This window comes from Cupressus sempervirens, chromosome 10 (assembly GCF_028749045.1).
Source record: "Cupressus sempervirens isolate cs-2001-9-10 chromosome 10, ASM2874904v1, whole genome shotgun sequence".
Classification (NCBI taxonomy): domain Eukaryota; kingdom Viridiplantae; phylum Streptophyta; class Pinopsida; order Cupressales; family Cupressaceae; genus Cupressus; species Cupressus sempervirens.
Window position 1 is genome coordinate 19,554,415 of NC_143127.1, and position 576,716 is coordinate 20,131,130.

A 576,716-nucleotide genomic window follows, 5' to 3' on the forward strand; every position below is an offset into this window, starting at 1 on the left:
TGGTTTTATGGTGGATGTCCCTCTCTTTTTTAAATTCCAATTTTATTCATCTACATGAGTAAGGGAGATCAATTCCATTTCTTTTAATTGTATTTAAAGGTCATTAAAGTTTTTCTAAACAATGTGATTAAATAAATATTATTCAGCATTTACCTCTATCATCAAGGTTGATTCATTCCTCCTCTTATTTTACCAAATAATTTGGATGAATCACCCATGGCTCCTTACATTTCTTGAAGAAAATTTTCAAAGACTTTGCAACATGTCTTCTCTTCTTCCATATAGTTCATGTTCATTGAAGACATTTGGTCAAACAATATATATGCTTTGTATATTCTCACAACACCAATAGTCATGGTACAATGCTTACAAGATCCATAGTTGAAGAGAAGCTATGTGAAGCTTCTAGAACCATGGAACTATACTTAATTTAGTATTATTGCATCCATGTTACTTATGAAAGTGGAACTTTCACATAGATAAGTAGGGAAACCAAAATTGAAAGCCAAACTTAACATAGAAAAGTAAAGCAAGCCTCAACTATATTCTCATTAAACACTGTGAATTCAAATATCTTTGGCAGAGCATATCTCTAAGCTCGTACAAGATATGGATGAGGTTCCAATTCTTATAGGACCGTGTTGCAGAGATCTACAATAACCTCTCTCACTTTTTGGAGATCGCATTCCGTTTTCATTCTACAACGCCATCTCGGGTGATGTTGAAACTTGCAGTGTTGGTGAGTACAAAGTTGCCAATTGCCAAATCTCTCTCATCTTTCATCATGGGATTTAATTGTCTGCTCCATTAGCTCAGAGTGGCCGGGTAAACCCTATCCCCAATCTCATCTTGTCCCCTTCAGTGCTCGAACGTTCTCAGGCACACTGAACCAGAATGTCCCTAAGGGTCACTAAGGGTCACTAAATTCCATAGGGCTGCAATCTTTGACGGGGCATATCTCGGAGCTTGTGTGAGATATGGATGAGATTCTAGTTCCTACAGGACTGTGTTATAGAGAACTACAATAACCTCTCTCACTTTTTGGAGATCACATTCTGTTTTCATTCTACAATGCCATCTCAGGTGATGCTGAAACTTGTAGTGTTGGCCAGTACAAAGTTGCCAACTGCCAAATCTCTCTCATCTTTTGTCGTGGGATCAAACTATCTACTCCATTAGCTCTGAGTGGCCGAGTAAACCCTATCCCCAACCTCATCTTGTCCCCTTCAGTGCTCGAACGTTCTCAGGCAAGCTGAACCGGAATGTCCCTAAGGGTCACTAAATGCCACAGGGCTGTAATCTTTGACGGGGCATATCTCAGAGCTCGTGTGAGATATGAATGAGATTCTAGTTCTTACAAGATTTTGTTATAGAGATTTACAATAACCTCTCTCACTTTTTGGAGATCGCATTCCATTTTCATTCTACAATGCCATCTCGGGTGATGCTGAAACTTGCAGTGTTGGCCAGTACAAAGTTGCCAACTGCCAAATCTCTCTCATCTTTTGTCATGGGATCAAATTGTCTAATCCATTAGCTTTGAGTGGCCAGGTAAACCCTATCCCCAACCTCATCTTGTCCCCTTCAGTGCTCGAACGTTCTCAGGCACACTGAACCGAAATGTCCCAAAGGGTCACTAAATCCCACAGGGCTGCAATCTTTGACGGGGCATATCTCAGAGATCGTGCAAGATATGGATGAGATTCCAATTCCTATACGACCATGTTGTAGAGACCTACAATAACCTCTCTCACTTTTTGGAGATCACATTCCATTTTCATTCTACAATGCCATCTCGGGTGATGTTGAAACATGCAGTGTTGGCCAGTACAAAGTTGCCAACTGCCAAATCTCTCTCATCTTTCATCGTGGGATCAAACTGTCTGCTCCATTAGCTTCGAGTGGCCGAGTAAACCCTATCCCCAACCTCATCTTTTCCCCTTTAGTGCTCAAACGTTCTCAGGCATGCTGAACCAGAATGTCCCTAAGGGTCACTAAATCCCACAGGGCTGCAATCTTTGACGGGGCATATCTTAGAGCTCGTGTGAGATATGGATGAGATTCTAGTTCCTATAGGATCGTGTTGCAGAGACCTACAATAACCTCTCTCACTTTTTGGAGATCGCATTCCATTTTCATTCTACAACGCCATCTCGGGTGATGTTGAAACTTGCAGTGTTGGCCAGTACAAAGTTGCCAACTGCCAAATCTCTCTCATCTTTCATCGTGGGATCAAACTGTCTGCTCCATTAGCTCTGAGTGGCCGGGTAAACCCTATCCCCAACCTCATCTTGTCCCCTTCAGTGCTCAAACATTCTCAGGCACACTAAATTGGAATGTCCCTAAGGGTCACTAAATGCCACAGGGCTGCAATCTTTGACGGGGCATATCTCAGAGCTCATGCAAGATATGGATGAGATTCCAATTCTTACAAGACCGTGTTGCAGAGACATACAATAACCTCTCTCACTTTTTGGAGATCGCATTCCGTTTTCATTCTACAATGCCATCTTAGGTGATGTTGAAACTTGCAGTGTTGGCCAGTACAAAGTTGCCAACTGCCAAATCTCTCTCATCTTTCATCGTGGGATCAAACTGTCTGCTCCATTAGCTCTGGGTGGCCAGGTAAACTCTATCCCCAACCTTGACTTGTCCCCTTCAGTGCTCGAACGTTATCAGGCACGCTGGACCGAAATGTCCCTAAGGGTCACTAAATCACACAGGGCTTCAATCTTTGATGGGGCATATCTCAGAGCTCGTACGAGATATGGATGAGATTCTAGTTCCTACAGGACCTCGTTGCAGAGACCTACAATAACCTCTCTTGTTTTTTGGAGATCACATTTCATTTTCATTCTACAACGCCATCTCGGGTGATGTTGAAACTTGCAGTGTTGGCCAGTACAATGTTGCCAACTGCCAAATCTCTCTCATCTTTCGTCGTAGGATCAAACTGTCTGCTCCATTAGCCTCAGGTGGCCGGGTAAACCCTATCCCCAACCTCATCTTTTCCCCTTTAGTGCTCGAATGTTCTCAAGCACGCTCAAGCGAAATGTCCCTAAGGGTCACTAAATGCCACAGGGTTGCAATCTTTGACGGGGCATATCTCGGAGCTCGTGCGAGATATGGATGAGATTCCAATTCCTACAGGACCGTGTTGCAGAGACCAGAGATCAACCAAGGATAAGGATAACATAGTAAGAAAAGGATTATTTATCTGGTGGATATAAGTTTTTTATATAACAAACCATTTATATGCATAGTAAAAGAACTGAATATAGATTTGAGACATATTGATCACCTGCAGTCTGATCATCTTCACAAGTATGCAACTTTTGTTTCACTATTTCATGCGGGTTTATTGAACTTTCTTTATGAGGTCATTTACAAATGGGATGTTCAAAGGTTGAGTTCCTATGGGCTATCAATACTTTGACTATACTTTAAGTCAACGATTATCAATATGGGAAAAAATGGAACTCGTTGTATTTTGAAGTACTAAGAAGATGGCCTTGCCCTTCCCCAGGAGTTTCAAAAATGGGAGACATTAGGTAAGAGAGTGAAAATGTTACTATCGCTTCAACGCACATGACACAATTGGAAATGCAAATTTTGATGGTAATCATTTTATGATAAGGGAGAGACTAAGGATGATCGTTGTTACTATCTCTTTAGTAGTGGATTTTTGTTTTCTCTTGAATTTGGTGGTGGGGGATCAGTGGTAATTCTCCTTGGATATTCCTTCTTATGTTGTTAGTGACAAGTGTTGCTCTTTGAAAACACTTGTACAATCTTTTTTAAATTATTAGATAAAAACAAAGAATTGTAAGTATTAAACATGATTAGCCTTTAGTTCCTAGAAGATCTTTATTTCCCCATCAATGCATTTAAAAAGTTAAGTTTTAAGAAGATCATAAATAGAAAAAATTAGAGAAGCGATTTAAACATTTATATTGATTGGAAACATGTGAGTCTTGAGTTTCCTCTGCCTTTTAAAGAACATTCCTTAGCTAGCATACCTAATTCCACATTCCATAAGAGTGTCATTGCGCTAAAGATTTAGGAAACCAACTGCTCTAAGATAAAGCTTCCCGGTCAATAATAATCTAGCCTATTGAGGTACATAATGTTAGGATAAACCACGGACAGAAATAAAAACTACATGCAAATATAACCAATAACAAAAAAATAATAGAACACACAGAAATGAACACAAGGCACCAAGATTTAACGTGGTTCACCCAATCCCTGGGCTACGTCCACCAAACAGCAAGTCCGATCTTATTACAATCCAGTGATTACAACCTGATTACAATCTGTAATCCCTTACAACTCAATACCGCCGCAAGAACCAATTTCGTATCACCACATATCAAAAATACCCAACCCTAAGCCCTTTTTATACAAGTATTAAACCGCTTTAGGGTTATAACATGTCGGCCATATGTCGGCCATAATATGTCGGCTACCATGTCGATGTCGGCTACTTCCAAATTTTTTTTTTTCGGGGCGATGCCCCAAACCCCACTATTTATGAAGTATGTACAGTACTTTCCTGATCAGTCACCACAATCTAACACATAATACTTCTCAATTAAACTCGTGTTAATTCAGTATTAATTTTGTAATTAACTACAATTTCAGTATCTGTTTATAGGGGGTGACTGAGAAAACTATTTGAGGACCAATTTGAAAATATATTTGTAAGGATCTCGACCAAGGTTCACAACTTCGATGATTAATACATTCATTTAGGCTAGAACCTCATTACAAAAAAATAATATATAAAAAAGGTAGTGAATAACGTCATGTCTAGACCCAAATCAACCAATGAAAGTCAAATCAGCATAATGTGGAACAAAAATATATGCATTGAGTGGGTTGTCATAGAAAAGCTTCAGAATAAAATTCATGTCTAGAATTAAAAGACCTTAAAGAAAATTTATGCTTGTAACACAAATGGCCATTCAAAATTGAATATGATTACAATATGTGAAATAGAATTACGAGAACTTGTAATGCTCTTGTGAACATCGTGTTAATTCTTGTAAGAATCCCTAAGAAGCTTGTTATACTCAAAATTTTGTTGAAATTGAATTAATTTTTATCCTGTCGGTTAATTGTCTTAGGGTGATATATGCTTCTTGGATGGAATAATGAGTTCATGATTAACTTTGTATTAAGATTCATAGCATCTTCTAGTTATTTGCAAAGGAAATTTATAAATTAAGCTAATGTCATATGGCTTGCTTGAGAAAGATGTCCGTGTTCTTATTGATGGGTACTAATGACTGTCCACATTTAGTTCTTCAATATCCTATTTGACAAGATTTCCATAGACATTTCTTTGCCATACTAAGTATTTTTGAAAACATATTTGAGTAGAAGCACTATAGTAGATACTACATGATGTTTTAACAAATAAAGTAATGGGTTAAAGACTATTATTTCCAAGGTATTATGTCATAGTATTTTAATTGTAATGATCTTAGACTAATGATATTCTTGAAGGTAACTTTGACATGCAGCAAGAAAGACAACCTACAGCCAAGGCTATATTGTGCCTACAACCAAAGCCATAAATGCTCACAGCCAAAGCCACTAGTGCACATAGCCAAAGCCATGGATGCTTATAGCCAAAGTTACAAGTGTTCGCAGCCAAAGCCATGAGTACATGAAGTCGATGATCACAATTGTTTACAACTATTCACCAGAAACAACTTCTTTGCAATTTTTGAGAAATACTAATAAAGCAAAAAATAACATCTACTAGTTGGTAGACATAATGACAACTCTCTAGCAATTGAATTTAATTTCATACATGCACATATCTAATTTAATGTCATACACGAACATATCTAATTTAACATCATACATGAACAAACATATAATATAAAATGATAACCAATAATGCAATATACATTAACAAACACATAATATATTATGATAACCAATAATGTCGTCTATGAACAAACATATCATATATTAACCAATAATGTCATACATCAAATATAGAATGTCATATGTACATCAAATGTATGTCAAATATGTCTCTTTGATGCCTATATATATACATGGGGAAGGAAACAAGTCTCTCTCTCTCTCTCTCTCTCTCTCTCTCTCTCTCTCTCTCTCTCTCTCTATATATATATATATATATATATATATATATATATATATATATATATATATATATATATATATATATATATATATATATATATATATATATATATATATGTATATGTATGTATCGAATATCTCAACTACATCTTTTCCTTCCCACGAGGGGAAGGAAACAAGTCTCTCGACGTCCTCTGCCGTCGTGTGGAGGGAGACAATGGAGCTGACGGGGCCCTCCTGACACGCTCACTTGACCTCTTGTTGAGGCTCTTCTCCAGGTCCTGTAGAACAAGAATTAGTATGCAAAGAACATTTACAAATAAAGTAAACATTCACAAACCAAAAACTAAATTCACATATATGCTTAGACAAAGAAAGAGAACAAGAAGTGCAAACCTCACAAGAGAAAACACTCCATGCTTTCTTGATTCTGTAGATGTGTCCTTTTGCTGTGGATGTATGCTCAAGATGCTCAAAAGTTGCTTCAATGGAGATGGGTAATGGAAAATTGGTAGCTTTGTGAGCTCTCAATTTGGCATTATAAGGGTAATATTGATGGCTTTGGTTCTCAAAATAGCATGGTAACTTTAGCTCAAAGATTGTTGATGAAATGGCTTGGGATGGGATTCAATTTATAGGCTAAGGGGTAGAGGGATGGAGGGCTTAGATGCAAGGATGGATGAAGGCTTAAGGAGGGCTAGGATGCACACAAAGGAGAGCACATGGATTGTGCTTGTTTAGCACTAATGGGAAGGTGACACTTGTCACAAGGAGGATGAGTGTGAGAGGGTAGGGTAAAGGGTTGGTTAAAGTCATGATGAGTGGGGTTGAGTATGTAAGAGGGATGTAAGAGGAATGAGTGTGGAAGAGGGAAGAGTGTGGAAGATGGGTGTAAGAGTCATGAGTGGGCTTGTAAGAGTCTTTTATGTTTTGTAAGAGCACTCATGACTTAGTGGTTGGGTTTTTTTGAGGGGAGACTTTGGTTTGGATTAGGAAAGTCTTAAACTTGTTTAAGGAATGTGACAACATTAGGGGGTGGATTAGGCTTGGGTTTAGGATTAGATTAGGGATGTTAGAGATGTGCAAGTGGATGGCATTAATGAGGGTGGGTGAGTTAGTGGCTAAGCTTGGTTAGTATGGGTGGATGGGGTGGATTAGGTTAAATGGAGGATTAGAGATAGATTAGGGGTTTTTGAATTTGAGAATTTCATTTATCAAATAGATTTATTTAATAAATGGGGATTTTTGGAATTAGATAGGAGAAAAGGATTTAATTGATAAATAATAGATTATTTGATTTATCAATTAGGACTATAGATGATTAATTAAATTAATCAACTAGGGGATGACAAAGGATTAATTAAATAGAAATTTAATTAATAATGCCTTTTTAGATAACTAAATAGGATTACTAAAATAGTGTAATCAAATTTAGGTGTCTACATTTTGCCCCTCTTTGACATAGTGTTGAGACAACACTATTTCAAAGAAGTTCGAATGAAGACGACATGAAGAAGATGTTTTAGCAACAAGGTTGCCCCAGTCTCAGATAAGAAGAGGAGAGCCTAGACTTAGATGATGCCCCCTCAAGAAGGCGGTGGGGAGAGAAATGAGGCTCGACGACTTCTTGAAAAGTACAAGAAATTGAGCGAGCTGAGATGCAGGTTGGCGAAGAGAAGGGGCTGAATTAGCTCAAACTCTCACTACGGGAGAATGATAAAGGGAAATTAGAGGCACAACAGTAAAGCAAGCTTAAGACTTTCCAGGATTGGGGGGGGGAGATGGAGGAGCGGAGCGCTATAAAAGGAATCCATGGTAGGGAGATGGATGATAGAATGATAAAGCTGATGCAACATGATTTCAAAGAGTCAGACTGGCGAAAGATGGGTTTCGGAGATCCCTAGGACTAGGATTGTGGATCTCGAAGGATGAGGCTTGGTGGATCCCTAAGACTAGGATTGTGGATCCCTAAAGCTAAGCGTGAGGAGTGATTCAAAGAGATACTGATGCATAAGCTGGGGTAGGAGTGACAGATGTAGGATATGGATGGGGGATAATGGAGATGAAGGGAATCCATTGAAGCTTTTTGAGCGGGGGGATACTTCAAAGAGAAGTACCACCATGTAGTTGAGCACTAGATTTGCTATAGGACTGTTGGTTAATTGCCAGGGTTACCAAGAACATCAAGGCCTTTTTACCAACCGTCCAGAGGACTGACAAACTGACTCGAAACAAACACGCAAGGATTGCCCCAGTATCACACATGAATCCCAGAGGAAGCAGCATGGAAATGACACTAGGTAACCCACAAGCAGAAAAAGAAAACAAGCAAAAGACCTAATCAAGACCTTACGCTCTAATTGCCCCATTCGCAGCATACCATGATATGGAAGATCATAGCAACCTTGAGGAGGGAACAAGGAGATTGCTTGGAAAAGATATTTCAAGACCCAAAAGGGAAGATCCCAAATCCAAAGAAAGTGAAAATCCAAAAGAGAACTATTTGCCAACGAGATGGGTAGGACGAGGTACTAATGGACCAAGATCAGACATGAGGAAAGCTATATCCTGCAAGGATCTATCAGAGAGCACCTAAGCTGATGGATCTGGATGAGTGATGCGTCTGGCAAGCTGAACTAAGAAGGATAACACTTTGGTGACAAGAGATCTAGCTAAAGGATGCATTGGAATATCTAACCAAGGTGTGAGATGTGTGCAAGATGTTGACCAAGGATGAACTAACACGAAAGCCGGATAGATACAATGATACTAAGCTAAAGAGGATGTACAAGCTGACAGACCAAGATATGTTACAAATGTACAAGTTTGTTCATGTTTTTTTTTTTTTGTGAGATGGAAATGTTTGTGAAGGATGGGATGTCTATAATAGTTGATAGGTGGATAGGTAGACGGTTTGTGAAAAGCTTTAAGGAAAATGGGATTCTGTGTGTGCATGTGATAGGATACAGGCTAAGATACAAGATTATTTACAAGCTAGAATATGGTACAAGCTTTGGACAAGATTCGAATATATACAAGGTATGGTACAAGATTTACAAGGTATAATACAAGCTTTGGTACAAGATTTACAAGCTGCACAGGAGGTATTGACAAGCTCCATCAGATTTTGGATATTTGATTGGAACACCAAGGGAACAAGTAGGTGTTTTATGGGATGGTGGGTGGATGGATGAGGGATAGGATAGTGATAGATAATGGATTAGTCTTTAGCACACAAGGCACCTGAATTACCAGGTTTTTACCAAGGTACCTATCCAAGGCGCTTGAATTGCCAAGTTTTCACCATTGGACACTTATTTCTCTTTACTGTTTTTTTTTTGTATTTTTCAAAAGCTGGGTATACCAAGGATCTTCAAGCATAGAACTTCTTGAGATGAATGATGTTAGTGGGATCATTCAAGAGTTCTCCTTCTGGTGTAGATAATTGATAGGCTCTGGAGCCAAAGGAGGCAGTAACCACATAGGGACTAAGCCATGTAGGTTCAAACTTGCCTTTCTTTTCTCGATCTGCTTGGACTTTCATATTTTCTTTGAGGACCATGTCACCTGGCTGAAAGTGTCGTGGGAGCACCTTCTTGTTGAAATTCCTTTTGAGACGAGTTTGATAGACTGTGAGATGGTCATAGGCTTGTTGTCTCTTCTCATCTAAGAGATCTAGCTAGGTGAGTCGAGCTACTCTGTATTCTTCATCTGAGATTTGCCCTCGCAAAGATATGCGTAGTGAGGGAAGTTCAACTTCTATAGGTAATACCGCTTCGGCACCATAGACTAGGGAGTATGGAGTTGTGCCTGTGGATGTACGGAAGGAAGTTCGATAGGCCCATAGAGCCGGATTTATTTGAAGGTGCCAATCACGGCCGGAATCATTGACAACTTTCTTTAGGATTTTGAGGAGGGTTTTATTAGTTGCCTCTGCCTGGCCATTACCTTGTGGGAAATATGGGCTAGAAAAGCGGTGATGGATGCAGAGGGAAGTGCATAATTCTTCCATGTTGAGATTTTCAAAGTTACCTTCGTGGTTAGTGAAGATGGTGGATGGGATGCCGAAGCGGCAAACAATGTGGTACAAGATGAACTTGGAGACTTGAACTCCTGTAGCTGAGACTAGGGGGATTGCTTCCACCCACTTAGTGAAATAGTCTGTAGCTGTTATTATCCATTTATGTCCATCAGATGAGAGAGGTGTGATAGTTCCAACTAGATCAAGGCCCCAACAAGCAAAAGGCCAAGGTGGTGCAATAGGCTGTAGATCCTGTGCTGGAGCGTGCACAAGATTTGCATGCTGCTGACATGGGAGACACTTTCTGACAAAGTCACAAGAGTCTTCTTCAATGGTAGGCCAATAGTAGCCTGCTCTAAGGATTTGTCGTGCTAGGACAATACCACTCGTATGGGCACCACAAAGTCCAGAATGTACTTCTTTTAATGCCATCACGGCCTCATTTTCATCTAAACATCGAGAGAGAGTATCGTGATAACCCCGACGATATAGGGTATTGGCTATGATAACATAGCGGGATGATTTTTGGATGAGGTTCTGGCGTTGGGTACGTGTGAGGTGAGGGGATATGATACCATCATTAAGGTAAGCGTGAATTTCATGGTACCAAGGGGATTGGGGACCAACCAAGATACAAACACGGTTTGAATCCTCATTCGCATAGGCAGGTGTGAGGAGCTGCTCAACTAAAAACTCATACTACGTAGCTTCTTGGGGAATTTCCAAGAGCGAGCCGATAGTGGCCATGGCATCTGCTGCCTTGTTCTGCATTCGAGGCACTTGTGTAAACTGATGCTTTGTAAAATGCTGGGTCAGCTGATCAACTAGCTCTTTGTAGGGTAATAGCTTTTCATCTTTGGTTTGATATTCATTTAAGACTTGTTTGATGATGAGCTAGGAATCACCAAAGACTTGTAACTCAGTGATATTCCATTCTGCAGCTATCTTTAATCCTGCTACAAGAGCTTCATATTCTGCTATATTGTTGGTGCTAGGGAATTGTAGCTTGAAGGCTTTTGGAATGTAATCTCCTTGAGGTGTAACTAATAATATTCCTGCCCCTGATCCATGAGAGGTGTATGAGCCATCAAAATAAAGCTTCCATGGGGGCTGTTCTTCAATTAGGCAGATACGCTCGTCTGGGAATTCTGTGAGCAAAGGATATGCATCTACTAGAGGTGCATCAGCTAGGTGATCTGCTATAGCTTGCCCTTTGATTGCCTTTCTGTCCACATACTGGATGTCAAACTCACTTAGTAGCATAACCCATTTCGCTAGCCGGCCTGTGAGTGCTATTCTAGAGAGCATATACTTGAGAGGATCAATCTTAGAGACTAGTTGGATGGTATGACTTAGCATGTAGTGGCGAAGCTTTTGAGTTGAGAAAACAACTGCCAAACAAGCTTTTTCCATAGGAGTGTAATTGAGTTCATAACCAACTAGGGTTCTACTAATATAGTAGATGGCTCTCTCTCTGCTATAATCATCATGTTGTGCTAGAAGTGCCCCTAGAGTAGTAGGTGTTGCTGATATATACAAGATCAAGGGACAACCAGGAACTGGTGGAACCAAGATAGGGGGATTGGTGAGATACTGCTTGAGCTGATCGAAGCTACGCTGACATAAAAGATCCCACTTGAAGTTCTCATTCTTCTTTAGCAAGTGTGAAAATGGTGTACACTTATCTGCAAGTTGGGAGATGAAGCGCCAGACAGATTGAAGTTTTCCCTGAAGAGAACGAAGCTGTCGCAGTGTCTGGGGAGGAGGTATGTCTAAGATAGCCTTGACCTTTTTGGGGTCAATCTCTATACCTCGTTTAGAAATTATGAAGCCTAGAAGCTTGCCAGATGTGACCCCAAAGAAACACTTCTTGGGATTTAGCATGAGATGATATTGGGCCAACCTATCAAAGACTTTCTCCAGGTCAGCAAGATGATCCATGAAGGTGTGAGATTTGACTAGGATATCGTCCACATAATCCTCCAAAATGCTATGGATAAGATCATGGAAAATGGTTGTCATAGCTCTTTGATAGGTAGCCCCAGCATTCTTTAGGCCAAAAGGCATCATGGTGTAGCAAAAGGTTCCCCAAGGGGTAGTGAATGTTGTCTTATGCTGGTCCTCTTCTGCAATCTTGATCTGATTATACCCAGAAAATCCATCCATAAGGGACAGAATTTCATGTCCATCTGTAAGATCTACAATCATATCTATGTTGGGCAAGGGAAAATCATCCTTTGGACAAGCTTTGTTAAGATCTCTAAAATCAGTGCAGATTCTGATGTCACCGGAAGGTTTAGTGACAGGGACCATGTTGGAGATCCATTCTGAGTAGTCGATAGGTTGGATAACCTTAGCAGCTAACATTCTCTCTAGTTCAGCTTTGACTAGTAATGCCACCTTGGGGTGCATTTTTCTAAGCTTTTGTCTGACGGGCTTGATCTTTGGATCGACTGCAAGATGATGAACTGCAAGCTTTGGATCAAGTCCTGGCATGTCCTGATATGACCATGCAAATCGGCCAATGTTCTCTCGTAAAACCTCAAAGAGGAGGTCAGCTTGGTCTTGTGATAGGGATGCAGCAATGTGAACAATTCTAGGGATCTTTGAAGAACCAATGTTGACTTCTCTAGTATCCTCTATTAGAATAGAAGACACCTCTGGTCGATTATCTTGAGGAGGCAATACTAAATCCTCATGTTCTGCTTGTGGCTCTGGATTTTCTTGCTAAGGGGTTCTCTTCGCTGCCTTAGCTAGTCCCAGATTTACCTTAGTTCCAGTTTTGGGTGTATCGAAACTAGGTTGGGGATTTTCTCCAAAATACCCCTTGGGATCTAGCTTGTAGATGTAGGCAAAATCTGGCTTTGTCTTCTTATGAGGAGTTTCAGCTCCCATGAATCTTAGAAGCGCTTCCTCTGATGCGAACTCATCAATATGTATGACACTTGGTTGGTCCCAATCTATGAGTTGTGGATGAGCAAGTGGTAGGTCAATGAGATGGATGGATAGTTCTCGGAGAACAGAGTCTCCTAGGAAGATTTGGTCTGGGATATCGTCGTAGGCTCTCTTTTCAACTTCCTCAGGAATGTCTTTGATTTTGACAAGGTCGCGATGGATGTTCGAAAAAGCGTGACCGTTCTCGTTGGTGCCCCCAGTTGTGGGTATGCCAAAGCCAAGACCTGACTTTATTTCCCAATTATGTGCTTCGATGGGACATTGCATGCCCCTTTCTTCTGGTCCTAGTCCACCTCCTTGATAGTTCCATTTTTTAGTGATGAGCTTATGTTGTTGGGGATACTTCTGGCTGAAGTGATCATGGCGTGCTTGATTTCTTGGAGGTGCATCCTTATGTAGCCAATTGTTGATATCTGGAGTGAGCTCCTCATGAAGAGGGCTTTTTGAGGACACAAAGGTGGTTGGGCCAAACTGTTTGTATCGAGGAGGTGGAATCTCCTTAGCTTTGTGATATGTTGGACGCCCATGGGTATGTGGATCAAGTGGGATTGCTCCGACAACAAATGCATCTGATAGACTATATTCTCCACAACCTTTGTTGTTGATCTTTACAGTAGATAGGGTGGAGGCAAGGATGGTTTCTGCGTCATTACAAGTGTGGGATGAGCTGGCGATGGCTGTGCCGATGTCTATTCCAGGGCAATGGTTTGTATATGAAGCTTTAACCGCATTGCAGTAAGCAAAGGGTTCTGGATCGACATGGATGGTTACCTCAGTGCCCTGATGCAGAAATTTGATGCACTAATGGTAGGTGGATGGAACGACCTTCATAGCATGAATCCATGGGGGATCGAGGAGGATGTTAAATGGTAGGTTTAGATCAAAAACATGGCAAACTGTCTCTTGAATGACTGGCCCAACCTTGATTGGTAGCAAAATAGTCCCTTCTGTGGTCCTTTCCAAGTTTTCATAAGCTTTGATGGTGATAACCTCACTGATCATATCTACCTCAGTATACCCAGCTTGTTTTATGAATTTTAGGGTGCAAATGTTCAAGGCTGATCCATTATCTATCATTACTCTTTTCACGGCAAAATTGGATACCATGATGGCTATGCGAAGCGGAAGGGTGTGATCTGGCTCAACCGCGGGTATGTCGGTGGGTTTGAAAGATAGGGCACATGAGGATGAAAGGTGTCCAACAAGATTACGAAAATCAGTAGCATTGATATCAGAAGGGACACGGGAGTCTATGAGAGCACTGTCAAGGATTTCTTTGTACATAGGACTAGTGTGAAGAAGGTCTAAAATGGATATTTGGGCTGGCATGTTCCCAAGGTGTTCCAAGATATTGTACCGGCTTTTTGATGGAGCTGATGGTGTTGATGAAATTGGTGGGCCTACGATGTTAAATCGCTCTCTTCGAGTGGTGACTGCACACTCATTGTCTGGTCCTCAGATATTGATAACATTGACAGAAGGCTCTTTCTCAGATATACAACCTATAAGGCTACCATAGTCTATATAGGATGAAGTGTGGTCATTGTTCTTCCCATGCTGTTGGTTTGGCTGGCGGTTGTTGGTGTTGTTTTGGATAGGTGCTTTTCCAGGATTTTGGTTGTTGTGTGGAGGAAAAGCATTTTGATAAATTTGTAAGCCTGCATTGGGAGAGGTTTGGGCACCAACAGTGATTTCCTTCCGATCAATGAGGTCCTGCACATAGTCTTTCAGTTTCATGCATCTGAGGGTGGTGTGACCGTTTACCCTATGGAACTTGCAATACTCATTGTCCTTGTACCATGCAGCTTTGGATTGGCTTGGATCAATTTGCTGGGTAGGAGGAAATTTGATGAGGTTTTCCTTAGCCAATTTCTCAAAAATAACATCCAATGGCTCACCAAGGGGTGTATAGTTTCTAGGTACAGGTTGGAATCTGGGCTTTTGCCCTGCAGCTACATTGATGGCATTAGCTTGATTGTTAGACCCTTGAAAGTTGGGTCTTGTATTGTGGTTTTGATAGCTTTGGTTATTTCGTTGTTGGTAATTGATAGCTTGTTGGTTGTTTGTTTGATATGGTGGGTTAGACTGGTTTTGAGAAGGACCAACGATATTCACATGTCTGGTGTCAGTAACCCCATCTGTTGCAACATGTTTGTTTTTGTTCCAATACCTAGACTTGTCATTGGAATGTGATTGATTTTGGTTGGCCTCTTTGTAAATCTTTACCACACCATCTTTGATGAGTCCTTGCTCAAGGATCATTCCTTTCTCTTTGATATCCTTATAGGTCTGCAAACAGTTCATGGTCATGTGGTGAGCTAAGCTAGGATGTGCATTATCAATAAACATTTTCACCACATGGCATTCTGGCAAGGTGCAGGATATGTGGGTGGTAAGGGTTTGCCATCTTTGTAGGTATTCGGCAAGGCTTTCTCCACCTTTTTGTTTGGTGTGGACAAGATCAACTATTGATAGCTCTGTTTCAACAAGATGGGCATATTGGGCTACAAATGCCTCAGATAATTCAGCAAAGTTTTTAATTGTGCCATAGGGGATTCTATAAAACCATTCAAGAGCTGGTCCAGCCAAGCTTTTGGGAAAAAGGCGCAAGAGGAAGACATCATTGTATGCCACGTCTTGGCAATGCATGTAAAATTCTTTGATATGTGTGACAGGGTCTCCTTTTCCTCTGAATTTGTCAAATTTAGGTACCTCAAAGTGTTTGGGAAATGGTGTCGTGGTAATGGCTCTGTCAAATGGGTAAGGACACACATTCTCAAACTTGAATGTCTTTGGATCATTCCCTTCTTGGATGGCTTTCAGAGCTATCTTCATTTGCTCCCACTCTGAATTGATAGGTGATGTTTGGGGTGCCCCCAATGTAGGAGTGCCTTGAGGTAGGTATGTGCTGGATGGGGCCACTGAATATGGATGGCTGTGAGGGATTTTCTAATAGGGATTGTACATTGTTTGGGCAGCTGCATGGTGGATGATGGATTGTTGAGGGGGAGGTGGCGCATATTGCTGCATGTGCTGCGAGGCTTGCTGTTGATATGGGATTTGAGGTTGGGATTGAGGAACATAAGCTGGCTATGGGATAAATGGATTGCTTTGTGGAGGTAAGGTATAAGATGGTTGTGAGGCTTGGGGAAAGGATCGAAGGGCTTGTGGGGTTTGACCAATATATGTGGGTTGTGCCCCCATTTGGGATGGTATCTGCAAATAATTGGTGGTTGGCTGGGGCGGTGGATTACCTCCTAGAAGTGGCATTGAAAAGTAGTTGGTAATTGGAGGTAATGGATTAGTTGGTGGTCGAGGTGGTGGGAATTGAAAGCTTGGGAATGGAACTGATGGGGTTTGATAGCTTTGTGGCTGGATTTGGAAGCTTGGTAGAGTGGTGGCGGGAGCTGGGGTCACTTGGGAGCTTGGTAGAAGATTGGTAGTAGCTTGTGGGATTTAATAGCTTTGTGGGGTGAAGGTAGTAGCTTGTGGATTTGTGGCTGGTGGTATTGAGCTCCCAAGACCTAATGGAAATGATGAGATTGTGTTCTGGGCTGCAGTGAACAAGCTGGGGGTGATGAAAGGTTGATTACTTGGCCCCATGGGTGACATCCCTGTTGTATATTGTTGAGGTTGGCCAAAGATGCTAGCACTGATTTGGGAGATGGGTGGATTTGGAAGGCTGGGTTGGGGAGTAGTAGCAACAATAGTGTTGGGGGTGAATGGTGAGGTGTTTTGAGTAAAGGGGGTTTGGAGCGGAGAGGTATGAACCAAGGATGGAGTGGTGGTGGCTGGGTTGGCTTGCGGTATGGAGATTTCAACTTGGGTGGATGATGGTATGTTTGGGTCTGTTGGGTCATATGGATTGCCTGGAGGCTCTTCTTTTGGAATATATTGAGGATAATTTGGATCATAAGAGCCTATGGGTGGTGGCAGCTACCCAAACAATGGGTGAGATGGATCTGATAATGGAGGGGGTCTTCCAAAGTCAAAGGTTCCTACATTGTCCCTTCGAAAATTAGCCATGATTGTCTCTTTGTTTTTGTCTATAATGGCGTTTACCAATACTGCATTTCCTGGTTGGTTCATGAAAGCTTCAATGTCAGTAGGTGATGGCATAGCTTGCTCTGGGCTGAAGGATGGCTGATTGCTCAAGGGGGGTGAGGCTGTTCGATCCAAATGATAGGGCTCCATTGTTTCTTTCTTCTTGGCTAAGCGAGTGACGGGTGGCATGAAAAATGCTCCTAGGGATGAGATGCAATAATGCTGATGGATGCAAAAGGGGGAAGGCTTTTCTATGCAAATGATTTCCTAGGTTGAGGCAAAGCTATATGACAAAACCTAAGGAGGATTGGGTTGGGGATTCTAACTTCAAAGATATGTTGTCAAAGCACAAAAGGTCTGCTTTCCTATGTGCAAGCTTGGTGGTGATTGTGTCAACTTAAGGATAGATTGATGATCCTTTAGGAAGAACACGAGATTGACCACTTGTGGATCCCAACCTTTAGCTCAAAGTGATGAGGGATAACAAGTGACAAAGCTAGATTACCCTAGACAAAGCTCTGTCAAAGGGATAACCTTGGTGAGATTGGTGGATTTGGAAGATTTTAGGAATGGCAAACTTTTAGCAAGGTGACAACAATTTTGAAAGCTTAGATGTGCAGATTTTCGATTGCTGGCTAGATGGTTTGATTCTAAATGAGATGGATGAGCTAATAATGCTTAAGGGGATAACCTAAGATGGCTGGCTTTTCTACAAAGATGACTCTAAAGTGAAGCTTATCCAAGAAGATGTGGAGAAACAAGGGTGTCTAATCATAGAAATCATGCCTAGTTGGTAAGGCATAAGCAGGATTAACTCCTGGATGTTGGCTAAATTTGATGGTGCACTCTAACCAGGCCTCTTGAAGTGCTTCGTCGGTAGCTTTGTCCTCTGCTTTGTGGAGTTTGGCAATTCGTGGGCTTGGTGTTATTTCTTTTCTCTTGGCTGAAAGTTCTTGGTATGCTAGAGATGGCTTGAGTTTGACCTTGTGAAACTTCTGTTTGGGTTTGGGTTGTTCTGACATAAATTCCTGAATTTGCTTGGCTTTGGGAAAAATTTCAGTTGTTTTTCTTCAACTTGTTCAACTTCCAAAATAGGCAGTGACTACGCTAAGTGTGCCCTAAGCTAGGATTGACCAAGTTTGGCAAACATTCATTCAACAAGTAAAATAAAAACAAGCAATAGATAGGAACACCCAGATAGAAGTTTGTGGTTCTCAGAATGTGATACTTGCACCAAGGAGTGTGTATGTTCTACAAATGTTTTGATCAGTCACTCCAAACACATTAACATCCTAGATGGTTTTTTGCAAGGCAGACAATTGGTTTAGCTAGGGAGTCCTCGATATATGCAAGGTACGTGAGGCCCAAATCCGTAGATGAGACCAAAAGGATGTCACACAGCTGAGAGGAGCGGTAACCCACTTCTCCTCTTTCACTTCTCAAGGGTATAAAGTTCCTTGAGGCTTAGCCCGAATGACAAAATCTCGATCCCAAGAGAGGTGTCTTTCGATTCACCTCCCGATTCTTATACTCCGCCGGAATGCTGGAGTTGAGGTCGTCCAAGGGGTGATGAAATCCCCAAGCAGGCCTCCTAAAAAGAAACAAGGTTTTGGATCATAATCTTATGCACCCAAGATGGCCTCGAAAGACGACAAGGGGAGAGAAGACTCGGATGACCTTGGGCTAAAAAACACGCTTGTTCTTTTACCAACTGACTCTTATGTGTGCTAATCTAGACTTTGCAAGCACTCATGTTTAAGAGACAATGTTCAATTCCAACTTGAAGCGCCAACAAAAGTAAATCGATCGAAGAATGCAAACAATAAGAAGAGTTAGGGTCAACAAAAGCAAACTCGCGCGCCCGGAGGCCCTCCACATCAAGTATCGATTAATTTTCTTTAAGGCATTCAAGATTGAGTGTGAGTTTGTTTTAAGCCCAAAACAAAAGTGTGTGAGATTCGATTTCAAGCGCGCACCCGAAGGCTCTCCACGTCAGTTGTTGTTCAATTTTAGTGCCCAAACTTAAAGTGTGATCGATTTAATCTAGAGTTTTGGCCATTTAAGAATTTTGATAAAGTTAGAAAAAATGTTCAAAGACCAAGTGAGTGAGTTAGATTGTGGAACATTTAACACCTTTTTCAAGTAGACCCATCCCCATAAATGGCGCTGAGATTGCAACCAATGGTTAATATTTGATGGGTGATTAGAAAAGAGGTGAGTCCAAGGAACTCCTCAAATTGATTTTTGTAAATTTGTATTTTAACTTAACAAAGTTTCTTAAATGTCCAAAAATCAAACTTTACCTAGATTGCATGTGGAAAAGAGATTTGTTTTGTTCAATTTTAGAAGCTCCAAATGAAGTGTTTGATATTGCAATGGTTAATTGATCCTTGGCATTCAAGATTGGATTTGTTGTTTTAAGCATGCATTCCAAGGAAAGTTGATTTTAATCCATGACATTCAAGAGTGTGTTTTGAGCAACATTCATTCAATGAAAAATGTGTTTAACCATTCAAGTTCATTTTTTTAGCAACATGCATTCAAAGACAAATGGTTAAATATTCAAGTTCATTTTTTAGCAACATGAAAACGTGCAAGAAACATGGTTAGTGGTTCCATATGTGCTCCAACCTGCAATGAGACAAAAAAAAGCAATTTAGTTAGTTAGCCAAAATCTTCAAAAAATGAGAGCTTAACTATGGGAAAATTTTTTTAAACTTTTTTTGCTGTTTTTTCTACGCGTAAAAATGCTTAAAATGGTCTAAATCCTACGGAACCACTATTTGATTTATACTCTTTTTAAAAAAAAAAAAATTTTTTTTTTAGCTACAAAGTGCAGAAATAATAAAGCAGATATGCAACATAAGCAAGCAGAGAAGACAGTCTGTCAAAATACGAAGACGCTGAAATACCAAGACGCTAGTATTCGAAGAGGACGAAACAGATTTGCAGCACAGAACACAGGTGACAAGCAGAGACGCCGATTTGCGCAGATGTGGATTTTCGCAGACGACGATTTTCGCAGACGCGAATTTTCGCAGATGTCGATTTTCGCAGACGCGGATTTTCGCAGATGTCAATTTTTGCAGACGCAAATTTTCGTAGACGTCGATTTGCGCAGATGTCGATTTTTGCAAACACGGATTTTCGCAGACAGAACAGGTTGCAGACGCCAAAACTGCGCCAAAAAAGTTGAAAAATGCGAATTTTTTTAGATGGTATTTCTTCTTCCTAAGTGCGTTCTTTAACCTGCAAAAACAAGCAAAACACTCTCACAACACACTCAAACAACAACAAACATTAGATGGTTAGAAAAATGACATATAGATGAAAATAGATGATTAAATGACCCATAGTGGGGTCCCACCGGGCGTGCCACAATGTAGAACAAGAATTAGTATGCAAAGAACATTTACAAATAAAGTAAACATTCACAAACCAAAAACTAAATTCACATATATGCTTAGACAAAGAAAGAGAACAAGAAGTGCAAACCTCACAAGAGAAAACACTCCATGCTTTCTTGATTCTGTAGATGTGTCCTTTTGCTGTGGATGTATGCTCAAGATGCTCAAAAGCTGCTTCAATGGAGATGGGTAATGGCAAATTGGTAGCTTTGTGAGCTCTCAATTTGGCATTATAAGGGTAATATTGATGGCTTTGGTTCTCAAAATAGCATGGTAACTTTAGCTCAAAGATTGTTGATGAAATGGCTTGGGATGGGATTCAATTTATAGGCTAAGGGGTAGAGGGATGGAGGGCTTAGATGCAAGGATGGATGAAGGCTTAAGGAGGGCTAGGATGCACTCAAAGGAGAGCACATGGATTGTGCTTGTTTAGCACTAATGGGAAGGTGACACTTGTCACAAGGAGGATGAGTGTGAGAGGGTAGGGTAAAGGGTTGGTTAAAGTCATGATGAGTGGGGTTGAGTATGTAAGAGGGATGTAAGAGGAATGAGTGTGGAAGAGGGAAGAGTGTGGAAGATGGGTGTAAGAGTCATGAGTGGGCTTGTAAGAGTCTTTTATGTTTTGTAAGAGCACTCATGACTTAGTGGTTGGGTTTTTTTGAGGGGAGACTTTGGTTTGGATTAGGAAAGTCTTAAACTTGTTTAAGGAATGTGACAACATTAGGGGGTGGATTAGGCTTGGGTTTAGGATTAGATTAGAGATGTTAGAGATGTGCAAGTGGATGGCATTAATGAGGGTGGGTGAGTTAGTGGCTAAGTTTGGTTAGTATGGGTGGATGGGGTGGATTAGGCTAAATGGAGGATTAGAGATAGATTAGGGGTTTTTGAATTTGAGAATTTCATTTATCAAATAGATTTATTTAATAAATGGGGATTTTTGGAATTAGATAGGAGAAAAGGATTTAATTGATAAATAATAGATTATTTGATTTATCAATTAGGACTATAGATGATTAATTAAATTAATCAACTAGGGGATGACAAAGGATTAATTAAATAGAAATTTAATTAATAATGCCTTTTTAGATAACTAAATAGGATTACTAAAATAGTGTAATCAAATCTAGGTGTCTACAGGTCCAACTGATACAAAAAAAGTAGATATGAATCAATATTTATTATACGTTGAAATTAAATATATGTACACATAAAATCAATTATTTTCTTACCGCCAAAAAAAGTCACTCTGTAAGTCCACCTCAAATGCTCGTGGACGATCAGGCATGCCAAGACCCTACAACAATTCAATAAATATAATCATTTATAAATAACATTAGAAATTTTGAGATTAACTATTATAAACAACAACTAAAATGAAGAAAATTCTTTCATACCTCCATCAGTGGCTATGAGCTAGCCACAGCTGCGGCCACTCTACTATCAATAGACTATCACAGATGAGGAGGTGTGTTCGACATCATGAGCTGCATGTCATACAATACACGTTATATCTAACATGAAACATGGAATAAATATAATCAAATGAATTAAATTAACATGAAACAACTGTACCTGTGTGAAGCTCGTATGATGTCTCTGCTCTGTGTCTGTGGTAAAGGTTGACGGTCCTGTGGAGAACTGATGCACATGCATAATTTTTTTTGTCAATCCTTAATATGATTACGTAATAAATATATGTATTAATTAAAATGATTAAATTGATACATACCTCAGGACTCGTCGAAGGGACAAAAAATGGGCCTGGAGGATCGCTGCTAGGCCCAGCAACACTTTGACCCTAAATTTTGAACAATGTCAATAAATGCTAATTAATTAATCATTCACTATACATATGAAATGTGATCAAATTAGTAATTTACTTGTGTGTCAATGTCAAATGTCTCATTCATGAACTCATCGGTGACAAGCCCATCATCTGCAACATCTCCGGCATGAGTGCCAAATGTGCATAGGGATCCGCATGAAGTGCACATGTGACCACGACACATAGAAGGCTCCCCCTCAACTAATGGGCTCGTGGAATGGATGAGGGTTTGCGTCAAAGTATTAATGGTTCCTAGAGTGCTGGCCTCTACATGTTCCTTCACAACTGAAGGAATAATCACATGCTCGTGCTGTGGATGGACCACAGGTGCCCTAACTACATTAGGGTCATGACGTGCTCCTGGCCTCTCAAATGATGACCCCCCACCTCTACCCTGGGAGTCTAACATATCAAAATAATTGGGGATCTCCCCAAGGACAAACTCACAATATAATTTCTTCAAAAAATACATGGGGACCTTGTGATTGTTGCAAGGAGGGGCATCAAAAACCATCCACCATCTATCCCAAAAATTATTTCTAATAGCATCGTGTATACACCAATGGATGGGGAATCATTTAGTACCCTCTCTAATAGTATTTGGCTCACCAGGTTTTCTAAATAATGCACATATACTACTTTTTGATATTTCTTTTTTTTTAACATCTTCATATGACAATTTATTTGCATAAAATCTTTTTTGTTCATCCCTCTTAGCCTGCCAAATATCTAACTGACCACTAACTGAGGCTATTTGAGTGTTAATGGATTTGAGGGATGATGCCAATTGAGCCCTCATTGGATTGGTTTGTCCAGATTCTTTCAACCGAGCAATGAGTCTTTATAATTCAGTTTTGCCTCTCTGTATTTCATTTCTTATATTTTCTTGTGTGCCTGGCAGAGGTCTTACAATTGGTTCGGGTTGTGGAATTTGTTGTTCTTCTTGAGGAGGGTTTTGATTTTGAGGTTCTTGAGGATTTTGTGGATTTTCTGGTTGATTATGGACATTTCCTGATAAAAAATCAATTGAAATCCAACTAAATAAACAAATCTAAATGAAATTTGTAAAAACCCTACAAAAGAATATAAAAAACCAATAAAACAATATGGAAAACATATTAAACAATGCAAAGTTAAGTTTATATCACTTACCTCATCGTCGCCGGTGTGCTCGTTGTCTTGGATTTCGTCGGTGAGGAGGCATTTTGGCAAATGGTGGTGAATTTTTGCTATCAAACTCGCGTATGCGCTGTTAGAGAGCCAAAAAGCAAAATGAAAATGATGGGCCGCGGGTCTGCAGCCCATCATATAACTTACGCGCTATAGCGCGTATGCGCTATTGAAAATTAGAAAAAAAAAAAAACTTTGTCATCTTTTTGGCACCACAACTCGGTGCATATGCCCTATATAAAAAATGGGAAAAAGATGGATGCACTTCTAAAAAAGAAACTTTAAACTATGCTAAGAAAGATGATAAAATGAACATGAACTAGGATAATGACTCATGATTGAATAGAACACAAACTAAGATATATGAAGGTGATATTTATGATGATGGTACATAATTAAAATGAACACAAAAAATGGGATAACTGAACTCAAAGTTATGATGAGAACATATGATAAGTGAACTAAAGATTATGATGATGAAACATGAGAAACATTTTAACATGTGATGAATGAATTGGATCTATGATAGGGGAATATGATAAGATAAATTCGAATTATGATAAGGGTAAATGAACACAATCTATGATAATACAACATGGTAAATTCTAGGATGTTGGGAGACAAAAAATGGACATAATCAATGATGGTAACAATAAGATATGGGAAAATTTATGATGGTAGGATAAGATAAACAAAACTTAAACTAGGAGAATGATCTATGATAAAAAAGAATGTAAAACATAAGAGATACTGATGCTTAAGAGGATGATGTTGGAAAATGATTGACCAACAAACTCTTAGTCAGGATGATAGGAAAGAGGATAGGTGAACTTAGGGCTAAGATAGTGACCTATGATAAAGAGCATAACATGATGATGGTGAAACCTTAGCCTAGGGGTTTATAATTTGTGAAAGTAGGATAATGAAGATAGCTCAATGTTTAATGATAAGGAAATTGAATCAAAAGATTCCGATGATGGAAGGATCCAAAGGGTGAGAAGGATAGGTGATGTAAAGGAAAAGGGGAGCGTAGGCAAGGGAAAAATTAGGAGAAGGGTTTTCAAAGGGGATGTAGGGATGAACTTTGGTTATGATAGGAAAGGGAAGTAGAGTGAAAGGGAAACAAATGTGGGGTGTAGGAGAATGGTACAACATATCATTGATTGATCATGACCTTGGTTAGGGGGTAGGAATAGTATGCACAACTTTAAACAAGACATGTAGAGGTTTAAAATAAGAGATTATAATGACGGGGAAAGGTGAGGGCATGGGGGGTAAAAGTTGTAAGGGAGCAGGGGTAGAGAGGATAGGAGGCTAAGAGAATGTGTAGGAGGGGGTGAGTATAAATGTGCATGGGGTGTGATATGTAATTCTTTGTATGGGAGAAAATGGTGAGAATGAGGGGATATACTAGAAGCTTGAGAGTGGGGTACTTCATAAAGAAGTACCACCATGTAGTGTGAGCACTTTATTTGATATAGGAATATTAGGGATCTACCAAGGTTACTAAGAACATTAGGCTTTTCCCCAATATTTCATAGGATTGACTCAAACAAGCACACAAGGATTGCCCTAGCATCACACATGAGTCCCAAAGAAATCAACGTGGAAATGATGCTGGGTGATCCACAAGCAAACAATATTTTTCAATTGTATCATGTGATCACAAATGAACATGTTTGGAATATGCAAGGGTGATATCCAACTGACTAATAAGCAGAAAAAGATTGTGGTCAAAACCATGCATTCAAGTTGCACAGTCAAAGCACATCATGATATGAAAGACCATGGTAACTATGAGTAGGGAACAACTAAATCACTTGGAAATGACCTACAAAAACATATAAGAAAAAAACCAAAGATCAAAAGAAAGAACAAATATATGATAAAGTAACCTTTTGCCAAAGAGATCGGGATAACTAGATATTGACAGGCCAATTATAGGTACAAGGAAGAAAGCATCTGGTAAGGATTTACTGACAATGCATTTAGGATAGTGACAAAATGGACAATGATACTTTCCTATAGATGACTTGCTAGTGACATAGGGTTTTGTGATAAGACTCAAAAATGTACAAGCATGACTATACAATGGGTGGGTGACTCAGGAACATATGATAGAATACAATAGTGGGTATGTGTATGAAGGGGGAAAGCTCAGGATGAGGAGATATCATTATTGTAATAGAGTTATTGGTACATGAGTATGATACATAAAGTACAAAGGATATTGTTGTCATTACAAGGATATGATACAAAGGATACTGCTATTGTTACAAGGATATGATACATAGTATATTGTTGTTGTTACAAGGATATGATACATAGGATTGATACAAAGGATAAGCTACACCTAATAGGATATATGTGGTAGAGTACAATGATAAAATACACCTAATATGATACATGTGGTAGAGTACAAGGATAGGATAGATATATGAACTACAGATATAATATAGGATCTAGGTGGGGTGTTTGAAGTGATGGATACTGAAAGGAAATTCCATGAGTCAGTTTGGGATTGTGAAGGTGGAACTATGGGGAACACCTTGGAAAATGGGAAGGTGGGTGATGAAGTGCAAAGGGGTAACGGGGAGATGTATGTCATTGATAGATAATAAAAAGGCTAAGTATACTTGGCACCTAATTGCTAGGTTTTCACCAAGGTACCTATCCAAGGTACTTGAATTGCCAAGTTTTCACCATTGGATGCTTATTTTTCTCTACCAAGATACACTGAGAATTTTTTAGGCATAGAATTTCTTGAGCTGAATGATGTTGGTGGGATCATTCAGGACTTCACCTTCAAGCGTGGATAGTTGATAGGCCCCTAAGCCAAAAGATGCTGTGAGCACGTAAGGACTAAGCCACGTGGGCTTGAACTTGCCTTTTTTTTCTTAGTTAGCTTGGACCTTCTTGTTTTCCTTGAGGACCATCTCTCCTTCTTGAAATTAGCACAGATGGACCTTCCTATTGAAGTTGCACTTTAGGTGATTTTGGTAGACTAGGAGGTGGTCATAGGCCTGTTGCCTTTTTCATCAAGTAAGTCAAGTTGAGTAAGTCTAGCCACTCTATAATTTTCATTTGATATCTAGCCCCATAAAGAAATGTGAAGGGATGAGATTTCAACCTCAATAGATAATACTACTTCAGTGCCTTAAACTAGGGAGTATGGGGTTATGCTTGTGGATGTATAAAACGAGGTGTAGTAGGCCCATAGGGTAGGGTTGATCTATAAATGCCAATCATGGCTGAAATCATTGACAACTTTCTTTAGGATTGTGAGTAGGGTTTTATTAGTTGCCTGCACCTGACCGTTACCTTGTGGGAAGTATGGGCTAGAAAAATGGTGATGCATATGTAGGGAAGTGTACAATTCCTCCATATTGAGATTTTCAAAATTACCTCCATGGTCAGTAAAAATAGTAGCTGGGATGTTGAAGTGACATATGATATGATATAGGATAAATTTGGACACCTAAATCCTTGTGGTAGTGACAAGGGGGATTGCTTCCACCCACTTAGTGAAATAATCGGTGGTAGTGATTATCCACTTATGTCCTTCTAAAGAGAGAGGTGTGATAACACCAATAAGGTCAAACCCCCAATAAGAAAAAGGCCATGGTGGCACAATAGGTTGTAGATCTTGAGCTAGGGCTTAGATTAGATTAGCATGTTGTTGACAAGGTCGACACTATTTTACAAAGTTGCATGCATCATGCTCTAGAGTAAGCCAATAATACCCAGCCTAAAGGATTTTCTTTGCTAGAACTATTCCACTCATGTGAGCACGATAAAGTCTAGTGTGTACCTCCTTGAGAGCCATCATAGCCTCATTTTGGTCTAAAAATCAAGAGAGAGTATCATGATAACCATGATGATATAGGGTTTGAGTGATGATAGTATAATAGGAAGCCTTGTGAATAAGGTTCTAGTGTTGGGTTCATGTGAGGTGGGGAGATATGATACCATTTTGTAGGTAAGCATGAATTTCATGGTACCATGGGGATTGAGGACCAACCAAGATGTATACCCATGTTGATTCATCATTCTTGTACATAGGCTCATGTAACTACTCAACTAAGAATTCATATCATGTGGCCTCTTGTGGTATTTCCAAAAGTGAACCAATAGTGGCCATGGCATCTGCTGCCTTGTTTTGAAATCTAGGTATCTGTATGAATTGAATTTGAGTAAAATATTCCTTCAATTTTTTGATCAACTCTTTGTAAGGTAGCAACTTATCATCCTTAGTTTGATATTCATCCAGAGTCTTCTTGATAATAAGTTGTGAATCTTCGTTAACCTGGAGCTCTCTGATATTCCATTCAACTGCTATTTTGAGCCTTGCAATAAGGGCCTCATACTCCAAGGTGTTGTTGGTATAGTGGAACTATAGTTCAAAGAATTTAGGAATGTAATCTCCTTGAGGTGTGACCAAGAGTATGCTGATGCTTGAGCCATGGGATGTGTAGGATCCATCAAAGTACAATTTCTAGGAGGGTTGTTCATCTATTAAGCAGAGGTGCTCATCTGGAAATTCCATAATAAGGAGGTGATCTGCTATAGCCTATCCTTTAAGAGCCTTCTAGTCAATATATTAGATATCAAATTTGCTAAGAAGCATAACCCATTTAGCCAGACACCCTATAAGCACCATAAGCGACAACATATATTTTAAAGGATCAATTTTGGATATGAGTTGCATAGTGTGGCTTAACATGTAATGACACAACTTTTGAGTGGCAAATACCATAGCTAAGCAAGCCTTTTCTATTGGTGTATAATTGAGCTCATATCCCACGAGAGTATGACTACTGTTGTAAATAGTCATTTCCTTGCCAACATCATCAAGTTGTGCTAGAAGAGAACCTAATGCTATTGGGGTAGCTATGATGTAAAGTATGAGCGGATGAATTGAAATTAGAGGAACCAATATAGGTGGATTAGCCAAGTATTGCTTGATTAGTACAAATTTGCATTGGCAAATTGGGTCCCACCTAAAATTCTAATCTTTTTTGAGTAAATGTGTAAATGGTTGGCACTTGTTGGCGAGCTGTGAGATGAATTGTCTGATTGATTGTAGCTTCCCTTGAAGAGAGAAACACTGTTTGAGTGTCTTAGGATGATCCATATCCATGATGGCCTTGACTTTTTTAGGATTAATCTCAATACCATCCTATGATACAATGAATCCCAGGAGTTTTCCCAATGTAACACTGAAGACACATTTCTTAGGATTGAGCATGAGACAATATTTAGCCAATCGATCAAACACTTCCTCGAGATGAGATAAGTGATCAAGGACATTAAGAGATTTGACTAAATGTCATTCACATAATCCTATAGAGTTTTATGGATAAGGTCATGGAAGATGACCATTATGGCATGCTAATATGTTGCCCTGAAATTCTTTAACCCAAATGACATCATGTTATGACAGAATGTCCCCCAAGGAGTGGTAGATGATTTCTTATGCTAGTCTTCCTCTGCTATCTAAATTTGATTGTATCCGAAGAAACCATCCATGAGTGATAAGAGCTCATGGCCTGTGGTGAGATCAACAATCATGTCTATGTTCAACGAATGGAAATCATCTTTTGGGCAGGCCTTGTTGAGGTCCCTTAAATCTGTGCAAATCCTAATATCACCAAAAGGTTTGGTGACCGGGACCATGTTGGAGATCCATTCTAAATAGTTAATTAGGTGAATGATCTTTGCATCAAGAAACTTTTCTAACTCCACTTTAACCAATAAGGAAACTTTGGGGTACATCTTACAGAGCTTTTGCTTGACAGGTTTGGCCTTTGGATCCATGGCCAAATGGTCTACTACCAACTTGGGGTCCAACCCCGACATGTCCTAATAGGACCATGCAAAGCAAACAACATTTTCCTAGATGAATTTTATGAGAAGGTCTATTTGTTTAGGTGGTAGAGATGCCATGATATATGTGATCTATAGTATCTTGGTCAAACTGATATTGACTGGTCTAGTTTCCTTTGTCAAGATTGATGATATGGCATGCCTATGATCCCATGGGGGAAGGATCAAATATCAATCTTTGGGTACCTCTAAGAGGTTTTCACCATTGGATATGTCCTTTATTTTTATTTTATTTGTTGAATCATCCAATGGTGCTCGAGACGAGTTTTCACTAGAGGAATTTTTTTTTTTTTGTTTCATTTTTCAACTCAATTTTGTGACTAGAGATTTCCTCCTCCCCAAAGTAACCTATTGGATCTAGTTTGTAGACATATGCTAATGGTGGTGGTGGTCATTTATGTAGTATTTTTGCCCCCATAAATTGAAAGAGTGCATGCTCTGTAGAGAATTCATTAACATGGACAACACTTGGTTGGTCCCAATCAATGAGTTCAGGGTGAGCGAGTGGTAGGTCTATGAGATTTAGGGATAATTGGTAGAGCATAGAAGCTCCTAGGATAATTTCATCAAGGAAAATATTATCGTAGGATTTCTTTTCTACTTCCTTAGGAATGTCTTCAACTTTAATGAGAATGTTTTGGATGTTTGTGAAGGCATGGCCTTCTTTCGTAGTGCCCCTAGTTACAAGGAGTCTGTAGCCTAAGCCTTTCTTTTTCTTTTCTTGGTATGCTTCTATAGGCTACCTAATGCCTAATTCTAGGCACCCTAGACCACCTCCTTGGTAATCCCATTGTTTAGTGGCAAGGCAATGTGACCATGGGTATTTTTGTTTAAGGTGATCAAGAAGTTCTTTACTCTTTGGAGGTGGCTCTTTGTATATCCATGTGCCAATGTTTGGAGTAGTTTCCTCTCCATTGAGGATACCTTTGGTAATAAATGTGGTTGGACCCATCTATCTGAGTTAAGAGGTGGTATCTAGCCTTGGCCCTTGATGTGTTGGGTGCCCTTGAGTATGTAGATCAAGTGGTAGAGCACCAAGAACAAAAGCGTCTGTGAGACTGTATTCGCTGCAACCTTGGTAGTTGATCTTAACCATGGAAAGAGTAGAGGCTAAAATGGTATCAGATAATGATAGGTACTAGATGAATTGGCTGTGGTGTGGCCAATTCCAATTCCAGGACAATGGTTGGTGTATGAAGCTTCAACCACATTGCAATAAGAAAAGGGTTCAGGATCTGTATGAATGGTTATCTCAGTGCCATTATGCATAAGTTTGATGCACTTATGGTATGTGGATGGAACAACCTTCATGGCATGAATCTAGGGTCAGCCAAGGAGGATGTTGTATGGAAGGTTAAGATCAACTACATAACAAACTATTTCTTGAGTGGCTGGGCTAACTTTAAGAGGGAGCAAGATGGTTCCTTCAGTAGTGCACTCCAAATTGTCATATGCTTTAATGGTAATTACCTCATTAATGATATCTACCTCAGTGTATCTTGCCTATTTGATGAATTGTAAAGTACATAGATTTAAAGCCGATCCATTATCTGTCATGACCTGTTTGACTACAAAGTCAGAAACCATGATGGCTTTGCGAAGTGGAAGTATATGATCAGGTTCAACTATTGGGAAGTCAAAGGTTTTGAATAATAGTGCACATGATGCAAAAAAGTGGCTGACCAATTTGTGGAACTTGGTGGCATTTATGTCAGTGGGGACATGTGACTCATGGAGAGTACTATCAAGGACCTCTTGATAAAATGGGCTTGTTTGTAAGAGATCTAGAATGGAAATCTAAGCTGACGTGTTTCCAAGGTGTTCCAAGATGTTATATTGTGGTCCTAATGGGGGTGATCCTAATGAAGGTACTCTTGATGGATGTGGCCTTGATGGTGTAGATACAGATGGGCTAGCTATATTAAGGAGAGCTCATTGAGTAGTAATTGCACATTCAGTATATGGGCCTTTGATGTTTATGACATTGAAAGATGGCTCAACTTGTGATATGTAGCTGATAAGGTTTCCATAGTCCAAGTATGTCGAGGTATAGTTTTAAGACTGATCTTGGTTATCACCTTATTTGTTTTGAGCAGTCTTGGGTTTGTTGGTAGGAGTGTTTGTAGGTTCTTTTATTGGGTTTGTGGTATGAGGAGGAAAAGCATTTTGATATATCGTTAAACTTGCATTGGGTGAGGCTTGTGCCCCAACTATGATCTCTTTCTGGTTAATAAGGCCTTGGATGTAGTCTTTGAGTTGCATACACTTAAGGGTGGTATATCCTTTAAGACAATGGAATTTACATAACTCATTATCCTTATACTAGGATGCTCTAAAATAATTAGGTTCCAAGGGTTGTGTTTGTGGATGTCTAATAAGATTATCCTTGGCTAGTTTATCAAAGATTGCATCAAGAGGTTCCCCCAATGGGGTTTATGTACTTGGTTGTCTCTGTACATGTGGTGTAAGTCTAGCCAAAAGTGTGATAACATTAGTTTGATTTTGATGGTTGGGTACTTGGAACTTGTGTGGGTTGTTTTGCATAAGAGGTTGTTGATAGATTGGCAGTTATTGCTAGTAAGGTTGTTGTTGACAAAATGTGGTAGGTATGTTGGCTGCTTTCCCAATGATATGAACATGTCTAGTGTCAGTGATGCCATTTGTCACTATGTTCTTATTCTTATTCCAATATTGTGGTTTGTCATTGCTAGGACTTCGGTCATGGGTGTTTTCCTTGTAAATTTTGATGACACCATCCTTGATGAGCTCCTGCTCAAGTCCCATCCCCTTTTCCTTAATGTCTTTGTATGTTTGTAAATAGTTCATAACCATGTGATGGGAAAGACTAGGATGTGCATTGTTAATGAATATTTTGACAAGGTAACATTCTAGAATGATACATGAGATCCTAGTTGTGAGGGTTTGCCAATGTTCTAGGTATTTTGCAAGGCTTTCTCCTCCTTTTTGCTTGGTTTGAACTAGGTCTATGAGAGATAAGTTAGTCTAACCAAGATGAGCATATTGAGCCACAAAGGCTTTAGAAAGATCAACAAAGGTTTTAATTGTACCTTGGGGTATATGATAGAACTATTCAAGGGTTGGTCTTGCTAAGCTTTTTGGAAAAAGTCGCATGAGGAATACATAATTATAGGCCACTTCTTGGAAATGCATATAGAATTCTTTGACATGTGTGATTGGATCACTTTTCCCTCTAAATTTATCAAACTAGGGGATCTAAAAGTGCTTAGGAAAGGGTGTCATTGTGATGGTTTTTTCAAATAGATATGGACAATCATTTTTGAATTGAAAAGTTTTGGAGTGTATCCCATCTTTGAGGGCTTTGAGGGCATTTTTCATCTCTTCCCATTCAGAGTTTATAGGTGGGGTAATGAGTGCCCCCATTATGGGATATGTAGTAGATGTTGAAGGTTGATATGGGAAACCTTGACTGTCATATGGTGGTTGTGGAAAAATAGGTTTTACAACTGGTGGGATAGATGCTATGGGTTGTTGGAATGTAGTTTGTGCATACTGCTGCATCTATTGGGTAGACTGTGGAGGGCAAGTATTTGGTTGTTGCCCTACTAGATAATTCTACATGGATACCTGGGCATACTACTGGCATGATGATTGCAGTTGGAAAGATGGTAATGTTGGCAATACTTGAGCCATGCTTTGGGAATGCATACTTTGCTCAATATAATACTTTGCTCAATATAGGTTGGTTATGCCCTTGCTTGAGAGAATAAGTGAGTATTAGCAGGTGCAAGGTAATTAATGTGGGAAAGAGTGTCCATAGCAAGATATTGTGATGGAGGGGTGATTTGGCTATTGCCTAAGGGTGACATAGAAAAATAGTTGGTCATGGGTGGTAGCGAATAGACTTGAGGAGTGAAGGATGAAAGTGACTGAGGTATGGATGCAACACTAAAGGGGAGGCTAGTGGTAGGCCCTTGTGTTGAACCAACACTCCAAGGCCCTAAAGGGAATGAGGCCAAAGTACTTTGGCTAGTAACAAATGGATTGATAGTGATGTTGGGTGGGATGGAAGATGAGTATTTGACCCTAGTGGAGGCATTCCAATAGTGAATGGATTGGATGTGTTTTGAGAGGGAAGGGAAAATGCAGTGTTGCTGGGTGTGAAAGGGGGATTTTGTGAAGTAGAGAGATGGCTAGTGGAAGTAGATGCATATGATACACTTGGGGTTGGTTGAGATGTGGTATGTACTAAGGTTTGAGTGAGGATGGGATGGGTATTTTGTGGAATGGGATCAGTCACCTGGGTTGAGGGTATATTCAGGTTTGCTGGTCCTATCTGTGGTGGTTGGTACCCATTGTTGGGCGAAGAGAAAGTATCATGAGGGATAGATGACTTTGTGGATGGTGGTTACCACCCAAATAGAGGATAGGTAGGATCTGTAACATTGGTAGGTGGTGAGCATCCAAACTCAAAGGCATCAACATTCTCCCTTAAGAAATTTTCCATGATGGTTTGTTTATTTCAGTCTATGATGGCATTAACGATGGTTGCATGGCTAGGTTGGTTTATGAAAACATCAATATCTATGGAAGAACTTGTGTCTTTAGGGGTTTGTGGTGGTGGATATCTTGGTGTCATGGAAACTATGGGGTACGACTGAGCTTGAGTTGTGCTACTACTATGACTAGGATCCATATCCTTCTTTTTTTGTGTGTTTTTCCTGAACTGTGTGGTGGGTGGCATGAAAGGATAAATTATCTAAGGATGAAATGTGAAAAGGATGATGAAAAATGTATGTGAAAAGGTGATTTTCCTTAGTATGACTAGGGTGGATTGATTTCATAAAAATATAAAGAGGAGTGGGTGCAAGTGTGTTTAATGATACCTTAGGGACCTAAATGATATGGTACTAAGTGAAGGAGAGTATGTTTCCCTTAAGTGTGATCTTGAAAATGTGATGGTGATACCAAACTCTAAGATAGCATTATGTCTATTTTTGGTAGACAAAGAAGGATCAAGTGTGTAGCCTAACCTTTTGCTCAAGGTAATGTGGGACACAAGTGACAACCTATCCTAGACAATGCTTAGTTTCAAGGATAACTATGATGAAGAGATGGATGGAAATTTTCTTTAGGGAAAAAAATCCTAATGAAGTGATGCTAAAATGTTTCTAAGTGGATAAATAGTGAGGATTTCTGAAAACCTAAGGTTGATGTCAAAATGGGAGGAGATGATTCTATTTTAAATATTTGAATGGGATAGTGGTTTCATGTGAAGGACTAAACCTATGAGGAGATTAGTGCATAAGTGTATGTGGAAAAAGAAGGACCTAATTAGAGTGCGTAACACTAGAGTTGTTGATAAGGCTATGGTTGACACCTCGTTGGAGAGTTAGGTTCTGAATTTAGTAATCCCACTTAGTTTGAATGCAATTTTTGCACCATCTTTCTCAATTTGGTTGAGTTTGGTGATCCTTGGGTTGGGGGTATATTTCTTGTGTTCTATTTCTATTTCCTTATAAACTAGTATTTGTGGAAGTTTAGCTTTTTTGAACTTGGTTTTGGTTTGGCCTAACATGAGATAACTCTAAGAGATTTGATTACAACTATAGGGTTTTAAAGGTAGTAACTACTCTAAGTATAACTTTCAACCTTGGGTTGGAAACATAAATCTGTTGAGTAATGGCTAAGTTTCCAGAAATGGTAAAGTAGTGAAGTGGGGTAAACAAAGCTTTAGGATTTGTTGCAAATGAACTTGCTAACAATCCTTTTGAACCAAGGTAGGGAGGAAATATTTTTTGAAGACAAATGTATTATTTTTGGTCAAGTAGGATGGGTAATCAAGGATAATTTGAAAGAGACAAATTTGGACCAAGTAAAAAAAAGGTTTGTAACTAGATTTTCCTATTAGTTGGTTTTGAGATAACAAGTATAATTTTGGAAAAGGTAAAGTTGAATCAATGAGACAAAAGTTGCTGCGAATGGACTTGGTAACAACTATTTTTTTGAAACAACAAGGAGAGAATCTTTTGAAGAAAAATGTGTTATTTTTGGTCAAATAGGATAGGTAACAAGGATAGTTTTGAAAAAGGTAAAGCTTTGAACCAATGAGGAAATTTTTTTTGTGAATGGACTTGCTAACAACTATTTTTGAAACAACACGGAGGGAATCTTTTGAAGACAAAATGTGTTATTTTCGATCAAGTAGGATAGGTAACAAGGATAGTTTTGAAAAAGGTAAAGCTTTGAACCAATGAGGCAAAAGTTGTTGCGAATGGACTTGCTAACAATTATTTTTGAAACAACAAGGAGGGAAATTTTGAAGACAAAATGTGTTATTTTTGATCAAGTAGGATAGGTAACAAGGATAGTTTTGAAAAAGGTAAAGCTTTGAACCAACAAGGAAAAAGTTGTTGCAAATGGACTTGCTAACAACTATTTTTGAAACAACAAGGAGGGAATCTTTTTGTCATGATGGATTATGAACAAATAGCTTCTCAAAAGACAAAGTAACTTTGAGAAAGACAAACAAGTAATCTCTTTAGCAAAAGGATTTGATAGTAACCATAGAATTGTGTATATTTTTACAAATGTTTTTCACGGGTCTTGAGCAAAAATAAGACACTTCAAACACAGTCTTTATCCTTAAGGTCAATTTTTTTGGTTGCAATATGCTATTCAATGGTCCACAACTTGGTGTCTACTAATTCTAGTGCAATATGTCTCTCTAATTGAAGAGGTGAGTCAATACAAGAGTCGATCAACAAAGGATACACATCGAAGAATCTTCAAGGCATGGAAAATAGAAGTTCCCCTTCTGTGGGAACAACGACCCTTGGAGATGAAACCCAAGTGACCTTATGCCTCTACCAAGGGAGAAAAATGGTGAGTAATCTTGAGGAATGCTATTTCCCTTGCACTATGAATGAACATACCATGGATAAAATCAAAAATTTTTGACTAAAAGAGGGTTTTAAATGGGTTTTTGGAGTCTCGATAAATAATTGTTATGTATGTGATCCACTTAAGAATCTATTTTAGACATGCAGAAATCATGGGAAAGTTTTCCCACCTTAGGCTACCCCCAGAAACACACCACCCCAACTTGGGTGATAAAGCAAGAAAGTTTACCTTTCCCCTCATTTATATACTAGCCAAACTTTTTACTAGTTTGAGCTTCTCACCAAAGGAGATGCGCTTCCCAGAGGTGAATGAACTCACTAGAAGCACTCCTAGTTGTTGCGAATGATCTTGCTAACAAATTTCGGTACATGTGTCATGTACTTTTAAGGTCTTAAGATGTAAAAAAGAGAGAAGACATGCAAGGCACTTGATTCATTTCTATTTTGATGCTTAAGTGTATCCTAACAAGCTAGTTTTTGAAGACACACATGAGCTTAGCATTCAATTGTTCATTCCAACTTTACAGTGATGGTCAAAAAAGGAAAATCGAGTCAAAAAAGATAAATTGCATGTGAAAGCTTTGAAAAGGAGGGAATAAGAATGAGTTTACTTTAGAGCATTCAAGATTTGATAGATTTATTTTAAGCCCCAAAATGGAAGTGTTTGCACATTATGTTCGTTTGCATCTTAAATAAAGTGTTCATCACATTTGGTTTGGTTTTAATACTTGGCATTCAAGAGTGGATTTTCTTAATTAGATTTATCCAAACATTCTAATGAGAAACATTCTAAGATTAAACATTCATTCCATGAAAAAGTGAGAATTTGTTCATTTTTAAGCAACTAAAAACACAATTTTTCTTACAATTAATCTGAGAAACCTACAAAAAACTAGTTAGCATTTCACTCCAAAAAGTACCTAAAATAAAGAAGTGTTAAAATTTGCAGCTAGTTGGTCAAAGCTGCAAACTCGTGAGTTTAGGCTGTGATCCTGTAGCACGAGAATTCAACTAAGGGTCACAAGATTGAGGTACAGGAACTAGTGAAAAGTGCAAAAAAGTGGCCACAGGATAAAAAGTGACAGAGAAATCTCACAAAACAACAATCCTATAATTTTTTTTGGGGAGCATTCCTATGGAAGATGGGTTGGTGGGTTTGATTGGAAAGAAAAAAAGTGGGTTTCAAGGGTTGACTAACTGGGTTAAGCATTCCTGTAGGTCTTTTTCAATGATCTTGCTAGGAAAAAATGACATTCCTGTGGGAATATGGTTAGCAAGGATGCAGGGATTGTGTTTATGACACATGGTGATGGTGGCTTGAGGCAAACAATAATCCTGCATGCACAGGTTTGTATTCTCACTTTTTATGGATGCGATCACATGGTTGTGGGTTCATGATTCTGTGGTGGTAGGATCGCAAACAAAGTGCATAGGAAAGTGGTTGAAAGAAAAAATTGATTTTATGGCTAGGAGTGCATTTTTTGAAAAGAAATCTATGTGCCTACAAAAAATATTAGAAAACCACCTGCATACACATATTAGCACAAAATGTTAGTTTGGTTAGTCTAACATATAACAAACAAAAATGTGATTATAGTGACCCAAATGTGAGGTCCCACCAGGCATGCCAAAATGTATCACCTAATCTAGTAGTGCCATATTGAATACTAATTAATAAATAGAAGCATTCACACAACTAAATAGTTAACACTTATGATAGGACCAGAGTTATCACCAAGAAGGAAAGCAAACCAAGAATGGTAGGCTCCTTATGGTATGTCCCTAATGGATTGGGATGTATGCTCACATTGTGCTCAAGCTTTCAATAGGTGGGGGTTTTTACCAAGGGTATAGATGGGTGAAGGTTTCAACAATGGAAGTGTGGATGTATTTCAACATGGAGATGGTGCAAAATGGCTATGATGGAGTAGTTAGTGGAGCATTATAAGGTTGCATAAAAATGGATGATGAATTGTGAGAGGGAAGGGCTTTATTTATAGGCCAAGGGGTAGTGAAATGGAGGGTTAGGATGCAAAGGTGGAAGAATGGCGAGGGAGGGCTAAGATGCTTTCAAAGGGAAGCACATGGATTGTGCTTGTTTGGAGCAAATAGGAGAGTGACCCTTTTCATAAGGAGGATGAGTGTGAGGGGATGAGATAAGGGTTGGTCAAAGGGAGTAATAAGGGAGGTCGAGTATGTAAGAGGGATGTAAGAGTAATAAAGAGGGATGTAAGAGGCATTAATGGCATGTAAGAGCCATTAATGCTCTTGGATAGGGATGGAAGAGGATAAGGAAGATCTTTTGACTTTGGTTTGGGTTAGCAAGTCTTAACCCTTGCTTAAAGTTGTGCACATGTTTAGGAGGGGGATTAGGATTAGCTTAGAAAGGGGGTTAGGGGGAAAGTGGTTTAGCTTTGATGGGATGGGTTAGTTAGGAGGCTAAGTGAGGTTAGTATGGGTGAATGGGTCGGATTAGAGATAAAGGTAGCTCTTAGGAATGTTTTAGGGGTTTGGATATTTTATTAAATTATTTATTTAATAAAATGGGGATATGGGATTGAATTAAATGGATTTGAGAATTCATTTAATTTAATAGAGGAATAGGGATTTAATTGATAATTTGATTTTGAGTTATCATTTGATTTTATCAATTGGACTATAGCTAATTAAATTAATTAATTAACTAGGGGTTGATGATTAATTAATTAAATAATAAATATTTAATCAATAATATCCTAGGAGATGACTAAATAAGATTACCTAGTGATATAATCAGTTTTAGGTGTCTACATGGTTAAATTTAGGGTTTTAATGGTCAAGGTTGGGAAATTCCTATAGTTTTATGTCATGATTGAGGTTAGAGTTGTAAATTTAGAGTTTGAGATATGATTTTGTTTAGAATTAGGATGATGGTTTACAATAATGGTTATGGTTCTAGGTTTAAGATTTATATCATGATAATTATAGTTATGGTTAGGGTTTTATTAGGATTCCTAATAAGAACCAAGGATAGGATAAGATTTTAGGTTTACACATTGTTTATTGTTAGAATTAGGTTTTTGGTTTTATGATATTATTTAGAATTATTGTTTAATGTTTGAGTTAGGATTAGTGTTACCATTAGGTTGAGGTTACAATTGTATATAGAGGTACAATTATAATTAGGATAAGGCCTTACATCATGGCCATTAGGGTTAGGATTTTTTCATGGGTTCTAGGGTTAATGTTAGGATTGAGGTTAGGTTGAGGAATATGATTACTTTTATAATATTGAGGTTGGGGCTATATTTGCAATTTGGGTCATGATTTTGTTTAGGATTGGGATTATGTTTAGGATTTTGACTTAATGTTCGTGATAAGATTTAGGTTTAATATTTATAGTAATGGAGTATGATTATCCTCCTTTTGAGAGGAATTATAACAAATAATAGACCAAAATGTTTCTTTGTTTCACCTTTAATATCTCTTCAATGTACCTATTGCACCCTAAGGTGTGATTTCTAGTTAGTACTTGTTGTAAGCAATACATTCACTAAAATCATAATTAGTTATTAACAATTCGGTTGTCACAACTATTTTAAATTAAAATATGGCTAATAATTGATTTAAAAGTTATTTTATTGTGAAAAATGAGTAAAAGTGTGAGAGACTCTTACATTTTGAAAGGCATGAAATCTTCATGAGTTGACAACACCACTAGATGTGAAATCTTCATTGGGGAAGGTGAAATAATGAAATTATTAAATTGAAGTTATTGTATAGTTTGATAACGCCACAAATAAAGACTTTTTTGTTCTATTTAGAATGGAAAAGTTAGAAATGGCAAAGTCCATTTTGCTCACTCTTTTTTAATTTAATTTTCAAAGATCTGAAATCTACATTGGGAAATATGAAATGGTAAAATTATTAAATTGAAGTTATAGTGGTAATTTGATAGCACTGCAAATAAAGGCTTTTTTGTTCTATTTAGTTTGAAAATTTTACAAACATCTAAACTTGATTTAATTTTAAAATTTGTATTATAGACACAAGCATTAGCATTAGCATTGGGGAAGGTGAAAAGTTGAAATTATTAAAATGTGGCCTATAATTGGTTTAAAAGTTACTATTTTATGAAAAAATTAAAAAAATAAAGATGTGGGAGATCCTTATATTTTGGAATCTTCATCCATTAATTGCACCACAAATTTAGACTATGGCCATTCTTCATTGTTTATTTTTGGAAGATGTGAAATCTTCATTCAAGAGGGTGACACATGAAATTGTTAAATTGGAGGTATAATGGTAGTTTGATAACACCATAAACAATAAATAAATTTATTATAAAATAACAAGGAGATATTAGTTATTCTAAAACATACCAAATGGTTATGAAAATAAAAAAATTCGTATTTGTTAAAAATACTTTTTAGGAAATTGTAAAGAAATATTAGTGTTCCTAAAGTACAAGGAATGTTAAGAAATACTAGCATAGAAAATATAGAAAATTATTAACAATTATTATTTTTTAAATATAAGAAATATTAAGATAAAGATTTATTATTATTCCCAAAACATAAAGTATTAAATTTTCTAATTTAAATAATTATTAGAAACATTCAATATATAAAAATTGATCTTATTAAAAAAATATAGTTTTTTAAATTATCTATAAAAAAATTATGAAAAAAGGATCACACCAAACCAAATCAACCAATCATAATTGAGATAGATAATTTATGAAATGTATTGAATAAATAAGTAAATATATAAATTTTAGAAATGTTTCATTAATAAGTAATAGTTACTTATGATTGGTACAAAACTAATTGATTAATTGTGCACTCAGAGTTAATGGAAAAGTTTATATTGGAGACACCCATATAATTTTTATTTATTTTTTACAATGCTTGAGGCTATTTTAATTTAATTAATTAATTAATTGAGAAATTTGTACATTTTCCTTTGTTCAAAATGGACACTCGTAAGAAAAAATAGAGTCAAGAAAACCTCCAGTCTTGCCTAGGGACCTTGTCCACTCATAATATTCTAAAATTGTATAGAGGGGAGTTCCCCTAATTGCATAAATTCTTGCTTTGAGGTTATTCCTCATATTCGTATGATGGTTGTATGAAAACTTCCAAATCTTCATTCCTCATCTTCTTTACACAGGCTTATCATATATGTACCTGCATATGTTACTACCTCAATGAATATAAAAAAATGAGAATTTATGGATGGATGGATTAAGAAACCTTGTTAGAAATTAAGTATGGTACTAGACTTAAATCCAAAATTGTTTTCAGTACATTAATGATAAGTTTACCATATGCTTATGAAAGGTTATAACACACTTTGTTCTAGAATGACATTGCCTTCAATAAAAATGTATGATGTAGATTAGGGGACATTTCAAATGTTTTAATGACATTACCTTTGTTAATTACCATTATAATGAGGTCTGATTTGGTGTAGAATTAATGGTATTTTTCTTATACAGGATATCTTAGTAACATTTAAGCTAAGTTTCATTTAGCAACTGTGCTCTAATTGAACCTAGAATTGCTTAGATTACCATTAATTAATTAATTTTCATTTAAAATTCAAGTTCCAAGTTGAGTTAAGCCTTATCTAATACACAAAAAATGGATGGTTTAGTCATAAGATAAAATAATTTTCTTATTAATTTGCTAGAGGAGACCTTTTTAACATTATTTCCTACTATAAACTTTGGAATTATTTGGGTTTACCTATGTATTACAATGTGAGTATACTCTATTCTCCATCATTCCAAGATCTATACTGCAAAGGTTATTTTTATTATATTTCTTATTGAGAAATCATTTTGAGAGACTCAATTGAGTGCATAATCATTAATGAGAACTAATGTCTGAATAAACCTTCATCAGTCACTCATTATAAGAATTTTATCTTTGGGGCCTTCACGAATTATTGAGCGTTGGGCTAAAAATTGACTAGTGAGTATACACCTTGATTGAGCATCATCTCAAAATATGTTTAAATTTTTGTGAAATGGAACCTAATCATATTCACACTTTATTCAGCATGGTATTTCCTCAGATTTTACTTTGAGGTCAAGGGGTGGTGCCCCTTGCGAGGTCATGCACTTCGTATTAAAGTGTACAGGGTGGGGTCAAGGGGCAACACCACTGCAAAGGGTTTTTGGGGCAACACACCTGAAAGCTCAACCAACACTATTATTGTAGAAGGCATCAACTACTATTTTTATTTTGGATGATTTATTCTAGCCTTAATTTTGTAAGCGACAAAAATATTGTATAAAATTGATTAGGATTAGGGATTTCATAATGAATGATGAGATTGGAGCTTCTTGCAACAATATTGAGTTGTAAGGGATTGTAGATTATAATCAGGTTGCAATCATTGGATAATAAGAATATTGGATGTGTTGTTTGTTGGATGTAGCCCAAGGATTGGGTGAACCACGTTGAATATTTGTGTCTTATGTTCTCTTCTGTGTGATTTATTATTTTTTGATACTGGTTATATGCATGTAATTATTATTTCTATCTCATTAATCCTAACATAAACTATGTAATTCAAGGAAGCCAGAGGGATTTAATGCAAAAAAATCTTAGAGATGTGTTAATAACTAACTTAATTTTAGTTTAGCCTTATTACCAAGGAATGCAATCCAATTTATATAAGAAATGTGATTCAATTTAATATCACATAGTTATTTAAATTTGCTCCATTATCAAATACTTTTCCAAAAGAGCAATCTAATTTAAAACCAGATTAGGATTAATATTAGGCATTATGCCAAATTCTCTTTATATGGTTTGAGACCAACCCAAATTAATTTTTTTAGAGAAAGGTAGTAGCAACAGACACAATTTAGCATATTTTCAAATTTTGTTGTCTTTGTATTGTTTATGTTAACTTTGTACATATTTGAGCTTAGCTAAATCATTAAAAAAAGAATATGAATATTATAGACAACTATGTAGAAGTGAGTCATAAACTACTACTAGTAGATATGTACATAGCCAAAATATATAAGATATTAGCCCAGAAACAAGTATCTCTACTAAAAACTAAACACCTTAGAAATTTAGGCTTAATATTGACCAGATTAACCATACTTAAGCCAATAAAAAAAAAAAAAAAAACCTAAATTATTATCCAAAAAGTTATAAGCCAGGGTCATGGGTGTTTTATGATAATATGTTCATCATCAGAGTCATTTCCTAGGTGTGGGTCTCCTTCAACACCCACAACCACTACATTTCTATCTTTCCTGATTCTAGTTGATTTGTAGAAAAAATTGAAGGGTCTCTAATTGATCAGACTGGATATTTGAGAACTTTGGTGTGTTTCAAAATTCCAATTGGCCATGCCATATAATATTCAGGGTAAGGGATTTCCATTTAGTTGTTAATACTATACAAAATATTATGAAAAGCTTTCAACTAGGTTTGGTCAAATAGCTTCAACAAGTCGAATAATATCCTAGATCTTACTCTTAACATGAAAAAGAGATGCTATAAAGCAACCAATCACTTTGTTATTTGATCTATAGGAATATCTATAGTCAAAGTGTTTATCACTTATTGCCTTTTCACTATTATCCATGTGATATCATCCACATTTCTCAGGATTATTGTCATAACTCACTTTTCAACATATTTTTTATTAGGACATGTTATGAGTTTGAATCTTAGACTATTTTTGACTATGTATGACTTGAATTGAGCCGAATGCCATTATATTTTGTTTAGACTTTATTAGTCAATGATATTAGATAGATAAATTTAAACTTGCTAGTTGTTATCATGATATTGTTTTATGTTCAACTTTATGGGATTAGAGACATGATGGATATTATATGGTTATATTTACAAGTTGCTATATTTTGATTAGATTATGTAAAATGGTTGATTTAAAATCATGTTTCGAATTCATGTGTATATGGTAGTTGAATGCTTAAAATTCATATTATATAAATGACGAGGAAATCATGAATTACAATATGAGATGTTTTGTTTATCTTATTCTATGATGTATCTTATTAATATGGTTGACAATATTGATGCATTGGCATGTTTGAGGTTGTAAGTGTGCAAGTACTAAAGGTGGAAGGGTCACTGAGGTAGAGGAGTTTAGCTCCTCGATAGGGTTGGTTCATATGGTATGGTGTATGCACACACACACACATAGTTATTTTGTTTGTATTAAATCTATTATCTTTTGATTACAAAGTTAGTTCAATTTAGAAATAAAATGATGAATAAAAGTGTAAATTTGTTTATTTTCTAATCTAGTCAAAACATTAATATATAGTTCTGAAGTAAAGATACTCTTTCATTTATTATTAGTAATTAATATTTTTCAAAATTTAAAAGAAAAAGATTGAAGTGGTCTTGAATTAGTTAAAGATGTATTGAATAGAACTATACATATTAAAATTTGTTAAGCCAAGAGGCATTTTTCATTTATGATTATCACAATTAGTTGCAAGAAATCTGGGGGAGGAAAGTGACGTGTAGAGGAGAGTAGGAGCGATTTAAGATAGGAGGGAATTTAGTGGTAGGAGAGAGAGATGGAGCTTATTTTTGTTGTTCTACACTAACCTATTGACTTTTTTTGTTAAGATTGAGGACTGTGCTTCTTGGTGGAGGCAGACGCCAAATTTCTTCATATGCCTACTGGTTATAAGTGATTGGAATGAGAGTAGTACCAAGTAGCAAAAAAAGGAAAATGAATCAGTTCGGAGATACTATTATTTGGAGAGAGAGAGCTCAAGGGCTTTTAAAGCCATGCAAACATTAGAGGTGCAGATGCAAGGTGATTTGGATGAATAAAATATACCGGTTGAGGATGGTTTCCATGCCATAAAGCAGGGATTTCAAGGTCGAAAGAGAAGATTTTCGCTTGAAGTAACTTGGTGTCCTCATTGTAGGGCTGGTTTAGATGTGTGGAGTCATGCCCAAGTCTTGGCGAAGTAGTTGCCCACTCTATCATCATTGTTATGTACCCAATAGTTTTTGACCATTGATTTACAGAATGAGGCCTATGTCTGATTACACCCAATTTAAGCAATAAAATTTTTTTTTTTTAAGAAATATATCTTTTCAATTGTCTTACGATTGGTTTTTTGTGGAATAGTAATTAATTTCGGTTAACTGATCAATGTTCAATAGTAAATTTTTTTTCTTGAGGTATATGAAATATGTATTTGTATTTCCTTAAAATCATTGTTCATATCTTTTAGATAAATCAATCTTATCTTTTAAAGTTTACTTTAGTGATTGCATACAATTTTGAAAGATGTGAATATGAGTTTAAAGAGGAGGGTAATAAATGGAAATTATCCCTTAGAAATTACCTACCAGTCTTTTACAATATTGTTGCTTCATAAAGCTTTGTCAAACTCAGTAAAATAATTATGCATATGTTAGAAATGCAAGGTTAAATATTTGTTTTTCCTTCTTCCATATCCTTCTAAATGTATCTACCAGACATACATGTAAGTAGATTAGATCACTTGGGCTGCACCAGATCCTTTCGATCCAATTGTGCCGAGTTGCTAGCCTTCTCATGCCAAGATTAGGTACTTCAAATTTAATTTAATTACATTAGTATAAAACTAATTAGAAGTTAAAGACTTAAAAAGTGTTATTATTGACAAATAATAATAAACTTGTTATTTATTAAATAATTACAAGTTAAATTAAAAACTTATTAATAATCATTATTATAAACTCATTAATAAATATAGTTAAAATACAATATCAACAAATTATAAAACATTAACATTAACATATATTAAATAACATAAAATATATTAATATTGATAACCATATATAATTAATTAAAAAACCTATTATTAAAACTTAATAGTATTAAAACTTTACAATATATTAAAAGAAAGGGCATTAAAGTCTTAAACCATATTAATTGTTGGAGCTTATTAACAGCCACAAATAGCCACAAGCTCATCCCAAGAATTGGTAGAAATTATCCTTAATGTTCTTCCAACCAAAAGCTTAATCAGACAGTGATGTGACACAGAATTAGGTGTATCTTTTAAACCTCAACAGTGCTATGGAGAAGTAAATTCTAAAAGACATTCGGAGCAATCTTTTTTTTTTTTCTGATTGTGGTGTCAAGCATGGGCAGAGTGCAAATATGATAGCCAGCCCTCGCAAGTGAGGTATCTCATCACACATTAGACTAATGAAATGTATTCTGCTGGTAGTGATAGCCTCTTTGTGCTATGTTAATCTGTTGCAAGGGAAGGAAACAATGCAGTACAAGTACCAAACTATTGACATGGTTGCTGTGTCGATATATATATATATATATATATATGTCAAAAGAGAAGGTGTGGTAAGATATATTTTGAAACTTGTGAATGGTTGTATATGGATCAATTAATTAATATTGTCATTTCTGAGAATATATCCAAGAGGAATCTGTTCCTATTGTGGCACTCTTAATATTGGTGACTGTTTGAATATTCAGATGGCTCTTTCGAGATAGTAAGATTCTAACTGCAGTTGCTTTCATTATAAAAGCCCAAAATTGATCTATGTATAATACACAACATACATTTAATTCAAAAGTTTGAAATATCTCCGTGTATCATATATTTAAAATATAACTCTTGGATATACTGCATAATAGATAGATACAGATTACTACCGAAAATATTCATTTAATCCTATTTAGGACTGAAACAATGATGGGTCGAGATTGAAGCTTGGGATGGCTCTGGTCTGTAATGTATACGAAGGCAGGATGATTGTAATAAAGATGATACTCTAAAATGTTGAGTGGCAGGTTTCACATGCTCATCATGTCGTTGATACAAACTTTTGAGAAGCAATAGCAAAGAGATTTAGAGAAAACAAGTCAAATCAATAAATCATATTTCCATTTGACACTATACCTGAAAAAAGCTCCATGTCACCAAGAATTATATATCCAATGTTGAGAACAAAGATTATTTGAGTTTCTGAATGTTGCTCTTCCAAAATATGATGATACTAGTCAAATAGTCCTCTAAAAATGACTGCCATACTTAATCTCGCCCCACTGGAATTGAATCTACTAAGGATCATGTATTCAATATAAAGAAGTCTTGCTTCTCATCTCTTAACCTATTAAAGATGACTACCACTACCATTTACTTAGTGCTGTATCTTAGTTGGAAGGGCTCTTTCCCTACCGTTGTGGATCAGATTTCAATTTTTAGAGAACTGAAAGGCTTCTCTCTCGAAAGGATAGGTTTATAATAAACCAAGGCACTCGGATAAAGATTATCTCACGTTTTATATCCAAAGTATGGACAGTAATTTTGAAGGCAATTTCTTAAGCATTGGAATTGATTTAATCAAGACTCGTTCAAGCCCAAGATTTAGTCAATTTTGAAGGGCGGAGTCTATCAGTTATGATTCTTGAGTTAACACTCATCAACCTACACAACATTCATTGCCAACCAAATGCGTCTCTATAAAAATGATTAGCACAACCAATAAATGTCTCCTTATGACAAAGATCTTTTACTTGGAGTTAGAATCATAAGAACTATTAAATAAATACTATTCAATATAACTTCCCACCTACAATTATACCATCGTTGATGAATTTGATGTGCCCTCTATTAATGGGCTACTTTAGGGATCAGATTTATATGTCGAATTGTACTGGGACCAGTTTATGTTTTAGATCCTTGTGCCGGTTTATGTGCGTGGTTTTGGATTGCATTTCTACAATTGGATGGCAGAATTTTTGGTATGGTCCCTGAAGCTTATCATAGTCTAAGAATAACCTTAAGAGAACTGTTATACCATGTAATAATAGTATAATTATTCTTAGCTAAGAAAGAATCTCTGTTTGTAATTGGACTACTGAGAGTGGTTTTAGGCCAAATTTAAATCATGTTCGATTGGTCATAAGATTAAAATGAAATCCATCCTTTTTACGTCTGTAGTCTTGAAGCTAGAAATAAGGATTACATTTGGCTCACAATGAGGATGTCTACTTGAGGGGCATTAACAAGAAATGTGACAGATGCAATGAAGGAATCTCATGTTTATGACCTACTTTCATCGACGAGTTCTCTACAATCTAGGAAAATGGATTCTAAAGAATTCTGTGCTGCTGCTATAAGTGTTCATTAGCTTGAAGGACTAGATCGATGGGAACAGCATGCTCATTGTGTATATGAATTGTTAAAGCTTGCTCAGTTGCAGAGGTTGCCATGATTGCTATCAACAATTCACTCACAAACTATACTATCGTCTGACCCGTGCCATTATATCTACAATCTATGCTTTCTCACTTTCTAAATTTTATGGATTCACCGCTGGGTTCTGATTAAGTGAGGAGGCATCATTGACAAGAAGGCGGCATGCTTAGAATACTTGACTAAGGCCGAGAGAGAGAAACATGTTTCATAGAGAAGAGATATGGCTTGGTGTAAGATAAATGAATTTTGCTGTCTTAAAATAGGTTGTTCTATTTATAATAGAAGTGCTATACTGATGATCTTTGCTATGATTCAGATTAGGTATAACATTAAATTATATTTCTTTAAACTCTTCTCCATTTGTGGAGAAATTTTTTTGAAGAGCACTGATTATACACTAGACGTTCATCTACAAGTATATAATAGAATAACAGTTGGAAGTATTCAAATTCCATTTGCCAATTTCTAATGTTATGACCATTAACCAGATCCCTTGGAGTTGAAGATAAAATTTCACAACATAAAACATTCATCACCTGAATTACCCAAATAGTCATCTAGTAGACACGATGAAGACAGGAAGATAGAGAGCATAGAATAAATGAAATAATTTTGAGAGCCTACCAGGATTCTGATGCTAATTCACTACTCCTCAGAATCTGTAGAACAAAGTTCCCTTCCTCCTCCAACATACATTGTTCCTCCAAGAATCGAACCTCTAAGTGGCTAGGAGTGCTTGTAGAAGCATATGATGATGACTATACACACTAGGAGAGCCTCTATATAAAGGCCTCTAAGATGCATCTAGAATGTGTTTAGAAAGAACTAGGAGATGAGCATGACAACCAAGCACAAAACTTCCACGATAAGAAGATAAAAATGATGAGGTGTCTAGAATGTTGTAGACACCATGTGCTCAATAATACGCTAACTCCTAAGTGTAGATAACACATGCATAATTAGAGTGCAAACTCTTGTGTTTTCAACATGACAACTCCCGAGAGTTAGCATACTCCTATGTGAATAAATATTAAAAATAATGCACCTTAATTTATTTAATATTTGCTTTTTAAATTTTTTTTTTAAAATTAATTTTAAATCTCATGCACTCCTCATGTGGTCATGAAATTTTAATAAATTAATTTCTTTTCCACTTTTAAATTTATTTTCAAAACTTAATTAATAATAATATTATTTATCATTTATTTAAAAATGAACTCTAAATATATTATTATTAAAGTAAATAAACATTGTCACATTCTAAATATAAAGTTATAACTTTCATCTCCAAATTTAATTCTTTTATTTAATTAATTTCTCAATTAATAAAATAAAATAAAATATTAAAATATCATATTAATTTTTTATTAAATTAAATCATTAATTCAATCTTTTAATTAGGCTTAATTAATAGAAAATTCACCAAGAAAGAGTTCGACAAAAATGCGACCTAGGAGCAGGCACTACATACCTAGTGAGAGGTCCCAAACGAAAAACTTCTCTAATCTCTTCTGGGCTGATGGTGACTAGAATTTCACCATCTGTTCTCTTTACTACTCTAGTGGTTTGATCATAGCTTTTTGCCATGGCCTCAAGGAGATCACAATCCATAAAAACATTGGGGACCACTAGCTTTCCTAGATCAAAATTCCATATATTGGCATGTGGGGCAAACAATTTCCTTTCTGCAAACCATTTCTTGAACAAACTTAAACCAGTTTGCGAGGTATGAACATCCCTAACCTAGTTTCCTTTATCAAACAATCCATCTACTATCCTCAACCTAGGGTTTAATGAGGTCAATTTCTTAACCTGTGTTGTCTCAATAGTAGACTTAGGAAGCAACTCAAGAAAATCATCATGTACATTTCTATCCAAATAATTTTCTTGACCTAAAAATTCCTTCTTTGGAGGCATCTTCACTTATGCTTTGCAGAACTAAAACAGTTACATAGATTACAATGTAATTACTTACTTGAACTCTGTTCTCGTTCCTCTCTGTTCTTCTACAATTTCTCTGCAAACAAGTTGCTTCACAATCTCACCAAATTTAGCACAATCTTCTCAGTAATTGCTTCTACATAGAAAAGGCTCAAAATCTTTGTTCACGTAGGGCGAAACTGAGGAAATCTTCTGTGTTATACTCTATTTTTCTCGCACATGAAGCTTTCATGTCTAATTAATACACAAAGTGGCACCACCTTCCTCATTTAAATCTACGCTGTTGATCTTTTAAAAATCCTACAATTAAGGGATGTAGAAAAAGGTGACTGGTGTTCCACTTGACAAGTTGGCTAGTCAATCCAATGAGAACTAATCACATATACAACACCCTCCCTAATGGCATCTTTTGTGGACCCACTGGCAATTGAGGACACATGTTGACATGTCGCTACCTCACTATACATAAAGGAGGAGCACCTTGCCGTAGTGAAGTAGCGACAACTGTTGATTCAATCTTGATCTTGTGGATCACACACTACTGCATTGCTTAGAAGAATAGTGGTGGGCCCCATATTCACTATCTCGTTATACATATCCTTCGAGCAACTCTTCATAGTGAGATAGCGACAACTATTGATCTGAGATCAATCCAAGGGTAGAGAAACTGCACGAACTTCTTAAGATGAGGTGGGTCCCATATTCGCTATCTCGCATGGAGTAAACCATGCACATATTTTTTATGGCGAGATAGTGAGAATTGTTGATCTTAGCTTGACCTGACGATCATAATCCCTCCTACATTTTATGAATGGGGCATGGGCCTAGAAGACTAATGACGTGATAAATCTTGCACAGATGGAAAAAATAAAAACCATACTCTAATCCCAATCATCTTTCCATGTTACTTGGGTCCCACCGTATGCTCATTTCATAGTAACTCACTATATCGCTAACAACAAGATGCCTAGATTTTTTGATTAGCGAAGTAGCGAGTGCTAGTGACTTAACAAAACTTGGCACTGGAAAGTACAAGCATGCCACACCACAATTACCCACTTCGTGGTCCTAACACAACAATGATATCATCATTTATTATGCCACTTGGAAATCTTAATGACCATCAGGAAGTTTGATGACCGCCATGTAATACATTCTTCAACCACTCGCTATATTGCTAAGGATGAGATGATTAGTTTTTCTGATTAACAGAGTGGCAAATCATCCGAAAAATCAATATTCTGGTGATATCATGTGCCTGCCTTTTATTGGGTTTCTTTTCCTACTTTGACAGTTCTGACAAAACATATGTGACTAAAATTTTAGTTGCAGCATATTTTCTAATTATCGCCTTTCTATTTTACAGCACCGTCCTTTAGTTTCGTGGTGTTCACTACTTTGCTATACATAAAAAAAATACACAACTCACCATAGCAAAGTAGTGATAGCCGTAGATTTTTTCATAATCAGATGGTGAGAGACATAAGAGAACAAGATTGCTTGGGGGTGCGAAAAACTTAAAAAGAAAATAGAATATTCGCCAAAGTTTAAAAAGATTTCGCACCCAAGACCTTTAAAAGAAACGAGAAAAAGGGTTTAATGGGAAAATTCAAAGGCAAACAAAATCTAGATGACTAAACAAGAAACCCTATTTACCAATGATGGACTCAACCTAATTTTTTATACCTACGTTTGGGAAATTTCATTGTGCAAAAAATTAGGCCAATAGAAGAATCAAAATCCTAAATTTTAGTGGGATTTAATCCATTAGATGATGATGACATCAACCACAAATTGAAATAACCTTGATGTTATCTTGCACTAATTCACAGTTCATTCTATAAAGAGGAAAAATTACCCATAAAACATGTAAAACTGATAGAGGAGAATGAAACAATAAAGAAGATGTACAAGTATACCTTTTAGATGAAGTCTTGATATGGAAGAAAATATAACCTGAAGCATGTAATCACTACAAGCTCAAACTTCTGCAAAAGAAAACATACGATTCCTTCATTGTGAGAGCTTAGCAATTGGAAGATGTGGCACATGCAAAAATATATTAGAGATCTCAACACACTTGCAACCAAGTAACAATAGATTTTTTTTTAAAAAGGTGGAAATTTTTTGAAATGATTTTCCATAAATGTAACAAGATATGAGAATAATTCCCATGTCATTTGGAGGTGGGAGTAAAAAAGAATGGTGTTATGAAAAATCACCATATTGGCAAGTATGTGCAACAAAAAATAAGGAAATGGATAAATCTGGAAAGACATGGTGCAATATAAGAAGGGTTAATCTAGATAGGAGTCAATTTTACATTGTTTTAAACATATGTCCTAAGTGTGGACATATGATAGTGAAAACTAGCTCCAAACCCAACAAAAAATCACTCATCAATAATATATGAATTAAGGTTTTTTGGTTCTTAGAATTGTGGAAAAATTCAAGAAAGCCAAAAATCTATTATAATCCCCAATAAATTCTAAATATTTACCTCCACATCCTATATTGGAAAGATAATCATCTAGTCGGTACCCCTTTTAGTATGTGCGAGAGATGATTAGGGATCAGAAAGTGTTCATAATCACCTAGGCATCCTCCAAAACATAATGAATCTTCCAACTATTACACCTTCAATACTTTGAAGCCTCAATTATGAGTAGGGAGTCACCCTCAATTTGGATATGAGATATTCCCATTGTTTGTGCTAATAATAAGCCCTTCAACAATGTAAGAGATTTGGCTTGATTATTAGTACCTGTGTTAAGAGGCATTTCTTTTGTTGATACTAAATTACCACTAACATCTCTAAGGGAAAAAAAATATTCTCAAAACTCTAGTATTTCCTCTAAATGCACCATCAAAGTTTAATTTTACATTGGCATGCATGCCCACAAAATCATACATTGTCTTCTATGGTGGGAAGATGCCAGATGATAGCATTGAAATCTTCAACCAAACATTTACTTATCACAAGCAATACCCTTTATAGTATCAAATACAATTTCCCATAGAAGTGCTTTATCTATTGCCAAGGAAGCATAAATGTTGAAGATCATAAAGTTGAGGTCAACGTTTTGAACCTTTAGTTGTTGCCAGTTGTTTTCAGACTCAATCACCTCTAAATTAACTTACCTAGGTTCCCAAAGTGTAGTTTATCCACCTAAAGCTCCTTGAGTAGGAAGATTTATGGAATTATATTAATTCATCTTAAAAAATTGAAGCATTGTAAGCTTGTTGGGACAATTTTGGATTCTTGGATAAGAAAACTATTTGTGCTAGTTATGTGATGAGAGCTCTCTTGTCAAAGGCATTAGTGCCTCTAACATTCCTAGGATATCACCTTCATTACATCTACAGAGTGTAGAATACACTTTGTGTTCTCTTTCTTATTGATAGATTAGAATTTAGAGTAGATCAGACTATTACTTCAATTTCATTTCTAGTCTTACTTAACTTGGTCTTTCTCTCTCTCTTTTTTGGAGCAATATAGATCTCTACCTTCACCAATGGCATTTGACGAAGAAAAAATATTTGTGAGTAATCAAATATAACTTTCACTTGATTTCCCAATAGTTTAACTTGATATGAGTGTGAAAGATGTAAATCCTCTACCCCTGTTTAACCATACACATTTTACAAATCTAAGTACATTTGGAACCCATTTCAAACTCACCGCCTCTTAAATCAAATAGAGTTAAAAAATATTACTATATAATTTCATTAAGATATTGATATTAATATTTATAACCAATTATTAGTTATGTAATTATATTATTATATCTTAATATATTATTGGTATTATATTTGTATATTTCTATTATGATATTATATCATTATATATTTAAATAATATAGTTAATTTAACAAATATCATATTTTAATATTAGGAACACATTTTCTTCTTTAGAGAGGGATTGTCCTACTTCAACAAAGGGTTCAGGGGCTATTGATCAAGCTATGAAAAAAATGTAAGGCATTTATAGTTATGGAACATCACCCTTCCAAATGAAGAATAAATGAGCAAAACCCTAATTGCCTCCAAAATTCTTCTCTAAGAGATGCCCTTCCTCAAAATTAGAGGATAGCTAGATATAATAATTTGCGGGTGGAATCAACTCACATTCCATTAGTTTCTACCAAAGCCAATTTAGTTCTTCTAAGGCATGGAGTGGCAGGGAAGAATGAATGTTAAAATGGATCATTGACATAGGGTTTATGAAAACCTAGATTCATCATCTAGAAAGCAGTCACATAGAGAAATCAAGCAACTACCCCCTCCAATAACAAATGCTCCCTTAAATAGGCAAGATGAAATTCAAACCTTAATCCTCAACAATGAAAATATGAGAATTTATGGGAACAATGTTATACCCTAGGCCTTTTTGCCAAATGGAGTGGGTTGGGTCTACTTCCAACAAAGTGTTTTGTCTGGATGATATCGGTGTTGGGCGAACATGTAAGTATCTCTAACCTATACATTTTTTTATTAACTATAAATCTAAGGAACTTAGAGATAAATTGATTTATGATGTCCCATTTTTTCTATAAGGACAACATGTAAAATTCATTGAATGGTTGCCTAAATTTAATGTTCAAAATTTCAATAATAAAAGAATAATGAAATGGGTTATTTTCAAAAGTTTTCCTATAGAACTCCTCCAAATTGGTAATTCTCTAGGGGGTTTAGAGGGGTAGAAGAAAATTTCTTAAATTTTGTAGATGTCAAAACTCTAGTTGAACTTAATATTGTTGAATCTTCTCTAAAACACCTTAGAATTATTACTAAGCAATCTATATATTATCTCCACTTGGATATTTTCACGAGCACCTATGAGGGTCATCTATTGTGGTTATCAAGTAGTTCTAACAATTATTTCACTAAAGGTGTTTTCCATAAAATCAATCTCTATGGTGATTGTTGGAAAAAAATTAGTAGATCCTCCCTTAGGGCTAGCTCTCTAGCTACTCCTATCCTCAATAATAAGGATAATTCAAGGGATGATCAAAATTGGATCCTTCCATCTTCCTCCCATCCTCCCTCACATGAGGGCAATAGTGTGGAATTTTATGTTACTCTCAACCCTTCGAGTGGAGTATTTTCTATTGTTAGAGGGTATAATATTTATAAAGAAGAAGGATATAATCCATTAGCTATGGCTGATGGAAAATATAAGAAGGATCTTAATATTAATAAGAACCATGTACCTTCTCCAAGACAAGCTCTAAATACTCATACTACCATGGATAATTTTGGGTAGAATCCTCCTCAACCATTCTCAATAAGGAATCAAAATCAAAATACTCAACTAGAAGGATCTCCCAGACTCTCATCCAAAAAAAGAACTTCCAATTCTAATAGTAAATGCTCCTCTTGTGAAAGGTTGATTAGTATAGAGAAAGAAGCCCTATGTGATAAATTGACAAAGGATCTTACTAACACCTTTACAAAGGATGAAATCAAAGATGATTTGGATCATCACAAGCATATGCTCATTGATCAACTACTGGCCCTGGGTGGGGAAGGCTATACTATGGATAAACTTCATGCATATCTTATAGAATTAGAGGAATTAGAAAAATTAAGAGGCATCAAACAATAAGATGTTCCTCCCTCCTCTCCCAGCTTGGATAGAGTAACTAAAAAAAGGCGAAGGAAATTCCTGAACAAACTAAGATCTCAAGCTATAGAAGCTAAAGGACAAAAAAAAGTAATTGATCTCTTTGAAGCAAGGAAGGGGAAGAGCCTTCCCAAGGGAAAATGTTATTCTTAACTTGGAATTTTGGTGCCTCGATATCCCTAACAAACAACACCTTCTAAAGTGTTGTCTTAATAAATATAAACTTGATGTAGCTATTATTCAATAAACTAAAATGAGTATAGAAGAAGAATTGCCTATTTCAAAAAGAAATTGGGTTTAGAAGTATTTGGGGGAGCTCAATAGAAGGGGCTTCAAGTGGTATGACCTTCATTTGGAACCCCCATAATATTAGCATCTCCATTATTATGCAAAACAAATTCTAGATAATTGCTCAAGTTAAGGATCTTAATAAGAATCCAACTTTTTCATTGATCAATGTATATGGCCTTACTTCTACCTCATAAGAGGAAGTTATGGCTAGAGTTAGGGACACATTAATAGGCTCTCAATTGATTTTGCATTATAGGAGGATATTTCAATGCTATAATCTTGTCTTCAGAAAAAAGAGAAGGATCAAAAAAACTTCCTGAAACCTCCATAGATTCAATCATCATATAAGTACTGATGCCCTAGTGGAAGTTACCTCATTAGACAACTCTCTTACTTGGAATAATGAAAGGCAAGGCTTTAGTCAAATAGAAGAAAAATTGGACAGGTTTTTTACTTTTGAAAATTTTCCAGATCAAATCTCCTATCTTATATAAGAGACGTTACCATTTTTAGAATTTGATCATTTTCCAGTTCTCCTTAAGATGAATATAGGAGAAGCCCTAGTTAGAAACCTATTCAAATTTAATAAATGTGTTTTCTAGATTCCTCTCTTTTACCCCTATTGAAATATTTGTGGAAGGAAGTGTAAGTCTCAAGGTCTAAAATGTATAAGGTGGTGCAAAAATTAAAAATCATCAATAGTTATCTCATACAGTTGAATAAAACCAAGTTCAGAACATCTTTGATAAAAAAGGGAAGTGGAGGCAGAACTAGAGAAGGTAAACCTAAAATTCATGGCAATAGGTATGGGGGAAGAACTTTATATCCATTAAAAAAACCTAAAACTAAATCTAGAAGAAATTCTAGCTAAAGAAGAAGTCTACTGAAGGAAGAAATCAAAAGAGATTTGGCTTAAAGAAGGGATAAGAACACAATTTTTTTTTCATAACAACATGAAGCTACAAAGGGCTTAGAACAAGGTATCTAGGATCCAAACTAAGGAGGGAACTCATTTGGAATATCCCTTAGAGGTAGTAGAGGAGGCTTCTTCGTTCTTTAGTAATACTCTCAATGAAAACTCCTCAAAATTGAATCAACAAGACTTTCTAAAAAACATTCCAAATATCATTTCCCCAAATCAACACAAATCCCTCATGGCAAGATTACTAAATTCGATGAACCCAAATAATTCCCCTAGCCCAAATGGCTTCTTGGCCAAATCTTCCAAAAATGTTAGCATTGACCAGGAGAAGAAATTGCATAGGCCCGAAAAGGAGTCTGTAATTCAAGAGAGCTTATTGAGGAGGTAAATCATACCTTCCTATCTTTAGTCCCTAAGAAAGAATCTCCTAAGATATTTAAGGATTATAGACCTATAGCTCTTTGTAATACTTTGTATAAATTAGTAACAAAATCCATAGCCAACATGCTTCAAAAGCTATTACCATCTCTCATCAGTGAAGAAAAAATTGATTTTGGCCCTAGCATATCAATATATGATGGGATTGTTAATGCTCAAGAAATTAAGCACTCCCTACAACCCAAAAAAAAACCCAACATTTTCATGCAACTAGACATAAGAAAAGCTTATGATAGAGTAAACTAGTACTTCCTATGCAAATGTCTCCAAGCATTTGGCTTTGCTAAAACATGGATTAACTTAATCTTTGAATCTATCTCAACACCTAGATTTTTAGTGCTAATTAATGGATCCCTTGTAGGATTTTTTTCTCCCTCTAGGGGGCTAAGGAAAGGAGACATTTTATCTCCCTTCCTATTTATCCTTATGCCAGAAGCCCTAGGCATATCATTACAAGTTAACTGCTCAAATATATTTCTTAAAGGAATTCAACCAACTAGGATGATGAACCTACAATTGACTAGCAATTTGTGAATGAAACAAATCTATATGGGGAAGTCATCATTTTAGAAGCCAAAACATCAAAATAATTCTAAATAATTATGTGGAGGTATCAAATCAAAAGATCAGTTTGGCCAAGTCAGAAGCCTTCTTTTTGAACCCCAAACCCTCGTAAAAAATATGTATTGGGAAGGCCCTATGATGTAAATAAAATCAATGGAGTAAACCAAATGTTGGGATACATGCTTATTCCTTCAATATCCATGAAATAAATTCCATTTTTAAAGACATCTCATGAGGCAAAACAAAACTCTCACCAACACTGGTTTATAATACTTTACCATTCACATTGTCTGACTGCTATACCCGAATACATTAACCATAAATTTCAATCCTGACATTTTATTTCAAAACCATTTGTAGAATTTATTCCAAATTAGGAATATTAAAACATATCCAAAGCTAAGACAAAAATAATCCATCCATTACAAGGTATATTCTTTGCATGTAGACCCATTTTCTTTGTCATAAATCAAAAGTAAAACTAGTAACCCTTCCTTGGGAATCTAATAAATTTCTCAAAATGATTCCAAATGAACATTTTTTTTTAAATCAACCCTATATGAGTTTTATTTCTGAATATATAAGCCATTAATTTTTCCAATTCATAAATCATTCTACAAACACCAATCATTGCTTGCAACTTCAAAAAAGATCCTTAAAAACTAGTCTTCATTAAAATGAACATAACTAACACATATCTTAAAATGAAAATGACTCAAACTAATTGGAAATAAAATATGGTTCACATATCTTTCCAATGAATATCACTAGAATTTTTTTTCCATCCAAATATGTCTATACCAAACATTTAAATCTGACTGTAGCTGGGCATCCTCAAATTTGAAAATAACCACTTTTAGAAAAACTAGCATAACTTCTTCAAAACTTAACAAAATTGTTCCAAACCAAAAAGAGAAAGAATATTATTCATCTTACTCTTCAAATGTACAAAACATACAAGGGTTCTAGGTTATACATAGCCGTACAAGACTTGGAACCAACACTAAAATAATTAAAACCAATCAAAATGACAAGTTCTTGAGAAACCAATTGTTTCAAAATGATCTATTCTTCTTCTCATTCATCCCTCTCTCTATTTGGAAAGACCAATACAATGATTTTAAAGTGGTTTTGGTGGTTTAAAACTTCCCAACCACCTTTTAAGCCAACCCAATACATTCTTTTAATCTTTGTACATTTTCAATGCTTTTTGAAGCAATCCCATTACAATGCAAATGTATTTTTTTCTAGTTTTTAATAAATCACAATGAAAAGTTAAGCATTTTAACCATTTCTTCAACATGGTTATAGGAAAATCTAAATGACTTAAATATTACAATATTATGAAATTCATCATAATGTATGCAGGGTCAAGATGCTCCTACATCATACTCCCAAGCTTAAAAGATTTCCATGTCCCATGGAAATGTGTAGTGGAGAGTTCTGCAAAGCAATCTTTCACTTCTTTGTCTTTATCACTGGGTCCATGCTTCTACTATGTACTCTATCCTTTTCAAATAACTCCCATCAATGGAGTAAAGAATGGCTACTAGCCATCACGCTTCATGTTGCTTCTTCATACCACCTTATTGTCATCTTACCCAACAGTAGACTTGATCCGGTGATGCACTTACCACTCTTGCTTAGTGGTTTCTCTCAACATCCTACTCTATATGTATCTCTTATGGAGAGAATACCAAAATCCCAACTTGAGATCTTCACATACACAATTGCAACTGTGTCCTTGCAGCTATGATGGATCCACATACCACCAGTTATATCTCTACCCAAAAAAGCATCAATGGAGTAAACCAAATGTTTGGATACATTCTTATTCCTTCATATATATGAAATAAATTCCATTTTAAAGACATCTCATGAGGCAAAATAAAACTCTTTCCAACATTGGTTTACAATACTTTACCATTCACATGGTCTGACTGCTATACCTGAGTACATTAGTCATAAATTTCTATCCTGATATTTTATTTCAAAAATATTTGGAGGATTTATTTAAAATTAGGAATGCTAAAAAATATCCAAATCTAAGAAAAAAATAATCAATCTATTACATGTTATAGTCTTTTCATGTAGACCCATTTTCTCTGTCATAAATCAGAAGTAAAACCAGTAACCCTTCCTTGGGTGTCTAATAACTTTCTCAAACTGAATCCAAATGAAACCAAACCAATTTTAAATAAACCATATATGAGTTTAGTTTTTGAATATTTAATCCATTAAATTTTCCAATTCATAAATCATTCTATAAGCACAAACTATTTCCTACAACTTCAAAAATGATCCTTAAAAACCAGTCTTCATTAAAATGAACACAACTAACACCTTTCTAAATGAAAATGACTCAAACAAATTAAAAATAAAAGCTGGTTCATATATATTTACAATGAATACAACTAGACTTTTTGTTTCATCCAAATATGTTTGTACAAAACATTTAAATCTGACTATAGCTGGGCATCCTCAAATATGCAAATAACCACTTTTACCAAAACTAGCATAACTTCTTCAAAACTTAATAAAATTGTTCCAAACCAAAAAGAGAAAGAATATTATTCATCTTAATATTCAAATTTATAGAAAATAAAAGGGTTCCAAGCTATACATGGGCCTTACAAGACCTAGAACCAACACTAAAATAGTTAAAATCAATCAAAATGGCAAGTTCTTGAGAAACCAATTGTTTCAAAATGATCTATTCTTCTTCTCATTCATCCCTTTCTATTTGGAATGACTAATAAAATGATTTTAAAGTGGTTTTTGTGGTTTACAACTTCTCAGCCACCTTTTAAACCAACCCAATACATTCTTTTAACCCTTGTACATTTTCAATGCCTCTTTAAGCACTCCCATTACAATGCAAATGTATTTTTTCTAGTTTTTAATACATCACAATACAAAGTTAAGAATTTTAACCATTTCTTCAACATGGTTATAGGAAAATATAAATGAATTAAATATTACAATATTATGAAATTCATCATAATGTTTGAAGGGTCAAGATGCTCCTGCATCATACTCCCAGGCTTAAAAGATTTCCATGTCCCATGGAAATGTGTAGTGAAGAGTTCTGCAAACAAATCTTTCACTTCTTTGTCTTTATCACTGGGTCCATGCTTCTACTATTTACTCTATCCTTTTCAAATAACTCCCATTAATGGAGTAAAGATTGGTTGCTAGCCATCATGCTTCATGCTGCTTCTTCATACCACCTTATTGTCATCTTACCCAATAGTAGACTTGGTTTGGTGATGCACTTCCCACTCTTGCTTAGTGGTTGCTCTCAAAATATTACTCTAGATGTATTTCTGATGGAGACAATACCAAGACCTCTACTCATGAGATCTTCACATATGCAATTGAAAATGCATCCTTAAAAACTAGTCTTCATTAAAATGAACACAACTAACACATATCTGAATGAAAACGACTCAAACAAATTATAAATAAAAGCTGGTTCATATATCTTTCCAATGAATACAACTAGAATTTCTATTTCATCCAAATATGTCTGTACAAAACATTTAAATCTGACTGTAGTTGGGCATCCTCAAATCTACAAATAACAACTTTTACCAAAACTAGCATAACTTCTTCAAAACTTAATAAAATTGTTCCAAACCAAAAAGAGAAAGAATATTATTCATCTTACTCTTCAAATGTATAAAAAATACAAGGGTTCCAGGCTATACATGGCCGTACAAGACCTAGAACCAACACTAAAATAGTTAAAACCATTCAAAATGGCAAGTTCTTGAGAAACCAATTGTTTCAAAATGATCTATTCTTCTTCTCATTCATCCCTCTCTCTTTGGAATGACCAATACAATTATTTTAAAGTGGTTTTGGTGGTTTACAACTTCTCAACCACCTTTTAAACCAACCCAATACATTCTTTTAACCCTTGTACATTTTCAATGCCTCTTTAAGCACTCCCATTACAATGCAAATGTATTTTTTCTAGTTTTTAATACATCACAATGCAAAGTTAAGAATTTTAACCATTTATTCAACATGGTTATAGGAAAATATAAATGACTTAAATATTACAATATTATTAAATTCATCATAATTTTTGAAGGGTCAAGATGCTCCCGCATCATATTGTCGTAATGGGTCATCTATTAAGTTATTATTTTTTTAACAATGTTTTCATGTCACTTCTAAGAAGATTGAATTGGTTAAATTGTATGAAAATGAATCCAAAATTAAAAGGATTCTTATACTTTTTGTAGCCAAATGAAAATGGGAATGTAACCAATCCGAAGATAGTTGTAAAATAGTTTGCAAACCATTAAGATAGTCTTTAAAAGACATCTCATAATGTAATGGAGGGGACAGAGAAGAGAATCAATAAGGGCAAAAAGATAATATTTTGATAGAGACTGATGAATAGAAGGAAATGTAAGTATCCATTTTGTGATCTGCAGATAGTTATATGTAGTGAAAATATGTGTTGTTTTTAATGGTGATTAAGTCTTCTTATCAATTCTTGTTAGGTTCCCTATGATTTTGGTTCGATACTTTGTGTTCTATAATCAAGTATGTGATTGCTCCACATCAGATTGGTATCAGAGCTTAGAAGATTCTAAGCATGTAGATGGATAGAATCTACACCAGGTAGTGTTGGGTTGTTTTGGATTCTTGTTTTGAGGTTTGTAGTTGCAGAATGGTGCCGGTTTGCAATGGCTGGACAGGAGAGGTCTACCAAAGGATCATAGGAGATGATTCAGGACTAGAGAGGATGGTCCTTTGTGTGTCACCAATAGACTGGGGAGAGAGGCATGATGGACTCCCAGGTGAGGCATAGGAGGTTGTGATGTGGTATGGAGGAGTGGACTGAGGAATGGGAAGCACCATGGAGGCAACCAACATAACTCCATTGATAAGAGTCAGTTAAAAGAGATAAAGAAAGCAGAGGAGGCATTGAATCAATGATGGTGAAGAGGCACAAATTCTCATCAATGCATTTCCATGAGGTCATGGAAAACTTTGATGTTTGGGAGTATGGTGCAGGGGCACCTCCCTCTATTAATTTTATATTGTTTAAATTCATCTCCGAAATGATTTATTTATTAAGTCATTGGAACCATAATGTGAAATGGTTTATTTATTATGTTATTGTAATTGAGATCATATGAAATTTGTAATGAAAATCTGAATATGGATAGGAAGGGACACGAGAAGGTAAACAGGAAGGTAAACGGTTGTAACTGTTTCCAGTTGTCTTTAAAAGAAAGACATTATTGTAATAGCAGGGAGAGATCAATAGAGTGGTTAGAGGAATAAGGAATAGGTTGTGAGAGGAAATTCGGCTCTCTAGTTTAAACCAAAGAGCCATTGATGTTTTATTGACTTTGACATTAAATGAAATGTATTTTTATTAAGTCTTTATGTTTCCTTCTGTTGGCTTTTGATCTCTGTTAGGAAGGTTATAACAGTGAACATGAATCGGTTTCTCTCTATTGTTATTTGCAAGAAATGTAAATGATTTGTTTTATGTCATGACAGTTTGAAAGAAAGGTAATGGAAATGGTTTTATATAAAAAGATAATGAAATGAACAGATTTGAAGATTACTCGATGCCCTCTCCTCATCACCCTAAATATCAAAAAAGGAACTTTTCCTTGCAAACACCTCGGTATCCATATAGAGACAAGGAGGAAATACTCAATCAACTACAATGATTTTATAGGAAAGATAAAAGAAAGAATCCAATCACGGAAAGGAAAAAGGAAAACTTTGGTAGATAGATAAACCTTGCTAAAATCAACTCTTACTAGTATCCCTATCTACCATCTCTCAATCTCTAGCCTGCCAGCTCAAAAAAGAGATGCTTTGAACAAAATATTTACGGACTTCATATGAAAGGATCAAATAATAAAAATACTATTTCACTAATGGATTGGAAAAAGGTCTATTGGCCTATAGAAATTGGAGGTTTATTTATAAGAAACCTTGAAGATCATGTCATAATCCTTGGGGAAAAACTTGTTTGGAGAATGTTCAAGAACCCACACTTGAAATGGGAAAGAATACTATACAAAAAATACCTTGATCCAAATGACCCCCTTAGTCTCCTAAGGACCAAATCTCCCCTAGCAAGATCTGACATATGGAATTTCATGATTAGTTATAGATTCATCATCTCAGACAAAGTTACTTGGAAAAAAGGGAAGGGAGATAAGGTGAGATTTTGGATAGAATCTTGGGAAGGACATTCAATTATTAATAAGATAGGTAACTTTCATATGTTAGGAGAAGCCTTAGAGGAATATTGGGGTCCTTTCCTTTGTAACTATGTGGTTATTGACAAATCATCTCCTGAAGACTGACAATGTAAATCCTTCCATAACTTCAATGTTCCCCACTTAGAAAAGGACTTTCTTTTGCAAAAATTTTAATACCAAAAGCTTCTGAACTGGCTGAATAACTTTTTTTAGTTATTCTATATATACTTCTTCTTCCAACATTCCATTAAAAAATGCAGACTTAACATCCATTTGAGATACCTTGAAATTATTATAATTTGCATCATTGTTTATGACTAATCAACTTGAGTGTTGGTAGATATTTTAGACAGTAAAGTCCACCAAGATAATTGAGAGGGGGGCAAGGGAGAGGTGAATCAGTTATCTAATTAAATCAACTTTTATCAACCTTATTAAATCTAAAACATGTAATCAACAAGTGCAAAAACCATAAGAAGATCATCATAGACAATAACACCAAATTTGTCCACTGCAATCTCATTCTCAAAGTATATTCTCTCTATCAACTTGTCGTGTTTTATCCACACTACAACACTTCTTTGATCTTAATATATTCACTATCAAGTTCACTGGATCTCACATCCAAGTTCGCTCACTTATATTATACATATTTCATTTACAATCATAATTGCTCACGCAACCACTATCACACTTAACCACAAGGAAAACAACTTTCCTTTATACCAAGTCCTTAAACTAATTATTGAGTTGGTCTTAAGGCTTTCTCAATTTATAAATAATATAAGACCATGTTACGATAATACAATACACTTTACATTACATCTTTTCATAATTACATAACACTCTCAACTCATAGTCTTCACACATGCAACATAAGGCTTAGCACAATTAACCATACCATAATTGTTATGTCTTCTACCTCTTTACATTTGCACTTAACTAGATTATGTGTTTGTTATAAGATATAATCCAATCACCAAAAATCACTTCTCATGAACTCTGCCCGAACACTTTCTTCAATAAATATTGAATAAATGTCAATTGTCTTCATACTATCTCATGTGCTCTTTGCCACATTATCATGAAACTCTATAGAATATGTCCTCAATTGCACTTATCCTCATCTTCAATCATCGAACCTCTTGATCTTAGTCTATGTCTACTATTTTGTCAATCTTTATAGAATCATTAGCATGTTGACATCAATGAAAAACACAATCATGGATGCAACACACAATCATGCTGACAATATCTCCATTGCTCCACCAATGCTACGATACTACCCCATAGGAATATCACTAGAATTCATGCTAAAAATATCCCCCTTTTGACATTGATGACAACATAGATGAAAAACACCTAAGTTCCACAAATACCAAATATATATCTCTATTGCAACTGCTCAACTATACTCTTTCTTTTTAGATCCTCATTATCAATAAAATCTAAATATCAAGAATGACTCCCCATCAATGTGCTACTCACCCAATGATATAATTCCTAATTCCTATTGGAATGTTCAAAATGGGAAGAGTAATTCTATGAGTGGCGGAGAGGGGAGGGGGGGGGGGGGAGTGGGCACGGGGGGGTGTATTAGAAGTACCACACTTTTAACCTTTTTCAACAATTTAAATTACATAACTGAAAAGAAAACTACATGCATGTAAACATATAAGAAAACATGAAATGAAAGCATGCATCAACACATAACACAAAATAATTGGTGACCCAAAAAGCCTCCAAGAATAAGAAGGTAAAATTGGGGTGGGGATGATACCCACAAAAATTGCTACAGCAATAATGTTCAACCACTTCTGATGGTCTACCCTGTTAAAGGCTTTACACTATGTCAATAGTGACCTGGTTAGAGGATTTACAAACACTTTACATGAAGTTTCACCCTATTAAAGAATTTACAATAGGTTGTTAAACCTACCTAATATATAGGATTTTTAATCACCTTCTCCAAAGGTTCTCCTATCTAGCTATTAAGCTAACCTATCAATATAGGATTTCAACATCTAATACAATGGTAAGAAAGTATTAGAATATTTGACCTGATGATATGCAATCTCTAATTTCTAGATTCAGGCACTTGATCTACTCTCTTTGATCTTGATCCTTTGAGATTTGATGTTTGATTATTTTCCTTGTTCCTTATGCTGTTCTGATCAACTGGATATGAAATTGTTGCTCTGTTCCTCTAAGTCTTTTCTTCTTTACATTGAAATTTACTATAATCTCCTCATACACTATTCTCATCCAAATATGCAAATGGGGTTTTTGACCTCCTTTTAAAGCTTGTGAAGACTTAGGGTTAGGTATGGATCTACGATCCACATTGAATCTCAAATTCTCGCTCATACCTTGCATTTTTCTCATTGGTTGCATGCCTTCTCCATTTTTCTGATTGGCTGCATGTAGATCACATAAGGAATGTAAATGATTCATCCTTATCCTTTTTCCTTTTCTAAATCTCTCTACATCGGCTCCAAAAGCAGTTTACATTTGAGTTTGTGAGGATACAAACTCATATGTTGATTCTGTGTTACTCGACACATACTAGAATGCTAGTGCTTGACACATACTATCCTGGATTTCTCGACACCTGTTACACTCTATCTCGCTCAACACATACATGATTCTGGCTCACTCAGCATATATTGCATTTTGACTTGCTTGGCATTAACTTTGACTTGACACCTTTATGTTACTCGACACTTATATACTACTCAAGACCTGCTGAAATGCTAACTCGACACATATTGTGGCTCGACATACATAGTGTACTTGACTTCAATACAAAAAAGTGCTTAGGTGTGTTGACACTCAAATGTCAAAACTATCTATGACCAACAATCTCCCCCTTTGACATGAGTGTCAAAAACACTTAACTAGACATTACTAATCTATCCTTATGAGTACCTTATCTACAAACTTTTCAAAATTGTTCAAAATTATATCAAAGTACCTTAACTCCCCCTGAGCTGATTTGTGCCTTGTCATTTTTGCAATCAAAATTCTATGTTGAATGTGCTTGATGCTCTTTGTCTTCTGTCCTTTACCTATATTATATACCTATGTCTCTATATCTATTTTATTAGAGCTTATGAAATTTCTACATTTGCATCAGAGCAATTTTCCATATGATTACCAAAATTTCAAAATTGCATCTCCTCCTCTTGATTATCAAAATTTATAGGTATCCTCCCCCTATCTTATATCTTCATCAAAATTCTATATCTTCCTTAAACATATATCTCCCTCTTTTTGGCACTTATGTCAAAGGGCTCTAAGGAGTAATACCATACTTAGCCAAAAAAGTACTATTTACCTCCATTATTGTTTTTAGAGCTGCATCCCAATTTTCCAAAGCTATGTCAAGTGATTTGTGCTGGATGGCAGTCTCTGCAGCAAGGTGTACAAAGTCCATCAAGGGTAGAAAGATTTGGATCTTTCTTTAATACTATCTCAACATAAACTTGTTCCTTGTGGAGGACTTCTAAATGAGGGGTTATGGAGGACTGGATCTAAATTAATTTTACCTTAATATTTTCTTCCTCTACTATTTGTACAACTAATTCCCTTTGTGTGTGAAGTGATTGTGCAAAATGCTTCTCACTCTGATCTAGATCTCTAGTAATTGCATGCTAGAGATTTTCAAGTTCCTTTCCAAGCTCATTATTCTTTGATTAGTTTCTTGTGTGAAATTGAAAAAATCACACAACTTCCTATAAAATGAAAAAATGTTTTCAAGAACAATTTTGGCTTTATCTATTGTCTTGGCCAACCCTACCTATTCAAGTGCAATGCCACTTGATATCTTTTCATTAACCTTTCCTTGAAAATTTCTTTCTGACCATTCCATGAGTTTAACATTAGTGTCCTGGTCTTCATTTGTCACCTGGTCAACTATGTCTGATAGTTGCTCAATTATTGGCTTTCCTTCATCTGGTGACTGCAAGCTGAAGGCATCCATGAAGATGTCTTGATGTCATGAAGGGCTTGCTTATGTTTAAATTCTTTCCTCAATATTTCCTGCCTCATCCTTCTATCCAATGCATTTTGCATTTTAGTTATTTGTGCCATTGTGATAGTTTTGGAATCATAGGAGGGTATCACAATCTCTTCATCTTGTTTAGGGTCTCCATAATGAAGTACCCTGGCCACTCTTGTTGAACTCAAGCCTGGTGTTGAAAATTGCAAGGGAATAGCACTAGTGCTTGGCTTTTGAATGGTCTTAGTAGGACTGATAGTCTTTGGTAGCTCTACCAATGTTTGAATTGTGGCCTGCTCCTTTTCTTTTGCTGCATCTTCCTTTTCATCTGATTTCCTCTCCTCTGCACTCAACATCTAATCATTATCACTTGTTGCACTTGGTGGAGGTGGTGGTGGCAGCATCAAAACTTTAGTTCTAGTAGCAGTGTATGTGAAAGGTTGTTCCTTTGGATTCACCTTTTCTCTTTGTGGTGCTGCTACTGCTCTTTGTAGTTCATCTACACCCACCAATACAAGGCTTGTGCATAATTGTGCCTATAAAGTAGATTGGTGAAGGATCTTTGAGAGATCCTCTATAGTAAGTGGATTGATGTTCTGATCTATCTTGTCAATAACATCCTTTATGATTACTATCTCTACAGGTGTAGTGGTTGTGTGAGGAGGGTTGGGAGGTGGCAATTGTGTATCTTGCACACTCTATTCTTCTTATTACTATTGGTTAGTTGTTGCCATAGTTTCTTCTCCCTTAGTTGATTCCTCTTCTTTCTCCTTATTCTCTTCCTCACTTTTCTTTTCCTCCTCTTTCTTTTCTTCTACCTTCTTCTCTATTTCCTTTGCTTCTTCTTCTCCTTTCTGCTCTTCTACCTTATTTTTTGCACTAGGTTCTACCTTATTGGTTTCCTCCACCTTATCATCAGTAATCTTGTATATTGTTTTCCATATCTATGTGGATTTAATTACAACATCTTCAACCTTGTTTTGAAGAATGCAAAAGGCTCTGTATTTGGGTGAAAATTTCCCACTATGTTTCTTATTTGCCTTAGTTATTTGAGCCTTTTTCATATTAGGCCTCATTTGAGCAAGGGTAGATTCTCTGATCTCCCTTTCCATCTTCAAACAATAATGCCACTTATTCTCCACTATCTCATATAGTTCCTTTGGCATAGTGTTATCAAGCTCTAGAGGTGTGTTCTTAAATTCTGTCATCATGGCATACACAGATTCCTCTATTTTATTCTACTCTTCCCTACTAAGCTTATTAAAATTGAGAGACTTTAAATCATTTAAATTTTCATTTTAAATCTTATTACAAAGCTTATCAATTGTAGATTTTGGAGGATGGCTTACCACTTTAAATTGGCTTATGTCCTTAGATTATGTTCTTTCATCATCTATATCTGGTTGAGCCACATATCTTCTTTTCTTGGGCTCTTTAGTTGGTTGTGTAGTAGCTTTCTTCTTTTTCTTTACAACCTCTTTGGCCTTTTGAGTCGATGCTCTTGTTGTGGCCCTTGTTGTTGCTGGCTTAACTAGAGTTGGCTTGGTTTGAGCTTGTTTGGTGACCTTTTTGGGCTTTGGCTGAGCTATAGGCTATGTTTTTTCCTTTCTCTTCCTTTGCTCGGTAGGTGTAGGTGTTTCCTTGGCTTCTTCTCCCTCGACACCTTCCTCTTTATCTTCTCCTTGGCTTTGTGTTAGCTCTACTAACTCTTTCCCTTTCTCATCTTCTTCTTCACTATCACCTTCTACTTCTTCTACTTCTTCTTCTCCTATTTTGCCTTCGATGCTGGCTCCAAATGTCCTCTTTATTTTCCTTACCATTTTGTCTTTCTTCTTGATAACTAAAGCAGTTTTCAATTTAGTCTCTACTTTGGACTTGACAACATCGTATGTCCCAAAGTGAGGAGCCTTCTTATCAATTTCTTCTGCTAGTAATGCTGTGATTGCTATTGAGGCTTCACCAATATCTAGTTCTTATCCTAATGGCCTTATCCATCTTACCCTTGGTATTGCTTCTTGAATGTAGGTAAAATCAATATCAACCAAGAAACATATATCATTGGCATATTTCTCAACTAATGAGACTGGTATCCTCATCCTTTGCTTCATAGACTTCTTAAAGTCTTCAAAATAGCTAGTCATTTGTGCCTCAAAATTATCTCCCATTTGATCAATGAACTCATTGATTTGGGTGACTACAGATTTATTAGAATTTCAGTTCACCTTCCCAATTGAAGGAAATTCTTCCATCACATAAAAGAATATGCACATGAGAACTGAGCCAAATTTACATTGAGCACCTTTTGATCTTCTTATAGCTCCTAAGTTCTCATTGATTTATTGCAACATGAGTTTAGCCAGATCATAGGCATGATCTTTCTTCACCAACTTATAAGCCACATCAATAGCTATATAGGATACGTTGTTTAGTTTGCTAGATTGATAGAGTTTATGTGAAATTATCCTCAAAGAAAAGTCAAGTAGGGGTTCAGTCATAGTGTCAATGGTCATTCTCCTATTGTTCCATTTTGCACCAATATTCTTTTCAATTACTTCTTTACTATCACTTCTTAAAGTCTTTGGATCTAGGGTTGGAAGACTAGTAACCCTATGCACAATCCTCTTTGTAATCTTGATAGGTCCTATCTCTAGCCAAAGATATCCATCATGAATTTAGCTCAGAACAATGCGAATCCATTATATTTTGAACACTGTAGGGAAAACTAGGGTTTTGGTCAGACCCTTCTTCTCAACAATTTGAAATTCATCCTTAAATATTCTGTTGTCACACAGCTTATCATAGGCATTGAAGATTTCTAAATCACCTATGGCACCAATTTTGCAATTGTAGCACTTTCTTACATCTTGGACCATGACAACTTTGGGTGGAATGACAGATAATGCACCAGCTGGGTCATTTTCATAGGAAACCTCGAGTATTGGTATGAATTTGAGCTATTTGACTTCATTACTAACAAGTTGAATCTCATGATCTTCCTTTGCCTTAGGGTTTCTAGAGTTAGAGGCCATTTTACCAAACTAGGGCTTTAAAATGTATTAAAAACTGCAACTCTATGTAGCTCGACACTTGATAAATACCTTTGAATTGATGAGTTTGTGTTGAATCTTTGTTGTAATCAATGCAAATGACTGTAAGGTAGTTGCTTGATCACTTCTTTGCTCTTCTCATCTTTGCTCTATGTTTGAATGATGTGACAATGAACAAAATTTGACCTTATACCTGTCAAAGACCTAGCATTAAATGCTTCATGCTTACAGCTGTAAAAATCAACACTTGAAGGTTTTAGTATAACTTGGCTTCCATTGTAGTTCATTTACTTGGCTTCCACTAGACTTCTACTTCACTCGGGTTCAACGATCAGCTTGATAGCTATTGGAAACTTGGCATCCATTGGATGTTCACTTGACATCTAGGAGTAGCTCGGTAGCTTCTTTAAAAATTTTCTTGGCATATTTTCTTATGCTGATTTCTTCCTTGCAGTACTTCTTTGTTCTTTGGAATTGATGTTTGATATAGCTTTGTATATTAGTCCCATACATCCTTTTTTCTTAGTTAGATGAAGTGTGATCACTTGACCTCTTGGGTGAAGTGATCCCTCCATTGGATGTACTTGATCCATCTCTTCTTTGCCATGTCTTTTTCATTTTTGCCCTGATGTGTTCCACATCAACTTTTTCTTTACCCTTGTTGGCTTTTGACTTGGGTGCCTTGGCCTTTGTTGGGCAATTCCTGTTGACATGTCCAGTCTTCAAGTAACTAAAACATGTGGTTTGGCTCAACTATTTGGTGTATCTTCCTCTAAAATGTGTCCTTATGCAATTTTTAGGAATGTGTCCATACTCCTGACAATAGTAACAACTTTGCCTAGTATTGTAGTGATGTGCATGATTAGTTCCTCTTGCAGGTTGATTAGGTGTCCACATAGGATTTAATTTGCATTCAAAAGCTCTATGTCCATATTTTTGGTAGTTGTAGCAGTGATCTTCAAATCTTGGTGTCCTCATAATCTTTGTTCTAAATTCATGTGCTTGATGTCCCTGCTTTTTGTACTTATGACAAAAGCTTGCATTGGTGGGCTTATTATGCTAATGATTGTTCTTGCTCCTACACACATTAGAGGTATGTCCCTTTTTACCACAGAAATGAAAAGTTGATTTAGTGTTCTTACCTTTTTTATTCCTTTCTTTTGTAGTCTTGGATGATTCTACTTGTTCAATGTTAGTGTAGCCAAGTCTTGAAGTGTCATTACTAGCCCTTGGTGATTTCAATAATTGTTCAAAGTACTTGATAGCCTCATTAGGTTTGTTGTAGCTTTCTGCTATGTCCTTTTCTCTTCAATTCATTCTGCAATTGTTCATTCTACAACTTTAGAGTGGAAATCTAAATGTCCTTCATGTTTAGCTCATGATGCGCATTCATCATCTGGCTTAAGATGTCTAGCTGCATGTTTGAAATTTTCTCAAACTCAATTGTCTTCTCTTCCAATCTATTGGTGAGATTTATTTTGTCATCTTCTATCATGGCCTTATCTTCAATAGCTCTTTTCTTTTGTTCAGTTACTTCATAAAAAATTATGGCTTGTGATTCTTGTTCCAGTTTAAGAGATCTTATCTCTTCTGCTTGAGCTCTATTTTTTTCATCAATTCTGCTATTGCTGCAACAAATTCCTTTGAATCTCAATTTGAGAACACTTGTGTAGTATCAATCTCCTTGTAGTGTATGTAATTTTCAGCTATGGCCATCTCCTTTCTTCTTTTCAAGGATTTTCTTAGTTCCTCTTTGGTTTCTTCCACTTTATGTAGAGCTAGTTGCACATCAATCACCTGATTTTCAATAATCTTCCCAAGTTTAAAGACTTCCATCTTCAGACCTTTTCTCTAAGCTATTAGGCTCTTCCTCATGAGAATTAGGCTCTGATACCAATTGTTGGAATGTTCAAAATGGGAAGAGTACTTTTGAGAAGGGGAGGGGTGTGAATTAGAAGTACCACACTTTTAACCTTTTTCAACAATTTAAATTATATAATTGAAAAGTAAACTACATGCATGTAAACATACAAGAAAACATGAAATGAAAGCATGCATCAACACATAACACAAGAGAATTGGTGACCCAGAAACCCTCCAAGAATAAGAAGGTAAAACTGGGGCGGGGATGATACCCACAAAAATTACTGCAGCAATAATGTTTAACCACTTATGATGGTCTACCATGTGAAAGGCTTTACACTGTGTCAATAGTGGCCTGGTTAGAGGATTTACAAACACTTTACATGAAGTGTCACCATGTTAAAGGATTTACAATAGGCTATTAAACCCACCTAATATAAAGGATTTTCAATCACCTTCTCCAAAGGTTCTCCTACCTAGCTGTTAAGCTAACCTATCAATATAGGATTTTAGCATCTAATACAATGGTAAGAAAGTATTAGAACATTTGACCTAATGATATGCAATCTCTAATTTTTGGATTCAGGCACTTGATCTACTCTCTCTAATCTTGATCCTCTAAGATCTAATGTATGATCATGTTCCTTTTTCCTCATGCTATTCTAATCAATTGGATATGAAATTATTGCTATGTTCCTCTAAGTCTTTTATTCTTTACACTAAAATTTTGCTATAATCTCCTCATACATTGTTCTCATCCACATATGAAAATGGGGTTTTTGAACTCCTTTTAAAGCTTGTGAAGACTTAGGGTTAGGTATGGATCTACAATCCACATTGAATCTCAAATTCTCGCTCATACCTTGCATTTTTCTCATTGGTTGCATGCCTTCTCCATTTTTCTGATTAGCTTCATGTAGATCGCATAGGGAATGTAAATGATTTGTCCTTATCCTTTTTCCTTTTCAAAATATCTCTATGTTGGCTCCAAAAATGGTTTAAATTTGAGTTTTTAAGGGCAAAAACTCATATGTTGATTCTATGTTACTTGACAGATACTGGACTACGAGTGCTCGACACATACTATCGTAGATTGCTCAGCACCTATTACACTCTGTCTCGCTTGACACATGGATGATTCAAGCTCACTCGGTATATATTTTATTCTAACTTTCTCAGCATCAATTGTGAATTTTCACCTATATGTTACTCAACATTTATATACTGCTTGACACATAGTCATTGGACACCAGTTGAAATGCTAACTCGTCACACATTGTGGCTCAGCATACATAGTGTACTTGACTTCAATACAAAAAATTACTTAACTGTGTTGACACTCAAATGTCAAAACTATTTAAGACCAACAATTTCATGTACCATGAGATTTTTTTCATGTACATCTTCTCTCCTATTGACATCAATGAAAAATGCATCATTATGTAAATTTTGTTGCATAAGATCTTCAACAATCTCAAGTGTCCAAAGATACTATTAAATAGTAGTTACTAAGAGTCCTCCATGACTCATCTCAGTAAAAAATACTCCCCCATAGAGGAAGCATCAAGCATCCAGTCCATATAAGTAATAGTGCTCTATACCATTGGACTGATGTAATCTCTGCATCAACTACTTAGAAGTAGGCAACGACATAATCCCAAGATACCTCTCAAGTACTCAAATATATCCTTCAGAAAAGGCTTTGAAAATATCTCTACTATGTGCTCCTTTCTACTAATATAATCTAGTGTGATCTCTTTCTCTCTAACTTTCTCTCTCAAAACATGATACTTGATAGATATGTGCTTTATCTTTGAATGTAACACATGATTCTTATACATATACAATTTACTTGTGTTATCACAATGTATGATAAGAGGTTCTATAATCCCAACTCCAATGTCTTTCAACATTTTCTTCATCCATATGATCTGATTATAATTATTTTTTGTTGCTACACACTCTGCTTCTGTTGTGCTCTATGAAATACAATCTTGTTTCTTGCTTAGCCAAGAAACCAATCTTCCTCTTAAGAGAAATGCTCCACCAACTTTTCTGTCATTAATACTGCCTACCCAATCTACATCAGTATAAGCACATAGGGTAAAGTCATTTGATATGTCGTACCATAACCCAAAATCAAGCATACCTTGCAAATATATGAAAAATCATTTTTACTACTACATAATGTGATTCTTTAGGATCGGCTTGAAATCTCACAACAATACCAACTGCATTAACCATATCTGGTCTTGTATGAGTCAAATATTGAAAACCTATAACCATTGATTTGTACTTCTTCTTCTCAACAGTAGGTGCCTTATCTTTGCTAGATAATTTATGAACAATTACCATAGGTGTATCAATTGTTGAGATAATGTGTGTTGCACACATTTCATGTAACAGAGAGAGAATCTCATGGGATATAGTTGATGAGTTGTATTGTAACATTGTGATGATATTTGATGTAATTATTTAATATTGGGAAAAATAGTTAGATGTCTAATATTAAATGTGGGGTCAATGGGTTAGGTAGTACATGGTTTATGTAATACTACTTGGTGGTTTTTTAGGACTTGCTACTATATAGGAAACCACGAGAGTAGTTATTGTATGACAAGAAAAAAGGCAAAAAAGAAAGTCGAGCAAGATAAGGCGTAACAAGTTAGCCAAGGGAGCATTTGTGAATCTTGGAAGCATGACATGGGATATTTGGATTCATTCTTGTTTACATTGATTACATGGTTGTGTCTATGGCTCTGAAGGCTTCTATAATTGTATTTAAATGGATTTTGATAAATAATACATGGCGATGGATGCTTTTGGAGGATAGGTTTTTCCCTCAATGAGGGTTTCCCAAGGTATATCTTTTGTTACATTTTATGGGCATGTTGTTTATTCTCTTGCATGTGGATTTGAATTACATAATCATTTAATATCTATTGGTCTGTATTTTCACCAGTGTTAAATCCTAAGAACCTATTATGAAAATCTAGTTTTAAATTGTATAATTAGGGTTTTCATTTTTCATGTTGAAGAGATTTTCCTATAAAAACCCTAGTTTCATATTCATATGCATATTTTCATATTTTAACCCTTCTTATTTTAAATGAGTTTTCTAAAAGTTTTTCACTTTAAAAGGAAATTAAATTTTTTGTTGGAATTACAATAGGAAAGGAAAACTTCTAGTGTGGGGGGTGGGGGGGGGAGTTAAATCCGTAGCTTAAACTAGGACCCATAAAAACTTTCACCACACATCCATCTCATACATTCAATGAATAAATTGAAATAACATGTAAAGCATATACATCTAAATCATGTAAACACATAAGCAATCATATACACATGACACCAAATATGATTACCCAGAAACCCTACAATGAGAAGGTAAAACTGGGGTGGGGATGACACCCACAAATCTTCACTACTACAGTAATAAAGTGTATCCAATGAAGGTTACAATGTTTTGACTCTGAAATATGATCTACCCTGTGAAAGGTTTGCCTTGTTAAAGGGTTACAAAGACTATTAGGTCTCACCTTGTTAGAGGATTTCACCACCTTGTTAGAAGTGTGCCTTGCTAAAGGACATTAACTCACATTTAAGTAAGCACCCTATTAAAGGATTTCATACAACCTATTAGGACTACTCTATTAAGAGATTTTGACTGAAATTACCTATTAGAATATCTTGGCTTAGATCCTATAGTTAGTACTTGATTGCTTGATGATAGATCACCTCTAAATAATGTCTTCTTGATTTTTCTTGATCAGATGTCTCTCTGTTGTATCTTTTTCTCTATCCTCTATTTTGTCTTAACTAATTCTGCAATGTAGTTTCTCTTTATAACTTCTAAGCCACCATGAATGCTTTGTTTGCACATGCAAACTTCTCTCTTCACTCCTTCAACTCCTTACACACTCACTTACAAAGAGTTTAAGGTTTTTTTCCTCCATAAGAAGACTTAGTGACTTAGGGCTAGGTATGAATCTACAGCTGAGATTCATCCATTTTTCCACTTAATCCTTACCATTTTCTAATTGGTTGCATGTAATTGCATAGGGAATCCAACTTGAGATTCATCCTTATCTCCAAAATATTGAAATTCAATCTTAAGTCAGCTCAAAAATGGTTTACATAGTTGTTTTTGCCTTTACAAACAAATATGTCAAAACTATCTTACTTAACATTTGAAGTCTCTGATGCTCAACATACACTAATCTTTCTGCTATGATTTGACACTTTTATTGCTTGACATCCACTGTTTACTTGGCTCCTATGTCACTTGGCATATACCATTTTCTCGACACTTGAGTGACTCGACATATGAGTGGCTCGACACTCATAATGATTTGACATGGTTTATATACATACATGTTGTGCATAGACTACTAGTTCGGCATGAATTAAGTAAATAACTTAAGTGTGTCAACACTCACTTGTCAAAACAATCTAAGATCAACAATCTCCCCCTTTTACATGAGTGTCAAAAATACTTAAGTATACATTATCATCCTTGATCTCATGAGCATAACATAGCTTAACTCGACTTGTGTACAAAGCTTCAAAATTTGAAAGTTTTGTAATCACTTAGATACCTCAAAATTTGATAACTCCCCTTGAATTGATATGTCTATTATGTATCCAAAATTTTGTGCTCCTATTGAGTAAATGTGCGACTATTGATACACTTTGACTTCATGCATTGTTTTGCTAATACTCTTTCATTTGATACTTTCTTGCTCTTTCTTACTCTCATTGTATCTCCCCAAAATTCTTATTCTTTATTACTCCTAAAATTAATATCTCCCTCTTTATCTTATTTTCCCCCTGTTTCTTATTCTCCCCCTTTTTCTTATTCTCCCTTTTTTTACACTTATGTCAAATGGGATATACACTTATTGTATGTTTGTCCAAAAAAGATTTGTGGACTCCAATATCATCTTAACAGATGCATCCTAGTTCTCACATGCTACATCCAATGACTTGATTTGAATTTCTAGCTCAACAATAAGATGAAATAGACCATCTAAGGTAGAAAGAGTTGGGTATTTCTTCATTAGGGTTTTGGCATAGCCTAGCTCCTTGTGCAAAATTTCCATATGGGGGGTGAGGGTTGTTTGGATGCTAGTTAGTTTGGCCCTTATGTTGGCCTCATCTGCCATCAATATAGTTAACTAACTCTATGTTTGGAGCAATGTCCTAAAATGCTTCTCACTCTGAGCTAGATTTATTGGTAGTTTTGCACCTAATGTATAAATTAGGCTCTCTAGACTCAGAATGTGACTTTTGGTCTCTTGGGTGAAGAGTGATGGATTGCATAATTTAGTGTATAATGAGAATATGTTCTCAAGTACCTTCTTCACATCCTCAACCTTAGTTGCAAATGCAACTTGTGTTAGTGCTATATCATGTAATATTTTATCATTAACATTTTTTTGGAACTTCTCTTCTAACCATTCAATTAATTTGGCATTTATATCCAACTCTTCATTACTGACCTTTTTTGCTATATTTGTTAGTTGTTTCATTAGTGACTTTGTCTCATTTGGAGTTGGCAAACTGAATGCATCTAAGAAGATGTCTTTAATATCTTGTCAGGCTTTCTTTTTCCTGTGCTCCCTTCTAAGCATTTCTTGATACTTTTTCCTTGCTAGGGTTTGCTACAATATGCCCATTTATTATATAGTCATGGTGTCATAATCATACTTAGGAAAAATGATCTCTTCATTAAGGCTCATGTCTCCATATTGAATTACTTCTTTTGCCTTTAATGTACTTAGGCTTGGTACTGAGATCTACAATGGAGTAGCATCTATGCTTGGCTTCTGAAGAGTATGACTTGATGGAGTGCTAGATACTGGTAAGGTTACTAGGGCTTGGGTGTTAGTTTGCTCCTTTAGCTGTGGTGTCATCTCATTCTCTTCAGACTTACCCTATTTTGCCACATTGACTAGACTTGCACCTTGTCCTTGTGTTGTAGGTGCAAATAAGTCTATCTGACCTATTTCTATAGTAGCAACTTGTGCTTCCACTGTGCTCTTCTCCATTGAATCAATCTTGGCAATTGTATCAACCTTGTTAGATGTATCCTCTGGCATTTGTACCAAAGGTTATACATTAGTGACTGAAGGGATGATAGAAGATGGTTCTTGTGGATTCACATTTTTCATTGGAACATTAGTCATTGACTTTTGTAACTCATCCACATTGACCAAAATAGGATTATTACAAAGTTTGACCTGCAATGTAGACTAATCTAAGATCTTCATCATATCATCTTCAATAATCGGATTGATGCTGTGAGCTGATAGATCAGAAACATCATTGGTAGTTATTGTCTTAGTAGTCTCATTTGTGACAAGTGAAGGATTGACACTCAACAATTATGTGTCTTGCACACTCTATTCTTCTTGCTACTCTTCCTCAACTATTGTTTTGTCATCTTCTTGATTTTTTGTTGCTCCTCCAAAAGTGTCAGCTTTGCATAAGTAAGTTTCCACATCTGAGAGGTCTTCTTGACAACATCTTCAATATTATTTTGCAAAATACTAAAGGCTCTATATTTAGGTATGAACCTAATTGCATATTTCTTCACAACTTTAGCAATTTGTGCCATAGTCAATTTAGGCATCACTTGGGCTAGAGATGTTTCTCTAATTTGTTTCTCCAAGTCTAGACAATAGTGCTATTTCTGCCCAACTCTATCATATAGACTCTTTGGCATTGAGTTGGCAATCTCTAGTGGGGTTGTCTTAAATTTTTCCATAATGGCATATATGGTCTCCTCCACTTTATTTTTCTCTACTTTACCCAAATTATCAAAATCAACATGACCAAATCCTAATAGGTTTGCACAATTTCTAACATTTTCACATAAATTGTAAAGACCTAAAAGAGGATTGTGACTCACCACCTTAAATTAGCTATTGTCATCTGACTCTATTTTCTCTTCATCATAATTTTCTTGTGCCACATACTTCCTTCTTGGTCTCTTCTACTCTTGATCTCCTTGTTTTTCTTGTTTTGTCTTTTCCTTGGCCTTTTGGGTTGTTGCATGTGTACTAGCTCTTGTGGTAGGTGTAGTAGGCTTGGGATGACTCAGCTTAGCTATCTTCTTAGGTTTAGTCATTGGTTGAGTCTTAGCCTTCCTCTTCTTCAACTCAGTAGGAGTAGGTGCTTCTTCAACTTCTTCTCCCTTGACACCTTCAATCTCCTCCTCTTCTTGGTCTTCTCCCATACCCTGAGTTAATGCAAAAGGTGCTTGTGCTTGTGTTTCTTCATGGTAGAGGCATTCTTCAATTCCATGGTAATTTTGGACTTTACCAACTCATAGTTTCCAAATACCTATGTAGTTTTATCTACCTCTTCTACCAATAATGTTTTTATAGATGCAAAGGCTTCATGCACATTTATTTCATAACCTAAGGGTCTCAACCATTTCACCCTTGGTGTAGTAGCTTGTATAAAAGTATAATCACCATCCACAAGAAAACATACATCATCATAGTGTTTCTCAACTAAGGATGCTAGTATTCTCAATATTTCCTTCATTTATTTCTTAAAGTATTCAAAATAACTTGTCATCAAGTATTCAAAATTCTCTCCTAATTGCTCAATGTACTCACTAATATGTACTGCTATTGATCTATTGATTTTCCATCCCATAGTACCAAATGAGGGAAATGTGTTTTGCACATAAAAGAATATACAAATCAATATGGAACCAAATTTTCAATGTGTACTTTTTTTCATTTTGATTGCTCCAAGGTTCTCCATCAATTTTTGTAATTGTAGCTCTGCTTGATCATATGTGTGATCTTTCTTTACAATTTTGTATCCTACATCCATAGCTATATAGGGCACACTATTCAATCTACTAGATTGGTAAAACTTGTGTGAAATCACCCTTATAATAAAATTTATTAGAGCATTAGTAATCTTATCAATTGTCATGCCTCTCTTGTTCCAAATAGCTCCTTTATTCTTCTCAATTACTTCCTTGGAATCACTTCTCAGTATCTTAGGCTGATCTAGGGTTGGGTAACTAGTAACCCTATGGATTATTCTCTTAGTAATTTTGATAGTTCCAGTGTCCAACCATAATGAATCATCATGAATTTAGCTAAGCACTATCCTTATCCACTCTATCCCAAATACATTTGGAAAATTTAGGGCTTGTGTTAATCCCTTTCTCTCTACAATTTTGAACTCTTCCTTCAAAACACCATTATCACAAAGTTTGTTGTATGATTCGCTAACCTCCATATTACCAATGCTTCCTATCTTATAGTTATATCATTTTCTTACATCTTGTACCATTATCACATTCAGTGGAATCATTAACAATGCACCAGAAGGGTCTTGCTTATATGCAATATTAGGAATAGCTTTGAAAATGGGTTGCTTGACCTCATTATTCACTAACTAAACATTCAAGACTTCCTTCCCTTCTACATTCTTTGAACTAGATGCCATAATGTAAAACTAGGGTTTATGAAATTTGAATTGTATAACTTGACTCTTGATAAAGACCTTATGTGATTTGATGAAATGGTGAAGAATCTCTACTCAAATCTTCTACAATTGCTTGGAATGGATTTCTAGATCACCTTTTTATCTGCTCGCTCTTTCTTCAAATTTGAAATGATGAAAACTGGCTAAAATTAGTCAAATACCCTTGGAAAACCTTGTAATAAATGTTGAGTGCTTACACATTTGTAAGCTCGACATCAACTAACTTCAAGCTCACTTAGCATCCATTGGCATTTCAATCACTCGGCAACCACCATGAACTCAACATCAACTAGCCAATTTGTAAGCTCAGTATCTTCTAGCATTTCACTCAGCACACATAGGAAATATTTCATGCTTAGAAACAACATGAAAAACATAAATATTTATCTTGAATTAATAACATCTTTCATCTTTATTCATGCTAGTGTAATCTTTTCAGTGCTAAGTCATTTTGAAGCTGATGTATGATATAACCTTTAAGTATCAGTCCAACATACCTCTTAATTGCCTAGTTTGATGAGGTGTGATCACCTGAACCATTGGGTGAAGTGGTCCCTTCTCCATTTGATATGCTACAATCATCCTTTCTCTTCCATGTATTATTCATCTCATCTTTGATGTGTTCAACATCTGCCTTGCCTTTGCCTTTATCTAATTTACAACTTGGTGCCTTAGACCTAGTTAGACAACACCTACTAATGTGACCAGTCTTCAAACAAATTAAACATGTGATTTGACTTAACCACCTTTGGTAGTTCCCTTTGAAGTGTTCCCTAATACATTTTTCAAGAACATGTCCATATTCTAGACAATAATGACAACCATATCTTGTATTATAATCCCAGTTGTAAGAGTTGCCATTGTTCCTTACCTTTGCTTGCCTGTTTGATGACCACATGGGTTTGGATCTGCATTCATAATCTCTATGTCCATACTTCTGATAGTTGTAGCAATAAACTTCAAATATTTTGTGTATGCATGGTCCTACTTCTACATTCATGTGCCTGATGACCTTGCTTGTTGCACTTATGGTAGTGAACCATGTTCTTAAGCTTGACATTCTGATTTACGGTCTTGCTCCTAGACACATTAGTAGTATGTCCTTTCTTATCACAATTATGAGAAGTAGGTTTGGAGTTCTTACCTTTGTTGTTCTTTTCTTTTGCAATTTTGGATGATTTTCCTACTTCAGTGCTTGTGTATCCCAGTCTATATTTATCATTGTTGGATCTAGGGAATGTCAATAGTTGATTAAAGTATTTGATGGCTTCATTTGTCTTGTTGAAACTTTTGGAAAATTTCTTTTATCTCTTTAGGTCACTCTACAATTTATCATTCTGCAACTTCAATGTAGTTATCTCATGTCCTTGACATTAAATTCATAGTTGGCATTCATCATTTGACTTAGAGTATCCAATTGCATGTTGGAAATCTTGGTTAGTTCTAATGATTTCTCTTCTAGCCTGTTAGCCAAAATTCTTTTGTCTTCTTCAATCATGGCTTTGTCTTCTATGGCTTTCTTCTTCTATTCAGTCACCTCATATAGTAGTATAGCTTGTGATTCTTGCTCTAACTTGAGATTTATGATTTCCTCAGCTTAGACTCTATTATTTTCCATTAGATCTGCAACTACTACATCAAATTCATTTGAGTCTCCATCTACAAATAGCTTAGTAGTGTCTATATTTTTGTATTGTATTTCATTCTTTGCAATAGAAATTTCCTTCCTTCTCTTCAAGGATTTCTTTAGTTCTTCTCTTGCTTCATTCAGTTGATGTAGAAGGAGTTGTCTTTTAATTCCCTAATTCTCAATAGTCTTTCCCAACTTGTAGACTTCCATATCAAGATATTTCCTCAAAGTTGCAAATCTTCTCTTTCAAAGAAAAAAGCTCTAATACCAATTGTTGGAATCAAAATAGGAAAGGTAAACCTCTAAGAGCCAAGGGGGGAGGGGGGTTGAATCAATAGTTTAAACTTTGACCCATAAAAAAATTTCACCACACATCCATCTCATACATTCAATGAATAAACTAAAATAACATGTAAATTATATACATCTAAATCATGTAAACACATAAGCAATCATACACACATGACACCAGATATGATTACCCAAAAACCCTCCAGTGAGAAGGTTAAACTGGGGTGGGATGACACCCACAAATCTCCACTACTACAGTAATAAAGTGTATCCAATGAAGGTTACAATGTTTTGACTATGAAACATGATCTACCCTGTGAAAGATTTTCCCTGTTAAAGTCTTACAAAGACTATTAGGTCTCACCTTGTTAGAGGATTTCAACACCTTGTTAGAAGTGTGCCTTGCTAAAGGACATTAACTCACAATTAAGTAAGAACCCTATTAAAGGATTTCATACAACCTATTAGGACTACTTTGTTAAGAGATTTTGACTGAAATCACTTGTTAGAATGTCTCACCTTTGATCCTATGATTAGCACTTGATTGCTTGATAACATATCACCTCTAAACAATTCTTCTTTATCCTTCTCAATTAGATGTCTCTCTATTGTATCCTTTTCTCTATCCTCTATTCTATTATAACTGATTCCACAATGTAGTTTCTCTTCATAACTTCTAAACCACCATGAATGCTCTATTTGCACATGCATACTTCTCTCTTCACTCCTTCAACTCCTTACACACTTTCTCATAGAGAGTTTAGGGTTTTTTTCCTCCTTAAGATGACTTAGTGATTTAGGGTTAGGTATGAATATGTGGCTAAGATTCATCCATTTTTTCGCTTAATCCATCCCATTTTTTGATTGATTTCATGTAATTGCATAGGGAATCTAACTTGAGATTCATCCTTATCTCCAAAATATCAAAATTCAATCTTAACTTGGCTCAAAAATGGTTTACATAGTTGTTTGTGCTTTTACAAAATTTTTTGTCAAAATTGTCTTACTCGGCACCTGAAGTCTCTAATGCCCTGCATACACTAATTTTTCTACTATGAGTCGGCACCTATATTACTTGGCATCCACTATTTACTCGATTCCTATGTCACTCAACATATACCATCTACTCGACACTTGAGTGACTTGGCATACGAGTGGCTTGAAACCCATTATGACTTAGCATGGTCTATATACATACATGTTGTACTCAACATTTACTACTAGTTCGGCATGAACTAAGTAAATAACTTAAGTGTTTTGACACTTGTCAAAACCATTCTAAGATCAACAATTTTAAGCAGTGATGGCACAACCAAGTTTAATCTCTATATCATTGCCTTGTCAATTTTTAAAATTTTCTAAGGTCTAATGATGTGACTCAGTCAGTTGCTAAGTGTTCACCAGGTCTTCATGGTCTATTGGAAATGGTTGGTTCAAGCAGCGAAGGTGTGACACGGCTAAGTGAAAAAAAATTCGCAGCTTCACCATGCTTAAAAGTGAGGGCATAGTTTAACTGGCGATGATGCAAAAAGGGGATTCATCCTAGATCTCTAGCCTCATAAGAACATGAGAATATGACATGTGGAGGCATTTGGAGACAACATGTTATGATGTAATAAGAATAATTAAGCAAAAAAGTAAAGATTGATGTTAGAGAAACTATTTGCAGCTTTGCAATTTAAAAAGTTAAGAGTTAGTACTGCAGAGTAATCTGGAAACCAACTTTGATCATCGGTCCACGTGACTAAAGAATGTAGTTTGATAGATAGCCACTAATTGGTGAAATAGTTAAAATCTTATAAGGGTTTGGTTATCACTTTGTCTTGCACTTAAAGTTGTAAAGTAAAATAGAAGCTACAAATGAGAGACTATGAAAATTTTGGCTTTGTTCATTGTTTCATTGGCTATTTTGAAATCCTTGGAGATTAAGAAGCAAAGCAAAAAACACTCAAGATTAAGGTATAATGCATGATCATGGGTCAAAAGTACCACTGCTATTGTTAGTTGGAGATGAGGAGATCAAAGTGTTCATGGCTTCACAACCTAATGAATGTAGTTAATAGAAACAGGCGAGACCCTATGATGTGATTAAGAGGTGAATAAGATATGTTAATGCCCGATCGTGTAGTTAAGAATACAAAGAAAAAAGGAAGCCATAAAATAATGACAAGGTGATGTTAGAAGTTTCACTATGTCACACAACTTAAAGATCAATTGTGAAGACTGACCATGAACCAAAGATTAAGGGTTTTGTGTGGTCACATGCAAGACATATGGGTTAGATAGTAAACATCATGATGCCCTAAATAACTCAAAATGCTAAGTATTCACATGGTTGTTGTAGAAAAAAAAGAGAGGTAAAGTGACCGTTATTATTTCATAATTGCTAAAATATGAAGTACTATTTGAAAAGGGTAAAAAGGATTTAAACACTGGTAGTATGGGCATCATAAAGCTTGAATATGACAGTTTTCCAAATTTTCAAAAAAAATCATGCATGATGCCTTAAAAATTCCATTAATGCAATTCCCATGCTCAAGCACTATTAAAGGGGTGATGTAACATAATTTCATTCACAACATTCACAAAGTTTGGAGCCAAGAAGAGATTTGTGCACAAAATTGTTAAGAGAGTATGCAAAGAAGTGTTTGAAGATTTTAAATTCAGAAAACATGGCACAAGAACAAGGAAAATTGATCGTTCAAGTAAACATTGAAAAAGCTTCTATGATCATTGAGTAAGAAAAAATGGAGATAGCTAATTTATATGCTAATGAATGGGTATATTTTCTACCATGGTCAAGAAATGTTCAATCAATTAATTCACACATCTTCAGAGATCCATATAGTTTCTATAGAGATGCTAAAGTGCTAGAAATGAATGGTAATGAATTGTTTTGGTACTTCTATAACAAGTTTTCTAAGCCGCTCATTTCAAATCCTTGGAACAAAAATTTGGCAAAATTAATTATACCAAAAGTCATTATTGATATTGATTTGGTAAAATCCTTGATAAAGGCCTATAATTTTGTAACCCATGGGTTTCATAGAAAGGATAGGAGTGTCCTGTGCACATTGAATAGGGAGACATTCATAAAAGTCTTCGACCTTGGAGGAGCTATGACTAAGGTCATTTATCAAGAAAAACTTGATGAGACCTTCAAGAATCAGAAGAGCTACTTCACCAGCCAAGTTATGAGGAGGCACATTCAAATGTCCATAAAAGAAAAGGGTGACATACCTAAAAAGGTAGGAGACTTCATGCCCTTGGAATTTTTTAGTATATATATGTAGTATACCATATTTAGAGTGGAGAAGGTGATAGGGGTAGATGGAACTATGAATGCTCCTGGTGACATATATATCATGGCCTTAGATATATAGGATTTGCACCATAATGTGAGGTACAATTTTGTTACCCATTTAATAAATATTATGCACAATGAGATCATAGTTGCACAAAAGGGAGAAATGGGAAATTTCAAATTCTACCATTATTTAATGTTAATGCATATCATCCAATACATTAATATAGGGCACATCAATCCTAATTTTATTTGAGGAATGAAGGAGATGGGAGAAATGTCTCCAATACAACATTAGACTAGGGTATGGAAAAGATTATATCCCTATACAATTCTGCAATGATTTTGTTCATCCATTTTAAAAAATGTTAGTTGATATAACTAAGAGGGTCCCTAGGGGTGTTAGATTATTAATTAAACCCCCTAGATGTTATGATGATAGGAAGTTGGAACATGATTGGGGAAGTGTTTTTCTTTTTGAAAATTATTCCATCATAAGAGTTTATGGATGCCTCCAGCCTCCTCATCTTTTACCAAAATAAATTCTAGAGAGAATGAGAACCATTGAATTCTTTTGGCAACTGATTATGATGAATCAAGAGTACTCGAGACCTAAAAATAGAAGAAGATATTTTCTATGTAGAAATTTCAGATTTGGGGATTTTATCATAGGCAAGGATGTAATAGAATAATTGGATGAATTTATGAGAGAACTTCTACTGTCTTCATCTCTTTCTAGGGCCTATGAACCTAATAATCATGTTAGGCATGCCCTAAAACAAGTGAGAGAATAAAATTTTCCTAGTAGCAAGCCTTGTTGGGAAGAATATGTGATCACAATTTTTTTGGAGATAGAGGAATTCAGAGACAAAACTCTGAAGTGGAAGTTAATAATGAAAATTAAGGAGGAAGTGAAAAGAACAGATCCTTCTTTGAAAGGCTTCTATCATGAAGAGATATATTTGGAAAGATTCAAAAAAATGCATCCAAAATTATGAAAGCATAATGTCTTAGGTGCCTCCTAAAGTTAGAAACATAATAGAGCCTAAATCTCCCAAATAGGACATTATGATTGAAATTGATGAAGAAGAGGAGAAACCAAAAAGTTTTGCTTGGGCTCAAGGTGGTAGAAAAAGGAAGAAGTTGATTGAAATACTAGAAAAAGAATGGGAGAAGGCCCTACAAATTATGTCAAGGGGGAGTAATTATTTTGATGATATTAGGCACAATTATTTGATAAAGTAGGCCAATAAGAATGAAAGAATCCCTAATAATCTCAAGCTTGAGGCCATAATGATAGATGAAAAATTTATACAAGCTCAAGAGTTTATGAAGGATGATGAAATAATTAATTCTAAGGAGTTCAAATCTTTCCTATTCAATATTTAGAAAAATGATTTGTCTCTGCAATTGCAACTAGGAGACTTAAAAAAGAAGGTTGCAGAGCTGGTACAAAAATTACAAGAATATGATCCAAACAATGAAACCCTCATTGTAGATGAAGTTAGAGAGTTGGTAAAGAGAAATGGAATGTTGCTCTTCCTTGGATGGGAGATAAGTTCATCTTTTATGCTAGACCAGATCAAAAAACAAAGTCAATCTATCTCATTTGAGGAGACCAATATTACTAGAGAATCACAAGTGATTGGTTTCAATATTGATACTGAGACAATGGCAATTTTGAGTATGGCCCCTAAGTCTAATAAGCCAACATTTATGTAGGTCAGGGACTCCCCCAAAGGAAATTTGATATTATAAAATGTCACTACCACATGAAGTGACCATATACACAACATGATGAACACAATTTCACTCATGGGGAAGAGCAAGATGGACATACTGGAAGATCAACTATTTAAAACTTATAGCATATACATTGAAACAAGAAAGAAATATGAAGAATAAATTAAGAAAATGTATGTGCTTGAATAGAAGATGGTTAGTCTAGAGAATGAGGTTAAAGTCTTGAAGAATGTAACAAGGCCAATTAATGAGGTAAAAGATGTAGAGACCCAAACATACATTGATACATCAAATGTGGGTATGGACCAGTAAATGGAAGTGGAAGAATTAGAAGTAGGAAAAGTGATAGAAGTAAGGACAATGGAAAGTATGTTGTCACATAAAATAAATGTCCTAAAACAAGCTTCAAAAAATCTCCACATAAATTACATTGCTTTACAAGGAGCAAAGTATCAATGCTCAGAAGCATTATCTTTACTTTCTCCATTATTTACCAAGTGGGGCCCATACATTTCATTTTTTGATAGTCTTGTCCTAATTTTGACATAGAAAAAGCAATTACCTAAGGAGGTTATCATTTTCACAAGGAAGATGATAAATAGAGTCAAAGATTTAAATGATTTCTTTTTGGGGAAATTGCAATTGATAAATAATAGAATGAAGACCATTGCTAATGGGACACCTGACTTCATTCATAAAATTATTGATGATCATAATAACTTAAGGGAGTGGTAGGAATGGTCTAATTCCTTTCATAATATCTTAATTCATGAAAGATTCATTGCATATAGCAATGATGAAATTGATATTTTTATAGTTTTTGATATTATTGACATTTTATACAAAATAGAAGCAGATATCAAGAAGATAGTTGCAGAGGATTGAGTTGTAAAAAATGCCAAATGGAATAAGTGCTTCAATGAGTTGAGTACTATTTGAGAAGCCATCTGGCCAGATGAAGAGTCTAATATTACCATTTGGGAAGTGGTAGTAGATATCAAAGCAATACCATCTAGAGATAGTGACTGAATGAGCTAGAAGAAGTCAAAGTAACATGATGAGGAAGGATAAATATCTCAATGAGATACCTTACCTTTGTGGTTCACCTATTGTTGGTATTCTCTTGTTTCAAACAATAAAGTTGAATTTAAACATCATGAATGATAGTTGTTCAAATTTTGGCCATCTCCATCATTTTCTTATGTAACTATCTTGTCTTATGTGGAAGAATATTGTTACATCTAGTTTTTGAACATGTTTCCTCCCATCTGAAGCTTGTTGTAATCCTTATTCTATAAAAGGATTTCCAATATGTGGAGTGAGGGTCCAAGAACCATTTTGTTGAACAAAGTCCTATTCATTTTTGGTCAGTCCATATTTGCTGTATATTTTTTTCCCAAAAGATAGAATAAACAAATAAGAGTTACATTTGCTGATCTAATTGAGTTTTCTCTGATAGGAGTTAACATTGAATTGTATATTTTAAAAGAAAGCAACACAAATATGTAGAAAGTTGGCTATACATTTTAGATCTTGTCTATTCTTTTATTACCAATTAATTCTCTAAGATTTAATATCAAAGTTTACTAAGTCTCAGTTGTAATTCATTTTGAATTATATTTCAGTTCACATTCTTCTTATATGGGTTATGTAAATGCTTGATATGAATTGGAAGAATTCCCTAGTTTGGAAAGAAGATTTTGATAAGAATGAGATCTAGAACTAAATATTGATATTCTTCTCACAAAGTGTTAAGATAGATCTAATAAGTAAATGTCAAATTCCTATGAGATAATAACCCAATAGATAAGGCACTAGTCATCATTAAAATTGATCTAGTTTGGAATATCTATATGCTATAAACTTTTTTTTTTGATGAATGTAAATTTTTCATTAATTATAATTTAAAGACACATATTCATGAAAAAAGGGGCCGAGGGATACAAGATCGCCCTATGAGTTCAAATAGCACAAGGTCAGATTAACAATTATTCATCAAAAAAAATTGTTTAACGAAAATAATAAAGCCTCAGGTAGCAAGAGTAGTGAGAGCCGAAGGAGGGTCTTTATCATTAGAAACCCATAAATCCTTGGCGTTAGTGATTGGCTCAGGGGGAGCCCAACTATCAATAGCAATAGCAACAACAACATCTTGATATCCCTTAGGCCTAAACAAGGAGATAGCTAAGTCTAGCCTAGGGAAAGTCCACTTGGGATCACATTGCATAGATAACCAACCCACAACCGAGGCAACATGGAGACCATCTTGAGCCCAACCTCCATAGAGGTGTGGCCAAGCAATAATGATCATCAAACCACCATTGGGAGAGTGGCAATGTGGCTATGATCAAGGAGTGTGTGAGTAGCATGCAGATCTACTTCAACCTCTCTAGCAACCATGAGGAGGAGTGCGGTCACCAAAAATTACATCTAGAGGCACACGAGAAACCATACATAGCACATTTCCCTAATGAACAAGCAGCTCCTGTAGGTGTGCCATCTTCAACATGACTTTTTTAGTCTGTACTTGAATATGCATCATGATATTATTAAAAATACATGCTTTATAGTACATAATAATATGAATATCAAGAAATTTGTGAGAGAATAAAACAAAATTTTGGTTCTTCCAAATAGTAAACAAAAATTTCATTTTGAAAGCATGCAAAATATGGGCATAACTAAAAGGAAGTTTGGGAAGATCTCTTAGCACCACCATATGTGAGGTGAACTCCTCTAGATGGAAATGCTTGAAAAATTCATGAATCTAGAGCCAATATCATTGGGCTCACCTGTAGAACCAAAAGATGCATAAGAAGTTTTCGGGCTGACCACAAAAGGGGCATCTAGGATCTAGAACTCCCAAATGCCAGAGCTAAGGGCCCAAAGAAAAGCCCTCGAAGAGAAGACACTAGGAAAAGTGAGAAATCTTTGGATTTGTAATGGAATTCTAGATAGTACTAAATCTAAGACTCCAAGTCTTATGAGAAGAACACAAATGCCAACACTGATTGAGGGTATTGCCCATTAGAAGATGGGGCACCAACCATTGATATCCCATCTTCGGCTTGTAGTTATCCATAGGAATGGTAGGATACCATTTCCAACCCTTCCACCAAGGGTGAGATGAGTAGATACCAAGCTTGTGAAATAGATTGGGAGGCACCATAGAAACTAGAAGATCAACTAGACCTGTCTATCTAAATGGATGAGCTTGAACAAAACCTGCAGATCCTCCCAAGAGTGAAGGCTCATAGTAACTTTGGAAAATAATTCCTTGGGAGTTTTAATACCCCTAAAAAATAAATGTAGAGCGCTAACTCCCTAAATCTTAGATAAAGGAACACCTTGAGTGGAAAACAAAGGAGACCACCAAAGGTTTTGTTGGTTCATTAAGAACCCATCTCTGAACCCATTACTAGCTCAATGAAGCCATGGTTTGAGGGCTTCCCAAGATTTCCAAATGTTCTTCACAAAAAAAGTGCCCTAAATTTGAATAGGTTTAGGAGTTATAAGAAGGGCCTAAAAACTAATCCCCTTCCAGATAGACTAGTTAACTAGGAAGCCTGATGAAATGCAGTGTCTTAATAAAATTTTCCAGGCCTCATCTCTAGTGAGAGCCTAAATGAACCACTTGGAACAAAGGGAAATCCCTTATTTTTGAGTGAAGAGAAACCTAAGCCCTCCTGAGGCTTTGGGAAAACATCAATAATCCTAGGCAACTCTATGAAAGCCATGCTACATAGCATCAAAGGCCTAGAGGAAGTCCCAAAGGAGATGCTCTAGCTTGAGATAAAAATCTTTGGAAGGATCCCAATAGGAAGAATAGTAAACATGGGTGGAAAAAATCACTACAGAAAAAATTTGAAACTTTCTTGCAAGGGAAAATGGTTTAGTGATCCAATATTCTAGCTTCTTCTCAACCCTAGTAAGAACAACATTCCACAACTCCATAAGGGAGGCTTGAAAAGAGAAAGGAATGCCCAAGAATTTAAAGATTTCCCCTTGTTGGATCCATTTCCACCCATATTGCTGAAGCCATTGAGGGCCTTGCAAGAAGGACTACTGGTAGCAAAGGGTTTTGTGCCATTGAATAGCAAACCCAGAAGCAAGGCAAAAAGTATTGAGGCATTGCAAGACATTGGCTATATTGTCTTCCTCTTCAATCAAAATAATGAAGAAGTCATAAAAAAAATGACCATTCACAAGTTGTGTAGAAGAATCTAGAAGATAAATACCACAAACCACACCCCAAGAAATGGTGTTGGAAAGAAGATAGCAAAAGCCTTTAGCCACCAACACATAGAGTGAAGGCACAAGAGGGAAACCTTGACAGATAGATCTGTAAAGCCCAAAAACTTTAGATTTCCTCTCATTTGTTGGATCCTAATTTAATAGAATTTGAACAACCAAGTATGCAAGGCAAGAATGTGTCTATGGGCAACTATCTCCAATAATGGACACAATTTACCAAGAACTTGGGCCAAATATAAGGTTACACTGCTTCTTCACTTTAGGCTCTATAAAACCTAGGTAGGTAAACCTCTTAAGATCTAATTATGTGACCAGTGTAATGAGCATACTCAAGATCTAGAATAATAGATGAAACCCATAAATCTTCTATACTTAATCGAGAAATCACAAGCATGGAATAACTAATAACATGACTCATGAAATTGGTAAGCTAAGTGTGGGTTAAACTTTGAATAACTTTCAACATAAAAGGGGAAAATGATTTAATATGTTGATATCAGTAAGACCCAAGTATGAGCAAAAAAACTTAATGATCCTATCTCTAATTAGTGCCTTATCTATTGGGCAATTACATGAATTATAACCATACATCTTCTAGAAATACTTGACATAATTCCTACATCAACACCCCTAATCTATCTTTCACCTTGTGAATAGACATCTGCATCAATATAAATCTCATACTTAGGCAATCCCATCATGAAGTCTGCAAACCCTATGATAAACATCAAGCAATTACATGGTTCTTTGTTCCACAAGCAAGACATTTCAATCACATACATCCTTAAATAGAATGCAACCTAATTCATGCTCTTTGTTCACAAACTAGAAAAGATTACAAATCCATGACCAGGAGACAAGATTCAGACTAAATTAAAAACCCTTTGTTGTGTTTTATTCATTCTCCTTGAAAATGAATACATGAAAGATGTACAAAAAATAACCCACAAATCACCTAACAAATCCCAACTATTTGTAGAAAGCATAAATTTCTGCTCAAAACCAAAGAAAATGTTGGGTTTCTGGCTTTTACAGACTGAGTAGAGCTCCTAAAACTAAAAATTGAAAACCAACCAACAACCTTTTTCAGAGGAAAAGAAAGAATATATATGAAGAGGGAAATTCCTAGATTGAATTTACAATTGACATGTGTCCCTTCAGAATTCTCCCTCAAGAAGCTGAAAAGAATCTCTCTACCTTCTCTCCTCAACTACTAATCATATCCCACTTTGTTTTGCCATTCCAACAGCAAAAACCTCAACAAAAGACAAAATTTTCATAACTGATTCTGGATATGTCAATTTTGATCAAATTGAAGCCAAAACATCATAGAATCGAAACATACTACATATAAGACCTTTTGAACATGTTTTAAATGTTTTGCCACTGAATTTTGCAACCGGATAATCAAAACACCCCTCAAAACACACAAATCACTCCTAAAGACAAAACCCCTTCTAGTATGTACCAGGTAACACCTGTACAAAAATTGACCTCAGATTCAAAAAGTTCATCTCTTCCCAGTTCTGATGGTATATTGGAGTGCCTATTTTGAGCAAAAATCTCCCCTATTATGCCCTTCTGAAGTTTGGACTCCCATTCATGGCTTTGCATTTAAAAGATTAATTTGAAAATTTTAAAGAATCCTATAGTCAAAACTATAGAAAAATATAATTTTAAATCAAAATTTCAAATTTGATTTTGGAGGTTTGCATGGGAAAAACATAAAATATTAATTTTATAATTTTTTGACATTTCCTCCACCTTTTCACCTAGGTCAAACTTGGTTTGACCACCTCGTGACATGTGTCAACATGTGATTGGCTCTTTTCCTACATAGCTATTGAATCTCTCCAACTAGATGCCATGTGTCAGCATCTAATTCATCCTTACATTCTACCATGTCATCATGTCACCTCATCACGGTCACTATGTTGCTATCCAAGTTAGCATTTGCCATGTCATTAGTCACATAGCGAGATTGTGACATGTGTCACCTTCTACCATGTCAGCACCTTGGGAAGCATGCCATGTGTCATCATATCATTGGATCACTTCCTACATAGTAGGTGCCACATCATCATCACCTCTGCACCCACTTATCTCCACATCATCACTACCTGGTTCCACCTAAACATTCACTATGTTGCTATACTTATCACATGAGCAATTTGCTAAGTGACATAGCGACAGTCGCGAGATTCTCCACGTGGCACCACCTCGTTATCCAAATTCCATGTCATCGTGACAGCATACATGTTTAAAATTTGTGTTTGACAATTCCAACTGGATGACAAGCCCAGGCATGAGCAACTTTACCTTCAACAAAAATTGGTTATCTTAAAGACAACTAACACATAAAGTACTTTTTCATTTAAGGAGAACAAAAACTCCCTCTATCCCCAATGTGGGATAAAATGTTTTAACCTTTTTCCCCTATGCTCTGCACTCTATTTCATGGCATGATCTTTTGCTCATGTGGCTTCACATATGCCACTTTCCTCTTACCACAAAGTCTTTGCATTAATGAAACCACTAGTTCAAGCTTTAGCAAGTTTGTATGCCTGTGAACCTGGCCTTCAGTTGCTGAAAATGTTCAATCTTCCATGGATACTTTTCATCTATTCTAGATTTGTGTCCAAGTTTGCCTCCCAAGCCACAGTCCATAGAGTATACTGACATGCCATTGAGATGGCAGGTGAGAGCTAACAAATAACAATAGCCTATTGCAATTTGTACCATAGGAACATTCTCTAGATCACCTTTTAACAAATGTGGTCTTTGATCTTGTGGCTTAGTTTGGTGAGAAAGTGTTGCATCAGCACCCCAAGAGAATGTATATACTCTACCCTCTCTTGAAAGAATAATAGTGAAAAAATTACCAATGGCTACTTGGACTACGAAAATTTCATCTAGTGATTCCACTAGTCATGGAGTAGTGGCAGACTGGGAACCTTCAATCCCATAATCTGTGTCACCAAAAGAATCTTTACCAAATGCATAGACTTTTCCCACGTCATTGATGAGCATTGTGTTTTGTTTTAAACTGAGGTCCCCTTTACATGCTACACCAAACAACTCCCTGCCATTGTCTTCATGCGTGGATCTTCTTTTTAAAAGTTGACTCCCCTATTTGCTTAACGTGGGCTCTGCCCTTGTGGCAACTCCTTTTTAATAAAATTTTGAAACTTGCATGTGGCTTTGTGGTCGCCTTCCTTGCTTGGCATGTGAATTTTCACTTTTTCTGAGCTGTGCTTTGTCTTGTTTTCACAATGACTTCTTCCACTTGCGCATGGTTATGTTGTTTAGACTGGCAATTTTTCTTTTCCCTCTTTTATTTATTTTGCATTTGAAGTTTCTAAGATTCCTTTTAATGCTCCCCTATAGTCATTGAGCTTCTCAGTGTGGACTACATAGAATTTGTAATGCAATTGAGGTGGGCGTTGATTAATTCTTCAACATATGAGGTGGGTGTTGAGTAATATGAGCTCCTTAATTGCGTTGCTGTTATCATGATAAATGCCCAACAGAACATATCCACAGTACAATGCTTTCTAGCTGACAATCAAAAAATACAATTGAAATCTCTATATAGATCATAGATTTCACACTAGTTTCCTTTTTTAAGAGTGTGGTCTTCCCCATTTAGCCCTTTTTTTGAATTGTTCCCACAAATTACTCGAGCTAGAGTTTTTTGGTATATACAATTCATTAATGCCAAATTGCCATGTGTTATCTCTTGGTCTTTTATTTGATTTTTAGTGGCCACCTTGACCCATATAAACTTCACTCTCAACATTATCAACATCATCTTCATATTGCCCTGAGAGTACCATCACAACAATAAGTGGAAATCTATAATCTTTGCACTCTTCCATTCTTTCAAAGTTTTTTCTCATATAATCTATCCCATTTAGCCAATGACTGTGAAAGCCAATAGTAATCATCTCACAACGTTAAAAAAAATGATCTCCAACATTGACACTAGGGATATGACCTGGTAGCTTTTTCAAGAAAATAAATCCTTTTGTCATAAGAATCTTACTAATAGCCTTCAAATCGGGTCGTCTTGCAGAGTTTTTTTCCCTCTTTCATTCCATTTGATCCCTTCCCTACCTTTCTATTCAGTTAGATGTAATTAGTTGGGCCCCCAAAAGTGGGTCCGACTAAAAAATATTTCATTTTCAAAAAGCTGAAATGAAAAACTTACTTATGCACCCTCTGGAAATGATTGGAATCAAATTCAACCAATGGATCAACATTTGAAACTTATTTTATCATTGATCTGCAACTTGTAATTTTTTTCTAACAGAGCTTGTCAGCTGGCTTTAAAAATTGATCCAAACAGATAACTGGGCGGGTAGATGGACACTTGGGAGGATGAAAATTGGGATGTTGGTTCACTGTCATGAGGAGAGTATGAATCTGTGATTTGGAGTCACGATGAATAACTGGGCATAAATGGTGAGCGGTCAAAGTGGGTTACTCAAATTTGATGGCTGGAAATAATGTTAGAAAAAAAATAATTTGTAAATGGAATGGGCTTGGGAAAGTGTGCAAACGGATTCATCAAAACTTGCAAACTGGCACACTCGAAGTATTTTCATAGTACAAAATAGTAGTACAATCCATTTGATCTCACCTATCATGGATTTGGAATTATGACATCACGAATAGGGGTACTGATCAATTTGCTCCTTTTGACACTAATAAAAAGTTAGAAATTGCATTTGGAATCGCTTTTGAAAACTGATCAAAAAAATTCAACAAGAGCTCAAAAATGAAACATAGCAATTCTTTGACCTCTAAAATGTAATGCAAAAGGAAATTCAGCATTTCGGTCAACTAGTCAGAAGTTATAACTCGTCAAACAGGGCCTTCAAGAATTATGTGCAATGTGCATCAGCATGAAAACAGTAAACTACCAACTTTGAGAGATTCAAAACCTAGTCAAACAAACTCAAAACAACTCAAAATCTGAAACATAAGTTCTTGGGTATAGACACTAAACACTTCCAAAGTGGTGAATCATGAAACATTTTTGGGTGCAGGACATTCAATTGTAAACACGGGTTCCTATCGCTGTTTGACATAGGTGAAAATGCAGATTCGACAATTACTCAAAATGAGACTTCACGAAATAGCTCAGAATAGCAATTTATCTTCATGGGACACATAGATGCATTGAATGAAAGGTGCTAGAAACATTAAACACCTTATGAGGCTCAAAGGTACAGTCGGGTACACACGCATATAAAAGCGTTTAAGGATGATTTTTTCAAAGGTGCTCAAAATCGGGGCTACAATTTTGAGCGCCAACAGTGGCTCTGTTTGGGGATGCATGTCCCTTGTGGGCATGGAAAGGATTCAAATCTCTAGAAGAAGTAGACCACACACCTAACAGAAAAAAACTTCCCTCTTGAATAGATTTATTGAAAGCAAGAAACAATTACCTCTACTATATACAAGTGATGACCCCAGGCCACCGAACTTCAACAAGACCTCTTACCTCTATCAAAAATTTGATTCTCATCTAAACTTGTTGAAGGTAAACTAGAAATACCATTCATATCATTTTTTCCAATCAAATCAACATCTTGAAACACACCACATAGCAAAATTGAATCCACACCTTGACTCTCATAATGCATATAAAAACTAGCTTCACTCTCAATCACTTGCTCATTATGAATGTACTGATCAGCATGCTCAAAAATATTAGAATAAAACTGAAAATTCTCTTTATCAAATGAATCATGCATACTATCAATCTCGAATATGAAAGCTTCATATTCAACATGGGGAAAAGGATGACACATACCTTCAAATTATATATCCTTATGCATAGTTGGGTTGTACTCAAATGAACACTTTGATTTTTACTCACACATATCATCAATGTCATAATCTAAGAATAATCTGGGGTCCTTCAATGATTCTTCATGATTAGCAAATGAATCAATCATATTAAAACATTCATCATAAAAATCCTTGCAAGGTGCAGGCAAATTTTCAATAACCATCTCATTAAACACCTTGTCCTCATAATCACAATTAAAATGCTGATTAATATATTCACTATTACATTCAAAGAAGAATAAATTGATTTCTCACAACAATTGATAATTCATCATCATTTATACCTAGCTTAACTAAATATAAAAGCTCGAAGTTCTCCTCAAATAGTGGATTGATAACTCCATGCAATGGCCCTCTTTGGACATTATGACAAAAAAGGGGCTGACCCTCATTAAGATTGTCATCATATAAAATGTTATTAAACACCTTGAAGCCATTACCCAATGTATTATCACAAAAACTTGTAGCATATGGCAAAAAATTAGAATCATATGAAGACTTGCTTTCTTCTTCATCTACCACACATATAGTATCAATGCCTACATCACCTTCATTACCATTTTTAGGATGACTTCTACAGATAGAACATGACTCATCACTAAAACCATTACCATATGCTGCAACCTCATTGTCTAACATAAAACTTTTTAATAATCTTTCACTCAAAACTCCATGTTCAAACCCATTAGCACCAAATTGATTAACCATTTCTTTATCTTCAAACTTCGAGGACACATCCCTCTCAAGCTCTTCATATCCAAACTGATTTGTATAACATAAAAACTGAGATACATTATCATTTTCAGACTTAGAACAAGAAATCATACCATTACTTGCATAAGAGCAGTCACTTTTGTCATTTCTGTCTTCTTCCCAATCAACATCAGACTTGTATGAAGATGAACATGTAATAGCATTGTCCTCTTCTTGACTCAAGCAACTCCTCTCATCATTGTCTCCACATGATGCTTCTTCATAATGCACTAGATCAGCAACTTCACCATTGTCACTTGACACATTAGTTCTAGCCTCTTCATCCTCATATTGAGATGAACACCTTTCTTCTTAATGATTCGTTATGTTTTCAACATAAAGAAAATCATCAATATAAGAGTGAATAACTGGACTTAAATCCTGCATGTATGATTCATCAAGTGAACTAACTCTATCTTCAGCTGATGTAATACTAGAAACATGTGTGTTCAATTCAGCAAAAATAGAATCATCTTTTCTTTGCAACAAAGAAACCTCATCAACACATGTTTTTAATTCTAAAGATTCAATAAGATTTTTTACAACAGTGGGGGTATTTATTTGCTGATCTGAATTTGAACATTCTACATAACATTGATTTCTTCTTTGAACCTCATCTTGCCAGCAAACATTTTGAGAGAAGTGACTCTTAGTTAAACCATATTATTTATTGTTTTCAATCTCCATTGCCATCATGAATGCCTAATGCAAAGTCTTAGGTTCTTTATCTCTCAATAGATAGCTCATCTTCTTATCAAATGCACCAAGATAAACCACTAAACACACTTGATCATCCAGCTTATAACTTTCAGGAATTTCATTTAAAACCTTTGCAAATCTAATATTAAATTCAAGAACTAACTAACTATTCCCAACTCAGATATTCAAAAACTTATCAAAATAATTAGAGATGCTTACTCTTTCCTCAAACTACATCATGAAAGCTGAAAATAATTCATCCCAGGATGAAATTGAACATGCTGGTAAAAAGGAAAACCAATTCCTTGCATCATCTTCTAAAGTCTGAACAAATAACTTCATAAGAATGTCTTCATGAGAAATTTCAAAGTCACCAACCAAGTCACTAAACATTTGAACATGATGACTAGCTGAATTTTCATGGTTTCCACAGAACTTAGGCAAATACTTTCTGAGGTTATAAGGCACAGAATTTGGAAAACCATGAATGCCATCAAAAACTAATAGCATATATCTCTTGGTAGAAACAGATCTATAACTCTCACTAACAGACTGCATACTAGATGAAAGGAAACTTGACATTCTTCAAAGATTTGAAACTCATTCATCCATAATAAGCCTCTGATTTGCAACCTACAACAAATCTACATAGCTCTCTACCAAATGAACATTTCAAATACACTTCACAACTTTATACAACAAGCTAAAACTTAATCTAATGAAGTGTATGAACTTATCAAACTATTCTCCTCCTCTTAGTGCTAAAACTTACTTGATGGAGAATACACTTTTTACAATCAATTTTCATGAAAAGAAATACATGAAAATGAGAATACCTCAAGATCAAAATGGCTGAAAGTTCTCTACCTACCATTTACAAAAAAAGACCCAAAATCTTATCAAATCCTTATTGAACCTTTTGAATCAACACACCACAAATCTTGCAACCATTTAAATGCTTCAACCTCTTTAGATCTATTCTTCTTTTGTAGCAACTAATCACAATTCATGTATAATACTACACTGGTAGAGAGATCAACATCGAGTTGCCACTCACATTAAGTGAGACATGAATTGAATTAGATTTGAACAAAACTACAAACTGATTTGAAACAACAACAGATAGAAGAAACCCTCTTCAGGTTTATCTTCAATTTGAAACCTCTATACAAAGCTCAAACATAACTCTTCAACACCATTAGATCCAAACTACACTTCTCTTTTCAAAAAAAATTTTTAACAACAAATTTAGATTTTCCCAACAATGTGTTGAAAACCCTCAAGAAAATACACATACAATTAAATGCCACTGGTTGCAGAGATAGAGTCGCCACTCACAATTTTGAGAAAAGATTTTGAAACACAAACTATTACTGATCTAATTTTGAACTAGACTTTCAACATGAAATAAACTTGCAAATCCCCAAACATTTTGAAAAGAGAACAAGATACTAATCAATCCTTTGACTCTGAAACTTTATAACAACACTTGTAAAGACTGAACTGATTGAATATAGACTTATAGTATTCATCAAACACAATTTAAATCCAAGTCTCACAACATACTACTGTAAAGGGATAAAAATTTATTGGGGTGAATGAAATTCAGCAAGGATATGGAAAACACCTCACAACCCCATTGTTGTAGCAAAATTTTTCTGATGTATTGAATCTTCTTTAAATTCTCAAGGTTTATCCATCACATAGATTCAATAAACTCCCCAGTGGAGTCACCATTTTGTTGGCTCTTGATTTAACATAATTTGAACAACCAAGTATGCAAGACAAGAATGCATTTATGGGTAGCTATCTCCAATAATGGACACAATTTACCAAGAACCTGGGCCAACTATAAGGCTACACTCCTTCTTCACTTCAGGCTCTATAAAACTTAGGTGGGTAAACCTCTTAAGATCTAATTAAGTGACTAGTGCAATGAGCATAATCAGGATCTAGAATAACAAATGAAACCCATAAATCTTCTATACTTAATCGAGAAATCAAAAGCATGGAATAGCTAATAGCATGACTTATGAAATTGGTAGCTAAGTGCGGGTTAAACTTTGAATAACTTTCAACATAAAAGGGAAAAATGATTTAATATGTTGATATTAGCAAGACCTAGATATGAGCAACAAAACTTAATGATCCTATCTTTGATTAGTGCCTTATCTATTGGGAAATTACATGAATTATAACCATACATATTCTGGAAATCCTTGACATAATTCCTACATCAAGACCTCTAATCTATCTTTCACCTTGTGAATAGACATTTGCATCAATATAAATCTCATACTTAGGAAATCCCATCATGAAGTCTGCAAACCCTATGATAAAGATCAAGCAATTACATGGTTCTTTGTTCCACAAGCAAGACATTTCAATCACATACATCCTTAAATAGAATGCAACCTAATTCATGCTCTTTGTTCACAAACTAGAAAAGATTACAAATCCATGACCAGGAGACAAGATTCAGATTGAATTAAAAACCCTTTGCTATGTTTTATTCATTCTCCTTGAAAATGAATACATGAAAGATGTACATAAAACAACTCACAAATCACCTAACAAATCCAAAGTATCTGCAGAAAACATAAATTGCTGCTCAATACAAGAGAAAATTTTGGGTGTCTGACTTTCATAGACTGAGTAGAGCTCCTAAAACTGAAAATTGAAAACCAACCAACAACCTTTTTCAAAGAAAAATAAAGAATATATATGAAGAGGGAAATTCTTGGATTGAATTTGCAATTGACATTTGTCCCTTCAGAATTCTCCCTCAAGAAGCTAAAAAGAATCTCTCTACCTTCTCTCCTCAACTGCTAATCATATGCCACTTTGTTTTGCCTTTCTAGGACCAAAAACCTCAACAAAAGACAAAATTTTCATAACTAATTCTAGATATGTCAATTTGATCAAATTGAAGCCAAAACATCACAAAATTGAAACATATTGCATATGAGACCTTCTGAACATGTTTTAAATGTTTTGCCACTAAATTCTACAACTAGATAATCAAAACACCCCTCAGAACACACAAATCACTCCTAGAGACAAAACCCCTTATAACATTTACCAAGGAACACTTGTGCAAAAATTGACCTTAGATTCAAAAATTTCATCTCTTACCGATTCTGATGGTATATTGGAGCACCTATTTTGAGCAAAAAGCACCCTATTATGCCCTTCTAAAGTTTGGACTCTCATTCATGGCTTTGCATTTAAAAGATTAATTTGAAAAATTTAAAGAATCCTATATTCAAAACTATAGAAAAATATAATTTTAAATCAAATTTTCAAATTTGATTTTGGAGGTCTGCACAGTAAAAACATAAAATATTAATTTTATAATTTTTAGACTTTTCCTCCACCTTTTCACCCAGGTCAAACTTGATTTGACCATCTCATGACATGAGTCAACATGTGATTGGCTCTTTCCTACACAACTATCAAACCTCTCCAATTAGGTGCCACATGTTAGCATCTGATTCATCCTTATGTTCTACCACATCATCACACCACCTCATCATGGTCATTATGTTGCTATCAGAGTTATCATTTTCCACATCATCAATGACATAGCAACACATGTTGCCTTTATCCACATTAGCACCTCGAGAAGTGTGCCACATCAGGAACCTCTGCCACATTAGCACCACATGTCATCATCTGATTGGATCACTTTTTGCACAACTGGTGCCACATCATCATCACCTCTGCACCTGCTTATCTCCACGTCATTGCCACCTGGTTCCACCTGGACATTCGCTATGTCGCTATACTTATCGCGTGAGCAACTTCGCTAAGTGACATAGCGACAACCATGAGATTCCCCACGTGGCATCATCTCATCGTCTGAATTCCATGTCATCTCGATAGCATACTTGTTTAAAATTTTCATTTGACAACCTCCAACTAGATGACCATGAGCCCACACATGAGGAACTTTACCTTGAACAAAAATTGATTGTCTTAAAGAGAACTAACACATAAAGTGCTTTTTCAATTAAGGAGAACAAAAACTCCCTATATCCCCAATGTGGGATAAAATATTTTAACCTTTTTCCCCACTGCTCTGCGCTCTATTTCATGATGTGATCTTTTGCTCATGCAACTTCACATATGTCACTTTTCTCTTACCATAGAATCTCTACCCTCTCTTGAAAGAATAACAGTGAAAAATTTACCAATGGCTGCTTGAACTGCAGAAATTCCATCTAGTAATTCCACCAGTCATGGAGTAGTGGTAGACTAAGAACCTTCAATCCCATACTCTGTGTCACCAAAAGAATCGTTACCAAATGTGTAGACTTTTCTCGCATCATTGATGAGCATTCTGATTTGTTTTAAACTAAGGTCCCCTTTACATGTTGCACCAAATGACTCCCTGCCATTTTCTTCATGCATTGATCTTCTTTTTAAAAGTTGACTCCCCTATTTGCTTAACATGGGCTTTGCCCCTGTGGCAACTCCTTTTTAATAAAATTTTGAAACCTACATGTGGCTTTGTGGTCACCTTCCCTACTTGGCATGGGAATCTGCCCTTTTTCTGAGCTGTTCCTTGTCTTGTTTTCACAACTACTTCTTCCACTTGTGCATGGTTATGTTTTTTAGACTGATGGTTTTTCTTTTCTCTCTTTTATTTTTTTGGCATTTGAAGTGTGGGTTTCTAAGATTCCTTTTAATGCTCCCCTATAGTCATTGAGCCTTCTCAGTGTGGACTACGTAGAATTTGTAATGCAAATAAGGTGGGTGTTGAGTAATATGAGCTCCTCAATCGCCCTATTGTTATCATGATAAATGCCAAGCAGAACATTTCCACAGTACAATGCTTTCTAGCCAGCAATCAAAAAACACAATTGAAATCTCTGTATAGACTGTAGATTTCACACTAGTTTCCTTTTTTAAGAGTGTGATCTTCCCCGTATAGCCCTTTTTTTGAATCATGCCCACAAATTACTCGAACTAGAGTTTTTTGGTATATATAATTCTTTAATGCCAAATTGTCACATGTTATCTCTTGGTCTTTTATTTGATTTTTAGTGGCCACCTTGACCCATATAAACCACACTCTCAACATTATCAACATCATCTTCATATTGCCCTAAGAGTACCATCACAACAACAAGTGGAAATCTATAACCTTTGTACTCTTCCATTCTTTCAAAGCTTTTTCTCATATAATCTATCCCATTTAGCCAACGACTGTGAAAGCCAATACTAATCATCTCACAACGTTAAACAAAATGATCTCAAACATTGACACCAGGGATATGACCTGGTAGCTTTGTCAAGAAAAGAAATTCATTTGTCATAAGCATCTTACTAATAGCCTCCAAATCAATCCATCTTGCAGAGTTCTTTTCCTCTTTCATTCCATTTGATCCATTCCCTACCTTTCTATTCAATCAGACGTAATTAGTTGGGCCCCCAAAAGTGGGTCCGACTAAAAAAAAATTCATTTTCAAAAAATTAAAATGCAAAACTAACTTAGGCACCCTCTAGAACTTATTGAAATCAAATTCAACCAATGGATCAACATTTGAAACTTATTTTATCATTGATCTGCAACTTGTAATTTTTTGCTAATAAGGCCTGCCGGTTGACTTTAAAAATTGAATCGAACAAATAAATCGGCTTTGAAATCAATAAAACTTAATCTCTATCCCACAAACTTTTACCCCATCAAATCTCATCTCATGAAAAATTATCATTCAAAAAATATTGTCTATCAAAGTTGACCTCTTAGTATCACTTGCAAGAAAACAAGTCAGAAAACCATAAAATGCTTTCGGATTCGGCTTTGAAAACTAGGTAGACAAACACTTGGGAGGATGAAAACTAATACATTGGTTCATGTCATGATGAGAGTGTGAATCTATGATTTGGGCTCACAAAAAATAACTAGGCGCAAATGGCGAGCGATAAAAGTGGGTTACTAAAATTTGCTAACTCAAAACAATGTCAGAAAAACAAATTTTGCAAATGGAATGGACCTAGGAAAGTGTGCAGACAAATTTGTGAAAACTTGCAAAATGGCACACTCAAAGTATTTTCATAGTACAACATAGTGGTATAATCCATTTGATCTCACCTATCATGGATTTGGAATTATGATATCACAAACAGGGGTATTGATCAATTTGCTCCTTTTGACAACAGTAAAAAGTTAGAAATTGCATTTGGAACCGCATTTGAAAATTGATCAAATGGATTCATCATGAGCCCAAAAATGAAACATAGCAAGTCTCTGACCTCTAAAATGAAATGCAAAAGGAAATTTATCATTTTGGTCAACTGATCAAAAGTTATAACTTGTCAAACATAGCCTTCCAAAATTATGTGCAATGTGCATTAGCATGAAAACAATAAACTACCAACTTTGAGGGATTCAAAACCTAGTCAAACGGACTCAAAATCTAAAACATAGGTTCTTCAGTATGGACACTAAACACTCCCAAAGTAGAGAAACATGAAACATTTCTAGGTGTGAGATATTCAATTGCAAACATGGGTTCCTATTGCTATTTGACACTTAGGTGAAAAGTTAGATTCGACAATTACTCAAAACGAGACTTCATGAAATAGCTCAGAGTATCAATTTATCTTCATGGGATGCTTAGATGCACTGAATGAAAGGTACTAGAAACATTAAACACTTCATGGGGCTCAAAGGTATAGTCGGGTACACACACATTTAAAAGCATTTAATGACTTGATTTTTTCAAAGGTGCTCAAGATCGGGGCTACAATTTTGAGCGCCAACACCATTAATGGTGATGCAAGTAGAGGCATCCCCAAAAATTATCTACATAGACTAAAGAAAAACTAACCCAAACCCTAGAGCTTGCAACATAGCTAGAATAAAAGGCCACTCAATCTTGTCATAGGCTTTGGCAAAGTCAATTTTGAGAAATAAGGCCTATTTCTTAGATTGCCTAGCCCATTCCATCCCTTCCCAAACATCAATGATGTTATCCAAAAAATATCAAGATTTGATGAAACTAGTTTGTTCAGGCCAAACAATCTGAGGAAGTAAATGCCAAATTTTGAGAGATAGGCCTTTGGCAATGATCTTGTAGGAGACATTCAACAAGGTGATGGGTCTCCAATTGAAAATTTCCTCAAGATCACCCGCTTTAGGTATGAAATTAATATTGCCCTTATTGAAATCCTACCTAGGGAATTAGAATTATAAGCTTCACAATAAACCTGTAGCAAATCAAGACCAATATCATCCCATAGGATTTTATAGAATTTATAAGGAAAGCCATCACAACCAGGGGCCTTATCAGTAACCATGTAAATGATAGCTTCCTTCAAGTTTGCAAGAATTATTTATTTTCTCACAAAATGCATATTTCTTAGGAGCAAACCAATTGGGAGTAATTGCAAAGCATTCTTCAAGAGCTTGGTGATGCACAGTAGAAGGCCCTTGAGCTACGAAAACTTGCACATATTGGCACACAAAAGCCTAAAGAATTTTTGGTAGATCAGTAAAGACCTAATGGTCTTTGTGGATGCATTTGATGCCAACTATAGAATGGTGAGCCTGCACAACATTAAAAATTTCTTTCGAAGCCTGAGCGCCAACCTCCAACCAATTAAGACAGGCCTTGATCTAAGCTCCTCTTGCAACATAGCTATCTGCAACTTGCTTTTGGTGTTGAAGATTCACAAGCCTAATCTAGAGATCTCTATCAAATGGATTTATGGAAAGAGCTTCTGAAGCTATACACAAATCTTTGGTAGTGGCTTCATAAGATCTTCTATAGTACTTGGCCAAATATCTACCATAAATGCAAAGAAACCTTGCAGTATAGAGAATGGAATCATGCCACCATTGAATACACCCAACATGGGTGTGGGGTTGAGGCTCAAGATTCCACACTCAAAGAATGTAGGAAATAGTGTGAGAATGGGACAATAATGAGGTACAAGGAGGAAGTTGAGCTATTTTCCAAGTGATAGAAAAAATAATGGGGGAGTGATCTAACAATGTCACATCTGGCAAAGGGGTGACAGGTAGGGCATACTTGTGGGAAAAATAAAAAAAGGACTATGCAAAAATCATTGCCCTATCAAGTCTCTTTAACACTCTATTAGACCCAACTCAAAAATTGGACCATGTATGCCAAACCCCATCGAGGCGGCAACAACTAGTAGCGGGATAAAAAAAGATGTAGCCTATTTTTCATGTAAAACTAGGCCTCACATTCACCAACAGCTCATCTAAAAGGCAGAAGTCCCTCCTTGTCTATGGCCAGCTCTACCATGTTGAAATCACCACAAAAGACCCAAGTTGTAGGTGGGAAATTATTTTCCAACTAGTGCCATAGGTGTGATCGCTCCATAGCATCATTAGGATTATAAAAATTAACAATACCAAAAGAATGATTCTGAAAAGACAACAAAATCCAAACCACCCTATGCAAAGGGTAAGAATCGTGCAAAATAACAAAAGAAATTAAATAAGGAGAGAGAAGAGTAACAACTCCACCTTGGTCAGCCTCATGCTAGAAAGAAAATATGATGCTATCCAGCCATATAAAATTGCAAGCTGAGGTGAGAAGAAACCCAATGACTTTAACTTCTTGAAGAGAAAGAACATCAATATTGCCTATGCTTGGTGTCACGAATGGAATATTTTCTAGGGAGTTTTGTTAGCCCTCACACATTTTATGAGAGATGATTCATTGTAAACCAACTTTCATATCATCCTTATCTCCAAGAGAGGAGAAGTTGTTATGCAAATATGTGGGATCATTGAATGAAGAGTCATTAATAGAAATGACTCTTTGAAGCTTCTCCCTATTATCAAAATACTCATTACGATCATCTGGGCTATGAGACTTACAAAGAGTATGCTATGAGATCATTAACACTTCTTGCGATGCTCAAATCCATGAGGATCAAGGTTCAGGAGTGCAAACTCCCACTATCCCCTACACACCAATGTTTGAAACAAGATGTGAAGGAAGAAGAGGAACTTAAGGCTCTAGCTAAAATAGGCTTGAGCTAGGTCAACCAGTATCCACAAGAAAATGGCTCACCTTAGCTACAGTCAAACCCTTTCCTTTTTTCACCACTATTGTCCATTCATTTTTTTTTGGAAAATATAGCTAGCTTGGCTTCCGATATGGGTGGGCAGTTGCGGTCCAAGAAAGGGCAATCCCTAATCTTGTGATCAGTAGATTGGCACTGATAACAAGTATTCAAGAGGTTAAGGTAAAGCACTTTCTAAGCGAAGGTGGTACCACCAATCTAGATATCCACAAAATCCTTGAGGTCTCAAGAGAGGTCAACCTCAACACAAACCTTACATTGGGGCCAAGCATTAAAAAAAATCTCAGGTTCAAGGCATACAACATTATCGACGGTTTGCACAATGGTTGATAAAAAGGACCAGCATGGTATAGGAAAGCTAGGGAACTCTGCCCAAACATGAACCTTAAGCTTGGTATCATTAGAAACTACAAAATCACGTGACCAATGTTGAAAAACCAAGAGGGAGGACCTAATGGTCTAGGAACCAAACACATGTTCAACTTGGCTTAAAGTGCCAAAGAGAAAAAGGAAAAAGCCTTTGGTAAGGCCTTAAATTCCTTCAATGTGGACACCCTGGGGTGTCCAAACCTTGGAAACCCAATCCTAGAACATGCTTTTAGAAGGAGTGTGGTCCACAAAATACCCAATAAGGGTTAGTTGCTCTATTCAGTTGCATGCACTATCAAAATTCTTGACATTGAAAACAATATTAGGAGAGGAATTACCTCATGGAACACCTTGGGAATGAACTTGCACAGAAATTTTTTGGTGGCACCATTCTCACCCACAATAGTAACTCCAGCTCTAGCATCAATTGTTGAGCTAGAGAAGCCCGAGGCCATTATAAATGAAAACTTATTCTTGCAGTAAATGTGACATATCAGGTGACAAACTAACAAGGGCTCAAATGAAAGTTGTATAAACCTTTTATAAATCAACCTTTTATGTTTTATTGTTGAAGATGTGAAAAATGAGCATGTACTTGATTCATGGAGTTCTAGGGTTTGATGGATTAGTTATTTATCATCTCTCTTACAATCTTAGAATTAGAAGAATTAAGGCCAAATTTATCTATTATTTTGGAATTTTTAGTAAGTTTTGAAAATTGGATATAGAAGATGAATTACTAGGTTAAATCGCCTGAATTTCACAGAGTTCAAAGTGGAGAAGATAATTACAGAGTCTTGCCAGTTGGTCCTTTTAATTTATTTCTCAGAATGCCCATTATGGTTTTTAGTTAACTCCTAGGTATTTGTTGCTTTTAAAAGGCTGTTTAAATTCTTTCAAATCAAAAGCCAACAAAATCTATTATGTGTTATGTGGAAACAATTATATTTTAGATTTTAAGATTCCTTACAAGTTGTATCACAGCTATGGTTCTGTTGTTGTAACCCTATATTGAGTCCATGGGAATGCATGAAAGAATGAAATAAAGGGAAAAATATATGGATTTTGTAGGTTGTTAATTGTAGATATGAGGGTTTTAGGTTTGGTGTTATAATGAGATGTTGGCTGATTTTGGGCATGTGAAATTGTTGGTCAAAAGGGTATTTTGGATGTGTCATTTAAATGAGATTTTTTGGGGGGGGGGGGGGGGGGGGTGGCACTTTATAAATGACCTCCTAGAAAAAACATACCTCACCATTGGATGTGGGTTGGCCTTTCCATAAATTTTGATAGATAATATGCTGTAGTTTTGCCACATTGAGAGAAAAATACAAAGGTTTTTTGTTTCAGCCCATGATGACGTTCAAATTTAATCTTGTCACAAAAAAATTTCCCAATGAAAATGGTAAAGTGACTATCTTGGTAAAATGACCATAACTTTCACTCAAGGTTTTTGATTTTGGACTTCTTCCAATCATTGAAATGCTAATTTCAAGCACTACAACTTGATGTAGGTTTGATTCTATGATTGTGACGTTTTTTTATGTGTTAAGAGCCCAAAATTTAGATGTTATTTATTTTGAGTAAAGATTTGGGCATAACTTGGGCATACAAAGTTAGATTTTGGACTTCGAGTAGTCAACCAAAAGCTCTTGGAGAGATCTACACATTGGTTCATATTTGGTGCAGGTTTGATATGGCTTATTTATTAAATTTTTTTATGTAAATGGTTTATGATGTATATTGACTATGGTAACAATGTGAGTTTATGACATTGTATATTTTGGAGATTTTAGATTTGATCTAATTGTGTACTCAGTTTATGTTTTAGATTGGTCTAATGATGATATTGTTAGAAATGTTTAGAATAACTGAAAGGGGGCAGGCTGTTGAATCAATTACTCAAGGTCCATAAGTATCATTTAAACATTTAACATATAACACTCATTGTTCTACTTATCCTGATGTTGCTTGGTCTCTACTGTACTGATAAACAAAATTATTGTCTCAAACATAACATACTTTGTTGAATATAAACTTTATCAAATGTAAAATATATAAAGCATTCAACACAAGTTTTACACTAGGATTTTACATGGAAACCCAATTTGGGAAAAACCACCAACAACATGTCACCACTTTTTCACTCTTTGAAAGTGAGCTATGTTAGGAGCCAACCCTATTAAAGGTTTACAATACAAACTATTAAATGTGACCTAGTTAGAGGATTTAATTACCCTATTAAGAGTGGACTTGTCAGAGGACTTTGATCATTCCATTTAGAATGTCACCTTGTTAAAGGATTTACATAGATTTTTAAGTCCTTCAATGACTATTAGGTCAACCTTTGTTAAAAGGATTTAAGTACAAACTATTTACAGTGATTAGAAAGAAAACAATAGGGTTTTGATTTGTATGATTACAACTCACTTTGTAAGTTTAGATCACTATTCATCTCATGTTTTGTTGTACTGATATGCTCTCCATTTTCATCTCTATTCTTGATTCACTTGGCAATCCTTCAAGTAATCAATCTTCTCCTTTCAACAAAACTTAAGACACCTTCTTAGATTCACTTATCAATATCAGTAGCATATTATCATTCACTCTCACACACTTGTGTGTCTCTAATCCACCTTTCTCTATACGCATATCTCTCTCACTAATTTCATTCTTGGCTCTATACCTCTTTAAATAGGTAATTCTTACTTTGTCATTTTTCATGATGACCATAGATCTTAGGGTTTACAATCAGGTTCAATATGATTCATTGTATTTGTCCAGCTTCTTGATCATCCTCTAGAAACTTCTCTAGAATCCATCTATTATGTCTTTACCTAATCCTCATCTTGAATTTAATGATCCAACTCATCAATCTTAGCTTCAACACTATTTATGTCTCCTAAGAAATCAACTGAGTCGGTTAGAATTCACAATTTCCTCATATTCATTCTCAACACTATTACTCAACAATCACTAAGTTCTGACACTCAATCATCACTTAATCACATTGAGTCATTGTAAAACTTCTGGCTCAACATCGACTATCTTGATCGATTGATATTAATGCTCAGCCAACACTAGATTTTTTTAGCACTTACTATGGCTCGGTTGGCACTAGCATCACTCGATATTCCTTAACCTTTTACTCTATTTCTTGAATTAGCTTAACTTTCATGATATAAATAATCACTTTGTCTTATCAAAGTCTAACTAATCAAATGTCCATTGTAGCTTCCTTTTCATAACTCAACCTTTCCTCTAGAGGCTATTGTTATGAATAATTTCTCAAATCCTCTTCATCAATCAAATAGATATGACATTTAGATTAGGTAGCAATATGTCGTATTAATAAATTTGACATCAATGAAAAAACAACAATTTTCCCAATTGTAATTTTCTAACAATCTCCATCTTTGGCATTCATGGCAACATCTCAATATTGGTAACAACTCAATGTATCTAACTTTGTTACCATACAATCCAAAAGATTTCATCATCATGAGTGATCAATATTATTAGTTTTATTCTAATTGTCTTTACCAATTTTATTTCTCTAAAGTAATATCTCTCTTTCCTATACATCTCTCCCCTACTTATATTCTCCCTCTTTGACAACAATTCCAAAGAAACTTAGCTTGCTTGGCTTCAATCTCTTCATACATCTAAATTATATAGATTTTGCATATCTGGTTGATTTATGTCATCTATTTATGACTGATCTATTATTAGAATTCTTTTAGAATAATTGAGAGGGGGGGTGAAACAGTTATCCAAGGTCCAATGATGTCCAATACAACTTTTTTTTCTAATCCTTAATGGCACATAACTGAAATTATCATGCATGCAATTGAACATTAAACAATCATGAAAAGTAAACATGCATCACACCATAACACTAAGGATTTTGATGACCCAAAAACCCTCCAAGAATAAGAAGGTAAAACTGGGGTGGGGATGATGCCCACTGAATAATTGCACAATTTATTTCAACCACTTCTGATGGTCTGCCCTATTAAAGGCTACAACACATTGTTAAATGTGACATTGTTAAAGGATTTAAGAACATTCAACTTGGAATGTCGCCCTGTTAAAGGATTTACATAGAGCTGTTAGGCTCACCCAAGTCCATGTGATTTATAGTCACCTTCTCAAAAGAATCTTTCATCCCTCTCTAAGGATCTCCTATCCTCCTCCTAAGGATCTCTTATCCTTCTCCTAAGGATCTCTTTATCCTTCTCCTAAGGATCTCTTTGTCCTTATCCTAGGGATCTCTTTATCCTTTTCCTGAGGCTTATCCACCTAGCTGTTAAGCTAACTTAGCAATGTAGGATTTCAATATCTAATACAATGGTAAGAAATTATTAGAAGGGTTTTGACCTGATATAGATTGCAATCCTAACTATGCAGATTTTAGATCACTCTTCAGTTCTCTTCTTTGCTTGGATTTCCTCCCTTGCAGTGCTGATAGCTTGTTCACCCTTCAAGATCTATCTCCTTGAGTCCTTTCACTCATTATGCCAATGCATTATATGGTCACTTGATCAACTCAGAGTCTTGATACTCTATTCTTACTCCTCTTGGCTTCTTCGCATGATCACACTTATGACCAACTCCCTCTCATGCATGCGCATTTGATCTCTAACTTGTAACTCCTTATAAAAAAGTTTTGTTCTTGATTTCCCACTCAAATATTTTGAGAAAATGGCACTGTTTTCCCTCCAATTTTCTTCTTCTAGAAACGTCATGATAAATCTATTAGCATTTGCCTTGAATTGGTTTGCATGGTTTACATAAAATTCTATGACATCTACTCATCATCCTTATCATCCAACTAATTCACAAAATTTGATGTAATAAACTTATCGCTGCTGATCTAGCAAATCTTTGACTTTAACAAATAATGCAACAACTCGACATCATTGATTTACTGATGCTTGGCTCCTTTTGTGTTACTTGACTTCTATTGTTATTTTACTAGTGCTCGGCACCTATAGTATTTCTACTTTCCTCGGCAGTTGAATATTACTCGGCACTTACATATCACTTAGCTCCTGTATCTTGCTCGGCACTTGAGGTCACTCAGCACTTGATCTTCACTCGGCATCGTAAGGCTACTCGGCACTTGAAGATCACTCAACACACACTAAAATTGAACTTGCTTAGCTTCAACTAAGAATTTGCTCAGCTCTAACTAGCTTGCTTAGCTCTCTCCAATGAACTTAGTTAATCCTTACATCTTTGATGTGTCTCATTGTGTCCATCCTCTGTATCTTAGAGTATGTCATCAATACACTATTTCATCAAAGGATTAGTTGATCCTTATACTTCATTAAAACATCATAACTTCAACCTTTCTCTAGGTACTCTCATTACATCTTATTGATTGCCACCTCCTTGTCAATCAACCAATTGATATTATTTATTTTACTTAAGCAATTGTCATTCCTGCAAGTAGCAAGTTTGACATCAATGAAAAAACAATGATTGAAACATTCTTTACTAGTTCCATTTCTCTTCATTCATGATCTTTTCAATCATTTCCAACATCTATTATGTTGTACTTGACTATCTACCTCAAGCATTTCCCAAAGTAGATCTATTTTGCATCAATATGTAAGATATTCTGATTAGCATATTTGATGCAATGCACCTTTTCCTTAAGTTGCTTTGTTTAGGAGAATCACCCCTAATTTATCTCTAAGATATTCATGAACATCTTTAGGTAAATCTTTAGTAAATATGTCAGGAATTTTTTCTTTGGTGTGCACATATTCTAACTTCACTTCCTTGTGTTGAACTAGTTTCATCAAGTAGTGATACTTGATAGTAATGTGCTTTTTCTTTGTGTGCATTACTGGATTCTTTTGTTGCTCGAATTTTCATTCTCTAAATTATTAGAAAAAGTGAATACTTATGTTTAAATGAGAGGAACAAATTCTTGGTTTTTTTTGAGTCTAGGTCTAAGCCCTCTTAGGTTGGATGAGTCTTCATTGGATTTTCCCTTTTCTCCCTCTACTCATTTCTAGCCAAGTGGTTTTTAATTTTTTCAAGTGATCTTATGGGTAGGTTAGTGTTTAGTCTACTAGAGATTCATGTTACTTATTCAATGATCAACTACAAGTTTTACCCATTTATGGCTTGTCACTATTTGAAAAACTGACATTGCAAAAATTTGGAAATCATCTTCTCGTGAGCGAGTTTTCTACCCATGAGGATGATTTCCCATGAAAGGCACTAAATGATGCACACAGATCAAAAACATGAAAATAACAAGGCTTCTTATGGTGAATCAATATTTCATTTGTGATTATAACTTTAGAAAATATTTCAAATTCATTGTGGCTATCATGATCATCCGCAACAGAAAACTCAAAACTGACTTCTCCTTGGCAGGTTTTCAACCCATGTAGTTGGTTTTCGAAAAGGCAATTTAAATTGAAAATGAATGATAAGAAATCTTTGACAAGGTCTTCACACCTCATTTAGATGTTTTTGATTCTAGGAGGGGTGATTGTCTAAAGTTCAACTAAGAAATGAAATGTTGGTGGAGAAACAAAAATTGTCTTCTCCTTGGTGGGTTTTCAACCCATGAAGGCAGTTTCTCGAAAACCAAAGAAAACCAAGCTAATGATCAGGTTAGACTCATAATTTGTCCATAGAATATCCTAGAATGATCATAAAGAGAACCTAACCATTATGGAAAAAAGATAATAATCAGGATCTAACTTAGTGGATATTCTCCCATGGAGTACTCTAATGGTAATTTCACAAAACTTAAGGGAAAATGGGAAATTAAGTTATAGAGATATATAAAGTTACTGTTGAGCCCAAAAAAATAGTGAAAAGACCCCTAGATGCCCATTAAACCCTCAAATTTTCTATTTCAATGGGTATCTTCTTCAATTAATTCATGTAGCATGAATTCTAAAGACCAACAGATGAATCAAGGCTCCCATATATACGAAAACATAAATAGGTAAATAAACTACCGCTCTTGCTTTGAAATTATGTAATGTTAATGTGCATAACTTTTCAAAAGGCTAGTAATTGTTGCATTCGCCATCACTTTCACTTTCTCAATTCAAATCTCACTCTCAAAGTCATGGCAACCAAGTTTGCAAGTTTTGATAAGTTGACTAGAATCAAATCCTGATTTCCAAATTTCATAGACATCTCTCTTTATTTCTATGACATGGAGGATTTTTAAAAGAGAGTGAAGTTTGAGAAAATTCACCCCATCAGTGAGAAACTCTAAGGATATGGGTTGGTCGAGAAAACTAGTTTTCTGGTTCCAATTTAAGCCCTAGAGTTAATCTACAAATGTATACATCATTACAAATTAGAGACAAGGAAGATTGTGCTACCTGATGGCATAGTGTTGATTTCAATTAATAGGCAAACTATCATGAATTATCTTCAAGTACCAGAAAGGGAAGAATTCTCAGACTTAACCTTTAGAGGGGTCATTTTTGAGTTCTCTATAGAGAAGATGATCTGGAGGAAAGAAATCATGCAGACATGGTTCAAGAAACCATGGAGTGCTAAGAGTAAGGTTCTTAAGACCTTGTTTGGGACCAACCTCAAACTAGAGATTATTGATATTCTGGTCCTCCTACATAGGTTGAAAGGTGAGGTAGAAGCTTTGAATTTCATTGAGCAATATTTCTTTTTAGTACAAGTCATTTTCTCTGACACCCAATAGATTGATTGGGCCCATGAAGAATCTATTCTCTTTAGCCATAAAAAAATTGACCCCAATCAAGAGAAGGATGTTTAGTATAGACACACTTCAGACTACATCCAAGGTTATTGACACAGAGTCATAGATGGAGGACACCTTAGATAGAAAAAGGAAGAGGAAAGAGGAAGGAGTTCCTAGTAAAGAGACTTTATCTCTAGCTATCCACACTAGATCAACACTGAGTAAAGTCAAGAAGTAGAAGACCTTGTCAATTCTTGGACAAGATCTTGATACAGGACATCTGATGATGGAAATTTCCAAACCCAACAAAGAGGGAAGAATCAAAAATATGTCTGCAGATGATTTTTCCCTACATTTTGTGGATCTTGAGGAAGTTAGACATGACACTAAGGTTGGCCTATGAAAGTCAACACATGATGTGATAGAGGGACAACCTGAAAGCCTTAATTTATCAAAAGTTAGAATAAAGACGAAGATTCATGAACTCAATGGCTTTATCAAATAGTTATTCACCCTATTAGCAAGCATCTCTAGAATGCCAATCACTAGTGATCCTACTGCTGCTGATGTTCAAGCACTCATCTCCTAGCTATAAGAAGATAAGTATTTTGGGTAGATTGGTAGAGAGTGGAGTGGGAAACTCAAATCAGAAGGACTTGCAATTATAGAACATATCGACAATGTAATACTAAGGTTCAAAATAGAAAAGGACAATATTTTAGCCAATCAAGCCACCTTGGTAGTAGAGAAAGTTAAGAGAAGGTTGTATTTCTTTACTAAAGATAATTATCCATATGAAGGATAAGGAAGTTGTGGAAGTAAAGATACTACTTAGGGGAGATGAGCCTCTATTTGAGTGGCTCTAGAGCACGCAATTGAAGTTTGAAATGATCCTGGTAGCAGAGGAAGGACTTAAGAAATATAAGCTAGAGTGAAAAAGAATCAAGACAAAGACTATGAGCTCTTAAAAGGTCTATATACAAATTCCTAGACTAGCGAACAAGGAAAGGGGATCATCAGAGTGACTGTTACGCAAAAGAACTTCTCCAGTTATATAGATGGCTTGACAGAGATATCTTCCAATCACTAGAATAGAGTGTCTAAGCTCCAAAAACTTGGTAGGTGTGTACACATGGCTATGGAGGAGATACAAGAGCAGTTGAATGCCATCAAAGATTTATCTAGAAATCATTCCAAGTGGCTCTTGAGATAATATTCATGTTCATAGACATGAGGAATTGATTCCAATCATTGTCACTATCAAGGCCTATAAGGCAAAGTCAAAAAAAGGAAAGAAGGTGAAGTGATTCATATCTCACCCTTTCATATATTGATGTAATGACTGTAATGGACAAATTGGCTCCTAGCCATTTCTCAATTTTGAGGAGATGAACCAATTTAAGTCCCATTTTGTAATGGTCATCTCAGAATCCTATATGTACTAAATTGAAATATTAATAAAAGGTCAACTAATTTTTGGTGTGAAATACCTGATGTTGTAGAGACAATTGAATGGTATTTTGTGTCAATTATTTTATGTTCCATTCTTTCTATGTTAGTTTTATGTTTTCTCTTTCCTCTGAATTTAATCAAGAAATGAATAGATTTTTATTCCCCTTTTTCAAAATAGTAAACTGAACATAATAGTATTATTATCATAAGTTCAAGAGAAATTCCTTTCCATGTTTTCTTTCAAGTCAGTCTTTTCTATCTCTGGAGTTAGTTTCTTGCTAATACCAGTTTAGTTTTAGATAGCATACATTGCTAAGTCATTAAGCTTTGGGGGTTCATAAGATGTGTGAATCCATAGATTAAGAACACACCCCATTTTAGAATTATAAGCAAACATAATTCATTGCAAATCAAAAATACAACAGGGAGCTATACCTATGAATTCAGAGGGAAGTTAGACATTTAATAACAACTTTCCAACTCCTGTAATCAGATGTTGTTCACAAATTTGGGCATTTAAGAGTTAAATCAAAAGAACAATCTATTTACCAACAAAGTTTTGGTGACTCTACTAGGGATATGAATAGTTGCTAGACGAATAAACCTATGACATGAAGAAAAATTGTGTTACCTCATGAGAACATAGTCCCAGTACTCCAACATAACCTTGGATTCCAAGATGACTAGGAAGATATAATCTCATCCCTTAACACATTTTTTTGGAGGAACTAGAGGAATTTAGAGCACTACAAAAAAGCTAGCCAGGTATTAGAAGAAGAAGAAGTTAGGGATAAAGCATTAGAAAGAGCTCTTTAGAGGAGAGAACTCTGAATAGTAGAAAGACAAGGAGAATGTGAAGCCCAGAGGAAAAATTAATCCAACATCCTAGACCAAGTAAGGTTTCTCAGGAGGACTAAAGATCAAGGTGGGCAAGACTGTATTTTCGAAAAGCTTACAAAACTTGGTTTCCCCATCCTAGAAGTACCTCGATGAAAGGGTGATAAGAAAAGTTAGAGTAGACCACCTTTTCCCCCTAGAAGTCAAAACTCTTCATATACCACTTGCCAGGTATTGGCCTCACACAGAGTAGCTGCTCCTCCAGTTGTTATTTTCTACCATACCTTGCTAGAACAATCATGGCTACTCCCTAGGCCACACAAAAAGTAAATTAGCACTTACAACTTATCACCCACTCCCATCTAGCTCGAGGAAGAATTTCCCTAAGTTTTCAAGTGATGGAAAAGTTACTATTGATGAATATATGAGGGCTTTTTTCACAGCTACTCATATCTTAGGGGTAGCTCATGAAGATGTAGCGATAGGGATATTTGTAGAAACTCTAACAAAGAATGCAGTGGATTGGTTTTATCATTTGGGCGATGAATCAATCACAAGTTGAGACATGATGAGGATGATTTTTGAGACAAGATTCAAAATAGTGGAAGATGAGCATGTCCTATTGACACAATTGGCATCTATTAGAAAACAACTTGTTGTAAGTATGAGAGATTTTGTTGCAACTATCAATAAGATCACTAGTAGAATTCCTATTGTTGACAGACCCCCTGCTAGAAATTTGAAAACATTCTTCATAAATTCTGATGCCATCGGATATCAACTATGATCTAAGGAGATCTCACCCCATGGATTTGGCAGACACACAAAGGAAAGCCGTTGAGTTTGAAGATGACTTAATCTCTACAGGAAAATGGAAATGAGAACTTCAATCCAAAGGAAATTCTAGCAATACCACCTCATCTGATGAAATGATTCAAAAGTTATCAAATTAGTTAGTTCTTGTAAAGAGGTGATTTCTTGGATTTAATCAGTCGCACCAATGGAGTTATTCGAATCCACTAGGAAGGAATACTAATTATAAATTTGCATAGTTGCAGGTCCACAACAAACGTTGGCATTTGAAGAGGCACCTAAGAAAGGGAATATGTGTATTTTTCATTTGATAATAGATCATGATAGTCAAAGTTATCTTGAAATGGCTTGTCTGATGTAGTTGTTATCCACTAGAGTTGAATACTACAAATCCTTGCTTTGAGTCAGATTTGTACTCAAATGGTGACTCTGGAAATTTATTTTTAGAGTATGATTCAGATTCTGAGCAACAAGGTGAATGCTATGCAACTATTGATGGAACTTCGTATACAATGTTAATTAAGAGATAAAAAAACAATAACTAGTCTTCTAGTCATATTCTAGGAAGTGAGAATGTCTCTTCCTCAGGTACTATTCACCTTGATCAAGGAACCACCATATCTCAACCAGGTAAGGACAAGAACCCTTTTGATTTCATCCAATTTTGTGAAGATTCTAGAACCCAAATCCCTCCTATAGATTATCTAAAATCCCATCCCTTTTAGTTAGAAAGATTAGTGGATCACTGTAAAGGAGATGAACTAGATTTGAATCATAAGGTTACCATCAAAGAAGAAGGTGAACCTCGAACATCTAACCTTTTTGATCAAGATGAACCCACAGTCTTAGTGACCTTCCCTAGACAAAAAAATTGACCTATTCTACATATCACTATACATAAATGGGTGCAAAATAAGTAATTTTATAATCAATTCAGGTGCATCAGATAATGTGATGCCTTATCCTATAGCTAAAGCTCTAGTCCTCACTCTCACCAAAGTTCATGGTAGATGTTATTCTATGGATGCAAGAAGTCCTATTACTTAGACAAATTAAAGATGCTCAGGTAGCACTGGTGTCTCATCTAGAGAAGAAACTATTGTTGACAATCCTAGTTGTAGATATCCCTCCAAGCTATGGCTTTCTCTTAAGAAGGAGTTTTTGTAGAGATTTTGGAGGAGAAATAAAACTATATTGGTCTCAAGCAGTCATACCCATAGGAAGCAAGAAGATTGAGTTGGAACCTGAAGAGAAAGTTAAATTTACAGTTTTAAAGTCAGAAAATCCCAAAGCCTGGATTCTCTATCAAGAATTAAAATTTGGCAACTAAATGTTTAATAAAGATGTTCTAAATGAGCAGGAAATCAAAGACCTAGGAAAGAAAATCCTTAGTGAAGAGGAAGAATTATCATCTATATGGACATTAGATTTTGATGGAAGTTTTTTCTCATCAAAGTCCAGTGCAGATGTAGTGTTGATACCTCCTCAAAGAGAACCTAAACCCATGGCTTTTAAATTGGAATTTGTAAATACAAAAAACATGACAGAATATGAAGCTTTGTCACTTGAGATAATATGATGTAGGAGCATCGAGAGCTATAAGGGCAATCCTGTGTCACCAAAAAAAAAAACCTAGACATAGTTTCTATGTCATGTGTTTTCATTTTAGGATACCCATTTGGGTCAAATAAAGGTTCCAACTCTCACAGTTCCACTATTAGTGTTCTGGGTTAGAGTTTTTAAGAACCTTGAGATACGTATAAATGCCAAAAAATAGGAATATGTAATTGAGACATAGTTATGGTGAGTTAGAAGGTGTAATTTGAAAGGATTATTGTAATTGTAATTTAGAACATTCTAGAAAAAAAATCAGGTCAAAAGGCCCCACAGTTAGAAAGTTATTACAGTTTTTCAGTTTCTCGAGACCTCCTAAGAATGCTTCAAAGTTAGGTCTAAGGAATTAAATAACCTCGTACAGGTCCAAAAAATGGAGGATGAGTAAGGATTTTCCATAGAGTTTTAGAGCACTTCAAGAGCTTTCTGAAAATGTAAACGGTTTGTCAATCAAAGTTACGGTTCAAAAGTTATGCCTCCCGAAAGTTCGGCTACCATTTATGGATTCTTCTAATTTTGCGCTAACTTCTAATGTGACTTCTGGAGCCGTCTATTTTGGCAGTGGATGCCAACTAGCACTTTCTAGAATTTATTCTTGATCCTTAACCCTTTGGGGTCTATTTAAGAACATTTTTGACATTGTAAAAGGCAGTTCAGAGTGAGGTTTGAGAGAAGGTACTCGAAGAAGAAATTATCTCCAGATTTATACTATTGTAAGCCAATAGGGCATGTTTTGGAGTCTATTCTCTTCACACTAAGTGTATTAGCATATTCTCAAAGTTAAAAAAGTTTTTCCTTTCCTATTGTGTCCATTTTACTCTTGGGCTTGACTCCATCAGGTGGTATCAGAGTAGGTTTTCTTGAGTGTGTAGACAGAGCGCTGACTGTGAGGCAGTTTGCACTAGGAGTGTGTGGTTGTGGGTTTGAGTTAAGAATTGCCTCCACAAAGAGAGTGAGGTGGAAGGGCTGAAGCTATTAATCCTAAGGAGGTTAGAGCCCTCCAAAAGTAGGTTCAAGCATTGTAGGAGGAGCTCCGAAGAGGAACAAATGTTACCGCACGTGACAAAAGTGAGGAGGACAATGAAGAAGAAGACATTGGATCAGAAGGGGAAGTTGAAGGGGAAGTTCTAAATTAGGCAGAGGAGAGGCTTTTGAGGGCCATTACTAAGTTTGGAAAAAGACCTACAATTGATGTGGGTGTATTTTCAAGAAATCTAGAACCAGATGAGTTGATTGACTGGATCAATGAATCAAAGGAGTACTTTGAGTATGAAGATATCAGGGATCCAGATAGGGTTAAGTTTGCAAAGGCAAAACTAAAAGGCCATGCCAAAATTTGGTGGCAAGAGGTTCAATTGGAAAGAAATAGAAGAGGAAAGGAGAAGATCACAAGGTGGGATCGCATGGTGGACAAACTAAAGAAGCAGTTCATTCCTATTGACTATGAGCTTGATTTGTTTAAGAAGATGCATGGGTTAAAGCAAGTAGGAAAATCAGTCTAGAAATATATAGAGGATTTTTACTGACTTTTGATTAGAGTAGGGCATGCAGAAGCAAATAAAGAGAAGGTTGCTTATTATATCAGTGGGTTGCGACCTAGCACCCAGGAGGAATTAAGTCTGGTAAGAATGACTAGCGTTGAAGAGGCATACCAGTTTACCCTGTGAGTTGAAGAGAAGTGAAATAAAAGGTTTGAAGTGAGACAAAGAGGGCATGATCAAGGAGGAAGGGGTAGTGGTAGGTCATCTAGAGGCCAAAATGAGACCTAAAAGAAAAATGAAGATGTGGGTACTAGCAGGAACCAGAGGAATAAGGATTTCAATCACTCACGTGATCAAAACTTTATAGATCAAAGAGGAAGAGGTAGAGGAAGTGGAAAAGGTTTAGGAAGAGGAGGCTTCCGTGGTACCTATTTTGATTGCAATGAATAAGGTCATTGTGCCTTTGAATTCCCTCAATGATAAGGAAGGATAGATAGGAGAGCTGAGGGCCAAGCTAGGGTTGCTCATGTGGATGAGGATGCACAGTCATCACATTTAGAGGATGCAAAAAGAGGAGAAACTTTAGTAAATCAAAGGGTGCTACTAAGTGGTGAGATTGAACCGGGACAAAGGAGGAGTCTATTTCATACCAGGTGCAAGTGTGAGGATAAATGTTTAGATGTGATCATTGATGGTGGTAGCACTGAAAACTTGGTATCAGAAGAGATGGTCTCTAAGCTGAAACTCAAGAGGGAGAAACACCCCCAGACCTATCGGATTGCTTCGGTGAAGGATGATCATAAGGTCTTGGTAAGTGAACAATGTCTAGTAAAGTTCAAAATTGGGAGTTACCATGATGAATTTCTCTGTGATATTATTCCAATGGATGTCTGCCATCTATTGTTGGGAAGACCATGGCAATTTGACAGGTATGTAGTACATGATGGTCATGCAAACACATACTCTTTGACAAAGGATGGAGTTCACCACAAATTGAAGCCCATGATAAAGGAAGGTGAAAAGGTATGCAATAGTGCTAGGATCTATCTTGTTGATGGAAGAAAGTTTTAAGATGGCATGAAACATCAACGTATGTGTTATGTTTTGATTCCTAGAAAAGATAAGGAAGGTAGTAGTGAAATACCACTTGAAGTTTTAGATTTATTAAGTGATTTTGGAGTTATCATCTTTGATAATGTTCTAGAAGGATTGCCACTAGTAAGGCAAATTAGTCATCAGATAGATTTAATCCCTGGAGCTAGTTTTCCTAACAAGGCTGCTCATTAGATGACTCCTACTGAAACTGAGGAGCTAAATAGATAGGTTTAGGAGCTAGTGAGGAAGGGTTTGATTTGAGAGAGCCTGATTCCATGTGTAGTACCTATAGTACTGGCACCAAAGAAGGATGGAGAGTGGGGAATATGTATAGACTCATGAGCTATAAACAAGATAACCATCAAGTATCAATTTCCTTTGCCAAGTATGGATGATCTTATGGACTGCTTGAGTGGAGCTCAGTACTTCACAAAGATAGATCTCAAGAATGGCTATCACTAGATACGGATACAAGAAGGAGATGAGTGGAAAACTACCATCAAGACCAAGGAAGGTCTTTATGAGTGGCTAGTCATGCCCTTTGGATTGACGAACACCCCAAGTACCTTCATGCGACTTATGAATGAGGTACTTAAGAAGTTCTTGGGAAAATTTGTTATTGTCTATTTGGATGATATTTTAATTTTCAACAAGACTTTGAAAGAACATTTATTACATATTCGTAGTTTTCTTGAAAGGTTGAGGGAAGAGAAACTATTAATTAATCTAAAGAAGTGTAGCTTTGCTAAAAAAGAGTTAGTCTACTTGGGGTTTGTTGTATCACCTGAAGGTCTCAAAATGGATCCAGAGAAGGTAAAAGCCATCTTGGAATGGCCTACTCCAAGGTCTGCTACTAAGGTGAGATCATTTCATGGTCTGGTTAGTTTTTATAGGAATTTCATTAAGGCTTTTAGTGGCATATGTGCACCCCTAACTGACACAATAAGAAGGGACAAAAAAGAGTTCAAATGGACTACAACAGCTATGAGAAGTTTTGAATTATTGAAGAAGAAGGTGACAGAACAACCTGTGTTGGCACTTCCTAATTTTAGTAAGGTGTTCCAAGTGGGTTGTGATGCTAGTGGTAGTGCTATTAGGGTTGTATTGAGCCAAGAAGGTAAGCCTATTGCATATTTTAGTGAAAAATCAAATTATGCTAAGAAGAAGTATTATGTTTATGATCAAGAGTTATATGCAATAGTTCAGGCCTTAAAGAAATGGAGGCATTATTTATTGCCAAAGGAATTTGTTTTATATACTGATCACTAGGCATTACAATACCTAAATAGCCAAGGTAAATTGAACCAGAGGCATATGAAGTGGGTAGAGTTCTTGTAGAGCTACACATTTGTGTTGAAGCATAGAAGTGGAAAGTCTAATAGGGTTGCAGATGCATTGAGTAGGAGGTAATTATTGCTTATAGTAATGCAAGTTGAAGTAGTTGGGTATGATGAACACAAGAATCTGTACCCTGAGGATCTTGATTATTGAAGCATGGAAAGCTTGTAAAGAACCTATTACTATAGATAAAACTAAGTGGCTAGACTATTTGATTCAATTTGGTATGTTGTTCAAGGGCAGTCAATTGTGCATTCCAAGGAGTTCCATGAGGAAAAATCTAATCAAGGAGAAACACAGTGGAGGGATGGCAGGACATTTTTATCGAGATAAGACCATTTCCATTCTTAGAGAACATTATTTTTGGCCTCAAATGTCACAAGATGTCAAGAAGTTTGTACAAAGTTGTCAGGTTTGTCAAGCGACCAAGGGATTTAGTCGCAATACTGGACTATATCAGTCATTACCTCTTCCATCAAATCCATGGGAGGACATAATTATGGATTTTGTTCTTGGATTGTTGAGGACATAAAGGGGTAATGACTCAGTATTTGTGGTGGTTGATAGGTTCTCCAAAATGGCACATTTCATTCCATGCCATAAAACTCATGACGCTGTTCATATTGCAGACTTGTTTTTTAGAGAGGTGGTGAGACTACATGGCCTCCCAAGGAGTATAGTTTCTAATAGAGTTACTAAATTTGTGGGGTATTTGTGGAGAACATTGTGGAATAAGTTGAGAACAGACTTGAAGTTCAGTTCTACACATCACCCATAGACTAACAGACAGACAAAAGTGGTAAATAGAAGTTTGGGCAATTTGCTGAGATGTTTAATTGGGGATAAGCCCAAGGGATGGGATTTGATTCTATCACAAGCAGAATTTTCTTACAATAACTCTATAAATAGGAGTACTGGTAGATCACCATTCCAAATTGTATATGGAAGTAGCCCAAGGGCTGCACCAAAATTGAGGAATATGGAACAATGGGAGAGGACAAGTGCTGAAGCAGAAGAATTTGCTGAACATATCAAGTGTCTACATGAGGAGGTCCAGGCACACATTACCAAGATGAATCAACAGTATAAAGCTAGGGCTGATCAAAGGACAAGACAAAAGGAGTTCCAAGTAGGGGATCTAGTCATGGTACACTTAAGAAAGGAAAGGTTTCCAGTAGGTACTTACAACAAGCTGAAAATGAAGAAATTTGGCCCCAGCAAAATTTTGAAGAAACATGACCTAGGAAATGCATATGAGATGGAGTTGCTAGATGGAATTCACATTTCTCCAATCTTCAAAATTGCAGACTTAACAGAGTATCATGATGATGGTGCAGATGATGAGTTGATGTTGGAGCCATGTCCAATTCCTACTTCTAAGAAGGAGGAGATAGAAGATATTTTGGACAGTCGTGTGGGCAGGAGTACCAAAAATAGGAAGTATGAATAGTACCTGGTTTAGTGGAAAGGACGGCCGATAGAGGACTCAACTTAGATATCAGCAGTTGAGGTTTCCCATTTTGAATTTCCTCTACCATCCATAAAGTGATAGGGTGTCATGAGCCCAAATTTAAGGATATATGAATATTTGAATAACATATAACTTAAATAATAAATAACTATTATATATTAATATTAATATTAAATTAATAATATTTTACAAGTAATATTATATTGTAATCATATCATATTATAATGGTAATATGAAAATACATATTAAATAATAATCTAATACCAAAAAAATATAATAATGATATTATCATTAAGATATATTTTAATATAGTAATACTATTTTAATAAAATATAATAATAATTCATATATTAAAGAAATAATATAGATATACTATATGAATAAATATTAATTATTTATATTATTCACAATAATAATAAATATAAATATTATTTAATTATGCAATATATGCCTAGTCAATCAACATTCTGGCCATACTCCACTCACTAATAAAACATCAGTCAATATCGAAAGAATGTTAGAACATTTGAATACCAAAGAATTATAATATTGTTTGAATATGGTATAAGAGAAAACACATACTCATCAGAGAAAATATGGCAAAAGGATACAAATCAAAGGAAAAAATCAAAATAAACAATGACCCCCAAAAAGGGTTCATTACAAATGGTATTAGAGCATCGATCTTGCCATCTTGTGAAGAATATATCCGCATAGAAGAAATTGTGGTGCAGAGGTAATACCTGCCAAGCAATTTGTGTTGAGGAGGCATGGAACATTTGAATTATATATTTGTACCGGCATAGAATTGATTCTAAAGATCAAAGGAAACAATTGATTCTAAAGATCAACGAAAACAAGAGAGGATATAAGCCATTAAATGAATAAAATTATTCCTGTACAAAAGAACATAGTCTTGGTATGAATCGAGCATACTTTTCTGTTAAAATATAGTTTTTCATGCTGAACATACTTGTTCTTAAACCACCTAGGTGAAAGGATATTAAGTTAGATTCCTTGCCAACCGAGTGAACCATAGATGAGTTTGATAATTACAAGCACGAGATTCCATCATTACCATTGCGCAGTGACATCGTGGATGAATAAAGAACAAAATACAGAATGAATATCTCAAACCCTAATTAATGAGTGTTTTTTTTGAAGAGTATCATTAAAAGTTGGACAAAGCCTAACATGCATCAAACAAAGTTAGTTGATAGAAAGTTTGAAGGAGATTTTGATCAGTAATAAGGAGAATATTGTGTTGATACTGGAAAGCTTCTGTCACCAATCACAGAAGATGACTAAAGTCACACATTAGAGATAGGAATTGGCATAATGTTCTCATAGGCTGGCATGGAGCCACATGAAAGATAAGTTCAAGTTCAGCCCCATATCTTGCAAAACATTGAAGAACATCCTCATATTTTGCAGGATAAAAAGAAAATTCAAAGTTTCCTTGGTTGACTGAATTATGTTTCTTCATTCTATAAACGTCTTGCTAAAGATAAGAAATCAATCCTGAAAGACCTCAAGGTAAGCAAAGATGGATGGTCATTCAATGCCACAAAGGCAGTTGACAGAATCAATTCAAAATGCCAAAATTTTCCCTCTCTTCAAATACTAGTAATTTGGATTTTTCTTGTGTGGATCAAACTACTTTACATATTTTCCTATTTATTTGTGAAAGCACACTTTACACCACCCTCAGTATGTGGCATGCACATGAAGACTGGGATACTCTTTAAAGCTGCCATGGCTACTCCATATCCATGTGTCCACCCTCCATAACACCAAATCTCATCTCATATGAGTAGCATAAATTAGAAGCAACAGAAAAATTAGAGATGTGTATTAAAGATAATATATATATGCAATTTAATAAAAATGCATGTGGAGAATTTTAAAAAAATATACATCAAAGAGAGTATATCATAAAGACTACATCAGAGGTGTTTTTAGAACTAAGATTAGATTATAGGGAAGTGAATGCATTTCTTATGACATATTTGTGAACAAATTTATATCAGATTTATTTCAAATCAATGGAAGAAGTTATGACAGATTTATAGTCATTCCATAAGATCTATTTGAGAAAAAGACTCGTAATTAATTTGAAGGAAGGAGAAATATGGATAGAATTAAAGATATCCATCATCATTTGAATAAGCGACATTAACAAGGTGAAAAAATTCACTAAAGACTCTTAGGGGAGAATCATTGTAGATTTAGCAAGCTTGCAAAACTCCTATCCCTAAGGGTTGGGGGAAGGTGATATAGACTCAAAGGATAAATTTGAAGAGGGTACCACATATTGAATATTTCAATCAACATAAGCTCATCTTAGTCTATTTTGAATTATGAATTTTAAGATGAAATTACTGACATTCTCTTATTTTGGGATTCTCATCTGAGAATCAAATTATTTTCAGGATTAAACTAGAGGAAGACCTTAAGTGGATATAAAGATTACTTCATACTCCTAAATCACCACTTCAACACATAAAGGTAATGAGGAAAGGTATATATTTTGTTCATATATTGTTATGAAATAATTGATAGTATCTTCCTTATTACTGACATATTTGTTATTGTGAAGAATATTGAATAATCTATCAATGATTCTAGTTACAAAATAAAAAGAATATATGAAAATGAAATATAAATGGAAAATATATAGATATGAAAAAGGAAAAAAATGAAATATAAATAAATGTTGATTTAAGGAAAACATAGTAATTAGAATGCATTTCAATTATAGTATAGAGAGTCTATCTCTCATCCAAATTACATAATCTTAGATAGGGAGTTGGTGGGGGGAAAGGCGGAGTAATTTTGAGCACTTGTCGGATACGCTTGGAGCTTGTTTCACGCACCCTCTGCACCGTCATTCTACCATCAAGATGATTGTAACAAGAAGAGAGAAATTTTTTTGTGTACTATAAGAAGAAATCTTTCAAATAAACTAAGTAAATTAAATTTAATACTCATCTTCTCATCCACATTATGATATCCTAAGGTGGGGAGTTGGTGGGAGGAAAGGCAGAGTAATTTTGAGCACTTGTCGGATACGCTTGGAGCTTGTTTCACGTGCTCTCTACACCGTAACTCTACCATCTTATGATGATCATAATAAGAAGAGAGAGACAGATTCCTTCCAAAAGATTATGTAAATAAGAAAAAGGAACCCTACCACTTTCCTATGGAGTCTGCAATCGGGAGAGAACACCCTATTGTAGTGCTAGTTAAGGGAAAGATAGTAATGGCTCCTTTTCACAAAAACCTTTCTAACCAAACAAGAAATCCACTAAGTAGACCACCTTGTGTGGATGCCTAACTCCTACCACCGGGGCCAAGGGGGCCAAAGTTCTGCTCTTGGGCTTAGTATGGAACTAGCTTGGATTAACTTATTATCATTCAAATTTCTTTGAAGTTTATATATATTTGTATGCATGTACTGATGCTTATTTTGTGGTTGCAGGGTTCATAAGCCTAATGAAGAAATATAATCATTGTGCATTGTTAATTTTAGGATCTAATCAAGGTTATTTATGATGTGTCTACATCGTGTTTGCTTCGTGTCTTCATCTGTCTGCATCGTGTCTACTCTGTGTTTTCATTCATTAAAGATGTATGTTTTATAAAACCTTCTAGGTCTTTGTATGAAAATATGTTTTTTGTCTATGTAAGAGATGGTGTATGAATAATTTTGCCTAAGGACAAGCAAATTTGAGAGGGGCGGACTTGTCATGAGCCCAAATCTTGTCATGAGCCCAAATTTAAGGATATATGAATATTTGAATAACATATAACTTAAATAATAAATAACTATTATATATTAATATTAATATTAAATTAATAATATTTTACAAGTAATATTATATTGTAATCATATCATATTATAATGGTAATATGAAAATACATATTAAATAATAATCTAATACCAAAAAAATATAATAATGATATTATCATTAAGATATATTTTAATATAGTAATACTATATTAATAGAATATAATAATAATCCATATATTAAAGAAATAATATAGATATACTATATGAATAAATATTATTTATTTATATTATTTATTTATATTATTCACAATAATAATAAATATAAACATTATTTAATTATGCAATATATGCCTAGCCAATAGAATTTGTATTACATATATTTTAATTATAAATGAATATTATAATAATAAAAGATTATAATATATTTAATTTATGAATTGATTAATAAATTAATCGATATAATATTAAGATACAAGAATTCATATAAATACAATATGATATTATATTTTAATATGTTGTAATACCAAATAATATTGTATAACATATTTAATACTTATGATAATATCTTATAAGCAATCTATATTTTATATACGATTCTATTATCTACCAACTAACTCAAAATAAGAAGAGATTGATAATAACTAGTTGAGTTCACTGCATAAGTACCGATCACTAAGTAATTGGCTATATGTAACATTGACAAACCAAATAATGATTATCATTTACAAAGGATGCAGTTAATGATGTGCAATTATTGAAGGAGTGTATTAAGTCCTAAATGGATGCACCTCATTCCCATCGCATGACTCTTTATAGAGGTATAAGATTTTATACAGATTGTCTTCTCAAGGGAGGGGAAAAAGAAAAAAACATACATCACAGTGGAAAGAGGAAAGAAATGCGAAGGAGATCATCACCGTAAGAAGGTACCAAATTTGTGAATAAAATAAGAAGCATGAAATCAAACAATGAAAAGAATAACCAGGTCTGAGTCATGACAGAGAGAATATGATGCATTCAGTATTGATAGTAGTATCATAGCAATATAATTGAAATACCCAGTCACCATTAGGACTTAACCTAATACAATCAATGAGAATTACCATCCATGCAATTGACCTAATGATCTGGTCAATACCATAACATAGTAGCTATAAGTAAAGTATCTAATCCCTTGTAGTGTTGAAGACTAAGAACTGCTAGCACATTACATTAAAGATTGAGCATTTGAAATGCAAAGTAACCACAGATAGAGATGGAAACCACCAATGAAGGGAAAATATTTTTGTGTGCATCCCTCCATAAATTTAGTTACTTATCATTCAAAGAAAACGAATTGAATGAGTGAATTAGTATGGAATCAATTTCCACTAGTCAATCAACATTTTGGCCATACTCCAATCAGTAATAAAACATCAGTCAATATAGAAAGAATGTTAGAACATTCGAATACCAAAAGAATTATAATATTGTTTGAATATGCTATAAGAGAAAACACATACTCATCGGAGAAAATATGGCAAAAGGATACAAATCAAAGGAAAAAATCAAAATAAATAATGACCTCCAAAAAGGGTTCATTACACAGGGTCACTTTTCAATCTACCATAGGTGTCTGATGCAGGAGCATCCAGAGGTATAAGGGCAATCCTGTGTCACCAAAAAAAAAAACCTAGACATAGTTTCTATTTCATGCGTTTTCATTTTAGAATACCCATTTGGGTCAAATAAAGGTTCCAACTCTCATAGTTCCACTATTAGTGTTTTGGGTTAGAGTTTTTAGGCACCTTGGGATACATGTAAATGTCGAAAAAATAGGACTATGTAATTGAGCCATAATTATGGTGAGTTAGAGTGTGTAATTTGGAGGGATGATTGTAATCATAATTTAGAACATTTCAAAAAAAGAATCAGATCAAAAGGCCCCACGATTAGAAAGTTATTGCAGTTTTTCAGTTTTTGGAGACCTCCTAAGAATGCTTCAAAGTCAAGTTTTAGGCATTAAATGATCTTGTATGGGTCCAAAAAATTGGGGACAAGTGAAGCTGGTCCATAGGGCTATAGAGCATTTTGAGAGCTTTCTAAAAATGTAAACAATTCATCAATCAGAGCTATGGCTCAAAAGTTATGCCTCTTGAAAGTTTGGCTACCGTTTCTGGATTCTTCTAATTTTGCGCCGACTTCTAATGTGACTTCTGGAGCCTTCTATTTTGGCGGTGGATGCCAACTAGCACTTTCTAGAATGTATTCCTGATCCTTAACTCTTTGGGGTCTATTTAAGAACATTTTTGGCATTGTAAAAGGCAGTTCAGAGTGGAGTTTAAGAGAAGGTACTGGAAGAAGAAATTATCTCTAGATTTATACTATTGTAAACCCATAGGGCATGTTTTGGAGTCTATTCTCTCTGCACTGAGTGTATTAGCATATTCTCATAGTTAATAAAGTTTTCTCTTTCCTGTTGTGTCCATTCTGCTCTTGGACTTGACTCCATCATAATAGCTACAAAGGAAAAGGGGATAAAGATCTTGAAAGCTTGGGGTGATACAAAGCTACTTGTGTAACAAATCAAGGGACAAGACTCTATGGAGAACCATTAGTTACAAAATTATTGAAATAGGGCCTGGGATGAAATAGAGGGGCTTGATGCATTCACAATTGAATCAGGGTCGAGGGAGATGAATGCTAAAGTAGATTCTCTAGTTGTTTCTACCTCCTTGTTGCTCCCTTCTTGGAATTCAAAGACAAGAAGTATCAGGTGGAAATTGTGTATCGAGCCTCTATTCCTAATAATATAGAATTCTAGCAAGTGTTCAAAGATGACAAGAGTCTATAGCTATTTTAAGAGAATGAAAAAGCTACTTGCAAGGACCAACCCAGTGAAGGCAATCAAGAAGACACTAACCAAAAGAAAAAAGAAGATCAAACTGATGAAGTCCAATTGTGAGGTAATTCCATTCCCCCATACTTTTTATCATTTGAAAAATTTAATAGGCATCATACATACATAAAGAATAAGATGATAGAATAGAGGCCTACTATGGGTTAATAGGAAGGGGTGAATAAAAATAATTAAATAATGCATTAACCTAAGTAAACTTAAGTAAGTGTAATAAGTAAATACTTATTTATAGCAAGACCCCCCCTTAAGTGCAACTTAGGGGAATGCCCTTAAGCTTACAAAATAGGATGAATATGCATAATGGGTCCTGACTACAAGGCCATTTTAGGTACCCATGTACATAATAAAGATGCAAATCTCTCATAAAGTGGGGAAAGAGGGAAAACCTCATGGGAAAAACCCTCCCCCCAAAAGAGAGATAAATAAGTATGCATCGATGGATGGATTAATCAAGACCCCTTCATTACGACATACATCCAGTATATACATAAGAGAATAAGAGAAGGAAGAGAGACAAAATAGGCCCCCCCCCCAAAAGAAGAATGCCAACAAGTGAAAGCTACTCTGATGAAGAAGCTGGTCCAAGAATGTAGAATGGTGTTCCTCCCCTTAGGAAGAAACAATGCCAAAGGTACACTCTTGAAGATGTATGCTAGTCCTGAAACTTGCTCAAGTATCCATGTTCTGATGTTGATGTTCACCCCTTCCAACTATGCTAAAAAGAATGAATGCAAATCTATCAAAGATGTTTGTTGAACCTATTCCATTGAACCACCTCTCTCCTCTACTGACAAAGAGACCTCCACTAATTTTTGTTCATAAGGATCCATAATCATGCCAACCTGTGAAGATTGATCATGTAGAGAATGGACATGAGGGTCAGAGTGAGCCCTCACAACAACTGTAGAAAAATCACCTTCATCAATGAGAAGATGTAAGTCCTCAAGTTTGTCTCCCAAGTCAACTGAAGCTAAAGATGGAAGATGAGATGTACCATGATGTGTTGGACCTTTCACTATGGAAATGTAAGCATGTGGACTAGACTGATGTGACCTCTTAATGCAATTGTCAATAGAACCCAATGTGTCTGAACCTGTTGAAGCACTATCGTTGGTGTCACTATCAGTTTCTACTATGTATGATATGTGGAGAGGAGTAGAGGACAAGCTAGGAGGACTTTCCTCAAAGTGAACATCCTTCTCCATAAAAATCTCATGCGTCTCTGGATTCATCAGTTTGTAAGCCTTCACATTGTCTTCATAACCAATAAAGGTACAAGGCCTAGGTGCTAGTTCCTTGCAACCCCTGGAAGAAAGGTTTACCCATGCTAGACAACAAAAGAATCTAAGGTGACTCACAACTAGTTTTCTACCACACCATGCCTCAAAAGGAGTCTTGCCATCTAAGGCTGGATGAGGAGACCTATTAAGTATGTGAGTAGCACTGCTAATGACTTCAACTTCAAGTGTAGGATCAAGAGACTTGGCCTTAATCATGCAACTTGCCATGGTCTTGAGAGTACTAATCCTCATAGCTACAACATCTGTCTTGTGCGAACTGAATGCTGGTGAGTTTTGAAGATCAATCCCCTCAGTTTTGCAAAAGTTCTTAAGTCTTCTATCAACATATCTATTCTCATTGTCCACCCTTAATACTTTGATGGCTTTCCTTGACTTGTGTTCAACATGAGTCTTGAAGTGTTGAAGCTTATGAACCAATTCATTCTTGTGATGAAGAAATAAGACCCAAGTGAATCTCAAAAAGTCATCAACAAATGTGAGTTTGTAGCGACCTTGGCTAACTAAAGTCATGACAAAGGGTCCTACTAATACCATGTGAACTAGCTGAAGAAAAACTAGAGCTCGAGAAGACTTCCCTTTATCATACTTCTCCTTGAGATTCATATTCACTAAACAAGATGAACATTCTCCCTTAGAAAAGTTGATATTAGGTAGACCTTTGACCATATGTATTGAGAAAAGTTGCTGAAGAGAGCGGAACTCAAGGTGACCAAATCGATCATGCCATAAGTTGATTTGTGAATGTGAGTGAGTTAACAAGGCTTGGGAAGGACTCTTAGGCACAAAGTGGGAAAAGGAGTAAAGCCTCTTGTCAGCATTGACTTTCCCCACTGCTACCAATGAATCATCTTTGAGACTTCACACCATCACTAAATCTAGAAGGAACTCAACCTTATGACCATCTCCAAGGTGAGTGATTTGGTAAACTAATAGGATATTGGAGCTTAGATTGGGAATTAGGAGAACATCTTTGAATTCCCCATTTTCCATTTCTACATGTCCTTTCCCTTAAACTTCCATCTTAGCATCATCTCCCACGAAGATGTGTGGTACCTTTGACTGCTTCAATGAAGAAAAGTCTTCCTTTGAAGAACCCATATGGTAAGAGGCACCTAAGTCAAGTATCCATTCTGAAGAACTTGTGTTTGCCATAAGTGCTTGACCTTTGCCTTTTGATGAGGTTGGAGTTGAATCCTTGGAAGTACCTGGTACTTGAATCTTTTTCTTCTTGAGTAGATTTTCTAACTCATCGATTCTTTTTGTCTTGCAATGATGCTCATTATGATTTGGCTTTTTGCATATGCACAAAAGAGTTTTTCCTTCTTTTCATTACTTCCCTTCTTGTTTGGAGAAGAATCACCTTGTGGAGAGGAGGATTGTTGTGTCTCAGATTGTGTTTTCTACTTCCGCTGCTTCTTCTTGTTGTTGCTTTCCCCCCCTTCACTAGATTTCTGATCATCACTAGCCACCAAGGCTTTCGTCTTTGATGACTTGAGAAGTCCAAAATCTACCAAGTTAGATTGTTCAACAATCAACATGTCTGCAAATGCATCAAAGGAAGGCTTCTAGTAAGAAGATCCCATGGTCAACCTATGAGTATTAAAACTTGAAACAAAGTTGGCATACTCAGAAGGTAGCCTCTTCAGGATATGATGAATCAACTTGTCATCCTTCATGAGATTTCCACAATCTTTAAGAAGTGCCCTATATTCATTGACTTTAATGATGTAATCTTGAATTGTGTCATAATTCTCAGGATCCAAGAGAAGTAGATTATCCTCAATCTGAAATCCCTTTTCTTCATCCACTTTACGATACAACTGTTCAAGTCTATCCCAAGCTTCTTTAGATTCTGAACAATTTTTAAGGTGAAAGAGAAGATCCCCATGTACACAACTTTGGATAACTCCTAAAGCCTGTTGGTCTTGTTTTTGCCAATCAATGAGTTCTTTAGCATCAGTAGGTTTAGTAATTGTACCATCAACATATAGACTATATCCTTTTTCCATTAATCTACTCCATGCAATATCTTTCCATGTAGAATAGTTGCATGAATTTAGAGGAGGACATTTAAAACCCATGATGCAAAAATGAAAAGAGCACAAGATAGAGACACAAGAACACAGTACACCCCCCCCCCCCCCCCCCCCTTTTCACTCAATCAAAAGACCCCCCCAAAAAAGATGTTGTGGGCACTTTATAAGTAGTGCATTTACAATGGGCCACTTGTCAAATGAACAAAGTGGACTTTCTAATTTTTCTTTTACAACTACCTTGTGAGGCTTAAATATGTCACTTAAGCACTGTAGCTTAGATTTACAACAATTCTAAAAAAGAATCAAAGCTTTACAATGTTAAAAAAGGCCTAATTTTGAAAGTGAGAAATTGGTCCACACAACCTTAGAATCTAATTTGAGATCTAGAAAGTAGACAAAAAAATATGCACTTTCAAAAAAATAGAACCTAAAAAAGTGAACAGATGTGCTCGTATGGAGCTTCTGAAGTTGCAAAACATAGGATTATGTAGGTACAGTCACCAAAAAATGCAATTTTTGCAAAATATATGCACTAAAAGTAGAAAAAAACACCACCACAAGAAAATTCAAAAAATTCTACCCAATTTAAAAAAAAATTGCACTTGAATCGGAGTTAGGATGTCCGAGATATGGGCTCGCAAAGTCAGGCTGCCAAACTAAAAAGCAATCAAGAAAGGGGTCTGAAAGAGAAACTGCGGTGCTAAATTTGACATTAACATGGCTGTCATAGTAGTTGAAAAATGCCTGAGTGTGATGGTCAAATGGCCTTCAATTTTTACCCAGCAAATTGATGATGTCAACAAAAAAGATAGTTTGCCTGGTGATGTGTCAGTTGACTTGATTGACTGTACTGTACAAAAATAGCACATGTCGTGGCCATACGATGATGTGGCACTCCTGCGTGTCTGTTGTAAGCTATCATGATGTGGCACTATTTAAACAGCTACGTGGAGGAAGGGTGTCGTGTGTCACCAAACTGAGGCAGAAACCTATCACTGGAGTCTAAAGCGATGCTAAAAATGGTTTTGCGAAAGCTGGAAGATTTTGGAGCATATACCGTTGCTAGAGTATTCACCACGACTGCCACAGGATTTCACAAAAAATAGGTGCCAAAAATAAACTTGACGGGCGAGAATTGAAATCTTGCATTGCCAAAGTTTAATAGAGGCCGCATAACTTGAAGCTGGTGCCGAAAAATCTGTATGTGAAGCCAAAAAAGTCCAAAGCCAACGTAAAAAAAATTCACTGCACAGGCTACTGGGAAACAATATCGCTGAGTGTCGAGAAAGCTAACCTGTGAACTGTGCCAAAATTTCTAAAGATACCGTTGGGAACTTTGATTCGCGCTGGAGGTCTATGTGTTTAATCCCACATGCAATGTGGGTGCACTTTAAGCACTATTGAAAATAAACACTACGATGGATACAATGTAAAAGAAGCAGCTGGATGTTCGGTTGGGCTTTGGCCAGAGGGCGAGTTTGGTTGTCGTAAATGCAGTGATGAAAACCATCGGGTTATGCAGTATGACCACTACATAAAAAATAAAATTTTCCTTGCACCAAATAAAAAAACCTCCAAAAATGGCAGATTTGGGGTGTCATTGCCCGGGTCTGCTAAAATTTTTTCTTTGCCAGGAAATAAATTCCAAAAATTTGCACAGAAATATGATAGAAAAAATAATTCCAAAAATTAACAAAGAAATGTAGATCCGAAAATCAAACAATCAGATCTACAAAAGACCATACCTGTACTACAAATCGGGGCCTTCGAGTTTTGATTTGCAAATTTTTTTTGCCTCACGATCAACTTTGGGCCAAGGTAGCCAAGTTTATAGTTGATTTTCATCGATTCAGCATTTTGGACGTAATGGTGAGGTCAGATCTGGCTCTAGATGCTCCCAATTTTTGCAGTACTCTAGATTCAGGCTGAGGTGATGAAGCAAGCATGGTCTTAAAATGACTATGTGATGAGAAAATCTCCAAGTTGCTCTGATACCATGTAAGAATTTTCCTAAGGGAAAAATTCACCTAGGAACTAAGAACTCAAACACAAGCACACAATAGACCAAAGAGAGAGAGAGAGAGTATGATTAGAATGACAATGTATTCAATATGCCATGCTTCATGCAATGTAAAAGTACACTAGGAGTGCCTGTATATAAAGGCCTCTGAGATACATCTAGAATGCCTCGTAATCAACACCATGATGTCATACAACCAATCACATGTCCACCAGCTATGTGTTATCCTCCATTAAGCACGAAAGTATGTGCGATGATGTGAGGATAAGCCTATAAGGGTGTGACATGCAAAATAGTGTTGTAGACACCATGTGCTTAAATAGAGTTGCATACTCCTGTGTTGTCTACATGACAACTCAAAAGGTGTGCAAAATCCTAAGTGTCTCACAAATAAAAATAATTAAACAATGCATTAACCTAAGTAAACTTAAGTAAGTGTAATAAGTAAATACTTATTTACACTAACAATCACTCTACTTGGGTAGAAAATATAGTATCAATTAGGAAGAAGAATGAAGAAATAAAGATCTGTGTAGATTTCAAAAATTTGAACTAGGCATCTTTGAAGGATAATTTTTCTCTCCCTAACATGGATTACCAACTAAAAATAGTGACTAGAGCTGAAATGATGTCCATGCTCGATGGATTCTTAGGATACAACAAAGTAGGAGTAGAAGAGAAAAATCAACACAAGATGGCTTTCACCACCCTTTGGGGTACGTTTGTATATTGTAGAGTGCCTTTCAAACTCATCAATGTTGGCACCAAATTTCAAAGGTGTATGAGTAAATCTTTTTCTAACTTAAGAGATCAGATTATTTTTATATACCTAGATGACCTCACTGTGTTCTCAAAGAAGAGAAAAACCAACATAGAGGATTTGAAGAAGGTGTTAAAAAGGTGCCAGGAACATGGAATATCACTAAATCCAAAGAAATATATGTTCTGCATAATAGAGGGAAAGCTACTCGGTCATATATTATCTCAAGAATGTATTAGAATTGATCCTAAATGAATCAAATCCATTCGAAGGTTAAGCCTACCAATAAGAAAAATAGGAGTTAAGTCATTCTTCAAACAAGTGAACTTCCTTACAAAGTTCATACCTAACTTTGCAGAAACCTCTAAGTGTATTGTAGATATGATGAAGGGAAATTTAGGCTTTAAATGGAATGAAACAAGAAAATAAGCCTTCTAGAATATAAAGATTGTAGGACTATAAGTTGGACTTCATGATCTACTACCATGTCTCTAAACACACCTTATCAGTTATCCTTATGCAGGATAATAAAGAAGGAATAAAAGCCCCTATTTCCTTCATGAGTATACCTCTAAAACATCATGAGTTGAAATACTCTCAAATCAAGAAGGGTTCCTTTGCGGTGGTATAAGCACTAAATTTTTTTAGGTTTTATATCTTGCATTCTCATTTTGTAGTTCATGTACTTGATGCAACAGTGAAGAGTGTGTTGAATCAACAAGATGTAGGGTGCAATACCAAAGGAACATGGGTAGCAAACACACAAGAGTATGAGATTGAAATCAAGCCTACTAAGCTAATAATAGGTAATGCCCTATGCAAAGTGATTGTGGAAAATAAAGAGCCATAAGAGCTAGAGGAGAAACAGTTAGTCTTGGCAGTGGGCCTGCAAGACCCTTGGTTCAAGAATATCACTTATCTACTGACATATGGAGAATGTCCCAAAGGGATGACAACAAAACCAAGAAGAGATCTCAAGCTAAAAGTTGCCAAATATGTGATTTGGGACAATACATTATTTGAGAGAACAATAGATAGTACTTTTCTCAGGTGCATAGACAAGCAACAATAGGAAAGATTATTGAAAATATTTCATGATGAAGCATGTGGCAGACATTTCTCATCCTTAGTCATGACTTTCAAAATACTGCGACAGTGTTACTATTGGCCTGACATGTTTAAAGATGCCTACTCCTAGGTTTCAAAATACAAAAAATGTAAAATGTTCATGGATAGACCCCAGTTAGCTGATCTACCTTTAAAACTTGTCATTATTGAAGGTTCTTTCCAGCAATGCGGTCTCAATTTCATCGGCCCTATCAATCCAACAACTAGTGCTAGTTTCACATATGTTATATCTATGACTGACTACTTCACCAAATGGGTGGAGGAAAAGGCAACCAAGAAAAGTACTTCCAACGTAGTTGTAGACACCTAAAATTATCCAAATTGCATGTCTTGACGAATTAAATAAATATTTATTATTTATTTAATTCCCTTACCTTTAATTAAATAAATTTTACATTTATTTAATTATGTTCACCTTTCCTTGATTTAAATAAACTAAGGTTTATTTAAATCCTAACCCATTCACTTTAATTAAGTACTTCATTTACTTAATTAATCCCTTTCCTAATCCCACTTGGAATTAAATATTAAATTTAATCCTATTTGAGCACATGGCTCCTAACTTTAACCCTCACCTAACTTCACTTCCCTAACCTAACCCATCCTTCTAACCTAGGTCAAACCACTTATCCACTAATTAATTTTAGTTTCTCATCTAATCACATCCTTAATCATTTGCACAATCCTAATCAAAGGATTAGTAAACCCTAGTCACATGTGACATGTGACTCTTACACACTTACAACTTTGTCCCCCTTCACATGTGAACCAAAGGTGTCTCACATGTGTGAGAAACCTTGAGCCTCCAACCCTCTTACACATGTCATAGACATGTCACATCAAAGGTTTCTCACACATGTGTGAGCATATTGCCCACTTTGAATGGTCAAAACCCTAATCCACATGGAGTCTACTTGGCCTCCACCTCATGAACACCTCATCAATCCTGAGAGATCCTAGCCCTTCATCTTGCATTCAATCTTAGCCATCCGTTGCATCCATTTTCTTATAAAAGGAGAGCCCTCTCCTCATTTCCAAGAAGCACCATCTACCTCATTGTTATGCTGCAAGAATTGTGAGCAACCACATCCCATGAACAAGGAAATCATCTACACTTGATGGTTTCATGAGGTTTGCATTGGTGTTATTTTCAATAGTTTAATGCTCTTTTTATTTCATGTTATCTTTGTTTATATGTTATCTTGCATATTTTGAGGTTTGCATAGTCATGTAGGAAGCTTATTACATTTTTATGCAATACATTTTGGCATGCCCGGTGGGACCTACTTCACGGGTTCAAACTAACCATCTAATGTGTTTTTGAGTATTTTGTGAGCTTGTAGGTTGAAGAGGCACTTGGAGATCAAGTTTCATGAGGAGCCTCTAATCGAGCCAAGGAGCCCATCATCGCATTTGGAGGACATAAGGGAAGTCTTTTGACATATAACACTCTATATTTCATTTTCTATTGCTCTATTTTCAAGTTTTAGAAGTGTATATACGTTGAAAATATCCTCTTCATTATTATAAAATTTTTTTAAAAAAAGTTTTAAAAAACTCCCTTTTTGTTAATATATAAATTGTTTGAAAAAAAAAAGTGGGAGTCATTTTATTTTATTGTATTTGGGCGTTTTTGTTTTTCAAAAATCATTTAAAATCGTTTGTGTTTATTAAATAAAAAAAGAAAAAAGAAAAAAAGGGGGGTGCTTTTTTGTTAACATTTTTATATATATTTAAAAATTCAAAAAAAAAATTCAAAAACAAAACTTCAAAAATCAAAATATTTAAAAAAATGAAAACAAAAAAAAACATATAAACAAAAATAAAAAATTAATAAAAATCATTTTTTGTTGCAGGTTAGCGCCGCCCCCGCGGTCGCTCCCTAACAACTCCCCCTTCTCCCCTGCCCTCTGTAATTCCTCTACCTCAACCCACACACAGTATCCTCAACCCTGCAGCTCCCTGCATTGTCATCGTTCCCATTCAAACCCCCTTCACTCGCCTTACCCTTCCATTGCGAGCTTCCCCTGCGGCACCTGCCGAAAGCTACCAACCGTGATCACAGAATAGACTGCCACCTCCCTCTCCAATAAAAAAACTCTGCTTCCATCGTCGTGGCCACATCTCCCCCTGCGGTGCCACCACTGCAAGTCTGCCTCCTTCGACCGCCTCCGCCGTGGCCTACAATCGCTCTGCCTATGGTCACAACCCTGCTTGGCCCTCTGAAAATGCAGCTCCACCCTACCGCAACCACCTCTGGGCTTCTCATCCACCACCGACCCCGTAACCCCTTGTAGTCGCTCTACTGCACCACCAACCTCGCGGTCGCCACCTTTGCCACCGTTGTTGACAACCACCTGTCGCGACCACTTGTAATCACCACCGCCTTTGTTACCCTGCGGCTCACAAAACCCTATGTCCACCTCCCATGGTCGTGCCGCTGCCTCGTCACCCTCCACCATCCGTAGCTCAAAACCCCATGCCGCTACCTCGTCGCCCTCCACTGTTCATGGCTCAAAACCTTGCACCGTGGCCTCCACTTGTCACCCACCGCTTGCAAGTGCCGTGACCTCACGTGCTCCTCGCTCTGCCTGCGACATCAAAACCCTTCCTCTCCACCACCTATGACGTCTTGCGTGCCTCCCCATTTATCTACCCTACTCAAAACTGCCGCCCCTTCCCTTTTGTTTGAAAAAAATAAATTTTAATATTATTTTTTTTATGTTTAAAAACTCAAAAATAACAAAAAACAAAAAAAACATTTTGATATTTCATTTTTAAAAAAAATAAGATAAATTTTTTTACCTTTTTATTTTATTTTGTCTCTTTAGAAAACAAACTTTATCTTCTTACTAACCATGATCGATTTTTTTTTCTTTTAATGCAAAAACATTCAAAAACAAAAAAAAATTGCTTGACATGCACCTAACTGTCAAATGTAATCTCGCAAGTTGCTAATGTCAGCACTGCATCAGCAGTCCACATGCCTTTTTAGACCATAAGGAGCAACTTTTGGTTTTTTGCTCATAATTTGAGCATACGGGCTCCGTTTTTTAAAAATAAAATATCGTTGAAAAGTTGTTTCTGAGCCCGTCGTCATGGTGACTAGTTTTGGGAGATTTTGATGCTATTTATATCTCTATTTTTCCTATCAAAGCTAAAACTTTGTGCTAACCTTTTCATTGCAGGGTTGTTTCATGTTTGTCCTACATTTTCACTGCCCTAACTTGTGTTTTTGTAGGGATATCTTCTCACTAACCATCTTGCTTGCAATTTTTGCTTCACATTTTGTTTTGGGACTGAACTTGTATGCGTAAACACTTGTCTTTGAATGCATGGTTAAATACTAAAACAATCAAATTCAATCTTGAATGCCTTAAGGGAATTGACATGCATGTTTAGGCTAGCAAACATTTGGAATTGGTACTTAAAATGAACTCACACAATCTTGAATGCCTTAAGAGAAATTGATTTCATTTTCAACAATCTTTCTTATGCACATGTTTGATTTACTTTCTTGTTGACGAATCCACGCTTTTCATTTATGTTGATGACGATTTCAAGTTGGAAAGAACATTGTATGCTTTAAATACATGTGTCTTCAAAGTAGATTACAAAACCTAAAGTTTCATTGGTAGCAAACAAGTGTCTTTTGAACCCCAAGGCCACTTATGTATTCTCTCCCCTTGCGCCTTCGGGTGATCTTGGGTGCACAAGAGATAAGTGGTCTTGTTTTTCTTTTTTAGGAGGCCTACTTGGGGATTTCATCACCCCTTGGGACAACCTCAACTCCCGTGTTCTGGTAAAGTATAAAAATTGAGAGGTGAATCGAAAGACACCTCTCTTGGAAGCATAATATTGTCACTCTTGGCTAAGCCCCAAAGAACTTTATACCTTTGGGAAGTGAAGGAGGAGATTTGGGTTACCGTCTCCCCCTGACTGTGTGACAATATTTTCTTTCATCTACAGATTTGGGCCTCACGTACTTTGCGTATATCGAGGACACCCTCTAGTTGATCCTTGTACAACCTAGTTACAACCTTATAGGTTTGTTGTGTGTTTGATGTTCTTGAGTGTTTGAAACACACTTGCCTTGTACATATTTCATTGTATATATTTTGCATCTTAAACCTAAAAACCCAAAAACATCATAAAAGTTCAAAAATCCAAAAAAATAAAAAAAAATTCAAAAACAACAAAACAAATCTTGGTTTAGGCCCCCTTAGTCAAGTTGTCCACATCAATTCCACATCACTTCTTCTTTCCATCCAAGTCATCACCCTCATACAACTCTTGTCTTCATCATTCAAATCATTACTTGATGCCTTCATCATCTCTATTCATCCAAATCATTTCCTTGTCTTCCTAATCATTCAATCTAATTCCTAATCATGGTTCATAATCCAAATCAAGATCCAATTTCCTCATCCAATGATTCATCCTCATGATTCGTAATCCAATTCCTTGTCAAATTCATTCTTTTCTAATAAAGTCTTAATTCAATCCATTTACCTCTTCATCCATAATCAATCTTCCTAATTTCATTCACGTCTTCTTCTAATTCAACTTTGCATCACATCTTCTACATTGGACATAGGAGCATAGTCATACACATTGGACTTTCATTCACATCTCGCACTCACTTGTTTGCAATATCATAGGTTTTTTTATCAAATCAAATCAAACCCTTATCCAAATCACAAAAAATCAAATCAAATCAAATCAATATCAAGTCAAATCCAATTTGAATCAAGTCAAATTCTAAAGCTCCTAGTCCTAAGTTCATATCCCATCCATCATCCATCTTTCATCACTCTTTGTCTAACATCTATGGATTTGAATTTTCTTAACCAAATGGTTGACAATCTTCAAAGACAATATGAAGTTCTACCTCCTATTCAACCTGCATATCAAATTCATCCTCAACACTTCATATCCAACTCTAATCCATCTCATATTCATTATTCTTCTACCTTTGACAAGGGAAATCCACCTCATTATCCTTCACCTACATACGATTCCATTCATAGCCTACACAATTCCTTAAACACAAATGACCTTGCCATGGAAATGGAGCAATTAAAGAATTATCTCTAGGCAAGCCAACAGAAAGAGGCCACCTTCCATGCCATGTGTCCTCTTCCCCCATGTTTTGAGGACCATAGTCCTCATGTCCCATCCAACCCCAACCCTCCATGAAATTACCTTCACAATCCTAATCCTCCAAAAACATCATCCCCACCTTGTAAGGGGTTTTTCACATCACTCTTGGCTAAGTGTAAAGAACAAGATAAAGAAATCCAATCACCCAAAGTGATACCCCAAGTTGCATCTCATGACCTTCCTCCAAAGCATGACATTATAGATTCCTCTTCTCCTCTAGATCCGAGCATTTCTCCATCCCATCATTCCCTTATCCCTAAAGATCCATTTATCCCTCCTAGTCCATCTCATGATCCCCTTCCTAATCAAGATCAAGGCATTCCATGTACCACCATTTCCACTCCATCTCAAGAGTTTGCATCTGTAGATCCTCCACTTCATACTGAAGTTTCTTCCACTCCATCCACTAATATTCTTCCATGTCAAGATCAAATCACTCCATCTCCTAATCCTATTCCATCTCATGATCCACTCATTCTGCTACATAATCCTCTTTTAAGTCAAGATTAAAGCTCCCCTTCATTTTCCTTTCATGATCCCACTCCATCTCATGATCCTATTATCCCTCGTAATACCCCTCACTATCCTAATCCTCCACATCATCCTATCACACCTATCCAATCCACTCATGTATCCCATCTACCTGAACTCGCATCTTGTGCTAAAACTAATAAGTATCCCATTAAAGAAATAATGCCTCAAGATGTTGGTATACCTTCCACTTCTTCCAACTCCAAAATTTCTCCATTCAAACCTACACATTCCCATAATCCATATTCCAAGTCCATTTTGGGACCTTATATCCATATTCCCATTCCTTCCTCACTTCCATCCATTCTAGGTCCCTATGTTCCACATCCAAACCCTTCATCCCTTCCATCCATTTTAGGTCCTTACATACATTCATCCACCATATCCATGTTTCCTACTTCATCCTCTCATGCTCCTAGTCAAGATCAACAAAGGCACACATCCTTGAATTCCTTACCATGTTCACCATCCATATGCTCTCCATCCCATTTATCTTCATGCACCCATACCATGGCCAATGGAAACAAATTGGATGCTATAGAAAAAGTGAATCAAGCTAAAAATCCACAAAAGCCCAAGGATCAACATGTCCATTCTAAATGACATGTTCAAGAAAAGAAAAATCTGATCCAAAATAAAATCAAAAGGCCACAAAGGCTGAAAATAAAAAATGCAAAAACTTTGTGGATACCAAAGCTACTTAATGTAGCAATGAATCTCAAAGAAAGATTCAAAATGACATCCAATTTGGCTAATCCAAAGGCTTCCACATCCATTTTGGGTCCTTATATACCCTATATACCCAAATCCACCATTCCAAATCCATCATCTCCTTCATCTATTTTGGGTCCCTATATCCCAAAATCCACACTTTCCCCTGCATATCCTCCACAATTTCCTCCTTTCCATCACCCTTCAAGGTGTGTGCCAATGATGATCTTTCCACCTCCTTCATCCACTCACTCACAAGTCTTCCAAACTAGCATCCACCAACCATGTCTTCCTCCCTCCCACTCCACCCCCTTAATCCAACCTTTTTCATAAGCCATTTTTCTTTGTTCACTACCCTATCAACATCTAGGAGAAAATAGTAAAAATTCCTTGAAAATAACAAAAAAAGAAAAGAATAAAAATCAAGGGATACCATCCATGAAAATAGATGCTTGAGTCCTCCCTTCATTCATCTATCATGTATCCATTGCCTTCCATGTCCACTTATCTATCCATGCACTTTTCCTCTTCCACTTGCACTCTACACTGGGGGCAAGCTCCCTCCCTACCACTCTTCAATACATCTCTTCCATCCTTCCATCTACCATTCATCATCCTCTTCCATCTTTGATCTTGACTTTTGTTTTCCTTTCATCCATCCACATGCTCACTTTCCATATCCCTTGCGCATTATCCATACATTATCCTACATACATCCATAATTTTTCCATATATTTGATGTTGACATGTTATCCATATCTTGCATTCCATAGTCCTTCTATGTTCATCCATTTTCTGTCCATACTCCTACATACTTCCATCCCCCTTTTATATGTCCTTAGTCTTGGTTACCCCTTCCATTTCCTCTACTTCATATCCTACATTGCATACATACCCTTCATATCATTATCCCTTTTTTTATACCCTTCCTCCCATATCCCATATTCATTCCACTTTCATTCCCATGCTCGTGATCACTATTAGAGGCACAATAACAAAATGTTCGTAAATGCTTTGGAAGTGCACATGCCTCTCTTCCTCCACATGCTAGCCTTCATACCACCTTTCCATTTTCATTCCTCCTTTCCCACCATTTTTCCATCCATTTGCATATCCTTGGTATGGGGCATATGGATTCCTTTGAAACATGGTCCTTGACTCCACATTTTTTGCTACCATATCATTTGGCCCCTCATATCCTTTCACTATTCCTTTCATCCACCTACTCACATTGCTTTTCCTCCATTTACCATGCCTTATATCTCCCTCATCATTGGTCCTAATTCATTTTATCTCACATTCGTTCAATCAATTCATTTCTATCCATTCTATACATTCGTTCATATCACCTTCAATCTAATTCTTCCAACTCACTTGAATCAAATTCATTCATCTTCTAATTCCATCAATTTTCAATTCTTCTAATTCTTTCACATCAATTTCTATTCTACTTTTTTCATTCTTCATCCTATCAATATCTATTCTTCCAATCTCATCTAGATTCCTCCTTCTCTCCACCATAAAATCAAAAAATCAAAAAAATCTCAATCACTTGTGCAATCAATACTAATCCAATCAATCTAATCTTGCAATCCGGTGCATCAATCATTAATCAATTCATCAATTTGACCCAATCAGCTGAAAATCCATTAACCATATTCGAACATTATCATGGGATGAATCCTTCCCAATCCTTGGATGTGCATTACGCTTAGCATTAGCTTTGCCATCCTTAATCAATCATCATCAATCAATCCATTCATGGGTTTTCAGCTTGACTAGGGGCAAAATGTTGGTTTTCTTTTGGTTTATTGTGCATGATTGCTTGTTACTTGTCTACATTAGTATTTTCTATATTTATCATGGTCTTTGCATCCTATTGTCCCCAGGAATCATGGTCTTCCATATCATGGTTTCATAAGGCATATGGTTGTATTAGACCCCTGTTTTCATGTACTTGAAACATTGTTATCTTGGTTCCTCATACCTTGGTGCATAGTGTTAAATACAATATCAAACTTAGGTTGTTCACACCATTACAACATAAATTTCACAATCTTATCATTTTTCCTCCCTTCCATTTCGAGAGAACATCTGTGTTCTTCTAACTTGCATGTCCTCTCGAGGGGGCATACCCTTCCATCCTCATCATCCTTCCTCATGCTTCCATGATTGGGGCATCATGCGACTAGTCTTATCCTTCCAGCCACTATATTTTATTCTTCTTTGATATAACATTACTGATGCTATATCAAAGAGGGGAAAAATGAAGACACCTAAAATTGTCCAAATCACGTTTCTTGACCAATTAAATAAATATTTATTATTTATTTAATTCCCTTACCTTTAATTAAATAAATTTTATATTTATTTAATTATGTTCACCTTTCCTTGATTTAAATAAACTAAGGTTTATTTAAATCCTAACCCATTCACTTTAATTAAGTACTTCATTTACTTAATTAATCCCTTTCCTAATCCCACTTGGAATTAAATATTAAATTTAATCCTATTTGAGCACATGGCTCCTAACTTTAACCCTCACCTAACTTCACTTCCCTAACCTAACCCATCCTTCTAACCTAGGTCAAACCACTTATCCACGAATTAATCCTAGTTTCTCATCTAATCACATCCTTAATCATTTGCACAATCCTAATCAAAGGATTAGTAAACCCTAGTCACATGTGACATGTGACTCTTACACACTTAAAACTTTGTCCCCCTTCACATGTGAACCAAAGGTGTCTCACACATGTGAGAAACCCTGAGCCTCCAACCCTCTTACACATGTCATAGACATGTCACATCAAAGGTTTCTCACACATGTGTGAGCATATTGCCCACTTTGAATGGTAAAAACCCTAATCCACATGGAGTTTACTTGGCCTCCACCTCATGAACACCTCATCAATCCTAAGAGATCCTAGCCCTTCATCTTGCATTCAATCTTAGCCATGTGTTGCATCCATTTTCCTATAAAAGGAGAGCCCTCTCCTCGTTTCCAAGAAGCACCATCTACCTCATTGTTATGTTGCAAGAATTGTGAGCAACCACATCCCATGAACAAGGAAATCATCTACGCTTGATGGTTTCATGAGGTTTGCATTGGTGTTATTTTCAATAGTTTAATGCACTTTTTATTTCATGTTATCTTTGTTTATATGTTATCTTGCATATTTTGAGGTTTGCATAACCATGTAGGAAGATGCATTAGTTGCTTAGTGTTATTCTACTTATTACATTTTTATGCAATACAGTAGTTTGTGAATTCATTAAGGAGAACATACTAGTTAGATTTGGTGTACCCATTAAACTAGTAATGGATAATGAAGTGTACTTCTCTTCAATCGAAATTATTGAGTTTTGTTTCAATTATGGCATAACAGTCGGTCACTCATCTGACTATTTTTAGTAAGGGAATGGTCAAGCTGAATCTAGTAATAAGAATTTGATGAATATTGTTAAGAAATCAGTGTCAGACAATCAAAAAACTTGGCATGAGAAGATTCATGAGGCACTTTGGGCAGATAGAGTGACCCCAAAGAGGGTAATTGAGATCTCTCCTTTTGAATTGGTCTATGGAATAGAAGCCAATCTCCCTTTACCCCTAGAATTGGCTACAAATAGATTAAGGCTAGTAACAAAGATGACATCTATAAAGATGGACTAGAAAAGAGAATCATGTACTTGAGCAAACTTGAAGAAGAAAGAAAAGAAATTGTAGATCACATTACACAACATTAGATGTGGGTGATGAACTTGTTCGATAAAAAATTAAGGCCATGGAAGTTCATGGTAGGAGATAGTTTACTATTGTGGGATAAGTGAAGAGCACCAAGGGGCATGCACAAGAAATTTGATTCTCTATGGAAAGGCTCATTCAGTATTCATCATACCTTCAAAAATAACTCATTTAAATTGTCATATACAAATGGTGAAGTACTACCCCTGACATACAATGGTTAGGATTTGAAACTCTATTAGATTTCAAATTAAAAATAATAAACCCCTATATTGTACTATAGTTATGTTTAGTTCTTATTTTTTTTTCCATAGTTAGGTTTCCATCATTCTTCTTGCTTTATTTTTTTGTGTAGCCACCTTTTTTATTTTGCAAAACTAGAGATTTTGGATTCCTTGCTTGGACATAGATTGCCCAAGTCCCTAGACAAAGCTATTTGTTGCTCCATTTTTCATTCTCAAATCAATTAGAAAAAGTGAATATTTTTGTTTTGATGAGAGGAATGAATTATTGGTTATGTTTGAGTCTAGGTCTAAGCCCTCTTAGGTTGGATGAGTCTCCATCAAGTTTTCCCTTTTCTCCCTCTCCTCATTTCTAGCTGAGTGGTTTTTCATTTTGTCAAGTGATCTTAAAGGTAGGTTAGTGCTTAGTCTAATGGAGATTTATGTTACTCATTCAATGATCAACTATAAGTTACACCCATTTATGGCCTTTCACTATTTGAAAATTTAATGTTGTAGAAATTTGGATATCGTCTTCTCCTTAGTGAGTTTTCTACCCATGAGGACGATTTCTTGTGAAAGGCACTAAATGATGCACACCAATCAAAGACATGAAAATGGAAAGGCTTCCTATTGTGAATCAATGTTTATTTTTTATTATAACTTCAAAAAATGTTTGAAATTCATCGTGACTCTCATAATCATCCCTAGTGGGAAACTTAGAATTGACTTCTCCTTGGTGGTTTTCTGAAAAGGCAATTTAAAATGAAAAGGAATGATAAGCGGTCTTCAACAAGGTCTTCACACCTCATTTAGACATTTCTTATTCCAAGAGGGGAGATTGTCTAAAGTTCAACTAAGAAAGGAAACATTGGCGGAGCAACAAAAACTATCTTCTCCTCAGCAGGTTTTCAACCCATGAAGATAGTTTCCCAAATACCAAAGAAAACCAAGCTAATGATTAGGTTAGATTCATAATTTGTGCATAGAATATCTCAGAATGATCATAAAGAGAACCTAACCATTATGGAAAAGAGATAATCATCATGATCTAACTTAGTAGATATTCTCCAATGGAGTAATCTAATGGTAACTTCCCAAAACTTAAAGGAAAATAGGAAAGTAAGTTATAGAGATATAGAAATTACAATTGAGCCCAATGGAATAGTGAAAAGACCTCTAGATGCCCATTAAACCCTCACATTTACTAGTTTAATGGGTATCTCCTTCAATTCATTCATGTGGCATGAATTTTAAAGATCAATGGATGAATCAAGGCTCCCATATATATGAAAACATAAACAACTAAACAAACTACCACTCTTTCTTTGAACTACTATTCTATTAATGTACATAACTTTTGAAAAGGCTAGTAATTGTTGCATTAGCCATCCCTTTCACTTTCTCAATTCAAATCTCACTCTCAAAGTCATGGCAACCAAGTTTACAGGTTTTGACAGGTTGACTAGAATCAAATCCCAACTACAAAATTTCACAGACACCTCTCTTTGTTTCTATGAATTGGATGATTTTGAAAAGAGAGTGAAGTCTAAGCAGATTCACCCCATCATTGAGAAACTTTGAGGATGTAGGTTGGTCAAGGTAGCTAGTTTTCTGGTTGTAGTTTAGGCCCTAGAGTTAATCTATGAATGCATAAATCATTACAACCCGGAGATAAGGAAGATTGTGCTACCTGATGACATACTCTCAATTTCAATTGATAGGAAAAATGTGATGAACTACCTTCAAGTACCAAAATGGGAAGAAATATTAGACTTGATCTTTGGAGGATTTGTTTCTGAGTTCTCCACAAAGAAGATGATCTAGAGGAAAGAAATCATGTAGACATGGTTCTAGATACCATAGAGTGCTAAGAGTAAAGTTCCTAAGACCTTGTTTGGGACCAATCTCAAACCAGAGATTATTGATATTCTGGTCCTCCTACATTGGTTGACAGGTGAAGTAGAAGCTTTGGATTTTGTTGAAAAATATTTCTTTTTAGTACAATTCATTTACTCTGACATCTAATATATTGATTGGGCCCATGAGGTAAGAAATGTTCTATCCAATGCTCTCCATGTTACAAAATTTTACAATACATTCTATATGTCCTCTTTCCTCATCTATATGTTGGCCTCATTACAACTATGGCTAGGCCTCCCAAGATTGGAGAATTTTCCTAATGATGTGAAATCTTATGAGTTCTATCCATGCTTACAGTTGGAGAATAGCTATGCAAAGTATGTGAAAGTTAATGATGCATTTAGTATAAGGATTTGCAAGGAATTACAAGGATGTCCAAAAAGGAGATTCAGTCCTAAAGCCGTGGTAGCCATTAACTAGTTTGGGAGTTATTTCATCCAATTCTCATCCTTTTCTTATTTACATCTTGAAACTTTTGATGGTTTCTGCTTGAAGCTACCCAGATATCCTAGGGAAATGCTCATGATGATCAAGACTATACAACAAGCCATACAAGTGAATGTGTTGAGTGGGGGTTTGAAGAAGAAAGGGTATGAATTACCTATGAAGGTGGGGGCTTTCAACTGTGACACTTATTCTAATGCTAAGAACATATTGAAGGTGTTTGAAATGAAGTATAAGTTGGAAATGTACGAAGTCCTAAGACCCATGTTTGATATGAATGGGTATGCAAGGGATGTTTTATAAATTGGGAGTGTAATTAAGCATATTTCCACCATTGAGGATTATTGGGCTGATTGCAAGGATGATTTTGAGAGCTGAGATTGAGCCTTTGCTAGATTAATAGTAGATCAAGTGAAAATGTACAAAGTCAACATTGATATAGAAGGAGAAGAGGATGATGGCCAAAACATGTATAGCAACACTTACCTGACCAAGCTTAGAAAATTATGAAGAAACTGAGGAAGAGCTAGATATAATGATGGCTTGAATCTATAAGAGGACTGGAAAATGGGTCAAATGGACCATAGCTCAAAGGAGTTGAAGCAAAGACACATCTGCTAAAGCTTCCTTGAAAGTTGTAGCAGTTCTCTCTTCTCAAGATGGTACCTCAAGTACAACCTTATCTATTACACAAGGGCCAATACACACTAGTAAATTTAGCCCTAAATTTCAATGAGAAAAGGTCAAAATTGTGACAAGAGTTGGTTGAATAGATGACTAATTCTATCATCAATCTTTTTTAGTCAGTTTTTAATCATAGTAATTATGCGTCAAAATTTTGACTTCAAAAAGGTCAACCTACCGAAGAAAGTTTTGTACATTTCCTTAGTCCAACCTAAACTCTTATTTCCTCACTTACGTCCATCACTAGTTGAAATTTTGACAATAAAGCCAAACGTTTGATGGCAAAAAAGACCAACCGTCGTCAAAACTGCTACCAAGATCCCTTTCAACCATCATCAAAATTGCAACCAAGACCCCTTAATTTTCTATGGTAGTACCATAAATTTGATGGCAAAGGGAAGAAATGTTGGTCAAAATTGAGACCAACACTTGGTAGAAATTTAGATGGGCTGTGCCAATTATTGCAAAAGCTTTGCTCTCATAGGAGCCTTCTAAACTACACAAAACTTGATTCTAAAGCATAATTGCTTGGTGCATGAGACTTAGGGTATTATGCACATTTATACCTCCACACCATTTTTTTGTTCATATCACATGATTTATTTCATACAAAACAATGGGAAGGAGGAAGAAATTTGGATGATATCTTGAGTCTCCACCAAGTAATTACACTTTAGAATCAAATTTTGTGCAATTTAAAAGGCTCCAATGAGAGCAAAGCCTTTGTAATAATTGGTACAACCCACCTAAATTTTGATTATTGAGACATGATTGCTTGTGAAGACTATAGGGAAAAATAAAATTAGGAAATAATTATTTATCAAGAATGAAAGCCAATAACACTAACTAATCTCTATTTTTCAAATAGATAAATGTGACAAAAAAACTTACAATCCCAATCACATCATTATAAGAGCACATATATAATTTTAACCCCTTATTTGGCTGCTTGTTGATCAATTCCTTGGCAAGAGCATCTAGGACTATTAAAATGCAATCAATCACTAAGCCTATTTCTAGCAATTGAATTGTACTATAGAAACAAAAATTACCTTAAAATTGACACCTCACCAGTTGTAGCTCATTTGCATCCATAATGGCTTCACAAAAGTTGAAAGCTTACTGTTTTTCAAGAACAAAAAAGGCACTTGTAGTTCATTTGCATCAATAAAAGTAAAGTTATTTGAATGTTCAAAAAATGTGAAACTTCCACTTAATAGCTAGAAAAGCCATATCCTCAGTATACATCATCTTTGATGGAATGTTCATAAGTGAATCATTTTCTCTAAAAGCTCAAACTTATGCATAAAGAAGCACCATGCTCTTGAAGATATATATAGGTTACAAGAATAGTATATCAAAAGGAGCATGGTGAGGGCAAGATACTGTCATCAATATCAATTGTGAAGTTGTAGATAGGTAAGTGATAAACCTAAAAAGGTAGTACAAGGCACCATTTTCCATGTTGTAATATGATGAACTACCTTGGAGCTGGTTCTAAACCTTGATTTCTTAATGATGGATTTGATCCAATGGTGCCATTATATGGAGGAGGTCCCACACCCCAATATCCTACTGATTCTAAAGGCTCAATGACATAAACTCCTTCGTTAATCATTCCAAAAGAAAACTGATTTGAGTTAGATGGATGTGATGCAATTACTAGAGGATAGACACTACATGAATAATCAAAGGATACATTTTGAGTTAAATCATAAAATACTTGGGGATCCATTTATCTATACATAACACTGCTTTTGCCTTCCTGGGCCAACTTACCTATTTATGCCTGAAGCTAAATATGCAGAAGGTGCAATACAACAGTGTGGCCTCAAGCTCTCTACATCAAATACTCCAATGACACCATCATAGTAGCTTGCAACTACGAGAAGGCTGTCACATGAATATACTTCAATCAAAATGGGAATAGATAGAGAATCATGTGGTGTCCACTATAGTACAAAAAAAATTGATATCAATTTACACTCATATAGAGAAGGTAGCTTATATCATTATCACTTACTAAATTTGAATTCTAAAATTCTGACAAAGACTTACATAATGCAAATGGTCAAACTTAGAAGCATCATAAATAGCAAGATGGCTCTCATGAACAACCAACAAGTGAACTTGGTCATTATGGAATGGTACTCTTGTATCCCTAACTGGTGGTGATGATCTTCTTACCTGCACTTGTAAAAATTTTGAGTTTCACTTCTCCCATCTATCAATGCTCTAGAAATAGAGCTACCAGAACATTGGCCAAACATTTAGTAATTTGAATCTATAAACATGTGAATGTACAAAATGAGATGGCAATGGATATACAAAATGAAGAAAAACCTAGGCATTGGCCCCATAAGATATCAATATATTCAAAGTGTGTGAAAATGCCAAGCCTGTAATTTTCTTTTGGTGGCCTTTAAGCTTCATTTTTACTTGGTTTGTTTAAACATGTTTTGAAAAGACACAAGTTAGAATGTCATCATATTGAATGGACCCAGATACTCTTCCTATAAAATAAACACCACAAAAAAATGAATAGAATGAGGATAGTTCACTTTGACTGTGTATAACATTTTTGCATCGACTTTGCAATTCATATTTTAGAATTTATAATCTAGATAGTGAATTAGTGAAAAAGAGAACTACCATGATGTATCATTTAGTATAGTGAGCTTGAAAAGAAACAAAAAGTCATGCTAGATCATAAATATAATTTCGGAGATACTTGCAATCAAGTCTACAAGCTTTCCAATTTAAGATACAAATTAAGACTTTTTCATATGAATGTGGTCAGGTTTATAATGGATCAAACAAGATAATGAGCTAGAAAAGAGAAAAGTTGTGATGATAGATAAAGCTATGATTTCTAATTCTAAGTTTAAAAAAATACACAATCAACTCAAAAAAATGAAAATTCAGAGCGAATAAAGATTTTTTTTATTAGTTTACATAGTGTACACTATTTTTCTCAAAATTTAATGAATTTCAAAGATTTTGACATGACTTCATAAATCTCTTTTGCATCAATATTTATGAGTTATTAATAAGACATTATGAAAATGGAACATACTCCATTATCTATCATGATCAAGATAGGAAGTTAGAGAACATGAAAGTTGTGATGGTAGATCATAGAACATGATCTAAAATATTAATAGGAAAAAATGATAAAAATAACTGAATCTGAAAACAAATTAGGTAGTCTTACTTTCTTGGTCTATAATAAATATTTTCAAAGAGTTCAAACACCCACCAATATAATTAATTAAAAAATAATAATAATCCTAAAGATGGATTGTAAGAACATGGATCATTCTCTATAATGCATTATTGAAACAATGATCTAGAAAAGACAAGGTGATAATGGATCATAGAAAATGTTGAAATAGATCAAATATATGTAAACAATTTAAAGAGCATTAAAATTCAAAATAAATTCAGCAGTCATACTCTATAGATCTACATTAAAGACCTTAAATATTTGAATTATTATATATATTGAAGATACTGAGCTAGATAAGAAAAGTTTGATACATAGATCACAAAATTTTGACAACATAATATGTGACACATCCAAATAATAAATCACAAAGGAAGAAATCTATACTGATAGATTGCAAGAACAAAATCTAGAAACCTTCAAAAAAGAAATCAAAACACATCTAACATTTCTCCATTCAAGCACTCTTACATTCTTGGTGTACAATAAAGGTAAAAATGAAGCTTAAAGGCCACCAAAAGAAAATTACACCTTGAATGTCATCATATTGAACAAGGAAACCTTTCCACCAGAGCCATACATTACATAGGAATCATTCTTAGACAAAGCTATGCAAGCATCAACTTCTTCTAGATTTGTAGCACCGATATCCTTAGTCATCACAATCCCACTAGTTAGCTGCCACATTTGTGGTTGAAGATTGGTAGTAGACTATAGAGAAGATCACTATCTTAGTCACTTAAAAGACAATTTTCTAAGCAGCACACATAAATTCTTTCCAAATTAAGAGCATCACCTTTCCAGATGGATTCTACTCATTCCATGGCCATTTCCATAGTTTATGCAGTGCATTTGATGCCAATGCTAAAAGAGCAACATCAGAATTAGTATATATTAGTCTTTAACTGATACAAAACAATAGGCGCTAATGTAAATATTGAAGTCATGAATTGCAAAGAAGGATATGTGGGTCTAGTTATAGATATGACTTTTCATATTACAGGGTAATGTATGGTAACACAAAGTCCATACAGTGTTTTAGAGGACACTCTTTGTCCTTGATGTTAGAGTATGGAGATAAGTCCTCAAGAAATGTGGAAACAATGCATATAAGATTGATCTTCCATCAGACATAGGCCTTTCTCCAAATTTTAACATTTCTAATCTTTATGAATATAAGCCACCTACTGATGTTTGTGATGCAAGAATAGGTCATAAGGATAGTGTTGATGTTTCTTAGTTACCTAAGGTCACTAAACCTCAAATTGAATGCATTTTGGACAATAAGGTTACAAAACAAACCAAGAGAGGCACCTATTAGTGCTACCTAGTCAAATGGAAGGACACACCCAATGAGATGACTTAAATAGAGATTAAAAAAGTAGGGTATCAATTGGACACAATACCAACACAAGGGACTTGAGTTCTTTTTAGGATGTTAGGAATAAGTTCATGTTGTTATAAGCCTGTTTGTAAAGGTTCAAGGTTCATTTGGTTTTTCTATAAACCATGAATCCTTAGAGACCTATAAGGGCTAAATAGGCTTAGAATAAGAAATATAGTCCAAAATGGTTGAAAAGACCTTAGAATAAGTTTATATAGGTCTTAGGAAGGTTTGAGAGTCTTAGGACTTCATTATGTTCAAAATTGCAAAATGAAACAAAAAGTTGCTAAGCAATTTTTGCTTAAAAGTTGGTAATTACAAATAAAGGAGTTTGAACTAATTATAACTGTTCCCAAGGCAATTGATCAGTCAAACATGCTTATAAATGTATGATGAAAAAAGATGAATGATGAAATTTGATTCAAAACATTAAAAACAATAAAATGATAAGATTTGTTTCACTCACCCCAAGCACAATAGTGACAACCCCACTCCATTCCGAAGACCATGATGATTTATCAACACCCTTGTCCAAAAACACTATCAAAGTAGCAATTTCAATGGATCCTAAAAGTGTTGTGAGTGCTGATAGGGATAATGGGGTTGGAAAGCTTTTCATTGTTTCTACTTGCATTGCATGCTCTCAATTTTTAATCACAAGTCAAGAATACAACTACTATATAAGCGAAGAGCTTCATGAATGAGACAATTGTTTCTATTATAGTAAGAAAAGACTAAAAACTAGGAAAAGAGGATGACAAAATCAAATAGAACCAAGTCAAGAGTCTACAACATATATGTGAATTGTGAGCCTCTCAACTCAATTAATCATGAAACATAATAATAATTGATCTTAGCTTCCATCTGTACAATCATGGAAGATGACATGATTGTCATAGCTGTGTAAGAGGTAAACGAATCCAGTGATAGTTTTGTCTAGATTCCCCTCATGTAGAAAGTTATGGAATTGATGTTTTCTGAGGGAGGGTCTAATGAAGGCCAGAGCTAGCTTATAGTAGGACCACACAGGAAGCTCATGGCCATGGCTCCAAACATACATGACACTGTGCTCACAATCTTGATCTGGCTACTTGCAAACTTAATGTCTTCTTTCTCCATCCTAAAAACACAAAAAAGTACCAATTAGACCATAAGAGTATAAAAACCCAATCTTTGAAGAAGTAGAAAACATGTGATTAGACAGTACTATTCACCCAAAATACTCACTTTCTCACCATCTTTCTCATCACCATGTTTATGAATACTTATCTCCATACTTAGCATTATTTTGTGTCTAGAGTGTCATCAATGTTTTTAAATGTAGAATGAAATGGTTGTAAGTATGCATTTCTACCACATGAAAATGATTTTGAGATATAGATCTATGCAATCCAATCTTCCAAGGAATAGACAACACCACTTATTGCCATCTTTACCAAAATAGGATTTGTCATAAAGCGATGTTAGAATAGTTACTAAAAAGGTCATAAATTATGTTCTTATAGTAAAAGAATACTTTGACTTAAGAAAAAAATATACAATATTAAAACATGACATTGTGCTTTAAAAACTAAAAAGGTACATGTAACGAAGAACTTCATTTGGACTTGCTAATTGGTTGTCACTATTAACTATTAGCTTATCTTTAAAATTTGAGCTTCACTTGGTTTTGAGAATAGTTTAATATTCTCTACTAAACAAGGAAAACCATGTGAAGATGGAAGCTCATTTGGCCCCTCCCCCCCTGCCCAACATCACTCTAAATTCTCCATTAACATTTAATAACATTCATTCATTCATTCATTCATCCATTTTTGAAATATAACATTCAATCATTATAATCACATGATAACGTTCATTAACACATAAAATTTATTAACACCAAATCATTAACACACAACATTCATGAATAATTCATTAACATGCAACATTCATGAATAAGTCATTAACACATAAAATTCATTAACACACAACAATCATTTCTTTTTGGATTTCTTGCTATTGTTTTTTTCATGAAATTTCTAAGAGGAATATCAATGTCCTTGGCATCCCCCTCCTCTACTGGTTCTAATTGCAATGCATGTCTCCACCTCATCTCTTGAGGAACATGAGGCCATTGCACCAAAGGGGGGTCCACTGAAATAACAAGTACTTCATGAGTTAAATTCACACCATTTTATATTAGTGAATTGTGAGTTTTTATTTAAGTAAAAGAACTATAAATAAAAAAAATAATTTAAAAGAACAAAACATAGATTTTCTTCACCTGAATGTGTGACATGAGCTACCTGTTGCTCAGTCTGAACATCCTCCGGCACTCATTCAGCACAACATGATTCTATATCCTCTAAAATATACATAAAAAGGTTACACCAAGTTCGATTAAAGATTTTAAATTGTATTAATAATTACATAATTAGTTTTAAATAGAAAATGAGCACCTCCATGGATAGTACAATGCAGATCAGGGGCTTCATGATGTAGTGTATGATCTGTATCATGATTAATAGGATGCATTGCAATGTCATGCACATTATTATCAAATAGATTGTTGCTCAAGTATTCAATTTATAATATATTTTTTAGCATATTTACCTATGCACATGATGCAGGAGACTATTCAGTTGGGGTAATGGAAGCTTGTCGTAGGCATTTAGCCACGAATGCATAGCCTTGCTTGAAGGAAATTCTTTTGTGTTCTTCTGTGGCCTCTAGATTAAAATCAGTGCCCTGCATTTTTTTTATTAATTAACAAAATTATTTACATTTTATAAATAATTTTTCTCTGCAATTCATTTACAACTACTTACAACTCGTGCTTTGATTTTAGAATATCTCCCAGAGCCAAGTTTGTGCTGCCCAACCTTTTCTAGCGTAGCCTTTGTTGCCTTTGATGTGTCCTGCAACCTATGAAAAGTTTGAAATATGTTAGATGATATAGATATAAAGATCAGTACTAATTAGTACATTATTACATTAATGTACTAATAGTTAATACTATTGCATACCTTCTCGGACTTGTTGATGTAATTTGTCTTTGACCGTCCTCTTTCTCCTTTGCATCCAAAATGAAATCATTCCATTCCCTCACTATAATAAAGGAAGGACGCTTATACTTCGAGTTTAGGATGAGACTCTTTCTATATGAGTCCCTCGCAACCTTAAGATGTTTGCAAGCTTTTTGTAACATTTTCTTATGATCAAAAATATTAATACCAAACTCATGCTTTAAATCTTTGATGAGCTGATCTTTTAATTTTTTATCTTGAAAGTTCTACCTTTTAAGAAAAAATACAAAATTGTTAGATATAGCTAGTAAAAGAAAAGACTCGAATGAAAGGAAAAATGTTGAACCAATTAATGATATGAAATAAAAATAGTGGGATAAAATTAGTTCACTTATGATGTTCCACCTTGTACGTATGGTGGGCCTAAATATTTGCAGTGTGATGTCGTAAAGCTCCTTATAAAATGTATAGTTTCCTACAAAAAATTTAATGGGATAATCAATCCAAAGCTTCTTATGAATAGTTAAATGCATATTACAATATAAAAAATAATTATTTAAAGTACCTAGAATCTTAGGACATTTTAAAGGCATCAATTCATCATTGTCAATCAACAATGATGTTTGCATAGCTCTCGTGCTAGAAACATAGGTAGCTCCAAAAAATGATGGTGAATTATCACCAATACATGCACTATGATATGTATCTGGCATAGAAAATGGTGCATCTCCTACCACAAAAAAAATAATCCACTATGTGATGCACTCAAGATAAAAGTACAAATTATCAACTCATAATTAACACAAAACCAAATATAGCAAAACAAGGATTTACTAGCTGGATGTACCCTTGTTGCCGACATTGCAGTCGACAATCTCCTATGGACTTCTATCAAACTCCTAAGAGTCTCCTACTCTTGATGAGTTGAACAATACATTGTTAGCAAAGACATTCTGAAATAATAAAAGTAAGAGTTGACTTAAAAAGTTTTTGAATGTTCAAAATAAAAAAATCCTTGTAACTTGTCAACTAAAAGATTATTTTACCAGTGGCAGTCGGAGCTCTACTACTATCGGCCTCACTGCGTTGTCCTTGACTAGGTTCTGGATCAGTTGCCAAAAAATCCTATAACAAGAACACATATTACATATTTTACTTCACAACATAAAAGATTAAAAAATATAAATCTTTATTGAACTTTTGTTATAACTAAAGATTCATTACTGCTTACTTCATAATGATGAGCTTGCGCTCTCAAATCAAAGAGCCTCTTCTCATCTCCTCGGATAGAATATTTGCTTCATCCAAAATTCTCATTATTTCTAAATTAATTTTTTAAATTATTTTCTTCAAAATTATTGTTACATTGGGAGTTTATGTAATATCATCATCAGAAGGGGTAGCTAGTGGCTTTGTATTTACTGTTGGTGCTTTTCCCTTATCCTGAACATCAACTTATGAGAGGAATATTAGTAAAACTATCATAAACACTCAAAAATCTTAAATAAAATAATTTAATATAATATAACATTTTTCAACTATCTAATTTGTACAATTTCAATAACGTTTACCCTTGCTGAAGAATAGGTGGGAGTAGCATCCTCGTGGCCTCTATTATCTATCAGATCCATATTGTCCTGTCACAAAGATTAAACATAAAAAGTTTAGCTAATTGAAAGAAATAGACAACAAAAAAAACTTATTAACAAAATTTTATATAGTACTTACAACCCTCATGATAGTAACTTTGTTTGTATCTATGTGATTTAAATGGTAATCTATTAGTAGTTCTTCCCTTGCACTTATTGATTTTATTGCACAAACGAAAACTTCATTCCCCTCACGTGCCTCAAATATGCTATTGGGTTGCCTACTAGTTGAGCAAGGTCACGTACTATTTATAAAACTTGCAATATTACCTATTGCTTTTGGTCTCCCATCAATGTACATAGAAAATCTTTTACTTTGATCATTTTCTTTCCATTGTATATAATTAGCTGATAGTGCATACTTACGCATACTTTTTTTGTATCGAACAATCCGCATCTAATCATTGCAATTGTAACATGGACCGACATACTTGAACAATTTGAAAGATTTTTTGTAACATACCTTTATCCCATCCATGGAAAATAGGCCCAAACCATGTAATGAGGATGGAGCAATGTGATATATCCTCTCATTAACACAAAAATCTATGTTAATTGGAGGTAGCTCATTGGGTACTCATTCTTTCTCAATGTGTGTGTACCGAAAGGGCACCTTGATGTTTCATTTGGTCTCATCATCATAAGATCATGACCCCCTGTTAGCAAGGAAAAATTTTATGCATTTATTAAAAAAAATTATAATCTTTTGACCTCTAGTTGATCTCCCTATTTTAGTCATACTACATGTAGAGCTTTCATCTACCATTTCCTCATTCCCCTCATTCGATGTAGATAGATCTGACAAGTACCTATTTGGTGGGTCCTATAATCCATCAAATGGAAATTTGATAATATTTAAATAATATTTATAGAATAATCAAGTCATGACTCATATGTGCAGTTCTTCCTTGTCTATACATGAGAGATATAAAATGTAGTAAGTTGAAAGTGATTATACGATTATATTTCTATACGGACCTTCTTTGTTTATATATACATTATATGATTATATAATATGTCTATTTATAACATACATGGTCAATGATAAACAAGAAGAATATTAAAAAATTATGTCTATTTATTGACTTATACCTGATGATCCATGTCACTATGCATGATCCATGCCAAAGGGATCAAATTTCAAGCGTATGTTAATCATTTATCTTAAGTTAGCTAAAAATAACATGATATGCGTATGCTACAAATAACTTAGAAGGCAACATGAACAATATGCAACATCGTAAACATGAACAAATTTACCTTATATATGGAATGCAAGATTGTCAACAGAAGGGGTAACGATGTCTGTAGTCAATTGATTGTTTACAAAAAGGGTGAAAATTAGACACAATATAAACAATGGTAATTATAAATAGCATATGTTGTAATCATTAGAATTGAACACAATAAATATGTAATCAAATTTCCAACATATGTTAATCATTTATCTTAAGTTAGCTAAAAATTACATGATATTCATATGCTACAAATAACTTAGAAGACAACATGAACAATATGCAACATCGTAAACATGAACAAATTTACCATATATATGGAATGCAAGATCATCAATAGAAGGGGTGATGATGTCTGTAGTCAATTGACTGTTTGCAAAAAGGGTGAAAATCAGACACAATATAAACAATGGTAATTATAAATAACATATGTTGTAATCATTAGAATTGAACACAATAAATATGTAATCAAATTTCCAGCATATGTTAATCATTTATCTTAAGTTAGCTAAAAATTACATTATACGCATATGCTACAAATAACTTAGAAGACAACATGAACAATATGCAACATCGTAAATATGAAAAAATTTACCTTATATATGGAATGCAAGATTGTCAATAGAAGGGGTGATGATGTTTGTCGTCAATTGACTATTTGCAAAAAGGGTGATAATCAGACACAATATAAAAAATGGTAATTATAAATAACATATGTTGCAATCATTAGAATTGAACACAATAAATATGTAATCATATTTCCTGCATATGTTAATCATTTATCTTAAGTTAGCTAAAAATTACATGATATGCGTATGCTACAAATAACTTAGAAGACAACATGAACAATATGCAACATTGTAAATATGAACAAATTTACCTTATATATGGAATGCAAGATTGTCAACAGAAGAGGTGACGATGTCTGTAGTTAATTGACTATTTGCAAAAAGGGTGATAATCAGACACAATATAAATAATGGTAATTATAAAAAAAAAATGTTGTAATCATTAGAATTGAACATAATAAATATGTAATCATATTTCCAACATATGTTAATCATTTATCTTAAGTTAGCTAAAAATTACATGATACATGTATGCTACAAATAACTTAGAAGACAACATGAACAATATGCAACATCGTAAACATGAACAAATTTACCTTATATATGGAATGCAAGATCATCAACAGAAGGGGTGACAATGCTTGTAGTCATCGGTTATCTTCTTCTTCTTCTTCTTCTTTACCATCATCATCATCATCATCATCATCATCATCGCCATCATCACCATCACCATCATCATCATCATCATCACCATCATCGTCATCACCATCATCTTGATCTTCATCATCTGCTTCTTCATCATCTTTAATATCTTGTTCTTCCATAACATTATACTTTATCGGCCTTCCTCTTGGATCATGTCTAACAACAAATGACCAACCTTGTTTATGTGGAACCTCTGAGTAAAACACTTTCTCACATTGGCTTGGAAGAACATAGGGCTCATCTCCAATTGGCTCAAAAAACCTTGTATTAATAATTGTAAATCAATTATCATGTTGAATAACCGTTCTATCTGGATCATTTTGATTTAGTCATTACCTATACCATTTGATGATGAATAGAACTACTTTGAAGGAGTTAAAGTTGCACTCAATTATATCATCCAAGATGCCATAGTATTTATTTTGAGATTGTTGAGGATGTATGTCATTTTTAGATGATATATTGTTGACCTTGAAAACTGTAGTTATCCTAGAATCACAATTTTTTTTTGTGTCATTCAAATTTTTTATGCAAAATTTGTGGCCATGATAGTACATAGCTTTGTGGTGCTTGAATTATAATTTTTGAAGCATGTTTAAATTATTTGCATCGTGAGTTGATATGAAACATACGTTGAGTTATGATCATTAATAATTTTTTACATACCTCTCCACCTCTTAAACCCTTTACTAGATCGACTACCATCAGCGTAACATTGGAATCTCCATTATGATGAGCTTCTGTAACCAATGAAGCAACACCTTCCCATGTTAATGAGCAACCATTTTGTTGACATCGTTTAATCCATACCATCATCCAATCAAGATTGTTCACAATATACAAATGTATTGCATCCCACTCTCGACCACCTGTATCAAAAAAATACACCAATTATAAATAACTTATATTGAGGATTTATAAGAATTAATTAACTATAATAACATCTTAGATTTACCTCTCACTTTCCTTGATCTACCTTTGCCCATCAAGTACTCCCCTTTGAATTTGTTATTTGAGTTGGGATCCCAAATGCGATCAACATGGATCTTTGCTGCAAACTTAAGGAAGATATTCACTAATGTACACCATGGTCTAGTATACCATATATCCCTCCACCATAGAACTCTAAAAATGTGCTCTCTGTCGAACCAAGCCTTTCAAAAATTTCAAGTGCCTCTCAACCATCCACATTGACCTGGTTGGTATAGGTCCACACAATTTAATCTCCTCAACTTGATGTATGAGGTAATATTCTTGTGCATTGAAAAAACTTGGAGGTAGACACTTTTGCATTTCACACATAAGAAGAGAAATTTTTCTCTTCCAATATTTTATATCTTCTTTATTGATTTCTTTAGATGACAACCACCTCATGTATTTTCCAAGATCATATATAACCTGTTTGACATTGTTGGTGAAGTGGTGTGGGAGAGATAGAGGTAGAATGGACTGCAACATTTGTAAAATGATCTTGTCAATATTTTATAAAAGAATACAATTAAAACTACATGTAGTATACAAATATATAGTGAATACAAAATAACATGAATTACCTTAATAAATGTATGTCAATCGTGTGTTTTCAACCCTGGCCCAAATTCACTTTTCTTTGATATGAGATTGTTTATGTTTGTAGCAAATCCTATGGGAAATCATAGTTTTTTATGACTTCTTTTGTAGCATTGCTCTACTACTCTAACAATAACCAACTAAGGGCACTTGTATCAATCTAGTCTCTATTTTTATTTGATCAAATGCCATTTTTCATTGCATGGTTGGATTCTTCAATGTCTCTACAAGTTTTGAGAATTTGGTCTTTGTCATGCCTTCCATCCAAGATTTTCTATAATGCCTCTATTACATTCTTTCCAATATGCATAGGATCAAACAAATGCACAATTGGGAGTTTCTTGTAGTATTACAACCTAGTAAATTATGTAGGATAAATTTTTAGTCCTTTTGGAAGTTGGTCATTGATACCTTGACAACCTTCACAAGCATCAATTATATCATCAGTAAACAAAACACAATATCCAAATACAAATTTGAAACAAAAACCATCAAATGGAATGACATTACCTCGATGATTTACTTTATTGTATGCCAACTTCCATAGGTGAGGTGTCATTCTCTGTGGCTTTAACATAGTCTCTTCTTTCCCATTGAAAAGATGTTTTTCAGTAATTTGGTACTTATAAAAATTCTATGCAGAAAGTGTCTATTCTCATTGAACACCTACTTTCTTAAACTTTTTGAATGATGAGATTTCATCTTTGGACCATAAACTAGACATGCAAATTTTCTCTTTGTTTGAAGACCTACAAGATTGTATATAATTGGATTAGATGTGTTAACTTTATGTTGTCACTATAACATACCAAAAAAGAGGTGTTAAGAAGAGAACATACCACAAAAATGTGTTAGCCCAGGGGCATCATGTATTGTCCATACAAGCATTGCATGAAATTAAAATTTTCTTTGTCCTATTAGCCTATAGATGTCATACATAGTAACCCCATTCCATAACACCATCAACTCATCAATAAGGGGTTCAATATATACATTGATATCTTTAACTTGGTACTTACCTAGTTGAATGAACAAAAACATTGCATAATTATTATGACCATTTTGATGGATTAGTAATAATAAATTAATTTAGATGATCATTAAATCAAAAAATACATAGAAAAATCAATGTCAACATTATGTGCTCTCTCTTTATGGACAACCAAGGAGGTATGTTATTTTTGATAACAAAAATAGGCCACACTAAGTAAGTAGATCTCATCTCTCCAAAAGGACTGACACTATCTGCTACCAATGAAAGCTTGAGATTACGAGGTTCTTCTTTAAAGTGTGACCATTTTTCCTCTATTTCTTTAAATTCCAAACCATCTATAGGCATTCACATAATGTCATCTTGACTTCTGTTGCATGCATGGTAATCCATAAATTGTGCCAAGCTATTGCACCTGAATAATCGTTGTAGACATGTAATAATGGGAATATGTTGAAGAACCTTGCTAGGCATCTTTTTTGTTAATCGATCTAATTGATATCTACTAGTATGACAAATAGGGCATCGTGTTTAAAATTCATGTTGTTTATGATATATAATATGATCATTCAAATATGCATGTATTGTTTGATACTCCATTCCAATATCTTTCATGATGGCAGATAATTCTCGGTACGAGTGAGGTAGAATGTTTGATGGTGCTAAAAAACTCTCACCTATCAACCTACGAACAAAAATATAATTTGTTCATTTCAAGAATATTAATTGCTACATGAACCCAATGTTAATTGTAAGGGAACTATGAGTAAAATAATGAAAGAAGATGACATACCTTAACATACATGTCATTGATATGTTAGATAAACCATTCATAACCCTCAAGTTTAGCAACAACAATACAACAACAAGAAGAGTTGTTTCAGAGCCTTCATATAGGGACTTGTGTGCCTTCTCAAGTATAGGTACATCAAGCTCTACGTCAACATCATCATCATCATCATCATCATCTTGATCATCATGATCTTCATCATCGTGGTCTTCTTCCATGGTATCATTACCTTCTACTTCAATATTCACACCTCCATGTTCCCTCATTTGGAAATTCGCATTCTCCAAATTGTCATGGTCCATAACATGAAACTCAGGGACATTGACCTATATGGAAATGATGACCTTATATTAGCCATGACCATGATGTCATAATCAAATCATGTCTTATGTAATTCATAAATTACTAAAATACATACCAATGGATGATATTCATTTCCCTCTTCAATGTGACCATGTTGCCTACAATGTTCCTCAGCTATTTTGATTAGATATTTGAGTCTTTAAGCCCTTACAATTTTTGCAAGGGCAATAAAATTTTCCATCACCTTTTCTTTTTAAGTTAGACCACAATCTAGAAATTGTCTCCCTAGTTTTTTGTTTGTTGATATCGTCAGACATGGTCTTTCTTGAATGGAATGCCTCATTGGTGGAAGAAGGATGATTTGTTTGCAACCTAAAGATGGAGTAGTAAGAGGAAGACACATATAGAAATGAATACTAAAGCAAGACAAATAGAAAGAGGTATAGATAGAGAGATAGATTGATAAAGAGATAAAGAAATATAAAAAATGAAAAGAAACAAATACTTAGTTGACCTTCTATAACTCTACCTCTAAATATTGCACTTGCTACATACAAGCACCTATCCAATCACCTAAAACCAAATGGAGTCAGAGGATCAAAATCATGTTTGAATGTTAATTGGGAAATATTGAAGCCAATAATGGCAATTTGTAATAATCAATTTGATTTCAAAGTTAAATATCCTAGAAGTCCTGGTAAGGACTTAGGACCAACATATTGTATGGGTGGCCAATAGTGCCAAATGGATCTAGATTGATTTTATGGGTCAATTAGAAACTAGGAACAAATTATAATAAATATTGATAAGTTAGAATGAGAAAAAAAAAACAATAGTTAGAAATTCAAAAAAATTGAATACTAATGGTCAATTAGAAACTAGGAACAAATTATAATAAATATTGATAAGTTAGAATGAGAAAGAAAAAAAAAAAATAATAGTTAGAAATTCAAAAAAATTGAATATTAACGGTTATATGCAAATTGGAGGGAAAATGAGTTTTAAGGCATAAAACAAATTGTAAACACTTATAACCACTTGGGGTCAGTTATGGAATTTGGGAACAATATTATAAAAAACCTTTAATGCCTAGAAAATGGGGATGGTATGGACTGGTGAAGTATTTTGTATGGACTGTGAGGAAGAAGGCAATAAATTTTTTTAAAGGTTTTCTTGCATCCTTGGTATCCATTTGATGTGTTGTTGATTTTGAATCATTTCTATGGCTCAATAATATTGAATTTGATCATTTTGAATCACATTCATCTTCCTTATATCAATTTTTGGCAAATTATATTGACTGGTCTGTTACAGGTGTTGGGGTTTGCATCGATTTGGAAACATGAATTAAGGATTCATCCCTAAAATGTGATTATTGTGACTTGGGATGAATCCATGACTTGTATTATGATAAAATAACATTATAAATGCAATAATGAAGGAAATATTGTAGGTGATCACCTTGAGAAGTTGATTTGTATGTTGAAGGATTGAATTTGTGGAAGGATTCCTTAAGGAAATGCTTGGTTGGGAGCAGCAGCCATTAATATACCTGAAAGAGATATAGTTTTAATGAATTTTATAGTCTTGCATTGTCCTATGTATGGTGAATCAATCATTGGTTAAGCCTAGAAGTGCTTGGAGAGGGTACATTGAGGAGGCCCTAGCCTTAAGGGCTTGTTGAAGACCAAATTGGGGCTTTGATAGTTGCAAAGACCTTAGGGTCATTTTGAGTTGATTTTTATTTTTTTGGAGTCATATTAAAAGACTACTAAAAGTTTCATAGCCAGGGGATAAATATAAGTTATAGTTACTTTGTTAAATGACCATTTTTTTGAATTATTGTCACCTATTCACCACCTCTGTTGTCCTCTCTCTCTGCATCATGTAACTTCAGCAGGAGTTTGTGGCATCACTCTCTCCATAGACAAATATGAGTTAGATACAAGAATAGTGGCTAGTTAGGAAATAAAATTGGGGTTCTTGATATGAGATATGCCCTCTAAATGAATTTCTTAAATAACTATTGACATTGAGGGTATGATAAAATCAAACTCATTTATTTCCTCATTATGTCTAGGTGGAAGGGTTTCCAGTTGAGTATCTAGCAAGATACCTTTTGGGTTTTTTATCTTCTCCTATATCTTCTTCTTTGCCTCTTTAGAGCTCCTTTCTCTTTCATGCAAAACCAAGGATTTTTCTCTCCTACTACTAGGTTCTCCTTGTGCCAATTCTGCCTCTTTTGATTCATCTGTAGTCCTTAATATTGGACATTGATGGAGGAGCCAAGAAACATGTTTTGATTGTAAAAAAAAATAGAGTTACTATTATTTCCTGTTTATCCTTTGACACCACTTCTTGTTTCTTCTAAATTGTTGATGACTCTTGAACTCTTTTAACTTTGAACTACTTTTGAAACTATCACTGTTCTCATGGAAAAGAGGTAGGCACAATTCCTATGTAACTAAGGTGATAATTAGTATGAAATTTAATGGTTGAGTGGAAATAGAAGATATAAATTCAAAGCCATGTAGCATATTCAACAATATCCTATTGCAAAGAAAATATGTATCAAGATTAACATCAACACTAGAATATAAATTCACATCTTTTCTGAATCTGAAAAATATAATTCTCAGTATACCATTATCAAGCATAAGATCACCTTGAATAACATCATCTACTCAAAAATAGAGAAAAAACAAAAGGCAACCATAATATTTACTCATAATTTGAAAAACAAGATCACAAGTGCATATCTATTAATGAAACTCCCAAATAAGATATAATTTGCTAAAAGCATAAAGTTAGCAAAAAAATTTCACCTATTTTTCAACTCTTTATCAAATCTTCAAACAAGGGTTTAAATTTTGCTTAAACAAAGGTAATTTTGTTTTTTTCAACTCCAAATTTCATTTATACGTTAGCAAGTATCAAATTAGGGCTTCCCCAATGATTGAATACCTTTAATAGTGCTGAAGTGTTGCAATGTATGCTCAAAATTCTACAATGTATGCTGGAAATGCTACAATGTATGCTCAAAATACTCCCAGTAGTTTGAGTTTAGGGCTGCACTAGAAATCTGAAATGCTCCAAAATGCTGCACTAGAAATTTGAAATGCAACTTATCAGTGTAATTAATAATGTCTTCATAACAACATGTGGGTTAAAATGGAAATACAAATCTGCACTTTTAATTCAATTTAATTATTTTCAAAATTCTCAATATTTTCTCAAGAATTTGTCGACTTCTCTCCAATATTCGTCAAGAATTTTATTTTTTGCCTCATTGATAAGTGGCAAAGAACTAGAATTTGTACTATGGTTCAAACAATCAAGTATAAGGGTATAGATGCTTACAATTCCACCTGTCACCACAAACTCACCTATTTGTACAACCACTCTTTAAGGTGCAGGTCTGAGTGCCTCCAAACATATATTACTCTTTCTAATGTTGATCATCAGCCTTTAATATACTCACCATCATAGATAGCTTCAGATTGCAAGGAACATATCAATCCATAGATTTTCATTCATACCCATCACTAAGAGTTAGGTCCTCTAAACAACCTTAAACACAATCTAAAGCAACAAATGTTGTTAAGGTATAATAAAAATCTTTTTTGAGAAAAAATCATTCTGTAAAGGGTCTGATAATCACTAATGTTATGTTGTTATGTCCCTCTAAACAACTTTAATCACATTCCAAAACAAAACATTTTGTTAAGGTATAATAATAATCTGTTGTGAGGAAAAATTATTCATTAAAGGGCCTGAAAATCACTAATTTGCAATTGATATATTCTAATAGCCACCAAGGAAAGCTTATAAGATAGCATCACCCTATCTTTGATCCATGAAGAGTCTCAAGAGTGTCAAAGAATGTCATGGGCTCACCATGTAATTTTAAAAAAACCTCCAAATTGTAGCTTATCACTCTTTAATTTTCACACTCAGCAATTAGGGGTATGGCCAACCAGGGCAATGTTACAACTTAGTCAGAACAATTCCTTTGCTATATGTTTTGTAGAGTCTGCAACCTGGTCACAACAACATTTCCAAAAAACTTCAAACAAAAGACAAAATTAATTTGGTTGCTTCCCAAAAAGATGATATGGCCTACAAATAGAGATCATAGTAAAATTTTGAAAATGATCAAACAAAAGACAAAATCAACTTAGTAGATTCACCCCCCAAGGATGCTCAAAAAGATATCTTGGCCTATAAATAGAGATGTATGGCCTAGAATCAAAATATCTTCAATTTCTCACAAAATCTTAAATTACTAGAGAATGTAGCTACTAAGTAGTCATAGAAAGTTACCATTTCCAAGTGTGAGTGTAGCGATCTTACGCCCCTACAAGTGATAATCAATTGGATATCCTTCTTTAAAAATTGCAAGTAATATGCATCAACGATCTTCAACATGAAACTCCAAAATCTAGAAACTTGAATCTCAAAGGTGATTCCTAAATGAAATCATATGTAATGCCCCGCCAAGGGATCCAAAAGAATTAACTTAAAGTTTCACTAAGTTTGCTAAACATTTTTTTTTTTTAAAGTAAGAATGTATAACATACACATCAAACACATAGTAGCGGAAGCAATAACATGTAATCATCGACAAACATACATTTGCAAGTTACATTTCTTAAGGATCCAAAGACGTTGAGTCACGTTTAAATTTAATTAATTCTAAGTCTAACAACTATCACATACATATGAAAGAATAAACAGAAAGTCCCATGTCCATAATATACATTTGATCCGAATGCTCCTTGGCAAATTAATTCAGAATGCTCAATCATCCACTGTACATGTCACAGGGTATGAAAGGCTTAAAAGAATATACATATGTAAAGATAAAGATACAACATCCTCAAATCCATGATACAAAGTACAGTAAAAATATATGAAACTATTCACCATACCTGATACATCCATAATGATAAAACATCTATCACAAAATCTAACCATCCATCATAATAATCCAAGAACATAGTGAAGGTAAATGCACACCAAGAAAACTCCAGCCACGGTGACCACGGAACAAATCTCAATGGTAAGAGTAAAAAGCACTACCACCTGACCGCGTGGAACCTAAATGGTCCACTCCCACCGCGCTAAGGAGATAGTCTCAAGTCCCAAATAAGATAACGAAACCTATAATCATGTATACTCTCTAAGTCCAAGAAATCCTATAAGTATGCTAACTCAAGGGTTCCTAAAAAGATCGACATCTAAACCCAGAGGTACCACAAGACACGTAGGAAACCTAATATGCAAGCAGGAAAGTGTCATCGCAAAAGTCACGTAGAAGTTACCCAAGCAATCCCTTAGGAATCCTGGGTCCCTACTGATCCCTGCGGCCATTAGTATCCTCTCGTACTAACGAGGCATACTATGGAATGCAAGGTCGTAACCAAGCGTTCTCTCTACCCCATCCTAGTCTGTACTAGCACTCAAGGCATGGGAGAGAACATACAATTATCTTGTTAGGTTCATTTTCTCTCATTTAGTGTAAATGTTTTCACTTATTAAAACAACTTACAATGGGTTACTCCAAGCAGCCTCTTAGGGCCTCGATCCCCATTGCAAGCCACTTCCCGACACTACACATAGATAACCTACCCTAGGCTCATGAAATCACGAATCAAAGAATCATAATAAAATCACCTTAGTCCTATACAAGCAACTGAAAAACATCATAAAAGATAAGCCACAAAATTACATTAGTTCTTCATGAGCAATAGATAAGCATCAAATAAATATCATATGATCATGACAGTTCTCTATCAGCAACTGAAGGCATCAATGATAAATCACAAAATCCAATGGTCCTCCAATGAGCAACCAGAAAGTATCCCAATAGTAAATTATAATACTGATCAAAGACTCCAAAATGGTCAAGTCAAAACATGATATCATCAAGAACATAACAAACACTTCAATCCTCTCAAGCGACCGAAAAGCAATCCAAGTATAACTGATCGAGACTCAAAAATGGTTATCAAATATAACTGATCGAGACTCGAACATGGTTAAGTCAGGTATCTCAAATACATACATCTCAACTTCACACAAGGAAACTGGAAAGCAATAAAAAATAGTAAATACATCCATCATAGAGCATACAATCACATTACCTTGGTTGGTTTGAAAAGATCAAGAACAAATCATCATAACATCACATTCACAATCCCGAGCCTCTGGTAACAACCTAAACTGGTCAATACTAGAACAACCCCAAAACACAGAGAACACATAGAAAACATCAAAGTCTCAGAGATTGGATTTGAAAGTCTATTATTGAGTTAAGGTAAGGTTTATGTTTCAGTTTAACGTCGAATTCGAGTAACTAGGTTTTCACAACTACCCCTTACGATTAACCCATTTCTATAATAACTTTCATTAAATCAATAATTCAAATCTATAATTTAATCAAATAATATTCATTATTAATTAACTTTAATTAAACTAATTTTAATTAAATTAATCAATAATTGCTTGTTCTACTTACTATTTTAATCTATTTATTAATTGTTAATTTATTAATATTTAACCAAAATTATTAATAAATTTAATATTTACAAACTATGTTAAATGTATTATTATTTAATTATTAAATATCAATAAAGATTAAAACTATTATTAATTAAAATATATTACAATGTTATTAATTAAAAATTTTAAATAATAATAAAATTGTTTTTTGTAAATAATAGAATTTTAATAAGCGAATTAAAAATATTTATACAAAAAAAATGCAAAGTATAAACCGTCGGCTAATCCAAGCCGACGGCCTACCGCAGTCCTGCGGATGCAGGGCCTGTGGCAGGAGGTACACTATACCTGCTGTCGCAGTACCTGCAACGCAGGTACTGTCGGCTATGCCGACAGTGGGGGTGGGCACGGGGTAAATCCCTCCCCCCACTAAAATTACATTATTATATATTTTTATTTAAAGAGTACGAATTTGTGTTTTATCAATTTTTTTTTTAAATTTAAATTTGTTTGGATATAAATATATATATAAATTTATAAATATGCTAAATGAATTCCTCTTTAATATATATATATATATATATATATATATATATATATATATATATATATATATATATATATATATATATATATATATATATATATATATATATATATATATATATATATATATATATATATATATATATATATATATAAGAAATTGCCTCTCCTTTTTTTTTTTATTGGTATAGAAATATAGTCAATCCGAACTTCTAATTTACAATTTCGGTATTAGATTCAACCCTTTTCCATTTAAATCTCATAAATATAGAAGTTTATTGACAAGCATCTGATAAATTCCAATATTGTAATGTTTAAACATTCATCACAGAGAATTCAGATTTACAAACCCCAGACATGAAGAAGATAGGAAAGGATAATTTCGTATTTAATCGATAATGAAAAACACAAGACCCTACCTGATCCTGATGCTATTATGCAATCTCTAGGAACTGTAAGAGAATTCGCTTCTCTCAATAACCTTCCTCTAGAAAAATTTCTTGGTATCAGCCTTCTGAAATTCGCTTCCAAAAGTTGTCTCCCAAAAATTCCCGTCCAAAATTCGTGTGTCCCAAGAATGAACCCCCAAAGTTGTGATAAGCAATTTTCTCCTCAAATCGGGGCACTAATTGTGCGTTCACCCGAGAAGACTCTTTGCACAACTGAGTTAACTCCAAATTAACCTTTCTTATCTTTTCTTTTAATTTGCATTCATCTTTTATGCATATTAAGTTGATTTATTAAATAACTTTATTTAATATTCTACTTGACTTCTATTTTAAATTAATTCATTACTTTAATCTCATGTGCACTTCATGAAATTAAAATAACATTATTAATTTCTATTATTTAATATTTTAATTTATTTCTCATATTTAAACTCATGCTTAGATCATGCGATCTAGAATTCTTAATAATTTTATATCTTTCAACTTTTAATTTATTTTAGAACTTAATTGATAACATATTTAATTAATTTAAATAACAATAATATTTAGCATTTATTTAAAAATGAACTCCAAATATATTATTATTAAATTAAATAAATATTATCCTGTTCTAAATTTATCTTTGAACATTAATTTCCAAATTTAATTATTTTATTTAATTAATTTCTCAATTAATTAAATATTAAAGATATCATATTAATTCTCTATTAAATTAAATCATTAATTAATCTTTTTAATTAGACTTAATTAATAGAAAAATACATCAAGGACTCATATAACAACATACAAAAACCCATCATAGAAAAATACATACTAAATCAAACAAAAAGGGTTATAATCACGAAATTACATCCTTTGATGTATTCGAAGGGTACTTAACTCAGATACTTGCCCTAATTATCAATTAGGACAATTGGCTAAAGGGTTTAGGAATTGGACTTAAGAGTTTATCTCCTCTCTCTTACCATTGAGACAATGCGATAGGGTACGCTCATCCTGGCAATTCAGGGAAGTCGATACTCGGTACCTGCAACCTGCATAAAATCCACGCATGTACAAATACAATATTCTAAGCTAAATAGACAATGGCAGGAAGTGGTACATCGTGTAGATCCCGACTAGCAGGTGACTACGACTCCCTTCCTTAACCACATCAGAAACACCATACATAAATAAAACAAACACGCACACCATACACATGCAGTATGGGGTAAGTATCCATAAGAAAGCACATGTGATAATAAACCATCTAACTAATCATCATCGATAACTGAAAACATTGAATAATCATCATACATGCATGAAATATAGAGTACCAAGTAATCTCATCATATAATAAACTGAGTGTAAAACAACATCTGATAATCTCTAAAATAATAATACTAATCATCAAACATAAATTGGCCTAAAAGAGTTTGGCAATGATATTAGGAATGCGACTTAGGGGCAGGCACTACATCATAATACCTTCATCAAGCTTAATTCAATACATAATCAGTCTGAAGCTTTGATACAATACCGATTAAAAGTAAACTTTATCACTGTTCAAGTCAAAATCTTATCATTTTAAATATGTCATTGTTATATGATTTATGATCTTCTTGTTCATGTTTAAAGTCTTCTTTCTCTATTATGCATCTAAACATTTATCATATATTATTACACAATTCAAACTAGACTAGTCATGACCGTAAAACACACACAAACTAGATTTGTTGAAAATATACAAACACAAAGACACATGTATCGACACTTGTACATGCATGTATGCATGTGTATATTTTTTCCACCCAAGCCATAAAAAGTTCCTGTGAATAAAAGTATCATCTACTATGCAAATTTTTGAAATGTCCATAGAACATTGGAAGAATTTCTTAAAGGTGGAGAATTCTTGCACAACAAATACTCATAGCATAGGCAGGATTTTCATTTTAAAAAGGTCTTTGCCAAACTAATAACATGTTTAATGAATTATGGGTGTTTGCAGATATTTTAAGAGGTGTTGTAAGCATTATGAAGATTAATTCAACTTTGATTGCCCATCTACAGGTATTTATTAAACCCTTGTAATTTTAGTTTTAATCATCATCTCTCTAGCTTATGAATATGTAAAGCCTTCACATCACCATCAGTCTCCTTGCCTCTGACGATCAAGATAAATCTTTTAAAGAGGTTAAGTGGAGTTCAGCTTTGAGCTCAAGTGATCTCAATAGTGTGGGTCAGTATTTGAGTTGATGTCCTACTAGATGAAAGACCATTGGGTAAAACTATAAAAGAAAAGGAGGGTCTTGTAGGTTAGGGTTTTGCAAGCTCCCACAATCCTTAGTAATTGTAATTCATTTTAGATAAAGTGGAAATGTCAAAATTTTAAAACTATGGCTGGTGAAAATTATATTAATGTCATAAAAGTTCTCATAAAGGTCTGGTCAAAATTTCTACTCTACCTAATGTATGGAATTCAGTAACTCCATATCAATATAATGGATCTGTAGATTTTTCAGGCTTGCATTGCCACTATCAAATCTAGTTACAATAATATTTCATGACAAAAAGAAAAATATCAGTAATTAAATAAAATGTAGTGGTGCCAACTGTAACCTTGCTATAAATTCTATAAGCCCTATATTTGGATTCTTGCATCTTAGAACTCCGAATTTGAATTCAAATTATGTTCACTAAACTAAGTTTCGGTTTATACAAAGACTGGAAAAATAAAATGTGGATGAAAATTCTAATTGTTTAAGACTGAATATAGGAACAACTTTAGTATCAATAAATTTTCAATTTGGGTGGCAAATATAAGAGAAGGAAACTTCATTGAGAAGTTATGGGGGCCAAGGCAAGTCAAAATGCATTCAAGAGAAGTATGCTTGCTTAGCTTCATCAAGTACTAGTCTCCATTAAATATTTTACAAAATCCCTTCCACCAAGAAGTACATTCTTGTTGCATTACCTAATTAATGGATAATGTTTTCCATGTGCTAGATCTTTTATCTTTTTGTATGTAACATAACAGGGCTTCACGTAAAACTTCATTAATGAACAAAGAATATCACTATCCAAACATATTACACCATTGGCAATAAATTGATCCCTATAATAGAAGGACTAGGTTGATTGTCAAGAGACAAAAGCCAATTAAATCACTAGTTAAAGCTACCATGTTGAAAATATATAACACTCTTAAGTCTCATGCACCATGACTCGAATACAAAACTAAAAATTTAAGAGATTGTGGTTCCCTGCAAATAGAACTATTTTACATAAAAATTGGGAATCAAATAAACTCCTTATTCCTATGAAATTTTGATTGTGAACCGAAATGTTAACTAATAAAGTAATTATTGATGTTGTTGAAACTATGTCTAAAGCATCAAAAGTCAACTCTTCATGCTTAAATTTGACCAATTTTCCTAACCCTTATTTTAGGTATAGTGGAGTTGTCTTGACATGTGTAGAAGCATGGAAAGTACAGTTAAAAACATGATTGTAGATGTGTCAACTATTTTTGAGAGGGTTGAAGACCCCTATTCTAATATGTCTTTTTCTCTTGTACATTTTGAGAGACCCATTCTTGGAGCATCGACCTATTTCTATTCAAAGTACTAGTATTTATGGCTATAAATGGTTTCACGATATTGGATTCCATAATTCAAATTATGCTTTTTTTATTGATACTTTGAGGATGTAATTATAGATCCAAAACCACTTAGTAACATATTTTGAATCCTTTGGTTCTCCTTGCAAGGAAACTACTTTTGCTCTGATCTTATACTTATTTTGTATTTCCTTCTTTCATTATAGACTTTAGGGTTTTGCATTTTAGGTTAATGGAACCTGACTTGATCCTGATGAGTTCCCCACTTGTGCTTTGAATATTTTGATCCATGAAATTTATTAATCTCAATGTACCACATAAAATGGGTGTTGTTTGTATATAAAATTATCATTGTTGTTTATAGAATTATTGCTGACAATGTAATATAGTATTACTACCCCTTAACATTGCTTGCTATCAATCATTGTTTTATTGTACATATTACTTATCAACATCATTCACTCAAATGAAAATGACCCTTGTAGGGTAGATTTATTTCATGGTAGTTGACCAATCTCCTAGATGACTCTTCACCTTCCAAGCAATTCACACAAGCCCTCCCTAGGACCTATCAACTCCAACTTTACAAAGGCATTCCATAAGCATGACTCAATCAACTCAATCAAGTTAGAAAAACTATCAATTAACTCAATCAACTTAGAAAAACTATCTCTGAGGTTACAAGCTTCATTACCAATACCCACATAGAGAAATTGCAAGATAGGCCTAAAACAAACCTAAAATAGTTAGGCTTCCTTATTGAATTTTTTGACCTTAATTCAAAATTCTTCCAAAATACTTCCAAACCAAAATGGACTTTCAGACTCCCATTTCAAAGTACTTCAAGATTACAAAGGTTAGGTTTTCAATTCTTTTCTAAGTTGATAACCTGCAAAATCCTAAGTTTAAGGGTTTTAGTCCTACTAATTAGGGCATATGATAGTTCAAGGTTCTAGGGCATGCCCAATGTCAAATCTCCATTCCCATAGAACATTTCATATGCATCCTAATGTTCATCTTCACTAAATCAATTCCCTTTCTCCTTCCAAAAAAATTCACTAGTAACGTTATCTAGGTTACTCACATCAAAATGCCTAATCACAACAAATTGAATTGGACTTGGAGATGGTGAGTTGCATAATTGTTGAGTGTAGAATCCTATAATACATTGGGCTTCCTCACTCTCTGGACAAGACATCCATTTCTCTATGGTTCAAAGGTGAGATAGCCATTTTTTTTTAAAACCCTAGGTGCGGTCTTTACTAATAACAAAGAGCAATAAGTTTATGTAAAAGCTCTTAAAAACAACAACTATTAATAATTGTTCTCAATCCATGCAAAATGCAATAAAAAACTTCTACAATTCCCATTAAAAATCAAGCAAATATGACCAATGTCCAAAGCAAACAATGACTCATAGGTTGCAATAGAGAGAGAGAGAGAGAGAGAGAGAGAGAGAGAGAGAGAGAGAGAGAGAGAGAGAGAGAGAGAGAGAGAGAGAAATCCTCATGCACTTATCTCCCTGGACATGCAGAGTGGCTCATTCCCTGCTAACCCCACCCCCAATTCAAGTAGTAGGGCATATTCACTTCTCTCCTTGGCCAATTAGTGGATATATATCTCCAACCCTAATGACCCTTTACTCTATAGGCATATGTGGGAAGAAACTCAGCAGGAAAAGATTGGATGTCTATACCCAGTAAGCGAGAGGATGTAAATGCTCAACTGGTCCGCATTTTCCAAAATGCAACTCGAAAGTGAAATGAAAATTATGTTTGGCACTTTTTTTTATATCTTTATGTTGACATGTTGGTCGCAATTCAGACCAACACAAAATAGAAAGCATTGGTCACAATTGCAACCAACACAGGCATGCTATAAAAAAAAAAAGAGTTTCCTTTATAATGGGACCAACCATTAAGTAATTTATATTTTGGTCAAAATTTAGGGTTAAATGTACTAGTTTCAACCATTAGGTAGAGGTGATCAACCTCCTAACAAGAGCATTCCCCTTGCTAGTACTTGTTACGATAGTTCTCTACCTATAATCAAAACTCTAACAAAAGTCAAGAAAAAGAAGGCAGAGGAATTAAAAGATGATGTAGTCACACTTTCTCTCTCACCCTATAGCAGTTTGATCTCATCTATGAGTTATGCATTACTACTTCCATGTAGTCCCCAAGTGCAAGTAGTGGATCTTGGAGATGGAGGAAGCAGTGAGATTGAGTCTACTAAGTCTGATGAAGCAACAATGAAGACTACAAAAGTAGAGAAAGGCCTTGAATCTTCAAAGCTCATCTCACAAGCCCTAAAGAATCCTTTCTCTTCAACCACAAAAATTACTGACCCTAGTCAAGAGAAATATGTTTAGTATAGATTCACATGGGACTACATCCAAGGTGATTTGCAAAAAGTCATGGCTGGAGGACACCTTGGACAGAAAAAGGAAGAGGAAAGAGGAAGGATTTCCTAATAAAGAGACTTTATCTCTAGCTATCCACTCCAGATCAGCATTGAGTAAATTCAAGATACAAAATACCTTGTTGAGTCTTGGACAAGATCCTAACATAGGACATCTGAAAATGGAAATCATGAAACCCACCAAAGAGGGAAGAATCAAAGATATGTTTGTGGATGATTTTGCCCTGCATTTTGTGGATCTCAAGGAAGTTAGACATGACACCAAGGTTGGCATATGGAAGTCAAAAAATTATGTGATAGAGGGACAAATTGAAAGCCTTAAGTTATCAAAATTTAGAATGAAGGCAAAGATTCATGAACTCAATGGCTTTATTAGGAAGTTAGTCACCCCATTGGCAAGTATCTCTAGAATGTCAAAGACTAGTGGTCCTACTACTATTGATGTTCAAGCACTCATCTCCCAGATACAAGAAGACAAGTATTATAGGTAGATTGGTAGAGAGTGGAGTGGGAAACTCAGGTCAAAAGGACTTGCAATTAAAGAGCAGATCAAAAATGCAATACTGAGGCTCGAAATAGAAAAGGACAATATTTCAGCCAATCAAGCAACCCTGGCAGTAGAGAAAGTTAAAAGTTTTCAAGATTCTATTTCTTTACTAAATATGATTATCCATATGAAGGCTAAGGAAGCTATGGAAGTAAATATTCTACCTAGGGGACATGAGCCTCTATTTGAATAGCTCTAGAGCATGCAATTCAAGTCTGAAATGATCCTAACAATAAAGGAAGGACTTAAAGAAATAGAAGCCAAAGTGAAAAAGGATCAAGATAGAGACTATGAACTCTTAAAAGGTCTACGTACTAATTCCTAGACTAGTGGACAAGAAAATGGGATCATCGAAGTGACCATCATGCAAAATAACTTCTCTCGTTATATAGATGGCTTGACAAAGATATCTTTTGATCACCAAAATAGAGTGTCTAAGCTCCTAAAACTTGGTGGGTGTATACACATGGCTATGGAGGAGATACAAGAGTAGTTGAATGCCATCAAAGATTTAGCTAAAGATAATTCCAAGTGGCTCTTAAGATACACTAATGTCCATGTTCATAGACATGAGGAATTGATTCCAATCATTGTCACCACCAAGGCCTATAAGGAAAAGTCAAAAAAAGGAAATAAGGTAAAGTGATTCATATCCCACTCTTTCGTATTTTGATGTAATGATTGTAATAGACAAATTGGCTCCTAACCATTTGTCAATTTTGAGGAGATGAACCGATTTGAGTCCCATTTTGTAACGGTCATCTCAAAATCCTATCTGTACTTAATCAAAAGATTAAGAAAAGGTCAGCTAATTTTTGGTGTGAAATACTTGATGTTGCATCAATTATTTTATGTTCCATTATTTCTATGTTATTTTTATGTTTTCTCTTTCATCTAAATTGAATCAAGGAATGAACAGAGCTTTATTCCCCTATTTCAAAATAGTAAACTAAATATAATAGTATTGTTATCATAAGTTCAAGAGAAATCCTTTCCATGTTTTCTTTCAAGTCAGTCTTTTCCACCTCTGGAGTTAGTTTTTGGTTGATATCCATTTAGTTTTAGATAGCATATATTGTTGAGTCACTAAACTTTGTAGGTTTCTAAGATGTGTGAATCCATAGACTTAACTAATCTTAAAATTCAAACTCTTGCCTAAGTTAGCTCCTATTTAGGCCTAGCTTGGTTCACCATTCCTATTCACGGGTAAAGAACACACCCCATTTTAGAATTAGAAGCAAACATAATTCATTAAAAATCACAAATACAATAGGGAGTTGTACCTAAGAATTCAGAGGGAAGTTAGTCATTCAATAACAACTTTCCAACTTTTTTAATCAGATGTTGTTCACAAATTTAGGCATTTATAACTCAAAAGATCAATATCTTTACCAACATATTTGAAGATTAACAACAATTTTATTATCACAATGGATAACTACTAGATCTATAATTTCTTCTTTTATACCTTTCAATAATTGTTTTATCCACATAATATTTGAACAGTTCACTGCAGTTGCCACATACTCGACTTCAGTTGTTGATTGGGAAATACAATTATGTTTCTTGCTTGTCCCTAACACCAATCTCTTTCCTAGAAAGAATTCACCTCCACTTGTTTTTTTTCTATCATCAATGTTTCTTACCTAATCAAAGTCAATGAATACCTTTAGTTCAAGTCTATCACTTCTCTTGTAATACAATCTATAGTCTTAAGTACCTTTCAGATGTCTCATTATCCTTTTCACTATCATCATAATATCCTTAGGATTTTATGAAAATATAGAACCTATCCTAACAACTATTTAATATCAGGTCTACTATGAACAACATATTGCAATTTTCCAATCATGGATCTATATAACTTCTGGCTTACATCAGTAGTTTCATCATCCTTAGATAGCTTATGTCTTGTAGACATAGGTGTACTCATTGGTATTGAATATTCCATACCCAAAGTTTTTAATATCTCCTTGATGTATTTGGATTGACTAATGAAAATACCAAACTTCATTTGACATACTTGTAATCCAGTAAAGAATATGATTTCACCAAACATAGACATTTCAAATTCCTTCTTTATTTCATTAGCAAATGATTTTCATAATGCTCCTCTTCCTCCAAATATAATGTCATCAACAAATATTGTAGATAGTAGTACTTGGTTGTTCTTATCATTTTTCAAATATAGATTATTATTATCATTTGTCCTTTCAAATTTGATCTTCTTCAAATAATTATCTAGTCTTTCATACCACACTCTTGGGGCTTGTTTCAATCCATAAAGATATTTGTTTCATTTACATACCATGCTCTTCTTGTATGAGTCTACAAAGCCTTCAAGTTTATCATCATATACTTCTTCCTCGAGTATACCATTCAAAAATCTAGATTTGGCATCCACTTGATATACCTTGAAATTATTGTGGGTTGAATATGCAAGCAAAGTTCTAACTCCTTCAAGTCATTCCATAAGAGCAAAAGTTTCTCCATAATCAACTCCTTCTTCTTGAGAATATCCTTTGCATGCCAGTCTTGCTTTGTTTATTACTTCACCATTTTCATTGAGTTTTTTTCTTAAAACCCACTTTGTTCCAATAACATTTTTGTCTTTAGATCTTGACACTAGAGTCCAAGTATTGTTCTTCTCAATTTGTTTAATTTCCTTGTTCATTTCCTGAATCCAATCTTCATTGTCTAAATCATCTTTTACTGATTTGGGCTCAAAATCACAAAGTAAGCATGCATCATCTTTGAGTCTTTTCCTTTTCATAATACTTAATTCAACATCACCAATGATTTATTCAGGTTTGTGATGCCTTCTTACAAAATTTTCTAGCACAAGTGGTTTCCTTCTTTGTTCTTCTACAAGTTCATCTTGGAAAATAATCTCAAGCTTATATCCTCTTTCTTGTTCAGGTTTGGTTCATTTTTTGCATGCTCAACATTCTTTATCTGGTAGTTGGCATTGCCTGTCTATGACTCAACATCTTCAGTTTGTTCCTCGGAACCCACTATGTTTTTCTTGACAATTTGTTGTACTATATCATTTCCTATCTGTTGGGAAATTAGAACTTGATTTTCTTGTTCATTTGTAGTGCTAGGATCACCATCATCCATATAGATGAATGTATTATAAACTTTAGGTTCTTTTTTGCATGCAATACCACTTATTTCTGCAAACTCATCAATTTTCACATTTGTACTTTTCACAAATTTGTTAATGTTAGAGTTGAAACACTTGTAAGCTTTACTCTTGGTGTAATATCTTAGGAATATACCTTCATCACTCTTTGCATCAAGTTTTCTATTCCTATTATCTTTAAGTATATAGCATCTACTTCCAAATATTTTGAAATATTTGACATTAGGAGCATCCCCATACCATAGTTCAAAAGGTGTAGCATTTGTACCTTTCTTGACTTGTACTCTATTTAGGGTATAGATAGTAGTGCTAACCACTTCTCTCCAATTCACATTTGATATATTACTATCCATCATCAATGTTCTTGTACAATCCATTATTGACCTATTTCTCCTTTCAGTTATCCCATTCTGAGGAGGGGTCCTTGGTGCTAGCATCTATCTTTTAATTCCATTGTCATTGAAGAATGTATTGAACTCATTTGAAATGAATTTAGAACCTATGTTAGATCTCAAGCACTTCATATTCTCCCCTGTTTCTTTTTAACCTCTGGCTAAATACCACTTGAATAATTGAAAAGCATCAGATTTAGCTTTAAGGAACATCACAATCACCATCCTAGATTAATCATCAACAAATAAAATGAAATACTTATCTCCACAATAGTTTTCAACATCAATAGGTCCACATAGGTCAGTATGAGCCTATTCCAAAATTTCATTAGAAGTATATGTTTTTATCTTAAAACTAGACTTGGTCATTTTTCCCAATTAACATTGTTTACACATAGCATTGGCAAGCTTCTTTAGTTTAGGAAAGCCTCTTACTTTCTTCATTTTACTAATATTCACCAAATTGTCAAATTTTGCATGACATAACCTCTTGTGCCATAACTAAACATCTTCTCATTGTGCAAACAAACATGTCTCATTAGATAAATCTAGATAGAACAAGTTACCTCTTGTCTAATCAACACTTCCAATTAGCTTACCATCACCATCACGTATCTTGGCCTTCCTATTATGGAATTCAACTCTTTAACCTAATTTTAGCTATGAAACATTCAACATATTATATTTAAATCCTTCAACCCAGTAAATATTGTCACATTTTATCTTGTCAAACAGTTGTATAGTACCTTTACCTTTTACAACACATGTGATATAATTACCAAATTTAACACATCCACCTTTTCATGGATCAATATCCTCAAATTTATCTTTATCACTAGTCATATGATTTGAAAATCCACTATCAATTATCTATCTGTCACTTTTGTTTACATATGAGATTAATGCAGTTTTCTCATCTTCATCAAAATATTCTTTCATAGCAACATAAACAATGCCATCATCATTACTTTCAAATTCATTATTGGTTTCTTCTTTAACAATATAAAAATATTTTATACCTTTTTCATCTTTGTTTCTCTTGTACTCATTGTCATCTCTTCTTCCTTTGTACTTGTTGTCCTTTCTTTCATCCTTATCTTCTCTGTCAAGACACCTAGCAACAATATGACCAAATTGATAACATGAGAAAATAATAATAGGTAGTTTACCTTTATATTTACCTTTTCCTCTTCCAAATCATTTTGCAATAAGGGTTTCAAGTTCATCAATCTCATCATCTAAACTATCACTATCACTCTTCACATGCTTTTCATTCCTTTTGCTAAGAACCACTTGTGACTTAAAGGCAGATTCAATAGTACCAAGTGTGTAGTTATCAAATTTAGACATCTCAAAAGTAGTTAGTCTACCAATTGCACCTTCCAAGGTCAAACTTTTACCTGGTGTGCATCTCCATTCTTGAATTGCAGACACTTTGATGACATACATAGGAAGTAGAGTCCTCAATACCTTACTTATTACTATTTCATCTTTCATTTTTCCATTTTTACCATGAATAGCATTGATAACTTCTTCGACTCTTATGTAGTATTGCAGTATATTGTCACCTTCCATCATTCTCATGTCATCAAATTTAACTCATAGGCTCTCTAATTTGGCTCTCAAGATATTGTAATCACATCCATATATAGTTTTCAATTTATCCCATGTCTTCTTTTTACTATCGCAGTCTTTTAAGTCATCAAAATCAACATAGCTTAGGCCTGAGGCAATCTCCAACATTACATGATTGTGTTCTTGCTTTTGCTTCAGTTGTTCAATTGTCAAAGTAGTAGTGATTACCTTCCCATACTCATTGTGCACAAAGTTGATAGCAACATCATTGATATTGGATATATGTAACCTCATCAAGGTTTTTCATGTAGAAAAATTTTCTTTGTTCAACTTTGGTACATCTCTTTTGTGAGTCAAGATCTTTGGCTTTAACTACCTTCAAAATTTTCTCTGTAAGCACTAAGTTCTGATAACAATTGTTAATTTTTTTTAGCATAGCTATTAGTGGGGGGGCTGAATTAGTTACTCAAGGTCCATAAGTACCATTTAAACAATTAAACATATAACACTCACTATTATGCTTATCTTATTGTTGCTCGGTCTTGACTATATTGACAAACAAAATTATTGTCCCAAACATACTTTGTTGAATATAAACTTTATTAAGTTTAAAACATATAAAGCATTCAACACAAGTTTTACACTATGACTTTATGTGGAAACCCAATTTGGGAAAAATCACTAGCAATATCTCATCACTTTTTCATTCTTTTAAAGTGAGCTATGTTAGGAGCCAACCCTATTAAAGGCTTAAAATACACACTGCTAAATGTGACCTAGTTAGAGGATTTAATCACCTATTAGGCATAGCCTTATTAGAGGACTTTTATTATTCCATTTAGAATTTCATCTTGTTAAAGGATTCACATAGTCTATTATGTCCTTCAAATGACTGTAAGGTCAACCTTTGTTAAAAGGATTTCAATACAAAATGTTTACAATCATTAGAAATAAAATAGTAAGCTTTGTATTATTACAACTCACCTTGAAAGTTCTAATCACTATTCAAATCATGTGTTGTTTTACTAATAAGCTCTCCATTGTCATCTATGTTCTTGATTTTCTTGGCAATCCTTCAAGCAATCAATCTTCTCCTTTCAACAAAACTTAAGACATCTTCGTAGATTCACTTATCAATATCAACAACATATGCACAAGAAATATCCTTTAGCTTTACATTCACTCTCATACACTTGTGTTCACCCTTTTGTATCTTTGATCCACCTTTCTTTGTATGTGCCTCTCTCTCACTCACTTCAAGTTCGGCTCTATACCTCTTTAAATAGGCAATTCTTGCTTTGTCATTTTCCATGATCACCATAGGTCTTAGGGTTTGCAATTAGGTTCAACATGATTTATTTTATATGTTCACCTTCTTGATCATCCTTTAGAAACTTCTTTGGAATCCATCTATTAGGTCTATACCTAATCCTCGCCTTGAATTTAATGATCCAACTCATCAATCTTATCTTTTCCATGATTTACATCTCCCAAGAAATTAATTGGGTTGGCTAGAATTCACGTTTTCTTGAAATTCATTCTCAACACTATTACTTGGAAATCACTAAGTTCTAACACTCAGTCATCACTTAATGAAACTTAGTTTCTGTAAAACTACTGGCTAGACATCGACTATCTTGCTCAGTCGACACTGATGTTCAATCAAAATTAGATCTTCTCGACACTTACTATGGCTCAGTTGACACTAGCATCACTCAACATTCCTTAACCTTCTACTCTATTGCTTGACTTAGCTTAACTTTTTTTATATAAAAAATCAATTTGTCTTATCAAAGTCTAACTAATCAAATGTCCATTGTAGCTTCCTTTTCATAACTCAACCTTTCCTCTAGGTGCTATTGTTATGAAAAAAATTTAAAATCTTCTTCATCAATCAAATAGATATGACATTTATATTAGGTAGAAATATGTCTTATCAATATATTTTACATCAATGACAAAACTACAATTGTCCCTATTGTGAGTTTCCAATGGATATGGTTATCAATGTTTGACTTGGATATGTATGAAGACTTGTTAAGTCTACAAGTTGTGTATGGTTGTAAGTGATCTATACTTATAGTTTACATTTATGACTTGGATATGGGTTGTCTTTTCTCATTGAACTTTCATTATTAATACATATTCATATTGGTGGCTTGGATTCAGGTTACATATTCCCTTAGTCACTTGATTTTTTGATATGTCTTCATATAGAAGAGATGAGATGTTGTTACTAGGTACAATCATGGAGGAGGATTTTGGTTGACTATTTTATGCTAACAAGTTGGATACTTTGAGAGTTAGATTCTTGGTTCATGGATGTGATCATGGTGCCATAGATTTTGGCATGATATTATTGGATATACAAGTACTTCATTGGTGCTCATTGGTTTGGATTCCTGATTTGGTTATGGTGGTATATATTCTTGGTTGAGGATAATGACTATTTAGTTTCTTTTAAGGAGATAATGATGTTTCACTTTGAGTTCTTTGATGGTGTAAGGCCCTAGGTTGATTCTCATGGTTAGAGGATGGTTTTTCATCATGATGTGATAGATAACTTGGATACAAAGTTTAGTGGGAACTTGTGACAATGATGAGGTGGTAGTACAACATTAGTTCCTAGTTTGGTTTGTATCTTCTTGGGTTGGAGATCTTGGTTTCACTTGATAGTGACACATTGGTCATGTGTGTGTAGACCTGGAGGATCTTCATGTAGGAGATGAATGTTATGATACCATGGGTGACTTGGTACCACAATTGAGTGGGAGCTATTGGTATTGATATATTTACTAAGTGTTTGTAGATGTTGGAGGAGGTCATAGATCCTATTGTTGTAGAATAATCTTCGACATTTTCATGATGCACTTGTTCTTCATGGTGTATGGAGATGGTTCTTCATGGTGTGTGGAGATAGTTACATCTTGAGGGCTCATATGGATCTTGGTAAAGGTATGGTTTATGCTTTTATTTGACATGTTATCTTTGGTGTTAGGATGGTTTTATGTATGTCATGGTATAATCTTGATATGTGTTTAGAAACTTGACATGTTATGGTGAGTTCATATGGAGCATGTTGTCTCTTTGGTTGAGATGGTTAGATCATGTTGTCATGTTTATGTTCTTGAGGCCATGGTTAGAACTTTGAAATTGATCTTGGTTTAGTTTCTTTGTATTGAGTATATTAATCTTTTGTTGGATACTTCATTACAATTTTATGTTTCATTTGGAGTTGGCATAGATTGATTGGTTCTAGGAGCTCATGGATGCTTAAAGACAATGGTGATGTTGATTTTTGTTGGATTAGAGAAGTATTTTTTAGGACGGTTGTTAATTTCAGTAGGAAGTCCAAGGGGAATTCACCTAATATTACTTGAGAGGAGATTTTTCTTAGTCTGAGACTTGGATATCTTGATGAGAATTCTCATTCCCCACTCTTGGTCTACTCAGTAGATTACTAATTAAGAGGTATAGCTCATTGTTTCTCTCATGTGCTTTATGTTTATGCTTATCTTTCATGGATATGGATCTTGAGCTATGGTACATGAGTTAGTTATGGAGGGTTCATTTGAGAAATAGTTTAGCATCGATTATCTCCATGTGCATATAATGTTGTTATGTTGGTTGAGTTTGGGAGATGGTTTTATAATAGGCATATTCATTGGTTTATTAATGGTTTATAAATTTGATCTTCTCATGAAAGGATTACATCCATGATTAGATATATGGTATGGTTTGGGTTTTATTATGGATTATTGGTTGGGGTTTTGTGGAGGAGATTTTACTTGGCACAATTTACATCTAGAGGTGTGTATAGAAGGACATGATACATGTTATCATTTGCATGGTTTCTCTTTGGTCTTGGTTATCTTCCTAGATGTTTAGTTTCACTTACATTGGATTTGAGATCTTGGTTAGATCTTGTGATCATTGGTTTGTATTCATGTATGTCATGTGAGAGATGAGATGATTATTCATTTGTATCTTTCCTTTGTTGGTTGTGGATAACTTGGGAGAGCATTGGAGACTTGTTATAAGAGTTGTTCTTGCATTTTATTAGGTTTACATGTTGTGGATGTCCTTGATACTACATGGATTCACTTCTTTGAGATGTTGTAAGTGGATCGATTGGTTATAGATTTGACATTATATTTTGCAATGGGAGCTTCTTGGTGTATATGTAGGAGGTATTTCTCTTGAGGCTTGTGATTGCAGGTTTCAGATTGGATACATTGATGATGTGAGATTCATTTTGTATACCTTTCGAGGTATGGATAGTTGGATGGGTTTGGCACTTGTTGTAGGTGCTATTTTAGCTATGGATTTTGACAACTATAGATACATGTGATTACCTTTGGATTAGATGTTTTTGTTTGGCATTTAAGTTGGTACATGATTATATGATTCTTTTGTGACAGGTTGGGTGTCTTTCTCTTTGGATGGCTTCTATGTATGTTTGGTGGCAATGGCATAATATTATTTGGCATCATTCATATTTGAGATGTTGGGTAATTTGATTTTTTTGTGGGTACTAGGATGAAGCACATGGTGTACTTTGATCCATGATGGTGGATGTGCTAGGAGAGATTTTTTTCTTGACCATTTACGTGGCTATAAATTAACCCTATGCAATGTATACAACAAGTGAGAGATTGTTTAGATAATGTGTGTTGCACATATTGCATAATATTGTTTATATTTTATTATGTAATGTTGCACCTAGGAGCACCTAGATAGATGGGCAACATGGAGAGATTCCCATGGGATATAGTTCATGAGTTGTATTTTAACATTGTGATAATTTTTTATTTTATTATTTAATATTGGGGACAATAGTTAAATGTCCAATATTAAATGTGGGGTCAATGGGTTAGGTAGTACATGGTTTTAGCAAATGGTTTATGTAATACCACTTGGTGGTTTTGTGGTACTTTCTACTATGTAAGAAACTATAAGGGTAGTTGTTGTTTCACAAGAAAAAATGAAAAAAGGAAAGTTGAGCAAGACAAGGCTTGATAGGTTAGTCAAGGGAGCATTTGTGAAGGTTGGAAGTAGGATATGTGGTCTATGTATTCATGCTTTCTCACATGGATTGCTTGTTTGTGGCTATGGATTTGAAGGCTTCCATGATTGTATTGTAAAGACTTTTTGCTGAATAATACATGATGATGAATACTTTTGGAGGCTAGTTTTTTCCTTAATGAGGATTCCCTAGGGTATATCAAGTCACATTTTGTGGGTATGCTTTTTATTCTCTTGCATGTAGATTTAAGTTATATATTTATTTCAAATCTATTATGAGTTATGTGGAAATAATTATATTTTATATTGCAAGTTTCCTTACACCAACATTTTTACAACTTTCCAAACCAAATATTTTCATTAAATCTTTCAGTACTTAGTTTGTGTTAAGAAAATATCATCACTATACTACACAATCTACAATCCCAAGAAATACTTCATCTCACCAATCATGCTCATCTCAAATTCCTTCTCCATTTCACCAAAAAATTCCTCACTTGCTTCATCATCTCCTCCATAGATTATATCATGCACAAACACTTCAAAAATTAGTAAACCATTCTCAATTTCTTTCAATATAGATTTCTATCTGTAGTACCTTTAGCAAATCCTAACTTTGCCAAATATCTACCCAACCTCACATACCTAGCTCTAGGTTCTTGTTTCAATCCATAGAAATATTTCTTCAACTTTTTCATAACACATTCCTTGCATATCATATTATTAGGCTTCACATTTTTAGGCAAATATCTAGCAACAAGTTTAGTACTCGCTTTCACAATGTTATCAAAATTTATGTGACAAAACCTATTGTGCCATAACCAACTATTATCAACTTTAGTAACTAAGCATTTCATCTTAGTTGAATTCAACTAAAAAAATTAGCTCTTTATCTTTTACTAGTACCAATCAACTTACCATCTTTATCCTTCTTAATGCATATCTTTTCTATGAACTGCAACTGATATCCCTAGTCAACTAATTGTTTAACACTCAGAAGATTATGTTTCATACTATCAATAAAATAAACATCATCAATGTTATTTTTTTTCATCAAGAGTGATAGATCCTATTTCTTTTATGTGATAGGTTGCATTGTTTCCAACTCAAAAAATTCCTCTATTGCAACTCTTGAACTCAACAAATTTCTTCATATCATCAGTCATATGATGTGAACAACCATTGTCTATGATCTAATTAGATTTCTTCTTTTTAACTTGTGAAACTAATGGCTTTTCTTCTCTAATTTCTTATTTTTTAGGAATTTCCTCTTTAATTGCAACAAATCCTATTTCATCACTTTCATTATCACTTTCTTTCAAGAATCTTTCCAACTAGCTTCCAAATCTTCAACATTTGTATAAAGACATTCTCTAGACTTCCAAAGCTTGAAATTCATCTTATACATCTTTACACTCTTAGGGAACTTAGACACATAATGACCACATCCATTACAAGTCCAACATTTAAAGATTTTCTTTCCTCTCTTCTTATAAGTAGGTCAATTTCTTCTTTAATCTTTTTGTCTTGTTTTGATCTTCCTCTACTACTTCTAGCATGATCTCCTCTAGTACTCTCACTTCTAATTAATGTAGGTTAAACACTCAATGCACTAAAAGAATTCTCAACTCTAGGTATATCTCCACTTTGTCTCAAACTTATCTTGTTGACCCTAAAGTCAATTGTCTATTAGTGAAAAATATTTAGTCATTTACTAGACAATGTTGGTCGTATTAAACTCAGATTGGTTTTGACAAGTGAGTGTCAACACACTTAAGCTATTTACTTAGTTTATGCCAAACTAGTAATACATGTTGAGCACAACATATAAATATTAGACCATCTCAATCTATAGTGAGTTCTGAGCAACTCATGTGCCGACTCACTCAAGTGCCAAGCAAATAGACCATGCTGAGTGATTCAGGAGCCAAGTTAATAGTGGATGTCGAGCAATGTAGGTGTTGAGTCACAGCAGAGAGATTAGTACACATCAAGCATCAGAGACTTCAGATGCCAAGTAAAATAGTTTTTATATATTTGTTTGTAATGGCACAAACACCTATGTAAACCATTTTTGAGCTAACTTATTTAAAGGTAAATTATGATATTTTGAAGATAAGAATGAATCTCTATTTGGATTCCCTATGTAATTACATGCAGCCAATCAGAAAAAGGGAAAGATTAAGTGGTAAAATAGATGAATCTTAGTTGTAGATTCATACCTAACCCTAAGCCACCAAATTATTCTTAAGGAGGATGGAAACCCTAAACTATATATTGAGTGTATAAGGAATTGAAGGTGCAAAAAGGATAGTTTGCATGTGTAGATAGAGAATTCAAGGTAACTTAGAAGTTGTGAAGAAAGAGTGATTTGCAGAATCAATTAGAGCAAAATAGAGGATAGAGAAAAGGATATAAAATTAGGACATCTAATCAATAAGGATCAAGAAGACATTGTATAGAGGTGATCTGTTATTAGGCAAGCAAGTGTCAAAACAGAATCTATGCTAAGACATTTTAATAGGTGATTTTAGTCAAATCTCTTAACAATGTAGTCATAATAGGCTGTATGAAATCTTTTAACAGAATGCTTACTTAGTTGTCAGTTAAAGTCCTCTAATAAGGCACACTTCTAATAGGATGTTGAAATTCTCTAAAAAAGTGAGACCTAACAATCTTTCTAAGCCTTTAATAGGGTAGACCTTTCACAAGGTAGATCATGTTTCATGGTCAAAACATTGTAACCTTCACTAGATACACTTTATTGTTTTAGTAGTGAAGATTTGTGGGTGTCATCCCCACCCCATTTTTACTTGCTCACTTGGAGGGTTTATGGGTGATCATATCTAGTGTTATGTGTGTGAATGCTTACATGTTTATATGATTTAGATGTATATGCTTTATATGTTATTTTAGTTTACTCATTGAATGCATGAGATGGATATGTGGTCAATGTTTTACAGGTCCAAGTTTAAACTACTGATTTACCCCCCACCTTAGAATTTTACCTTTCCTATTGTAATTCCAACAATTGGTATCAAAGCCTAGTTCTCTAAAAGAGAAGCTTTATAGCTTTGAGGAAAGATCTTAAAATAGAAGTCTATAAGTTGGAAAGAACATTGAGAACTAGGAAATTGAAATAGATCTCATACTACATCAACTGAACGGAGCAAAGAAATCCTTGAAGAGAAGGAAAGAAATTTATATTGTGGAGAATGACACACAATACAAAGAGATAGACACTACTAAGCTATTTTCAAATGGAGACTCCAATGAATTTGATGTAGTAGTTGCAAATCTAATGAAAAATAATAGAGTCCAAGCTGAGCAAATTAGAAATCTCAAATTAGAGCAAGAATCACAAGTCATACTGCTATGTGAAGGGGTTGAATAAAAGAAGAAATCCATGGAATAAAAAGCCATGATTGAAGAAGACAAAAGAATTCTGGCCAAAAAACTAGAAGAAAAGTCAACAGAGCTAACCAAGATTTCCAACATATAATTGGACACTCTACGTCAAATGATGAATGCCAATTATGAACTAAATGTCAACGACATTGAGATAACCATATTGAAGTTGCAGAATGAACAATTGAAGAGTGACCTAAAGAGAGAAAAGAAATTTGCTAAAAGTTTCAACAAGCCAAATGAAGCCATCAAACACTATGAGAAATTATTGAGATCTCCTAAATCCAAGAATGATACATCAAGACTAGGATATACAAGTACTAAAGAAGGAGAGTCATCCAAAAGTGCAGAAGAAAGGAACACCCAAGGTAAGAACTCCAAACCTACTTTCCATAATTGTGGTAAGAAATTACATACTACTAATATGTGTAGGAGCACAATTATAAATCAAAATGTCAAGCAAAAAAACATGGTTCATTGTCATAAGTGCAACAAACAAGGTCATCAAGCACATGAATGCAAAACCAGGACCATGCACACGCAAAGATTTGAAGGATATTGCTACAACTATCAAAAGTTTGGACATAGAACTTTTGAATGAAGATCCAAACCCATGTGGTCACCAGAAAAGAAAAGAAAGGTAAGGAACAATGGTAACTCTTACAACTAGGATTATAATACAAGATATAGTTGTCATTATTGTCAAGAATATAGACATATTCTTGAGAATTGTATTAAGACACACTTCAGTGACCATTAAAAAAGGTGGTTAAGTCAAACCATATGTTCAAACTATTTGAAGACTAGTTACATTAGTAGGTATTGTCCAACTAGGTCAAAGGCACCAAGTTGTGAATTTGATAAAGGCAAAGGCAAGGTAGATGTTGAACACATCAAAGATGAGATGAATAGAACATGGAAGAAAAAGGATGTTTGTAGCACATCAAATGGAGAAGGGATCACTTCACCCAATGGGTTAGGTGATCACACCTCATCAAACTAAACAATCAACAAGTATGTGGGACTGATACTTAAAGGTTATATTATACATTACTTCCAAAAGAAGTTAATATTGAAAAGGTTACATTCGCATGAATAAAGATGCAAGATATTGTTAGAAATTCAAGATAAATCTTTAAGCTTTTCATGTTATATCCATGCATGAAAAATTTCCTATATATGTTGAGTGGAATGCTAGAAGATGTCGAGCTAGCAATCTAGCTAGTCGATACCAAACTTGTAGTGGTCACTAAGTGATGAAAATATTAATGGATGCTGACTGAGCCTAAAATTGATTAATATTGAGCTTACAGTTGTGTAAGCACTTAGCATTAAATACAAGGGTTTTAAAGGGTATTTGATTGATTTTAGCTCATTCTTCATCATTTCAAATTTGAGAAAGAGTGGAGGAGAGTAGAAGGCGATTTGGAAATTCATCCAAGCATTTGCAAAATATTTTAGCAGTGATCTCACACCAATTCATCAGATTTCCTAAGGTATTTATCAAGAGCTGAGCTATGTAGTTTTAATTTTTGAAAACCCTAATTTCACACAATGACATCGAGTTCAAAAAATGTTGAAGGGAAGGAAGTTTTGAATGTTCAATTAGTGAGTAATGAAGTTAAACAACCCATATTTAAAGCAATCCCTAACATCACATATAAAAAAGACCCTTCTGGCACATTGTCAATGATCCTGCCAAATGTAATAATGGTCCAAGATGTGAGAAAATGTTATAACTACAAGATAGGAAGCATTGGTGACATGGAAATCAAAGGTGCATACAATAGATTATGTGAAAACAATGTTTTGAAAGAAGAGTACAAAATTGTTGATAAAATGAGTTTAACATGAGCCCTAGATTTTCCAAATGTATTTAAGACAAAGTGGATGCGAATGGTGTTGAGCTGACTGTAAAAGTCTTTGGAAACTATGAGATGGTAAAATCCAAAATTGCCATGGAATTAAAGATTACCTCTACAATCAAGAAGAAGGACAAGCTGGTAAAGAAGTTGAAAGCAAAATTTGGAGAGGATGTTGAGGAGGAAGAAGAAGAAGAGGAGGATCAAGGGGAAGAAGGAACTCAAGCACAAGAACCTCTAGCATTGACATAGGGCATGGGAGAAGACAAAGAAGAGGAGGAAACTGAAGGTGCTAAGGGAGAAGAAGCCAAGGAAGCAGCCACTACTACCAAGCAAAAGAAAAGGAAGTCCAAGGCACATCCATTGGAAAGGACCAAAAAACTTGTCAAACCAAGTCAACAAAAACCCATTGCACCTACAACAAGAGCCAACACACGTGCTACAACACAAAAGGCCAAAGAAAAGATAAAGAAAATAGAACAAGGAGGTCAAGAGAAAAAGAGACCTAGAAGAAAATATGTGGCACAACTAAATTCTAAAGAAGAGAAGATAGAGTTAAATGACAGTAACCAATTTAAGGTGGTGAGTCACGATCCTCTCTCAGATCTTGAGAATTTATGCAAAAATGTTGAGAACAATGTAGACGTAACACCCCACCAAGGGATCCAAAAAAATTAACCTAAAGTTTTACAAAGTTTGCCAAACATTTTTTTTAAAACAAGAAAGAATAACATACACATCAAACATAAAGTAGCAGAAGCAATAACATACAATCATCTATAAGCATACATAACAAGTTACATTCCTTAAGAATCACACAATATTGAATTACGTTTAAATTTAATTAATACTAACTCGAAAAAATACCACATCCATATGAAAGAATAATTAAAATTCCAATGTCCATTAAAATAATATACATTTGTTCTGAATGCCACTTAGCAATAAAATTCAGAATGCTCAATCATCCATTGTACATTTCACAGGGTATGAAAGGCTAAAAGAATATAAATTTATAAAAATAGAATTACATTATCATTCTCAAATCTATAATAAAAAGTACAATACAATAAAAGAAACCATCCATCATAAAAGATATAAACATCCATCATAAAAGATAACCATCTATCATAATGATACAAAGATAGAATGAAAGGAAATGCAGATAAGGAAACTCCAACCACGGTATCAATAGACGGATCTCAATGGTAAGAGTAAAAAGCACAACCACCCGACTGTGTGGTAACCCAAAAAGGCCCACTCCCACCGTGCTAAGGAGATAGTCTCAAGTCCCAAACAGGATATCAATCCAAATATCAAAATACTCTCTAAATCCAGGAAACCCTAAAAGTAATCTAACTCAAAGGTTCCAAGATAAATCAACATCTAGAGCTAGAGGCACAGAAAGACACGTAGGAAACTTACTATGTAAGCAAGTAAGTGTCATCGCATGAAACATGCTAGAGTTACCCTAGCAATCTCTCAGGACCCTAGCCTCTAGTAATCCCTATGTGGCCACTAGTATCCTCTCGTACTGACAAGGCATACTACGGATGCAAGGTTGCAACCAAGCATTCTCTCTACTCTAGTCCTAGTCTGTACTAGCACTTGAGGCATAGGCAAGAACATACAAAGAATCTTTTTAGGTTCATTTTACTCTCATTTAGTGTAGTGTTTTCATTTATTAAACAACTTACAATGGGTTACCTTGGTAGCCACTTAGGGCCCCAGCCTCCATTGCAAGCCACTTCCTGACATTACATATAGATAACCTACCCTAAGCTCATCAAAGAACAAATCAAATAATCATATAAAATCACCCTACTCCTATACAAGTGACTAGAAAGCATTAAAAGATAATTCACAATAACACATCAGTTCTCTACAAGCAAATGGAAAGCATCTCAAAATACTGATCGAAGACTCAAAATGGTTAAGTCAAATATGTCATAACATAACATCACAAAGAATGAATCATACCAAACACCTCAATCCTATAAAAGTGATTGGAAAGCAATCCAAATATAACTGATCGAGGACTTCAAAAAGGTTAAGTCAAGTAGGTCATACATTCACCTCAGCGTCACGCAAGAACACTAGAAACAATAACAATCAATAGATCAACACACATCATAGAGCAGATGAAACACATTACCATGGTTGGGTTTAAAAGATCAAAATAAATTTATCATAACATCACAAACACGGAACTCCCAAGCCTTTGATAACATCCTAAGACTGGTCAACACTCTAGTCAACCCAAACCCAACACATAGAAAATAGAGTGTAAGTTTCATAGTTTGGTTTGATTTGAAAACACATTGTTGAGTTAATACTAAGGTTTTAGTTTTCATTTTCTCAAAGTATTATAATTACTAAGATTTTCAAATAATAAAATTTCCCTAGTATTACAAACCATTTTCATATATCTGAACCATATAAACACATCCAAGTTTATAAAAGAAAACATTAATTCTCCCAATTAATTTCTTTGATTTTTAATTTACTTTAGAATTATATTTAAATAATAAAGTAATAAATCAAATTTTCAAATAATTAAATTTCAAATTTTAACAATACTTATTAAAATTATTAATAATAATAATTATCAATTATTACCATAACAATTTTAATTTAACTAAACTTGGGAAAAAACTTTCCCAAAAAGGAAACCCGCTAAGAATATAAACTTTCCAAAATGGAAACCTACTAAAAACATAAACTTTCCAAAAATAGAAACTTTTTAAAAATAGAAACTTTCTTGAAATAGAAAACTATTAAAAAATAGAAACTTTCTAAAAATAGAAACTTGCTAAAAATAGAAGTTTTCTAAAAATAGAAACTTGCTAAAAATGGAGACTTTCTAAAAATAGAAACCTGCTAAAAATAGAGACTTTCTAAAAATTGAAATCTACTAAAAACATAAACTCTCCAAAATGGCCCTGATATAGAAATCCGAACCAACCAGTCAAATTCTATAAAACGAAATTTGTTTTCTTTTCAAAACCCAAAACCTAATTTAACAATCCCATATACAAAACCTCAATTTAACAAAAAGGGTTTCAATTTAACTCTTTTACAGATGTATTCAAGATCAAAGAACAATAAATCTTAACACAAGGGTTTTCTAGTTTCCTATTTGTACACAAATGTTTCCTGAGAATGATGAACAACTAAATCCAACACAAGCTTTTCAATCATTAAATTGTTTACAGAAGTTCCCAAAAATGAAGAACAATAAATATGCAAAACAAAGATCTCAACACAGAAGAATTCTGAAAACAAAAACACAGCAGACATAAAGAAGACAAGAATTCAAAGAATGGAAAACCACTGTACAAATAAACCAGGAGATCTACCTGGATCTTATGCTAAAACAATAATCACATGAAGCGCACAAAACAATCCCCTTTCTCTAAAAACTTCTCTCTTCAAAATTGCTCCTCAAAACTTATGTAGTTGCATAATGAGTTATAGATCTCTAATAAAGAGTTCTCTCTTAATTTGGGGTTCTGATTGTGCAATCACGCAATCTTTGATAAAGAGTTCTCCCTTAATTTGGGGCTCTAATTGTGCAATCATGCGAGGGTTGCAATCATGGGAGGGTACTTGCTGATCAATTACTGTTTATTACTTGTTATCTTATACCTTTTCATGCACACACTTTTTAGATATTTAATTAAAAAATCTTTATTAAATTAATTAGCTTTCTCTTTTTAATTTAGTTTATTATATTTTAATTTCATGCATACACCTTATGCAATTTAATTAAAATAAACTTTATTAAATAATTGCTTACTCTCTCTTTAATTAATTTATTATATTTTAATTTCATTCATAGACTTTATGCAATTAAATTAAAATAAACTTTATTAAATTATGTTTTCTCTCTCTTATTAAATCATGAGATGCTTTAATAATATATTTATTAATTCAACTAACAATATTATTTAGAGTTTATTAATTAAAATAAAACTCCTAAATAACTTATTATTAAATTAAATAAATATAAAACACCAAAATTAAAACTATAACTTTATCTTTTTCATGCATCTTTATTGAATCATAAAATAACTTTATTTAATTTCACTTAACTTCACTTTTTTATTAATTTATTAAATTTTAATCTCATGCACACTTTATGCAATCTTTAAAATTTTAATAAATTAATATCTTTTCAATGTTTTAATTTATTTTTGAAACGTTAATTGATAAAACATTTATTAACTTAAATAATAATAATATTTAGCATTTATTTAAAAATAAACTCTAAATATATTATTATTAAATTAAATAAGTATTATCACGTTTTAAAATTAAACTTATAACTTTTATCTTTACATTTAGTTCTTTTTATTTAATTAATTAAATATAATTAAATATTAAAAATACCATAATAATTTTCATTAAATTTAGTCATTAATTTAATCATTTAATTTGACTTAATTAATAGAAAAATCATCAAAGACTTATAAAACAAAATATGTAAACTCATCATAGAAAAACATATACAAGATCAAATTAAAGGGTTATAATCACGAATTAACGTTATATGACGCATTCGGAAGGTAATCAACTCAGATACTTGTCCTAATTTTTTTAGGACAAATGGCTTAAAGATTTAGCATTTGGACTCAAAAATTTATTTTTCCTCTCTTACCATTGAGATAATGCGATAGGGTACGCTCATACTGACGATTTAGGGAAATCAATACCCAGTACCTGTAATCTGTATAAAATATGTGCATGTACAAAATTTTGACTAACAGGTGACTACAACTCCCTTCCTTAAACATATCAAAAATGCCATACATAAAAAAAGCATACATGCACACCATACACATGCAGTATGGGGTAAGTATCCATAAGAAAACACATATGATAATCCATCTAACTAATCAATAACTGAAAATATTGTAATAATTAGTATGCATACATGAAGTATAGAGTACCAAGTAATCTCATCATATATCAACTGAATCTGAAACAATATCTGATAATCTCAAAACAATGCTACTAATCATTAAGCATAAAACTGGCCTAAAAGAGTTCGACAATAATAGTAAAAATGTAAACTAGGGGTAGGCACTACATCTACCCCTCCTAGTCTTAGGCTTGCTCTAGGAAGCCTACAAGAAAGGTAACACTAAAGAACTCACTGTGTGGATCCCATTGGACCCTTTCCCCTTGGTAAGAGGATCTGACTCGTAGAATACTCCAACAATAATGTCCAAGATAACAAGATGCTTTAATAACCATAAGCATACCACTATAAAGCATATATAAAAGACACATGTTTTGAAAATAGTGTAAGTTTAATTTGCAGTTTTGCCTATTTTTAGGTTTACGTAATAATTCAATTTTGAAGTTTAAGTGTTCAAGTTTGAAAATACACAACTAAAACTTTAAGTTTTGTTTTAGTGCAACTAGTTCAAGTTTCAATTTGTAATAGATATACATAACAATTTAAAGTTTTATTTTTATTCAACTAGTTAACAACTAGTGGTGTTCCAATATACCCAGAACTCCCAATGTAGAACTTGGGCTCTAATACCAGATGTAATGCCTGCCAAGGAATCCAAAAGAATTAACCTAAAGTTTTACTAAGTTTTCCAAACTTTTTTTTTTAAACAAGAAAGAATAACATTCACATCAAACATAAAGTAGCAAAACCAATAACATACAATCATCTATATGCGCACATAACAAGTTACATTCCTTAAGGATCCCATGACGTTGAATCACATTTAAATTTAATTAATACTAAGTCTAACAAATATCAAATCCATATAAAAAATAATTAAAAGTCCAATGTCCATTTAAATAATATACATTTGTTTCGAATGCCACTTGGCAATAAAATTCAATCATCCACTGTACATGTCATAGGGTATTAAAGGCTAAAAGAATATAAATTTATAAAAATCGAATTGCATTATCCTTCTCGGATCTATGATAAAAAGTACAATACAATAAAAGAAACCATCAATCATAAAAGATATAAACATCCATCATAAGATATAACCATCCATCATAATGATACAAGGATAGAATGAAAAGAAATGCAGACAAGGAATCTCCAGCCACGGTATCAATGGAAGCACAACCACCCAATCACGTGGTAACCCAAAAAGGCACACTCCCACTGGGCTAACAAGATAGTCTCAAATTCCAAACAAGATATCAATCCAAATATCAAAGTACTCTCTAAGTCCAAGAAACCCTAAAAGTAATCTAACTCAAAGGTTCCAAGATAAATTGACATCGAGACCCAAAGGCACACAAAGACACATAGAAAACCTACTATATAAGCAAGCAAGTGTCATCACATTAATCATGCTAGAGTTACCCTGGAAATCTCTCAGGACCTCAACCCCCTAGTGATCCCTATGCGGCCACTAATATCCTCTCAGACTGACAAGGCATACTATGGATGCAAGGTCACAACCAAGCATTCTCTCTACTCACATCCTAGTCTGTATTAGCACTCGAGGCATGGACGAGAACATACAAAGACTCTTTTTAGGTTCATTTTACTCTCATTTAGTGTAGTGTTTTTACTTATTAAACAACTTACAATGGGTTACCCTAGCAGCCACTTAGGGCCCCAACCTCCATTACAAGCCACTTCTCAATATTGCACATAGATAACCTACCCTAGGCTCATAAAAGCACAAATCAAATAATCATATAAAATCACCTCAGTCCTACACAAATGACTAGAAACCATCAAAAGATAATTCACAGTAGCACATCAGTTCTCTACAAGCAATTGGAAAGTATCCCAAAAATATTGACTGAAGACTCAAAATGGTTAGGTCAAATATGTCATAAGATGACATCACCAAGAACAAATCATACCAAACACCTCAATCCTATAAAAGTGACTAGAAAGCAATCCAAATATAACTGATTGAGGACTCCAAAAAGGTTAAGTCAAGTAGGTCATACATTCATCTTAGTGTCACACAAGAATGCTAGAAAGCAATAACAATCAATAGATTAACACACATCATAGAGCATACGAGACACATTACCATGGATGGGTTTAAAAGATTGGAATCAATTCATCATAACATCATAAACGTAGAACTCCCAAGCCTCTAGTAACATCCTAAGACTAGTCAACACTCTAATCAACCCAAACCCAACACATCGAAAATAGAGTGTAGGTTTCATAGTTTGGTTTGATTTGAAAACACATTGTTGAGTTAATACTAAGGTTTTAGTTTTCATTTTCTCGAAGTATTATAATTACTAAGGTTTTCAAATAATAAAATTTCTCTAGTATTACAAACCATTTTCATATATCTGAACCATATAAACACATCCAAGTTTATAAAAGAAAACATTAATTCTCCCAATTAATTTCTTTGATTTTTAATTTACTTTAGAATTATATTTAAATAATAAAGTAATAAATCAAATTTTCAAATAATTAAATTTCAAATTTTAACAATACTTATTAAAAATATTAATAATAATAATTATCAATTATTACCATAATAATTTTAATTTAATTAAACTTAGGAGAAAAACTTTCCCAAAAAGGAAACCTGCTAAAAATAGAAATTTCCAAAAATAGAAACCCGCTAAGAATATAAACTTTCCAAAATGGAAACCTATTAAAAACATAAAATTTTCAAAAATGGAAACTTTTTTGAAATAGAAACTTGCTAAAAATAGAGACTTTCTAAAAATAGCAACTTGCTAAAAATAGAAGCTTTCTAAAAATAAAAACTTGCTAAAAATAGAGACTTTCTAAAAATAGAAACCTACTAAAAATAGAGATTTTCTAAAAATTGAAACCTACTAAAAACATAAACTATCCAAAATAGCCGTGATATAAAAATCTGAACCAACCAATCAAATTCTATAAAACAAAATTTGTTTTCTTTTCAGAACCTAAAACCCATTTTAAAATCCCATATACAAAACCTCAATTTAACAAAAAGGGTTTCAATTTAACTCTTTCATAGATGTATTCAAGATCAGAGAACAATAAATCTTAACACGAGGGTTTTCTAGTTTCCTATTTGTACATAAATGTTTCCTGAGAGCGATGAACAACCAAATCCAACACAAGGTTTTCAATAATTAAATTGTTTACAGAAGTTCTCGAAAATGAAAAACAATAAATATGCAAAACAAGGGTCTCAACACAAAAGAATTCTGAAAACAAAAACACAACAGACATGGAGAAGACAAGAATTCAAAGGATGAAAAACCAGTATACAAATAAACCATAAGATCCTACCTGGATCTAATGCTACAACAACAATCACATGAAGCACACAAAACAATCCCCTTTCTCTAAAAACTTCCCTCTTCAAAATTGCTCCTCGAAAACCTATGTAATTGCATAATGAGCTCTAGATCTTTGATAAAGAGTTCTCCCTTAATTTGGGGCTCTAATTGTGCAATCATGCAAAAGAACTCGCTGATCAATTACTGTTTATTTCTTGTTATATGATACCTTTTCATGCACAAACTTTTAGATATTTAATTAAAATATCTTTATTAAATTAATTAGCTTTCTTTCTTTAATTTAGTTTATTATATTTTAATTTCATGCATACACCTTATGCAATTTAATTAAAATAAACTTTATTAAATAAGTGCTTACTCTCTTTTTAATTAATTTATTATATTTTAATTTAATGCATAAGCTTTATGTAATTAAATTAAATTAAACTTTATTAAATTATGTTTTCTCTCTCTTATTAAATCATGAGACACTTGAATAATATATTTATTAATTCAACTAACAATATTATTTAGAGTTTATTAGTTAAATTAAAACTTCTAAATAAATTATGATTAAATTAAATAAATATAAAATACCAAAATCAGAACTATAACTTTATCTTTTTCATGAACCTTTATTGAATTATAAAATAACTTTATTTAATTTCACTTGACTTCTCTTTTTAATTAATTTATTAAATTTTAATCTTATGCACACTTTATGCAATCTTTAAGCTTTTAATAAATTAATATCTTTTCCATGTTTTAATTTATTTTTGAAACGTTAATTGATAAACTATTTATTAACTTAAATAATAATAATATTTAGCACTTTTTTAAAAATGAACTCTAAATATATTATTATTAAATTAAATAAATATTATCACGTTTTAAAATTAAACTTATAACTTTTATCTTTACACTTAATTCTTTTTATTTAATTAATTTTTCAATTAATTAAATATAATTAAATATTTAAAATACCATAATAATTTTCTATTAAATTAAATCATTTAATATGACTTAATTAATAGAAAAATCACTAAAGACTTATAAAACAAAATATGAAAATCCATCATAGAAAAACACATACAAGACCAAACTAAAGGGTTATATAATCATGAATTAACATCATCGAACGCATTCGAAAGGTAATCAACTTAGATACTTGTACTAATTTTTTCAAGGACAAATGGCTTAAAGGTTGAGGATTTGGACTCAAGAATTTATCTCCCCTCCCTTATCATTGAGATAATGCAATAGGGTACACTCATCCTGGCAATTCAGGGAAGTCAATACCCAGTACCTACAATCTACATAAAATCCACGCATGTACGAACACAATATTCTAAGCTAAATAGACAATGGCAGGAAGTGGTGCATCATATAGATCCCAACTAGCAGGTGACTACAACTCCCTTCCTTAACCATATCAGAAACATCATACATAAAGAAAACATACACGCACACCATACACATGTAGTATGGGGTAAGTATCCATAAGAAAACACATATGATAATCCATCTAACTAATCAATAAGTGAAAATATTGTAACAATCATCATGCATACATGTAGTATAGAGTACCAAGTAATCTCATCATATATCAACTAAATCTAAAATAATATCTGATAATCTCAAAACAATGCTACTAATCATCAAGCATAAAACTAGCCTAAAGGGTTCGACAATAATTACAAAAATGTAAACTAGGGGTAGGTGCTACAATAGATCTTTCAGGTTTTGATCATGTTGATTTTGATAAATTAGGTAAAGAAGAGAAAAATCAAGTTGAAGAGGCTATTAGAAATTCTTTAGAATAATTGAGGGAGCCGGGGGTGAATCAATTATTCAAGGTCCAATGTCCTAATAAAAAAATTTCATCAGGTAAAGTGAGCCCATTGAACTACTCATGCATCCAAGCTTAAACTTTCCTACTTTAGCAAATTACTATAAAATCAACATGCAAGAATAAGACATGAAAGATCAACACATAACACAGTGATTTACATGGAAACCCAATTTGGAAAAACCACCAGTAACATGCTACTCAATTCTTACTCTTCTGAAGTGATGCCCTATGAATGGCTTGCACTGTTAAAGGCTACAACACACGATTAAATGTGACTCGGTTAAAGGATTTAACCACCCTATTAGTATTGGGTCTAGTTAGAGGACTTTAGAACATTCACTTGGAATACCATCTTGTTAAAGGATTTACAAATGGTTGTTAAACCAACTTAAGTCCATAAGATTTTACCCTAGCTGACACAATTGTTAGAGAGTAATAACAAGGGCTTTTGACTTGATATAACTCACAACTTAACTTGTAGATTTCATATCTCTGTTTAGCTCTTAACAATTTTCTTGGCTTTCAATCTCTGCAGCTCTGACAGCTTGTTCTCTTTTCAAGATTCATCCCCATGTTTGATATACTAGTGCAATGTCCTATATGGCCACTTATTGAAGCAAAGTCTCTGTGCTCTATTGTTTCTTCTCAACAACTTCGCAATTTGGCACCCCATCAACTCTAAACTTCTTCGCCCATGACTCCTTAAATAGAAGTCTAGAATTCTTTTCCCTCTTGAATCTTCCCGCTCTTGATTTTAATTCAAATGGATTAGGTAAGATTCAATGAATCTACCCTATATCTTATTTCTTCTAGAAATATTATGAAAAATTCTCTTGAATTTGCCCAAAAATGGTTTACCCAAAATTCTGTGCCACCAGCTCATCATCCTTATCCTCCATCTGGTTCACAAGATTCAAGGTAACAAACTTGTTAGCTTAGATCTGGCGAATCTAACTTTTCACATAATGCAGTAGCTCGGCACTATTAAAATTTTGGTGCTCAGCATATATTGTGTTACTCAGCACCAACTATGTTTTACTGATGCTCGGAACCTACTATGGATCCACTTGACATTCACCAAGTTTTCTAATGCTTGACACTTGAACTTTGCTTGGCTCCTTCTATATCACTCAGCACACACTAGATTTTGCATTTGCTCAGCACTAACTGAAAATCTGCTCGGCATGAACTAGCTTGCTTGGCACTCACTAAAGAACTTAGTCAAGCTTTGCAGACAGCTTTGTTACAACTTGTTCTTCTACAGTTTCTAAATGTAGCTAACCTCTATATCTTCAAGTATATTATCAATACATCATTTTACCATTATCTTAACTAATCCTTGTACTTTATTACAAAACCATAACTCAACCTTTCCCTTAGGTACTTTTGTTACATCTTGTTGATTAAATCCTCTTCATCAATCAACTAAGTGATAGTACTTGGATCTTATAAGAAATTTTCATTCCAGCAAATAGTAGGTTTGACATTAGTGACTAAATAATGATTGAAAACATTCTTTACCAAGAATCTCCCTTTTTGTAAACAATATGATCTTTTCAATTAGATTTCCAACAATCTCCCTCTTTGGCATTGATGGAAAACTAAACTGATTGACCAAGTTATCAAAATGCTAACTAGGTTAAAATAGTAAATCAAAATAAATTGTGTTACCATCAGTTTTTACATCTCCCTTTCTGATTTGCTATCCTAATTTCTTTGCTTCTACTTCTCACTCTTAGCTATTGTTTACTTTCTCTTTCCTTTCTACAAACAGTCTTTTGCATGTCTATTCCTATATGACTCCCTCTTTTCTGTAGCTTGCTACTTTGATCGGTTATGCTCTTCTTAACTACTATCTCTCCCTCTTACATTTTGTTCCTTTAAATGTGTCATGCCATCCTCCCTCTGCATAGTATTTCTTCCTTTATATGAATTGATCAGTTTATGTTATTCTAGTGTCCGCTAAGTCTCCCTTTGTCCATTTGATTTTGTAGATTTGATCAATTTCTACTATTTTTCAGTCTATTTGATTCTATAGATTTGATCAATTTTTTTCTATTTCTCCCTCTTTGACAACAATGCCAAAGATACATCATCTTAACATGGAAGTGTAGCATTTCCAAGTACTCCACTGTGTAGCATTTGTCGATACTCCAATTTCTCCCTCTGTCACCTTGCTTGTGATTGATTTGAAACTTCAACACCTTAATTACTTCAGAAAAAATCCTAAAGTAATTATTATTTGCATCAATTTGTAAATTTTCATCACTCAACTTATTTGATGCAGGGAAATCTTGTTGGTACTCAAATAGCCTTGGATAGGGGTATCACCCCTAACTTACCTCTAAGATATTTAAATGCATCTTTAGGTAATGCTTTTGTAAAGATGTCAGCAATTTTTTTCTTTAAGGTGACACATTCCATCCTTACTTGCTTGTCTTCCACCAATTCTCTTATCTAGTGATAATTGCAATATGCTTTATTTTGGCATGCATCATAGGATTCTTTGCTATGTTGATGACACTTGTGTTATCACAATAGAGTATCATAGGTTCAGTTACCTCTTCCTTCATACCTTGCAATATATGTTTGATCCATACAGTATTGGTGTAGTTGATAGCATTAGCAACATATTCAACTTCTATTGTGGACTGTAAGGTACAACTTTGCTTTTTGCTGGTCCAAGTAATCAATCTTTTACCTAAGAAAAGTGCTTGTCCACTGGTGCTCTTTCTATCATCAATATTACCTCCCTTTTCTCCATCAGTGTAGGCTTTCAACTCAAACTTTTCACTCTTCTTGTAGTATAATCCAAAGTCATCAGCTCCTTTTAGGTACCTCAATATTCTTTTTACTGCCATCAGATGATTTTCTCTTAGGTTAGCAAAAAAAATCATTCCGCTATTCCAACAGCTAATCCAATGTCTAGTCTACTATGCACAACATACTACAACTTTCTAATCATTGAGCTATACATGGTCTGATTTACTTCAACTGACTCATCATTCTTAGATAACTTATGTCATGTTACCATTAGTGTACTGACTAGTTTTGAATCTTCTAATCCAAAAGTCTTGAGTATCTCCTTGATATATTTTGATTGGGTCACAAATATGCCATGCTAGTTGATGTACTTTCAATCCAAAAAATAATTTGATTTCTCCAAACATTGACATCTCAAACTCATGTTTCATTTGATCAAGAAAATCTTTGCAAAGGGCATCTTTTCCTCCAAATATTATGTCATCAACAAAGATTTCAGATATCAAAATGTCTTTACCTTTTTCTTCTTTGATATACAGGTTGTTGTTGTCATATATTCTCTCAAATCCTATCTTCACAAGATATTTGTGCAGTCTCTCATACCATACTCTAGGTGTTTGCTTCAAACCATAGAGTGCTTTATGCAATTTCCAAACCATATCCTTGTTGTTGTCATCAACAAATCCCTCTAGTTGTTCTATGTAGACTTCCTCTTCCAGTATACCATTTAGAAAAGCACATGTTACATCCATTTGATAGAATTTGAAACCTTTATAAGTAGCATATGCAAGTAGTCTTCTCACTCCTTCCATTCTTGCAACAGGGGCAAATGTTTCTCCATAGTCTAGTCCTTCTTCTTGTGCATAGCCTTTGCAGACTAGCCTAGCCTTATTTCTTGTGATCTCACCATTCTCATCAAGCTTGTTCCTAAATACCCATTTGGTACCAATCACATTTTTATTAGCTGGTCTAGGAACTAGAGTCTAAGTTTTATTAAACTCTATCTAATCTATCTCTTCTTCCATAGCTTTATGCCAATTATCATCTTGCAATGCATCTTTCACTGTTTTGAGCTCAATCTTGCTCAGCAAACATGATTCATTCCTTAATCTATTCCTTGTCATTGGTTTTACTTCCTTATCACCAATGATTTGTTCTACAAGGTGATGTCTCTTCACATACTTGGATAGTCTTGGTTCTTTCCTTCTTTCCATGTTTGATCCTTCAGCTTCAAAGTCACTATGCACATTTTTGTCTGGTATTTCATCATCTCTTTCATGTGTGTTGATTTCAAAATAAAAATGTGCATTTTCTTCATTCTACAACTCTGCTTCTAAATGCAGTTCGACATTCACTGGCTATGACTTGATTGATACTGAAACTTGTTGCTAATTCCCAACATGATTGACAGCTTCATCTTTGTTAAGAACATGTGTCTCAACTTTACAACCCTCTTTTGGAAAATCCTAGAATTTGTTTATGGAATTTTTCCACTTATTTATACATTAGAAATTGGTTAATGAGTTGTCAAAAATGAGTCTTGTCCATAGTAGAATATAGGTAGGTCATTTTTAGAGCCTTGATGACTCATTTTGTGACTTTTTTGGAGGTTTAGACTAAGAGACAAAATTGTGGACGGGATTACTATTTTAACGTAGTTGTTTTTCCATATTGGAAATGTAAATGTCAAAAATGGGTAACGTGTGGCATGGTAGTTTTACCCATGGTTTTGTAAAATCACAAGTGGTTTCCAAATTGTAAACTCACTATAAAATGAGGGCTTTGGGAGATGTTTGTGTAATTCAGTTCAGTTTGCAAGACTAGTGCTAGAAGGAGTCTCTCCGAGTTGGAGTTGTGGTGATGCGCTCCTATAAGAACTTGCATTGAAAGTGTATTGTAATCATATTGGTTTGATAATACATTGTGCAAGTTTTTGAGGGTGGGGTTTTTCTCCCAAAAGGGTTTCCCCATGGTAATCATTGTGTTATGTGTTCATTGTTATTTTGATTATGTTACTATGCATTTCTTGAGATCTTTGCAATAGTTAGTTGAATTTGCATAATCTTCCTCTCAAAAGATTAGCGTAGGAAGAAATTCCTTGCACATTTGTTTCCTCACAAGTGGTATTAGAGCCTAGCCAGTTTTGGTTCTATTTGTTGGATACAGGATTTTTTGAGCTAATCAAGGTTTGAGTGGGAGCTTGTGCAGAATATTTCATTTCTATATTGTAGGATTGAAAATATGGCAAGCATGTCAGGGAGAATTGATGTTGAAAAGTTTTCTACCACAAACTTTGAGATGTGGAAGTCAAAGATGGAAGATCTATTGACTGATCTAGATCTATGGGATGTGATTGATGAGAAAAATTCAAGGCCCACAGATCCAACTTCAGCTACACAATATGATGTGACAGATAGAAAAGCTAAAGGTCTCATTAGATTGTTTCTTGCAAACTTGATTTTGATTAATGTCCATGAAGAACCTATAGCAAAGAAGCTTTAGAAAAAGATAAGTAAGATCTATCAAGAAAAATCACTTGTGAACAAGATTTTCTTGAGGAAGAAATTGTATTCCTTGAGAATGGAACAAGGTGGACAAATTTTTGAGCATCTAGAAAGGTTTAATATGTTGGTGACTCAGTTGACCTCAGTAGAGGTGCCAATGGATGAAAAAGAAAGGTGTCAAATCTTGCTATGTTTGTTGCCAGACTCATGGGGTAGTCTTATGATGGCTATAGGGAGAACTTCAGTTGTCTTGAAGATGGAGGATGTTTTTGGTTCTCTACTTTCTAAGGAGATGAGAAGGAAGGTCTCTCTGAATGCCAAAGAGGCTTTGAGTGTTTGAGGAAGACCAAAAGAAAGAGGCAACAACGAAAAGTAGCATGGCCATTCTATGTCCAAAAATAAGGGGAGATAAAAATCTCCTAGTAAGTCCAAGGCAATCTGCTGGAATTGTGGCAAACCTAGACACTTCTAAAGACTGCAAAGAGGAGAAGAAAAAGAAGAAGAAGAAGAAGCAAGATTCAAATTCTAAGTTTGAGAAGGAAGATGAAGATGCTTTCATCGCAGCCTTGGCTACTCATGAAAGTGAAAATGCATGGTTAATAGACTCAGGTGCATCTTTCCACATGACTCCTAATAGAAACTAGTTTAGTAAATATGAAAAATTTTGATACTGGTAAGGTGTATTTGGGTGATAATTCAGTACTTGATGGAAGTATTAGTGTGAAATTTTTTGATGGTAGAATTAGAAGATTTGATACTTGCAAGGAATTTTTTATCTGTTAGTAAGCTAATAGATGTAGGTGTGCATGTATAGTTTTCTGAAGTAGGTGTAAAAATGGTGAGAGGTGTTATGGTTATAGCAAGAGGAAGTAGATTGGGTACATTATACTGTAGACACCTAAAAAACCTTTAGAAAATAAAGTATTTTTATTTTCTGAAAAAGTCCTAATGAGATCATCATTTATTAATTAATTAATTATTTATTTAATTAATTAATTTTTATGCCATTAAATCCCTTTATCTTAATTAAAAATATTTAATTAAGGAATCCCTCCCAAAAATCTTTAAATCTTATTTAAACATTATTTCCTTATTTATTAATTATTTAATTAATAAATTGACCAAAAATCCCAAAATAAATAAATTTTTTTTTTTCCAAAAGTTGGCCAATTTCCTTAAGACCAATAACCTCTTCCAAAATCTTCTAATCCTTCTTTAATTTTGATTAAAGGCTAATCTCATCATTTCCTACCCCTAATCCCAACTCAAAATATTTAATCAAGATTAAATATTAATCCTCATGTTTATTAAAAATATTTTAATAAATATCTCCTCAACCCAAACCCTTGAAATAAATAAAACTTTATTTATTTCATAAAATCTTATCCTAGGAAGTTCTAGACTCTTCTAGAAAGTCTTCATCCTCATCCAAAGCCTAGACTCTTCTAGAAGATGTCTTTAACCCTAATCCTAATCCCCTCCTAACCTTGTCACATTGCCTAAAAATAGGTTAAGACTTGCTAACTCAAGCCAAAGTTAACAAATATCTCCTCCTTCACCCACCCTCATTAATTGCAATCCACTTGCCATCCACTTGCCTAGTCCTAAGCCATCTCTAACCCTTCCTCTAATCATTTTTACAACCCTAAGCAAGCTTAAAACCTCCCTAAACCCTCAAATTCGAATTTCATGGTATCTCTCACAAATATCTTCAACCACAAAATTTTATAAAGCCCACAAAGTCATAAATGTTCTTACAAAGCACTTATGAAGGGTCTTTATGAAGATTTTATCCCTTGAGCCTCCTTTGTTGACTCATCCTTCCCCTTTCCTCCATCCTCTCACCATGTGACATGTGTCACTGTTTGATTGGTTGTAAGGAAGCACAATCCATGTGCTCTCCTCTCATGCAATCTAAGCCCTCCATGAGCTTTTTCCCATCCTTGCATCTTAGCCCTCAATCCCTCAAGCCTCTTGCCTATAAATTGGATCCTTCCCCTTTGCAAAATAACACAATCCATGAAGTAAAGTCATAATGCCATTTTGAGAAGCCATTTTACATCAAAACCATATACTCACACCCAAATTCCAACTCCATTTGAAGCCATTTTTGAAGCATAAGCTTGAGCATACATCCTATCTATTTAGACAAAGCTACACAACAAGAGAGCTTCTCATTGAAAGAGCCCATTAATGGCTCATATTCTTAATTGAGAGCTCATCTTAGTCTATCTTGAAGTTTATGAATTTTGTTTAGTTTGTAGAAGCTTTATTTAAATTTGATTTCTATTAGCATATTAACATTGCTCATATACATTTTGGCACGCCCGGTGGGACTCCGCATGGGTCATCTTCATTAGCTTTTTTAGTCAAGTTTTGTATGTCATTTGCTGATTTTGGCTAATTTTGCTTGTTTTTGTGATTGGTAGAATTGTATAAATTGGTTTTTTAGGTCCACATGAGCATGAAGAAGACAAAGGAACTCATAGTCTATCTCATAGTATTTGCAAATTTTTCAAGCTTATAGGTGGACAAAGCACTTGGAATTCTTCTTCCTCTTCTTGTCTATATTCTTCTTATTCCATCTACTTCTTCTTCTTCTTCTTGTGGGAGATCTTGGCCATTTTTTTTTTTTAAGGAAGCAAAATCATACACACTTCTTTTTAGTGCTTAAAATGAACCCCCAAATCTTACTTAAATCCATTAAAAAATTAAAAATTTTCAAAAAAGAAAAAATCTTTTAACAAGTGAAACTAAACCAATCTAATCATTTGCATCCTTGCAACATCAAGGTTTTAGATGCATTCATGAAAAGTTAGGAACACTTCATTTTTGGGAATTTAAAAAGAACTTCAAGTTTCCATTTCAAAAGGTTCAAAATCAACACTAAGTGCACACTAAAATCTAAATCAAACTCAAAGCATCAATCAAGGATAAAATGAACCTCATTTGAAAATATTTTAAAGTTCTTTTAAAAATCTCATGAAAACTAAGAGTCCTAAAACTTTTGTTATTTGTTCCAAACAAATGTCTTGTTGCAAATTCTTGAATGTTTCTTAGGTTTTTCATGCATCAAAACAATCTAGGAATATCATTTTTGGGCTTAAAACATGCAAACTAGAACACAAAATCTTGAATAAAAACCAAAGTCCAAAGAGTCATTTTCACTTTTGAGTCCAAAAACAATCTTGAATGATCTAAGGTTAAAACAAAGCACTTCAAAGTTCTTAAAACAACACACAAAATCTCAATCTTGAATGCTCAAAGGAAAAAACTTGAATGTTTAATCACTTGTCTTTGAATGCATGTTGCTAAAATCACTCTTGAGTGCCATGGATTAAAATCAAAGTTTGTTTTTTTTATGAATGCATGATTAAAACAACAAATCCAATCTTGAATGCCATAGATCAAATAATCATCTTTTGGAGCATAAAAAGAATCTACATTTTTGTAATCTTTTAAGTTATAAAAATAAATAAAAATGCTTTGAGTGAGTTTGTCGTTGGACTCACCCTCTTTAATCACCCATCAATTTAACCATTGGTTGCAATCTCAATGCCATCTATGGGGATGGGTCCACCTAAGAGGGTGTTAAGTTCTCCACGCAAATCAAACTCCACTCACTTGGGTTTTTAGTGGTTTTTCTAAGTTAGAAAATTTCTTGAATGCGCATTAATCTCGCTCACACTTCATTTGGGCATAAAAATTGGACAAATCTTGACGTGGAGTGCCTTCGAGCGCGTGCTTGAAATCGAATCTCACACACCTTTTTTTTGGGCTTAAAATAAACTCACACTCAATCTTGAATGCCTTAAAGAAAAATCAATTTATACTTGACGTGGAGGGCCTCCGAGCGCACAGGTTTACCTTCTTGTTGACCCTAACTCTTCTTCTTGTTCGCATTCTTCGATCAATTTTATTTTTGTCGACGCTTCAAAGTTGGAATAAACATTGTATCTTAAACATGAGTGCTTGCAAAGTCTAGATCAGAAAACTTAAGCGTCAGTTGGTAAAAGAACAAGCGTGTTTTTTAGCCCAAGATCATCCAAGTCTTCTCTCCCCTTGTCGTCTTTCGAGGCCATCTTGGGTGCATAAGATTAGGATCCAAAATCTTGTCTTAGCTTTTTAGGAGGCCTGCTTGGGGATTTCATCACCCCTTGGGACGACCTCAACTCCAGCATTTCGGCAGAGTATAAAGATCGGGAGGTGAATCCAAAGACACCTCTCTTGGGATCAAAATTTTGTCACTCGGGCTAAGCCTCAAGGAACTTTATACCCTTGAGAAGTGAAAGAGGAGAAGTGGGTTACCGCTCCTCTCGACTATGTGACATCTTTTTGGTTTCATCTACAGATTTGGGCCTCACGTACCTTGTGTATATCGAGGACTCCCTAGCTAAACACAATTTCATCCTTGTAGAAAGCTTCCTAAGATGTTGGTGTGTTTGACGTGCTTGCTCAAAACTTTTGTCTCCTTGTTTGTTCATAGCTTTTGAATGAATGTTTGCCAATTTTGGTCGAAATCCCAGAAAAGCAGAAATCTCCCAACTCAAGGCATACTTAGCGTAGTCACTGCCTTATCAGAAAATCATCCAAGCTCCCCCGCTGCAACCAAATCTATCTAGTTCCTTGCTTTAGAACAATCCCAAATCCAAAGTCTCTCCAAATCATCCCCCCTAGCCAGCTAGAAACCCAATCCAAAATCACACCCAAGCCTTAGGGAGTTGTTGCCATTCTGCTAGAATTTGTTATCCAATCAATCCGACCAATCCACCAACCTCACCACAGTTATCCTTTTGACAGAGCTTTGTCTAGGGTAATCTAGCTTTGTCACCTGTTATCCCTCATCACCTTGAGCTAAAGGTTGGGATCCACAAGTGATCAATCTCTCTTCATGCCCATAGGATCATTAGTCTATTCTTAGGTTGACACAATCTCCACCAATCCAGTGCATAGGAAAGCAAAACTCTCACTTTTTGATAGCATGCCCTTGAAGTCTTCCATCCACAGGAAAGCCAAAAATCTCTAGCCAATCCTCCTTAGGTCTGTCATGCAACTTTGACTCTCCCTAGGAAATCTTTCATCAGCCAATCCAAAATCTGTGCTTAACCCAAATCCAACCATGAGCTTTCGTGTTCATCCATACGCAAGAAACCCATCCCCATCAAAATCATCATCAAAGCATGAAGTACCAATCCTATCATGATGTGTTTGGTCGTATTTTCCTTGCTCCCTCCACCTCCTATTCCAATGATGATGAAAATCTTGTTGACTATGACGGGTATATTGAAAGCCTTAGAAACATTCCCCCAAGCATCCCCCAAAATCCAAGAGTTATTCCAAACTATCTAGTCATGCCATCTGATATTCCAGCTTCCCCTCCATCACCCCATCAACCAAGCTTCCAATCTTCCACCCCCATCACACTAGCTATTCCTGTCAATCCACCTCCACCTTCGACACACAAGTCTCCAAGGAATCTCCTAGAGGAAATACAAGAAAAGTTACTTCCAACAGTCGATAAGCCATGTCATCTAATCCAACCATGTGAAGTAGTCAGTGATGAAGCTTCCCCATCTATAATATCACCTCCATCTCCCATAGCTATCATCCCCATACCATCCATCAAATTGCTTAAAATCCTTCCACTTTCCACAAGCATCAAAATCCGTCCACCTGTCAAATCCCTCCAAATCCTATCCACATCGCCTCCAAGCATTTCCCAAATCTCTCGTAATGACCCTTATGCATCCATCTTCTACTCACCCATATCCACTACTGAATCTTCCATCTATCCATCCACTGCCTTTGAAGAATCCATCCCTTCACCTCCTATCGTACCATCCACTCCAAACCAATCCTATCAAGATCCTGCCCAAAAGCATGTTGACATCCCCTAAAGCATAAATGAAGATATCATCGTACCATGTCTTCCATCCATAGTGCAGTCACCATCTCCTCCATTTCCAAAACCTCGAGCCATATCTCCTCCACTACAAGATATCTTGTCATCCCACCAGCTACATCAAGATCCTATCCTTCCATCTCCTCCGCTCCATGCTTCCATCTTACCACCTATCCAAGCTATTCCACCATCTATAATCTACCCTCTTGGTTCACTTACATTCATCTACGGTGGCCCTCTCTCAGCAAAAGAATTAAGAACAGTATCTCCCCATTGCAATACACCTAATAAATCACTTCTACCATTTTCTACAAGCAAAAATTTTCCTCAGCTTGTTCAAATGCTCAATCGATGGCATTATCAAGGTCAAGGTTTAGGACCACAAGAGCAAGGAATCAGAGAGCCTATTATTGCACAAAAAAATCTAGGATTTCATGGTCTTGGATATGTATCCAAAGGCTCACCATCTAAAGGTGTTGGTACACCACACCCCCAAACCAAGCCTATCTCCAAGCCCACCATGCCAGCCTCCCATCACTCCTTCAAGAAATCTTATTTTATCCCCCCTCCACCATCTTTGCAACCCAAAAAAACCTACCATATCCCCCCTTCATCCGCTAAATCCATTTTGGGTCCCTATGTCCCAAAATCTACCATCCTCCATCCTCCTATCAGCCATCATAAAAATCCTATTCCATCCATTTCTATGCAAGATCAACAAAGGCACATATCAGGGCACATCTTCCATCATCATCCCCCTACATGCTCTTTCATATCCTCTCTATCTCAAAAAGCTTCTCCTAACCATCTTCCCAAAGCTTACCACAGCAATGTGAATGCCAACTTCAAAATGCATAAAGCTAAAAATCCACATCCTAGGCAATCATATGTCTATTCTAAAAGACATACTCCAAAAAGGCAAAATCCAATCAAAGAATGCAAAACAATGCAAAAGCCTATGAAAAGAAAATCCAAAACCATGTGGATCCCCAAGAAAAAAGTTGAAACCCAATGCATAATGGCATCCACCGTTGCTAATCCCCCATCTAGTGACTCATGTCCCCCATCTCCTAACTCCATCTTGGGTGCCTATATCCCCAAGCACGCTTCCACAAATCCTCCATCACGCCCGCATCTACCATCTATCCCCCATATGCTCTTTTCACACTTGTTCCAACATGTGCCAATGTTGCTCTTGCAAGCATCCCCATCTCATGCTCCTTTCCAGCATTTTCATCCCTCCATCTCCTACCATCAATCCCATCTAATCCGATCTATTGCATAAATCACACATCCGGTGTACCAACAGCTAGCAACAAAATTGAACATTCCAATAGCCAGTGAAAAATCCCAAAAAAGCCAAAATAGCTGAAGAAAGCCAAAATCATTCCAGCTAAGTCCAAAGTCAAAAAGTCAAAAAAGAAAAGAAAAATAAAGTGTCCACTAGTGAAAAATTGGCAATTCAAGAGCCTTGGACAAGTACCATGATGAAAACTTGGCAAACAAGCGTCATGCGTAATCCCGCCATCCCCAGCTTAGCTTATCACCCTCATGCTTTTGGTCATCTCTTGACATCCAACTCCATCTTCCAATCTATCCACCTATCCTCCATCCTCCAGCTTCCATCTCACACCATCCACTAATCTTATGCAGCTTCAGCCAATCATCTCAGCTATCATCCATCTCCTTAGCCCCTTCAGCCTTTTCCATCCTAGCTTCAATCCTATCACATCCATCATAAGACCTCCTTCCACATGTTATCTTCTGATTGGGGGCACTATATTCCTTGGAGATCTTGTCTTGTCCATCCTCCCTTGTCATTTGTATCTAGCTCTAGGCTATCCTCATGCAAACCCAATGTCATCTCTTTATATCCATCATAATCCTAGCTATCTACCATCCTATCTAGCCATCTCATCCTGCTCCTCTAGCTATCCTTGGTCACAAAATCTCTCATCATCATTGGATGCATCCTGCCAAATCCATATCTTTCGCTATCACCCCACCCTTAGCTTTCGCATCTTGCACAACATCGAACCATCCCGCTATCCTATCATCCTGAGCTTTTGCCTGCTTGTAACTATCTTGGTCCATTAGCTTGTACCATATCTTGATTAGCTCACTTGTAAATATCTTGGTCTGTCAGCTTGTACATCCTCTTTAGCTTAGTACCATTGCATCTATCCAGCGTTCATGTCAGTTCATCCTTGATCAGCATCTTGTACCCATCGCACATCTTGGTTAGCTATTCCAATGCATCCTTTAGCTAGATTTCCTATCACCAAAGTGTTATCTTTCTTATTTTAGCTTGCCAGACACATCACTCATCCAAATCTAGCAGCTTAGGTGCTCTCTGATAGGTCCTTGCAAGATATAGCTTTCCTCATGTCTGATCTTGGTTCGTTAGTACCTCATCCTACCCATCTCGTTGGCAAACGGTTCTCTTTTGGATTTTTGCTTTCTTTTGATTTGGACTCTTCCCTGTTGGGTCTTGAAATATCTTTTCCAAGCAATCTCATTGTTCCCTCCTCAAGGTTGCCACGATCTTCCATATCATGGTATACTGCGAATGGGGCAATTAGAGCATAAGGTCTTGATCATGTCTTTTGCTTGTTTTCTTTTCTGCTTGTGGGTTACCCAGTGTCGTTTCCACACTGCTTCCTCTAGGATTCATGTGTGATACTGGGGCAATCCTTGCGTGTTTGTTTTGAGTCAGTTCATCAGTCCTCTGGACAGTTGGTGAAAAGGCCTTGATGTTCTTGGTAACCTTGGCAATTAACCAACAGTCCTATAGAAAATCTAGTGCTCAACTACATGGTGGTACTTCTCTGTGAAGTATCCCCCCCACTCAAAAAGTTTCAATGGTTTTCCTTCATCTCCATTATCCCCCATCCATATCCAGCATCCGTCTCTCCTACCCCAGCTTATGCATCAGTATCTCTTCGAATCACTCCTCACCTTTAGCTTTAGGGATTCACAATCCTAGTCTTAGGGATCCACCAATCCAAATCAATCCACCAAGCCTCATCTTTTGAGATCCACAATCCTAGTCCTAGGGATCTCTGAAACCCATCTTCCGCCAATTTGACTCTTTGAAATCCTGTTGCATCAGCTTTTTTAATCCCCTCATCCATCTCCCCATCCTGGATTCCTTTTATAGCACTCTTCTCCTTCATCCTCTGCAATCCCTGAGATCTTAAGCTTGCTTCCTCTTGTGCCTCTGATTCTCCCTTTATCATTCTCCCGTAGTGAGAGTTTGAGCTAACCAAACCTCTTCTCTTAAGAAAATCTGAGTCTTCTTGCTCATCTTGGATTCTTGTACTTTTCAAGAAGTCGTTGAGCCTTGCTTTCTCTCCCTGCTGCCTTCTTGAGGGGGCATCTCACAGTCCATTCTCTCCTCTTCTGCTCTAGCCTTGGGCATCTTATTTTCTTATCTTTGATGTCATGCCACTTGCGGCATCACATCAAAGAGGAGAAAAATGTAGACACCTAAAAAACCTTTAGAAAATAAAGTATTTTTATTTTCTGAAAAAGTCCTGATGACATCATCATTTATTAATTAATTATTTATTTGATTAATTAATTAATTTTTATGCCATTAAATCCCTTTATCTTAATTAAAAATATTTAATTAAGGAATCCCTCCCAAAAATCTTTAAATCTTATTTAAACATTATTTCCTTATTTATTAATTATTTAATTAATAAATTGACCAAAAATTCCAAAATAAATAATTTATTTATTTTTTTCCCAAAAGTTGGCCAATTTCCTTAAGACCAATAACCTCTTCCAAAATCTTCTAATCCTTCTTTAATTTCGATTAAAGGCTAATCTCATCATTTCCTACCCCTAATCCTAACTCAAAATATTTAATCAAGATTAAATATTAATCCTCATGTTTATTAAAAATATTTTAATAAATATCTCCTCAACCCAAACCCTTGAAATAAATAAAACTTTATTTATTTCATAAAATCTTATCCTAGGAAGTTCTAGACTCTTCTAGAAAGTCTTCATCCTCATCCAAAGCCTAGACTCTTCTAGAAGATGTCTTTAACCCTAATCCTAATCCCCTCCTAACCTTGTCACATTCCCTAAACATGGGTTAAGACTGCTAACTCAAGCCAAAGTTAACAAATATCTCCTCCTTCACCCACCCTCATTAATTGCAATCCACCTGCCATCCACTTGCCTAGTCCTAAGCCATCTCTAACCCTTCCTCTAATCATTTTTACAACCCTAAGCAAGCTTAAAACCTCCCTAAACCCTCAAATTCGAATTTTATGGTATCTCTCACAAATATCTTCAACCACAAAACTTTATAAAGCCCAAAAAGTCATAAATGTTCTTACAAAGCACTTATGAAGGGTCTTTATGAAGATTTTATCCCTTGAGCCTCCTTTGTTGACTCATCCTTCCCCTTTCCTCCATCCTCTCACCATGTGACATGTGTCACTCCTTGATTGGTTGTAAGGAAGCACAATCCATGTGCTCTACTCTCATGCAATCTAAGCCCTCCATGAGCTTTTTCCCATCCTTGCATCTTAGCCCTCAATCCCTCAAGCCTCTTGCCTATAAATTGGATCTTTCCCCTTTGCAAAATAACACAATCCATGAAGTAAAGTCATAATGCCATTTTGAGAAGCCATTTTACATCAAAACCATATACTCACACCCAAATTCCAACTCCATTTGAAGCCATTTTTGAAGCATAAGCTTGAGCATACATCCTATCTATTTAGACAAAGCTACTCAACAAGAGAGCTTCTCATTGAAAGAGCCCATTAATGGCTCATATTCTTAATTGAGAGCTCATCTTAGTCTATCTTGAAGTTTATGAATTTTGTTTAGTTTGTAGAAGCTTTATTTAAATTTGGTTTCTATTAGCATACTAACATTTCTCATATACATATACCAGCTTGATGCATGCACAATTGAGTGCAATAGTACTTCTGATAAGATTGTGGAAAAGACTACTCAATTGGAGAAGGAGAAGATTTCTCTTTCAATAGATGGTTGTGGTTTTTGGGTACCCAAGGGTGCTCTATCTACTGAATCAAAGTTCCCTATAGAGAAGACCATGTTATGGCACTAGAGACTCGGCCACATAGGTGAGAAGGGTCTATGGACCTTGAAAAATAAGAACCTTGTTGATGGGTTAAATGACTACAATCTTGAATTTGATTTTTGTGAGCATTATATCTATGGTAAAAGAAACCACATTCAATTTTACTCGAGTTCTCATAAGTCTTCATGTATTTTGGATCTAATCCATTCAGATGTATTTGTTCCAATTGATGTTCCTTCTATTGGTAGATCAATTTATTATGTTTCTTTCATTGATGATTTTAGTAGAAGAACATGGGTTTATTTCCTTATGAGTAAAGCTAAAGTTTTAAGTCATTTCAAAGAATTTAAAGCAATGGTTGAATTGTAGACTAGAAAGAAAATAAAATGTTTGAGAACTGATAATGGTGGTGAATTTTGCTCCAATGATTTTGACACATTTTGTAAAGATTTTGGTATTAAAAGAGAGAAGACAACTCCATATTCTCCACAGTAGAATGGAGTTGCAGATAGAATGAACATGACCCTAATGGAGAAGGCTAGGAGTATGTTGAGTAGTACTAGACTAGAACAAAAGTTTTGGGCTAAAGTTATAGCCACCACCCACTACTTGATAAATAGGTCTCCTACATCAGCTCTTGTTGATAAGACACCAATGGAAGCATGGTCAGGCCACAAGCCTTCACTTAGACATCTAAGAGTGTTTGGTTGTGAGGCATATGCTCATGTGCCAAAGGAGAAGCAGACAAAATTGGACAAAAAAGTTGTCAAATGTATCTTCATTGGATATAGTTATGGTGTGAAAGGATACAATCTTTGGGATCATGTTGCAAAAAAGATATTTTATTTCAAAAGTGTTATTTTTAGAGAAACTAAGCCTTCTTCTATTATAGTGCAGCCAAAACAGATTGAAGAAAATAAAGATGTGATTCAACTTCTTGTTACACCTGAGAAAGTTGAATCAAGGCCCTTAGAAAGATGAGATTTTGAATAGAGCTCTACGAGTTATGAATCATTAGAGGAAGAGGGAGAACCTAATCATGAACCTAAACCTCTTGAACTTAAACCAGATCTTGTTCGAAGATCTACTAGACAAAGGAAACCACCTGAAAAGTATGGGTATTCTTCTGATGATTGGAGGTGCATATTTGCATTGAATACTAATATTGATGAACCGAGATCTGTACAAGAGGCTCTTGGTATGAATAATTTCGAGTCCTAAAAAATAGCCATGGATGGAGAAATGGCAGCACTTAAGAGGAATCAAACATGGGACGTTGTACCATTGCCTGAAGGATGAAAACTTGGTGGTTGTAAATAGGTGTTCAAAAGGAAGATGGGTTTAGATGGAAGCATTGAGAAGTATAAAGCACGTTTGGTTGCAAAAGGTTACTCTCAAGTTGAGGGAGTGGATTATGGTGAGATTTTTTCTCCAATAGAAAAAATGACATCCATTAGATTTTTTCTTTCTATTGTAGCAACTTATGATCTAGAGATCGAGCAAATGGATGTGAAAACTGCTTTTCTTCATGGAGATTTGGAGGAAGAAATTTACATGTTACAACCAGAGCACTATGTGGTGCAAGGTAAAAGTCATTTGGTCTATAAATTGAAGAAATCCTTGTATGGTTTAAAACAGAGTCCTAGGATGTGGTACCAGAAGTTTGATATATATGTTGAGTTTTGGATTTGTGCGATCTAAATCTGATCACTGTATATATTTCAAATTTGATGGTGATGGTTTCTTGGTTATTACCTTGTATGTCGATGACATGTTGTTTATTGGCAAAGGAAAAGGTTTGATTGTAGAGTTAAAATCTCAACTCTCGATAAAGTTTGAAATGAAAGATCTTGGTGTAGATAGGCACATTTTGGGAATGGAGATTATAAGAGATAGATAGAATAGAAAGCTTTGGCTAGGCTAGAGTAAGTATGTTGGTACTATTTTGAAAAGGTTTAATATAAAGGATTTAAGACCATTGAGTGTTCCTATTACTATGGGAACAAAGCTTTCTAGCTTACAGTGTCTTGCATTCCCATTGGAGATGGAAGAGATGAGCCGAGTACCATATTAGAGTGTTGTTGGAAGTTTGATGTATGCTATGGTTTGTACAAGACCAAACATTGGCTAAGTAGTGGGAGTACTTTCCTGTTATATGTCTAATCCAGGAAGAGCACATTGGGATGCAGTAAAAAGAGTTTTTAGATACTTGTGGAGTACCTCAAAGTACTCAATATGTTTTCATGGAACAAGAAACAAGCATTCCTTTGATATTTGAGGCTATGTGGATTCAAACTTGGTTGGTGATGTTGATAGAAGAAGATCCACCAGTGTATATGTGTTTATGTTATTTGGTGGTGCAATTAGTTAGATGAGTAAGTGACAGGCTATGGTCACTTTGTCCACTACTGAGGTAGAGTATATGGTTGCTACTCATGCCTACAAAGAAGCCATCCAGCTGAAGAGATTGTGTTTAGCTATAGAATTCAAATAGGGTATAGTGACAATTTATACTGATAGCCAAAGTGCAATCTGCCTAGTGAAGAACCCAACTTTTCATGTAAGGACCAAGCACATTGATGTACAATATCATTTTGTGAGAGATATGGTCGAGGATAGCAAGGTGAACCTAGAAAAGGTAGAGACTTTGGTGAATGTTGTTAATGCATTAACTAAGCCCATGAGCACAAAGAAATTTAGATGGTGTTCAAAGTCTATGGGCCTCACGACCCCTAGCAATTAAGTCCATAATATTTTTGGATCCCTTGACTCTTGCAAGGTGTTTGACAAGTGGGAGAATGTTAAGAACATGTGTCTCAACCTTGCAATCCTCTTTTGAAAAATCCCAAAAAAAAAATTGTGGAAGTTTTCCACTTGTTTATACATTGGAAATTGGTTAATGAGTTGTCAAAAATGAGTCTTGTCCATAGTAGAATATAGGTAGGTCATTTTTAGAGCCTTGATGACTCATTTTGTGACTTTTTTGGGGGTCTAGACTAAGAGACAAAATTGTGGACGGGATTACTATTTTAACCTATTTGTTTTTTCATATTGGAAATGTAAATGTCAAAAATGGGTAACATGTGGCATGGCAGTTTTGCCCATGATTTTGTAAAACCACAAGTGGTTTCTAGGTTGTAAAATCACTATAAAAGGAGGGCTTGGGGAGGTGTTTGTTTAATTGAGTTCAGTTTGTAAGACTGATTTACCTTTTTTGATTTGAACCCTATTCAAGGTGTAGACGGTTGTATTTATAGCTTCTCTCCAATACTTCAAAACAATATTTTTCTCCATCATCAATGTTCTAGCACAATCTATTATTGATCTATTCCTTCTTTCTACAATGCCATTCTATGGGGGAGTTCTTGGTGTTGATGTTTGTCTTTTAATTCCTTTATCATTGCAAAATGTCTCAAATTATTTTGATGTAAACTCTCCTCCTCTATCTGATCTTAAGCACTTTAGACTATTTCATATTTCTTTCTCAACCCTGGCCAAATACCACTTAAACATTTGAAATGCATCATATTTTTTCTTTAAGAACATGGCAGTCATCATTCTAGAGTAATCATCCACAAACAACATTATGTTTTTGTCTCCTTGGTAGCTTTGTACTTCTATTGGACCACATAAGTTTGTATGGACTAGTTCTAATACTTATTTGGAAGTGTAGACTTTTCTTTTGAAACTTGACTTGGTCATCTTTCCTAGTTGACATTATTTGCACATGGTATTTTCAGACTTTTTTAGCTTAGGCAAACCTCTAACTTTCTTCTTTTTGCTGATGCTAATCAGATTATCAAAGTTGACATGACATAGCCTCTTATACCATAGCCACACATCATCAAGTTTTACAATAAGACAGGTTACATCTTCTATATCTAGGTAAAATAAATTACTCCTATTTTGTTCTCCTTTTCCTATCAGATTTCCATCAGTGTCATAGATTTTGGCAGTTTTGTTTCCAAATTCTACTTTGCAACCTACATTGCCTAATTGTGACACACTCAGCAGATAGTAGTTCAATCCTTCAACATATTATGCATTATCACATGAAATTTTCTCTATAAGTTTAATAGAACCTTTTCCTTTGATTTGACATGGAGCATCATTTCCAAATCTAACACTATTTCCATCTGGGTAAAGGTAATAAACATACTTTTGTCTCCTATTATGTGATGTGAGCATCCACTATCTATGATCCATTTGTCATTCTTGTTCACACAGGTTACTAGTGTTGTTGCCTCATCTTCATCTGATTCATCCTTCATGGCTACATAAACTACCTCATCATCATTTTCATCAAAATCCTCTTCTTCAAAAATGTAGCACTTTTTGCCTTTATCTTTGTAATCTCTGTCATCATCTTCTCTTATGTTCTTGTTCTTGTTGCCTTCTCTATAATTCTTCTTTTCTGTGCATCTTGCAACAATATGTCCTACTTTATTGCAATTAAAAAAAAAGATAGGAAGATTACCTTTGAATTTACCTTGGCCTCTATGAAATCCTCTAGCCAGTAGTGCTTCCAATTGTTCCACATCTTCTTCGTTTGTGTTGTTGTCACTAGATGCATATTTTACTTTTTTCTTCTTCTTCTTTGGTTTCACCTCCTCAATGTCTTTCAATGATAGCTTGGCCTTGAAAGCAGATTCAAGATTCTTAGTTCTATAGTTATCACAATTGGACAACTTAAATGCAGTGAGTCTTCCCACTATTCCTTCAAAAGTTAGCCAGTTTTCTAATAGACACCTTAACTCTTGAATGGTTGAAACTCTAATAGCATAGATAGGGAGCAAAGTTTTTAAGTATTTGATATTAACAATGTGATCTTCTAAATGACCACCCAAACTTCTTATTGCACTTACTTCTTTCATTCTAGAGGCATATTGAGCAACATTCTCACCTTCCTCCATTTTCATGTCATCAAACTTTCCTCTAAGGATTTCTCTTTTTTCTCTTTGAACATTCTGATCTCCTCCATAGATATTAGTGAAGGCTTTCCACATCTTGAATGTAGAATCACATCCTTTGATGTCATCAAATTCAACATAGTTGAGGGTAGAGGCAATCTCTAGCATTGCCTGATTGTGCTCTTTTTTCTTCATATCTTTTGTAGTGGGTACAGCTGGATCAACATGTTCTAATTTAATTGAGATTTGTGCATGGTAACTTATTGATCCAAGATGCAGCTTCATCAACTTCTTCCATGTAGTGAAGTTATCTCTGTTGACCTTAGGAACTTCTCTCTTGGACATCTTGATCTTTCTGCTTTTAGTACCTTCAAACTAAAGCAGCAAATGACTCTAATAAGAATTGTTAGAAATGCTCTAGAATAACTGGGGAGGTGAATCAGTTATTCAAGGTCCAAATGTCCTAATAAAACTTATTCATCAAGTAAAGTGAGCCCATTGAACTACTCATGCACCCAAGCTTAAACTTTCCTACTTTAGCAAGTTACAGTAAAATCAACATGCATGAATAAGACATGAAAGATCAACACATAACATAGTGATTTACATGGCAACGCAATTTGAAAAAAATCACCAATAACATGCTACTCAATTCTCACTCTTTTGAAGTGATTCCCTATGAAAGGCTTTCCTTGTTAAAGGCTACAACACATTGTTAAATGTGACCTGGTTAAAGGATTTTATCACCCTGTTAGAAGTGGGCCTACTTAAAGGACTTTAGAACATTCACTTGGAATTCTATTAGTCTCAGAATGGTTTTGACATTTGAGTGCCAACACACTTAACCACTCTCTACATTGGAGCTAAGCACACTACATATGCCGAGCCACAACATGAACCGAGTCAGAAAATCCAACAAGTGCCGAGTGATCTTCAAGTGCCGAGCAGTCTTTAGGTGCCGAGTGAAGATCAAGTGCCGAGTGACGTTAGGTGTTGAACAATATACAAGAGCTGAGTAATATTTAAGTGTTGAGTCATAGACGATGCCGAGAAAAACATAAATGTAATAGGAGCCGAGTAAGCCAGATTGTTATATGTGTCGAGCATCAAGAATCAATAAGTCTCGAGTAACACAGAATGCACATATGAGTTTGTAACTTCACTAATTTAGATGTAAACCATATTCATGGTTGACATATGATGAATCTCAAAGGACCAGACAGATAAGATCAAATCTTTTATATTTCCTATGCAATCTACATGCAGCCAATAAGAAAAATGGAGAAGGAATGCAACCAATAATAAAAGTGCAAGGAATGAGCAGGAAATAGAGATTCAATATGGAACGTAGATCCATATCTAACCCTAAGTCTTTGAATTTCTTTATAAGGCAGATGAAATCTCATTGAATCAAGGTGATGGATGAAGGAGTGTATGGGGAAATTATACTGGAGTTCAGAGTAAAGAGTATAAAGACTTAGAGGAAGAGAGCAGCAGTTAAATATTCAGTTGATCAAAACAAAGCAAGGGATACAAATAAGTATCAGATCTCAGAGAATCAAGATCAGAGTAAGCAGATCAAGTGCCTATATTCAGCAATCAAAGGATTGTAAGCTATTAGGTTTATTATGTCTAATACTCTCTAGCCATTGTATTAGAAAGGAAATCCTATGGTGATAGGTTAGCTTAACAGCTATTTTGTAGATCCTTTAATAGGTGATTAAATCCTTTAACAGGGTAACACTTCATGTAAAGTGTTTATAAATCCTCTAACCAAGTCACTATTGACATAGTATAAAGCCTTTAACAGGGCAGACCATTAGAAGTGGTCAAAAATTATTGCTGCAGTGATTTTGTGGGTATCACCCCCACCCCAATTTTACCTTCTTATTCCTGGAGGGTTTCTGGGTTACCAAAATCTCAAGTGTTATGTGGTGATGCATATTTATTTTTCATGGTTGTTTGATATGTTTATATGCATGCAATCTAATTTCAGTTAAAAGTTTTAATGGTTAAAGTCAAATACTTCTAATTCACCCCCCCTCTCAAAAGCATTCTTCCTATTTGAATATTCCAACAATTGGTATTAGAGCCAAGTTCTCTCAAAAAGAAGCCTAATAGCTTTGAGGAAAAGATCTAAAGATGGAAGTTTTCAAGCTTGGAAAGATCATTGAGAACCAGCTGATAGATGTGCTTCTCACTTTACACAAAGTAGAAGAAGCTAGAGTGGAATTAAGAAAATCCTTGAAAAGAAGGAAAGAGATAGCCATAGTTGAAAATGATATAAACTACAGGGAGATTGATACCACACAAGTGTTTGCCAATGGAGACACTAAACAGTTTGATGCAGGAATAGTAGAACTAATAGAGAAAAACAAAGTTCAAGCAGAAGAGATAAGATCTCTCAAGATGGAACATGAATCACAAGCCATAATGTTATGTGAAATCACTGAACAAAAGAAAAGTGTAGTTGAGGATAGATTCATGATGGAAGATGACAAAAAGAATCTTACAAACAGACTGGAAGAAAAATGTATTGAATTAACAAGGATCTCAAACATGCAGATGGATACACTTGCCCAAATGATGAACCTTCATCATGAAATCAATATGAAAGATATTGAGATCTCTACTTTGAAGATGAAAAATGAACAACTGCAGAATGAATTGAACAGAGAAAAAGAGATAGCAGAGAATCTCAACAAGTCAAGTGAAGTCATCAAGTGATTTGAACAGTTGATGAAATTCCCAAGATCTACCCATGATACATCAAGACTTGGATACAACAGCATTGGAGTTGGAGAATCATCAAAGAGTGGTGAGCAAAGAAGTGACAAAGGTAAGGATTCTAAACCCACTTTTCATTACTGTAATAAAAAGGGGCATACTACTAATGTTTGCACGAGTAGAAGAATCAATCAGCTAAACACACCCAAAAGCAAGAGTTGTTGTCACAAGTGCAACATGCAAGGACATATGACATAAGATTGCAGATCCAAATTCATAAGGACACAAAGATTTGATGGACATTGTCATACTTGTAAGAAGTATGGACATAGAGCATTTGAATGTAGATCAAAGCCCATGTGGACATCAAATCAACCAGCAAAAACAAAAGGGAATGAAAGTCACTGCCATTGGGATTATAACACCAAGTATAGCTGTCATTATTGTCAGGAATATGGACATATACCCCAGAACTACATAAGAACACATTTCAAGGGGAACTATAAAAGATGGTTGAATCAAACCACATGTTTCAGTTGCTTGAAAAATGGTCATATCAGCAGAAACTATCTTACAAGATCCAAAGCACCAAAAATTGAATCCAACAAAGGAAAAGAAAAGATTGATGTGGAACACATCAGAACAGACATGAAGAAGACATGGCAGAAAAAGAATGAATCAAGTACATCCAATGGAAGGGTCACTTCACCCACAAGGTCAAGTGATCATTTCTCATCCAATTAATCACAAGATGAGCCTACGGGGTTGATACATATAAGGAAGTATCATACATCAGCCCTAAACCATGAAGAAGCAATTCAAAGTATAAATTTGCATGAGACAAGATGCCAAGACAAAATGATGATGCTGAGCTGTCTTTGGATGCCGAGTAAAATTCTAGTGGATGTCGAGTTCCTAACAACAACTGAGTTGATAACTGATGCCGAGTTAAATAACTCCAATGGAAGCCGAGTGAAGTGGAAATGTAGTGCAAGCCAAGTAATGTTAAAAATCCTTCAGAAGCTGAGTAGGTAGTTGAGCATTTAATGCGATGGAAGTAGGGTATATTATCATGATTTTAATCATTCTTCTTCATCGCAATCAAGAAGCAAAGAAGAGAAAGAGAGTGGAGTGACTTCATAGCAGAGAATCCAGTATTCCAAGTAGATTCCAACCTCTAACAACACATTTTCATCGATCTTGAGGTATTTTCATTTGTGCCGAGCTACGCAATTTCATATTTCTGTGTAAAGGAAACCCTAGTTTGCACAAATGGCTCAAAGTTCTAAGAAAACCCATGACAAAGAGTCGTTTGAAGTCCAACTAGTATCTAATGAGGTTAAGTAGCTTGATTTTCATCCCATCCCTAAAGTTGCATACAAGAACAATCCCGTCGGAGCCCTTTCTCACATACCCCCGAAAGTTGTAATGGTTTAGGATGTGAGAAGATGCTATAATTGTAAGATAGGAGCCATAGGAGATATGGAAATAAGGGAAGCCTATGAGAATTTGTGTGTAGATGGAGTTTTGAAAGATAAATACAAAATTGCTGAAAGGAAGGGTTTAACACGAGTTTTGAGTCTTCCCACTATATTTAAGATAGAATGGATCAGACTTGTGTTAAGCAGAATTCATGATGGTAGTCTATGGCTAGAAGATGTTCCCATCAAGATCACAAAAAGAATCATTCATAGGGTAACTAGATATCCTACCCTAGATCAGTAAAAGACCTTGAGAAGTGAATCCAAGGAGGTTATTGAGAAATGCATAGGTGCCCAATGGAATAAAAGAGGAATGACAATTCACACCATTTAAGATCTTCTCGTTGAATTTGTTATTAGAGTTATTGCTCATAAATTCTATCAATCCAGTAGACTCAACAGTGTGCCATGTATTGCAGTAGATGTAGGCTACAAATTGGTGAAAAAAGATCATACTTATGATCTTGCAGAATTGCAACTACAACAGATTAATGAAAACCTAGCAGCTATAAGAAGAACAAAGGGTACCTGATGTAACACCCCAACCTTGCTTCCAAACCCCAAGATCTCTAAGGGCTACCTTAGGTCATTCACTAGACCCAATAGGGCTTCTTAACACCCTATTCTTACTAGGATCTTGCTCAAGAGATCCTAATCCTTCAGTTGGGGGCACACCAACAAAGTAACATCAAATTTCTTACTAGCCGGCTCCAGTCCGCTACTAACTCTCAAGTCCATCTATAGCTCCAAGGGTACTAGTTCTTCATCCAGGGTTTTTTTAGACTCCTAACATTCATGACCCTAAACAATGCAGATTTCATAGGTGCATTCAATCTACTAAGGAAAATACACCAAATTGCTCCAAAAAGGCTACTAGGAATTAGCCCTCCTAAATAGCCGACAACAAGATTTCTTGGAAAAATTCTTAACAACCCTGAAAAAAAATTATATTTATGGATACCCTTTTCGGAGTACCTCAAGATTCTATAATTTTCCAACCCTCAAACTGTTTGTACAACCAAAGTACAAAAAATGGCTAAAATGAGGGTTTCAAAGGCTTTATTGTTGTTGTGATAGAAAACCACCTTAGACACCTTTCCAAGACCTCTCCTTTGGATTGGAGCAAGGTTAGACCTTCTCCTTAATTGTTGTGTGGCCAGATTGAGGCATTTGAACTCTCAATCCCCTCCATAGCTTGTTTTTCCGACTGTGATCCCTAGCCAAGTTGCATTTGGCTTGCCTAGGGCATCACTTTAAAAATGCTTTCTGATGATTCCAAGGGCCCTCCTTCCTGGTACATAATATACATGGACCTTATTTCCAAATCCCAAAATACCAGAGGTTTCCAATGGTGGGAAGAGGCCCTAAGATCCCATTTTCTAAGTGCAACCTTGTTCAAATCAGCAACCTGGCAAGAACAAAAAGATTTTCTAAACTAATAAAAAACGAATTGAAATGATCAAACCAACACTAAAAAAAGATGAAAAAAAATATTTCAGAACTTTTCCAACACAAAAATCAGGCCATTCAATCCTCCTCTATGAAAAATGCCTTCAAATGCATAAAACTGGCAACAAAACACTTGCACAATTCATAGAAAATACAAAACCAACTTGTCCAACCCATGAAAATGGTTGTCCTCACCTTTTTAAAGGCTCCTCCATCAGTTCCATAACTTTTCTAAACAGTTAGGACGTTGCAAACTCAAAAAATGCAAAAAGTTGCTTTTTGCAAGAAAATGTTGTCATGACAACATGACAACATTTTAGTAACTTTTGTTCTACATGGAGTTAGACCTCCAAATTTGGAAGAAAGACCAAGTAGACATATAATATGAATAAAATGACTTCAAATAAAATATTCAAAGCCATTGGAATCTTTCTAGACCATTTTAACCTTTACTGGACCTAAGTCACCTAGTTGACACTAGTCGGCAACTTCTAGCAACTTGGTCACTTTGGGTCTTGCCAAGTCTCCTAAACACACCTAAGGACCACATAGGACCTATTATTAGACTAGTGATGTGGCTAGAATCACTACAAGAAAAAAATAAGGAAATACCTAGGTTTCACACTTAGCCTACCTAGGTGCTCCTGCACCAGTGCCCAATGCAAATTTGGTGCAATTTTGGTTTGTATATTCTTTTATGTTCAGAATGAATTTCCCTCTTTAGGAAAAGTTACATGGAGAAATGATAGAACTATCATATCCCAAATTAACGAATATATAGAACAAATGGGAGACAATTTTGACACACTGATCACAAGCTATTTTGAGGATTTCAAGAAATCCATGAAGCAAAGGGTAAGAATACCAGTTTCCTTAGTGGAAAGACATACTAATGATATATGCTTCTTAGTTGATATTGATTTCACCTATATCCAAGCAGCAGTCCCAAGGGTGAGATGGCTAAGGCCATTTGGTTATGAGATCAACATAGATGAAGCATCTACAACAATAACTGCATTATTGGCAGAAGAGACAAACAAGAGTGCCCCACATTTTGGCACTTATGATGTGGTAAGGTCAAAGGTGAATATGGAGTTAAAGACTGCCTCCATAATGAAGAAGAAAGATAAATTGGTGCAAAAAATAAAGAAGAAATTTGGTGAAGGAATTGAGACTGAAGTAGAAGAAGAAGATGATGATGAAAATGATGATGATGAGGATGAACAAGAGCAAGGCCAAATGGAATTGACTCAAGGCCTAGGTGAAGACAAGGAGGAAGGTGCTGAGGAAGAAGAAGCCAAGGAAGCACCAACCCAAGCAGATCCAAAGAAAAGAAAGGCAACAGTACAGCCTCCAGCCCAGCCCAAAACAAAGAAGGGTGCTAAGCCAACTAAAGCCAAGCCACAAATACCAGTCACAAGGGCTACCACAAGGGCATCTTCACAAAAGGCCAAGGATCAAATCAAAGAGAAGAAGAAGGCAATTGAACAAACTAGCGAAGCACCAAGAAAAAGAAGAAAATATGTAACACAACTAGATTCTGATGAGGAGGAAAGAACAGAGTTAGAAGATATCAACCAATTCAAAGTGGTAAGTCATCCTCTAAAATCAGCCTTAGATAAAATTTGTGAAAATATTAAGAATGCATACTTTAGTGATTTGAAAAGAATTGACTTCAACAAGCTCAGTAAAGAAGAGTTACAAAACAAAATAGAGGAATCAGTATATGCCATGATGGCTGAATTCAAAACTACACCTCTAGAGCTAGACAATACCATGCCTAGAGAATGATATGAGATAATTGAAAACAAATGGCATCATTGTCTGAAAATTGAAAAGGAGATAAGAGAATCTACCTTAGCACAGGTGATGCCTGACCTAACAAGAAGTCAAATAACAAAGGCTAATAAGAAATATAGTGGCAATTTCACACCAAAGCATAGAGCCTTTGATATTTTACAAAACAAGATTGAAAATGTTGTCAATAAGTCAACAAAAATATGGAAGTTGATATATGGCTTGACTACTATCAAAGAAGGAGAAGAAGATCCCCTTGAGGGACAAAACACAGAACATGAAGAGCCTAGTGAGAAGGAGGAGGAAGAAGTAAAGAATATAGAGAAAGGAGAAGAAGAAAAGAAAGAAGAAAAGAAGAAGGGAGAAGAAAAGAAAGATAGAGAGGAGAAAGAAACAAAGGAGGAGGAGACACAAAAACAAGATGAAATGGCAATAGCTGAGCAGGAGCAGCAACAAGACCAGAGTGTGCAAGACACACAATTGCCACCTTCTAGCCCTCCTCATGTACTCATCACACCTGCAAACACTATAATTGTACAAGATGTTCTTGACACTTCTACTCAGAACATCAATCCTTTAACTGTAGAGGATCTCAAAAGAATCCTTGACCAATCCACACAACAAGAAAAATTATGTACAGATCTAGTATTGGTTAGTGTGGATGAACTACAAAAGTTAGTAGAAGACATAGTTAGAGATAAGGTGAATCAACAAGAAACACTTTCCATCATCTCTACACCTACTGATGGTCAACTTCAAATGCAAATAGTTGTTTCACCAGGAATAGTTGACAGTGTAGCAGAAGACAAAGAAGTAGAACAGACAGGACAAACTATTACATCTGATCCTACAGTACAAACACAAGGTGCACTTCCTAAAATTACTATAATTGATCAAGGTAGTAGACAACAGGAGGAGAAAGCAAAGGAAACCCCTAAAGAGTAGAAGGCAATACAAACATTGATAAATTTGCCTACCTCGGCAACTCCTTCAAAATAGCCAAGTAATGATGCAATGCCACTGCAAATATCAGCACCAGGATCAAGTACCACAAAAGTTGCAAGGGTACTTCACTATCAAGACCCTAAATTAGATGAGGAGCTAGTCATACCAAGTTATGACTTAAAAACAATAAGCATTGATCAAATCAATGAGCTGCAGGAAGCATTGAATAGAAGAAAGAGGCAGGAGATACTCAGGAAGGAGTATAAACAAAAGCAAACATTACATGAGATTAAGGACATCTTTATGGATGCCTTCAGTTTGCAATCACTACATGATTCAAAGCATTTAATGGAGCAATTATCAGATATTGTTGACCAGGTGACAAATGAAGACCAAGAAACAAATGTAAAACTTATGGAATGGTCTGAAAGGAAATTCCAAGGGAAAGTAAATGAGAAAATATCTAGTGAAATTGCACTTTCCCAGGTTGAACTAGCAAAAATGCTTGACAAAGTGAAAAAGGTACTTGAGAATATATTCTCATTGTACACAAAGTTGTGTAACTTTTCATACTTCACACACGAGACAAGCCAAATAATAATGAGCCTAAAGAGGAATCTGAAGATTTCAAGCATGCAATTACCCAAAGATCTAGCTCACAATGAGAAGTATTTTAATCAAACACTTCACACCCAAAAAGAAGTAGCTGTGTTAACAGTAGAAGAGGCCACCATCAAGGCAAAACTGATATAGCTACAATCCTCCATTACCCCACATTTGGAAGCACTCCATAAAGAACAGGTCTATGTTGAAACTGTTCTCATTAAAGATACTAATCTTTCTAATTTAAATGGACTTTTTCACCTTGCTGTAGAGATTGCCATCTAGCACAAGTCATTGGAAATTGCTTTGCATAATTGGGATGCAGCTCTCAGGATGATTATGGAGGTAAATAGCACATTTTTGGTGAAATATGGTCTTAACCCTTAGCACTCTTTGATATAAGTGTCAAAAAGGAGGAGATATTATAAGATGACTGGGGGAGACAAGATAAAAGAGGAGCATGGAGACAAGATAAAAAGGGGGAGATAAGATAATACAACACAAAATTTTGGTTACCAAGACAGCATAGATAATGGCACAATCTACTCAGAGGGAGTTACAATATAAAAGGGGAGCATGGAGACAAGATAAAAAGGGGAGATAAGATAATACAACACAAAATTTTGGTTACCAAGATAGCACAGATAATGGCACAATCTACTTAGAGGGAGTTACAATAATTTTGAGGTATATATTGTAAGTTACCAAATTTTGATCAATTTTTTAAAACCTCTGTATATACCGAGCAGATTAGTGAATGTACTCATAAGGTCAGATAAATAATGCTTAGTTAAGAGTTTTTGTCACTCGTGTCAAAGGGGGAGATTGTTAGTCTCAGAATGGGTTTCACATTTGAGTGCCAACACACTTAACCACTCTCTACATTGGAGCTAAGCACACTACGTATGCCGAGCCACAACATGATCCGAGTCAAAAAATTCAATAGGTATCGAGTGATCTTCAAGTGCCAAGCATTCTTCAGGTGCCGAGTGAAGATCAAGTGCCGAGTGACTTCAGGTGTTGAGCATGATACAAGAGCCGAGTAATATTTAAGTGCCAAGTCACAAACGATGCCAAGAAAAATAGAAATGCAATAGGAGCCGAGTAAGTCAATTTTTTATATGTGTCAAGCATTAGGAATCAGTAAGTGTCAAGTAACATAGAATGCACATATGAGCTTGTAACTTCACTAATTTAGAAGTAAACCATTTTCATGGCCGACATATGACGAATCTCAAAGGATCAGACAAATAAGATCAAATTTTTTATATTTCCTATGCAATCTACATGCAACCAATAAGAAAAATGGAGAAGGCATGCAACCAATAATAAAAGTGCAAGGAATGAGTGGGAAATAGAGATTTAATTTGGATCGTAGATCCATATCTAACCCTAAGTCTTCAAATGTCTTTATAAGGAAGATGAAATCTCATTGAATCAAGGTGATGGATGAAGGAGTGTATGGGGAAATTATACTGGAGTTCAGAGTAAAGAGTATAAAGACTTAGAGGAAGAGAAAAACAGTTAAATATTTAGTTGATCAGAACAAAGCAAGGGATACAAACGAGTATCATACATCAGAGGATCAAGATCAGAGTAAGCAGATCAAGTGCTTATATTCAGCAATGAAAGGATTGTAAGCTATCAGGTTTATCATGTCTAATACTCTCTAGCCATTATATTAGAAAGGAAATCCTATGGTGATAGGTTAGCTTAACAGCTATTTTGTAGATCCTTTAAATAGGTGATTAAATCCTTTGATAGGGTAACACTTCATGTAAAGTATTTATAAATCCTCTAACCAGGTCACTATTGACATAGTTTAAGGCCTTTAATAGGGCAGAACATCAGAAGTGGTCAAACATTATTTCTACAGTGATTTTGTGGGTATCATCCCCACCCCAATTTTACCTTCTTATTCCTAGAGGGTTTCTGGGTTACCAAAATCTCAAGTTTTATGTGGTGATGCATATTTGTTTTTCATGGTTGTTTGATATGTTTATATGCATGCAATCTACTTTCAGTTAAAATTTTTAATGGTTAAAGTCCAATACTTCTAATTCACCCCCCCTCTAAAAAGCATTCTTCCTATTTGAATATTCCAACAATGCCACCCTATTAAAGGATTTACAAATGATTGTTAAACCAACCTAAATCCATAGGATTTTACCCTAGCTGACACAATTGTTAGAGAGTAACAACAAGGGCTTTTGATCTAATACAACTCACAACTTAACTTGTAGATTTTTTATCTTTATTCAACTCTTAAGAATTTTACTGGCTTTCAGTCTCTGTAGCTCTGATAGCTTGTTCTCCTTTCAAGCTTTGTCTCCTTGAGTCTCCATGCTTGCTATACCAGTGCAATCTCCTATATGGCCACTTATTGAAGCAGAGTCTTTGTGCTCTATTCTTTCCTCTCAACAACTTCACAATTTGGCACCCCAACAACTCTAACTTCTTGGCTTGTGACTCGTTAAATAGAAGTTTGGAATTTTTTTCCCTCTTGAATCTTCCTACTCTCGATTTTAGTTTGAATAGATTAGGTAGGATTCAATGAATCTACTCCATATCTTGTTTCTTCTAGAAGAATCATTAAAAATCCCCTTGAATTCACCCAAAAATGGTTTATCTAAAATTTTGTGCCACTAGCTCATCATCCTTATCCTCCATCTGGTTCACAAAATTCAAGGTAACAAACTTGTTCGCTCAGATCTAGTGAATCTTTGACTTTTCACATAATGCAGCAGCTCGGAACTATTGAAATTTTTGTGCTCGACACATACTGTATTTGTTAGAGTAAGTTATTTATTACTCTAGGTGCTTTAACTCTCTTAGGTGCATATAATTAATATTTTATATTAATTATAATGTGCAACCCTAGCTTTTTTAGACTTTAGGTTATGCTTTTTGGGTTTCGATCTCCTTTATAAGGATTGATCTCTTTATAAATTCAATTGAATCCATTGAATAATATTTTTCTTCTTCATCTAAGTTTTTCAAATCAAACCCTTGCCTCTTCTTGTCTTTTTCTTCTCCGTGACAAGTTTTTTACATGTAGGTTTTCTTGGGCTTCATGGATTTGTTATGTGCTTTTTCTCAAATCCTACATGGTATCAGAGCTAGGTCTGCTATAGCTTATTTGATGTTTCAAGAAAAAGGGATAACAAGGGTTCGAAAGATTAGATCTGGTATTTTTTCAAGTTTTTTTGAGAAAATAGGGAGGTTACTAATTTTTGGATCAGTTTGAGGCCAAACAGACATCACGGATGGAATCAGAAGGTGTCAAAACCCCTATTTTGATATAAAATTTGTCCAATTTGGACAACGTTGATCATGGAGGCAAAAAAAATTTGCCTGACAGGCCATACAGCCCCTGGCACGTAGATCAAGGCAAAAAATTGTCAAAAAATATAAAAACAATTAAAATTTTGCATTTACCACAGTGGTCACCGCTAACGACTCTACCAACGGCTCCGTCGCGATTACTGCAGCGGTCACCGCTAGCGACTCTACCAACGGCTCTGCCTGTAGTTCTGCAATGGCACCATGGTGGCTCCACCACAATAATTGGCTCTGCACTGCCCGGCTACCGCTTAGCCGGTGGCAGTGTTTTTTATAGATTTTTTTTAAATTTTTTTATATTAAAAAATATAATTTTTCATGCATTCTGGAAGCCCTGAAGATTTTTTCTCCGTAACTCAAGCATACGAACGTATTTTTTCAATCTAAAAAATGCATCGGAAAGCTAATTCTGAGATGAAGATATTTGTGTAGGATTTTTTGAGTTTTGATGTAGTTTGGTTGCCTATTTTAGCAGTCAAAGCTAGATGTTCTATTTTCCACTCTAGGAGGTGTATCTTGGGCATCCGATCTCCATTTTTAGACTTCTTTATATCACTAGAAAGCTCTTTCTATGCTCTTTTTAGTGATGCTAGTTGTTGTTCCAGATTCTGCTCTAGGCACGTTTTATTCAGCCTTCTACATTTTTTGCATGTTGGTGGATATCTTGGTTGTTTCAGGTTTGGGGATCAATTTTGTTGCTTCAGATACTTCATTTTGGCTTGTACTTTCTGTTGTACCAACCTTATGCTTTTTCTGATCATTGTTCATATTCATTGTAAGCATCTTTATGCAAACATACTAAGATAAAGTGCTACTCTTGCATTTCAGGATCCTTTTCATCATTGTGATTTGTTGTACTCGCACTATTTTATAAAGTGCCATGGGGGGGATAGTTGATTGCCATTTAGGCCCTTTTTCTTTGTCAAGTGAGTGTCCCTTCCATGACATTAGCCCCATGATGTGTCGATGACACGTGCCTTTATAGGTGTTTGTACCTCACTCTTGATGTGTTTAGTTCCTATGTTGTAGGAGATTTTTGGCCCATCTTTTCAGTTGCCTGTCTCCTCACCCCATCTGCATTAAGGGGGGGTTATATTGTTAGTTCTAATGCTTCCTTGGTTTGATTGTTCACTAGTGTGAGCTATATATTTAGTACCTGATCCTACATAATAGGTGATTGCAGTGGCTGGCTACCTATGCATTTCGGTGAGATGGATCATCTACCATATAGACACACTTGGTTTGTGCCTTCTATTTCCATGGAGGTTCTACAGATCAGCACCTTTTGACAGAGTTTTGTAGCTTTTCAGGCTTCAGTGGTTCTCTTCATGATCTCTCTTTGTTCCTATCTTCTGGAACATTCCTTGCTATCTCTTTTTGGAGTAGGGTTTTTCTCATGTGGTTTTCTCTATTTCTCCGATTTACAAAGATTTTTTTGTATTGGGTACACGATCAAGCCTTGTTGTTGGGACCCACTTTTCTGCTTTCATAGCTATGCTAGGTTAGCTTACCTCTTGAGCTTTGCTTAAGGGGGGGTGTTAGAGAAATTAGTTATTTTCACTTATTAATTAAATCACTTTGATTTAATTAATTAAGTTTCCTATTACTCTAGTTTGCTTAAGCTATCTTGTAGGTACATATAATTAATATTTTATTAATTATAATGTGCAACCCTAGCTTTTTTAGACTTTAGGTTACCCTTTTCAGGATTTGATCTCCTTTATAAGGATTGATCTCTTTGTAAATTCAATTGAATCTGTTGAATAATATTTTTCTTCTTTGTCTAAGTTTTTTAGATTAGACCCTTGCCTCTTCTTGTCTTTTTCTTCTCCGTGACAGGTTTTCTGCATGTAGATTTTCTTCTGCTTCGTGGACTTGTTATGTGCTTTTGCTCAAATCTTATAGTGTTACTTGGAACCAACTACATTTTACTAATGCTCGGCACCTATTGTGGATCCACTCAGCATCCACTAAGTTTTTTGATGCTTGGCACCTAAACTTTGCTTGGCCCCTTCTATATCACTCGGCACACTAGATTTTGCATTTGCTCGGCACTAACTGAAAATTTGCTCAGCATGAACCAGCTTGCTCGGTACTCATAATGAACTTAGTCAAGCTTTGTAGACAACCTTGTTACACCTTGTTCTTCTATAGTTTCTAAGTGTAGCCAACCCTCTGTATCTTCAAGTATATTATCAATACATCATTTTACCATTGTCTTAACTGATCCTTGTACTTTATTACAAAACCATAATTCAACCTTTCCCTGAGCTTGTTGATTAAATCCTCTTCATCAGTCAACTAAGTGATAGTACTTGGATCTTATAAGCAATTTCCATTCTAACAAATAGCAGGTTTGACATCAGTGACAAAACAATGATTGAAAACATTATTTATCAAGAATCTCACTTTTTACAAACAATATGATATTTTCAAACATATTTCCAATAGAGGCCCTATATGCCATGATGTCAAAATTTAATACAACACCTTTAGAATTTGCCAACTTAGTAGCTAAGAGTCTATATGATGTAGTTGAGCAAAAATGGGATTATTGTCTAAATTTGGAAAGATAAATCAAGGAGACCACACTAGCCCAACTAATGTCTGAGTTGACTAAGGGACAAATTGCAAAGGCTATAAAGAAATATACAATTAGGTTCACACCTAAATATAGAGCCTTTAGCATTCTAGAAAATAATATTGAGGATGTTGTAAATAAATCAACTCAAATATGGAAACTCATCTATGGGTTAACCACAGTTAAGAAAGGAGAAGCTGAACCTTCAGAGGTTAAAGATGATGACAAAGAAGATGATGATAAAAAAGATGATGACAAAGATAACATAGTTGGAGGAGAGACAAAAATTAAAGAAGATGACAAGGCAACAACTGAGCTTGAGTAGGAAGAAGAATAGAGTGTGCATGACACATAATTATCGAGTGTTAGTCCTCCACATGACACAACCAAGACAACTGAAACTATAAATGTCAAGGATGTCTCTGAATTATTAGTTCAAAACATCAATCCTCTTACTGCAAAAGACTTGAAGAAGATATTAGATCAATCTACATTGCAAGCCAAACTTTCTGGCAATCTTGTTTTGGTTAGTGTATAAGAACTACAAAAGTTTGTAACTGAGTTACAAGAGAAAAGGTGAACACATAAGAACCACCTTCCTTCATCCCTTTAGATACTAATGTACAACCTTTGGTCCAAATCCCTGAATTTATATCTACCAAGGTTGATACAATTGTCAAATTTGATACTATTGAGAAGAAATTAGAAGAGAAAGATATCATTGTAGGACAGAAAGAAATAGGTTAGATAGACTCATCTTCACCTAAAACACAAGGACAAGGTACTAGTCAAGTCATAGTGGTAGACTAGGGCAAGCCTAAAGAGAGTGAGCTAACACCTAAGGTGAAGGAACAAGTTTCCATCCAAGAACTAGTAGCTTTAGCAGCATTTGGCAATTATTCTACAGAAACTCTTCAGAAGCCAAGCATAGAAGCTATTCCATTGTAGATCTTAGTGCCAAGCCCAAGCTCATCAAAGGTTGAAAAGGTAATTCATTATGGATACATAAGCCTTGATGAATAAATTGTTATTCCACAATATGATTATGATACTATGACACTAGAACAAATAGGCATATTATAGTAGGCCTTAGAAAGCAAAAAAGCATCAAGAATTGCTTAGGAGAGAACACAGGAAGAAGCAAGCACTTCAAGTCATTAAGGACATCTTTCTAGAGGCATTTAGTCTGCCAACTCCTAAAGAGACCAAGCCACTAATAGAACAATTGATAGCTATAGTGGAAAAGGTTAGTAACGAAGATCTTGATACAAATTCCAAACTATTAGAATGGTCAAAAAAGAAGTTAAAAAATAAAGTGAATGAGAAAATATCTGGTGAGATAGCACTGCAACAAGTTGCATTGGAAACTAAGGTTGAGGATGTAAACAAGGTACTTGAGAACATACTCTCATTGTACACAAAACTATGAAATCCGACACTCTTCACTCAAGAGACCAGAAGTCACACTGAGCTTGGAGAGCCAAATTTCTACATCATGTGCAAGATTACCAACAAATCTAGCTTAGAGTGAGAAGAATTTTAGGACATCACTTGAAACACTGAGTCAATTAGCTATATTGACAATGAATGAGGCTAACATAAGAGCCAAACTAACAAGCATTCAAGCAACCCTCAACCAACATATGGAAATATTGCACAAGGAGTTAGGCTATGTTGAAACTCTATTAAAGAAAGACCCCAATCTTTTTACTTTAGATGGTCTAGTCCACCTTGCTACTGAGCTTGCAATCCAACTCAAATCATTGGATATTTCATGTGATAACTAAGATATAGCTCTCAAGATCATATTGGATGTCCATAAATCCTTTCTGGACAAACACACATTATGTGTATAGCCCATTTGACATAAGTGTCAAAAGGGGGAGAAATAGAAAGGGGGAGCATAGTAGTAGGGGTAGAAATATTTTTTAAGAGAATAAGAACAAAGGGGGAGATATAGATTTTTGGGGGAGAAACAAAGCAGAGAAAGAGCGAAATGGTGAGATATTAGCTAAGGGAGAGACTATTAGATGAAAGAGTATCCATAAAATAGGGCATTGAAGTCAAAGTGTATTAGCAAAGACCTATTTACTCAAAAGGACCATATAATTTTGGTTATAGAATAGACATATCAACTCAGGGGGAGTTATCAAATTTTGAGGTATACAAGTTATTCCACAATTTTGGAATTTTGAAGTTTTTTATATAATCCAAGTCATGGATATGTTATGCTTGAGAGATCAAGGATGATAATGTATATTAAAGTGTCTTTGACACTCATTTTAAAGGGAGAGATTGTTGATCTTAGATTGGTTTTGACAAGTGAGTGTCAACACACTCAAGCAATTTACTTAGTTCATGCCAAACTAGTAATACATGTCATGCACAACATGTAAATATTAGACAATGCCGAGCTATAATGAGTGTCAAGCCACTCATGTGCCAAGTCACTCAAGTGCCAAGAAAATAAACCATGCTAATTGATTCAAGAGTTGAGTAAATAGTGGATGTTGAGCAATGCAGATGGCGAGTTACAGTAGAGAGATCAGTACATGTTGAGTATCAGAGACTTCAGATGTCAAGTAACACAGTTTTGACATATTTGTTTCTAATGGCACAAACACACATGTAAACCACTTTTTAGCCAACTTAAAGGTAAATTATGATATTTTGGAGATAAGAATGAATATCTATATGGATTCCCTATGCAATAACATGCAGCCAATCAGAAAAAGGGAAGGATTAAGTAAAAAAATGGATGAATCTTAGTTGTAGATTCATACCTAACCCTAAGCCACCAAATTTTTCTTAAGGAGGACAAAAACCTTAAACTATCTATTGAGTGTATAAGGAATTGAAGGTGTGAAGAGGATAGTTTGCATATGCAGACAAAACATTCAAGGTGACTTAGAAGTTGTGAAGAAATAGTGATTTGCATAATCAGTTAGAGTAGAATAGAGGATAGGGAAAAGGATAAAACATTGATGTTGGCATTATGATTATTTTTGTCATTAGTTACAAAACTTACTCAATTCTAAATGCTTACCAAGAATCCAGTGGTTACCTTGTAAGCTTAGCAGTTATGCAGTTTACACCAAGCATTTTTGAAACTATCGAGTAAATACAGGCAATGTGAAGAATAGCAATGTCTATCAAGTTTCTCAGTGTCTAACATGCTTCACAATGTCTACCAAGTAGTAAGTTTGTGTCATGGAGATTCAGTGTAAACCAAATGTTGGAAGAAGTAGTGTTTACCGAGTGAAGCAAGGTAAACATAGTGTGTAGTATCTACTAAGTGACACTACATCTACTGAGTCAACAGTGGTTACCAAGTTTAGAATTGCATCGAGTAATTAGTATGGATTGAGCCTTCACTTCTACTAAGTACATGACAATGCTAAGTAATGCAGTGGACACCATGTATCAAAAGGTCATCGAGTCAGTTTAGTGAACCCGAGTTATTTACTATTGGGCTGACTTTGTAGTGTATTTGTTCACTTGTATTTTGGCTAACCTTGCAATTTTGTAAATTTGAAAGGTATATATGTTAGATGTATTGTAAGATATCGAATATATGAAGGAATAGCAAAGTAATGTGAAGTAATTTTGAAAACTATCTGTGAAGGATTTTCAACAGCAGTTCAAGGAATACATCAAGGTCAATACAGAAGAAAAAAAGTTATATTCATCACATAAGGTGATCAATACATAAAGGATCTTATTAGCAATCAGTTGTAAGTAGATCCACTACTTCATCTTAATAGGTGAATCAGTTTTCTAAATCCTCTAACAAGGTAGACTTAACAATCTTTGTATAAATCTCCTAACCGAGTACATACTTCATTGTATGTTTGAAAATCCTCTAACAAGGTGGACCTAGTAGTCCTTTGTGCTCCTAATAGGGTAGATCACCAAAAGTGGTCAATGTAAGCCTTAACAAGCCAACTTTATACTACAGTATTGAAGTTTTGTGGGTATCATCCCCACCCCAATTTTACTTTCTATTTGGAACATTTTTGGGTCACCAAAATATTGTGTTCTTTTGTGTAATGAGTGTTTTATGTTTCAGAACTAATGTATGCAGTAGCATAGATGGATGTGTGGTAAATTTAAAAAAAAGTTTTAAGGTTACTGATTCACCCCTCCCCTCTCAATAACCTGTCATATCTTGAATATTTCCAACAATTGGTATTAGAGCTTTGTGGTTCTTAGGATAAAAGTTTGGCAGCTTGAACAAAGATCTAAAAGACAAATGGAGATATTCAGACTTGACAAAGCAATTGAAAGTGAAAAGCTAGATCTAGAGATGGCCATAGCTCAACTCAAAGAAGCAAAGGAGCATCTTTCCCAATCCCTGAAAATAAGGAAGGAACTTGCAAGACAAATGGATGACCATCAGTATGTTGAAGAAAAGATTGAAGATCTTTTACCATCAAGCAGCTCAAATGAAGCTAATGAGGCAATCAAGGAACTCCTAGCAAAGAATGGTTCTCTGCAGGAAGAAGTAAGAAAACTCAAAAGAGAACAAGAAATCCAATCAATCAAGCTATGTGAAATTTTAGAACAAAGGAATAAGGCAAATGAAGACTTTGAGGCAAAAAACAATGAAAGACAGAATCAATCCAATTAGCATGAAGACCTCATTGATCAAATGACTAGAGAAAATGAAGATATCAAGATTCTCAAAGCATAGAATGAAAGAATAAGAAGTGATCTAAATTATGAAAGGGAAATTAATGAAAGACTATTGAGAGAACTGAGATGTGAAAATAAAATTGTTGAAAAATTAAAGAATGACCTAAATACTAAAAAACAAATCAATGAAAGAATGTTGAAATCACAAGAAGACATGAATCAACTGATTCAGCAAAATGAGCAGAATCTTCATAAGAAAAAAGGTAAAGCGAGACTTGGATACAATGAAGAACAAGGTGAATCTTCCAAGCAAGGTGCAAAAAGAATCTAAAACCCTCATGCAATCATTGTGGAAAAATTGGTCATACATCAAACAAATGTTGGAGCAATGGAAAAGGAAAATTCAATGGAAAATGTTATAACTATAATCAGCATGGTCACAAAGCCAATGAATGCAAGGAGAAACCAAAATTTGAAGGTAATTGTCACAAATGCAAAAAGCATGGTCACAAGGCATCTCAATAAAGATCCAAATCATTCAATCCAGCTAAAGAACTTGTAAAGGGAATATTTGGATGGGACTACAATACTTGGTGCAGATGTCATTATTGTGGAGAATATGGACACACTGGTATAAATTGTGCAAGACATAACCTAAGGAAGAAGGACACTACTATAAGGTGTTACACATGCACTAAACTTGGTCATATAGCTAAAAACTGCATGAATATAGGAAAAATTGAAGATGAAAAGAAAGCAACGACTAACAAGGTAAGGAAACAAATGAAGCAGCAATGGATTCCTAAATCCACTGAAGATACAAGCTCAAATCATGGAAGTGAAGTCACTTAAGAAGTGGGTGACTCCATCCCCTCAAACTAAATTCCTAAGAATGCATTGGAGCTATACTTAGCAAGAAAATCATAAGCAGTTCCAAGAAATATGAGGAATGCAAATTTGACCGATTGCATTAGAATCCATCGAGGAAAGTGGTTAAAGATCTTACCGAGCAAGGTCATGAGTAAAAGGAATTTGGTTTGTCTATCAAGTTGATACTCTTGTTGAGTTAGGTTAGTGGATGATAGTCTATCATGCACTATGATAGTATGGTACCTAGCATTAATGGCAAAATTTTCATCAAAATGGGAAAAATTTAGCTTCATTTTTCATCGTATCCTCAGAGCAAAGAGATCTCTAGGTAAACTCAAGCAATTTCAAGCTATTTTGAGTGAATTTGTAGTTAGGAAATTTTTTTGAAGATTTCCATCACTTATCGAGCAGCAATGGCATCCGGAAGCACCAGTAGCAACAAGGTGAAAACAGGATCAGAGATGTTGGTCAAGGGTGTAGAATGGAAAGCACCAAATTTCAAGTTAGTTCCTACAGTGGTAGAGGCACTTGACCCTAATGGTGCACAATCAAAAATTCCACCAAAGATAAAATGGATTAGGTATATTCTTAGCCATGTTCACAATGGTCAGTTATGGTTGGAGCGGCCTGTATTGATCACCAAATAGATGATTCACAAGATTATTGGCCTTCCCATTTTGAGAAAAGCTAAATCCACCAAAACCCTAGGTCAGGATGAACTCCAAAAGAAAACCCTAAATGAGTGGGATGGTAGAGGCTTGAAAATTAGCACCATTACTGATGTAGAGCTGAGGTTCAAAATTCATGTAATTGCTCACAAGATTTATAGTTCCAGTCATTTGAACAGTGTTCCATGTGAGGTAGTAGACTTAGCATTCAAAGTTGTGAAGAAAAACATGGAATATGACCTGTCAAATCTACTACTAAGGCAACTAAACAAGAATATAGATAGCATCAGGTCATCAAAGAATGATCCCTACAAATTCGGTTCTTTGTTAACATGTCTCTTCTTTTATGTACAAAAATTCTTTCCATCCAAAAGTTCTATCGTATGGAGAAAGGATGTTCCCATTTTGTATCAGATAAATGAGTTTATAGTAGAAATGGGTGTGAACTTTGATAGTATAATGGATAATTATTTTGAAGACTTCAAAGAAAGAATGAACAATAGGTTCAGGATTCCTCCTAAACTTGTTGAGGACTATAAAGATGATGTATGTTTCATGGTAGACTGTGACAAAGTATACATTTAGGTAGTAGGGCCTCAAGTTGAATGGGTGAAACCTCTCCCTTATGAGGTCAATATTGATGAAACCAGGGACATCATTGAAGCACTAGTAAATGAGCCTATAGATCCCAAGCAACCAGTCTTTGGTACTTATGATGAGGCAAAAGCCAGGATTGAATTAGAAATTAAGCTACCTCAAGCAATCAACAAAGGTAAGAGAAAGGTTGCTAAGATGAAAATTGTCACTGGTCCCTTAATGTTTACCGAGGGAAAAGGAGAGGACAAAGAAGAGGATCAAGAACAAGAAAATGAAGAGGAAGAATCAAAAAAAGAGGCAGAGCCAGCAAAGAAGAAAGGGAGGGTTATCATTACTAAACCTCCAAAGGCCTCCACAGTTATTTTCACCAGGAGAGGCAAAGGCAAAAATAAAGGTGAAGTGGCATTCAACAAGCCCCAACTTACCTTCCAAGAAAGGTTGAAACAAATGGAAGGAGTTGGCATCACAAACTTCAAAGCTCTAAAGTTTGAAACTAGAACTGATGTAGAAAAGATGTAGATTGAGGAGCTGGTACTCACCAAAATGGAAAAGTAGAAGTATTCCCCAGACTAGATTGCTCCTCGGATCTCAAAAGAATTATTAGTAAGATTGCAACTGAGGTGAGAATTAGCCACATAAATAGCAAAAGACATCTATGAACAATATTTGAAGAATATATTACCAAATCTCATTGAGGTAGAAGTAAAGGTAGCCATGAAGAATAATGAAGGTAAAATGATGATTATATTACATACATGTTTGATTCTAATTAAGGACATTGAGCATGTTCTAAGAGATTCAACAAGCATGTGAAAGAATATCTATCATCTACATAAGCTTAGTGATAATCCAGTTGTGATCAAGGATGATGATGGTGATACTGATGATGAAGAAGATGACAGCACTCCATGTGCTATTGTTGATATTGGATATTATCAAGCACTAAGGGATGATGATGAAGAGAAAGGGGAAGAAGCTGAAGAGGAAGACAAGGAGGAAGGGGATGAAGAAGATGACCCAATGAAGATTACAATAGAAGTCATTGTTTCCCTTCCTCACTCTCCACCTAAGCCAGCAATATCATCAGGGTTGGAGACAACTTCAGCAAAATTGATTACATCTACATCAAAAATATCATTTGCTCCTGCCACCCCACAGCTCCAAGCATCTTCTATGGAAGTATCAGTTACTTCATCTACCAAGTTGCAACCCTTTTCATCAACACCCGAGCAATCAATCACAGCATCATCAACTGTGCCAACTTCTTCTGCTCCATGTATAGTAAGTTCAACAACCCATTCTACAATTTTGTCTACCACAGCTCTGACTTCACAAATCTCTATTAGTACTTCAATTATAAATATTCTAGCTTGTACATTACCTATTGGTACATCATTTTTGGGAAGCACATCAACTTTGGATACAATTGGTACTTCTCTTAGTTTTCCTCTAGTTGGACCAATTCAAGTTTTTTCTGCTAGTCCATCTATATCAACTATTGTTTCTATTTCTAAATCCAAGGAAGTAAGCACTGCAATAAAACCTAAGACTCCTCTAAAACTTTTTCTTACTGGTAAGGAAATTGATGAAGATTTAGACTTGGATAAAGAAATTATTATTCCCAAGATAGATTTAGACACTACCTCAGCCAACAAAATGAGAATGGTCAGTCAGCTTTTAGAGCTAAAGGAAAGGCAGAAGCAGCTAAGAGAAGAGAGGGACAGAGAATACACAATAATCGAGAATGCCAAAAATATAATTACTGAAGCTATTGGTGTTGATGTTGATACATCTCAACACATCTTTTTACAATTAGAAGAGGCTATAAATAAGTTCAACGAGGACACCTCTGGGCAAGAGAAGCTCATTGAAAAGGCAGAGAAGAAATTTAATGATAAGGTGCTTGAGCACATTGCTCAGCACATTGCAATAAAGCAAGTAGAATTATCCACAATTTTGAGCAACCTTGAGCAATCTTTTACAAATGTAACATTACTTTTTGGAAAGCTCTGTGATGTTACCGAGTACACCAAGGATGTTAAAGAAAAATTAAATAAGATAGATGTGGAAATGAAGGCTAGTGCTTAAAAGTTACAACTTGACCATAGTTCAAGCTCTTCACATCACATGAAGGTGCATTTTTTGTCAAAAATGTAGGCAGAGTTACTTAGAGAAGAATCCAGGATCAAATCTACACTGATTAACATCTAGAATATGATCCTTCCAGTCATGGACCAAATGCAAAAACATATTGCCTATTCAAAAACATCGATTCAAGACAATAATTTTTCTATAGAAGATCATATGATTGAACTTTCTGTAGAAGTTCAAGTGGCTCTCTCCACCTGCAAAACTTTGCAAGATAATTGGGATAAGACATTGTCTCTTATTCTCAAGGTACACCCTGAATTTCTCTCACATTTTAGTATTTCTATTTGAATTTATTGTATATATTCTTTGGCATTATTATCAAAAAGGGGGAGTATGAGATGAACAAGAGAAGAGAGCAAGGGGAGTAAAAGAGACTTGTGAAGAAATAAAAATATATTGACATATGTATAGATAAAAGCTATGTATTCCATATGTATGGGGACATATGTAAGATATGTATATATAGCAGATTTACAAAGATCAATTTTGGTAAATCAAAATCAGAATGTCAATTAACATAAGTTTTGGTTCATAAGTGTTTTTGTCACTAATGCCAATGGAGGAGATTGTTGGAATTATGATTATTTTTGTCATTAGTGACAACACTTATTCAATTTTGAATGCTTACTGAGCATCCAGTGGTTACCTTGTAAGCTTAACAGTTATGCAGTTTACATCGAGAATTCCTAAAGCTACCCAGTAAATATAGGCAATGTGAAGACCAACAATGTCTACAGAGTTTCTCAGTGTCTACCATGCTTCACAGTGTCTATCAAGAAAAAAGTTTGTGTCATGGAGATTCAGTGTAAACCAAGCATTGGAAGAAGTAGTGTTTACCGAGTGAAGCAAGGTAAACTCAATGTGTAGTATCTACCGAGTGACACTACATCTACCAAGTCACCAGTGGTTACCAAGTTCAAAACTATATCAAGTGATTAGTATGGACCGAGCCTTCACTTCTACCGAGTGCATGATGATGCTAAGTAATGCAGTGGACTCGTGTATTAGAAGGTCACTGAGTCAGTTCAGTGAACCTAAGTTATTTACTATTGGGTTGACTTTGTAATGTATTTGTTCACTTGTATTTTGGCTGACCTTGCAATTTTGTAAATTTGAAAGGTATATATGTAAGATGTATTGTAAGATATCAAATATATCAAGGAATAGTGAAGTAATGTGAAGTAATTTTGAAAAGTATATGTGAAGGATTTTCAACAACAGTTCAAGGAATATAGCAAGGTCAATACAGAGGCAAAAAAGTTATATTCATCACATAAGGTGATCAATACATAAAGGATGTTATCAGCAATCAGTTGTAAGTAGATCCACTACTTCATCTTAATGGTTGAATCAATTTTCTAAATCCTCTAACAAGGTAGACTTAACAGTCTTTGTATAAATCTCCTAACCAAGTACATACTTCATTGTATGTTTGTAAATCCTCTAACAAGGTGGACCTAGTAGTCCTTTGTGCTCCTAACAAAGCAGATCACTAGAAGTGGTCAATGTAAGCCTTAACAGGCCAACTTTATGTTGCAATATTGAAGTTTTGTGGGTATCATCCACACCCCAGTTTTACTTTCTATTTGGAAGGTTTCTGGGTCACCAAAATATTGTGTTATTTTGTGTAATCAATATTTTATGTTTCAGAACTAATGTATGCCATAGCATAGATGGATGTGTGGTAAATTTAAAGAAAATATTTAAGGTTACTGATTCACCCCTCCCCTCTTCGTAACCTGTCATATCTTGAATATTTCCAACAATTGAGACATCTGATCAATAAGGATCAAGAAGACATTGTATAGAGGTGATTTTTTATTAGGAAAGCAAGTGCCAACCACAAGATCTATGCTAAGACATTTTAACAGGTGATTTTAGTCAAATCTCTTAATAGAGTAGTCTTAATAGATTGTATGAAATCCTTTAATAGGGTGCTTACTTAGTTGTAAGTTGAAGTTCTCTAACAAGGCACACTTCTAATAGGGTGATGAAATCCTTTAACAAGGTGAGACCTAACAATCTTTGTAAGCTTTTAACATGGAAAACCTTTCACATGGTAAATCATGTTTCATGGTCAAAATATTGTAGCATTCATTGGATATACTTTATTGATATAATAGTGATCATTTGTGGGTTTCATCCCCACCCCAGTTTTACTTTCTCACTTTGAGTTTTTCTAGGTAATCATATATGGTGTTATGTGTGTGAATGCTTACATGTTTATATGATTTAGATATATATGCTTTATATGTTATTTGAGTTTACTCATTTAATGCATGAGATGGATATGTGGTGAAATTTTTATGGTTCCAAGTTTAAACTACTGATTCACCCCCCCCCCCCCCCCCCCCCCCCCCTTAGAAGTTTACATTTCCTATTGTAATTCCAACAGGTTGGTCATCACTGCGATCGAGCCACCATATGGGTGGAGCTATAAAGTAAAGAAATGAATAAGTTCAGTATGTATTGAGGCCATTTTATTTGTCGAGTGCACATAAATGTTACTAAGTATTCTATAGTTGCCAAGAATTTTAGTAGTTGACAAGTGATTCAAGAGGCAACATGCACCTTAGAATTTAGAGGGTAAACTGGGTTTTGGCCGAGTCAAGTTCATGTGGAGGGACAATATGAAAGAGCAAGAAAAGACAAGTGTCAGGAACTATATATGTTAAGTAACACTATTTTTGTATTTGAGTTTAGAATAACATAAATTCATATGTCAACCATTTTTTTGAGATGGAAACATCTTTCTAGGTTTGAGGTGTGAATCATGGGGGTAATTATGCCTATAATTGTGGATCATTTTGTTAGAGTAAAGCATTAATTTAATTTAATTTATTAAAGTCACTTTATTCTCTTCTTAAGATTTCACATTATACACCTTTTGCATTCTCATTTAATAATTAATTAGTAACTATTAAATAACATTTACCTTTTAGGTTACCCTTTTCGCATTTTGATCTCCTTCTATAAGGATAAATCGTTTGTAATTATCTTGCATCTTTTCCATTTCTAAGAATACAATTTGCATATTTTTAGAGAAAAACCCTTACCTCCTCTCATCTTTTTCTTTTGTGATAGGTTTTTTACATGTAAGTGTTCTTTGGGCTTTGTGGTTTTGTATTGATTAAATCCTTCATGGTATCAGAGTTAGATCTATTGTAGCTTGTTTGGTATTTGGAGAAAAAGGAGAATGAGGGTTTGATAGAATAGATCTAGAGTTTTTCAGGCATTTTTTATGAAAATAGGGGGGTCTCTAAAATTTGGAGCACTTTGAGGCCAAGAAAATTTTTTTAATTAAAAATTTATAAAAACACCATTTTTTGGCCGATGCAGTTTCAAAATTCCACTAGCAGTTGCGGTAATCACCGATGGTCCCACAGACCACTACGACTTTGAAGAATGCATGCCACCTCTGATAGTGGAGTAACCACTAGTCACCACCTCCGCTCTGCTCAACCGGTTGGTCCCCACCTCAACTCAACTTCGGCGGAGATTTTTTATTTTTTTTTAAAATTTTTTTTTTTTCAAGCTTTCGGAGGTGCCTATCTTCTTTTTGCAATATCTTGAGCATACATGGGTATTTTTTTTCAATACAAAAGAAGCATCAAAAAGTTGGTTCCAAGACAAAGATGATGGATCAGGTATTTTTGAGATTTTATTCTAGTTTGGTACCTTTTTTGATGCTTGAAGTCTATTGATGATTTTTATCTTTTGGGAGGCATAACTTCTTTGTTATAGCTCTATTTTTTGTTCTAAAAAAAGCATTGGAAAGCTCTTCTTGAGCACTTTCTTGATTCTCTTCCATTTCACCCATATTTTATACTAGATATTTTTTATTCATTTCTGAAGCTTTTTTTCTCTTGACTCATTTACACATTCTTTCTATAAGTTGGGGTTCAATTATTTGCATTGTGGGGGGTGTTTTTATATTACATTTTGTTATTATACCAACATATCAAAAAATATCAATAACCCCTTCTAAAAAATGATTGTGACCTCTTCTTGTTTAGAACTTCTGACTGCTCACAACTACCACACTTGGAAGACCTTGATGCCTCAACTTTTTTGGTCAAAAGGGTTGTGGTCATGTTTAGATGTTGTGCAACATTTTTTTAGAGGCCTTATGAGATCATGTAGCACCAAAACAAGGTGGATGAGGTAATCAGATTGATTGTATTACAAGTATCAAATAGTCTACAGTTTCATTTGGATGAGTGCAGTACTCCTCTAGCTATGTGGACCAAGATTCATGGCTTGTTTGGTACTATGAAAGAGTTCAGGGCACTTCATATAGAGGTAGAGCTTACCTCTCTCAAAACAAATTTCTTTTCGACTACTGATATCTTCTTGATGAAGTTTAATCAACAAAGATCTATGTTGTAGGGTTATGGAAAGACAAAGACTTATGCTAAGGGCATCTATCTAATTCTCTCTAATATTTGAGGAAATTTTTAGATTTTTGAGTCCACCTTCTATTCCATAAAAGATTCTTTGGCAAATAGATTTTCTATGCCTACTTTTGAGGTCTTTTTTATTGCTTGACTAGAGAGCAGTCGAAGCTTACACAATTGGATACTATGATTGGTTCTAAGACAAAGACATTGGTAGCTCAGACATCTATAGAAAATCAAAAGAAAAAACTGAAGCATAAGTTAGATTCAGCAGGTAATGAGAGTTTCTCCAAGCCTACTCCCAAATCAAATGCTCAGAAGCCCTCTTAGAAGGATAATTCTTCTAAGTCTATTGAGTCTTCCTCCAAGACTAAGAAGCACATAGGTAAACCTTGTAGTTTTTGTGGTAAGGAAGGACATCCAGTTTCTAGGTGTTGGAAACATCTTGAGGTATTAGAGGAGGCCATGCATCATTCCATTATTGCTTCTCTGAAGCCTCCACCACCTCCTACAGGGAAAGGAAATGCTCTTTTTGTATGAGCATTATCTACAACAGCTTCTTAGATTCTTGATTTTGGAGCTTCCCATCATATGACATACACACTTGATTTGGTTACCTCACTTGCTTAGAGTGTTACTACATAGATTGCAGTTGGTGATTCTTCTTAGCTTTTAGTCACAGGTTCAAGAACTATCTCTTTAGAAGGATCCTCATTGCAGAATGTTCTCTTGGTTCCAACCATTTCTATGAACCTAATATTTTTCTTTTATATTTTTCATTTAAGCTTTGGAAAGATAGTTGAGTTCTCACCACATGATATGGTTATTCGAGACCTCCATGATCTTTATTTGGTTATTACTGTAGGGAGTGTTGATCTTCAATCTCACTTATATCAGTTCAATGGATTTGAGAACTCTAATTCTATAGGTGTTTCCCTCATTGCACATGTAGACACAGTGAGGAAGCTTTGGCATGAGCATTTTGGCCACATGAACTACAGATATCTACTATAACGCCTTGCCAAGGGATCCAAAAGAATTAACCTAAAGTTTTACTAAGTTTTCCAAACATTTTTTTATAAACAAGAAGAATAACATACACATAATGCATGAAGTAATGGAAGAAATAACATACAATCATCTATAAGCATGCATAATAGGTTACATTCCTTATGGATCCCAAGACGTTGAGTCACATTTAAATTTAACTAATACTAACTCTAACAACTACCACATCCATATGAAAGAATAATTAAAAATTCCAATGTCCATTTAAATAATATACATTTGTTTTGAATGCCTCTTGGCAAATAAAATTCAGAATGCTCAATCATCCACTATACATGTCACAGGGTATAAAAGGTTAAAAGAATGTACATATGTATAACTAGAAATACATCATCATCCTTGGATCCATGATACAAGCACAATAAAATAAATCAAACCATCCACCATACATGACATATCCAACCATCATAAACTATAACCATCCATCATAATGTTACATAGATAGAATGAAAGGAAATGCATACAAGGAATGCTCTAGCCATGGTGACTACGGACAGATCTCAATGATAAGAGTAAAAAGAACTACCACCCAATCGTGTGGAACCTAAATGGCCCACTCCCACCGCACTGAGGAGATAGTCTCAAGTCCCAAACATGATATCAAACCAAATATCAAAAGTACTCTCTAAGTCTAGGAAATCCTAAAAGCAATCTAACTCAAAGGTTCCAAGATAAGTAGACATCTAATTCCCAGAGGCACACCAAGACATGTAGGAAACCTGCTATGTAAGTAGGCAAGTGTCATCGCACGAATCATGCTAGAGTTACCCTAGCAGTCTCTCAGGACCCTAGCCCCCTAGTGATCTCTATCCGGCCACTAGTATCCCCTCATACTAACAAGGTATACTATGGATGCAAGGTCACAACCAAGTGTTCTCTCTACTCCCATCCTAGTATGTACTAGCACTTGAGGTATGGGCAAGAAGATACAAAGACTTTTATTAGGCTCAGTTTATTCCCATTTAGTGTAATGTTTTCACTTATTAAACAACTTACAATGGATTACCCCGGCAGCCACTTAGGGCCCCGACCCCCATTGCAAGCCACTTCCTGACATTACATATAGATAACCTACCCTAGGCTCATAAAATTACAAATCAAAGAATCATATAAAATCACCTCAGTCCTATACAAGTGACTGGAAAGCATCAAAAGATAAATCATAATGACACATCAGTTCTCTACAAACAAATGGAAAGCATCCCAAAAATGTTGATCAAAGACTCATAATGGTTAAGTCAAACACGTCACAACATAACATCACCAAGATCAAAGCAAACAAACACCTCAGTCCTATCAAAGCGACTGAAAAGCAATTCAAATATAACTGATCGAGGACTCAAAAATGGTTAGGTCAAGTAGGTCATACATTCACGTCAATGTCACACAAGAACACTAGAAAGCAATAACAATCAATAGATCAACACACATCATAGAGCATACCAGACACATTACCATGGTTGGGTTTGAAGAATTGAGATCAGAACATCAACATGACATCACAAGCACGTAACCCTCGAGCCTCTAGTAACATCCTAAGACTAGTCAAAGCTAGGTCAACCCATCACCCAACAGTAAAATCACACGTCATAAAAAGAGTGCATACAAAAGTTACTTTCACAAAATATATTAGGTTTGAAAACACACCAGTTCCATTTCACTTATAGGTTTCTTTTCAAGTTTTTAGTTTCGTTGTCAAGTATATCAGTTCATAATTTTTATCTTTATTTTAATCTCAATCTGGGTTTTCAATTTTCCTTTTCCCCAATATTATTGGTTATAAAATTTTCAATTCCTCAAATGATAAAATTTCCCTAAACATAGAAAAAGTATTCCATTTCAAAATGACCTGCCAAATAAAACCCAATTTACTAAATTCAACCATTTCCAAATTACAAATTACAATCTTTAATCTTACTTTCCAAATTAAATTTAATAAATAAAACTTTAATTTAAATATTATTTTTTAAAAAAAAAAATCCATAAGATAACAATTATTTATTTATTAATAAATTACCTTATATTAATTATTAATAAAATATTTATTAATCTTTTAATAAAATAATTATTATTATTAATATACATAATACTTAATATTAATAAACATACTTACTAACATTAACTTTTGATAAATATGAAATATCATATATTTAAAACTATTATAAATTTAATTATTTTTAAAAACATAAACAAAACTTTACAAAAGAAAAACAACAACTACCACTTACCTTTATATGGGCTCCTACTAGCAGCCCGCGGGTTGCTAAAGGTAGCCATGGACTACTTACACAACCGCAGTCTGCCATTGGCAGTCCCGCAGTCTGCTTTAGCAACCGCAGCCGCATAGGAAGAAAAGGGAAGTGGTGGTGTGGTGACCCCACCCCCATATAAATTTAATTAATTTTTAAAATTTATTTATTTTTAATTAATATAAATATATATTTATAAAATTTAATACAATCAAATCCCCCCCCCTTTCACTAAAAATATTTAAATACTTTTTATTATTATAAGCAATTGTCATTTAACCTGATAGGGGAAATATAGACAACCATTCAAATTTTCAATCTAGAATTTTCATTTTCAAATTCAAACCCTTCCCAAATTAAATTCTAATTTCTTTCATCTACGAAACAAGGGTTTCTAATTGATTTTTTCCTTGATCTCTTCGCACACAAAAAGAATCAACATGCATACCAAAATATTACAATATAAAACATTCATCACAAGAATTATCCAAACAGCCATTTAACAGACACAGTGAAGATAGGAAGAAAACAACATATTTAAAATATGCGAAAATCACAAGCATCTACCTGGGCACTGATGCTAATCATTATGCCCAATAAAATTGTAGAGAAATTCCTCCTCTCAAAACCTTCTCCTTTTCGAAAATTCCTTCCTTCTCCAAAATTCGCAGTCCTTCGGAAATGAACCCCCAAGTTGTGATATGGAGTTCTCTCCTAAAATCGGGGCACTAATTGTGCACTCACCCAAGAGACATCCTTGCTCACCAAACTTCAACTCTGAATTAACTTTTCTTTATCTTTCTTTTATCTTTTCCATGCACGTTTATTAAATTATTAAATTACTTTATTTAATTTTCACTTGACTTCTTTATAATTAATTTATTAAATTTAATCTTATGCACGCACTTTATGCAATTAAAATATCTTTATTAAATTCACTTGTTTTATCTTTTTAATTAATTTCTTATATTTTAATCTCATGCATACATCATACAATCTAAAACTTTTAATAAATTAATATCTTTTCACTTTTTTAATTTATTTTTGAAACTTTGATAAAATATTTATTAACTTAAATAATAATATTATTTAACATTTATTTAAAAATGAACTCTAAATATATTATTATTAAACTAAATTAATATTATCACGTTCTAAATTTATTCTTATAACTTTTATCTTCAAATTTAATTCTTTTTATTTAATTATTTACCCAATTAATTAAATATTAAAATATCATAATAATCTTCTATTAAATTAAATGATTAATTTAATCTTTTAATTAGACTTAATTAATAGAAAATTCACCAAAGACTCATAAAAATAAAACACGAAAACCCATCATACCAAAACACATACAAAATCAAACTAAAGGGTTATAATCATGAATTAACGTCATTCAATGCATTCAGAAAGTAGACAACTTAGATACTTGTCCTAATTTTCTAGGAAAAATGGCTTAAAAGGTTTAGGATTTGGACTTAAGAATTTATCTCCCCTCTCTTACCATTGAGATAATGTGATAGGGTACGCTCATCCTGGCAATTCAAGGAAGTTGATACTCGATACCTAAAAACTGCATAAAATCCACGCATGTACAAACACAATATTCTAAGCTAAACAGGCAATGGTAGGAAGTGGCACATCGTGTAGATCTCAACTAGCAGGTGACTACGACTCCCTTCCTTAACCACATCAGAAATGCCATACATAAAGAAAACATACACGCACACCATACACATGTAGTATGGAATAAGTATCCATAAGAAAACACATAATAATCCATCTAACTAATCATCATCAATAACTAAAAATACTGTAATAATCATCATGCATACATGAAGTATAAAGTACGAAGTAATCTCATCATAAATCAACTAAGTCTGAAACAATATTTGATAAATTGAAAGTAATGCTACTAAACATGAAGCATAAAACTGACCTAAAAGAGTTTGGCAATGATTACATAAATGTGAACTAGGGTCAAGCACTACATCAACAATAGATGAGTACATAGGAGCTAGTGATTGGGTTTCCTTAGATCTCTTGTACTGATGATGTGTCAAGGTTGTGCACTTGGAAAAGATCACAGAGATCCTTTTCTAGCATGTAGATCCACATGTGCTAAGGGACTATTGGAGTTGAGACATAGTGATCTTATGTCATTTTCCACTCCATCTTTTTTAGGTGCTCAATATGTGCTCACCTTCATAGATGACTTCTCTAAATGCATATGGTTTTACTTTTTGAAGTACAAGTCTGATGCCTTTGATTCATTTCAAAACTTTTAAGATATTTGTGGAGAAGCATTCTGGTCTTTATGTCAGGCATATATGCACTAACGATGGGGGAGAACATGTGAATTAGTATTTTAGAGATTTTTGCACTAAGCATGGTTTACAATATCAATTCTTTGTTCCCTATACACCTCAGCAAAATGGGGTTGCAGAGAGAAAGAAAAGGATAGTATAGGAGATGACCAGTTGTATGTTTTTGTCTAGATCTATGAGTTCTTCATTTTGGGGAAAAGCTGTCAATTGTGCCAACTATATTTAGATTTGGATGCCTCACAAGGTATTGTGACACATTACTCCTAAGGAGGCTTAGACTCATGTCAAGCCTGATGTTTTTACTTTTCACATTTTTAAATTTTTTGTAGTGAGGCTTGGACATTTATTTCAGATGCTTAGTGGAAAGCCATAGAGAAGAAGAGTTTACCACTCATTTTTGTTGGCTACTGCGAGGATGTAAAGGCATACAGGTTATTTGATCCTAATTCTAGAGATGTCTTGTTTCGGTGAGATGTTCAATTTGATGAGTGTTATCCTCTGATGGATCCTCCATCTCTAGCTTCTTCCTCACTACCCAATACTTCAACTACTGCTCTATATGATTACGCATCACCACCTCCACTAGATGTTCTATGAGTGCCCAAGTGGGTTCATGATACTATTGATGCGGCTAGATCTTTGGTAGGTGATCCTATAGATGCTCACCACACTCATGCTTAGACTGTAGGTAGTGGATTTTTGAGTCATGCCATTCAGATGATCCTCAAAGTTTTTCATAGGTGACAAGACACTCAAAGTGGGATAGGGCTATGGATGAGGAGTACTCTTCTTTGATGAAGAACTACACGTGGGATCTTTTTCCTCTTTTGAAAGGAAGAAAATTGGTTCAATGTCGGTGGGTGTACCATACCAAGTATGTTGCAAATGGTTCTATTGATAAATATAAGGCATGTCTTATTGCAAAGGGTTTTTCATAGGTTGAGGCTATTGATTATGTTGGTTTGGTTTTCACTTAAAATTTATCCTAATGCATCTCTAAGTGAATGTTCCAAGTTCCCTTTATGAAAATTAGGGTTTTGTGTTTTTAATTTTGATAACCCTATAATAACACTAATTTTTGCTTCACTAAGTATTGCCCTAGAAAGCCTTTGGATTATGTTTACGTAGCATGCCCTTTTAAAAAAGGATACACGGGAAAAATCTTTTAAATGCCCTTTTTATTTCTTCTCGGGTACCTTTTAAAAAATGTTTACATAGTCTAATTTTTCCCTAAGTTCCCGTGAAAGGTCTAAGCTTTCATTTTAATATTCTGTGGGTTTATGTTTTTATTTAAAAAATTGATTGAATAACAATAATCCTTAACCTTCCTTAAGATCAAGGGTTGTCGCTTTGTTGTGAAAAGAAATTACAAGGTATTTGCTCCTGATCACATAGTGACAAGGAAATACTTATCCACAAGACCCAGTCAGAAGAAGTAAAGTTTCAAGCATAAAGTTTTCACCATCAGATCTTCTCACAATCGGTGGTGGTCACTTTGTTGCCAAAGGAAGGCAAAAGGTTTTAATCCTTAGCGACATAGTGACAGCCTACCACATCAATATGTGGTAGGACCAACCCTTGTGGAAAGTACATAGCTTTCCATGTCATCAATAGGTTATCAGGTTGTCAGCATGTCAAATTGTCAAATTCCACAAGGGATTCTCTTTGAAGGAAATGGGAGGTTGGTCCACACTGTCAGATCTCGTCATCATTGATAGTGGTCTATGTTGCCAATGGAAGTTGCAAGAGCTTTATCCTTGGTGACATAGCAACCTAAAGGAAGTGTCATGGGCTCACATTGTGTATAAAGAACACATTTATAATACTTGTATCAATATGTTTTCAACAATCTCCCTCTTTTGCATTGATGGAAAACCAAACTGATCAACCAAACTGACTAGGTTTAAACAATAAGACCAAAAAAATACCAAAAAGAAAATAATTCCTTGTATTGAAATCTTCTCCCTCTATCAGCAAATTTCATCTTCTAAATAGGTTACAAATTATGTTCTATTCTGATCAATAAAAAATCAACTCATCCTTGTGACTCCCTCTGAATTACTTCTTATATCTCCCTCTACATTATCTCTCAGGTTTCTATTCAGTTTCCCTATATATCTTGCTCTTTTTGTATGTCTCCCTCTTTGAAAACAATGTCAAAGACTTGTCATCTTTAACATGTAGATATGAACATCTTCAGTTTCTCCCTCTATCACTATGCTTGTGACTGATTTGTAATTCCAACTTTTTGATTACTTTAGGTAGCTCCTAAAGTAAGATCCACTACATCAATGTGTAACATATGTCAATCAACTTATTTGATGAAGGGCACTCCTCTTGTTTCTTAGATAGCTATTGATAGGGGTATCACCCCTAGTTTACCTCTTAGATACTCATGAGCATCCTTGGGTAATGCTTTTGTGAAGATATCAACAATTTTCTCTTATGTGTTAGCATATTCCATCTACACCTCTTTATCTTGAACTAATTCTCTTAAGTAATGATACTTGATTGTAATGTGCTTATTCTTTGTATGGATCACATGATCCTTCAATATATTTATAGCACTTGTATTATCACAATAAAGTATCATCAGTTCAGTGATCTCTTCCTTCATACCTTTGAGTAGTTGTTTGATCCATACAATGTTTGTACAATTTACTAAAACAACAACATATTCAGCTTCAACAGTAGATTGAGAAGTGTAGCTCTATTTCTTTCTATTCCATGTAACTAGCCTCTTGCCTAAGAAAAATGCTCCTCCACTGGTGCTCTTTTTGTCATCAATATTTTCAGCCCAATCAGCATCAGTATAAGCTCTTAATTCAAATTTCTCATTTTTATTTTAGTATAGACCATATTCCACTGTTCCTCTTAGATATCCCATTATTCTCTTTGTAGCCATCAAATGATTCTCCATGGGATTAGCAAAGAATCTTGCAACTATCCCTACTAATAATAAAATACCAAATCTATTGTGTACTACTATTGTAATTTCCCAATCATAGACCTATATAATGTTTGATTCACCTTAGCTGAATCATCATTCTTTGACAATTTATGTCCTGTCACCATAGGTGTACTTACTAGCTTGGAATCCTCCAATCCAAAACATTTTAGTATCTCCTTGACATACTTTGATTGAGTGATGTATATACCATATTTCATCTAGTGTACTTGCAAACCCACAAAGAACTTGATCTCTCCAAACATAGACATCTCAAATTCTTGCTTCATATCATTTGCAAAAGCCTTACATAAAGTATCTTGACCTCCAAATATGATATCATCAACAAAAAATTTAGATAACAAAATATCTTTGCCTTTTTCTATCTTTAAGTATAGATTGTTGTTATCATCAGTCCTTTCAAATATAATCTTCACAAGATAACTATGAAGTCTCTCATACCATGCTCTTGTTGCTTGCTTCAGACTATATAAAGCTTTGTGTAATCTACATACCATGTTTTTATTGTTAACACCAAAAAATCCTTTTGGCTATTCTATATAGACTTCTTCCTCTAATATACCATTCTAAAATGCAGATTTAACATCCATTTGATAAACTTTGAAACATTTGTATGCAGAGTAAGCAAGCAGAGTTCTTACTCCTTCCAATCTAGCAACAGGGGCAAATGTTTCTCCATATTCAATTCCTTCTTCTTGTATATATCCTTTATAGATTAATCTTGCCTTGTTCCTTCTGACTTCACCATTTTCATCTAACTTGTTTCTATAAACCCACTTGGTACCAATCACATTCTTGTCTTCTGGTCTAGGAACTAGAGTCCATGTTTTGTTTTTCTCAATTTGTTCAATCTCTTCTTCCATGGTTTTACTCCAATCCACATCTTCTAAGACATCTTTCACTATTTTGGTCTCTTTCATGCTTAGAAAACATGTATCATTTCTCAACTTGTTCCTTTTCATTGGTCTACCATCTTTATCTCCAATGATTTATGCAGTAGGATGATGTCTCTTGACATATTTAGAAAATCTTGGTTTAGCTATGTTTTCTTCATTTGGTCTTTCAACTTTTGAATCACTATTTACATCTCTCTTAGGTATCTAAGCATCTCTTTCCTGTACACTAATCTTACAATTAGAATGTGCCTCAACTTCATTTTGTAACTTGGCACCTAAATGTAGCTTAGTTCCTGAATACAACTCGGCATTCATAGTATGTGACTTGGCAATAACTGAAACTTGCTATTGGTTTGTAACTTGATTTGTAACATCTTTTTTAGTAGGAATACCTTCATAAAAGTATACAAATGATTTATATTCTTCTAGTTCCTTCATAGGTTCAGCCTCATATACTTGTGTATATTCATTAAATTTCATATTTGCACTTTCCACAATTTTGTTAGTGTTAGTATTTAAACACTTATAAGCTTTACTTCTTGTTGAATAACCTATGAATATACCTTCTTTACTTTTTGCATCTAGTTTACCATTCCTAGAATCTTTGAGAATATAGCATTTGCTTTTGAATACCTTAAAATATTTTACATTGGGTAAGTATCAATACCATAGTTCAAAAGGTGTTGAATGGGTACCTTTCTTGACTTGTACATAGTTCAAGGTATAGAACACTGTACTTATAGCTTCTCTCCAGTATTTTAAAGCAACATTTTTCTCCATCATGAGTGTCCTAGCACAATCCATTACAGACCTATTTCTTCTTTTAACAATTCCATTTTGTGGAGTTCTAGGAGCATATATATGTCTTTTGATTCCTTTGTCATTAAAAAATATCTCAAACTCTTTTGATGTAAATTCTCCTCCTCTGTCAAATCTCAAAAAATTAAGACTTTTACCTGAATCCTTCTCAAATCTTGCTAAGTACCACTTAAACATTTGGAAAACATCATATTTCTATTTCAAAAACATAATTGTCATCATTCTAGAATAATCATCAAGTAGCATAATGTACTTATCTCCTTTGTAGATTTGTACTTCAATTGGTCCATACAAGTTAGTGTGAACAATCTCTAGTATTCCTTTAGAGGTATGAGTTTTACTCTTAAAACTTGACTTTGTCATTTTTCCTAACTGACATTGTTTGCACATTATATTGTCAGGCTTCTTCAACTTAGGCAAACCTCTAACTTTTCTCATGTTATTTTAATATTAACCAAGTTATCAAAATTAACATGACATAACATCTTGTGCCATAGCCACACATCATCAAATTCTACAACTAAACAAGTAGCATCATTTATATCAAGGTAGAATAGATTACTCCTACTTTGATCACCCTTTCCAATCATATTTCCATTAGTATCATATATCTTAGCAATCTTGTTTTCCAACTCAACCTTACATCCTGAATTATTTAGTTGTGACACACTCAATAGATTATAGTTAAGTCCTTCTAAATAGTAAGCATTGTCACATAAAATCTTTTATGTGAGTTTGATAGAACCTTTTCCTTTTATCAAACATGGTGCATCATTACCAAATCTTACACTATTTCCATCATAACAATTCAAGGTAATTGTTAGTGAACAAATTTGTCCTTTAGATAGAAACATAAACAATGACTCAACATGCCCAATTAGGAAGAACAAAATGCACTAACAGTTGGATTAGTTATCATTGATTGATAACTATCCTCTGAATTAAGAGGTACAACTCCGTCATTTATAGATTTCCAAAGAATTTAAATGATAGGATGTACCTTTAACCTAAAGGAACTTAAGGTTTTCTAACATTCATTCATAGACATGAAATAAATGTGATTTTTGGATTAAAAATTGAATAGAAAGAGAAAGACAAATAAGTAGCCACAAGACTACCTGACCAATCTTTTGTATTACAGAAGGGAAAGAGAAGTTACAAATGTTCTTATGCAAAAATATGAGTACATGACCATAAGATTACATACACCACATTTTATGTAGTAATAAAGACTATATCTGAAACAAGAAATAAAAGAACACAAAATTCTTCAAAACTAGAAATATAAATGTACATATCATAGGATTGAGCACACGTATATTCCACTTCATTTTAGAGACATGAAAAAACAACAATAGTATTGTCCCATCCCTCTATTACAATCAATATGCATAGAACAAAGCTACTTCCCTTGTTACAAAATATAACTATCTTCTCCTTGTAGTAGCTATAGAACTTGCAGACCGGAAAGAAGAACCCCTTTTCCAATTCATTGTGCCTTCTTATTACTTGACTATTCTCATAAAATTTAAGTTATGCTTGTAACCGATTCTTTGCAATATCATGATTTGCATCCTTTAATCTTTCATTTCTTTTCAACAATTATATCTGAGGGGTTTCCTTACTTTTCCAATTCACAAATTAAAACCATTAATGATGATGCTCTATTGGATGTTAAAGCCACATGTCACTTGGAGATTTCAATTTGTAAAGACATGAATCATTGTCACCCTTGGTTGTATCGACCATATGTATAGTTGGATTTTTGGATACCTACAACAAACTACCATACATATATCTTGTTCAATCTTAAAATCTCTATGTTTGTGCTCTTTTGTCAGATGTTACATTCGCCTCAACACACATCCAAACATATGCTATTAAAAACTTGAGTTTGAGGAACTCAAAACCTGTTCACATAAAGTTTATGTGAATTTGGTATCCTGTCAAACATTCGGTTCAGATTTTATCAAATGGTTGGCATGTGGTGTGATGCTTTCACATTGGGGAGATGTAGCCTATTGGGAAGACTATCCACATGTGATTTTTTCTCTCACCTGCAATCTGGTTGTGAGGCCCTCATACCCATTTACTGGTTGGGGAAACATTTTACTCCCCAACGCAAATTAATGGCAATTGAAGCCACTAAAATTGCAATCCCTTCAAAATAGAGATGTGATTTCAACTATTGCTGAATTATGTCTCCAAGCCCATATTCGTTAAAAGATTTCTCTTGCTTCTAGTGATCATCAACTCAACTTTTGTCATTGGGTCTTACATATTTGGATGGTGAATTAAACACTTGGCTCTATAATTGATTAATCTATCCTCGAGTTCTTTGTTAGAATCTCCAATTTATTTCATGTTGTAGAATAATATAGGAAGTAATGAACCCAAAATTATACTCTTCCACATGTGGATGTTGTATGATGGCACCTATTTAAATTCTTGGGTATTCTTGATCAGGTGATATGGTTGTACTTTGTATGGATGCAAAGTAGATATGTTCTTAATGATCTATTCCACAAACCACAAAATAGAAACCCCCATCCAATGCTCTTGGTTAGTTTCAAACCCTATCCTTTCCATTTTCCTTTTGAAAGGTTTCTATCACTATCCATGCACATAGATTTTAAATTGTGTTTTGTCCCTTGTCTATATACCATTGGCATATTTAGATGGCTTACTTACATAGTCATCAAGAGTATGTTGTAGGGAAAAGTTATGAGTCCCACTTTTCATAACAATATGTGTTTGGTCCCTCTAAATAGGACATTGGTGAATTTGTATTTGGACTTTCAATTGATAATTTTGAGAAACTAGATCTGAGCATAGTTTTGAGATTTGAGTCACCAATCCTCTATGTTAGTGGACTAGTTTATTCTTTTATATGGGGCAGTGTAGACTAGGTTCCAATATATGATCTTTCTCATGGACGGCATCGATTATCTAAGATATATTTGGAGCCACAATTACCAATAATGATGATGCCTTTACCATTAATTTCTTTCATTATGGACATCTCCACTGATTCATTCATGACCATCTATGAAGATGATATCAATCCTTGTATACTTCCTAAGGATAAGGATGATGATGTATCTTTAGATATGCAGATTTTGTCCTAGTTAGTTGCCCTCCTTCATCGGTTGTCGCAATATCATGACTTATTGAATTCCACTAAATCTTAGTCATAGACATGTCTTTTGGAACTAGAAATTGGAATTTTTGAATAAGTGAATTGTTAAACCTTTAATGGTGTTCCCCTGATGAATCTAGATTATGAATCTGAGCTTCCAAATCTTAAACTTCAATTTTGAAACTAGGACTTGAAGTTGAACTTGAACTTGAAGTTCTGAACTTGATGGTTCAAGTTCAACATACTCCCACAACACTATCTTCTTCACAAGTCATAGCTTATAAACCATCATCAGCAATTCAAACCAACCAAAATTTCCTCTGCGAATCTGACTTGGAAGTTTGGAATGTGGGTGCTAATAGCATGGTTACAATAATGAACTTACTTTTATCTCTAGTCATATAATGTGAACACCCACTATTAATGATCCATCTATCATTCTTGTTCACACAAGACACAAGTGTAGTTGCTTCATCTTCATTAGATTTATCCTTCATTGCAACATACACCACTTCATCATCATGTTCATCATATTCATCTCTTGTTTCCACTTCAGCAATGTAGCAAGACTTCTTGCCTTTGTCTTTGTAATATTTGTTGCCTTCATATCTTCTACTTGTGTACTTGTCACCACCTCTGTAGTTCTTCTTCTCTGGACATCTAGCAGCAATATGACCAACCTCATTGCAATTAAAACAAATGATAGTAGTTTACCTTTAAACTTTCCTTTACCTCCATGAAATCTCCTTACTAGTAGTGCTTCAAGTTGATCTACATCTTCCTCATCTATATCACTATCACTGGACAAATATTTTATCTTTTTCTTCTTCTTTTCATTAGGTTCTTTCAATGATAGCTTAGCTTTGAAAGTAGATTATGTTGGAAATATGGCCAATCAATCAAATTAGGTGAGATATGTGGTTGTCATGTATGGCAACATATGTTTTGCAGTTTAATTGTGAAGGAAAATTGTCTAAGTATTGGACAATGTTACAATAGCATGATGAGATTCATTGATAACAAAATATTCCCTTGGAATATTCTCCTGCATAGTTAACCATAGATGCATGATGTCATTCTAATGATGCATACCAATTTTCATGTCCATACGAGCAACCAAGTTCAAGTTATGAGGGAAATACCTATGCAATTACTTCACAGTGTAGACTAGAGCATGTCAACAAATTGACTTGTATGACTTACAGAATTGTTTTGATTACTAAATCTTGCTGAACCAACTCTAAGGATGATATGTAAGCCGACTAAGGAAGAATTTATTAATATGATTGATATAAGTAAAGAACTTCAATTGCAAAGTTAGCATGTGACATGATGTGATATGATGTTATGATATGCGATGTGAAGAAATGTTATGATAATGCGAGATATGATGCAAATTGATATATGTTCAGTCACTCTTTATATGAAGAACTAACAGTTAGAAGAATTGCAAAGTACAGTAAGTGATCCAGTATTGTATGTATATCTATTCTCTTGAAGAACTTATTGTATAATTGCATGTTAGGGTAGTAGGCTCTTCTTGCACACATTTGTATGTATTCCACCAACTTCTAATAGGGTTGAATCTAACAAGGCCTAGTCTCCTAACAGGGACTCTAGACACTATACATTCTTCATAGACTCCTAACAGGGTCAATATCCTTAACCGAATTCTTATATATAGTGAATCATCTTGTGAGTTTCATCCCCACCGGGGTTTTCCCTTGGCCAAGGTTTCCCTAGTTCACAAAATATGGTGTTAGGAGCTCTCTTTGTGCATGGTTGTTTATACTATTCAAAAATTATTGGTTTACTTCCTTATGCATGTATTAATGTGGTTGATAATATGCAGTTGTGGGTAAAAAGATTGAAAATACTTATTCACTCCCCCCCCCCCCCCCTCTCAGTATTATCTATTTCTAACAATTGGTATCAGAGCTTAGTTATTCAGAAGAGGATATGGAACAGTTGAAGAAGAATCTTGAAGAAGCTCTTGAACAAATTAATCTCCTTATTGATGAAAGAGATGGCCTAAAAGATAGATATAAAGATGCAAAAGCTTACATTGATGAACTAAAGGACAAGATAGATGACCTGAAGCAAAAAGGACCTAGTGAGAAAACTAGTAATGATGATATTGAAGATCTAAAGAAAGAAAATGAGATCTTAAAACATGAGTTAAAAATAGTTGAACTCAAGCTAAGTCTTAAGAAAAATGGAGGAAAGAATGACTCTAAAATAAAAGTTTAAAATGCAGATCTAAGATCCTAGTTAAGCAAAGTAACATCTGAATTGGAATCTATCAAGTTGGAGCATGCAGAATTAGAGAAATACAACACTATTGTGAAAGGTGAATTGGTGCAAACCAAACAGCAACTTGAGAAATTATATACTAGTTGTGAAAAGATTGAAGAACAAATATCTATATAGAGACCTAGTTATGACAAGACTAGACTTTGGATTCTTCCTTGGACAATCCACCAAGAAATCTATTGAGAGAAAATAACCTAATACTCCTAAAGTAAAAAAAGGATCTAAACATAAGCAAAATAGATGATACATCTAAAGACAAGGAGAATGTTACTCACTCTGAGAAATCTAAAGAATCTAATCAAGATGAGGATAATAGAAGAAAGGAATCTTATGCTAGGTATAATGAACTTGAACATATTAGAGATGATTGCAAAGGTAAGTTTTTCAAACCTATTTCAAATTTTGATTGCCATAATTGTCATGGATATGGACATCATGCAGTAGATTGTAAGAAACCTAAATTTGATAATGATAATGCAAATAGTAGAATTTTTAGGAACACTAACCATGCAAGCAACTAAAGAAGATCTCACAACAATGAAAGTGGAGAAAGAAGAAAAATTGTTTGTTACAGATGCAACAATATTTGACACATAGCAAGGAATTGCAAAGCACCTGACAACCAGAATAATGACCAAAGAAGAAATGTACATGTATGTCAATTATGTAATAACTTTGGACACACAACAAAGTTTTGCAGAATGGATAGAAGAAACCTTAATAGGAATTAGAACTACAGAAGGAACAATAGAAGAAATGATGGCGGTCTAAAGGAAGAAATGAAGGATTTGATAGATGAATTTAAGGAAATATTTGTAAAGGCAAAAAAATTGGAAGTTCTCATATAGTTTAGGAAGAAGCACATCCTAATGTACCTAATAAGATAGTAAAGTCACTTATTGTCTATGACATAGCCTACCTACATTAAGCAATCTCAATAAAATAGCACGTTAGTGAAAAATAATTGATGTTAGAAAGAATATCACAAGTTGTGCAGTTAACAATATATACTAGACATTGAGGGGAGTCTATAGTGAAGTGTGCATTGCTTAATATGACTAGTAAAAGGTGATGTAAGAAAAAATAACCTCTTTGTTATACAAAGATATTACTTTAAAGTGGTGGCAAATATGCATTTAATTCAAGGTACATATTGCAAAAGATTTAAAGGACACAAATTGATTTACAAACATCATTTACTTGTGCGAAATCTTAAGTGCAAGACTAAAGAGAGATTTGAAGTCTCAAATAAGTTTATAGATACATGTAATCGCTGAAAACCAAACACAAAATTAAGGTATTTTTCAAATTTTTTGAGCATATCTTTAGTGATGGCAACACAAGGAGTGTTTAATATCAATGATAGATCTAGATATCACTTCAAGAAACACCCATTTGTTTCCTTACTTGATGACCCCATTAGAGCACTTTCGCAAGTACTAGAAAATGTTCTTCATGTCAAAGACATAAGAAGTTACATTCATTGTAAAATAGAAATCTTAAGAGAAACTGAGAGTCATAAAAAATTGGAAAGAATGTGCAACAATTATTTGTCATTAAAACTAGAATATGCATACCTAGAACAACTTAACCTAATTAAGCATATGTTCTATATGGGCTTTGATAACCATGAATGGACAAGAATCATTATAAGCAAAGTTCATGATGACCTTCTATTGTTGGTAGATCCAATCATATGCATTAATAATGAACTAATTCACAAGGTCATAGGTTTGAGAAATGAAGGATGAAATCCTGTGAACATAAAGAATGTGCGCAGATTAGTTGAAACAAATCTTAACTCAAGTTTTGATGGCAGAAACATGAAGATCAACACCATTCAAGATGATGGAGTGAGACTTATCAATAAAATCCTAGTATATAAGTTCAACCATGGATCTAGGATAGATTCAGTCCTTGCCAGATTTCTTCATGTCGCTTATGTGATGGCAGTAAAGGGTGAAAAGGTTAATCTATGTGATATTATCTGAACTTAGTTGTTTGATAACATATCAAAAATCAAGAAGTCTAGGAGTGTAGTCTTTAGGTTTGAATCCCTACTGCCTCATATATTCTTCTACATAGCAAAGGAGTTTCTTGGTATTTCAAATTTGGATGGAAGCGAGTGCGCAATGCAAATTATCACTCATGGTTATAGATCTAAATAAAAAATAGTCAAGGATAATGATATTGACAGAATGATGAAATCATTCCAAATTAAAATGAAGCAAAGGTATAGGATACCTCCTACGCTAATAGAAAAATACAAGGATGAACTATGTTTCATGGTAGAAATAGACTTCACATTCATGGAGGTAGTAGTTCCTTGAGTGAAGTGCATTGAACCTATGGGTTATGAAATGAGTGTTGAACTAATTGAAGGCTATGTGCAAATAATTATACACTTTGAAGTTGATTCTGGATGCCCTAGATGGGGTACATATGCTAAAAAGATGAAAGAAGTCAAAAAAAAAAATCCAATGTACAAGGATATCAAGAAGAAAGCAGACAAAGTGATTGATTCCATCTTAAAAGATATAGGAATGTCTAGAAAGGAATTTGAAGAGGTAAAAGGGATAGCCTTAGAAATAAGAGCTAGTGGTCAGACTGAACTATTGACCCCTATACCTATTGCAATGGTCGAACCTACTAAAGAGGTCACAGTTGCACAAACAAGTATGAAAGCACCTATAGTGCCATATGCGGAAGTTGCGCAGCAACAACCCTTGAGGAAACCAAAGAAAATAGAGGAAGCATCAGTACTATTAAAGTCTACACATTTTGAGAAAACTAAACCCCCTCCTAAGAAGAGAGTCAACCAAACAACAAGTGGACGAAGTAAGAGGAGAAGAACCTTGCTAATCAGTTCCTCAAAATCTGAAGAAGAAACTAGTGACAGACCAATAGAGCTAGTAGATCAGGAAGCAAAGACTTTAGTAGGAAGAAAAGCATGGAAGCCAAAGGTAGAAAATCTAAATATGTAAATTATTAATGACAACAACTTTGTGTAATTAAATAAGTATTATGATTTGTACAATAATATGGATAGGAGACAGCTAGAAAATGTTGTAGTTAGAAATATGATTCTAAAAGAGAAAAAATTTGATAGCATAAAAGGTCAAATACCTAAAGATTTGTACAATAGACTCAGAAATAGAAAAAGTAGAGTACTTGAGGAGGAAAAAAAAATAGGATAAATATGGTGAAAAAGCTACGTATAGTAAATAATGAGGAAGAGATAAAGGAAATTCTAAAAGGAATAGCACCATTATTGAGAAATAAGAAGAGATCTATTCTTCTTATCGGAGGAAATTATGAAGAAGTGAATGTGGAAACTCAAAAGGCAATAGTCACATACATGTCTACTATGCCTAAGGAGTCTAAGGAGAGTGTGCAGTCAGAGAAGACAAGCCCTGCTATGGCAATAATTAATCCACCTCAAAATTCTAAGCAACTAGCTGACACTTCAATTCCAAATGATTCATCACACATTACCATTGAAAATGAATCTATGTAAGTAGATAACACCAATGTAATAGTGGATAGAACTGAAGATCCATTCAAAGATTTTGGCTTTGTCATTGTTGGCAACATTGTTGATTACAATAGCTCTTCTGATGAAGAAGAATAGGAGCAAAAGAAAGAAGATGTATCTTCTGAAAAGAAATTTGAAATTGTCACTAAGGTAGCTACTACAAGTGTGCCCTTAGCAATAGCTACAGTGAAACCCTCTATACCACCTACACAAGTAGCAGTGCTCACCTCAGTAGTACAGTTAGATGATGAAGATGAAGCACAAAATCTTATATCTTCTTTAAGTAAATTCCTTGAAAAGAAGAAATTAGTTAAGTCAATTAAGAATAATTTAACTTTAGTTTTGGATAGATTGGAGAAGACAATAAGCTATGTTGATACATCTGTAGACATTTAGCAGAGAGCAACAAGTGTGTGCAAAACCTTTGATAATGAGTTTACAACGCTTACCAATGTTGCTACAATTCAAGTACAGAATGAGCATGGTGGTAAACTTCTTAATGCTACGTGTACAAATATAAGAAATGATATAGAAACATTAAATGTATGCATTAAGGCATTGAGGCAAAGTATGCAAGAAGGGAAACAAATATATACTAAGCGCAACCTGGCATACCTTCACTTTCATAGTTTTGATGGGCAAATCAAAGATAAGGTAACTGAGCTTCAGACACTCATTGATAACTTTCTGAAACAAAATCAAAAATTAGAAACCTTTGAGCATACAATGCAAGCACTTCATAATAGCATTCAAGATATACAAGAAAAAAAGGAGAAATCTCTAAAGAGATTTAATCTTTTGAGGGACCATTTATCCCCATAGATTACATTGTTACAAAATTAGTTGGAGGAATGGTTGACAACTAAGACCTCATATGACAAGTTTGTGGCTACATACTTGAATACAGTAGAGTTAGCTAGATATGCTTTATGTGTGCTAATAAGTGTGTCAGATGCACTAAAAGAAAGTTAGAAGAAACATCTTGCATAGTTGAAGACTAACTTTAGTGATTTTTTTTCTAGATTTTGATGCAGCTTTCAGATTTTGACAGGTTTTTCTTTTTGTTGACACCTTTGTTATTGATGTCAAAGGGGGAGAAATAAGGAAAATTGTAATTGTAAGTTATATAGTTGTACTTTGACATATAGTAGTAAGCTTTTCCTTAAACAAGCCTTGTAATCAGAGTTATAAAGGATGTAATCTTTTCAAAACATGAATATAATGTTTTTTACTATGTTATATATGGTTATTTACTTTGATTAGTATGATAGCATTTTTGGGACTTAGCCAATTTTCCCAAAATGTTGCCATTAATGCCAAAGGGGGAGATTGTTGGCAATATGGCCAATCAGTCAAATTAGGTGAGATATGTGGTTTTCATTAATGGCAACATATGTTTTGTAGTTTAATTGTGAAGGAAAATTGTTTAAGTATTGGACAATGTTATAGCAACATGATGAGATTTATTGATAGAAAAATATTCCCTTGGAATATTCTCTTGTGCAGTTAACTATAGATGCATGATATCATCCTAATGATGCATACTAGTGTGCATGTACGTATGAGTAACCAAGTTCAAGTTATGAAGGAAATACATATTCAGTTACTGCATAGTGTAGAACAAAGCATGTCAGCAAATTGACTTGTACGACTTACATAATTGTTTTGATTACTAAATCTTGATGAGCTGACTCTAAGGATGATATGTGAGTAGACTAAGGAAGAATTTATTAATATGATTGATATAAGTAAAGAACTTCAATTGCGCAGTTAGCATGTGATATGATGCTATGATATGTGATGTGAAGTAATGTTATGATAATGTGAGATATGATGCAATATGATATATGTGTAGTCACTCTTTGTATGAAGAACTGACAATTAGAGGAATTACAAAGTACATCAAGTGATCTAGTATTGTATGTATATCTATTCTCTTGAAGAACTTATTGTATAGTTGCATGTTAGGGAAATGGCCTCTTCTTGCCACACATTTGTATGTAATCCACCAACTCATAATAGGGTTGAAGCATCTCCTAACAGGGTTGAGGTTTGTACACTAAAAAGAGTGCACTTCCCTAAACCCTTCTATCCAAGGTTTTCCATGGATTGGAAAGCTTGAATGCCAGCTTAGGGCTCCCTAGTCACGAAGTGAAAAAGCATACAAATAAGCATAAAATGGCTCTCAGCTAAGCCTTAGAAATGTAGCGCTCGCTAGTAAACCATGAAATGGGAGATTCTTTGAGCAAGAGCAAGAATGCTAGTGTCAAAGAACTCTTGATGAATGTAATGCAAGAATGCAACTAAGCTACACAAAATGAAAGTATTACAGCCATCCTAATTAGACTATGTGATCTAAGCTACTTGCAAAAGAACTACGCTATGTGAAAACTAAGCTAGGATGCCATGTAGACAAAATTCCATGAATGCAAAGAATGAAGACAAGAAGATCATGCTCTCCACAAAAACCTCTCAAGCACTCTAATGAAAATCCTGCAATATAACAATACTCAAGAGTATGGATCCTTTGAGGGGAGAAACCATCTTCCTTTTAAAGTCGTACGAATGGTAGATATCAAGATTGAGAGGGTGAATGATCAACAATTGAAATCAAAAAGGGGATGGATCCGTGTGCACACACAAGTCAGCCAATAGAAAATGAGTTGACTTATCATATAAGACAAAAGTCTCATAAGCTTTTCTTCTAATTTCAAAAATAAAAAAGAACTTTATGTGTGCACTTTAAGTAGGTTAGGAGAATGGGGTATTTTTATTTAATTAAAAGGGGACATGTTCTTTTATTCAAATAATGAACTTAGGATAGCATAGTCAAACTATAGGTTATAATCAAATTAATTGATTATTAGCTATTTGGTCTAGGTAAATGATAAATTAAATTAACAAAAATGTTGAGAAGGGGGCTAATAATTTAGATTACCATTTTTAGGTGATTACATTTGCCCCTCTTTGACTAAGTTGTGATCGATCTGAGAACACATTATGTCAGTAGGCAGCAATAGACATAGATATCTGATTCCAAACAACGAGATGTAGAGAGAGATAGCAAATCCTAAATGTACAGCCTAATAGTGGTAGTATTGAACATTAGGAAAAGAAAGATGATGTCAAAATACAATAAGAATTCTAACACCTAACAAAGTAGATAGATCATGAGCAAGTGAAAAGATCAATCATAGGCTCCTAAGAAATAGATAGTTGTAGCAAGCGGTGATAAAGTATGTATGACCCCTTAGGATCAAAATTGAAATGAGGTAAGGGAAATGCAAAAATGAGCTAGAAATGAATAAATCAAGTTATAGCAATGTCCAAGATAACAGATGAATGATTAGAACCAAAGAATGACTAGTACGAAGTGATAGAATGCCCTAGTTTGACCAGAGTTGACCATGAACAATAAAGCATAAAAACTAGGTCAAATCGAGTAGAAAAGTGATTGTAAGCATGAATAGAAGGAGCTATAGAGAATAGAAAAGGTGAAGAAATGAAGAAATGAAGATGATCCAATGATGATTCAGAGATTAGACCTCAGAAGGTCAGCTAACTGCACAGAAGAAGGTAAAATTTTAAAATGCAATTTTGACCATCAAGATGAACTCAAATTTCAAATTTAATCCCAAAAATGGATCCAGGACGTCAAAATTAGCCAGGAGTGCAATTTTTGCGTAATTTTGAGAGTTTGAAAATGAGGTCAAAATGGGGTCAGAAGCTATAAAAGGGGCCCAAGTGTCATTTTCAAATTTATTTTGTCTTTTGTGATTTGTTGAGAGCTTGTGAGTGGTTGAGAGGCTACAATGATTTTAGTGAACATTTTGCTTCATCGACACCATTTTGAGCATAGCCAATTGCACAACCGGCCAAAGCAGTACGAGGCACCAGTAAGTAACAACTTTTTGTCACTTTGCAAGCTTTTTGTGGTGTTTTTTCGTACGATTTTAGGTTTTTTTGCAAAATATTGAGTGATACTTAAAAAGTATCACACAGGTACTTTGATAAATATTGTACAATAGATTTTTATGCAAAATTTATCACGCGCATGCTATGTATTCTATCATATGGGACATACCCATATGTCGCATGAATCGGTGTGAAATGTCACATAATAGAATTGTGTCACACAGCTTTAGAAGAAGTATCACATGATACTTTGTCAAAAAATTATGTTGCCTACAGTATGAAAAAGTATCACACAACATGTTTTTGTGGATTTTTTTAATGTGATGATCACATTTTTGATGCATTATTGACATGTACATGTTGTGTGTTGATAGGAGGTATTCTCAATGCTACTAATTAAAGCCCCCAAAGTGGTGGGGTCACATGTAGTGCAATATCTAAGTGATGATGAGCATGCAGACATATCTATGATGGGTTATACGGATGCCCCATATATGGGCAAACCATGGATTTCTCATGGTGTTGGCTAAGCGGTGGCATAGCGAGCATAACACCTTTCATCTGTTGACTGGTGAGGTATCTATTACATTGGAGGACATTTATTGCATCCTTCGAGTGCCATGCCATGACAAGTCAGCAAGTGGTTTGATTGATTATTGTTATCATGTTTTGCAAGTGTTAATGCGAGAGAGACTGATGTTAACCTTGGTGATGTCATAGGTGTACTATGATCAGACCCCGACAGAGGGGCGAGCCGTGATGCAGCATTTGTTTCATGATGTCACTATCTTAGATCAACATCTAGGTTGGAAGAGGTTGATTGTAGAGTATGGAGCAGATTTTCCACTTCCCAGCTTGCTATGTTCATTGGTGGCTTAGGCTTTAGTGACAAGCAAGGGCTAGAATGGCTTCTCACTAGGATGGGGTCAACTGGTATTCAATTTGATTACACGGCCACACAAGATGGCATGGGACCAGACAATACTGGTAGAGATGTATCATGAGTTACATGAGATAGTGTATCACGAGGGCCACTCATGGGCATATGGTGTAGTAGTGGCGCAAATCTAGGCTTGAGAGCACATTGCGGTGATCTGACCATAAGAGTGAAGCTAGCCATACATTTTTTGTTATAGAGGATTTATCCCTCAGACACATAGTCGAGATGTGACCTATTATCGGTAGATTTTGATGAGCTGACAGATTTTACATGGCATCTATACTAAGAGAGTCATAGATGGTTTAATGCATGGGAGTTGGACTATATGAGATATAGTAGGCCACTGGTGGGGAGAATGACAGATGTGGTGGAGCGATTCATGATCAGCCGGGTATGGTGGCAATTTGCAAAGTGGTAGGTGATATTGTTAGAGACTACCACCTATGCTTGGATGTGGTCAGATGAGGCATGGGGATGGTTGTCAATGTTGGATTACCACAAAGCAGTACGAGATACAACGGCTCTAGTGTCGACTCATTGGGATTATCACCCAGATGTGGCTGATGCAAGGATAGATCCTACATACTTATATGAGAGGCAGAGATACCCATTTCCATTATTCACAAAGCCTGGTGCGCTACCCATAGGAGGGGACATGGAGGTGGTGGAGGTGAAGGTGGAGGTAGAGGCAGAGGCAAGGGTGTGAGGCAGATGGAGGTTAGAGAGGGATCCCAATCAGGGAGGAGGAGGATGTAGGCACTGTATATGAGCAATGTTAGTATGCTAATAGAAACCAAATTTAAATAAAGCTTCTACAAACTAAACAAAATTCATAAACTTCAAGATAGACTAAGATGAGCTCTTAATTGAGAATATGAGCCATTAATGGACTCTCTCAATAAGAAGCTCTCTTGTTGATTAGCTTTATCTAAATGGATAGGATGTATGCTCAATATGCTTCCAAAGGCTTCAATGGATGATTGTGGATTTTTGGTGTGGATAGATGGCTTTAGTATGGATTTGGCTCTCAAAATAGCATTATAACTTTACTTCATGTATTGTGTTATTTTGCAAAAGGGAAGGATTCAATTTATAGGCAAGAAGCTTGAGGGATTGAGGGCTAAGATGCAAGGATGGGAAAAAGCTCATGGAGAGGAGAGCACATGGATTGTGCTTCCTTACAACCAATCAAGGAGTGACACATGTCACATGGTGAGAGGATGGAGGAAAGGGGAAGGATGAGTCAACAAAGAAGGCTCAAGGGATAAAATCTTCATAAAGACCCTTCATAAGTGCTTTGTAAGAACATTTATGACTTTGTGGGCTTTATAAAGTTTTGTGGTTGAAGATATTTGTGAGAGATACCATGAAATTTGAATTTGAGGGTTTAGGGGGGTTTTAAGCTTGCTTAGGGTTGTGCAAATGATTAGAGGATGGTTTAGGATTAGCTTAGGGATAGGCAAGTGGATGGCATTTAATGAGGGTGGGTGAAGGAGGAGATATTTGTTAACTTTGGCTTGGGTTAGTAAGTCTTAACCCATGTTTAGGGAATGTGACAAGTTTAGGAGGGGATTAGGATTAGGTTTAAAGACATCTTCTAGAAGAGTCTAGACTTTGGATGAGGATAAAGACTTTCTAGAATAGTCTAGAATTTCCTAGGATGAGGATAAATTAGATTTTTAGGAAATAAATAAAGTTTTATTTATTTCAAGGGTTTGGGTTGAGGAGATATTTATTAAAACTTTTTTAATAAACATGAGGATTAATATTTAATCTTAATTAAATATTTTGAGTTGGGATTAGGGATAGGAAATGATGGGATTAGCCTTTAATCAAAATTAAAGAAGGATTAGAAGATTTTGGAAGAGGTTATTGGTCTTAAGAAAATTGGCCAACTTTTGGGAAAAAAATAAATTAATTATTTATTTTGGGATTTTTGGTCAATTTATTAATTAAATAATTAATAAATAAGGAAATAATGTTTAAATAAGATTTAATCATTTTTGGGAGGGATTCCTTAATTAAATATTTTTAATTAAGATAAAGGGATTTAATGGCATAAAAATAAATTAATTAATTAATAAATAATGATGTCATCAGGACTTTTTCAGAAAATAAAAATACTTTATTTTCTAAAGGATTTTTAGGTGTCTACAGGCACAGGCCACAAGGGATATGGAGGAAGAGGAGGAGGAGGAGGTGCCATTGAGGCGGTGAATGAGGAGAGCAAAGGTAGAGCCAAAGCAGGTAGTTGGGGGGCTGATGATGAGCGGGATGCTAGGATTCGCACATTGGAGGCAAAGCTACAAGAAACTCAAGTTACCATTGTAGTGCAAGATCAGCAGCTCATGGATGAGTGAGCATGAGATGAGCTCCGTAGGGAGAGGGATGTTACATGGTGAGAGGCATCTCATCATGGTGCTTGTGCTACATACTACTATGCCGCTTATAGGGGTGTGGTGCCACCAAGGCAAGGACTTCCTGATCAATCAGAGTAGGTAGGTAGATCAGAGGGTGCAATACAGCCACTAGATAGGAGATAGGATCCACCACTAGGGCCACCACCGCCACCTACTGTAGAGGGTGGGAGTCAGTCATAGGCTGATACCGATATTTTGAGTGTACATCATGTATTTTTGAGATGGATATTCAAATTTTGGATCTCAATTTTTTGTATATGTACTGTGACATATTAATATATATATATATATATATATATATATATATATATATATATATATATATATATATATATATATATATATATATATATATATATATATATATATATATATATATATATATATATATATATATATATATGAGATACTACATTCAATTGACAATCTTATGTACTTATCTCAAATGGATGTTTCAACATTTAGTTTCCATGTGATATTTTAGTTTTAGTTTCTTGCTCATGTATGCATTTGGTTGGATACTTATGATCATGTGTCTCTCTTATGTATGATGTTTTTAGCTCTCATGTGTATGATATAGACTTTTATGTTTCTAAAAATATGTAACACTTGGATAGATTGAATTGGATGTTTAGATTAACCCCTTGTGATGATAGTATAGCAAGATAGATATGAAATGAAAGATCAAGAAGGTGAAAGACATGATAAATAAAGAAAAGAAGAGCACAGAAGCAGTTAGCTAACAAGTTTGCAAAAAGGATAAAGAGAGAGTTCTCCCTATATGCAGGAATGCAAGACTAGACTAGAAAAATGAACCTAAAATGCAAGCTAATATGCAAAGTGGTTTATCGGCAAGGGACACATAAGATTTAGACTCTTATTTCATCATTGAGCATTTATTAGGGACATCATGAGATCATATAACCATCACTAGTATAACTATGAGTATATGAATATGATCGATATTAGAAAGGTATGTGGGAATCAAATCTAAGCATCAAAGACATAGATGTCAAGATGACTACATGATCAGATTCCCTAAGTTTGATATAGCAAGATTACACTTGTATCAAGGCATAAGTACCAAGATAACCCCCGAGTGTGGTCTTGCAAAAACTAGTCAAGGATAATACATTTATAAGTCCAAGTGTCAAAATAGTGTTAAAACACTATAGACAAATAATGTATACCCACAAGCAGAAATCAAGAAAATGTGCCCCATGCCCCCAGTCTTCTAGTTAATAATATCCTCAAGAGACTATGAGGGAGGGAACACATAGTAAAGAAATCATCATAAATAGCACACAAAGTAAATAAAAATCAGCATAGCTCAATCATTTAAATGTTTAAGTGTGTGTGTGTGTGTAATTCACTTCGCTATTTCTTCAAGACTTGATCCTGATAGTGAGAAATATCGTGACATTGAAGACTGTAGGTAAACTATCTGAAAGTGTTGGGAAATACTTGATGTCCAATTGCGGGGTAGTGTTGAAAAACACTATTTTGTGAGTTGCCAAAGAAACCCTAGTGCACAAGGAGACCTCAAGTAGGCTAATAATAGTGCCCCTGAGATGAGGAAATGAAACAATCACAAGCTAGGAAATGTGTAGCAAGATGGGTGATTGAGACTGATAGACATAGGTGCAAGGGTCTCAAGTAGCACCCATTTCCAAGTTTTCACCACTTGGAATTTTTTTTTCCAGGACTTTTTAATAGTTTTTTTGTATTTTTGAATTTTTTTGATTGTTTTGGTGATACATCAAAGTGCCTATTGCTAGGTTTTTACTAAGATCGTCATTTTTTGAGGACATTTTTTGATTTTTAGGACTTTTTTTAGGATCATAAATATGTACAAGATAGTTGAGTAGTAGGCCTTAAAGCATAGAACTTCTTTAAGTGTAGGACATTGATAGGCTCTGCAAGCTCTTCTCCTTCAGGAGTAGACAACTCATAAGCACCAAACCCAAATGTTGTTGTGATAATATACGGGCCTAACCAATTAGGTTCAAACTTTCCCTTCTGCTCTCTATGTTGTTGATTCTTTGGATTTTCTCTAAGCACAAGGTCACCAACTTGAAACTCACATGGATGAACCTTTTTATTATACTGAGTAGACATGCATTTTTGATAAGCCCTCATGTGATCAAAAGCTACTTTATGGTGGTCATCAAGTGTCTATAATTCCTATATTCGCATAGCTCTATGGTCTTCATTAGTTATCAACCCATGCAAAGAGACTCGCAAGGAAGGAATCTCTACTTCTAGTGGGAGAATAGCCTCAGAACCATGGACTAAACATAAGGGTGTGGCCCCTGTAGGAGTATGAATAGTAGTTCTATAGGCCCAAAGTGCTAGATTTATCTCTAGGTACCAATCTCTCCCAGACTTATCAACTGTGGGTTGTAGGATTTTCATAAATGTTTTGTTGGAGGCCTCTGCTTGACCATTCCCTTAAGGGTAATAAATAGAAGACCAGTGTTGTTTGATCTTAAACTTCTTCCATAGCTATCTTAGGTCCTTATTTTTGAACTGTCCTCCATTATCAGTGACGATAGAGGAAGGAATACCACAACGACAAATGATGTGATTTGGTATGAATAGGGAAACATGTTTTCCTATAGCAGTAAATAATGGCACAGCTTTGACCCATTTAGTGAAATATTCAATTGTTGTAACGATGAACTTGTGGCCACTAGAGGAACTTGGGTGATTTTTTTGACAAATTCAAAGGCCCATTGTTGAAATGGCCAATATGCCATAGAAGGGATCAACTCATGTCTAGGAGCATGAATTAAGTTACCATGGAGTTGACATTTTTGACAAGACTTGGCATAATGAACAGCATCAACTTGCATAGTTGGCCAATAATAACCTACTCTAAGAAGCTTTTGAGAAAGTGCAAGGCCATTAAAATGTGCCCCACAAATGTCGTCATGGACTTCAGCAAGTGCCTTTTCGGGCTCTTCTAGCTCTAAACACCTAAGAAAATTTTTGTCTACACCCCTTCTATACAAGTCACCAGAGACCAAAATGTAATGTGAGACATTACGAAGGAATTGTCATTTTTGGTTGTGCGTGAGGTTCTCAGGAACAATTTGATCACACAGGTAAGAGAAGATGTCAGCATAATGAGAAGAATCATGACCTACAATAGTGCAGATCACTTGGTTATCAGGGGAATCATATGCAGGATGATGTAGTTCTTCCACCAAGAACTCAAATTGAGATTCATGTTCTTGTAGTTGGAGAATAGATGCTAGAGTAGCCATAGCATCAACAGCTTTGTTTTTTGCCCTAGGAATTTGCTGAAATGTCACAAAAGTGAAGTAGTTCCTTAGAGAATCTATCAACCTTTTATAAGGTATCAACTTGTCATCCTTTGTTTGATAGTCATTATTCACCTAGTTAATAACAAGTTGGGAATCCCTGTAGATATGTAATTTAGTTATTCTCCATTCAAGAGCCATCTTGATCCCATTTATTAAAGCCTCATATTCTGCCATGTTGTTTGTACAAGGGAACAAGAGTTTGTAAGATTTGGGAATCATATACCCATGAGGAGAAACAAACAATATACCAGCTCCAGCTCCATTTTGTGTGTGAGAACCATCAAAGAACATTTTCCAAGTTCATTTAGTGATGTACATTATTGAGGCATCTAGAAATTTAGCTTGTATGGGTGTTATATCCTGTAAAGGAATATTAGCTAGTTGATCAACTATAGCTTTTCCTTTGATGACTTTACGTTCGACATACTGAATGTCATATTCTAAAAGAATCATCATTTAGCTAGACGAATAGTAAGTGTAGCTTTGCTCAACAGGTATTTCAAAGGATCAATTTTAGCAACAGGTGGATTGTATGTACCAACATGTAATTTCAAAGCTTTTTAGAAGCAAATACCATTGCACAACAAGCTTTCTCAATGCTGGTATAATTCATCTCATAGGAAACCAAAGTTTGACTAATATAATATATGGCCCATTCTTTACCAGTCTCATCACTTTAGGGTTATAGTGCTCCTAAAGAAAAAGTTATAGCTAAGATATACAAGATCAAAGGTTTTCTTGGAATAGGTGGCATCAAAACTGGAGGTTTTTCCAAGTACCCTTTAATTTGATCAAGACTTTGTTGACATACATAATTCCAGATATGAGTAGAACCTTTGTGCAAATTCTTATTAAAAGGTTGAGCTTTATCAGCCAATTGAGAAATAAACCTTCTTATGGATTGTAGAGGTCCTTGTAGACTTCTAAGTTGACTAATATTTTTTGGAGGAGGCATATCCATGATAGCCTAGAATTTTTTAGGATCAACCTCAATACCTTTTGCTGAGATAATGTAGCCTAGCAACTTTCCCAAAGTGACACCAAAGGCACACATTTTTGGATTTAGGCTAAGTTGAAATTGTTCCATATGGTCCTGTATCAAACTAAGGTCTTGAAGGTGTGTATCTCTTGTTCTAGATTTTTCCAATGTGTCATCAACATAGTCTTCCATGTTTTTATGCATCATATCATGGAAGATGGTGGTCATTGCTCTTTGGTAGGTAGCACCAACATTCTTGAGCCCAAAAGGAATGACATTCCAACAGAAAGTACCCCATGCACATGTGAAGGTTGTCTTCTCTTGATCAGCTAGAGCTATCTTAATTTGATTATACCCAGAAAACCCATCCATAAGGGAGTACATTTCATATCCCACAGACATGTCTATGATCATATCAATATTTGGTAGTGGGAAATCATCCTTGGGGCATGCGTTGTTAAGATCTTTAAAGTTAGTAAAAACTTGGATGGTGTTATCATGCTTGGATATAGGTATAATGTTAGAGATCCATTCCGCATAGTCAATTGCTCTAATAAAGTTTGCACTCAAAAATTTCTCCAACTCTGCTTTTACCAACAAAGCTACATGTGGATGCATCTTCCTCAATTTTTGTTGAACAGGCTTGATATCAAGAGAAATAGATAAATGATGCATGATAAGATCTGTGTCAAGCCTAGGCATGTCTAAGTATGTCCATGCAAAATTGATCTTTTTATCCTGGAAAAATTGGGTAAATTGCTTCTTTTCTTCAACTGACAATGATTGAGCTAAATGAATAATTTTAGGAGATTCCTTTATCCCCAAGTTGATTGGCTGCATAGGCTCAATAAGAACTGATGATCTGTCTTGAAAATAGCTTGGCAAACTACCAAGTACCTCATCTGTAGGTACCTCAAAGAGGTTTTCACCATTAGATACATCTTTATTTTTACTATTTTTAGGTTCAGATACTGCCACAACATGGTTTTCTCCATCTGACCATTTGTTTTTTCTTTTGATTTTATGACTAATGTACTTGATATCTGATTCTGTCCTATGAATCATAGGTTTACTGGTGGAAAAAGTGACAGGTTTAATGGCATTTAGGTAATAGGTGATCTCATAGTCATTGTAGAAAGACAATATTTCTAGTGTTTGATATTGAATGGACCAATCTATGAGATCAGGATGGATCAATGAGAGTGAGGTAGAAGCTTCAAGGTGATTAAAGTGAAAGGAGTCATCTCTAGTGACATGCAAAGGTGAGCCTATATTGAATGTTGCAAAGGTAACTAGATCAGGAATAGTCCTAAAGGAACTAGTGTGATCCACTAAAGCATATTGTGAGCCAAACTCATCTAACCCTACACTAGAATCATCGACTACATTTGGTTGAGTTACATAAGCATGAATAACATCCACTCCTAGTTCACAGGAGGCATCTGATAAACTTTCCCATTCATACTCTTGAGAGTCTATACTCTAATCTCTAGCAATTAGATGAGAAATATTTTGTCTAATCCAGCCCCTATTCATGTCCTCATGGTCATATTCATCTTGTTCTAGTTGTTGAGAAGTGGAAGCTTTAGCATCATTAGTGGTATTTGGACTATCCTCCCCCACCAAAGAAGAGAAGTTGTAGGCACAAAGTCTTCATCTTACAAAGCAGTAGCAACAAAGGGAGGATCATCATCTTCTGATTCACTAGATATGGGCACATTTTGAGTAGACATTGGCATGTTATCCTCTAGCCCAATCCAAAGCTAGCAGTGTCTCGAGCATCACAACCTTGGGTATGACTTAAAGGTTTAGCTAGAGCTTTTTTGGTTACCAGTTAAAGACCCATGACCTTGATAGCCCATATTTGCAAGCATCTTATATCCTTTTCCATATCATGTGGGAGAAATGGGAGTGGTGACTATAATATTCTCTTCATCATCCTCTCCCCTATATATCCAGTCTTTAATAGCTTGTTCTTCTTTTTCCACTTTCAGAGGAACTAAGGACTAGAGAAAAGTGCCAAAAAGAGTCATGATAGATGTAGAAGGTTTCTTTTTGGTGGACACTTTCCCATAAGACTAAGGGGAAATTGATAGAGCAGAAATAGAGTCTAAAGTGTATTCTCCCATACCAAGACTTATCATTTTCATTTTCCATTCACACTCTATAAGAGATGGTGTTGTCTCATGAGAAGAGCGATTATTGGGAACTAGTATTTCAGCAATAGATAGTGTGTTGATGGACATTGAGTTTTCACTAAGGACAACTACTTCAATGCCATTGAAAGGGAACTTGATGCACTGATGATACATAGAAGGCACTGCTTGCATGTCATGAATCCATGGTCATCCCAACAGTAGATTATATGCAAGGGGTATATCTAGGACTTGGAAAACAACATCCTTTTCCACTGGACCAACTCTAATTGGTAGCACAATTAGACCCTTGGAAGGTCTTTCAACTTCATCATAATATTTTATAGTGATCTTGCGTTTAGGATCAATAACAATTTCTAACATGCCCAATTGTTGGATGACATTAAAGGAGATAATGTTTAACCCTACATCATTGTCTATCAAGACTCAGCGAATATGAGTACGAAAGATTTGGACTTTGACATGGAGAGAAAGGTTGTGGGGATGACTAGGAGCTCAGTCATCTTCTTTAGAAAAGGTGAGGTGATAAGGTGAGGAAATATGATTCACCATAGCTTGGAATCGTCTCTCTTCAATATATGTGGGAACATTGGCAGAGCGTAAATCTTTTTCAAAGATATCCTTGTGCAAAGGAGATAACTCCAACAACTCAAAAATGGAAATTTGAGCCGGAGTACATTGTAACTGACTGACAATGTCATAGTTTGAGATCCTGGAAGTGGTCGATTGTTTAGAAGAAGAAGCATTCTTGGAATCTTGGGCAAATTTTAGGACAATCTTAGATTGCCCCCTAGTAACAGCATTAAGTGGTTCACTTTGTGATGAAAAAATTCGGTCACCCAAAGCACCACCTTAGGTCAAGATTCATTATGGTTTTGAGGAACATCACACATTTTTAAGATAACTTTAGGTCGTTCTTCTACACATCAGTTGTCATTATTCATAAATACTCAACAGGCTCAAGCATACCTATGACATTGTCTATGTCAACATAAGCATAGCTGATCTTGGCATCATGATTATTTTTAGTAGCTTTAGAGGTTTCACCCTTCTCATATTCTAGTAAGGGTTGCTTAAAAGCTTTGTGATTAACATTTTTGGCAAGACCATTTGTGACTACTTTGCCTTCCTCAATAAGATCTTCAATCACGTCTTTGAGCTTGAAACAATTCTTAGTGTTGTGACCCTTGCTTCTAATGATAACTACAAACATGATCTTCTCTCCACCACAGGGGTTTGATGGGTGGGTCATAGGGTCAAGAATTATCTGGAAAAGTAATCAAGTTTTTTGTAATTAAACTTTTCAAGACCATTTCATAGGGCTCAACCATTAGTGTGTAAACATGTCATTTCTTGGTACACTTAGAGCTTTTGTCATATGTTTGTGGTTTTGCATTTTCTTGTTGCTTTGTGGCATAGATGGTAGTGGAAATATTACATGCAGGTTCCTTGGTCTTAGGAATATCCACCACTCCATCATTGACAATATACTTTTTTTTATTCCAAGGTTTACCTTTGTCTTTACCATTTCCATTGTTGTTCTTGTATTTGTTAATGATAGTATCACCCTTTTTGATAGCAACATCTTCAATACGATATACACTCTCAACCATGGCATTAAAAGATGTGAATAGTTATTTCCTAAGATCAAAGTATAATTTTGGTATGAGAGTATTGACAAAGATATCAGTTTTTTCAGCCTCAGGAACTTGCCAGGGGTATCAAGAGTATAATGGCAGCCATAGTTGAAGATATGTTGCGAAAGGCTCTCCCAATTTTTGTTTGATGTTGCATAAGTCCAGCATAGTTATGGGATGTTGAATATTATAGGAGTATTGCTGGATAAAATATTATGCAAGCTTATAAAATATCTTAATGGGAGGTCTCAATTTGGTGAACCATTCCATAGCTTGCCCTCTTAGAATCCTAAGAAATAACCTCATAAGAAAGGTGTCTTCATGCATAAACTCCATGTTAAGAGCATAAAAATGCCTCACATGATCATGAGGATCACCATTTCCATCATATTTTTCATACTTAGGAACCTCTATATCCTTAGGAAATGGTAGCATGTAAAGACTCCTATCAAATGGAAGGGCACATATCGATTCAACAAATGAGGTTTTAGGTGGTTCTTTTGAAACTTGTAGATATGTAATTTGTTTCCTCAGCTCTTGTATTTCTTCCTTAATATCTCAACTTCAGTGAGTTCTTGTTTTGGAATGATGCACTCTATATCAAAATCTTGGGGAAGTTTCCATCCTCTTGCTGCCATGTATCAAAAGTATTGGTCTCTATTTTCCTCTAAAGCTCTAAGCATCAATTTTTGAGCGAAACTATCTTGTTGGAACTTTATGACATCTTTGCTAGTTACTTATTCATCACTGTCATGATGAGAAGGGCATGTGCCCGTGGTGACTCTAGGAGTTCTTGGCAGTGTGTTGTTGCCATCATTACCATTAAGAGCATTTCGAGAGCAAGTCCCCTTGTTCCCTTCATGACAAGTATGCTTATTGTTTTTAGCTTATTGATGCCCTTTCTCCCTAGCATACATGGCTTCAAAGATCCTTTGGTTTTCATGTGCTTCTTCCTCTAAACAATGTTGTACCTCATCAGGGCATACCATGATGACCAAACCATTTTCACCCTTAGGTGTCTTACAAGATGTGCCAAATGAATTTTCAAAATTGTAGAGCAGATTATGCCTAACGTTAGATGTTTGTGTTTCAATTGGCTTAGGGTCTTCCACACAAGGTTGTCTACAAGGACGTCTAGGTGGGTTTCTAATTGTCTGAAAACAAAAGGAGTATGACTACCACTCTCAATTTGAAATCTAGTTGTAACTAACGTGTAAAGACTCATCCTTGTTTAATAGAACGAGAAAAGTGAGTTAGAGTTGAAGCTTTCACAATTAAGATTAGTCACTTGTCAAAGTATGATAGATGGCTTGTCAAGCAATGCTCAAGAATTTATAGCATTAGTGACTCGAGTCAAGCAAATGAGCAAGAAGCTCAATAACAAGTAGCTAAAAGCAATAGTAATAAAATTTTGACAAGTGATTTATTAGTGACATTTCAAGACTTACATCTGACGCACTAGACCCATCTTTTCAACCTTGGACAGTTTCCTAACATACATATATATAACTAGAATCTTGAGAATAAGAATGACACACCCTAAACCAGAAAGACCAGAATGTAGATATTGTTTTGGCAAGAAATAACCCCAGGCAATGTTTTCTCAGTTACCAAGTGATAGTAGGACAACATAAAATGTTGTATGATACCCTTCTGAATAGGAGGGCAATACTTTTTTGGCAAGCGATAGTTCTCACAAAGTGATGCAATAGAACTCAGTACCTAGGGCAATATAACTCACAACAAGTAGGCGATACAATTTTGGGAAATTTTAGTCATACAATATTTCTTTAAAGACAAGGTGATAAACTGTCAGTTTGTGTACAAAAAACTAGTTTTGACTCCAAAATTTTGTGTTTCAGTTTTGACAATCAGGTGATTTTTCTAATCAAATAGTGTATGTTTCCAGTTTGTGTTAGTTATCAACAAGGTTTGCAAATAGTAAGTATTTTAACATGTCTTCAAACAGTAGAACAAGGGTAAAAACAACCTTGCTAACATGCACTTGTGATATGATAACAACATTTGTACTAATATTACTATGATTGTTTGATGTGCAAGAATGTTAACACTGGTCAACGCATTTGAAAATAGTAGCCAAGCAATCTACCTTAAGGTCACGGTTCATTACTCAACAACTTGGTCCACATTTGATGCTCCTTTGCCTCACACCAAGTGGTTACCCACAAGAGATATTGGTTTTGTCATAGAAGTGCCATAAGCAGAACTAAGGGAACACATATAGTGAGTGTAACTCTTGGGGTGATCTAGGTAGTCCACTAGGATTGATCCTTGCACCAAGAAGTTGAGTGGCAAAATAGGGTGGATACTAACCTAGGGTGTCTAGATAGGGCTTTCGTTCATAGTGTTCCTCTTGCTCCCAATTACGGGACACCCCACCTTGCAGTGAGTAATAGAACCTATGGCCACAAGAGCACCTTAAGCATTCTTGCCTAGTGATCTCCCTATGGTCAAAATCTCATAAGCGATCACACTAAGTGAAGACAAACACTACGTCTACCAAGCTTTTGTGTCCTTGATAGACTTGATTTTATAGTGGGTTGGAAGAGACGGGTAATTTTCTTGTCCCCACTTGGGTCGTTCCTCTCAGGTTGTTCGAGAGCAGGCCCGCTAAAGGATCCTAACTAAAAATTGAGCAGATCAACTTTTGGAGGTCAAAATTTTTGATTCACCTCAAGGATGAAGAGTGCACTCTTCTATTCCAATCATGTCACCCAACACACCAAGAAGAGTAAATTACCCATTTGCTTTCAAAATCCAAAGGTGGGTCAAGATTTATGATTCACCTCAAGCATGAAGAGTATACTCTCCTATCACCAAGGAATCCCAATTACAAGTTTTAATATTCCTACAAAAATGAACAACTAGTATATGTTGCACATGAAATAAAAAAAACAAGAAATTTTTTGGTTTTTATGCATCGGGCAGCCCTGCAAACAATCTTTAGTAGCCCTTTTGCATTTGGAGCTTTAGCATGCGTTCTTTTAAGCAACGTTTCAAATTTTCAAAAATGGCAACCTGCACCCACAACCGTTAGTGTCAAGGGTTAGCTTCCAAAAACAAAGATAAATATTTCAATGGACTTCTATAAAATCATTTAGAAACTTGTAAAAACTAGCAACTAGCCAACAACAATCAAAAACTAACCAAGACACCTCAAATAGCAAGAAAATCTCTGTCAGGCGCTATTTTTTACTAGAAGACTATCATACGATACTTCATAGTATATCTATGCGACAGAGCTTCTCTATGCGGTATATTTCCTTAAGCCAAGCGACAAAAGTTTGCATACAGAGGTGATACAATTCAGTGTAGTCATGCGACACTATTTCCAAAAAAGTATCGCACAATAGTAGAAGGGATTGTCATATGAAACTGGTAAAATATCGCCAAAAATTGCAACTATTAAAAAAAAGAAAATGAAGAACATAAAATGAAAATGGTGACAAAAATAGCAAAACTAAGAAAAAAACTACTATTCTGCCCTACGGTGGGAGCCAAAAATGTACACTAAAAAAAGTGCTCTTCCCTAAACCCTTCTATCCAAGGTTTTCCATGGATTGGAAAGCTTGAATGTTGGCTTAGGGCTCCCTAGTCATGGAGTACAAAAGCATAAAAATAAGCATAAAATGGCTCTCAGCTAAGCCTTAGAAATGCAACCCTTGCTAGTAAACCATGAAATGGGAGATCCTTTGAGCAAGAGCAAGCATGCTAGTGTCAAAGAACTCTTGATGCATGCAATGCAAGAATGAAACTATGTTAAAAATGGATGCACAATGCAACTAAGCTACACAAATGAAAGTATTATAGCCATCCTAATTAGACTATGTGATCTAAGCTACTTGCTAAAGAACTACACTATGTGCAAACTAAGCTAGGATGCCATGTAGACAAAATGCCATGAATGCAAAGAATGAAGACAAGAAGATCATGCTCTCCACAAAAAGTTCTCAAGCACTCCAATGAAAATCTTGTAGCATAACAATACTCAAGAGTGTGGATCATTTGAGGGGAGAAACCCTCTTCCTTTTAAAGTCATACTGATGGTAGAGATCAAGATTGAGAGGGTGAATGATCAATGGTTGAAATCAAAAAGGGGATGAATTCATGTGCACACACAAGTCAACCAATAGAAAATGAGATGACTTATCATATAAGACAAAAGTCTCATAAGCTTTTCTTTTAATTTCAAAAATAGAAAAGAACTTTAAGTGTGCACGTTAAGTGGGTTAGGAGAATGGGGTATTTTTATTTAATTAAAAGGGGACATGTTCTTTTATTCAAACAATGAACTTAGGATAGCATAGTCAAACTATAGGTTATAATCAAATTAATTGATTATTAGCTATTTGGTCTAGGTAAATGATAAATTAAATTAGCCAAAATGTTGAGAAGGGGGCTAATAATTTAGATGACCATTTTTAGTTGATTACAAGGCTTCTAACAAGGCCTAGTCTCCTAATAGGGACTCAAGACACTATATATTCTGCATAGACTCCTAACAGGGTCAATATCCTTAACTGGATTCTTATATATAGTGAATCATCTTGTGGGTTTCATCACCATAGGTTTTTTCCCTTGGCCATGGTTTCTCTAGTTAACAAAATATGGTGTTATGAGCTCTCTTTGTGCATGGTTGTTTATACTACTTAGCATTATTGGTGGACACATCTTAGTTATTGTATTACAAAAAATCTAATAGCATATATAGGTAGCAGTGTTCTCAAAACTTTTCATAGTATTGTATCATCATCTATTGTACTAGTAGCTCCTCTTATTGCATTAATAATATATTTTATCCTTGAGCAATATTTTCACCTTCTTGTATTCTCATATCATTGAACTTACCTCTAAGACTTTTAGCTTTGGCTCTTAGAACATTCATGTCTCCTCCATAGATGGTGCATAAAGCATCCCACATTTTCTTTGCACTGTCAAGACTTTTAATATCATCAAACTCAGCATAGCTTAGGGCAGAGGCAATCTCCAACATTGCCTAGTTGTGTTATTTTCTTTTTTAAATTTTTAGCAGTTAAGGCTCTAGTAGGATTAGCATGCTCAATAGTAATGGTAGATTGTGCATGATCTCCAAGTCCTCCAAGGTGTAGCTTCATCAGAATTTTTCATGTAAGAAAGTTATCTCTATTAATCTTGGGTACTTCTCTTTTTGACATCTTGATCTTTGTCCTTCTAGTACCTTCAAACTAGTCATCTTAAGAAGATGGCTCTGATACCAATTGTTGGAATTCTTTAGAATAACTAAGAGGGGGGGTGAATCAGTTATCCAAGGTCTAGATGTACTATTTAAACTTTTCACAGCTTAGTGAACCCATAAAACATTTATCGTCATGCATGCATCCATAAGATTATGCAATCACTTAAAATTTGTAGGTTACTGTCAAATCAATTTGCAAAAATGTAAACATGAAACATAAAAAATTCAATAACATACTTGACACAATGATTTATGTGGAAACCCAATTTGGGAAAAAACCACTAGTAACATGCTACTCTTTTTACTCTTGTGAATTGATGCCCTGCAAAAGGCCAACTTTGTTAAAGGTTACAATACACACTATTAAATGTGACCCTGTCAAAAGATTTCAATCACCCTGTAAGGAGTGAGCCTTGCTAGAGGAGTTTAGACCATTCACTTGGAATGCCACCTGATTAAAGGATTTACAAATAACTGTTAGGTCAACCTTAATCAAAGGATTTACCTTAGACTGATATAATTATTAGAGAGTAATAGTAAGGCTTGATCTGATAACAACTTACAACTCCATGTGTAGATTATAGATCTTTGTTTCAGTCCTCCATTTTACTTAGCTTTCACACACTTTAGCTATGATAGCTTGTTCACCCTTCAAGCATCCATATCCTTAAGCATTCTTTCTTAACTTTCCAATACAAACTTTTCACTTAGGTCACTGAATGAAGCAATACCCTAAATTTATTGTCTTCCTTAGGTTCTCGCACATGATAACCTTTGCTTCTAACCAACCATCCCTATAAATAGATAATTAAGATTTTTTTTCATTCATTCTCCATTGTCCAATTTAGGGTTAGGACAACATAGGTAGGATTCAATGAATCTACCTCTTATTTCATTTCATTCCCTTTCAAAAAATTCTCCTTCAATCCTCTTTGAATTTGCCTCAAAATAGTTTACCATGACTTTTACACCACTAGCTCATGAATCTTATCTTTCACATGGTTCAACAATCCAAGAAAATATACTTGTCGACTCGAATCCACTAAATTCACAATCTTTCTAATAATGTTGAAAATTGACATTAACTGGCTTCTAATGCTTGTCACACTGCGTTGCCCGACATCCATTGTAAAATTACTTGGTACGAACTAAAGTTTAGTAGTGCTTGAGATCAACTAAACTTTACTCGGCATCAATTATTTTACTCAGCTTACACTAGAATAGACTTTTACTCGGCTCCAACTGATTTTTTGCTCAACTTGCACTAACTTTTCTTGGCACCTACTATCCACTCGATCAAGCTTGGTAAACAAACTTTGTTTAACTTGTTCTTCTGAAATTTCTTAATGTAACAAACCTTTGAAACCTTAAGTAGATTATAAATGCACTATGATATCATTGTCTTAGCTAATTCTTATACTCCTTTTCATATCATAAATCAACCTTTCCTCTAGGTGATATTGTTACATCTTTTTTATCAAATCCTCTTCATCAATAAAATAAGTGATAGTAATTAAATCATATAAGCAGTTGTCTTACCAACAAATAGTAGGTTTGACATCAATGACAAAATAATGATTGAAACACATTTATCATACTTGTATCAATCTGTTTTCAACATTTTTAGCTTATGGAATTACAGTCATAATATTTTGATTGTATTTTGGTTTTTGGTTGATGTGGTGAGCCTCATTTAAGGGTAAATTATACATGTGTGTGTGTGTGTGTGTGTGTGAGAGAGAGAGAGAGAGAGATAGGTACATTCTTTTTTTGAAGCAACACACACACACACACATCTAATCCGATACATTCTTTGTTTGAAGCAACATTGTTGGCATTTTTGTATTGAACGGACCACTGTAACATGTGTCACAACTTGTCGGTGAGATAGGCAAGTGTGTGTGTGTGTGTGTGTGTGTGTGTGTGTGTGTGTGTGTGTGTGTGTGTGTGTGTGTGTGTGTGTGTGTGTGTTTGATTGGGTACATTCTTTGTTTGAAGGAACATTGTTGGCATTTTGTATTGAATGGACCACTGTAACATGTGTCACAATTTGTCAGTGAGATGGACAAGTTGATTATCTAAGAAGAAAGGAACTTAATATTTAATTTCATGCATATATTAAAAAAAGTATTGCTCTCATTAGCTAGTGCATATTATTCGATATTACTAAATGAATTTTTTTTGTTTTACTTTTTGAAATAGTCTCTAATATGTATTAGGTCTAGGTGGTCAAATGTGGGCCCCCTATAGGTCCACTAACAACACACTTATTAGACCCTACACACATATCAACTCATCTCTTCTACAAGAACATGGAGTTTGGCTCTATGCTTACCAATCACATTATCATGAAAATTTCTAAAAAAAATTGAACGAATCATTTTGAGCATGTCTAGAAAACATTTTATCATATGAGATCACATCTCTTAGAGATATTACACAAGAGTGAAGCTTAGGTTTCTAGGTAGCATGTTAGTAGGGAGTAGGTGTAGGTTACATGGGGAATTAAATGGAGTGTTAATTTAGGAAAGAAAACACAACCGTATACTCCACATTATCACTTATTTTGAGAACCCACGTCACTTCATTTCATATTTCTCTTCATTTCTACATTGTCCTCCTATTATATGCATGTGTCATATTATTTTATTTTATTTTCTTTAAGATTTTTTGAAAATAATGAATTCATTAGATGTGTGAATGTTGTTACTTTTTGGTTTTTTGATGTTTGATTCAAATTAACTAGCACAAATGCACCAGTAGGAGGTGCAAGGGATGCATCGATAGGTATTTAATTTAAAAACATAACAAAGATTTCAAATAGAGAAAGATAGGGTAAAAAATCTAGATAGGAACACATCGTAATGAAGACAAACCGTTGTTTATCAATCAAGATAGTAGATGGTAAATGGTGTTTTGAATTTTCATTAAACCGAGAGGCTTTCTACAGTGGCAAAAACCTTCAATGTAAACATTTTCCATTTTTATAAATTAAAAAAAAAATTGACGTTCATTTATATGTCAAAAAAACAAAATAGAAATATGCATTTTTTTATTGTAATATGATTTTTTTAAAAATTGTACATGGTGAAATAAATCATTGTCTAAATTTGATTTGCTGAAATTTTCCAGACATAGTATATATAAAAACAAATACAATAGTTTATTCATAGAACTTTTGTGCTCATTTGAATACAATATTTACTAAATTTATATTAATTCTTTTGAAATTAGATACCTCTCGGCTTATTTTACAAAAATAATTGAATTAAATTTTTACGTATGCTAGTTTTACATGCATAATGTATGTAGGAAGCATTATATGCAACAAAACTAAGTGTACCAAATGTGATTGTACAATATTGTCATACAATATAACTTGCATGATTTCACAATAATTTTAAGTAGTACAATTGTTTGAACTACTTAAGTAAATGTTGTATATGTGGGAATCAAAATTACTTCCTCTTGCTATTGCAATTTGTCAACTCATAGAAAAGAGGAAGATAAAATTGTAAAGAAACAAATGGTAATCTTAAGTGTGGGGATGGAAAAAGGAAAAACTATTATGCCATATGATCCCTAAACGTAGTGAAATGAAAGTTTTTTCTAACTTTCTCAATCCCCCTAGGTGCATTGAAATATTTGAAAAAAATGTAAATATAATAAATTAGATATTATATAAACTTACATTTATGTAAACTTAAATTATATTTAAAAATAATATAATGTGAATTTTGGGCATAATATTCAAGGTTAGAGAAAATTGCTACAAAATCAAAAATATTACAATTTATTATAGATTTTGGTGGGATATGTTAGAAATCATTCTTTAGGTTTATTTTAATGAATTGTAAGGTTTTTTTCTCTTACCAATGTCTTCCAAAATATATTGATAAAAACTTTATATTTTGGTTTGTTGAATCAATCCCATGCATGAGTTTTGTTATTTTGTATATACCACTCATACACTAGAATCATAATTAGGTAAGATGAGATTCATCTACCAAAACATAGTGAATCAATCATAGGTCATCCAATTATAGCTTTTCCTTCAGCCTCCTGAACTCAAATGACTCTTCTACAAACATACCAATGTGCATAAAAGCTTAGTTGTATCTGAGATGGGAAGACTATAAAAAGTCATTAAAATACATAAAAGCTAGCATTAGCTGAAAGCGAGTTGTGCGATTGGAAGTTGGGAATACCAGAGGCTATGAAAACACGAGCATAGAGAGCATTAAAATACCCAAATATTTATATGCCAAAACCATTTCCTATGTATAAATATAGTGGCATGTAATCTTTTACTAGAAAAAAGATAAGTAGGGGGACAAAATTATTTCTTATATACATTGATTCTACAGAATAAAATCAATACAACTATTAAATCCAAGCATGGCCCTAAGAAAAGCTTATATAGGCCAAAGTATTTTTGGAAATATTTTTTTACTCAGGTATTTTATATTGTATAAGACAAATTATTCAATGCCATGGGATTTCAAATAAAGGAGGGGTGAAAAATTATTCAAGCTGAAAGAGAAACAAGTACAAACAGAGAAAGGGCATCAAAAAGCCCTATAAAGATCAACCAAGTGATCAAGTTGATGGGACAAGCCCAGCAGAAGTTGAGTCTTATCAACAATGTTCCAATTACACATATGGTCAGAAGCCCACTTCGCCAAACAATCAGCAACACTATTTCATTCCCTGGGATTTATTTTATGATTTCTTATTTGATTATTTTGGGTGGATTCAAATTTATAACATGACATCAAACTTTAAAATAAGAGTAGGGGAGAGGAGCCAGTACTTGAACACCCTAACTTCGCGCTTATCAAAACCCTATGTAAAAATTTCAAATCACTCCTAGTTTTTTATAGCAGCTTGTTTGGCGAGTCACTTACTTATAACTAAGGTTTCAAGTCCACATCACCCGTTATGATGCCACATCAGCATGCTTTTTGCCAAGTTGTCCAAAACAACCTAAAAAATAAGTGAGACCAATGGTCGTGCATAAAGGGTACCCATTGTTGAATAGCTGATGTGGCATCACATCATTGGTTAATTTTTATAACTAAGGGTACATTTTATTCAATTTTGGGTAGATAGCATTGTACTAACAACTTTAAAGTCACCAGTATTGGTACAATGTTGTCAACAAATTTGGACATTAAGTCAATAAGTGTAGGTATCAAGTGAACAACTCCATTCACAACTATTGGAACGTGTTCAAGTACTGGGTCCTTTCCTCTAGTTGTATGATTTTTTTTATTTTTTTTTTGTATGGTTAAGAAGTCATGGATGTTGTCAAAAGATTGTGGAAATGGTTTTACAACAATGGGGTTGTATCTCTTGGAGGTTTTTAAAATGCTTTTAGTGAGACATATCTTTAGTCATTTGTAGAACTATACACATGCTTCATCTATGTCTCTACACTTTACATCCATCATAACATGTTGGGAGACCATATTGTTGCAAGTTATTTTTATGATGTTTTTACTCTTCAAATTTAACTCTATTTGTCCTTTCAATTTCATTCAGAAGTTAAAATTTTGAAAATAAGGCTAAATTAGTCATTTGTAGGAACACCAAGACGAGTTGCATGACCTATGTTAATAACAAACCCTATAATATTGTGAGGCTTCTAGTCATATATGTGAAATGTGAGGTTCCACTTTGCTTTCAACAATGCACATTACCTAACATCTTTATGACCTAATGATCATTAAAAAAAAAAATTATATCAATCATTCACATATATTAAAGTGCAAGTGCAAAAAATAATTTGATAGTGATGTTCTACCAATTAACTTCACTACCCAATCCCAAACAAAAATCTACAACTTAGCAACTCTTGTTCCATGCCTAAAAGTGTGCAATTGCTAGTTCTTACACCCTATACCCCTCAGCCTGGAATTTGACCGTCACATGTGCATTTTTTATGATGGTTCAAGGTCATGATAGTACCTTTCATTTTAAGGTTTATATTAAATATTGATTGTCATTTTTGTTTACAAAAATCTTCTACAAATTTTCATTCCATCATATACGCCTCAAAAGTGGGAAAATGACCAATACTACCATCAAATTCCAAGCCTCCTACCATTTATTTCTATTATTCTTGTGGACTTCAAATAGACATCTTATACTCATATCTTTTAACATTTTTTATATAAATATTCGTATATTAATTAATTAACAAACTAAAAAGCCATCAAATTTTTTTATATTTTTAATCATTAATATTAACTATTATTTATCATAAAGAAAATAATATATGTAACTCTTTAAAAAAAAACAAAATAATATTCAAATAACTAAAATAACCCTAAATTGATACCTTAACCTATTTTCAAATATTGATACCTTAAACACTTATTCATGCTTAAACCTCAACTCCCATGACTCAGATCACTGAACAATTGAATCAGTTTGCTTTTCAAAGATATGTCTTAATGCTAATATAGTATCAGATAGTCATATGATTTGCTGGAAGGAAGAAAGAAAGAAAGAAAGGGCATCTTTTTAAAAGCGAGGTGAAGAGAAATTTCTAGAAACAGTGGATCTCTGCTGGCAAGCATTGGGAGAATGTGTACCATATCTCATCTTACCTTTTTATCTCTTTCCTCTGATTCTTCCCGTGGTCGGTCATTCCACAGGCCAGACTTGCCTTTTTTTCCTTTTGCCTTTACCAACCCTCAAAGCAAAGCAAAGCAAATTAAATTATTGAAAACAAAAACCCCACCTTTTGCACGCAAAGAATCTTCACTCACTCTATATATCTACCTTGGCCCTTCTCAAGCATATTCAGGATAGAACAAAATATATATAGAAGCATCTCCTACAGCTTTAAAGCCTTCATTCCTGTCAAGGCAGAATATTGAAGCTACAATGCCGGTATTTTCTTCTTCTTCTCCCTTCAATATGTGTTGTTCAAGTGATGTTCCTGATCATATTATAGAAAAATCTAAGTGGGTTTCAATAATAGATATTCATGTTGATTGATTCATCAGTGTTTATTTAACCGTATAAGATCATCTTCTGTAACTCATCATCTGAAAACTTAAATAGCTAACTTTCAGGTTGGATATTATAGAAGCTTTAAAGCCATATTCTGAAACTCAGCATCTCAAAACTTGAATAGTTATGCTGCGATTCGTCTGAAAACTGAAGTGGGTATTCAGTAGTGGGTTTAAAAACAGCTTTCAAATTATATTTTGTAATTTATAATGGAAAAGCTTAAGTGGGTATTTAGAAATAAGTGTCTAGATTCCTGTTAGGATATGCACAACAATTCTTGTGTATAAGACTCTGTGATTCATCATCAAGTAGGTATTCAATAATGAATGTCTAGCTTTCTGTTTAGATATTTATAACAATTCTAGGTTCACATTCTATAATTTGTCAAATGTTCAACAACTAATACTTAGCTTTCGTCTAATCACATATCTGAACATATTCGGTAATAAGTGAATAACTTTCATTAAGATATATAGACAAGATACAGCCTTCTTCATCCCTGAAAAAGGATAAAAAACTCACCCATAGTCTTGTGTAAACATAACAATGATCCAAATATTAGATGAAAATCTGTTATGCTTAACTAGTTATGCTGAATTGTTTCCCTTTGGATATGTATCAAATTTTGATGTGTAGTTGCTCTTTCAATAACTTTGGTTATGCAGACTATTGCGCTGAGAGTGGGCATGCACTGCGACAAGTGCATTAAGGAAATCAAAAGAGCAATCCGCAGATTGGAAGGTAAACCACAAGTTCATATGATTACTATCATTCTTGAATAATTTCCACAATCAGTATCATTTTTTCTTTCTTTAGTTCTTTTACTCTGATGATTATGGAATATACACTGTGATCTGAAGATTTCATGATACATAAGAACATAATCAATCTCAGAAAACACAATATATAATTTTTCATATGAATTTTACAAGTTCAGTATTTTTCTTGAGCCAAAAGGATTTAGGACCAAATCCTCGTCTTTGAAAGTATTGAGTTGTGGGTGTTGTGTAAAGTTTATATAATTATTTTTCATATGGATTTTACAAGTTTTGGTGTTTTGTAAGCCAAAAGAATTTAGGGCTAAATCCTCATCTTTGGGAGTATTGATTTGTGGGTGTTGTGTTAATGGCAGGGATAGAGACTTACAAGATGGATACATCCCAACAAAAGATGACTGTAACAGGGGAGGTTACAGCTAAGCAGGTCATTAAAACACTTGTTAAATCAGGAAAGCCTGCGTGCAATTGGGATGCTTAACCAGCTCACTAAGCATGGATTGCTGTAATGAGTGTATATTTGTATCATGAGGGAATGGTGGGATTGATTTATTCTTTTTCCTTGTGAAATCAAGCGGATGTACAAGAGTTTCCTTTGGGAGTGTAATGCAATGTAATCAATCTTCTATCATCCATGAGGAAATGAAGCAAATGAAGCTGTTTTTTGAGCTTTATCCCTTCAATGAAAATAAAAGATTTCACTGCAAACAATTGAAAGTTGTGGTTGCAATCAATAAATAATTGAATGGAGTTGTTAAATGCAATATTTTAGTTTTGGTTGGAGATATCGAACTATAAAGGTGTTGGATTTTTAGTGTTTATCTAATAATTGCTTTAGAATAATTAAATTAATCGTATTTTATTCTCTCTCACATATATGCATGTAGACATGTTTTCAAGATTGTGGAAGTGAAATAGCCCATATATCTATGCACATTATTGCTAAATGAATTGGTTGGATTTTGGTGGTTTGAATATGCTAATTTTAATTTTTTAATCTTTGAAGTCTGTAAAGTTTGACAATGTTTAAAAATACTTTTAGATAATTAGTGAATTACTATTAGATTCTAGTTGAACTAAGCAACTCTAAAAAATGACCAAAGATAACATACAAGCATACATGGATGTGTGTTGATATATGTTATGATAAAAAAAATTGATTGGTATTGAGAATATTTTATTTTATTAAATTTAAAGTTTACAATAAACATTTCAATATGAAAGTCACAATCTAAGCTACATAGTTTCACCTTTACAAACTATTTGAAAGTACCATGCTTCCACCTACCTACATATTGACTCTACACCTAAGATATGCTTGATGATCCCTAAATTTCAAGATTGGGCACTAAATCCAACTAATTATCATCTATTTGATTTAATTTTGCACACAGTAGCCGTAGAAGTGTATTGTGCATACTCACTATCTATAACAGAGTCAAAAGCTGACACAATTTGATCCTAATCTAGATTTTCTACACCTTCATCATGGAGTCTTTGGATTCAACTAGGATGACAATGTTTCCTCTTGTATCTAGTGGGGCCCTCTTTGTCTTCTTGATCTTCTTTTCCTTTGGAGGCTTCACCTCTCCAACCTGACTCTTTTCTACTTCAAACTCTCAAAGTAGCTCCTTCACCATCTCTCATCTCCCCTTGCCAAGTCCTCTATTCACTTATCTTTTTGTGTGGTTGTATTCCACACCAAGGATAATTTATTACTTCAATTAGTGTCTTCCACCACCCTCTATAACCCATCTTCTATTTACAGACCAACTCCTAACTCAACTATCCAAATAATTGGGACTGCCCCATCTAACCATTGGGGGAGAAAACACTATCACATCACCCAAAAAGCTTCCTCCCTCAAACATAGTTATCATACCCATGCCGAGAATGTTGATAATACATCTCTATTGATCCTAAATTTGTAGTTTGTTTTCAAAAAACTCCTTTCCAAATATAATGTTCACACATTGCTACATATGAGGATCATCAATCTCAAAATTTTCTCTTAGCTACTTAACACTTACATCCCCTTTAAAAGACTATGATTGATTGAGTGTATGCATAGTGAAAATTGCCTCCATTCTGCTCTTTTGGCTCTTCCTTGCTACCAAACCAAACTTTTACTTGCTTGGCTTTCAAATATTAAGTAATTACTAATTGTCCTACCTTTAATTCAATACAAATATTCTCCTTTCTTTCTAGAGACTTCATACTCCTTCCTTAAGACATTGGTTTTTTTTTCGCCTTTTCCAAATCATTCAATGATGGAGTCGATATGTTACTTCGTTGATCACGCGGGCTTTGTCATTTGAGTTATTTTGATATCTTTCTTCTACATCATTGCTAGATGTGATCCTAAACATATTTTGGTGGAGGAAAACCAAACATTTGAATTCGGATTGAAATTATCTATATTTGTCATAATTACTTTCTTTTTACTTTTTGGCATCTAAAGCCAACCCCAGTACCAACCCATGAATTTGAATTTTTTCCCTACTTAGCTCCATGAGTCAAATGTTTCTCCATCAAGCTCTTTGAAGTCCTCCACATGTTCCTATTTCTCCCAATACTTCAATAATAGATCAACCTTTCACATAGTATCAATAACCTCATTGAGTTCCCACCTTACACGAGTAACTTTAAAACCTCAAACAAATCCAGTAGATAATTTATTGTACAAATGTATCTACTTAGATACCATACTCTAGATTTTAATATTATTATGTCATTGGCTATAATCTATAGATCCCCTTCCAAGTTCAAAGCTTTGTCATTTATAATTATATGGTCATCTTAATAGCTAAGAGGGTTTCCTGCACTTCAACCTCATTATATTTTCCTTCCAATAGAATTTTAGCCCCTAACATTTGTATGTTTCTATATAGCAAGGAAATGAATTCACTACCCTATGCAAAGATGAAGGGTGAAAACCAAGATTCACCTCTTAAAGTAGGCCTGATTAACATAAGATAAAGTGTCCATTTGTAATCTATGCAATAGGGTGAATTGCTTGGAATTACTTCTCCCTTACCTAAACAACACCTATTTGCAAGAATGGATCAAAATGGGCTTCTTATTATCTCCGAAAGTATGGAATTGAACATTTTAGAAATATAATATGTGAAGCCACATGAGCATTGTGCTTACAATATTTTGTATGAAAGAGCCACAAACAACCCCCCAGACTTCCCTAGACAACCCTACGAATCTTCCATATATATGCAATTTTCCACCACTTGGGAAGGTTCTAGACATTAAGCCCCAACCCTAGAAGTTTAGAAGGCTCTAGTCTATGCTTAACATCAGTGTCAATCATCAATTGCATCCCCAGGATTCATTCTTTACAACTAAGCATTGAATGCTACAATCTTATTTCTAATTGCAATCTATCACTTTTTCTACATAGCTCATGCTACAACATTGCACTTCTAGCACTACTAAACTATAACCCCTATCATACTTATAGACAATATTGACAACTACAAGAACTTATCTTATCTAATTAGCATCCAAGACAAAGGAGACATATTACAAACATGTAGACCATGATCCAAATCATAAGAATAATGCCAAATGAATACATTGTACCTTGAAAACATCCAAGAGGGTTGAAAAATTGTGTTACAACATATAATAATGTGCCAAGGTGCATCGTAATTCATAAATTTCTATTGCAAGTCAAATCTCACCAACCTGGCTATTAGAACAAGAAAGCCAAAAAAGGAACAGACCAATCTTAAGATATCTTCATCTAGAAACATCATATCATGATGTGAATAAAGACACAGGAAGTCCATAATGCCTAGATCACACCATAAGGATCTCATAAGGAAATAACCGAACTAGATCAATCACAAGCTAAAACAATAGGAAACTGTCCTAGTGAATAGTGAAATCGATAAGTAAAAAGGAAATATTTTTGGGTGATACAAGATTGCCAACAACCCAAGGATGCTCTTACATCATTGACAAAATTTGAAGACATTATTTCAAATAATGTACCTGATGTCCTATTAGAAATATCAATCATTGAATGAATATAGTTCTAGGAGTAATTCTACCAAACAAAGAACCACGTTGGATAACACCTACATAGAATGAAGAATTGAATAGGCAAGTAAAAGAGTTATTGAGGAAAGGTCTGGTTGGAGAAAATTTGAGTCCTCGTGTAGTACCTATAGTACTAGAACCTAAGAAGAATGGAGAATGTATATTGATTCCAGAGCTATCAACAAGAGCACAATAAGGTATATATTTCCTTTGCCTAGAAAGAATGATGCAAGGGATTGTTTGAGTGGAGAAAGGTACTTTACTAAGATTGATTTGAAGAGTTTCTATTATCATATCATAATTAGAAATTCCATCAAGACTAATGAAGGATTGTATGAATGGTTTGTTATTTCTGTAAGAATTTGCCTAAGGGAAAACTTCACCCAGGAACTAAGAACTCAAACACAAGCACACAGTAGACCAAAAAGAGAGAGAGTATGATCAGAATAACAATGTATTCAATAACTGGTTCATCAGAGTACACTAGGAGTGCTTGTATATAAAGGCCTCTGAGATACATCTAGAATGTCTCGTAATCAGCACCATGATGTGTCATACAACCAAGCACATGTCCACCAAATATGTGTTATCCTCCATTAAGCACAGAAGTAAGTGCAGTGATGAGAGAATAAGCCTACAAGGGTGTGACACGCAAAATAGTGTTGTAGACACCATGTGCTACAATAGAGTTGCATACTCCTGTGTTGTCTACATGACAACTCAAAAGGTGTGCAAACTCCTAAGTGTCTCACAAATAAAAATAATTAAATAATGCATAAACCTAAGTAAAATTAAGTGTAAATAGTAAAGTACATATTTACACCAACACCCCCCCTTAAGTGCAACTTAGGGGAATGCCCTTAAGCTTACGAACTAGGATGAAGATGCATAATGGGTCCCGGCTACTAGGCCATGTTAGGTACCCATTGTACATAAAGAAAATGAAAATCTCCCATAAAGTGGGGAAAGAGGGAAAACTTCATGGGAAAAACCCTCCCCCAAAAAGAGAGATAAGTAAGGATGCATTGATGGATAGAGTAATCAGGACCCACCCATTACGACATACATCCAATATATACATAAGAGAATGAGAGAAGGAAAAGAGAAAGAATAGGCTCCCCCCCCAAAAGAAGAATGCCAACAAGTGAAAGCTACTCCAATGAAGAAGCTAGTCCATGAATGCAGAAAGTTGTTCCTCCCCTTAGGAAGAAACAAAGCCAAAGGTATAGTTCTAAAGATGTGTGCTAGCCCTAAAACCTGCTCAAGTATCCTTGTACTGATGTTGAAGTTCACCCCTTCCAACTATGTTGAAAAGAATGAATGCAGATCTGTCAAGGATGCCTGTTGAACCTATTCTACTAAACCATTTGTCCCCTCTACTGACAAAGAGACCTCTACTAATTATTTTTCATAAGGATCCACAATCATGCCAACTTGAGTAGATTCATCATGTAGAGAATGGACATGAGGGTCAGAGTGAGCCCTCGTAACAACTATAGAAGAATCATCATCAATGAGAAGATGTACGTCCTCAAGTCTATCTCCCAATTCAATTGAAGCTCAAGCTGGAAGACGAGATGTACCATGATGAGATGGACCTTTCACTGTGGCAATATAAACACGTGGATTGGACTGATGTGACCTCTCATTGCAACTGTCGACAGAACCCCACATGTCTGAGCCTATTGAAGCACTATCGCTGGTGTCACTATCAGTTTCCACTGTGTATGAAGTGTGGAGAGGATTAGAGGACAAGATGGGAGAACTTTCGTCAAAGTGAACATCCTTCTCCACAAAAATCTTGTGTGTCTCAAGATCCATCGGTTTGTAAGCCTTCACATTGTCTGCATAACTGATGAAGGTACAAGGCCTCAGTGCCAGTGCCTTGCAGCTCTTGGAAGATAGGTTAGCACATGTTGGACAATTGAAGACTCTAAGGTGAATCAGAACCAATTTTCTACCTCACCATGCCTCAAAAGGAGTCTTTCCATCTAAGGCTATATGAGGAGATCTGTTAAGTATGTGAGTAGCACTGCTAATGGCTTCAACTTCAAGTGTAGGATCAAGAGACTTGGCTTTAATCATGCAACTTGCCATGGTCTTGAGAGTCCTAATCCTCATAGCTACAACATCTGTCTTGTGCCAACTAAATGTTGGTGAGTTTTGAGGATCAATCCCCTCAATTTTGCAAAAGTTCTTGAGTCTTCTGTCTACATATCTGTTCTCATTGTCCACCCTTAATACTTTAATGGCTTTCCTTGACTTGTGTTAAACATGAGTCTTGAAGGCTTGAATTTTATGAACTACTTCATTCTTATGATGAAGGAAGAAGACCTAAGTGAATCTCGAAAAGTCATCAACAAATATGAGTATGTAGCAGCCTTGGCTGATTGAAGTCATGGCAAAGGGACCTACTAATACCATGTGAACTAGATGAAGAACAAATAGAGCTCGAGAAGACATCCCTTTATCATACTTCTCCTTGAGATTCATATCCACTAAACAAGATGAACATTCTCCCTTAGAAAAGCTGATATTAGGTAGACCTTTGACCATATGTTTAGAGCAAAGTTGTTGAAGAGAGCGGAAGTCAAGGTGACCAAACTGCTCATGCCATAAGTTGATTTGTGAATGTGAGTGAGTGAACAAGGCTTGGGAAGGAATCTTAGGCAAAAATTCGGAAAAGGAATAAAGCCTCTTGTCATCATTGACTTTCCCCACTGCTACCAATGAATCATCTTTGAGACTGCGCACCATCACTAAATCTGGAAGGAACTCAACCTTATGACCATTTCCAAGGTGAGTGATTTGATAAACTGATAGGAGATTAGAGCTTAGATTTGGAACATAGAGAACATCTTTGAATTCCCCATTTTCCATTTCAACATGTCCTTTTCCTTCAACTTCCATCTTAGTATCATCTCCCATGAAGATGTGTGGCACCTTTGACTGCTTCAATGAAGAAATGTTTTCCCTTGAATAACCCATGTGGTAAGAGGCACCTGAGTCAAGTATCCATTTCGAAGAAGAACTTGAGTTTTCCATAAGTGCTTGACCTTTACCTTTTGAAGAGGTAGGAGTAGAATCCCTGGAAGTACCTAGCACTTGAATCTTGTTCTTCTTGAGTAGATTTTCTAACTCATTGATTTTTTTTGTCTTGCAATGATGCTCGTCATGATTTGGCTTTTTGCAATATGCACAAAAGAGTTTGTCCTTCTTTTCATTACTTCCCTTCTTGTTTGAAGAAGAACCACCTTGTTGAGAGGAGTTGTGTTATGTCTCAAATTGTGTTTTCTGCTTCCACTGCTTCTTCTTCTTGTTATTTTTTCCCCCTTGACTTGATTTAGAATCATCACTAGCCACTAAGACTTTAGTCTTAGATGACTTGAGAAGTCCAAAATCCACCAAATGAGATTGTTAAAAAATCAACATGTCTACAAATCCATCAAAGGAAGGCTTCTGGTAAGTAGATCCCATGGTCAACTTGTGAGTATTAAAACTTGAAACAAAGTTGGCATACTCAAAAGGTAGCCTCTTAAGGATGTGATGAATCACCCTATCATCCTTCATGGGATTTCCACAATCTTTAAGAAGTTCCCTATACTCATTGACTTTGATGATGTAATCCTAAATTGTGTCATAATTCTTAGGATCCAAGAGAAGTAGATCATCTTCAATCTGAAATCCCTTTTCTTTATCCACTTTACCATACAACTGTTCAAGTTTATCCCAAGCTTCCTTAGATTATGAACAATTTTTAATGTGAAAGAGAAGATCCCCATGTACACAACTCTTGATAGCACCTAAAGCCTGTTGGTCTTTTCTTTTCCATTCAATGAGTTCTTTAACATTAGTAGGTTTGGTAATTGTACCATCAACATATAAACTATATCCTTTTTCTATTAATCTACTCCATGCAATATCTTTCCATGTAGAATAGTTGTGTGAAGTTAGAGGAGGACATTTAAAACCCATGATGCAGAAAATGAAAAGAGCACAATAGAGAGACACAAAAAACACAGTACACACCCCCCCTTTTCACTCAATCAAAAGACCCCCCCAAAAAAAATGCTTTGGCACTTTATAAGTAGTGCATTTACAATGGGCCACTTGTGAAAATGAACAAAGTGGACTTTTTTATTTTTCTTTTACAACTACCTTATGAGGCTGAAATCTGTCACTTAAGCACTATAGCTTAGTTTTACAACAATTTTGAAAAAGAACCAAAGCTTTACAATGCCAAAGAAGGCCTAATTCTGAAAGTGAGAAATTGGTCCACACAACCCTAGAATCTGACTTCAGATCTAGAAATTAGACAAAAAAATACACACTTTCAAAAAAAATAGAACCTGAAAAGGTGACCAGATGTGCCTGTACGGAGCTTCTGAAGTTGCAAAATGTAGGATTATGTAGGTACAGTCGCCAAAAAATGCAAATTCTACAAAATTCATGCACTGAAACCAGAAAACAACACCACCACTAGAAGATTCAAGAAATTCTACTTGATGTCAAAAAAATTGCACCTGAATCAGAGTCTGGATGTCCAAGATATGGGCTTGCAAAGTCAGGCTGTCAAACTGAAAAGCAATCTGAAGAGGGGTCTGAAGGAGAAACTGCAAGTCTAAATTTTATGGTCAAATGGTCGTCGATGCAATTATAAATTTCTTGGAAATGACGTCTAGACAGATGTCAAATTTAACCAAGTAAAATGATGACATCAGCAAAAAAGAGTCTACCCAATGATGTGTCAGATGGCTAGATTTTCGTACTATATGCATGTTGTGACATGTCAAAAAGTCCAGATTTGTGGTAGTTCTAGTCAGCTGATGTGGTCTTGCGTGTCAAAGACACATGGCAAGCAATAAGGCATTTTGTCTTGAATGTGATGATCCACGTGGCGAATTCTTTACAGTTCGCATGGAGGGGTTTCAATGACTCCGCATGTGCGGTGCTTAAAACTTTGCGTGGGTGGAAAAAAATAGACCTGCCAAAATTACTTGCCGTCACTGGAGGTCTTTAGATGCTATCTGGAGGAGTACAGACTGCAATCGCCGAAAAATGGAGTCGCGCTCAAATTTTTAACCGCCGCTGGAAAGTCGTGGGCGAGAGTTAACAGAGGAAGCTGGAAACCTTAAGAAAATGCCATCAATGGAAGCCGCCAGAGGGAGATAACAGGATGCTAGAGTTTTATGGCATTAGTCCCACATTGACCCTGCGGGGTGTGTGGGCACTGTTTAAAACAAACTACCGCGAATCCTATAACAAAGAGATGCCGACAGGAGGGGCTCGGTCGTTAGAGGGATGCAAGATGTTTTTCTCACCGGTATGCACAGTATACCGCCTTAATATGCAATAATAATATGGAGGAATTTAGCATGTACAGGCCATGGATAAATTAAAACCCTTGCAAATAATAACAAATAATCCAAGTTGGCGAATCTGGGGTGTCACTGCCCGGGTCTGCTTAAAAAAATTCTTTGAATTTTTGCTAATATTCAGACGGAAAATAAAAATGCAGAGAAAAATAAAAAATGCAGATCTGAATAATCAATTGAATCTGCTAAAAAAGACCATACCCATTCTGCAAATCGGGGCCTCCGAGTTTCTATTTGCAAAAAAAAATTTGCCTCATGGTCAACTTTAAGCCAATGCAGCTGAGTTTATAGTCGATTTTCACCGGTTTAGCGTTTCGAATGTAATGGCAAGGTCAGATCTAGTGCTAGATGCTCCCAATTTCTGCAGCACTTCGAATTCAAGCTGAAGTGACGAAGTAAGCAAGAGGTCTCGAACGGCTTGTCATGAGAAAATCTCCAAGTTGCTCTGATACCATGTAAGAATTTACCTAAGGGAAAAATTCACCCAGGAACTAAAAAATCAAACACAAGCACATAGTAGACCAAAAAGAGAGAGAGTATGATCAGAATAACAATGTATTCAATAACTGGTTCATCAGAGTACACTAGGAGTGCCTGTATATAAAGTCCTCTGAGATGCATCTAGAATGTCTCATAATCAGTACCATGATGTGCCATACAACCAAGCACATGTCCACCAAATATGGTTTATCCTCCATTAAGCACAGAAGTAAGTGCAGTGATGAGAGGATAAGCCTACAAGGGTGTGACACGCAAAATAGTGTTGTAGACACCATGTGCTAAAATAGAGTTGCATACTCCTGTGTTGTCTACATGACAACTCAAAAGGTGTGCAAACTCCTAAGTGTCTTACAAATAAAAATAATTAAATAATGCATAAACTTAAGTAAGTGTAGATAGTAAAGTACATATTTACACCAACAATTTCTTTTGGTTCAACTAATGGATCTAGTACATTCATGAGGCTAATGAATTAAGTAGTGAAGAAATTATTGGGTAAATTTGTGATTGTGTACTTGGATGATATCTTGATTTTTAGTAAGAGTAAGGAAGAACTTTTTTTTCATCTAAGGAAATCATTGTAGAGATTTAAAGTAGAAAAGTGGTTTGATCAAAATCAAGAAGTGTTATTTCACGGAGGAAGAGATAGTATATCTTGGATTTGTGATTTCAAATGAAGTTTTAAAGATGGATCTTGGAAAGATTAAAGAGATTTTAGAATATGCTAGATGAGAGAGTGTTGGGGAAGATAGATCATTTCATGGATAATTAGCTAGGTTTTACTTGAAGTTTATCAGGAATTTCAGTTTCATTTATAACCCCATGTTAAAGACTATGAGACATGATCAAAAAGATTTCATATGGACACATGGATAATATAAGAGTTCCTTTAAGACTTTTTAGAAATAAATTCAAAGTAGATATAGAATTTCAAGAAAAATAGACAAGAAATATGCAGACATTATTTATTTTATAGTTCCTTTTTTGTGTTGAGGTTGTTTAACTAAGGACTTATTGGATCCTACCTCTTGGTTAAAAAGTAGATCCTTTTCTAAATGAGGAACATGTCAAGGATATGTTGAAGAAATCAATTGATCTTAATGAATACATTTTCAACACCTATGAGTTGAAATACTTTCAATTACATTTAGAACATAACAAAGCTACATTGAAGAGGAAAGCTAGAAAGGAAGTTGAGGTTATGGGGAGCAAATGGGTTTCATAAAAGAGTAGATGGTTGAGGCTAGAAAGAAGGAGGAAGAAGAGAATAAGTGAGTTAAAATAAATAAACCTATGCATATAGATGGTGATGGTTCACCTCCTTCTTGTATACCATTCAATAGAACTACTCAAAGTTCAATGAGATATTCACCCAATCATCTAGAAAAGAAGACTGCAATCAAATTAGAGGAAAGTACACCTACACCAAAGGCTACTAAGAAAAATCTTACTCAAATTGAAGGCAATTTTAGATTCATCAAGTAAGAGAGTTAAGTCAAAGTGTAAGGGACCTAAGAAAATATCTAAAGACAATTCAAGAAATAAAGTTATTACTGAAGGAATCAAAGAAGTTGAAGTTGTGATAGGTAAAGTACTTGAAGAAGTTGTAACTGATAAACTCCAATTTATTGTTGATGGTGTATTGAATAAATTGGTTGTTCATGGGATGTTAATTCAATTGCAAATATAGTATCATAGATATGATGAAGAAGAAAAAGGGATACTATAGGAATAAATGATAGACTATTTGAATAAGCTTAATCGAGCACTTGTTGAGATCAAAGGGAAAATCCCTGATGAACTATGTGCTAGGATTGAGGAGAGAAGATCAACAAAATTAGAATAGGACAAGAAAATTAAAGGATTCATAAGAATATCATGTCCAATTGTCTCAAAGAATGATTTAAAAGTACTCCTTGATGAAACAAAGAGACAATAGTTGACAAAATAAGGATGAATAGGATTATGAGTGGAAATATTGAGGATATTATTAGAGAATTGGTGTGGAGAATGTATGCTGAAGGAGTGGAAGAAAACAACAGATGAATATGCCATGCCTACAAGATTTGATTCAATAAATGTTGAACTAGATTTATTTTTTCTAGTGTTCCTATTACACTTTCTAATGATGGAGATGAAATGGAAGATGTACCTATTGTAATGATTTATAGGGAAGTCATGATAGATGAACAATATAAATAGGAAACAAATGAAAAAGATACTATAGATGTCAAGCACATTGAGTTGGAAAAAGAACAAGTTCAGGATGAGATATGATTCTTACTGATGGTCATAGGGAAGATGAGAATAGAATTAAACCCTGGTGAGACAAGTATTTTCCCATGTTTATAGTAGTATTTGTTGTGTCTATTCTAGTTCTTGATATGTTCCATTACCTTGTTTATTGTTCCTTGTTTTATGTTTTAAAGACTTTTCCTAGTACCTAGTTGATTAGTGACATGCAAGCACATGAGCTTTAGTTTAATAGTCTTAAAGTTTTATGAGATTAGATTTTCATGATTAGAAACTTATCATTGGAAAAGTAACATATTTTCATCAAAGTAAGCAATACACTTATGCCTAATAATCTATAGTTATGTTTTAATGGATAGTTAATCATTTGGTTAATAAATGTGTGTTTCATATCATGTTACATATATTGTCCTTGTTTTATGTTCAATATTGACGATGCAAGCCAGTTCATTAAGATGAGTGAGTATGTAGATTATTCAAGCAATTATAAAGACTCAATCCTGCAACTAAATGAATGACCTTAAAACTAGTGAGAGAGAAAATGTTGGTAATAACAAGGTTGAGGCCAATTCAAGGAGAGTGTCCTTGATGCCAAGAAAATCTAGGAAGTACTGGAAACTATATTTATTCTCCATGTTCATCGAATTAGTTCTTGATTCCTTACTTTAAGGATGTTTTACTCCTACTTCTTAGTATGCAATAGTGGTACCAATCTGTTCTTTTGATGTGATTAATTAGTAGTTAGTTTCCTTTATAAATAAGATTTATTCTCCTACATGAGAGAGAGTAAGAATATGGAAATAGAGAAGAAGTGAATCATGTAATCAATGCACTTATTTTAGCTAATTTTATCAATGTAAGATATTTTATTTTCAAATGAATGCAATAATTAAAATTTGAAGATTTATCATGTGTAATTGAGTTCTGGATTCTCATTCAAGGGGGCCCACTTGGTGAGTAATCCTTAGTAACATTAGTTTCATTTCTCACATATCATAATTTTAGCTTTTCTAGTTTGTCTATTCATGTAGCCAAAGCAAGCATAGTAGCTCCTATTTGATTTGAAAAATCTTGAAATTCAGTATTAGCATTTCCTTCATTAGTTGTACTTCAATTAAGTTATGTTCCAAGTATTCATTTACTAAAGCCATAGAATAAGTTTCTTTCAAGCAATTATTTTCTATTGAGCTTAGAAGATAGTATAGCTCTAGCTAGAAGTTAGTGCACATATCGTGCACTCTCATTTCAAGTATACATCCCTAGGTTTGATGATTAAATGATCCTTCATGATGCAAAACATAGATACTTAGATAGGATATCCAATCCCTGAGTTATGTTACAAGCCTAGTTATTTAGTCCCCTTGTGAGGTCAAACAAACCCTCCTAATGTGCAGATAGATGAGAAAGAGAAAGTTGAGCAAGTTGAGGTTGAAAGAGATATTGCAAAGACAAAACTTGAAAATGAAATTATATATATATATAAAGGGCCAATTGAATTGGATACTCTTAGGGAAGATTAGTTAATGAGACTTTCTACAATTTCCCATGCTAAGGAAAGGAAGCATATCTTGAAATCCATGAGAAGGGAAGCAAACTTTTGACTAGAGCAATAAATGATTTATGCAAGACTTTTCCAATTCACCAATTTGAGCATGATGAACCTACATCTAGCTAGTTAGAAGGAATTCTGGATGAATTTTATACTCATTTTAAAGTTTAGAGAGATATACCATAGCTAAAGTGTAGAATGATACATTTCTAATCATTTTGGCCAATTATGTACTTTTATTTCTAAGGACAAGAAATCTTTGGGTGTTTCTATTTTGCAACTAAAGGATGTAATTTCTAATGGAAGTAAACTATATCATTTTTTTGTTAACTATTACATACATTCTAAAGGAAAACGAAGAAATTTTATTTTAGATGTGTAAGAGATTTGATACCATGAATGAGATTGCATTAATTCATGTAGACAAGGTGGTAAATAAATGATAAAATCAAAACTCTTGAGACAAAGAGAATAAGAATGAAGGGACAAATTTGTGAGTTGATGAACCTATTAGTGCCTAAGTTGGACATACTAAAGAGGGGTTTGGAGGAAGAAGTTGAAAATAATGAGCACCCTGATCAACCTTATCTAATTGAGACTAACAAATTAGCATGTGCAATATTTTGACAGATTGAGATTGTTGAGAGCTTAAGGAAGACTTGGGGTGTGGATTTTTGAAGCTTTGAGGATAAACATTTTAGATATTTTCAAAATTTTGTATGTATATTTTGCATACCTATGAACATATGTGAAATACATAGAATTTTGGTAGATCAATGTTGTTTGGAGATCTCAACCTTTTCCATTAATGCCAAAGGGGGAGAGATTTTGTGTAAAAAATGAGTTATTAATCTCAGGGGAGCACAATTTTTATTATCTGTGTTTTTGGTGTTTGGCATTTTTTCTTGGGCACTTAGTCACTTTTAACTAAATGTTGTCATCAAATTCCAAAGGGTGGATTGTTGAAAAGAGACACTGGAGTGGATGATTTGTATGTTATCATTGATGGAAACTAAAACTTAACCTCTTGGCCATTCAACATTTTTTTAGATTTATCAAAGGACAACTTGCAAAATTGGCCAAGTATGGATGAATATGAACATAATATTGGGTCAATGAATGGATTGATACATACAAGTACAAAAGTATTTTGTATTGCATAGTTAGGGAATGATGTTACAAACCATATTACATTTGTTCAAGTAATTGCACGTGTTTATGTTCTATTATGACCAAGTTATGTAGATTTGAGTATCATGCTGATAGATAAGTATATGGAGTAGTGTCTGTCACTTGTTGGATCAATAAAAAATTTGTAACAAAATGACGATCCAATCAATTTGTTAACTATTTTTGAGTTAAGCCAACCTTGTTGTGTCACATATGTTTTGGTTTGAGGTTAGCGTGAATATGTGTATGTTGAATTATCAATGTTCTACATGTTAACTAACCTGTTATTAAAGTCAACCTGTTAGAGTTTTATTTTTGATATCGAGTCTTTGAGATTGAGATTTTTTATTTGTTTGAGAAGCAAAGTGAAGAGAGAATTATATAGTGTGTAAGTGACTTACTGAATATGCGAAGTGGACTTATTGAGGCAAAGTTTATTATACAACACTTACAAGGAACTATTCTAGCACAGATGATACTATTTCTTAGCTCATATTCTTATCATGGTCTATTATGGATTGAAGCCTAAGTTATGTTGTCATCAATTGGATTATAGCCCACTCTTTTGTATCTACGAAGTGTGCTCAAAGTTGTAGGCCTGAATTCTTATGCATTCACCCCTTTTGTATCTAAACCTTTAACATGGTAATTACTTCGATAAAGTAATTATTTGTGATTTCCATCCACACTATGGGTTTTCCCTTAATTGAGTTTCCATGATTAAAAAAACATGGTGTCATGAACATGTGGATGTTTACTTTGTGTTGTTTGGTTGTGAAACCAATTGAAGAAGGTTGAAAAGTTCAAAATATTTATTCATCCCACCCTCACTTTAATTATTCCTCAAATTCTAACATTTCATGGGCCAATTGTTAGAATATATAGTCTACTGATATAACTGAGAATGGGGGATGAATTAGTTATCCAACTAATATCACAATTATCAACTTTAAAAAATCTTAACCATATGAGTAATATTAATTGAAACCACAACAAGACACTCGTACACAATAACACCAAATATGTTGACTAGGATTCAAACCCTTGATCAGAGGGAAAACCCTGGTGGGGATGGTACCCACAAGATAATGTACTAATATAAATATTCCTTGTTCGATGATAGACCTTGTTAGGAGTATGTTACAACATTCAGTACATATGAGTCCTTGTTAGGAGACTTTCAATCCCTATTAGGACATTTCAACCCTATTAGAAGTTGTGCCAACCTTGTTAGGAGTTGTGGAAGATAGCTAGACCCACTGCCTAAACAACTTCAAGGGCAAGACCAATGAACCCATTGTCCAAATGATCTTTGTATTATTCCTTGTCAAATAATAGAATGATACTGTATTGTTCCTTTCTCTTTCTCTATCATATCAACCAGACCTCTGCTCCTTCTGATCTTGTAACCAGATAACAAATAGCATATCTAATAATCCCTTGGATTGCTTACACACATTCAGTAAGCACTCTACTCATTTTCACACTTCACACTTCAACAACGATCACAATACTTGAATACACACTTCATACATATTACAATCAAGGAAAACATCTTTCCTTTATACCATATCTTCATAATAATTCCTTCAGTTAGCCTTGAGTCTTTCTCAATTAATTATAATAAGATAATTCATTAATTACAATTACAATAGCATTGTTGGCTCACAATCTATACAAAACTTCACACGTGCGACACTAGGGCTTGCACACTCACTGATGTCATCAACAGACTATCCTCTATCACTACCTGACTGCACATCTCTTCATTGCATCTAAGATATAAGATAGCCAACAACCATCAAGAACTGCTCTCCCAATACTATGTCTCTGAACTACTCTCTGTAAATCAAGTACATCTTTTGTACATCTTCGTGGGCCAACCAAAAGAACAACCAACTGTAAAGGAATATTTTTGGAAAGGAAGTGAAGAGGATATGATGACTTTGATAGCTTAGGATAACGTTTGCAAATCTATAGAGTATCATGGGTCAGAATTAGAGAACAAAACCTTCAAAATAAAGCATTGGGAGACAAGTTATTATGGTGAATGTTCAAGAATGCAAACCTCAAGTGCAATTGCAAATTAAAGCACAAATATCTAAGCGATGATGGGGGCACAAGTATATCAAATCAAAATGCACCTTGGTGTTCAATAGTATACAATTTCATGCAAGAATGTTGACTGCTTATATTTTATTATTTAATGAAGGACATAAATGACAACTTCTCAACTAAATTTTGGTAAGACTCATTTTGTGGGTTTGAAAGTCTTGATAAGATATTTGAGAAGGAAGTGATAATGAGGGATCATGTGAGTGAAAATTTGAACATAGAATTGTAGAATGGACTAATGGTTTGGTCTTAGAACTCTCTTGATTCTTTGAGGCTATTAGATAGAAAAAAATTGTAGCTAAAGGAGTTTCTTAGTTAAAGGACACTATTTTAATGCAAGGGGCATGCCACTATTAAGTAGAATCGTTCAAATACTACTAATTAAAATGGTAGAGATGGATACAAGATGTTTGAAAGGGAGAATATTCGCAACGAGGTGTTTATTTTGAGTGGAATTTTTATTGGGATAAACTTTGTTTTCCCATTGGGGTATTTTTACTTGGACTTCCCTTCAAAAATCAATTTTGACAGTGATTTAGAAGGATAGGATATGAGGTCACTCAATATGTGAACTTTACAAAAGCAACGAAGAGAACGTGGATCAATTATTTCTTGGTTTTATTGCATGCCATATTTTGGTGGAAACCTAGCACACCTAGGGACATGCCTAGTTTAGTCAGGCCCTGGTCTATGTCAAAAAGGAGATATTTTATCGTCTATGGAAATTTATTCCTTTCATTATCATATAATTAATCTAGGGGAGGAATATAATATTTGTTTAGAACAAATAATGAATTGGACTCTTTTCTTAAAACACCATAAGGGTAGTGGTAGCCCAATAAAACTAAACATGATGCCATGTAGAACCTTGATATCTAGGAACAAAGAAACCCCTTGAATATTAATTTGAAGAACACTTTATGAAAAATATGCAAGGTGATTATAGATGGTAGATCTACAAACGATTTGGTTAATATAGAACTAGTTAACAAATTGCAACTTGTTTGCATTCCAAAAGCTATCCCTTACAAGAGTTCTTGGTTGAAGGACTAGCTTCATCTACTTGGGGATAAATCTTGTCTTGTTACTTTCAGGATTGGTCCTTGCGGATGAAGTGCTTAGCGATACAGTGTCGATGGATGATTGTCACTTTCTATTGGGTAGGTCTTTGCAATATGATCGGAATGTAATCTATTGTGGAAGAGAGAATACATAGAGGTATAACATGAAGCAAACAAAATACAGTTAAAAATGTGGAACGTACAAGGGATTTCTAAAATGTTTGTGTTGTTAATTGTATCAATGTGAGAGAAAATATTTTACCAAGAAACCAAGGGAATGGAGAATGTGTGTGGATTTTAGTGCTATCCACAAGATCATAATTGAGTATAAGTATGCATAGCCTAAGATTGGATGACATGTTATACTACTTGGTACTAGGTTTTTCTAAAAGGTTGATTAAAGAAGTAGTTATCAAGTGGATTTGAATCTAAGATGAAAATCAATGGAAGATAGTGCTCTAGGTGAAGAATGATTTATGTGAGCAATCACTAATGAACTTTTAAAAAAATTTCAACTTCACCAATAGACTAAAGATCTATTGACATATTTTTTAATTTTTAATTTTTAATTATCAATAGTCTACAACCATATTCATCCCCGCCTACAAAACGGTGCAGAGATATTTTGTGGTTGTGTACATGCACCATGCTTCTGAGGCCAGGTGAGCAAAATAATTGATAGTTTTTTTTTGTTTCTCGTTCTCTCTACCGCACTGGGCATCTGTAAAATTGACAGAGTAAATGCTTTTCACCATATTTGTCGATTAATATTACCGATTATTGCCCCATGCTTGAAATTCACTCACTACTAGTGTAGTATATAACAATTGATGCCTAATCCAGGATGTTTTCAGGCTTTTAAGTCACCTATTTCCTTTTAATTATTGTTAGTTGGACAACTGTTATTTCTGACCCAGAAATAGCAGCACTATTTATGGGTAGCTTGGACAGCTATTCATCCTTATCTATGAATAGCAGTTGTATTTATGGGTGGTTTGGACAGCTGTTTGTCCACTTGCAAAAAATTAGTAAATGGTTATTATTTGCTAATTTTAGTGATTCCTTTTGGACACTTTGCAACCAATTCTAGTATTGGCTGTCGAGTTGTCTTAATCTCAGTCGTTGGTTAGATTTAATCTTAGTCGTTGGTTTACCAACAGGAGTAGTATAGAAAGGGGTCATTGGGTCATTTGGATGTGAAGCTTTTGGAGAAGCAGTTTGCAATGTTAGCAAACAGTCTTGCAGTGTTAGCAAGGGCGCAGTGTTAACGCAGGGATAGCAATGAGGAATATCAGCGGGAGAAATTAGGAGGTTGTCAGAGTTCTGCCAGTGTAAGGCAAGGAATTTTGTATCTCTTGATTTGTTGAAGTTTAGTATAATTTCTCATCTGTAGAACTGGTTTTCCCTTAGGGGTTTTTCCAGGGACAATTTGTCCGAAAATATTGTGTTCATTGTGTTGCGCATTTCTTTTCGTATTTTAAGTGAAGTTGCAGTTGTGTTATTTTTCGATATAAGCTGGGAATTTGTTTTCAGCAGTTTAATAATCATTTATGATAGGAGATTAATAATCAGTGACTGCAATAGTTGATTTTTCACATTTCCCTCCTGATGAAGCATTCATACGCTTGACAGGGCATGTATAACTGTCTCAGGAGGGAAACGGGGAGTATTAAGAACAGACAATATGGAAAAGTTGCAGAAATGTCCTTTCCAACAAGGGACAATCCCAAATCAGTGAGTAGTTATAGGCAATGGCAGCCATGAAAGTGTACTTTTTCCACTGGTTTTGCTGCCTTCCGCTTCCAATGAAAGTAAAATGAGTCTCCCCTGCTTTCTGGCCACCATCCGCAACAACAGAGAATGGATTGAGAATGAGCTGAAAGAGGTGGGGGCATTGCTTTTCCGAGGGTTTTCGCTCAAAACTACCTCAGATTTCAATGAAGTTGTGGAAGCATTTGGATGGGAGGAGCATAGTTACATGGGCGTGGCTGCGAGGAAAAGAGTACATGGAAGAGTTTTCACTGCAAGTGAGGTTGCTCTACATCTACCCATCCATTTTCACCATGAGATGTCCAAGGTAAATTTGTACTAACTAGAAACCCTGCATTTTCTTCTTAAGGGTTGATTTCCCCTGAAGATTCTTGGTTTTGTCCTTGTCCAGTTTGAGAACTTTCCCGCCAAATTACTCTTCTTCTGCGAGATTGCCCCTCCTCAAGGTGGGCAGAGTAAAATTGTGTTGAGCCATAAGATTACCCAGAGAATGGAACAGGAATTTCCAGAATTTGTTGCAAAGTTGGCAAAAGAGGGGTTGTTGTATTCATCTATTCATCTTGAGAAAGACGAGGATGACCCCAACTTTCTGCTCAAGAGTTGGAAAACCCTTTTTCGAACTGATGATAAGGTGGAAGCTGAAAGGTAAGGAGGGCTCCTTAACCCTGATATCCCATTTTCAAAAAAATCATGTACTAGGCGAAGAGATCCAGTAGTCATGGGGTCTAATGATCTTGAGGGTTTCATGACAAATATTTTAATTCCTACTTTTTAAAAGACTCAAAAAATGATATCATATGTAGCTGATAACAGTTGTACTAATAGCCCATCACACATGTTCTAATAGTTGATCTTTCTTAGCTTTCTTGATTGCTGATTAGTTCATTTGCGTCATAAGTACTATCTTTATGTTGAGCGACTAATGGGGGTGGGGGAAGGAGCATAACAATATGTGGGATTGTTTTAAAATGATAGCACTCCACTGTTTTTATGTTGAGTGACTAATGGGGGTGGGGGGAGGAGCATAACAATATGAGGGAGTGTTTTAAAATGACAGCACTCCACCGCCTCTATAGAGAGAACCATAAATGCCCAAATGCTGAAACCTTAGCTTTAAGCTCTTAAGTCGCTTATAGAGGTACACCCAAAAAATTGGCATAATTAGACTTATAAATTAAGAGGTAAGTATACCAAATTACCCTGGGTGGCTACTAGATATCTTCCCTTTATTTAGAGAAAATGTAAGATTAATTGACCTTGATGTCTCAAATTCAAGTTCTTCATGTATACTATCTTTGGGAAAGCTTGATTTTATACTTGTTGCTTTCAATTGAATTCAATTTTTTTGTTTTTAGGGTTGCAAAGAGTGCCTTCAGTTGGAAGGTGAGTTGGGAAGGCAGGCGAATGATCCTTAAGATGGTACCTCTTACTTCCATTAGAACTTTTGATGGAAATGAGAATAGGAAAGTATGGTTCAATGTAATGGCATTTGGGAGTACACCCTCTAACATTGTGACTCTAAGAGATGGCGTTGAGCTTCCTCCAAAAGCAATTGAATTGTGCAAGAAAATAGCTAAGGAGGAGTGTGTGGATATCAATTGGGAAGTGGGTGATGTGGTTGTAATTGACAATAGATATGTACAGCATGCAAGGAGGCCCTCTAAACCACCAAGATCAATCCTTGCTGCCTTTTGTAAGTAGTAGACTGGTGCAAGGCACCTAACCTATGTGGCAGGGGGAAACAAGTATCTATGTTGCTAGACACATTGCCACTACATGAAAGGGATGATTCAAGTAGATTAGGAAGTTGGAATAAAGGTTTGGTCCATATTTTACAAGTTGGTCTATGCTTTGTAATAAAGGCACATGTAAGACCCACGAGCATTTGGTGTGGTTATAAACCAAGTGACCCCATGGGACCAAAAGGCCTTAGAATAGGGCATTTAGAGTCTACATAGGCCTAGTGGAATTTGTTTAAGCTTATTAAGTTCATTAGGAAGTCGGGTTTTGCAAAAGTGCAAAATGTTGCATAATCAAAAGTTGTTGAAAACTTTTAAAAATGCTGATCGATATTGTTTAAAAGTTGTTTTTGTTTGGTTTAAGGTTGGGAACGACCTTGTAGTTGTTCCAACAGCCATGTTGGCCTATTTAATCATCATTTGTGATCTCAGTAAGGGAGAGAGATTAGATTGTATGGCGGTTTGGAGAAAAAGCAATAAAAACTTTAATTTTCTAAAAATTTACTGGTAATCGCTTAGCTGTTACACTTGTACGGATCTGTATGGAACTTTTATGATTACTGAGTGTATGAAATAGCTGCAATGGTGAGTTAGGAAACTTTTGGTTTTGGTTTGACTCAAAAAGGAGTTGTCGTTAAAAAGTTATCTGCATTTTGGTGAAAGGTGGTCTGAAAAGCCTTGTTTCCTAGACCCTTCCACAAATGCATTCAGAACTCGCATTCCCACCAGTGGCAACCTTTGAAAATGAGGGAAATGCAAGTTAGGAGACTAGGCAATGTAATGCCAGAGGTTAGAGGCCTGGAAAGAAGGGTAAGTATTTTCCCAAGCCGGCCCTAGCTCAAGCAAGCCCATGTGCTTGACTAGTTTTTGCAAGTTAAATGGTGACAATCATGGTTGCAGGCACCTCTGATCAGTTTGAGTGTTGTAGTTGGATATACTGAGTGTGTTGGATATTGCCTTAAGTTTTTGGGGTCTTGCAAACCCGCCTTACCCATTATTCCTTGAAGCCCTAGCCTAACTTGATTAATTAGGCCTAGGTACCAAGAAGCAGTTTGGAGGGTGCTGGAGCAAGATCAGCCCAAAAGCTTTTGGATTCTTAGAAGGTGTCAAGAAGGATGTTTGAACCTGTGGAGAAGTCCCTATGCTGTTAAGGTATATTGGGAGAAAAGTGCAAGGAAGCTAATTGGAAGGCTACAAGGTTTGTAGGCCTAGAAGTGCAAGGTGTGTAGTGAGTTTGTAGGAATCAAACCAACTAAGGTTTGTGATTGGACTGAGGTCCTTATTTTTGTCACCATTGTTTGGAGACTGTGGTTGAAGTTTTGGAAGTGGTTTGCCATTTGGGCTCAAAGGTTGAGTATACTGTTGTGACCGCCAGTCACCATCACCCCAGTCGGGGGCCCCCTTTCTATTTTTTAAAAAAACTTTTGCCAGCTTTTACGGAGCACAAAACTAAAGGAGACAAGGATTTAATCCCATTTAGGAAATATGCCAGCTGTTCCTAAAAATGTGGAGCACATTTTTCAAGAAATGAAGGATTTTATCCTTCATTACTTAAAAAGCCCGCTCCCTAAAATTTTGGAGCGCAATTTTCAGGAAATGAAGGAAGGTTTTGATGAAGGATTTTATCCTTCATTCCTTAAAAAGCCCGCTCCCAAAATTCTGGAGCGTAGTTTTCAGGAAATGGAGGAATGTTTTGATGAAGGATTCTATCCTTCATTCCTTGAAAATCTCGCTTTCATAAAACAACAAGCAGAAGTCAGTAGGAGTGAAGGAAATATTATGCAAAGGAAAAATCCTCAATTCTGAAAAAGCCCGCTCTTGTAAATTGGTTAAAAATTTGTGAAAAGCGGAAAATTGAAAATTTTGCAAAAAAATCAGAAAATTTAGATGAAGGATGAATTTTCTTATGAAGTGAAAGTTGGATTCAGAGAGGAAAAGTAAAAAAAATGATTTTCCTTCAAAATATTTTTTTTGGATTTACATTAAAAAATTAAATATTAGTTTTACTAATATTTAATTTGATTTTTTTTTAATAATAACCCAAAAAATAAAAATGGAGAAAAAGTTGCAAATAAATTTGATTTTTCATTTAAAAATGGAAGTTAATTAAATATTGATTTTTTTTTTTTTTTTTTAAATCAAAATAGAAATACTTAGCTTCATCATGAAGTTAAGAGCATTAAAGATAGCAACTTTTTGAATCAAGCAGCAAAAAGGCGACAAGTGGCACAAAAAATGGAAACCTTAATGGTTAATTAAAGTAGCTGCCTAATTTAAGTCTGTAGCTTTAAAGACATCTTTTTTGAACGATGATTTCTATAAGAAACCCTCTCATTCATTCAGGCTCACACAGAAATTTGAAGAGCAGATCGAGAATAGGAGTAAGATTTGAGGAGTTCAAGGAAGCATACTTTTTGAGAAATTTTTTGAAATTGTTGAGGAGTTTTCTGGGAATTCATGTCAGAAGATTTTGAATCCTATCAGAAAGGATTTTTCTTTGCAGTGAGTTGTGCAATTTCATATTTCTCGCGGAAGTGTTAAAAAGTGAATCTTGAAAGGAGTATGGAAATTTTGGCGAAAATCCAAAATCTTTGTCTTATGGACAAGTCATATCTATTCTTTTTAATGCTTTCCTTGCATAGTCTTATGTACATACATTTTCTATTTTACAGGAAAGGAAAATGGCAGAGCCTAGGGGAACAGGAGAAACGCGAGGACAATTGATAAAGAATGAAAGGAGAGGATTCTATCCTGAATCCAAAATCGTGTCAAAGTGGATAGAAATTGGAGATACAAGTCTTGGCGGCCTTGATCTGAAAGATTTTAATCAGAGAATGCTCGGATATAACAACTATCACCCAACACACCTGGCTACAAAAATTGTGAGAAGTGGAATTTTTGCTCCAGCTAGTTTCCCTCCTTTTCAGCATCCAGAGTTAATCGTGGAATGTACCAAGCATTACAGTCCTAGAGACAAAACCATTCGAGATTCTGAATGAAATATTCTAGCAGATTTTTCTCTAACATCCATTTCTGAAGCATTTGGAATTCCTTCAAATCCAAGGATGGTCACAAAAACACAAGAGCAAGCACTGAGAATCTATACATATGGAATCAATTTTTGTGAAGAAACAATCAACAAAAGATGGTTGAAAAAGAATAGACCACATCATTCCAAGATTCCTAAAGAAATAGTATGGCTCAACTTGCAGAGGGAATATAGTGATATGGTCATGATGTTGAGTCCCATATTTGGCATGGCTTATTCTTATAGGTTTGAATCTTGGATGTGGTATTTTGTTGAGTAGGTAATGGAGGAAGGTGATAGAATAGATTGGGCTGGGCTCATAAGTGATAACCTAAATGAGCAGTTGATGAATCTAGAGCATACAAGGAGATTTTACATGAGCTCCTATGTCATCTACATGCTAGCACGAATGACAAATTATGATGAACTACGATGCAAAGGACCAATTGGAAGCGGAAGCCAACACCTCAAAGTCCACGAATGTTACCCGTAGTTGCATTTGTATTCAAAGGATGATTACATGAGGGTTAATGATATATTTGACATGCGCATAGTAAGAACACTAAAAAAGAGGCCACATATAAGAATGTCAATGTGTGCAATGAAGTTGGTTGAAGAATATGGTGCCTGGTTCATTCAGTTTCCTACCTTTTCATACATCCGAGTTCAAGGATTCTCCACGGAGCCATACAAACTTCCTAGGTATCCAACGGATAAGATGGTCTTGTTAGAGCTTACTCGGCAACTTACTACCTATGACAAGATTCAGAAAGGGAAGAAGAAGTTGAGATTGCAGTTTCCAATTTCCATAGGAAAAGGGAAAACTGAGGTATGCCCATGTCTAAAAGTTGCAGAGAAATCATCAGATGAGCTCCACTTCTTTCGCCTTCCGCTTTATCCAAAGAGGAATGATTTTGATCCTTTCAACAAGATCTCATCAGTAGGAGGGTCAAAGTACCAACACAAGGTTCACCTTGAAGACTTTTGGGCAAATGCAGTAGACGAGAACAAGATTAGAAAAAGATTACATTCAAGACTACCATTGAACATTATTAGAACATGCAACATATTCAAGGTTCCTCATCAAATGGAGGAGGACCTAAATGTGATGCGAAAAGGATTCAATCCAGAAATGACAGCTCCACCATTTGATTGGAAGAAGAAAGAAATTATAGATCTCGAAACCCTTTCAAAACCAGTCTTAGATTTTACAAGGTGGTGGATCGAGCGTAAGCTTGAAAAATTAGTTGCACCAGCTAATGGATTCACATATAGGTTTCTTGGCCACAGACCACTCAGGGATGAAAGATCAAGACAAATATCTGAAGGGACTGTTGAAGAAAGGGGAACTCCATCCGAAGATGTAGGAACCAAGAAAGGGAAGGAGGTACCTCAAGAAAAGCATCCTAGGATTGAGGAAGTCATCCAGGAATCTCAAAATAAGAAGCATAAACACGGAGATGCTCCCTCTTCTCCAAGTCAAACTCCAAGTGTCCAAGAGATAGAAACTTTTGAAAGGCAAGATGTAGGGACAAGTATAAGGAGATTTGAGCAAGAAGAGAATTTGGATAGGCCAATTCATGATAGGTTGAGTATAAACGCTTATGAAAAATCCATGCAAGAAAGAGGGAGAGATCAAGATATTGCTACAGAAGAAAGTCTCGCTATGATCTTAGAGCGAGAAATGATTAATGATGGAGATGGTCCACTAGAGGAAGAAACTCCAGGAGAAGCAATACATCTTCCAAGTGCCGAAGCTATATTTCTTGAGGTTACAATGGATAGTCCAGGAGGTGAAGAAGAGATTGACATTCAAGCGGTCCAAAGGAAAGAACAATTGGTAATTCCAGGGGACCAAAGTATACCCATTCTGGAATGGTTGAGGCAACAAATTCAATTGCATCAACAAAAGGAGGTTGATCCAACAATTAAATTACAGGAAATTTTGGACCGATCAAATCGATCAGAAGAACAAGAGAAAGAAAAAAGATATACTAAATTCATCAGAGGAGAATCATGATCCAGAATCTTGCAGATTGCGACTCCCGCAGTTGACAAAGGGAAAAATCAGATTGCTCTAGATGAATATCATGTTACAGAAGTAAATCTTGGTCGAGCCTCCCGAGAGCAAATATTGGAAGAATTTGATGACTCCACACAGGCTTTGAAGGATAGGCTGAAGAAAGTAGAAGAAGGGTATGAAAAGCAGAAAAGAGAAATTCAGGCAATATGTCAGTATATCAATAACTTGCCTCATCTAGTAAGAGAGGAAGGTCCATCATCTTTCCCTCCAACAGGTGTTTCCAGTGAAGTGGTAGGTGATATTGACAGAATCAAGTGGATTGCTCAGGGACAAAGATTTGGATCGAAGGAATTCAGGAGGTAGCCTTCAAACATGCAGAAGAATTAGTGCAAGTGCACAATAGGGCATTGGCTGCAGTCTCTAGGATTCAGTGCATGGAGGAATCATGGGTGGATGAGCATATTTACCAAGAAGAGGTGATTGCCGACATTCAGAGTCTGATGGATACCCCAAACCAAGAATTGATTGATGGTCGATTTATCAGTGAGGGCGATTTCTATGATTTTATTTGATGGTACAGTGTAGTGATCATGGCTAAGGAAATTTTTGAGAGATTTACCAAGGAATCCAGTTGATGGAAAAATATTGTTGATAACATCAAGCAAGGAATATCAAATGCAATTGCATCCTTGTTATCACAAAGATTAGGGGAAGAGGAAATGACAACTGATAATCTGAAAGTCAAGTTAGAGGAATTCTTTTAGCTAAATGTATATGGAAGAGATGATTTTGAGAACTTCTCCATTTTCTCAAATACAATGCACACTACCAAGGACTTACTACAAGATTGGGATGAAAGCTTGGGAAAAGCAAAAAGAGCAATTGCAGTTCTAGAATTCAAGCAAGAATCTATACCAAGCATCAGTATAGAGGAGTTGGAAATAGTATTAGATCAATTTTGATCTTTTAGGCGAAGAAATCAAGGATAGATGCATTAAATGTAGAGTGGGTGTGCATAGGGATCATTTATTACACCCCACTCCTTAAATTAGCATGCATGGTGAGCATTTATTACCCACTACAGTAGTAGATTCCTTATGGCATTAATGTAGATTCCTTTCCATTGTCCTAACCCTAATTAGGGCTGATGTGGCATGATCTCGGTCATCGATTATTGTGATCATCTGGGCCACCCGTTGTAATCGAGGACCTATATAAAGGCCTCATTTTTCATTTGTAAGAGAGATTTTTTATGAGATTGTTGCTATGAGTTACTGAGATAATAAAGTTTTAATTGGAGTTTGGTGAATACTTGACGTATCTTAGTTCTTGCTTGTTCTCCTAAAATTTCTTCAAGTAGATTAAGTTTAGCATAGTCAATGTGTGGTGATTACAATGGAGAATATGATGGTGTATTGATGAATTCCTTTGGTTCATACTTTTGACGTTTTAGTGATTCTAATTCATTGTGTAAAGTTAGCCTGAACCTCTTTCATGCATATGCTCAACCTCTATAATTTGTAGACATTGTTCTTTATGATGGTGTATGCGGTGATATGAAAATCTTTGGCATAACCCTTGAAGATTGCACTGGTTCATGCTTAGTTGTAGTATAACTTGGCGAAGTGGAATTCAATAAATTGAGGAATTTTTCCACTAGAATACTATTTGTTGTTATCACTACCCTTAGGATTAGAATAGAATTCTTGAACCCCATCCTATTTAATTTTTGCATATTCTGTAAAAAATCCAAAAAAAAAAGCGCTTCATTGCAAAACCTTAAGATAGCTCCCTCATCCAGTATGGCTTGAAATGAATATGAATAAACACGTAAGGACCCTTGTGATCATCAGCAAATCACATCAACCACCGATTTTATCCACAGTCAAGACCTGGCATTAAAGGAACCTTGAAGTCATTGTATGATCTTCTAGCAATCTTAGCATACACAAGACTTTATTCAAGAGAGGATAAGATATTTCAGTATTTTGTTCTACTATTTGGTTAGTCATAAAACACACATCAACATATACCCGGAGTGGGTAAGAGGACTTGTGAGAAGTCCTAGAATCCTAAGTTGGATTGTGACAACCATTTATTGGCTTGTGGAAGGTATTTGTTGCAAACTCTGCATCATAGACATAAATGATCCAATTAGATTTAGCTAATTAGGCTGGTCAGGGTTGTCATGGCAGTGAAATAAGCGATCTGTGATAAACGTGAGTGTAGTTTCTTTTGGATTGAATTGTGTGTGATAGTTTTAATTTTTAGTAATTTAGAGATAAAAGAAGTGCAAAAGAAAGAGTGGATAAGAAGATTAAAAATGTGGATGACCCTAATTAATTTTGGATGAATTGTGCCATAGTTTTATTTTTATTTTTTGTAATTCATTATTGAAATGAAAGAGTGGATAATTGGTTTAATAACAATTAGACTCAAAATCTAAATACTAGCATCAAGAATCATGTGGTATTGTTTGTCGAATTGCATCTTCTGGATTTCTAATGTATATAAGGATATTTCGTTGTCATCGACTGACTGTTTAAGCTCCTCATTCATTGCGGTACATTAGTTGCCATCAATCTAATTCGGATGGACCAAGATTTTATTTCAGATATTCCCTGCCCACAGTCTTCAAGATTTAGACTGGTTAAAAGAGAGTTTTGACACTATAGTAACCGTGAATGTAATAGATGTTCTAAATAGGAATTGGTTTTGGCACCTTTTTTTGAGTTCTAATTAATTAGATATGATCAAAGGTGTTATATTCTTGTTCTAATTTTTATTGTGAGATATAGTTTGAATTGGTCTAGTAGTGATTCATTGTGTTTTAGAAAGAGAGGTCGCAAGTTCAAATTCAACTGGGGGTAGGGTATGTATGCCTCATTTGTAGTGCAGTTAGGTACTTCCTGCAAAGAGTATAAAAGCCCCTTGGTGTTGTGGACTATAAAAGCCCCCTTCCCTTCATTCCTTCTATATGTTTGAAAGATTCTGTTTTTATAATAGAGAAAGGTATAGAGTTATATATGAAGTTATGTATTCAAAAACTATTATTTATATCTTACATAATTTTATATATCATAATAAATTCATAATGGATAGAAATGACATTATTATATGGTAGTCTATTCAAATTGCTAATAGAGCTTTAATTTTGTTTGTACTATTGACTATTGTTAATTTGTATTTTGTAAGACAATCTTTATCATTTCATACATGTTGCACGCATCCCTTTCATTTGAATGAACTAACAATAATTTTAAGTGCATTTGCATTTATATTTTCAGACTAACGTTCAAAGGTGATTCTGATCTAATTAGGAATCAAAAATTAAGATATCATGAACTTCAAATATTTGATAAAAAAATACCAATGCTAGTTAATATGAATCCACACTCTATTTATTAGTTGTATTTAAAGAATTTTTAATTTTTTATATCCATTTTCTATCTTAATTATAAGCCTTGGATAAGTATATAATATGTTCATAGTTGATTAATTTTTGAGATAAGGAACTATCATATAATAGTTAGTCAAAATGCTAATGTTTCAAAAAGAGCTTCATTTTTAATTATACTATTAAATATAGTTAATTTGCACTTACAAGACAATTACTATCATTTTATACATGTTCATTATATACTTTTATTTTAATTAATCAATGTGACAATTTTAAGTACACCTATATTTTGATTTTTTTAAAATTCTACAATATTCTAGACACATTACATTCATTCTCACTTAGCATATCTAACTTTCAAAACATATAATGACACAAAATAACTAGCATTCAATAATGATGTATGTAATAAATTTTAAGCTTTAAAATATCATTTTAAATTTTATAAAAAATATGTATTCCCAAAGCTTGAAGAGTATACACAAATTTCTTTTTGAAATCCTCATCTCTTTCTTGAAATGATCATCAATTAATTGAATTTGTAGAGACTTGGATGAGACATCATTGTGTTAATAAGCACGGTAGGCTTACACTGTGTATTCTAAAACTAGTGAACCCAAAGACCATACAAATCTATTTACAAATCAACCAATAAAACATTGTCCACTATAAACATATATTGAAAATTTCAATGTTAGTTCAAATGAATGTTATATTTAATAACTAATATGTGATATCAAATATCTAGAGTAACAAAATAGGGAACAACATTATTTTATAATCTATAATAAAGAGTTGTGTAAATGAAGGAGACAACTACAATATATAAAGGTTAAGGATGAGATGGAATCTCAATATTCTAAAGCTAGTGAACTTAGAGACCATATGAATCTATTTACAATCAACTAATAAAATAGCGCCCACTATAAATACATCATTAAAGCTTTTGATGTTAGTTCAAATGAATGTTATATTTAATAAATATGATGTGATATCAAATCTAAAGAGTAATAAAATAGGGGATAACACTACTTTATCATCTATAATGAAGAGTTTGTGTAAATGAAAGGAGACTACAACAATATACAAAGGTTAATAATGAGATAAAATCTTGAAAAAGAATCTTGGGATGACCTATAAATTAAACAAATGATGATAAAACACATTGAATCCTAAAAAGAAGGGAATGACATGAACTCATTAGAAAATCCTACCCAAGCAATACAATTTATCTAAGCTTGCTTTGATATAATATGTGCAATAATTAGTTGCACCTATGTTTAAGTAAAATTGAGGTAATGAATAAATGGGTATAAATAAGACAAACATGTTAGCTATTCACATTTGAAAGGTTGTAGGGGTGAAGAATATGCTTCACATATTAATTTGCAAGGGGATGATACGAAGAGAAAATACAACCAATATATATATAGATCAATAACAACGATAACAGAGACTATATTACATTTTTTTATGCATAAATTCTCCTTGACTCAAGGTTGAAATATTGCCTCTTTTTATGCATAAAAATAGACTAATAAAAAACTATAAAATATTTGTAAAATTGTTGGCATTAATTCTTGTTTGTTATTAGTGACAACACTTATTCAAACTTTGTATGGTTACCAAGCTCTTCGTTCAGTATTCAGTGGTTACCAAATTTCACAATTCATACCAAGCATTCCAAGTGGTTACCGAGTGAATACAGGTAGTGTGAAGTCCAGCAGTTTAGACCGAGCAGTTTAGTTCTTAACGAGCAGTCAATGGTTACCGAGCTTCGTAGTGTCTACCAAGTCATTAGTTCTTGTAATGTGAAGCAAGTGTTGACCGAGTGATGAGAAGTTAGTGTTTATCAAGTGCACACATGGTAAACATGGAATTCTGTTTCTACTGAGTGACAGTATCTATTGAGTCTCTAGTGTATACCGAGTTTGAAGCTACATTGAGTGATTAGTATGGACCGAGCCTCTACTTCTACTAAATGCATGACGATGCTGAGTAATGGAGTGGACGTCGAGTATTAGAAACTCACCAAGTCAATTTTTAGAACTCGAGTTTCTACATTTGGGCTGACTCAGTAATATTGATGTTATCTTGTGTTTTGGTTGACCTTGTAATTATGAGAATTGGGTTGGTATATATGTAATGTATTGTATCATATCCAATTGTAATAACAATAATGTTTGGTCCATGAGAATGTGAATGTGAATCAGTAGCAGAGCAAAGTGTTTAGCAAGGTCAAATCAGGAGAAGTCAAGTTACATCTATCATAAAGAGGTGATATGTACTTCAAGGATCTTAATCAACAATTTAGTTGTAAGTCAAATCTACTCTTTCATCCTAAAAGGTGAATCAGCTTCAAATTCTTTAACAAGGTAGACTTAACAGTCTTTTCTTAAATCTCCTTACCAAGTGCATACTTGATTGTATGTTTGTAAAACCTCTAACAAGGTGGACCTAGCAGTCCTAATTGCTCCTAACAAGGCAGATCATTAGAAGTGATCATTGTAAGCCTTAACAGGCCAACTTCATACTACAGTATTGAAGTTTTGTGTCTATCATACCCACCCCAATTTTACTTTCTATTTGGAAGGTTTCTGGGCCACCAAATATTGTGTTCAAAGTGTTTTTAGTTTTTAGTTTCTCATGCATGCAGTGGATTAGATCTAACAATGGTAAATGGATTATGATATTAAGTGTTGAATTTGTCAAAAGTTTTGAGGTTACTAATTCACCCCTGCCCTCTCAGTAACCTAGCTAGTCTTGATTATTTCCAACAATTGGTATCAAAGCTTTGTGGTTCTCAGGATAAAGTTTGACAACTTGAGCAAAGATCAAAGACAATGGAGATATTCAAACTTGACAAAGCTATTCATAATGAGAAGCTAGATCTAGAGATGGCCATAGCTCAACTCAAGGAAGCAAAAGAGCATCTTTCCCAATCCCTAAAGAGAAGGAATGAACTTACAAAACAGATGAATGACCACTAGTATGTTGAAGAGAAGATTGAAGATTTTTTCCCTTCAAGCAGTTTAGATGAAGCAAATGATGCAATCAAAGAACTCCTAGAAAAGAATGGTTCCCTGCAAGAAGAGGTAAGAAAATTGAAAAGAGAACAATAAATCTAGTCAATAAGATTGTGTGAAATTTTGGAACAGAGTAACAAGGCAAAAGAAGACTTGGAGGCAAGGAACAATGAAACTCAAAATCAATCCCTTCAACAAGAAAGTCTTATCAATAAGCTCTCCAATGCAAATGAAGAAATCATGAGTCTAAGATATGAAAATGAAAGGTTAAGGAATGATTTGAACACTGAGAAGCAAATCAATGAAAGGTTGAAAGTTGATCTAAATTTTGAGAAGCAACTCAATGAAAGAATAATGAAATTCCAAGTAGACATGGATCAATTGAATCAACAAAATGAGCAAAATCTTTATAGGAAAAAGGGCAAAGCAGGACTTGGATACAAAGAAGAAGGTGAATCCTCTAAACAAGGTGCTCAAAGGAATCAAAGACCTACTTGCAATCACTGTGGTAAGATAGGTCCTACATAAAACAAATGTTGGAGTAATAAAAAGACAAAATTCAATGGAAAATGCTACAATTGCAATCAGTATGGTCATAAAGCTAATGAATGCAAGGAGAAACCAAAGTTTGAAGGCAAATGTCACAAATGCAAGAAACAAGGTCACAAGGCATCTGAATGAAAATCTAAACCATTCAATCTAGGTGAACAATTCGTAAAGGCAATATTTGGCTGGGACTACAATACTTCGTGTAGATGTCATTACTGTGGAGAATATGGACACATTGGCATAAATTGTGATAGGCATCACTTGAGGAAAAAGGATACTACAATAAAATGTTACTGTAATGTCCATTTTCTGATTTTATATGATATTTCAAGCCTCTAATCAGATCTTAAAGATCAAACAACCAATCTTTCAAAGATCCACCAATTTCTCAATAAACCCCAAATCGGGTATGCTGAAAATAGTGCCAAAAACTTCACAGCTTCACATATTATTAGTAAATCTGAAAGTGGAAATTTTTTTATAGAAATTTTAATAGCATAACAGCCTACAAAGTGAAATTTTCAGATCTGTATAAAATTTACACAACAGCTCCCAAACGGAGGATAAAAACAATGCTCATCAGGCTCCTGATAACAACATAGAATAGCCCAGAAACAACACAAAAATACTAATAATCTATCACAGAAGTATAATCATGACCAAATACATATATTCAGATCTATTTTAACATCTAAAAATCTGAAATACAACAGCAACCCAAACTGATATGAAATACTCAACCGGAAACACCAAACTCTTACAAAAACACACCCGAAAAATCACAAATCTGTACTGTTCAGCACAAAGCCAAACTCTGCATGAGCATGCACATGGAATGGCTTAAAACTCCTGTCTTTAGCCTTCCTAGAAACCTAAAAACTCTTATTCTTGGGTCTCCTTCTCCACAGGTTTGGCAACCTCTGAAGAATAACAAAGAAATGAGCAAAAATCCAGTTCTGGAATCAGCCCAAAATGCCTCCAAACCCCTTAAAAGAGGGCATAACCCTAACTCACGTCCAAGAGTGGTTAATAAAACATATTTTAATAATAATTTTCATTTATTAGTCCATTATCTTCCAAAGATTATCCCCTTTTTCCGAAAGTTCACCTTTTTGGGCCTGCCTGCCTTAGCAAAGATTATTATTTTTAATTATTTGAAAAGGGGACATGAAAAGTCCTCCCCTTCCAAATATTGCTTGTCCACAAGAAATGGCTGAACAATAGACCAATCAATCCACCTGGATCTCAAATGTAGTCATGAACTATACTATTGTCAATTAACACAAGCTCCTGCAATATCCTCTACAATATAACCAAGAGGAATCCATAATCAAATTGACAATTACTGCTCAACCAAACTCCAAAGTCACAACTTCCACAGTCAAAAACCCACGAGACACAAACTCTTAGAACATCAAAACTCAAGTAAAGTGGACAAATCAAATTGCCAACATAGTAAATACCATCAACGCATCCCACTGGCCTATAGGAAATGTACAATCCAACTCTGTAACAATGGTGAACACTCCCAAATGAAATTGTACGAAGTATGGAGAATCCACACACTATACAACTCCTGTAGTCAACACAACTTTGCAGATCACCGGCCACTATCTCATAACCATAACTCCCATGCACCCCTGATGGTGAAAAGCCATCACAAGACAAATAGCAAGAAATGGAACCCAAACCAAGTTTGTCTGCCATCAACTCCTCAGCACAAGGATCAAATACTAACTGATGTACATACCCTGCAATATAATATTGATAAAAAAAACCAAACTCAGTCAATAGCTCACCATGAATAAGTGATACAACCCACTATGACTGATCAGGAGATGTCATAGCTAAAGGAGTAGAATCAATAACAACACCGCTGAAGCATCACTCCAAAACTCCTGCTCTAAGTCATGTATTATCAATTTGTCAACTGTAGGACCTATCGCCATGTCATGCCCATCACAACTCTCATCCTGAGGCATCAAACTATCCCATAACTGATGATAAGCACTAGGAACCAAAGTACATCTCTGTATCATCATCTCATCAACATGGTCATCAAAGGTGAATTGATGAGCATACCTCACAATGTAATGTCGATAGAATGCGCCAATCTCAGTTAGTGGCTCAGACTGCAATCCAGATGTAACTAACTGCAATTGATCACTAACCAAGTTGGAAATGACTACTACCTCTGAATATATCGCCAAGGGAGTAGTATTACTAGCAAGAACCATGCCAACTGTCGGCTCACCAACATCACACATGGTCTTTGATACATCATCTCTAGTCTTCGTGCCATTAATGCTAGAGGTCACCACCATGTCAGCCATACCACAACAATCTGTTGTAGCACCCAACTCAACTAAACCTGACTCTAGTGGGGACAAACCCAATATGCCAATGTTAGTATGAAGGATGGATGCATCCTCATGTCCACTGTCTTTGACAATCTCAACCATGGACATCCTCGGATCACCAGACACCATAACTTGTGACTGTATAGAATCTGGTAAAGACTTTAGTTCCTCTAACTCCATGGTCACCTTAGCCAAATGAAACTGTGACTCCTTGAAAGCCAACTATGTACTCTCAAGAATCTCAGAAATCACCTTAAGCTGCTAAGTAAGCTCACTCACCTCATCTTCCTTGGCCAATAATGCATCGTATGTTTTACTGGCCCACTCTATAAGATAATCTCTATTGGCTACCAACTGCATATAATCCTATCTCAAAATCTGGATAGCCTCCCATAAAGAGTGGAACTCTGTCAAGGAAAGATAACTGCCTCCCTTCTCATCACTAGTAGGAGAACCCCATCCATAAACTGCTAACAACTGACAAGCAGCATCAAAATGCTGGCAAGCGATAGCAATGTCTCGCTCACTAACTCTCAATTGATTAGACAAATAATGGCACTAGCTAGACTGTCTCCTACAAACCTCCTCTGATGCACTGTCTAAAGGAGCATCCTCAAAGTTACTAGTCTCTAGAGTATTATCATCCATATCCTGTGAATCAACTCCAAAACTCATATCAACATATGGAGTATCAAAAACTATAGCACTGATGTCTAACTCCTCTGTACCAAAAGAAACTGCCAACGAAACTAAGTCTTCAAAACTACCCACTGCATCCTCCTGGATGTCATCAATGCCAATATGATCTTGAGACTCATCTATACACATTGCCAAATATGAAAGATCATCAACACATTCCAACAAAAATGGTCGACTGGATATATGAACAAAGCCCAACACCGGTGTATAAAAACTAATACCAACATCGGACAAGCTGCTAGCACAAGAAAAGACAACACTGTGCAATCTGTTAATCAAATCCATGATATCACCCAAAAAAACATTGCTACCAAAAAGTGTTCAAGATCTCCAGTCAACTGAATCCCAAACGCCAATATAACAATCTCGAGTCCATATCCGTAAACTAGAATCAGTTGGTAACTCAAGCAAACTCCTCACCTGAGTCATATGACCAATACCAACTAACTCCACATACCTATCATGATGAGATAATGAAGTCACAATATTGTCTTTGTTCACTTTCCACTGGTTGGATAAATCATGTGAAGTACTACCAGCCTCAACCTCATGTGATGAAGCATCTAACTATGTCTGGTACTCTTTCTCAGAAAAGTCATGAATGCTCAATATCTGCTCATCTCCACCAGGTATCTCACCATCATGCACAACAACATCCTCATAATCATCATCTGAACCCACTATGCTGTAGTCACTGCCTGTTGTAACTATACCATCCTGAATACCTGTGACATCACCCTTTGATGACCTATATACAATTGTCTCAATTTGAGTACCAAGTTGACCATTACTATCAATCTGTGTAATATCCTTTCTCACTACCTGTTGTGGTGGAGTAGAATCTGAGACCTCTGCCTGGCTATAAGCTAGTTTCTCAAACTCCTCATGCAAGTTCTTGGTAATTGTGTCATCTGCCCTGTGAGAAAATCTTCCAAATAGTAATCTAGTCAACTTATCCACCTTAGCTCATGTCATTCATCATACGGTGGTGCTCAACCAATTGTTCAGACATGTCATGGCTTATTTTCCTAAGTTTATCTCGAATGTCTAAATAACCATCCTTCTTACTGTTCTGACTCTGGATATTAATTGTCCAAGATCGTGTCCTCTGAGACTCTGTACTATACCTATCCATTTTGGATAAATTAAAGTGTAACCTCAATAGGTTATAACTTCTTCAAACACAAAGAACTAACATGCAAATGATTAGAAGTAGCATGCAACCATAGATTTTGACATGCAGCTGATTAGAAGCAACATGCAACCAAAAAATTCACCAAGAACTAACATGCAAATAATTAGAAGTAGCATGCAACCATAGATTTTTATATGCATCTGATTAGAAGCAACATGCAACCATAAATTATGACATGCAAGATTTGGGTAGTTGTCAAAACTGACATGCAAACTTCTACAAACCCTCAGGCTGGCAAGATCATAACTCTGATACCACTGTAATGTCCCTTTTCTGATTTTATATGATATTTCAAGCCTCTAATCAGATCTTAAAGATCAAACAACCAATCTTTCAAAGATCCACCAATTTCTCAATAAACCCCAAATCGGGTATGCCGAAAATAGTGCCAAAAACTTCACAGCTTCACATATTATTAGTAAATCTGAAAGTGGAAATTTTTATAGAAATTTCAGCAGCATAAAAGCCTACAAAATGACATTTTCATATCTGTATAACATTTACACAACAGCTCCCAAACGGAGGATAAAAACAATGCTCATCGGGCTCCTGATAACAACATAGAATAGCCCAAAAACACCACAAAAATACTAATAATCTATCATAGAAGTATAATCACAACCAAATACATATATTTGGCTCTATTTTAACATCTAAAAGTCTTAAATATAGCAGCAACCCAAACTGATATGAAATACTCAACTGGAAACACCTAACTCTTACAAAAAAACACCCGAAAAATCACAAATCTACACTGTTCAACACAAAGGAAAACTCTGCATGAGCATGCACATGGAATGGATTCAAACTCCTATCCTTAGCCTTCCTAGAAACCTGCAAACTCTCATTCTTGGGTCTCCTTCTCCATAGGTTTGGTAGCCTCTGAAGAATAACAAAGAAATGAGCAAAAATCTAGTTCTGGAATCAGCCCAAAATGCCTCCAAACCCCTTAAAAGAGGGCATAACCCTAACTCACATCCAAGAGGGGTTAATAAAATATATTTTAATAATAATTTTCATTTATTATTCCATTAGCTTCCAAAGATTATTCTCTTTTTTTGAAACTTCACCTTTTTGGGCCTGCCTACCTTAGCAAAGATTATTATTTTTAATTATTTGAAAAGGGGACATGACAGTTACACATCTACTGAACTTGGTCATATAGCTAAGAATTGCATGAATATAGGAAGGGTTGAAGATGAAAAGAAAGAAAAATCTGATAACATTAGAAAACATATGAGACAGTAGTGGATTCCTAAATCTACTAAGCAAGCTAGTACAAGTGATGGTGGTCCAGTCACTCAAGAAGTGGGTGACTCCACTATTTACAATTATGTTCTTAAGGAAGAATTGGAACTGTATTCTCAAGGTCACATCTTAAATAGTTTTGATTGAAATGAAGCAAAATATCCAAATCAGTATTCCAGATACAAGGGATCACAAGAGTTCAGCATCAGTAATCACCGAGCAAGGTTAGGTCATAGGCTTTACCGAGCAAGGTCGGGAGTAACAAAGTTTTTGTTTGGTTGCCGAGGTACAAGCTTCTACTGAGAAATCTGTGTAGATAGTGGATGACAATTTTTCACGCAATATGTCATTATGGCTCTTATCATATCGAGCATTAACGAGAAAAATTTTATCAAAAGGCCCAAGAATTTGACTTCATTTCCACTGTGATTTCAATATATTCATAGTAGAGAGATTTGTAGAGCATTCTAGCAATCTTGAGCAGTATTTGCAGTGAAGTTTTTTGAAGAATTTCCTCACTTTACTGAGTGATCATGGCATCTAGTAGTAGCAACAGCAAGGCAAAGAAAGGATAAGAGATGTTGGTGCAAGGCGTTGAATGGAAAGCTCCAAATTTTAAATTGGTGCTAGTGATTACAGAATCCCTCGACCTGAATGGAGCCTAGTCACAAATTCCACCAAAGGTACTCCTTATCAATGATATTTGAACTCAATTCAAATGTGTTTTACAAGAGATAGGAACCCTAGAAACGGATAGTGCCCTAGGTGAACTCTGTGTGGATGGTGTTGGAATTATGATATATTTGTCATTAGTTACAACACTTATTCGATTCTGAATGCTTACCGAGCTCATCACTCAGTCTACAGTACTGAGCATTCCTTTGGAAATCGAGCATATGGGTAGTTCAGCAGTATTTACCAAGTTCATAGTGGTTACCAAGAAGAACAGTGGTTACCGAGCAGAACAGTGGTTACCGTGCAGAACAGTGGTTACCGAGCTTCGTAGTGTTTACCAAGCAATCAGTGCTCACCGAGTCATTAGTAGAACTTAGTGTTTACCAAGTGATCAAGGTAAAAAAAGAACTTAGTTTTTACCGAGTGATCAAGGTAAACAAAGAACTTAGTGTTTACCAAGTAAACAAGGTAAATGAAGGAATCAGTGTTTACTAAGTAAACAAGGTAAATGAAGGAATCAGTGTTTACCAAGTGAAGAAGGTTATCAATGGATTCATTTTTTACCGAGTGACACAATATTCACCGAGTCACCAATGGTTACCGAGTTCCAAGCTAGTTAGAATGATTAGTATGGACCATGCCTCTACTCTTACCGAGTCCATGACAATGCAGTGTATTGTAGTGAATGTTGAGTATCAGAAGGTCACTGAGTCAGTTTGAGGAACCTAAGTTTTCTACTATCTGGCCGACTCAGTAATGTTTGTTCACTTGTGATTGGCCAACCTTGCCAGTGTAAATATTGGAATGATATATATCATTTGAAATAATGAGATATTGATCATCATTGGTATTATATTGCAATATTTTGAGAAGAGGGAAAGCGAATCACCAGTAGAATAGAGGAATACAACAAGGTCAACATTGATGCAGAAAAGCTATATCCATCACATCAGATGATCAGAGCACAAAGGATCTTATCAGAAATCAGTTGTAATGAGATCCACTACTTCATCCTAACAGGTGAACCAGTTTGTAAATCTTTTAACAGGGTAGACTTAACAATCTTTTGTAAATCTCCTAACAGAGTGCATACTCCATTGTATGTTTGTAAATCCTCTAACAAGGTGGATCTAGCAATCCTACTTGCTCCTAACAGGGCAGATAATCAGAAGTGATCATTTTGAGCATTAACTGGCCAACTTTATACTGCAATATTGAAGTTTTTGGGGCATCATCCCCACCCAGTTTTACTTTCTAATTGGAAGGTTTCTGGGTCACCAAACTAGTGTGTTCACGTGTTACAAATGTTTATCTTTTCATGCATACAGTAGATTAGATGGATGAAAAATAAATATGTTATTATGCAAAATTGAATTGAAGTTTTAGGGTTACTAATTCACCCCTCCCCTCTCAGTAACCTTGTTAGTCTTGATTATTTCCAACAATTGGTATCAGAGCCTTGTGGTTCTCAAGATAAAGTTTGACAGCTTGAGCAAAGATCAAGGACAATGGAGATATTCAAACTTGACAAATCTATTGAGAATGAAAAGCTAGATCTGGAAATGGCCATGACTCAACTCAAAGAAGCAAAGGAGCATCTTTCTCAATCTCTGAAAAGAAGGAAGGAACTTGCAAGACAAATGAATGATCATTAGTATATTGAAGAAAGGATTGAAGACCTTTTACCATCAAGCAATTCAAATGAAGCTAATGAAGCAATCAAGGAACTCCTAGCAAAGAATGGTTCTCTGCAAGAAGAAGTAAGAAAGCTCAAAAGAGAAAAAGAAATCCAATCCATCAGGCTATGTGAAGTTTTGGAATAGAGAAACAAGGCAAATGAAGACTTAGAGGTAAGAAATAATCAATCCCTTCAGCATGAAGATCTTGTAGGGTAACTATCTGATGCAAATGAAGAAATTATGAATCTAAGATCTGAGAATGAAAGTTTGAGAAATGATTTAATCATTGAAAGACAAATCAATGCAATCTTACAAAGTGATCTAAGATCTGAAAGACAAATCAATGAAAGTTTGGAAAATGACTTAAATGTTGAAAAACAAGTCAATGAAAGGATGATAAAATCTCAAGCAAGTATGGATCAATTGAATCTGCAAAATGAGCAGAATCTTCATAGACAAAAAGGTAAAGCAGGCCTTGGATACAATGGAGAAGGTGAATCTTCCAAACAGGGTACCCAAAAGAATCAAAGACCTACTTGCAATCACTCTGGTAAGTTAAGTCATACATCTAACAGATGTTGGAGCAATGGTAAAAGAAAATTCAATGGTAAATGCTACAATTGCAATCAGCATGGTCACAAAGTAAATGAATGCAAAGAGAAACCAAAGTTTGAAGGCAAATGTCACAAATGCAAGAAACAAGGTCACAAGGCATCTGAATGTAGATCCAAAGCATTCAATCCAGCAGAACAGGTTATCAAAGCAATATTTGGTTGGGACTACAATACTTGGTGCATATGTCACTATTGTGGAGAATATGGACACATTGGAATAAATTGTGCAAGGCATCACCTAAGGAAGAAAGATACTACTATAAGATGTTATACATGTACCAAACTTGGTCATATATCCAAGAATTGCATGAATATACGAAGAATTGAAGATGAAAAGAAAGTCAGAGCTGACAACATTCGAAAATAGATGAGACAACAGTGGATTCCAAAATCTACCGAGCCAAAAAATTCAAATGATGGCAATGTCACTCAAGAAGTGGGTGACTCCACCATTTCTAATTAGACTCATCAAGAAGGATCAGGGACTGCATCTTCAAGCAATATCCTAAGCAATTCCAGAATGAAGGAGTACAAAAGACAAATCAGTATTTCAAATATAAGATATAGTTCACTATGGTGCATTTATCGAGCAAGGTTGGTTTCAAACTTAACCGAGCTAAGTCAGTAATGTGAAAGGTTTTGTTTGTTCACCGAGTTGCAAGGTTTATCAAGTAAGTCGGTGACTATCTGAAAAACCCTAGGTCATCTCAGCTACCTTCATACCCAAGCATTAATGGCAAATTTTTCATCAAAAAGGCAGAATTTGATCTCATTTTTCACCGTGAATTTAGAATATACAGAGCAAAGAAGTTTCCAAGAGTGCGAAAGTGAATTCAAGCAATTTTAAGTGATTTTCCAGCAAAGAATTTGTTTAACAAAATCATTCACTCACTGAGCAGCAATGGCATCCGCAACCAACAGCAGCAGCAAGGCAAAGGCTCTGAAATGCTTGTGAAGGGAGTAGAATGGAAAGCACCTAGCTTCAAGCTCGTTCCCGCCATAGCTGAATTGATCGATCTGCTTGGAGCTCAATCAAAGATTCCACCAAAGGCACTACTTATAAACGACATTCGTACTCATTTCAAATGCACTGTTCAAGAGATAGGGACACTGGATATGGATAATGCCCTAGCCGAGTTATGCATGGATGAAACCCTCAAACCCAAGTTCAAACATCTGGAAACCAAAGGTTTGACCCATATCTCGTACTTGCCAAGGAACTTTCAAATGAAATGGATAAGATACATTTTAAGCCGTGTGCATAATGGTCAAATGTGGTTGGAGCAACCCGTCCTAATAAAAAAGAAGATGATTCATAAGATCACAGGTTTACCTATGATCATCACCTAGATCCAATGAGTTCTAAGTGTTCCATTTATTCTCATGAGAGATGGATTCATGTTGAATCACTACTCATGAAACATGGGTCATCGAGTTTGACTCAAAATCACACAGTTAAATCCTGATATTCACATCACAATTTGACTAGCTGTGGAAATCATCTCCTACTTATCAATTGATGAGCTTAAGGGGCTTTCTAATGAATGGTTCATAAGGCACAACACTTGGTGAAGGTTTTGCAAATGGGGTTGCAAGCTTTGGGTTTAACTATGGAGGAAACTCCGTAGTTAAGCGTGCTCAGGCTGGAGTAGTATTGGGATGGGTGACCTCTTGGGAAGTCCCGGTGCTTCACCCCTGTGAGCATCACCTAGATCCAATGAGTGCTAAGTGTTCCATTTATTCTCATGAGAGATGGATTCATGTTGAATCACTACTCATGAAACATGGGTCATCGAGTTTGACTCAAAATCACATAGTTAAATCCTGATATTCACATCACAATTTGACTAGCTGTGGAAATCATCTCCTACTTATCAAGGTTTACCTATGTTAAGCAAATCCAAAACCACTAAAACCCTAAGTCGGGATGAACTTAAGAAGCTAACCCTAGCCGAATGGGATGGCAGAGGATTGAAACCTAACAATGTATATGATGTAGAGCTAAGATTTGGAATTTATTTAATTGCATATAAGATGTATAGTTCCAGCAAATTGAATAGTGTGCCCTGTGAGGCTGTAGAGTTAGCCTATAAGGTTGTGAAGAAAAACATGGAGTTTGACCTAGCATATGTGTTGTTGAAATAACTTAATAAGAACATGGACAGTATAAGGACCTCAAAAACCAACTCTTATAAATTTGGTTCTTTGTTAGTTTGTTTATTTTTCTATGTACAAATTTTTTTCCCTTCAAAAGGCATAGTTGTATGGAGAAAAGATATTCCAGTTTTGTATCAAATAAATGAGTTTGTAGCAGAGATGGGTGAAAATTGTGATAGTATTATGGATAATTATTTTGAAGACTTCAAGGAAAGAATGAATAACAGATTCAAAATTCCTCCAAAGCTTGTTGAATATTATAAGGATGATGTATGCTTCATGGTTGACTGTGACAAGGTATACATTCAGGCAGTCAGACCCCGAGTTGCATGGGTAAAACCTCTTCCCTATGAGGTAAATATTGATGAAGCCAAAGATATCATAGAAGGACTGGTAAATGAGCCAGTAGACCCTAGACAACAAATTTTTGGAACCTATGATGAAGCTAAGGCCAGAATTGAACTTGAAATCAAGCTACCACAGGCCATAAGCAAGGGCAAGAGAAAAATAGCCAAATTGAAAACTTCTACCGGTCCTCTTATGCTCAGCAAAGGAAAAGGTGAAGATGAAGAAGGTGAAGAAGAAGGAGGAGAAGAAGAAGGAAGAGAAGAATCTGTAGAAGAACAGCCTATGAAGAAAGGTAAGGTGATTATCACCAAACCTCAGGCAGTATTCACAAGGAGAACGAGGAGAGGCAAAAAGGAAAGTGAAGTTGTGTTTAGCAAGCCTCCTCTCACATTTGAAGATAGGCTAAAACAACTCAGGATTGGTGTAGGAATCAGTAATTTTAAAGCATTAAAGTATGAAACCAGGACTCCTGCTGAAAAAAAAGAAATTGAAGATCTAGTAATGGAGAAGTTGGGAACTTGGAAATTCTCCCCAGACCAATTTGTCTCCCAAATTCCTACAATATTGTTTGATAAAATAAAGCTAAGATGGGAAATCATCGAGCAAACTATTAAAGACATTTTTGAACAAAAATTGAGAGAACTGGTACCTAGCCTGATAGATGCAGAAATCAAAAAGGCAATGAAGGATCAGGAAGGAAGAATGAATATGAGATTCAATACATGTCTCATATTATTAAAGAATATTGAACCAGTTGTTAAGAATGCAACTGATGTTTGGAATGACACTTATAAACTACATAAGCCAAGTGATGAACCTGTTGAAATCAAGGATGATGAAAGTGATGATGAGCAAGGTAATGATTCCATCTCCATGGATGTAACTGATGAAGATCTTTAGGATCTGATAAAGGAGAAGGAGGAAGAAGAAAAGGAGGAAGAAGCTGATAAGGAAGACAAAGAAGAGGATGACCCTATGAAAATTGCAGCAGCAGTCATTGCATCTCTTCCTTACACTCCACCAAAATCTGTTACCATAGAGACAGCTTCCACTAGTGAGATTGTGAGCACTACTACTACATCAATTGCTCAATCTTCACCAATCTCCTCCTAGCTATAGGTATTTCCCAATGCAAGTGCCAAGCACTTCATCTACCGAGCTACAAGCAACTTCTTCAGTTATCGATTCTTCCACTACAACAGTCACTACATCAGAAGTATCAATTCCTCCTGCAGTATGTACAGTAAGTTTTCCAGTTTGCTCTCCAATTTTGTCAACTTCAGCTACATTAGCACCAATTTTTGCACCAGTAAGCTCTTCAATTGTGAATATTCCGATATGCACATCAATTCTGGGAAGTATATCAATTTTGGATACATTTAACCCCTCTCTTAGTCTTCCTTTAGTTGGTCCTATTCCACTTTTGACAGCCAGTCCAACCTCATCAACCATTCTCTCTGTTTTCAAAGACAAAGATGTTAGTACAGCAGAAAAACCAAAGACTCCATTAAAACTTTTGCTTACAGGCAAGACAATTGATGAGGATCTAGACTTGGATACTGAAATTGTCATTCCCAAGATAGATACAGATACTGCTTCAGTTGATGAACTAAGACTGCTCAATCAGCGCATAGAACTGAAGGCAAAGCAGAAACAACTAAGGAATGAGAGAGATAGAGAGTTTAAAATTATTGATGAAGCAAAAAATATAATTACTGAGGCTATAAGTGTTGATGTTGATACTTCTCAACACATTTTGTTACAATTAGAAGAGGCAGTCAATAAATTCAATGAGGATACCTCTGGTCAAGAAAAGTTGATGGAGAAGGCAGAAAAGAAGTTTGATAATAAGGTGCTTGAGCACATTGCTCAACATATAGCAATAAAACATGTTGAATTAACCAGAGTTTTGGCCAACATTGAAAATTCTTTTAATAATGTAACATCTCTTTTTGCTAAGCTTTGTGATGTTACTGAGTATACTAAGGAAATAAGAGAGAAACTGAATAAGATAGATGAGGATCTGAAGGCAAGCGCACAACACCTGAAGCTTGACCCCAGTTCAACCTCATCTCATCACCTCAAGATCAAATTTTAGTCAGAGAAGCAAGTAGAATTGCTGAGAGAAAAGTCAAGGATCCGATCTACATTATTAGATATTCAGAATATGATCCTTCTCATCATGGACACAATGCAGAAGCACATTGCCCATTCAAAACATTGATCCATGACAACAATTTCTCCGTTGCAGACCATGTGATTGAACTCTCTGCAGAAGTTCAAATAGCTCTATCCACATGTAAAATCTTGCAAGAGAACTGGGATAAGAATCTGCAACTCATTCTCCAGGTACATTCAGAGTTTATCTCACATTTTGGAGTCTCTATGTAAATACATTATTTGATTCTTTGGCCTTATTGTCAAAAAGGGGGAGAAAGAGATACTCAGTAGGAAATATTGGTGAGATAAATGTACAAAGGGACAAAGAGATACTGTGAATAAAAGTCATATAACTCATGTAAATACCTTGTGTATATTGTATGGGGAAGTTATATGTAACGAAGCCATGTATATTTAGCAGAATCAGTCGTCAGTATGTCAGATATTGTATATAAGTTTTGGCTCATAAGTGTTTTTGTCATTAATGCCAAAGGGGGAGATTGTTGGAATTATGATATATTTGTCATTAGTTACAACACTTATTCGATTCTGAATGCTTATCGATCTCATCACTCAGTCTACAGTTTATATGGAGCATTCCTTTGGAAACCGAGCATATGGGCAGTTCAATAGTATTTACCAAGTTCATAGTGGTTACCGAGAAGAACAGTGGTTATTGAGCAGAACAGTGGTTATCGTGCAGAACAATGGTTATCGAGCTTCGCAGTGTTTACCAAGCAGTTAATGCTCACCAAGTCACTGGTAGAACTTAGTGTTTACCGAGTGATCAAGGTAAACAAAGAACTTAGTGTTTACCGAGTGATCAAGGTAAACAAAGAACTTAGTTCTTATCGAGTAAACAAGGTAAATGAAGGAATCCGTGTTTACCGAGTAAACAAGGTAAATGAAGGAATCAATGTTTACCAAGTGAAGAAGGTTATCAATGGATTCAGTTTTTATCGAGTGACACAATATTCACTGAGTCACCAATGGTTACTGAGTTCTAAGCTACTTAGAATGATTAGTATGGACCATGCCTCTACTCTTACTGAGTGCATGATGATGCAGTGTATTGTAGTGGATGTCGAGTATCAGAAGGTCACCAAGTCAGTTTGAGGAACCTGAGTTTTCTACTATTTGGTCGACTCAGTTTAGTTTGTTCACTTGTGATTGGCCGACCTTGCTAGTGTAAATATTGGAATGATATATATCATTTGAAATAATGAGATATTGATCATCGTTGGTATTATATTGCAATATTTTGAGAAGAGGGAAAGTGAATCACCAGCAGAATAGAGGAGTACAGCAAGGTCAACATTGATGCAGAAAAGCTATATCCATCACATCAGGTGATCAGAGCACAAAGGATCTTATTAGCAATTAGTTGTAACCAGATCTAGTGCTTCATCCTAATTGGTGAACCAATTTGTAAATCCTTTAACAGGGTAGACTTAACAGTCTTTTGTAAATCTCCTAATAGAGTGCATACTCCATTGTATGTTTGTAAATCCTCTAACAAGGTGGATCTAACAATCCTACTTGCTCCTAATAGGGTAGATCATCAGAAGTGATCATTGTAAGCCTTAACTGGCCAACTTTATATTGCAGTATTGAAGTTTTGTGGGCATCATACCCACCCTATTTTTACTTTCTAATTGGAAGGTTTCTGGGTCACCAAATCAGTGTGTTCATGTGTTACAAATGTTTATCTTTTCATGCATACAGTAGATTAGATGGATGAAAGGTAAATATGTTATTATGCAAAATTGAATTGAAGTTTTAGGGTTACTGATTCACCCCTCCCCTCTCAGTAACCTTGTTAGTCTTGATTATTTCCAACAGATGGAACTCTTAATCCTGAGCATAAACACCTAGAGGATAAAGGCTTAACCCATATTCCTCACATGCCACAAAGCTTTCAAATTAAATGGATTAGATATATCTTGAGTCGAGTCCATAATGGTCAATTGTGGTTAGAGCAGGGAGTTCTGATTATGAAGAAAATGATTCATCGTGTTACTGGTCTCCCTATGCTTAAAAAGGCTAAAGTCACAAAAACCCTAGGTTGGGATGAGCTTCAGAAGAAAACCCTAGATGAGTGGGACAACAGAGGATTGAAAATTAGCAATGTATCTGATGTGGAACTCAAATTTGGTATTCATATTATTGCTTATAAGATCTACAGCTCTAGTCAACTTAATAGTGTGTCGTGTGATACAGTTGACCTAGCATGCAAGGTTGTTAAAAGGAATTTGGAATATGACCTAGAAGACTTAATGTTGAAGCAATTGAATAAGAATATGGAAAGCATCATAACCTCGAAGAATAATCCATTAAAATCAATTTGAATGTTTTTGGCTTATGCATCTAACAAGAATTTCAAGATATATTGGATGGATGTGAAGTCAACTTTCTTAATGAAGAACTCGAGGAAGAGGTATATAGTGAAGAACCGAATGGTTTCCATTAACTAAATACATAGATATTGCATGCAAACTAAAGAAAGCATTATATGGACTAAAGCAAGCACCTAGAGCATGGTATAAAAGGTTAGATAAATATTTCCTAAGTTTGGGCCTCAAGAAAGTTAATGCAAATGGTAACATGTATTTGAGGACAAATTATATGGACTAAAGCAAGCACCTAGAGCATGGTATGAAAGGTTAGATAAATATTTCTTTAGTTTGGGCTTCAAGAAAGGTAATGCAGATAGTAACATGTACTTGAGGACAAATTTAGATGGTTTATTGATCATTGTTGTATTTGTTGATGACATTACTTTTGGGGGCAATGATGAAACTATTGAGATTTTTTTTGATGAAATGAAGAATACATTTGAGATGTCAATGATTGGTGAAATGAAATTTTTTTTGGGATTACAAATAACATAGAATAAAGATGGCATTTTAATATCTCAAGCTAATTATCTTAAGGATTTATTATCAAGATTTGGTTTTGAAATTTGTAAGCATGTTGGAATGCCTATGGTGACTAGATGCAAATTATCAAACAAGGATGAGTCACCAATTCTATGTAAAGTAGATATAGATCTTGTTAGAAATAATAGTCCATCAAGATAACAGAGGGCGGGTGGTGGGGTGGGGGTGAATCAATTATCCAACTAAAACATTTATCAACCTTAATTAATCTTAACCATGTAACCAAAGTAAACAATAACCATAACAAGATGCAAATACACAGTTACACTGCATTTGTTAACTAGGGAAACCCTTGATCAGAGGGAAAACCCTAGTGAGAATATATAACCTGTTAGAGGATTGACCCTATTAGGAGTCTATAAACACATTCAGTATATAAGAGTCCCTATTAGTAGACTTTGAATCCTTGTTAGAAGATTCCAACCCTGTTAGGAGTTGTAGAGGGCAGAAGGACCCACTGTCCAAATAGCTTTTGGAGCCAAGACCATTGAACTTCATTGTCCAACTAATCTCTCAAATATTCCTTGCAAAATAATTGTTTGTATTGTGTTTTATCCTCTTTCCTCTATCCTATCAACCAAACCAATCACTACCAAACCTTGTAAATTAGGTCACAAACCTCATATCCAAATATCAAATCTCAGATCTCAAAATAAAACCTCGGCAATGAAGTTTTCTCCAACTTCACTCTGCTCTGCTTATCTTCAAATATCAACCTGATTGGTCAGCATTCATATCCATTCTACTCTTTTTTATCTTCTTTCTTACTTCTATATCAAAGGAAAATGTCTTTCCTTTATACCGAGTCCATAAAACAATTCCCTTGAGTCAACTATTATACCTTCTCAATTAATTATTATAGGAACTCATTAAGAACACATATTACTTAGCGATAACATCAATTTGTCACCTTGTGACTTGAATAAAAATTTGTACGTGTAATTTTATGATGAGAGAGATTAGCCTCATTATCTCCAACATGTCTTCTACAAGCCTTTAACTTTTCTTCTGAAAATAAGAAATCTGCTAAGAGATATAACAAGTTTACTAGAACATGCTCCTATAAACTCTATCTCTAAATAGTCTTCGCCAAAACTTGCATAACTTCTTCCAAACTTAATATTTTTGCACCCAAGGTTAGTTGCATATATTGGATACTTACTAGAATCTCCCAATAACTTTGCTAATGAAAATACTCAATGATCTGTCCCTATCAATTTAATCTTTACCGTTGTTCTTCTGTTGGATACCACAGAAAACTGCTATGTTGACATCAATGAAAAATACAGTCATGAATGTAACATATCATCATGATAATGATCTAATCACATTTCTACAATACTTCCCCATAGTAATATCATCAGCATTCATGCTTGCAACATGTTAGAACGCCTATGGTGAATGGATGCAAATTGTCAAACAAGGATGAGTCGCCCAATTCTATGTAAAGTATATATAGATCTATGAATAGAGGATTGTAATATTTGATACATACAAGGATAAATATTGAAAATATAGTTGGAATAGCTATGAGATTTTAATCATATCCTAAAGAGACACATCTAGCAATAGTAAAAGAATATTCAAATATTTGAAGTGAACATCGGACTTTGGCTTATAGTATAATAGATCTAATGACTTTACGTTATGTGCTTATATTGATGTTGATTGGGTAGATAATGTTTATGATAGAAAGAGCATAAGTGGTAGTGCATTCTTTCTTTGTGGAAGATTGGTTTCTTGGCTAAATAAGAAATAAAATTGTATTTTCCAATCTACATCAGAGGCAGAATATGTTATAGAAACAAACAATTGTAATCAAATTATGTAGATGAAGCAAATTTTGAAAGACATTGGCATTGAATTTTCAAAACCTACCATCATGCGTTGTGATAAAAAAAGTACTGTGAGTATGTCAGAGTCTATTTTTACATTCAAAGACTAAACACATTGCTACTAAGTATCAATTTCTAAGATAGAAAATTATAGAAAAGGAGATTAGATTGGAATATGTAATCACAAAGGAATAGATGGTGTTGGACTTAACTAGTCACAATGGGATGATTGATTGGCAAAGTGGTGACGACTAAGGTTTTGCATCATGAGGACTCAACCATTTAGTAAGAATTAAAGTGTTGTCATTGATTGACAAGTAGTTAACAAGAAGATTGAAGTATTGCAAGGCAATGCAACCATCGATAGACTAAGGAAACCATGAGTAAAAGTTAGAAGGTCATAACTAAGTCACCATTGATGTGACAATACCATGAGAGATTCCGATAGCGATGCAAAAAACTCACAGATAGAAGCAAAGGGAGAGATAGAGAAAAGAAAGGACACAAGTCTAGATGTAGACTTACAAATAGACAAACATGCCTACCTGAATAGGCACCTACGAATAGGAAGTCATTGGTATTTTGTAACTATGCCTACTTGTGTAATTCAAATTTTGAATGGATGATTTCAGAAGGATACTTTTAGGGTTTTGACACCCAGATTAAATGAGTGGATTTAAGGACACTCAAACTTCGTTATGAAGGAGTTGTTGTTAATGTATTAGTTTTATAATCAGAGATACATGAGAGGCATACAAGAATATAAGGAATAGATAGTGACAATAGATCGATGCTCAAGCATGTGAAAAAAGAAGTGAATATGATGTTGGAGCCTCAAAATTTATCCTAAATCTTATCATCAAGAGTTCATCAAAACTGATTTCTTGCAATTTTGAAAATAAGAAAAAAGGTAGGAAACAAAACAACAAGATTTTGTTATCTTGGAAATAACATATAAAAGAGAAGCAAAATAATAATTTTTCACTAATTTGCTTGATTTTGCAAGGGACATGTTTATGGAGGCCTACAAAGTGGCTAAATTTTTCAAAATCGTGGTTAGTAAAATGAAGAGCTCGGAGTTAGAAAAATTTGGAATGGTGAAGATACTGATCACAGTTTCAAAATTCATGGGTTGAGAGGCATGCAAAACAACAAAGTGATTATTTTTCTTAATGTCGTGAAAAGTACAAACTTGGAATTTAATGTATAATCAAATGTGACAATTTTAGAGCATGAATGAATGTGAATATTTGTGGAATATCTTTGAAATGACATTCAAATTAAAAGAGCATTAAATGCATCTATTATATTATGCAAGCATGCAAGGTTGATATCACTATGGAAAATCTTGTAGCACATAAGTCGAAGATCTACCATCATCAGCTCAAGTTTTCAGTTGCTAAAGTTGTAAAAATGAGATTGTTGATTCAAGAGCATCCAACAAACTAAGAACCAAAGCTATTGGTACAACCATATGTAACCCTAGAGCAAGAGGATTAGTTGGATATGATTTACAACATGTATGTTGTCATTGGAGAGTCAAGAACTAGTTATGCAAGATACACCAATGACTACCATAAGCTTGAAATGAAGGAGGACAAAGCTGAACTACATATGATATTAGTAGAATTTCTAGACCAACAGGGTAACAAGCAACATATGGACAAGATACTAGAAATGCTTCAAGCCAACTTGATCGTGGACACAATAGGGTTTTCTTCTTCTTAGTATATTATTGTACAAACTAGTGACTAGTTACAATTGGTTGTAGTTAGTTATAGTTTGGAAAGGTCTAAAGCTATGTTGCGCCTCTTCATTTTCTATAAGAAGGGGTATCGGGACCCTAAATAGAGATAAAAAAATATAGAACTTGATATAACATCAAGAATGAATGATTTTGTAGCATTCTGAATAGGTAATGCAACCAACCACCACTCAATTGTTCATATCCTTTTGAAATTAACACAAAGACTTTATTTTCCTTTCAAGATTGAGAAATTTATTTCCATATACTTGCATTCAGTAAATTGTTGTCATGGATTAAATATTGTTGTTGATAGATTGAATTTGATACATACTCTTGATTATCAAAGTTTGCATGCAATGCTTGCTTTGTCTAATTGGTCTTCTTTGGCTAAAGTTAAATAGAATTAGACTAGGGTTTTGTATTCAAAGTTCTCTATCTAGTGGCTAAAGGTAGCGCTCACTATCTCCAAAAGAGTTTGATGATTACAATTTGATGCAAGCTAGACTGTATTTGTCCAAAATTGGATAAGAAATTGGTCTTATTTGTTTCATTAAAATTGGTAATCCATTGTAGTTGGTGAAATTCATTACCATATTGATCTGAATATCATTGAATTATTCCATGTATACCATTTCAATTTTCAAATACTTTAAAGATTCCAAGTTCATAGTTTTGATTTCTCTTGAGAACTACTTGCAATTCTAAGAAAATCACCCAAGTTTTCCATAAGAAGTCTACAATAAAAAGCCTTTAACCTACTTGAAAGGTTAAGGTGTAAATTCACCCACCTAGGTTTTATAAAGCCTAAAGAGTAGGGGAATTCAATATTTGATGGTTATTCATGTTTGTTGGCCAAATTGAGTTGGAGATCCCAACATTGAGTAGGCAAGCTCGTGGGATTCCAACCAAGATTTGAGGAACCCATTGATTGGCACCTCCACTAAGGAGAGTTACTCACAATTGGTATTGTGAAGATACCTAGAGATTTATGTTTCATAGGCTAGAAGTAGAAGATATTTGTATCAAAGCACACTCTACTAGAGGGAAGATCCCAAAAGACCCAACAAATCCAATTTCCCTCAAAAGGAGGTGGTGACCTTATGTTAAATTTCTTATCTTATGAATGATCAAATTCTTCACATTGAAATAAAAAAGGATTTTAGACATTTATCTTTGAATTTTATGTGGTTAAGAAGTTCTATCGACATAGGGAATAAGTATTTAGAGTTGAGTCCCAAGAAAAGAAATCAAAGTAAGAAAAAGCAATCCTCAAACATGTTGTTCACTAGATACAAAGGTTTGTTGACCAAGAGAAATGACCATACACTGAAGATGACGAGAAAGTGAATAACAAAACTCCAAAATAAGAAAGGAATTCATTCTTCAACATTAGGAACTTAATGATGAAGACCAACCAGAAATCTATCAGGTCAAAGATGAAGCAAGAGAAGAAGATGATGATGAAGATGATGAAGAAGCTCAAAAACCAGATATAACCTTTCAAATATTGTGCAACATCTCAACTTCTAATGCAACTAAGCCTTTAGAAGAGTCCCAAGTGAGATGTTGGAAAGAATAGGCATCACGAGAGATGAAATTGTTACTCCAACAGGGACTAGTGATAACAGAAATAGGGAGGTTGGTAATTCATTAAATAAAACTCTCCTCATAGAAATAAAGAATCCATTTTCAGTACTTCACATAAGAATTTTTAAAATGAAGGGAACAAGAGAGAAGAAATGAATGGTCATTGGAGACATGATCAAAACAAAGGGAATGGATATTGTAACAAACAAAATGGATAAAATGGAAAATAAAATAACTTGAGAAATAACCCTTAGAACAACTAGCAGAATATGGAAATAATCATAAAGTGAGGAGATCACATCAATTGAATGTATGCCAAGGAATGAGGACTCCAATTATAATTGAGAGATATAAACAACTTGATTTTATAGGGATTGTAGGATATCCTAACCCTATTTCAAATTAATTGAGCACTATCATTCCTAAATTCTCTGAAGAGGAAACTTAGTTTGTAGAAGCACACGTGATTGATCTAAGAAATTGAAGAATTGGAAGAGAATCACGAGGATGTATTCATGAAGCTATTTTTTCAATCGTTGACTGATAATGATGTTTAATGGTATATGAGACTCCCTAATAGATCTTTATGGAGTTGGCAAGAATTTTTTGATTTATTTATTGAACATTTTGGAGACCGTAGTGACACAACCTTCACTTCACATCAATTAACCAACATTAGGAAGAATTCAAATGAGTTAGTTGTTGAATTTCATAAAAGTTTCAATAAGGTTTTGAACAAGATACAAAGAGACATTCAACTAGTGGATTCTTTCTTGATAAACTTCTATCTAAGTGCTTTTGACAGTAAAATGCATTATGAAATAAGGTCTCATAGACCTATTACATTGTAGGAAGCTTTCAAAGTAGAAACAACTATTGAGAATGATAGAAAAGGTATTGGAAAAATTGGAAAAAGAAAAGATCCAATATTGTTTGATCCAAAAGCACTAAAATAGAGTAAAGATGAAGACTAAAGTGATAAGTTATTGAGTATGGTTAAGGACTTGCATGTCAAGCAGAACAAAAATGAAGGCCTATCAAATAGAATTGATATATCTTACTTCAAACTAGACAGGTTTAGGCTTCAAGGCATGCCATAACACATCTTGGAAGGATGGTAGAGAAATAAAGAATAATGAAACTCCTAATACTTTGAGGAAGAGAAATCATTATGTTGAAGAGAGCCCCTAGTGTGCAATCTATATATTACAACATATGTGTGAGCAATGCTTGATTGTGAAAAGCATACTAGAAGAGGGGAACCATCAAGATGTTGAACAACCTACTATGAATACACTATCATCTAAACCTATTTTGGGGGATGATGATTCTTTAGAAGATGAATATATTATTGCTTTCTCTATGATGAGAACAAGGCAACAATATTCACAATAAGTTTTCTTTGATGAAGATGAAACCTCAAGAATAAGATCAACAACTGATGAAGAAAGGAGAGCTTTCATAATAGCAATAGTAGAATAGGCCAGAAGCAATTACAGGATAATAAATATGAATATAAATCTAGATATGGAAAAATCTTTAGAGGTTTCTATTAAAATGCCACAACTAAATCTACAAAGTAAGGAAAAGGAGAAAGCAACACCAAATGATCAACATGCCCAAGAAAATGTGATTCCTCCAAAGGTAACAAACCCTTCTGATAAGAAACTAATAGGTACACAAGAGGTAAGTACCAATTCATTTATTTTCAATGCTCTATCTCAAGTAAATATTTCAATTCCTTTTCTTGAAAGTTTTAAAATTCCTCAATATGGGAGGGCAGTTATGGAGATTTTGTCTTAGGTGATTGAAGTCTTTGTGGGATCATACAAAAGGGAAAACCATCGGTGGATTACCAGTCATATATCCTAGGACAACTATTAATGAAAATTCACCACACGTGGATCCCTTTTATTTAAATCTATTGATTAAAAATAAACTACATAGGAACTGTATGATTGATTCAGGTGTTGCAGTGAACATTATGCCTACAAATGTTATGAGAGAGTTAGGGTTAACAATAGATACACCTTATGGAAGGTTCTATACAATGGATAATAGGTTTGTACATATGGTTGGAATCATGAGGAGTGTTGATTTCAGATTCCTTTCACGTCCATATGTATCATTAAAAATAGACGTCGATGTGGTAGAGGTACCAACGTGTTATGGTATGCTTCTATCTAGACAATGGTCAAACTTGTAAGTGGGACAAATTCAGTTGGATATGACATATGCAACTATCCCAATAAATGGAAAAAATATTAGAATTGATAGAAAACCAAGATTAATACATTTTGTAGAGGATGTTGACCCCAATTATGGAGTCAAATTTTGTCAAACTAACATGGACAATTTCTAGGTGAGTATAAATAAGCCTACCCAAAATCTTGATAATCCCAATGAAGTACACTTCTAGGAAGAAAGTGGAGAGATATGGTAGATGTACTTTTATGGATCTTGTAGCAAGGAAAGTAATGGGGTGGGAGTTATTTTCATATCCCCCTCTGGTAAGAGATTCAAGTACTCATTCCTGCTAAATTTTGAGTGTACTAACAATATCTCTAAATCTAAAGCATTAATCCTAAGGATGAACCTTGCAAAAATTCATAAGATTAAGATATTTTTTGTCTTTGGTGATTCTGAATTGATTGTATGTAATATTAGGAATGCATTTATTACCTAAAATTATAGGTTAAAGCGATATAGACATATGTTTGGGACTTGATTGAATCCTTTGATGTATTCTTAATCAAATGGATTGATAGAGAATATAATTCCTAGGCTAATTTGATGGCTAATATAACCATTAGAAAATTTGTCATTCTATTTGAAGAAATTAGGTAGATTGAAATGAAGAACAAACCATTTGTACCAGACAATATGGACAATTTCCAAGTCTTTGATGACAACAGAGACTTACTCAAGCTTTTAACATGTGAAGAGAAATATCAGGATCAAAATATTGATTGGAACATATTTGTGGAATCCCAAGATGGAAAGGAAACCTTTTTTAGGAAGGAAGTGGTGTAGCTAGGGGAAAACAAGATACCAAAAGGGTTCTTTACATTAGAAAGAGCTTTTGATGAGCATGAAAGTCTCAAGGCTTGTAAACCCACTGTCATACAAGAGCAAGTAGAGAAGATTAATCTTGAAAAAGAGAACATGCTAAAGGAAATCTTTATTGGCAGCAGATTATCCCCTAAAATAAGATCAATGTTGATTTCTCTACTATGAAAGCATAGACGTGTGTTTTCCTGGTCCTATGATGAATTAAAATCCTATAGAGAAGATCTATTCTAGCATGAAATACCTTAGAAACTTGATGCTAAGCCCTTTAGAAAAAATCATAGACCCATTAACCTAATGTTGCCTTCAAAATTAAAGGAAGGACTAATTAAAATGAGAGATGTTGGAATCATAAAACTCATCTGACACTCCACATGGGTCTCTAACCTTATTTGGGTGAGGAAAAATAATTGGGATATAAGGTTGTGTGTGGATTTTAGAAATCTGAACATATCATCTTTGATAGATAACTATGCATTATAACCCAGTATGGAGGCATTATTGCAAAAGGTAACAAGAAATGAATTAATTTCCATGATGGATAGTTTTTTAGGATATAATCAAGTAAAGGTTAATGATTTAGAACAATATAAAACCGCATTTACCACTCCATGGGGCACTTATGTGTATGCAAGGATGCCTTTTGGCTTGATAAATGCAAGTGCTACTTTTCAAAGGGTTATGGATGATTCTTTTGAAGGCCTGATTGATCTCATCCCAGATGTTTATCAAGATGACCCCATTGCTTACTCAAAAAGGGAAAAAGATCATTGCAATCACTTGGAGAAGATATTCAAAAGGGCTCTTGAATACAAGATATCACTTAATCCTAAGAAATGCCAGTTTGGGGTAACAGAGAGAAAGCTTCTAGAACATATTGTTTCCAAGGATAGAGTAATGATTGATCTAGAGAGGGTAGCAAGAATAACATAAAAGTTCCTAAAATTGTTAAAGCTACTCAATCATTCTTTGCCCAAATTAACTCTGTAAGAAGATTTTTTCCTAATTTTGTAGAGATAATTGAACCTATTGCTGAGATGTTGAAAAGAGGAGCAAAAGTAGAATGGGATGAAGAAGCCTTACAAGTATTTTTTGACATAAAGAAAGCAATTAAAGAAGCACTGACACTTAATGCTCTTGATTTCAAGAAACCATTCTAAAAAAATAATTTGCATCTTATTATAGTATTGTTGTAGTAATGTTGTAGAAGAATGAAATAGAGCATGATCAACCCATTGCTTTCTTTAGTAGAAGTTTACAAACTGTTGAGCTTAATTTATATGACATCAATGAGAAACATGTGCATCCATCGATAAAGGCAGTAAAGTCATTTAGACAATACTTGATTGGTGCAGGAATAGTTGGAAATGTGCCAAATGTTATTGTCAAAGATATCTTTAGATAAACAAAGGGTATAGGTAAAAGATGTAGATGGATAAATTAGATTCAGGAATTTAACATTAACATCCAAATAACAAAATTAGTGAGAGGTCAAGGCAACAATTATGGCTGATACAAACCTAGAAGAAGTTCAGGTAAATCAAACAAATCTTGAGCATATGGAGGTAAACATTGAAAGATGCCCCTAATATAGAAAGATAGTATATTACTTGATCCATATGAAACACCACGATGATTTGGATGAAAATCATAAGGGAACTGTAAAACTCTAGGCATCAAAATATATTTTGATTCAAGGTGACCTCTACTAAGAAATAGAGATGGGGCATTACTCTTTTGCTTGGAAACATATCCAGCAAAATCTATCTTAAAGGAGTTCCATCAGGGAGTTTGCAAAGGTCTTTTCTCAACTAAAACTACAACACATAAGATTTTGTGTGCATGGTATTATTGGCCACACATATTCAAGGACTACTATTCTTATGTGAGAAAATGTGAAGCATGCCAAAAATTTTAGGGAAATTAAAGTACAATGGAGCCTTTCTCTCAAGGACTTTGCAAATGGAAGAACCCTTTCAAATGTGGTCGATAGACTTTAGAGGAGAGATAAGTACTAAGTCAAGTACATGATACAGTTAGATTTTAGTAGCCATTGATTATTTTACTAATTGGGTGAACTATATACTAACTAAACAATCTACTAGTAAAGTTGTAACCAAATTACTAATGGAAAATATCATCTCTAGGTTTGGAGTCCCTCATAAGATTTTTGTGGATAATGACATGTGCTTCAAGTCAGAAGAATCCTCTAATTTCTACAATAAATATGACATAATCATCCCTCACTCTTCCACATATCATCCCTAGAAAAATGGACATACTAAGTTAAGTAACAAGAGAATACTGAAGACCATCAAGAGAATGTTGGATAATAATAAGAAAGTGTGGGACACCAAACTAAATCTAGCATTATGGGCAGACCAAATCACAGTAAAGAAGTCTAACAATTTTTCACCCATCAATTTGGTTTATCTTAAGGAAGTTAGACTTTCCCTAAAAAAATTACTACTAGTGTACAAATTCACGACTAAGGAACATCTTGAGGACATAGATTTTATTAAGGAGAGGATAAATGCACTTGTTTACTTGGAGGAGATTAAGAAGTCAACATTGGAGTGTAACATTATGAAGCATAAATAGGTTAAATTCTTTCATGACAAAAGGTTAGAGAAAATATGTTTTAATATTGGAGATTGGGTTCTAAAATGGAATTTTAAGGACCAAGACAAGGGAAAAAATATGGTACATTTGATGCCCTATGGCTAGGTCCCTTCATCATATTAGAAAAGGCAATAGAATACTCTTATTTTCTAAAGGATATTGATGAGAGCATTGAAGAATTCCTTGTGCATGCCTAATATCTCAAACCCTCTCTTAACTTAAGTAGAATATGGTCTATTGGTATAATTGAATAGGCATATTATCTTTGATGCTTTTTTTTTTTTTTTCCTAGAGATAGTTGGATTCTTTCCATATTTGTAGGAAATATGGGTCCATAGAAAGAGCCCTTGATCGAGCCTCTAAATTCTCCTAAACCTTATCATCAAGAGTCCATCAAAATGGATTTCTCATAATTTTGGAAAAAAGAAATAACTAACTAACAAAATAAAAATATTTTTCTATTTCAGAGATAACATATCAAAGGGGAGTGAAACAATGATTTTTTGCTATTTTGTAAAGACTCTATAAGGGCCTTGTAAAATCGCAATTTCACAAACATGTTTAGGAAACCCTGTGAACTAGAAATTTTTTGTGAAATCACAGGTAAACTTGAGTGCTCCAAGTTAGAAAAATTTGGAATGGTGAAGATATTGATCATAATTTTGAAATCTATGGATTGAGAGGCATGCAAACCAATGAAATGATGATTTACCTTAATGTCCTGAAAAGTACAAATTTGGAATTAAATGTTTGATCAAGTGTGACAAATTTAGAGAACAAATTAATGTGAATATGTGTAGAATGTTGAAGTGACATTTAAATTAATAGAGCATTAAATGCATCCATTATATAATGCGAGCCTGCTAGGTTGGTATCACTATGGAAAATCTTGTAGCATAGAAGTTAAAGATCTACTATTATCAGGTCATGTTTTCAATTGCTAAAATTGCAAAAATGGGACAACCAATTTAAGAGCATCCAATGAATGAAGAACCAAAGCCAATGGTACAACTAGATTTAACTCCTAAGAAAGAGGATTAGTTGGACATGATTCACAGCATGTATGTTATCGCTTGGGAGTTAATAACCAATTATGTAAGATACACCTATGACTGTCATGAGCTTGAAATGGAGGAGGAAAAAGCTAAACTACATATATATTAGCATAATTTAGACCAGTAAGGTAATGTTCAACATATGAACAAGATACTAGAAATGCTTTAAGGGATCCAACCAACCTGATCTCATGGACACAATAGGGTTTTATCTTCTTAGTTTATTATTGTACAAACTAGTGACTGGTTGCAATTAGTTATAGTTAGTTATAGTTTGAAAAAGGTCTCAAGCTATGTTGCACCCCTTCATTTTATATAAGAAGGGGTACAAAGATCTTAAATAGAGATAGTGAATATAGAACTTAATAGAGCATCAAGAATGATTGGTTTTGCAGCCTTTTGAATAGGTATTGCAACCGGTCGTGAAACAATTGTGCCTATCTTTTTCAAATTAATATAAAGACTCTATTTTCATTTCAAGATTGGGAAATTGATTTCCATATACTTGCATTTAGTAACTTGTCCTATTGGAATAAACATTGTTATTGATAGATTGAATTTGATACTCATGATTATCAAAGTTTGCATGCAATTCTTGCTTTGTTTGATTGGTCTTCTTTGGATGAAGTTAAATATAATTAGACTAGGGTTTTGAATTTGAAGTTCTTTTTTTGGTGGTTGATGGTAGTGCTCACTATCTCCAAAAGAGTTTGAGGATTATAGTTTGATGCAAGTTTGACTCCATTTTCTCAAAATTGGATAAGATATTGGTCTTGTTTGTTTCATTAAAATTGGTAATCCATTGTAGTTGGTGAAATTCATTACCATATTCATCTTCATATCATTGAATGATTCCAAATATACCTTTTCAAATTTTAAACACTTTAAGGCATCCAATTTCATAGTTTTGATTTCTCTTGAGAAACACTTGTCCTTACAAGAGAATCACCCAAGTTTTCCATAAGAAGTCTACAATAAAAAGCCTTGAACTACTTTGAAAGGTTAAGGTGTAGATTCACCAACCTAGGTTTTGTAGATCTTTAAGAGCAGGGGAATTCGATCTTTGATGATCATTCTCATTCATTGGCCAAATTGTGTTGGAGGTCTCAATATTGCGTAGGCAAGCTCATAGGATTCCAACCAATAGTTTGATGAACCAACATAGTAATTATTCACAAAGAGAAGCCAAAACAGGGGAAGGAGATTAGAGAATCTTCATAGAGTATCATAGTGGATCTATAAGGCAAGTTGTGCTACATTCTTAGATCTAATATTTAGTTTTCTTTCGTATGATTGCAACTATTGTAATCCTTTAATAGTGTATACTTGTAATAAGTCTTTGAAATCCTCCAACAAGGTATCTCTTAAAAAGGGATCGAAATCCTCTAACGACATAGGCTTAGCAAGTTTTTGTAATCCTAGCAGATTATGTTAATTCCTAACAGGATGAGTTCTCAGAAGGAACATATGTAAGCCTTTAATAGGGCACCATTTTACTTGCAAGGAAAGGCTAGTGGATATATTACTCCCACTATGGCTTTCACCCTCACACTAGGGGTTCACATGTAAAAATATATGTGTCATTGATGTATGCTTCTTTGTGTGATCTTGTATGGTTTTACTGCATTGCATTTGTTATTGTTTTGATTATAAAAGAACTAGTATCAAGGCTTGTGAACAAGGTTGTATTTATAATTGGTAGAATTAGTTGCACTGATTCACCCCCTCTTAGTACTAGTTGGGTCTAATAGATAGTAGACATATTTACTAAACCATTGGCTAAGGACACCTCTGAGTATCTTAGAGGTATGCGTAGGGTAATGTCCCCACTTGATACGAAGTAAATGATGCAACATTGCATTAGTCCAGTAGAATCAAAGCACTATTCTTACACCTGGACATGATCCTTGCAACTGCTCCAATGGGGGAGTGGTCTCAGTGAGAAGAGTTAATTAAAGAACTCTTATAATTGATTTTTGACATAAGTATATCTGTTAGCACTTGATACATATTTTCTTGGTTTTAGATTGGCTTGATCCAATCCAGCTACTTGGATAAGGATGCTCATCGAAGGGGGAGTTCTTTAGATTGATATTTGACATAGTGACACCTTTTCCATTGATTTCAAAGGGGGAGAGAAACAATGAAAAAAAACTTAAGGAGAATCTATTGATGTCAAAGGGAATTTTTCGAGGATGTATATGTTGAGAATATTCAAAAAATTGTATTTAGATGAGAGATTGTTAGGGAAGTTGTATATGTTGAAGATATTCAAAAAATTGTTGGCATTCATTATTTTTCATCATATATTTCCATCAATGCCAAAATGGGACATTGCTAGGAAATAGGTCTAGTTGGCACTTGGTTATGCTATTTATGTGTTCTATTGATGACAGTTTTTTTCAATGACATCATATATTCTTGAGTTCATGACTGACAGGGATTTTGTACATCACTATAAGAATTTGCCTTAGGGAAAAATTCACTTAAGATCAAGGAATTCGAACACAAGCACAATAGTTGACCAACAAGGTATGATCAGAATAACAATATCCATAATTGATTTATTGCTATTCAATTCAATGTAAAAGTACACTAGGAGTGCCTGTATATAAATGCTTCTATAATGCATAGGAATCGGCAACATGATAAGTCATACAACTAGGCACATGTCCACCAGGTGTGGGTTATCCTCCATTAAGCACAGGAGTAAGTGTGATGATGAGAGGATAAGCCTACAAAGGTGTAGCACACAAATTTATGTTGTAGACACCATGTGCTAAAATAGGAGTGTGAATAATTATGTTGTCTGCATGACAATTTAGTTAATTATGCAAACTCTAGTGTTGTAGACACCATGTGTTGAATTAGAGTTGCTTACTCTAGTGTTGTCAACATGACAACTCATAAGAGTATGCAAACTCCTAAGTGTCTCACCTAAGAAATAATAAAATAATGCATTAACCTAAGTAAATTTAAGTAAAGTGTAAATAGTAAATACGCCCCCCCCCCCCCCCCCCCCCCCCCCCCCCCGCCCCCCACCTCAAGTGCAACTTAGGGGAATGCACTTAAGCTTATTAAAGCTAGGATGAAAAATGCATGATGGGTCCCAACTACTAGGCCATGTTAGGTACCCATGTACAAATGCAATGCAATCTCTCATAAAGTAGAGAAAGAGGGAAAACCTCATGGGAAAAACCCTCCCCCCAAAAAGAGAGATAAAAAGACAAGATGCATGGATGGATGGAGTAATCAAGACCTCCCCATTATGACATACATCAAGTATATACAAAAGAGAAATATGAGAAGAACAGAACTCCATAAGAGGAAAAAGCCTGCCCTCCTCCCCCCACCCAAAAAAAAAAAAAGAGAGAATAAGGAGACAAGGTAGTCCCCCTCCCCTAAATGTAGTGTGTCGTGTAGTGATAGCTACTATAATGTAGAAGTTGATCATGATCACTGAATGATGTTCCTCCCCTTTGGAAGAAACAATGGTAGAGGTACAGGTGAGATGTTTTCCCTATGTGTAGAAAGAATCTCAATGATGAAAGGTGTCTCTAAAACTTGCTCAATTGTCCCTGTGTCGATACTAATGGTGGCTCCTTCCAATACTGCTGAGAAGAAGTGTAGATCTAGCAAGGATGGATGTAGAACCTATTCTAAAGAACAAAGTGTCTCCTCAAATGATAAAGAGACCTCCTGCAACTGCTGTACATAAGGATCCACAATCACATCAATCTGTGAAGAATAATCATTTAGAGAATGGACATGAGGGTTAGAGTGAGCCCTTGCAACAATTGGAGAAGGATCTACATCATCAAAGAGAAGCAATATATCATCAAGGAAGTCTCCCAAATCTGCTATGTGTGACTCCACGAACAAAGCTGAAATGTATGTCAAGAAGTCATCAACTAATGTTGCAGCTAGAAGACAAGGTGTACCCTACTATGCTGAAGTACATGAATCATTCACAATAGCAATGGATGAAGAATTCACCTCAAAGAGAAGACGAATATCCTCTAGGATGTCTCCTACATCTTCAATGTGAGACTTCACGAATAGACCTGCAATGGTGGGAAGGAAGTTGTCACATGAAGCTAAAGTAGGAATACACGAAGTGTCCTACTGCACTGAATCCAAAGCATTTGTGGCTAGAACTAGATCAGTAGAAGCAATAGGAGCATCTAGAGGTGTGATCTCATCTAGAGAGGATGCAACTGCAACTGGAGGTTAAATATCTTTTTGGAATGGAGGAATGTGTGGATCTCCATACAATGCCCAAAGATGAATCCAAAAATCATATGGATCAGTTGACTTAATGTCATCAATTGAATCCATAACCTCCATATCCATAAAGAGAAAGAGAGTATGAAAAATGATGAAAAAAGTGTCACCATCATATGAAAGTCCTTTTGCGTATGGTAGTGCATTGTGCTGACTAAGATATGTGATAAGCAATTGACTCCATTCCTGATAGTTTTATGGTGTCAAGGTAATTAAATCTTCCTCTTCCATGATGAATTAATCAATGTACCCCCCGAAGATGCAAAACAAATCAATCAACCCCCTGTCCCCCCCAATGAATGATTCGATGCTTTATAGGTAGAGTGTGTACAAGAGGTCACTTGTCAAAATGAACAAGATGGACTTTTGATTTTGCTACTTACAACTGCCTTTTGAGGCCAAAATCTAGAACTAAGCATTGTAGCTCAGCTATACAACAATTTTGAAAAGTAATCAAAGCAATATAAAGTAGAAAAATTTGTAATGCTAAAAGTGATATTTCTATCCACACAATCCTATAATCTGATTGTAGATCTAGAAAGTAGACAAAAAATATGCCCTTTCAGAAAAAAGGGAACCTGATTATGTATCTAGATGAGCCCGTACTAAGCATTTGAAGTGGAAAAATTTGGGATTTGCGAGTTGCAAAAAAATTCAGGAATAGAGATCTCAAACCACTTGCACCAATGTGCAGATCACGAAATTCTACCCCAAAACAAAACAAAAATTGCTTGCAAAAGGAGTTCGTATGAGGGAGATATCACTATTTGAAAATCATTGTTGTAATTATTTTTTCTGAATCACTACCGTCACGCCTCCAAAAATCTATTGGCTCTAGATTTTGCCTTAGATGTCCGATTTGGATGAAACAAAATCTTATTAGGGGGTTTTTTGACCTTCTGAATGTGATGCAAATATCTGATTTGCACCAAAAAGCTTCAATCTTCACTTGCAAAAAATCTCTCCTACAGGCCTGATGGTCATGAATTTTTCCAGAAAAAATAATGTAGATCCAAAAAATATTGTAGAGATGTGATTGAAAAAAAATGTAGATCTAAAAATTAAATTTACAGATCTGAAATGATCATACCAAATTTGCAAATCGGGCCTTTGGGTTGCCGGTTTTCAAAAAAAATGTTGCCTCAATTTTGATTATGGCCCAACATAGGCAAATTTATAGTCAATTCACCGAATTAACATTCCAAACACAATGGCAATGTCTGCTTTGGCTCTAGAAACTCCTAATGATTGCGATACTTTGGATCTGAGTCGAGGTGTTGAAGCAAGAATGGTCTCGAATGACTATGTGAAGAGAATCTCTCCAAGCTCTGATACCATGTAAGAATTTGCCTTAGGGAAAAATTCACCCAAGATCAAATAACTCAGACACAAGCACAATAGTAGACCAACAAGGTATGATCAGAATAACAATATCCACAATTGATTTATCACTATTCAATTCAATGTAAAAGTACACTAGGAGTGCCTATATATAAAGGCCTCTGGAATGCTTCTAGAATGCATCGAAATCAACAACATGATAAGTCATACAACCAGGCACATGTCCACCAGGTGTCGATTATCTGTTGGCATAAAGGTATTTTCCATTAGTGACAACACTCATTACACAGTTCAAACCGAGAGTTGAAGACACAGTTCAAACTGAGTAAAGTTATACTTAGTGTTAACCGAGTGGAGTGTTAATCAAGTAAAGATAGAAGTAGTGTTAACCGAGTAAAGATAGAAGCAGTGTTAACCGAGTAAAGATGGATGCAGTGTTAACCGAGTGAAGATGTACTTAGTGTTAACTAAGTAAAGATGGACTCAGTATTGACCGAGTGAAAAAGGACTCAGTGTTAACCGAGCTCAGTCGGTTAACAAAGAAATTAGTTTTTATTGAGTGACACTATATCTACCGAGTCACCAATGGTTACCGAGTTCCAGGAAACGTTGTATGACTAGTATGAACCGAGCTCCTACCTCTACCGAGTGCATGATGATGCCGTGTAACGTAGTGGATTCTGTGTATTAGAAGGTCATCAAGTCTGTCTGAAGAACCCGAGTTTATTTTACTATTTGGCCGACTCAGTTATATTTTGTTTACTTGTGTTCAACCAACCTTGCATCTATAATTACCAAAATGGTATACAATACAGAGTTGTAATTGTTGTAATGGATATGATACATGTATGTATATATTGTGATACAAGAGACATATGCGAATTCAGCAATAGAGCAGTATATTAGCAAGGTTCACAAGGTGCAGTAAAGATTTCATCAATCACAAGAGGTGATTATTGTAAAGGATCTAATCAAGGTATATGTAGATTTGACTGGTTCATCCTAACAGGTGAATCATCTAAAACCCTCTAACAAGATAGACTTAACAGACTTTGTATAAATCTCCTAACAGAGTGCATACTTGTAAAGTATGTTTTAAATCCTTTAACATGTTGGATCTAGCAATCCTCTTTGCTCCTAACAGGGCAAATCACTAGAAATGATCATTGTATGCCTTAACCGGCTAACTTCCTACTGTAGAAAAGAAGCTTTGTAGGTTTCATCCCCACCCCAATTTCACTTTCTATTTTGGAAGGTTTTTGGTTCACCAAAATCTCTGTGCATATGTGTTATGAATATTTATTTATCTCTTGCATGCATCAGATTAGGTGAATGAATAATTTTCCAATTTATGCTGAATTAACTTAAAAGTTGTATTGTTACTGATTCATCCCTCCCCTCTCAGTAACTTGTTATATCTTGAATATTTCCAACAATTGGTATCAGAGCTATTTGGTTCTCAGGACAAAGCTTGATAGCTTGAGCAAAGATCAAAGTCAATGGAGATATTCAAACTGGAGAAAGTTATAGAAAATGAAAAGCTAGATCTAGAAATGGCCATGGTTCAACACAAAGAAGCAAAGGAACGTCTTTCTCAATTTTGTAAAAAGAAGAAAGGAACTTGCAAGACAAATGAATGACCATCTTTATGTTGAAGAAAGTATTGAAGATTTTTTACCATCAAGTAATTCAGAAGAAGCTGACAAAGCAATCAAAGAACTTCTAGAAAAGAATGGATCTCTGCAAGAAGAGGTAAGAAAGCTTAAAAGAGAGCAAGAAATACAGTCAATCAGGCTATGTGAAGTTTTGGAACAACTAAACAAAGCACAAGAAGAATTGGAAGATAGAAGTCATGAAATTCATAATCAATCCCATCAGCATGAAGATCTTATAGACCAACTCTCTAATGCAAATGAAGAAATCAGGATTCTCAGAGCACAAAATGAAAGAATAAGGAATGATTTAAACACTGAAAAGAAAATAAATGAAAGTCTATAGAGAGACTTAAGAACTGAGAGACAAATCAATGAAAGCTTGGAAAATGACCTAATCTCTGAAAGGCAAGTCAATGAAAGAATGATGAAATCCCAAACAGATATAAATCAATTAAATCAACAAAATGAGGAAAACCTTCATAGACAAAAGGGTAAAGCTGGTCTTGGATACAAGGAAGAAGGTGAATCCTCCAAACAAAGTGAACAAAGGAATAAAAGACCCACTTCTAATCACTGTGGGAGGTTAGGACATACATCAAACAAATGCTGGAGCAATGGGAAAGCAAAATTCAGTGTCAAATGCTTCAATTGCAATCAGCATGGTCATAAGGCAAATGAGTGTAAAGAAAAACCAAAATTTGAGGGCAACTGTCACAAATGCAAAAATCATGGTCACAAAGCATTCCAATGCAAAACCAAATCATTCAATCCAGCTAAACAGATTGTCAAAGCCATATTTGGATGGGACTACAACACCTGGTGCAGATGTCACTATTGTGGAGAATATGGACATTCTGGCATAAATTGTGCTAGACATCACCTAAGAAAAAAAGATACTACAGTAAGATGCTATACATGTACAGAACTTGGTCATATAGCTAAAAATTGCATGAATATCAAAAGAATTGAAGATGAGAAGAAAATCAAAGTAGATAATATTCGGAAGCAAATGAAGCAACAATGGATTCCAAAATCTACCGAGCAAAATAAATCAAGTAATGGAAATGTCACTCAAGAAATGAGTGACTCCACCATTTCCAATTAATATTCATAAAAGAAAGATTGGAACTGCATCCTCCAAGATTTATCCTAAGTAGCTCCAAAGGAAGAAGGATGATCAAATCAGTATTTCAGATACACTTTGACTTCAGGACGGTTCAAGACTTTACCGAGTTTGGTCAGGTGTAACACAGCTTCATTAACCGAGTAGCAGCTACCGAGTTAGGTCGGTAAGAGACTTTACCAAGTTCGGTCGGGTGCAACAAATTTTCATTGACCGAGTTGTGTCAACCGAGCAAGGTCGGTTCGTGACCTAACCGAGTTAGGTCGGTACTTCAATATTTTCATTTGATCATTGAGTTGATAATATCTACTGAGTTAGTGGATGACAACCTGTCATTTCATCTACCATCGTACCAAAACATTTATGGAAAATTTGTTGTCAAAAGGGGCAAAATTTGATCTCATTTTTCACTGCAAACAAAGAGCTAAGTTATGTTCTACGATTCCAGAGCGAGCTTAAAGCATTTTCGAGCAAATTTTTTCAAAAGGGCAAAGAATCTGTTTAGAATTTTTCTACACCTACCAAGTAGCAATGGCATCCGAAAGTGGCAGCTCCAAGACAAAGAAAGGTTCAGAAATGCTGGTTAGAGGAGAGGAATGGAAGACCTCAAACTTCAAATTGGCATTGGCAATTGCAGAATCATTGGACCCTAACGGTGCTCAGTCACAAATCCCTCCAAAGGTACTTCTTATTAATGACATTCACTCTCATTTCAAGTGTTCCATTCAAGAACTTGTAAACCTAGAAATTGACAATGCCCTAGGTGAAATGAGCGTAGATGGAACCTTGAAACCCGAACATAAACATCTTGAAACAAAAGGGTTAACCCATATTTCGCATTTGCCAAGGAAATTTCAAGTAAAATGGCTTAGGTATGTACTCAGTCAAGTTCACAATGGCCAATTGTGGTTAGAGCAACCAGTACCTATCACTAAGAAAATGATTAGCAAAATTACTGGACTCCCCATGTTGAGCAAAGCCAAGACTACCAAAACCCTAGGTCAAGAAGAATTGCAAAGACTAACCCAAGCAGAATGGGATGGCAGAGGACTTAAGCTCAGTACAATAACTAACGTTGAATTGAGATTTGGCATTCACGTCATTGCTCATAAAATCTACAATTCAAGTTGTCCAAACAGTGTATCCTGTGAAGCTGTGGATTTGGCATATAAAATAGTAAAGAAGAATGTAGAGTTTGATTTATTGGAATTGCTTTTGTCCCAATTCAATAAAAATATGGAAAGCATAAGGACTTCCAAGAACAACTCCTATAAATTTGGTTCACTTTTGATTTGTTTGTTTTTATATGTTCTAAAGTCCTTTCCATCTAAAGGATCAATAGTATGGAAAAAGGATATCTCAATTCTTTATCAAATAAATGAATTCATCGCCGAATTAGGTGAAAATTTTGACAGTGTTTCGGATAGTTATTTTGAAGAATTTAAGGAAAGAATGAACAATAGGTTCTGAATTCCTCCAAGACTTGTTGAAGAATACAAGGAAGATTTATGTTTCATGGTAGACTATGACAAGGTATACATACAGGCAGTCAGGCCTCGAGTAGCATGGGTGAAACCTCTTCCCTATGAGGTAAATATTGATGAAACCAGGGACATCATAGAAGCACTAGTAAATGAACCTGTAGACCCAAGGCAACCAATTTTAGGAACATATGATGAAGCTAAGGCTAGAATTGAGCTTCAAGTTAAAATCCCTCAGGCCATTAGCAAAGGAAAGAGGAGCATAGCCAAACTGAAAATAGATGTTGGCCCTCTCGTGATAATAGAAGGGAGAGGAGAAGATGAAGAAGAGGAGGAAACCGAGTCTAAAAAAGAAGAAAAGCCTCAACGAAAGAAAGGTAAGGTGACTATCACCAAACCTACAAAGAAAACTATTGCAGTGTTCTCCAGGAGAACAAGACAGGGAAAGAAGGAACTTGTACTTGTTAAGCCTCCACTCACCCTTGAGGCAAGATTGAAGCAATTAGATGCAGGAGCTAGCTTCACAAACTTCAAAGCATTGAAGTTTGAAACAAGAACAAAATAGGAGAAAATGCAGATTGAGGAACTGGTACTGAACAAAATGGGTAAATGGAAATACTCCCCAGACTAGATAGCCTCTCAGATCTCCAAAGAGCTATTGGAGAGGTTGCAACCAAGATGGGAAGCTGCAACCAAGACTGTCAAAGACATTTATGAACAGACCCTGAGGAATCTCCTACCGAGTCTCACTGATGCTGAAGTGAAGAAATCAATAAAAGACCACGAAGGTAACATGATGATTAGATTCCACACTTTTTTGATACTTGTCAAAGACATTGAGCATGTAGTAAATGATGCATCAAACATGTGGAAAAATATCTATCATCTACACAAACCTAGTGATGATACTGTTGAAATCAAGGACAGTGACAACAGTGATGATAATGATGATGATGATGATGATGGTAATGACATTGAAGACATTTCAGAAGACCTGCAATCAATAATGTTAGAAGTTGAGGAAGAAGCTGAAAGAGAAATGAAGGAAGAAGCAAAACAAGCTAAGGAGGAAGAAGATCCACTAATAATTGCAGCTGAAGTCATTACATCTCTTCCTCACTCTCCACCTAAAATAGGTACATCAACTGTGGAGATAGCTTCTACTGGTGAGATTGTGAGCTCAATAGCCTCATCAATTGATCAATCTTCACCTGTCTCCTCTCAGCTCCGGGTACCATCTATGCAAGTGTCTACCACTTCATTAACTGAGCTACAGCCACCTTCTTTGACCGAGTTATCCTCAAGTTTTTCAAGTATATCAACTTCTATTGCAGAGTGTATAGTAAGTGTACCTACAGGTACTACAATTTTGACTTCTCCTACTCCAATTTTGGCAACTGTTAGTTCTCCCACTCCATCCTGTACAACAATTTTGGGAGCAACACTAATTTTTTATACTATTAGCACTTCTCTCAATCTTTCTCTAGTTAGTCCTATTCCAATTTTGTCAGCTAATCCAGCATCATCAACTATTGTTTCAATTTCAAAGGACAAAGGTGCAGTCACTGCAAAAAAACCAAAGAGATACATGTTTTCCAGTAAGGCAGTGGATGAAGAAATAAATCTGGATAAGGACATTGTCATTCCTAAGATAGATCTAGATATTGCATCAGTTAATGAAATGAGAATGCTCAGTCAGCTATTAGAGCAGAAAGCTAGGCAAAAATAGCTGAGGCATGAGAGAGACCAGGAATATAGCATTATTGAGAATGCTAAGAATATCATAATAGATGCTATAGGTGTTGAAGTAGATTCTACTCAACACATTTTGATTCAGTTAGAAGAGGCTGTATATAAATTTAATGAGGACAGCTCCGGCCAAGAGAAATTGATTGAAAAGGCAGAGAAGAAATTTGACAATAAGGTGCTTGAGCACATTGCTCAGCATATTGCAGTAAAACAGGTAGAATTGTCTACAATTTTGAGTAATTTTGAACATTCTTTTAATAATGTAACTTCACTTTTTGGAAAACTCTGTTATGTTACCGAGTTTACTAAGGAAATAAGAGAAAAGTTGAATAAAATTGATGTAGATATGAAGGTCAGTGCCCAAATGCTGCAATCTGACCACAGTGCAAGTTCATCCCATCATCTCAGAATAAGGTTCTTGTCAGAGAAATAGGCAGAATTGCTGAGAGAGGAAGCAAGGATTAGGTCTACTCTGATTGACATCCAGAATATGATCCTTCCTGTCATGGACACAATGCAGAAGCATATTGCTCATTCTAAAACATTGATCCATGACAACAACTTCTCTATTGCAGATCACATGATTGAACTCTCTGCAGAAGTTCAAATTGCACTCTCCACCAGCAAAATTTTGCAAGAAAATTGGGATAAGACTTTGGCTCTTATTCTCAAGGTACATTCAAAATTTATCTCTCATTTTGGAATCTCCGTGTAAATATATACTGTTTGGCATTATTGTCAAAAAGGGGGAGATAGACTTCAAGAGCTAACTGTGCAAAAGATATATGTATTGACTTATAAATACTGTACATATTGTATGGGGGAGATATATGGAAATAAAAGGATATGTGTTGCAAGATTTGCAAAAAAAGATCAATTTTGAACTGTATGTCATTTTTATTTTGCACATAAACTTTGATTCATAATTTTTTTTGTCACTAATGCCAAAGGGGGAGATTGTTGGCATAAAGGTATTTGCCATTAGTGAAAACACTCATTACACAGTTCAAACCGAGCGTCGAAGACACAGTTCAAACTGAGTAAAGTTACACTTAGTGTTAACCGAGTGGAGTGTTAACCGAGTAAAGATAGAAGTAGTATTAACTAAGTAAAGATAGAAGTAGTGTTAACCGAGTAAAGATGGACGCAGTGTTAACCAAGTGAAGATGTACTTAGTGTTAACTGAGTAAAGATGGACTCAGTATTGACTGAGTGAAAAAGGACTCAGTGTCAACCGAGCTCAGTCGATTAACAAAGAAATTAGTTTTTACCGAGTGACACTATATCTACCGAGTCACCAATGGTTACCGAGTTCTAGGCAACGTTGTATGACTAGTATGAACCGAGCTCCTACCTCTACCGAGTGCATGACGATGCCGTGTAACGTAGCGGATGTCATGTATCAGAAGGTCATCAAATCTGTCTGAAGAACCCGAGTTTATTTTACTATTTGGCCGACTCAGTTATATTTTGTTTACTTGTGTTCAGCCGACCTTGCATCTATAATTACTGAAATGGTATATAATACAGAGTTGTAATTGTTGTAATGGATATGAGACATGTATGTATATATTGTGATACAAGAGATAGATGCGAATTCAGCAGCAGAGCAGTATATTAGAAAGGTTCACAAGGTGCAGTAAAGATTTCATCAATCACAAGAGGTGATTATTGCAAAGGATCTAATCAAGGTATATGTAGATTTGATTGGTTCATCCTAACAGGTGAATCATCTAAAACCCTCTGACAAGGTAGACTTAACAGTCTTTGTATAAATCTCCTAACAGAGTGCATACTTGTAAAGTATGTTTTAAATCCTTTAACAAGGTGGATCTAGCAATCCTCTTTGCTCCTAATAGGGCAAGTCACCAGAAGTGATCATTGTATGCCTTAACTGGCTAACTTCCTACTGCAGAAAAGAAGCTTTGTGGGTTTCATCCCCACCCCAATTTTACTTTCTAATTTTGGAAGGTTTCTGGGTCACCAATATCTCTATGCATATGTGTTATGAATATTTATTTATCTCTTGCATGCATTAGATTAGATGAATGAATGATTTTCCAGTTTATGTTGAATTAACTTAAAAGTTGTATTGTTACTGATTCACCCCTCCCCTCTCAGTAACTTGTTATATCTTGAATATTTCCAACATTATCCTCCATTAATCACAAGAGTAAGTGAAATGATGAGAGGATAAGCCTACAAAGGTCTAGAACACAAATTTATGTTGTAGATACCATGTGCTAAAATAGGAGTGCAAATAACTATGTTGTCTACATGACAACTTAGTTAATTATGCAAACTCCAATTTTGTAGACACCATTTGTTGAATTAGAGTTGCTTACTCCAATGTTGTCAAAATGAAAACTCATAAGAGTACATAAACTCCTAAGTGTCTCACCTAAGAAATCATAAAATAATGCATAGTAATAAAATAATGCATTAATGTAAATAAACTTAAGTAAAGTATAAATAGTAAATACGTATTTAAACCAACAATCACAAAGGATTATTGGAACAATGAAGTTAACATAGAACATGGTGTGCTATGTGATCTTAGATTATATTCAAGGATGAGTATATATACTAAATCTATGTTCACTTATGTTTCTATTGAGAGTAGCCAAGTTACATTTTATTTGGTGAACACTAGTAGCAAATCAATGTACATGAAATATTGTCAGAGATAGTTGTTGGTAAATTGGTTGTATCTAACCAATGAATTTGAATAAAGGTTAGCGAATCTAGATCATGGTTGAAGACATGTTCATGTGGCTATGTTCATGTTATCAATTCTTAGAGATCATTCTAGTGAGGTTGCTAAAGTAAAACATGTGATTTGTTTTACTGGTAGTTAATTATGTTGGTGTAATGTGTTGATCCTTATTAATGAATGTGTTAATTATATTGTAATGTGTGGGAACCTTACTATAGTATTTTTAATGATGATTTAGAAGACATATATGCCCTAGTGAGGTCCTATGTAATCAATTATACATTAGAGAAGTCTTAACATGTCGACCTCATTAGTTATTTTGACAAGGTTTAAAGTAAAGATGTTTTCCTTGGATGAATGAATCATATCACATGTAATATTGTGGATGTATTCAAAGGATGCAAGTTTTATTAGATAAGGACAAAGATTGAGTTTATTGATGGTTTTCAGCTTCAAATGAATTGTATAGGAAATTGAGTTGTAGTATTGATCAATTCAAAACATTGGATTTGTTATACTGAAGATATACTCTTCGTTGTTGACTGGAGCAATTTGGATAGTGGGTTTAGTTGTCTTCCTATCTGCCTTCAATAGGGTTAGAACCTTATAAGAAGGGTTCAAGGTCTCCTAACATGGATATGTCCTTTAACATGGACCATTGTACTGATTGTATTGTATTTAGCTCCTAACAGGGTCACATCTTTTCAAAATGAACATATATATTATTAAACTATCTTGTGGGTACCATCCCCACCGAGGTTTTCCCTTTGATCAAGGGTTTTCCTAATAAAAAATCATTGTATTATTGTGCATGGTTTATCTCTTATTATTCATCATTGTTTTGATTGTAGAAGTTGGATATAATAAGTTGAATCCAGTTTAATTTGGTCACAACTAATTAACTCCCACTGTCTAACAATGTATATCATGCTCATTGCTTCTACATGACTATTTGAACAATGCCACCCATTTTCCAAAGTCTTGATATATTTTTTATGATACATTATATTTTATAGCCATATGTAAAAAATAAAAATAAAACAATTATGGTGAAAACTATTGACGACTTCTAAATTAAGTTTGTGACCCTCGTGGACAATCTAGGCACATCTAATTGACCATCAATTTTCCATAATAGATCACCTTAATCACCTTTATAATTTAAAATTTTGAATGACTCAAATTGATGATAGATCATATTAATTTTTTATTATTAAATTTATATATTTAAAAAATGAATATCTTTTTGAAAAGAAAAGTAATTCTTGCTTCAGGGATTGATCAAGCAATATTTCTACAACTAGCAATTGTACCTTGGTCTGTAAGTGATACACCAAATTTTTTTGGAAGGTCAATAAGAGGACATTCTATCAAAATTTTCTATACATCTATGCCTACATGAAGTCAATTGGTAGACCATTTTTTAATAAAGTGGGCAATAGAGGTGTCATTGGAGAAGTGACAACTTCAAATCATCCTTGCATCCACTTCCAAGGTCGCAATTGAAATAAAACCTTTGAAATAATGAATATAATTAAATTTTATCACTAATAGGAGGGGTGGGTGCTCTCTCTCTCTCTCTCTCTCTCTCTCTCTCTCTCTCTCTCTCTCTCTCTCTCTCTCTCTCTCCATTCGTTCACAATATACAAGGGTGTTTTTTTGCTTTTCCACTTTAAATTGTTCTTGTGTCTCTTTTTCAAGTTTTGGGTGATTGCCCTACCAAGAATTTAATTTTGCATGGTAAAATTTCTTCATTTCATTTTTTATTTGCTACTCTTGTATTTTCTCTCACCTTTCTTACAGCCATTCTTTGAGGAGAGAAGTTGAATCTCATTTCTTGTGTTGTGGGTTTTTTGACATACATCTAATATTTTTTTTACTATCCTTCTTAGGAAGGCTTGCTACCAAAGAGTTGATTTCAATTTTTTTTTTAATGACTTGTCGCCAAAACCATTTTATTTTCCTTATTTTGAAAGGCTTGCCACAAAACTTGGTTTTCCTACTTCAAGTTAGATTAAAATCTTAAATTAATTTTTCATTTAGTTTTTGAATTTTTAAATCTTAACCTCTGTTGTGCAAACACAATGTTATAAATTTTTATTATCTCAAATATTTTGTTTGTAGGTTTCAACAAAATTCTAACCTCTTGATGCTAGTTATACAATTCATTATAATTTATGCGCATATTTAAACATAAATAAAACTTTCATATATCAACTCTCTGATTCAAAATAAAACTTGATATATGTGTAGATTTTTTTAGAAATTTTGAGTTATCAATATTCACTTACTATTTATTTTCTCAATATCTATTATTAACAAGGATGCAATGTGTCTAGTTCCTGCGATAGTAGTTTAGTAGTTTAGATTTAGGTTGCAACTAATATTCTTGATTTTTGTTGCATTGTAATATTAATGTAAAGTGTTGAAAAAAAAAGATGTTTTTAGAATTTCTCATTAACTAATAAATATTACTTTTAATGAAAAAAAAACATGTTTCGAGAATCAAAAGTTTATTAAAAAAAGTCTCGAGTTGAGGAACGCATATTACTTTTATGAAAAAAAATAGATGTCTCCATACTTGTGCATTAATTGCAACCACCAACTAAAGTTAGACATGTCCAAGAGTTTATTAAAAATGTTTAAAGTTGAGGAATAAATATTATAGTTTTGAAGTTGGTGCCTCCATGAGTGTTCATTGTACTAACCAATAAGAATATATATAAAAGCTTTTTAATAAATTGTACTTAAAGATTAAAATTATAAACATTATAAATGCACAAATATTTGTAAAAATTCTATGATTTGATTGGTCAAAAGAAAAAAGAAAAAATATTCATGAATGCTACAATATCAAAAATGTCTCTATTATATTTTTTCATCTACCAATGATATTCTTTCAATAGATGTATATTTTCTTGCATAAGTTTGTATTGTTATTACCTTTTTATTTAATTTATTTCATCATTGCCAATAAAAATGGTAACATCTATCATTGCCCATTTTGTCTAGTAACGTGTTTAAAAAAATAAGAACATTCCTTCATTTTTATGCTCTTAGTTCTTTCTAAACAAAAACACCTCCTACTTTCTTTCTAACAACACACATAATCAATCATTATTTCTCACTTACATGTGTGGTGGCTAGTTCATCATTCAAACTTATCATAAGTATCATATCAATGCTTTGCTACACCCTAAGGTAGGGTCTACAACCATGTGCAACACTTGTTTTGTTTATTACTCTAGTTTTATTTTAACTTAATATTATTATTTTAAATTTTTATTTTTTTTGAAATTCTAGAGATTTTCATCAAAGTTTATTAAAATTTAATTTTTTTTTGTAGTCAAAGTTTTGAAATTTTTTCAAGGTGTATTTTATTATTATTTCTTTATTTTATATTTTGAGAATTACATATTCATAGAAAATACATATTTCATTTATTTTTTCATTTGAAAAACCTTCTATGTTGCTACAGATCCAACTCCAAAACCAAATACCTCTGCTTAGTTAGCCAAGATAGATGGAAGACTCAAAATAAGGAAGCACTAGGTTTAATGGAGATTTCTATGGTTCCCAATTTAAATGTTTTAATTGAAAATTGTACAAAAGCCCATGCACATACACAAGCATAGGAATAAACAAGAGTGAGAGACAAAAGTGATAGAGATAATTAATTGAGAAAGAGTGAGAAAGATAGAGGTTGGGAAAGATGGAGAGAATAAGAGAAAGAGATAAAGTTATTGAGGGATAAACATAAAGTGTGTGTATGTGTCTATGCATGTGTGTGTTTATATAAGTGAGAGAGATGTGACATATGGAAGCGGGGGAGGGGGGCGGGGATGTGTATAGATATATAGATAGCTCAAGAAAGGGATAAATAGAGTAAGAGGGGAAATAGGGATAGAAACATGAAATAGAAAGAGAGATAAGTTGGGAAAGACAAGGGGGCTAAGAAAGTGAGTGAGAATGAGTTAAATATATAACAATAGAGAGATGGAACGAGAAAGGAAGAGGAGGGAGAGGGGATAGAAATATAGAAAGAGGGAAATAGCAAGATAGAGGGATAAACAGAGATGGATAGACGAGAATATAAGAAGTCATATATAGAGAGAGGTAGACTCTATATAGAGTGAGAAAGAGAGAGATATAGAGAGGGAGGATTGGATAGAGACAAGGAAGGAGAAACATGGAGTGTTCTTGTGTGTGAGAGAATTTTATTGGTCAACATGACTATAATTTTTATTTTATTTTTGTATTGGGAAGAGGTCGAGGCCAAAGTTAATTATTATTATTTATTGTGATTGATTATTTTGGCTATTAGTTAAGCTTGAGTAGTTTCAAACCAAAGACCTCCCAATTAATAGGCTCACAAATATCGTTGTGTTATAGGCTCTTACCTAACATGACTATAAATATTTATGTTAGTAATACTTGGTTTAAAATGATGTAAAAAAACTATAGAATTTATTTTATTGTTAAGACTATAAATATTTATGATCTTGTTGACTAAGTATTACATTATAAATTTATAGATACTATCAATTATTTGATGGCAACTAGTTAGAAATATTTATAGTCTACTAGATATTACTTACATAATTGTAAATATTAAATAATCAACTATTCAATAACATTTTTAGATATTATTACTAATATAAATTATCAAAACTTTAAATATTTTAATTGAAAATTGTCCAAAAGTCCATGCACATATGTGTACATACATACATAGAGAGAGAGAGAGAGAGAGAGAGAGAGAGAGAGAGAGAGAGAGAGAGAGAGAGAGAGAGAGAGAGAGAGAGAGAGAGAGAGAGAGAGAGAGAGAGAGAGAGAGAGAGAGAGATAAGGAAATAGGTAGAGATAATGATATAAAAAAATATGGCGAGGTAGAGGTAGATGGGACAAGAGTAAGAGACAAAAGTGTTAGAGATAATTAATTGAGAAGGAGTTAGAAAGATAGAGGTTGGGAAAGATAGAGTAATTAAGAGAGAGAGAGATAGATTTATTGAGGGATAACATAAAGTGTGTGTATGTGTGCGTGCATGTGTGTTTATATAAGTGAGAGAGATGTCACATATGGAAGAGGGGGAGGGGGGCAAGGATATGTATAAATATATAAATAGCTCAAGAAAGGGATAAATAGAGGAAGGGGGGAAATGGGGATAGAAACATGAAATACAAAGAGAGATAAGTTGCGAAAGACAAGTGGAGTAAGAAAGTGAGTGAGAATGAGGTAAATATATAACAATAGAGAGATAGAAAGAGAAAGGAAGAGAAGGAGGGAGAGGGGATAACAAATATAGAAAGAGGGAAACAATGAGATAGAGGGATAAACATAGATAGATAGATGAATAAATAAATAGTCATATATAGAGAGAGTTAGACTCTATGTAGAGTGAGAAAGAGAGAGATAAAGAGGGGGGGATTGGATAGAGACAAGGAGGGAGAAACATGGAGTGTTCTTGTGTGTGAGAGGATGAGATATAATTATTGGTCAACATGACTATAAATATTTATGTCAGTAATACTTGGTTTATAATAATGTAAAAAAATGTGTAGAATTTTTTTTTTGTTCAAGGCTATAAGTGTTTATGATCATGTTGACTAAGTATTACATTATAAGTCTATACATATTTGAACCTATCAACTATTTGATAGTAACTAGTTAGAAATATTTATAGTCTACTAGATATTACTCACATAATTGTAAATATTAATTTAATCAACTATTCAATAACATGTTTAGATATTATGAGTCAAAATGTTAGATTTGGAAAGATTTAAAAGAAACTTTAAATCTTAAGAAGTGTGCGAGTTTATTCACTCGTGCAGTGACAAGAATGGCATTAAAGAGGCCGGTAATAACAATGATGAAATGATAGAGTCACTGTAAGGAAGAGTGTGCGAGACTCTATAAAACAAGAAAGGAGGGTTGTGATGTGAATATCAGGATTTAACTGTGTGAAATCCTGATATTCACATCACAATTTGACTAGCTATGGAAATCATCTCCTACTTATCAAGAAAGGAGGCATTTGTTTTTATCATAAATTTGCATTAACTTGGTAATTTGTTGCAAGTCTAATGGAGCCGACTTTCACTTTCAAAACTTCCAAGCAATAAAAAGCACTTTTCGGGAGTGTTGCGGATCACTGGTTGAAGAAAATGGTGAAATGTCCTTCAGAGGAAGTTATTCAAGCCATGCAAGAGACATTAGGGTCATTTTTCCATGAAGTTGAACAACGTTGGAAGTTGCAGGTGGATATAGCTACAATTATTATGGCTTGGGGTTTACATGTAGGAGAGCATGAGAAAGTGGTTACATGGGTAATGCGGGAGCTCTTTGAAGAAGCTCTAATCCCAAATATGGAAGCTTTATTGGAATGGGCGCATCTATGATGGGCATTTGATTTCAGTGACGGATATGCAAATGAGGAAGAAGGTGTTGAAAAGGGGATTTTTCCCTTTGTTAATTGGTTGTGCGGGAAAATAGATAAAGAAGTTTACAAAAATGATTAGTGCTAGCATGGTAGGTGTTCAAATGTGCAATCATGGTCTACAATGAGTAGAAGAAGAGGGCCAAGGTTCCACAAAACTTTTTGAAAGGAAAGCGGTCAAAAAGGAATGTCTGCCATGCATGAAGTGAAGGAGGATGGTGTCAATTTTGAAAGGGCAAGGATACCTGTGGTTTTGATGGAAGACATGGGATGAAGATGGTAGATTGGGGAGGTTTCGAAGCTATGAAGACATGTTTTTGGTGAGCAGGAGGCTTGGAGAAAGAAAGCCCATGCAGTATAGGCTATTTTGGCTCTAAAGAGGATGTTTGCAGATGATCAAGTTACGACATAACAAGGTGTTTGGGGTAGATCGATCCAATGATTATATTTTTGGAAACGTCAAGGGTTATGTGAATGATGATCTAGAAGATGCGAGTTTTGGGAAGTCAGAGGTGCCTTAATGTAAATTGGCCTAGCAGAGGCTTTTTGTATTTAGAATGTATAGGAGATATAACATATTGTAAAGGATGGTCTTATAGATAGGATGAAAGACCCTTAAATATTGATGTAATTACTATTTTTATATGAATAAAATCAAACTTATTACCAACCAAAAAAAAACACATGTTTAGATATTATTACTAATATAAATTATCAAAACTTAATAGACCCCAATAATAACAACCATTAATAGAATTAGATGAAACAAATAGCTTCACAATTAGATTCATAAGAACTACTAAATAACCTCATTAAAAAATCTTTAAAATTTTTATAAAATTACTATATTTTAATGTATGCATATTTTTATTTAACTGAAGTAAATAAAACTATTAGTTCCTTCCATAAGTAGGAATACAATTGCATCCATTAGATGCAATTAAAAACTATAAAATATATTAGTTTAACCAATAAGATTTAAGTACTTTTTTAGGGTCTAAACTTTTTATAAAGTTTGAACATTTTTATCATTTTTTTGAAATGAAAAAAAGTCATTTAACTGAAATCTTATTAACTCTCACTAATAATAGTAAGGGAGAGAAATAATTTTTCAAACAAAAAAATCAAGAAAAATTTAAAGCTCTAACTTTTAGCATTCATTATGCAATTAATATGATTGAAAATATCATAAAAGATGACATGACACTACATTTACTTTATCATTTCAAAAATTTCATAATTTAAATTCTTTATAAAGTTTGAACATTTTTATTTATTTTTTCAAAAAAAATAGTATTTAATTGAAATCTTATTGGGTCCTACTAAATAGTAATGGAGAAATTTAATTTTTAAAACTAAAAATCAATGAAAAATTAAAATTCTAAGTTTTTGTATTAATTGTGCAATTAATATAATTATTATAAAAGATATGTTACACCACACTTTATTTTACCATTAACCAAATTAATAATAATAGAATGTACTAACTCATTAAATTTTAATTTATTTTTGCTTTTTAAAACATTATCTTTTAAAAGAATCAAAAGTAATAAAAACTAAATAATGTAACAAAGAATTTTAAAAACTAGAAACTAAATAATATAACAAAGAATTTTGAATTATTAGTGAAAAGCAAATAAATAGAATGGTGAAAAATGTGAAAAGTAGTGCGAAAAGAAAAATAATAAAAATCCAAATATTCTGCATTCTAAAGCAGACTATTGGTATAGGTGATCACAAGCAAAAGAAAAAAACCTAGGGTATTTGAAATACAGCCCGGAGTCACATCCAGTTAATAGTTAGAGGGAAACTATTTCTAGAAGCAAACAGGGGCAGGTAGTAGACAAAAGACAGATCACTTCATCCTTAGCAATCAAAACCACAAATTCATTCAACCCTTTGGCCAGTGGGCAAGAGGCAGAGGATCACTTTGTTCGGGTGTTGGATGCAAATCGGGAAGCTAAGGTTTGCGGCTTTCGTCCCTACTCTAGTCGTCTTCTAGATAGTAATCTTCTATGGATACATTCTATTCACAATCTAGACAAGAAAATGTATCGGTTTAAACTAACCAAATATGCTAAGACCAATTTTAACCCTTTTCTTCTAAATCAGTTGAAGTTCTCCATTCTTCCTGATTTTGAGTCATCATTCCCTACTCAACAGAGCCTATCTTCTTAGCCAAAGGATTCTTATGTCCCTCCTCATCGAAGGTTGTCTAACCATCAATCTTCGCATTCCCCCCATTCGCCATTTTGGATTCCTCCTGCAGATCAGTATGATAAGGTTATCATTATCAACGACCAAGATAGAGGAGTGTTGACAGGAGTGGATAGAGGTTAGATTGTTTGCTTTTTGGAATGGCCCTAAAGCTAAATTACATAACTTAATTGGATGGCTGGAGGATTTTTGCGGTTACCAAGTAGGTATATCTCACTATTTTGACAGACTTATTTACATTCATTGTTCTGAGGAGGAAGTTAAAAAAGATTTTTTTGATAATTCTATTTGTTTCTTCAAGGGTCATGCAGTCAAATTCTTTAATTAGATACCTAATTGTAAAGAAGAAGATTTAGATTTTTCAATTCCTACTTGGTTTTCTATAAACCCTTTTCCCCCAAAGCTAAACCAAATAGGGATTATCAAAAAGATTGGATGCTCAATGGGAGATTTGATTGGTTTAGGTGCTTCCTTTGAATGTTGTAATAACATAAAGCTCTTATTCAATCACAAAGTGGATAATCTAATCCTCAAACCAATAAAAATTATTGCTAACAAATCTTTATATATACTAAAATTTCAAAGATACAAAGGTAAAATGAAAGAAATCATCAGGCTTGACAAAGAGTGGAATTCCTCCTTTAGAATTCAGCAAGCCACTTTAGATCTAAATATCTCCCTTCCCATAATCAGAATAGGGTATGAGAGATTGATACACGAGGAGCACTTAGACAAGGAAGAAGTAATAACAAATATAAAACAAAATTCAAACAGAGAATCAGTAGAGAGGTCAGATAAGGTTATGAGGAAAAACAATAGTAGCCAAAATCTCTAATCAAATGGTAAAGAGAAGGAAAAAATTAGGAGGGCTCAAGAAAATATCATCGAAAATATCCAAACTAGTACAGATAAGAAATTCAACAAACTACATTCTCTAGGTAGGGTGAAGCAGAAAGATTAGACTAAGAGTTTGGGAAAGTTCTCCAAATCAGATGAGTTACCCAACATTTAGAAAGTAGGAGTTATCAATAAAGATTACAAAACGAAAGAAAATAAAATAAAGAAAAGGAGAAGCTCCTCGAAATCTACAAATGGTCTGAGAAACTTGGAATCAGGAAACAAAATGGTGGGTGTTGAGAACATAGGATATATGCTTAGAGATACAGATGAAAAAGAACTTCCACCCCTACATGGTAAAGACTCAGGCTCCAATGAGATTAAACAGATGGAAGATAATCTAAAGAGAAACAAGCAGCAACTCAAAGACTCATCAGTTTTAGGTAAGGAACCCTCGAAGAGGTTTACCAAATTCTGGCAGACTCCTCCTCCAAAGAGAAAGTCTCCTGAAGTCAATCTAAAGACAACAACTTTAGAAATAAATAGGTCTAAATGCATCCCTATGTTGGATTTCTAGAATTTCCTGAATAAAGATTTGGAAGACAAGGAAAACATTGAAGAAGCAGCTCTAAAAGATGATGAGAAGGAAAACCTAGAAAGGCTCTCAGAGGAGTTGATTTAGGTATTTGACACGAAAAATGAAGACAAGAATAATATTTAAGAAAAAGAAGATCTGCTATACCAGGTAGTACTACTGGAAGGGGACAACTATACGTTTGAAGATCTCAGAAGAGACATTCTTTCCTTTGAAGCGGAATATCAATCAAATAAAGATAGTAACGATGTGGAAGAAAAAAGGATACTTAAGGTCGAGGACAAAACATCTACAGATCACAAAAAATTAACAGAATAGATTCTACAAGAGTTGGTTAATGAAGAGGAGGAGATTATGGAGAACATCCAAATAGAAACAGTTAAAGACGATCATGGTAATATAGAGTAGCTAGGCATAAAGATGAATCAAGAAGGGGAGAATTAAACCAAAAAGAGGAATAAGATCCCTCAAGGAACTAAGGGAATAAAATGGCCATGCATGTGAACAACAAAAAATTATACAACTTTTTAATATTGGGAAGGGGAAGATCTTTCCCAAGGAGCCATGAAGATCACTACATGGAATACTAGGGGTCTAAATGCCTGTAGCAAAAAAAATTATTAAAACAAAATTTAAAACAATTTGGATCTGAAATCATTTTATTACAAGAAACTAAGATAAATAGGATAGAAGGTCTCAAATTAGACAAGCAACTAGGTAATTGGAACACTGCTTTACAAGAATCCGCAAGAGCTTCTGGGGGTTTAGGGTTTATCTGGAACCATAGGAAAGTATCTTTAGAAATTTTAAGTATGAATAGTAATTTGATTAGCAGTGCAATTTCTATTCTAAAATCTAATCTTAAGTTCATCTTAATTAACATTTATGGTCCAACTAGCAATATTGAGAAAAGAGTGTGGGAAGAAATCAGCTAGTTTTTGAAGATTCATCAGTACAACCTAATTGTGTTAGGAGATTGTAATACCATTTTAAATTTAAACAAAAAAGTTAGGGGATCTCAACAGGTTCCCCAATCTTCTAGAATATTTTTAAAATGGTGTGACTTTCATAATTTTTTAGACATTCCATGTAAGAACGGGAATTATACTTGGAATAACAAGCGGATGGATTTTACTTATATTGCAGAAAAGTTAGATAGGTTTTTCATCAAGGGAGACCTCGATGATGATAATTTAAACATTCATTCCATGATTCTTTTGATTGCTGGCTCTAATCATTTCCCAGTTAGAGTTGAATTTTTAGAGCCTCATAAACCTGCGAGAAGTTCATTTAAATGTGAAAAAATGTGGTTCCAAGATCTAGGTTTCTTAGACAATATCAAGAGGTGGTGGTCACAAGGTAACTTTGAAGGGTCTAGGATGTTTATCTTCATCTCTAAAATGAAGATGCTAAAAGAAGAGATCCTTAGATGGAATAAAGAACATTTCAACAATATCTTTAAAGAAAAATTGGACATTGAAGAGAGGCTAAGAGAATGAAATGCAAAAATCATTAAGAAAGGCATGAACAATGACAACTATCTCCTTAAAAAAAAAATTTGCTCGCAAAACAAGAGGATATCCTCTCCAAAGAGGAAAGTTTTTGGAGACAAAAGTCTTGAGAAAGGTGGTTGGGTGAGGGAGATCGGAATACTAAATTCTTTCACAACTCTACCCTCTATAATAGAGCCAAAAGTAAAAATAACGAGTATTAAAAACCATATGAGTATATTAACTAATAAACTTGTTAATGTGTAGATTAGTTGAAGAGTTATTCATAAATCTTATAATATATATATATATATATATATATATATATATATATATATATATATATATATATATATATATATATATATATATATATATATATATATATATATATATATATATATATATATATATATATATATATATATATATATATATTGTTATTCTAAATATAAAATTAAAACATAAGTTATGATTATATGTCTAACTCACATCGATATAAAAGATTAGAGCTTCACATCGATTTTAAATAACAAATTGGATTCACTTTATCGAGTGTCAATATATAATAATGCAATCAACAGCGGTTGACTTTTGCTTAGTTACTGTTGTTAACAGTAGACATGTCTGATAGACGTGACTCAAGTATGACTCACGACTATCAATCATGACTCCTCATTAATTCGCCCTCATATTTATATGTGATATCGATCTCCTTTGCTGTAAAAAATATGGTGAACACATAATTACAATAAGTCTTCAAGTTATTATACAGCAGAAGGATTCTCAATATCAACTTTCAGTACATTATAGTGTAGGAAAGAATTCATACCATCTTCAATCTATTATTACATTCTAATCCTGAACAATATTCAGTATAATATAAGACTTAAGTCTGATACATTAACAAAACCAAATGAGATTTCAAAAATTTTTGTGGATCATTTTCAGAAAAATTTAAATAATTTTGAAGGGTCAAATAGAGTAGCTCAATCCCATATGCTTAAAGTGATCCCCAAATTAGTTTCTACAAAAGAAAATAAATCTTTAAATAATCCTATTACGCTAGAATAGGTTAGATCGATTGTTTTCAACATGAATCCTCATAAATCACCAAGTCCATATGGCTTTTAGGCCGTTTTTTAACAGAAGTGTTGGGATATCATAGGAAAAGATCTTTGGGATGCTACTGAAGCTTCTAGAAAGGGTAGATCTCTATTATTTGAGATCAACTACACCTTCCTCACCTTGATTCCCAAAAAGTTGGAGCCAGAGACTTGAGGTGATTTTAGACCGATTGCGCTCTATAATACCATTTACAAAATATTTTCTAAGATCTTAGCAAACTGATTAAAATTAATTCTTCTGAAGATTATCTCCGAGGAACAAACAGGTTTTGTTGCTGGTAGATCTATTTTGGATGGTATTTTTACTATCCAGGAGATGATTCACTCGGCCCAAAATAACAAAGAGGCATGCATGTTTATGAAATTGGATATCCAAAAAGCCTATGGTATGGTGGATTGGCATTTCTTTTGTAAAACATTAGAAGCATTTGGTTTCTCGCATCAATGGATTAACCTTATATTCAAGTGTATATCCACCACTAAGATTTCTATCCTTGTGAATGGGTCCCCCAAAGGTTTCTTTGACATTTCTAGGGGAATCAAACAAGGCGATCCATTATCCCCGTTTCTGTATATAATCATGGAAGAAGCCTTTGGGAGATCCATTGCCACAGCTTATGTCGATCATAAGATTAAAGGTGTTACAGTCACTAGGAATATCCCCAATATTACCCATTAGCAATATGCAAATGATACTATTCTGCCTGGTGAAAGTTCAGTAAAGGAAGCGCGGGCATTAAAGTCCGTTATAGATACTTATGAGGGCTTCTAGCCAATTTGTGAATGCTTCGAAATAAGAGATATATTTCATTAAAATGGATCCCATGATGGAAAAAGAAATTTTTCATATTATGGGATATAAAAGGGGTTCTTTCCCATGTAAATATCTTGGCATAGAGTTAGAAAAGGGTGTTGAGTCTAGTAAGGTATGGCGAAATATAATAGAGAAATTGGAAGCCAGGATTAGCGATTGGAAAGATAAGTGGCTTACAAAAGCTAGTAAGAGTACCAAGATTAGATCGGTGCTAATAGCCATTCCTATGTACCTATTGTCTTGTCTTCCTCTTCCCAAAAATCTCAATCATAAGTTAGAAACTTAGGAATTTTTTATGGAATGACTGTGAGGAATCCAAAAGCTTGGCCCTCATTAAATGGGATAACATTTGCAAACCTAAAGAATGTGGAGGTCTTGGAATTACAAATTTACAATGGGAAAATGAAGTTTTAGAGGCCAAATTAGTATGGCGTCTATATACTGAAAGAGAGCACAAATGGGCAAAGATCATGTACAATAAATATCTAAATGAAGAAGATCCCTCTTCGATATTCAGGATGTAGACCATTCCTAAAGGGTCAAAAAGTTGGAATTTCGTAATCAAATGATGCCATCTTGTTGGAAAATATCTCACTTGGGATATTGGTAAGGGGGATGAAGCCCTTTTCAAGGAAGACTCCTAGGATGGGCACCCCCCGATAGATAGTAGTCTAATCCCAAGTAACCTTAGAGAGAAGTTAATCAATTTGTGGGGTAGCAAAGTTAGTGACTACAAAACTAAGATCTACGTGGAAGGACACCTGAGATGGATTTGGAAACCTCTAGAAGATGTTGGGATTGATCCAGATGCAATAAAGGCATACGAAAAATTAATGAAAGATAGAAAAGTTAAGCAACTTGATAGGAATGACAAGTTGGTCTGGGTAGCCTCAAGTGATGGTAAGTATAGTGTGAAAAATGGATATAAAGCTCTAATCAACTCCAAGAGATGTGATGAGGTGGAAATCCCATTCAATCTTTGTTGGGACCCGGCATGTTTACCAAAGGCATGATTCTTTCTTTGGGTGGCATTCAAAAATAGGATATTGACGGCAGAAAGATTTCAAAAATTAGGGTTTGAAGGCCCTCTATAGTGTGCCTTGTGTAAGAATGATAGTGAAGATGTTGATCATATATTATATAGTTGTCATTATGCTCGAGCCTATTGGGAATGGCTTAGACAGAGGCTAGGTTGGTCCTCTCTATTTCTTAAATCTTTATCCAACCTACTTAAAAGTTGGCCCACTAATTTATGCAAAGGTGTCTATAGCAAGCTATGGAATATAAATCCCTCTATTCTGATATGGGAAGTCTGGAAAGAAAGGAATAGACAAATTTTTAGTGACTCTGAGCTAAAATTTGAAGAGTTAATCACAAAAATTAAGGCTAGTATAGTGGAAACTATTAACTCTCATCTCAGGAGATCAAGATTAGAAGAAGGTTTCTTTATGATCTGGGATGGTGTTATTAAAAAAGCATGGTTCAATATGATCAATCATCCTCTCGTCTATCTAAAAAAGGGAAAGGAGGCTAGGGAACACTGCAAATGGATGCCCCCTTCGAAGGATTGGGTAAAGCTTAATTTTGATGGGACAACTAGAGGAAATCCTGGGATAGCATGAGTTGGATGCATCATCAATGATTTCATAGGCTAGTGTCTTGCTAAAACAACCAAGTCTATTAGACCAACGTCTAATAACATGGCTAAACTCAAAACACTAGAAGAAGGCTTGAAGCTCTATTGTTCTTTAGGTGTTTTGAAAATTGACATTGAAGGTGACTCTCAGATTGTATTCGATGCAATTAGAAATAGAGGTACCCCAATTGGGTCCTCAACTCCAAGTTAGAAGAAGTTTTAAATTTGCAGGATAACTTTGAATATATTAGAATATGTCACATCTTTTGAGAAGGGAATCAAAAGGCAGACTCCTTGACTAATAGAGGAGTAGATGGTGAGAATTTACTGGTTTTTAGAAATTAACTCTAAAATTTTGAATTTGAATATGTTTCTTTTAGTTCAATGGATAATAAGGACTCCTAGTATTTTTATAAATTTAATTAGTTTATTAATTCTAGATGATTTGAAGATTGATACAAGGAGGGACTCTCTAAAATTTATTCATTATATTCTTTAATCACCTTGGCTAATCAAGAAGGGGGGTGGCTCAGATAACGATTTACACTAAGGTATCATGGCAATTGATCATTGAATTATGATCACCAATTATGCCTTCATGAAAATTTAGGCTCTGTACACATTTTAGTAATTCATGCATTGTCCCTATGATTTCCTGAATCATTTTTTTGAGTTGGCATTTTGTTATGTTCTGGGATGTCGAGGACTTTCTAGATGTTTTGGGGGTTAGGCTTTTTCCCTTTTTTATTTCAGTGTTCTATCTCTGTCAAACGCTTTCAGAGTATATCATGGATACAAACATCTGTGTGTTCCACACTGAAGAGGTGTGTACCATGGCCTTCCGAGGAACCATTAAATCCAAAAGGTGGAATAGAGTCCTCAAACATGTAGATGGAATGACTCAAATTTCTATTAGTAGATTTATTGGCGAAGGTCTCTTTGATTACTAGTATACTTGGAGAACTAACATCGATATCATCGGTATCTTCATTGGATGTATGACCAGAACAAGGGTCTCCAAATGGGCTATGGTAAGATTATGCCTGATTATTTTCGATTCGGTCTGGTATCATGGTACTATTGAAGTTATTATGAGCCTAGATGAAAAATTACGTGTCCCCCTTCCTGAGATGTATATGAAACATCCACCTCAAAAAGTGACAAATATACTTAGATGGCCAACTCTAATAATTAGGGATTTTCCAGCATTCAACATGGCATGGGCAAAGATGGAGTCATGCTTCTATTTCCTCCTTTGTTGGAGAAGGATTATAATAGATGATGGTCTTTTTTGGCTAACAAACTATTTGAGCATGTTCAAGGCATATATTCATCCAGGTTTTAGATTCGACAACCTAGAAAGGGTGGACTTTTGTACCCCCAATATTGAGAAATCTAGGAAACAGAGGACCTCATTTGAGTTCCCTCCTCATTTCTTGTCTGAATCCTCGAATGACATTTCATAAGTGATAATGGTTTTTTGGAAGAAGTAAAGGGGCTTAAGGGGCTTTCTAATGAATGGTTCATAAGGCACAACACTTGGTGAAGGTGTTGCAAATGGGGTTGCAAGCTTTGGGTTTAACCATGGAGGAAACTTCGTAGTTAAGCACGCTCAAGCTAGAGTAGTACTGGGATGGGTGACCTCTAAGAAGTCCCCGTGCTTCACCCCTGTGAGCATCCCCTAGATCCAATGAATGCTAAGTGTTCCATTTATTCTCATGAGAGATGGATTCATGTTGAATCACTACTCATGAAATAGGGGTCAATGAGTCTGACTTGAAAATCATACAGTTAAATCCTGATAGTAATATCACAATTTTACTTGTTGTGGAAATTATCTCCTACTTATCAGAAGCAAAGGGTTTGATGAATTTTCAAGATAGAACTCAATTTGCTATTGATAATGTTTTTTTTTTGTATTTTAGAATACTTCAGAGACTTGTAGCTTTTTGCAAAAGGTCCTAGGTTAAAATATGGTGATAGTTTATAAATCCTAGTTCTAACTGTATGTTTCTGCAAATAGTTTTATGTTATGTTTTTTAGGGTTTTCATTTTATAAAGATGCAAGGGTTGGAAATAGGTATTGCTTTGGGTCTGGTAGTAATGCTACTCTTTATCACTAAACAATTGTAAATTTATGAACGATTTGAATATAGAATGATTGAAGTTTAATTTCAAAACTTGCTACTTTATGAGTCTCATGGTGGATGCTTTTATCTGTGGCACTAGGGTATTTTACTGGTTAGCTTGATATTAATTATGTATGTAGATATTTGTTTTCTAGTTTGGGCTCTAGTTTGTTAATCATAGATTTTTGAAATTCCTTTAAAGCAAAAGAAGCATGGTGACATAATGAGCCAAGAGACTCAATATGGTCCTCGGCTTCAAAATTCCAGTTTGAAGGAAGCAACTGGTTTTGAATTCTATAGCATTTTATTTATATTGTCTTATGCATGTGAATGATTCTCTGGGTAAAGAATCTAGGTTCTAAGGTTTGGACTGGTATTATAATATCTGAGCTAGTAAAGCACCACCTCTGGTACATTTTTGATATAATATGAGTAAATTATGTTAAAATTTTGTAAAGTGTTTCATGACTGACATAGAAATTTGATCGAGAATCCAGAATTTGGATTAAGCTCAGCATATTAAGATAGATTACAGATAATGCCATAAGTTTTAAAAAAGGTTAATGTTTCTAATTCATAGATGTGAAAGTATGGATTTAGATTATATGGTAAAGGAAGGATTCACATAGCTAAGCAAGTCAAATTCATTACAGATTAACATCTAGCAATTCAAAGATAAGTATTTTGTCAAGCTCAGGGTACCCTATGTACCTAATTAGCAAGTAATATACTAATTATTTTGACTTTTAAACAACCTTGCATGCATATCATAAGTAAGGATGTGGCACTTTTGTTATCTCAATACCAAAAGGGCTTTCGGGCCTGAGGTCTTTGAGTTCTAAGATACCTACAAATACTCAGCAGTAATATATACAATTTAAATTAGTTAAAGATGCTGCTAGTGTTTGCTTGGCAGACTAAGTATAACTTTTTTGGCTCTTTAGAGTATCGTAGGTTTCAAATTTAGATCTTGTATTATAAGAGATCTAATAAGGATATTGAATTACTCTATAACATAACATAGTAAAGAATGGTTAAGAATCATCTTCGGTTGTTAAGCATTTATATGTTAGTAAGGTTCGATGTTCTAAGGACTTTTTTAATAAGGGTATAAAAATAAACTTTATGTTGTCACCTTCCTTCGATAGGATATAGCTGACATTAAGAATAGGAAATAAAAGTTAATTTCCCAAGGTATCCCTATTTTAATAAAGATATATAAAACTTGATTACTAACAACTCTTATTGAAAAGTCCAAAGGTAGGGTTGAAGTGCTCAGCATTGTAATGGAAGGCAATCAAAGAATGGATAAAGGATGTTTTTTAGTCACCGAAATTTATCAGTTTATTTGATGATTGTATGAATTTGTACTATTTGCATGAAACTTGTAAGCATTTATTAGAAAGAAAGTTGACTGGGGTATGCCCCTTTTATGATGTAATAATAAAGGACTTTGGTCCCAGGCTAGACTGGAGGTTTTCTTCTCTGTTCTTTCCTACCAGTGCCTGTTTGAATGGAGATACGTTGATGTAAATTTTTAATTTATTAATGAATATAATCAAGGCCTTGGCCGTTTACTAATAAAATAAAATAAAAATTTAAAAATATTACAAAGAATTTTAAAATGGTAGTTATTGTACATATAATTGTGTTTATTGTTTATATATTTAAAATTTATAATATCTTATATCATTTTTTACTGTCAAGTTGTTGATTAATTTATTTTTTAATAAATAAAAACAATGTATAAAGATGACAAGTAATTGTAGTTTTTTTTAAAGTAAAGAATTATTTTAAAATAGTGCATAAAGATGACAATTAATTTTAGTTTTTTTTAAAGTAAAGAATTATTTGATGTTAAATATTTGTAAAAAAATATTTTTGTTTTGTAATTTTCAATTTCTCTAGTTTTTTAATCATATAATTCGTTCTTTTAGGATAACCAATTGATTTCTAATTTCTTACATTGCAAACATGTTAAAAATAAAATAAAATTTATTGTACTACAAACTCCAAGACACAAAGAATAAGCAATAAAAATAGTGGATGTCTTTTCTATATGTAGAATTTAGTTATAACTTGCTTATGCTTTTGTTAGGGTTTTGGTTGGTATTGTTTAACCTTGCACAAGATCTCAATGATTCATTTGTTCACAACACATTTATGACAACTTTATAATTGCATTCAAACTAATATTGTAGAAATTTTATTCATTATCTCAAGACTTCTCATGGAAAAACCAATAATGCAAAAAATGTGTTGCCTTGTAATGTATGCATGATTTTTTAGTAGATGATTATTATTATTAAATGTTAAATTATTATGATTATTTTGGTTTCTTTTTGAAAAATTAAAATTAAAAATGATTTTTTTATTATTGATTAGAAATTATAGATTTTATTTAGTTAGGAGGTTTTTTGTTTGAAGCTATCATTTGTAAATTTTGAGATTAATTGTAGTGTAATTTTTCTCTCTTGAATTTTTAGAAAATATATCTCTATAGGTATTTTAAAAATATCTCAAAGCATCACTTTGAAAATCAATTATTGAGATAGATGGTGGAGTGATTTTGTCCATTATTTTTTATTTGACTTTGTCAGTAAAACTATTATCTATAAATTTAATTAACTCTATATTTTATTGATTAACTTATTAGAATTTTTATTTATAAAAAATAGTGCATATAATTGAAACTAGAAATGTTAATTAGAAAAATTATTTATTAATAATTTTTTTTTAAAAAATTATTTAACTTAATAAATCATAAATAATATATCATTAGAAATTATTACTTGTAAATTTTGAGGTCAATTGTAAAGTGATTATTTTCTTGGAGTACTAATAAAATATAGTGAGGAAAATATCACTCTTCAATTGATATACACTACCCTATCCCATCCATGTCACTGATATACGCTACCCTATAATAATTGAGTATGTTGGTAAAATGTTACAATTCATTACACTTACAAATGTCATAACTTAGAACTATTAAAGAAAATAAAATGAAACATATTAAATCAATTTGATGTAAAATTATAAAACTTAAAAACCTTATCTTTTATCAACCTAATATATTTAAATTAGAATTCTTTAAGATAAAATAAGATAAGATAAATATACTATCTTCCTTTATTAAACTAAGAATTCTTTTTTTTTTTTTTAAATAATTTTTTATTTTTTATGCTTAAATATTACAAATGAGATATAAAGTATAATAATAATATTAGAAATTTTAATAATATAAAATTATTTATATGAATTTGAGATATTATATATATATATATATATATATATTTTATATTAGAAATAAGAGTTTCAGAACCCAAAAAAAAAAAACCAGAGTATCAATACGAATATACACAAGGAGGCCAAGCCTCACCCAGAAGAGAAAGTATCAGCTGAACATACAAAGCAACAAAAGGAGGAAAAGCAAAACTATCTAGCTGAGAAGATCATAGTGATTGTCAACCCAGGCAGTCCAGCCTAAGGGACCTTCCATCCAAACTATACTTTTATGCCCTTGAATCTGGACCAACATAAATAACTCTTCTTTTCTGGCATTCCCTTTTTCTCTAATATCTTTGTTCAATCTATTGCAAGCTTGCTCAAAAACATACAGATCATCCAAAGTACTACACCACTGGTACCCACACTTAAGCTCAAGGTAGTAAAGAGCAGCATGCCCATCACAAAGGAACCTCCTCATTTTGTCCCGTTCAATCATCATAGTAGTCTGCACTTGCAAGAAGATTTTAAAGTGAGTTTTCGAAAAAACTCAGTAAGATCCCTATTCTTACCTTGATACCTTTTCTCGTTCCTGCACTTCTAGATCTGCCAGAGAATGTTAGACGACAATATATTCCAAAATAAATTGGTGTCTTTAGGAAGACCATTAATATGACCAGAAATAATATCAAAAATATTAACATTAATAGGATAAACAATGCCAAACATTTTCCATATTTCTTTAGCAAAAATACAATCAAGAAGGATATGTCTACCAGTTTCAGGAACTCTACACAAGTTACAAATATCAGAATTAACAAAATCTCTCTTTATAGGTAGCTTGTCCAACAAAACTAACCATTTGAAACATCTAATCTTGGGTTCCACAGGATTCTTCCACAAGATATCAAAATACTTTTTCAAAGCATCAGCATCATAAGAAGAGTACCAAACAGCATTAATATGATTGATAATATCAATATTACAATCAATGATTTTATAAATATTCTTAGCTTTGAGCAGAGTAGTAATGATACCACCAGACCATTTGCACTTCAAGAACCTGAGAGAATCAGTGTGACAAACAGTGGGAAGACCAACAGAAGCTTGCACAATCATGTTATAAGTTCTTCTATGGGAATCTGGGATAGCATATTTATCCTTAAGAACATCCCAAGGCATAATTTGATCATACTCAAAGAGATCCATAAATTGTTTAATACTTTATTAGCCCACTACCTGGCAGAACACCCTTGGGTAAGGGCCAAAGGTTTACCATTTAGGTGGAGATTCCACCAAATGGATCTTTCACCATGGAGTTGAATATTGGAATGAAACTCCTTGTTAGTGATGAATTTCCTAACATGATCCCAAGCCTTCCAAATAGACCTGAAAACCACAGAGCCTTGAACCATGACAGTAAAATTACCAAGAATGAGGTCACAAAAGGGGAGGCTAGTCCAAGACTTAGCTTTTTTAGGAACACCCCTCTCAATATTGCTCCTAACTAGCACTTTCCAAGGAGAATCACCCTCCATGGACTGAAAAATCCATTTGGCAGACAAGGCTATACCCTGAGTTCTTAAATCCTTCAGCCCAAGTCCCCCAAGGGTCTTGTCAGTGTGGCACCAAGCCCACTTAAGAGAATGGATCTTTCTATTCCCTTTGCCATCAGACCAAAGGAATTGTCTGATGGACTTCTGGATTTCAGAAATCTGATAGTTATTAAAACACCAAGCAGAAGAATAATATATGGTGTATGAGGACAATATCTTCTGGCAAACCTGAATTCTGCCTACTGATGATAATGCCCTGTTATGCCATTTGTTCAGATTTTTATCAATCTTCTCTTTCACCCAAGACCACATGTCTTTGAGGTCAAGCTCCACCAAGAAAGGGATGCCAAGATATCTAATGATCCTATTAGGACCACCCCATTTAAAATTGTATTGGAGAAACCAGTCTGGGGGTCACTCATCCCAACCTAAACAAATTGATTTAGCTTGAGATATCTTAGCCCTAGAAATAGAACAAAAAAGATTGATGTGATCAAGTTTCCACAATCCATCATAGTTTTGTGCATCAGTTTCTGGATTAGATTGTGTGACAATTTTTACCATCTAATCCAGAAACTGATGCACGAAAAAAAAAGATTGAGTTTAACTTGCATGTTCCTGAAATTATTTTCTGAAAGTTCAAGGAATAAAGCGGTATCATCCGCAAATTGACAATTGATGAGCTCTTCATTATTAGGCAGATAAATACCTCTGACCTTCGGAGATAAGGAATTGTCTCTGAGGATATAATAAAGAGCTTCTAAAGCTATGACAAAGAGAGCGGGTGCCAGAGGGCACCCTTGCCTAATGGATCTCCCAAGAGAAAAAGGAGCAGAAAGAATACCATTGACCTCAACCTAAGCAGAAGCATCATTAATAAGCATAGCCATAGTGTTACAAAAGAAAGGAGGAAAACCAAAAGCATCTAGCATCATAAGGATAAATCTCCATTCAATCCTATCATAGGCCTTCTCAAGATCCAAAAGGAGCATGGCAGAGTTTTGATGAGAGCATCTAGACCAATCCATGGCTTCTCAGCTAGTAATGAGATTCTCAAGAATATATCTACCCTTGATAAAACCAGTTTGGGTAGAATTAACAAATTTAGGAAGAATATTAACTAGCCTAAGAGCCATAATTTTTGCCAAAATCTTGTAGGAAACATTAAGAAGGGTAATAGGCCTCCAATTCTTAATAAAGGTGTTATCCCCTTCTTTTGGGAGAAGTTTAATAATCCCTCTATTGATATCCTGACCCAGGGTACCTTTGTTCAAGGCTTCATAATAAAGATCAAAGAGATCCTTACATATCCATTCGATGTTGGACTTATAGAATTCAACTAGGAGACCATCAGTGCCCGGCGCTCTATCATTATTAAGGGCCTTAATAGCACCTTCAATCTCCTCAATAGAAATATTATTAGCAAGAATAGCAATATCATTAGGATCAAGCTTTTTAGGAATAAGCTTCCTACAATGAACTCTAATCGACTCAGCCTCAGGAGAATCTTCTGAAGCAAAAAGAGTCTCATAATAATTAGCAAAGGCTTGAATAATAGACTCAGGGTTAGAGATGTCCTAGTTATCAATCGAAAGTCTATCAATAGACTCTTTAATACGTTTATGCTTAAGAAGGTTGAAAAAGAATTTCGATCCCCTATCCCCAAATTGGGGCCAGTGGGATCTAGATCTGATCCTGGCTCCCCAAATTCTAACATGTTGATGCTTCCTAAGAGCATCTTTGGTAGCCATAACCTTGGAAAGAAGATCCATATTGGAAGAGTCATTTTGAATGTTCTCCTCGGCAACTTGCAGATCAGAAGATAATTGTTTTTCAACGAACCTATAGTCCTTAGCTTTTTTTTGCCCAATGGTTTGCAAAAAGATCCTCTAGGAGGAGAGGTTAGTATTCCATCTATCAATATGGGATAGGCTCTGAAGATTAATTTTATTTAATCCTCTAATAATTTGCACAGCAGCAAGGACATCCTCATCCATGAGGAGGCTGGTGTTTAAGATGAATTTACTGCTTCTAGACTTGTGTTGAAGGGGACTATTGTTAAAATTAACCTTAGTCAAAATAGGGTGATGGTCAGACAGAGTGGTGGCAATAACTCAAAAAATAAATCTAGAGATGTCAGGAGGAAAAGAGAAAAAAATACTTATTGGCATAAAATCTGTCAAGCCTGGAATAAATCCTAGCATTGCCCTGCTGAAAGTTACACCAGGTGTGCCATAGTCCAGGGTTGGTTTCCTTGTTACCAGCAATAGGATCAAAGAGATAGTTAGAGTTTAAAAATCTATTCCAATAATTTTTTTCATTATCCTTCCAATGAAAGGGAATGCCCCCCGACTTATCATCCTGGGATTCAATCATGTTGAAATCTCCACTGAAGAGCCAAGGCAAATCTGGGAGATCTATAAGCCATTTCCATAGCTCAATTCTTTCCTTAGGGTCATTTGAAGCATAAATAGCACAGACCCTGAAGGTCTTGTCATCAAACTGTAAAGTAACCCATACTGCTCTCTAACAGGGAGAACACCCATTATTAGTAATATGCTTTTCCCATTTATTACTAATAAGAAGGGTGGTTCCTCCTTTACCTCTTTCATGGTTAGCGCAAAACTTAATAGCATCTTTCCAAATAAAATTGAGATTGGAGTCCAAAGTGAATCCCACAGACTTAAATTCTTGCACCATAAAGAAATCTATAGAATGCAGAGAATTTAACAATCACTTGATAACAAATTTTCTATCTGGGGACTCTAGACCCCTCACATTCCAAGATAGGCAATTCATTGAGACAAAATGTTAGAGGTGGAGCACACAATACCCTCTTGATCAGCAAGGGCCAAAAAATTATTTGAAGACTCCCTTGGTTGAGGCACAGATGGCTTATTTTTTGAACCAAGTGGTCTTCCTCTTCACTTGACAGTAGAAGAGTAGGTGTTAACATCATCTTCGATATCCGCTAGAGAATCCACATCCGTGCACTGCCCATTGTTAGACTTCGGGGGAAAGGGGGCAGCCGGAATAATTTCAAATTCATAATCCTCCCCAATCTCTTGGAAGATATTTTGAGGGAATTTTCGAGAGGGCTCACTAGTTTGGGGCTTACAATTCAAATCAGCATGTTGACTGATAGTATTTGCGTTAGTCAAAGCAGGACCAGTTAACAATTTAACATGATGATTATTAGAGTTATTGGGGTGAGAATTTTTAGGCATGAAGACATTATTTCCCCTTCTTCTTTCCCTATTTGAAACAATAGTAAACCCTTCATCTGTGTTAAGATCAATAGCTAAATCAAGACTGGGGAGCATTTGAAGACCTCCAGAAGTAGGAGTGGTATCACACAAAATGTTCTCAGGCTGAACAGCAATAGCAGAGAGAGGGTTGGGCACAATTTTAGTTGGAACATTCTCAAGCCAAACAATGCTAGGAACAACATTATTCGAAACATTAGAGGGGTTAGGGTTTACGGTGGGAGGCGATGCGGATGAAGAAGTAGGGGTTGAATGACATAGAGCATCGTCAAGGGGAGGATTACTGGTGACGAGAGGATTAACCATATTATTAGCTGAATCATTGGAGGGATTAGGCTTTTTCCTAATGATCGGACAATCCTTACGGAGGTGGCCTTCTTTGCGGCAGAGAAAACAGGCATTCAACCCCCCCAAAACCTCTATAGGATAGATATATACATCATTAATGATGTTAATTGAAATATCGGTAGGAAGGTCCTTACCAGGCAAGAGAGAGATAAGAATTCTAGCGTCCATATGCGGGAAAAATCTCATAGTTTCATCCATTCGAATAATTTTACGAATGGGCTCAAGCAAATGCGGCAAAAAATGCCACAAAAAAAGGGGAATGTTTTTAACCAGAATCCATCTCGGAGCTGAAAGTGCGAGAACCTCCTCATGGACGGCCTCGACTGACCAAGCAATAGCCCTAAAAGATGTTGAACTCACATTCCAATATTGGTTTTTAAGAACCTCTATTTGAGCATCATGATTCACAAAGAAAATCACATATAGACCCTTTTGTATTTGCCTATAGAAAGAAATATGCAACCCAAGTTTGTTATTCCAGTAATGATGGAACCAGTCATCCATAAATTTCCTTGGCAGACATTTATCAATTTCAATTATAAAAATATTTTATAAATTACATTCTATAACGTATAAATTATTTAACTTAATAAATCATAAATAATATATCATTAGAAATTATTACTTGTAAATTTTGAGGTCAATTGTAAAGTGATTATTTTCTTGGAGTACTAATAAAATATAGTGAAGAGAATATCACTCTTCAAATAAAAACATTATATAAACGTTGGCGTATATATTTTATAAAAACATTATATAAAAATATTCTTTAAATTACATACTTCACACATATAAAAACTATAAAAACAAATAAAGAAGGTAAAAAGTATTTGCTTTACATTTCAACGATCTATTTTATACAGCAGTGAACATATTTTCCCATAACATTGTCAAATCAAATGAATAGCTACTGATGGGTACGACATGAGACTAACAGTACGGGAGAGATGGAAGGGAAACTGACGGAAATGCTAACTGATTGGTGTCGTTGGTTAGAGAGTTTCTCGGGTGTAGAGTTTAATGCGTACAAACTTTGTGGAATAAAAATAAATGATTTTTATATGCGTAAATGAGTACAAACTTCATATTAAATGAAAATAAATGATGTCCTCTTTTGACATTGATAATTGTTTTAATTTTGGTTTGAGAAAATTATTTTTCTCCTTGCCTTTTTTGTTAAGAACCAATAGGATTTCAGATAAATAGTTATTTTTTGATTTTATAAATATACATAAATGTATGAACTATATATCTGACATGAGAATTTTAAAAAATCTTGAATCTTATTGGTTGGATGGATATTTTTAGATGAATATTATTATTATATGTTAAATTATTATGATTATTTTGGTTTCTTTTTGAAAAATTAAAACTAAAAATGAAATATATATTTTTGATTAGAAATTATAGATTTTATTTAGTTGGGAGGTTTTTTGTTTGAAGTTATCATTTGTAAATTTTGAGATTAATTGTAGTGTAATTTTTCTCTCTTGAATTTAAAATATATATATCTCTATAAGTATTATAAAAATATCTCAAAGCATCACTAAAACTATTGTCTATAAATTTAATTAACTCTATATTTTATTGATTAACTTATTAGAAATTTTATTTATAAAAATTAGTACATATAATTGAAACTAGAAATGTTAATTAGAAAAATTATTTATTAATAATTAAAAAAATTAAACTTTGTTTAACTTAATAAATCACAAATAATAAATCATTAGAAATTATTACTTGTAAATTTTGAGGTCAATTGTAAAGTGATTATTTTCTTGGAGTATTAGTAAAGTATAGTGAGAAAAAATATCACTCTTCAATTGATATACACTACCCTATCCCATCTATGTTACTAACATACACTACCCTATAATGATTGAGTATGTTGGTAAAATGTTACAATTCATTATACTTACAAATGTCATAACTTCGAACTGATTAAAGAAAATAAAATGAAACATATTAAATTAATTTGATGTAAAATTATAAAACTTAAAAACCTTATCTTTTATTAACCTAATATATTTAAATTAGAATTTTGTCAATGGGCCCTTGCTCTACTGGTGAAGTTGAATGGCTCACAAAGAGCCCACCAAAGATCAAGTCTTGTTGAGTGCAATGCTCTAACATCATAAGGGATGAAGTTAGGATCGTGCCTTGGGTGATTTTGACGGTGTGGATGCCCCTCAGTCCTTGGCTCTAAGCCAAAGATGTTTCAGGCACGAGTGGGCACGTATTGGGTTACTAAAAAGTCTATGTGGTGGCCTTCGCCGGTTGGTATCTTGTAGGCTTCGTGCCTCATAGGTCTAAACCCTCCATCAAAAAAATAAATAAATAAAATTAGAAACTTAAAAAAAAAAGAAAAAAGATAAGATTATTATATTATCTTCCTTTATTAAACTAAGAATTCTTTATTTTTTAAAAATAATTTATAATTTTTTATGTTTAAATATCACAAATAGAATTTATAGTATAATAATAATATTAAATTTTTTAATAGTATAAAATTATTTATATGAATTTGAGATATTTAATATATTATTAAATTATATTATAAAAACATTATATAAAAATATTCTTTAAATTACATACTTCACACACATAAAAACTATAAAAACAAACAAAGAAAGTAAAAGGCATTTGTTTTACATTTCAACGATCTATTTTATACAACAGCGAACATATTTTCCCATAACATTGTCAAATCAAATGAATAGCTACTGAGAGGTACGACATGAGACTAACGATACGAGAGAGATGGAAGGGAAACTAATGGAAATGCTAAACGACATGATGCAAATAAGTTGCACCATAGCCAGTGCAACTTAATATTTTTCCAATAGAATATATTTCACATCTCCACCCCTCCCAATTTTAAATAATTATTTTACATTCTTTCAAATTTAAAATTTTATTCCTCCATCTCAACCCTTTATCGCCACAAATATGACTTCCTCTGCAGCTCTTGTTATGTTTGCAGTCGTTTTTTCCCCCACATTTGTCGCTCAATATTTGCATTTCGAAATTAAGAATGGAGGACGAAGAGGATGTGGTGGCTGCAGTAGAACAAGTCTTGAAAGAATGGACACACAATTTTACAGAAGCTGTTCACCAGGCGCAACTGATCGAGACCTGCGACACTTCAGGAGGCACCGTGGAAGCCAACAATCTGCCCAGACTCAATGCAGCCGCGCAGGATTGTTTATCCGCACTGCGATCAGCACAATTGAGGTTGAATCTTCTTGCTCAGCAGCAGCCAACCGATCACCAGAAAATTGCTTGATCTATGTTGGTATGCGGACATAATAATCCAACCACAATAAACCAAGGGACAAAATAACCCAGGGACATAATAATTCAAGGACAAAATAATCCAGGGACATAATAACCCATGGATAGAATAACCCATGGTCATTTTAGATCAATCTAGTAAAATAGAAATGACATAAAATAAAGAGGCTAGTAAAAAAAGAAGGGATTGTGAGGCATCAATAAAATAATTTGGCGTTGTGCAGAATATTTGAAAAATAAATGTTCAAGTTGGTGTTATTCTACAGCATAAACAGAATCTGGTGATGTGATTAGCAGTACAGAACATAATCATGCTCCAAAACTTGAGATGATCACTGTTAAACACAAATTGAATGAAATAAAAGACATGGTGTGCTCGACTCAAGATTCTACAAGGAATATCATTGCTTCTTCATGTTCTAATATTTCATTACCCATAGCTAGAGCAGTATTATTAACTAATTTATAATCCAAAACAGTTCAAAGAAAAAGATTAAGATTTGAAGCACCACTACAAAATCCTCAAACATCAACAGATCTTATCGTACCAATTGAATATACAATTACCAATAGATGGGAAAAGTTTCTTTTTCATGACAGTAATGATGTGAATAATTTTTTAATATTCACCACCACACAAAATTTGCAATCACTGAAAGAATCTGAAAATTGGTTTAGTGACCGTGCATTTAAAATAGTGCAAAGCACTTTTTAACACTTGTAAATGATTCATGGCTTAAAAAATTATGCAATATTTCAACTCATTTATATTCTTATGACCGAAAAGAAAGAACCACTTATACACAAGTACTTGTAAAGTTAAAACAACTTCAACCTAATCTAAACCCAAAATGTTTACTTATTGATTTTAAATCAGGTTTCATTGGAGCTATTTCTGAAAATTTTCCACATGTCACCATTCAAGGATACTTTTTCTATTGCTCTCAATGCTTGTAGAGGAGAATTAAGAATAAGGTCTACAAACACATTATAGTGTTGATGAAGTATTTGCATTTGAGATCAAGAAAATTGTTGCATTAGCTTTTGTGCCTCATATAGATGTATTGATGCATTTGAAACACTTCTACAATCTCATATTTTATAGAACATGAGGAGACTCTATAACCCTTATTGATTATTTTGAAGACACATGGATTGGTAGACTTACCAGAAGGGGTAATAGACGATCATCCAAGTTTCCAATCACAATGTGGAATTGCTATTTGGCTATTCAATATGATCTTCAAAAACCAATAATACTATTGAGGGATGGGATAGAGGATTTAGTGAATTGCTTCAATCATTGGATAGCTTAGTCTGTAAACTTATCAAAGCATTAAAAAGATAACAAGGTTACCAAGAGAATAAAATAGAGAAATATACGACATGATACATCGGGAAACCAAGCAAGAAAAAATATTGCAAACTCAAAGAAGGATTAAAAAGACTAGTTGATGGTCATGACAACCATAAAATTTTAAATTATATAAGGGGCATTGCTCATAATTTGACACTTTAAAATTGAAAATTTGAAAATATGTAATTTATAAATCTTATTTTCCTTTGTCTATATTCTTATGGGGATATTATGTCGATTGGTTATTTTGACGATGGGTTTTTTGGCTTGGGTTATTATGACCATGAGTTATTTTGTTCTTAGGTTATTATGGCTAGGTTATTTTGTCCAGGGTTATTTTGTTCTTTAGCCATCTATGTTGACTAGAATAGTTTCCTTTACATCATCTAATTACCATACCGGCTTGTAAACCTTAATTTAGATCCTTTCTATTTCCTTTTTTTGCATAACTTATTAATGTATGCAATGTTTTAGAGTCTTTTCCAAATATTCAATGATACTCTTGCACAATTGTGGTACATTGGGGATAATGGAAAGTTAGACCACAATTTGTAGTATGTACATCAGACATGGTCTATACACTTTGCGGTATATTGTTTATGTTAATGATGTAATAATTCTCCATTAATTGTGTCCAAATTGTAACTTAGTTGGTATTTAGAAACACCAATGTAAACTTTGTTGATGTTTGGTAGCTTCAGTCGGATAAACCTATTAATATATATAATTATATATGAGATATAATTTATATATATGTGTGTTCATTATATATGAGATATAAGTTTATTATTCTATGGGAGAAACTAATATAATAATGATATATACATATATGTATATGTATAGATTTGTTATTATGTTAATTATCTATTAATGAATAGACATGTCCCATGAAGGGACATGTCTCTTCATAGTTTATGTTCTTTCTAAATATAAGAGGTTGCTACCATTTGGAAAACACATACCTTAACAAGCAGTTCTTAGTATATTTGCAGCAATCCATGAACACTAACAAACTTCCCCATTCAATAATATAAAATACAAGCATACACATATTGAAGTGTCTACCACCCAATTCTCTCTCAACTCCATGCAGTCATCATTCCATCATGATATGAGTGTTGGTTTCTTTTAATTGCTTTTTATCAAAAACTCTTGTTCATTTTCTTTATAATCTTAAGAGAGTTACTATCAAATTTAGAATAACTTATTATTTCACTTAGGGGACTTACGATATTCATTCAATGGATATCAGCTTCACTTTTACAACTTCAAACTTACTTCCAACCAAATAATTATAAGGAAAGAAAATCTCATCTAAGTTTAAGAATGCAAGATGATGATGGTGTGGGCCACTAACCAATCCTTGCTTCACCAAATCAACTAGGCATAGGAGGGTCCTATCTTTCATGGATGCAAGAATGACTTTCACACTAGCAATATTAAGCCAAATACCCTATAAAGATGTAATCTAAATGATCATCTACAATAGAAGTTAAGCATTTTCAATTTAGGACCAGACTAAACTTAAACCTTTACTTACAATCAGTAAGTAACAAAAGGTATGAGCAATAGCTTCACCATTAATCCCCATTCAACAATATCTTCCATCCATCTACTTCTACTTCTCCTTGACATGAAATGAAATCTAAATCCAATTGAGAGATTTAAAGAACCATGCAATACTCCAAAATCATCATATATATCCACCCTAAAGACCAACAATGAATAAAGAACAATTTTGGCATTGCTTTGGCAGTAATTTTCCAACTTAACTCCCTCTTACAATAGAAGTAAGAAAGCCTTTATATAAGGGCTCAACTACAGTGAATGAACAAGATTAATTTAAAATCAAGAGCCAAGATTAATCCACATAAGCATTAATTAGGGTTTCCATAACCTTAGCTAAAAATATTAATTGCCCAGTCAATTGCAATTAGGCACCACCCTATGGGTTAATAGAAAAATTACATTGATTTCCAAAGAGTAATGAGAAATTTCGAATGCATAACAACCAGATAAGGTTCGATGACAAGTAGATCAATGAGAAGAGAGAGCTTGTAGAAGAAGCCATGAACTAGTCGATCAATGAGAAAATTCAAACACTCCTAAGAGCCAATAAAAAAAAGGACCATGTGGGCCTATGCCACGTGGTGCCAAAATGGGTCAATTAGAATTAGGCATTTATTTATCAACTAATGAGCAAAGTTTAGGGCGATGTGGGCCTAGGCCACCTCATCACCCTGGGAACTCTGCTCTTTGTCATCCTCCTTTTCATATTTAGTGAACTTGGACACAATCTCATGAATTTTTTTCAATATGATACTTGGCAGATTTTTATTGGTTGAGTGAATGGCTGCCACCTCCCCATACTCATATAGAAACTTGATAAATATCTCTTACATGTCGATGAGAAATCATTGTTAAGCCTTCAATTGTGATGGCTCATACTCTCAATTGCTTAATCTCTATTATTCCTCATCTCTTGCTCTCTTGCTCCTCAAATGGTTCTTGTCTTGATACTTGCCTTCCAATGATAATTGGGTTCTTCATCTTGATCTTCGAAAATCCAAGATAGCATTCCCTTCTTAGGTGGAAGCTTTGTCTTTCTTTATGAACTTTCCCTATCTCTATTCTATGCCTTGATATCCTAAAGATGTCTTTTATAGTGTTCCTTGATCTTGAACCAAATCTTGTCCTTGGCCTTGTATCATCTTCTTGTAAGGAAACGTGCAACAAAAATTATTACTATTTCCAAAAAATCCATAATAGATCTGAAATAAATAAGCAATTAAAATCACTTAGAATTCACATGCAAGAGAATAGACAACATACCCACAAATATGTGACACACGATATATCCTGGGAAACCCTCATTGAGGGAAAAAAACTCAACCTCCAAAAGCATCCATCGCCATGAATTATTCAACAAAAACACCATTGTAATACAACCTTGGAAGCATTCAATGTTATAGCCACAACCAAAAAATCCACGTGAACAAGCATGAATCCACACATCCCATGCCATGCTTCCAACCTTCACAAATACTCTCTTTGCTAACCTATCGAGCCTTGTCTTGCTCGACTTTCCTTTTTACCTTTTATCTTGTCTCTACAACTACCCTTGTGGTTGCGTATATAGTAGCAAGTCCCACAAAACCATCAAGTGGTATTATATAAACCATGTGCTACCAAACCTTTATTGACTCACATTTAATATTTTCCCCAATATTAAATAATTACATCAAATATTATCACAATGTTACAATACAACTCATCAAGTATATCCCATTGGAATCTTTACATGTTGCACATCTATCTAGATGCACCTAGGCGCAACATTACATAATAAAATAAAATAATACAATATAATAATATTATGCAATGTGTGCAACACATAATCTCAAAAATCTCCCACTTTTTGTATACATTGCATAGGGTCAATTTGTAGCCACATAAATGAACAAGGAAACAATCCCTCCTAGCACATCTACCATCATGGATAAAAACCACACCATGTGCTCCATCCTAGTACCCACAAAAAAATCAAAGTATCTAAAATCTCAAACATGAATTATCCCACCTCCTATTATGCCACTACTACTAGACATACATAGAAGTCATACAAAGAGAAAGCCACTCAACCTGTCACATAAGGATCATAAACTCCTATACCAACTGGAATGCCAAGCACAAACAACTGATCCAAAGGTAATCACATATATCTATAGTTGTCAAAATCCATAGCTAAAATAACACCCACAACATGTGCTAACCTATCTAATTATCCACACCTCCAAAGGTATGTCAAGTGAATCTTACAACATCAACATATCCAATCTAAGACCTGCAATTACAAGCCTCAAGAGCAATACCTACCACATATACACCAAGAAGCTCCCACTACAAAGGGTAATGTCAAATTTGTAACCAATCCACTCACATCTCAAAGAAGTGAATTCATGTAGTATCAAGAACATCCACAACACATAAACCAATAACCTAGAAGAACAACTCTTGTAACAAGTCTCCAACACTCTCTCAAGTTCGCCACAACCAACAAAGGAAAGAGATAAAGGAATAACCATATCATCTCTCACATGACTTACATGAACACAAACTACTGATCATAATCTCCTACCAATCTCAAATCCAATGTAAGTGAAATTGAACCTCTAGGAAGATAACCAAGACGAAGAGAAATCATGCAAATCATAACTTGTACCATGTCCTACACACACCTCTAGAGGTAAACTATGCCAAGAAAGATCTCCTCCATAAAATCCCAACCAAGAAGCCATAATAACACCCAAACTATAACATATAACCAATCATGGATGTAAGCCTCTCAAAAGAAGATCTAACCCATAAACCATTCGTAAACCAAGGAATAAGCATTCTTAATCCAAGGAATATGTTCAATATAAAACCATCTCCCGAACTCAGCCAACATAAAAACAACATATGCACAAGGAGATAACCAATGCTAAATCATCTCTCAAATGAACTCTCTAAAACTAACTTATGTACCATAGCCCAAGATCCATATCAATGAAAGATAAGCATAAGCATAAGAGAAAAAATGAGCTATACCTCTCAAGTAGTGAATTACTAAGTAGACCAAGAGTGGGGAATGAGAATGCTCATCAAGATATCCAAGTTTCCAACCAAGACTAATCTCAATCTCCTCTCAAGTCCATATTAGGTGAATGCCCCTTAGACTTCATGTTGAAACCAAAAAACTGTCTCAACAAATACATTTCTAATCACAAGAGAAATCAACATCACCATTGTCTCTAAGTATCCATGAGCACTTGTAACCAATTAATCCATGCCAACTTCAAATTCAACATAGCATTATCATGAAGTATCCAAAAAATGATCAATGTACTCAATACCAAGAAACTAAATCAAGATCAATGTCAAAGTTCCAACCATGGCCTCAGGAACATAAACATGACAATATGATCTAAACATCTCAAGCAAAGAGATAACATGTTCCATATGAACATACCATAACATGTCAAAATTCCAAATGTCTATCAAGAGTATACTATGACATAATAAAGAAATCATCCTAATACCAATGATAACATGTCAAATGAAAGCATGAACCACACCTTTACCAAGAACCCTATGAGTCCTCAAGTTGCAACCATCTTTACACACCATGAAGAACCATCTCTACACACCATGAAGAACGAAGTGCATCATGCAAATGTCAAAGATGCTTCTGCAGCAAAATGATTTCAAACATCCTACAACATTTTCAAACACTCAATAAATATATCAATGCCAACAACTTCTACTCAATCATGGTACCAAGTCACCCATAGCATCATAAAATCCATATCCTACATGAAGATTCTCTAGTTCTACACACAACCAAATTGTCAGTATCAAGTGAAACCAAGATCTCCAAACCAAACTAGGAACTAATCACATACTGCAACCTCATCACTATCACAAGCTCCCACTAAACTGTGTATCCAAGTTATCCATGACATCATGATGGAAATCATCCTCTAACCATGAGAATCAACCAAGGCATCAAACCATCAAAGAACTCAAAGTGCACATCATGATCTCCTCAAAAGAAACCAAATAACTATGATTCTCAACCAAAAAAATATACAACCATAACTAAATTAGGAATCCAAATCAATAAGCATCAAACATATACCTACATATCCAATCATGACATGTGAAAATCCATAGCACCATGATCATATCCATAAATCAAACATTTACATCTCAAAGTGTCCAACCTGCTAGCATAAAATAGTCAACCACAATCCTCCACCATGACTGTACTTGGTAACAAATCTTATCCCTTCTACATGAAGACAAATTAATAAATCAAGTGACTAAGGGCATAGACTATCCAAATCCAAGCCACAAATATGAATATGCATCAATAATGAAAGATCAATGGATAAAGACGACCCATATCCAAGCCATAAATGCAACTTGTAAGTATAGACCACTTACAACACTGCACAACTTGTAAACCCAAGAAACCATCATACATACCTAAACCAAACACTAATAACCACGAGACCAATTTGAAATATAAGCTGAGTGTACAATGACATTACAATTCAAAGCTCCAAAATATACAATGTTATAAACTTACAATGTTACCATATTCAATATATATCATAAAAAATTCAAATTAATATATCACCAAATAAATCATGCCAAACCTACACCAAATTTGAACCAATGTGTAAATCTCATTATGAGCTTTCTGTTGCCTATTCAAAGTCCAAAATCCAACTTTGTATGCTCAAGTAATGCCCAAATTTGTGCTTAAAATAAACATCTAACTTTCGGGCTCTTAAAACTGGACAAAATGTCAAATTTTTAAAATCAAACCTACACCAAGTTGTAGTACTCTGAATTAGCTTTCCAATGACTATAAGAAGTCTAAAATTCAATATCTTGAGTGAAAGTTATGATTGTTTTACCAAGACAGTCTTTTTACCATTTCACTGTGTTTTTTTTATTTTATTTTTTGTGACAAAATTTTTGATAGGATTAAATTTGATGCCCGTCATGGGCTGAAACTAAAAACTTTTTGCATTTTCTATCAACATGGCCAAACTAGGGCATATTATATATCAAAATTTATGGAAAAACCAACCTGGATCTAGTGGTTTGATTTTTCTCAAGAGGTCATTACTGTAAGCTTCTTCCTAAAACCCTCATTTTATATGAAATATCCAAAAAAATATTTTGACCAACAATTTCACATGCCCAAAATCTACCAACATTCCATCATAATTGCAAATCCAAAACCCTTAGATTTGCAATAAACAACTTAGAAAAAATATATCTTGCCATTTCTTTTATTCTTTCATGCATTCCCATGTATTTAATCTAGGGTTACAATAACAAAACCATAACTCTGATACCACTTGTAAGGAATCTTGCAAACAAAAATTATTACCATTTTCACATAACCCATAATATATTTGAAATAAATAAACAATTAAAATCACTTAGAATCCACATGCAAGAGAATAGACAACATACTTACAAACATGTGACACAAGATATATCTTGGAAAACCTTCATTGAGGGTAAAAACTTAGCCTCCAAAAGAATCCATCATCGTGTATTATTTAGCAAAAGCACCATTGCAACACAACCATGGAAGCTTTTAATGCCATAGCCACAACAAAACAATCCATGAGATAAGTATGAATACACACATCCCATGTCATACTTGTAACCTTCACAAATGCTCTCTTGACTAACTTGCCAAGGCTTGTTTTGCTTGACTTTCCTTTTTGCCTTTTTCCCTTTTATCTTGTCTCTACAACTACCCTTGTGGTTTTTTATATAGTAGCAATTCCCACAAAACCACCAAGTGGTATTACATAAACCATGTGCTACCAAACTCCCATTGATCCACATTTAATATTTTTCTCAATATTAAATAATTACATTAAGTATTATCACAATATTACAATACAAATCATCAAGTATATCCAATAGCAATTTTTACATGTTGCACACCCATCTAGGTGCACTTAGGTGCAACACTACATAATAAAATAAAATAATATTATGCAATGTGTGCAACACACAATCTCAACACTTCTCTTCAACATTTTTTAGCCATGTATAATCTTTTTGGTCTTGATGTCCTTTGCTACTCGGATCCCTTTCGAAAACATCTTATGTCCTTTATGTAACATACAAATTTTTCTAACCAATTTAAAACACAATATTAACTAATAACTGATCCCATTTCACATGCCAATGACTTCCATTAACTATTTATAACTAGAAAGAAGTAACCGCTTCCTATTCTATTTGTAAATTAAATTCAACAGTTGTAAAGGAAATAAATAATTACATTGCTAACATTTAAATCATTCTAACATGTTCAACTGAAAGTAAAGTAGCGACTATCTTCTTAAACAACTAATAGATTCATGCTTTTATAACTAAACTATCTATTTATGCTTCTATGATTCCAAAGGTAAAAGTGCAAAAGAAACATACAAAAATATTGGAGAAAACCCTTTTTCATGTTGTTCAAGCCTCGACATTGGTGAAAGGAGAAGCATTAACATAGGTTTAACCTCCCAACCACGGACCATACTTATCCCCACACATCCTAACTTAATAGAATGACCCTCCCTACCTCGAGATCGGGCTTGGGATGTTCTTAAGTCTAGCCATTTGAGCTACTCGGTGGTTTGAGTGTCCCATCGATTATTCCTAAATAACTGAAGCTTATGGACAAACAAAGAGATTTCATGATTGAAACATCTGCCTATATCTACCTTGGCCAAGGATTTCAAATTGGGTAAGTAAACTTGATCTCCACCACTCAACTTGACAATAGTTTCCATAATCAAGACTTGCGTGAGCCATTTAATTATTTATTCCAATTTGATTTCTTGATTTTGTTTGCAGGTTAAATTTTATACCTCTTCACCATTCATTGGCCTCTCTGCCAGGTGAGTTCCTCGGTGTCTTCATGATTCTAATTTGATTTCGCACCTCTTCACCATTACTATGGCTTCACTGCTAGGTGAATTCCTCGGTGTCAATATATTCTAATCTCATGCCTGGTAATATATTTAAGCTTTGCAAACATATGGATTCGTTCCAATATTCATGATTATCTCAGTTTCAATGGGTTGTATAATTGGTGTGAATTCAGGATCATTTTATTAATTGAAAAGCATAAACACTTCAGACATTAGTAGATGGCATAATGAATTATCTTTATTAATTCAGTCTTAATTGACTGAGGAGAATATGTCGAGTCAGATTGAGAAAGAATAAAATAAAATAATGAATGGGAGATGCATGTGCATAGATATTGATTCATACTACTCAATTGAAATCTCTATCCTTCATATTCAGAATTTAAGTATTCGTAGTTAATCAAATGTAAAGAAGAACATGACATTGGACTATTTGTAAAACTGACTGTGGTTGTGAGGTATGATTCTGACTATAGTTTCTATTCATTTTTCTACTCAATATAATCAACAGGAACAAGGTTTCTTAATGGTAATTGAAAATTCTACAAAGGCATTAGTAATGTTTAGATTGAAAGATTATGAAAGCCAACTAAAAAAAATGAATGACATGACCTAATTTCCAATTCAGGTTTCTCCCTCTGCCAATTGGTATTCTTGATCTCTGCTATATATTGCCTTGTTCTAGTTTCTATCACTGTTGGTTTTGAGAGAAATCAGAGGAATGATTTCAGCTTATAGGGCTAGGAAGGATTATTAATGAGAATGGGGTTCTCAAGATTGGTAAAAAGTGTAGCAGATTTTGGAAGGAGAGTAGATAATATAGAAAGAAGAAGGATGCTCCCAATCGATCTCATAATGGACTTTTAATGGTCAGCCGTGACCTGTAGGCTACCATCAGTTATCAAGAAGGCTTTTTGATTCCGTCATAAATTTGAATTTTGAAAGGAAGAAACAAGGAGGGAAAAAGAATTAAAAGTTGTAGGGTTTAATCTTTATTTTATTATCATCATAAGCCCTTATGTATGTTTATGTATGTATATTGATGAGGTGACATCAATAGATTATATAATTATAATTTATTGGTGTTGCTTCATCTTTATATATATATATATATATATATATATATTTGTATTTAAGAGTTTATAATAATGATTAAATAAGAAATTTCAAAAATAAATATTCAAAGGTATGAATTATACTTAATTTAGATTATTTTAAGTTTTTATTATATTGTTTTCCTAATAGCTTATGCAGTCCCATAATTTAACCTATGGTCAAATCTTTGTATCCTTTTCAAGGTAGTCTTAGGTCATACCTGTCAATCCTGATGATTGAACCAATCAACCATCCCCTTTCAATGATCCCATTTAACAATGCTTCCCCTCTTCTTTAGTCTTTTTCCTGCAATCACTCAAGCAAAACATTCTCGCCAAGACATTAACTCAAAAATATTGATTGTTAATTCTAATCAAATATTTTTCAGTCATCTAATGAAAGTTATAGTTTACTTGATTATTTTCATCAACGTCTATAATAACTAACTCATTTCACATGATCATGAAAGATATAATTCATTATCAGTTGGTACAACGTATATAATTAACTAACTCACTGCACATGGTCAGGAAAGAAATAATTTGATACAACATCTATAATTAACTAACTTGTTTCACATGATCAGGGAAAGAAATAATTCGTTAAACCAACGGCTATGATCAAAGTTAAAACTTAGGGCAAAATTTGGGATGTAACATGCCCACCCCCTTAGAGTTTTCATCATCCTCGATGAACATAATAACAAACTTAAATAATACTTAGTCAATTTTAAAAGAGATATTTAGTTTTTCAGGTTTTAGAGAAAAGATGGGAGTATCTTAGAAAAATGTCATGATAATCCTCCTAGGTGTCATTTTTCTCAGCATACTAGTCCCACTGAACCTTGCACTGAGTCACTTCCTGATTTCATAAGCGTAACTTATGTACCTCAAGTATTCTGAGTGGTCTTACCTCTACCACCCCTGGTTCTTGTACCTGCAATAATTTCCAATCAATCGTATGTTAATGGTGGGTAATATACTTTTTAAATTATGACACATAGAAGACATCATGCATCTTGGCAAGGGCTGGTGGTAAAGCAATCCTGTAAGCTACTAGGTTCACAACTTCCAGAACTTCAAAGGGTCCCACATATCTTGGGGCTAGCTCAACATTTTTTTTGAACTTGATAGTACTTTCCTGAGGTTTAACCCCTAGTAATACTTTGTCCCCTACTGAGAATTCTCTAGGTGTTCTTTTGGCATCAGCATAACTCTTTTGTCTATCATTCGCTTCCTTTAACCTTTGACAAATTTGGGTTACCTACTCTTCCATCTCTTGAAGCATTTTAGGCCCAACAATGATTATGTTTTCCAACTGATTCCAACTTACTGGAGTTCTGCACTTACGATCATAGAAGGCCTCAAAGGGAGTCATTCTAATGGTGGAATGATAGGATTTATTATAGGCAAATTCTACTAGGGGTAAGTATGTTTCCATTGATACCATTGGTCCATACAGTATACTCTTAGGAGATCTTCTAATACCTAATTTACCCATTTTGTTTGACCATCTATCTCTGGATGATAAGTTGAACTGATGTTTAATTTAGTACCCAAGGCTGTAAATAATGTTTGCTAGAATCTAGAAGTTATCCTAGCATCCCTATCTGAAATGATTTTCTTTGGAATCCCATGCAACCTGAAAATCTCTTTCATAAATTTATGGGCAATCTCTGGTGCTCCATCAGTTAAATTTCCTGGTATGAAATGAGCAACCTTTGTCAATCTATCAAGTTGTGTCAATTCTGTGTCATAGGTAATCCCTGTATGAAATCCATGGATATTACCTGCCATTTCCACTTGGGTACTTCATTTGGGTGTAATAGACCTGTTGGGTACTGATGTTCTACTTTTACTCTTTGGCATTCCAAACATCCTCACAAATATACTCGATTATCTCCCTTTTCATCCCTTTCTATAAATATAGAGGTTTTATATCAGATAACATTTTTGTTACTCTCAGATGTCCTGAATATGGGGCTGAATGAAATTCACCTAAGATTAGTCTTCGAAGTTCAGAATTGTTGGGCACATAGATTCTGTGGTGATATCTTAATAATCCATCTTTTTCTAAGCTAAACTTTGAATACTTAGGATCTTGCGAGTCTCTGATAAGAGCTAGGCTAATTTTTGCATAAAACTCATCACACTCCAAGTGTCGTAAAATCTGATCCCTTAACTTGAATTTTATAGTAGTTATCACTTAGATGTGGCTTCTCTGGCTTAGGGTATTTGCCACCTTGTTTTATTTACCTTTAATATAACTTATGTCAAACTCATAATCCGCTAAATATTTCAGCCACCTTCTCTGTCTAGCATTAAGATTCGGTTGGGTGAAAATATACTTCAAACCATGATGATTGGTTCTAAGCTCAAAAGGTTTTTTGATTAGGTAATGTCTCCACATTTGCAAGGCATGCACAATTACTGCTAATTCAAGATCATGGGGTGCGTAATTTTGTTCATAGTTTTTTCAATTTCCTAGATTCATAAGCAATAACCTATTCATCTTGCATTAGCACTCTTCCTAATCCTTCTCCAAATGCATCTGTAATTACTGCAAATTGCTTTTCTAGGTTAGGTACCCTTAAAATAGGTGTTGGAGTCAATTTTTCTTTCAAAAACTTGAAGGCTATTTGACACTTCTCTATCCAGACAAATTTATTTCCCTTTCTCTGAAGTGAGGTGATCGGGTAGGCTATCCTTGAGAAAATATCTGATAAACTTTCTATAGAATTTTGCTAATCCCATAAAGCTCCTAACTTCAGATACATTCCTAAGTATGGGCTATTCCTTAATTGCTTCTATCTTTGACAGATCCACTACTATACCCTGAGTTGATATAATGTACCCTAGATACTGAATTTCTTTTTGGTATAAAGCGCACTTAGAGAATTTTCCATATAGTTTATGTTCTCTTAATCTTTGTAGAACTACTTCTAAATTCCTTTGATGTTCTTCCCTGTTCTTAGTATATATTAAGATGTCATCTATAAAGACCAATACAAACTTATCCAAACAATCCTGAAATATGTTGTTCATTAAATTCATAAAAGCTGTTGGGGCATTGATTAATTCAAATGGCAATATTGTAAACTCGTAATGTCCATACCTAGTTTTGAATGTAGTTTTATGTATATCCTCATCCTTTATTCGAAGCTAATGTGATGCAGGAGCATCTTGCATCCAAAATAAAGGGGGAGCATGTTGAATGTAAAATTTAAAATTTAAAAAAAAAAAGAAAAAAATTGTGGAGGAGAGAGAAAGTAACGAAAACAGAAAGAATTTTTTTTTTAAAATAGAAAATGAAAAAAAAGGGAGAAAAGAGGAATTTCTATTTTCAAGGTGCAAGGTGGCATAAATAGAAAATAGGAAAAATAGTTGTCATTTCATTAATCGAAGTGTGTAGGTGGCATCTTAGAAGTTTGTGGAAAGTTCTTTAAATCATGCATTTAATATTTGTTGTGATCCATAAAGGAAATGTAATTTTCTAATTGGGCCACATGGTGGTGCTTAGTTGTAATTCTAGAAGGTTGTGGATATTGTGTGAATTGTGGATAAGTCATGCATTGGGTGGTAAGTGCCTATTTAAGCAAGGCATATGAGCATTTCTAATCAAGCTTGGGAAGGTGAAAGCTTTGGAAGGTCAAGCTTCCAGGTGGAAAGCTTTGGAAGGTCAAAGCTTCAAGGTGTGAAAGTTGTGGAAGGTGAAGCTTGGGAAGGTAAAGTTTGGGAAGGTAAAGCTTGAAGGTGTGAAAGTTGGAAGGTGTGAAGGCTTCAAGGTGTGAAAGAGAAGGAGTAAGTGAGGAGTGAGTTTTCTTGAGTCTGTGGATAGAGTGCCGAATGTAAGGCCGTTTACAGTAGGATTGTGGTGGAGTTGTGAGTGTGTGGACAGAGCATCAAATGTGAGGCAATCTACACTTAGATCTTGGATAAAATTGGAGAAGAGCTAGTGGTTGCAGTTTAGAAACGAGGAGGTTGCTTGGTGGCTTGCGAGCACAAGTTGAGATCTTGGAGGTTTCTACCAGAGTGTGGATCTAGACTAGCTCGGGTTTGGATTGGATCTTGAGAGATCTTGCATAAATGTTATTGTAATTGCTATTGGATTTTCAAGTATAATAAAATTGCTTGGGAAGCATTTTGTCATCTCTTGTCTCCATATTGTTGCATTTTTTGTTATGAGTTGGTAAGGGTGGTGTGGCCCTTCATCAAGTGGTATCAGAGCATACCTTCATCATGATGGTATCTTGACCTCAAGTCAATTTTTGAAAACACTATCACACCCCTCATTTGATCAAAAAGATCATCTATCCTCCGCAAAGGGTATCATTTTTTGATGGTGACTTTATTGAGCATTCTTTAATGTATGCATAATCTCATGGTTCCATCTTTCTTCCTCACAAACAGCACTAGGACTCCCCATGGTGAGACACTGGGCCGGATCAATTTCTTATCTAGCATATCCTGAAGTTGAATTTGTAATTCTATTAATTCTGTAGTTGTCATCCTATATGCTGCTCGAGATATGGGTTTTGCTCCTAGTATCAAATCTATGGTGAAATCAAAAGCTCGGGAAGGGGTTAATCCAGGAAGTTCTTCAGGGAACACATCTAGATAATTCTTCAAATAAGGGTATTTTTTCCTCGAAGGACTCTTTTAACTTTTTTTTGATTTCCCCATCTTCATAAATGTAGTCATTTCCATAAGTGGTGGTTTTAGGTTCCCTTGTGTCTTTAATCCTAACTGCAAAAGTCTCACAACCCTTTCTTCCATACCTTTTAAGTTGCATTGCAAAAATATGTTTCAATCTAATTTCATGCCTAATCCCTAGAATGCTTGTGGGTCTACCCTGATCATCCACACAGCTTACCATCTTGGCAAGGCAATCTACTTTGGCCTTACGTTCACTGAGCTAGTTAATTCCTATGATAATATCGTATGACCCAAGGGGTGCTACATATAAGTTTAGTTCCATTGAAAAATTCAAGAAGTCAACTTGAGCTTCAAACAAGCATTGCTCTACCTTAGCCCTTGACTGGTTCACATATTCGATTGTCCATGGTTTTGCCATAAAACTAAATCTTTTTCAGAAACCTACTTAGTAGTCTAGGTGATATAAAACATTCAGATGCTCCAATATCAATTAATATGGACATAAGGTTTCTGTAGATCTTACTCGAAGTTTCAATGGGGCCAATCTATTGTTTTGCCTATCTATTATCTAGAGCTGCATGAATCCTCTACTGAAAGACTTGTTGTTGTTGTGGTAAAGGTGGTCGTTGTGGTTGGATAACGTTGGGTTTATTGGGGCACCGGTTTGCATAATGATCTCCACAATTAAAACATCCTCCTAGTGGTCCATGGTTTTTCCATAAAACAAGATCTTTTCGGAAACCTACTTAGCAGTTTAGGTGATATAAAACATTTAGATGCTCCAGTATCAATTAATATGGACATAGGGTTTCCGTAGATCTTACCCAAAGTTTTAATGGGGTCTATTTGTTGTTCTGCTTGTCTATTATCCAAAGCTAAGTGAATCCTCTATTGAAAGACTTGTTGTTGCGGTAAAGGTGGTCATTGTGGTTGGTTGATGTTGGGTTTACTGGGGCACCGATTTGCATAATGATCTCCTCCACAGTTAAAACATCTTCCTAGTGGTCCTTTCTTTTCATTATCTCTGTTGTTTTTACTCGTATTATAATTTCTTTTGGCATCCTTAGCTCCATTGCCCTTTAAATCTGGTTTGTTGTATTTGTAGTCCTTAAATTGCTTTTTTTGAGGCCCAGAATCAGCACCCTCTTAAGTCCAGGTTGTCTTCCTCTTGTTGTCTCAGATGGAATCATCCTTTCTGATCTTGTGTTCTTGCCAAACAACCTTCTCTAGGGCTTCTTCCATGGTTCAGGGACCGAGAACATCAATAGCTCCTCCTATCCTATTGTTCAATCCCATGATGAATTTCCTCACCTTTAAATCGGTGTCTTGCTGATATGGTGGTACGTATTTTAACAATCAGGTAAACTTCTCCTAGTACTTATGTACTAACATGTCTCCTTGTTTTAAGTTTTGGAATTCTAAAAGCTTCTGATCATAAAAGGTTTGAGGCAGCCAACGGTTCTAGAAAATGTTCACAAACTTTTTCCAAGTGATCTCAATGGTTCTTATGTTCTGTTCAACCTTGGTATTTCCCCACTAGGTTGTAGCTTTTCTAGTAAAATGATATATTCCCCAAACTACTTTTGAGCTTTCAGAGAAATTTCTAATCTCAAAATACTATTCCATCTCAGTTAACCAAGCTTCTATTTCCTCCTCGGACTCAAAATCGGAAAACTTAGGTGGTTTTATTTTTTTAATGTCTGCTGACAAGTCAACCACTATCTCTTTCTTCTTTTCTTTTTCTGATTGCTTGGGAGAGGGGGTTTTGTTATGCTCAAAGACTTCTGTCTCTGCTCTAGGAGGTGGTGAGGTTTGAGTTTCCTTGCAGTTCTGCCCTATCTGGGCTTCCATTTCACTCATTCTTTTTTCCATGGCTTCTAACTTTAGTTGTGTTTCTTGCAAGATCTGGAGTAGCAATTCATTAGAAGATTGAGGGTTCTCATGTATTATGTATTGATTTAAAATGTTCTTGTTGTTGTTCATTTTTATGTTTATGGTTCCCACCTGTTAATTTACAATTGTGTCAATTATGTGGAAAAAGAAGAGATTTTTAAAAAACAAAGTAAAAGTCTTGCAAACACATGATTTTCAAATAGATTAATTTAATTTATTACTTCTTTGCTTCACTTAGAGCAACCTTATTTATGAAATTTCCTTTATTGAGGATGTTTACATCAACATAACATTTAATCTTGCTTTTCAGCACTTAGTTTTGGTTCAGATTGGTAGATATCCCACACCATCCAGGATCTATGGAGTTGTAGAAGAGGATTTCTTTGCCGAGTGTTCCAACTTTGAATTAGCTTGTTTCTATATGCTACTTTGTTAGCAAGAGTCCACTTGACTCTTTCTTTCTTCATCCATTGAATTGCCTGATTCAAATTTTTGTTGTCTTGGGTTATAGAATAACAAGTGTAGTCATACTTAGTCACGTTTTTAATGAGATAGGGAAAGATGGGGTGCCGAGTCTTCTTACAAGGTGTTTTATGTACTTGCATTCTGTAGTCAATCTAGAATCTTTCAGGTTTCAAGAAGTTAGGGTGCCCTAGGTTCAATGTCAAACCCAACACTCTGATACTATATGTAACATATGAATTTTCCTAACCAATTTAAAACACATAATAAACTAATAAATGATCCCATTTCACATGACAATGACTTCCATTAACTATTTATAACTAGAAAGAAGTAACTACTTCGTATTCTATTTGAAAATTAAATTCAATGGTTGTAAAGGAAATAAATAATTACATTGCTAACATTTAAATCATTCTAACATGTTCAACTGAAAGTAAAGTAGCAACTATTTTCTTAAACAACTAATATATTCATGCTTTTATAACTAAACTATCTAAAAGGTAAAAGTGCAAAAGAAACATATAGAAATAATGGAGAAAACCCTTTGTAACGTTGTTCAAGCCTCAGCATTGGTGAGAGGAGAAGCATCGACATAGGCTTAACCTCCCAACCGCAGACCATACTTATCCCCACACATCCTAACTTAATAGAACGACCCTCCCTACCTTGAGATTGGGTTTGGGATGTTCTTAAGTCCAGCCATCCAAGCTACCTAGTAGTTTGAGTGTCCCATTAGTTATTCCTAAATAACTAAAGCTTATGGACAAACAAAGAGATCTCATAATTGACACATCTGCCTATATCTACCTTGGCCAAGGATTTCAAATTGGGTTCGTAGACCCGATCTACATCACTCGACTTGACAACAAGTTCCATAATCAGGACTTGCATGAGCTATTTAATTATTTATTCCAATCTAATTTCTTGATTTTTTTTGCAGGTCAAATTTTACACCACTTCACCAGTCATTGGCCTCTCTACCAGGTGAATTCCTCGGTGTCTTCATGATTTTGATTTGATTTCGCACCTTTTCACCATTACTATGGCTTCATTACTAGGTGAATTCCTAGGTGTCAATATATTCTAATTTCATGCCTAGTAATATGTTTAAGCTTTGCAAACATATTGATTCATTACAATATTCATGATTATCTTAGTTTCAATGGGCCATATAATTGGTGTGAACTCAAGATCATTTTATTAATTGAAAATCATAAACACTTCAGACATCAGCAAATGGCATAATGAATTATCTTTATTAATTCAGTCTTAACCAACTGAGGAGAATATGTTGAGTCGGATTGAGAAAGAATAAAATAAAATAATGGATGGGACATGCATGTGCATAGATATTGATTCATACTACTCAATTGAAATCTTTTTCCTCCATATTCAAAATTTAAGTATTTGTGGTTAATCGAATATAAACAAGAACATGACATTGGACTATTTGTAAAACTGATTGTGGTTGTGAGGTACGATTCTGACTGTATTTTCTATTCATTTTTTTGCTCAATATAATCGATAGCAACAAGGTTTCTTAATGGTAATTGAAAATGCTACAGAGGAATTGATTATGTTCAGATTGAAAGATTATGAAAGCCGACTAAAAATAATGAATCACATGACCTGATTTCCAATTCGGGTTTCTCCCTCTGCTAATTGGTATTCTTCATCTCTATTATATATTTCCTTGTTTCGATTTCTATCACTATTGGTTTTGAGAGAAATCAGAGGAATGATTTCGGATTACAAGGCTAGGAAGAATTATTAATGAGAACGGGGTTCACAGGATTGGTAAAAAGCCTAGCAGATTTTGGAAGGAAAGTAGATAATGCAGAAAAAAGAAGGTTGCTCCCAAGCGATCTCATAATGGACTTTTAATGGTCAGCCGTGACCTTTAGGCTACCATCGGTTATCAAGAAGGCTTTTCAATTCCTTCATAAATTTGAATTTTGAAAGGAAGAAATAAGGAGGGAAAAAGAATTAAAAGTTGAAGGGTTTAATCTTTATTTTATTATTATTATAAGCCCTTATGTACATTTATGTATGTATATCGATGAGGTAACATCAATAGATTATATAATTATAATTTATTGGTGTCACTTCATCTTTCTATATATATTCATATTTAAGAGTTTATAATAATGATTAAATAAGAAATTTTAAAAATAAATCTTCAAAGGTACGAATTATATTTAATTTAGATTATTTTAAGTTTTTATTATTTTTTTTCCTAATAGCTCGTGCGGTCCCATAATGTAACCTGTGGTCAAATCTTTGTATCCTTTCCAAGGTAGTCTTAGGTCATACCTGTCGATCCTGATGATTGAACCAATTGACCATCCCCTTCTGATAATCCCATTTAGCAATGCTTCCCCTCTTCTTCAGTCTTCTGCCTGCAATCACTCAAGCAAAACATTCTTGCCAAGACATTAATTCAAAAATATTGATCATTAATTCTAATCAAATATTTGTTAGTCATCTAATGACAGTTATAGAGTACTTGATTATTTTCATCAATGTCTATAATAACTAACTCATTTCACATGATTATGAAAGATATAATTCGTTATCAGTTGGTACAACGTATATAATTAACTAACTCACTTCACATGGTTAGGAAAGAAATAATTTGATATAATGTCTATAATTAACTAACTTGTTTCACATGATCAGGAAAAGAAATAATTCGTTAAACCAACGGCTATGATCAAAGTTAAAACTTAGGGAAAATTTTGGAATGTAACACTTCAACTGCCTACACTTCTCCTTCTTTGTTCTTTTTTGGCAAGACCTCGCTTTTCTATCTTCTTGGCTTTAGGACTAAATCTAAAGCATCTCTTTGCTTTTTCATGAAATCAGATCTCTGTGATTTGTATTAGAGCTGAATTTTAGTCAATCTAAGCCATAAGGTGACATGAAAATAATGGAAAATTGTTGGATTACTGCCCTAGATACCCTATTGTACTAGTTTCAATAAGATTTTGCCACAAAGGGGATTGAAAGCTCCAAAATAAAACCCCACTATAGAACTCGATAGCTCTGAAAATGATGATTAACCTCTAAACAATGTTGCAAATGGTGAGGCTTGAGGTGTTAGGCTAGGTCTAGACACCTTCAGTTGATAGTCCTTCAAACAAAATGATTAAGAAAAGTTTTACAATCTGCCCCCAATAGTTTTAACTCTCTTCAGTTGTACCTGCGATTGTAATCACTTTGGAAATAATCTTTAGATTGTAGTAGCTTGTATTGTTTTTATAGAGGATTGTTTGGGTGGGTTGCAATTATCAATGCAATTCCCTTTAAAATATTTGCAATCCATCATTTAATGGCATCTACATCATGCATTGAATCCCTGGTCATATCATTTAATTCAATCCTTTTAAAATTTGAATTTTTAGAGCCCTTTATCAGATCAAACTTCCTTCTTTCCTTGTGATTGCAAATTAGTTTTAGATGCATGGCCTCTAGTGTTTAAGTTCAATGAAAATTTAAATTGTAAAAGCCTTGCATCAAATTTTGTTCCTCCTCATTTGCATTAAATTTACTCCTTGCAATTACATCAAGTTTTTCACTAGCTGACAGCATTTAAATCATGTTTAGGATCTTTATCTTGAGTTTTGTGTTAGCTCTCAGCATTTAAATCATGTTTGGGGTCCTTATCTTGAGTTTTACATCTAATGTTTGGATATTTATTTGAATTAGGGCCTGAGCACTTTAAATTGGGGCCCTATTTGGATGATTTGGGGCCTAATAAGGCCACGCGCTTTGTAGGGGTCATTCAATCCTTATTTGAAGAATAAAGAGTTGAATTTTCTATCAGATCTTGTGTTATTGTTATATTTTCATCATGCGGTCATTTGTTGGGGTTAGGTCATCTCCTTTGGGGATACACCTACCTTGCACTACATCAGGTGGTATCAAAGCTGGCTGTGATCTGGTTGATCCTATCAGTGCGAAGGTTTGGTCTGGTTGGTGATTTTTAGTGATTTTTTGTTTTGGGTTTGTGAAGATCTTGGAAGATGCCTCTGAGAATATTGGACCCTAGGGAATTTGTAGATCTCTGTGATGTTGTACAGATTAAGGTTTTAGAGAAGGTTAGATTAAATTTCAAACCTAATGTTGGAGTTGATGAAGAATGATATGGTTGTTGAGATCATGAGAGCTATAGTTGGTGTACTGAGGAACGTGGGTAAGGAAGATGGTTATGAGGAAGTTGTTGAAGACTCTAAGGTTGTTGGATCTAGTGGTGAAGATAGAGATGATCGTGTGGAGAGATCTGTAGAAAACAAATTTGGTCGGTTGGATAGATCCGAAGCTCGATTGAAGTTGAAGTACAAGATGAATGTTTCTAATTTCTCAAGTACTTTGAATCCCAAAGACCAGATTGACTAGATTGGTGAATTGGAAGACTACTTTGAGTTAAAGGATATTGGAAATCCGCTTAGAGTGAGGTTGGCATAAACTGAGATGAAAGGACATGTTGCTTTATGGTGGAAATAATTGCAGAGAGATAGAGAATGAGTCGAAATGAAGATCACTAGGTGGAGATTTATGGTGACAAAATTGAAGGCTAATTTAATTCCTACTAATTAAGAACTTGAGTTGTCTAAGGGATTGCAGAATCTGAAATAGAATGATATGACTGTGAAGGGTTATACCAAGGAGTTCTACAAGTTAACTATTTGGTCTAGACATAGAAAACTTTCTAAGGAAAAGGTGGCTAGATATATTAATGGTTTGAGATTCAATATTCAGGATGAGATTGGCATGTTGAAGATTGATTTAGTTGATGATGCTTATTAGTATGCTTTGAAGGAAAAAGATAAGTCAAAGAGAAGACATCAAGGTAGTTACCGAGGGAAGGAGAAGAAGGAACACTTATTAAAGGATAATTAAATTGTCGAAGATGAACCAAAACCTATTGAGCAGAGAAGGACAGGTAGAGGTGCATTTAAGGGTACTTGTTGTCATTGTGGAGAAGGAAATCAATCGTTTGAGTATCCTCGAAGGTTGGTGATAGGACGAATGTTGTGGTGCATGAGACTTCATAGAATGGGACTGATAACTTAGTGAATACGCCTGAGGAAGAGGACAATTTTCTAATTTGCTGAGCTTTTCTTGGTAAGAAGGTGGAACCTTGTCAGAGGTAAGTTTGTTCCAAACAAGTTGCAATTTTGGAGGTAAATGTTGGAATGTGATTGTGGATGCTGGTAGTACTGATAGCCTAGTTTCCGATTCACTCTTCTCTTATTTTACTTTACACAACATGAGAGGAAGAGGTGCTTCCTCTACCTTTAATATGAGAGAAGGAGGTGCTCCATTGTCACCATTTCAAACTAAGAGAGGCTTCCTCTACCTTCTATTTGAGATGAAGGGGTGCTTCTTGTCATTTTGCACTTGAGATGAAGAGGCTCTTCCTCTCCTCTATACATGGGAAAATTTACTCTCTTATAGCTCAAAAGTTTTCTCTTATTTATGACTTCCAAACTTTGCCAAAATTTGTATATTTTCCATGTTTTACCCAAAGAAAGCCTTTCAAATCTTTAACTCCTAGCAAACTCACTCTATTACCTACACCTACTAGCAAAAAGAGAAGGCATTTCCATTTGCAATGGGGTAATGGTGTGAAAACCTCTTTTGTTGAAACACACTTGTAATTTGCAAGGTTACTAGGAGACAAGGGTACTTGGAGATTGGTATTGGTATGACTGATTTTCAAAACAAAGATAGGGGTACTTGGAGATATCAAATTTTTTTTAATATAATTTAATAAGTTCTAGAAAATATCATGACATAGAACTATGAAAACAAGAATAGTGATGTTTTAACATTAAGTTTAGATATTCAAAAGTCAAAAGTCATTGTGTTGAAGAGTGAAAGAATTCAAAACTCCAAATATATATTTTATATTAGATGCCAAAGGATATGAGATGTTTGATTATGAGAAATTTTGTATTCTTCTTCTAATAATGGAGAAGGTTTGCATGGATTTGTCCTTGTAAGATACTTGAGAATGCTGGAGATACTTAGTGCTTCCATTATTTCCAACAATTGAATTGATGTTACACAAATATCTCTTATTACCATTGTGGTGATCTATTTAAAAGAAAATTTGTTGGTAAATCATGACACTACAACAAAAGTGAATAATTATACATCATTGACGAGTCTTTCTAGAGAGACAATTGAGAAAATTGATTGGAAGGCTATAGTGGCTATCAGTATCATTACTTACAGATAAGTAATAATGGTTTTTTCAAGGGTGATGATAGAGGATAAGATTTAAAGAGTTTTTATGACACCTAATGCCCAAGTTTTTTGGTGGGAGACATTGATTGTTGGTCAAGAGATTTTGGAGATGGCAACCAGAAGAACCTCGTGCATCCAAAAAAATTGAGGACATCTCTGGTACTTGGAGATGTGTCTCCGGTACTGGAGGTCTCCAAGACGCGTCTCAAGACGGTCTCCTGGTAACTATGGTAATTTGTGTTGGGCCTTTAATTTTTTATCATATTGTCCTTGTAGTAATGGAATTTTTAGCAAGGCTATTAAATTCATTTTTTATCCTTATCATGCCTCCTAGCATCTTGTCGAGATCATAACTAGACTATTATTTATAAAATCTTTTGGAATTTGGAAAAATATCATTTCAATTCATTTCACGTACTAAATTATGATTAGGAATGAGATGTTTACTGTTATGATTAGTTTTGACATCAAAATTTTCATCCACTAGATGTTGTCTAAACTTAGCTGTTGCGTGCATGATAACTAGCATCTCCTTATCATAAGTGGAGTACAATCTTTCTAGATCTTTGAATTTCTTTCTTTCGAATGCAATAGGGTGCCTATTCTGCATTAGTATTGCATCAATTCCTTGTTCCAATGCATCACACTCAACAACAAATGGTTGTACAAGATTACATAGTGGCAATACTGAGCATGTACTCATAACTTGAGTTTTTCATATGTAACTGGTGCCTTGCTTGACCAATGAAATGCACCCTTCTTAGTAAGATTTGTCAAGGGCAATGCTAATAGTGAGAAACCCCACACAAATTTCCTTTAGCAACAACACAAAACCAAGAACACTCTCAATTCAGATATGCTCTTTGGAGGTGGTCGATCTAAAATTGCTTGTATCTTCTCCTGGTGTACCTTAACATCATCAACTTCAATCACATGTCCCAGATAAAGAATCTCAGTCATACCAAACTCACATTTGGAAGCCTTTGTAAAAAGTGATCATACCTCTACAATGCTGAAAACCACATCTAATGTTGCAAATGATCATTCAAGTCTTGTTGTGTAACAATATGCTATCAAAGAAGACCAAGACATATTTCTGCAACTATTCATGAAAGGTGTGGTACATGCAAGACTGAAATGTTGCTGGTGCCTTTGTGAATCCAAATGACACGACAAGGGACTAGAAGTGCTTGTAGAGACAATGGAAGCCGTCTTATGTATACCTTCTTCTCGGAAACTAATCTGACGATAGCTTCAATGAAGTTCAAATTTAGAGAATTACATGACCCTGTGTAGCTCATTGATCTTGGGAATTGGGTACCTGTTCTTTATGGTCTTCTTGTTCAGGGTCATGTAGTCAATGCACATGCACAACAAAAGAAGCAAAAGTATTGAAACTATGATGTATGTGACCCATTTTTAATAGTGCCTTGATTGTTTTTTGAATCTCCTTAAAATGACATGGGTGTCTATAGGGTATAGTGATAACTGACTTTGCACCCTCTTTAAGCTCAACTACATGCTCTAACCCACAATCAAGTTGATAATAAGGGAGTGAAGTTCACATGGTCAAACAATAGGAAGGGAGCTGACCTTATCCAAGTCAAACTTGATAGACTTTTGGTTCTAGCTTGTTGGGAGGGCCTAACTTCCTCTACTCTCACGGGATTACCCAGGACTGTCGCAAATCACACTCCCATCTTTTTTAATTGGAAAGAAGAGTCTTAGGGGTGCCCAAGACCTTTTAGATATGAAATTATGTGGAAATCCCATCCTAATTTTAGTACTAGGGTGGCGGAGTGGTGGGGGATTTGTGTGGAAGGGATTGCTATGTATAGACTTTCTACTAAGCTGGAGAATGTTAGAAGGAATGTGCGGCCCTAGAAGAAGATATATTTTGGTGATATCTTAAAGACTGGGGTAGAGGTGGAAGAAAAGTTAGAAGAGCTTTAGAAAGAAATGGGGGAGGGCCTCGCCACAGAAAATGTGATTTAGGAAGAGGACAAATGTAGAAAGGTTTGGAAAGATACGATGATCAGAGAGGAGACCTTTTGGAAGCAGAGATCCAGGGTATTATGGCTCAAGGTGGGAGATAGGAATACTACATTTTTTCATACATCAGCTTCAATTCACAAAAGGAGGAATAATATTGATAATATCAAAGATGAAAATAATGTGAAGCTTACAAAAAATGAAGAAATAGGAAATTGGGCTACTGTTTATTTCAACAACTCATATTTGGAAGAGTACATAAATATTAAGGAAGAGGATAGGCGATGGATAATTAATTCCATGCCCATGGTGATCTTGGCTGAATAAAATGAGAAACTTGCATGAATGGTCACTGAGGAGGAAGTTCGTAAAGCTGTCTTCTCTATGAAAGCCTATAAGTCCCCGAGACCTAACAATTTCCCCTTGGTGTTCTTCCAACACTTTTGGGATGTTATTAAACTGGATCTCCTTAGGGTAGCTCGTGACTTCTTTAGAACTGGGAAGCTTCTCAAACAACTTAATAAAATATTTATTTCCCTAATTCTGAAGGTTAAAGACCCAAAGGTCCTATCTAATTTTAGGCCGATCTGCCTCTGCAACACTACATATAAGATTTTCTCAAAAATCTTGGTGAATAGATTAAAACTGATGCTGTATAAATTCATTGGAAAAACCCAGAATGGGTTTGTCTTGGGTCATCAAATCCTTGATACCACCATAACAACTCATGAACTTTTGCACTTAATGGAGAAAAGTGGTAATTTAGGTATGGCTTTGAAACTCGACATCTCTAAATCTTATGATAGGATTAATTGGTTTTTCCTGTATGAAGTTATGGGTAAAATTGGTTTAAGTCAAAAAATTATAAGGATGGTGGAAACTATCAACTACTTGATGATGGTGAATGGTTCATCTTGGGGGAATTTTGGAGGGGAAAGAGGACTAAGATAGGGTGGCCCTATCTCTCCCTATTTGTTTATCATGGTTGCTAAAGTTCTGGGTAGGGCGTTCTTGAGAAAGATGGAAGGGGGGTGATTAAAGGCATTAGACCTACATCCATGCTTCCACTCGAGGTGATACAACAATTTGTTGATGACACCTTCCTAAGTGGGGAGTCCTTAGTGGGAGAAGCTAGAGCTTGGAAGTCAGTGTTGGAGATATATGTGGCTAATGCAGGACAAAAAATTAACTTGGATAAAAGTAAAGTGTTCTTTTTAATACCCCCCCAGATATATAGCATAGGATTCTAAATATTGGGTGTAATTCTATAGAGTTACCTGATACATATCTAGGCTTCCCCTTGACTGTGAAGGATGTAAGTAACAACTTTTGGAATTGCATTCTGGAAAGGATGGAAAAAGGTTGATTGGATGAAAAGGTAAAACTCTGAGCAGTGTGGGAAATCTTCAACTTTTGATTTCCTCCCTCTAGGGGTTACCTATGTACTTCCTATCATTGTTCAAAATTACTCAAAGTATGGCTGATAAATTGGAGAAAATACAATGTAATTTCCTCTAGTTGGGAGGAAGTGAGAAGGTAAGGCTAAGTCTGGTTAACTTGGATACACTTAGTAAACTAAGAAGTAGAGGAGGTTTAGGAGTGAGCAAGATAGTTGATTTGAATAATGCACTTCTCACCAAGATGGGGTGGAACTTGATGAGGGAGGAATCCAATTGGTGCAAAATTATGAAGGCTAAGTATCTCAGGAATCTGATGTTCTCTCACTGCACTTGGAGAAATGATCTCCCCAAGGGATCTAAGATCTAGGGAAATATTGTAAAGAGTAGAACCCTTTTGAAGGAAGGAGTAAGGTGATTGGTTGTAAATGGAAATCAGATTAACTTCTAAGAGGATCCGTGGCTAACAGATAAACCATTAACAAAGAAATGTTTGGGCCTCTGTGGAACCACCTTCAAGAGCAGGGGGAGGAATGGTAGTTGATTTTATTTTCTCGGGGAGGAAGTGGAAGAAGGTCGAGCTACAATAGAATGCTATAGTTGGAGGGGATGTGATAGAAAAGCTCAATATTCTGCTAGAAGGGTACAAGATCCTGGGAAGGGATTAGAATGATGAATTTATTTGGAAGGCCACTCCGATGGGGGAGTTCTCTATTAAGCCTGCCTATAAATTAATATTTGATAAAACTTTGGAACCCACTCATTGGGGGAATATATGGTTTAATTATCTAATACCTAAGATTAATATATTCTACACTTGGACCACTATCCATGGGAAAATACTCACTATAGACAACCTTATGAAACAAGGTTTCCAATTATCAAATAGATGTTACTTGTGTAAGATGGAGGAGGAGAATATTGCCCATTTTTTCCTACATTGTAGTTATGCTTCTAATGTTTGGGGGAGGCTTTTACAAAAGCTGGAGGTGGATTGGGTGTTTAAAAAGGATTTGGTGCAATTTGTGGAGAATTGGCAAGGCCCCTTTATTCACCCCTTCCTTGTTAGGTTGTGGAAGGTTATCCCCCCCATGTTTGCTGGGGTATTTGGAAGGAGAGAAATAATAGGTTGTTTAGGAATGAAGAGAGAGAGGAGGAAGTTGTGGTGGAAAAGATATATAAATGTATGGTAGAGAATATGAGTTGCAGCAAGTGGAGAAAACCGACATTGCCCCTAGAAGTGCTTGAGGTTAGAGTTGCTAGGGGCTAGAAACTAGAGGGGGAGATAATGGAGATTGATAACTCCAACTTGTTGGCTAGGAAAAGGATGAGATGGGAACCTCCGCCTGAGAATTGGCTAAAGCTTAATTTTGACGGTGCTGCCAAGAAAGAAGGCTCGGTGGGACGAGGAATGGTCAACGATAGCAAGGGAAGGATGCTATTGGCATATTTTGGAGAGCTAGGGAAAGTTTCTAACAATACTGCAAATTGATGGCTCTGTATTGGGGTTTAGAATTGGCGATAAGCGTGGCATGGAGAAATGTGGAAATTGAAGGTGACTCCAAAATCATCATAGAAATTGTCAAAGGTAATATGAGAGAAGGATGGCCCATAAAACATGTGATATAAGATATCAGACACCTATTAGCCAATTTTAATAGGTTTGATTTAAATCATATATTTTGGGAGGGAAATAGTGTGGCAAATGGTATGGCAGTGTTAGGCGTAAAGGTGAAAGGACTAAGATGTTGCAAGGAATTTAATGCATTGCCAAATTTGGTAAGAGATTTAGTGAGTTGAGAAATAAAGAATGATGAATCTTAGCTGGAGAGATATTTTAAAATTTTGTATCATGCTACTGACTTGGCAGAAAGGACAAAGCCGGGAAGCACAGATGGCTAGGAGTGAAGGAGATGGTACTGCTACTAATAAATTTGCATGGCCTGAAAAAGGAAGATTTTTTAAGTTTTAGAGGAAAGGTTTTTTAATTATTTTCCTATGCGTGTGCTCATACATCAAGCAAAAAAAAGGTTCAAATTTTAAATGGTTAGTGTGTATTGGGAATGATGGAAGAGATTGGGAGGAAGAGAGAGGAGTTTGACACGTGACATTAATTTCTACTAAGGATGCTAATATAATTACTAATAATAATGGTCATTATTGTCACCTAAGGGATTTTCAGCTTAAGTGTGGAGTCATTCTTAGCAATTTTTTCTGGGTTCCAAAGAAGAAAAGAGGTGCAAGGAAATTTACAGAGATGGGTGATGACCTTATGTGCATTGAGTCGTCCATGATTGAGGAGATTGAGAGGAAACCACTTGTGTGGTATATGCTAAAGGAAGGCGATTTTGTGCCATTTATGGAGGTGCTTAATAGGCATAATGAAAATTATTCCAAGCAATTTGTTAATTCCTGGCAGGATAATAGAGTTACGATAAATGATATATCGTTCCATATCTTTGAGGAAGTCATTGCTCTGGTGATGGGTTTGGCCATGAAGGGTAGGAAGTGGTAGAAGGTGACTAGGGTGGCTGATGAAGTGAATCTACAACACTTCTTGGATGGGGAGGAACCTATTCATCATAGACGTGGTTTTATGTGGAAGAAGCTCCCTAAGCAATGGAATGAGGTCTTTTTGATGTTGATGAAGTACCTAACTCTAGAAGGGAGGTATGGTGTCTGTTATTCTACTACTTTTCCCTCCTAAATCATTTTCACCGTCATGATTTCATTTCCATTATGTTCTTTCTCTTGCATGATTTAGAGGACACGATTGCTAATGTAAAATAAAAAATGAGAAAAGTGGTTAATTTTACCATTTTACATCAAGGGTGAATTTTTTGACTGTATCAGTTCCACCTTGCCTTGGTACTGTTAGGATAAACCATAGACAGAAATAAAAACTACATGCAAATATAACCAATAACAGAAAATAATAGAACACACAGAAATGAACACAAGGCACCAAGATTTCATGTGGTTCTCCCAATCCCTGGGCTACGTCCACCAAATAGCAAGTCTAATCTTATTACAATCCAGTGATTACAACCTGATTACAATCTGTAATCCCTTACAGCTCAATACCACTACAAGAACCAATTTCGCATCACAACAACATTAAAAAATACCTAACCCTAAACCCTTTTATACAAGTATTTTATGTTGTTTTAGGGTTACAACATGTTGGCCATAACTTTAGTGGCGAATCTACGAATGGCGAATAGTACCAAAAAAATTTCTACGAATGGCGAAGGTTCCTAATTATGAAGTATGTACAGTACTTTCCTAATCAGTCACCATAATCTAACAGGTACCCCATAAGATAGTGGAGGTTGATATGCTGGCTCTTCCCAAGCCTCGACCCCAATTAGTTCCCCTTAGGATCATGGGTCCTAGAGCCCCTACCCCACAACCTTCACCTAGCGGGTCCCTTGTGGATTTAAAGCCCACTCCTTTTGGGAAAAAAGGAAGACAGGAGAAAGGGAAAGAGAAGGAACCAATGGAGTCAAAGGAGGAGGGGAGAGGGGGGAGGAGGAGGTTGGGGAGGTTAGCTAAGTCTAATGCTAAGAGGAAATTGAAAGCGGGAGCCTCGGAAGAGGAGGAGACAGATTCTGAGGAAGCAAGCCATCCCAAACAGAGGATGAAAGAGAAGGCATCAACTTTTGGGGAAGGGAGAATGGAGGAGGAGGAAGAGGAGATCTCAGACTCTTCTTGGTCTAGCTCAGATGAGGGGTTGAAGGAGAGAAAGGAGGTGTCACATGTTTCAGCGACCATTGGGCTGGGGTGTGTGGACTTAACAAGGGATCAGTTCCCTGATATAGTGGATAGAGTGCCTTCCCCCATAATGATTTCCTCCCATGTTAATGATTCTTCCAAGGATAATGCTAAGCCCCCAATTGTGCAGGAAGTTACTATGATGTAGGCAGATAGTTTTCCTAACGACATGTAGGAGGTCAATGTGGAGATCACAAAGAAGGCTGGCAACGAGGTGTGGGAAAGGTGTGTCTACTGACAAAGTTCACTATCAAAGTGACACATGTAGCTGCCACCACACTGAACTTGCTTAAGGACTCGGAGGGAGACCTGCCATAGGAGGATATAAGAATGTTGTTTGACTTCCTTGCGGAAGATTGGGCTAACATCTTCCTGGGGAGGAAGGAGGCTAAGAAGCCTTAATGGTTCTCTCTTTTTTGTTTTTATGTTCTTAATCTACTAGTTATTAAACTTGAAGGGGTTTAAGGCTGTCATGCCTTTGTTTATATATTTTTGTAGCTTTACTAGTTTTATTATAGGCAGTATTTATGTTAGGCCTGCTGATACTCTTTTAATTATGGTTCCAAACCTTGTTTTTGTTTTATTAAGTGGTAGTGGTAGTTTTGGTTGATGGTTATCTGCTAATTTTTGACCAGTTTGATTGTTTATGGGCTACCCCCCTAGTTTTGGTTGCTTTTAATTCAAAAACAAAAGTTGGTATATCTCAAACTATGATCCATAAAACTGACAAACCTAAACAAAGAGTAAATCAAAATTAAATCAAAAAATCCTAAATAAAGGTCTGAATTGAAAAATATTATGAAAGTTGTGCTTCCAAGTTACAAATCCATCCACACCCTACTCATGTGCCATATTATAAGGTAGCTTGGCCATATTTGCAAGGATAAATGCCCATTCATTGAGACTCTCAACTCACTTTACACCCCCCTTCATTTTTAAACCAATTTAAGAACAATTGTGTGCATATGGGACCTCAATCCGGTTAAATTTATCAAGTAATATTTAATCATGTTACAATTGTTGACTTAGAATTGCATGGGTCTCAACCAATAATATTTGTTAGTAATGGAGAGTTAAACAAGAGACATCTAATAAGAAAGGAGGAGAGAAGTCTAGATATTAAGATGAAAATGGGAATGGATATAAATATCTAGAGACCACTAGAGGTATATAGAGACATATATAGATATAATGGAAAATAGAAAATTTTATGTAATCATAATGCATTCCTACTATAAAATATATAATCTAAGGTCAATAAATGGAAGATAAATAATACGCTAACATAATAATAATAAATATTAATTGCATATTATATATAAGTATATTATTAAGAGTTTTATATAGATATTTTTTTTATTTGTGTTTATTATAATAAATTATATTATAAAATATAATTTATTAAGATATTAAGAATATTTTTTTAAAATTAGGAGGAAGTTCTAGACCAATATTCGTTAAGTCATATTTTATTGGTGCATTGATATGTTATCACATATTTTAAAAGTAAGTATTGAAATTATTAGTTGACAAAAATATTAAATATTCAATAATAACAACCTGATTATAATAATTACATGCTAAAACACTTTTTCTATATTTTTAAAAGTTAAACAATAATATTATCTAAATTTTATATAATGTATACTTTAAAATTACTAAATAATATTTAAATTAGAATATATAAGTATTAATTAAAATATTAATATGACTTTATTATTTAAATTCCTTATAATATATATACTTTGAAATTTCTAAATGATAAATTACATATTATAGTATAATGATTAAAATAAACCAATCAATGAATTGTTTTGAGAACTAAACAACTTATTTTCTAAGTAACGTGTCCCATGTAGTGTGGGTACTATTTTTTACCATGGATGTGCACTTTTACTGATGAAATTTACTTCCTAATTAAATTTGATCAGCAAGAATTTTAGTTAGGGGAAATGATCTAGTAGTCACCTAGGCTAACTTCACACACCTCAAGTTCCTAATTCTTATGTCAAAATTTGTTAGAGTAATAAGATATTACCTTATTAATTAAATCATTTTGATTTAATTATTAACTTATTATCTCTAGTTTACTTAAGCTAAAATTTGCACATATAATAATTAATTATTATCATGTAACATAGGTTTTATATGTTAGGGTTTTGATCTCATTTTTATAAGGATTGATCTCTTTATATATTGGTTCACTTTTGATTAATAACAATCTCTTTTTTTTCTCATCAACAATGTCTCATCTATGGATCTTAGAATTCTACCCTCCATAGCTTTTGCTTCTCTCTTTCTGTAACAAGTGTTTGCATGGAGGCGATTTTTGGGAGCTGTGGGGTTGAGCTTTCATCAACTTCAACATGGTATTAGAGCTCCATATCTTCATGTCCCTATTCTATTTATGAAAAGCTTGGCTTGGCTTTCAAATATGTGATTTTTTTTAGAGGGTTTCAATTCTTCAAAACAATTTTTTTGGATCCAAGGGGACACTTATTTTTGGGTCACTTTGAGCCCAAATAGATATCACCGTTGAGTTCAGAACACCTAAAAACCCTTATTGTCATATTAAATTTGTCTAGTTTGGATACACTTGAAATCTTAGGCAAAAAAAAAATTGCTCACAGATTGGGCACATTTCCTGAGGCAATGATTTAAAGATTTTTTGGCACAGAAATCAAGATTTTTCAACACATAAATCAATATTTTTTGCATGGAATTGAGATTTTTTGGCACAAAAATTGAGCTTTTTGGTACACAAACTGAGATTTTTGTTAAAATTTGTATAAAATAAATATAACCATAATCTAATGAAAGAAATAGATTAATAAAGAGGAAATAAAATTGTCAGAATAACAATTCAAAAACAATCTCTGATGTAAATGTTCAAAGGCATAATAGCATCCATATTTCTTAATGTGTAATAAATAAGAGCTAGCTTGTTTATATAGTCAAGAGTTTGGAGGATACTTGGACAAGATTGAGACAAGTATCTCAACTTGGAGGAAGTAGAGTCTTAGTAGAATCAACCACCTACCATCCACCTACAATCTAGAAGGGTGGTGTCCAAATTGGAATTAACCACATGTGATATCTTAGGAGTAGTTGGAGTCAAAAGGATGACTCACAATATCCTCCTAATAATAATATCCAAGAATATATAATTTCTCCTAATTTATGAGGTCACCTAAGTAAACTTAATATAAGAGTGAAATAGAAAAAAACCATTTACTCTAACACACTCCTTTAAGTGCAACTTAGGGAATGCTATAATGCAATATATAGCTAATGGGTCTTAGCATCAAAGCTATGTTAAGTACCCATGTACAATTAAAAAGCATCCTCTCATAACCAGAGAAAAAAGAGAAAACCCAATGGGACAAAACTCCTCTCCAAAAGAGAGTAAAAATAAAGTTAAAAAGTTCTAGAAGAAGACACTCGTCTCACCCCAAGCAAGTGTATGAACTTTCTCTTGGTAAAGGGTTTGTGAAGATGTCTGTAGTCTGATCGGATGTTTTATAGTAGTGAGGGTTAATGACCTTCTCATGAATCAACTCTCAGATATAGTGCATGTGAATCTCAATGTGCTTGGTCCTTTGATGATGGACTGGATTGTGAGAAATCTAAATAACACTTTGATTATCACAAAAGATGACTATTGGCCTTTGGAAAGAAATGCCAAACTCAGTATGGATGTGCTCAAGCTAAATAGCCTTAGTGGCTTCATTAATTTCTCCTCGATACTTGGCTTCAGTGGATGAAAGAAAAAAAACAAATTGCTTCTTGCTTGACCAAGAAACTAGACCAGAACCAAGAGAAGCAATACCCAGAAGAAGACTTATGATCTTGAGAATCGCCTGCCCAATCTTAATCTGTATATCACACCAAATAAATATCCAAACCTTCTGAATAATGAATCCTATAATTGTGAGTACATTGAATGTAATGAAGAATTTTCTTAGATACTTTCTAGTGCACCTCATGTGGTTCCTACATAAATGTAGAAACCATGCCCACAACATATGAAATATTAGGCCTTATGTGAGTCAAGTATATGAGGCTACCAACCACTTGACAGTACAAGGTAGCAACAACCAAGGGTGAAGAAGAAGAAGACTCAAGTTTGACCCCTAACAGAAATGTAATCAGTGTAGACTTACAGTCGGCCATGTGAAATCTAGAGAGCTAATCAAGAGCATACTTAGGCTAGCCAATAAATATACTGAAAGGTGACTAAGAGATCTCAATCCATAAGAAGTAATGAAGAAGGCCTAAGTCAGACATTAAGAACCGATCATGAAGGGCAGTTTTGACTACCGTGATGTGAGATGAGTGACTTCCTATGATGAACAAGTCATCAACATAGAGGACAAGGAAGGTGAGAGTTTCATCTTGTTGCAAGATGTAGATGTTCGGATCAGAATGGCACCGAGTGAACCCAACTAATAGAAGGAAGGAGTCCATCTTGGAAAACCAAGCTCATGGAACTTGTTTAAGGCCATAGAGGTACTTTTGAAGGCAGAAGACAAGTATATGATCCTCAATAAACCCTTGTGGCTACTCTATATAGATCTCTTCCTGAAGGTCACCATGAAGAAATGTACTCTTTATATCCATCTGATCAACTTCCCAACAATGAGATGCAGCAATGAAAAGGACAAGCTAGATAGAATTCATCTTTGCAATTGGTGCAAAGGTCCTAAAGAAGTCAATTCTAGGAACTTGGGAGAATCCTTTGGCGACTAGGCGAGCCTTATACTTATCAACTGACCCATCTACTACAAATTCTGTTTAATAGATCCACTTGCACCAAACAAGTTTTCTTCCCTTAGGAAGGGGGACTAAATCCCAAGTATGATTCATCTCTAAGGAACTAAGTTCTTCTTGCATAGCAATATACCACTCAGGATCACTAGAAGCTTCTCGAAATGTTTGTGGATCAGAAGTTGTAGCAAGAAAGAGATGTGGAGCTTGTTTGAACTAAGACCTTGTTCTTTTCTCATATAAAGGATCACCAACCCAATTTCCCATTGATTCTAATGTCTGTCGAGCCCAACGAGGCCCAATATCTAGAGCATGTGGAGAATCTAGAGGAGAATCATTCTCTGAATGATGACTGGAGAAAGATGGATCCCCATCACCATCATTTGAAGTAGAATAAGATTCCTCATCTAGATTAGGAGGATTAAGAGCTTGACAAGAACTATCATAATGAAATCACAATGTCTCCATAGGTATCAATGATGGAGAAGTGATAGAATAAGAACTTGATGTGTCTTCCTCAAAGTGAATGCTCATCTCAATGAAAAGCTCATGTGTGGTTGGATGGAGAAGCCTATAGCCTTTGACACCATTTGGATACTTAATAAATGTACAAGGCATGCTTTGTGGATCCATTGCCTTGCATTTCTCGACTTATATATGGGCCCATGTAGGAGACCCAAACACTCAAAAGTGTTTGACTATAGGTTTTTGATTGGTCCAACCTTCAAAAGGACTTACCCTCTTTACAACTTGATGAGGAACCTGATTCTGAATGTAACATGCATGGTTGATGGCCTTTGCCCAATACTGAGGTGTCAGTAATTTGGAATTGAACATACTATTGGCCATTTCCTTTAAGGACCAATTCTTCCTTTCTACGACTCCATTTTGTTGTGGACTATAGGGAATTGTGTGTTAAAGATCAATTCCTTCTGAGATATAGAATTGCTCAAACCTTTGGTTGACATATTCCCCCATTATTTGTGTGTAAGACCTTTATGAACTTCCCAGTTTGTTTCTTTGCAAAAATTTTGAACTCTTGGAAATACTCAAAGACTTCAGACTTCTATTTGAGAAAATAAGCAAATGTGTACTAGGAAAGATCATTAATGAATGGTAAAACATATTTGGTTTTACTGAAAGAAGGATGTGAAAATGGTCCTGCCAATTCACTATGTACTAGCTCCAAAAGTTGTGTGGATCTTCATGCTTTGCCTTTATCAAATTTTTCTTTAGGATGCTTTCCAAGAATGCATCCTTGACAAAATCCATTAGAAAATTGAATAGAAGGCAACCCAGTAATCATATCATCTTTACTGAGTTGTTGTAAGTAGTCGTAATTCAAGTGGCCAAACCATTTATGTCACAAATGACTCACTTCATCTAAGTGAGTGAGTAATGCAAGTGAAGGTGAATCGAGAACAAAGTGAGAGAAGTGATACAATCTTGATTGATGCTCTACCTTTTCCACTGCAATTGTAGACCCATTTCTCATCTCACTAATAACCACTTTATCTAGAGTAAACTCAACTCACTTGCCATAGCCTGTGTGAGTGATTTGATAAACATATAGGAGATTAGTTGACAAAGATGGAACACAAAGAACATCATGAAATGTCCCTTCACTCACATCAATAGACCCTCTCCCATGCACTTGAACATGAGTGTCATCGCCCAAAAAATTGGATGGCATAGAACATGACTCCAATGAGGAAAAATATTATTTTGATGAAGCCATGTGGTGTGGAGCACCCAAATCAATAATCCATGAATTTGGTTGTGAGGCAACAACTATCAGGGTCTTACCCTTTCCTTTTCCTTTACTTGATTACTTGGAAGATTCTTGGGATGAATTTGACTTGACAGAATCAGGTACTCTGATATTGTTCCTTTCAAGAAGATGGGTTGACAAGTGATCAATTTACATCTTCAGACATTTATGTTCATCATGATCAAGTTTCCTACAATAGGAACATATTGTTCTCTCCTTCTATGGCTTATTGCTTTTTGAAGAAGATGGATCATTTACTGCTCTTGGAGTAGAAAACTTATTTTCTTGATTCTTTTGAGTTTGGTACTTTTGTTTCTTTTCTTGTGTAGGAATCTCTTTTTTTCTCTAGTGCCCTAATTTGCAGTCAAAGCATGAGACTTATATGGCTTGAGCATGCCCATATGGATCAACTTATCCTGCTCCTTTGTGGGTTCATTTGCAAACTCATCAAGAGAAGACATTGTGTAGTTGTTGCCTAAGACACTTTTAGTAGCATAGAACGTAGAAACAAACACAACATATGTAGGACCAAGCCTAGAAAGAATACTTAGAATCAATTGTGGATCTTTCTTCTCAATTCCACATTCTTTTAACTGCAATCTTAAAGATTTTAACTTAGTAAAGAAGTCTTGAATAGTATTAAAGTTACATGGATTTATTCCTATCAATTTAGTCTCTAATTGATGCCCTCTTAAATCATCTTGCTTTCCAAATAATCCTTCTAATGTTGTCCATACATTATTAAGAGTTGCAAATGATTCCACATGATAGAGAAGCTCTAGAGATATAGTCATGCATAAGGTACAATATGCTTCATCACATTTGTTGTGCCATTTAGGCTTTTCTACAAGTAATGTTGGTTGTTACTCTATATAACCCTAACTTCTAAAGATAGATTATCATTTTAGACTTCCACTCATAGTAGTTATAGGGTGTGAGTAATGGTATTGTTGATTGATCCATTTTAGTGTAGAAATAAAGATTGTTGTGTAGAATGATAGAGAAGCAAAGTTAATAGAAGAGAATAATGAGAGTACACATGAGACTGCCCCCTTTTTACTAGATCAAAAATCACCCTACCAAGATGCAATGATTTTGGCACTTTATAATACATTGCTTATACAATTGCCACTTTTGCAAAATATGGATCAAAGTGGACTTGATTTTGCAATTTAAAATTCCAATCTAAAGCAAATGAAGACTTATACAATCAGGACCAAGGATTTCTATCAATCCAAACTATTACAAGTGCCACTTTTGGCCAAAGGCTGAAAGTAAATTTTTCATCCAAAAAAGGCTATATTTTTATAGAATATTTAGATTCTTCTCAAAAATCATGCACTTTTTTAAAAATGACACTAAAAAATCTATCTGTATGAGCTTGTATGATGCTTCAGAAATTGTAAAATTTAGGAATACATAGGTATAGTCATGAAAACCTCCAATTTCGGATTACCATATGCATCCAAAAACTAAAATTAACACCTTCATTGCATTATTTGGAGAATTCTACCCCAAATCAAAAAAAATTACATCCAATTTGGAGTCTGAATGACCAAGTTATGGCCATTCAAAGTTAGACTACCAAACATAAATGCAATTGAAAAAGGGCAAATCAAAAATCTCCTTAAACTTGATGGGCTAATGAACTTCACGACAAAGAAAAGCAACTCACTACAATGGGCATGAGGACGTCAAAGTTAAGATAGTGAGCGCATAGATTTTGGTAAAAAAAAAAATTAACCCCACATGCACTAAGTTAGTGGATTTTGGGCTCTTTACAACAATCAATGCTCCAAGTCAAAGCAAAGAAGTGGTCAATAGGCATTTAAGAAAGTAGTTAATGGCCTTCAATGTGGTTAACATGGATTATAACTGACCTTTTTCAATGTCGAGTGTGGGTCTCTTATAAAGTCACATGGAAATGTTTAGGTGGCCGGTACATGTTGACCAAGGGTATACATATTTTTTTAGTAATTAAAAAATAATTTACTACCTCGGCTTGCATGTCAAAAACTCCAAATTCACCATAGAGAGCTCCAAACTTGAAAATAAGTTGAATTATGTATGAAAATTCATCTCTTGAACCTTCTAAACACAATGGCAAGGCTTGTTTGGCCTAAAAATGCTTCATTTTGTGTGTTCTCTAGATTTGAGCTCCAAGCATATCTTTGTAGTTGATGTAAACAAACTTTGATTTGGATGAAACAAAAGTCAATTTTGACTTTTTCAAACCTTTTGGATGCACTAAAATTGTTAGAATGACTCTATGAATCCACTAGAGTTCTGCAATCAATAGATTAAGAAAAAACACATATATGCAAAAGAGGGATTATTGGATCTTCATAAATCCTTTATGATTTTTCAGTTCGTATAGAAACATAAGAGAAAGGCATACACAGTTTTACAAGACCTCTAATAAAAATAATCCACTCTTTCAAGATTGCTCTGATACCATGTTAGAATTTGTATAAAACAAGTATAACTAGAATCTAATGAAAGACATAGATTAATAAAGAGGAAATAAAATTGTCAGAATAACATTACAAGAACAATCTTTGATGTAAATGCTCAAAGACATAATGACATAAATATTTCCTAATATGTAATACATAAGAGCTAGCCTGTTTATATAGGCAAGAGCTTGGAGGATACTTGGACAAGATTGAGGCAAGTGTCTCAACTTGGAGGAAGTAGAGTCTTAGTAGAATCAACTACCTACCATCCACTTACAATCTAGAAGGGTGGTGTCCAAATTGGAATTAACCACATGTGATATCTTAGGAGTACTTGGAGTCAAAAGGAAAACTCACAATATCCTTCGAATAATAATATCGAAGAATATATAATTCCTCCTAATTTATGAGCTAACCTAAGTAAACTTAATATAAGAGTTAAATGGAAAATAACCATTTACTCTAACAATTTTTTGGCACCAAAATTGAGACAATTTTGTACAAAATTGACACACTTCCCAAGGTAAATTTGTTACTGTGGGCATAGTTCCCAATGCATTTGGCATGGATCCCGAGGCGGTAATTTTTATTTTGTTTTGCCATTCCATCTCTTTTTTGACCTATGTGTGGTTTTTTGGCCATAACTTGCTCATATGGACTTCATTTTTTGCAAATGAGATATCGTTGAAAAGTTGGTTCAAAGCCTATTCTAGTGGTGCAGGTTATTTTCAATTTTGGTATTTTTTAAGGCGTTTTTTTTTGTCAAAGTTAGATTTTTTATTTTGCACTCCAAGAGAAATATCTTGAGCATCTGATCTCTGATTTGAAATTTCTTTATATAGTTGGAAAGATCTTTGAAATCTATTTCCTATAATGATGGTTGTTTTTCTAGATTTTGCTCCAGTCACATTCTATTCATTCTTTTGCATTTTTGCATTTTGGTGGATATTTTAGTTGTTTTAGTTCAGGGGATCGATTTTGTTGCTTCAGATGATTCATCATGGTTTTTACTATCTATTGTATTAGCCTTATGTCTCTTTTGATCTTTGTTGATGTCATTTTGTAGTATTTTTGCAAATGCACTGAGATAAAGTGTCACTCTATTGCATTTTGAGATCTTGCACATTTTTGTGTTTTGTTGTACTCATACTACATTATAAAGTGCCTTGTAGGGTTTCATGTTGGCCATATTTTCCATCTGCCTTTGTCAAGTGAGTGTTCCTTTCATGACATTAGCCCCGTGATGTATCGATGACACATGTCATTTAGGTGTTTGTGCTTCTTTTGCACTCTTGGCATTCCTGGTTCTTCTTTTTGAAGGAGATATTGCATTTAGTTTCAGTGTTCATGTCTTACCTCTCAACATTATAAGGGGTTTATGTTGGTTTTTTTGCTTTCTTGGTTCGATGGAGCGAGCTATGTATTCATTATTTGATCCTATGTACTAGGCAATTGCAGTGACTGGATACCTATGTATTTTAGTGAGATGGATCATTTACCATATAGTCATTCTTTCATTCTTGTTTTTGGAGGCTTTGAAGATACCTTCCATCTTTGATTAATCAACTCTATAGACTAGTCTTCTCTACCTGATCATGTTCTATACAATGGAGGTTCTTCAAAGCAACAATTTGGCTGTATTTTCAACTTCATGCTTCAGTTGTGTTCTTCATGATCATCTTTTGTTCCTATATTTTGAGACATTCCCTAGTTTGGAGGCTTCTTCAATCCTTCACTAGTTCTTTCAGCATGATTTCCATCTCTTTTTAGAATAGGGTTTTTCCGATGTGGTTTTCTCTATTTCTCCTCTTTTTAGAGATTTGGTTGTGCTTGGGTACCTCATCAGGCCTTGTTGCTGGGACCTAAATTTACTTTCACTAGTAGTTTCTAGGTTTTTAGCTACTCCCTAAGTTTATCTTGAAGGGGGGACTGTTAGAGTAATAAGATATTCCCTTATTAATTATATCATTTTGATTCAATTATTAAGTCACTTATTATCTCTAGTTTACTTAAACTAAACTTTGGGCATATAAGAATTAATTATTTTATTAACTATAATCATGCAACCTAGGTTTTACAAGCTAGGGTTTTGATCTCCTTTTATAAGGATTGATCTCTTTGTATATTGATTCACTTTTAATTAATAACAATCTCTTTTTTGCTTATCAAGAATGTCTCATCTATGGATTTGGGAATTCCACCCTCCATAGCTTTTGCTTCTCTCTTTCTGTGACATGTGTTTGCACGCAAATGATTCTTGGGAGTTGTGGGGTTGATCTTTCATCAACTTTAGCAAAATTTGCCATTTTTCAGTGAACCTCCATAGGTGAGTGAGGATCTTAAAGCTAACCTTTTGGCTTTCTTGCATTTACCAGCTCTCTAAAGAACTCATAGAGTGCGAGGTGACTAAAAGTGTCATTTTAAATGTTTGCCCGAAATCTGCTAGTAAGATCCCCCAATAGTCGCTCACCCAAAAAATAGTACTTTTGCACAAATGGACCAACTGACAACCAAGAAAACTAAAAAATGATCAACTATTAGTACATGTGTGATCAACTATTTGTTATATGTGCCATCATATTGGGGGGTTTTTTATGAGTGGTAATTGGGCTGAAAGCTAGTGGTAGACGTGACATGGGTGACAACTGCCTCGTTATCCCTATTCACTTAATTTAGCCTTTACAATTCAAATAACCAAAATAACAAATTCACTTGTAAAAATTAGTTAGTATGATATCTTAATTTACCAACCCGAAAAAATAATGTTTTAGATGAAATAAAAGGAGTTATAAACATTAATAAAAATATGTGGATTTCATATCTATATATATAATGAGTCGTACTGTGTATAACTAGTGGAGAGGCATTCAGTTGACATTTCACAAAAGTCTAGGAAATTATGTTATAATGATAAAATAGACTGCAAGATATGATACAAAAAGATAAGGTCTTTTATATAAATTTTTATTGGTCTTTTAAAAAATCTATATTTTTTGTTGATGAAAATTAATTTTATTTCCTTCAAAAATTAGTGCAGTCCAATAGAATTCTAGAAATTTGACATTTATATAATCATCCAAAATAACAAATAAATATGAACATTAGAAATTTGTTTAATTCTTTAATGTGAGTGGTCAATTTAATTGATAAAATGAACTCAATAGATGCATTAGTATGCTGCCTTTAACAAACTAATAGATGCCAGACACTTTTCTAATATTCCAAATTGATTCACCATATATTAGGAAATGTCGATAAGATCTTGGGATAGTAATTATTTATATTGTTTGTTATGTTCAAGGTTGTGCTTATAGATCTAATCTTTCTTGGGTAGGAAATGAACTTGGCCTATAGATCTAATCGTCACCTAAGCATGTGACAAGTAAGAATTTTGTTGACTAGAAAGATTCACTCAATTTGTTATATATTTACTTTGGAAAGTAGTTTTAATAGATGCCACTTACGAGCTTGAGAGAAAGGATTTGATCTCATTTGTTCAAATGTAGGATGATTTACTAATGATGAACAAATATAAGGGATAGTAGGAAATCATGTAATATGTTTTTAAGATATTGACATAATTTTTCAATTAGCACATTGACACATCAACTCTTGATAGAATAATAAAAACAATCATAGAGGCAAAAAGGGACAAGTCTTATTAGCACTGACTTATAACAAATATCTCTTTTATAATATGAGAAATATTGTGGGAAGAGGGAGAAGAGCCTTATATTATCATTGCTCATCTTATCCCTCAATAGGAGAATTGACATCAATGAAGGGGGAGCCATAGGATGACAAGGTAAAAGAATACCATCTACATCGTGAGAGGTTTAGAGCTAAGTAGAAGTTGATGAGTTCAGAAGAGAGTGATTAGTAGAAGGGGCCTCAACTAGGACCTCTAGACATGACAAATGTCACTCTATGAAGTTGCTCATCTGAATTCAAGAGAAGCCATCCTTTGAAGAAACAAGATCTTGGACCATCAATTATCACCACTAACATTCTTCACCCAAGCAACAAGACCTTTCATGCATGGAAGAGAATAATCTAAAGCCAAGATACCAAAAGTGAAGCAATGTTATATCTAAAGGGGAAGCCTTTATAGTCACATGGTTAACACCCAAGGCATATCTCCAACCATCAAAAACTACATCTCCATAAAGAGGCATGAAAATGTCAGTATCCACCAAAATGTGAGTGAAGATAGGTTACCACATGGGTGAAGTAGAATTATTAACCCTCATGAAATACAAGTAGAGTAATACGATTTTGCAATTGACACTTATAAACACATGATTTTGGTGACAATTATATTTGTAGAATGACAAGTAGTATTTCAGTTAATTTTGAATAATTCTATAAGAACTATAGGATAGAGACAATTAATTTAGAAATTTTCTATCAAGAGAGTGGGCTACAATAATGAGTGGTGGTTTTTTCAATTTCTTCATAACCATATAAGATTGGGGATCACTATTATATTGAAGATCAATAAATACTTATCTTTTCACTTTGATGATTAAGCTAATTGTAGTGTTGACTACATCTCTACATCAATTGATCCATTATATTTGATTCTTAGATAGTGTTTTTTAGTATTATTACATTCTCTTCTAAATGTTACTTTATCCATTTCATAATTAATAGCTTTCAAATTAATATGTTAAATGATGCAAGTGCTTCCATACATTTAAATCATTTTTTTTTCCCAAGTGTAGAAAGTTATATTGAAATAATACTAAATATCAAAATAAGGTATATTCTTAGTCAAATTAAGAATTTAAATGAGACACATTTCAAAAGAGGATCTTGTAGTTGAGCATCTCCAATAATTATTATTGTATTTGTTGACTTCATTTCTAATATTTTAAACAATATTATACCAACTTCAAAAAAAAATTAGCCTTGATTAAACTATCCGTAATTGGATGAAATGTATTTCTCTATGTAAACATAATAAATATGTCATCCCACATCATTAAACTACTAATAAAACATAACTAAATGCATAATTATTAATCTCAAATCTGTAATTTTTTAAAATGATGAACTCTAAAACTTTAGTTAGAAATAGAAACCTAACCAAATAAACTCAATAAAAATTAATAATAATTTAACATTTCAATAAACTATCTCTACAGTTACATTTGAAATTTTCAGTTAAAATTCATTTTCACATTTGTGGAATAAATTCCAGTCCATGTAGCATAAGCCAAAATGAGATCTGAATATACAAACGCCAAGAGACACATTATATAAATTGAATGAGGGGACAGAAAAGCTTACACCTCCTGTAGCAGGAACTAAATTTTTTGACCTTTTTTTTCTAATCACACATGTGGTCTACAATAACACTTACAGCCATTGTAATGTACATAAAATGCGCATTTCATTTTTTATTTATTTAGGGTTTTGGTGTTTTCCCCATTCCAATCACTGCCTACTGCTTTTTGTTGATTCCAAGCATGAGTTCACTCAGCTTCTTGTTGCTCAGCCGCTGTTGGTACACGCTCGAATCCTCACAGCTGTCCACAACCCAACCATTTCAATGCACAATAAATTCTCATCTATCAACATGGAATTTTCATGGAAGCAGGTAAGATAGTTGACTCCTCTATTTACAACTGAGTATATTAATTGTAGAGGTATTAGTACCTGTCAGGAAATGGTACCACTGATCTCAAACTCTCTGCAAGCTTGTCAGCATTCTGAGCAGTGTTGACCATTTGGTTGAAGCAGATGTACCTCCCAAATGCAGAAGCTTCCTCAAATGCAGAGATGTGGGCCTCTGCAACAAACCTTACATCCGCACTCGCTAACAATCCATTCTCATACATTTGTGCTGCACCTGTTCTCACCACAACCATTTCAAATTTCAACAAAATTCTCCAACCAAATCAGGTATTGCAACTACAAGTTTGCTTCTAGGTTACAACCCTAAAAACCCTATAGTTTCTGTGAAATGCACAATGTTCCCTGAAATTAATGACACGGAAGTAAATAAAGATTGCAATCCTTAAAAAAACCCTATAAATTCTGAATGTCCAACATTCCTAAATGAATGCTGACTATCTTTATGATCTGGACCATTGGGATTAAGCACTGAAACTTATAGACGAGGGCCGTGATGCAGGAGAAATTTTTTACTTCGAGAGATTAAATTCTTTCTTCTATTTGAATACCCAATTCGGAAGTGATTGCAAGGCTCACATGCCAGACTTACATTTTCATTTTAATTTCAGAGGTTCACACCAAATCATAGTGGCACAAGGCAAACCTTATTTTTCAAGAGATCGTCATTTTATCATACTTTTGTAATTTCCGGTATAGGGGGTTGAATCTTTGCAAGAGCTAATTATACTGCATACACTACTTATCACATTAAATCAAAATATGCTTCCACTGACGCATTAATCTTGGAAACCAACATAACAATCGATAAAGGATTACAATAAAAGTTCTTGGAATCGATTGTGTATTTTTAGCATCTATGTTTGGGAGTGAGATCCTTTTTGTTACATCTCTTGCTCACTCTCACTATCATTCTGATGGATCACAGAGTGTCGTCTAAACACAATGGAATCCAGAAACTTATATTATAATTCTAAGAAATTATGAAAATCTCATGTCTCTATTTGATAATAAAGTCAACAACCAAACAACCAAATCCGTAAGCTAAAAGGTTCCTCTCAATAGAGAAACTTAAGTAAAGCAAGGGATAAATAGCTGATGCAGCTGGTGGAGAAACTAACCAAATCCAACCAATTAGTACAATCATAAACAATACATGTTATGTCAGTAAATCAGAAGCTGAGCAAGTCTAGATAATCAAATTGACGAGGTCAGTAGTCCGTTTTACAAAACAAAACCAAATAATTTCACCTACAAACATGTCCTATCTCAAATAGCACGGCACAAATTTTGAAAAACAAGTTTGGAGGCAATTGAGGTGTTTACCTTTGAGAAATGCAACGGTGGATCCTGAGGTTTTGTATGCAGAGCCGGGCCCTACAACGAGACCTGTATTAATTGTCACCATATTTACGCCTCTGTCCATGGCCAGAGCCCATGCTGTCCTTTCTGATAGTGTCTTTCCCAGTGCATACCACAGCTGTAATGACAATGGCACACCCTTTGAGTTTAACAACATTTAGCAGACACATTATTATTTGGACCACTCCACAATCAGAATGAAAAGAGAAAGCGAAAGGAAAAAATGAAATGTATTGTAGACTGAAACTCTCTAAAAAGGGGAGTGTTTGAAAAGATGGGAGAAAGGTCAAAAGCCATTCCAAGATAATGGATCACAGGATGTGATTAAAAATATTGATAAAAAATATTTATATAATCCATTTCAGAAGCAGGACTGAAAAGAAACATTATTGCATAAAAGAAAAAAAGAAAAAGAAAAGTACAGTGGCTATGGATGGTCTGGCTTTAAACCTTCAATTTTCTGCAAAGATTCACATCACTCCAATGCCTTTCATGGAGGTCAGAGATTGAATTTCGATCTTCTCTCCACACTATTGCAGCTACTGAAGATGTGAATACCACTTTTTCAATAGTTTCAGAATGAGCACATGCTTCCAGGACATTGTGGGCTGCCCTCACCTCAATTTCAGCTATCACCTCCTGCATAATAACCATTCAGAGAATTATCAATACACTCAAAGAACAAGAATGGTGCATCCACCATTGAAGGCCCCTTGTGCTAAACAAGCCTTTTCATCTACTTACATCATATTGAGGGGAATCAAATGTGTAGAAAAGGCCTGAACATCCACTAAGTGCATCCACTATGCTGTGATAATCCAACATATCAGCATACAAGATCTTCAACCTCTCCCCACTCAATTTCTTCAAAGATTCAACTTCACCTGCCACCAAATGAAACCATCAATATACTCAACATATCAGAAGCAATCATTTCTCAGATCCGTCTCTATATAGCATAACTGAATTGTATAATTGTATCCTGGTCAATCAACTCTCCTCTTCTTAATTGATGGTTCCCAAGAAAATGATGGATCAATTGTTAATCATACACAATTAACATCAAAAGTGAGTTTGCAATTCTAGAAAACTCATGCCAAAAAGCATAACCGTGTTAAAACTGACGGAAATAGATGGATTTGATGTTAAAAAAATTTACACAATCAATTTCAGAAAACTGATGTATTTCTAATAGATTGTGGAAATCTGATTACATTAAACATAAATGTGTTAAAACTGGACAAACACACAAAAACCGTACTAAAGCTCCGACTCTCACAAGTAGTTTTTAAACTAAACACCAACAAACACAAATTTCTACATAGAAATTCTTCAGTATTCTTACAGACAAATCTTGCCTATTCCACCCTAAATTATTTCACTCCATTGCATAAGAATATATATACCTCCATTTTGAATAGTTGCATGCACGGTGTATCCCCTGTTTAGAAGACCCTGAACAATCCAGAGCCCTACATAAGTAGATGCATCCATAACACAAACAACCTTCTCTTTGCCATTTGCTGCATCTAAATCCATGTGAGTAAAAGCAGGCATCTTTGCAATCTGTGTTCAGATTCTTGTCTGAAACTTGCAACGAACTACAGGATTCTTCTTCTGCTGTGATGGTTCAGCTTAATTAAACCCCGTCTCCCTAGCAAGAGCATTAAATAGGGACGAAATATATGATAAATGTGCCTGGTGCGTGTATCGCTGGGGACTTAAAGAAGGGCAGGTGAAGAATGGAGCTGTTAATTGAATTGGGTAGATGGATCGTTATTGTTAGTTTTAATAACATAATCCAAAAACAAACAACTGGCTTTGTATTGTTAGATAAATAGATTTGTTAGTGGACAGAAAGAAACACACCCTGGGCATCGTGTTTCAATTTGGTACCCACCACATACCCATAAAGCCATTTTTAGTTTTGTATGTATAATGGATCTCAACTTGGCTTCGTTGTCACCAAAAAGTTACATTACAAACAATAAATGACAATTTTAAAATAGTTAAAATATAATTTTATTATTTATCAGTGAAGTTGAAAAGTTCTATTTAGTGCATGGTTCTAACATTGAAAAGGGATGAGGGCGGGATTGTATTCCAGACAAAATCTACAGAATAGATATCCCTTAGTTCTTGGGTCTTAGCCGAAGAAGTTCAGCCATAAAGTTCGCGCACCTGTATCAGATAGTTACACAAATTTTCGTAAAAGACCTCACCGAAAAAGTTATCCTTAAAAAAAATAGGCTGATATATTATAATTTAAAATTCATGATATATTATTATTTAGAATTCATGTCGAATTAGTGATACCTTCCCTACTCACCACACATTTCTGTCACCCCAAATTTGAGCCATTTTTTAATCCCCAAATGTTGGGCCACGCTTCTAGAAACATGTTTTTAAAAACCCTCTTCTCACCATTGTTCAAAGCTGGTGACCTTTATTGCTGGACATTGTTAAGGTGTGTTGAACCCATTTCAGGAAATTCTGTAACCGGCAGCTTTGACCTCGATATTATCTACAAATTACTGTGTGGGTCTAGTGGAAAGTAGGATGGTTGACCTGCATGTGCCTGTCAAACAGCGAGTTAGATAGAAAGAGATGAAGTAGATGGGAAGAACAGTTTTTTATTGAAGGAAAAAGAGGAGTAGATGATCATTCTCTTGTGAGTAAGGTATATTTGTTTTTATCATTAGATCAGTATTGAATGTAGGAGGCATAGGTGGCATCCTCTGCGCCTCTACACTCTACATTCATGCCATCTCATGAAAAGTTGTCTTTGTGAAAGCTTTCAATGCCCCAAAAAACACTAAAATTTGTGAGCCACAAGTTCCTTGCTTGGAATGAATACTAGGTTGGTGTGTTTGTTTTTAGTACGCAATGACATTCTGTCTACCAGAAATCGATTGCGCTGCCATTTTTAAGGACGGATGTCACCACATTTGTTTTGTCTCTCATTGGTCAAAGATATTAAGGGGTGATTAATATAGATTTACTCCACGAGTAGTTACAGTCAACTTTGGGGACACTTCGAGTTTCTAAATAGTGCATCAAATTTGTAAGTTTTTTAATGTTTTTATATGTCATTTAATTACTCATAATTGTTATAAGATTTTAACAATTTGTTTATATAGTGTAAAGATTAATCAATTTATGTGTGCGCTTTAATTTAGATCATGCTCTCTAATCTATTATCAGAATGTGAGGAGGAAAAATGAGAAGTAAGTTGTAGAGTTATATGTATTGTTTTGCTTGTAGTCTAGCAATGTTTGAGATTTATTATATATACACTTATTAAAAACGGTTATAGAAGTGTTGTTTGCAACCTACTTAAAGATGCCCTAATAACCTTGCATTACAATCACTTCAAAAAATTGCACTATTAAACATATACATCTCCTCTAAGAACCAATACGTTGCCCTCTAATAACTATTATTACCGTAAAGTTACATGCTATATATCAATTTTAATGTTAGTATTATTTTTTTGTAATCAACTCTACAATATATTATAGTTTCTTTATAATCATATATGTCTTGTATATATTTGTGAGCTAAATTGCAAGTAACAATTTTATATCTATGCTCCCAACTCTAGGGGGAGTCGTAGTGAGACATGGAGTGACATCTCTTAGCTTATTGAGTATAAGGGGAACTTCAACACCCCCTTATTCCCTTCAGAGAAGTTGGGGGTTGGTTGACTATAATGATAGTATGAACGACCTATCCAAGTTCATAAGAAAAAATGATATGATAGATGTGAAACTTAGTGGTAACCAATTTACTTGGTCTAATAATTACAAGGAGAAACTATTGGAAATTTGTTCGGCGCTCCCCTCGAGATTCATAACAAGGGCTTAACTACCTCCTGTGTACTATATGTTGAGTGGTTGTATTGGACATTAACAAATCAATCTTTTGGTGCAACGACAACCCCACTCTAACAAGTGGTATTAGAGCTTGGTCACAGGTTCGAATCCTTAGACCCTCGGGTAACGCTAAGGGGAAGATTGTTGGAGATTTGTTCAATGCTCCCCTCGGAATTCATGACAAGGGCTTAACCGTCTCTTGTGTACTATATGTTGAGTGGTTGTATCAGGCAGTAATAGATTAGTCTTTTGGTGCAACAACAACCCCACTCTAACAACAACACCTTATGCAAGTTAGGCTGGATAGATGCTTAGTCTTTGCTAAATGGGATATGAGAGCTAACACCCCACTCAAGGCTTTGCCAAAAACTATCTCAAATCATGCTTCCATCCTCTTCAACTGGTTGGAGAAACCTTTGTTAGGATCATTGCCTTTTCGTTATAAGATCATGTGGCAAAGCCAATAAGAGTTTAGAGATTTCTATAGCTAGATGGTAGAATATTCCAATAATGGGGATGACTATTTATAAAGTCTAAGAAACTTTGAAACATAAGAAGAGAAATGAGGGAATGGAGAAAAGTTTCTTTTGGTGATAGTTTCCTAAAAAAGGGACACAAAATATTACTTAGAACAAATGTAACAAACCATGACGAATGGAGATCTTTCCAATGAAACCCATGAGGAGGAAGATGAACAAAGGAATAAATGAGTCATTAACAACAAGAATGAGGAAGTTTATTGGAAACAAAGGTTGAGGATTCTGTGGTTGGTCAAGGGATAGAGAAATACCCCCTTCTTCCATATTTTGCCTCCAAATACAAAAAAAGAATATTGTTGGTTCTCTTACCAATAATAATGATGAGACGGTTACAGAAGAAGACAAGAAAGGGGAACAGGCTACCAACTTTTTCACATAGGCGTATACTGCAAATGTCAAAGTGTGTACTAGTAAGACTAGGGAGAAGCTTCTCTTGCAAATTCCCATTGTTATTGATGAGGCTAAAAATGTGTAGTTAATGGCCAAGGTGACAAAAGACGAAGTTAAGGTGTCATTTTTTGCTATGAGTGCATATAAGGCCCTCAAACTTAACATATTCCTCCTAGCATTTTTTCACAAAAATTTTAGGTGGTGATCAACGATGTGGTTTTTACGACATAATTTTGTGAGGACTAGAAAATCATCGAGGATTCTAAACAATACCTTTATTGACCTTTTTCTTAAGACCTCAGAGCCTAAGACTCTATAGGACTTTAGGGCAATAATTTTATGCAATACTATCAATTAAATATTCTCTAAGGTGGTGGTTAACAAATTGAAGTTGTTACTTGACAAATTTATTAGTCAGTCTCAAAAGGGGTTTGTCTGAGGGTTTGATAATTTGGATGATATTCATACTACTCATGAGATTTTACACTCCATGGACAAGAGTAAAGCTCCAAGAATGACACTCAAATTGGATATCTCCAAAGATTATGACAAAGTCAGTTGGAACTTCTTTTATGACATCCTTATCAAATTGGAATTTCATCCTATTTTCAAAGGATTATACAAGAAGTTGTGGGAACCAGACATTTCTTAGTCTTGGTCAATGTGACCCCTTGGGGGTTCTTCAAATTGGAAAAAGCCTCTGCCAAGTGACCCTCTTTTGCCTTATCTTTTCATGATGACGATGAAGGTTCTCAGTAGAAATATGCATAATCTTGTGACAACTAACAACAAGAAGGGGATTAAAGCAACTATCCACCTTCCTCCCAAGGTGTTACAATAGTTTATTGATGATACTTTTTTCCCTTGGGATTCCCTTGATAATAGAGGCAAGGGAGTGAAATAACCTTCGTTTAGGGTATTAGCTTACTTAGGGCCATCAAATTAATTATGAGAAAAATAGCATTTTCCTTTTTAATACTATACAATATCTCCATAGAAAAATCACTAAGATTATTGAAATTTAGTCAGACAACCTACCAACTACATATCTTGGTCTTCTACTAACTGTCAAGGAAGTTTCTCCTAAATTTGGAGTTTAATTTAGAGTGAAGTCATAAGAAACTATTTGGTTGGATGGGGAAAATGTGAACTAATGCAGGGAAGCTCCAAGTTCTCAGTGCTTCCCTCCAAGGGATCTCGATTTACTTATTGTCTATTGTAAGATTTATTTTTTATTTTATTTTATTTTTTTGGGGGTAAGGGGTGGGGTGATGGAAGATACTAGAGAGAATCCAACATAACTTCCCTTCGACAAGGATGGAAGAGAAAAAGAGATCGAGTTGTTTGAATTGAGATAAAATTTGGAAATCAAAGGTCATGGGTGGGATGGGGCTAAGAAAAATTGCAAACCTTAATAAAGCTTTGTTAACCAAGGCTACCTGAGGGTCCTCAAACTGGTGTAGGACTATGAAAGCTAAGTACTTCCATAATTCACATTTTTACTACTTCCATGTACTCACAATCTCCTAGTGGGTTCTAAAATTTGGGCTAATGTGTTGAAATACATAGGAGTGCTAAGAGAAGGTGTTAAATGGAAAATTGGTAATGGGCTAAAAGTCCAATTCTGGGAAGATTTGTGGATCAAGGAAAATTTGTTGTAGTCCAGACAATTCAACATGCTAATGGAAGTGCTCAAGGAGAGGGTTGGGGATAAGGTGGCAGAGTACTAGTCTACCTAGAAGAATTAGATAATTTTGAATGACTATCTCATGGATTATCTAGAACTAGGCCTTGGAGTTGTTGACCCTATAGAAGCTTCTAGATAGATATTGAATCCATCTATATCTTATGGACGGTGACTTCTATTGGTCAAAGAACATGTTGGGGCTCTGTACGGTCAAGTCGACATATTTGCAGATGATAAGGAACAGAGGGGATATTACTAGTTGGAAGACGGTGTGGAACTCTTAGCTTATTACAAAAAAACAATTATTTTTGGTGGATTTCCCTACATGGTAAAATGCTTGTAGTCGACAACTTGACTAAAATGGGATTCCAGATGATGAACCAATGTGTCTTATGTAAACAAGAGGTGGAAGATATTAATCAACTTTTAATAAGTTCCCCTTTTATTGCAAAGGTGTGGTACAAAGTTCTAAGAAATTTCAACACTGCATAGGTTTTGAGGGAGGATTTGCAATAATTCATCAATGATTGGGATTGCACAAACAACTCCCCCCCCCCCCCCCCAATTTGCTAATGTGTCGAAAGAGAGAAATAATAGAATATTCATAACAAATTAAGTACTGATTATCCTTTTGAAGATGTTGTAGGAAAATGTGAGCATTTGTAGATAGAAAACCCCAGATGAACCCCTAACTAAGAGGGACTGTATACTTTCTATTGGTTGGGGTTTACATGATACATTCCACCATTTTGATAAATCCAAAAGGGAATTAAGAAGATAAACTATGTGAACGGGACCAAGCTTCTTGTGGGTTAAAATTAACATTGATGGGGTAGCTAGGAATAGAAATGTGATGGGAGGTGTGATAATTAGGGATCAAACAAACTCTTTATTGCTTGTCTATGGTAGAAATTCAGAGATGATGACTAACAACCAAGCAAAATTTATTGCCCTATTGTGGGGTCTAAAATTTTCCACCTCCATAGGAGTTAACATGATAATCATAGAGGGTGGTTCTAAAAAAATTACAAAAGTAATGAAGGAAAGTATAAAGGGATGTTGGAGTTTGGTTAGCATAATCAACGATGCTAGAGGTAGTTTAAGGGGCTTAAAGGATTACAATATCCAACATATCTATAGGGAAGATAATGTAGTGGTAGATGCAATGGCGAAGGTAGGGCTCAGTTGTAAGGGCTTTCCTTGTTGGAGAAACATGCCAAGCATACCAAAAAATATAAGATCCCTCATGAATAAGGAATCCCTCATGACTAAGGAATAAAGAAACATGATAAATAGTGAAGCACATGTACAAGAAATATACGACTAAGGGGAATAAGAATGGGAAGGTTATTACGAGAAAAAAAGGTGGTTCAAAAAATAAGGTTGATGTGGAACATGACAATGTTGACTAAGTCCACTTAGGCTTCATCCATATTTTGGCTTTATGGCAGGGTCACATCAAAGGGTATTATGAAAGAGAAAGGTTCAATGCCATCATATTTAAACATTGGAAATTTGAGATTGCAAAAAATCGAGCCGTATTTATTGCTAAGATAAACCTCTATCTTTTCATCCTTGTTAGGAATAGTCTTGAAAGGACATAAATTATGATAAATGGATCGGCTCTCATGCCTTAGGAAATGAATTTAATACTATTAGTTTGACTACTTTTTCAACTTTTAAAGGTGGCATTAAGGAAGGTTTGAGAGAGTTTTGTGAGGAGGGTCTTATTTTGAAGGAGTTTTGTACTGTGAAGAAGCGAAGCTCCAGTAAGAATAGAAGATGTGAGAAAATGGGTAGGGGGCTTTCTTGTGTTGAACCTGACCAAATTGAAGATGCTACTTGTAACTACCCTAAACTTTGGATAATTTTGGACAAAGGAGGAATGATGACCTACATGGAATCCATGATTGGCTTCAACCACTACTTCTCTCTATAATTTGTCAACAATTGGAAGGAATGAAAGGTTTCCATTGGGAGTATCACATTTGAAATCAATGAAGAGGTGATAGCCCAAGCTACAAGGTTGTCTTGAAAGGGTGGAAGTGGAGGAAGACTAGTAGGGTTACTTATGAGCACAACCTCAGACAGTTCTTTCATAAAGACAAGGAACTTGTGTATTTGCATGGAGGTTTTATTATAGAGGATTTGATGGAACCTTGGGACCAGGTTTGTGCCTTCATCATGAAATATTTTACCCTTGAGGGTAGAAATGAGGTTTGTTATTATTAGATATCATTTTCCTTTCATGAACCACGTTTGACACCATGACTTAATTTCTATTCCTTTTTACCTATTGCATTCATTAGAACCCATTGTTAGGGATGCTAGAGAATGTAGGAAGTTATAGAAGAAGGATACCATCTTACACTAGGGGTTGAAGTTTAGGCTTTATCATTTTCATTTAGCTTTGTCCCCTCCCTAGCTGATTACTATCTAGGCTGCTCCTCCCTCTCTAAACCCTCCCAAAAGCAATAGTGTTGGCCTCCCTAGGATGAAGAAAGGGCATAAAAGACCCAAGACATCTAATACCTATCCCCTAGATTCCCCAATCTCTAGTTCCTCGTTAGAGGTCGCTAAAAGGTGAACCTTACAAAGTTGCTCAAAAACTAAATCTAAACCCAAAGTGCCCCTTTTGGACTTAGAGGTTGCCCTATAGATCCTCTAGAATTACCAATAAATCCAGGATGAAAGAGAAAGCATTGAGGGATAATTATAATTTAGAAAATAAAACCACTAAATTAGAAAGTAATGTTGGTTTAGAACCAGTTAACAACAAGAGCTCTACCCATGTCTCTAATAGCATAAAATGGAAGACATCACAAAAGCCCTAGAAAATTGTGAAGTTGAAAGTAAGGAGACATCCCCTCTTAAGATTTCTTCTCCTTTCTATTCCCCACATGTAAAAGGTAAAAATTTCATTGCATATCCAAAGGATACAACAAAGGTCAAAGACAAGGAGATTGGCTACTGTAATATGTGCATGTCTAATGGGAAGGAGATGAAGATGCTCAACCATGAATTGCAAGTGGTGAAAAAAATCTGTAATATATTGGCATAGTTGTGGTCAAAGCAGTGTACCCCTTGGTGTCTAGACAATGTGTCCTACAGCAGGAGGAGGAAGATCTAGGCCATGGAGATGGTGCTACGAAGGAACTCTTTTAGTATTGTTAGAGGACTAGATGGTCATGTTGTTGTCTAGACCCAAGGAGCATAAAAATGACAATGCTTCTCCTAGGTCTTGTTGTGGGTGGTTCAGTGGACCTACTCCTTTAGTTGGGAGGGGCATAATTTAGGTTTTATTACTAATATTTTTTTTAAAAATTAGTACTTATATGTGGTTAAGCCCTATGTGATAGCTAGAACTTGATAAATTTTTGGTTACTTGTGTTTTTTTCTATTACAAACTTGACGCAACACAAGACAAGAGAATCCCCAAAGGAGATGTCCTAGCCCCCAACAATTAACCACACAATAGAAACACAACACAAGACACAAGATCTAATACCAAAATCAACGCTTTATTTATAAAACAATTGACTACATGCAATGTGCTAGGTTGTAAGGCCTTCTTGATTATGACCAAATATAAAGCAAGTAATAGTTCTACAAGATCCCTCAAGATCCAATCCAAACCATAGCTAGTCAAATCTGTTACACAATAACACTCTAGTAGAAACCTCCAACAAGATTTAAACTTGTGCTTGCAAGCCACCAAGCAATCTCCTTGTTTCCCAAGCCACAATTGCTAGCTCTGCTCAAACTTTGTTCCTGTTAGCTACTCCATGTTGAACTCAGGATCTACTCTCCTGAATGAATGAATCAAGACTCCCCAAAAACACCCTAATTATACCCAACTAAGCCACAATCCAACCCATAAAGTTACAAATTAAATAAACCCTTGCATTAAATGCATATCTAAGACACAAGTTGGCTCACAAAAAACATTAAATACAAAATGTTAACCCACGATAACCACACAAAAATTACTTAGGACAAGCCCTCAAGTTTAAAAAACTAATTAAATGCATATATGGGAGATAAAAAAGACCACAAATAGGTCCTCATGTACCCCCATATTGATCCACGTCACAATCACACGCTACAACGACCGATTACCTCAGTCAACACTACACCTAGTAATGATTAAGCATCCACCCTTCTTCAATCGAGCACCAAACTTTTCCACCAAGCCCATTCGGTCAAGCTTCCAATTGAGAAATACCATAAAGATGCCTGAGCGCCTCCAGTCTTCCGCCGAATATGCCAAAATCTTTAGGAACCTTAGATGTCCCTACATCGGGCTCCTGGGATACAAAATAAAGCATGTCCCATAATTTATTCCTTCATGAAAACTAAACTTTTACTTCATATTCACCCAAGGCTTTTCAACCCATAGAGCCAAGAAAATGAACAAGTCCATCAACCAATTCCTCCTTTGTAAATCTACAAACAACTAATTAGCATATTTGCTCACAAGAATAAACTGAACAACATTGTAACCTACAAATAAGGTCTGCAACTTGTCACCACAATCCATCTCAGTAATAAGATCATCAAAATCCACATCCACAATACCAACATGTAGATCAAAAGCCAAATCCACATCAGCAATAATTTATAATTCCTCAACAACATATGTCAAACTCTCAACACTAGCGATCTCATTACCCACAACAAGATGCTCTGCAACATATGAATCATCACCCACAAAAAATTGATTATCCACGACCAAGTGCTCTGCAATTTCCATGTCAGATCCATCCAACTAATCATGAAAACCAATCTCCATCCCAATATCAACAAGGTTAGGAACCTCTTCAACAATAACCACAAGTTTCTCTACAAGTTTCACATCAGACTCTACAAACTGATCAACAAAATGAACCTCCACTTTGACCTTGTCACACCATCTTCTCTCTCGAACAAGTGTTCTAATTGACTAGAAAATTCACTTCCAGATCGATAGACTCCAACTCCAGTAGTATACAACTTCCTTCTTTTGTTTCTCAACTCTTTTAGACAAAGCAACATCCACCCAAGTAATTGCCTCATTAATCCATGTCTCCACCACATTACAGAGATTCACAATCATCCCAGGGTCCAATCTTCTTGGAAGCATCTTCCAAGATTTTCATAGACCCTTTGCAAAAAATTTCCAACCAAATTGAGATCTTCTCCAATCAAATTCTCCCAACCCAAGGTCCTGATGCAAAAAACCTCAACTTCAGTGATCTGTCTACATGCTTAGGAACAATTGTGCTCTAATACCACCTAACATAGAGCAAGGTAGGAGAATCCCCAAAGTAGATGTCATAGCCTCCACAATTAACCACACGATGGAAACACAACACAAGATACAAGATTTGATACCAAACTCAACTCATTATTTATAAAACAACTGATTACATGCAATGTGTTAGGTCGTAAGGCCTTCTTGATTACGACCAAATACAAAGCAAGTAATAGTTCTACAAGATTCCTCAGGATCCAATCCAAACCCTAGCTAGCTATATTTGTAGCACAACAATGCTTTGTTAGAAACCTCCGGCAAGATCTAAACTTGGGCTTGCAAGCCACCAAGCAATCTCCTTGTTTCCCAAGCCACAACTACTAGCTCTTCTCAAACTTCACTCCTTTCAGCTATTTCACACTAAACTCAGGATCCACTCCCTTGAATGAATGAATCAAGACTCCCCCTAAACCCCCTACTTATACCCAACTAAGCCACAAGTCAGTCTCAAAAGTTACAAATCAAATAAACCCTTAAGTCAGCTCACAACAAATATTAAATACAAAATGTTAACCCTCGTGTTAACCCATGATAACCACATGAAAATACTTAGGATAAGCCCCCAAGTTTACAACACTAATTAAATGCACATAGGAGAGATAACCAAGACCACACATAGGTCCTCATGTAGCCCCAGATCGATCCATGTCACGATCACACACTACATGCATTAAATGCACCAAGTAAACCAATCAAAGCCTCACGAACTATAGTTGGCACCATTGCCCAACCAATTATCAACAAAATAATCGAGCATGCCTATCGAGCTCCCACAAGAATTGCCAAACAAGCCAAGCATCACAAAGAATAGGTTCTACTGAGAACTATAAACTATGTCAAGTTCCTTTAATGACTGAGCACCACAATGACCAAGTACCTCGGTCAACACTACACCCAATAATGACCGAGCAACCACTCTTCTTTGACCAAGCACCAAGCTTCTCCACCAAGCCCATTCCGTCAAGAGTCCAATCGAGAAATACCATGGAGATGGTCGAGCACCTCTATTCTTTCGCTGAAAATGCCAAAATCTTTAGGCACCTCAAATGCTCCTCCATCAAGACCCCATACTATGATGATGTTAAATAGTAGGACTTCTCTCAATAAATCCAGTTTAATAATTTTACTTATTAATAGCAATTACGTTAGATGGGTTCTCAATCTTTTTGATAATTGTAGATGATTTAGCTTGTTTTCTCCACTTCTTTTGCTAATCTTGTTTTGGATAAGAGGTAAATGTGGGTTGTGTTGGTCTTAGTAAGGTTTGTCAGTAGATTTTCAACTATTTTTGTAAGAATTTGGTATAACTCTGATACCATGTAAGAATTTGCCTTAGGAAAAAATGACACCAAGATCAAGAAGCTCAAGAACTTAGCACAATATGGACCAAAAACTTATGATCATAATAATAGTATGAGAATGAATAATTGATTAATACACACTAGAAGTGCCTGTATATAAAGGCCTCTAGAATGACTAGGAGTTAGCAAAGTGATAAGCCTCACAACTAAGCACATGTCCACCAAGACTGGATTATCCTCCATTGAGCACAAGAGTTTGTGCGATAATGAGAGGATAAGCTTACATAGGTGTATCTCATAAAAAGATATTGCATACACCATGTGCTCAATTAGAGTGCGAACAATTGTGTTTTCTACATGACAACTCAGTTGAATATGCAAAATCTTGTGTTGTCAACAAGATAACTCATATGACCATGCATACTCCTAGGTGTCTACATGACAACTAATATAATAATGCATTAACCTAAGTAAACTTAAGTAAATTGTAATAATAATTAATTATTTACATTGACACCCCCCCTTAAGTGCAACTTAGGGAAATGCACTTAAGCTTACAAAAGCTATGATGAAAATGCATGATGGGTCCTGGCTACTAGGCCATGTTAGGTACCCATGTACAAATGCAATGCAATCTCTCTAAAAATAGAGAAAGAGGAAAAACCTCGTGGGAAAAATCCTCCCCCAAAAAGAGAGATAAGTACAATAAAGAAGATGCATGTATGGATGGAGTAATCAAGACCCCCCAATTATGACATAGATCATGCATATACAATAGAGAATCCCTCCATAAGAAGGAAATACAAAGAAATGAAATCCCCCTCTTAGGGAAAGATCTCCTAATGATGAGTGCTTCAAGACAAAAGAAAATCCAATGCCTACAAACAACATTTCTCCCTTTAGGAAGAAGATACACCAAGTATAGGTGCAAGTATACTTCCCATTGTGGATAGGAAGATGTAGGAAGAGAAACACTGTAGCCTCCCCTCAATGATGAATGCACACCCATGAAAGAAGCTCCTTGATGACTGAAGAAGCTAAACCATGAAAACTAAATGAAGTTCCTCCTTGTAGGAAGAAGTGGTGTCATAGGTGTAGTTGAGAATGCTCCCCAACTAATAGGAAGAATCCTCAAAAGATATGATGTCTAAGGAAATTGGAATACAATCTCCAAAGACTGATATGTCTCCTCTGAAGTAAAAGAGTCCTTCATCTACTGAAAAGAAGTGTCCACAATCATGTCAGTCTCAAAAGAAAGATCAAGTGGTTGAGGGACAAAGCGTTCCCTCACAACAAGTGAAGAAGAATTATCCTAAACAAAGAGAAGATAGATGCCATCAATAATTTCTCCCACATCTTCAATGTAAGACTCCACTATTGGTCTTAAAATAGTTTTGACATTTGAATGTCAACACACTTAATTACTTTCTACATTGAAGCTGAGTACACTATGTATGTCGAGCCACAGTGTGCCGAGTTAGATTTCCAACAGGTGCCAAGTGACTTTAGGTGTCGAGCATTATACAAGTGCCGAGTGATATATAGGTGTCGAGTCACAGTTAATGCTGAGAAAGTCAGAACATTACATATGCCGAGTGAGCCATAGTGATACATGTGTCGAGCAAGACAAAATGCAATAGGTGCTGAGCAAAGTAGGATAGTATATGTGTCGAGCACCAGTAGTCCAATATGTGCCGAGTAATACAGACTCAACATATGAGTTTGTGCCCTCACAAACTTAGATGTAAACCACTTTTGGAGCCGACATAGAAAGATTTCGAAGGATGATAAGGATAAGAACGAATCTTTTATATTTCCTATGTAATCAACATGTAACCAATCAAAAAAATGGAGAAGGCATGCAACCAATGAGAAAAATGCAAGGAATGAGCTAGAATTCAAGATTCAATATGGATCGTAGATTCATACCTAACCTTAAGTCTATGAAGTTTTTATAAGAAGACTTAGACCCCCATTGTTTTATGTTGTTGAAGAGAAGTCAAGAAAGTTGCTAAGCAGGTAGCAAATTGCAGAACATAGAAAATAGTAGGGGCATCACAAACTTAGTGAATTGAGTAGCAATTACACATCCAGTTGATCAGAACAAAGCAAGGAATACGAATAGATATCAGATCAAGCAAGGATCACATCAGAGTGAGTAGATCAAGTGCCTAAAATCAGCAATTGAAGATTGTAAGCAATTAGGTCAAAGGTTTCTAATACTCTCTAGCCATTGTATTAGATAGTGAAAACCCTATGTTAATAGGTTAGCTTAATAGCTATTTTGTAGATCCTTTAAAGAGGTGACTAAATCCTTTAATAGGGTGACACTTCATGTAAAGTGTTTGTAAATCCTTTAACCAAGTCACTATTGACACAATGTAAAGCCTTTGACAAGGTAGGCCTTTCACAGGGCAGACCATCAGAAGTGGTCAAATAATTATTGTTTCAGTAATTTTGTGGGCATCATCCCCACCCCAGTTTTACCTTCTTATTCCTGGAGGGTTTTTGGGTTACTAAATCTGGTGTCATGTGTGTTAATGCATGTGTTTGCTTTATGTTTATTTAATAAGTTTACATGCATGCAATTTACTTTCAGTTATGTGTTTTAAAGGAGTTGAAAAGGCTAAAGTGTGGTACTTCTGATTCACCCTCCCCTCCCGCCCTGTCCCCTCTCAGAATTACTCTTCCCATTTTGAATATTTCAACAATTGGTATTAGAGCACAAGGTTATCACAAGGAGAAGCCTAATAGCTTAGAGAAAAGGTCTGAACATGGAAGTCTTCAAACTTGGGAAGATCATAGACAATCAGGTGATTGATGTGCATCTCGCTCTACACAAATTGGAAGAAGCCAGAGAATAATTGAGAAAGTCTTTAAAAAGAAGGAAGGATATAACCATAATAGAAAATGACATACACTACCACACAAGTATTTTCCAATGGAAATTCCAAGGAATTTGATGCAGCAATAGCTAAATTGATGGAGAAAAATAGAGCACAAGCTGAAGAAATCAGAATACTCAAGCTTGAACAAGAATCACAAGCCATAATGCTTTGTGAAGTGACTGAACAAAAGAAGAGAGCCATTGAAGACAAGGTCATGATAGGATATGACAAGAGAAATCTTACCAATAGACTAGAGGAGAAGACAATTGAGTTTGAAAGAATCTCAAACATGTAGCTAGACACCTTAAGTCAGGTGATGAATGCTCATCATGAGCTAAACATGAAGGACATTAAGATTTCCACCTTGAGAATGCAAAATGAGCAATTATAGAATGAATTGAAGAGAGAGAAGGAGATAGTAGAAAGCTTCAACAAACCCAATGAGGCTATCAAGTACTTTGAGCAACTACTGAAATCACCAAGGGCTAGTAATGATACTTTAGGACTTGGTTACACCAGCACTGAGCAAGGAGAATCATCCAAGACTACAGAAGAAAGAAGTAACAAAGGTAAGAACACTAAACCTACTTGTCATTTCTGTGGTAAAAAGGGACATACCTCTAATGTATGTAGGAGCAAGAATCGTCATCAGCATGATAAGCCTAAAAGAGCAAGCTTTTGTCACAAGTGCAAAAAGCAAGGACATCAAGCACATGAATGTAGAACCAAGATCATGAGGACACCAAGATTTGAAGGTCACTGCTACAACTACAAAAGTATGGACATAGAGCATTTGAATGCAGATCAAAGTCTATGTGGACACCTACTCAGCCTACAAAAGGAAACAACCATGATCATCACTACAACTGGGATTACAACACCAGGTATAGCTGTCACTATTGTCAGGAGTATGGACACATTCTTGAAAATCACATAAGGACAAATTTTAGAGAAATTTATAGCAGATGGTTAAGTCAAACTACATGTTTCAGTTGCTTGAAAACTGGTCATATTAGCAAGAATTGCCCAACAAAGTCAAAAGCACCCAAGACAGAAGTCAATAAAGGAAAAGAGAAGGTTAATGTTGAACAAATAAGAAGGCAAATGAACAAAACTTGGAAGAAGAAAGATGAGTGCAACACATCAAACGAAGAGATCACTTCACCCAAGAGGTCAAGTGATCACAACTCATCCAACTAAGCAAGAATAGGTGTATAGGACTGATATACAAAGTTATATCATACATCAGTTCCAAGACCAAGAAGTACTGCAAGGAAGAAATCTGCATGAGCAAAGATGCCAAGTCAAAATTTGAAGTTTTTGCAAATACTGCCGAACTATCCTTAGATGTTGAGTAAAGCTCCAATGGATGCTAAGTTTCTAATAGTGACCGAGTTGATAGTTGAAGTTGAGTGAAATAGAAAACTCGTAGAAGCTGAGTAAACAAAATACAATGGGAGCCTAGTCATGGTGAAACCTTCAATTGCCAAGTTTACAGCTATATGCACTAAACATTTAATGGTAGGTTTTGACAGGTATAAGGTCAAATTTTGATCATTTTCATGCCATTTGAACACAGAGAAAAGACAAAAAGAGTGCAGGAGCAATCATACAACTACTTTGAAGCCATTTGCATCAATCTCAATAGCGATTCAGCATACATTTCAATGATCTAAGGTATTTATCAAGTGTTGAGCTACCTAGAGTTAAAGTTTTTAATACATTAAAACCCTAGTTTGGTATAATGGCTTCTAGTTCAAGAAACCCCAAAAGAAAGGAAGGTCATGAGGTCTAGTGAGTTAGTAATGAGGTAAAACAACCTGAGTTTAGGCCAATCCCTGAAGTCACCTACAGAAACAATCCAACTGGCGCATTATCCATTATTCCACCAAAAGTTGTCATGGTGCAAGATGTGAGAAAGTGTTATAACTACAAGATAGGTGCAGTCGGTGATCTAGAGATATTCCAAGTCAATGACAAACTGTGTGAAAACAAAATTTTGAAGGATGAATTCCAAATAGTTGAGAAAAAGGGTTTGACCAATGCCCTAGTTTACCCTACAGGTTTCAAAATTGAATGGATACGGATTGTCCTCAACAAAATTCACAATGGATGTTTGTGGTTGGAAATAGGACAAATAAAGATTACAAAAAGGATAGTGAATAGGGTTACGGGTTTCCCAACCCTAGATCGGCCTAAGACCATATGCATTTATTCCAAATAAATCATTGAAAGGAATACAATAGCCAAATGGAATAAGAGGGGTATGACTATTGATACTGTAACTGATCCTTTTCTAGATTTTGTTGTGAGAGTGATATCTCACAAATTCTACCAATCTAGCAGACTGAACAATGTGCCATGTATAGTTGTTGATGTAGCCTACAAACTGGTAATGAAAGATCACATATATGCTCTATCAGAACTAATGTTGTAGCAAATAAATGAAAACCTAGGAGCAATAAGGAGATCAAAAGGTGCTCAATGCAAATTTGGTTAAGTTCTTATGTGTATATTCTTTTATGTTATGGAAGAGTTTCCTTCTATTGGAAAGGTGAATTGGAACCCTAACAAAACTACAATTACACAAATCAATGAGTTCATTGATCAGATGGGTGACAATTTTGAGGCCCAAATGACAAGCTATTTTGAGGATTTTAAGAAATCCCTTAAGAAAAGGGTTAGAATACCAATTTCCCTAGTGGAAAAACACATAAATGACATATGATTTTTGGTTGATATTGATTATACCTACATCCAGGAAATAATACCAAGAGTAAGATGGCTAAGGCCATTGGGATATGAGCTTGATATAGATGAAGCCTTAGCAACAATCACAACATTGCTTGTAGAAGAGATAGATAAGAAGGCTCCTCACTTTGGCACATATGATGTTGTCAAATCCAAAGTTGAAACTGACTTGAAGACAACTTCTATTATCAAGAAGAAAGATAAATTAGTAAAGAAGATACAGAAGAAATTTGGAGCACGTATTGAAGGAGAAGTAGGTGATGAAGAAGAAGAAGAGGAAGAAGAAGAAGAAGAGGAAGAAGAAGAAGAAGAAGAAGAAGAGCAAGGTCAAGGCCAAATGGAGTTGACCCAAAGCTTAGGAGAAGACAAGGAGGAAGGTGCCAATGAAGAAGAAGCCAAGGAAGCACCTACACCAGTTGAGCAAAAGAAAAGAAAGGCTAAAACTCAACCTCCAGCTTAGCCCAAGCCCAAGAAGGTCACTAAGCCTGCACAAGCCAAGCCAACACCAACAACAAGAGCTACCATAAGGGCATCCACACAAAAGGCCAAAGAGGAAAAAAAAGAGAAGAAGAAGGCCGCTGAATAGCCTGATGAAGAGCCAAAGAAGACAATAAAATATGTGGCACAACCAGACATAGATGATGAGGAAAGAACAAAGTCAAAAGGTATCAACCAATTCAGAGTGGTAAGTCATCCTCCCAAATCTGCCTTAGACAAAATTTGTGAAAATGTTAGGAATGTAGATTTGAATGATATGAAAAGTCTTGATTTCAACAAGTTAAGTAGAGAGGAACAAAATAGAATAGAGGAATCAGTATATGCCATGATCGCTGAATTTAAGAACACACCTCTAAAGCTAGACAATACCATGCCTAGAGAGCTCTATGAGATAATTAAAAATAAATGGCATTATTGTCTGAAAATGGAAAAGGAGATCAGAGAATCTATCTTGGCACAAGTGATGCTTGACCTGACAAGAGGTCAAATAACAAAGGCTAATAAGAAGCATGGTGGAAAATTTGCACCTAAATATAGAGCCTTCAACATCCTACAAAACAAGATTGAGGATGTAGTAAATAAATCCACACAATTGTGGAAAACAATTTACAAAATAACTAATGACAAGGAAGAGGAAGCAAATAAGGCAGAGGCCAGTACCAAGGAAAAGGAAACATAAGAAAAGAAAGGAGAAGAAGAGAAGGAAGAGGAAGAGAAGGAAGCAACAAAAAGAGCAGATGAAGAAAAGAAGAAAGATGAGGAGGATAAAGAAAAAGGTGAGGAGGAAGAAACACAAAAGGAAGAAGATATGGCAACATTTGAAAAGTAGCAAGAAGAGGAATAGAGTGTGCAAGACACACAAATGCCACCTCCTAGCCCTCCTCATATAACCATCACACCTGCAGACACAATAATTATTAAGGATGATCCTAAAATTCAGCTCAAAACATCAATCCCCTAACTACATAGGATCTCTCCAAGATCCTTCACCAATCCACTCTACAGGCATAGTTATGCACAAACCCTATATTGGTGAGTGTAGATGAACTACAAAAGGTAGTAGCAGAATCAAATCAAGACAAGGTGAAACCACAAGAACCACCTTTCACCTATATAGCTACTACCACTAAATTTTTTATGCTTCCACCACCTACAGCAGTAGGTGATACCACACAGAAGCCAAGCACATAAGAAGGGAAGTCTGATGAGAAGGAGGATACCTCAAAAGAAAAGGAGCATACCATTATTCAAACATTGGTAGAACTACCAAAGATAGATACTCCTACAAAGACCCTTCAGAAGCTGAGCACTAAAGCCATACCTTTGCAAATCTCAACACCAAGCTCGAGCTCAACCAGAGTGGCTAGGGTACTTCATTATGGAGACCTTGAGCTAGATGAAGACATTGTAATACCTGCTTATGACTCTAAGACCATCACCATGGATTAGATAACAGAAATGAAAGATGCTTTAAGCAGAAGGAAGAGGCAGAAAATATTTAGAAAAGAGTATAAACACAAGCAAGCACTACATGAGATCAAGGACATCTTTATGGATGCCTTCAGCTTGTAGTCACCAGATGAAGCAAAGCCCATAATAGAACAACTATCTGATATAGTTGATAAGGTGACTAGTGAAGACTAGGATTCAAATGTTAAACTTATGGAATGGTCTGAGAGGAAATTTCAGGCAAAAGTGAATGAGAAGATATCAAATGGTATAGCACTTGAACAGGTTCAATTGGCCAAGAAAATTGAGAAGGTCAAAGCTGTACTTGAGAACATTTTCTCATTGTACAAGAAGCTGTGTGATTTCTCCAACTTCACATAAGAGACAAATCAAAGGATATTGAGCTTGGAGAGAAATTTGAATATTTCTAGCATGCAACTACCAAGGGATCTAGCTCAAAGTGAGAAGCATTTTTCCCAATCGCTTCACACTCAAAGAGAGTTAGCTGCATTAGCAATTGAAGAGGCCAATATAAAGGCCAAATTGATACATATTCAATCCTCCATAACCCACACTTGGAGGTCCTCCACAAAGAGCAAGTCTACACTAAAACTGTCTTGAAGAAAGATCCTAATCTTTCTACATTAGATGGACTTGTACATCTTGCTATAGAGACTGCCATTCAGCACAAGTCACTAGATATTGCTTTAAAGAATTGGGATGCAACTCTAAAAATAATAATGAAGGTAAACAACACATTTTTGGCAAAATATGGTATTACCCCTTAGAGCTCTTTGACATAAGTGTCAAAAGGGGGAGAAATAATAGTAAGGAAGATATATCTAAGGGGGAGAATACTAAGTTTTGATTACATTCTTTCATGGGGAGATATAATGTTTTGAGGGAAATATGAATAAAACCAACAAGTAAAGATAGAGTTGACAAAATTGCTCAACACACAAGTAGAGGGTAAAGACAAAGAGCATCAGACACATCTAGCATAGAATTTTGGGATACAAGAATGAAATAGCACAATAAGCTCAAGGGAGTTATAAGGTATTGTTAAAAATTCAAAAATTTTGTACATATGCAGAATAGAATGGATAGGGTACTCATAAGGAAAGATTAGCAATGTTTAGTTAAGTGTTTTTGACACTCATGTCAAAGGGGGAGATTGTTGGTCTTAGAATAGTTTTGACATATGAGTGTCAACACACTTAACCACTTTCTACATTGAAGCTAAGTACACTATGTATGCTGAGCCACAGTGTGTGTCGAGTCAGATTTCCAATAGGTGCCGAGTGACTTTAGGTGCCAAGCATTATATAGGTGCCAAGTGATATATAGGTGCCAAGTCACAATTAATGTCGAGTAAGTCAAAATGTTACATATGCCGAATGAGCCAGAGTGATACATGTGTTGAGCAAGACAGAATGCAATAGGTGCCGAGCAAAGCAAGATAGTATATGTGTCGAGCACCAGTAGTCCAGTATGTGTCGAGTAACATAGAATCAACATATGAGTTTGTGCCCTCACAAACTTAGATGTAAACCATTTTTGGAGCTGACATAGAAAGATTTCAAAGGATGATAAGGATAAGAACAAATCTTTTATATTTCCTATGTAATCAACATGCAACCAATTAGAAAAATGGAGAAGGCATGCAACCAATGAGAAAATGCAAGGAATGAGTGAGAATTCAAGATCCAATATGGATCGTAGATTCATACCTAACCCTAAGTCTACGAAGTCTTTATAAGAAGGCTTAGACCCCCATGATTTTATGTTGTTGAAGAGAAGTCAAGGAAGTTGCTAAGTAGATAGCAAATTGCAGAATAGAGCAAACAACTGGGGCATCACAAACTTAGTGAATTGAGAAGCAATTACACATCCAATTGATTAGAACAAAGCAAGGGATATGAATAGATATCAAATCAAGCAAGGATCACATTAGAGTGAGCAGATCAAGTGCCTGAAATCAGCAATTGAAGATTGTAAGCAATCAGGTCAAAGGTTTCTATAACTCTCTAGCAATTGTATTAGATAGTGAAAACCCTATGTTGATAGGTTAGCTTAACAACTATTTTGTAGATCCTTTGAAGAGGTGACTAAATCCTTTAATAGGGTGACACTTCATGTAAAGTGTTTGTAAATCCTTTAACCAGGTCACTATTGACACAGTATAAAGCCTTTGACAGGGCAGACCATCAGAAGTGGTCAAACAATTATTGTTGCAGTAATTTTGTGGGTATCATCCCCACCCCAGTTTTACCTTCTTATTCTTAGAGGGTTTCTAGGTTACCAAATCTGGTGTCATGTGTGTTAATGCATGTGTTTGGTTTATGTTTATTTAATAAGTTTACATACATGCAGTTTACTTTCAGTTATGTGTTTTAAAGGAGTTGAAAAGGTGAAAGTGTGGTACTTTTGATTCACACCCCCCCCCCCCCCCTCTCAGAAGAACTCTTCCCAATTTGAATATTTCAACGTCCAAAAACAACAGTGCAATGTCTAGAAGGAAGTCATCCAATGAAGTTGAAATGGGAAGACACGTGTTTCCTGCTGCAGTGAATCAAGAGCATATGTGGCTAGAACTAGATCAGTAGAAGCAACAAGATCATCAGGAGGTAGGATCTCAACTAGAGTTGTAGGTACCATAACTAGAGTGACTGGAGGTAGAATGTCCTTTGGGAATGAAGGGACTTGTGGATCTCCATATGCTTCCCAAAGGCACATCCAAAGGTCATAAGGTTCACTTGCCTTTCTAAGGACAACAAAACAATCATACCTAATATTTATAAAAAAAGGCTTGCAAAAGTATGCTAATAGGTGACAGATTAGTGTAAGAGGGCAATTCTTTGGAACATTGAAAAGGAAATACTTCATTATGCTCTCTTAGATGATCAATCATCAAAGCACTCCATTTCTTATGGTTCCTTTTTGTCAACTTGAATTTTAAACCAAGCTGACACATGTGACATGACTCCATGAGATCAATAAATATATACACCCCCCAAAATGCAAAAACAATCAAAGAGACCCCCCCCCAAATGAATGCTTTGGGCACTTTATACTTAGTGCGATTACAATAGCCACTTGCCTATTTAGACCTAAGTGGACTTCTAATTTTGTTATTTACAACCTCCTCTTGGAGTTCAATTCTGGTACTTAGCAATGTAGCTCAGATATACAACAATTTTGAAGTTTGATCAAAGTAATACAATGCAAAAAAGGAACTATTTCTAGAAGTGGTATTTCTGTTTACACAAGCCTATAATCTGATTACAGATCTAGAAAGTAGATGAAAAATTGTGCACTTTCAAAAAAAAAACTTGAAAATGTGTTCAAATGAGCATGTACGAAGCATTTGAGGTTGCAAAATGTAGGATTGGATAGGTACAATCACCACAACTCCATACACCCAAAATGATAGCACCATTAAAAAGTTTAGAAAATTCTAGCTAAAAGAAAAAATTGCATCTAATTTGGAGTCTGGATGATTGAGATATGGCCTCTCAAAGTTGGACTATCAAATAAAAACTACATATGGTGAGAGGTCTGCCCTGATGATGTCAGGAAACTACGAGGTTAAATTTGACATCCAAATGACCATTGCGACAGTGCAATATGGCCTACTTGTGATGGTCAAATGATCATCAAATTTAATATAGTGAAACAATGACCTCAGCAAAAAAATAGCCAGTTGACTTATGTGGCAATCCATACGACTGAGTTGTCACTAGCGTGGCTTGGTCATAATGATGTAGGTTGCTGACATGTCCTGGATGATGTGGCAATAGATGTGGCCGAGGTTGAGTTGGCAGTAGGATGTCATTGACTTGGCACTATGGGCAGCTGACGTGGCTCAAGCGAGAGTAGAGGTTGCCGGCAAGTGGACAGTCGACATTGGCAGAGACATCGGTAGCAAGTGGTGTCAGAGAGGGATAGAAAAAAATGACAGAATCTTTCGGCCAGCAGGAGTTCGCAGTGGCCGATGTTGAATGCCACTAGTGATTGAGTGGTCACCGAGTTTGGGTGTCAGCGTTGGGATTTTAATCTCACAAGCATGGTGCGTTTGGTCTATAATATGTTTAAAACGCATAGCGCTCGGACAATTTGATAACGTGCAAACTGTAGTGTGTCGGTTGTGTCAATTTGTGGGGAGATCTGCCAGTATAGTTTATGCCATCAAATATGTAATATTTGTCAGATTATGTGGAAATTCAGGTTGTGGGTTCTAGGAATTGATCACTTGGTTTGCTTGCAATAAATGCTCCTCTACATGCCTAATGACCAAAAATTTTCAAAAAAAAAAATTGCATATTTGAAAAAATGCAGAGATGGGTATTAAAAAATATAGATCCAAAAATTAAATGCACAAATCTGAAATGATCATGCCAATTCCACAAATCGAGCCTTTGGGTTCCAATTTGCAAAACATATTTGCCTCAAATTTGACTATGGCCTAGGGTAGGCAAATTTATAGTCAAAATTTATCGAATCAATGCTCTGAACACAATGGTGAGGTCTGTTTTGGCTCTAGATGCTCCCAATAGCTGCAGATACTTCGGATCTAAATCGTGGTCCTCCGAGAGGTGAAACAAAAATGGTCTCCAATGGCTATGAAATGAAGCTCCCTCAACTCTGATACCATGTAAGACTTTGCCTTAGGGAAAAATGACCAAGATCAAGAAGCTCAAGAACTTAGCACAATATGGACAAAAAATGTATGATCATAATAACAATATGAGAATGAATAATTGATTAATACACACTAGAAGTGCCTGTATATAAAGGCCTCTAGAATGACTAGGAGTTAGCAAAGTGATAAGCTTCACAACTAAGCACATGTCCACCAAGAGTGGATTATCCTCCATTGAGCATAGGAGTTTGTGCAATGATGAGAGGATAAGCTTACATAGGTGTATCTCATAAAAAGATGTTGTAGACACCATGTGCTCAATTAGAGTCAGAAACAATTGTGTTGTCTACATGACAACTCAGTTGAATATGCAAACTCTTGTGTTGTCAACAAGACAACTCATATGACTACGCATACTCTTAGGTGTCTACATGAAAAGTAATATAATAATGCATTAACCTAAGTAAACTTAAGTAAATTGTAATAATAATTAATTATTTACACTAACAATTTTTCTATTGTTAGTATTGTTGGACTTTAATTCTTAGACAATTCCTTGTTTGTGTGGCTCAACCCCCTTATTGACTGCTTATTTATCAAAAACAATTTTATATTCTAAGATTTTTTTATTTTATAGTTTTGAAAATGTCATTTATTAATTTTCTATTAGTTTATGTTGATGATAGATTATTATTATTTAATTTTCTTACATTTTCACTCAATAAAATAATTGATAAATTATTTAATCTTTAAAGAAGGGTTCATTTGGTTAGAGAATATGGATAATTAAGTTGTTTATGAAATTGATTCACTAGCATAAATATGAAGGAAATGTATAATTAAATAATAATTACAAATAATTTAACTACTAGAAAATACAAGAAAACATAACTATGGAGGAAAAACATAATTAAATAATAATTACAAATAATACTAACTATTAGAAAATACAAGAATGCAATCAATCACTTAAATGGGCATTTAGTAGTCAAAATTGTCTACAAGAATTAAATCTCAACTAATTCAATAATAGAAGTATTTTTCAAACATTTAAATTTCAAATATAATTAATGTTAAAAAATATTTTTAATGACATTTAAAATTATCTTAATCATCATTTAACATTGATAAGTAGGAGATAATTTCCACAGCAACTCAAATTATGATATTGCTATTAGGATTTCATTGTGTGGTTTTGAGTCAAACTCATTGACCCTTGTTTCATGAGTAGTGATTCAACATGAATCCATCTCTCATGAGAATAAATGGAACACTTAGCACTCATTGGATCTAGGTGATGCTCACAGGGGTGAAGCACCGAGACTTCTTGGGAGGTCACCCATCCCAGTACTGCTCCAGCCTAAGTGCGCTTAACTACGGAGTTTCCTCCATGGTTAAGCCCAAAGCTTGCAACCCGATTTGCAAAACCTTTACCAAGTGTTGTGCCTTATGAACCATTCATTAGAAAGCCCTTAAGCTCATCAATTGATAAGTAGGACATAATTTCCACAACTCAAATTGTGGTATTGCTATCAGGATTTCACTATGTGATTTTGAGTCAAACTCATTGACCCATGTTTCATGAGTAGTGATTCAACATGAATCCATCTCTCTTGAGAATAAATGGAACACAACACTTGGTGAAGGTTTTGCAAATGGGGTTGCAAGCTTTGGGTTTACCCATGGAGGAAACTCTATAGTTAAGCGCGCTCAGGCTGGAGTAGTACTGGAATGGGTGACCTCCCGGGAAGTCTCGTTGCTTCACCCTTTTAAGCATCACCTAGATCAATGAGTGCTAAGTGTTCCATTTATTCTCATGAAAGATGGATTCATGTTGAATAACTACTCATGAAACATGGGTCAATGAGTTTGACTCAAAATCACACAGTGAAATCTTGATAGCAATATGGCAATCATTTAACATTCTTTTTGCATAATGAAGTGAGAAAGTATTCAATTAATTATTAGTTTGAAATGATTATTTTTAGAAACCAAAAACCGTACAATTCATATACTCAAGCATATCTCTGCAAAACTTATTGAAAGAGTATTATTATCCAATATCAAGTCAATCCTAATTATACATGTATATTTAATCATATAAATTTTGAAAATAAATTCTAATAATAATATCATAATAATAATAATTTTTTAACAAGAGTCTTCCAAACAGTCCTTAACTTTCATAAAAGTAAGCCTAAATTTTGCAAAAGAAAATTTCATTTTTTATGGGCAAAGTTATTTAATCTTCGAATTCCTTAGCTCCTACTTCTTACTTCTTAGATAATGGGTTCACTTAGTTTTATTCCAAAGGTCATTTTCAGCTTGAAGGCGGTCACTTATCAATCTTATTTGTTTTTAAAGACATTTGACTTTTGATCACAAGAAGGATAACATGTTTCTTTCCTCTAGAACAACGTTTTTTAAAAGTTCCCGCTTTTATATTTATTCCATTGCACAATACTAATTTTGATAGGAAATAAAATTAGTTTCTATCATAAAAAAATGTAGAATTTTTAAAATCTTATCATAAACAAAATTTTCATTATCTTTTTTTACCATCAGTCATGTTTGTTAGACAACATTTACACTTTGGTTATCAAACTATTCAAATGATATTTTTATATTTAAATTTTGTTTTTACTTGATTGAACTACCGATGGCTCACTACTCATACGGGAAATGATGAGAAGCAGTGCGGATATCAATAGGATCGTTTCCCAATTGCTACTATTTTCATAGATTCACTTATGAAATGAAAAATGAAAATATATAATTTTAGATATTTAGGCTTATTGCAATCATTATGTTAAATAATGTTTGAATTAATGTTAATTTTTTTTAATCCTGCAACAATTTTTTTAAGTAAATAAATTAATTTATATATTCATACATCGTCATGTAATATTTATTGTAACATCAATGATAATTTTTTAATCTAAAATCTTATAAGTTAATATTAGAATTTTATTGAAAGATTCATTTTAATGGGTATAATTTGAAAATATTTTTTAAATCAATGATCTTAGAAAAATAATATTTTTGTTATAATAGAATATATGTAGCATTTTTTCATAAATGAAACATATTTCTCTTTTCAATTAGTTCCCTTTTCATTAATTTATCTAGAGAGTTTTTTCATAAAATAAAATAAAATTGGTAAACGACTGAAGCCTTTGATTATATTAATTTAATAAAAATAAAAATACAACAGAGTATCTCCGTTCAAACAGACACTCGTAGGAAAGAACGAAGAAGAAAACCTCCAGTCTTGTCTGGAACCATAGTCCTTTATTATTACATTATTAAAAGAGGCATACCCCAGGTACCAATTCCCAATTTTTGTTGTTGAGTACAATATAAATGACTGATTCCTTCTGTGAGTTATACAAGCTCCAATGATCTTTATAATGATCATTTGAACTCTTTAGTGTCTGAGATGAGAGTGACCACTTCGAATAGATCTATATATACTTTATAGTTGACTCTTCTTTTGCAATCCTGGATGGAGTGATAACACCTAGCTAACTTGTTGATCAATAAATCAACTCAAAATGAATGTTAGTACTATCAATTAAAAACATTGGTTTAGATATCCCTGAATTCCTAACTAGAGATTCCTATGTTTCTTTCCTTTAACATTATGTCAAAGATTATTGATTCGAAGTACATTTTAAGAATGCTCTTACTTAAATTCTAACATAATATCCACCTATATTACAAAATTGATCCTAAAAATGTTGATTAGTTTAAACTTGTGTCAGTTAATATGAATCCCTATTGAAATCATTTTTTATTTAAAAGCCTTATACTTGGATCTAAGGTTGTGGCTTCAATATGATGATCAATAGTTTCCTAACGGCGAATAGAATCTGGCCCTTACATCTCAATTTAATGCCAGATCAATTAGCCATCATCGCCTGATGTCAACTAGATGACACCGAGTAAATCTATAATAAGATTTAGCTTGGTGTCACATAATGATGATAAGAGCATGGGAGGCATAAAGCCCTGAATGTACTAATAAACCTATGCCTCTGAGCAATAAATTAGGAATACTGATTAATAGATATGGTTTACTAATTCCTAATTCATATATAGAGTACCTTTTCTAGATGTTCGAGTTATTATCTAACTGTTTTTTTTTTTTTAAACCTTTCTTTTTTGATTAATTATTTTTAGATTGCCTTTGATTCTTTCAAATTCTTGACTAGTAGCTATAAATTTTCTCCCACTATCCCTATGATAACTATGTAGGTCAAATGTTCCAACGACTATAAGTCGCATTCAGCTAAATATATAGATTTTACGTATGTATATTCTTGGGCCAACCTTTGCAACCTTGTAGAAATAGATATCTAAAGGTAATGTAGATGTATCCTTAATCTTTGACTACTCCTCCAAGTCTAATTTCACTAATAGAGTAGTTTTCCTGAATCCCTTTATATTAGTATGGCTATTCGATTCTTGTTTACATTATTATTCCTTATATATTAAAATATTTTCGTCTTCAACATCCTTATTTTCTAGTTGATCTACTTTTTTGTTACCTTCTCGGAAGATATGAAGAATCTGAATATCTTCGAAGCAGTCTAGAATATTTAGTACTTCTTCTAATTTATAGTTTAAAACCCAATTAGGTGTCTTCCTTTTCCTAATGGCATTTAGTACAATATGTGAATCTCCTTTAATAATAAGCTTTGATACACCTAGATTTAGGCAAATTTGGAGACCTTCTTGCAAAGCTTCCAGTTCAACAAGGTTGTTAGTGTTTGATCCTATGGATTTAGCCCTTTTGGCGATCCACCTGCCAGAATTATTATTAATTAAACATCCTATTCTAGCAGTACCAGGATTGCCTCTTGATGCTCCATTAAAATTTAATTTGGTCCACCCAGTCAGTGGTGGGATCCATCTACATTTGTCCCTCACCTCTTTATTCTTCTTTTTATAAATAAGCGGTGGATTAATTAGGTTTTTCCAATTCTTCTTCATTAATCCATCCCATAATGAAATTGATCCTTCCTCTTTCTGGGTTTTCCTTAGGTGAGCATTTAAATTTTCAACTATACATGCCTCGATTTTTTTAATAATCTCATCTTTCGTCATGTCCTTGTCACAAAATATTCTTTTGTTCCTTTCTTTCCATATTTTCCACATAAGGATGGATGGATACATATTCCATAATTTTCTATATATACAATTATTATTATATGTTGGCCAACCCTTAAGAAAATCATCTAGAGATCCTGGCATAGGGGTGGTCCAACCCAACATTTGTTTGAGCCAATCCCAACAATATTGAGTATATGGACATCTACATAAGATATGATTAGCATTTTCACTGTCATGCTTACATAGCACACATCTTGATGGTCCCTCAACACTTATCTTACTGAGTCTATTAACATATAGGATCCTATTTTGAGATGCCATCCACAAAAAAGAATCCTGCCTTTGGCAGACAAGACGAATCCCAACATAGTTTAAGTGGGATGTTCACTTCTTCCAATCTTTGGGAATGTGTGCATTTTTAACACTATACCTACCATCTTTTGATGCTACCCAAATGAGTTTGTCATTTCTTTCTAACTGCTTTATTTTCCTTTTCTAAATGATTTTTTCTTATGTCTTTTTTATTGTTGGTTCTACGTCTATATTCTCCACAGATTTCCATTCCCATCTTATAATTTGATTAATAGCTTTTTTAGTTTTATAATTGCTGACCTTACTTCCCTAGAGTTTAACTAATTTCTCTTTGATGCTAGTTGGGATCCCCATGCTATCTATTGAGGGGTAATCATCCCATGAATCCTCTTAGAAGAAAGCTTCATCACCATTCCCAACATCCCATGTGAGATATTTACTAATAAGGGCTCTACTTTTTGCTATAAAACTCCAACGTCAGATCCTTTAGGGAAGGTCCTCATTCTAAACACGAAATAGGGATCATCTACATTAAGGTATTTTTTATACATAATTTTAGTCCATTTATGATCCCTTTCTACAAAGAGACACCAAGTAAGTTTAGTCCCTAATGCTTCATTTTGGCAGCTTAAGTTTTTGATACCTAAGCCTCCTAATTCCTTTGGCTTGCATAAATTTTTCCATTTAATAAGCACTAGTTTTTTCTGTTCATCAATGTCATTCTAGAAAAAACTTCTAAGTTTTTCCTCAAGCTTCTTATTGATATTTTTTGATAATGATAAGCATGAAAGGGGATATGTTGGGAGGGTGGATAAAACTGCTTTGATCTTAGTAACTTTACCTGCTTTAGTGAGCCATTTATCTTTCCACTCCCTTATCCTTTTATCCATTCTATCAAAAATATCATGCCATCCTTTGTTAGTTTCATTGCCTTTTTCTATCTTTGTTCCTAAGTATTTACATGGGAATGTATCTCTTTTATACCCCATAATGTTACAAATCTGTTTTTCCATTTCAGGTTTGGTGTTCATGAAAAATATTTTTTATTTTTTCGCATTCACTTTTTGGCCTGAAGCTTCCATATATTGTTGAATAATAATCTGAATGTTTAAGGCCTCATTTATTGTGCTTTCTACTGGTAAAATCATATCATCTACATATGGTTGGTGGGTTATATTAGCAACATTCTCGGTAATAGTAATTCCCCTTATTTTTCCATCATAGTATGCTTTTGTAATAGCTCTACCAAAGGCTTCTACCATGATAATGTATAGGAAAGGGATAGTGGATCTCCTTGTCTTAAACCTCTAGATGTGTCAAATATGCCTTCAGGGGTCCCATTTATGAGAATTGATATTTTAGATAAAGATATGCATTGATAGATAAGATTTATCCATTGGTGAGAGAATCTAAAAGCTTCTAAGGTTTTACATAAAAACCTCCAGTCAACCATATCATATGCTTTATGAATATCCAGTTTCATGAACATGCTTGCCTTTTTATTTTTATTGGCAGAGTGTAATGTTTCTTGAATAATGAGTATCCCATCTAATATTGATCTTCCTAGTACAAAACCCGTTTGTTCTTCTAATATAAGCTTAGGAAGAAATGCTTTCATTCAATTAGCTAAAAATTTGGATAGGATTTTATAGATGGTGTTGCAAACAGCTATAGGTCTAAAATCCCTTTGGTTCTCATGATCAACTTTTTTGGGTATCAACGTAAGAAAGGTATAATTACTTTTTGATAATAATGGTCCACCATTTCTTGATGCCTCAATGGCTTTCCAAAGATTAGTTCCAATAATATCCCAACACTTATGATAGAAGAAGGCCTAGAAACTATCTAGTCTTGTAGAGCTATCCAAATTAATGTTGAATAACACTAATTTTACTTTTTCCAAAGATATGGGTGAGTTTCATGCTTTATTATCTTCTATAGAGATCACTTTTGGTATAGTTTCCAACATTTTCGCTTGAGCTATCATGTTCGAACTTGTAAAATTATTTAATAAATTCTTAAAATGATCTACTAAAATCTTTGTTATACTATCAGGATTCTCAGTGATAGTGCTTGAAGCATTTTTAATTTTACTAATTTTTCTTTTAACTTTGTTGATTAGTGTGCTATTATGAATTTTTTTGTGTTATGATCGCCCTCTTCTAGCCATTTCTCTCTTGATTTTTTCCTCCAAAAAACTTCTTCCTTTGCTAGAATGTTTTCCTGTTTAGCAAGGACTTCTTTTTCTAGAAAGAAGGTTTCATTCATACCTTCTTTAATTACTTCTATGTTTAATTTCTTTAAACTTTCTTCTATGTCTAGTTTTTCTTTAAATATATTGTTGAAATGTTCTTTGTTCCACTTCAAGAAATTTTCTTTAAGCATTTTCATCTTAGATACAAATATATATCCTTTTTGGAACCTTTAAAATTGCCTTGATTCCACCATTCTCTACTGAGATCAATAAATGTTTTGTCTAAAAACTACATTTTTTCACATTTAAAAGGGTTTCTGGTAGGTTTATGGGGTTCAATAAATTCAACCCTGACCAGATAGTGATCCGAGCCTGCTATGGGAAGGATTGAGGCTGGAATATCAAAATCTATTCCTCTAAGTTCTCCTTTGAGGAAGACCCTATCAAATTTCTTAGCAATATATGAGAAATCTTTCCTTCTATTACTCCAAGTGTACTTACCATTATGAATAGGGATATCAACTAGGTTATTAAGGTCTATCCATTTTATAAATTCCAAAGATGCTTGGAGAATTTGTTGGATACCTCCAAATTTTTCATCTATATTCGTGATAGTATTGAAATCTCCACCTATTAGAATAAGTTCATTGTTGTGGATTTTTATAAATAGACTTATTTCTTCCCATAACAATTTTTTATCTCTATTATGGATCGGGCCATAAATGTTTATTAGAATTAACTGTAAGTTAGTCTTTATGCTTTTAATTCTACTGCTCATCCATGAATTGTTTGAATTTATAATATTTATATTTACTTTCCTAGGATTCCTAATCCCCTTGATGCTCGTCTAGATTCATGTAAGTTGATGTTCCAGCTACCTAATTTCTTTCCTAGCTTAATTCCTTCTTTCTTATTTAGTTTCATTTCTTGTAACATTATAATTTCATAATCAAATTGTTTTAAATTATGTTTTAGTAAACTAGGTGCATTTAAGCCCCTAGCATTCTAGGTAGTGATCTGCATGCTGCTATGGGAAGGTTCTTCCCCTTCTCGGGTTTAAGTAACTGACTTATCTTTTGCTATTCTTTTTCCTGCCCATCTGCTTCTCTTATTTCTTTCAGGGACTTCCTTCCTTTCTCAACTTTCTGACTACCATATTTAGGGGTAACATGAATGATAATTTTTTATTTTAAAATCTTATAAGTTAATATTAGAATTCTATTAAAAGATTCATTTTAATGGGTATAATTTGAAAATATTTATTAAATTGATGATCTTAGAAAAATAATATTTTTGTTATGATAGAATATATGTAGCATTTTTTTCATAAATGAAACATATTTCTCTTTCCAATTAGTTCCATTTTCATTAATTTATCTAGAGACTTATTTTAAGCAACTAATTCAATTTTTTTTCTATGATTGAATTGTTACTTGTAATTTATAATGTTCTAAAAAAATTTAATAGCATTATCAAGACAATATTAAAAATTGAATTATTTCTCATGATATTTGTAAAAACATATAATATTTTATGTAAAGAGTACTTGAGAGTTTATAACAAATAAAATTTTAATTGAATTAAATTTTATAATAAATACAAGGATTTTCATTATTCTTATTATTGCAAGACCGACCTATGAAAAATGGACACAACAAAGTGAAAAATGTTGAGTAGAAGTAAAAATATAGTGTGCCAGATGTATATGAGCAATGTTAGTATGCTAATAGAAACCAAATTTAAATAAAGCTTCTACAAACTAAACAAAATTCATAAACTTCAAGATAGACTAAGATGAGCTCTCAATTGAGAATATGAGCCATTAATGGGCTCTCTCAATGAGAAGCTCTGTTGTTGAGTAGCTTTGTCTAAATAGATAGGATGTATGCTCAAGCTTTATGCTTCAAAAAGGGCTTCAAATGGAGTTGGAATTTGGGTGTGAGTGTATGGTTTTGATGTAAAATGGCTTCTTAAAATGGCATTATGACTTTACTTCATGGATTGTGCTATTTTGCAAAGGGGAAGGATCCAATTTATAGGCAAGAGGCTTGAGGGATTGAGGGCTAAGATGCAAGGATGGGAAAAAGCTCATGGAGGGCTCAGATTGCATGAGAGGAGAGCACATGGATTGTGCTTCTTTACAGAAAATCAAGGAGTGACACATGTCACATGGTGAGAGGATGGAGGAAAGAGGAAGGATGAGTCAACAAAGGAGGCTGAAGGGATAAAATCTTCATAAAGACCCTCATAATGACTTGTAAGAGCAATAAAAGGGCTTGGAAGAGTCATTTATGGCCTAGTGGGCTTCATAAAGTTTTATGGTTGAGATATTTTGAGGGAGATGAGAGCAATTTTGACTTGGGCTTGATTATGAGGGTTTTAAGCTTGCTTAGGATTGTGCAAATGATTAGAGGATGGATTAGGATGGTTTAGGATTAGCTTAGGGATAGGCAAGTGGATGTCATTTAATGAGGGTGGGTGAAGGAGGAGATATTTCTTAACTTTGGCTTGGGTTAGTAAGTTTTAACCCATGTTTAGGGAACGTGACAAGGTTAGGAGGGGATTAGGATTAGGTTTAAAGACATCTTCTAGAAGAGTCTAGACTTTGGATGAGGATAAAGACTTTCTAGAATAGTCTAGAATTTCCTAGGATGAGGATGAAGACTTTCTAGAAGAGTCTAGAACTTCTTAGGATGAGGATAAATTAGATTTTTAGGAAATAAATAAAGTTTTATTTATTTCAAGGGTTTGGGTTGAGGAGATATTTATTAAAACTTTTTTAATAAACATGAGGATTAATATTTAATCTTAATTAAACATTCTGAGTTGGGATTAGGGGTAGGAAATGATGGGATTAGCCTTTAATTAAAATTAAAGAAGGATTAGAAGATTTTGGAAGAGGTTAGTCATCTTAAGAAAATTGGCCAAGTTTTGGGAAAATTTTCTTTTTAAAATTTATTTTGGGTTTTTTGGTCAATTTATTAATTAAATAATTAATAAATAAGGAAATAATGTTTAAATAATATTTAAACATTTTTGGGAGGGATTCCTTAATTAAATATTTGTAATTAAGATTAAGAGATTTAATGGCATAAAAATAAATAAATTAATTAAATAATTAATTAATTAATAAATGATGATGTCATCAGAAAATTTTCAGAAAATAAAAATACTTTATTTTCTAAAGGTTTTTAGGTGTCTACATTTTGCCCCTCTTTGATGTGATGCCGCACATGGCATGGCATCAAAGATAAGAAAATAAGATGCCCAAGGCTAGAGCAGAAGAGGAGAGAATGGACTGCAAGATGCCCCCTCAAGAAGGTGGCGGGGAGAGAAAGTGAGGCTCGACGACTTCTTGAAAAGTACAAGAATCTAAGATGAGCAAGAAGACTCAGATTGGCTTAAGAGAAGAGGTTTAGTTAACTCAAACTCTCACTATGGGATAATGATAAAGGAGAATCGGAGGCACAAGAGGAAGCAAGCTTAAGATCTCAGGGATTGCAGAGGATGAAGGAGCGGAGCACTATAAAAGGAATCCAGGATGGGGAGATGGATGAGGGGATTAAAAAGCTGATGCAATAGGATTTCAAAGAGTCAGAGCGATAGAAGATGGGTTTCGGAGACCCCTAGGACTAGGATTGTGGATCTGGAAAGATGAGGCTTGGTGGATTGATTTGGATTGGTGGATCCCTTAAGACTAGGATTGTGGATCCCTAAAGCTAAAGGTGAGGAGTGATTCAAAGAGATACTGATGCATAAGCTGGGGTAGGAGAGACGGATGCTAGATATGGATGGGGGACAATGGAGATGAAGGAAAACCATGGAAGCTTTTTGAGCGGGGGGATACTTCAAAGAGAAGTACCACCATGTAGTTGAGCACTAGATTTGCTATAGGACTGCTGGTTAATTGCCAAGGTTACCAAGAACATCAAGGCCTTTTCACCAACTGTCCATAGGACTGACGAACTGACTCAAAACAAACACGCAAGGATTGCCCCAGCATCACACAAGATTCCTAAAGGAAGCAACGTGGAACAGACACTAGGTAACCCACAAGCAGAAAAGAAAAAAAAACAAAAGACATGATCAAGACCTTACGCTCTGATTGCCCCATTCACAGTATACCATGATATGGAAGATCGTGGCAACCTTGAGGAGGGAACAAGGAGATTGCTTGGAAAAGATATTTCAAGACCCAACAGGGAAGAGTCCAAATCAAAAGAAAGTGAAAATCCAAAAGAGAATCGTTTGCCAACGAGATGGGTAGGACGAGGTACTAACGGACCAAGATCAGACATGAGGAAAGCTATATCCTGCAAGGACCTATCGGAGAGCACCTAAGCTGGTGGATTTTGATGAGTGATGCGTCTGGCAAGCTGAACTAAGAAAGATAACACTTTGGTGATAGGAAATCTAGCTAAAGGATGCATTAGAATAGCTAACCAAGATGTGCGATGGGTGCAAGATGCTGATCAAGGACAAACTGACACGAACGCTGGATAGATACAATGGTACTAAGCTAAAGAGTATGTACAAGCTGATGGATCAAGATATGTTACAAATGTACAAGTTTGTTCATGTTTTGGTTTTTGTGAGATGGAAATGTTTGTGAAGGATGGGATGTCTATAATAGGTGATAGGTGGATAGGTAGATGGTTTGCAAAAAGCTTAAGTGAAAATGGGGTTTTGTGTGTGCGTGTGATAGTATACAAGCTAGGATACAAGATTATTTACAGGCTAGAATATGGTACAAACTTTGGACAAGATTCGGATATACAAGGTATGGTACAAGATTTACAAGGTATAATACAAGCTTTGGTACAAGATTTTACAAGCTGAGGTACAAGATTTTACAAGCTGTACAGGAGGTATTTACAAGCTCCATTAGATTTTGGATATTTGGTTGGAACACCAAGGGAACAAGCAGGTATTTTATGGGATGGTGGGTGAATGGATGAGGGATAGGATAGTGATAGATAATGGATTAGTCTTAGTACACAAGGTGCCTAAATTACCAGGTTTTCACCAAGGTACCTATCCAAGGCGTTTGAATTGCCAAGTTTTCACCATTGGACGCTTATTTCTCTTTACTATTTTTTTTTTGTATTTTTCAAAAGCTAGGTATACCTAGGATCTTCAAGCATAGAACTTCTTGAGATGAATGATGTTAGTAGGATCATTCAAGAGTTCTCCTTTCGGTGTAGATAGCTAATAGGCTTCGGAGCCAAAGGAAGCAATGACAACATAAGGACCAAGCCATGTAGGTTCAAACTTGCCTTTCTTTTCTCGATTTGCTTGGACTTTCATGTTTTCTTTAAGGACCATGTCACCTGGCTGAAAGTGTCATGGAAGCACCTTCTTGTTGAAATTCCTTTTGAGACAAGTTTGATAGACTGTGAGATGATCATAGGCTTGTTGTCGCTTCTCGTCTAAGAGATCTAGCTAGGTGAGCCGAGCTACTCTATATTCTTCATCTGATATTGGCCCCTTCAAAGATATTCGCAAGGAGGGAAGTTCAACCTCTATAGGTAGTACCGCTTCGACACCATAGACTAGGGAGTATGGAGTTGTGCTTGTGGATGTACGGAAGGAAGTTCGATAGGCCCATAAGGCTAGATTTATTTGTAGGTGCCAATCACGGTCAGAATCATTGACAACTTGCTTTAGGATTTTGAGGAGGGTTTTGTTAGTTGCCTCTGCCTGGCCGTTACCTTGTGGAAAATATGGGCTAGAAAAGTGGTGATGGATGTGGAGGGAAGTGCATAATTCTTCCATGTTGAGATTTTCAAAGTTACCTCCGTGGTCGGTCAAGATGGTGGATGGGATGCCAAAGCGGCAAACAATGTGGTACAAGATGAACTTGGAGACCTGAACTCCTATAGCTGAGACTAGGGGGACTGCTTCCACCCATTTCATGAAATAGTCTATAGCTGTTATCATCCATTTATGTCCATCAGATAAGAGGGGTGTGATAGTTCCAACTAGATCAAGGCCCCAACAAGCGAAAGGCCAAGGTGGTGCAATAGGTTGTAGATCCTGTGCTGGAGCGTGCACAAGATTTGCATGCTGCTGACATGGGAGACACTTTCTGACAAAGTCACAAGAGTCTTCTTCAATGGTAGGCCAATAGTAGCCTACTCTAAGGATTTGTCACGCTAGGACAATACCACTCATGTGGGCACTGCAAAGTCCAGAGTGTACTTCCTTTAACACCATCGTGGCCTCGTTTTGGTCTAAACATCGAGAGAGAGTATCGTGATAACCCCGACGATATAGGGTATTGGCTATGATAACATAGCGGGATGATTTTTGGATGAGGTTTTGGCATTGGGTACGTGTGAGGTGGGGGGATATGATACCATCGTTAAGGTAAGCGTGAATCTCATGGTACCAAGGGGATTGGGGACCAACCAAGATACAAACACAGTTTGAATTCTCATTCGCATAGGCGAGTGTGAGGAGCTGCTCCACTAAAAACTCATACTGTGTAGCTGCTTGGGAAATTTCCAAGAGCGAGCCTATAGTAGCCATAGCATCTGCTACTTTGTTCTGTATTCGAGGTATTTGTGTAAACTAAAGCTTTGTAAAATGTTGGGTTAGCTGATCAACTAGCTCTTTGTAGGGTAATAGCTTTTCATCTTTGGTTTGATATTCATTTAGGGCTTCCTTGATGATGAGCTGAGAATTGCCAAAGATTTGTAGCTCAGCAATGTTCCATTTTGCAGCTATCTTTAATCCTACTATGAGGGCCTCATATTCAACTATATTGTTGGTGCTAGGGAATTGTAGCTTGAAGGCTTTTGGAATGTAATCTCCTTGAGGTGTGACCAACAATATTCCTGCCCCTGATCCATGAGATGTGTATGAGCCATCAAAATAAAGTTTCCATGGGGGTTGTTCTTCAATTAAACAGATATGCTCATCTAGAAATTCTGTGATCAATGGATAAGCATCTATTAGAGGTGCATCAGCTAGGTGATCTGCTATAGCTTGCCCTTTGATTGCCTTTCTGTCCACATACTGGATGTCAAATTTGCTAAGGAGCATAACCCATTTGGCCAAACGACCTGTAAGTGTTGTTCTGGAGAGCATATACTTGAGAGGGTCAATCTTGGAGACTAGTTGGATGGTATAACTTAGCATGTAATGGCAAAGCTTTTCAGTTGAGAAAACAACTGCCAAATAAGCTTTTTCCATAGGAGTGTAATTGAGTTCATAACCAACTAGGGTTCTACTGATGTAGTAGATGGCTCTTTCTCTGTTGTAGTCATCGAGCTGTGCTAGAAGTGCCCCTAGAGCAGTAGGTGTTGCTGATATGTACAAAATCAGGGGATGACTAGGAATTGGTGGAACCAAGATAGGGGGATTGATGAGATACTGCTTGAGATGGTTGAAGCTACATTGACATAAAGGATCCCACTTGAAGTTCTCATCCTTCTTCAGTAAATGTGAAAATGGTGTACACTTATCTGCAAGCTGGGAGATGAAGCACCGAACAGATTGAAGCTTTCCTTGAAGAGAATGAAGCTGTCACAGTGTCTGGGGAGGAGGCATGTCTAAGATAGCCTTGACCTTCTTGGGGTCGATCTTTATACCTCATTTAGAAACTATAAAGCCTAGAAGCTTGCCATATGTGACCCCAAAGACACATTTCTTGGGATTTAGCATGAGATGATATTTGGCTAACCTATCAAATACTTTCTCCAGGTCAACAAGATGATCCATGAAGGTATGAGACTTGACCAAGATATCATCCACATAATCCTCCAAAATTCTATGGATGAGATCATGAAAAATGGCTTTCATAGCTCTTTGATAGGTAGCCCCAGCATTCTTTAGGCCAAAAGGCATCATGTTGTAGCAAAAGGTTTCCCAAGGGGTAGTGAATGTTGTCTTATGCTGATCCTCTTCTACAATCTTGATTTGATTATACCCAGAAAATCCATCCATGAGGGACAAAATTTCATGTCCAGCTGTAAGATCTACAATCATATCTATGTTGGGCAAGGGAAAATCATCTTTTGGACAAGCTTTGTTACGATCTCTGAAATTAGTGCAGATTCTGATGTCACCAGAAGGCTTAGTGATAGGGACCATGTTGGAGATCCACTCTAAATAGTCGATAGGTCGGATAACCTTAGCAGCTAACATTCTTTCTAACTCAGCTTTGACCAGTAATGCCACCTTGGGGTGCATTTTTCTAAGCTTTTGTCTGACGGGCTTGATCTGTGGATTGACTGCAAGATGATGAACTACAAGCTTTGGGTCAAGCCCTGGCATGTCTTGATATGACCATGCAAATCGGCCAATGTTCTCTCTTAAGACCTCAAAGACGAGATCAGCTTGGTCTTGTGATAAGGATGCAGCAATGTGAACAAGCCTAGGGATCTCTGAAGAATCGATGTTGACTTCCCTAGTATCCTCAATTAGAATAGAAGATATCTCTGGTCGATTATCTTGAGGAGGTAATGCTAAATCCTCATGTTTTGCTTGTGACTCTGGATATTCTTGCTGAGCGGTTCTCTTCCCTGCTTTAGCTAGTCTCAGATTCATCTTAGTTCCAGTTTTGGGTGTATCGAAACTAGGTTGGGAATTTTCTCCAAAATACCCCTTGGGATCTAGCTTGTAGATATAGGCAGAATCTGGCTTTGTTTTCTTGTAAGGTGTTTCAGCTCCCATGAATCTCAGAAGTGCTTCCTCTGATGTGAACTCATCAATGTGTATGACACTTGGTTGGTCCCAATCTATGAGTTGTGGATGGGCGAGTGGTAGGTCAATGAGGTGGATGGATAGTTCTTGGAGAATAGAGTCTCTGAGGGAGATTTGGTCTAGGATATCGTCGCAGGCTCTCTTTTCAACTTCCTTAGGAATCCCTTCAATTTTGACAAGGTCGCGGTGAATGTTCAAAAAAGCGTGACCATCCGTATTGGTGCCCTCAGTTGTGGGTATGCCAAAGCCAAGACCTGACTTCAATTCCCACTTGTGTGCGTCAATGGGGCAGTGCATGCCTCTTTCTTCTGGTCCTAGACCACCACCTTGATAGTTCCATTTCTCAGTGATGAGCTTATGTTCTTGGGGATACTTCTGGCTGAAGTGATCAAGGCGTGCCTAATTCCTTTGAGGTGCATCCTTATGTAACCAATTGTTGATATCTGGAGTGAGCTCTTCATGAAGAGGGATTTTTGAGGATACAAAGGTTGTTGGGCCAAACTGTTTGTATCGAGGAGGTGGAATCTCCTTAGCTTTGTGATATGTCAGTCGTCCATGGGCATGTGGATCAAGTGGGAGTGCCCCGACAACAAATGCATCCAACAGACTATACTCTCCACAGCCCTTGTTATTGATGTTCACGGTAGACAGGGTAGAGGCGAGGATGGTTTCTGGGTCATTACAAGTGTGGGATGAGCTGGCAATGGATGTGTTGATATCAATTCCAGGGAAATGGTTTGTATATGAAGCTTCAACCGCATTGCAGTAAGCAAAGGGTTCTGGATCGGCATGGATGGTTACCTCAGTGCCTTGATGCAAAAATTTGACGTACTGATGGTAAGTGGATGGAACAGCTTTCATGGCATGAATCCATGGGCGACCGAGGAGGATGTTGAATGGTAGATTTAGATCAATAACATGGCAGAGTGTTTCTTGGATGACTGGCCCAACCTTGATTGGCAGCAAAATAGTTCCTTCTATGGTTCTTTCCAAGTTGTCATAAGCTTTGATGGTGATAACCTCACCGATGATATATGCCTTAGTATACCCAGCTTATTTTATGAATTTTAGGGTGCAAATATTCAAGGCTGATCCATTATCTATCATTACTCTTTTCATGGCAAAATTGGATACCATGATGGCTATGCGAAGTGGAAGGGTGTGATCTGGCTCGACCACGGGTATGTCGGTGGGTTTGAACGATAGGGCACATGAGGATGAAATGTGTCCAACAAGATTGCGAAAATCAGTAGCATTGATATCAGAAGGGACACAGGATTCTATGAGAGCACTGTCAAGGATGTTCTTGTACATAGGACTAGTGTGAAGAAGGTCTAAAATGGAGATTTGGGCTGGCATGTTCCCAAGGTGTTCCAAGATATTGTACTAGCTTTTTGATGGAGCTGATGGTGCCGGTGAAATGGGTGGGCCTGCGATGTTAAATCGGGCTCTTCGAGTGGTGACTGTACACTCATTGTTTGGTCCTTGGATATTGATAACATTGACAGAAGGCTCTTTCTCGGATATACAACCTATAAGGCTACCATAGTCTATATAGGATGAAGTGTGGTCATTGTTCTTCCCATGCTGTTGGTTTGGCTGACGGTTGTTGGTGTTGTTTTTGTTGGTTTGGATAGGTTCTTTTCCAGGATTTTGATTGTTGTGAGGAGGAAAAGAATTTTCATAGATCTGTAAGCCTGCATTGGGAGAGATTTGGGCACCAACAGTGATTTCCTTTCGATCAATGAGGTCCTGCACATAGTCTTTCAGTTTCATGCATCTGAGGGTAGTGTGACCTTTTACCCTATGAAATTTGTAGTACTCATTGTCTTTGTACCATGCAGCTTTGGATTGGCTTGGGTCAATTTGCTGGGAAGGAGGAAATTTGATGAGGTTTTCCTTGACTAATTTCTCAAAAATGACATCCAATGGCTCACCAAGGGGTGTATAGTGTTAGGATAAACCATGGACAGAAATAAAAACTACATGCAAATATATCCAATAACAGAAAATAATAGAACACATAGAAATGAACACAAGGCACCAAGATTTAATGTGGTTCAGCCAATCCCTGGGCTACGTCCACCAAACAGAAAGTCCGATCTTATTACAATCCAGTGATTACAACCTGATTACAATCCGTAATCCCTTACAGCTCAATACCGCCGCAAGAACCAATTTCGTATCACAACATATGAAAAATACCCAACCCTAAGCCCTTTTATACAAGTATTAAACCGCTTTAGGGTTATAACATGTCGTCCATATGTCGGCCATAATATGTCGGCTACCATGTCGGCTACTGCCCAAAAATCCACTATTTATGAAGTATGTACAGTACTTTCCTGATCAGTCACCACAATCTAACAATCTCCCACTTGGGGACTGATTAGGCTCCACACTAAACAACAATCTTCCACTTGGAGACTGATCCTGTAGCAATACCACTACCACATAGGGCTCCCACTGGATCAAACCATCTTGGACTCTACTGTTCTTTTATTCATGTTCAGTCTAAAAGACCAACCGAAGCTGAAGAGGAGTGCAGCTTCTCCCTTGTTACAACCTTTGTCAACATATCTGCTAGATTGGCATTGGTATGTATCTTCTCCAGCTTTAACTGTCCATCCTCCAAAACTGACCGAATGAAATGGTACCGCAACTGTATGTGTTTGGTCTTAGAATGCAGAGCTGAATTCTTAGCAGATGAATGGCACTCTGACTATCTGTGAACAAATAATTATCCTTCTGAGGATGTCCCAATTCTTCCAAGAAGAACTGAAGCCATATCATCTCCTTGGCTGCCTCTGTAGCAGCAACATACTCTGCCTCTGTAGTGGATAAATCATTAATCTTCTGTAACCTAGAAACCTAGCTCACGGTTGCCCCACCAACAGTAAAGACATAACCTGTAGTACTCCACCTGGTATCAATATCAATTGCCAAATCTAAGTCAACATAGCCCTGTAAATCAGTAGTAGAGCCCCCAAAGTGTAAACACTTATTGGATGTTCCTCTCAAATATCTGAGAATCCACTTGACAACATTCCAATGCTCAAATCCTGGATGACTCATATACCTGCTAACGACTCCCACTGCATGTGCAATATCTAGCCTAGTGCATACCATAGCATACATCAAACTTCCTACAGCTGAAGCATAGGGTATCTTGGACATCTTATCCTCCTCTTCCTGTGTCTTGGGACACATCTCCTTAGTCAATTTCAAATGACCAGGTAAAGGTGTGCTGACAGCTTTAGCATTCTCCATAGAGAAACATTGCAACACCTTCTCAACATAATCAGCTTGAGATAGCGTCAATGTTCTGTTCTTCCTATCTCTGTAAATCTTCATACCAAGGATTTGTTTTTCTGCCCCCAAATCCTTCATAGCAAATGCATGTGCTAATTGGCGTTTCAGCCCCTTAATATGATCCATGTTAGACCCAGCTACAAGCATATCATCAATATATAAACATAAAATAATGTAGCTATCATCATCCAACCTCTTAAAATAAACACAGTAATCTGAATGACACCTATTATATCCATGCTCATGCATAAAACTGTCAAATTTCAGATACCATTGCCGAGGTGCTTGCTTCAAGCCATATAAACTTTTCTTCAATTTGCACACTAAGTTCTCCTTACCTTTGACCTCGAAACCCTGTGGCTGAGCCATATATATTTCTTCATCCAAATCACCATGAAGAAAGGTTGTTTTAACATTCATTTGCTCTAAATGCAAATGTTCAGTAGCCACAAGACTTAAAACAGTACGAATAGAAGTCATTTTAACAACAGGAGAAAATATCTCATCAAAATCAATTCCCTTTTTCTGTGCAAATCCTTTTACAACTAACCTGGCCTTAAATCTTTTCTTACCTCCTTCCTCTTCTTTCAACCTATAAACCCATTTATTCTATAAAGCCTTTTTACCTGCAGGCAACTTGCACAAATCCCATGTCTTATTTTTCAGCAAAGAGTCCATTTCATCTTTCATTGCAGACTCCCACTAAATCTTAGTATCCACCTACACAGCTTCATCATAACTTTCAGGTTCACCAACATCAGTAAGTAAAATAGAATACAAAGAGGGAGAAAACCTTTGTGGAGATCTAATTTGCCCTGTTGACTGTCTAACATTCACTGGTGTGTGTGGTATTTGTTGTTGCACATCATGAGGAATGGCTGGAACATCAGCTTTTGGAGTATCATCCAGCACTACATAATCATCTTCTTTCTTCTCATGTTGCTGCAACAGATCTTTGTACAACACTTTCTCATTGAATATGACATCCCAACTTCTAATAATTTTAAGATTTTCAAAATCCCAAAGCCTATAACCAAATTCATTAATGCCATATCCAACAAAGACACATTTCTTTGATTTAGCTTCTAGCTTGATTCTATTTTCAGAGTCTATATGAGCAAAAGCTTCACAACCGAAGGTCTTGAGAAAAGAATAACTCACCTTCTTACCAGTCCATGCTTCCTCTGGAATACCATAGCCCAAAGGAGTAGAGGGACCTTTATTAATCAAATATACTGCAGTATTGACAGCCTCTACCCACATGTGTAAGGGCAACCCAGCATGCAACCTCATGCTCCTTGCGCGCTCCATTATAGTCCTGTTCATGCGTTTAGCCACTCCATTTTCCTGTGGAGTCCTTGGAACAGTTTTTTGTCTACGAATACCATTAGTGGAGCAATAATCTTCAAATTCATGACTACAATACTCACCACCATTATCAGATCTGAGACATTTTAATTTCTTACCAGTCTCATTTTCAACCAAGCCTTTCCATTTCTTAAAAGTTTGAAATACATCATATTCTGTCTAAGGAAATAAACCCATACTTTTCTAGTTGTGTCATCAATAAATGTAACATAATAATGAGAGCCACCAAGGGAAGATACCTGGGCTGGTCCCCATACATCTGTATGCACAAGCTCTAATTTCTCCTTTTTGTTTTCCTTCCCTGTCTTTACAAAACTCACTCTCTTTTGTTTTCCATACACACAACTTTCACAAAAATCCATATTCACACATTTTAGACCTGATAAAACTTTCCTTGAATAAAGTACTTTCATACCTTTCTCACTCATGTGCCCAAGTCTATTGTGCCACAACGCTGTATCAAAATCTACAGGAGCTATTTGTTCTCCCTGCTCAACTGCAGTAATTGTTCCTGAATATTCATTTTTCTCTGAAACAATCAAAGTAGAAGGAACAATATGACCTGTACAAAGATATAAGTTGCCTACTTTCACACATTTTGCTACTACAAGGGAACCTTTTGAAATCTTCCAATTTTTATCATTAAAAGTAACTACACAACCCTAATCACCGAGTTGCCCTGCTGAAATTAAATTTCTACTTAGTTTTGGAACATGTCTTACCTCATGTAGTAGCCAATGATTCCCATTCTGCAACTTAATCTTAATTTTTCCCTTTCCAACAATCTGACAGGGTTCATTATCCCCCAAATAAACAAGCCCAAAATCCCCTTGGACATAATCAATGAAATAACCTCTATGAGATGTAGCATGAAATAAAGCACCAGAATCTAAAACCCATGAATCATCAACACTCTCTAAAGATAGAAGCAAAGCATCCTCTTCGGATTTTCTACTTACCACATTTTCCTCCTTGTCTCCATCTGATTTATCTCCTTCATTTTTCTTTTGATTCCAGCAATCTTTCTTTTTGTGCCCTGGTTTCCCACAGTACCAGCAATCATTTGGTCCTCTCGATTGAGACCTCCTCCCCTTTGACTTTCCTCTTGATTTCCCATGATTTCCAGAGTTACTTCCTCTTTCAATCGTTCTGCCCCTGCTTTATGCATTTAAAGCACTTCCTGATGTAGATCCACTTGAGGATTTTCTACGAGTTTCCTCACTTAAAATAACACCGATCACATCATCATATTTTAGGGTACTAGATCCAGGAACAGAATTACTCATCACCATTACCAAGCCATTCCAGCTTTCAGGCAAAGAACACAAAATCAAGAGAGCCCTAATTTCTTCATCAAAATTGATACCCACAGAAGATAATTGACTAGTAATAGTATTAAACTCATTTAAATGATCTGCAATCGATCCACCTTCTGTCATTTTCATATTAAATAAACGCTTCATGAGAAATACCTTATTTGAAGCGGAGGGCTTTTCATACAGTGTCGCTAGGGTTTTCATCAAATCTTCTGTCGTCTTTGCTTTTGTAATATTAAATGCCACCGATGGTGCCAAGCATAACCAAATGCTTCCGAGTGCCTTTCTGTCCAAAGGATCCCATTCAGCCTCTGACATAGTTCCCTGATTCTTGGCTTTTCCTTCCAATGGCTTCCATAAATCCTTCTGATATAAATAGTCTTCCATTTGCATCTTCCATAACTGGAAGTTCTGCACATTAAACCTGTCAACCCTCAACTTACCCTCATCTGCCATCGCTCTCACTCAACTGTGAGACTCCCACTTAACCGTGAGACTTTCCTGCAGAGGATAACTGAAAGACAACCTTGCTCTGATACCACTTGTTAGGATAAAACCATGGATAGAAATAAAAACTACATGCAAATATAACCAATAACAAAAAATAATAAAACACACAGAAATGAACACAAGGCACCAAGATTTAACGTGGTTCACCCAATCCCTGGGCTACGTCCACCAAACAACAATTTTGATCTTATTACAATCTAGTGATTACAACCTGATTACAATCCGTAATCCCTTACAACTCAATACCGCCGCAAGAACCAATTTCGTATCACAACATATGAAAAATACCCAACCCTAAGCACTTTTATACAAGTATTAAATCACTTTAGGGTTATAACATGTCGGCCATATGTCGGCCATAATATGTTGGCTACCATGTCGGCTATTGCCCAAAAAAATTACCCCACTATTTATGAAGTACCTACAGTAATTTCCTGATCAATCACCACAATCTAACATATAGTTTCTAGGTGTAGGTTGGAATCTAGGCTTTTGTCCTGCAGCTACATTGATGGCATTAGCTTGATTGCTAGACCCTTGAAAGTTTGGTCTTGGATTGTGGTTTTGATAGCTGTGGTTATTCTGTTGTTGGTAGTTGATAACTTGCTGATTGTTTGGTTGATAGGGTGGGTTGGACTGGTTGTGAGAAGGACCAACAATATTCACATGTCTGGTGTCAGTGACGCCATCTGTTGCAACATGCTTGTTTTTGTTCCAATACCTAGACTTGTCATTGGAATGTGATTGATTTTGGTTGGCTTCCTTGTAAATCTTGACCACACCATCTTTAATGAGTCCTTGCTCAAGGATCATTCCTTTCTCTTTGATATCTTTGTAGGTCTGCAAACAGTTCATGGTCATGTGGTGAGCCAAGCTAGGATGGGCATTATCAATAAACATTTTCACCAAATGGCACTCTGGCAAGGTGCAAGAAATGCGGGTGGTAAGGGTTTGCCATCTTTGCAGATATTCGGGAAGGCTTTCTCCACCTTTTTTCTTGGTGTGGACAAGATCAACTACTGATAGCTCTGTTTCAACAAGATGGGCATATTGGGCTACAAATGCCTCAGATAATTCAGCAAAAATTTTAATTGTGCCATAGGGGATTCTATAAAACCATTCAAGAGCTAGTCCAGCCAAACTTTTGGGAAAGAGACGCAAGAGGAAGACGTCATCATATGCCACTTCTTGGCAGTGCATGTAAAATTCTTTGATATGTGTGACAGGGTCTCCTTTTCCTCTAAATTTGTCAAATTTGGGTGTCTCAAAATGCTTGGGGAATGGTGTCATGGTAATGGCTCTGTCAAATGGGTAAGGGCGCACATTCTCAAACTTGAAAGTTTTTGGATCATTTCCCTCTTGGATGTTCTTCAAAGCTATTTTCATGGCTTCATATTCTGAATTAATGGGTGATGGCTGGGGTGCCCCCAATCTAGGAGTGCCTTGAGGTAGGTATGCACTAGATGGGGCCACTGAATATGGATGGCTGTAAGGGATTTGTTGATAGGGATTGTACATTGTTTGGGCAGCTGCATGGTGGATGACGGTTTGCTGAGGGGGATGTGGTACATATTGCTGCATGTGCTACGAGGCTTGCTGTTGATATGAGATTTGAGGTTGGGATTGAGGAACATAAGCTGGCTGTGGGATAAATGAATGGCTCTGTGGAGGTAAGGTATAAGATGGTTGTGAAGCTTGGGGAAAGGATCGGGGGGCTTGTGGGGTTTGACCAAGGTATGTGGGTTGCGCCCCCATTTGGGATGGTACCTACAAATAATTGGTGGTTGGCTGGATTGGTGGGTTACCTCCTAGAAGTGGCATTGAAAAGTAGTTGGTAATAGGAGGTAATGGATTAGTTGGTGGTGGAGGTGGTGGGAATTGAAAGCTAGGAAATGGAATTGATGGGGTTTGATAGCTTGGTGGCTAGATTTGGAAGCTTGGTAGAGTGGTGGTGGGAGCTTGGGTCACTTGAGAGCTAGGCAGAACATTGGTAGTAGCTTGTGGGGTTTGATAGCTTTGTGGAGTGAGGGTAGTAGCTTGTGGATTTGTGGCTGATGGCACTGAGTTCCCAAGACCTAATGGAAATGATGGGATTGTGCTTTGGGCTGTGGTGAACAAGCTGGGGGTGATGAAAGGTTGATTACTTTACCCCATGGGCGGCATTCCTGTTGTATATTGCTAAGGTTGGCCAAAGATGCTAGTACTGATTTGGGAGATGGGTGGATTTGGAAGGCTGGGTTGGGGAGCAACAGCAGCAATAGTGAAGGGCGTGAATTGTGAGGTGTTTTGGGTAAAGGGGGTTTGGAGCGGAGAGGTATGAACCAAAGATGGAGTGTTTTGGGTCCCACCGGGCGTGCCAAAATGTATATGAGAAATGTTAGTATGCTAATAGAAACCAACTTTAAATAAAGCTTCTACAAACTAAACAAAATTCATAAACTTCAAGATAGACTAAGATGAGCTCTCAATTGAGAATATGAGCCATTAATGGGCTCTCTCAATGAGAAGCTTTGTTGTTGAGTAGCTTTGTCTAAATAGATAGGATGTATGCTCAAGCTTTATGCTTCAAAAAGGGCTTCAAATGGAGTTGGAATTTGGGTGTGAGTGTATGGTTTTGATGTAAAATGGCTTCTTAAAATGGCATTATGACTTTACTTCATGGATTGTGTTATTTTGCAAAGGGGAAGGATCCAATTTATAGGCAAGAGGCTTGAGGGATTGAGGGCTAAGATGCAAGGATGGGAAAAAGCTCATGGAGGGCTCAGATTGCATGAGAGGAGAGCACATGGATTGTGCTTCCTTATAGCCAATCAAGGAGTGACACATGTCACATGGTGAGAGGATGGAAGAAAGGGGAAGGATGAGTCAACAAAGGAGGCTGAAGGGATAAAATCTTCATAAAGACCCTCATAATGACTTGTAAGAGCAATAAAAGGGCTTGGAAGAGTCATTTATGGCCTAGTGGGCTTCATAAAGTTTTATGGTTGAGATATTTTGAGGGAGATGAGAGCAATTTCGACTTGGGCTTGATTAGGAGGGTTTTAAGCTTGCTTAGGATTGTGCAAATGATTAGAGGATGGATTAGGATGGTTTAGGATTAGCTTAGGGATAGGCAAGTGGATGGCATTTAATGAGGGTGGGTGAAGGAGGAGATATTTCTTAACTTTGGCTTGGGTTAGTAAGTTTTAACCCATGTTTAGGGAATGTGACAAGGTTAGGAGGGGATTAGGATTAGGTTTAAAGACATCTTCTAGAAGAGTCTAGACTTTGGATGGGGATAAAGACTTTCTAGAATAGTCTAGAATTTCCTAGGATGAGGATGAAGACTTTCTAGAAGAGTCTAGAACTTCTTAGGATGAGGATAAATTAGATTTTTAGGAAATAAATAAAGTTTTATTTATTTCAAGGGTTTGGGTTGAGGAGATATTTATTAAAACTTTTTTAATAAACATGAGGATTAATATTTAATCTTAATTAAATATTTTGAGTTGGGATTAGGGGTAGGAAATGATGGGATTAGCCTTTAATTAAAATTAAAGAAGGATTAGAAGATTTTGGAAGAGGTTAGCGGTCTTAAGGAAATTGGCCTAGTTTTGGGCAAAAAAATTTTTTTTTATTTATTTTGGGTTTTTTGGTCAATTTATTAATTAAATAATTAATAAATAAGGAAATAATGTTTAAATAAGATTTAAACATTTTTGGGAGGGATTCCTTAATTAAATATTTTTAATTAAGATTAAGAGATTTAATGGCATAAAAATAAATTAATTAATTAATAAATGATGATGTCATCAGGAATTTTTCAGAAAATAAAAATACTTTATTTTCTAAAGGTTTTTAGGTGTCTACACCAGAGAGTCATATTGTTTGGTCGTAGAGATAAGAGAGTCTTATTGTTTGGTTGTAGAGATAAAGGCTTAGAAAAGACAAGGGAGAGGGACAAAATAATAGTTAGTTGTCTTTGTTAATTTGTTTACTCTATTTTAAACTATTCACATATTTTATAATTTCTAATATTAAACTATAATTGCATTCTTATATCTATTTTGAACTAGGTATTAACAAAATCATAAATTATTTTTTATAATTATACTAAATCAATTCATCTATTCCAAAAGAAATTAGTTTAGCTTCATACTTATTGTAAATATTTACTGGTCTACATGGGTCACTTCAATTTATCTTCCCTAGGCTAGATTGTATATTTTCCTTGACTTTCTCATATTTTATATAATTCAACATTTTTGAATAGTCACCAAATAAAAAGGCCTAAATCTAAAGTATTTCACAATGATGAATATATTAGAATTTGTTGTTGACAAAAAAAATGAAATATTTTATTTATATTTATGGTAAAATGTATGTATTAGACATAAACGTTTCTTGTAGTGATCATTATTTATCTTTTAAATACTATAGTTTAAATTTTATTAGTTGTAATAATTTATGAGGGTAATGACAAAGCAAGGGTTAACATTTTGGTGGCAACATCATTAATACAGTTTTGCAACAACTAATCTACATGGGTCACTTCAATTATAGTAATAATTATTATATAATCTTAATTTTAATTATAATTATAAGTATATAATTAAATAATAACCAAAATTATGATTATATAATTTAATTAATATATTAAATTTTTTATTTATTTATTGTTTTATAAGAAATAGGTTGTAGTTGAGAATTATAGTACATTTTAAAATAAAATGTAAATACATCTCTAATCCAAGTGAGCATTGGAAGGACAAAATGGAGTAAAGAAAACCTTCAGTCTTGCTTAAGAATATACAAATACAAATCCCACATAAAAACTTGTGAGAAGTAATTGAATAGGATAATTGTCACTCTTGTTACATAACTTCAAAAGATAATAACAAATAACAATTGTTGTTTATCCCCACTAAAGGGTAAAACTAGAATTGTCATCAATACATGGAGCATTTTAGTGGTAAATAACTAGGCATTCCCAATTTTATAACAAAATACATTTAACAATGAAATGATGAGTTACTAATTATAAAATACATATCACTTCTGGTGATGGTCCTAGCCATCTTGACTTTCCCTCATTCATTATCATTCAACCTCAAATAACACCTGTAAAAATTAAGTCTACTACCTTTTCAGTTGTAAATTAACATTAATACTAATGATCTTACTAGTTTAAAATAAACCTTGGTTGGGATTACAAAATTTGAGTCATGTATTGTTGGTCTCTCTAACTATTGTTGCCTATTAGTGTCAAACACTTAGTCATTTACTAGGCATTGTTAGATGGTCATCACTGTGACTAAGCTACTCTATATAGGTTGAGTCATGAGATAGACTTATATAAGCATGTCTATGACGAGCTCTATAGGAGCCAAGAAAGAATAAGGTCACCTAGAATTCTAATTGCAAGCCAAGTCTAATGTTAACCAATCAGTTCGAGCATATTGAAGCCGAGTGACACAAAAGATGTCGAGCATAGTAAAGACCAAGCATCAACCACATATATAGTGAATGCCAAGTATCAGAAATAGTAAGTGTCGAGCAATGCAAAATTTACATTCAAGTAAGGAATGATACAAACTTTGAGGTAAACCATCTCAGGCCGACATGGGCAAGATATTTAATATTTGTAGAATTTGTTACAAAAAGTTTCAAACATTTTATGATGTGGATCACAAATCCCTATGTTTTTTGATGAACGAATCATATGGAGAGGCAAAACAAGGAAGCATCTAGAAAACTCTTTATGAAATATTTAAATAGGATAAAAATTGACATAGTTTTGTATGGTGAAGAATATGATGATACGAATGAGCGTACTAGTTATTTATGCTATTTAAGTGTGAATGTGTGATCATTGCAGAAGAGGCAAAGAGTTTTGTTATTTCATAACAAAGCAAATGACCTAGTCAAGCAATAAAGGACATAAGAGCTATATCAAATCAAAGATCAGAACAAATTGGAAAGAGAAGATCCAACATCAGCTTATCAGAGCATATCGAGGATCAGGTACTGAATTAGGTTTAACACATTGAGTCAGGGTAAATCTCTTAATAAAGTGGTCTTAACATATCTTTCTAAATATCCTAACATAGTCCTTAGTTTGTTGTAAGTATGAAATTCTCTAATAGGGTGAGATCTAACAGTTTCAAAATCTTTTAATAGAGAAAACCCCTCACAAGGTAGATCATTGGATATGGTCAAAATTTATAACCCCAAAAAGTTAACTTTATTACTGTACTAGTAAAGATTTGTGGGTGTCACCCCCACCCCAATCTCACCACTCGCCATGGCTTTGAATGGACCAAATATTAACTCTTTTAGAAGGAAAAGAAAAGAACATTTACATAGCTCTTCTCCCCTTGAAGAAAATTGCAAAGCTGCAATGATACATAGATCACAAGGATACGACAATGAAAATCACTATCACAAGGGCATGACAACATTCAGAGCTCTCCACTCTCATTCGGAGCTCTCCACCTCTTTCACGCACAACTCCATAATTGATCAAAACAAATGGGGAATGATGTTGTGGTTTCTTATTTTTTTTGTTTATAATCACATCTAGATTGCAATTATGATTCCAACATCGGTATTGCAATGGTGTTGAGGACAATTGTAAAAAAAAAACACCACAAATTACACCGTCGTCACAAATTGTCGTCGTAATTTGACCCCAAATGTTGTAGTGGTCTTTCTCCTAAAAAGAAAGCTCCACCACTTGTTCTTTTTCTATCATCAATATTACCATCTTAATTAGCATCTATGTAGATTTTAAGATTAAATATATTCTCTTGTTTATACCATAGGCCATAATCTTTGGTTCCTTTTAGATATTTGAATATCCTTTTCACAATAGTCATGTGAGACTCCTTTGGATTAGATGATAAGCTTGCAGCAATTCCTACAGCAAGTGCAATATATGGTTGGCTATGTACAACATATTGAAGTTTACCAAATATTGATATGTATTGATTTTCACTTACCTCTCTAGTAGTTTCTTCTTTTGATAATTTCACTCCAGTTACCATAACTGTACTAACTACCTTAGACTCATCCATCTCAAATGGCTTCAAGATTTCTTTCACATACTTAGATTGAGTCAAAAATATGCATTTCTTTGTTTGATAGACTTGCAATCCAATAATTTTTGTAAATCTTACCAAACATTGATATTTCAAACTATGTACTCATTTGTTCAACAAATGTGTTACACAACATGTCATTTTTTCCAAATATAATTCCATCAACAAATATTTCAAAAATCAAGACCATATCTTCATATTAACTTTTTAGATATAGATTACTCTTCTTACTTGTCCTAGCAAATCCAATCTTAATTAGATAAGAATGTAATATTTCATACCAAGCTCTTGGGGCTTATTTCAGTCCATACAATGCTTTGTTCAACTTACAAACCATGATCTTTTGATCAAGTTAAATGAATACTTCAGGTCATTCAATATATACCTCCTCCCCAAGTATTCCATTTAGAAAAGAAGATTTGGCATCCATTTGATTTACTTTGAACTCCTTGTAGGTATCATAGGCCAACAATGTTCTAACTCCTTCCAATCTTGCCACAGATCTCAGTACTAGTTTCCAAGTATATTTCTTCTCAAACTGATCAATCTCCTTATTCATATTATTTATTCAATATTTATTATCCAACACAACTTTTACTATTCTTGGTTCAAAATCAACAATCAAACAAGTATTGTCGCTCAACTTACTTCTTGTTTGTACTCCAACACTTTTATCTTCAATTATATATTCAAAAGGAATAGTTCTTTATCACATATTTGGCCAATACATGTTTAGTCCTTTGAGTTTCAACATTGCCTTCACTTGGTAGGGGTTGGACTTCTTCCTTAGGTTGAACTTTCTGGTGCTTAGGAAGAGCATTCTATGTCTCAGTTCCGACTTGTTGGTTCTCAGTAGCTTGTAATGTAACTCAGGTAGAATGTTAGTTGCCTCTTCATAGACATATACAAACTTTTTGTAATCTATAGGTTACTTTTTTTCTTTCCACTTCATTCCTCTCTGCAAACTCATCAAACCTTATATTTTCGCTTTTAATCATCTTGTTAGTATCTTTGTTCAAACATTTATAATATTTTCTCTTAGATGAATAGATGAGGAATATACCTTCATCTAATTTAACATCACATTTACCATTCCTTGTGCCCTTGTCAATATAACACCTACTTCCACAGATTTTGAAATAACTTACATTAGGTGTGTGACAATACTAGAGTTGTTTTATTTGTTCCTTTCTTCAGTTGGACTCTCTTGAGAGTGTAAATAATAGAACCAATTGCTTCTCTTCATAATATATGAGAAACTACCTTCTTAATCATCAATGTCCTTGCACAATCCACAATTGACCTATTTCTCCTTTTAGAAAACTCATTTTGTTCTAGTATCCTTAGTGTAGATAAATATCTCTTTATACCATTTTTAGCACAAAATTTAGTGAATTCAATAGACATAAACTCACCACTTCTATCAGGTCTTTAGTATTTCAAAGGTTCACTAGTTTCCTTTTCAACTCTAGCTTTATACCTTTTGAATATATCAAAAGTATGTGATTTCACCTTCATGAACATAAAAGTCATCATTCTTGAATAAAGATCAACAAACAATATGAAATATTTGTCACCACAGTAACTTTCAAAACTAATTGGACCATTTAAATCATTATGAACCAATTCTAGGATATCATTTGAAGTTGGTGTCTTCCTTGAAAAGCTTGGATTTTTCATCTTACCGAGTTGACATTCTTTACACATGGAACTCTCAAGTTTATATGGATTCAGTAATCCTCTTACTCTTTTCTTTTTACCGACTTTCTCCATGTTATGAAAGTTCACATGACCCAACCTCTTGTGCCATGACCATACATCCTCAATTCTAGAAAATAAGCATGTCTCAATAGTAGGATCAAAATAGAATAAGTTACCTTTTGTTTGCATTCATGTTCCAATCATATTTCCCTCATCATCATAGATATCAACATTCCTATCCTAAAATTCTAGCTTGTGATCTGAATTGTTCAATTGTGCATCACTCAAAATATTATATATAAGTCCTTGAATCCAATACGTATCATCACATATGATCTTATAATTCAACATTAGTGATTGTTTATCTTTCACTTGGCATGGAATATCATTACCTAGCTTAATTGTTACACCATCAATAATTTCTTCAAATTTATCAAACTTTCTTAGATCACCAGTCATGTGATGTGAGCATCCACTATCAATAATCCATGAGTAATTCTTAGTAACATGTGAAATAAGGGTAGTCTCACTTTCATTCATTTTACCATTTGTATCTTCTTTGATTGCAACATATACCATCTCAACTACTTCTTTTTCATCATCAAAACTAGACTCGGTATGCTCTTCCTCAACAATGTAGCATGTCTTCTTTCCTTTGTCTTTATAATCCCTATTCTTTCTATAATTGAAAGATTTATTTTCATTTATGTCACTCTTACTTCTATTAAAAAATTTGGAAGAAAAGTGACAAACTTCATTACACTTAAAAAAATTGTAGGTAATTTACATTTGTATTTACCTTTACCTCTTAACAACCTTCTTACAAGAAATTGGTCAAGCTCATCCATACCATATTTAGTTTTATATTCACTTTCTTGTTTACTGTTCTTCTCTTTATGTGTATTTCTAATGGTTAGTGAAGACTTGAATGCATTTACCACTGTAACCATACTATTATCATAGTTGCTCAATTCGATTGTAGTTAACTGACCAACTAGATCATCTAGAATCAAATCCATATTAAGCATAGCTCCAACTTCTTGAATAGTAGAGACCTTTATAGCATAAATGGGTAGAAGATTTCTAAGAACTTTACTTACAATTTTTGAAACATTGATGATTCCTCCTATAGTTTTGATTGCACTTCACATACTAAGAAACATTATCACCTTCTTTCATTCTCATGTCATAAAACTTTCCTCTCATCCTTTCTTCTTTAGGTTGTACCATATTATCATCTCCTCCATATACAAGTGCCAATTTGATCCACATATGTTTAGTAGTAGTGCATTTTTTGATATCATCAAATTCGACATCATTGAGTGCAGATGCAATCTCAATCATCAAGATATTATGATTTCTCTTCTCATTCACTTTTTCCATGGTCATGGGACTAGCGGGTGTAGCATATTCATTTTTCAACCATTGTGTGGCATTATCTCTAATGCTAGATAGAAGGAACTTCATTTTATCTCTCCATGCTAAGAATTTCTCCCTATTTAGCCTTGGTACCTCTCTCTTATACATCTTTGATCTTTAGCTCAAGTTTCTTTAAACTTCTTTCTCCAAGCATTGATCTTTGATATCAATTGTTTGATAATTGAGAGGTAGGGTGAATTAGTTATGTTCATTTATCCTTAAGTCCCTTCAAACCTTTTGTTACTTGTCAAAACTTAACAAACACCAATAGAAAACACTCAATGTCCACTCAATTTTTTGAGATATTATTCTATAATGGTTATACAGTAATAGTAGAAATGATCTGCTATGTATAGAAACTACCTTTTCGTGTTTTGATCTCTATTCTTTTCTCGTTATCCTTCTTATCTCTCACTTGGTTGATCACACCTTCACTTTTACCAACTATATTCCTTACTGACCTATGTTCTTGTTTGTTCTCCTTCTCAATACTTCACATTCACAACAATATCAACATCAACAACATAAGTAGTATGATCAACTTCTAAACAACATTCGATCAGCCACAAAAATAGTCTTGATCTCCTCCTAAAATATTTGTCTTGGTGTTTCTAAACTCTTCCATCTATTTTTGCTAAATTATAATCATCAATCTCATATTCAATGTACTTAACCACATAAAAAATAGAACTTTGCATAGAAATTTTTTCTCATCCTTATCCTTCTTAAATCTCTATCATTAGATCCTTATTGAATTTTCCTATTTTTAGATCTTGTAAAAAAAATTTGACTATAACTTTTTAACATCTCAAACTTTTCATATTTCCACCAATAGTTAGCCTTAGATTCCATTCTCCAAACTTGTTTTGCTAGATATTACTTGGTGAACATAGTATTTCACTTGGTCAATACTAGACTTGTTCGGGAAACACTGAATTTCCTTCTTACTTTTCCAAACTACTCAGTTAATACTATATTCACTCATCTAGTATATTCTTTGTTCATTAACCTTATCACTCATTTAATCTTGTGTTCTTCAATACATTACAACAATATGTGGTTGTAAAACAATCAAACCAATCTTACATTATCTTTGTACAAATCATTCAAGTACCCATTAAATTATCAATACTATCTTCATCATACTTTCTTAAAATCCTCTTCATTAATAAAATATTCTCCATCAATCAAATGATATGGTGCTCTAGTGAATTAGCATAATGTCTAATAAACTATGACTTGCCATCAATGACAACATAAAAAATGATATGACTCTCTGACATATATTCATAGAATTGCCAGTTACATTATCAGTTGGGACAAACAAATATTACAAAAGATTTCTTCTTTGCTAATGAATTTGATTTTAAGATGATAAATAACCTAGAAATTTATGATGAAGATGATGAAATTGATTTATTTCTATTAAAGAAGAGAGGTCTGAAAAAGAAGTAAAATTAAGAGAAGGCATTAGTATTACACATATAAAATATTAAGTTAATTGGATTATAGATAGTGGATGTTGTTATCATATGATAGGAGACATGCATAATCTTTTTGAGTTTAATAGTTATGATGGAGGAGTAGTTAGAGTTGGAAACAATAAACCTTGTCTTGTTAAAGAAAATAGATCTATTACGCTTGATAGGAAAACTAACACTAAAGTGTTGGAAATATAAGGTAGGCTAGGTTATTGAGAGGGTAGGGATGAATTAGGAACCAATTGAATCTTTAATTTATTCACCAATTAATCCTTCATATATTATTCTGATCTAATTGTATGCATGAAAGAATGAAAGGAATAAAACATTCATAACACTTCTTCCAGTTAGAAAGTAAAACTAGGGCATGGATGATACCTACAAGCTTTAGTACTATAGTATAAAGTTAACCTATTAAGGCTTATAATTGACCACTTCTTGTGATCTAACCTGTTAGGAGAAATAAGGACTATGAGTTCCACCTTGTTAAAGGATTTACAAACATACAATGAAGTATGCACTCTGTTAGGAGATTTAGCAAAAGACTGTTAAGTCCACCTGGTTAAAGGATTTGACTGATACACATTTTAAAATGAATCAATAGTTGATCTCTGATGTACAACTTTGATTTGCTAAATGAGATTCCTAAAATTCCAATAATCACCTTTATGTTATAGATAAATCTAAATTGTCCCTTGTACTGCTGGTAACCTTCTTCAATTTGCACTCATACACTTCATATTAGTTCTCATTGACACTTTCACACTTGGATATGACACAATGAGTCACATATATATATCAATCCAAATAATTAATTATTGGAGTTAGCTATAGTACCAAATTTATCATAATTCCCAAAGTTAGCCCAACTACTATAATTCGATGATGTTCTGACACTTGAAAAACACTGTCAAAACTCGAAAAACTCTAGCACTTAGTTGAAGTTGAAGCTTGGTCCATACCAATCACTTCGAGTAGCTCAACCTCTGCATTACTTGTCTAACATGCTTAATATGTTCTTCCTTGGTCTTATTGAATATCATAATATCATCCAAATAAACAATCACAAACTTACCCAAGAATCTTTTCAGAACTTCATTCATCAACCTCATGAAAGTACTAGGTGCATTAGTCAAACCAAAAAGCATAACTAACCATTCATACAAACCATCGTTTGTCTTGAAAGCAGTCTTCCATTCATCAGCTTTATTGATTTTGATTTGATGATAGCCACTCTTCAAATTAATCTTGGTAAAATACTTTGCTCCACTCAAATAATCCATTATGTCATCCATCCTCGGCATAGGAAACCTATTTTTCACTATGATCTTGTTAATAGCTCTAGAATTAGTACACATTCTCCATTCTTCTTAGGTGCTAATATAGTAGGCACAACACATGGACTCAAGCTTTCTTTGATCAAAACTTTCTCCAACAACTCATGTACTTGTTTGTTATGTTCCTCATTCTCTGTAAGTGTTAATCTATATGGTGCTTTGTTCAACAAAGTAGCTCCAAGAATCAGATCCATACAATGACTTATGCTTCTCACTTGTGGTAAACCATCAGGAATATCCTCAGCAACAATGTCTTTATACTCATTCAACAATCCTATAATTTCTTCTGGTACTCGACTACCACTATCTGTTGTCACTTGATCATTACTAGCTTCTTCCACTCGGTCATACTACCAACACTCAGTCCTCTAGGAACTATAGCAAAACAAACTTGATTCTTCTTTACTTCCTTTTCAAATTGCTTTCCATTAACTATGCTAACTTTTATTGTAGTGCAACTAACCTCATCTAGAGTTTTAGTCAAAGGCAGAAATATTTGCTTCTTCCCATTTACACAATGAGTATATTGATTCAATCTTCCATCATGTACAACATATCTATCATATTTGCAAGGTCTACCCAAAAAAATATGACAATAATCCATAGGCATAATATCACACAACACTTCATCAAATTAATGTCCAATCTTGAACTTCACAATACATTGTTCACTTACCAATATCTTATGCTCATCTTTGATCCATGAAACATGATAGAGTTTAGGATGCTTGAGCCTCTACAATTGCAACTTTGTAACCAGCTCTTATGATGCCAAATTTGTAGAACTTCCACTGTTGATGATCAATTTGCAACATTTTCTAGCCATCTTATACCTAGTTCTAAAAAGACTTCTCCTTAAAACAAGTTTTTCATCACTTCCATTATTACATAAGGTTCTTCTCACCATTAGATTTTCACTAGCCTTAGGTCCACTTGGTAAACCCTCATCATCTCCTTGAATCACAACATTTCTATTAGCTTGTCCACTTTCAGAGGATCTACCTTCAAAAGATCTATGCCCTTCTTTACCACATCTAAAATAATTACCACGAAATCCACCTCTAGAATAAGAATTACTGTTCCTCGTTAAGAACTAGTACCTCCTTGGTAGGAATCACCACCTTTCCACTTGGTCTTGCTTTTGACATCATTCTTTCATTTAGATTTTCCCTTATTTTGAACAAAATTGTCAGATCTACTACTTTCTCCATAAGATATACCTCTTCCTCTCTGGAATCTACCTTTTTGTCTTTGTTCATGCTTCTTTGTCAAGATCTCCTCAGCTTTCAAGGAATATTGGTATGCTTCCTCCTCACTTTCCAATTTCACAAAACTTATTCATCTTGAATTCCAGATCTCAATCCATTTATGTACCTTACAATTTTCTCAACATCATCATCCACATGTCTAGATCTGATGTCCAACCTATAGAATTCTTCAGTGAACTCTTTCACACTCATGTCTCTATGTCTCAAATTTTGCATCTTTCTCAACAAGCTAAGTTGGTAATCAACAAGAAGGAATTTTCTCTTTACTTTGTTTACCATCTTCACCCAAGTTCTGATCTTCTCCTTTCCTCTCCTTTGTTTATCAGTTTGCAAATGCTCCCACCATAGTGAGGCATGACCTTTCAACCTTGTAACTGCAATCTGCACCTTCCTATTATCAAGAATATTTTCATACTCATAGAGCTTCTCCATTTTTATAGAGATCCAATCCAACAGAGCATTGGTGTCCAATTTCCCATCATAACGAACAACTTCTATAACAAGCTTTGAATTTTCCCTAGATAATACTCTCAACAACCTTACTTCATCTTGGTCTTCCTCAGGTTCTTGATTAGGTTTGGTGCTACTGCTTCATCATCACTTACATCATCAAGATGTGCTCCTCACCTTTGGGTTGTTTCCACAACATCTAATCTAGTTGCAATTTGTCTCAATGTATCCAATATTGCATTATCAACATTTCCTCTACCTCGAACCATCTTTACAAATCAGATTTCTACAAGATTGTAACCCTCTGCAAGTTATAGGTCAAATCTGTAGATCTGTAACCCTATGACCAAATTTACTCAGGGTTCTACACAATCCAATCACCATAAGGACAAACCTCAAGCTTTGATACCACCTGATGCAAGGAGGGACAAAAATAACTAGGGTCAAAGGCACACCCAACTATCTAAACCACATACCACCTAATGTAGGGAGAAATAAATAACTAAGGCTAAAGACACACTCAGCTATCCAAACCACCCTACAAGAGTTAACATAGCAAAAAACACAACACAAGAACAACACCAAGAAGAGAGAGAGAGCAAGATGTTTATATATTCATCAGCTAATTAGTATACAAGCCCAACTATAAGGCCTTCTAGATTATGACCAATTACAAAATACAACTTTCAGATTCATGATCCAACTTCAAGTTTTCTCTTCCAAACACCTATTGCCTTATTCCTCTCCTCTCTGTTCTACTTAAAACTCAATCCTAGACCTCCTTAATACTTGTGCTACCACAAGTTGACCTATCACAAAATTAAACCCTACATTAAATTTATGCACAACCACAAGTCAGCTCACATCAGATATTAAATACCTATATTGAAATTAAATACATGCAAGGTCAACCCAAATTGGGACTAGACACAGACAACTTGGAAAACAAAGGCTCCATGAAACATTGGCCCTCGATATCCAAACTAACACTTGGTAACCACATGAACTCAACAACCAAAGGATCACTCGGTAATCGAAGACCACTTGGCAATCACATGAACTTGGCAACGAAAGGATAACTCAGCAACCAAAGACCACTCAGCAACCAAAGGATCACTCGGAAACCAAAGATCACTCGACATCCACCAAATTTTTGGAATCCAATCAAAACTCAGTGCTAATAGAAAATTGGTGCTCGGCAATAACTGAAACTCAGTAGCAACTAATAGAAATAACAAAAGTGCAAGATTATAAGGAAACCAAGGATGCTCCTTGATTAGAACCAAATGGTTATTTAGGAACAAGATGAATGAAAAAAGTGAAGTTGTAAGAAACAAGGCTAGAGTTGTATGCAAAGGATATTCACAACAAGAAGGAATAGACTATGAGGAAACATATGCCCCTATAGCCAAAATGGAAGTAGCAAGAATGCTCTTGGCTTATGTAGTGAACAAGAAGTTCAAAGTGTATTAGATGGATGTAATAGCCTTCATGAATGGAGAACTTGAAAAAGAGGTATAAATTGAGTAGCTTGAAGGATTCCTTTTGATAGAAGAAAAATATATGGTATGTAGACTGACAAAATCTCTATATGGTCTGGAGTAAGCACCTAGAAGCTAGTTTACAAAGTTGGACAACTATTTGGCAAAGCTTGAATTTGCTAAAGGTGTAAGAATTTTCCTTAGGGCAGAATTCACCCAAGACCAAGGAGCTCAAACACAAGCACAAAATAGACTAGAGTATGAACAGAATAACTATATAGTATTCAATACAATGTGCAAGTACACTAGGAGTACCTGTATATAAAGGCCTCTGAGATGCATCTAGAATGCCTAAGAATTAGCATCATGATAAGTCATACAACCAAGCACATGTCCACCAGTTATGGGTTATCCTCCATTAAGCACGAAAGTAAGTGTGATGATGAGCGGATAAGCCTAAAAGTGTGTAATATGTAAATTAGTGTTGTAGACAACATGTGCTAAATTAGGAGTGCAAATAACTCTATCTACATGACAACGCAGTGAATGACGTAAAATCCAGTGTTGTAGACACTATGTGCTAAATTAGAGTTGCCTACTTCTGTGTTGTCAACATGAAAACTCAAAAAGGTAAACAAACTCCTAAGTGTCTCATAAAAATAAATAATAAAATAATGAAAAATAATAAAATAATGTACTAACCTAAGTAAACTTAAGTAAAGTGTAAATAGTAAATATCTATTTACACCAACACCCCCCCCTTAAGTGCAACTTAGAGGAATGCACTTAAGCTCACAAATGTAGGATGGGTCCCGACTATGAGGCCATGTTAGGTACCCATGTACAAAAGTAATGCTCTACATACAATGATGCAATGCAATCTCTCATAAAGCAAAGAAAGAGGGAAAACTTCATGGGAAAAACCCTCCTCCAAAAAGAGAGATAAGTACAATAAAGAAGATGAGAGAGAAGAAGACCTCAGATGAGGAAAAAATCCCTCCTAGAAGAAGGAGAAAAGAGAAGTCAAGGGACTCCCCTTTTTGCAACATCCCACACCTCCTAGAGATCTTCTAAATGAATATACTTGACCTCAATGAAGGGTTTGGTGAAGATATTGGCAACCTGCTCTACTGTAGGATAGTACATAGTGCAATGATCTGCTCATGTTTAAGCTCTCTAATGTAGTGCATATGAACCTCGATGTGCTTTGTCCACTAATGTTGAACTGGATGCTTAGAGATCACAATGGCACTTTGATTGTCACAATGAATGACTATAGGCTTAGGCAGATCAAATCTAAACTCCTATAGGATGTGTTGTAACCAAAAAGCCTATGTAGCTGCATTGACAGCTCCTCGATACTCAGCCTCTATGGAAGAAAGAGAAAAATTATTTTGCTTCTTACTTTGCCAATAAATAGGGCTAGAACCAAGGTGAAATATATAACCTAAAGTAGACTTGCAAGAATCTAAGTCTCCTGCATAGTCTGAGTCTGTAAATCCAACCAGTCGAAGTCTTATATCTACTACATAATGTATCCCATGTGTATGTGTACCCTATATGTAGTGTAAAATGCACTTTGTGGCCTTCCAATGAAGCTCATGTGGTTCTTGTATAAAGTGTAAAACCACAACAACTATAAAAACTAAATCAGGGCATGTATGTGTCAAGTAGATAAGGCTCCCAACTAACTATCTATATAATGTAGCATCTACAAGTGGAGTGGTACACTTGGCCTCTAGCTTGACACCTAATAGAAAGGGAGTAGGAGCAGGCTTGTAGTCACTCATGTGAAACCAAGAAATTAAGTCAAGAGCATACTTGGGTTGTGAAAGTGTGATCCCTACTGAAAATTGTGTGATTTCAATGCCAAGGAAGTAATGTAGCAAACCCAAGTCTGTCATAGCAAATCTGTACTGTAGAGAGGTCTTGACACTGGAAATGATGGATGAAGTGCTTCCTGTAATGATCAAGTCATCTACATAAAGCATTAATATCAAGTGTGAGTCATCCTTCTATAGAATGTAGACATTAGAATTAGAATAACACCTAGTGAATCCTTCTGAGAGTAGAAAGGAATCCATTTTGGCATACCAAGCCTAGGAGCCTAGTTAAGACCATAAATAGACTTCTTCAATCTTCAAACCATAGTAGAATCCTGTACAAACCCCTATGGCTACTCTATATAAATCTCCTTGTGAAGATCACCATTTACATCCATTTGGTGTATAACCCAACCATAAGCTGCATTAATAGCTAGTGTCAGGTGAATGGAGTTCATCTTGGCAACTGATGCAAAAGTTTCTATATAGTCAATACTTAGAACCTGTGAGAAACCTTTGGCAACTAGTCTAGCCTTATGTTTATCCACACTTCCATCTGCTGCAAATTTGAATCGATAGACCCACTTATATCGAACCACCTTTCTTCCCTTAGGGAGGGGGACTAAGTCCCAAGTGTTGTTTTTCATCAAGGAGTTATATTCTTCCTCCATAGCCATGTCCCATTTTGGAATCCTCGATGCTTCTTTAAATAACTGTGGATCTAAAGCAATGGCTATATGTGCATGTGGAAATGGCTTATGTTGTGACCTTGTCCTTCGAGTGTCTAAAGGATTTCCCACCAATGAACTTGTAGCATCAAGGGTTTTTTGTGCCCGAAGAGGTTTAGTGGAAGAAGAAGGAATGTCCTCAACTATTCATTGATCTTGCAAAGGTGGTGTCCTTTGAGTCAAAGTTCGAGGACATTTTCCATGAAGGAGGAAGAAGGAGGAGTTGAAGAAGCCAAACTTGGACATGTTTCTTCAAAGTGAACATTCCTCTCATAAAATATTTCATGTGTCTTTGGATCCATTAGTTTGTATTCCTTGAGATGGTCAAGATATCCAACAAATATGGATGGTTTTCTTTGTGGTTCTAATGTCTTTTTCTTTTGTGGAGGTATCCTTGCCCATGTTGGACAATCACAAACTTTCAAGTGCTTTACACTTGGTTTTCAGCCACACTGAGCCTCAAAAGGTGTTATTCCATCTAAGGCCTTATGTAGACTTTTGTTTTGGATGTAGTTGGCACAACACATGGCTTCAGCCCAAAACACTTGATCGAGAGACTTATGTTGAAGCATAAAAGTGGTCATCTCCTTAAGGGTTCTATTCTTTCTTTCAGCTACACCATTTTACTATGGCATGTATGCAACTAAATTTTGAGGATCAATACCCTCACATGTGCAAAAATCTATAAGCCTTGAGTTGACATATTCCCTACCATTACAATTCTTAGGATCTTGGTTGCTTTCCCTAATTTTTTCTCAACTTGAGCTTTGAAGGTGATGAAGTTATCAAATATTTCACTCTTATGAGCAAGAAAAAAGACTCAAGTGTACTATGAAAAGTCATCAATAAATGTGAGAACATAGCGGACCTTACCAAAGGATGGTAGTGGAAATGGGCCAGCTACATCACTATGAACCAATTCTAGAGCAGCAGTTGCCTTCCAAGACTTCCCCTTGTCATATTTCTCTTTGGGATGCTTGCTTGCTTCACTACCTAGACATACACCCTCTAAATATTTAATTTGAGGTAGACCAATGACCATATCCTTGTTGTTGAGTTGTTGAAGGTAGCGATAATTAAGATTAAAGAGATTAAATTTCCACAATCCATAGCAAATAAACTGATATATTTCTGGATTCGATTGTGTAAAGATTTTTTACCATCACAAATCTTTACACAATCTTTACACAATCGAATCCAGAAATATATCAGATAATTAAGATGTCCAAATCTCTCATGCCATAGTTTACTTTGAGTATTTGAATGAGTCAACCAGGCAAGGGAAGTGGACTTAGGTAGAAAATGTGAGAAAGAATAAAGTCCTATCTCATGATTTGCTTTTCCAACCGCCACCATAGAATCATCTTTGAGATTTTTCACCACAACTATATTAGGGAGGAACTCTACTTTGTTGCCACATCCATAGTGAGTTATCTAATAGTACAAATCTGGAATTTTACAATGTAGCTCCAAAATACAACAATTGTGAAGCAATACAATGCAAAACAAGACCTATTCCTGAAAGTGATGTTTTTGTCCACACAAGCCTACAATCTGACTGCAAATTTAAAAAGTAGACAAAAAAATGTATGCTCTCAAAAAAAAGGAACTTGAAAAGGCATCCAGATGAGCCTGTATGATGCGTTTGAAGTTGCAAAATTTAGGATTAGATAGGTACAGTTTCCAAAAAATGCTATTTCTGCCAAATCTGTGCACTAAAACTAGAAAATAGCTACACCATTAAAAAGTTCAAGAAATTTCACCCAAAATAAAAAACATTGCACCTGATTTGGAGTTTGGATGATCGAGTTATGGCCTCTCAAAATTGGGCTACCAAATCAAAACTGCATCTATAGAGGGGTCTAGAGAGGAAAACATGATGTTAAATTTGATGGTCAAATGGTTATCACAACAGTTCAAAATTGCCCTGGAATGATAGTTTGATGGTTGTCAAATTTAGACTAGTAGATTGATGACATCAGCAACCTCAAGCCTTGTGATGATGTTAGCATGATGCCATGATGATGTCATCATTATACGAATGGTACAAACAACCACATAGAAGGGTATGGACAATCCAACATGTCTACTGACTAGAGTATGGTTGGGCTATTATGGTGGCTTACATGGCACAGGTGACATGTGAAATGTTGATTGTACTTTCAAGTTGACTGGACTAGTGAGTCATAGTATGGTGTCGACAAGTTAGATTGCTAACGCTGAGGTGGAACCTTGTCTATGGTGTCCATGTGGTAGATAGGTTGGCGATGCATATTGCACATTGTATGGCAAATTGGACTGCGCAATTGGCACTGACGGGTCTCTACGACTGTTATGTGGAAGCTTCGTTGGAAGAAACATGTCAACATTTGGCTTGCAAGTAGTGGAGGACGTGGCAATATTGTGTTATGGCAAGGGATCAATGCCCATTTGAAAGCAGTGGTGTTTGACTTAATTTTCTAGTAGTCATAATGGTTTCTAAACCACTAGATTTACCTTCTTTTATCACACATGCGGGGGGAGAGGGGAGTGGGTGATGTTAAAAGTGAAACCCCCATGGATGTGAAATAAATGAACCCACCTGAGGTTGTTGTGGCTAGGCCGGTGGAAGTATATTCATCAAAAAAAATTTGGTGCTCACCCATTAGGAATGCCCACTAGAAAAATGGAGTAGTCGGTCAGTATTTTTAGAAATATTGTGTGCCCGCCAAAAATTGTTGATGTCATCGCTTAAGGAATATTCCTCAAAATATTCATTGCATAGGGTCAGGGTGTGATTGCCCGGTGCCTGTGCAAAAAAAATTTCTCCAAGTCTGACTGGGCTAAAAATAATTGCAATTTTTTTTTTTGAAAATACAAAGAAAATAGTAGAATTACAGATCTGAAAATGAATTAAATAGATCAATAAAAGACCATACCCAGCTTGCAAATCGGGCCTGTGGGTTTCAATTTGCAAAAAAAATTTGCCTCACGATCAACTATGGCCTAAAATAGGCAAATTTATAGTTGATCTTCATCGAATCATCACTCCAGATGCAATGGCAAGATTTGCTTCAGCTCTAGATGCTCCCAATTGTAGCAGATGCTCCGGATCTGAATTGGGTCCCTTTGAGAGATGAAGCAATGAGGTCTCCAATGGCTATGTGACAAGTGTTGTGGCAATGAGGTCTCCAATGGCATGATGATCTGAATTTTTATGAGGTCTCTAATAGCATGTAAGAATTTTCCTTAGGGAAAAGTTCACCCAAGACCAAGGAGCTCAAACACAAGCACAAAATAGACCAGAGTATGATCAAAATAACTGTATAGTATTCAATACAATGTGCAATTACACTAGGAGTGCATGTATATAAAGGCCTCTGAGATGCATCTAGAATGCCTAAGAATCAACATCATGATAAGTCATACAACTAGGCAAATGTCCACTAGATATGGGTTATCCTCCGTTAAGCATGGAAGTAAGTGGAATCATTAGAGGATAAGCCTACAAGGGTGTAACATGCAAATCAATGTTCTAAACAACATGTGCTAAATTAGGAGTGCAAATAACTATGTTGTCGACATGAAAACTCAATGAATGATGCAAACTCCAGTGTTGTAGACACCATGTGCTGAATTAGAGTTGCGTACTTTTGTGTTGTGAACATGACAACTCAAAAAGGTACACAAACTCCTAAGTGTCTCATAAAAAATAAATAATAAAATAATGTACTAACCTAAGTAAACTTAAGTAAAGTGTAAATAGTAGATATCTATTTACACCAACAAAAGGTACGGAAGATAGTAATTTGTATTTAAAATAAATAGAGAATGGTTTGTTGATAATAGTAATATTTGTTGATGATATAATATTTGGAGGTAATGATGAAGCAAGTGATAAGTTTGCTGAAGAAATGAAGAATGAGTTTGAGATGAGTATGATAGGACAAATGAAGTTTTTTCTAGGTTTGCAGATTGTGCAAAACGGTGATGGCATTTTTATATCACAAGCTAAGTATTTGAAAGACTTGTTGAAGAGATTTCGCTTGGAAAGTTGTAAGCCTATTAGCAAACCAATGATAACTAGTCACAAGTTATCTAGCAAAGATGAGACACCTACAATTGAGTAGAAGAAGTAAAGATCCATGATTGGAGGTTTGCAATATCTAACTCACATCAAACCAAATATAGAAAATTCAATCAGGATTGTAGCTAGATTTCAAATTTGATCCTAAGGAGTATCACTATGCGACAGCAAAAAGGATATTCAAATATTTGAAGGGGACATCTTATTATGGAATATGGTATGACACATTGAGTGATTTCACTCTATGTGCATATACTAATGTGGATTGGGCAAGCAATATAGATGATAGAAAGAGCACTAGTGGTGGAGCATTCTTTCTTAGAGGAAGATTGGTTTCTTGGCTAAGCAAGAAACAATATTGTATCTTGTTGCCATGATTTTAGTCCCCTATATTTTTCAAGCTTTTAGGTCAAGTTCTAAGTCAGTGTTTCATGTCATGTCTTGGTATAGGTCGCCATGAGGGTTTCCTCTCTCATCTTTCCCTCTGTGTTTCCTAGGTGGGAATACAAGACAAATGCATATATTTTTAGTTGTACTAGGTGATCAGGATAGGGAGGGCAAATTTATGCATTTCTTAGATGATAGGGAAGTTTTTCCAAAACCCTAATGCTTTGAACAAGTGTTCATGGTAAGACAAGATGCATTCGGAAAGAAGATCACATTTACATTAAGAGAAAATGGTAGGTAAAAACATTTGGATCAAAGCTCAGGACCAAGGTGTAGATCACAAGAACATCATGGAAACAAGAGAAGATAAATCAAATGTAGGAGAATTAGATAAATCCTCAATAAAGGTGAAAGAACCTAGTCAAAGGTGGTGGGACTTTCTTTGAAATCTAATCGATGGCTTATATTTAATCCATACATCTACGTTGCCAAGTTGACAGGTCAAATGGCTCAGAGATTAAATCTAGATCATTAGATGAAGACCAAATCGATGGATGGCATTTTAAGATGAAATTATAATGGTCCTTAGGGATGTATCTTCCTAGTCGTTAGATCTTAGTAGATCAACAATAGTTGCGTGGTCGCAAGGGTTAAAGATAAGTCATGAGTTAAAGTGGTGAAATAATGAAAACCAATGATTGCATTGTCATAGGGGGTTAAAGATGAGCAGAGGATAGTGTAGCGATAGAGAAAAAATCATGTGTTCACATCATCGTAGAGGGTTGAGAGTAACCTATGGTTAAGGTTGCGATGCAGTGAAAAGCTAAAGGTTGCATTATCACAAGTAGTTAAAGTTAACTTGGAATCAAAGTGGTGAAGCTAAGAAAAGTGACCCCTGGGACAGTCGCATGTTCATAGGTAAATAAAGTAAACTCAAGGTTAAGGTCACAAAGGAGCGAAAGTAGGTATTCACGATGTCACACGAGTTAAAAGTGAGTTAAGGGTTTAAGCTGTGAAACTACGATAAAAAGAAATAGTTAATGTGTTGCATAAAAATGTAACTAAAAAAATAACACTAAGCAACTAATGCACATTCCTACATTATCATGCAAAACCTCAAAATATGAAAGAAGACATGTAAATGAACAACAAAATAGCACTATGAAAACCTCATGAAACCATCAAGTCTAGATGATTTTATTGCTCATGGGATGTGGTTGCTCACAAGTCCAGCAGCATAACAATAAGGTAGATAGTTCTTCTATGAGAATGAGGAGAGGGCTCTCCTTTTATAGGAAAATGGATGGTTGAGATTGAATGCAAGATGGAAGGCTAGGATCTCTCAGGATCAATGAGGTGTCAATGAGGTGGAGGACAAGTAGACTCCACATGGATTAGGGTTTTGACCATTCAAAGGGGGAAAGATGCTCACACATGTGTGAGCAACCTTTGATGTGACATGTCAATGACAGGTGTAAGAGGTGTGTAAGATCATGTTTCCTCACACATGTGTGAGACACCTTTGAAAGTGATGGGTCAATGACATGTGTAAGAGGGTTCGAGGCTCAAGGTTTCTCACACATGTGTGAGACACCTTGGTTCACATGTGAAAGGGGGACAAGGTTGTAAGTGTGTAAGAGTCACATGTCACATGTGACTAGGGTTTGCTAATCCTTTGATTAGGATTGTGCAAATGATTAGTGATGAGATTAGATGAGGAACTAGGATTTATTAGTGGATAAGTGGATTGAACTAGGTTAGAAGGATGGGTTAGGTTAGGGAAGTGAGATTAGGTGAGGGTTAAAGTTAAGAGTCATGTGCTCAAATAGGATTAAATGTAATATTTAATTCCTAGTGGGATTAGGAGGGAATTAATTAAGTAAATAAAATACTTAATTAAAGTGAAAGGGGTTAGATGCAAGTGGGAATAGGTTAAGATTTAAATAAACCTTAGTTTATTTAAATCAAGGTAAGGAAAACATAATTAAATAAATGTAAAATTTATTTAATTAAGGTAGGGGAATTAAATAAATAATGAATATTTATTTAATTGGCTAGGAATGGGTTTTGGACAAATTTTGGTGTCTAAATTTTTCCCCTCTTTGATATAGCATTAGTAATGTTATATCAAAGAAGAATAAAATATAGTGGTTAGGAGGATAAGACTAGTAGCATGATGCCCTAGTCATGAAAGGATGAGGAAGGATGACGAGGATGGAAGGGTATGCCCCCTCGAGAGGACATGCGGGTTAGGAGAACATGGATGTTCTCTCAAAGTGGAAAGGAAGAGGATGGAAGGGAGTTATGCTGCAATGGCGTGAACAACCTAAGTTTGATATTGTACTCAACACTATGCACCAAGGTATGAGGAACCAAGATGACAATGTGTCAAGTACGTGAAAATAGGGGTCTAATACAACCATATGCCTTATGGAACCATGATATGGAAGACCATGATGCATGGGTCAATAGGATGCAAAGACCATGATACATGCAAAAAATGCTAATGCAAACAAGTAATCAAGCAACCATGCACAAAAGACCAAAAGCAAACCACCATTTTGCCCCTAGTCAAGCTGAAAACCCATGAATGGGCTGATCGATGATGATTGATTAAGGATGGCAAAGCTAATGCTAAGCGTAATGCACATCCGAGGATTGGGAAGGATTCATCCCATGATAATGATGTTTAAATATGGTCAATGGATTATCAGCTCATTGGGTCAAATTGATGAATTGATTAAGGATTGATGGACAAGATTACAAGATTAGATTGATTGGATTAGTATTGATTGCATAGTTGATATGTTTTTTGATTTTTTGATTTTATGATGGATAGAAGAATGAACGTGGATGAGATTGGAAGAATGATGTTGAAAAATGATGAGAGTAGGATCGATATTGATTTGAAAGAATTAGAAGAATTGAAAATTGATTAAAGTAGAGGAGGAAAAATGTGATTGAAGTGATTGGAAGAGTTGGATTGAATGTGCTATGAATGAATAGAATGGATAGAAATGAATTGATTAGAGGAATGTGTTAAAGAACGGATAAAATGAATGGATTGAATGAATGTGAGATAGAATGAATATAATGGAACTAATGACAAGGGAGGGTCAAGGTATGGAAATGGAGGAAAAAGCAACATGATGTTGGTGGATGCAAGGAATAGTGAAAGGATATAACGGGTCAAATGATATGGTGGTGAAAAAAAATGTGGGGCAAGGATCATGTTTCGAAGAAGTCCAAATGCTCGATACCAAGGATAGGAAAATGGAAGGAAATATGGTGGGAAAGGATGCATGAAAAAGGAAAGATGGTACAAAAGCTAGTGTATGGGGGAAGAGGAGGCATGTGCTCTTCCAAAGCATGTATGAACCTTTTGATATTGTGCCTCTAGTAGTGGTCACGAGCATGGGATGAAAGTGGAATGAATAAGGGATATGGGAGGGAGGGTATGAAAAAGGGATGGGTAATGACATGAAGGATATGGATGAAATGTTGAATATGAAGGGGATGAAATGGAGGGGATAACCAAGATCAAGGACATATGAAAAAAGGATGGAAGTATGTAGGAGTATGGATGGAAAAGGGATGAAATGAACATGATAGGGACTGTGGAATGCAAGATATGGATAGCATTGCAAGATCAAAGATATGGAAGGATGATAGAAGTATGTAGGACAATGTATGGATAATGCGCAAGGGATATGGAAAGTGCAGATGGATGGATGAAAGGAAAGTGGAAGTCAAGATCAAAGATGGAAAAGGATAATGAACGGTGGATGGAAGTATGGAAGATATGTATGAAAGAGCGGTATGGATGGAGCTTGCCCCCAGTGTAGAGTGCAAGTGGAAGAGGAAAATTGAATAGATGGAAGGATAAGTGGAAGTGGAAGGCAATGGACACATGATAGGAAAATGAAGGGAGGACTCAAGCATCTAGATATATGGATGGTATCCCTTGAATTTTTATTATTCCTTTTATTTTTCTTTTTTATTTTCAAGGAATTTTGATTATGTTCTCATAGATGTTGGTAGGATAGTGAATGCAGGGTAATGACTTATGAAAGGGGTTGGAGTAAGGTGGTGGAGTGGGTGGGAGGAAGACATGGTTGATGGATGCTAGGTTGGAAGGCTTTTGAATGAGTGGATGGAGGAGGCAGAAAGATCAGCATTGGTACACACCTTGAAGGGTGATGGAAAGGAGGGAATTGTGGAGGATAGGTAGGAGAAAATTTGGATTTGAATTTTGGGACATAGGGACCCAAAATAGATGAAGGAGACAATGGGTTTGGGATGGTCGATTTGGGTATATAAGGACCCAAAATGGATGTTGAAGCCTTTGGATTAGTAGAATTAGATGCCATTTGGAATCTTTCTTTGAGATTCATTGCTACATTAAGTAGCTTTGGTATCCACAAAATTTTTGCATTTTTTATTTTCAGCCTTTGTGGCTTTTTTATTTTTCTTTGGATCAGATTTTTCTTTTCTTGGACATGTCTTTTAGAGGGGACATGTTGATCCTTGGATTTTTGTGGATTTTTTGCTTCATTTGCATTTTTTGTAGCATCCAATTTGCTTCCATTGGCTATGGTATGGGTGCATGAAGATAAATGGGGTGGAGAGCGTATGGATGGTGAACATTGGAAGGAAGTCAAGGATGTGTGCCGTTGTTGATCTTTAATAGGGGATGAAGGGGAAAACATGGATATGGTGGATGGATGTATGTAGGGACCTAAAATGGAAGGAAGGGATGAAGGATTTGGTTATGGAACATAAGGACCTAAAAGGGATGGAAGATAAGGACCTATAATGGACTTGGAAGATGAATGATGGGCAGCTTTAGGTTTGGATGGAGGAATTGTGGGGTTGGAAGGAGTGGACGGGATACCAACATCTTGAGACATTATTTCTCCAAGGGGATACTTATCATTTTCAAGACAAGATGTGAGTCCAGAAGTATAGGGTTCATGAGTGGATTGCATAGGTATGATAGGATCATGTGGAGGATTAGGATCATGAAGGGGATGATGAGGGCTAATAGGCTCGTGAGATGGAGTGGGATCATGAAAAGAAAATGAAGGGGTGCTTTGATCTTGACTTAGAAGAGGATCATGGAGTGGAATGCATGGATCATGAGATGGAATAGGATCATGAGATGAAGTGGAGGGAATAGAACCATGAGATGGATTGATTTGATCTTGACATGGAGGAGAGCTAGTGGATGGAGTGGAAGGAGAATTTGCATGAAGTGGAGGATTGATGGAGGCTAACTCGTGAGATGGAATGGAGGGAGGAATGTGGATGGTACATGGAATGTCTTGATCTTAGTTAGGAAGGGAATCTTGATATGGACTAGGGGGGATAAATGGATCTGGAGGGATAGGGGAAGGATGGGATGGAGAAATGCTCAGATCTAGAGGAGAAGAGGCATCTATAATATCATGTTTTGGAGGAAGTTCTTGAGATGGAATCGGGGGTATCACTTTGGGTGATTAGATCACTTTATCTTGTTCTTTACACTTAGCCAAGAGTGATGTGAAAAACCCCTTACGAGGTGGGGATGATGTTTGGGGAGGATAAGGATTGTGTGAAGGGGGAACTATGGGTAGTGGATTACATAGAGGGTTGGGGTTGGATGGGACATGAGGACTAGGATCTTAGAAACATGGGGGAAGAGGACACATGGCATGGAAGGTGGCCTCTTGATGTTGGCTTGCTAAGAGATAATTCTTTAGTTGCTCTATTTCCATGGCAAGTGCATTTGCGTTTGAGGAAGTGTGTGGGCTAGGAATGGAATTGTATGGGGTTGAAGGATAATGAGGTGGATTTCCCTTATCAAAGGTAGAAGAATAATAAACATGAGATGGATGAGAGTTGGATATGAAATGTTGAGGATGGATTTGATATGCAGGTTGAACGGGACGTATAACTCGATATTGTCTTTGAAGATTGTCAACCATTTGATTAAGCAAATTCAAATCCATAGATGCTAGAAGAAGAGTGATGAAAGATTTGATGATGAAGGAAATATGAACTTGGGACTAGGATTGAATGTTGGACTTTGTGTTGATTTGATTTGAATTTGATATTGATTTGATTGAATTTGATTGGATTTGATTTTGATTTGATTGGATATGATATGGATAAGGGTTTGATTTGATTTGATAAAAAACCCTAACCAAGTGAATGTGAGATTTGAATGAAAGTCCAATGTTAATGATAATGCTCCTGTGTCCAAAGTAGAAAATTTGATGAAAAGTTGAATTAGAGGAAGACGAATGAAATTAGGAAGATGGATTATGGAGGAATATGTAAATGGATTAAATTAGAAATTGATTAGAACTGATTGAATTTGACAAGGGATTGGATTAGAATGATGATGGCGTGAAGGATTGAATTATGAATGCATTATGAGATTGGCAAAGGAAATTGGATCTAGATGATGATGAAGCATGACTAGGATGAAGATTATGGAATTAGATTGAATGACAAGGATTTGATGTGGATGAATAGAGATGATGAAGATGTCAAGGAATGTTGTGAATGATGAGGACAAGAGATGTATGAGTGTGATGAATTGGATGGAAAGAAGATGTGACGTGGAAGTGATGTGGACAACTTGACTAAGAGGTCTTAAACCAAGACTTGTTTTTGTTGTTTTTGAAATTTGTTTTGATTTTTTTGGATTTTTGAAGTTTTATGATTTTTTTGGGTTTTTATGTTTTTATGATTTTTTTTGGATTTTTAGGTTTAAGATGCAAAATATATACAATGAAATATGTACAAGGAAAGTGTGTTTCACTCAAGAATGTCAAACACACCAACAAATATATAAAGTTTTGACTAGGATGTACAAGGATCGAGTAGAGGGCATCCTTGATATACGCAAGGTACGTGAGGCCCAAATCTGTAGATGAAAGAAAATACTGCCACACAGTCGAGGGGAGATGGTAACCCAAATCTCCTCCTTCACTTCCCAAAGGTATAAAGTTCTTTGGGGCTTAGCCAAGAGTGACAATATTTTACTTCCAAGAGAGGTGTCTTTCGATTCACCTCCTGATTTTTATACTCCGCCAGAACACTGGAGTTGAGGTTTTCCCAAGGGGTGATGAAATCCCCAAGTAGGCCTCCTAAAAAAAAACAAGACCACTTATTTCTTGTGCACCCAAGATCACCCGAAGGCACGAGGGGAGAGAATACGTAAGTGGCCTTGGGGTTTAATAGACATGCGTTCCTTTCCAATGAAATTTTAGGTTATGTAATCTACTTGAAGACACACGCGTTTAAAGCATACAATGTTCTTTCCAACTTGAAATCATCGTCAACATAAATGAAAAGTGTGGATTCGTCAACGAAAAATTAAATCGAGCATGTGCATAAGCAAGATTGCTGAGAATGAAATCAATTTTTCTTAAGGCATTCAAAATTGTGTGAGTTCATTTTAAGCACCAATTCGAAATGTTTGCTAACCTAAGCATACATGTCCATTCCCTTAAGGCATTCAAGATTGAATTTGATTGTTTTAGCGTTTAACCATGCATTCAAAGATGAATGTTTATGCATACAAGCTCATTTCCAAAATAAAATTAAGGCAAAATCTGTTAGAAATATGATTAGTGATAAGATATCCCTGCAAAAACATAAGTTAGTGTATCAAAAATGTAGAGCAAACGTGAAACAACCCTGCAATGAAAAGGTTAGCACAAAGTTTAGACTTTGATAGAAAAATAGAGGTCTAAATAGAATCAAAATTTCATGAAACCAATATCATCATGACGGGCTCGGAATCATCTTTTCGACGATATTTTATTTTTCAAAAACGGAGTCTGTATGCTTAAGTTATGAGCAAAAAAGTGAAGGTTGCTCTTTATGGTCTAAAAGGGCATGTGGACTGTTGATGCAGTGATGACATCAGCGACCTGTGAGCAAAAATTTGACGGTTAGGAGAAAGTCAAGCAAAAAAATTTTTGTTTTTGAATGTTTTTGGCAAAAAATAAAATAAAATATGTATATATACATATAAAGTCAAATCTAATTGATTAAAAAGATTAACTTGATTCTTAAAATTTAAAATTAAAATTAAAATAAAGTTTGGAAATAACAAAAGTTTTAACATAAACTATGCCCTCTAAAAATTTTTTTTTTTGTTTAAAATAAGGTGGGGGAGGGAAGTGGTGGAGGAGGAGTAGTGGTTTGGGGGATGGGTGCGAGCGAAGGGAGGAGCTGCAATGGCGGCCGCAGGGGGAAGCAGCACCAGCGGTCGCGGGGGTTTCGGTGGAGCGCGGGCGAGGGTTTCGTGTGGACGACAGGAGGTATGCAAAGGAGATTGCAAGGGAGCTGCGGTGGAAGTGTTGTGGCATGTGGCAAAGACAGGGATGGGCAGGGGTTGCAGGCGCCACGTGGGGCGTAGCGGTGGCGACGAGATGCAGCGGTTGAGCGAGAAGCACAGCGACGCGGAGGTTGCACGGGGAGGAGGGTTGAGCGGCGGTGGTTGGATTTAGGGTGTGGCAAAGGAAGCAATGAGCAGTGGCGAAGGAGCTACAGGAAGAGGGTGGAGTAGCGGCAAGCCGTGAGCGGAGCTTGCAGGGTCGTGGTGCTCGGGACGGTCAACGGAGGTCGAAGGTGTAGGCGAACAATGGGGAAGCGGTGGTGAAGGGGTTGCAGGCAGAAGCTGCATGGTGGTTGCGGCAATGCCCTGGGAGGGGGAAGAAGGGAGTACGGGCGGCGCTCGGCCGCAGTAGGGAATTGCCATGACGATGGCCGCGCCGCTCGCCGGTGGCGGTCGCGCCACTTGCGGCTCAAATAAATTTTTTTAATAACCTCTTTTTTTTGTTTTAAATTTAATTTATTTAATTTATTTATGTTTTAATTTTAAATTTTTATTTATTTATTTATTTATTTATTTATTTATAGATTTTAGATTTTAGATTTTTAAATTAAACTAAACCCCCTTCTTTCTTTTTTTTTTGAAAAACACTCTATATAAAAGCAATGTATTAATAAAATAAAGCAACCCCCCACCGCCCCCCCCCCCCCCCCCCCCCCGCTTTTTTTTTTTTTTAATAACAAAGAGGATAATTTCAATGTATATACACTTTTAAAACTTGAAAATAGAGCAATAGGAAATAAAATATGAGGTATTATATGTCAAAAAACTTCCCTTATGTCTTCCAAACATGATGATGGGCTTTATGGCTCGATTAGACGCTCTTCATGAAACTTGATCTCCAAATGCAAGCTTTTAACCTACAAGCTTTAAAACTCACAAAACACTCAAAAACACATTAGATCATTAGTTTGAACCCGTGAAGTGGGTCCCACCAGACATGCCAAAATGTGTTGCATAAAAATGTAACTAAGGAAATAACACTAAGAAACTAATGCACATTCCTACATTATCATGCAAAACCTCAAAATATGAAAGAAGACATGTAAATGAACAACAAAATAGCACTATGCAAACCTCATGAAACCATCAAGTCTAGATGATTTCATTGCTAATGGGATGTGGTTGCTCACAAGTCCAGCAGCATAACAATAAGGTAGATAGTGCTTCTATGAGAATGAGGAGAGGGCTCTCCTTTTATAGGAAAATGGATGGCTGAGATTGAATGCAAGATGGAAGGCTAGGATCTCTCAGGATCAATGAGGTGTCAATGAGGTGGAGGACAAGTAGACTCCACATGGATTAGGGTTTTGACCATTCAAAGGGGGAAAGATGCTCACACATGTGTGAGCAACCTTTGATGTGACATGTCAATGACAGGTGTAAGAGGTGTGTAAGATCATGTTTCCTCACACATGTGTGAGACACCTTTGAAAGTGATGGGTCAATGACATGTGTAAGAGGGTTCGAGGCTCAAGGTTTCTCACACATGTGTGGGACACCTTGGTTCACATGTGAAAGGGGGACAAGGTTGTAAGTGTGTAAGAGTCACATGTCACATGTGACTAGGGTTTGCTAATCCTTTGATTAGGATTGTGCAAATGATTAGTAATGAGATTAGATGAGGGACTAGGATTTATTAGTGGATAAGTGGATTGACCTAGGTTAGAAGGATGGGTTAGGTTAGGGAAGTGAGGTTAGGTGAGGGTTAAAGTTAAGAGCCATGTGCTCAAATAGGATTAAATGTAATATTTAATTCCTAGTGGGATTAGGAGGGAATTAATTAAGTAAATGACATACTTAATTAAAGTGAAAGGGTTTAGATGCAAGTGGGAATAGGTTAAGATTTAAATAAACCTTAGTTTATTTAAATCAAGGTAAGGAAAACATAATTAAATAAATGTAAAATTTATTTAGTTAAGGTAGGGGAATTAAATAAATAATGAATACTTATTTAATTGGCTAGGAACGGGTTTTGGTCAAATTTTGGTGTCTACAGTTAAATCAAACAATTTTTTCAAAGTCGCACATAGTTATATCGTACTTGAAGATAATGTTGTGAAGATGTGAAGAATAGTGGTAGGTAATTCAAGTAGTGATTTCAACTTCTCTTAGGTTAATGTTAACATTCAAGTTGCTAGAAGGCATTCAAGACATTTTAAGTTGCAACTTGGTGAATGCAATAATAGTTAAGGTGAACATTTTTCACAAGGTCACTAGCTAAAAAGCATTTAATACATTTGAAGTTGTGACCCGATGAAAGTCGTAATAGTTAAACATTAAAAACTAACATTACATTGTCATAGCATTAAGTACCAAGTTAGTGTGAGCACTTGTGAAGGAGCGACAAAGCATAGAAAGAATTGATCACATGATCATAGGTCCAAACAATTAACACGGAGATAAGGTTACGAAGTCATGAAATGTCATAGATGACTAGTGGGCGCATGGTTGTAAGGTGTTGATGTCAACTCTTAAAGAAATTTGTGATAGTGCGAACAAGGTCAGACTACAGTCAATGATTGAATGAGTGAATTTATCAAAGGAAGTAGCATTTGGTTCTTTTGATAAAATGATAAAGAGTTAACCACAGTAGTTAAGGATCTAAACTTGCACACTGTCACTGGAAATTAAGAATAATCTAAAGTTAGAATTGTGAAACTGCGAAAAATACATTATAAGTTAGTATAGGAAAGCATTGCATCATCGCATCAAGTGAAGGCATCATATGAATGATAGTTGTGAAGAAGTGACAAGAGAAAAAGTAAAAAGGGTTTTCATGATTTAATCATGATCTTTTATAGGAGATCGACAATAGAGATTCAACACTATTATGATTATTGAGATTAAAATTATATGGATTTGGTGCCAAGGTGACTGTTACGGATCAAAGAAGAATATGAACCATTTTGAGGGTTTCTAATCATTTTTGTTTTCTTTCTTTGATGCATTGAATTGTAATTAGTGACTAATTGAATTCTGAGCAATTCAAGTGCTTTGTTAATGTAACTAATGAATTTATAACTAGCCAACAATCCTAAAGGTGGGCCTATATATGTAATTTTCTAAGTTAATAGAAGGATTGGTAAGTTTCATGCATTTTCTCCCCCTATAGCAGACACTATTGAGTGAGAATCAAGATGTGTATGGAATGAAGGATTAGATTGATGTCTGTAACTAGGTAATGTGATATTATAATTCCACTTAGAACTAGCATGCCTAGGTTTCTTTCATTGTCTCCTTTGACTGAGCTAACATGCATGTAGATTAGTCTTTTTGGAATTGTAGGACAATTACTTATGAAGCTATTAGTATTTGGGAAAATTAGAGTATTAGTGCAGTGTTAATAGTATGGGTAGTCAGAGTACTATCTTTGATAGGTATTTTTTCTCTTTTCTAGAGTTGCATAACATCCTTCATTTGTGATGTGAAGTTAGGATTGAAGTGTGCTGAGTTTTCCACTGGATAACCTTGATTGGTTAGAGATCCACCTAGGGCCATAGATGTCCTTCTTCCATTGTATCTTCTTGCATTATTTAGTCTTAGATGCATTTAGGAGTAGAGTTAGTGTTAGATCTAAAACCTCGCCTAGGTTGCTAAAGTCTATGAGTAATCTAGTTAGTCTCTTCTGCTCTTAGGTTAAGAGCATACACATAGTCACCCTTTTGATCACATAAAAACATCATTCCAAGTATATCTTGCATATAAGGGAGTTGTACCTTATAATTCAGAGGGCAGTGATATAACACATACACTAACCCATTTTTTGGTGACATTGTTTTGTTTCCTCACATTCTGGGCATCTAGAGTCAAGATAAAGCCAAGTTGGAAAGAGGAACAAACTATTAACCAACATATCTCACAAAGTATAGCTGAAGCAAAGTATGTAGCAACAACAAATAATTGTAATCAACTGATGTGGATGAAGTAGATGCTATAAGACATTAGGATAGAATTTTAAGAACTTTTTATCATATACTATGATAACACAAGTACAATTAATATGTCTAAGAATCTTGTACTTCATTCTAAGACTAAGCATATATCTATTAAGTATCATTTTTTGAGAGAAAAAGTAGTAGAAAAGGAGATTAGATTAGAGTATGTGAGTACTAAAGATCAGACTGCAGATATCTTTACGAAGCCCTTGCCTAAAGATACATTTGAGTACTTGAGAGGTATGCTTTGGGTTATGCCCTTTCCTACTTTAGAGTAGATGATGCAGAGATTGCATCAGTCCATTGGTATAGAGCACTATTGTTTGACTGGGGTGAATGTCAATGCTTCTTGTATGGGGGAGTATCTGTGATAAGTAGAGTTGCCAAGGACTCTTGGTATTTAGTATTTAACAATTTCTTTGGACACTTGATCTAGTTAAAGTCTTTTGACATAATGAGGTATTTGTTATTGATTTCAATGGGGGAGAGGAGTGCATGAAAAACATCTCCTAAGTGTGTATAATGGACAAGAATGCATAAAAATCTCTACTTTATTAGGGAGATTTAGAAAAATTCATGAATATCTCTATCAGGGAGATATACAGCATGAAGATACATAACAAGTAGTGTTCCAGAGGATTTTCAGATTTGATTGATGAAGGGGATTTGAAAAGATGAGAATAACAACAACTGCAGCAGAGTATTATTTGGTATTCATGGAACTTAGATGTTTTTCATCTATTTTCTCATCAATGCCAAAGGTGGAGATTGTTAGCATGAATTCTTATGCTATTCCTTCAGGGGAGTATCCTATGAATTAGAGAGTATTGACATGTTGCATTCATGATTTTGTTTGTCATTGATTTCAACTTAGCAGCAAGTCTATGAAGACTGGAAAAATAACATACAAAGATCGTACTTGTATGGATAGAATTTTGATGTAAAAGTGAAGTGCATTTAAGGAAATGTTGTACCCTACATCCTGACGATGATATTAAATGTGCAAACTGTAAGTCTAAGCTTTACAAAAGCTATAAGTGATTTGCAGAGAGTAGTGTAGAGATAGAGTACATGGAAAGTATTTTCTAATGATCCTATTATACTTCAAAGAGAGATATAATCCAGTAATGCACAGTCAACTAGTGATAGAAGATAGTCTGATGGTGACATCAGCAAATGGACAAGTCCTAAAGTCGCACGTGTGAAGTTTTGTATATATTGTGAGCCAATAGTGCTATTATAATTATGAATTAATTAATTATCTTATTATAATTAATTGGAAAAGCCTCAAGGCCAACTCAAGGAATTATTTTGAAGATATGGTATAAAGGAAAGATGTTTTCCTCTTTTGTATGTAGTGTATGTATGAAGTATTGAATGCGAAGTGTGAAAAGAAGGAGTGTTTGGTGAATGTGAGTAAGAAATCCAAGGGATTATTGGATGTTGAGTTCGTGATCTGGTATCAAGATCAGAAGGAGAAAAGGTCCGGTTGATAGGATAGAGAAAGAGGAAGTAAATTTCAATTCTATTATTATGCAAGGAGTAATAAAGAGATCATTTGGATATTGGGTTCATTGGTCTTCTCCCTAAATTTATTTGGACAGTGGATCCATCTACCTTTGATGACTTCTAATAGGGTTGGAATATCCTAACATGGATTCTAAGTCTCCTAACATGGATTCCAAGTCTCCTAACAAGGATTGATATGTACTGAATGTTTTGATAGAATCCTAATAGGGTCCATCCTCTAATAAGGAATATTTATATTAGTACATCATCTTGTAGGTACCATCCCCACCGAGGTTTTCCCTATAATCAAGGTTTTCCCTAGTTAACATATCTAGTTTTATTGTACATGAGTATTTTTTTGTGTTTTCTAATTATATTGTTCACACGGTTAAGTTTGATTAAGGTTGATAATTGTGATAATAGTTAGATAACTGCTTCACCCTGCCTACCTCTTAGTTATATTGGTGGACTATATATTCTAACATTCGGATGCTACCTTTGATAAATCAATGAGCTTATTATCAAAATATTTAATCAAATCCTTGGCTCATAGCTATGGACATGCCTCTGTAAGTTTGTTAGATAAAATGCTCTGCAAATTTTTAGAAACTTCTTCCAATGTGTCTTGTAGACTCTTTACCTTTTTATTCTTCTAAAAAAAATCTTAGAGATGAGATCAATCCAATTTGATCATCATCATCATCATCATCATCATCATCATATTTTTTCCCCGATAAACTTGCTAATGCAGATTTAAGTAGTGACCTTGAAGAACTAGACTCACTTGATGTTTCTTTGTTGCTAGCTTTTTCTTCATCTTCTTCTATTCCTCTTCCTCACACTTATTTCTTTCATCTTCCTATTTTCTCTTATTTTCTTCCTCTTCTTCTTTTTCCTCTCTCCTTCTCTTCTTTTCTTTTCTTCCTCCCTTTTCGTCTTTTCTGCTTCTTCCTTCTTCTTCTCTTCTTCTATCTCTCTTCTCTTCTCTTGCTCATTTTTTACTTCCTTTTTCTCTTCATCTTCATCCTTAGAGCTAGTATTACTCACCAAATTTTCAACCATAGATGGCCCAAAATCCTTAAAAGGATCTTTTGTGGTGTTCAAGGTGATGCTTGTACTATCTATTTGCATAGTGTCAGTAGCAATTGTTACCTGTGGAATGGTGGATGCCTCTAACATCTCTGAATCTTTTCCAGTCTCTACTACTACTATTTGTGTATCATGTTTCTCTATTGTAAGGATTTCTCCCCCTATCCCCTTTCTCACCTTCTCTTTGTTGGGTTCTAATGAAGTCATAACTTTTACAATAGCTTCCTTAGTCTCCTCATTGACTTCCTCATAATTTCTTCCCATTATTAGTATTATTCTTTCCTTATTTCTTAGTAAATGCTCGATTATTTTCATTGTTCTTATGAGATGCTCATGATTTTCAACTTCACACAATTTACTTATCAATTTTTCCCTTATTTTCTTGTCCTCTTCCACTACTCTTTTCGTTCTATTTATTAACCTTTCATAGAGATCTTTTGGGATCTTTCTTTGTATATCTTCAAATCTCTTATTAGACAAAATCATATTCCTAATTGAATTTTGTCAATACCTATGTACAAATGATAATATTTATTCAACTAAATAAAACTTCCATCATTAATTATTACACAACTTATTGTCTCTATCCTTGGTTTCCAAGGTTTCCTTCTAGTGGGAGCTTTTGGTTCGATTTTATATACTTCTATTTCTTTCACCTTTTCTTCTTCCTCTTTAGACTTAATTATTTGAGTTCATCTTCTTTATGTACCTTGGTAGGATAGAAGTGTATTCCTCTTCTTTCCAGATCCACTAGCTATTTGTTTACTTATTTTATGTTTAGGAGGTTCAGTTAGCTCTTGTTTAACTTTAACTAACCTCACGGACCTTCTAGTGCTAGGAGGGGTAACTATCTAAACTTTAACAATGCCAATATTGTCTTCCTCTAATCTTTGAACTGGAGGGATGTGCTAAGGTTGCACTAGGTATCTACATTGATGGTCCAACAACTATTACTCCTTATATCAACCCAATATCAATAGCTAAAGGTTTAGCTACAAGAAGTTTTGATTGTTTGTTAGCTTTTATTTATGCTCCTATTCCCACTACTCCTTTGAATCTTTCTCTTCTTGTTTTTTATTCTTCTAATATACTTTATATCTTCTTATCAAATCTCTTCTTGATTTCTTTTTTGTATAAATGAATGTCTACTTCTTTGACATTTTATTCATATGTGCCCCATCTAGGGCACTCCTTGTCTCTTTCTAATTTTAGGATTTTCTTTGCATATCCTTTTGTTGCTATACAAGTTACATCAGTTTTAACCATGAAATAGATGTCAACTTTGTATTTCTCAACCAATGATGCATAAATTTTGTATCTTTGTTTCATTTCTATTTTAAAACTTCCCATCATTTTGGTTATATCTTCAGTCACTCTATCCTCTAAATATTTTTTGTAGTAATGAGTTAACAAATCCATGGTATATCTCTTTAAGTTCCACTCATAGTTAGGCATTCCAGAGAATCTCCTTATCACTTGAAAGAATAAGTGTGTAATCAATGACTCAAATCTGAATACAACATTCTTTTTCTTCTTGATTCTTTCTATATTATCAAGTATTTATTGCTTCAATATTTCACACATATTGAATTTTTCCTTCTCAAATGTCATTAGATAGATTCCATGGATAAATCTAGCAAGTACCAAGTTCAACCTTAAAATGTAGTTCAATTTGTAACTAACTACTTTACTTATGAGGCTTACATCAATTTGCTTGATCATGTCTACTTTCATGTTTCTACCATAAGATACTATTTTAAGATTAATATGCACCAAATTCTTCAAATTCTTTACATTGATAGGATTACTACCTTCATTACTTAGTCTAGTGATTCTTTGAATCATACCATTGTCTATCATGACAGGTATGTCACCAATCTAGAACATATCCTCATGAATGTGGCTCATAATGACCGTGGTCCACCTGTGGTTGTGAAACTCCATATAAAACATGTGCCTAGTGATTTTTATGTCTTTCAAATGCTCAAACCATTTTTTTAAATGATAGGTCACTATTGCAAACTAAGTCTATGTTAGTATGGACGTCATTATCACCTATGCTCACAAACTTACAGTAAATGTATGATTGAATATCCTCTACATGTAGTACATTGCTAGGTAATTGAGAGAATCCTCCTAATGGGTCATCTTCTAGTGAAATGTAGGCATGTTTATTGAATTTATGCCTAGCTCTTTCACTAACATCAAATACAGTTGGGGTTTCCATTTCTTGCAAATTCAAACTTCAAACTATGATTTATGCAAATGATAAATACCTCAAATTTGTAAAAGTAGGGCTTGCTGAATTTTTTTTCTTATAACACTTCAATTTTGAATTTTACACTTGCACAATCAAATGGTACTCAAAATCTTGATTTCACCCTTTAAATCACATCTAATTCAATTCTACATTAATTGCACGAGTACACATTCAGAAAAAAGTTGTTTCAATTTTCTAGTGAACTTATTTTACTTCATGCACTTACATGTGAAATCCAAATCTTATGCGCACTTAACCATATCTTCATTACATCTTTCTCTACTTCATACTAACTGCGCAATCCTCTAGACTTCTCCTTTTAACTAAGTTTTTGGTCCTAAATTTCTAATGTTTTTCTTATTGGATAAGTTGCTCAATCAAATAATCATTGGTTACCAACAATAACTAACTTCAATTTGTTATCAGATGCTTCACTTGGCTGACTTTTCAACACAACATATGAACTTGATGGTTCCTTAGCTTTGATAAATGATTCATTAAGGTTTCCTACAAGATATTTCATGTTTTCTCTTTGATTGCTACGTTTATTATCATTCCTTTTGTTGTTGTTCATATTCCCTCTATGATTTGGGGTTCTTTTTTTCTCATGCTCATCCTAAAAAATCTTATTGTGTGTCACATCATATTGTAAATCTGACAGACTATAACATTGTTTCCATATCTAGGTCTTGAATTACCAATATGTGGTCTACAATCTCTAGCAATATGTCCAAATTTGTTGCACCTATAATACATAATTTCATTCTTTATAACATTGGTTCCTCCAATGGATCTATTTTTTGTTGGGTTTAGTAACTCTAAACATTCTATTATTATTAGTATTATCAAATTTAGGCATTCTACAATTAACTACTCTATGACCAAAACCATGAAAATTATAACAATAACTTGAAATAGGTTTAAATGAATTACGTGCATAGTCCCTTTTCATATGATCAAATTTATTACATGCATAACATCTACCTTTGAACTCACTCCTCAATTCTTTAGGTGATTTAGCTTGCTCAGGCTTCTTAGGTAAGTCAACTTGCTTAGGTTGATTAACTTGGTCAAATTTCTTAGTCTCATCTTCAGATTGACTTGATTTACTCTTGTTCTGATAATATTCCTTATCTTCAATTTGTTGGATCACAAGATCTGGTTCTTTTCTAGCTTCAAAATTCCTAGCTGACTTTTTTGCAAGGTATCCAAGACTTGTCTTATCATAAGAGGGTCTCTATATAAAGATCTATTCATCACAATTTTTACTGTTAGAATACAACTTCTCAAGATTTTTTTAGACTACATTAACTCTTCTTTCACAATTATATTGTACTTCTCAAGTTCTACATATTGTAATTTTGTAGACTCAAGCTCATATGTCACTTTGGTAAGGTTGGATCTTAGATTTACATTTTTAGATTTCAAATTTGACTCAACTTTACTATTACCATCCCTGAAACTCAACTTTAGATTTGTAATCTTTTGTTCATGCTTTAGGATCACATTTTATTTCTTCATTCTTGAAACTTCATCACTATCCTTGATTTGATCTTTAGGTTCTTTTTTGGACTTAAGATAATCTATTTTATCTTTCAGCTTCTTAGTGTAGTCTTTAACATATCCATACTTATCTTTCAAAGTATCTCTTCTTCACTAATAATATCAATATATTCAAGAGCTTCTTCTAGGTTCTTCTACAATTTTTCCATATCCATAGGGACCTTACTCAAGATGTTAGGCCTTTTCTAATACCAATTTTAGAAATAGGAAATATTGAGAGGGGGAGGGGGTGGTGAATTAGTATTTCACAAACTTTTACACAAAATTGGATATCTTTAACAAACTTATAATTTGCATATGAAAGTAAACTAACTATGATGAATATTAAACATATCCATAAATTAAAGTAACTCTAAACACTATATTTCATTAACTAGGGAAACCTTGGCCAAAGGAAAACCCTAGTGGGGATGGTACCCACAAAATAATCCACTAGTTAAGAGTATTTGTATAGTGTCTCGATCCTTATTAGAGGACTAGGCCTTGTTAGAAGCCTCAACCCTATTAGGATTTTTTATTACAATTTACAAATGTATGCAAGATAAGCCCATTGCCAAAACATGCAATATATAATGAAATTCAATATACAAAAAGTAGATACAAAAACCTCTTCATAATCTATTGATATCTTCAATATTTAATATTTGTCTTTGTTGTTCTTCACAAAACTTGATCACAATTCGCTCTTCTCTGATCTTTCATATGAATTTACATTACGCACATATCACATATATATCACAAAAATCATTCCAAAGTTCACACAACTTAATATTCAATTTTTTTTCCTTTAAACTATATTTCTTTAACTATTGACCTTCATCTCTTTACACGCTTGCCAAAATACAAAATTAGATCTTTTCCACTTAGGGTTAACATATAGGATGTTGTCCCTAATTATTTAGGTAATTATTTTGATAAAGAGAAATTCCTTAACTCAAAATATTCATTTCCTTAAGTCTTCCATTTTCTGTCTTTCTCAACACTATCTTTGTAAAACTAGAATATCTCTATCCATACTGACCATACTATCATCTGCTCTTTGACATGTCATCCTTGCATGTCATACTATCTCCATGTAAGTGTGCACATGCTAGAAATGACTCCGTGAACTATGCTTGCCAAAATGGTTCTTCTGCTGACAGACAAACTCTATGATGCTCAGAATGTTTTCTAAGTCTTTGACCCAAAACGTTCTCTCCAAGATGTGTTGATTTGATCTAAACTATTTGTTTCCATAAATGATAACATCACATCCTATAACCTAGCCAAATTTCCAAAATTATCAAATTTGAAACATATAACCAATAGATACAACTGTTGAAGAAGGAGACTGTTGAGAAAAAATTGATACAAGTATGATCAATATGTTTCAATCATTTTTTTGTCACTGATGTAAAACCTAATATTTGCAAGTAAGAAAACTTCTTACAAGATTTAAGTACTATCACTTATTTAATTTATGAAGAGGATTTGATCAAAACATTTAACAATAGCACCTAGAGGAAAGGTTGAGTTATGATATGTAAAGGAGTGTGTGGAGTTAGCAAGACAGTGATAACATGATGTAATGATAATCTACTTAAGGTTATAAAGGACAGTTACACTAAGCAAGTATAGAAGAACAAGTTAAACAAAGTTTATCTGCAAAGCTTAACCAAGTGGATAGTAGGTACCGAGTAAAGTCAGTGCAAGTTGAGCATAAAATAAGTTGGATCCAAGTAAAAGTCTATTCTAGTGTATACCGAGCAAAATAGTGGATGCCAAGTAAAGTTTAGTTGATGGAAAGCACCAGTAAACTTTAGTTTGTGCTGAGTGATTTTATAGAGGATGTTAAGCAACATAGTATATGTCGAGCATCAGAAGCAAGTTAATGTTAAGTGGTTGCATTATTTGAAAGATCATGAATTCAATGGATTTGAGTCAAAAAGTTTTTTTTCTTAGATTGTGTGAACCAAGTGGAAGATAAGATTGATGACCTAGTGGCACATAATTCAAAGTAAACCATTTTGAGGTGAATTAAAAGAGGATTGTAGCATAAGTTTCTAGAAGAGATATGAAATATGGAGTAGATTTTGGAAATATTATGATAGGATAAGTCATTGAGAGGGGAGGGGTGAGTCATTAACTAATAAAACTTAATCCTTAATTAGAAATTAATCTTTCATGAGTATTCTGATCTATTTGCATGCATGAGAAACTAGAAACCTTAAAGCATTCATAACACTTTGACACACAATTTGGTGACCTAGAAACCTTCCAAATAGAAAGTAAAACTGGGGTGGGGATGATACCCATAGGCTTTAGTACTATAATATAAATTTGACATGTTAAGGCTTACAATGATCACTTCTGATGATCTACCCTGTTAGGAGAAATAAGGACGGCTAGGTCCACCACGCAAAAGGATTTACAAACATACAATGAAGTATGCACTCGGTAAAGAGATTTACATAAGACTATTAAGTCCACCTTATAAAAGGATTTGACTGATCCACCTTTTAGGATGAAATAGTAGCTGATCTTTGATCTACAACTTGGTTTTCTAAATGAGATTCCTTTGAGAATAGTAATCACCTTGCTATGATAGATAACTATTTATTTCTCCTTATATTGATGTAGCCTTTGTAATTTTCTCTTCTTCTCTTCTCTTCTTATTACATTACTTCATTCCATACATTGGATGTGATACAATACATTAAACATATACCAATCCAATTACAAATTATAAAGTCGGCCACAATACAAGTTTACACAAAAAACACAAAGTTGACCCAAGTGTAGAAACTCGAGTTCTGAAGACTGGTTTGATGAGGTTTTGATACTTAGCATCCACTGTCAATGCTTGGCATCATCATGAAATCAGTATATGTAGAAGGTTAGTCCATACTAGTCACTTCTAAGTAGTCTTGAACTTGGTTTGCACTGCTGACTCGGTGAATACTGTGAAACTTGGCATATAAACCGAATCACTTGATTCACACTGCATAGCTTAGTCAATGCTATCACTATGAGCTCAATATAAACTGAGTTACTTGGTTAACACTGAGTAGATCAGTTAACACTAGACTCACATCACACTAACTACGAACTCAATAAGCACTACAGAACTTAGTTTACAATGATAAACTCGGCATACACTAAGATGCTTGATTTATACTATTGATCAACACCTTGATAGTAACTGCTCAGTGCAAACTAAATACTATCCTTTGGACTCGGTAGAAACTATAGAACTCGGTAGATACTGAAATGCTTGGTTAACATTGTTAACTATACAATGTGCTCGATAGATACTTACAATTTGAATAAGTGTATGTCACTAATAAAAAACATGACCATAATGTCAACAATCTCCCCCTTTGGCATTAGTGATAAAAATGCTTACCAGTCAAAACTGAATTCAAAATGTTAAGAACATATTTTATCCATTACCTTATGTCTCCAACTTGATAGAGTATAGTATTTTTGAGATTTTTCAAAATTGGTTTTGTAAGAGATGCACCTCTAAGTATTTGTACATGAAAAATAGTATAATGCTCCCCCATACATAATATACAGTATACTACACATCTTTTCACATCTGATATATATATTTTTTCTGCTTTTATGTCCATCTTCTCCCTTGTACACAATATAGATTTTCTCCACAATGTACATATTTCCCCCCTTTTTGACATTAATGTCAAAGATGTATGCTATATATACTATACAGTAATGCCAAAATGTGACAAGAAATTTGAATGTACCTTCAAAATTAATGCCAATGTCTTGTCCCAATTCTCTTGAAACACCTTGCATGTGCGCAATGCAATTTGCACTTCTGCTGATAGTTCTATCATGTGGTTTGCAATGGAGAAGTTGTTATCGTGGATGAGCATTTTAGCATGTGCGATGTGTTTCTGCAATGCATCCATGTTTGGGAGAATCATGCCCTATATATCTATCAATGTAGCTCTTATTCTTGCCTCTTCTCTTAGCAATTCTACATGCATATTAGTTAGGAATCTAATCTTGTTGTAATGGGCAGAACTATAGCTCGTGTCAAGTAGTAATTGTTGTGCATTTGCCTTCAGATCTTCATCAATTTTTGACAATTTATCTTTTATTTCCTTAGTGAAAATTGAAATATCATAGAGTTTATCGAATAGTAAAGATACATTATTGCAGGAGGTCTCTAGTGAGCCTAGAATAGTAGATAATTCTACTTGATGGATAGAAATTTGTTGAGTAATAAGTTCCAAAACTTTATTCTCAAACTTCTTCTCAACTCTCTACAACAATTTCTCTTGTCCATTCAAATCATTATTGAATTTTTGGACTACCTCTGCTAACTGGTTAAAAATTGGTTGAGAATTATCAACCTTTGTATTTAATGCATCTACAAGGATATTCTTTGCATCTTCTATTATCTAAAATTTCTTGTTCCTTTCTTCTCTAAGTCTCTATTTCTTAGCTTTCTTTTGAAGAATTTCTCCAAAAATGTGCATCTAATCAGGATTGAGATTTGAGATGTCCAGGAATAACAATCTCCTCATCAAGATCTATGTCTTCTTCCTTCTCTTTTCCTTTACCAATTTTTTTTTTTTTACTCCCTTTGCACTTATTAATTGCATGCCAGGAATGGAAACAATTGTAGAAATGGTAGGACTAGCTATAAAAGTAGATAATACACTTATTGCCAAAATACCTATAGTAGAAATGCCTAGATTTACCTGTTGCCCCACTTTTCATCCTGTACCCATTATGCAAAGTGGAAAATAATCTTGTGTCTCAATTGGGTTTAGGAATGTTTGAGTCTATTTCTTTTCCCCCAAGTGAAAAGTCTCTCCATCGGGTTTTTATCTTCCTTCTTCTCTCGCATTACATAGCCAGGTGGGTTTTCCTTGTTGTTGTGAGTTTTGTGGGTAGTCTAGGATCCTTTTCGATGGAGATTCTTGGGTCATATCATGATTTTCGCAAAATCATTTCCAAAAATGAACTTTCTTGTAACTCATTATAGTTTGCACCTAAAGAAAATGAAGTTTGTGAAAAACCTAGCATTAGCTTCTCCTTGGTAGAGTTTCGAACTATGAAGATGATTTCTCGCAGAGGTCAACAAATGAGGTTTACAGGCTAAAACAAGGAAGAAATGAGTTGTTTTATGGTTAGATTGTTCCTACATTATAGTATTATACCTTGGGAGTCACTCAAAATTCATCATAATAATCAAAATAGCATCTGGCAAAAAACTTTGAAGTAGCTTCTCCATGGCAAGTTTTCGACCCAAGAAGTCAATTTTTTGACAAAGGCATTTGTAAGGGAAAAAGCAAGTAAGTGGGTTCCTTTTTCATTCCGGCAACCCTTTTTAGATTTTTGAAGTTTGTAGACACGTTGAATTAAAGATTTAAGTGAAAATAAAGACAATGGCGAAAAAATAGAAGTTGCCTTCTCCTCAGCCAGTTATCAACCCTAGAAAGCAATTTTCTACATCTATTAAAAAATCACTTCTGCAAGCATGTTGAGCTCATAGATCAATCACAAGATGCTTAAAAAGGATAATGGAAGCTAGTTAATCAAATTTGGGAAGGTATCTTGAGCAGAATCTGGCTAAGTAGATTTTTCCCCACAGAGTACCCTGTTCTTAATTTTTTGCAACTTGGTGAAAAAGGGGAAAGTAAGTCTATAATAAAGGAAAGTTTCCATTGGGCCAACATAATAGTGAAAAGACATGGAAAAATCTGTTAGAAACCCTCGCATTTACTAATCTAACAAATTTATCCTTTAGTTCACTCGTGTGGCACGAATCTTGAAGATTAACGGGTGGATTGGGATTTCTATATAGAGATGAACATAACAGATTTTCAAACTACTTCTTTCTCATTTGAATTGTTATGCTATTGAATTGAATAGTTATTTCAAAATTCTCACAGTTACAAAGCTCTACTCTCCATATTATTTTCAGTTTTAAGATTTTCAATTCATCTCTATCTTAGATAGGATGGCAACAAGATTTGTTGGATTTGATGGACTGAATGGGATTAAGTCAACATTGTAGAATGTTACAGATACCTCACTCCATTTCTTCGACATGCAAGATTTCCAAATAAGGTTGAGGATAGAGGCAATCCACCCAATAACAAAGAAACTCCAAGGAAGCGGGCTAGTGGAAGCAGCCAGGTTTCTAGTGGCAATTCAAGCCCCTAAGCTGATCATTGAATGTATTAACCATTACAATCTGAACACTAAATAGATTTTGTTGCCAGATCATACAGTTTTGATCTCAATTGACCGAAAAACTATAGTCAATTGCCTTCGGATTCTAGAGCGGGAAGAATTTTCTTAATTGACCATTGGAGGATCCATGTCTGAGTTCTCCTTGAAGAAGATGGTGTGGCGGAAGGAAATTATGAGGTCCTAGTTACAAAAGCCATGAGGAGGTAAGAGTAAGGTTCCTAAGACCCTCTTCGGCACTAATCTCAAGCCTAAAATCATGGACATTCTGGTTCTTTTGCATCAGTTGAAAGGTGAGGTAGAAGCACCCAATTTTGTAGAACAATATTTCTTTTTAGTGCAAATCATCTATTTACACACAAATTATGTTGATTGGGCGTATGAGGTAGGTGAATATCTATCTAGAGCTCTCAGTGCTGCAAAGTTCTACAATACCTTCTACATGTCCTCTTTCTTGATTTATATGTTGGCTTCTCTACAATTATGATCTAGCCTTCCCAAAATAGAGGATTTTCTTGATGATGTAAAAAGTTATGAATTTTATCCATGCCTGCAGTTATAGAATAGCTATGCAGAGTATGTCAGAGTTAATGACTCTTTTATAATGAGGATTTGCAAGGAGCTAAAAGGATGTCCGAAGAGGAGGTTTAGCCCAAAAGTGATGGTAGCCATTAGACAGTTTGGTAGCTACTTTATTCAATTCTCATCCTTCTTTTATTTGTGTCTTGCAGCTTTCAACGGATTTCCTCTAAAGCTACCTAGATACCCAAGTGACATGATTGTGCTCATAGAGATTGTGAGACAAGCTATCCAAGTGAATGTGTTGAGCACTAGTTTAAGGAAGAAGAGGTATGAGTTCCCCATGAAGGTCAATGCTTACAGTTGTGATTCTTGATCTGATGCCAAAAACATGCTCAAGGCATTCAAGAATAAGTACAAATTGGAGGAATATGAGGTTCTGAGGCCCATGTTCCACCCAAATGGATATGCAAGAGAGGTGCTTCAAATTGAGAGTGTGATCAAGCATGTCACCACTCTAGGGGATTATTGGGCAGATTGTAAGGATGAGTTAGAAATTCAAGATCATGCTTTTGCCAGACTCACGGTGGAACAAATAAAGACATATGGCATTGATCTCAATGTAGAAGGCTTGGAGGATGATGGTCAAGATATGTATAGCAATACATATTTGACTAAATTAAGGGGAATTCCTATTAGTTTCAAGCCATATGTGGATGTGGAAGAGAATCTTGATATCATGACAGCTAGGGTAATCAAGAGAATCAAAAAATAGGTTGAGTGGACAACCAAAAAGAGCTAGAGTAAGGGTGCAACCACTCAAGCTTCTCTAGCAGCTGCAATGCCTACTACATCTCAGAGTGCTACAGTGGGAGTAACCATAGCTTCCACCCAAGGACTAGCTCAACTTGTAGGCGAAGGTGATCAACCCCCAGACAAGAATGTTCCTATAGCCCAAAAATGTAATGATGGTTCCTTGCCAGTTATAGGAACCCAAAATGGTATTGAAGAGAAGAAAGCAGAAGAACCAAAGGACAGTGCCCCTACTCTAGTACCTTCCCCACATACTACTCTCATTCCATCTCCTCACACTACCCCTGTTCCTTCTCCACATACCACTCCAATCCCATCTCCTCATCATAGCCTTGTGCCATAAGCAAGTGCTTCACTTTTGAAGCCAGGTGGTTCCCCTATATAGATAGTAGACCTAGGGGATGGAAAACATAGTAGCAGCGAGTCCACTGTATCAGATGAAGGGACTAAGAATACTTCAGAGATGGAGAAGGGCTAGGCTTCCTCTAGACTCATCTCTAAGGATTCAAAGAATCCTTTCTCTTCAACTGTTGCAACCATGACTCTAGTAAAGAAGAAAATGTTCAGCATCGAATCACTCAGAATAGCTTCCAAAGTGATAGGAATTGATTCTTGGTTAGAAGATACTTTGGAAAGGAAAAGAAAGAGAAAGGATGAAAGTTTTTCTGTGAAATACACTATATCCCTCGAGTTCGTTCTAGGACTACATTGGCAAAGGTCAAGAAGCAGAAGACTTTGTCAATACTTGGGCAAGATCTGGAAACAAGGCACTTGACAATGGGAATAGCTAGCCAAACAAAGGGGGGAGAATTGAAGATATGACGCTTGATGATTTTACTCTGCATTTGATCGATCTTGGAGAAGCTAGGCATCATACAAAGGTTGGCTTGTGGAGGTCGAGTAATGAAGTAATAGAAGGACAATTGGAGAGTCTCAAATTGTCACAAATCAAGATGAAAGTAGAGATAGAAGAATTGAACAAATTTATTAGGCAGCTAGTCACTCCACTGGCAACTATTTCTAGTGTGTTTGTGACTCAGAATCCTAGTGCAACTGAAGTGCAAGCTCTCATTTCCTAGCTCTAGGAAAATAGGAATTATGGCCAGATTAGTAGAGAATGGATTGAGAGACTCAAATCAGAAGGGGTTTCTCTCATAGATCAAATTGGAAATGCTATCCTCATATTAGAGACAAAAAAGGATAATATATTGTTCAATAGTAATACTTTGGCGAGAGAAAGGGTTAGATGTGATGACTGCATCTACCTTTTAAAGATGATCATCCAGATGAAAGAAAAGGAAGTAGTTAAAGCAAAGATTCTAAAGAAAGAGAATGAACATTTGTTCGAATGGCTTCAAAGTATGCAATTCAAGCTAGAAATGATCTAGGTGGCTGAGAAGGGACTCAAAGAAATAGAAAGTAAAGTAAAGAAGACTTAAGATAGGGGATTTGAGCTTATGAGAGGGCTACACACTGATTCTCAAACCAGTGGTCAAGGAAAGGATCTCATTAGAGTGGAAGTGATGAAAAGTAACTTCTCTACTTTTTTGGATAATCTGTCTGTAGTGGCTTCTAGTAGCTAGAAGAAAATCGCAAAACTCCAGACTCTCAGTGGATGGATACATGTGGTCATTGAGGAGTTGCCAGATTAGTTGAATGTTGTAAAGGAGTTAGCAAGGGAACATGCAAAATGGATTTTGAGATTCACTAATATACACGTGCCTAATGATGAAGAGCTAATCCCAGTAATGGTTGCTGCTAAGGCATATAGGACAAAAATGGTAAAGGGGAAGAAGTCTAAGTGATTCATATTATGCCTCCTTTTTGTTTTCTTTTGTAATTTTGTAATACAACAAACTGGTACCTTTCCATTTTTTATCCTCAGAAGATGAACCAATTAAACTTCCATTGTAATGGTCATTTCAAAAACTCTATATGTATGAATTGAAAAGATTAATGAAAGGTCAAAAAATTCTTGGTGTGAAGTACTTCTTGTTGTAGAGACAATCAAATAATATTTTATATCAAACATTTCTATTCCAGATAGTATTGTATCTAGTTTATGTTTTCTCTTTTTTTTGAATTGGAACAAGAGAAGAACAGAGTACTACCTCCCCTGTTTTGAGGCAACAGATGAATGTGATAAGTATTGTTATAGTTCATTCGAAGAGGAAATCCTTCCAACATTTCCAGTTTATTAGTCATAGTTCAGATTTGAATTAGCTTAGTTTGGCATTAGTTAATTATGTGGATGAAATTTATGGATTCATAAGATGTGTGGATGCATAAATCTGTTTCAGTGTTGAGAAACTTCAATCTACCTTAGTTGGATTTTATTTAGGTCTAGCTCGGTTATCCCTCTACTGTTCTTGAGTTAAGAACATACCCCAAAGTAGTTTAGGAAGAAAACATAATTCATTGCAAATCTATTTCAGGGAACTGTGCCTACCAATTAAGAGGAAAGCTAAAATATCCATAAGGAGCTTTCCAACTATTTGTGATCAGATGTTGTTCCAAATTGGGCATTAAAGAGTAATAATCTAAAAGAACAAATCTGTTTACCAACATTAACAAAACTGATGTATAGGGAAGTGCTAGTTGCTCGGTAGATGAAGTGCTTGTCACTTCAATCAATGTGGTGCTAAGCTAGACAAGTGCAAAGATTGATTGAGTGCTTGTGCTTTCAGTGTTAGCCACAATCAATTCTACTGAAACTTTCTTTGGGCTTGATGTTTTTAGTGTTTTGCTTGAAGAATGAGGAAGTGAGGTTATGACTATTGTAGCAATTTTCTCTGAGTCAGTCTCCTTGGTATCTTTAACATCTAGTAAATATTCCTTGATAGCTTCATGTCCCTATTCTTCTTCCTCATCATCTACATTGTCAAAATGTGTCACTTCTTCGTTATCAATTTAATCATCTTTTTCTTGTTCATCATCATCTTCATCTTTTTCGCTAACACTAACCACAAAATCACTCAACTTGTGAAGAAGATAAATGTTCTTCCATGTGTTTGTAGCATTCTTCACTACATGTTCAATGTCTTTCAACAATACAAGACAAGTGTTGAATCTCAATGTAAGCTTTTCTTCATTTTTCTTCAAAGATTCCTTTGCCTCCTTGTCATCCAAACTCAGCATGAGTTGCCTTAGGGTCAACTTATATATGTCTTTGGCAGTTTTCATGGCATTCTCCCATCTTGGCTTGATCTTCTCCATTAGAATATTAGGAATCTGTTGAGCAAGTTGGTTTGGAGAATACTTCCATTTACCCATTTTAGATATTATCTCCTCTATTTGCTTCTTCTCCTCTACAGTCCTAGTCTCATACTTCAATGCCTTGAAGTTTTATATGCCAGATCTTGATTCTAAATCTTTCATCCTTTCTACAAAAGTAGGTGGATGCCTCTTGAAGACTACATCTCGTCCTTCTTTTTTCACTTTCTTCTTGGATGATCTTCTTGTAAATAGAGTAGTAGATGTCTTGGTAGGCTTGGTAATAATTACCTTACCTTTCTTCTTCAATGGCTCTTCATCCTCTAATTTCTCTTCATCTTCTGCTTCTTCATCCTCAATATCATCTCCTCTACCTTCAGTCAATAGAAGAGTGGAACTAGTTTTCAATTTGGAAATTCTCTTTTTTCCTTTGTTGACCTCATGAGGTAGTTTGATTTCAAGTTTTATTCTAGCCTTTGCCTCATCATAGGTGCCAAAGTATGCAACTTTAGGGTCAACAGGCTCATTAATTAATGCCTCAATAATGTCCTTGTTTTCATCTATGTTTACCTCATATCCAAGAGGTTTTGCCCATACTATCCTCAGTCTATCTACTTGAGTATATACTTTGTCACGATTAACCATGAAACAAACATCATCTCCGTAATCATCAACTAGTTTTTCTTGGGAATATTGAATCTATTATTCATCTCTCTTTGAATGTATCAAAGTAATTTTTCATGTAATACCTACATAGTTCTCTCCCATTTCAACTATATACTCATTGATCTGATAAAGAACAGGTACATCCTTCCTCCAAACTATTGTACCTTTACATGGGAAAAAATTTTACTCATAGAAAAATAGACAAGTCAAAAGTGAACCAAACTTACAAGAACCTTGGAAGTTTGTATACTCTCCATGTTCTTATTGAATTGGTTCAACATCAACTCAGCAAGGTCAAGTGATAGATTATTTGTGACCACTTTGTATGCTAAATCCATTGCTTCACATAACACGTTATTCAGTCTGCTCAAGTTGTAAATCTTGTGAGTGATGATATGTATCCTGAACTTGAGCTCCATGTCTATGATATAGCCAATCTTCATTCCCCTTCCATCCCACTCAGCAGGGGTTTTCTTCTCTAGTTCAGCTTGACTTAGGGTTTTGGTCATTTTCACTTTTTCCAACATAGGAAGACCAATGATAATGTGGATCATCTTCTTGGTTATCAAAATAGGTTGTTCCAACCACAACTAACCATTGTGCACATGACTAAGAATATATCTTATCCATTTTATTTGAAAATCCCATGGCATATGCGAAATGTGAGTTAAAATTTTTGTTTCAAGATGTTGATGTTTTGGTTTCAACACACCATTAATGCATAATTTCTTCAATGATTCATCCATCTCAAATGTTCCAATATCTTGAATAGCACATTTAAAATGCAAGCAAATATCATTGATCAATAGTACCTTCGATGGAATTTGTGACTGCACTTCTCTCGGATCTAGGGTTCCACAATGGAAAGACTCAGCTTAAAATCTGGTGCCTTCCCCTCCATACCTCAAACTAACATGTCAGATCCTTTCTTAGATTTTTTGCTAGTGGATGTCATCTTCTCTCAGTAGGGTTTGAGAGAAAATGAAAATATTTAATAACAATTCACTCAAATCGCTTGAATGCTCTAAAGATCACCTTGTGTAGATAGCTCTCAAAAATTTGCGATGAGAAATGACTTCATTTTCTTCCTTTTTTCATCAAATTTCACCATAAATATTTGGTACAATTGTTTTCTCAAATGACAAAATGTCATCCACTTCACTTGCATTGAATGTTTGATAGAGTCTTTCATGACTCAGCAACCATACAACAAATATGGTAGCTCCTGATCTTGCTCGACAGGGTCTTACAAGCCAACCTTGCTCGGTAAGGTCTTCAGCCCAACCATGCTCAGTAAAGATTGGCACATATTTACTCGATGATCCCTTTGCATCTTGAATTTTGATTTGGATCTTTTCATTCTACTAACTGGAACTGATGTGAGATATCTTCAGAATCCTAGTTCTAGTTCTCCTTTTAGAGATAAAGTGGAAATGTTGGAGTCACCCATTCTTGAGTGGCATTGTCATCATTTCTCAGACTTGCATTCTTAGAAGGTTTTGGAACCCATTTTTGTCTCAGCTACTTTTTGATGTTATCAACCTTTTCCTTTTTTTTCATCTTCAAATATTCCAGTATTCATATAGTTCTTGGCAAGATGACCAATTTCTGTACAAATGAAACATCTTCTAGTAGTGTCTCTTCTCCTCATGTGATGTTCTACATAATTCATTTCAATGTGTCCAAATTCTCCATAGTAACAACATCTACACCAAGTGTTATAGTCCCAACCAAATATAGCTTTCACAATCTGTTCTGTTGGGTTCAATATCTTAGTTTTGCATTTTGAGGATTTGTGCCCATGCTTCTTACATTTGTGACATTTACCTTCAAACTTAGGTTTCTCTTTGCATTCATTTTCCCTATGGCCATGTTGATTGCAATTATAACACTTTCCATTGAATTTTTCTTTCCCATTACTCTAATATTTGTTTGATGTATGACCTATCTTACCACAGTGACTGCAAGTAGGTCTCTGATTCTTTTGAGCTCCTTTCTTGGATGATTCACCTTCTTTTGTATATCCAATTCCTACTTTTCCTTTTTTTTTTGTAATGGCTTTCTTCTTTCAATTGATTCATGTCTACTTGAGATTTCATCATCCTCTCATTGGTTTTCCTTTCAGAGTTTAGATCATTTTGCAATCTTTCATTCTCTAACCTTAGATTCATGATTTCTTCACTTACATTGGTGAGCTGATCAATGAAGTTTTTACACTGAAGGGATGGGAGCTGAATTTCATTGTTCTTTCCTTCTATCTCTTCTTTTATCTTGTTTTTATCTTCCATGACTTCACACAATCTTACTAACTAAAATACTTTCTCTCTTCTCAGTTTTCTTAATTCTTCTTGAAGAGCACTATTCTTTTCAAATAGTTCTTTGATTGCTTCATTAGCTTCATCTAAATTTCTTGAATGGATATCTTCAATTCTTTCTTCAATGTCGAGTTGGTCATTCATCTAGATTGCAAGATCTTTTCTTCTTTTTAGGGATTGAGAGAGTTGCTCTTTTTCTTTTTTGAGTTGTCCAATAGCCAATTCCAAATCTAGTTTCTCATTGTCAATAGCCTTGTCAAGTCTAAATACCTCCATAGCCTTTGATCTTTGCTCAAGATGTTACACTTCTTTCTTGAGAATCACAAAGTTTTGATACCACTTGTTAGAAATATTATGATAGTCTAAGTTACTAAGAGGGGAGGGTGAATAAGTAACTAATAGAACTTAATTAGAAATTAATCCTTCATGAGTATTCTGGTCTAATTGCATGCATGAGAAACTAAAAACATTAAAGCATTCATAACACTTTGACACACAATTTGGTGACCCAGAAACCTTCCAAATAGAAAGTAAAACTAGGGTGGGGATGATACAAGCTTTAGTACTACAATATAAAGTTGGCTTGTTAAGGATTATAATTATCACTTATGATTATCTGCCTTGTTAAGAGCAATAAGGACTACTAGGTCCACCTTGGGAAAAGATTTACAAACATACAATGAAGTATGCACTCAGTAAAGAGATTTACATAAGACTGTTAAGTCTTCCTTGTGAAAGGATTTGACTGATCCACCTATTAGGATGAAACAATAGTTGATCTGTGATCTACAACTTGGTTTGTTGAATGAGATCCTTGGAGTATAGTAATCACCTTGTTTTGATAGATAAATATTTGTTTCTACTTATACTGATGTAGCCTTTGTAATTCATTTTTTTTCTCTTCTCTTCTTGTTACATTACTTCATGCCATACATTGGATGTGATACAATACATTACATATATACCAATCCAATTACAAATTACAAAGTTGGCCCAATTGCAAGAACTCAAGTTTTAGAGACGGGCTCAGTGAGGTTCTGATACACGACATCCACTGTCAATACTAGGCATCATCATGCACTCGACAGATATAGAAGCTTGATCCATACTGATCACTTCTAAGTAGTCTTGAACTTGGTTTGCACTAGTGACTTGGCAAATACTATGAAACTCGACATATAAACTAAATCACTCGATTCACACTGTATAGCTTAGTCAACTCTATCACTATGAGCTTGGTATTCTAAGTTACTTGGTTAACACTAAGTAGCTCAGTTAACACTAGACTCACATCACATCAACTGCAAACTCAATAAGCACTGCACAACTTGTTTTGCACTGATAAATGTAGCATACACTGAGATGCTCAGTTTATACTACTGATCAACACCTGGGTAGTAACTATTCAGGGCAAAATGAATATTGTCCCTTGGAATTGGTAGCAACTATAAAACTTGGTAGATACTAAAATGTTTGGTTAACACTGTTAACTATACAATGTGCTCGGTAGATACTTACAATCTGAATAAATGTATGTCACTAATAACAAATATGACCGTAATGTCAACAGTAGATTCATTGTATCCTACCTAATTTTTCCTAACCCTAAATTGGATGATGGAGAATGAGCAACAAAAGATATTAATTTCCTATTTATAAGAATGGTTGGTCAAAACCAAATCTTTTCATGTGTGAGAACCTAAGGAAGATAGGGATTCAAGGGTTTTTTTTCATCAAGTGACCTAAGAGAAGAATCTGCATTAGCATGTTAAGAAAAAAGGTTTAAGGGTATGAATGCTTGAAGGGTGAACAAGCTATCAGAGCTGAAATGTGTGAAGGCCAAGTAGAATGGAGGACTGAAACTGAGATCTATAATTTACAAATGGAGTTGAAAGTTGTTATTAGATCAAGCTTTACTATTACTCTCTAATAATTGTATTAGTCTAGGGTAAATCCTTTGGATTAAGGTTGACCTAACAATCATTTGTAAATCTTTTAACTAGGTGACATTCCAAGTGAATGGTCTAAAGTCATCTAACAAGGGTCACTCCTAACAGGGTGATTGAAACCCTTTAACAAGGTCACATTTAACAATGTGTATTGTAGCCTTTAACAAGGTTGGCCTTTCACATGATATCACTTAAGAAGAGTGAAAAAGAGTAGCATATTACTGGTGGTTTTTCTCAAATTAGGTTTCCACATAAATCATTCTATCCAATTTTTTTTTGAATCTATTATGTTTCATGTTTACATTTCTGCAAATTGATTTGATAATAACCTACAAGTTTTAAGTGGTTGCATAATCTTATGGATGCATGCATGATGATAAATGTTTTATCGGTTCACTAAGCTATGAAAAGTTTTATTTATACATCTAGACCTTGGATAACTGATTCACCCCCCTCTCCCCAGTTCCCTCTTAGTTATTCTAAAGTATTCCAAAAATTGTTATCAAAGTCATTTGCTTAAGAGGACTAGTTTGAAGGTACTAGAAGCACAAAGATCAAGATGTCAAAAAGAGAAGTACCCAAGATTAATAGAGATAACTTTCCTACATGAAAAAGTTTGATGAAGATATACCTTAGAGGACTTAGAGATCATGTACAATCTACCATTACTACCGAGCATGTTGATCCTGTTGGAGCCCCAACTGTCAAGAATATGAAAAAGAAGAAAGAATGTAACTAGGCAATGCTGGAAATTCCATGTTCCCTAAGATATGCCAAATTTGATGATATCAAAGGTTTTGACAGTGCAAAGAAAATGTGGGATGCCTTAACCACCATCTATGGAGGAGACACTAATGTTCTAAGAGACAAAGTTGAAAGTCTCAGAGGTAAGTTTGATGATATGAGAATGGAAGAAGGTGAAAATATTGCTCAATATGTTGCAAGAATAAAAGAAGTTGTTAATACAATAAGAGGAGCTACTAGCACAATAGATGATGATACTTTACTGAGAAATTTTTTAAGAAAAAAATGGCCTATATATGCTATTAGATTTTTTTCACTTCAAGAACTGAGATGTATACCAGGGAATAATCTATCACTTGAAGGTCTAGTAGGTAGGCTAACTGCTTTTGAGCTATCTAACTTTTTTTTGATGAATAGTCCTATTCTATTAATAATTAATATACTAAGATTATAATTCAAAAAAAAGGGTCGAGGGATACAAGATCACCCCAGGAGAGCTATCTAAATTTGATAATTACAAACCTAAAAATATTGAATCTTCTGTCAAAGCTAAGTTGTCATTGAAGGAACTTGATGAGAAGAAGAAGAAAAAAAAGAAAGTATGTGTCCAATGACATTGATACAGATGAGGAAGATGTAGAACAACTTGAAGCACTACTAGCAAGAAGATTCCATAGAGGTAAAGAAAAATTCAGAGGTAAATTACCTATCATTTGTTTCAATTACAATGAGGTTGGTCATATTGCAAGTAGATGTCCAGATAAGAAGAACTATAGAGGTGGTGACAAGTACAAAAATAGAAGTGATGAAGACATCAAGGACTACAAATTCAAAGGAAAAAAGCAATGTTACATTGTTGAAGAGGAAACAAAAGATGAATCTAATGAACATGATGATGAAGTGGTGTATGTTGCAATGAAGGATGAATCTAATGAAGATGAGGCAACTACACTTGTGACTTGTGTGAACAAGAATGATAGATGGATCATTGACAGTGGGTGCTCATATAACATGACTAGAGACAAAAGTAAGTTCATTACCTTGAATTTTTATGATGGAAATAGTGTAAGATTTGATAATGATGCACCATGTTTGATAAAAGGAAAAGGTTCTATCAAACTCACAAATAGGATTTTATGTGACAATGCTTACTATGTTGAAGGACTTAACTATAATCTATTGAGTGTGTCACAACTAAATAATTCAGGATGTAAGGTTGAGTTTGAAAACAAGATTGCTAAAATAAATGACACAAACAGAAAATTGATTTGAAAGGGTGATCAGACTAGGAGTAATATATTTTATCTTGACATAGAGGATGCTACTTGTCTAGTTGTAAAATTTGATGATGTGGACCTATGGCACAAAAGGTTATGTAATGTTAATTTTGACAACTTGGTTAGTATTAGTAACATGATAAAAGTTAGAGGTTTGGCTAAGTTGAAGAAACTTGATAATATAAAGTACAAACAATGTCAGTTAGGCAAAATGACAAAGTCAAATTTTAAGAGTAAAACTCATACCTCTAAAGAAATACTAGAGATTGTTCATATTGACTTGTGTGGACCAATTAAAGGAAAAAGTTGCAAAGGAGATTAGTACATTATGTTGTTTGTTGATAATTATTCTATAATGATGACAGTTAAGTTTTTGAAACAGAAATTTAATTCTTTCCAAACGTTTAAGTGGTACTTACCAAGAGTTGAGAAGGAAACAGGTAAAAGTTTGAAATGTTTGAGATTTGATAGAGGAGGAGAATTTACATCAAATGAGTTTGAGATGTTCTATAATGATAGAGGAATCAAAAGATAGAAATTTGCCCCTAGAACCCCTCCACAAAATAGAATTGTTAAAGGAAGAACATATCTATAATGGACTATGCTAGAACACTCATGATGGAGAAAAATGTTGCTTTAAAATAATGGAAAGAAGTTGTAAGTATAGTTGTTTATACCTTGAACCATGTACAAGTCAAGAAAGGTACTCATTCAACACCTTTTGAACTATGGTATGGATACTCACCCAATGTAAAATATTTTAAGGTATTTGGAAGCAAACACTATATTCTCAAAGACTTTAGGAATGGTAAACTAGATGTAAAAATTGAAGAAGGTATATTCCTATGATATTTCACAAGAAGTAAAGCTTATAAGTGTTTAAATACTAACACTAACAAAGTTGTGAAAAGTGCAAATATAAATTTTGATGAATATATAGAAGTATATGAGGTTGAACCTATGAGAGAACCAGAAGAATACAAATCATTTCCATACTTCTATGAAGATATGCCCACTAAAGAATATGTTACAAATCAAGCTACAAACCAACATCAAGTTTCAGTGACTGCTAAGTCATATACTATGAATGCCAATTTGCATTTAGGAAGTGAGCTACATTCAAATGTCCAGTTATAAAATGAAGTTGAAGCACATTCTAATTCTAAGATTAGTGTAGATAAAGAGATGATGAGCTACCTAACAAAGATGTGCATAGTGACTCTAAAGTTGAATGATCAAATGAAGAAACTAGAGTTGAACCAAGATTGTCCAAATATGTCAAGAGACATCATCCTGCTACACAAATCATTGGAGATAAAGATGTTAGACCAATTACAAGGAAAAATTTGAGAAAGGATACATGTTTATTAATCATGAAATAGCCTAAATTAGTGAGCGATGCCTTAGAAGATGTGGATTGGGGTAAAGTTATGGAAGAAGATATTGAAATTATTGAGAAAAACAAAAGATGGACTCTAGTTCCTAGACCAGATGACAAAAATGTGATTGGCACCAAGTGGATATTCAAAAGCAAGCTAGATGAAAATGGTGAACTCACAAGGAACAAGGAAAGATTAGTTTGCAAAGAATATGCACAAGAAGAAGGAATTGACTATGGAGATACATTTTCTCCTATTGCTAGATTAGAAGGAGTAAGAACTTTACTTGCTTATTCTGCATAAAAAGGTTTCAAAGTGTATCAAATGGATGTTAAATTTGCATTTCTTGAATGGCATATTAGAAGAAGCTTACATAGAATAGCTAGAAGGATTTGTTGATTTTAATAATAAGAACATGGTATGTAGATTACACAAAGCTCTATATGGTTTGAAACAAGCATGAAGAGCATGGTATGAGAGACTTCATAATTATCTTGTGAAGATTGGATTTGAAAGGACTGATGATAATAGCAATCTATACATGAAGATAGAAAAAGGAAAAGGTATTTTGTTATCTAAATTTTTTGTTGATGATTTTATATTTGGAGGTCAGGATGCTTTATGTAAGGATTTTGCAAATGAAATGAAGCAAGAATTTGAGATGTCTATGTTTGGAGAGATAAAGTTATTTGTGGGTTTGTAAGTATATCAAATGAAATATAGTATATACATCACTTAGTCAAAATATGTCAAGGAAATATTGAAAAACTTTTTGATTGGAGGATTCCAAGCTAGTAAGTACACCTATAGTGATAGGACACAAATTGTCAAAGAATGATGATTCAACAAAGGTGAATCAAACATTGTACAGGTCTATGATTGGAAAATTACAATATGTAGTACATAGCAAACCTGACATTGCATTATCTATAGGGATAGTTAAAAGATTCTTTGCTAATCCCAAGGAGAATAATTTGATGGTTGTAAAGAGAATAATGAGATATCTAAAAGGAACAGAGGAGTATGGTCTATACTATAAGAAAAAGGAGAAATTTGAATTAAGAGCCTATATTAATGTTGATTGGGCTGGAAACATTGATGATAGAAAGAGCACCAGTGGAGGAGCATTTTTCTTAGGCAAGAGGTAGTTACATGGAGTAGCAAGAAAGAAAACTGCACTTCACAATGTACTACTGAAGTTGAATATGTTGTTGCTATTGTAAATTGTACAAACATTGTATGGATCAAACAGCTACTCAAAGGTATGAAGCAAGAGATTACAAAACTGGTGACACTTTATTGTGATAATACAAGTGTTATAAACATATCAAAGAATCTTTTAATGCACACAAAGACTAAGAACATTGCAATCAAGTATCATTACTTGAGAGAATTAGTTCAAGATAAAGAGGTCAAGATGGAATATGTTAACGCAAGAGAACAAATTGTTGATATCTTCACAAAAGCATTACCTAAGGATGCTCATGAGTATCTAAGAGGCAAACTAGGGGTGATACCCCTATCAAAAGCTATAAATAAAAAAAAAGTGCCCTACATCAAACAAGTTGATTTTCATATGTTACAAATTGATGCAGTGGATCTTACTTTAGGAGCTACCGAGAGTAATCAAAGAGTTGACACTACAAATCAATCACAAGCAAGGTGACAAAGGAAGAAACTAAAGAATTTTGTATATGTATTATAACAATTCTTTAGCATTTTTGTCAAAGAGGGAGATAGTTATTGATCAAGGGGAATATAGGAAAGAGGGAGATAGTTATTAATTAGGATAAATACAAGAAATTGGAAATTAAATAAAGAGGGAGAAATCCTAACACCTACCTAGTAAGAGGGAGACAATTATAAAGGGAGAGATTTCAGAAGATGAAAGGTGTTGATAGAGGGAGAGATTTCAATACAAGGAATTATTTTTTGGTATTTTGTTGGTCTTACTATTTTAACCTAGTCAGTTTGATTGATCACTTTGGTTTACCATCAATGAAATAGAGGGAGATTGTTGGTTTAAATAAGTATTTACTTATTATACTTACTTAAGTTTACTTACGTTAATGCATTATTTTATTATTTTGCATTATTTTATTATTTTTATTTGTGAGACACTTAGGAATTTGTGCACCTTTGTGAGTTTTCATGTAGACAACATAGGAGTACACAACTCTATTTTAGCACATGGTGTCTAGAACACTGATTTGTGTGTCACACCCTTGTAGGCTTATCCTCACATCATCGCACATACTTTTGTGCTTAGGATAACTCACTTTTGGTGAACATGTGCCTGATTGTATGACATATCATGTAGCTGATTATGAGGCATTCTAGATGTATCTCAGAGGCATTTATATATAGGCACTCCTAGTGTACTCTTATCATGGCATATTGAATATATTGTCATTCTGATCATACTCTCTCTCTCTTTGGTCTACTATGTGCTTGTGTTTGAGTTCTTAGGTCCTAGGTGAATTTTTCCCTTAGGAAAATTCTTACAAGGTATCAGAGCTTGGAGATTTTCTCATCACATAGTTGTTCAAGACCATGCTTGCTTCATCACCTAAGCCTGAATCTTGAGTACTACAGAAATTGGGAGCATCTAGAGCTAGATCTGACCTCGCCATTGCGTTTGAAATGCTAAATCAATGAAAATTGACTATAAACTTAGCTACCTTGGCCCAAATTCGACCGTGAGGCAAAAAAATTTTGCAAATCAGAACTCGGAGGCCCCAATTTGCAGTTCAGGTATGGTCATTTGTAGATCTCTTTAATTCATTTTCGGATCTGTATTTTTTAATTTCTCTACATTATTTTTGTCAAAATTTGTGAAATTTTTTTCGTCCTTTGAGCATATAGCAAAGAAAATGTTTTAACAAAACCGGGCAGTGACACCCTGGCTTTGCCATTTGGAGGGTTAATTTATTTGTCGCAGGCAGAGGGTATCCAATTTTTGGCCCAATACAAGGACCATACCATAATCACAGTGGCCATATAGCATCTAATCCACAGAGGGTATCCAATTTTTGGCCCAATACAAGGACCATACCATAATCACAGTGGCCATATAGCATCTAATCCACAGTGGTGACCTTTGAAAAATTTGGAACACATCCAATTCCCGATTGTACTCAACCTTACAAGCAACAGACCCGCCCTCCTCCACTTATCCACCGGCGGCTTGTTTACACTCCAATTGTCTGCGAGTGATTTTAAACTACATTACAGGTTACCCAACATAGATGTGGGATAAATATTGGTAAAAAATGACAATTTAAACATGATCTGGCCTGCACTATAATCTTTTTCCGGTACCCCCATGCTATTTTGGTTTTTTTGGTGTGTTTGATCCTATTTCCAGCCGTGCATTTTGAAGTCCAGCATCAACTCAACATCATTCATGGGCCAATGACAATTTTTTGTGTTGCATTGTAGTCTTTTTGTAGGTAGAGGAAAATTTGACCTCGCCAAACAGAACTCCATGAGCTTTGAATCCGGTGACAAGGCATAAAAATCCAGTAACGCGACATGAAAATCTGCCATCAGAAAATAGGTTTTGACGTTTGAATACTACCTCCCGTACGTTCAAAAATTGATTGCCTGCAAAGATTGGTTTTCGGTGCTACTTTTTTGGATATACCAGTGTGCAATGTGAGAAATCTGGCATTTTTTTTGGTGCCTTTTTATTCTCTTCCGTGCGCAGATTATATATCTCTGGCGCTGCTGCTAGCATTTTTCGGTGAGAAATTCACCAATGGCATAGAAAATTTTAGCTCCCATGAAGTTTTTATGGCATGATGTTTTAAAACCTGTGATAGTCAAAGTACCTTGCCACGTGGTGCATAAAGACTACACAAACATCCATGTCATCTGCGATAGTGACTTAGCTGGGTACAAACAAATAGCTACCTACCACATGTCCAGTGTTAACATGTCATATAGCTACCTACCACATGTCCAGTGTTGACATGTCATACTTTGCGCATACAAAAGCCATGGTAGTAGTACAAATTTTTCCATGTGTATGTTTCGTACAATACAGATGGCTACTTAGACTACCATGTTAGCACATGTAAAAAAAATTTGTCGACATCATCATTTCCTAAAGTTAAATTTGACGACCTTCTGACCATCACAACCAGGGAATTTACAACTACAATGATGGTTATTTGACTGTCAAATTTAGATTAGCAGTTTTTGCTCCAAACCCCTCTCCAAATTGCATTTCAATTTGGCAGCCTAACCTTGCGAGTCCATATCTCAGACATGCAGACTGTGATTCAAGTGCAATTTTTTTTTAAATTGGGTAGAATTTTCTGAATTTTCTAGTGGTAGTTTTGTTTTCTAGTTTTGGTGAACAAATTTTGGAAAAATTACATTTTTTTGGCAACTGTACCTACATAATCCTACATTTTGCAAATTTAGAAGCTCCGTATGGGCACATCTGGTCACTTTTTTAGGTTCCATTTTTTTGAAAGTGAGTATTTTTTTTGTCTACTTTCTAGATCTGAAGTCAAATTCTAGGGTTGTGTGGACCAATTTCTCACTTTTAGAATTAGGCCTTTTTCGGCATTGTAAAGCTTTGATTTTTTTTCAGAATTGTTGCAAATCTGAGCTACAATGCTTAACTAAGAGATTTAAGCCTTATAAGGCAGCTGTAAAAGAAAAATTAGAAAGTCCACTTTGTTCATTTTGACAAGTGGCCCATTATAAACACACTACTTATAAAGTGCCAACAACATCTTTTTGGGGGGGTCTTTGATTGAGTGGAAAGGGGGGGTGTACTATGTTTTTTGTGTCTCTCTATTGTGCTCTTTTCATTTTTGCATCATGGGTTTTAAATGTCCTCCTCTAACTTCACGCAACTATTCTACATGGAAAGATATTGCATGGAGTAGATTAATGGAAAAAGGACATAGTCTTTATGTTGATGGTACAATTACCAAACCTACTGATGCTAAAGAACTCATTGATTGGAAAAATCAAGAACGACAGGCTTTAGGAGTTATCAGAAGTTGTGTACATGGGGATCTTCTCTATCACATTAAAAATTGTTCAAACTCTAAAGAAGCTTGGAATAAACTTGAATAGTTGTATGGTACGGTGGATGAAGAAAAGGGATTTCAGATTGAAGATGATATACTTCTCTTGGATCCAAAGAATTTGACACAATTCAAGATTACATTATCAAAGCCAATGAGTATAGGGCAATTCTTAAAGATTGTGGAAATCCCATGAAGGATGACAGGTTGGTTCATCACATCCTGAAGAGGCTACCTTCTGAGTACACTAACTTTTTTTTGAGTTTTAATACTCACAAGTTGACCATGGGATCTACTTACCACAAGCCTTCATTCGATGCATTTACAAAGATATTTATTGTTGAACAATCTCACTTGATGGATTTTGGACTTCTCAAGTCATCAAAGACCAAAGCCTTGGTCGCTAGTGATGAGCACAAATCAAGTCAAGGGGGGAAAAGCAACAACAAGAAGAAGCAGTGCAAGCAGAAATCACAATCTGAGACACAACAATCCTCCTCTCAACAAGAAAGTTCTTCAAACAAGAAGGGAAGTAATGACAAGAAGGACAAACTCTTTTTTGCATATTGCAAAAAGCCAAATCATGACGAGCATCATTGCAAAACAAAAAGAATCAATGAGTTGTAAAATCTACTCAGGAAGAACAAGATACAAGTGCCAAGTACTTCCAAGGATTCAACTCCAACCTCTTCAAAGGGTAAAGGGCAAGCACTTATGGCAAACACAAGTTCTTCTTCAAAATAGATACTTGACTCAGGTGCCTCTTACCATATGGGTTCTTCAAAGGAAGACTTTTCTTTATTGAAGCAGTCAAAGGTACTACACATCTTCACGGGAGATGATACTAAAATGGAAGTTGAAGGGAAAGGACATGTGGAAATGAAAAATGGGGAATTCAAAGATGTTCTCTATGTTCCAACCCATAGCTGCAATCTCCTATCAGTTTACCAAATCACTCACCTTGGAAATGGTCACAAAGTTGAGTTCCTTCTCGATTCAGTGGTGGTGTAAAGTCTAAGAGATGATTCAGTGGTTGTAGTGGGGAAAGTCAATGATGATAAGAGGCTTTATTCCTTCTCCCACTTTGTGCCTGAGTCTCCTTCTCAAGCCTTGTTGACTCACCCTACTTCAAACATCAACTTATGGCATGAGCGGTTTGGTCACCTTGACTTCCGCTCTCTTTAACAACTTTTCTCAAAATATATGGTCAAAGGTCTACCTAATATTAGCTTTTCTAAGGGAGAATGTTTAGCTTGTTCAATGGATATGAATCTGAAGGAGAAGTATGATATCTAGTTGCTCTTCAGCTAGTTCACATGGTTTTAGCAGGACCTTTTGTAGTGACTTCAGTCAACCAAGGCTGCTACATAATTACATTTGTTGATGACTTTTCAAGATTCACTTGGGTCTACTTCCTTCATCATAAGAGTGAATTGGTTCATAAGCTTCAAGAATTCAAGACTCATGTTGAACACAAGTCAAGGAATGCCATCAAAGTACTAAGGGTGGACAATGAGAACATATATGTAGACAGAAGACTTAAGCACTTTTGTAGAATTGAGGGGATTGATCTTTAGAACCCACCAGCATTCAATCCGCACAAGATAGATGTTGTAGCTATGAGGATTAGGACTCTCAAGACCATGGAAAGTTGCATGATAAAGGCCAAGTCTCTTGATCCTACATTAGAAGTTGAAGCCATTAGTAGTGCTACTCATATACTTAATAGATCTCCTCATCCAGCCTTAGATGGAAAGACTCCTTTTGAGGCATGGTGCGGCAAAAAATTAGTTGTTAGTCACCTTAGAGTCTTCAATTGTCTAGCATGGGAAAACCTATCTTCTACGAGTTGCAAGGCATCAACACCTAAGCCCTTTACCTTCATCGGTTATGAAGACAATGTGAAGGCTTACAGACTTATGGATCTAGAGACTTACGAAATCTTTGTGGAGAAGGATGTTCACTTTGAGGAAAGTTCACCCAACTTATCCTCTACTCCTCTCTAAACATCATACACAGTGGAAACTGATAGTGACACCAGTGATAGTGCTTCAACAAATTCAGACACATGGGGTTCTATCGACAGTTGCAGTGAGAGGTCACATCAGTCTAGTCCACATGCTTACATTACCACAGTGAAAGGTCCATCCCAGCATGGTACATCTCATCTTGTAGCTCCAGCTTCAATTGACTTGGGAGACAGTCTTGAGGACTTACATATTCTCATTGATGAAGGTGATCCTTCTACAGTTGTTGTGAGGGCTCACTCTAAACCTCATGTCCATTCTCTACATGATCAATCTTTACAAGTTGGCATGATTGTGGATCCTTGTGAACAGCAATTAGTGGAGGTCTCTTTGTTAGTTGAGGAGACAAATGGTTCATTGGAACAGGTTCAACAAACATCCTTGCCTAATTTGCATTTGTTCTTTTTAGCACAATTGGAAGGGGCGAACATTAGCATCAGCATAAAAATACTTGAGCAAGTTTTAGGGCCAGCATACATCTTCAGGAGTGTACATTTTCCTTTGTTTCTTCCTAAGGGGAGGAACGTCATTTTGCATTTGTGGACGAGCTTCTTCCTTGAAGAAGCTTTCACTTGTTGGCATTATTCTTTGGGGGAGGGAGCCTCTTTTGTCTCTCTTCCTTCTCTTATTCTCTTATGTATATACTAGATGTATGTCGTAATGGGGGGGTCTTGATTACTCCATCCATTGATGCATCCCTTTTATCTCTCTTTTTGGGGGAGGGTTTTTTTCATGAGGTTTTCCCTCTTTCCCTGCTTTACGAGAGATTGCATCTTCATTATGTACATGGGTACCTAATATGGCCTAGTAGTTGGGACCCATTATGCATCTTCATCCTAGTTTGTAAGCTTAAGGGCATTCCCTTGAGTTGCACTTAAGG

General features: G+C 35.0%; 3 protein-coding genes across 3 annotated transcripts; 2 read left to right on the top strand and 1 right to left on the bottom strand.

The window, feature by feature from the left end:
- The first annotated feature begins 306,206 nt into the window (after nt 1-306,206).
- LOC149532361 (copper transport protein ATX1-like) lies at nt 306,207-307,954 on the top strand. Its single transcript, XM_089803994.1, has 3 exons — nt 306,207-306,344; nt 307,133-307,208; nt 307,600-307,954. Exons 1-3 carry the CDS (start codon nt 306,339-306,341, stop codon nt 307,722-307,724), a joined length of 207 nt encoding a protein of 68 aa, XP_089660120.1. The 5' UTR covers nt 306,207-306,338; the 3' UTR covers nt 307,725-307,954.
- An 18,972-nt stretch (nt 307,955-326,926) lies between these two features.
- On the top strand, nt 326,927-328,870 carry LOC149532362 (clavaminate synthase-like protein At3g21360). Its single transcript, XM_089804089.1, has 3 exons — nt 326,927-327,400; nt 327,485-327,738; nt 328,449-328,870. Exons 1-3 carry the CDS (start codon nt 327,140-327,142, stop codon nt 328,792-328,794), a joined length of 861 nt encoding a protein of 286 aa, XP_089660215.1. The 5' UTR covers nt 326,927-327,139; the 3' UTR covers nt 328,795-328,870.
- A 128,924-nt stretch (nt 328,871-457,794) lies between these two features.
- On the bottom strand, nt 457,795-461,193 carry LOC149532363 (cinnamoyl-CoA reductase-like SNL6). Its single transcript, XM_089803329.1, has 6 exons — nt 460,963-461,193; nt 460,301-460,440; nt 460,007-460,195; nt 459,521-459,674; nt 458,219-458,411; nt 457,795-458,088 (listed from the first exon to the last, which is right to left on the bottom strand). The coding sequence occupies exons 1-6, from the start codon at nt 461,111-461,113 to the stop codon at nt 458,004-458,006; spliced, it is 912 nt and encodes a 303-aa protein (XP_089659455.1). The 5' UTR covers nt 461,114-461,193; the 3' UTR covers nt 457,795-458,003.
- Between the last annotated feature and the right edge of the window lie 115,523 nt (nt 461,194-576,716).

Bases quoted from the DNA above. Each gene is read 5' to 3' on its own strand.
- LOC149532361 (XM_089803994.1), top strand. The intron at 307,209-307,599 runs GTAAACCACAAG...TGTTAATGGCAG, and splicing joins AGCAATCCGCAGATTGGAAG to GGATAGAGACTTACAAGATG.
- LOC149532362 (XM_089804089.1), top strand. From the start codon at position 327,140: ATGAGTCTCCCCTGCTTTCTGGCCACCATCCGCAACAACAGAGAATGG. The intron at 327,401-327,484 runs GTAAATTTGTAC...GTCCTTGTCCAG, and splicing joins TTCACCATGAGATGTCCAAG to TTTGAGAACTTTCCCGCCAA. The intron at 327,739-328,448 runs GTAAGGAGGGCT...TTTTGTTTTTAG, and splicing joins GATAAGGTGGAAGCTGAAAG to GGTTGCAAAGAGTGCCTTCA.
- LOC149532363 (XM_089803329.1), bottom strand. From the start codon at position 461,113: ATGCCTGCTTTTACTCACATGGATTTAGATGCAGCAAATGGCAAAGAG. The intron at 459,675-460,006 runs GTTTAAAGCCAG...TTGTCATTACAG, and splicing joins ATCTTTGCAGAAAATTGAAG to CTGTGGTATGCACTGGGAAA. The intron at 458,412-459,520 runs GTAAACACCTCA...TGGTGAGAACAG, and splicing joins CACCGTTGCATTTCTCAAAG to GTGCAGCACAAATGTATGAG.